Source organism: Sparus aurata, chromosome 2 (genome assembly GCF_900880675.1).
Source record: "Sparus aurata chromosome 2, fSpaAur1.1, whole genome shotgun sequence".
Lineage (NCBI taxonomy): Eukaryota > Metazoa > Chordata > Actinopteri > Spariformes > Sparidae > Sparus > Sparus aurata.
This window is the reverse complement of record NC_044188.1, coordinates 23,155,106-23,731,821: the sequence shown is the minus strand read 5'-3', so window position 1 is coordinate 23,731,821 and position 576,716 is coordinate 23,155,106. Positions and strand designations below refer to the sequence as shown.

The 576,716-nt window shown below is 41.9% G+C and overlaps 28 protein-coding genes and 1 long non-coding RNA gene across 100 annotated transcripts; 20 read left to right on the top strand and 9 right to left on the bottom strand.

Moving 5' to 3' along the window:
- Positions 1–13,736: 13,736 nt before the first annotated feature.
- Positions 13,737–88,823, top strand: clmpb (CXADR like membrane protein b). The gene is made up of 7 exons (XM_030394009.1): positions 13,737–14,603; positions 68,494–68,645; positions 75,093–75,297; positions 78,022–78,189; positions 79,546–79,668; positions 80,169–80,310; positions 83,384–88,823. Exons 1-7 carry the CDS (start codon positions 14,573–14,575, stop codon positions 83,718–83,720), a joined length of 1,158 nt encoding a protein of 385 aa, XP_030249869.1. The 5' UTR covers positions 13,737–14,572; the 3' UTR covers positions 83,721–88,823.
- Positions 88,824–94,106: 5,283 nt separating this feature from the next.
- Positions 94,107–232,381, top strand: gramd1bb (GRAM domain containing 1Bb). Of its 20 annotated transcripts, none has more exons than XM_030438869.1 (25): positions 115,714–116,030; positions 150,992–152,199; positions 160,199–160,288; positions 165,150–165,176; positions 204,322–204,532; positions 208,434–208,454; positions 209,932–209,955; positions 212,183–212,203; positions 212,902–212,925; positions 218,339–218,423; positions 218,976–219,079; positions 219,199–219,294; positions 221,965–222,045; positions 222,332–222,447; positions 223,436–223,592; positions 223,720–223,912; positions 224,024–224,167; positions 224,273–224,391; positions 224,487–224,629; positions 224,827–224,930; positions 225,775–226,075; positions 226,640–226,651; positions 226,797–226,904; positions 227,302–227,422; positions 228,217–232,381. In XM_030438869.1, the coding sequence occupies exons 2-25, from the start codon at positions 151,790–151,792 to the stop codon at positions 228,304–228,306; spliced, it is 2,802 nt and encodes a 933-aa protein (XP_030294729.1). In that variant the 5' UTR covers positions 115,714–116,030; positions 150,992–151,789; the 3' UTR covers positions 228,307–232,381. The 20 variants fall into 20 exon arrangements, with proteins under 20 accessions (XP_030294802.1, XP_030294729.1, XP_030294746.1 ...); XM_030438874.1 differs by lacking the exon at positions 115,714–116,030 and adding an exon at positions 139,723–139,794; XM_030438942.1 differs by lacking the exons at positions 115,714–116,030; positions 150,992–152,199 and adding an exon at positions 94,107–94,330.
- A 2,111-nt stretch (positions 232,382–234,492) lies between these two features.
- Positions 234,493–248,181, top strand: dact3b (dishevelled-binding antagonist of beta-catenin 3b). Its single transcript, XM_030402713.1, has 4 exons — positions 234,493–235,134; positions 242,615–242,747; positions 243,136–243,246; positions 244,800–248,181. The coding sequence occupies exons 1-4, from the start codon at positions 234,904–234,906 to the stop codon at positions 246,308–246,310; spliced, it is 1,986 nt and encodes a 661-aa protein (XP_030258573.1). The 5' UTR covers positions 234,493–234,903; the 3' UTR covers positions 246,311–248,181.
- c5ar1 (complement C5a receptor 1) lies at positions 248,178–251,726 on the bottom strand. Its single transcript, XM_030402724.1, has 2 exons — positions 251,680–251,726; positions 248,178–251,253 (listed from the first exon to the last, which is right to left on the bottom strand). The coding sequence occupies exon 2, from the start codon at positions 251,239–251,241 to the stop codon at positions 250,177–250,179; it is 1,065 nt and encodes a 354-aa protein (XP_030258584.1). The 5' UTR covers positions 251,242–251,253; positions 251,680–251,726; the 3' UTR covers positions 248,178–250,176.
- A 12,297-nt stretch (positions 251,727–264,023) lies between these two features.
- Positions 264,024–266,805, top strand: LOC115597084 (complement C1q tumor necrosis factor-related protein 5-like). Of its 2 annotated transcripts, XM_030442752.1 has the most exons (4): positions 264,024–264,122; positions 264,642–264,715; positions 265,568–265,627; positions 265,725–266,805. In XM_030442752.1, exons 2-4 carry the CDS (start codon positions 264,673–264,675, stop codon positions 266,120–266,122), a joined length of 501 nt encoding a protein of 166 aa, XP_030298612.1. In that variant the 5' UTR covers positions 264,024–264,122; positions 264,642–264,672; the 3' UTR covers positions 266,123–266,805. The 2 variants fall into 2 exon arrangements, with proteins under 2 accessions (XP_030298612.1, XP_030298604.1); XM_030442744.1 differs by lacking the exon at positions 264,024–264,122 and having other exon boundaries at positions 264,605–264,715.
- Positions 266,806–266,856: 51 nt separating this feature from the next.
- Positions 266,857–268,627, top strand: LOC115597082 (complement C1q and tumor necrosis factor-related protein 9-like). 3 transcript variants are annotated; one of them, XM_030442707.1, is made up of 3 exons: positions 266,857–267,428; positions 267,723–267,778; positions 268,049–268,627. In XM_030442707.1, the coding sequence occupies exons 2-3, from the start codon at positions 267,754–267,756 to the stop codon at positions 268,477–268,479; spliced, it is 456 nt and encodes a 151-aa protein (XP_030298567.1). In that variant the 5' UTR covers positions 266,857–267,428; positions 267,723–267,753; the 3' UTR covers positions 268,480–268,627. The 3 variants fall into 3 exon arrangements, with proteins under 3 accessions (XP_030298567.1, XP_030298578.1, XP_030298589.1); XM_030442729.1 differs by having other exon boundaries at positions 266,866–267,428; positions 268,070–268,627; XM_030442718.1 differs by lacking the exon at positions 267,723–267,778 and having other exon boundaries at positions 266,858–267,428; positions 268,070–268,627.
- Positions 268,628–269,597: 970 nt separating this feature from the next.
- On the top strand, positions 269,598–272,031 carry LOC115594448 (complement C1q and tumor necrosis factor-related protein 9-like). The gene is made up of 3 exons (XM_030438545.1): positions 269,598–269,678; positions 269,968–270,043; positions 271,211–272,031. Exons 2-3 carry the CDS (start codon positions 270,001–270,003, stop codon positions 271,603–271,605), a joined length of 438 nt encoding a protein of 145 aa, XP_030294405.1. The 5' UTR covers positions 269,598–269,678; positions 269,968–270,000; the 3' UTR covers positions 271,606–272,031.
- Positions 272,032–272,101: 70 nt separating this feature from the next.
- polr2i (RNA polymerase II subunit I) lies at positions 272,102–274,719 on the top strand. The gene is made up of 6 exons (XM_030438553.1): positions 272,102–272,271; positions 272,447–272,501; positions 272,778–272,851; positions 273,541–273,615; positions 274,208–274,259; positions 274,438–274,719. The coding sequence occupies exons 1-6, from the start codon at positions 272,210–272,212 to the stop codon at positions 274,498–274,500; spliced, it is 381 nt and encodes a 126-aa protein (XP_030294413.1). The 5' UTR covers positions 272,102–272,209; the 3' UTR covers positions 274,501–274,719.
- Positions 274,720–275,061: 342 nt separating this feature from the next.
- Positions 275,062–277,286, top strand: pglyrp5 (peptidoglycan recognition protein 5). Its single transcript, XM_030438544.1, has 4 exons — positions 275,062–275,301; positions 275,413–275,611; positions 275,769–275,887; positions 276,038–277,286. The coding sequence occupies exons 1-4, from the start codon at positions 275,289–275,291 to the stop codon at positions 276,211–276,213; spliced, it is 507 nt and encodes a 168-aa protein (XP_030294404.1). The 5' UTR covers positions 275,062–275,288; the 3' UTR covers positions 276,214–277,286.
- A 1,838-nt stretch (positions 277,287–279,124) lies between these two features.
- Positions 279,125–280,391, top strand: foxg1c (forkhead box G1c). Its single transcript, XM_030438536.1, has one exon. The coding sequence runs from the start codon at positions 279,183–279,185 to the stop codon at positions 280,389–280,391; it is 1,209 nt and encodes a 402-aa protein (XP_030294396.1). The 5' UTR covers positions 279,125–279,182.
- A 4,024-nt stretch (positions 280,392–284,415) lies between these two features.
- snrpd2 (small nuclear ribonucleoprotein D2 polypeptide) lies at positions 284,416–287,576 on the top strand. The gene is made up of 3 exons (XM_030439070.1): positions 284,416–284,552; positions 285,634–285,813; positions 287,147–287,576. Coding segments are annotated over exons 1-3 (357 nt in total). The 5' UTR covers positions 284,416–284,550; the 3' UTR covers positions 287,322–287,576.
- An 8,098-nt stretch (positions 287,577–295,674) lies between these two features.
- On the top strand, positions 295,675–322,677 carry vaspb (vasodilator stimulated phosphoprotein b). 3 transcript variants are annotated; one of them, XM_030404350.1, is made up of 14 exons: positions 295,675–296,169; positions 311,390–311,561; positions 314,334–314,514; positions 315,841–315,907; positions 317,279–317,448; positions 317,838–318,097; positions 318,365–318,504; positions 318,730–318,781; positions 318,962–318,989; positions 319,097–319,136; positions 319,319–319,375; positions 319,991–320,060; positions 320,856–320,913; positions 321,019–322,677. In XM_030404350.1, the coding sequence occupies exons 1-14, from the start codon at positions 296,165–296,167 to the stop codon at positions 321,051–321,053; spliced, it is 1,335 nt and encodes a 444-aa protein (XP_030260210.1). In that variant the 5' UTR covers positions 295,675–296,164; the 3' UTR covers positions 321,054–322,677. The 3 variants fall into 3 exon arrangements, with proteins under 3 accessions (XP_030260210.1, XP_030260224.1, XP_030260216.1); XM_030404356.1 differs by having other exon boundaries at positions 295,677–296,169; positions 317,279–317,394; XM_030404364.1 differs by lacking the exon at positions 319,319–319,375.
- Positions 322,678–322,880: 203 nt separating this feature from the next.
- LOC115573509 (clathrin heavy chain 1) lies at positions 322,881–347,583 on the top strand. 5 transcript variants are annotated; one of them, XM_030404314.1, is made up of 35 exons: positions 322,881–323,430; positions 325,729–325,936; positions 326,373–326,375; positions 329,657–329,925; positions 330,262–330,423; positions 330,529–330,642; positions 331,011–331,184; positions 332,332–332,529; positions 332,923–333,123; positions 333,590–333,742; positions 333,930–334,052; positions 334,366–334,503; positions 334,705–334,869; positions 335,006–335,186; positions 335,288–335,451; positions 335,559–335,684; positions 335,818–335,960; positions 336,100–336,334; positions 336,514–336,636; positions 336,864–337,009; positions 337,165–337,348; positions 337,456–337,648; positions 337,814–337,971; positions 338,098–338,262; positions 338,444–338,551; positions 339,024–339,191; positions 339,302–339,451; positions 339,614–339,745; positions 339,941–340,051; positions 340,251–340,421; positions 340,600–340,821; positions 341,923–341,943; positions 345,612–345,649; positions 345,755–345,830; positions 345,931–346,062. In XM_030404314.1, exons 1-34 carry the CDS (start codon positions 323,389–323,391, stop codon positions 345,783–345,785), a joined length of 4,920 nt encoding a protein of 1,639 aa, XP_030260174.1. In that variant the 5' UTR covers positions 322,881–323,388; the 3' UTR covers positions 345,786–345,830; positions 345,931–346,062. The 5 variants fall into 5 exon arrangements, with proteins under 5 accessions (XP_030260174.1, XP_030260137.1, XP_030260145.1 ...); XM_030404277.1 differs by lacking the exon at positions 345,612–345,649 and having other exon boundaries at positions 345,931–347,583; XM_030404285.1 differs by lacking the exons at positions 326,373–326,375; positions 345,612–345,649 and having other exon boundaries at positions 345,931–347,583.
- A 47-nt stretch (positions 347,584–347,630) lies between these two features.
- cfap45 (cilia and flagella associated protein 45) lies at positions 347,631–352,060 on the bottom strand. 2 transcript variants are annotated; one of them, XM_030404329.1, is made up of 12 exons: positions 351,824–352,060; positions 351,027–351,137; positions 350,697–350,809; positions 350,294–350,432; positions 350,038–350,208; positions 349,744–349,922; positions 349,393–349,522; positions 349,122–349,268; positions 348,900–349,013; positions 348,523–348,716; positions 348,026–348,250; positions 347,631–347,938 (listed from the first exon to the last, which is right to left on the bottom strand). In XM_030404329.1, the coding sequence occupies exons 1-12, from the start codon at positions 351,824–351,826 to the stop codon at positions 347,872–347,874; spliced, it is 1,593 nt and encodes a 530-aa protein (XP_030260189.1). In that variant the 5' UTR covers positions 351,827–352,060; the 3' UTR covers positions 347,631–347,871. The 2 variants fall into 2 exon arrangements, with proteins under 2 accessions (XP_030260189.1, XP_030260197.1); XM_030404337.1 differs by having other exon boundaries at positions 350,697–350,797; positions 351,824–352,051.
- Positions 352,061–353,226: 1,166 nt separating this feature from the next.
- On the top strand, positions 353,227–358,304 carry slc37a4a (solute carrier family 37 member 4a). Its single transcript, XM_030402613.1, has 8 exons — positions 353,227–353,475; positions 353,773–354,005; positions 355,257–355,500; positions 355,859–356,017; positions 356,102–356,187; positions 356,573–356,686; positions 356,799–356,937; positions 357,604–358,304. The coding sequence occupies exons 1-8, from the start codon at positions 353,328–353,330 to the stop codon at positions 357,768–357,770; spliced, it is 1,290 nt and encodes a 429-aa protein (XP_030258473.1). The 5' UTR covers positions 353,227–353,327; the 3' UTR covers positions 357,771–358,304.
- Positions 353,303–356,579, bottom strand: LOC115572503 (uncharacterized). Its single transcript, XR_003982091.1, has 3 exons — positions 356,441–356,579; positions 355,909–356,044; positions 353,303–354,081 (listed from the first exon to the last, which is right to left on the bottom strand). It is a non-coding gene; the product is annotated as an uncharacterized LOC115572503 (long non-coding RNA).
- A 51-nt stretch (positions 358,305–358,355) lies between the features above and the next one.
- Positions 358,356–361,126, bottom strand: trappc4 (trafficking protein particle complex subunit 4). The gene is made up of 5 exons (XM_030402626.1): positions 360,829–361,126; positions 360,352–360,526; positions 359,184–359,287; positions 358,827–358,953; positions 358,356–358,663 (listed from the first exon to the last, which is right to left on the bottom strand). Exons 1-5 carry the CDS (start codon positions 361,037–361,039, stop codon positions 358,585–358,587), a joined length of 696 nt encoding a protein of 231 aa, XP_030258486.1. The 5' UTR covers positions 361,040–361,126; the 3' UTR covers positions 358,356–358,584.
- Positions 361,127–361,225: 99 nt separating this feature from the next.
- Positions 361,226–363,821, top strand: rps25 (ribosomal protein S25). The gene is made up of 5 exons (XM_030402640.1): positions 361,226–361,336; positions 361,947–362,036; positions 362,163–362,346; positions 363,562–363,660; positions 363,752–363,821. The coding sequence occupies exons 1-4, from the start codon at positions 361,334–361,336 to the stop codon at positions 363,654–363,656; spliced, it is 372 nt and encodes a 123-aa protein (XP_030258500.1). The 5' UTR covers positions 361,226–361,333; the 3' UTR covers positions 363,657–363,660; positions 363,752–363,821.
- Positions 363,822–368,931: 5,110 nt separating this feature from the next.
- sgcg (sarcoglycan, gamma) lies at positions 368,932–382,730 on the top strand. Of its 2 annotated transcripts, none has more exons than XM_030443634.1 (8): positions 368,932–369,127; positions 373,282–373,528; positions 374,527–374,631; positions 376,134–376,221; positions 376,974–377,093; positions 379,433–379,505; positions 379,775–379,898; positions 381,214–382,730. In XM_030443634.1, the coding sequence occupies exons 2-8, from the start codon at positions 373,334–373,336 to the stop codon at positions 381,379–381,381; spliced, it is 873 nt and encodes a 290-aa protein (XP_030299494.1). In that variant the 5' UTR covers positions 368,932–369,127; positions 373,282–373,333; the 3' UTR covers positions 381,382–382,730. The 2 variants fall into 2 exon arrangements, with proteins under 2 accessions (XP_030299494.1, XP_030299484.1); XM_030443624.1 differs by having other exon boundaries at positions 368,935–369,127; positions 373,327–373,528.
- Positions 382,731–383,724: 994 nt separating this feature from the next.
- sacs (sacsin molecular chaperone) lies at positions 383,725–409,742 on the bottom strand. Its single transcript, XM_030443611.1, is given in 12 exon segments — positions 383,725–392,519; positions 392,521–396,731; positions 398,674–398,765; positions 399,189–400,674; positions 401,106–401,252; positions 401,536–401,647; positions 402,469–402,554; positions 402,634–402,724; positions 405,424–405,574; positions 406,679–406,787; positions 407,021–407,082; positions 409,562–409,742. Coding segments are annotated over 10 exon segments (13,740 nt in total). The 5' UTR covers positions 406,702–406,787; positions 407,021–407,082; positions 409,562–409,742; the 3' UTR covers positions 383,725–385,178.
- A 3,282-nt stretch (positions 409,743–413,024) lies between these two features.
- On the top strand, positions 413,025–432,502 carry tnfrsf19 (tumor necrosis factor receptor superfamily, member 19). Its single transcript, XM_030405006.1, has 10 exons — positions 413,025–413,447; positions 414,196–414,287; positions 415,093–415,206; positions 420,301–420,479; positions 420,629–420,714; positions 427,145–427,309; positions 429,193–429,321; positions 429,503–429,605; positions 430,785–431,065; positions 431,659–432,502. Exons 2-10 carry the CDS (start codon positions 414,222–414,224, stop codon positions 431,661–431,663), a joined length of 1,128 nt encoding a protein of 375 aa, XP_030260866.1. The 5' UTR covers positions 413,025–413,447; positions 414,196–414,221; the 3' UTR covers positions 431,664–432,502.
- Positions 418,336–420,294, top strand: LOC115573916 (uncharacterized). Its single transcript, XM_030405022.1, has 2 exons — positions 418,336–418,957; positions 419,052–420,294. Exons 1-2 carry the CDS (start codon positions 418,437–418,439, stop codon positions 419,173–419,175), a joined length of 645 nt encoding a protein of 214 aa, XP_030260882.1. The 5' UTR covers positions 418,336–418,436; the 3' UTR covers positions 419,176–420,294.
- Positions 432,503–433,799: 1,297 nt separating the features above from the next.
- Positions 433,800–463,162, bottom strand: LOC115574009 (mitochondrial intermediate peptidase). Its single transcript, XM_030405197.1, has 19 exons — positions 462,713–463,162; positions 462,386–462,559; positions 461,470–461,558; positions 461,226–461,312; positions 461,034–461,097; positions 460,583–460,765; positions 459,491–459,647; positions 459,209–459,257; positions 458,587–458,647; positions 458,381–458,433; positions 456,084–456,237; positions 455,814–455,891; positions 454,666–454,873; positions 453,944–454,053; positions 453,317–453,391; positions 452,760–452,876; positions 447,994–448,115; positions 446,369–446,442; positions 433,800–434,137 (listed from the first exon to the last, which is right to left on the bottom strand). The coding sequence occupies exons 1-19, from the start codon at positions 462,857–462,859 to the stop codon at positions 434,037–434,039; spliced, it is 2,103 nt and encodes a 700-aa protein (XP_030261057.1). The 5' UTR covers positions 462,860–463,162; the 3' UTR covers positions 433,800–434,036.
- Positions 463,163–467,184: 4,022 nt separating this feature from the next.
- brwd1 (bromodomain and WD repeat domain containing 1) lies at positions 467,185–490,649 on the bottom strand. 2 transcript variants are annotated; one of them, XM_030400271.1, is made up of 44 exons: positions 490,348–490,649; positions 490,173–490,231; positions 490,023–490,052; positions 489,747–489,806; positions 488,690–488,840; positions 488,361–488,459; positions 486,918–487,078; positions 486,500–486,721; positions 485,476–485,576; positions 484,577–484,647; positions 484,314–484,414; positions 484,159–484,199; positions 483,947–484,048; positions 482,995–483,148; positions 482,744–482,878; positions 481,708–481,836; positions 481,308–481,456; positions 480,939–481,015; positions 480,463–480,684; positions 480,154–480,337; positions 479,585–479,669; positions 479,231–479,353; positions 479,027–479,097; positions 478,524–478,749; positions 478,320–478,436; positions 478,051–478,158; positions 477,707–477,831; positions 477,249–477,352; positions 476,499–476,610; positions 476,004–476,065; positions 475,728–475,883; positions 475,464–475,584; positions 475,159–475,284; positions 474,949–475,015; positions 474,048–474,098; positions 473,728–473,853; positions 473,455–473,607; positions 473,141–473,301; positions 472,719–472,885; positions 471,512–471,637; positions 471,174–471,356; positions 470,756–471,088; positions 470,388–470,549; positions 467,185–469,809 (listed from the first exon to the last, which is right to left on the bottom strand). In XM_030400271.1, the coding sequence occupies exons 1-44, from the start codon at positions 490,382–490,384 to the stop codon at positions 468,347–468,349; spliced, it is 6,813 nt and encodes a 2,270-aa protein (XP_030256131.1). In that variant the 5' UTR covers positions 490,385–490,649; the 3' UTR covers positions 467,185–468,346. The 2 variants fall into 2 exon arrangements, with proteins under 2 accessions (XP_030256131.1, XP_030256139.1); XM_030400279.1 differs by having other exon boundaries at positions 477,249–477,331; positions 490,348–490,647.
- A 4,031-nt stretch (positions 490,650–494,680) lies between these two features.
- Positions 494,681–498,447, bottom strand: hmgn1a (high mobility group nucleosome binding domain 1a). The gene is made up of 6 exons (XM_030400658.1): positions 498,193–498,447; positions 497,046–497,072; positions 496,123–496,152; positions 495,944–495,985; positions 495,707–495,829; positions 494,681–495,587 (listed from the first exon to the last, which is right to left on the bottom strand). Exons 1-6 carry the CDS (start codon positions 498,205–498,207, stop codon positions 495,519–495,521), a joined length of 306 nt encoding a protein of 101 aa, XP_030256518.1. The 5' UTR covers positions 498,208–498,447; the 3' UTR covers positions 494,681–495,518.
- A 128-nt stretch (positions 498,448–498,575) lies between these two features.
- Positions 498,576–503,229, top strand: get1 (guided entry of tail-anchored proteins factor 1). The gene is made up of 6 exons (XM_030400647.1): positions 498,576–498,619; positions 498,947–499,091; positions 499,600–499,765; positions 500,829–500,896; positions 501,123–501,237; positions 502,876–503,229. Exons 1-6 carry the CDS (start codon positions 498,591–498,593, stop codon positions 502,947–502,949), a joined length of 597 nt encoding a protein of 198 aa, XP_030256507.1. The 5' UTR covers positions 498,576–498,590; the 3' UTR covers positions 502,950–503,229.
- A 120-nt stretch (positions 503,230–503,349) lies between these two features.
- On the bottom strand, positions 503,350–507,711 carry LOC115571164 (lebercilin-like protein). Of its 3 annotated transcripts, none has more exons than XM_030400292.1 (9): positions 507,567–507,711; positions 507,017–507,278; positions 506,661–506,929; positions 506,201–506,443; positions 505,942–506,079; positions 504,696–504,753; positions 504,474–504,598; positions 504,149–504,242; positions 503,350–503,907 (listed from the first exon to the last, which is right to left on the bottom strand). In XM_030400292.1, exons 2-9 carry the CDS (start codon positions 507,249–507,251, stop codon positions 503,570–503,572), a joined length of 1,500 nt encoding a protein of 499 aa, XP_030256152.1. In that variant the 5' UTR covers positions 507,252–507,278; positions 507,567–507,711; the 3' UTR covers positions 503,350–503,569. The 3 variants fall into 3 exon arrangements, with proteins under 3 accessions (XP_030256152.1, XP_030256161.1, XP_030256172.1); XM_030400301.1 differs by having other exon boundaries at positions 507,017–507,274; XM_030400312.1 differs by having other exon boundaries at positions 507,017–507,240; positions 507,567–507,703.
- Positions 507,668–522,631, top strand: sh3bgr (SH3 domain binding glutamate-rich protein). Of its 35 annotated transcripts, none has more exons than XM_030400359.1 (13): positions 507,669–507,816; positions 510,436–510,621; positions 510,796–510,876; positions 511,867–511,956; positions 513,948–514,196; positions 514,769–514,795; positions 514,884–514,904; positions 516,479–516,502; positions 516,906–516,932; positions 518,529–518,555; positions 520,305–520,334; positions 520,914–520,975; positions 521,901–522,631. In XM_030400359.1, exons 1-12 carry the CDS (start codon positions 507,685–507,687, stop codon positions 520,929–520,931), a joined length of 912 nt encoding a protein of 303 aa, XP_030256219.1. In that variant the 5' UTR covers positions 507,669–507,684; the 3' UTR covers positions 520,932–520,975; positions 521,901–522,631. The 35 variants fall into 35 exon arrangements, with proteins under 35 accessions (XP_030256193.1, XP_030256426.1, XP_030256212.1 ...); XM_030400634.1 differs by lacking the exon at positions 507,669–507,816 and adding an exon at positions 508,344–508,557; XM_030400415.1 differs by lacking the exon at positions 516,479–516,502 and having other exon boundaries at positions 513,948–514,181.
- Positions 522,632–524,328: 1,697 nt separating this feature from the next.
- igsf5b (immunoglobulin superfamily, member 5b) lies at positions 524,329–546,131 on the top strand. Of its 5 annotated transcripts, none has more exons than XR_003982344.1 (11): positions 524,329–524,525; positions 526,163–526,258; positions 527,750–528,073; positions 531,549–531,676; positions 533,249–533,414; positions 534,025–534,152; positions 543,402–543,426; positions 544,138–544,226; positions 544,584–544,648; positions 545,272–545,310; positions 545,478–545,574. XR_003982344.1 is itself a non-coding variant. In XM_030404626.1 (11 exons), the coding sequence occupies exons 2-11, from the start codon at positions 526,210–526,212 to the stop codon at positions 545,577–545,579; spliced, it is 1,119 nt and encodes a 372-aa protein (XP_030260486.1). In that variant the 5' UTR covers positions 524,331–524,525; positions 526,163–526,209; the 3' UTR covers positions 545,580–546,131. The 5 variants fall into 5 exon arrangements, 4 of the variants coding, with proteins under 4 accessions (XP_030260486.1, XP_030260502.1, XP_030260497.1 ...); XM_030404626.1 differs by having other exon boundaries at positions 524,331–524,525; positions 534,025–534,156; positions 545,478–546,131; XM_030404642.1 differs by having other exon boundaries at positions 524,332–524,525; positions 527,759–528,073; positions 534,025–534,156; positions 545,478–546,131.
- The last annotated feature ends 30,585 nt before the right edge of the window (positions 546,132–576,716 follow it).

Here is a 576,716-nt window from a genome sequence, read left to right as displayed (position 1 = left end):
GGAAGCTTGTCTTCCAAAAGCATTACCATAACCTAGCGCATCTATCCTCCAGGCATGCTGGCCTGCCTGCCTGCCCGCCTCTCCCCACCCTGTTTGCAGTGGCCCTGAGCTATGTGTGTATATTTGCTATTATTAGGAGGAGAACTGCTGGAAGGTATAGAAAAAATGCCAGGGAGGGCAGCTATTTATAACGGCTGGTGCTTGGCCTTGATCCTTGTTTTCCCTCCCTCTCCTCCTTTCATATCAGAGCGCGCAACGTGTCCCTCTCGCACCGGTGCGAATCGTACCATGTGCTGGCCGGGCATCAGCACGTTGCCCTCCAGTTCAACTCCATGCCTGTCCACCTCTATGCCGACGCGGCGATAAATCACAGGGTGTCATGGTCCAACACCTCCTTTATCTCCCACACGGCAACAGACGAACAGACCACAGAAGAAAGTCGGCGACTGAGAGGAAGCAGGAAAAACACAACAGGGAGACGCGCAGCAAGGGTATCAGAGATTTTTAGAGTCGCTATTTTTAGAAGACTTATGTGACGTCTTTTAATTTGACTCAGCCAGCGGCAAATTAATGAACTGCGTAGCCGGGCTGTTTAATAGTTTCTTTGCCGGAGCTATGCAAAAAAAAATCCATACAGTCGGTGATATACACGAGTCCTCGCTGACATTGCAGTGCTAATGCGGGCAGAGAGGACTCCCTCTCTCAAGCACCACCAGCTGAGAGCAGCTCTCCCCCCCCCCTTCTCCCTTTCTCTCCCACATGTGTGCTCTACTCAAACATTTGTCTTCCCACTTTTTGTTTGACAATCATTTCCTCCTCTCCCTCCTAAAAATACAAAACACTTCTCTCTTTCCATTACGTTTTTTTTTTCTTCTTCTTTTTTTCTCTGACCCATAACTGTTCCTTTCCATCCTGCATAGAGAGAAAGAAAACAGAGTCGCCAGGAAAAAAAGAGACAGGAAGAAATCTCTCCCCTTTCCCCCATTTTCGGCGACTCGTCTCCGAGCGACGTGTTATCAACCACTTAAATCACCAAAAAAATCATCGGATAAGATAATCTCTTGATTGCCTTGATCATAGTGTTTTTCCCGGGCACTTTTTGTAGAGAGACAAAAAGACATGTGAGTGATATGACTCTGTGATTAGACCACCCTAAAAATATCATTTAAGACAAAGAGAGCTGCAGAACAGTGGAGCCGCTCCTCTATTCTACCCATTCATCTGTATAAAGAAAAACAAACAAACCACGATTTAACTGCTCTCTATCCAGAGTTATTTTTGGTTCTGGATGTGACAGGTATAATTATGGCAACCATATGGCGCTTTTCTTATCTGTATTTTGACGGCGGCGCAGAGGTCATTCCACCACCCGCGTCCAACGCTGAAGTCAACAGTGTTGTCAAGGCTACCGCACGCAGGACGTGAGCCCCGCCGCCGAACACATCGCTTTCTCGTTCCATTTTTAAAGCCGTGACCGCAGCCAGTGCTTCATGCATATCCCGATGTATTCCCTATCTTCCCAGTTTTAACTTGTGAACCCTCACATCAGCTTAAAAGAAGCTGCAACGCTTCCTCTCAGTTCCGTGGCGGTCGGAAAAATCACAGTGGATATTCTGTGGCACTAACCGGAGATTTTATTAAGGCTGAAGGCCTGCAGAGTCAACCCCGGCTATTACACTCACCATAGCAGTGAATGTGCTCACCCACCGAGAAAGAGCAGAGAAAGGGAGAATTGGAGTTATGAAAGACTGTGGATGGAAAACGAGAGAGGAGGTGACAGAATGAGAAGACGGAGAGGCTGCACAGCTGGCCTCGGCCCAACAAATTCATTTTGTGGGGCCACAAATCAGTCAGTGTTATGTGAGTCAGAATCCACAACTTGTTTGCCGTGGAACAGCAGCAAGTGCTCGCAGTGTTGGAGCACGATCAAAGTGGATTGCGGTGCAAGTGAACACACCCACTGGAGCGGGCATGGAAATCGCTTCGCTTTTAATTCACTTAAGTTCCGTGTTTAGCTTATTTAATGAACACTTGTGTTAGAAGCATTAAATACAGTCCTGTTATCCACCTACAGCGCAGCTGCTGACCCTACGTGGTGCAGACCAGTTCAGTCATGCATAAATGGCAACTATGCCCCAGGGGCATGTTGTGCACAAAAAATACCTTGTTTAACCTTATCTTGTGAGCCTACATTCAGTTAAACTGACTTTCACGATTTTATGGAAGAGAGCAGCATTAGGCCTGACACCTCCTATACCAGTGTAATATATTACAAGTGAATATGATTAATCTTATATACTGCATAAAACACACTGGCACAGCTATGAAGTCAAAACATACACACCCTGGAATGCATGGTGAATTCGCAGCAGGATTCTGCTATGGTACATCACCCCGTATCCTTAATAGAAACACCTACAGAATGGATTTCTTTTTTAATCAGCAGCAGCCGTAAAGCGCCATACAGTAATGAGCTAGGTGATATTTAGTGGGTGGCCCCTCCTGACTAAAGCAAAGTGACAGCTGCATGCTAGGTTGTAATTTGTTTCTTATAAAGCCCCAGTTCAGTGTCCAAGCTCATTACATGTGAGAATGTGTCAGAGGCTGTATTTCGCTGGTAAGTAAACAGCAGTTTCAAGTGCACAAAACCTCCAATCTCGAGGGGCTGATGCAAGACATAATCATATCTCTGGCTAAGCTGCTCTGTACCCAACTGCAGTTTTGTGCATCTGACACAAGACGAGTGCAATTTTTCAATGCAGTGCCGTGTACTGTGAAAACAAAATGCACTGGATTGCGAGTTGTTTGTTCACAAAGAATTTCAAAGATGCATAAAAAATGATCAGTGCGGATGATGTATACCACTTAGGAATATGCTCTCTGCCACTGGGAAATGTAGAGAGATCAGTCTGTAAACCTGCTCCAGTCTTTTCATGAGGCTTGAAATCAGAGACATGGAAACACTCAAATGTAAAATCTATGTCTGCTCCACAGACACACTCAAATGTACAAGTTATACTGAACATGGCTAATGGGAATAAATACAATTTAAACCTCAGATGGATGAATGGAACAGTCAGAATCCTGCTTATCTCCTAAGAAGCAGTGTCAGATTTGCCATCTTAAACAGTAAAGGGAAGTAATTCAAGAGATACTTTGACTACTTTGGCTAATGTTGATTATGTGTGTAAGGTTTGGAGAGCCTCAACTGAATGTGCAGTATACCGTCAGCCAGAGCCCATGTTTTTGATCAGTTCTCCTTTCTGAATTGAACATTAGCCTTTACCCCTCACCTGCCAATCAGTCAATTATACACAGACAGGTGGCTAATGCTACCTAATTAGCTATTAGAATACATTTCCTCACATTACAAGAACGGAAGGAAGGACGTGTTATCAGGGAAAGATAAGGCACACGTGAAACTTTCAGGATTACCCTACTGAAAAATCTATTAAAGTTTCAAATACCCACCGCCTGAGGACTTGAAAGGTGACTTTGGGAGGGTTTTTTTTTAGCGTGCACTTTCTTGGAGGACGTGAGCTGTGATCGACTTCAATTGTGCAGTGGTTACTTTGGAAACAAAGCTAACAAAGAAAAAGTCATCCAAAGGTATCAAAATGCCCGTTGAAACATCGCAGACCACTCCTACAGCTTAGCACATTGGCATTTGAATATTGCACGTGTCCGGTACGCTCCTTACACACAGCTCGCTGCACAAGATGGCGGAAAACGTTAGCCTGTTTGTCATCATCATCTACACTCTTCAGCTAACAATCGATTTCCCCACCTGTTCCACTGATCTCTCTGTTAGAGGGGAGTGAGACAATTCTTCAGAAAAGCACGTTCATGTGAAATCCGAGCGATTCCGTTCTATTCTCTGTTTTTGTTGCTGTTGCATTTGAATAAATGGAAATAGCATACTATTCTGTACAAAGAGGTTGAAGCAATCTCTATTTAGAGTTCGCTGCGAGGCATCCCAGAGGACTCTGGGACTTGTAGCTGCAGTTGATTGTGTTTCTTGTGTCCGTGTCTCTGGAGCGTTCGCATCAACTCGAGCGTGATAGTTTCCATAGTCCGCGCCTCTTCGCCTGATTCAAACATGATTGACGTATGAGGCAGACCGTACCTCCATTATCATATTCATTACCTGTGTTATTGGAATCCACACATGCAGGGCTGAGCGTTCTACCTCATATGCAGGTAGACCCTTCCCAGGAGACGAAAGGTTACTCGTGCCCCTTTTCTCCTGCTAATGTTAGTCTTGTATGGAAACTACTCTCATCATGACTCGTCCTATCCGAGCTGCGACCGGTCGAGCACATGGCGAGATCCCATCAGGACAAATTAGGAAGACCATGAATAAACTCTTCTGTGAGAAAGGAGGCAGAGAATCGAGATGGACACCTTCGACTGAAGCGATTTGATTCACTCCAAATGATCGGCCTGGATAAAACCCGAATGTTTGGTGCTCACAGTTGTGCTTTCATCACTAAGAAGAAGGGGGAGTGATCTATAGAGATATCTTTTTTTTTTCGAACTTTGCTGATAAATGAAACCTGTACCTAGGCTGAAAGGTGAGGACAGAGATGGAGACTTGTGTTCACAGCCAGAAAGGTGATGAATGGAAACGGTGATAACCAGAAATGAACTTTTTATCCGTACAGAGGCTGCTCCGTTTTTGATAATCTATTGCCGTAACGGCCCATCCATCAGCCAAAACAAATTTGATGTGAGTCGGCAGGCAATGCTAATCATTCAAAGTGTTTACTGACAGTCGCATGAAAATGACGACTGGAGAGGGAAGTCATCCTTTCCATTTCCCATTTACACTTTCTGTCATTTTTCTATTTCCCTCGTGTAGTACCCGACGACAAACAGTCACATTTTTTCTCCATGTGCATGTGTAGTCTTGTGAGAGCTGAAGTCAAGAAATCATGCGGAACCAAACACCGGTTTGGATACCTTATGAATGGACGGATCAATTGATTGATTTGTGTTAGCGTGTAAATCCTGGTTACCTGCAGATGGTCCTGAAATCCCCTCAGCATGATTAGCAGCTTCCCACTGAGAATGCTAAGTAGCCCAAACACCACACACATAACAGAGCTCAGACGGAGGGGGTCGTTCATGTGTGTGTGAGTGTGTGTGTGTGTGTATGTATCGGAGTATGGTTAAAGTTTGCTGGCAGCTTTTGGTATTTCTCTAAGAGCCAGTTCTTTGACTAGTTTGATCGCTGTGCTGAGACGGTGTCACTGCAGAGAGGAGTGTGTTTTAACCTCTGAGGAGGAACGATATGTATGCAGACTCGCTGATATTTCATCAGAGTGACTCAGTGAGTCTTATGATCATCTCTATCAAAAGAAATCCCTGCACAGTTAGACGTGTGTGTGCGCGCGTGTGTGCGCGTGTGTGCGCCTGTGTCATATGGCCCAAGTTGCCCAATAAGGGTATCATTGGTTTGTGCTGAACTTTTCATTTCTTGTCGTTCTTTCTTGGCAGGGCTTGTCAAAGAAATGATCTTGCTTCACTGGTCAGTGAATCAGTCACGCCTCAGCCCATAGTTGCTCTGGAAAATTGCCTTGGCTTTAGAATAGTCCGCAGCTCGGGGCGTGGAATTGTCTGTGACCAATACTGTTTTTCCCTCTACAAAATTACATGGGTGTTTTTTTTTGTTTTTTTTACTTCCGAGTTCTGGGGGTCATTCAGGCACCCTCCGAAGCACACACAACAAAATCCTACATTAGTTTTCATGTCCGAATAAAAATAAATCACACAGCTCGTTTTATCCTTTCGGCTCTGTGCCCTTGTTTGATCTCGTTTCTTCAACATAACATTTATCAGACAAGAGTGCCCTTATCTTTATATTGTGGGAATAATTAGCCGAAAGCACAAAATCACACCCACAGAAAGCTACGATGTTGTTGCTACAGTGCAAAGGCCACTCCTCCTCTGCTGACCACTGTTTGGCTGTCAAATATGAACATGTAAGACTAATGTGAATAAGTCAGTGTCAATAGTGATATCAATGTTTACCACAATTCAAGCCTTACCTTTACTGAACCAGTTCTACTCAATCAGACGATAAGAGAGACATGTTGCAGTGAAAATATTAAAAAATAAATAAATAAATCTTCTCACATGCATACGAATTCCATACATGTTCATTCATTTCATTCCTAATCATAGCTGGGTACATAATGACTTTGCACGTCGTGTTTTTTGGATGTAAAGTTGGGGCTAATACTGCGTGTTTCAAGTTATAGTTACATCACAAATATTTGAGCTTTATTACATATCCACACCTGCAAGAACTGATTGGGCAACCAAGCATTCATTTGGAGTCGTGTCTGCGCCCATTTAACAAATGATAGCTTGTCAGTCGCTCTCCTACTAGCTCTGCTTTTGGTCACCACCAACTAGGGGTGGGCGATACTGCAGATTTTGGTATCGATCCAATACCAAGTAAATACAGGGCCAGTATTGCCGATACCAATACCGATATTGATACTTTTTACTTGAAAATTCCTGATCAATTAATGATTTTGTACTTTATTTAACATATTAAATCTCTAACCTGTAGCCTAAATAGGAATACTAATGTTCCTTCAACAGATACACAAAAGGGTTATTATATTCTTGAGGTAGGTTATATATCTTAATATAAGTATATATTTTTGAGTTACAGTTACAGTGAACCTGAGTGAGCAGAGTGAGAGAGGTGAAGAGGAGCGCTGCGCTCACACAAACTCTGTGAAGAAATACAAGTGATTTGCTGAATTTATAGAAGAGCAACTACAACAAAAATATCGATCTCATCACGCTGGTATCGATCCGACACCAATACTCACCTTGGTATCGATACTATCGATATTTGGATCGATCTGCCCACCCCTACCACCAACTCCCAGGGGAAATATCTGTCTCTTAAGCTGCTTCACTACGCTCACCAGCTAGCTGATAACTATGTCTGTCTGTTGTCGGGTGCTGGACAGACGTTTTCACATGGGAACTGGAATTCTGACATGTAAAAACATGATAATGTCTCATGTGAACTGGACATTTTCAGTTTTCACACGTGCTTTACAATTTTCACATGCGGCAACAAAGCATGGCGCATGAAATCCCACATTAGTATTATGATGAGTGAAAAGTCCTTATAGGGAGGAGGGCAGGGCTGGACAGTTGGGATAAACAAGTGCAATACTTTCGTTTAGGAGGCTGCTGTTCGTGTCCAGTGTGAAACCGGAAGTCAATGGTGAGTTCCTCAAGTCATGTTGGTACGTTTGTAATAAAAGTTACAGATGTTACATAGTGATTCTCTAAAAATTGTCTGAAACCTCAGAGTAGTTTTGGTGCCTAAACATAACCAAGTAGATTTCACACCTGAACCTAACCAAGTAGTTGTAAGGCCAAACCTAACCGAGCATTTTTGTTTCTTGGACCTAATCAATCTGCGACCGTACGATTAAGGTCTAGACCGTACAATTGTGTCGCTGTTATGCTGCAAAAATTGCGTCATTTTGGGAAGCACTCGACCTATTCAGTCAGTCAGTTTTCATTCAAGGTAGGAGGATGTTTTGATGAATTGTGTCATTTGAACCAAAGTTTCATCATGCAAAAAGAAAATAACGACACATGTGTGATGTACAGGTATTGTGTTTTTAACATAATGCATCATAATCTCCACAAGTGGAATCAAGTGGTCAACCGCATAATCTAGCATCTTTAATCATAAAGTATCCTTTTTTATATTTCTACCTTTGATATGATCTGAAGACCTTCACCAGGGCTTAGTTATTCCTGTCTCTGCAATTAGTTTTTTTTTTCAAGAACATTAAGCCTCTATCCATATCAGATCACTTTGCGTCTATGAATTTAAATAAAGTGCTTTTGGCCTTAGCTAAGTGAGGAATCTTTTGGTACAAATAATCCTTTCAAAAATGCAATCACACATTTGACCTTGCAGGCTCCGCTGCTCGAGAGGGCGTAAGGGGATAGAGAAGCAGCCTTTAGTCATTTACCAGACAAATGGAACAGGTTTGCTTCAAAAGCCCCTTGACATCACAAAAGGAGCCTTCACCTTTTAACACGCAGTATCAGTTTGCCTGGTTGCCCTTCACTATCAGAATAAGAAGCAGTGGGGGGATTTCTGTGCAGAATTGTTCTTCAGCTTCAGTCGAGTGCAGATTTACTTCAATAATTAGCTCCCCAGTGGTCTGGATATATGAAGTGAGAATGAGGGTAATTCTTAAAAATGCCCTGTGGTGTTACTCTCAAACTGTTTATCAACAGCCTGGTCATTTCCTCGAGTGATGAATAGAGATGAGTGGAAGACGGATGCCTCTCAGCTACACCCACGCCTGACATACAGTTTGATGCAAAGCGTGCGCTGATTTACACCGCGGCTCTTCGCGACCATATGGCTCACATCACTCATTTCCCCAATGACCAGGACGGAGACCACTTCATCAAGGAGAGGGGCCAGCAGTCGTAATGGCTGTGGTTGAGATCTGGACAGAGTGGGGGCTGGGAGAGGGATGGAGCGATCTCAAAATCAGCCAAATCACACAAACGGCCAGCTCCCCTCCCCCCCACACCTCCAGACCCCCCTCCGCTGATCCCTCAATCAAGCTAGCTGCGTTTGTTTGCTAAACGGGATCGGGCTCGGTGAGCTCTCCGGCCTTGTGTCAATAAACCTGAAGAGGCGAGGCGATCAATGACAAAGAAGGCATTCAATTTACGTTCAAAACCGAGGCTAATCAGCTAATTTGTTTGGTTCAATGTGGTATCCTAAGCTCCCCCACGAAGGCTTCTCAAATGTCCCGGGTTAATGAGCATAAAGATCGTTTTCTCATTTTACATAATAAAGTCAACGGCGGTCGGACAGGATCGAGTGATGCGACGGCCATTGTTTTTCATTCGTAGTCATTCAATTCAATCACCTTATTGAATGGTGAGGCTACAGATGGTGTTGTTGTTGAGCAAAAATTAGATAAAGTTGTAATTTTTACGCTCTGGTTGTATATTTATTTTGAGTATATTGTGGCAATGATTTACGAATAAGTTTACAAGCAGTACTAAAATAAGGTTTGTAATGATTGCTTTTAAAATGATCCACACAGGCTGTAAATGTGACTGATTAGGGTGAAATATTTGTTTTAATGCAGGGTCACAGGTTACATTTTATGACACCTTGATAGTGGTAGTGCGTTGTTCATTCCTGCCCTCACGCTAATGCAAATCCATGTCTAAAATACTCCAAACCACCTCCTTTAATTAAGAATTGATTTGATTCCTCTCGCTGAATGCTGGCGACAGGCAGGAGACAGCGTTTTCCTGTATCTGCTCGGGTGGAAAATGCCACTCTTCGGAGGAAAACAAATTCTAATGCAGCGTGCAATGTGCTGGAAATTATATTCAAAAGTGATTGATCTGTTTATCCCAGGCGGGAGCAGGCAACAATTTAACATTATTACCTTTCCCAAAGGCAGAGTCATGCAATTTAGAATGAGCCACAATCAGTCTTATTTTTTCGCTCGTCCAAATGACACCATCATGCGTGTTTGCTTTATGCAGCCGTTTAATCTTGTTTTGGTTGATGATGAATTCTTGCGTTCGCGTGCTCATTCATTCATTCAATCATCCCCATTCAGCTCATTCATTTACCTATTCACCGCAGACGAACACACGTAAAATTAAACCGGGCATGCTCTCAGGCTCCTGTGTGGAACTCCGTCGTCTGCCTCGCCTTTAATTAGAGCATGATAACATGTTTTTAAACTCTGCCTCGTGTTCCCGGTGAAAGGCTCATGAATAAATAGAGAGGGGGGGAACATCCACTTTTGAACTCACTGGGCTTTACAGTACGAGGAGAAACAGGGGACGACTGGAAGCGGTCTGAAGTGGCCATTTGCTGTTTCTCCTTTATGATTAGAGAGACAAAACCAAGAATGCGGGCGGAAATCAATCTCAACATTGCATGATCACAGGGACGGTACAGCAGCTGTTACGTATATGTAAATACGTCGAATACAATCAAGTGTTTCACGTGGCTGCTGGTCTGCGAGGGGGAATTCATCCTGCAGCTCCATGAGCCGGCGTCTGTGTGAAAGTCACATGCATGATCAAAAGGAAACAGGACATTCACAGCCGTCTCTGTGGTCTCCACACTACACGGCACCGCTGTTTCACACATCTGTGACTGGCTGTCTTCTGTGTGTTTAAACAGAGACTGAACTAATGAACATTGGCCCGCAGTGCATTTATTTTATTGGCTTAAGAAGGGCCTGACAATTTGAATGCTCCTGATGTGGACTGTGCATGGCACAGGAAGGAGAGAGCTCTACCGACCCATAAACAAACATCCCATTTGGATCAATAAGCCGAGTGGGCAATGCTGCCTCGAGATGCCCGCCATAAATCTACGAGGGCCGCCCTCAGCCTCATTAAATTATAAAGGATCTGCGAGCCGTGAAACACTAACAGCGAAGCATCGCGCCGGTTGCTAAAAATAGAGAGGCCCCAAACAAAAGACTTTTTTTCCCCCCCTTCTTCCACATTCATATTGTTACTCAAGAACCCTTTTAACTATCCACTTCCCTCATTCCCCGAGGTCAGTAGAGAGAGGTGGTCAGAGCGGGGCATCCCGGCGTGCTAGCGTGTGTTGGTTGGGTGTCGTCCATGCGTCAACAAACCACGAACACGTCCCAGTGATGTCATGATGAGGGAGATACAGCTGTTCTGGCGGGCAGGAACACTCTCACCGAGGCACTCCGCTCGCTGCCAGGAGTCGCGAGCTGCATCTTGTTGCTCCAATTTAAATTGCAAATCCACTTAAAGTACATAAGTCAAGAGTGCTCCCAGCTAAAATGCAAGCCGTGTTGGGCCTGGAAGATTTTTAAAAAATCATGGACCTTGCACTTAGGGGGATTACATTTTCATGCACTAAAATAGGGGGGAGAGCGAGGCCCGACACGTCATCATGGTCGCCTCCCGAAAGGGGCAGCCCCACACTGCGACTGATACATTTCGTTTCTTAACCAACATCACACAACCCTCCTAATGTCTTCTGGTACATCTCACAACCGCCCGTGTGTTTTCAGCGCATTGAGAAACGGGTGTGTTCTTGGTCTTTCTTGGTGAGACTAATCAGGGAGAAAGAGCAGTTTCCACACTGGTGACTTTTCAAGGCCCAGTGGTATAAATATCAACCATCTGTGAGGCCATCTGCATTGGGGTGCTATATCATGCACCAAGGCCAAGCCACCAAACGCAGACAAGTTGCCTCCTGTGGCACTATCTGCACTGCACGAGAGAAGAGTAAGCTATCGCAGGATCATCGCTATCAACAATGCATCTTATGTGGCGATGCCGCGCGTTCATATATAAGTGAGGTCATCTTTTAGAGGCGCAAACACGATAACCTCAGTGCTGTATAATGCATCGTGCAGCTGTAACGCTTCGGGCCTGCCTCCAGGTCTCATCGTCCAGCGGCAAAGCGACAACTCGGTTGTAATATATGTTGGCTAACAGGTGCGTTTTTCAATCGAGTGTTCATATCTGAACTTAGATTACAGCGGGACCGCGGTGATTGCAGGGGCAAACATGCCTGAAACAACCAGCCATCCGTCATAGTTTGACAGCTGCTATTGCACCAGCTCTGAGTTGTTGTTTTTTTTTTTTTCTTTTTCTTTTTTGCCCTTGCACTTTACCACACTGACTTCTGTGCGCCGCCGTCTGCAGAAATGAGTCGCAATGAGATGCCGTGACCTTTTTATACTCAGTTGGAAATACAAAGACAAACAGAGCAACACAAGCAAAGAGAAAGACGGCGCAGGCGGTGTCATCGCGGACAGAACACCCGGCCACACAAGACCGAAGAAAAACCCCTCCGCCTCGCTCTTGCAACATCTGGAATCACGCTGTGTGTATTTTGTTTGCGACCCCTTGTGCCTCGTCAGCTGTTCTCTGCGAGCATGCGTTTGCGTTGGGCAAGAGGGAAGGAAAAGGGAGTGCGAGCGTGCGCGTCCAGTTGTGCATGTGAGACATTGTTTCAAGCGATCTAGTTATTGGAACGGAAAGGAATGGAGGAGGGCTGGTGGTGAAGAGCAGGCCACTTGAGGGGGGGAAAGAAAAAGAGCGAGAGAGAGAGCAGAGGGGCCACTGGCGAGCAAAAAATCCTTTTGTTACTTGAGACACAGAAGAGGGGGGATTAATTTGTCTCAAGGTCTGAGAGCGGCCATCAGCAGACAGCAGCCCCACCACCCTCCCCTTCTTTTCTGCTGTTTGTTTACCTAACGTAGGCCAATACCTTACGCAGCGCAGGTGATGGGACACATCTCGTGCGGCAGTCGTGAGACGATTGATGGAATAATCCGAACGCTGAGAGGCTGGTGGACGAGTAATAAAAAAAAATTTAAAAAAATGGCAAGGGAAGGAAAATGTGCCTTCTGGTTGCAAACATGCCTTTGATCACACGCACGTGTCATCATAGCCTGGGAAAATATAAATAGCCTGGAAAAATGTATCACACTTTTGAAGTTAAAACATGCACTACTTCTTGTTTCTTGATGTTAAATCGTACCGGGGCCGCCTGACAATCGTAATCCTTTGAAATGAATAACCAACAGTGACTGGAAACGATTAGCAATTACATTAATGATCAGTTAATGGGCTCTTTATTCTGTTGTTTTGTTGTTTTTTACATGTATTTATTTTCTTTTTTAATATTATTATTAGTAAATGTACATATTTGCAGAGCTGATTACTAATTACTTTCTTAAATTCCCCCAAATATTCAGTTTATGATCACATGAGTCCGGGAAAAGATTAGTAAATACCAAGATAATACCAAGATAATACCTAGAGTAGCTACAGAAAACAGCTCAAAATGTCATGTTCTGCTTCTCTTGGTAAACGATACAATTCAATCACTTTTAAAAGGGGACCTTCTTCAAAATTAATTATTCACATAAAGCAGTCCAACCCAGCACAGAACTGGAGGGCATCACTTTGTATTGAAATGTGGTGGGGACATGAGGGCTCGGAGGAGAAAATAAAATAAAATTAAATGAAATGGTCGTAAACATGTGCGATTTTAGGCAATGTAGTGAGGTCAGAGTGAATCATTACAGCGGGTAAAAAAAAAAAGCTTAATGGTGCATCAAAATTCATTTCATCTCATTCGTTAGTTAACTTTTTTTTTTTTTAATTTTGCTGCAAGCTATTTTTGGCACAAATAATGCTTTAAGAAGGTGATGGGGACAAAAACTGCTCATTAAAAAAAGAGGTGATGTCATGTCCCCACCGGTGTAAATGACACCTTATACCATGGGTGTGATCCATTAATGGACTAATCATCTCAGACCTTTAAAAAACATTGAAGAGCTAAACCCAGTGAGATTATCCATATATTAAAGGTGCACCATGTAGTTTTGGGGTGGACAATTAAATCAGAAGAGAAAGATCTTCATTGACCATTTTTTTAATGTTTAAACAAACTGAATAACAAACTATTTGTTTTCGTAAACTGAAAAAAAAAAAGAAAGAAAAGCTGACCTTAAAGGTCAACACAATTTCATACTGTTCTACTGTTGTTTTTATGTGGCGGACCCTGCCACCCTTCTAGCTTCAAACAGTGCTCTGGGGACCTCTGACAACAGCTTGTTTATTCACAGGTGGAAAAAGAATGCATTAATATTATAAATATTAAAATATGGAGTTTGAATTTTTTATCCAATACCACACAGTGCCCCTTTACAGAACTGTCATAATAAAACACCTCTGTACAACAATGTCCATATATTAACATTGTGGTCATATGGAGAGTTAAGTAAACATGACTGACCCTGTGCACACGCAGTCCTGTGATGTAAGACTAATATTTGTTCATGACATATTCACCGGACTCCATTCACACAACAGGACACACACATCCTCCCGGCGAGCCTCTTCAGTGTTTGTTGCAGGATGCCCGGGCTGCGTAAGAGAACTTCAGACTCTAGAGGTCTCCATCCTTCAGCATCCCCTCATCATCCACCTATTCGCCCTCCTCCTCCTCCTCCTCCTCTCTAGCATTTTGTGCAGCGGAGGAGGGAAGGAGGAGAGAGAGAGAAAGAGAGAGAGGGGGGAGAGAGAGAAAGAGAGAGAGAGAGAGAGAGAGAGAGAGAGAGAGACTGCTGAGGTGGAGACAGAGGGGACCCTGAGACAACACGTCCCACGCCAGAGCCAGACAACCAGGGAACTTTGATTTGACGCCAAGTAAAGCCCCATGCGAGCGAGAACGACGATGAAGAGAAGGAGCCACGTTTCTTCCTCTCCTTCCTCCTCCTCCTCCTCCTCCTCCTCCTCTTCTCCTTCTCCTCGGGAGGCTTAGACATGTCGGGCGCGCGTAACATATGATGCCCTTGGACTCATGCGCTCAACGAAGATTTCGTTTCTGTGTGATTTCGCCCCTCGATCCGCTTGATGGTGCCGCGTCGTTGTGCCTGCGCTCTCAGGTCAGCCGAATGAGTCTGAAGGCGGTCTGAGCGCATTGTTTCCAGCCCCGTTGCATGTGGGATTTCCAGCCGCGATGTCTGCAATATTTCGCTCTTTGTTTCTGGGTAAGTCACTTCTCCCATTCCCCCTCCCAAAAAAAAAAAAAGAGCACTCATGAATTTGATAATAAAAGAAGAAGATGATGAAGAAAAATGAAAAAAAAAGGAAAAAGAAAAAGCAGCGGATAAATGCGTGTTCGTGTGATGAATGTCACAGGGCGATGTGGACACTGATGCCTGTCCCTTATTGTATTTACAACGATTTGAACTGTGCACGTTGTCCATTGTTTGACGCGTCCATACACACACATCTGGTCAAATGTTTCAGCCTCGATTTTGGAATGATGTCAGAATATATTTATTTCTTTGATAAATTGTATTCTTTGCACTTGTAAATCGCCCTTTATATTTTGGCAAATCTGAAAAAAAAATAATACTAGCCAACCAGAGGCTGCTCTGTACTTAGGGGAGCTCTCTAAAGGGGGGATTTAAAGGGGATAAAAGTTCACCTGATCCCTCCCTTTAAAGCTGCTATTCAGATCTGTTGACTCTGTGTGTGCATCATCTATTGACACTTCAACAACAGGCAGGCTGCAGATGCACAAAGTGTTTTTTTTACCATTGTTTGACAAAGGGAAAAAAAAAAAATCCCAACAGCAACCGCTAAGGTGGGATGTTTTCCAAAAGCTGTTTTGGCCCCATGTTAAGAGCCTTGGATGTGATTTCAAGAATGCGAAAATGTTGGAATTTTTTTCGCGAGACATCATCTGTTTTTCATTACGTGCAGAACTTGAAAAGGTTAATTAAAAAATGTTTTGTTTCTCCCGTCTACCGACCGTGACAGCCTACTCTGGATCACAGTGTTGTGCTGAGGGGGCCTGCAGCAGATTCCAGGTTCAGAGCTAAATGAGTGATTGTTCAATTCCACTGTGACTTCACTGACTGGAAGTTACTGCGAGGCTGTGTTTAAAAAAAAAAAAAAAGAATTCCAGTAAGAGGTTTCACACTCCCCGCCGCTGTCTCAACACCTGCAGTGGAATTTCCCCAGCTGGCTGTAACTGGGGACAGACCAGCGTTGTCCAACGGGGATTTTTTACAGTCTGAGGTGACTGTGAGTACATGGTATGAAAAAGTTTGGATCCCCAGCGCTAAAGTAAGAATGGTCGAGGGCGGTCATACGATGCACCCGAGAGCTTTGGTGTGAGTCCAGGAGTCGTGCTGTAGTCAACTTGATTGCTCTCTGCTGGTCGTGTTGCAGTCTGGGGAGACTCAAGAAGTCGATCGCTCGTGTTGAATTTTTCATTGCATTAGTTTAGACGTACAGCTGGTGCTGTTTGCGTATGCTCGGTGTGCGCTGTGCATAAGGAGCTTGTTATCTTCAGTTCCCGTTATTGGGTTACGAACATATTGTGGTGACCTCTCGGGAGAGTGTATTCCGGGAAAAGGCTCCGGTCCCTTGTGACCCCTGAATAAGATAAGTACCGTAGAAAACGGAAGGATGGAGGTGTGGTGAGGAGCTGCACACACGCTGACTCGCTGAGGTTGGGTCAGCCGGTGGATCCACACAGTATGAGTCTGATCCTGCGCTTAACATAAAGGAGCTGACTCGGCAGTGGACCGCCGCATACCAGCACATTTTGTGGTTTCAGTCATCAGCCGCGTTGCGTTAGATGAGACTGGAGGTAAACATGTTGATTATCTGAATAGCAGTTCCCTACTGATGATCATGAGGGACGGACTGGCCATCTGGCGAGGTGGGCAAATGCCAAAGGGGCTGCCCGTTCTGTGGGTCACCTCTACAACCAAAAAGATGAACACACGATTGCATGAAAAGCCTTTAATAATTGAATCTGAAACGACTTATCTTGGCGCAGAACACTTTCTATCAGCCACTTGATGTGATTCTTTAGTAAACAGCCTCACATTCCATTCTCCCATGATGCCCTTGATGCTAACATTAGACTGGGAGACAAAAGTTTACCGGCACACAACGTTACTGTCAGGTGTATTATTGTCTCAAGACAATTTGGAGGTTTACAGATAAGTTATCGTAACTCAAGAAGTGATCCTGACGCTACCTTCAGATATGATTGACAGGGTTGCAGGGAAGGAAGGCAATTCCTTTTCATTGTTTGCTAACGAGGCTACATAAAGGGGAGCCTGGCTTATATAGTGTAGCGATAAGCTTGCGGTTGTATTCTAAATATGAAGCTGGGACGGGATGTTAAAATTGCCAAGTAACTAAGAGTGTCTTTCCTTTTCTTGCAGTCTTTCAAGACATGGTTGGACAGTACGAGTTTTTGTTACTGTTGCCCTGCCAGCTTTATGCAAGAAGCTGGTTTCAACAGTTTTTGTGTCAGAACGAATTGTTGGTTGTGCGATTTCACAGGGTTCTCCATAACCACAACATGGGGAAAACAAAAAAATTATACTGTGATTGCTCAGACAGATATTGCGATTGATTCGCACCAATTTGGGATGGTGGGAATGATCACTCTTGCATCACATTTTTAATTTTTTTGCCTGATGAAGCTATAGAAATCGTAATAATGTGACATCTGATGGTGTCTGTACCAACAAACATGTTTTCTCTGTGATGCTGCTCAGTCACACATTTTTGCTTTAATCAGAAAATTGCAGCTTCTCATAATTCGGATACTGCACTTGGCCAAATTGCGATTTTAGTGATATTTCTGATCAACTGTGCAGTATTCCATCTCATTGCTGTGTCGTGTGTTGGCATGGGGGCTACTGTTCGGCTCGGAAATTGCATTTCTTCTTTTTTTTTGGTAATGATGGTGACGATCATGAGGAAGACAATGAAAACGCAACCAATTTTAAGCACACGCCTGCTGTGCCAGCCACGGTGAGGTGAAAACACGCCACATTCATTCATCCAACACTAATATGTTCCCTGATAAAAAAAAATAAATAAATGGTAAGCTTCCCTTAAAATAACCATCAGCCTGTGCCGAGACGTATCAGATGGCTTGTTGTTGCCATGGTGAGGCCTTCTCTCCTTCCCCCTGTCATGTCACAAGATATGACAATGTAAAAGTATTTGTGCAGCTGAAAATGATAACGCTGAGGGTGAACGTCCAGCACCGTCACAGCGTGGGTCATGTGCCTCTCATGCGAGAACAAAATATCTGCCAGTCAGCCAAAAGAGCATTTTTCCCTGACCAGGGGGTTATGTCGTTTTTTTCAGGCTCGGCAGCTCTGTCATGCCACACTGAAGGACATTTTTCCTGAAGTTATAACCTGTATTAATTCAAGATCAACGCCGAGGCCAAGTAAAGAGAGGAAGTGGCTGTTTTATTATAAAAGAATCAATAGTCATTAATAGGGTCTCATTTCCTTTTTATTTGGCTTTGGCCTCGCAAGTCCTGAGACATCCTTAATTTAATATCTGCTGGAGATGTAATATCCACAGTTCACATTACAGATAAGTAGCACAATTAATTGCCACGGAGAGTTCCGTCGCTCCCTTCCGTAACTCGGCTGACACAAAGTGAGAAACAGAACAAGGTCATATAAAGTAGTGCGGCGGCAGCGTGGTAGATCCAGCCAGGTAAAGGAGACTAGAGATGGATTGCCTATCTGTCCTTGTGCCAGGATTAAATGATTCTGAATGAGGGGATTTGAAAATGACTGTCCAAGAAGTAATAACATAGTGTAAGTCACTTGACAGAAATGTAATTGGAAAGAATGAGCAGCTTTTGTAGGCGATCCAAACCTCTGCAGCCTCGCTCGGCGTTGCGTTTGAGCATCAGTCTATAAGGCAGTGCAACGTGAGCGATCGCGGGGATGCAGCGGGGTCGCAACATGCGCTCATGCGTGCGCGTCTACATGCATGCACATGTGCACAACAGTGAGAAGATGGCAGCGCCTGTGCAGGCATGCTAGTGTTAGATGTAGATAAAGAGAGCAGTGGCTCCAAACAGAAATTCTGTCCCCATTCTATATTTAGCATGTCTGCCGGGGTAGGCAGAGGATCTCTGAAATGTGAAGATGACAGGAGCCTCCTGAGCCAGAGGTTATGAAGTGACATCTTGATGTGTTTGTGCCTGAATCACACTCCCACACACACCCAGCCACAGACTTTTGACATTCCTACAAAGCCAGAGACATTTCGATATTTGACGTCTAGTTACCATACATTAAGGCTTCGTCTTGATCTCCCTTTTGACGCACATTTTTCCTCGGCGTTATCATGTTGCATTCCCTGTGTAGGTTGCTGGCTTTGAAAATATTTGCTTTTTGAGAGCATGCGGTGAATGTGGCACATCTGCTTTGCGGGACCCCGAACCTGCTCAGAAATTTCAGGCATTTGACGGTGGAGTGTGGAGCTTTGCACAGCGGGTTAACCTTCATCTCACATTGTGAAAGCGTGAACCTTTAAATGACTTCCAATCTGACTTTAATTGGCCGGTACAGTTAATTTAGTTAGCGGGATAATTCGATGAACGTGATGCAGACGTGTATCAGCCCATTTTCACACAGAGCGAGCAAAGAGACAGTGAGGAGCATCACAACACGCGGGCTTGCCTCTGACTTTAAATGTTAGCAGTTGACTTTAAGTTGACGCGCGTTTATGACATGGTGATGATGATTGGGGGCACGGTTAACGACTACGCTAACGCCAAAGGTGATAACGTTAAAGACTCTGAATGTGTCCGACAGCCGACAAGGAGGCAAGGATTTTGTTGATTATTCAGTTAAAATATTCGTGGCCTCTGCCGGTTTTGAGGTTGTGTTTCGGTTCCGGTCCACCCGTGCTCACTCGAGGCTGCTGAGCTCGGGTCTGTTGATCTGCTTGTCTCTAGTTCCTCACAACCTCCCCCATACTGGCGATCTAAAGCCCCTGTTCTAAACACCGACACTCCCCCTGGTTAGCTGCGTGGCTAACTGCACTAACGAGAAGCTACAGTCAGCGGCAGTTAGCGACATCTGTGTTGCAAGAGAAAAGATCTGCAGTTGTCCTCCGCCCTAATGGCAAAGCACTGCTCATAGGTGGAGTGTGAGAGCATGTCTTTTTCTGTAACGAAGCAACTGATAAAAACTTGGGGGGTGGGGGCACTTCTTATCAACTAGTAGGTGCAGCCCTACACACCACATGTATGCATTCAGAAATCAATCGCACAATATTGCAATGAAGCTGCAAGATGTACAATAAGGTAGAGGCGCGGCCGTTTAGGGGAAAAATAGCAGACATCTAGCTGTGCATCACTCCAGATAGTCGAATGACTTCTCTTCCACCTACAATGTCAGCGATTTGACATGCAGAACAAAGTGTAAACAGATTTCCATCAAGAGAGGATTGTATTACTCAGAGCAAAAACGGCAAATCGGAATTTCTCAGCAAGGGCAGAGCACTCTGGAATACAAAACCTCCACCGAGGGGTGACTCGAGAGGCCTGCAGATGAGTACAGAGGTCCAGCCGTCCTCAAAACAATTGACCCATATCATTAACAAACACTGATTTGCCTTCCAAGCACTTTCCCCCCGATGTGCGCGGCCTTTGAATGACAGCGTGCTTCCCTGAATAACAAGGCGTCCTCTCTCAGCACCTATGGGATCCTTCATGTTTCATTGATTGTGGGGCTTTTAGTCGGAAGGTCTATCTATTCTGTCGCAGCAAGCTGGATGCCATGCCTTGAATGAGAGGGTCTGTAGGTGAAGGTGTACCTGCTTTGTACTGTAAGTGCTTTTATTCCGACTAGTAGAGGGTCGAGGCAGGTTGTATTTTTGTAGCAGCCAAAGATATCCAAGGATGAAAATAAAGGTCACGCCGGCGGAGTGAATGCAGTCCGTGCTGAGCTCGCCTCGCCGCTTCCGCAGTATTTCTCTGGTTGACAGTGTCTTCGTCTCTGTCCATGTGTGTTTCTGACACATGATTACCGCACAAAGCTATCCGGGCATTATTCCGCAATGGGCCTTTTGTCACTTGCATCATGTAAACACATGCCTAGACAGAGCGGGGTTTGTGTAGTGTGTCTGACCCTGTAAACCCTCCCTCTTTTCATTCTTTCACTGGGAAAATTACTGCCAGATTATTTTGGAACGTACGAACAGGAACTGCCTATTTCACTTTACTGCTAATCTTTGACAGATGTTCTGGAGAAGGCTCACATCCACACTAACCGGAGCCACATGCACACCCTACAGATGACATTACACTACGTCAGTGTGCTCGGCGGCCGTGCACAAAGGATCCAATCATACACGTACATATAACAACTACCTGCTGTTTTCTGTTTTATGCAATGGGCGAACCGTGAGATCATTTGATTCATCAGAACTCAAAATGTTATCAGGATTAGATCAGCACGAGGAAAGAAAAATTGAGGCTGTTCGTTTGCTTCTCGCTGAGAGTTAGACGAGAAGATTGATGCCACCTTCATTTTTAAAGCGTGCAAAACATAATTGGAAAAACTGCAGTTTGCCAGTTCGGCTATTTCTTGGCCTGGACGAGTCTCCGATGGTTCTCTGTTAGCTAATCTCAGCCAAGAAACAGCCGAGCACACGGACCTCTACAAACCCACAGATTTTTTTTTTATTTTTACACTTCAGCAAACAAGATGTAACATGTTCATTTGAGCTTTAAAGGTGCTGGTTCCCAGATCTCGTGGCCTGCTAACGCTGCAAGGCTAGCTTCCCCATGTTTCCAGTCTTTATGCTAAGCCAGGCTAACCCGCTGCAAGCTGTCACTTCATGTTAACCGGGCAGACGTGACTTTATTGACCTTTTCATCCGATTCATAGAAAGAATGGGAGTTAGCAAATGTCTCCAAATGTCAAGTCGAGTTTCGCAACACCCGAGACAATAATCGCAATAATAGGAAGTTTTTTCTTAAGACTGGTTACATTTATTTGATGAATTGATTTGTCACTTGGAAGAAAGGCAACAGTTACAATAACGTTCAGTGGTTCCAGTTTCATAAATGTGAGGATATGTTTTCCTCTGCTCAAGCCCGACTGATTGGCACAGCATAGATGGATTGGTATCTGCGATTATGTTGGCCAGTGTTTGGTGGAAAGAAAACCGATTATCAGTTGGATTAAGTTACTTTGGGTTTGACAAAAAAACAGGCTATTCGGAGCTCTTTTTCGATAAAGAGAATAATTGTCATTTGCAGCCCTGCATATTTACAGTATGTCCATTTTGAAAGTGTGGCTTCACAAACAGTTTTGGTGTTTTGTCACCAGAAATGTATATTTTATATGAACACAAATGCCACAGCCTGAAGCCCCGAACAGTTATACATAAATGATTAACGAAGAAACATGCGAAAATGCAGGTGACTTAAGATCAGCTGCTCCAACAATACTGCGCATGGTTTTGTGCAGACATATCATATAAAATAGTAATCGCTGTCTCTGCGGAGACCCTGCTGCCTCCCTGTACTTTCCTATTTCCTTCTTGTTTGGACGGGTTCTGGATGTTTCTGGGCGTCGGCGATTTTGGAGAAAGATAGCTGATTGTTGAGTCATATTCTCACATCATCAAATAGCTGCGTCAATGTTTAACAAACCAGACTCAAGCATCGACTATCTTTCCCCCTCTCTCTGTGGTGTGTTTACAGGCAGCAGCTGACAAATCCTTGCGTAGTGTGCATTCATAACGGTTCCTTCTGACACTAAAATGTTGCAATGGCCCCCAGCTCCCTGTAATCTCTACAGCCATGACCATCTCCTCCAAAGGGAGGATTTTGTGCCTTATTCGCAGGAGTGAATACCCATGAAAGTCAATGGAGCAAGGGCAATTACAGCCTTCTATTTTCTAAGAAAATGCAAAGTGATTTGCTGCCTGTGTGCATTAATATTTTAATCAAGGTCTACGATTGTTTTATGTAAGCAGCGGGCGGATCAAAGAGTGAGCGAAACGCCGAGATAAACGCTGATGCTGTCTGCGAGGTGGAGCATGGAATTGTCTCCCATTGATTCACCTCCGCCAAAGGTCTGTCCTGATGTTAATTCTTTTTTGCAGCTACTGACATAGGATTCCACCCATCACCGAGCGAGTGCTCTTCAGCGGGCGAGAGAAAAAAAGATGATCAAAATTCATACATACATCTTGCGAAAAAAAACACCATTTAAGATGATTTGTTTATCAGCGGCGGGGGGGCTGAGGCGCTATCATCTCTGAGCTCCCCGTCCCGTTGTGGCGCTTTTCAAGTGCTTTCTGCCGTCGTGAAAAACTGGAAGCGCGGAGGCTGGCGTGCTTGTCTTCTCTAAGCAGAACATGCTTTTTGATCTATGTTCTCTGTCTCTGAAAACCAGGTGTATCTCTGTTCCGGGTGCAGCTACGCGATCCAACTGTGCAGGGAAATAAACAGCTCAAAAGACCAAAATCCCCCATTGCCGAGGTGTCTTTCACTTTCAAGCAGCTTAGCACAGTGCTTACATCAGTGACACAAAGGAAGAAAAAGGAAACTATTGATAAAACATTTACACCCAATGAGGCGGCACAGGAGTGACATCGGTTAGCAGCCAGGCCTGTGTGTGTGTATGTGTGTGTGTGTGTGTGTGTGTCACATGGAGGCCTGTGAACATGTCCAGTGGTTGGATCAAGCCCGATCACGCTCGCTGCACATCAAGTCCACATGATACGAAATCATTCTCTCGACCACGGCCGGCAGAAGGGAGGCTCGATTGAAGAGCCTGATGTTTTTGCAGCTGGACTAACGTTTGCTGCGCTGACATTTTCCGTGAGTGACACGGTGTCAAAAAAAAAACGTGTAAACTGTCGGGGCCAATAATTGATCGTTCCTTTACTAGTCGCTTAGCGCTTTAATTGATCATGGGGTGCACCTGTCAGACCCCCTACCTGTGCGGCGCCTCATCTCACACTGTGAATATTGATTATCGTGTCCAAATATCAACTTGGGCGTTCAGACGGCGCCACGCTGCTGAGATGGGAATCAGCGAGAGGCTGCTGCTCACAGCCGGACTGTGCCCGCATGTGTGTCCGCCGCGTGAATCTTAAAAGCAAAAGGATTCTCTCACGCTGACCTGTACATGTATTTCACGTATTCTAGTGTGGCGCCGATACTGAAAACATTGACTTTTTCTTTCACTCCGTATGGCATTCAGCTGTAATCCAATCCCCACAATTGACTGCAGATGAAGAAGGCGACCAAACAATGGCAAGCCGGGCAAGTTTTTTTTTTTTCCCCTTTTTTTTTTTCATCCTCACCGGCTTTTTCCAATTGGGAGCTGACTGAATGAGCGGGAGGAAATGTTCCACGTCGCTCTATTTAGACGCCCGCTGTTCCTTTCAATTTGAAACAGTTTATTAGCCCAGCAAGCAGGACACTCCATTAGGTGTTTTGAACCCGCATGCTCCATTGTCTCACTTCATTTCCTCTTTTGCGTGCCAGTCTTCCCTGAAGCGTTAGTGGCTTTAATCAGCACAGGCCCTTCTGCCCCTTAAACATTTATCTTCAGCCGCTTTTGGTCGTCACCGCGCGGCCTGGAAAGACCCGGAGATGGATGGTGTTTGGAAGGGAGGGAATTCGGTGGCCATTGATTAGAGTGGTGGAAGACAAAGCGGTTACCTGCACAAGACCTGAGCACCATCTGGAGGATCCCCTCCGCTTTTAGTGCATGATAGCTGAAGTCAGGACTCAGCCATCTGTCCGATTTTAGATTTATAGTCTAGTGTGAGGAAAAAAAAAAAGGATTTTTCTTTTGGTTTGGAGACTAAAAGAGTCGATCATGCGGTAACTTTGAATAGCAGGCTTTATTTATTGACCGTAACAAAACTTGAGAACGACCTTTAAAGCTCTACAAGATATGCAATTCTGCTGATTAATTCTTTATAGGGATGAAACCCTTGGTCATCAAATCCTTACCTCATGTAATGGCCGTTCATTAGGAACTGTAAAATGCAAGTACTTGTGTCCAGTCCTGGGTTGCTAGTCCCGCTCTCTTGCAGTGGATGTTGTGTGATGGATGGTTTAATTATCCAACCACAATGCCGGCCCCATTTGGTCTTTCACAGCACAGCAAAAAACAGTGTAAACTGGATATCACTGATCAATGCGAGGTTGTCCACAAATTAAGTACGTAATGGCGGTGATTGCACTACAGCTCTGAACCTCAGTGTTTCATATTAAAGAGCGCGGTGCACTTTATCTGGCCGAAAGGTCGGGGAGTTTGTTTCCACAGGAGATGATGTGGAAGCTCAGGCTGTGGTCAAAGTACAGTTTATATTGCTTGTGCAGAAAAAGCCCCCCCTCCTCTTGTCCTCCCACTTCTTTTCCTCTTTCCCAGCAAAGTGCTTCAGAACAGATGGCACCACCACCTTTGTTTTTTCCGACTCGTTAGACTCGACTTGTTGATGAAATGGAGCCTTTACGCTAAGCCGCCCGTGCAGATGTGTTGGCTGTACATTTTTTAATCGTGGCCTCGGTCTTCAACGGCCCGGCGGCATATTTGCCACCAGGAGGCTCGCGATTTTCATTGAGCCATTGGTCACAATCCTCCCGTATTTCTCCCAATTTCAGAGGTTGGGGTTAGGGTTTTCCCCTTACTCTGGCACTTCACATATGTAGTCTGCTGTCCTATTGCATCTTGCCCTCCTCGGTGATTAGAGATGGACAGAGCAATGGAGAGGAGAGAAAAAAAAAATTCCTGTTTCTTATGGAAAGTTTTAAAGAAAAGGGACATGCATTTCATACAACCTGCTGCGTTTGTTTTTTCTGTCCATCACGGGGGCTGCGCCGATGTCAGTCAGCATGGAGAGGCTGACAAACGTAAGGCGTGCACAGACTCCCTAAGGGCCAGGCGAGGAACGTGAGGAAAGCTGATGACTGTTTATGCCAGAATTTCATGCACGTTCACGCCAGAGGGGCAAATTACTCTGCATTCACTGCTCAGAATTCAAGTTAAAGTAAAAAGCATTTAACATAAAAATATTCCTGCAGTATACCTATTAGGAGGTCTCCACAGCAAAATGTTTTGTGGGAAAGGACCCCCAGACCTTGACTCTGGTTTTGAAATCCTGTCCTTTTTTTTTCTTTAGGTGTCAAGGTTATACAAAGGTCTAATCCAAAGCCTGAACTATCTACAGTATGGATGCTCATTTCTACACGGCTCTATAGTGTGCTCATTTCCTGCATGGAGGACGCCACTAGCTTTGCATGGACACAAAGTGAACGCGGAGCCTGTCGGTGCTTCTAACTGATAAAACGCTCACACAAGTGCTCTCTGCAGCAGCTCCAGGTTATTGGTACTCATGCGGTTGTGCATGCTCACTACAGTAATGGAGTGCACCTCGGAGACCCGGAGCAAATTGATGCCAACAACTTTCCAATCTCGTTCGGGGGGGAAGATATCGGCCTGTTTCCCCCATTTGTTTTTCGTCATCATCTGCATTTTCTGCTCGGCGAAACACTTGTTCAAGCCTGGCCCATCACGCCGTTTGTCAGACCCGACTTATAGACCACCACATATCTGCTAAAGAGACAGACGGAGGCTCAGGAAAGGCATTCAAGATGCCTGTCATGGTTTGGCATTGTTGTCCAAACTGTCAGTGTTCGGGAGTGAAATTGTCACAGCGCGGTTGCTGGCGGATGATGGGGATGCTCTTCAGAGTGTGAACAGTGCAGCCGTGAGTGAAAACCGGGCCGCGCTCTGGGTTTTTATGTCTCTCTCAGAATTATTAAACATGAGGCTTTTTTGGACCTCACACTTGCTCTCGGCTGCAGACGTAACTTTTATTTTGTGCGTCTTTCTTCAAGAGGGAAATCAAGAGTGTTAGCGTTTGGCTTGATTTGCTGTCTGGGGTTCCAGAGACGCTGTGGACGAGGAAATAGCAGAGTTTGCAAATTCGGGCTCTTAAAATAATTAAAGTTGGCGTGATGACTCTGCTTTCTGGACGGGTCCGGGGCTTTAAAAAAACAGACAGCTTTGGGAGTAACCACACAGCAACAGCAGGCTGCGTTGCACTCTGAAATTAGGAATAATGAAGGTTAGAATATGCGCCGTGCAGATGTGTGAAATCAGACGCTTAATTGTGTCACTGTGGTTTGAAATGACGCTTTCGGCCACTGACCCGTCATTCTCGGAAAAACAAACATTTTTTATTTATTTTTTTCCATTTAGGAGGGGGAAATGCTGTTTACTCTATTAACCTTTCCTCTCGGTTGCACTCTTGACATTGAACAATGTGGAAGAGGCCGACTCCTCGCTGGCCCTTTTGCTAATGAGGCAATTAAGTCTATCCTGCCTCGGTTGAGCAAGGGGCAGGGAGAGCAAGGCAAGTCATCTGCTGTCTCAGCAAACACCAAGCATCTTAGCCGCGCCGCAGTCAGAATGCATAACGAGCTCTGCCTTGTTGTAGCGGCCGCCCAGCCGCCATGCTCCTCCCCTGTCAGTGGGACCCTTAGCGCGGCGGGAGATCACAGGCGGAATCAGGGGGCCGTATTTATCCATGTGCACCCATTCGCGGCGAATGGAAATGAAAGAAAAACACCGAAACGAAATGATGTTTGTGCTCCTCTTGTAGGCCATTGTGGGGAGCAACTGTGCGACAAAGCCAGGAGTATTTGCACGTTCTGTTTGGGACGACGCAGCAAAAAAACACAGATCGCTGTTCGGAGATAAACTAGTGAGCCAACGCCTCCCGCGTTGCGCAGCCCATTTCAGAGTAAATACGCCCTGATATTCATTTGTTAATGCCTCAGGACGTCTCAGGAGGGAGGAGCACAGTCATATTTCAACAGTGGACGCCGAAATTTCCAACACAGCCTCCTACCTGTTTCATTTATTAGCCTCTGTGCGCCCTGTTGACTTGAGTATTTACAGAGTTTTGCTGGATGTTGTGAGTTATTCATGCAGCTAAAAGAAGTTTTGCTGGTCGGCAGACTGAGGGGATGCCGGGCAACTGATGGCGAGTGTCAAGAGCGGCGTGCACTGTGGCTGGAGATTTACTGCACAGTACAGTGGAGCGGAGAGAGGATGAAGCTCTGATCCCGCTCCTGCCAGACCCGTGAGAACCATCTGTATACTGATAACTCGAAAAACGAATCCAGTGAAAGATGTGACGACGCACCACGGTGTGCATATACGTGACTGAGTGGCTGTGGATGTGTGTGTTCATGCCTGATTTTGTCATCAGGTTCCCCCTCTGACACACGTCTGAGGGATGCCGTGGATCTTGGCTCTCCCGAAAGAGCTTTCCAAGGTAACGTTCGTCGCTGTAAAATGCGCGGATACTCTGCATCCCTTTAAAATAAACACCCCTGTTGCCAAGCTAAACGAGTCTGACAGCAATTAGTATGTTTCCTCCCTCTTAGCCTAGTGACTGGCTGCTATGAGCAGCCGCTGTGTCCCACAAAAAGGGCCAGCATTAGGGCCTAAGTTAATGTGTTTAAGGGATGCACAATTCTAACGAGAGATAACGGAAGGCTTACGGCTGCTCAGAGGGGATTAGGGGACATAGTTGTCTGTCTTAAAGCTCAGGCTTAACCATCATACTCTCTCTTTTTTTTTTCTTCCCCCGCCTCCATCTCTCCTCCCCGGTAATGAATCGCCAGTGTTTCCTGACACAAGGCATGAATACGAACGTCTCACTCGGTGGGGGGAATGAAGACGGCTGCTCATTAGCTGCGGAAAGGTGTACCGAACCAGAAAGAGGAGATGTCCAGACAGATTTGCCTGAAATCGATGCCTGTCTTCTGAGGCCCCTTCTACAGTATGTGGCTGCCACAACTTATCAGACGGAATTCACGGGAGCTTATGTAAGCAGTTGAAGGTGTGCTTAAGCCAACACAGGCACAAAGCACGCAGCGTTGAAGGCAAAAGAACAAAGGGAGCACCGTCCGCGGCGCCTCCCGGCATCAGATCCCTTGTGCAGGTCTCGCCGTCCACTCGGACAAATTTGCCTTTCGCCCACGTGACCAGATCAATACTGAGAGATTAGCTCTGCTCGGTGCGAGACACGGATACCTCTGAAGCGGCAGCATAGGAGAATGACAGAGCTGACGGTTTTCAGTTACAGGACACTAAAGATGCATAGTGGCAAGGGCGGCAGAAAAAGTGCACAGTTAGCAAAGGGCTGCGCCGGCTACTGACCATGTGTGCTCGCTGCCGGCTGAAATTACTGACACTGGACGGGACAGGTTACATGCCTTTACTGCAGAATACACTGAAAGCAGCATCACGCACTTGCAGTCCTCTTTAATTTATTCTAGACTTAATCCTTGGGCGCTACATGTAAATGACTTTTCATCCCATGGTCAGCTCAGCTCAACGCAAGACAATGGACGATTCCTTCACGCTCCCATTGAATGCAAACGGATGTGTTAGAGTCACGGTTTACTACATTCTGTTGCCACAAGCCCGGGACAGATGATACGATTAACCTTAGGCTCCTTTATTTATACCGATGGTGTCCTCTAGCTTGAGCTAACAGCCCTCTTGTGAAGACAGATAGGCCTGGGCGCAGTTTTTCTGAAGCGCGCGTCAACGGCGGCGTCACCGCGCTGCCCCTGCAAAGTGCATCTGGAGAATTTTTTATCGACGTGCAAGTAAGCGGCGTCTTTTTCTTTTTTTTTTCGTCCGGTAACTACAGTTCAGGGTCTCCGGGGAAATCAGAATGCAGCTTCGACGGCAGGTTTTTTTTTTGATTATTAATGGAAGTTGTTGTATCGAAGCGCTGAGATCTCCTCGTTGACCCAGTTAGACCCAATGCCTACACCGACATCTCCTTCATTTCGCTACTCCATTGTTATCTTATCGGCCGGACCGGATCTGAATATGTAATCACCCTACTGCAATTGATCTCAGGGAAGGGAGAGTGGTGGCTGCAGGAGGGGGTCCGCCGGGTGGACATTTTGATGTATTATTGCACACATTATCGTTAGCACGGCCAGCAGAATATAGGTTTTGAAAGCCCTCGTGCTTTTACATATTGATTTTTGCTCCACTTCAAGTGTAATCCAGCTAGTTGTGTATTTATCACGTCTGTCACATTGTGCAGGATTATATTTGATCTAAGTGTAGAAAAACAAATGTGTTTGTTTTTTGTTTTTTTTACAGGCCCCAAAATGTTCTCTTTATTGCCATTGTTTGCCTACATGACATTGGAACGCCATAGAACTATGAATGATGTGTCACTAGACTTGACGGCACGGCCATTAATCCTAATATTTAGACTGTAGCCTGCCATCCACTCCAGGCCGTGGCTCGACTACAAGTAATCATAGCCATACACCCGTGTGGATTGTGCTGCAGGAAAAACACTACAAGCACCGAAGCTGAGTCCATCAATCTAAGAGGCCCGGCATTTTTTTCCTCCGCCCTCATGTTGGAGGATTTTACATGACCCGCACTTCCCCCCTTTGTCCTGAGGGAATATGTTTATGAGTCCTTTCTCTTACTGTACCGTCTCTTCCCAATCCGCTCCTCCACCCCCCTTTATGAGATGAGGGGCCTGAGCGGACGGAATCGCGTATAGCTTTTTCCGCCGCAGGGTCGTGATGGATGGCCACTCAGCTATACCCGCCGTGCTCACCAGAGGCCGGCCATATTTCTCCCTCACTGGGCCGCGCAGACCTGCATCTGCACGAGGACGGCACGGGATGCTGCTTTTCTGTGAGCTCAGCACGGCCGAGGAGGAGTATTTGATTAGATGTAATGGAATTAGAGTAATCAGATTCCAAAAAGACGACATCTGTAATCTGTTGCAGTTACTGTAAATATGCGGTAATCAGATCACGGATTGCTTACGATGCTTCAGAGTTATTGCATTGCTCGGTGCAACTGTGGCATCTAGATTGTGGAATTTCCCCATGTCTTGCAGAATTGCAGATTAAAAAGAGCCTTATTTAACTGAGTGCTTTTTATGGGAGTGTGACGTAAATCAAGTATTCCAGAAGCAGCAGCAGCAGCACTAGCAGCAGCAACGGTTACAATTTTCTGCAGGTAATCAGGACTTTAAAGTAATTGCCTGTGAGTGTAATCCTCCCTAACCCTCATAGCTGGTGTTGCCGAGAATGGTGGGCTGGTTGGAGTTGGTGGGATATGTTGGGGGATGGATGATATGTAGAGGTGGAGTAGAATGACCCAAGGGCCTTATTGGAGGCTACTGCTCGGTCATAGAAGGAATAAACGCTGCAGGGTGCTCTGCATGGCAGCGCGCTGCTGCTTCTGGGTCAGAGAAATGAGGGGGGAGAGAGCGAGAGGGAGAGAGAGGATCTGTCATTGATCCTGTGGCATTAGCCTGGGCTGCAGTCATAATGAAGCCAGCACTGTGTGCTCAACGTGTGTGTGTGTGTGTGAGTGTGTGTGTGTGTGTGTGTGTGTATAACTGACAACTCCTGTAAATATCTGCATCTGGAGTGTTTATATCCTGGTGATTAATTATAACTCATGTGGACACAAATAAATCACTCATAGCGAGAGTGCACATGCGTGTGTGTGTATCCCCAGATGGCCTTGTGTGAGCATATTTGCAGTGTGTGTGTGTGTGTGTGTGTGTGTGTGTATTTTACTCATGCAGGTGTGTGTGTGTGTGTGTGTGTGTGTGTGTGTGTGTGTGTGTGTGTGTTTGTGTGAGTGCATGCTAGATGTGTATATCCCCAGACACCTTTGTGTGAACATATTGCAGGGTATGCATTGTCATCGTGTGAGTGTAGTGTGTGTATATATTTCCCTGGCTTTCGGTGCATGTTTGCGTTTGTTTCGAGTGTATGTGTGTGTGTGTACACAGTGATGAAGCAGGAGAGGCTGCTTGGCGACTCATCCATCATTTTCCCCCCTGGCCCGCGGTGCCCTCAGCGGAGCGCTGCGCTGTCACGGTGACATTGGGCTCATTTTGGTCTAGAAAAATGGTGCATCCGCCCCCAGCGTCACCACCACCGCCACCGCCCCCCCCCCCTCTCCCTCAAGCAAACCAGCCGGCTTAGACGCCGCAGTAACAATCCCTCTAACAGTCTCAGACTGCTTCCCCCGCCGTCAGCCCTACACGCTGTATCCACGGGGACAGATTGCTAATCAGAGGCAGCGCTCTCTTGAAGGGCCCTCGTTTGTCCACAGTCGTTTTGTGGAGCTGCTTCAGGTGGGTCGTCATGTTCACCGACCCTCCCTCCCCTTAGCCCCGTGCTGGATAACCTTGGAAGGAGTGGGGGAGGGGAGGCAGATGGGGGGGCAGAAGGGGTGGGATGAGACCACTTTATGAGCGTCCCGTGTTCTCTCTGCCCCGTCCTGCGACTCTCCCTCGCTGGTAATGTACAGGGTGAGTCAGCATGAGCAACTGCAGCACAGCGGCCCAGTCAATCTGTTTACGCTCGCTTCTGAAGAGACAATGCCATGCCGCCAAGCCGCTGCTGCTATTTCGTGACTCAATGTGGTCTATCTGTGTGCACATGTCCTCAAAAGTCTCTTCACAGATTGGCCCGTGCAGGACAGCACTAGCACGTATTGGACAAACTTTCAGCTAATGCTGAAAGTGACAGGTGTCTTGATGGAAAAAAGGGACGCTGCCGTGCAATCTAATAAAAGACGAGGGAATGAGAAAGAGGAGGAATCGTGGCAGGAAACTGTATGCTGCTCTCAGTTCCATATCAGTGTGTTCTGCTGCAGTGTAGCAGGACTAAAACAACACACAGTACCATTTGGTCTCCCACCAAGAGTTAGAAAGACAGTGTGTGGGATGAATGCATACACCTGTGTGTGAGTCTGTATCTTATGTGTGGCTGATAGAAGGGGTGCCTGGGGCGCTGAAAAACTTTTACGGCGGACGTTTTACAATGAGAGATGCTCACCATCTGCAGTGACTGTTTTAAGCTACTGCTAATGCAAACTGAACATTTTCTTCTGCTGCAGCTTAACATTAAAATGCGTCTACAAAACAAGACAATGGCCTTGTTCCAGCTGAAATGGTCTGTTGAATAATGATGCAAGGTGCAGCCACCATGAGCGGACACCTCCAACTTCTCAGTGAGGTAATCAACTCCTATTCCCTCATTGATGGTATCAGGTTCCCCATTAGCATTGGGTTTAAAGCAATCCTATGTAGATATTGATCTTTTGTCGATTCGGCGCCCCTTCAGTCTCAGAACCACTGTCGTAAATATACAAATCCAGGTGTCTGTCACAGTATTGTGAGATGTCATGTCAGATGAGCTAACTGGATGAATGTAGCTACACTTAGCAGTATTTAGCATTCACTTTAGCAACAGGTTAAAGCTATCTGTCCATCAGGAAACCCCCGTAACTCAAGAGTTGAGGCAGAGCACCCGGAGGACATCAGGGGGGGAACCCAAAAGACATTTTGCTATAAAATACGATTCAGTGTCATCGACGTATTTTGTGGTACGCGACAATTTGTGGGACTTACAAGTGACACCATTAACTCATGTTTTGGAAGCTGTGATTTCAAGATTAAAAAAAGTTGCATAATGCCGCTTTAAATTCAAAATATTGCCAAACAGGCGCTATTGCTTTTCGCTTCTACAAACAACCCGCCACCATCACCCTGTCAGTCGACTCTCCTTGCTCTCGTGACATGATAAGTTAAATCTAACTCTTGCTGCCCGTTTTCTGTTACTGCTGCTACACATTCAATTTATGATTAAATTGTCCGCCATACAACTAAGTATTGATTTTTGATTTATTTATTTTTTTTATGGGCAGGTAACGCAATCGGTGTATGCCTTTACACCTTGTAACACTCTGGCTGATGCACTTTTTCTGTTGCAGGTAGGCACCTCTCTGGGGACAACTTAAACATGTCTGATACATACAAACATATTAAACCGTCTCATTAGCTCACACTTTGTTGTACACACAGAAAGTGGGTGCGGGGTTTACACACACGGAAAGACACAGGCTGTTAGCGCAGGCACGATAAACACATAAACGCATGAAGACGCAGCTCAATCACCAGCCCCTATTATGTAACTGCAGTCACCACGTTTTTATGTCATTCCTCCCAAAAAAGGCACCTTGTTGTCGGAGGCGGCGGCGGCGGTAGGGGGAGGTGAGAGGGAAACAGGGAAACAGGGAGGAGATAAAAACATGAAGAGAGAGATGCATGAAGGGAGAGAACAGAGACAATAAGAGGAATACAAGGAGGGAAGAAAGAGTTAAGGGATTGCAGCATGTTAACCTCCCCGTTGCCGCTGCCACCGTCATCTCGTGTCTGCAGCTAAAACAGTCGCTAATCAGCTCTGCCACTTTGCGCGCACACCCGGAGAAAAAACCACGCATACATTGCATTTGCACAAATCTCCTGACACATCAGCCGAGGCGCACGCAGACACACAGCTTTCCCTCAATAAGCCTCCTTTCATAGCTAACCTCGCCGGCTGACAATAGCAACAAAAGCATAAATCCTGATCCCGACAACAACAACAGCAGCGATGGACAGCCACGTCCTTCACTGAACCCACGTCAGCACATTCTCCCCTCTCTGTCTCTTCTGAAACATTGTTATTGTTTTGTTTTTTTTATTTCATAAAGGATCGGTTTTCCGGAGCTGCAAGCATCCTGTTAGGACACGCCGGGTTCGGTGGCCGATTGATCAGCCTGTTCTGGCGCTGGAGGTCAATCGCCAAATGTCCTCTCCAATTGGAGATCTCGTTTCTTCCATTTGCCTTTAGCAGCGCGCCTGGCGACCCTATATTCCCACCTGGCCTCACCTTTCCGAGAATTTGGGTCGAAGGTCAACGTCTGTTATTAATTTGTGTGACCTTGTTGACTTTAATGTCCTATTGAGCTGCTTGTGCAGTGGCGCATCTGTATTGTCTTTCATGAAGCCCTGAGAATAACTTCCTTCCTGTGCGGGGGGGATCAATAATGTAGCATGGGCCGTAAGAAATATTACGCCATTTCCCCCTCGCAGTAATGGCAGGAATCGTGGAGAACATATTCGCCAGCTAGCCTGGGATCAATAGCCCTAATGTAAATGTAAACCCATCCCTTCCTGTGATGGCATTGTGGTTTGTTTATGTGCATTTCCATACAGCAAAAGCAGATTTCTGTCGGATAAAGCCTGACTGAAGGCGTTTTACTGCGTAGGGTTGCAAACAACTCACTCAGTCTTTCGTTTTGCGTATCACAGCCGAGCATTATGATGCACTGCTCCGCGGACTCTTATCGCAGCCTCTCGCCACGAAGGAATGGTGAATAGCACATTTCAATCATTCTGTCACGGGAGAACTATAATCTTTTTCTTCTGCGTGGCATATGTCCTTCCACGTCTAACTAATCCTTATTATGCCTCAGAAGCGAAGGTCATTGTCAAAGCCGAGAGGTGATTAAGTTAATCCACTTGTTTTCTGAATCCGATTTACCTCATTCTCCAAACTAGGGGAACAATGTTCCGGCACAAAGACATCAAGATGATAGTGTGGCACGCATTAAGGAGGAGGGTCCCTACACTGGAGAGGCTTCTATTATCTGTCTACATCATCTGCATCCTATTCTGCTTCCCCTGTCCTATCAGAGGATTTCTAATGGCTGCGTTCAAAGCTATCTCTGCCGTATGCGGCGCGAGAGTGAAAGTGAGAGGAGGAAGCACGCGAGTTAAAAAGCGGCACGATCTCTCTTATTCATGAATCGATCCATGTCGCTGCAGCATGAGCCGGTAGCAGAGAAGCGAGCCACAGTGCCCTGGTGAGCAGGAGCCCCATGCTGCGGGGCCAGCCAGCCTCACTGAGTTACGCAGTGCAGTAGCATACAGTTGACTTCATTAGCAGGTCCCTCCCTTGAAGGGGATGGGTTATTTACTACTGCACCGGGCTCGGACAGATGCTGCACAGATATTACGCTATAGAGATTGGTGCAAATGCGAATAGGCGTGTGTGTGTGTGTTTCTTACAAGTCAGCAAATAAGGCTCAACCTGTAATAAATCCTGGGCTGAATACATCTGAATGTAAAGGCATTCCTGTGTTTGTGAAACACAGGACGGCAAAAGTCACGCTAATGCGGCGTGTGTGTTCATCCGTGTGTCATGCAACCCGTGCGTTTATGAATATTTGTTTATAGATTTATCAGGGCGCGTGCCTTTTGAGGACATTAGCGTAACCATTAGCGTCTCCCTGTCCACTCCGATCACTCTCTTATGCCTTGGCATCTCGTTGCATGTGAGCTGATGCAAGTGGGAGGGAGGAATCACTCGCCCCGCTAACGCAGATCCAGTGCCGTGGCGTGATCTGATCAGAAACTCCGAAGTGGACGCAAAAGCTGCTGAGAGAAAATCAGAGGAAAATATTGTTTGTTTTTCCAGCCGTGTGAGAGCTGTGATTTGCGTGAGATCATGGGATGGAGTGTCATTACAGCACACAGTGATTTCAGTCTTTACCTCATCTTTGAATGTGTTCCACTTTGCAATTAGAGATGAGCGGAAACCAGTAAGTGAGGGTTGCTGAGCATGGGATGCTTAACCCTTTCAGACTTTTCGTGCACTGCAATAGGAAACCAAAACCGGGCCTGGTACTAACTCACTGACTCTGCAGTCTCTCTCTGTCTCTTGCTGGCAGCACGCAAATGCTGCTACCCCTAGTCTAGTCTGTCGCTGCAAGTCCACCCCTCCAACTAAACTAGCTAAGACTGCAATTAAAAATCATGTTCATCATCAGAAGTAGATGATTTTACGAAGAGTTTTTTTTTCTTCAAATAATCACTGGCTCTATAAAATGTCAGAAATTGGCCAACGTCTTTAAATTGCGTGTTTTTGTCCAACAAAAACGTCAAAAACCAATGATTATTTCGTTTACTACCATAGGAGAATAAGAACAGCAGCGACGAGAGTGTACATTCCCAACATGTGCATGCTTAACATGCTCGCACAGTATATTGTTGCAGCACTGACAGGGCATATCATTCTCGATTGATTTATTGATTTATTGACTGAAACAGAGCCGGCGAAACTCCTGTTTGTCTTCATATTCATCAAAATCAAAAATTGCGGAAAACAAAATATTGTAATAGTAATAATAGTAATAGTAATAATCATGTTGATGCTAAATGTAAGCAATTGATTTTCATTTGAACAAAAATACTCACCATGACTTCAGCCTATTTTCGGTTTAGCCTATTTCATAATGAAAACTCTCTTGTGTAAATGGTATCCATGTCCATCTATTTTTGTACACGGTGTCAATAAGCCACATGACCTTAATGACCTAAATTAACATTAAGGGAGCTGACAAGAGCTATAGACTCAAATGATAATGTATGACCAACTTTGTTCCGTCAGCTCAGACAGCTGCTCCAAACCCCACTGAAGAGGCGAACGATAGCCGCGGGGCCACGTTTGAGATGAGGCTACTAGGAGTGAGGCGGCTAGTGTCAGTGAAGGAGCCGCCGCCGCCTGTGAGAAAGAGGATGGCCTCGGCGACAGTGAGGGACGTGAGCTCCGACCACTTCTTCGGGCAGGCCCGGCTGCTGTAATTTTGGTATTTGATTGCAACATTTCATTTCCAAATTGCCAAAGCAGAACCTGCAGTGCGCACAGAAAAAAAAACGAGCCAAAAGCCAGCCTGAAAGTGTCAAAGCCTGTTGGGAGAGCGCGCCGGGCTGCAGATTTCATATCATGCGGCGTATCACAAGCATGAGGCAAGAGAGGCGAGAGAAAGACAGAGAACGAAGAGGCAGAGAGAGAGAAAGACAGAAAAAAAGGGAGAGGAATGGCATATGGGGCAGGCAAATAAACAGGCAGCGAGTTTTAAAGGGAAAAATGAGGCAGAAGTGAAAGAGTGAAGATGTTTAAGATGGTTGAACTGATCCTGTTGTGAAGCTCTCAGTCAGTCATAATAAACAGGCCATTAAAAACACCTGGAGCCCTTCCATCACTCACACAGCCAAGCTCATAATCAACGCAAACCTCATAGCTGCGAATGTGTGTGCGTGTGTGTGTGTGTGTGTGTTAGTTACTCGTCTCCTTCCTGTCTGTCACTCCCACAGCTTTGCAAATTAAGGTGTGACCGAGCCAGAATGAGCTCCCTCCACAGCCCGGACAAACACCATAATAGGCATTTCGAACGCAGAACCTATTATTTCTCTGTGACGGCTGCGCTCGCATTTTTTAATACGACGCCGGTGTGTGTTTTTTTTTTTTATCGACTCCGGCTCCTTCGAAAAAAAAAACAACAAAAAAACACCCGCATTTTCTTTTTTCCCCAAAAGATTTGAACATAAAGTCGCCTTCTCCTCACGTCGAAACGCCTCGCGCCCACGCTCAAAGGCGATATACACAGCAGGGAATTTGATCGCATCCCCGGCGATGGAGAAACATAAGTGATGTATTTGTTTAATGGAAAAGGTGGAGCGCACCGCTTGAGAGGAGCCGCGTATTGCGTTTTTGGCGATTTATGAGCCCTTAACTTGAGATGAGAGCGAACATTCAACATCAGATGGAGATTATGTAATCCACCGGCAATATTATTATTCTCTGTCAAAGCCATAAAAGAAATAAAAGGAGGTTTCTTGCGTGTGAGGATGGAGAGCTGGAAAAGTCAGAGTTTGAAAGTAACGCGTGAGCCACTTCTGGGTTGTGATGTTTGTGGAACAACTGGACAGAAGACAGTTGTCCCCATTTATTCAAATCACTGAGGGGGGGTGAAGCACACGTTCCCCCCTCTCGGCTTTGGATTGCGGGGTATTATCCAGCAGGTTACGCAAGGCGTGTTTAACTTTAGATTCCTGCGCATGAAAGCTGCAAAAGCTCCCAAAATAAAAAGTGCTTTTCCTCTCCTCTGTTCTGTTGTTCTCCGGCTCGTGCCCGAGAACCACATTTGTTATCGGCGCGCATTCTCTGGTTGTTTTTGCGTAGCCGGGCCCTCTGGAGGAAAGAGCAAACTGCAATCAGCGCAACTTTGAAGCCTACCACTTTTGTCTTGTTACTGGATTTTTTCGCAGCCCCACCACCCAGGGTGCCTGTGTGTCCGCTTCGCTTGGCGAAGCAAAGTCTGCTAAACAAACCCTTTTGAACTCAAGCTGACTTGGGCTCATTCAGACAAAGAGAGCGGGGGGAATAATCAACCCCTAAGATGTGGGAGTCGGGCTAATCGAAATATTTTATCACGTCTCCAATTTCTGGGGAAAAAAAAAAAAAAAAAAGTCTGCGGCGGGGAAAGCTGAAGAGAGAGTTTCTTGAAAAATCCCCTTGTCTGCGCCCACTATGATTAAGACGGAAATTAATTACTGCAGAGCTTTTCATTAGAGAAAAAAAAAAAAAGAAGTACGTACCAGCGGGCAGCTTAATCGCGGCCCATTTTCCGGCTTGATTGTTTTCTGGTTGACTGTTTGTGATGATGAAGCAGGGCTGATAGTGGCCGGTGTGGGAGCCGATCCTTATCACGCCGGTTCTCGGGGCTTCTGCCAGATGGAGCTCTCGGTGGCAGTTTCGGAGCTGCAGCGCAGTAAAATAGGAACACAGTAATGGTTTAAGGTGTTAAACCTTGTCTCCCCCACACATCCTTATGGGCTATCAGAGTTTATGTTAATCAGCTTGTTTAACAGCCCGGCTGACCTCTTTTGGTCTAATATGTGCTTCCTTGAATGGTGCGGCCGTCAAACCATCGCAGGTGCTTTAATCACAGAGAGCACTCTTGGCTAATATACTAGACCCTGAGGATCCCTCTCCTTTTGGTGGCATTTATTAACCCCTTCCTTTCCTTTTAAGTGCATCTGTGTGGCACCCCGGCTATCCAACTACATCAATGTCTACTTTGAGACTCTCTGCCTGTCCCTACAAATTATCTCTGGCCTCACCCTGGGAGCTGGAGCGAAATGATCCATTCGAGCAAGAGAGACACCTCCCCCATTACTCTCAGATTGAGCTTGGCACCCCTCACACTAGCCACGCCGGTCATAGACGGCGGGGCAGGGCGGAACTCGTTTGCGCGGGAGAAGATGTGTTTAAGCACATTAATCGGCCCTAAATGGATAAATCTGGTGAATTTCGAGGCAGCCGCACCTGCATCCTAATCAGTCGAGACGGCGTCTGACAAAAAGCTCCGCTCACAAAAAGCCGTTGCATCACCGGGCTTGTCTCGGAAAATTAGCGAGGCATACAAATAAACGACGGCAAAGCCTAAGACTCCAGCATGACCGATTATGAGATGATTTAGCGAGTGAATAGCGGTTTTGACTCTCACCGAGAGAGCCATTGAAGACGAGGCTCAGAGGGGAGCTGTTACGCTGTCTCATCCTTGCCTATCTCTGAGGGAGAGGATGGAGGGAGGTGTGGAGTCGGCTCAAGGTGTGTGATGTTACTCATCAGGGCAGGAGAACAGAAAAAAGCGCCAAACAATAAAATACTTATCACGCAAAAAACTCTTCACTCTCACTGTTTGTTTGCTCCCTCTCCGTCTCTGTCGCTGATTCTCTTTAACAAGTGCCAAAAAGGGGAAAAAAAAAAAAACGTAATTCTTTGGTTACGTAAATGAGATTTGAGAAAGAAAAAAAAACAGTAGAGAAGACGCTACATGAGGCCCTGGAGGTGCACCAGATGAAGCTTTGCGTGTTTGACACAGTTTCTGTTAAGTTCTCTGGAAGCTACAGATTCTGACACCTCGGCTCCGCTCCGTCTGCACAGCTGCTAATTTGCCAATCACGCGAAAGCTGCTAATAATCCGGCAAACACAGGAAGAGACGAAAATCTCTTGATGATGGCAAGTGTGAATCCTCTGGCGTGCAATCAACATGTTTTTAATTTAATTCTTCTTTGTTTAGGTTATCTGTTGATTCATGTGCTGAATCTGTAATTCAAAAAAAACACTCCAACTCTAATGCAGCACATCTTTATTTAGCGCAGTATATTAAACTGCCCATCGAACTAATAAAATACACCCTAATCTTCACTCAGTTGATTCGAAAAGTGTCTCATGCTGAATCCATTTTGTTTAGGACGTCACTCAGCTGGTGTGTTAACATGGGGGAAAGAAAGAAGAAGCCTGTGTGTGTGTGTGTGTGTGTGTGTGTGTGTGTGTAACCTCAGAGACGCTTGTGAAAGCCTTGTTGGACTTGCTAAATGAGAGGCCGGGGGACGGGAGGAATCTGGTTTCTTAGTCACCGATGGGCTGGGATGGGTTGGGTGCCAGATGTTTGTGGACATGCAGGGAATATGGCAGGGCCGGCCCTTGCAGCGTGCTGCAAGATGTGAAAAAGCTTGGCACAGTGAAGGGCGGCTCTCTCCTTGGCACGGTGTGCTTGTGTGCAACGTAGTCCTAACTGCAGCCCTCTTTCACCACGGCTTCGGCTTCAATCCCAATCCAAGGCATTAAACATTCCCATGAGGTCATTATATTTAACTGTTTCACTTCTTTCTTTTTTTTTTCTTCTCTTATGACCCCCTTTCTTTTGACTTTTCTCTTAATGAGAATGTCAGAGCATCTTTTTCTCCCTGCATCAACGTATGATGGCTTTTTCGTTACAGGGGTATCATATTGTTCTGATCAGAACGGAGTGGTTGGAAGGAGGGGAGTGACTGTAATCAAAGCAATTAGCAATCACTGTCTTGACTGCAGCTCTTTTTGCTGTATAGGCATCCGGTGTACCTTTGCAATCATCTCAAAAGAGGTTCCTACACAGTCCTGATTGTCTCTTCCGTCTCAAAGTGCACAATCAACTGTGTCACAGGTGATGTGAGGTTTAACCACTAGTGGCTTGACTGCCAGCCATTGATCCAGTGAAGAAGACAGATTGGATGGCCTACGTCCACTGGCCACATTCATCTTGCAAATCTGTCCACGCTCAAGGTTGTTAGATCCTCCTGGCCCTGTGGTTATATCATCCGGGGTTTATGATGCAGCGTTTCGCTAACTTGTCACCATCATGCCAAAGAGGTCAACCAGAGGGCTTGATCACTGACCTTCCAGGTCTATACATCCATGCTTCGACCAGCCCGCCACCCACCGCACCGGTGAAGGATGGCCTGTTAGCATCACAGGGAAGCAGCCATGCGTCCCTGAAACTGATTAGAATGCAGCTTGATGGCCGTTATTTACTGCACGGCGCTTGCGTGCGTGCGTGTCGTGTGTTCTGTTTACGCGTGCACGCGCCTCAAGGACTCAGGTCCCAGCAGGCTCCTGGCCTCGTAACCCCCCTACCCCCACCCCTCTCCATCCACCAGCCGTGCAGTGGATCATGTGAGGGAGTGAGGAGGAGGAAGGAGGGCCAAGATGGCTGTCATTTCTTCCTGCTGGATGTGTCCCCTCTTTAGCCTTGGTGAAGAGCTGGTTGAAGGTTGAAGGCTGCTGACACACGCTCAGAACACGCCAGAATGTGAAGCGTGTTTGCGTGCGCACCGCAAATGATGTCCGGCCGCTCATGATAGCTCCGTGTGGCCCATAAGCACACACTGCATGTGTTTGTGCGTGCATGGGCGTGCGCGTATGTGTGCGCACCTCAGATGGCATTGCAGCTGATGGCTTGTCACTGATAGTGGCCCCACCGCGAAACGAAGGTCACAGCACTCTCTGGGTTTCATCTGGCCCTCTCATAGGAGTACCGCTGTAGCTGTCAGCTAATGAGACAGTGGAAGGGAGCAAGGGAAGCAGAGGAGAGATAAAAGGGCTGAGAGAGAGGAAGAGAGAGGGGGAGATGGGCTGTTAATGAGAGAAAAAAAGGGGGGTTGGTAAAGGAGTACTTCGAGTAAAAGACGGGAAGTCTAAAGGGACGAAAACACGGCGTCAGGAGGTGGACAAAAAGAAAAGTGGGTGAGAAGACGAGAGTGAGCGCTGAAATGGTGGAAAAACAAGAAAGCAAGAAATTAAGTAATACGGCAAAAAAAACAAAAAAGGGGGACGCCAAAGAGAGGCAGATTTTAGCTCGTGGGGGGAAAGGCAGATAACCGGGACAGGGCGGGAGGAGAGGAGTGGGGAGTGGAGAAAAAGGCATGAAGAAAACGAAAAAACAAAACCTCTGCTTCAACTCCCATTTCCAAGCAAGAGGTAAAATGCAGCTCCACGGAGCAGCAGAGGGAGTGGCCTCCTGCAGTCGTGCCATGCACCACACCTTCTCTCTGACAGCATCCTGCCTCATCTCCCCCACATCCCCCCCTCCGTCTCCCTCTCTGCGTAACTCACTGTCTTTCTGTTTTGCTCCCTCTTTGACTCCCTTTTTTCTTTTGACTCCCTCCACCCATTCCTTTGGAGAGAGCGCCGAGACAGCGCCTTGAGGCCACCATACTCAGGAATGATGGATTGGGTCGAGGGTGCATGGACGCGGAGGGGGTTGCGGAGCACTGCAGTGTAGCATGACTGATGGGAACATGCATTATTTTCCTGGAGGGCTCGGGCCAGCGGGAATGTGGTATATCGCCAGTGCGCGCTAAAAGGGCCCGCAGCTCGGAGAGGGGGGGCGCTTTTTTAATGGTCATTCTGTAACCCTGAATCACGACCTGCTATTCCTATCAGTGTGCATTAGCTCATGGCGGGCGACAGAGGAGATTACTGGCAGATGTTCAAGCCGCACTACAACATTTGCTCCTTGATGGTTCGGCGAACAACCCTCGTCCTCCTCCGCAGACTTCAGAGCAGTTAGCGTGTCCGTAAAAAAAAAAAAAAAAGGCTGCTTGGCTGAGACACCACCCTGTGACTCACTGCCACCATGGGGCGTCACCCCACACCCACTCCCCTCGCTGTCGTACATCATACATATGCATCACTTTGGCCTCCACCTACCTCAGGACTCTCCCTGTTTTGTTTTGCCTCCCCCAGGCCGAGCAGATGAGGTGGAGTCATTTGCAAAAATGGCCATAAACATCCACCCAGCTGCGCCTGCGAAGCTTTTAGGTCGAGGTCGTAATGTTTTTAACTTAAAATCAATATTCTCGACTGGGAATTTCCTGCGACTTGGTTAAAAAAATATGTCTGCGAATGCCCCTTCCATTACACTGCGTCTGTCGTGCTGTGCATATGTACTGAAGCCTCGGCCCGACTCATTCATTTATAATGAGTCGGTTATGACTCCCCTGAGTCACGCTGGAGACTGGAGTCTCACTGTTCAGTCAACCAGAACCTCCTGTTGGAACAGGAAGGCAGGGATGTGCCACCGTGCAGCGTTTGGAAACACAAGAGTAGAGAAATGCTGCTTTAATAAGGGGGCTGAAAATTACATTTCTATTTAGCGCACAGCGTTTGGTTGTAATTGTGAATTTATCATCACAGAGCAGAACAAAACTCCAGCTGGGATGTTTTTTCAAGTGTTTATTTGAGCTGAAGCTTACTATGACCCCATTTAAGTGGATTTCACGAAGCTTGAATCTCAAAACCCCCCAAAAAAAAAAAAAAACATACGAAGGCCGCGGCGTTTGCGGGGAACCAGGCTACGAAACTCTGAAGTTGTAGGAGGTGTGGTGACTTGCATATGATTGATTCATATCCAACTAAGAGCTCCTCGCTTCCCATCTGCACGCTGCTGCATAGCTTGCTAGCTTTATGTTGAAGTCATTAATGTATAAATTCATAATGGAGATTAGGTACCAGAGGAAGCTCACCAGCCTCTTGTCCTGCACTTCAATGGGCAATTAGCAGAATTCTTGATAATGCTTGTCTGGAATTTTAAAGTCAAATGTATGCTGCTTGATTCATGTAACATAAATGCAAAGCAGTCAGTTGTAAGTATTTATTGATGACCTCTGAGTTATACTTTCCTCCACGCTTTTAAAATGATCTCCAAGGAGACGGCAGAACCCAAAACCATGGAATCAGATTTCTAAAATCCTTTTATGCCAGCCTTTCCAAAGAGGACTAGACTGAAAGCACATAATTTTGCTTTTGGGATGAGCAAATCTTCATGTGCAGAGTTTAAAGCACACTTCTTAATCATGTCAAGCGGTTTCAAAGCTTAAAGGTCCAGTGTGGAGGATTCAGCGCCATCTAGCGCTGTGGTTGCAGGACGCAACCAACTGAAAACCCCTCGTCTCACCCTCCACTAAGGTGGCTGCTAAAAATGTGATGGTTTGGTTTGTCCGTCCTGGGCTACTGTAGAAACATGGCGCACTCCGTTGAAGGACCTTCTCCCTCTGTAGATATAAAAGGCTGTTTGTAAGACAACAGAAAAAACACACAGATTCTCAGTTTCAGGTGATTATACACCAGTGAATACATACTTATCAAAGCTGTGTTTGATTTCTGCCACTTAATCATACACTCTGGACCTTCAACTCACAGTCGTATTTAAAGAAGAGTTTTCCCAGGGAAAAGAATGAAAACAATCTCCATGCATAAATGAAGGAGATTAGAGTTACAAGATTATCCAACTGCAGTAGGCCAAGCATTAGACCATATTTGGTGGCAATTATTTGAAAGGGAAGCAGTCAAAATAATAGTCATAATGATGGTATTAAGCTGGAAACAATCTGCCTGTGACAAATACACTGATCCTCTGATAAGGGTCTGCGCTCCCGAACCAGTAGTTTCAGACTAAACAGCATGCGAGCGCAGTCACTACGGTGTCTCCAAGGTTTTTTTGTTAAACGTTCATTTGGCCTCCACGTGACACATATGTAAGTAACCCTGTAGGAACATAATTCTTTGCGTAGCAGCCATCAGCAGACAAATCAGGATCAAATATGTTTCATTAAATCCGTTTTTATTTTTGTTGTTGTTGTTTTTGCTTTAGCTGCCTGAAGGAATCACCTGCTATCGAAAGACCTTGAAGTTTATGCTTTAGCTGGTGTTCTTGTAACCGACTCCTCAGAACTTCAGGAATTTCTATTTGCAACTGTTTTTTTTTTGTTTTGTTCATAATCCTTAATTTTGCTTTCTACACATCAGTCCTTTCATTTGATGCTTCCTGTTATTTCCGCCTTTCCAAACCAGTCTTGCCTCCGTCTGCGTTAAAGGTGTCATTACCTCCTGTGAGCCTGAGCTAGGGCATTTGTTTACCTTTCTTTATCCTCCCTCTCAGGAATTCTTTGTCAAGTTCTGTCTCCAGTGTTGTTTGATATAGCTTGGATGCTTTGGGCAAGATGTTTGATGAGGTTCTAAGTGCGGCATTCACTCTAACAGAGTGTCAGAGTGTCACTACTCTTCATCCCTGCGCTGTAACCAATCTCTGTAAAATTCAGTTTTATTTCATCGCATCATCGTGCGCCTTATCCAATTAGCTCTGCGCGAAAAACAAGTGTCAAGCCATTTAATGTTGCATCTCAGTAGACATCTGTGAAAGGATGACTCTGGATTTAAAATGAACGCAGGTCTTACTGTCTTACTGTGCATTAACTTCAGCTGCTGAGCACTGGAAAGCTACACACTGCTGTCACAGTCCAGCCATCTCGACTCAGCTCGGAGTGTCTCAGGTGTTTTGGAGTCTGGGAACAGAGGCTCTGTGAGGGGAAGAGGCTGGTGCCAAACGGCTGAAACCTAAACACTGCGAGAGCACACTTCATCCCCTCCGTCTCCTGCCGTGTGGGCCTCGATTCTTTCATCTCCGTCTCTGCTCCCTCCATCACATTCCTGTCTCTCCCCCCCCCCTTCCCCTTCCTCCATCCTATCCGTTTTCAATCCGGCCCTGCTTTATATCTGAGTCTCTCCATCTTTCTCTCCCTCCATCCCCCTCCTCTCCCGCTGTGAATTAGTTGGGGCTGCGGAGAACGCAGAGCCGGAGGACAGAATGTCAGGAAGTCAGCTCCCATGAAAGGCAATGGGTCGCCGCCATGCCTGTATAAGGCCAGATGACTGGCCGGTGTCGTGTGCGTCGGTGTGTGTGTCTGCATGTTTTTCTTGTTGTGTTTCTCCACAGACGTTTGAGTAAATTTACTCTCACCTCTGTGTGCTTTGACGGCGTGTGTGTGTGTGTGTGTGTGTGTGTGCATGTGCTCTCATTTGAGTCTATGTCATGTCAGCCAGCGTGCACGTGTGTGTGTGTGTCTGTATGCGACTGCAGCCCAGCAGCAGGCTGACGTGTGCCGGGCAGCCACAGGGACCCAACGGGTTCTGCACTCTCTCAGCTAATCCAAACAAAGCTCAGGCTGAGCCAGAATGAGGAATGTCTGCACTGTTGGTCAGAGACACAAAGGGTCAACCAGGATAAGTGCGGAGGAGAGGGGGGTGTTGGTGCGTTTGTTTGTCGGCCTGCGCGTGCACGTGTACAAGAGGCGGCTTTGTGCTGTGCCCTTACATTTCCCTGTATTTATGTGGGAGTGTATGCAGCTCAGTATTCCCGCCGTGTATTGGAGATAACTTGCAGCAGCCTCTCGGTGGGTGAGCTATTCTTATCCCCAGACTTACCTGATTGCCATGTATAGTCACAGAGAGATGATAAATTCACCCTTGCTGGAACATATTCTGTCTGCAGCAGAATCATACGCAAGGGACTTCAAGGAAGAAAAACCCATGTTACACACACACACACACACACACACAGGGCACACACACACACACACACCACTGTGACACTTTTATTTCTCTCAAAATCGATGTGATTTTTCTTCGTGTGTTTATTTGAGTCTAAGTGCTTCCTCTGAGACTCTACGTTCTGTATTAAAAAGAGGGGGAAAAAGAAACGCTATGTTTATTTCCTGAAAGTGGAAACCTCGTACACTTTTTTTTTTCCCCCCCCATTCCAGTGAGATTTGCACAACACATCCCCGTTTGGATTTCGCCTCAGATTCCTGCTGCATTTCAAAACTCTAACCACCGACAGTGGATCCCGCACTTTCCTCGGGGGTGATGGGTGAAATACGGTGGAGGTTTGGAAAAGTTGACTGTTTGCCTGAGCCAGAGGGATCATTAGCTGCTCATCATCGACGGAGCCACCGCACGTCACAGGTTTTCCGGTGAGCTCAGGCGGGCAGGGTGAGCGCGCGTGAGGTTTGCATTCGCGGCAGAAACTGTCACGGCAGGCGTCACCTTTGTCTTGAGCTGGAATCACGTCTACAAAAAGGGGGATTTTAAATAATTATTTGATTATAAAGGCAAACTGCAAAATATCTGTTATTATACCTCGTTCAACCAAACCGCCAGGCACTGCAAATATGCATAAACGCACTTAACCTTTCGGAAGATGACATTTTTATGCCGTGACCGGAGCCATTTTGTTTTCAAATTGGACGAGATCACTGTAGCCTCATGGCGTCCCATTCTCATGAACATCCTATCTCAAGAATGCATCAAGAGAATCCCTTCAAATTTGGTGCACGTCCACGTTGACTCCAGGACCTCACATAAGTCTAGAATTTGTACGGTGAAATTTAAATGAACTGTGACATCATAAACATTCTGCTGAAAATGTTCTGCCTGTTATTCAATGCCAGAGGTGCTCGGGGTCATACAACCCCAACAGAGATACCGTGGGATGGTCATGTCCCTAAAAAAGATTGCATTCCATCTGTCCATTTCGGTTGAGAGCAGATAAATGTCTGTCCTTCACGAGTCTGCTCAGCACTTCCTCCTCCCCCGACCAAAGTTAATATATTCTCTGTTTATTACTACCAAAGCTCCTGGAGCCCAAAAGATGTTATTCGAGACCGCCCTGATTTTTAATGTATCCTCCACCACACAGATTAACAATTAAGTTGAAGGAGTCTGACACATTCCCCAACGAAAACACCATCCAGACCTCTCCCTGCTGGAAACCTCTTGAATGTGGGCACGCTACGCTTGAATCAGGGTGTGTGAACCCTCTCAGAGCCTCTTGCCTCTGAGGAATTGTGATGAATGTGACCAAACAACGGGAACTCACTGAGCTCTCTTTACTGCAGCGAGCCTGAAGCACAGCAGTGGTCAAGAGGCTGTTGTGAGGCCACTGGTCTGGCACAAGTGAAGACACCCATCACACACATTAGTGTCACTGTGGTCAAATGGAAGAAAGAGGCTGGCATGGAGTTTGGCACGTTACGTCCAGAGATGTAATACAGTATGTGCGTGTGCTCATGTGTATCAACATAATAAGGCTTTGAGGCCAAAGGATTGCGAGGAGATATGTCGTGTGCCCCATTTTTGTGATCTCACCAGCGGCCTGAGGGAAATTTCTTCAAATTTGACACAAACGTCCACTTTGACCAAAGAATGAACTGATCAGAATGTGCTGGTAAAAGGTTGTCGTGTTTTTGGAAATAACTCAAGACTTCATATACTAATTATGGCTAAAGTTAGCACAAATGTCTTATAGAATCAAATGATGAACTTGTGACATTTTACATTCAACAGGTCAGAGGTCAGCTTCACTGCGAGATCATGATGTTCAGCAAAACACTTTCCTGGCCATTATTCAGCACCATAACTCAGGAACAGAAGGGGAGATTGTGGCCGTATTTCACATTTGGTCGGGGACTGAATCGGTGACACTTCTCTTGTAACAGTGCTGGCTGTGTAGATCCTCTGCGCTGCAGGGTTCAACATGCGCGTGAAACGTCCACGTTGTACAATTTGTAGCTTCTTAAGTAGCAAACATCCATAATTGACGCATTGTCTATTCTCATGGCTACAACTTTGTGTTCTATCAGAGTCAGCTTTATTGGCAAAGCATGTCAACACACACAAGGAATGTCCGTCAATTTCTGTCAGTTAACTTACACACTAACAGACATGCAGCTGTCGTCCAACTTCTATTGGTTCATTGGTTTCGCTGATATTGACCTTCGGGTTTTTGTCATTGCAGTAGCTATATCAGTCTGCACCTGCCAGAGGCTTATCACGAGGTAGGCTCATAAATGGTGTTATTCCAGTTTCAGGTGGAAAACATATTTGCATATAGTGGAATTGGCATCAGCAAGAATTAGTTGGGAAACACTGGCATATGTGTTACTGTTGACATATCGTATATCGGCCAAAAGTGATGCCGGGGGCTGTAGGGCTCAGAAGATTCTTCTGTAATGTCACTGATGCTCTTTGTTTAGCCATACATGTGTGTTAGAGAGACAGAGATGCAGTGACAGAGTGAATGTGTGTATGTGTGCGTGCAATTAGTCTTCATGTGTCCCCAGAGCCCATCGGCCATGGACTCGAGAGCAGCTGTGACCGGTTTGACCCCTGACCTCTGAATATTTAACTCCCAGGGCGCTGCATTGGCTCCCACAGACCATTTTGTCTAGTTTATTTGACCGCGTTAACAATAAAGTGTACATACATTATGATCTCTTTTATCCTCTTTATGTGGATTGCACCACTGAATCTTTTACGCGACCGTTATTATAAAAGTTTGCGGCGCATCGGTGGCTCTGCAGAAGGCAGATTTTATGTGTGGTGATAATAATGGAAACAACAGTTCTTGGAGCCTAAACTTTTACCTCCTGCGCACTTTCTTTCACACTCCACCGTGTGGAATTCCAGGCAGTAATGAAACAGTGCAGCAGCGGCGCAGTCCATTTATGACGGTCGGGCCGCTCCATTTGCCGTGGCATGCGTTCAAACACTTTTTTCGGGGCAGGCAGGGTCTGGTGCACTTTACCATAGCTGGGTCCCAGAACCAGTTGGAACGCACTGATGTGTATAATATGTGAACCCCCAGCCATCCGTCCATCCATAGCTCCCAGCCACAAGTAACACAGCCATTTCACAAGCAGGCCAATTAAAAGCCAGTGACATTAAGGTGTGGGAGACAGAGTGACATTAAAACTGAATGCCGCTAAAAGACGCAGTGACATTACAGCAACAGTCGGCCAGCTACGGCGCGGGCGTTCGCTGACCGTCTTTAATCTGCCACGTTCTTTACTGAAGAATGCGACACTGTGTAGGGGAATGGCCACTGGGAACTCTGTGGCAATGAGCAGCCCTTCAAATGTCATTAGGCATTTTTCTTTGTGCTTTCAGCAGTTGAGATGATCCCCACACACTGTACAGGGGAGCTGGAGGATTGAAGGGGAGGGACGGGGCCTTCTTCTGGCCGTGATCAGAATCTAAATCACCTTTATTACCGAGGACATTAACATGTTACTTGCACGTGTTTAACACTTTCTGCATGCACGATGTAGGCTTGCTCGTGGTTGTGTTTCTTGGACGCGTATTACTTACTGATATTCATGCTGCGTAGGAGAGAAGGGAATTGCACTTTGTTACTGTAGTGACGAGCAACACATTAGCTATTCAGAAATGGATCAGCTAAGAGAGAAGGGGAGTCCCCCCCGCCCACTCTCCTGTTACGATCCTCGCTCTCGTGCTCATGCAGATGTTATTCCCACCCCTCCTCCCGTTGCATTAGTGTGGGATAGGATCGAGGCTGTAATAAAGGACATCTCAGGGACGAAGGACACTGAGGCTTGAAGGTCGCGCCGCGGAGTCGGTAGCACATTGCTTAGGGCAGCAATACTCCCTCACTCAAGTATGCGCACACGTGTGTGTTTACCAATCTGCTAGGTATGCATTATAAGCAGTGTGTACGCGAGTGCATGCGAGATGTCGGCGTGTGCTCGCACAAGTTAATTAGGTATGGATGCCCTATCTAGTAAGGATATGGGAAAAGAATGAGACATTGTGGCCCTGCACTGGATGTGTGTTTGCTCCCAAAGACCTCGCTCCGGGCTAAACTCCTCTGCTCATTAAACCGTACAGGAGTAGTCTTCTTCACTCAGAGGGCCTTAATCAGCATACGATGCAGCCCTGATCTCACTGCCTGCACACCGAAGGAACATCTGCAATGATGAGTCCAGCAGATCCCACTCTAATGTGCTCATATGCACACATGATTATGCAGACACACACACACACACACATACGCTTCAGTATGATATGAGGCACACACACACAGATGAGCAACAGTGCCAGATGTCAGGTGGAACAAAATCCTCCATCTCCCAGACTGACCTCCTCCTCTATCCCCCCATTAGCCTGGCTTCTCATGCAGAGCCACAAGTGTCACATCACATCATCCGGAGGCTCCACTAATAGAAATATTAATATGGGGAAGAAGAGGGAGAAAAGCTTTTTTTATTTCGCTCCCTTTCTCTCTTTAACACCCCCCCCCCCCAGCAAACAGATTAGCACCTAATCCAGCAGGGATGAGGGGAGATAAATTGTTCCTGATTGGCCACATAGAGATAAATAAACACATGTCTGTCGCAAATGGATCCACACTGCAGAAGGCGAATTATTATCAAGCCATTTCGCCGTGTGCTCAGTCTTAAATCGCACTTTCTTTGAGATAATTGAATTCTGTCAGCGGGATGACTTAGATTTTTTTTTCCAATGCAGTTTCACTTGGCTCTGGACTTTCCTTTAGATGTATTAAGATGGAAATGCAGCAAGGTACATCCAACCCATAAATGGTGGCAATGGATGGTTTCGACAACACAACAGATATGTTCATTCATATAACATAACGTGGTGTGACATGTTGATGAGGGTACGTATGAATTTTGAATGTGGATTGCAGAAATATAATACGCCGACATTACGACGGGCTGAGTAAATCACTCTCAAAGCTTTAAGAAAGCGTTCCTAACACAAATGTATGTGTACAGGAAGCAAATTAAATTAGCTCATCCCAAACAACATTAAATCTCCCTAGCAGATCTGGTTGTTGTTCTTCTTTGATACCTCTCTTGCCATTAGATGCTTTTCTGTTTACCCTGGTATTAACAAGGCTGCGTCGTCGCCTTGATCTCCACTGGAGTGTTATTACTCAAACCCTGATACCTCTTCAGATGGAATTAGCGGTTGGGGATGTACCGGGCCAGCATGTGGCGCATAGGAGCAAAGCTGAGACGTCTGAAGCGTTTCTACTTCAGCACTCAGGGAAGAACATTGTCATCGTCCTGGCACTGGTCCAGCCATGCATGGCACGGGCATTATGTACTCTTGGCTGAGCAGGCGCCATGTAGGGGGGCGAAAAAGTGTGATTTTATTTACGGCAATGACTGCGTGTGAGTTCTCCGTGAAGCCTGACGCGCAGCGAGGCTGAGCGATAAGATAGATGTGAGATAGGTGATGCTGATGATGGGGGATGGGGCGGTGGAGCCGGTGATGGTGGTTACCTCTCCTCTGAGCAGAGACACGGGGGTTGAGACTGGGCTTTGAGTGCAGCGCACAGAAGAGATCAGTCTGAGGGGAGATGTTGTTTGGCCGGTGGCACATTTCGTCTGGAGCATTGGCATCACAGCCAGCGGGGCAAGCTGTCTTTTTTTAACACTCCTCCACAAAGGGTCCCAGGTGAGCCGGCAGGATATTTGCACTTTTCATTTTAATTTAATCATGCGTGAAGGTTCTATGCTAATCTTGGATATTGTCAAGTGAGATTTGATGTCCACACCTGTTTCTTTTAAGAGAAATGTTCCACAGTTTACCTCAGGGACAACTTGAGCCGCCCCACAACAATAGATAAAAGCTAGGTACTTACCTCAACTGGAAGCTTTTGTACAGTATAACCCGTCAGAATCTCCTGGCCTTGCCTGAAGTTAAAACCTGTTACTGCCTTTAAAAAAGTCAGAGTGGTTTGAAAGGCCCATATTGTAGAATGTGTTTTCAATTAGAAAGCACTGGAAATACAGTGGCATTATTAAAATGTGCGATCCACAGACAAAATGCACACATCCCATCAGAGTCTGTGACCTCAAGGACCTCAGGATTTTGTAAGCATGTATTCCCAGCACAGACGCCGGTGGGCAGTGCCTGCTTTGGCCCGTGCCTGCTTGGGCCCGTGGGAGCTGACCAATCAGAGGAGAGGTGCTGTAGCACTGGACACTATGAGAACTATCACGTCTTTTCATGCAAACCTAAAACAGAAGCGTGACCGTGAAAATGTAGGACCTTTAAGGATGTATCAGGGTGTTTGTAAGTCAAATGACGTTTGCCAGGCAAAGCAGACGGGACCTGTAATTTCCACCTGGCCTCCTGAATCACTCCTCAAGATAATAATAGCTGTGCCTGCATACACATGGAAGATTCAGGCTGCTGTTACAGAGAGGACTTCTCCTCACATATATAGACATACATTAACCAGATTGATGTTATTACCGTCAGGATGCTGTGCAACACGCGCACACATAAGCACACCTGGCGAGAAAGAGAAGAAAGATCCATAATAAGGCGCAATATTTGGGCCAGTGGGTTTTATTTTGCTGGCTGAAGTTTGTCAGCACAAGAAAGACAGAGGCAGAAGTGTTTGGAAAAGGATTGTTCTGAGCCCCACTTCTTTATTTATCTGTTGTGTTGGTAAAAATGGTGCAGGATTAAAGAATTGCTTCTCCCGAGCGAGCAGAGCGCTCTCAGCGGCGCGCCGCATAAACCTTTCACTGGTCAGAGGCTGTTTTTAACCTTTTGCGTGGGATCCGAAATGCCAAAGTGCCAAACGTCTTTCATTAATCTCAAGACAAAAGCTCCTTGCATCAGCACAATCTGCAGTGTGCCAGCAAAGTGAGAATCATACCCCAAACTTTTACAGGAAAAAAAAAATGAAACACCACCAGGCAGGGCTGTTCCCACCTCTGTTACTGTGCACTGCCTACACTGCTTCCTTGTTCCTTGTGCACCTTGTTCTTTTTTTAATTAGTAAGGGAAAACTGCCCAAGGGCTGATGCATAAGGGACAAAGCACTTAGCATGTCTGGCCCTAACTACGATTCTACATTCTGGTTCCTAAAATAAATCCATTTATTGCTCCCTCCTGGGTATGCTTTCTCATGCCTAAAAGGAGCACGATGTTGATTATAGCCTTTGCTGCCACACTCTGTAGACTACCCAAGCTTAAGCTGTGTGGCCAAATTTAAATGAAAGGACTGTGGGACATGAATTTGCATAATACACACATGGAGGAAAAAGAGGGAGCTCAAAGGTAGAGCCTGAGATGAAGTGACTTTGACTCCTATGAAGCAAAAATTAAAAAGTTCCCCACACCCACCTTCAACTCGACGACATATCCTCAGATACACCTCATACACATTCATTCTAATGTTTAATTCACTCCAAAGTTGAGCACGGGGCATGTTTTCCTCTCTGCGCGCTCCCTCTTCCTCCATCTCCCCGTGGCGATGTCACAGGGGATTAAGTCACAGAGGCCAAGGGACTTGTTTATGATTCATCTGGAGGGAGGCTGGAGCCGGTAGTGGTACCCACAGGGCAGGCAGCTAGCAGCCATCGTCCCCCAGCTCCCTCGCTTCCCCTTTGTGCCAACAGGACACTGAGCAATGTCTAATGGCCCCTTATAGAGACGGAAGAGAGGGCGAATATTTGCAAAGTCACGTCACACGTCTCAGGATGACGTCAGTCGTCGTGGTGAGTTATGTTAAAATTGCATGAAGAATAGTTACAGAAAGGAGATGGGGCGTATATTCTTAGTTTACAAATAGATCCGCTTGTGCCCCGTGGTTAGCATCAATCATATTAAAATATTTAGCAGTGCATAATGACGGAGGTTGGTTGTTAAAATACGTTACTTTCCAGTCTGTTTCTCCACGAAGGCTTCATAACACACTGTTATTGTTCCAGAGTCCTCCAGCCCGTTGTTGGGCACCTCTCAAACATATTACTTGCACTTCAGAGCTGAAAATGTTTTTGCATTTAGCTGTCAGTTTTTTTTTTATTATTTACTTTTATTTTTCATTTTTGTTTTGAATTATTTAATTGTATTACTTCTTATTAGTCTTAACTCACGAATCCTTTTAATTGGATATTTGGTTTTATTGGACAGTCTTTTATCTGATTATATTCTTAATGTTTAACGGTTTCAATTTACATGTCTTTAATTGGTAAGTTGGTAGTCTTGAAGGATTTTACTCTGCTAATGTCTCCAAACACACACTACCCCCCTCAGTTTTACTTCTGTAGCAGCTCACACTCTGCAGCACATTGTGCTTCCACCCGGAATGAAATGCGCTATATAAAGTTTTGCTTGCTTTGCTTTGCTTGTACACAAACAACTTAATCGTTGCAATAGTTCTAATGCCTCAGAGCAGAGACTTTTGGGACATATGCAGCACAACTGCAATGTGTCACCCCCAGGGATGATGCTTTGTAGCCTGGTCTGCAGGTCTTAACTGTTTTGTTTTTTTAATTACATTTATATTAGTTCTTCTATTAGTTTGAACTCTGATTTTATCTCTACTTTTCAATTGTTTTTCATTTAAATGCCTCAACTCAAACTGGTCCATTTCTGATCTTAAATCATTGTATTGTATTAATGGTCTTAAACACACTACCCACATAGTTTAGTGGCTGCGACTACAAAAGCAGCTCAAGCTCTGCACGGAAAGCGAAGGTTTCATTCCAGGTGGAAGCACAATGTACTAAATTCTTCCAGTTGCTCTTCCTCAGAGTAGAGACTTTTGGAGCATCCCAGGTAGATTCAAACATGCAGCACCACTATAATGTGTTCCTCTCACTGTTGACATTTATGTCTCCTCCGATTCAGTCTCCGAGCTAATTGCACGTCGGATTTTTAACAACCTGTTGGAGTTGATTAACTGCTGTAATAGTGTGCGTGCGTATTGTGGCAAGACTTGCTTTTAATAAGGCGTCTCACAGTAGGTAAACCGCACGCAGTGTTAAAGGTTAGTTTGAAGCACATGTTCAACCACAAAACAAGCTAATCTCGTGCCAGACGTTTTCTTTTGTTCCACTGTTACTAGTCTCCTTTGTTTGTAATGAAAAGTGGTTTGTTATTGGAGACAAACTAGTCTCCGCGCCAGCGTCAGGGGAACTAACATATTACCGCTGTTCAGTGGGACGTACTGTCTTCTTTTAATTGCTCTTTTAATTAACTTGTGTCTAGCCTTCGTCTTGTCATGCCCAAGCATGCCATTTAGCAAAAAGTAATGAGATTAACCTCTCGTTGACCAAGCAAATGCAGATTAAACATTATGGCCAAATGAAATGAGCTGGCCTTTATTTACTCATGTGTACAGGCAGGCGGCAGGCAGGCGAGCCACAACTCTCTCAGTGGTAACATAGCTAAAATGTCAAGGGGATAGAGGGGAGTGTGTTTGGCATCGAGTGGCGAGTGTGGCCGACCAGCTGCACGGGGAGGAGAGCAGCCAGCAGTGCTGGAAAATAGTACGAAGTTCTCCCGCTCTGCCTCACTATCTCAGGAGAGGCGACTGCAGACGGTCGATGAAAACCGGCCGCTAATCAGTCAGTCACACTGACACATGTGTGAGGCAAACACAGACACACACCTACAGCGCCCAGACTCCCCCTCTGCCTCTTTCTGTGGCTGTCTCGCTGTACACGTTTACTGAGAGAGAACACAAATGACAACCTCTCCCTCCGTCTGCCCACACACATGCATACGATGACATGACCTCCAGCGCCCAGACACGCTCGTTGGGCGAGCACACTAAGTGGTCAAGGCAGGAAGAAACAACACGTGGCATGTTTGGCTGTTTTTTTTCTTCTTTCCTCTCAGTCCCAGTGGATTCTTGTCCAAAGTTTGCAGCGTTGCTTAACACTGACTGTAATGTCTGTGGACAGAAACATGAACATTATGCCTCAGAGATCCTGAAAACAGAGTCATATCCTGTAAGTATTCAAGATTTATTCTTGACATTTTCACTGCAACCTACATACTACACACTAAACCCTTTATGGGCTACATTTTACTCTACAGGGCCCCAACGCTCAAGGAGCAATAGTCAGTCATGTATTATTCTAAAAGGCTTCCTGGCACCAAAACTGCAAAACTGCTGTTCAAAATCAAAAAAGGCAAAGTGATGTATCAATAATTCAAACGTGGAATCATGCCTATGAAAACACAATGTCTATATGTCATAGCTCTTTACTTGACTGTGATCCATATCACATTCTATATCTAACGTCTGCATGATGCTAATAATTCTCACTCGACAATTCTTGCAGTTTGTCCTCATTTCCTTTGGCACATCAGTTAACAGTTTCCATACCGATGGCCTACTTTACACCTCCTCGGCTGTAGAAACCCTAGCAAAAGAAAAAACACAATGCAAGATGACAGATTCCCCCTTGTTTTTAGGCAGAACCACTTGAAATTAAATTCACATTTAAATATACCGTGGATTTATTTGATCCGTGGAAAGCTTTTATCGAGGAAGCTCCTTCTGGGGCGGTGTGAGCCAATCGGCGAGATTTTAGTCGTGACCTTCGCCCCGTTTCTTCCTCGCCCAGAGTGTCACTGCGAGCCGGAATAAGCTGCCTTGGCCCAGCTAGTACCGCACCTCATTTTAATCAGGCTTTGGGGAGTGAAATATGGGCCCGGCGAGCTGGCTGTACCCGAGCTCCATTCATCTGGTTTCAATCTTCTCTCCGCCCTCGGATGTGGCCGCGTGGGCATTCCTTTTCTAGACATTGGGGAGGGGGGTCGTGGTAAGAAGTGGTGCTGAGCAGCACAAAAGGGCAGACGTATTTGTTTGGAGGAGCGTGTCTGTGTGGAGACAAGGACTCACTAACTGTGGTCACTTTAACAAAGCTGCAAAGCTCTGATGCTTTTGTACAGTGATGCTCTGCTGACATTGGAGGAACAATGCACTAATAACATCCAGAAACATCTAGTTTCTGTCACTATTGAGTTTGTGGTGATGAAAGTTATTTCCCTTGTATTCAATCTTTATGTTTCCCTCGTCAGGCTTTTTTTTGTTTTATTTAAACTGTGATGTGAATTGAATTTTTTTTTTTTGTAAGGAAGGCATCTCTTAGCAACTACCTTGTGGGAGCTAATCTGGATCCTAATTAAGACATAAAAAAAAATGGTCATTCACACTTTTCATGACTGACCTTTAACAAGTTGATGCGTCTTTCGCTTTATTTGTCAAAGTCAAAATACTTTTAATTAGGTACAGTCTGGGACCGGGCGATATAGCCTGAAAATAATCTTAAAACTCCCCAATCTAAAACACCTATCACAGAATCAACTGTCACAATGTTTTCGACAACACACCTTGATATTGATGTTCATCAGCACCGCTGGGAGGATGAGAAGTAATCACCAGTGATGTGTAGGAGTGTCCCGATTTTGATTTTAAATCGAAAATAGATCGAAACTAGTGTTTGGCTTTGAGAACTGAGTGCCGGCAACACTCCTGATTTCTCTGAGATCCTTTATTAATGTGTTGAGGGTTCACTCATAGAGGAAAAACTGGACTGACCTGATAACGTTGCCAAAGATCCTTCATTTACTTGAGATGATGGTTAAGTTGGCGGATTTGAGACAACGAACTTCTTCCTCTGTTATTGTTGAATCATTGAGGGCTTATTTTTTTTTTCAGTTGAACTCATGAATCTTTATTTTTTGTGAATAACATTTTAACCTGTCTATCCCAAACCCGCAAAAAACACCAGGATGAAGTCAAACTCCTTTTGTTTAATTCCCCCCATCTTTTGAACAAAGAGTAGTATGTAATAACATAAATGACAGTCATCAGGGCAGAAAAGTCTCAGTCCAACAATAGTGTAGCTGTCAGTGCTGAAAATCGAAAATCTAATTGGATCATGGATATTCGAGAATCGGGATGCCCTCAGTGATATGGATGTATTGACTAAGTATGTAAAGGCAAGAATACAAACAGGTAGAGCAACAATGGCATCACTTTTCTGTGATGGTGCCTTTAACAGCAGAAAAGATAGCACTTAATCCACATCAGGATCCAATAATGATATAAGATATATAGTCTCATATCACAGTTCACAATATAATATTGATACTGTACATTGGCCTGGTGGAGCCCAAAGGCAGATAACACATTGTGATTATTTGCTCTCTATGTTTGCGCCACTGTTTGTTTACTGTATGTGTGTGTGTGTGTGTGTGTAGCAGGTGAAAAGGTTAGCGTCCTGCATGAATTGGCTTAAATCATAAGGACAGATGGTAGCTTGCTCCATTAGCTCTCCTAAATGAGCCTAAGTGAGGCCTTTCCTGGAAGCCTCGCAGCCGCTGTTGACCTCCCTGGCCACTGCGCAGCCACCACTCTGCCTCTGTCAGCTGCCCCACCGGTCAACACCTTTCAGTATACAGCTGCCAAAACAGACATGGCATCTGCTCACCTCTGGGGAAATGGCAGCCATCGACGTGTCCTTCCCAGTCACGGGCTCGGATGGATAGGTTACCTCTTTGTCCTTTGGCAGCGGCAGCAGCAGCTACAGCTTGAGCAGCTGTAACAATATCATCCTCTCATTTGTGGATGAGGCGTCCCCCCCCCCCCCTTTGTTATTTTCCGCTTAACCGATCAAGTAAAATGATATGTCCGATGCATACCATAGGACTGGGGACAGCTCTAATATGTCAGTGACGCAGCGCTCCAGTGAGTGCTGGGCGGATGGAGGGAGGGAGTTAGCCTCACGTCTGTTTTCAATTAGCTGATGAAATGTACAACATGGGAGCTGCTCTGTCGTATTCCACTCCGGTCCTCCCGTGGATCCAGCGGAGCAAATTGGCAAATCTTTGCTGCGAGAGGTGAACTTTGACTTCAGACAGTGACAAATAATCGCAGTGACCTAAATAATGGATCCTGAGTGTGCAGAGAAGCGAGGGAGAGGAGGGGTGACGAGGAGTGTCCAGACTAGTGTCCCCCCCCTCCACCCACCACCCCGGCTCTGAGCTCCCAAAATGTAGTGCTTACATATCCAGATTGGGGCTATCTTACAATGCTTCTAAAGCCGAGCTTTAGTGCTGCTCCAAATATAGCACTCGCTCTAGGCTTGTTTTCCTCCCATTCCCCTTGTTCGTCACGTGCAGCTAAACTTAACCATATAGCCCACTGTGGCTTTTATTGTCTTCCCACAAGTTGTTAAATGCTTCTTTGAAACACCACCGGGGTATTGAATTGCATTTAATAAAAGTCAGGGGTGCAGTACTTTATGGTGCATGAGGTAGACAGTATTAGAAGTTTTCATCGGTCTCACACTGTTGTGAAGCATCCATCATCAGGGAGAGCCCGGGCGACTGCGATACATTCCACTTCCTGTGGTCATACACCTAGTCAGCTCTATTTTCAACCTAATGGACATAAAAAATTGCAGATTGCAGCAAAATGGACTTGGCAGCACAAAAGCTTATTAAGTATTGATCCGCTGAGGTCAGTGCCCATGTCCAGCCACTCCAACAATGCGAGAGGAGTTCGTTCACGCGCTTGCCAGCCGCAAATTGAGATTAGACCACATAAATAACTGGGGAAATTGAGGAGCATTTTGTGCGAGAGAGCTGCGCCCACAGTCGCACGATGTGCCAGCAAAAGAGGTAGGAGGAAAGGGGGTTGTTTATACGTGCACCGTGGGCTTTAAGGCTGTTTATATCATAGCACGCCCCATCTGTCCAAACTCCAGCAGTGCTTACTGTAGCTGATATCATATCATAGCATACCAAAGCCCGACAGGAGAGCTTTAAGTTGATCAGCAGCAGGCGAGGCTGTCTTCTACAGTGTTTTAATGAATACGGCTCATCTTGTTTCTCACCGCACCATCTGTCAGGCGTGCAGGGTAGAACAGAGCTCGAACTCAGCGAAGAACAGCCTTCCACTGTGTTGTCTATACTGCGGTGCCTGTACCTTGACTGGAGATCCCTCTGATGAATATTTTCCGCTCTTATTCACAAAGCCCCGCCAACAAAAACACCGTGATGCCACACAGACCGAGAAATAAGCTCAGCCCTGGGACAAAGGCTGAGCGAATAACAGAGGAATGGGGAAAATTTTCTGTGCAGGAGAGGAAGGAAAGTTTTCTTTGTGAGGGGGAAACCAAATTTGATATCTGTCAAAGCAAATATAATATCTCTAACCGGATTTGGAGTTGTTTGCTTTCGATGGGAAGAAAAACAACTCCAAATTGCTGACTTTACCACTTTGAAACTGAGCAATCGTTTTTCTCCTCAGTCCTCAGACACATGTTAGCGAAAAAATGGGCTTCAGCAAAGTGTTTGGTGGCAACGGCATTAAAGGAAGTGTTTCATTTCAAAGCGCGTGTCTCAACATGTCCAAGGATTCACTCTCCCCTGTCCTCCATCTGAACATGTTTTCTCAGCGTGGGGGGGACGGAGGGTTTATTCGAGGCTGCGCTGCACACACGCACTTCACCCACACACAGTAACCTTGCCGATAAGTTCTCCAAAAGGAGTTAACTCGGACATCTCTTTGCCGCATTCTTCTCTGGAGTGTCAGGTTTGGACGCCCCTCGCGCAGAACGATGTGCAGACACATCTCGGCCTTGTTTAGGTTTTCTGCCAGATGTAGGGAGGATCTGAGAGGTCACCCCCCGAGCCCCGTTTCACTGACACGTGTTATCTGGTGCAAAACAGACCATTCGACATTTGGACCTTGTTCAGTCCGAACACATTAAAGGGAGGAGAAATGTCTCGGAATTTGCTTTTTTCGAAGCCGAATGTAACTAAACGGTTTAACACCATACGAGCGTCTGGAGATTATTCTGCTGAAGTCAGGCTGAAGTCTCTAAGATGCATTGCTGTAATTAACATTTTAAATGGGGACCATCCTTTCCAAAATGATGAATTGGTTTTTAATTAAAAAAAAGAAAGAAAGTAAAAAAAAAAAAAAAAAAAAAAAACTTCCAACCAATGACAGTCTGTTTTCTTTGTGTGTGTGAGAAAGAGAGAGAGAGAGAGAGAGAGAGAGAGAGAGAGAGTTTGAAAGTATTCTGCTTGTCACTCTTTCCACTCGGTCACGTGTCTGGCTGTGGGATTTTTTTTTTTACGAAAGGTGGAAAGAATTAAAAGTCAGACTGAACACACTAATGTGTCAGTGTTCTCTTTCACTTTCAATCTGCATATGGTATGCCTTTGTTTTGAAATTTTTTGGAAAGACACCAACCCAAACCCAGCTCAGTGATTTAAGCATTTGTCGTGCGCGATAGTCAAAGTGTTGCATGGGAGTGACAGAATACAGAGCCCTTTTTCTGAGAAGCGCTGTGCTCTCTGGACCGTTTCAGGCTAAATCCGGGAGATTTATGGAGTAGCCGGAGCATCTTGGACAGCTACACCCATGAGTGTAGGTGACGCCACCAGATGCAGCGCTGATAAGATGTGTATAGCACTGTAAGCAGGTTTTACTGACTCTACCTCCCCTGGGGGATGGTGTAATTAGCTTTTTTCTCCATCTCCTCCCTACTTCCTTATTTCGCTGAAGGAAAATGCAGAATGCTTTGGGGGAATTAAAAGTGCTTGTCGCGAAACTAATTTTGGATCTATTTTGGGGATCCGTCAGCGGGATGGCGTCCCTATCGCTCGACGTGACAGCAATGACGAGGCAATGAAAGGGATGCTAATGAAGGCAATAAGAGCGGCATGAGGTGAACATTTACCACGGGGCCCTACATTATTCAGACCTCGGTGGTATTTCATCTTCCGTCTCCCATTCCCATCGGTCCTCCCGCTCTTTTCCCATTTGCCATCCCCCTCCAGGTTCAAGGGATTATTGTGGAAATGATTCCATTCCTTTTTTTTTTTTTTTAGCTTCTCAGGCCTAGAAATCTCTCATCAAAGATGATCATGAACAGGACGGCTCTCTCTTTTGGTGTTTTCATCTCGAGCTCCAGATGACTCACTCCTCCAAAATAGGAAAAAATATATATAAAGTGTTCCACGCTCTGGCTCCATATGCATTTATTTTTTATCAGGGTGACATTTGGTCCCTCAGGCCTCCCAGGCACAGTAGGAAAGAGGCACTAGTATCTTACAGTATATAGGCCACACCTTAGTTCCACACCTGGTGGTAGTAAGATAATCATGTTCCCAAAAAAAAAAAACAATCAAGACAAGAGGAGAAGTCCCTCCCTTTCAGCTGGATCATCAGTTTCGCTCCAAATGTTAAAAATACACTCATCTTAAAAGTATATATAAAGTTAAACATAAACCTTAAATGAACACTGTAAACATGTTTATCTAAATATCCAATGACAAGAGGTACATGACAAACAACACCTCAAAATCATACTCTATATTCAATCCATGTGGGGACAGGGTGGGTGAGGTGGTTCAAGTCGTACGACAGGAATTGTCACAAATATTTGCGCACCGAGGAAGGAATTACCAACAGAACTTCTAGGAGGCTATTGCTAATTATCAGTTAGCTCTTATTTGTTCCCTCCTCATTTCTGGGTAATGACTCTGTGAACCTCATTGTAAAGTGCCGACAAAACCCTGGTGTCAGCAGAAGGGTGCGCCGGTCGCCCGGGTGTGAGGCGAGCAGGATTATGGGACTTTATCCCATCAAAGAGCCAGCCTCCAGTCAGGGGGGGGGGGGGGGGGGAACAGCTCCTTTGATTTTCACAGAAGCAATATATTCATGAGTTGGACCTTGAAACTACAAGGAGACTAGTGTAGTGTGCCATATGCAAAACATGTGCTTTAATAGTGCATGATAACTTGGTACATTTAAAGAGACTTACCCCTAAAGAAGCTGTAATTAAAAAGGGAGCTGTGGCTGTATGAATAAAGGCCTCTCTAGCAGAGCGTCCGTGGGGGTTGTTTTTTTTTCGCAGTTTGCGCTAACACCTGCAGGCGGCCCCCTTGTCTGCGGAGACTTCTGAGGAGTTTTCGGCGTTTCAGGCAAGTCTGCCCTGAAATCCTCATCGGGGAGAGAGGAAAGGGCAGGATGAAACCTCCTATCTGCGGATCTCTGTGCCACATTCGGTGGTATTTATAGTATATGTGTTTGTTGGCATTTCAATAGCCAATTCAGGTCACACAACACTGCTGTACTATTGGCTGGAGCGCGCGCAGCCTTTTAAGCAGCATGCTGAGCTGTGAGTATTAGACTGTTGTCTCATCATCCCTACGCACCTCTCAGCAACTCAGCTAAAAACTATTTATTTGTCAGCAATAAGAATGGGGGAATTGTTTTGATATTTGCCAATGTCAAATTTTCCCAGCAACACGCACGAAGTCCCATATTTTAGAGGAATGGAGGTCGTATCCCAAACATTTCTCCTTCATTTAACCCTGTTCCTTGGTACGGCTGTAAATGATAGAAGATAAACAGTTATTTTACAGACTGGCAGAGTCTGGAGATGATTATTACTTTTGCCTGCTGCAGTGAGGCTGTGCACGATACTCAAATGTGACTCGAGTCTGGGTGCCTGATGACAGATGTATTCCGAATCAAAGGTTTGTGTGCTGAGGCGCTATTTACTGTCAGCGAAAGATAGTCCCTCGCCTCTCCTTCATGCAGACTGGCAGCAGGGGAAGTATCTTTGTGACAGAGCATGTGTTCACATAAAGTATACATCGAGCATACCAGCAGTCACGCATGCACACAAAATGCAGATGTGTTCTATACGTGACGAGCCGTGAGATCTCTTTCTCCTTTTGTGCATCGGCTCACCTGTATCTAAGACCGCCTTTGTGATGGTATAATCCATCCTCCACACCGCCGACTTACAGTAAGGGCTCAAAATAAGGCATTGCACCATCCCTCCGCCCCTCCCTCAGCCCATTTTTCTCTGTCCTTTCACTCCTCTCACCCCTCCCCTCTATCTCTTGCTGTCCCTCTCCCTCCTCAGATCTGCTGCGTTTGAGGACCAGAGGTCATAAGCTTTGGACGTTGCAAAGGCCCCAGCCAGGCCAGCGTGCTGACTGAGGGGATATGGGGCTTGACTTTGGGCAGTGTGAAAGATCCAGGCCTGTCTTGTTTGTCTGTCTGTCCGTCTCACTGGCCACACTATAATAAGATTGCAGGGCTCTGTAAGGCGGATTTACTGGAGCACAACTCCCCCTAGGGCCTTGTCATAGAAATGGGTTCCTCCATATTTCAGCCCAGCCTCTCAGTCCCTCTCTCTCTCTCTCTCTCTCTCTCTCTCTCTCTCTATTCGAGGCGGCTGAAATGTGTCTATCTTTCTCTCTCGCACACTCCCTCCCTCACCCGCTCTAAAACCCCTGGTGTTAGCTCCAACTTTCTTTTGTTAATTATGATACGCTTCTTTCCTTTCTTTTCTGCGGGTAAAAATTGAACCTAGCCTCAAATGGGAGCATGAAGCTGAGCCAGACGGAGCCGAGGAAAGCAGACAAAATGAAAGAGAAAGAGGGATGAGGGATACGGCCTGGGATGTGGCACCAGCTAGCATATTGCGAGCCCTCTCCACATTTATAACCCTGCCTCAAGATGGCAACTTTCACTTTCGCTGGCCTTTATCGCGTGTTCTTATGGAATCTCTTAGAGACACGTGAATGCATGTGCAGCTCCGTGAGCAGGAAGGTTACCGAGGTTTCATCTAATTGAGTTCAGTTTCAGTTCGGTTTTCATTGTTTCTATGTCACCTTGCCTCAGATCGAACGGCAAGGTCACTCGCCCAAATTTAACCGACAAAACAATTTCTCATACCGTTTGCATAGCTGCCGCAGAGATGATTCAGTTGTGTCTCTCAGCCAATGTTGACACAAATGATGGGGTCTTGCGGTCCAACCGTCCCCAGCTGTGCACACTGTGCGGCGAATGAGGCCAATCCAAATGCAAGCGCAAACTCATATCAAGGCGAGCTTATTTTGGGAGCACTGTGTGTCATCCATTCCACGGATACATAAGCTCCTCTGCAAGACCATAAATAAGTGGGTAAAGTGAGGAGCAGCGGTTGTATAGCCAGTCAGTACCCTTTTTGATTCGTCTGCCAAACTTTTTCTGGCAAAAACGGAGACAATTTGGTTCCCATCACAGGCACAGCATATTCTAGTATATTTTACAAAAAAAGTTATGGCAGTTCACTGGCAGTTCAATCCTCATTGTTGGACAATGAAACACATTTTCGACGCCCAGCGATGCTATAGTTAGTTCATTGCTTGAAGGTTCATTTAAAGTCAGCTCGTGGAAAGTCAAGTGTGGAAAAAGCCTGCAATGCCCCAATTTTAGCGGTCACCCTGGCCCTGTCTATCTTCCAGGTGAACTCCCTCATTTACAGAGCCTACAGTTGAAGCGGCGGGCAGTTAAGTAGTAGGTGGGAGGTGAGAAGGGGAGCAGGGAGCTCTTATCAGGCCTGCAACACAGCGCTGGGCTGGGCTGCCGATGACTGTGGGAGCACTGATTACAGAGGCCAGCCTGAGGAGCAGAGGGGAGACGGTGGGCACAGGTCTCCCAGAAGACCCTTATAGCACAACCGATCATTAACTTGCACCATTAGATCCAACCAACTAACTGCACACACACACACACACACACACACACACACAGTCCGACTATTCTCCCTCTTGAATATTCTTCACACTGCAAAGCTGGCTCTCTTTCCTGACTTCCAAGCGATAATCGGCAGGGAGCCCACAAGATGAATGAGCCTGCAAATGCGGCATTAAAAAGTCATAAACGGGGGATACCTTCCGGGTCCAGGGGCCACTCTGTGAGGACGCGTGGCCCTTATTTTTTCTGCTGACTAATGATTTGAAGGGAGCAGGTGGTCCAACAGAGCAGAAGGGCCTCAGCTATTTGTCCTGTCACTCCCGGGCTGCCAAAAACGGACGCACAGTCTCTATGCCAACAGTCAAGTGCTGTCTGTCTCTGCGTCCAACTGGCGAATGCCAATTGGAAACCTTCAGCTTGATTGACAGTGAGAAGCCCCGAGCTCCTCGAGTTTGTAGCGGAAGACTCACAAAGTAGAGACAGACACTTAAACAAAACTTGGAAGAACTGCTGAAGTCCGGCAGATGATGTTATCCATATGGAAGGCGTGGTTTGGTTTGAGGCTTCTCTTCGCCCCTGAGTCCCGCGTCAGCACTGACTCATTGGTTTCACGGCACAGAGCTGACATTTTGATTGGCCCAAAGATCACTTTTGGGGCAGCGTGTTGGCTCCTGGTCGGACCGGGGAGCGAGTGGATGGGCGCCCAGTGAGTGCTGATGCATTCACAGGCCACATTTGGCCGTCTCGTGGAACATCTGACAGCATGTGATTGTGTCTGCTGAGGCACAAAGGCATTCTTTCATTGAACAGCTCTGCCTTGAATAGCTCTACCGCACACATAACACCTGCCATTGAACATAGTCTTTGTTCAAATGTCCCGCACCACCGTGTTTATTTATTCTGCGCAAATAGGAAGGAAATATTGAACCTCCAAGCTATTAAGCAGCACGATAATGAAAAGGAGATCTAACAATATTTACACAACCTACACGTTTCTGCATGATTCCAAATGAGCATCTGCTGGCTGGATAACTTTATTTTAAGCGCTCAGAATCCCTGGGAGCTATTGGCTCGTTCAGCGATTAAATTAAAGGCGGGTAGTTAAGTTAAATGTTGGAGAGCCAAAAATATCTGCCACATTTGAGGGTGTAAGCTTAGTGGTGCTCTGCAGTATTGTACAGCCTTTCTACCAGGTGGAGGGGGTCGGATATCTCGACGGAGCACCACCACCCCTCCCACACACAAACACACACCGACACCATCCACAGCCTGAGCTTCCAGCAAACCCCCGTGACGCCTCTGGCTAATTCCACTCAAGCCCGCCGGGCAGTCCAGCATCCTCCAATAAATTAGCCTTGCTGCTCCCCCGCCGAGACACAGGCCCTGACAGTCTGGCCGGTGCCCAAAGTCACTCACTTGTGCACACACACTCTCCCTGCAACCCAAGCTCTTCTCTGTGACGGTAGACTGTGGATTCTTGGGTATGTGTGTAATTATGATTGCAAGTTACATTCGCAATAGTTGCGGATAGAGTTGAAATCTGTTTTCCATTTTGTCAGGATCATTTGGAAAATGTGGGTAATTCCAGTGACTCCATAGCCGTACTGTATCTCTTCAGTTCTCTCTTCAGCAGATGGGTCCGTGTTCAGACAATATCAAAAGCTGTGTACCTTTCCATCCCAGGCCACAGCTCCCCCGCAGCTGTTTGTGTGAATAAGATTGTGTTTTTGCCCTTGTCAAAAGGGGTTATCGACAAAGATCATCATAATACCTCTCTCTGACCTCTCATGACAAAATCTATTTCCTGAATCAAAAGAAAACCCCATTCCGTCTCTCTGCAGTGTCCGGGTGAGACGTATCTCAGCATCTGTCAGATAGTGATTGGGATTCTGGGTCATATCTCTCGCTGCGTCTTCCCGTCTCAATTTCCTCTATCGGCACGGTTTTGCTTCCTTCCTATCCGCAGCATCTGCCTCTTGTCTCAAGTTTGAATCGAGCCCCTGTCCCCGTCTGACATCTCTCTGCCTCTCTCCTCCCTTTCTTCAGTCCTGTTCAGCCTGCTGACGGCGGGTGCCCAGACGGAGATGAAGAAGGTCGTCGGGGACAATGCCACCTTGCCATGCCACCATCAGTTCCCGTCGTCCGGCTCGCTCGACATCGAGTGGCTACTGCAGAAACCAAACTCGAAACAGAGAGTGGTGAGTTGTGTCACGTTTGTTTTACAGAGTCTCTCGGAAATTGTAAGTTCACTGTATAATGACTGTGATAAAAAAGAAAAGACTTATTGTACTGCAAACTAAAAATGCATATTTAACTGGTCATTACCAACAGTAGCAGCCAGATTTCCATCTTCTTCAGGAGTAAAATAATAATAACCATTAATATGCTAGTGGCACAACATAAGTCCAAGAACAACTTACAAACACAGGTTAAAGGTTTTTTGACCTTTTGCCAGTGAGCTCCTTTTTTTCTTGTCTCTCCCTTTTTAGTTATCTTCCATCTTTACACCATTTAGCCCAAGCCATGCTAGTTGATTTACAGCAGGACTTGTAATAGTTGCACATTAACCCAATGCCCAAACTTACTGTGGCACGTCAAGTTTAGGTGCCTTTTAGTGCCAGCAGACTGTCCCTCAGCTCGTTCTTTAAACCCTTTACTCTAATTTTCTAATTTACATAATTTTCATTTAGTAATTTTTTTTCAAATATCACCTGTAACACAGTGGTAAGGTTTTCTTCCCTTTCCATCTAATTGTCTCATCAGTAGCCTAACTTACATTCACCAGAAGAACAGAAACATTTTAAGCTAGCTAGAAACTGCTATCTTAAGCTAACAGAAGCAGCAGCATTACTGTGCTGTTTCTTCTCAAAACTACTTCAGCAGAGTTTAAGGTTCCCTTGAGATATTTACTGGACACTGCCTGACCAGCACTCTACTGATGTCAGGCGACGCACACATTACTTTAAGCTCCGGGGACGCGCGATGTTTGTGAAGCGTTAGCTTGTGGGACAGAGACAGTCTACGCTGCATATCTGTCACCCTCAAGTGTTCCTGCTTTCTTTGCAAGTTGTGACACTTGTTCTCGCAACGTTTCACTTCAAGAGTGAGTTACAGCCGAGTGTATTGAGCATCTGTTTTGTATTTTCTGCCTCTTCAAATTGTTTACCCGTAAATTAAAGGAAAGAAATGGAAAACAGTTTTATGTTGTGTTATTTTGTACGCAAAATGAGACCTATCCAAATGCATGATTTACGTTGGTACATGTTCTGCTCCACTCTGAACTGATTCAGAAGTGAGAAACTAAGCCAGACACAAACACTGGAGAAAACACATTTAGATATGAAGGTTAACTGCCACCTAAGCTAGCTACTAGCTGGTAGCCATACCCAACGTGACAGATATTTAAGCAGTTTTACCTTTTCCAGCTTGATGTTAGGGTAACATGGAGCTGTATTTGGGTTTTTTTTTTGTTCTGTGACCACCCAATAGCTAGAAACTACACCAAGCATTAAATCCGTTGATGGCAGGTAGCTCTAGACTTTGTGATATCTCCCAGCCTTGAAAAGCAGCACAACTGTTCCGTCCTGAGCAAAGAGTCACTTAAAAAAAAAAAGGCTTTAAAAGGCCTGAACTCGGTTTTGAGTTCTACACCCTCTGAAGACGTTTCGGTATCGTTTCGCTGGTTTTGAACCATCGGCTTTCTTCGCCCAAATTGAACACAGTATCTGATAACAGACAGAGCGTAAAATTTCACCAGCCTTCTGTCGGAAGAAAGAGATTTCCCCCCTCTTTGGAAGCCGTTTGCTCGTTCACTGATGTGTTGGTTAGCACGGGGGAAGCGTCGCACTGATAGAAGAGAAAGGGAGCGTGTGCAGTGGAAACAGAGGGGCCAGGAATGAAAGAAAGGGGGAAAACAAGTGTCTTACGCTTTGATGGTTCGGAGGGGGGCTGCCACATTGCGATGAATATTTAACGGGAAGATAACATTGAAGACGCCATTAATTAAAATCAAACGTCTGAAAATTTGATTAGGAGAGAGACTGCGCCTGTAGCCGAATGAATAAATCATGCTTTTGTTCTGCTGGAAGGCCGTGTTGAGAGGGAAAGAGCATCTTGTCAACATTTAGCCTCTGTTAGCACATGTACAGACTACATGTGTTAAGGACACACGGGGGCCGCCGATGGGGCACGAGAGTTGAACTCTGTGAATCTCGCCAAAGTTTAGATACACTTGAGATGAAAACGTCAAAGCCTGGCCCGTCCTGGTATTCACTGCGCTCACCTGACACTATGAGTTACAGAAAGCCACGTGTGTTACCATAGCGACAGCTGTGGCGCAGACCTGGAAGGGCGTCATTATCCCAAAAAGATGCAAAACAATAAAAATAAGGTGCTTAAAGCCGTAAAATTTCCCAGAAATTATCGTTCTTTATTAGAAAATATACCAGCAGCAGTGTGATAATAGGATGCACTGGATGCTGTTGATTCGCAGTGAAAGAAATGCTAAATTGCGGGCCTCCCAGCGCACAGTTTTGAACTATTTTAGTGGCATTTGTTATCAGGACAATTGTGAGCGACTGAGCTGACTAATGTTCGTTAATAATAGAGTGAGATAGTGGAGAGTGTCTTCACAATGGCAAATATGATGATGTCTGTAATTTTCTCAATTTTATCTTCTTCTGCATGTTACTATTCAGATACGATTCATTAATGGTACATATTATGGAGGACGGTTTGAAAACTAAGCCTGAGGACAGAGGGTGTTGTATGCTGTACAGATCACTAAGCCCCTTGAAGCAAATTTGGTATTCTAGGCAGCATGAATAAAACTTGAACTGCCTCGACATCCAGTAATCCTTAAAAGTACCTTTTTGATCAGAAGATAAGATAATATTTATAATATAATTTATAATTTAATTTTGCTTGTGTCTTATGATATAAGGTTTTAAAAGGAAAATACAAAAAAAAAACAAAAAACTAATATTTCTGTGTTCAGGTGCTGTTAACACTTGATGATAAATGTTTTTTTTGTTTTTTTTACATCTGAAAGTAACCTTGCAAGTCAACAAAACCAAAACAAACATTTTTTACGTAGCAAGAAAAATAATCGGACCGAATGTTTCAACCTGTGACTTTTTTTATTCATACAGCTAGAGAAGGCAGGTACACTCCATATGTGCGTGCAGTATTTAGAGTAAACAAACTGTGAAAACAGCCTCCGGCCATTTTAATAAATTCTTCTTAAATTCCTCACGCTCACCAGTTCAGAGTACAGCCAGACATAACCAGAGGCATGCATACACATGCACACCAAGTGTAGTCTATACTCGTGTATATGTGAGTTATAAATGCCCAGAGTTCACAACAGCAGCAGGAGTGTGTCCGGAGGCAGATGCTTTTAAAAATATGCTCCACTTTGTGTAGGTGCCACGGCCGCGTCACTCTCCGCCCGTAGCAGTGGCACAGTAATGTATGTCTGTTTGCATTCGTAGTGTGTTTTTGAACCTTACATGTTTGCGTGGACACTAGCTTGTGTGTGTAGGTCTGTGCATGTGTGTGCATGTGTAAATGGCCAGTCGTCACCTGTGATCACAGCAGGTGCCCCTGTTTCTTAGGCACTGATGCGCTGTGGCACCGGCATTTAGCAGTCCCCATCTGCGGGCTCTCACTTGCCCTGAGTAATAGGCCACTGTGACAGCTGTGTTTGTTTGTGTTTGTGTATGTGGATGGAGGAAGAGAGAGGAAGAGAGAGGAAGAGAAACAGCCAAAGAGAAACAAGGAGGGGACAGAAATAAGCAAAGACACGAACGGGCAGGGAAGTGAGAATGAAAGCTTTCCGGTGCAGGTTTGCAGACGGTGGATGTCTACAGTGAAAATTCCAAATCACCAGATTCTTACTTTGAAGAACAGTCTTTGCAAACATCAATGAACCGTGTGCTAAATATGAAAAGGAAAAAGAAAAATAGATTGTGTAAGTAGCAAATTGTAACGCAGCTAATTTTATACTTACTTTTGATAAAGATACACTTCACATTTACATTTGTTTTTCTTTCTGGTGCTAGACTTTATATATTATGCGATAAAGGCAAATTCAAAAGTTCTCTGATAAGCAAATTATAAAGAAAAAGATAATATGTAGACAAAAAGGCTTACTGTACCCATACAAATATGTATCTGAATTAAAATATGCGGGCATGTACACCTACATTCTTGCACACATATGTGAACTTTATGCATATTCATGTATACATTAAAACATTATGCATACACGTGCACGTCCTCACTGCAATTAACAGTCCTGCTGTTCTCCCACAGTAACACATCAATTCATAGTGTTAATGAACTTCAGACCACATTTTGTCATTTTAATAATATTACCAGATGTTTTTTTTACTTGTCTAAAAATGACTAATCCCTTGCTACTGACTTAAAAGGTAACTTCACCATCCTTAAACATTAAAATGTGTTCACAGGTAGTAGTCTTCGGTAGTAGTATAAATAAATAATTATCCCCCAGTGATTGCTCTCAGTGACTAATTTGCATTGTGGGTAATGTAGGCAGTTTGAAGAGCATTACACTTATCTTGCATAACACTCCACTGCGGACATTTTTAAAACAAATAATCTAAAGCAATACATTCTTCCTCCTCAAAACCTGGTGCCTACAGTACCCACAATGCAACTTAGCCACTCGGTGACAACGCTTCCATGTGTAAAGTTGGTTATCCTTGACCCAGGCCATGTAATTCACTCTTGTCTATAAACACAATGATTCAGTGCATATGTAAAATGTGAAATGACTAAAATGTATGTATTATTCATTCATTAATCATCATCCATGTGTCACGACGCTATCCAGTTAGCCAAATAACATGCTAATATATACACATGATAATTTTTTGATAGAGCAAGCACTATACGCTGACAGCAGCATAATGCACACAAGAGTTATGGCTGTTTATTCTCAACAGGCCATGCTACAAAAAGTTGGGTAACACACCATGAAACCAAAGAAGAACTTTTGTGGCTTGTGATTGGGTGAAACTAAAGTCGTATACAGGAAGGTTTGCTTAAATGTTCATTGAAATCTGTTAAAGGGTACCTCCACCAATTTTTCACATCAATTTGTGGGAGCACCACTGCATGTCATCTGATAAATATTCTACAGTGATGTCACTCATTGGTTAAAGTTGCATTGTGGGTAATGTAGGCTCATGTTTTAAAAGGGAAAGACAGTGTGGAAAAACAAATTTAAAACAGAATTTATCTGCCTCTTCTGTATTGATTTTGATTTGTTGATTTGTTTTTAAACTGTCCATAATGAGTTGCTTTCAAACCCCGTCGCTTACATTACCCACATGCCACTGAAATCAGTGAGAGTGTCAATTTGAGTAATGTTTTAGATTTTCTGCTAAATAAAAAGGGAGAAAGAAATTGAAAACAGAACACATTTCTTGTTTCACTTAATTTGGACAATGTCAGGTGTAAGACGTTTGTTTAGCTGTCTAGTCTTCGCATCAGTTCCACTGTGGATACTTTAATCTTTTACCTCAACCACAACAATAGATTTTTATTTGGTCAATTTGACGGCTTCTCTTGTAGAAAGAGCAGACGGAGATAACAGCGCCCTCTGATAATCAGCTGAATGAACACTGGTGCAATACTGACATTCCAGCAAATGCATTCATTTGTAAAATATTATTTCCCAAGCGTTAATTAAAAAGCGATTGTTAACAATGTCACCAGCAAGTGCTGGTATTCTGTTTTTCCTCAAGCCTGTGGGCCCAGAGAGGGACTGTGTGGACATGTTTGGGCTTGTACGTTCGCCATCTTAAGAGTTATGTCATTTGAAATGTTAATTGCAGGCTACCAGTGGAATATATCAAGGGTATTACTGCTGGGAAATGGAAATGAAGTTAATCAAATGTGCTGTTGAGTGATATAAAAGCCCTGTATTGGGGATTGGTCCCATTTATTAGATAAATGCCGACATCACCAGCAACTAAAATGTTTGTTTACATTGCCAGGATGAAGGCAAGTTAAGGGAACAGTTCAACCCAAAAATACATATTACTCTTTGTATCTGTAGTGCTTTTTATCCATGTATTTTGTTTTGTCATCAGTTGCAGAATTTGGGCGGTATCGGCCACACGAAGGTCTGCCTTCTCTAGAATACAATCAAACTAGCTGGCAGTGCCCAAAAAAATACATTTGAAAAGCTCAACGGCATTTTCTTTTTCTATAAGTCATGACCAGGTTACTTCAAATAATTAGCAGACCTTGTTGTGAGCACCAGAAACTGTTTCTTTTGTGTTTGAGCTTTCCAAATGCATTTACTTTAGGCCTAGAGCACCACGAGCTGAGTTCCATCTAGTTCCATTAAATTCAAGAGAAGGCAAACTCTCTGTGGCCGATGTCTCCGAAATGCAACAACTCACATGAAAAACAATTTGGATGGCTGAATAGCACTACAGGTAAGAGGTCCCTTAAAAGGGTAGCTGGACAACTGTGATTTCTCTCCCTCTGTGCTATAGAAGGAGGCATCACACAAGAGAGTTTGGTATTTAGGATTTGGTCTCAAAAACACTACAGATGTTACAAATGTTAAGATAAACCTCTGATCTCCTTCTCTTCAATATATCTAGATCATTACCTTCTTTGGGGGCCAGGTGTACACCAATGAGGCGACGGGCAGCGAGGCCAGCCGCCTGTCCTTTGCAGGGGAGTACCTGGGCGGAGACGCCTCCCTGCTGATCAGTGACCTGCTGCTGACCGACTCTGGAGAATACTACTGTAAGGTCAAGACTGGGGGAAAGTACCACTGGAGCCAGGTCAACCTCATTGTGCTGGGTGAGTGTTGTCAGACACATTGCGTTACGCATAAACACACACTCATACACACACACACTGGTTGCATGTCTGCCATCAAGTTATGAAAAGACCCAGACCTATTTGTACATACATACGCGCACAGTCTCTCACACACATAGACCTAATCACTGGATCATTAGCCTGGCACATTTCCTCCGTCATGCTGACTGATCTAATGATTCAATTTGATTCAGACAGTGTGATTTGATTTGGCTCATGCTGTTTGGGTTCGTTCGGATTGGTTTTGTTGATGAGGTGAGACCAGAAACATAGGACTGGGTCTGGAAGAGCATAGAAACTGATTGATTATGTTAGCAACGGAGTTACATGGTCGGCCTTCAAGTTCAATTCTTTATGTTGCGTGTAGCACAGGCTAGTACAGCTGTGTCCTCTGTGAGATCAGCAAGAGAACAGACATTGAGGGACATTCTGTAATGAAATTTAGAAGCTGAAAATGACATTGAAAAAAGGCTGCTGTCATCAATCTAACTCCTGGTAAGCTACTTAGGAAAATTATTTGTGCAAGTCACGTCTTATGTCTTGCAACTATAGAAAAGCCTGTTTTGGCCTCAGAAGCCACAGCAAAGTCGTAATTGGACGTTTTATCCCCTTCGTTTCCTTTTCCTTTTGTTTTTCCTCATTCACCCCAAAATACGGATGGTTATAAATGGCTTAGCAACTAGCTGAGTGGTAATATGTATCTCCGTCTGCATATCTCAAACAGCGAAAAACAACTCTGAAGGACAGACGGCGAAAAGGGGGAGCGGCTGCAACACAAAAGCAAGCCACAAAGTCCGGCGGGAGGAGCGAGATCGTTCTCAATGTCAGAAAAGCAGGCGATTTATTAAAACATCATGGGAGATTAGTTCAACCCGCGGTTATTGGTTTTCTAATGGAACAGTCTGTTAATCCTCTCGCTCTCACTCTCCTCTCTCTTCCATAAAGACATTTCAGTGAGTTAGTGCCTCGATTTTTACAAATTGCCCTCAGCTTTGCGGTGACACTTTCGATTTTGAGGGAGACGAACATTTGCATTTTTTTCTCTCGCTCCCCACGCTAAGATAATAGCTTGGCAGCCGGGCTTGGTAGCTGGCTTGGCATGAGACAGCAGCGTTCGAGTGTATGCGTTTGTGAGCGCGCCAGGGTTTATGCGGTCCTCCAGTGGTTGTGTATGTGTTTATGTGCGAGCTTGCGCGGTAATGCCTGGATGCCCGCACTGTTCTTGTCGCAGAGGATTTGCATGTGCAGATTTCCGACTATGTGTGTTTGGCTGTGCACTTGTTGGGTTTTCTTTTTTTGGTGCGTGCACGTGGGCAAATACAGGTGTGTTTGTGACGCGTGCCAAATGCTCCCGCTGTAGTGAAGGCCTAGCTGACCCTGACAGAGCTGCGAGATGTGCGGACAGACGGAGAAGAGACGAGCTAGACGAACAAAGGGAGAGACACACTTAAGCTCTTCTGCTTTATGTAGCGGCTATCACTTACTCACCACATTTTAGCTCTGCAGAGTTCCTTCCACTGCAACTTTGCTGACAAGCAGCAAAGCCAAATACACAAAAGTGGCTAATATGACAGTGTTAAAAAAGAAAAAAGATACAAAGTAGATGTTTAAATTTAGTTCACCACTGATCTAAAAATATGAGAGGGAGAAAGTGGTGTGCTGTTTTCCCTGCCCGTGTAGCTCTGCAGTGCCTCTCGGCGTGCATCTAAACAGAGCAGCTGTACAGGGCTCAGCAGGCAACTGCTATACTGTACTGTGCCTGCAGCTACTGGACTATGACCAAACCTCTGACCTGTGGAGAACATATTACCACGAGCGATCACAGCCGCCAGCTTTGGGGTCACATTGATCCATTCCCTATGGGACAGTTTGTTTTTTTCTCCCTGTGTGTTTCATCAGCCCTGTGCTACATTCACCTTCTTAAAAAAGATGTAAATGACACCAGCTGTGGATATAGATAGAGAGCCTCAAATATAGTTTATAACGTGTGCCTAACATTTCAACTTTATGCAGCCTAAAAAGCCATTTGCGTTATTATAACCAATTTTTTTACGCCTTTGCTCTCCATTTTATGCAGTGTTGTGTTCTGAGGTTATATGCGTTACTTTTTGGACTGTTCCTGTTTTATGTTATGGCATAACTCATGCTTTAGTGCATTTTCTATTTAAAGAGGAAATCTATTGCAGAATATAATTCAGCTCACTCTCGACACTTCGAGAATAATATCACCACTATCCGATCCATCAACTATGAATGGAAGATGAATTTTATGAACTCATAGAATATTGGTTTGAGCCTTTAAACTTTTATTTTATAATTGCAATAACAGTACAAAATTATTAAATGTGTCTACATTTCATTACACAGGCCACAGTTAGACTACCATATTCATTGTCAATGGAAAAACTACCCAAAAAAAACAAAATGCCATGTAATGTACGATGTTATTTTTGTTTACAATGTACTTGCATCTGTTTTACTTCACACTTAAAACTCAATAGTACACATTTCTGAAACAGACATTAGACCTCTACAATATTTACTGTTCAGCCTGTTTGCTGTTTTATATCATTACAACACAACAGGTAGAAAGCGTTATCTAACTAAAGTATATTTGCACCCTTGTGCTGAAGAACAATGGTTTCCTCGTCTGTCAGTCCTTTCTGTTAATATCTCTCTGATGTCTCCCATGTGCTGCTGCAGTCAAACCCTCCAAGCCCAGGTGCTGGATGGACGGCAAACTCCTGGAGGGCAGCGACGTCAAGCTCAGCTGCAAGTCCAGCGATGGTTCTGAGCCCATCAACTACAAGTGGGAGCGAGTGCTGGACAAAGGCAAGAGCCTGGGCAAACTGCCAAACCTGGCACTGATAGGTAAGGAAGATAATTGGCACTACGCTGACATGCTGACTCATCATTCAAGCCCTCTGCAGAGGAATGCTACGAAGATTCATTTTCATATTAGTGATTTTTATGGGCTGCATTTCTCCGAGGAAGTGCTGAGCACACTGACTCTCCTTCACCTCCTCTCAGCCTCATGCATTCCTACATTTGTCGACAGTGACCACAGCAACGATGCTCTCCAAGTGTCTGATACACCAGATGAATCAACAGTTACAGTGCTTTAGTAAAGGCCACTTAAATAGGCTCAGATTGTCCCAATTAGGCCACTAATTCTGCACGCTTTCTTATCTTCAGACCAGTACCAGTGCTACCATCTACTGCTAAAGACCACATTATGCATGCTACATTTTTTTTTCCCTAGGAAATCAAACAGAACACAGTCCTGTGATTTCTAGTTGTACTCTGTTGGGAGGAGTTATATAAACACAGGGACCCGGGCTGATTTTGTGATCTGACGAAGATGTCTGTGACACTGAAATGTCAGCCTGGCTCAGGTGAATTATACCTGCATGCATGAAGTCGGTGTGAACAGAGTGTTGTCTTGGATTGTGTGTAAAGTGGAGAGAATCAAATGTAATACACAGGACTGGACTGGCAGCTCCCGCTACATTCGGTACCAAATAAAAGATTGGCTTGGTAGTCAGCCCGAGGCGCACTTCATTCACATGGTGTGGATCCTGGCATTCCTCTTGGATCATAACCAGGCGAATCTGCCTCAAAATAACGACAGAGACAGTTTATAGCAGAGAAGCTTATGGTAGGGCAATTCTCCCGACTGTGTATTCTCTAACAAACACCCCCGGGTGCCAACCTCTCTGTCTCAGTTTTCCCTCCAGCGCTCGACTGGCATCCGCGATGACACTTGCGCAGACAAAAACCTTCAAATTAATGACCTCCACCAAACAACACCTGTTCGGTCTAATTAGTTTTCATTGGACGATAACACACAGCGTCAGCAGCCATTATTTATGGGTCTGGTGAAAGGTAATATCACATGGTTGTCATTGGTTGGGATGACTAAATATCCCATGGGGCTGCGGGGCTCCATCGCTCTCTGAGACACGCTCCTGCTACTCTCCCCAAGTCCTCCTCAGTGTGATCTTAAATAAACACTCCATCAATGTCTCGCCCTCCATCCTGTTCCTCCTTCCATCTCTCTGTCTCTCTCTCTCTCTCTCTCTCTCTTTCTCTCTCTCTCCCTCTCTCTCTCCATAATATACATTTCAATTGTGTCTCCTGTCCTGCAGACGTAATTGACTTGAGGACAAAACAATATACAGCGGACACTTGCACACAAATAGCTGACCGCTGTTTTATTTCCCCCAGATCTCAAGAACCCAGAGATCGTGACCCTGAGGAATCTCACCATGGACAGCACAGGGGTCTACAGGTGCACGGCGAGCAATGACGTGGGAGAGGAGAACTGCACCATTGAGGTCACAATGCAGCGTGAGTTTTTGGGTGGCGAGGGAGAGGCGATCTCGCGGCGCTCGCCTCACACCAAACTGCCACTCTGATTGATGGTTATTGTTTCACACTGCAGCTGGAAATACATTTATCCCCCTCCCTGCCTTCCCACTCTCCACCCCCCCTCCGGTGCTAGACACTACAGGGACTGCACTAAACTTAAACTTGGTGGCTACTGGTCGCCACCTCTGCCCCATCCTTTATGTTTCACTGTCAGGCTAATACATTTCCTGAGAGGCCCATAGCAGTAGGGGTCATGTGTGCCAAGAATCACACATATAGCAGCTCAGCAGTTTGGTGTGAAATTGAATTTGAAGCTCCGTGGCACGACTGTAGGTAGACTGCAGAAGTTATGTCCAGTGTGCATGGATCTTAAGTATTAGTGGAATTTGAGATTAAAAAATGAAAACTGTGAATAATACCTGACAGTAAGCGACTCCAGCTCTCATCACTCATTACTCCCATCTTTTTTACTTCCACAGATGTGAGGGATGTAGGTATGGTGGCAGGTGCCGTGGTGGGAATATCCCTGGGTGTCCTCATTGTCATATTAATCATCTGGCTCGTCTTCCGGAAGAAAGAGAAGAAGAAGTACGAGGAGGAGGAGACTCCGAATGAGATCAGGTTTGCTCATCTACTCTTTCTTCTTTTTCTTTTTTTTTTTCACTAAATGCTACAGTTGTGTGGACATGTGGGGTAATGAGGGCAGATAGTCGCGCGTGTTCTTTCTTTTCTGTATCTCCGTGGGGCTGTTGCTTTGTTAGCATAGCTGCACTTTTAATGAGTTCAAATCAGTTGCAAGTCTTGTAGAATACACCTGCCACTACACTTGTTCTGCAGATAAACACGGGCGCAGCTCTAAGTATGAACTTAATGTCTTATTGTATAATTACATGCATCTGAACAATGTGATATCCGCCTTATCATGTTTCTGATTATTTTTGACTCAGAAGGGAAATTTACATAAGCCATGTATTATAATCTGACGCATTAGGCTATCTCACACTAATACATTGTTCTCCGGTAACAGAGGCAGAGGCATGTGGGGTGCAATGCGAAAGGAAAAAGATATCTTACAACAATATAAATATAGGTTGGGCCACCTGGGGCCGTGGGCAGCGCACCTGGAGACGTGGGTGCTGCAGCATGCATACATCCCAGAAGTGTGATCTTCGTAGGAGATGATATACATACATACTTGTATGCAAAGTTGGCAGATGAGTCATAATAAAAGGTTTGGAGGTTCGCGGTGTCTTTACAGTACCCAAGGTTGAATTTGTTGTCCAGATGGGAGATTTACCATCTGTGGGCTAAAAACAAGACATCACAGCGGCACAGATTCAAAGAACACCAAAAGAAAATACATCGCAGCAAGTACCATCACTACATCATAAATAGTCTGAAAGTATAGGAGGTCATAAAAAAGTGCTTCTACACACACACACACTCACTCAAAACCTTAAAGTGTCATGCATAGGTAAAGTCAGTGATGTTATCTAACTAAGTACATTTACTTGGACTGGACTGAAGTTTCAAATTTGAGTATTTACAATTTCTGCTACTTTATACCTCCACTCCACTCCATTTGGGAAAGCACTAAATTGAATTTATACATTTAGTTTATAGTTACTCTGGAGATTTCATGCTGTTTAAATTGTAAAAAAGTTTAAATTTGCTTTTTACTTTACTATCAGATCCGATAATCAGCCGGGCGGGAAATCAGTTGACCCATAGTATATAAGTATATAAATATATTTAAATATATTTATAATTTACTTACTTTTGATAGTTAAGCACATTTATTGCTAATAAATTACTTTTGATAGCTAAATACATTATTTTCCTCAAGTCCTATTTGTATGGGTGACTTTCACTTTCACCAAAGTAATATTTTAACATGATATCTTTACTTTTATGACACTGGGTAAAGTGTATAATCTTATGCTACCCTTGTCTAGTAGCACAGTAGCCGCAGGTACAATAGCATCTCTGTAGGTCCTTTAAGTATTTTATAGCATATGAACCCAGTTTGAAAATTAGACATGAATTTGTAAAAATAGAAAAATTCACATTATTAAATGTGCTATGCCTAACCTTACTGTAACTGTAAACATATACGGTTCAATGCAACAGTGCTTTCTGACTCTGCTTAGCAATTGCTTAACAATACTATATAGCAAATAACAGCTTGATAGATGATAGGTGATGATAGATGATAGATGATAGATAGAATGATGGAAAATAAATAATAGATAAAAACGTTGAAATGAATCACAAGTAAGCTGATTTCATTGTACGCCTGATTTACAGCAGTTGTTGTTCAGCTGAACGTGGGCTGTTTTGGAGCTCCAGCACTGATTTTAACACACGGCGGTGCATTAACCAGCGTGTGTGTGTGTTACAGTAATAAACACCAGTTCAACTGAAACCACTCTAAACCACGGGTACAGCGGTCAAGTCAAATGCTAGGTGACACAGCCAGCAGCCCCCTGTGCGCTTGGATGTGTTTGCTCTCCGCCTCTGAGCCTGCCTATGCCTGTGTGTCTAAAAATAAAAACAACTACAAGGTCAAGTGTTCATCGATTATCTTTTAAGAGCCTCCTTTTTTCACCTCTGTGTGTGTGTGTGTGTGTGTGTCTGCTTGGCATCAGAGCAGAGGGACCACACTGTTTATTCGCTTGGTCTGAAGCCTGCGTGCATCGGAGGACCCCACGGACCGTTAATGACACTTGTAGAGAAGCAACAGCGTTTTTTTGTGACAGACTGGAGTCGGTGTAGGTGCATATCTACCGATGTAAGGATGAATAATGTAGCGTGGTTGAGGGGCAGCTTCAAGTAAATAATGTAGATGCGATGAAGTGTTTTCTGTTTTTATGCCATGTTAAGAGTCTGAGCCACTCCACTAATGTGCTCGAGCAGGCCACGGCAGTTTTAGTGACGCACGTCTCCTGGGAATGGATTTAGAAGCAACATCTCTGCTATTTCAAATTTTCATTTTTCTTCCAAGAATTATAGAAGCTTCTGTGGTGTGTATGAGAAGGCAGCCGGCCATGAGAGGTGTTCTGTTTCTGACTTTCTGCAGAGAATCATCAGCCTGATATCGAGGGGCTGATATTACCTAGTGATTTCACAACCTGCACACCCTGGTGACCTGGTGACCTGGTGACGTGATTTATGATAACTGCAAAGATCCACCGCAATTTCAATACCACCTACAATCACAGCATAAATTGTTTTAGTTTGGGTGAATAATGCTACAGTCAAGTTGTTTTTGCAGTGCAATTTCTTTTCTTTTGGGCTGTTTTCTAATTTTTTTTTTTATTTTCCTTCGGTGCTGAAAGTTTTCATTGTGTTCTCAGCAAAAACTTCTTTTTTTTTCCCTTCAACAATTGTATCTGGGGAACAAGTGATTTCAGCAGATTTCATTATTCCATGCAAATGTGATTCACAAACTCAGGGGCTGGGGGGAATCTTATGAATTACATGAGGTCCCCTCATAACACTACTCCCTTGTGAATAGTGTCTTAGAATAAGTGTGAATATGTGTGTGTGTGTGTGTGTGTGTGTGTGTGCGTGCGTGCGTGTGTGTGTGTGTGTGTGTGTGTGGCGGGGGGGTCCTCTATTTTTAGATATACAGTTTTTATAAAATGAATGGACCTGTCATCATGATTTGCTCTGTGTGTGTTTCTAACCACAGGGAGGATGCGGAGGCTCCCAAGGCCAAGCTGGTGAAGCCCAACTCCCTGTCCTCATCCCGTTCTGGCAGCTCGCGCTCCGGTGCCTCCTCCACTCAGTCCATGGTGCACAACAGCGCCCAGCGTGGTCACCGCCCCCGCCCACCCGCTGTGGCGGCTCTCAAGGAAAACGGACAGCCTCCAGGCTTCCCCCAGTCCCCACCAGCCTACACTACAGTGGTGCCCCCCAAGACCACGGAGCCCCCTATCACTCCCAAATTCAACTCCAGGAACATGTCTGGGCCCACACCCCCGACCCTCATGGTGCCCGCCCAGACCAAGGCCTTTCAGACTGTGTAGGACTGAAAGCCGACCCCTTTCCTGCAGCCATGTGAGACTCCCCTCCCAGCCCCAACCTCCTAGCCCCCTCCCAAAGACTAAGACTCTTCTTCCATAAACAAAGAAATGCAACTAGTTAAAAGGATGTAATTAAAAGAATCAATACTCTAAGTCCAAAAGTACTTTTAATGAATGCATACTTAAAAAGGGAAAATAAGACATGCTTGCCCCCTTCTGAATTACATAAAACAACAAAACAAAAGAAAAAACAAGACCGAGATGCAACATCGTCTGTGTCTCACGGCTGAAGGCAGAACTTATTTTCCGAGTTCCTTCTTTTGGCTTCGGAAGGCACAGGGAAGCACCGCGTGCAGCGAGGTGGAAGGAGCCCCCCTAGTAGAGCTTTTATTTATTTATCAAATCAAACGGTTAGGCATGCAGTGGAGAAAACCAGAGGAGGAAAAAAAAGGGAATGAGCAAAAAGCTGGATAATAAAGAATATCCGAGCCAGGTACCAATGGAGCCGCACTGCTGCTGCTGCTGTGCTTTGGTTGTCGACAAATACAAGATGGATACAAGCCGGGCAGAAACCCGGCGGAAGTAAACGCACGAGTGTCAGACAGCTACGGATTTTTTTTTCATCCAGGAGCAGGAGGCGGACGGGGAAGGTGTTTGTGTGTGGGATGAATCTCTGATTCATGTCACCCAGCACCTCCGATTCACTGCTCCCGGCACCTGCTCTGAAAAACCACAAACCCCTTTGCCTCCCATGGGCCGGCCCGCTTGTGCCCATCCATGTGGACAGGCAGGGTGCGTGGCGTGCGCATCAGCCGCCTCAGTGCACAGCGGTTCCCGAGACTGACTCAGCTGGCTCGCGAACAGCTCATCTGCTTTACCAATCAGCAGGGGAAAACTTCAGGTACGAGGATGTAGCATTGACAGTGGAGTCAAATCAATGGAGTTGTTGCCCTCCCCCCCCCCAGTTCCCTTCCCTCCCACATCCTGTCTCCATCTGTGGACATCCTTTTCTGGTACTGAATATCTTCCCTGAATAATTAAGTAGTGTGTATTAGGCCTATAGCGAGTCGATACTTTAAATATAGGGGATAAGCATCTATTAGACCAGCTGGACTTGTTTTTCTCTTCTTTCGTTTCTGTTCTCTCTGTGTCTCTTCTCTCTGAGCAGGTTGTAAAGGGTGACAGACAGCTATTTGTCCATTCATCCATATTAAGAAGTGCCACCAATCCCTAGGATGGGTTATTATTATTATTATTATTATTATGATTGTAGTTGTTGTTGTTGTTGTTGCTTTTTTTTTTTTACTCTTTTGTTTACCTGCTACATTTCTGAACTGAAACCAAAATCTGTCACCATGAATGTGTGATGTACAAAGACGGTGGATCCCATTAATTTTTCTCAGCTCCCGCCGCCCTGCTGAATCGATATATTCGAGCTAAGGCACAAAGAATCGACGCTGACGTTCAATTTTACAGCTACAATGTCTGAATGAAGGGAGCGGGGAGTTTTGATTCTGTAGACTTCAATTGTATAGGGTGTGTATGGTTTCACTGTCAGTACTCTCCCCGGATCCATGACAATGGAGTGGCACTCGATTGCTGTCTCTGTGAATCACCGGCTCCTGCTTGGTTACTGGTGGAGCTGTGCAAGCCAATCCCCACTTGTCGCATCCAGTGCAGTTTGATTGAAAGTATCTGAACATAAAAAAAAGGGGGCAAGTAGCCTATCTAGTGTGCCTTTGCAATCCCTCTTCCCCCTTGATGGTTTCTTTCTTTGTCCTTATCTTCAGCACACCAGTGGTTAAGTCTCTGTTCACATCCAGCTTCGAGGGTCAACAGTAGCAAATGCTGTGATATACAACTCCACAAACTTGCCCTAGTAATAACAGACGCAGCCTAGGGAGCACCAAGCAGAGTGAATTATCCATGGTGAGAAAGCAATCCCATGCCATGGGACAATGTACTGTACATTCTGTAATCAGTCTTGTTTTATATTGTACATACAGATAGATATACTCACATGATGTCATTTAATTTAATTAATAAGGGTACGTGAGGGGAGACATGCCCTTTACAAAAGAGTCAAGTGCGACCCGGGAGTGAATTAAAACCCTGTGTTTTTTTTGATCACATGTGGAGCAGAGAAGTGAAGCCCACCTTATCTTTGAACTCAGTATTCATGTGAAACCGATATAATTATATGTAACGGAAGGTATCTTCACGTCTACCGGCCAGAGTCTGGCGAGATGTATGGATTTTACTGATCCCCTGAATACAGTTTCTTCCAATTTTAGTGACACAGTGACCTTTCCCTTAAAATTGGACATTGACAGGTCATCTTGGAGAGTAGCTGTCACATTTCCATAAAATATGCTCCGAGTATTCGCAGTCAGCACATAATGAATATTTCAGTGAAAGCTGACCTTTAATCCGGCGCACCATCCAGCCAAAAAAATTCCACTTTTGCACGAGATAGATCAAAATCCAGTGGCAGGTTGCCAGGAAATTTCGTGAGCACGTTCATACTAACAAAGGAAAACAAGCTTGTTTTCGTTTGAATGACTCCAGGGCCTTTACTCTCAGGATATGCTGAACTATTTAAGCGCCCCAAAAAGAGCAAATTATCACTGTGTGGAACAATTTCATATTATAGCTTGTATTAAAGTAGTGCATCTTGTTTCGCTGAAGTAAAAACCTGTCACATTCGGCAACTCAAAAAGTTTGGAAAACCGGCATCCGTCCAAAAATAATAAAAAAGAGCGCACGTGGTTTGACTTCACATGCTCGGGTCTCACATGTGACTCCGCTGTAAGGGAAGATACTAAGAAAAATGCCTTTTATATTCAACTAGAGACGGCAGTTCATATTCGAGCAGGAAAGCTACTGCGTGCGTGCGTGTCTGTGCGTTGCGTGCGTGCATGCGTGCATGTTTGTGAATGTGTGTGCGTGTGTGTGTGTGTGTGTGAGTGTATGTGTGGGTGTGTGCATGTTAATTCAGTATAAGCCCTTGGGCCACACCCACACATTCTCATGTTAGCCATTCAGTGAGCAAGAAGGATCCAGTCAGGCGAAGTAACCTCTATCCAAATTGATATGACTGCAGACTGGCAGTGTTTATTTGAGTTTTTCACTGACTTATATGCCTATTGCACATGGCTCCACAGACAGCAGTCATGTTTTTGCTTGTGGGGGTGGTGTCTCGAGACTAAAGCACGTCCATAATTCATAACTATTGTCAGCTCTGGAGGCCACTTGTACGCTCCCTCCCTGCTCTTGCTGTCTTTTAACATAGAATGCACTTGGCCCTGGGTGTACTGATGGCATCTCAAGGCGCACACACATGCACGGACACACACATGGGACAAAACAGGTGAAATTTGTATATACACACACACACACACACACACACACACACACACGAACAGGTGCACGTGGCACATTCAGGTCCACACGGGAAACACAGGTGTGTGCGTCGTGCACATGCACAGTTGCACGTGCACTCATGCGCATGCAAACACACACAGTTTGCACAAACAAAAAAAAAAGCCAGAACAGCCACCCTTGTTATTTCTGCTCCTTCAGAATCAATTTGATGGATCGAATGTCTGGAGGTATTACGACTGACTGATGGAACCGGGATACTAAATGCAGCACAGAAAGGGACACTCTACACTGCAGCACCCGGGGGACATCTGCACACACACACACTCACACACACACACACACACACACACACACACGGATACACAACAACAGCTACTGTAACAAAACTCACACATGCATGCAGGCAAACACACACATGCACTCAGAAAGACAGACACTGCTATGCATTTTCACAATCCGGATGGCGTATGCTTTGAGACTTTTTGTCATGGGACAATGTGCGTGAGTTGTCCTGGGAATCATGGGAGGCATAACAGGATTGATATTGAGCCAGGGCTGTAGGCTCCTGCCATTGAGATTCCCTCCACCACAGATGAAAGTAGCAGCGGAGGTGGAGGATGGGATGCAAGTCTTCCAGCTGTTAAATTCCTCCAAGCTTTTTGATTTGCTTTCCAGCAACTGCAAGTCTCAGGTGGCAGATTCCCCAGTTTATGAGCCCTCGCGTTGCATCTCTCCGCTCGCGTGTGCAGCTTTGTGGCCTGACAAAACTTGCGCTCTTTCCAACAAATGAATTTTAAGGAGCTTTTGTCAGCTCAGTCGAGGGTGGAGGAGGGAAATCTTAACACACCTCAGAGTGTGAGCAGCACATCCGATACCACTCTTCAAAACAGTATCCATCAGCACTATATATTGTCTTATTATCAACACTCAAAGGTGCAGTAAACATGAAATCATCCACGGTTATCCTGCGTTAAATGATAGGAGTATGAATCTCATGTAGCCACTGTGTTTTATGTTCTAGGAAGCGGTTCTGTTTTCTGATTAAAAGCTGTTGAGCAGGGCAAAGCGATGCTCAGACTTTGGGGTTCGGCCTCGTGCGTCGGTACAGGGGAATGTGATGTATTGTTGCTTTTGATGGAGGAGATGGACGGGGCTGAAGTCGACCTCGACGAGGAAAGCCAGGGCACCTGCATGTCATAGGAGATTGAGCAGATGAACGGGAATGCTTTGCTTTGATGTAACATAACTGTATTCGGCTAAAAACAGAAAAAAAGAAAAAGGAAAAAAAAAAAAGAAGAAAATCTACAATTGTAAATATATTCACAGAAAATTTTATGAAGCTTTATTTTTGTCTTTCTTTATTTTGAACTTATCACCCATGTACTTTGCACTTTTTTGTGTGCTGTGCTCATCACCGGCCTGTACGGGATCTGTGTGGTTGGCTGTTTTCTCTCGACTGCATTGTTTCGACGTCCGGGGGAGACACGCTCGGCGCGGCGTCACTAAAGGGAAATGTAAGACACTTTGGTTTTTCTTTTATTCTCATCTGGTTTTCTGCCGTGGCTTCTCTTTGGTTTTGTAAAACAGTACAGAATTCCTTTTTGTTTGTTCGTTTGATGAAAACAATCCATGTAAATATCACAAGTAAAAAAATGTATATTTTTACGACTTCTGAGTTATTACTCTTTCATTTGCAAATAAAATATTCAATGACAACTTAAATGGTCTTGTGGCATCTTGATTTTCGATTTTTGAAATTGCGAGGCAAGAGTGAAAGCATGGATTTAACGCGACAGAGAGACAGCCGTGTGATGTTCAGCTCAGGTATTTGTAATGATTACTCTGGATAACCTTCCCCTTGCGGTGGGTCTGGGAGCTGATGTTGGCGTAAATGATGTTAGCAGGTAGTGACAGGGTCAAGGCCTCTTTTCATGCTCTTTACTCTGTAAGGTACTGTACATACGTATTATCGCAACAACAAATTCAGTCAACTTGAGCTGGCTGACAGAAGGGAAATTTGACAGCTGCCAAAAAGCAAGACATTGTTAACCTACTTGTCAGAGAAATCCGACCCGGAAGGCAAAAAAAATAAGCAAACATGGGTATTAGCAAAAGTCACAAGCCTAGAGACATCCTTGTGTTTTTGAAGCAAGTCCCGCTTACAACAGTTACATTGAATGACTTTAGGAAATCAGTCTAAAATCATGTGATGTGCTTGTTTAATTGTGCAAGTGGCATGGCTCTAAACGTTAGGGGCAATGCTGGTAGTCGCTCGTACTGTCTGTCACTCTTTGGACCAGACTGAATTGATTCAACCAAGTGTAAAAGCAACAAGACACAAGCAATTTGTTTGTAGACTACCATTTAAGCATTAATAGCTGTCACCATGTGTTCTTGGTTTTTTGGGGTTTTTTTTGCGAAATGACCATATTTCGACAAGATGGTGGAGCAGTGGAGGATATCCTCATCAGATTTGATTGAGAGCCCTTTGTCAGTCACAAGGTGGCCTAATACCGTGCTTTACCATTGTTTTTACCCTAAATTGAATAAAAGAAGGCTTGAAACTAGCGATTGAGATCAAAACCTCATCAGGAACGAGGTAATAAAACAAGCAAATTAGGTGATTTCCTCATAAGCTTATATATAATAAGACTTCTTTTTTTGCAACCAGTGAAGTCACCCCCTGCTGGCCATGAGAAAGAATGCAGGTAAATCCCCCTCAGTCTCTGCGATGCTTTCTGAATAGTGCGGATTGTGCAAAATGTCATTCTAACATGCTAAATTTGTTGGTGAGCATCGTAAACACTTTATCTGCTACACATCAGCATGTCAACACAGTCATGCTAGTGTTTGATTATTCAGCTTGAAGAGTGTAGCCTCAACTCTCAACATTGTTAGAACAGCTAGCAGCGATGAATATTGCCTACTTTATATTTCATGTGTGAATATAGTTTTCTTCATGCCATCCAGGGGCCAAGAAATGCAGATGCCTGAAGAATGTTTTCTGCAGATGCACCTACAGATGCACCATTCAGTACTCCCAATTAATTAGATGCTTAGATAAAGAACAATAGGTATTTCTTTAGAGATATGGCTGTCTGTGCAGCAGTGTGGTCCTTTAGTGGCTGAGGATGCAGCACTTGGGCAGGCTTCTTCCTCCTCGACATTCTCCTGATCTCCAGTCTCGGCACTCTCGTCCGTTGCAACAAGGTCAGCGATATCTATTGACCTGTCAGGCACTTATTGACTGACATTCATCTCTCCCCTCTGAAAAGTTCCTCTCATGTTGACAATCTATTGAACTGCCAAGATCGAGTGTTCGTGTCAACCCTGGTTGGAGAGACCGGGTGTGACTTTATCTCTGCCTCAAGGATGCACACAAAAGGTATGATTTCACCAAAAAAGTGGGTTGAAAAATTGGAAATGACGGCTCTGAGTTAATGCACATGATCCAGCCACGGGGGACGATACAATCACCAGTGTGTTCTCTGACATCTGTTTGTTGGAGGAGTTGGCTTCAGTGCGCTCGCTGAATTTGCATCTTCAAAACACGGCATCCATATTAAGCAAGATCAGATATTCAAGGCCAGATCACATTCCTCCTCTGTCTGCTCCATGCCTCCGCGCCCATTGTTCCACATGATTAGTCATGTGTGATGACACTGTCATAAACTCATCACACTGGCGCTGCCTACTCACACACACACACACACACTCAAACAAACAAACACAAACACACACACTCATTAATGCATCATTCGGTTGTGGCTTTGACGACCTGAAAACAAAAAAAGAAGGTGCTGATTTCCAGCGTTACAGATGATAAGGGTTATTTTCTCTTTAGATATAATTTTGTGCCTATTTAACACACATTACTGGTGTTGCAAATCTTCTAGTAGTGAATTAACACGGACACTCACGCTGTAATTAGCCCAAGCACAAAAGTGATAAAATATGTCGTCTCACAGATAAGGAATATTTTCGCTCTGAGCGAGCTATGTAGCCTAATTAATACCAAATCTTATTTTGCTCTTGGTCTCACTCTGTAATCTACAAAGTAAATACTTGGAGATTGCAACACAAGGCTCTCCATAATTGAAGTCACTTATATAATTGCACCCCCTGGTGTTGATTGGGGATAGCTCTCTTGTTATCAGTGATGCTGATAGGCTCTTAATGAGATGAGAGGAATCATAAGTCACACATCAGACACCGTCAGTCGAGATTAGTTAATCAGGAATCTCGTGTGTAACCTATATAAAGGGGAAAAAATGGGAGCTGCTGCAGAGAAAGTTTGGAACCCGATGATCTAATTTCAGGAGCTGAGCTGTGTTTGTGTCTCTCTCTCTCTTTTTTTTCCAAGTTTGCAAGGCCTGGATAATGTTCTCCTCTTCGCTGGACGTTGAACGTATAACTAATCAGCAGATCTCATTTCCTTGGTCTCCACAGATGACTGTAATCTAATTCAGCCATGGCCACTGTTTAAAGATGGTGAAAGAAATAGAAAAAAGTTATCCGTTTATGCTGCGATGCACCGTTGTCCCATCTGGCTCAGTGGAAGAATATAACAGTAATATTGTTAGTGGGTCTCATTGGGGACAGGTGCTGCACATGAGTGGCTTTGCTTAAAGCTCCCTCTGGTGGAACCTGATGTGTTCCGAGCACAGCACAATATAATGCTGAACAGGGGTGCGGCAGGAGGAGTTTACATGTTGCTGTTTCCGTTTTGATAAAAAAGGAGAGTGCAAGTGTTTCATCCTATCGGTATGAAAGTGCAGTATGTCGGCACACCTCCATTAGAAATAAATTGGCTTTACTGCCATCAGTCTCTTTGATTAACCCTGTGGACTTCTACCAGCGCTTTTGTGTGTCTTTGCACTGATTATTTCTGGGTAATGAACACTGCTCTGTGACCCACATCCAAAGTATGTTTCGCTCTCCGACAACCACACTAATTACGGGGCTGTCATGAATTCAGACGGAGAGGTTAATAGCATGCTATTTCTGACACTCCTTCACCAGGGCTGCAGTTCCACTTGAGAAAAGTTGAGTTGCATACACGGAGAAATGATCCACCGGTGGGGGCCACATTCAGCCTGACACTGTTCTACGTGATGGGGCCCCCCCCGGATTATGATTAATGCGCCTGTGACATCACCTGATAAATGTGTGCATCCATTTACGTTGTGATTCTTCCCGCCTTCATAGCTCGCACCTTGCTAGGTGCTGTGTCGGAACATGCCTGCACACTAGCGTTCACAAGATACACGGCCAACGAGGTATCGTAATATTCAATAATTAAAGTATTTTGTTTTCTCTGTTAGGCAGGGAAAGCAAGATGCATGAATACTAATTGAGTCAACAGGAGTCTTAATTCTGGAAGCCATTAGTCCATCTAATTGAAAAATGTGGCAATTAACGATTCAGTATCTTTTAATGGAGCATGTCGGCTAAATTAGACAAAGGAGATCCATAATTATAAACCCTAAAGAGAGAGCCACTCAGCTGAGGCTTTCACCTTCAGACTCTGCGCTTTAACACGTGTTTTTTTGTTTTTCACTTGCAGGGCGCTCGTCTGAACGTGGCTCCTAATGTGCTCCGCTTTATTACCACCGTTTGCATCATTTCAGAATCCATTTTTAACATCGCAAAATCCACTCTGGATGCAGCAGGCGGCGGCCAAATGTTCACTAGCTCACAAGTCAGAGGGGCTCGCCGTCAACCATCAGTTAAACGGTGCAAACTGCAGGTGTAGGCCAACAGTCAGCTTTACCCTTACTTCATAGATGATTAATCGAACTGTAACAAGCTATGAACTATGTGCAAAAGTTGAGCCTATTGCATCCAACTTGTTCAAAAATCTTACGCACTAAAGTTAAAGAAAACGCGCGAGAAAAAAGACATCCAAGGTGATCTTTTTATTTTTGGGTGGATTTCTGGTGAGGATGTATTTAAAGGCACTCTGTAGGATTCTGTGTTGTGCTGAAAGCTGGTCACTAATCTTAGCGGACCACAAATACAATCTAACCTTAGCTACTGTTGCTTTCTGTTAGCGGAGCGGGGAGAGGCGCCGAGACGAGGCACTCAGCAGTCAACGTCGACGTCAAACAGATCGTCCACAAGCTTTCAGAGGCGTCAGTGAGAGACGGGGAAGGTTTCATCTTTCATGTCATGTTGCGGTCTGCTCACATATGGCCTAGAAAAAGTTATTAATACACGGTCATTACTACAAAGTGTTATATAGAGCCCCTTTAACACACCTGCTATGAGGACTAACCTTTAAAAGATCATTTAAATCATTTAAATGTAAAAAAAAAAAAAAAAAAATCATCTGTGCTTGTGCCGAACACGCTGATTCATAATAATCAGAACCATGACAAGGTCACAAAGTACATTTATTGTCGTTTCAAAGCACAAGGGTTTCAAAAGTCCTTTGTTCTACATCTATTTTATAAAATGGAGCTTTGAGGATGAACCGAGGAGTGTCAAGGCCTGGGGAGCAAAGCTGGATGCTCTGTGGATGGGTGCCGGTGATGCTTCAGGGCCTTCCAGCCCGTGGGCCCTGGCCCCTGGCTCCAGAATTTTTACCATTCCTAAGTTTTTATACTGTGATAACTTTCAGGTAAACATCCATTACCCTGCCAAAAAAGTCTTCATTCATACTTTTCCAGCTTGAGAAGTAACTTGTGTTCAAGTGAAAGTAAAGCTTCCTGTATTCACTTACAGTAAAAGTGGGTTGTGGGTGAATGTAGCCCACTTCTGCATATCCAATCTTGTCCTCTACTCTAGAGACATGCTCGAACTTGTGAAAGACATTTTTTTTTTAATCACAAACATTGTGCTAATGACAGAAGAAGCACAAAGTGAGTTACATAACTTCCTCAATTAGCTGACAACCCCCTGGAGGACACCTGCAGGTCCCCAGACTGTGCCACCACCTCTCCTCGCAGCCTGAGACGCTCCAGCAGCGGGTTAATAATAGTGTAGCCTGCCTTCAGTAGGTCGGATCTCCGCACTTGAACACACAGAACTGCGAGTTGCCTAGTGTGTTAACAGCGCGGAGGCTTCGCTACAGAGGACATGGCCTTCGGGCATCTGATCCCTCAGCTCAGGCTGGAGGAGCCGGCGGAGGACGGGATGTTCAGGGGCATCACCTTCCGCCCCTTCCAGCATGGACAGCACCAGCGCGGGAAGTCAAGCTCTCCCTGCAGCGACAGGAAACGACACAAGTAAGAATTTCTCTTTAAAAAAATAAAAATAAAACAGGTTTGAGGGGTTTTTTAGGCCTGCCGGGGAGGAGAGGAAGTTCTGAATGCACAAGGCGATTATTGTCGGCGATGTTGAACGGATTAAATGTTTGGGGGGGTGTCAGGAAGATACAGTCGCAGCCTCCCCTGCTGTACAACTGTGGTGTAATGAAAAATAAACCATAGTTATCCACTTTAATAGTGCAAAGTCAGCCCCTCGTCCTCGTTCTCTTTGAATGTCAGAGATATAAAAGTCGCACTGTGGAGAGAGGGAGGAGGACACGAAGCCATGCTAACCTGCCCGGCAGCGAACAAGATGGAAGAAGTAAGCTAACTCAGTTAGCTAGCTAAAGTTGATCTACCTGCATTGGTAGAAGTCTTAAATTTGGCAGGTATTTAACGCATTAATCCAGCCTGTCAATGTCTGTTAGCTTGCTAACTTCACGAGACCAATTCAAACTTGCCTTTCTTTTTTCATTTTCTTTTTTTTTTTTACAGTTTACTGTTTCATGCTGTATGTAAGGACAACCTTAAATGAATTATACTGTACAAATAGTCAGTTTGTAGATGATTGTTAACATGAAAAACAGAAAGACTTTGACCAATGTATTGTTAATTCTGCCGAAAACACATTACAGAACCTTCTGAAAACAGCCACCGGTTCCCTGGAGCAAAACATTAGATAAATGTGTTTAAACTCGTGTACACCAGTGCACCTGTGGGGTGTACATTTGCTATTGATTAATGCAGTTCCTGTTAGTGTGGATGAGATGACAGGTCAATCCCAAAGGCGGCCACAGCTTTTCCAGCCCAGCTGTGTCCAGTTGTCCTAATCAGTCACTGATTGTAATGTGGGAATTTAATTTAATGTGGTAGATAGAGCCTTGTGTCTGCAGACAGTGTGGCATGTCTTACTTTGGAAAAGCACGAGTTGGTGTAAATGGTAACATGTAGGCTGACTCACTGTGACACTTGACGGAGCCGAGCCATCCTTCATGAAACTCGTGCTGACTGCTTTTCCTACCATGACAACTCAAAGTCTGCTGTAGAAAAAGATCCGATGACAAAACCTATGTGGTTTTAATTTGAGATTAAAGCCTGCTATACCAGTTCAGCATGAAACATCCATAAGATATCGCTACAGCTACCTGGCTAGGCATAAGGCCACAGAGACATTGGTGCAGACTGTGGATGTCCACCGTCATTTTGAGAGCAGACTTTATTTTCGTGGCGTATACTTAAATGCCCTAATTTTACACTTTAACAGGCCTACCTCTTCTGCGTTCTGACTATGTGAAGTGTTAACACTGGTAAAATGACCCCCCAAAAAATTTTGAAAATATCAGCAGATAAATTATTGTAAAGGTAATTATGTGTTTGGGGTTAACGGACTGCACAGTGTTCAGCACCACAATGTCCAGAAGAAATTAATAAAGTACTTTAAGCTAATGAAAATTAAAACACATTTTAGACGAATAGTGTGTGTCTAATAACCGCCAAAATGATGTGTAGCGTAGATAGATAGATAGATATTACACGGTGTACTTTATATCAACACGTAATCTGAAACTGGAAAAACATATTTTTATCACAAATATGTTTGGAATTCTCTTTGGTGTGATTTTACTTTCTCACGAAACCAGAGCAGACATACCTCACATTTTTTCACTATCATTATTTTGAGATGACAGGTTAATTATTTCATTATCTCAAGATAATGAGGCCAAGGCCAACTTCTCAAGATAACGAGATAATATACCTTGAGAAAACTATTTTTTTTTTGTTTTCCTAAGATCCCAGGATGATTATGGGATAATTATGAAGAAATAACTCCAGTTAACACACCTCGTTTCCTCAAATAATGTAATAATTGCCTTGTATTGTCGAGATAATGGCATCAAAAAATAATTTCAAGCATGGCAGTTCTTGGCTTCTGCATCATTCAGCAAGAGGCTGATAGAAAGTTTCCTGAGCTGTGAGCTTTAGTTAAGGTTTAAGGAACTTGTCTGTTGCATGTTACAACACGACTGTGGTGAGAGATATTGCTGTGAAACTGCAGACATCCCTGCCTGTTGCTATGGGAGCTGTCACCTGGGACGGTTAGGATCTAATTGGGGCTTTGTCTAATATGAAAACTGGCTGTTAGCAGCCACAGTGGCATGATGATTAGGCATCCATCTCCTCCTCTGTTGAACAGTCATCAACTCCTCCAATGTCATGAATCCATCTTGTGATTCTCTGGGTAGAAATGATGCATGCCAACTGTGTCAGAGCCAGATTACACAGCTCAGTGATAGTGTTAGAGCACTAAGGGGCATCTGTCTAATGATGTGTCTTCTAAAAAGACCTTCTGGGCTTGAAAAAGATTTGTTCTGCACAATAATCAGATTAAACCCAAAGTGTGAAATGTGCCAAATTTTTTAAGACGTACCCTTACTCTGGGCTAAAATTCACATGGGTACTTTGAAGCGTAAGGAGCTGCTTCAGTGGTGTTGCTTTAATCACAGAGGAGCCATGTTACGAGGCAACGAAACTGAGTGTTTTAGCGTGTGTGTCTCACTTCGACTCTTGCTGGAAGCAGTACAGCACAGACATTCTGGTAAAAACAATCGTTTATCACCATCCTTAGTGCCCTATTAACTAGGCTTGGTTAATCGGCCCAATTTCCCGATTCGATTCGATTCCGATTATTGAAGTCTCGATTCGATTACAAACGATTATCGATTCGATTTTCAATTATTAACGATTATTAATCTTCCATTTAACATCAGTCAGTTGCTGAATTATTTTACTTATCTTGGGAGTAACACCTCACAGCACCTTCAATATTGTATAGTGTAACTGTAATATCAAAATTATTATTTTTTAATTTAATTGTTTTAAATGTAGTGTTTCACTGTTGACCTCCCCCTTCAGAGGAAGAATGGGTGACATTAAGAACACTGTCAGCTCCACTGAATGGTGCCCAGTTGTCACTTGTCAGGTGCCCAAGCTTGTCTCAGGTGGATGTAATTTGAGGTTATCTGTAATTGTTGTGCCAGCCCCTCTGGCTGTCTCGGTGGCAGTATACACAGTAAAAATGTCAGTGTGGTCCTGACAGTTTTTTGAGCTACACTGCTGCTGTTTCTTGCTGTAGGCTGGTAATAAATCCCCAGAATTATTCATCGCTGAATCATTTTTTGCGAATTGCCTGCAAATACGTTTGCTGTCATCTCCCAAATGGTGATGGGATTCACATGTCAAATGATAATGTGACAACTTAAGCCCATGTAAGTTTTCAGTCAATGCAACTTGTCGCATGGGTGTTATTTTGAAACCTGCAACTTCTGCTCTGCTCTTTTGCTGCATACTGTACAGGTTCCGTCAGCAGGAATTTTACTGCCAGTTGATTAAATTGCTTTTAGGGAGGCACTAATAAAGAATTCATCTTGTCCAGCCAGTAACACTTCTGCTAGGCTGGCGTCACTCCAAATGGATGAGTATGGATGTTTTCTTTGCTTCACCCACTCATTTCCAATCAGTAGAATTAACAGCCGGTTGCTGCCAACCTTGATGTCATACTTTACCTGTTTGGGATACTGAGGACAGGGATGGAAAGAGAGGATTAATTAAAGGTTTTGTACAATATCATACCATATGATAACTTAAGTTTTGCAAAATATCACACCTCTGTGTTTTTTTAAGTGGGGCTGGGACGACGCGTCGACGTAATCGACGACATAAATTCGTCGACATGAATAATGTGCGTCAACGTGTCGTCCCAAACAGGAAGTGGTAGTACCTGCAGAGGCTGAGAATAGCCCCTCTCACACAGAGACGCTGCATTAACGCCGCAGCGGCGGTTCGTCAATTGTCCGCCGTTGGTCATTCACACACAGCGAAGCACCGCTGGAATAAAGACAGAAAGCTGCGCTCCCGCTCCTAAAGAGACATGACGGTACATGTCATGATGATGACGTCGGGGTGTTTCCCAGGTGTCCCCCCGTCAATCTAAACCCGCGGAACGTTTATAATGTGTAGTGATTGAGAACCCAGCCCCCTAAACATCCTGGAAGATCAAAGAGTTAAGTTGTTCGCGCTAAATTACATTATTACATAATCGCCATCAGTAAACAGGTCGCTGCGTGACTCTGTACCTTGCGGGGACGGAGGCTGTTTTCTAGGGGAAAGTTCACTGAAGTCTCGGTTGGGAGGGCTGACCATCGCTGTGATTTCTATCATCACAACCACTTGAGTGAGTTAAAGGTTTTTGCCGGTGACAGACGCTGTTTTTCAGGCAGCAATGTGACGAAGAGTTGGTAGGACAGGCGGGAGGACAGACGCTGCTCCGCCTACAACTGGTATTTTTTTCCTCATATAAGTTACCAACGACAGTTACAGTTAATTACTACGTTACTTTTGTTTGGTCATGTAATGTTAAATTAATCTTTAGATTAGTCGACTAATCAAAAAAATTATCGCTAGATTAATCGTTTGAAGAATAATTGTTTGGGACGGCTCTGCTTTTAAGTCCTTTTTTGCTATTGATTTAAAGGACCAACTGAGCTGTTGCAAATTTAGATTCGAAAATCCTGTCCATGTGTGATTATCTGTAAACAGGTATTGGGAGGCCAAAAAACATAAGTTTTGAACTTTTTTAAATCTCAATAACAATCTTCAAAATCCTGCAATCCTTTGCAATCCTTTTTCTCAATTATGAAATGCCCTGTATATGACAGCCAGACTTAAAATAGCCTATGAATTTCTAAAATGTGCACCATTTAATCACAATATTGCAATAAAAATGAGCACAAGCTCCTCATTCACCAGGCCACTAGCTACACTATATTGCCAAAAGTATTCGCTCACCTGCCCTGAATCGCATATGAACTTAAGTGACATCCCATTCTTAATTCATAGGGTTTAATATGACGTTGGTCCACCCTTTGCAGCTACAACAGCTTCAACTCTTCTGGGAAGGCTTTCCACAAGGTTTAGGAGTGTGTTTATGGAACAGGAAGGGGCCATCCCCAAACTGTTCTCACAAAGTTGGGAGCATGGAATTGTCCAACATCTCTTGGTATGCTGAAGCATTCAGACTTCCTTTCACTGGAACAAATGGGCCAAGCCAGGCTCCTGAAGAACAACCCCACACCATAATCCCCTCTCCACCAAACTTAACACTTGGCACAGTGCAGTCAGACAAGTACCGTTCTCCTGGCAACCGCCAAACCCAGACTAGTCCATCAGATTGCCAGATGGAGAAGCGCGATTCGTCACTCCAGAGAATTTGTCTCCACTTCTCTAGGGTCCAGTGGCGGTGTACTTTACACCACTGCATCCGATGCTTTGCATTGCACTTGCTGATGTATGGCTTGGATGCAGCTGCTCGGCCATGGAAACCCATTCCATGAGGCTCTCTACGCACTGCTCCAGTCTCTCAGATTTGAAGGGTTCCTTCTCGCAACAGCAATTTTGAGATCTTTCCATAGGTGATACAGGATTTAGATCCGGCCTCATTGTTGGCCACTTCGGAATTCTCAATCGCTTTGTTTCCAGGCATTTCTGGGTGCTTTGTGAGGTATGTTTTGGGTCATTGTCCTGCTAGAACACCCATGACCTCTGACACAGACCCAGCTTTCTGACACTAGGCCCTGCATTACGGGCCAAAATGTTTGTCCTTATTCCGTTTTCTTTAAACAGTAGAATGACGTGCTTTGCTAAACAGCTCTACCTTAGTCTCATCTGTCCACAAAACATTCTCCCAGAAGGATTGAGGCGTACTCAGGTATGTTCTTGCAAACTGCAGTCTGGCTTTTTTATGCCTCTGTGTCAGAAGTGGGGTTCTCCTCGGTCTCCTGCCATAGCGCTTCATCTCATTCAGATGACGACGTATGGTTCGAGCTGACACCCTGTGCACCCTGAGTCTGCAGGACAGCCTGAATTTGTGTGGAAATTGACTGAGGTTGTTTATCCACCATTCCAATATCCTGCGTTGCATTCTTTCATCAATTTTTCTCTTCCGTCCACGTCCAGGGAGATTTGCCACAGTTCCATGGGTTGTAAACTTCCTGACTATATTGCGCACAGTTGGCAAAGGAACTTTAAGATCTCTGGAGATTGACTTGTAACCTTGAGATTGTTGATATTTTTCCACAATTTTGCTTCTTAAGTCCTCAGACAATTCTTGGCTCTTCTTTCTCTTCTCAATGCTTGGTGTGGCACACACAGGCACACAACACAAAGGTTGAGTCAACTTTTATACACTCTGGCTGGCAACAGGCTTCAGTTTGGATTTCGATATTGCCAGCACCTGTTACTTCCCACAGATGAATTTAAACGAAGATCACATGCTTGAAATGAAATTATTTATCCACAGTTTTAATAGGGTGTCAATGATTTTGTCCAGTTGATTTTTGGAGTTTTGTGTAAAATTATGTCAAATTTGGCTTTTTTCTTCTGCTTTTTTGTGTTGTTCCAATGCACTTAAAGGAAATAAACACGTAAAACATTTGTAATTTCAACACATTTCTGGGGGAAATGTTACATTTTCTGGAAAAGTTCCAGGGGTGCCAATACTTGACTGTCCATGACTGTAGTACACATCCTGACCTATCAATCCGGCATTGAGGCTATGTAAACTATGTTTCAGTCATCCATTATTCACTGTTATAACCAGCAGTAGCCAGTAAGCTCGTGTCGCCATGTATAGAAATATATCTGTTGTCATAAATGTCAGAACCTCTTAAGTCAAGCCTGCTACATTCAGAGCCCACGGTGCTTTTTATACCAGGAAAGCTCACAGCTAACACATGGCCCATGCTGATGGCAGTGGACCTGGCAGAGGTGACGCACATCCTGCTTTACACAAGGTCAGGGGAGCCCTACACTGTCACGAATTTCCCAGCTCATTTTTTATACTGTATCAAGTATACAGTCTAGTGAGGCAGAAAAAGCTAGTAGAGGGTCTACTGAGACCTGGGCTGTGTTTGAAATGTCTTTATTGCTCAAGAAGGTTTTTTAACGAGTGAAATGGCCTGGAAGTATCCAAGTGGCAGAGGTCATAAGAGCGGGTCAGGCTTGTTCAATACAGGGTACACTGGACCATCCTTCATGAAAGGAATGGAGATAATGCCCTCACACAGTTCCTTGAGGCAGCAGCATTTACAGAGATGGACCAATCATCAACTGTTGCATGTGCTTAATGTAAGGGGACCACTGCTCTCTTTTCCTAAGTCCCTGTAACTTCTCCTTTACATCATGACCTCATGACGTTTTCCATCGAGGTCAGGGAAAAGGCATAGGACTTGATTTTTTTCACTATTCGACTGCAGCAGTGGCCAAGAATTTGAGTTTTTTGAATGAAAGTGTTAGAAAACAAGCTGGCATCATAGTGCAAAAATAGCAGTCACTCTAATTGGGAGAAAACAGAGACAGGCAGCCAGTTGCAGCCATTACATCACCAAAAATACCCCTTGTGGCTTACCTTAGGTTATGCTTTGACCCTTCCTCTGAAATGCAGGCATCTATATAGAAGGTCTTAGAAGGATATGGAAAAATGTACATTTCTAATTGTGTGTGATATGGGGTCTGACTGTTTTTTAAATTATCGAACTGTGTCAGTTTAAGCCCTGCGTCTGATTGCGATTCACTTTCTTCTTTGTCACAGCACCCTATATGGAAGCTGGGACCATGGATCCAGTGTGTGTAGAAGGGTACTAATGAGGACTCAGTCAAAGCCGTGACTGGTAAATGAGGCAGATCCAAGCCTTGGTCGAGGAATTGATCTTTTCTTTTATCCTTGCGAAATCTTATGCAGCAGCTCACTCTGATAATCCACAAACACAGCCGAGATCAAAGCCGTGACTTGGTGCATTTTAAATCCGGGTTTAAAAAAACAGGCTCCACTCCTGGTTACTTTCAGCTAGAAAAACTATTATACGGCTGATTGTTGACAATAGAGAGGGAGACAAAAGCTGTTGGATTGCTCACAATCTCATTAAAATGTTTTACTTGAATGAAAATATGAGGCAATGGAGGTTTTTTCTTTCACAGTACATCTGGGCTAGCATGTCTATAGAAGAGTTCTGTGGTACTTATTTTACTGGGGCTCATTTGCATGCTACAGTGCTGTGTTGGGCCTCCAGTCTTGTTCGACAATGCTCTGTGAAACCTGCTGAGAAGCTTAGGGAAAACGCTTTTTAAAATTCCAAACTCCACTCGCAGTGAGAACATTACATAAAAATGCTTTTTGAAATCCCACAAATATTTCATCATTTAACTGGGGTTACTTTACCTTTGGGTTTTTCCACCTGTAGCTACTACTTAATATTTGACATGGGCGATTTAGTCTCATCACTATGTCTGTCAGGTAGGTCTTTGACACCTTGCGGAGACATTCAATTATTGCTAATAGATACAGAATAAGGTTAATGTTAGAAACATGATATTTGAAACAAATTGGAGCTTTCTTAGTCAATCAACAGAAAAATTATTTAATTTCATCATCAAAAATTTAGAGTGCAGGCAATTCATTTACATTTTTTACATTTAGGGCATTTAGCAGATGCTTTTGTCCAAAGCGACTTACAGTAATTCATTCATAACATTCATACACTTATGGTGGTGGCTGCCACGCAAGGTGCAGACCAGCACATCAGGAGCAGTTTGGAGTTCAGTATCTTGCCCAAGAATACTTAGACATGCAGACCAGGGGAATCAAACTAGCGACCTTCCGATAACAAGACGCTGGCTCGATCCCTGAGCCTTAGCCGCCAATGACAATGAATTCAATGTTATGATCTTGGTCTTTGGGAAACTATGATGGGTATTTTACACTTTTCTCTGATAATTTAAAGGCTCCATTATGTAGGTATGTAGCCAGTGGTTGGCTTGTCTGTTCTGGGATGCTGTAGAAACATGGTGGTGCAACGTGGCAGACTCTGTCAGAGAGGACCCGTTCCCTCTGTAGATATAAAAGGCTCATTCTAAGGTAACGAACACATGATTTTTATTTCAGGTGATTATACACTAATGAAACATAATTATGAATGTTGTATTACTTTTCTGCCAACAGATCCCCCTAAGACCTACACACCTTAAGAGCGATTTTAATGAAAGTAATAGTTGTAGCCCTAAAATAGATGTTACTATGTATAGATCTTGTCTACAAGTAAAAGTTAAAAATCAAAGGCTATATGTAAGTGTTAGTCTTAAATAGATGAACAGTGAACGATAAACAGGATGTGTGTGCACAGCAATTACAGTATGATCACAGAAGAAGTGGCAGCATGACCAATAGAGGGAATGTCTTTTACACATTGGGCCACGTACTGCGACTTATTGGCAACTAGTGTAGTAGGGGAACACTGGATAGGAGGTGGCTGATTAGACTTAGTTGAGAATCTGGAGATTATACAGTGAATTTTCTGCGTTCAAGTCTAGAAGAAACGAAGGTGTGGAATACTTTGTTAAGTAGTTTGATGTGCCACTGATGAACTTTCACCATTTCCTGAAGCTACTTACTTGATATCAGGCAGATTTGACACGGAAGAGCCATTTAATGTTCCTTAGGCAGTTTTATACAGTAGTGAACTTGTCTATGACTTCAACTTTTATTAATTAAAAGTTCGTTTCTGTAAAATAATGAATATTTAGCTGGTTGTTTGGAACATAAATGATAAATTTTCCCGTTATTCAGATACTGAGCAATCAGGCAGATAGGCTGCAGAGTCAGTTAAGCTCCTCTGCAAGGTAATTAGATTCAGATAATCCAAACAACAAAAGCCATAATCCTGCTCAAATTCACTGCATTCTGTTGGTGTTGAACTGGCAGACCTGTTAACAAACTGCAGCCAGAGAGATTATAAAACTGAGCTGTTTATTGGATCATAAGGCACAAGTTTACCCACATTAATGTCATACCGTATGCCATGGTGAGAACTGGATAATGCCTCGCTGTCACATGGATATGTAGATTTGTGTTGTACTGCATATGTGTGTCATTTTTGATACATCTGCTGTTGATTGATGATAAGGGCTGGATAGTTTTTGCAGGTGTGAAAAAGTTCGAGATGAAGCAGAAAACAAATGTGTAATTGTAAATATGAAGAAAGGATGATGACCCCTTTAGCAATTTGTTTTTTCATTTGTGGTACAGTTTTGTTTCATGCCGGCATTGTTCAAGTTGAAATCTGTGCCAGCAAAGCATCATGTTTTTCAGTACTTTGTTTCATTATACCCTGTGTATGCATTTCACAGCCACACTGCAGGTGTTCCTCTCCAAGGGCATCACCACGGAGCCCAGCTCACCCAAAGGCCTCAGCTAATGAGCCAACGCAGGGAAATTGATTTAGTCTCCACCTTCCTATCTCCATCCCATGCAAGCCAAAGATAAAACAGGGTGAGTCCCCGGGGTCATGGCTGAGTAAAGCCCTCCAAAGTCATTTCCTTCCCTCTTACTGAAGAGCCAGATTAATTATAGACCAATAAAAAGTACGATCAGGTCTAATTAGTGAGCATATTGAATAGATGGAATCCTGCACTGTTAGCAGGTACCTTGATGGTTGTAAAGATGCACCTGTGCCCTATTTTTCCTCAGGCTCCTGTAATTTACTTCTCTTGTATGACATTTTAAAGAACATTCAACATGCAAATTCAATATATGTGAGGTGATTTACTGAACGATCTAATGTGCTAATCTTCATTAAAGATTTTCCAGTATAGTCAAGGTTTTATTATCCTGTAAGCGTGTATTTGTGCGTCAATACAATCAGTGTTAAAGATAAAATATTTCAAAGCACAATACTGTAGAGGAATATGAACAGTAAAAGCCCTAAAGATCTTCTCCTCCCACACACAGTGAGGTCACATGTAAAGTGCTACAGGCTCCTTAAAATGCATTTGATTTCCCAAAGCTTCCATTATGATAATTTCCTTGTTTGCTCCTCAAGGTTAGATTATTCGTCTGTCAAGCACACTGGACTTCTCATATTGTGTTTTTGGGTCCTGCCTGTGTAGTAGACTTACAAATACAGTAAATGTAAGAAGGCTAGATAAGTATAATTGAATCAACAGATCAATGGTCAGTCTACCCTGAGAAAAAAAGGGATGGATGTCTGTGGCATAACAATATGCTGCTGACCATCTGAAAGGTGAGTTTTTGCATATGTGGCTTGAAAAAGGTTTTCATTCACATTTAAGTGGGCAAAATCAAAAGAATGTATATTTTAGAAAATCAGGAAGAATTACAATAGTTACTTTTAAAATCTATTTAATATTTTATCTTAAAATAAATAAAATACACAACTTTTCTCAATTCTTGTCTACATCTCATATTCTTAAATTAGTTAGTATTTTGACTGTTCACTGTGAGAGTGTTAGTTTCCATATCACTAGATGTGGTGTAGATTACTGTCCACATGGTGGCACAATAGCATCACTCTTACTAACATACTGGGAAATTATTAATGAACAGAGCATTGAAACTTATGCATTCAGTAAAACGTTTAAGGTTTTTGGTAACATAGAGGCTGTCATCAGGTGAGGTCAGGGTCCAACCAGACAAGTGAAATGATGTTGAAGCTACAGGCTATAGACTAGTGCCAAAATAAATCTCTCACATCTGTGATACTCACACAAACACACACACACACACGCACGCACACACACACACACACACACACACACACACAAACACACACACACACACACACACACACACACACACACACACACACACCACAGGCTGTTTCATAGTCCAGCTCCCAAGGTTAAGTAGAGTGTGGGAAATAAGCATGAAAGTTGCCTTTTAGCAGCATTCACAGGGTCCAGACATGTCAGGGATGATAAGTGGGGAGATGCTCTCTGTCTACTGCTTCGCCGTTCTAGATTATTAATAGAATCAGAGTCAGGATCAGGATCAGAAACACATTTATTGCCAAGAAGGGTTTACACCAACGAGGAATTTGTCTTGGTGAATAAGGTGCATACATTGAGACAATAAACAATAAACAAAAAGTGACTATTATATATACAATATACAATGTAAACAATATAAACAAACAGAGACATAAGTGTGGGATGATTGATAAATAAAGACGGAAAAGCTGTACAGGTATGACAAAAAATAGATGAAAAAAATAAATAAAGGATAGTTAGAAATGATGGAAATTTTACAAATTCTGCATTATTGTAATGCATAGATTCAATAGGTATCAATATCAATCAATAGGGATAATAGGGATCAAGAACAAGTTATGGAAGTTGCCTATTTGAAGGAGGTGAGTCATGTTTGGCTGTCCAAAATTGCATTTGCAAACCTTAGCCTAGTTTTCAGCAGCTATGTGCTGAGCATGCAGGAGAAAACATTGTATCCCATAAGAATGTCACTTCATTGCACTCTGAAGTCATAATCACATTGCATTTCTCTGAATCAATCAAAAATATAATGCACCCTGAAAGCATATTAAATATTGATGAGTGATTTGTCTTGTTCTCCTCACAGCTCTCTCGTTATTAGACCACAAAAGTAAGACTCAAAATACTGCTTCAGCAAGCAGCTAATCTCGCTTGTCGCAATCTTTTTGCATACACACTGCTGGTGAGAATAAAATATACTTCTGGGCATTTGTCACAGTGCAGCTATAATGTAGTAAAGCATTTGTGTCACAGCCAAGTATTTTATTGCTATTTTCATCCCATGTGCGTATTATAGACCTACTACCATAACACTTTAACAAGGCTCATCATGTGAAGACATCCAGCACAAACACCTACAATCACCACAAGAAACATGTACACAAAGGCACAAAAAATGAGTTTATACACTACACTGCCTCAAAAATGATTTTTCCCTTGTTTACCTCCTCCTTTTGATAACAACAAGGCCATCGGTATTCTCTCCCAGGGCTGTAACTTTGAGAAATATGATTGCAGATATTCTATCAGTTAGATAACAACATAGATACCACTCTCATCCATCCTTAGAATATATATTATGACTATCACTAGCAGCCTGTTAGCTTACCTCAACATAATGACCGAAAACAGGGAGTAACAGCAAGTCTGGCTCTGACCAAAGGTAACAAAATCCACCTGTCACTAATTAACAAGTTATGGCTCATAGAGGTGGTCACCTTTCGGACTACTTCCTTGCCAGGAGCAGTTACCCAGTAACTAGTGGAGACTTCAGGGAGTTCTGATCCCAGCTGAGAAGCAGTCTACACCCCTGTAAAATTAGTTTTGGAGGTGCTGCATTTGTCGTCTTTTACGTGCGCCAGGCCAGCAGTTTCCTTTTACTTCCAGTTGTTGTGCTAAGCTAAAATTACTTGCTGCTGGCTGTAGCCCTATATTAAATGAACAGTTATGGTGGTAAAGATATTGAACTTCTAATCTAACCCTCCGCCAGGGAACACATAAGTAAATTTCCCAAAAAGACAAAATATTCGTTTAAGCCTCTGATTCTTTGTCTAATTAAACAGCTGTTTTACTCTTAGAATCCTGCTGCTCCAGTCCATTTATATTATGGATGCTGTTTTGTCGAATGATAGACAATTATCAAATAAAAAAACACAGTGCCACCGAACCATAACAGCCTAACTGTATCATGTACACTAGAAGCCATTATCCGACAGCCGTGATAACATACACAAAGCAATTCCCTTTTCCTGTACATACATCTGCATGCTTAATCACACAGCTGAAATACCAATCAAAATGATTCAACTTCTAATTCACCAGTGGAGCATATAAACACACACATACACACACGTCTTTTCTCTCTCTGAATTTTTCCTCACCCTCGCTTCTCTTACAACGCCCTGGGACTTCTTTCATGTACTTAAGCCTGGTAATGGCTCCACTGCATTCAAACACTGTTCATCAGCCTGTTCTGTCCCTAATCATACCTGTTTCAACACCAAATACCAGTGCCTCCACACAGCTGCCTTATCAGAATCAAGCAAATCATTTTATTCTCGGTGCACATGCAATGTGAAGTAAAACTCATTTTACTAATCCTTCTCAAATGTGTGATGTTGGGGTTTTTCCCTCTAGCTGACAAAGAGAAGAAGAGAGGGTTGGCTGAAGTGTCATTCTATGACAATATCTTCCCCTCTGCCACGACTTTTATCTCCCTCACCTCCCTTTTTTAATTATCTTCTTACATGTGCTTTCCTATTTCATTGCTTTTTGAGCGAGAGGGGTTATGTTGAGCACTATCTGCAGCACTAGAGCCTTTCAATTGTGTTGTTAAAATCATGCTTTTAAAAATGGAGAGGGGGTCACATTCATTTTCAGTTCTGTTAAATCAACGGCTATAAATGGTGGCTAATTTACACAAACTAAAAAAGATGTTTGCATTAGTACTGAGTCGTTTAATGTTAAGCTGCATCCAGAAGCTCATGCAAATTACGACATTCTATTGGGCTTTCCTCCTCCAAAAATGTAAATCACTGTGGGGCAGATCTGTGAAGGGTCTGTGAGCTTCCATGCTTTGGTTTTTAGTTTAGATCTGTTGGTGTAAAAAAAAATGTAAAATGCATGTTTTAGCACAATTATATTCTGAGTTTTACAGCTAAGCCATAGGGAATGTAAAAGTTCATTCACTTGGCCACTTTTAAGTCTTTTGGATCAAACTGTGCCCAATTGTGTCTGTTTTTCCTGCTTTTAATCTAGTTGACTAGCCTGAGTTTAAACTTTCCTCTAACATCAGGGAAATCTCTCATTTGGAACATCCCTGGTCACCACAAACTTTCTCTGTCAGCAGTTTGGTAGTGGGTAAGAAGCATGCAGTCATTTGAGAGAGCGATGCAAGATGTGTGGCTGAAACATTTGTTTAATGTGAAGGCCCATAAAACCAAAACAGCAACTGTAAAAAGGCTTAGAAAAGAAGAGTTGGTTGATAACTCTCTGTATATCTGTTTTTGCTGCCCCTTTTACATTACAGTAGATGTTTTGATTTGATATAATTTTATAGAATATTCATCAGTGAGCTTTTGAATATACAGTCCTCCATCAGAGAAAACCCAGCATCATCACTGCGGACAAATGCACCAATCAGTTGACGGTATGATATCAGTCTATTAATGTGGACCACCAAGTGACAGATGAGATGGCTTCTGATTTGATTGAAAGCGCAATCATGTTGATTGCTCTTCTGTGCACTTTGTTTGCAATTAGAGCCTATTTAAAATGGATTAATTATGTTGTGGACCTACATATACATTTGGATGAATGGGGTTGGTTGTATTGCCAGAAAAGCTTTTACCAGTCAGCAAAAACACAAATGTCATAGTGGCCATCAGATCCCCCAAACTAAACAACAGAAATATTTCTAAGGACCCCCAAAAATGTATTTTCTGATATGACACTCTGCCGTTGTTAAGTGAGCTCAGGTTAAAGCAGTTTTAGGTTCCAAGTATTAAAAAAATCATATAAGGTGCCAAAAAAAGAAACAGTATAAAAATACTGTGACTTTTAATAAAATTGGTTGAAGGACATTTGCATAGTCTTGCCATAAATGTTGGTCCCAAAATAAACCACAAAGTTGAATCAACACTTCTATATATATCGACTAGACAAACAGTGTGCATTAAAAGCTTACCACAGGTAGCATCTGTTGTTGTCTCTCTTGTCGTCTCTCTACCATTGCTTTGGCAGCAGTGCTCTCGAATACACTTTTGAGACACCCACCTGGGTCTAGTGCATGTTTTGACTATTTTTTAATGCATTTTAGCACTTTAGGCATGAGTTGACTCATAGAGCTGGTGTGAACGGAGGTTTTCCTCAAACGCCAGCAATTTGTTATATTCTGCAATGGAAAATATGTATTTTGGTAGGAATACCAAATCTTTTAGGTATGGAAAGGGGATTGGATTGAGATATTACACTTTGTAGGAAAACATATTTATTTTTTCATATTTATTTTTACAATCTCTTCAATATCCTGGATAATTATGGCTATTAGATATTTGGCATCTTATATCAGCTAATTTTTCAAAACCCTGTGTTTATCTTTCAAATTATAACAGCTATGGTATTGTAATTCCACGGGTGCAAAGTAGTTGATCACATTATCCACAGCTGTTATCCATATTACATGACAGATATCCAGGATTGTTTTGGCACATGAGAGTTACTATATATTTAAAGGTAACATGAGGAGCCTCTATGCAATGTAGTTACTGTTGTCAAACTTCGCTTTGACATTGATTTCTCAACACGTTCATTACCGTTTTGAGCATATTAGAAATAATATGCTTTACTGTGGCTCTGATAACTTGCAGTTTTTGGGCTGTCCCTGTACTCATCGAACTACACAAGGTGTTCAAAGTGAATAAAACACCCCAAATTTTCTGTTGTTTGTCTGCAATAACCAACACAAACGACTTTATCTACTCCCGCCAGCAGAGGAAGTGAATACTTAGTAGATTATTATCAAGTGAGACCACAAAAACACTGATTAAGTCACAGTTGTATGGAAGTGTTAGATAGTGATGCTTCTTTTACCTCATAAATCGTTGGCATAGTACAGAGACAGGCTTACAGAGTACCAAACAATTGCCAAGTTTATTTTTGGCCTGTCTCACAGAATTAATGTTAATTAGTGACAGATAATATCACCTGCGACATTTGTTATTATAACGAGTGAAAGTGAAGGTCAGTGCTGACTCAAAATGCGAACCTGAATGTTTTAAGTGTGAATGTCTCTGCCAGCTGGAGGGTGCTACAACAGTAGCAGACTGAAGTGGATAAAACACAGTAGTTTTGATCAGCTTTATTCTGCTTGATAACCATTCTTTAAAGTATGTCCAGATCAGCCCTGATACCCATACACACAAGGGTTCTTTTATTTAAATCTAGCAGATTAGTTGGAGACAATATATATCATGGAGTTTCTGCCATGCACAGGGATTGGGTCAGACTGACACTTGTTTCATGGTCAGGTTGGCATGGCTCTTGTCTTTCCTTGTAAACTCAAATAGAAGCCCAGAAGAAGGCCACTTGGTCATACTTGAAAAGAGAAATGGAGCGGAGAGCAGGCTCATTATTGCAGGTACACAGTGAACCTGCAGATGTTACCCAGCTGACTTGTGATTCTGAGCGGAGCAGAGATTTGCACATACTGTACCCGTCAGTGCGACCTCACAGCCACCTTAGTGTGCCACATTTTTGCATAGAGACTTTTCAAACATTGCAATAAAAATGTAACTTGTTACTATTATTATTATATTATTATAATATGTATTTTTGAAATGTTGATGTATATGTAGAAACAACAAAAAGGTTTCTAATTCTAATTTATTTGTGAGTGGTATCATTCCCTCTTAAACTCCTATTGTAACTATGGACATGCTCGGGAAGAGAAAACAAATCTAAGAATTACTAGCATGATTAGACTTAGTTTACTCAGTTGATCCTGGATTCAACAAAAAGGAGCGCTAACTCTGTTGACTGTGAGTCAAGAGTTAAAGATCAGTGTAAAGTACTCTCAAAATGATATTGATGAAATAAAAGTTGAACAAACCATGTACTATGCTGAGGTAAAGGATCCTGTAAATGTAGTCCTAGTAATGTACTCAAAGCTAGTGGATTGATTCAAATGGCATTTCCAAGAGGTTGGATTATCTGGAGAACTAAACCTGGTGGAGCAATATAGTCACTGAAGGCATCATGCCTGACAAAGCTGATGAGAACTGGGCTGGGACTGGCCACATTGGCTGCTTGTGATGGCGGTGCTGCAAAGCTGCTGCAGCTCACCTCCACATAGGCAGTGTGGCTGCCCTAACCTGTTAACATGGACAGTGAAATGTAAAGTAAAACGATGCACCACGCACATGCACTGCTCGCACAGCCAGTTTGACCAGCCTGTAAAAAGGTCTGAAAGCTATTCATCACAAATCTCAAATTGGATTTGAGCACTTCAGAGTAGAGTGTGCACAAATGCAAAATTCAGTTGTGGTATTGGGAAGCCAAAGCTGGTTGTGGGTAAGCATTTGTATTTTAAAGACAAACAACTTATAATGGCTGAACCAAGAGCTCGCAAGAACAGCAGTGTATATAAATGAAGAAGATCAACTGCACAAGATGAAGAACGAGTTAATTAGGGACATAAATAAGGTAAATGGAAGTGCAATAACTGTGCTAAATAGATAATGCCCCCATTAGGAACTTCATTGTAAGCCATTCATTGTTGGGCAACTATCGTAGTAGAGCTATATAGATAAAATGATAGGAAAAATGGGTAGAGGAATATCTATTATAAGAAAATACTCCTCTTTCCCTCACTATGTACCACTTTGCAGATCATGTAAGCCTTGGTATTGTCACTTCTGCCGCCCAGTAATTTGGTCAAACATAACAAATAAAGAGCTGCACAGAATAAAGCTGCACATTCTGTAAGTATAGACCAGGTGCAAGCTCATCTTGCCTGGCCGAAAGTGGAAGAAGATTAAAATGCCAATCTTGCTCACAATTTTGCTCAGGAATATACTGTATGAGTTTCAAAGCAACCCTGCTGCCTGTACTCAAGCATAACATTTTCTCAGAACATACTGTAGATGACCACGAAAGAAGACAGGTTACAAGGGATCAGTATATAATTCCTCAACCTATCCAGTACAATACAATGAAAAAAACTTAAAGCCATTCCTTTTTCATACTTCACTACTCACACAACAAGCCTGTAATGATTTAAAAAGCAACTAAAGGGGTTACTTTTGGATAGAGGCCTGCAAAATATCTAGTTAGTAACTTCTTCTCTCTTTGGTTTCGGGAAATATATAGTTCAAAGCATTTAGCAAGTGTTGTTATAGATACAACTATTGCTATGTATGCTTGGCCAGTAGCTCCTTCAAACTTTGCTAAATTTTCTTTTTTAATCTGTGAAATTTGCGCTAGAACTTGCATTACTTATTACAGAAATACATTTGTCAGCATTGGAAAAGGCAGCATATTTTTTGGAGCAGTGGATTTAAATACGATCACTGCCCGTGGAACCTTTTCGAGCATCCAAGATGAACAACCGGACAACCTTAGGGGGGTTGAGAGTCGGGATAAGAGCCATGCTAATCCATCTTGGATTTAAGGCTGCTTCTGGCTAATGTTCAGTTGCTGGAAAATTAAATGGATGAAATGAGAAATTGGAAGTTAGAGACTGTTGTGCCCCCATCCTTACAGCGACCTGTCTCCATTAGATGGAGACAACTGAATATAGAAAATACATGACTGTAATATTTCCTTATAAGAATGTTAGACTATTGAGTTCAGAGGGTTTACCTTCCAGTGGTATCATAAACAGTGCAACAGTGTACAGTACGATTGGCTGCAGGCATAAAAGTGAAGCAATACATGATCCACACCTCTACAATAGTTCTGATGTTAAAGGTCACATTATGAATTAAATCCAATCACTTCAATTAATTATAACGACGTCTACAACATATAGGAGCACACAAGACAGCAGCACGTACCGGTGCACATTTTCAGTCAACAGGGGCACATTGTGCTGTGACCTTGTCTCTTATTAGCTGTGTGGGAAAATGCACCCTCTGCTCAATTTGATAACATGAATGTATGTAAAAACAAGACAGAAAGACTCCATAGCAACAAAGTTATTATTGTCCTATATTCCCAGTAGATTTTTCTGCAATGGCTGCACGTGTAATTGCGGGTCTATATACTGTCGGATTTTCTGGCTTAGTCTGAACGCTATCACAAATTCACTTTAATGTTAAATCATTCAATAACTGCAGAAAATATTAGTGAATGCTGTGGCTTTACCAGATAAAAGAGCTTTCAAGAGCATGGAAGTACAATGAATTATTAAGCATTCAGTTTCAACCAGTGAGACATAGATTGAGATTATTTTTTTATTAAAACATAGCTGTTCTGCTTGTTAATCCTGCTTTAGAGTTTCTGTTCAACTACTGCACTGCACTGTTATAACACATACAAACTGCTTTTTAAGAGGACTAGTAAACTGAGGCTTTGTTTCTTGTTGGTCTCTAGCTGCCGGTAGGCAATAAGACTGGAGGCAGGTGACTTCCATCTCTATGTAAACCCCAAGCTAATCTACAGATTAGAGCCGCCATGCTTTACTTTTTAATTACAAAGAATTGTTTGTGCCGTTTGAATTCTTGGAGGAATTTCAAGGGCTCGTTTGATTCCGGCTTCATTAGGCTGGTTTGACACACATTTCAACATTTTTAATTCTTCTTTATTGTTGTTAATTCTCCACCTTTATTGTCAGATTTGATCCAAATGTCCTTTATTGTTTGAATGGTTGACTGGTCTTTGTCTTTCTTTTACTGTGCATTGTGAGATTAACTGGACAAGGCGCAGATATTTGTGTATTTAGTTGTTCTTGCGCGGATGTGGGCACTAATGAAAAATCTTGTCAGGTCTTCGGTCCAGTCTCCAGGCTTACTGTTTTACACTTGACTTGTCTAAATGTTCGCTGCTCGTCCTTTCTCCACCACCTGCTAATGGTTCAAGTCACTCCAGCAGTATTTATATCCTTCAGACAGCTCTTTCCCTTTCTCCCTCCCTCCTGCTGATATGCCCTTAAAGCATAGAGATTTCCAGCATGGAGAGAGAGGAGACTGGGCGGAGGTGGTAGAAAGGGGGGTGTAGTTTTAGGGGAGACTCTCATAACAGCGCCTTGCTGTCCTCTTTCTTCTGTTGTGCGTTACGTCTAAAGGCTCAAAATAGAACAGCTCCAGAGACCGCCCAATCACGCGTATAGCTTTATGCGCACCCGCACACGTAGAATGGAGCCCGTTTTTTTTTTTTCATATGGGGGAAATAGGATTTGAAGTCTTACTGTACAGTGACTCATTCTCGAAGACTTATTTTATTCATTACATCCATTTTTACATCACAGCAGAGGCATCCTCCGTTCGTTCTGAACCTCTCTGCACACACACACACACACCGCTTCTGGTTGAATGTGTGAGTACAATTTTTGTCATCCACAAAGCAGGGGATAAATATAATCCAGTTTAATTACAGCGGAAATAGGAAGCAAACATTTCTATCAGCCAAAAGAGCTTCGACTTTGGGACCCTCATATTGTCATATGTTTGAGAATATGCTATAGTAGGAACACAACACAGAAGCACGTTTCACTTGGTGGCAAGCAAATAGATTCAAGAGAAATACTCCTCATAGACAGCTGACAGGAGTTTGTTGCCCGTGTGTATTATTTGCATATGTTTGTGTGTCTGTGGGTGCTTGAGCCACAGTGGATAAGAATGCATGCCAGAGCGAGTGAGCAGGCGAGCGAGTGTACAAACGGAGCGGGATCAGGAAGGAGAGCGAAATAGAGCAGAGAAGGAGACAGAAGAAACACGGGGAGAGAGAGAGAGAGAGGGAGAGGGGGAGGGAGGGGGGGCTTTGTGCGGTGGCAGAGGAGCAGAAGCAAGTCGCGATTCCCCAGGAAAAGGGAGGTCTGTCCTTCCATCTCCTCATTGGGGATTTAAACTGGCTTCAGTCTGACAGAGGATTCCCCCCTCGCTCATGGAGTGCAGCTCTCTCCTCTAATGTAACGCGGGACTTTGTTGTGGAGGTTGAGAGGCGCACAGGAAGGAGGGAGAGGGACACTTGCTCCTACTTCCTTTGTACCCAACCTGCTTGACAGATGGCTCTGGCAGAATGATCTTTGACTCTCACCCAGCGACCGGACCTCGCTCCACTCACTGAGGTAACGTATGTCAGCTCCTCTCCACAGCTCATAGCAAGTAAAAGAAGCCGCATGCTCATACATTCATTCTGCTGCACTGTTTGTCTTGAGTGCGCTTGGATGAATGGGTAGAATGATTACGGCAGATCAGTGTGCGTGCAAGTGTGCCTGAAATTTTGGTTCAGAGGACAGGAAGTACTGTAGCTCAGTCACCACCTCATCAGCACCTAGTGAGTGGAGTTATTTATCACAGCTCAGTTGGCGGGACTGTCTTATCAACTGTGTTTATCAGTGGCGTTTTCTCCTCTGGCGATAGAGGTGTACTATGTCTGACCTTCATATACTGTATGCCATGGTAACCTGAGGTCAGGAGTGAAGGGTGGTCGTGGCAAGCTGAAGGGCAGCACCCCGCTGCCAGCACTTTTTCTCCTGAGTTGGCACCCACCTGCACTTTCCCTTTACCTGCCACCCTCAGTAATTGAAACCGATGTTGCTTGTATCCGAGCCTCGACTGGCTGTAGCAGAGTTACAGATGATGGTGGCATAAGTTGCAACAGAAGCAGTTGCTGTGTTGTAAATACTAAGCAGCGTCCCTGGAGTGGAGTTGCATGTGATGTGGAGTGTTGCAGGTTAAGCATTTCTCATGTCACGCCCGTAGAGTTTGGGATTTGTGTGGCTCTTGTTCTAGACGAAGGCAAATAGGGCAGCCTGTTACCTGTCAGACTGGAAGTAATTGTTTTGCTATGCACTCTTGCTTTTTCAAGACACAAAGCTATCAAAAAAACAAATTTAGATTGGGGGAAAATTTGAATGTGTATTGTACTAATACAATTAGTAGATAAACATATCTGTTTCAAGAGCAACTGTTGTACATTTGCGAAATAGTTGTATTTTCCATTTTGTTTTACTTTTGCACTCCTTCAAACTCAAGATTAACATCAGATGACTTGTTGGCCATTCGCCAGCCTTTCTTTTAAAACCCATGCTCTCAACACAATGTACTAGCTTCTCTCAAGCAGCAAACACTGTTGGAAATGTATTGTTTAATTTCCTTAGAAAAATAGATGACAGTCTCCGTAATATCTAGTGAAAACCTGAGATTTTTGAATGTAGGGAAGTGAGCATCAGAACACAATAGCTGAGTAACCAAGCTTGTTCTGTGTGTAATTATTCACTCAGCGGCCCTCCCTCACATGCAGTCTATGTCTCTTGTCCTCTAAACTCTGCTCTCAGCGTGAGGTTGATGTTCAGAGGGATCAGAACAGAACATTGATTGAACCTAATAAGTAAAATAACACTACATTGTGATGCTGTAAAATTGATGCCCAGGCTTTTAACGGCACAAATCTACTCCTGAAATTTGGCCACCCACATTGCAGCTTATTCTGTCACCATGCCTTGCTCTGGCTTCACAGTGAATTATTGGATTAATTGAAAAAAATGGCAGAAATCGACTTCACTGTTGTTGCTAACCTTTGTGTGAGTATTTTAGACTACAGATTTTTGTTGTTTAATGCATTGATGTAGTTTGTTATATAGTAGGTTTTCTGAATGCTTGTAAACAGTCTCATGGATTGAGTTTCACTGGTTCAATTGTCATCACAGTAACAGCGTGTCCTGTCATTGTGTCTTTGTGCAGGAAAATGATTCCCCACCTGCACACTCACCACAGTATGTAGACTGTCAACTAAATTCATCAAGTGGAAATCCACATCCAGACTGAGATCTATAAATACAAACTAATTTTTCTCAAAGGATTTTGGGCTTAAGTAATTGATATGACAAATGGCAGCCATACAACAGCCTTAAAGAGTGTTAAAAAAAAAAGGGAAGGCTTTCCATTTGTGCATTTTCTGAAGTACATATGATTTGGAAAAAGCAAAATCAAGGGCAAATCATTTTTGCCCAAACTGCAGGTGGATGCAAGACAAGACAAATCTACATGAAAACTGTATTTAACTACACAGTTACAGTGCTGGGCAAGTAAGCTGAAAACTGTAAAAATAAAATACTTATCACACATGAATCACTGAAAAAAGTAACTACAATACATTACTAATTACTCAAAGGGAAAAGTATGTAATGCAGGCCAGAAATAGAAAATGAGACATTTTGGTTCAACAAGCAGACTGGATGGTCAGATGTACAGTATAAGTTCCATCCTTAGTTGCGCAGTAACACACCCACGAACAACCTTTCACAAAGCAAATGATTCCTGAATGTATCAGTGGCTAATGGTTATAGGCCACCAGAGAACACACAACACTTCTACTGTGGAATTACTGGGGTTGGCATTTCTCCACTTTCACTTCCCGCCACCTCCAGCTCCTCCACCTACATTAACTCCCAGTAAGACAGCTAATGAGTTTGGCCATTAATGTTAATGTAGCTATCACGAATGCGTATTCCCTCACACTACTCATGACTGTCTCGGGTCACTTGTCAACACGCACAGACTGCTTGACCTAAGAAACACGATGGACATAAGTTCAGTTTAACCAACAGGAACCTGATGATCTAACCGTGTATGTACAGTATTATTAACAGCAACAGGCTGTCAATATTGCAACCTACACTGCCCCTATACTTACTATTCTGCAGCAGTTTGCACTATGAGTATTACATAACAATCCTTTCTGTAGTAAGTTCCCCACCAAAAAAACTCTCTTTATTTCATCTATCACTTGTTTGTATTCATTAATCATAGTTCAAATAAGGTTTGATATGAATTTTTCATACGTCTGATTTGAAAGGACTTTATAGAGTACTGTAACTCTGAACGTCTAAGAAAAGCCAAATAGTGAGACACAAATAGTCTGGTTGTTTTTCCAATTCACACCAGATAATAATAGAGCCATGCGAGTCATCCAGTAGTGAGACCCTCACAAAGCATTTGTACCAGAAATACTACACTTTGAGCTTATTAAATATTTAGTAGACATGGTGACATGGACGTTGGACCTTATTCAGTCACAACAGATTAGGACAGCACTCGGCCTTGATATTACAGTTTATATAGAAAGAACAGTTTGATGCAGAAATTTCTAAGAAAACTGGCAAGTATTTAAATATTGTATTATTATTTTTCACATGATTGCTTGAGGGCTGTGGATAATTTACACAGTGGATCAACAAATCTTTAGTTATTCTTATCAAAACATATCGTTCCCTCAGTACAGAGGTGTCTGCAGGTGTACAGTTCTGTGGTATTTCGCAGGTGTCAGTCGGATGTGTTTATTTTTAGCGTTTATTGACCCTGCTCTGAATGAAGATTGATGTTGGATTGCCTCCCTCGATATTTCCAGGGTCACTCCCCTGCTCTCTAGCACCCATACTGATGCTCACACCAATAGCTATAGATTAAGGACACTCTGGTTTCCTGTGTCCTAGACAAAGTGGCGAAGCAGGTGATTTGTAGTCCCTGCAGTGCTTTAGTTGAAATGATTCCAGCCTCATGTAAGAGATCCGTGAGGATATGACTGCGAGATAAATTAATGCACTGTAGGAGGTCAGAGGTAAGCAGAGATCTGAGGCTGTGCTTTGCCGTAGAAGTACGACCTTTTTCCTCAGGATGGAGAGATTATGTTCAGTGTCCAGTAGGTACAGAAGATCAGTTTTGCATTATCTTTTTACAATAGATTTCACTTTCCTATTTGCATTTAATAATACTATTTTTAGATACAATCCACGGAAGATGACAGGTGTTTGCACAGATTTTTTTTTCTTTCCTACTTTATTTTCCGATTTCTTAGCAAAACAATCTTCCATTTGTCCTTTGTAGAAGCAATTATCAGCATTAAATACAAGAAAATAAAACTTATATACAGTATACAAAATACGCTTTGTGTTGAGTTAACCATATCTTCACATGCTTCAAATCATTTTATAAATAACACTGCTCTGTACTGTTTTACGTTACCTCGTGTGTTCAGGTTTTCTTGTCTTCTCTTGTGTTTGAGCTCAGAGAGGTTATGTGATGTTGAACTGCCATCGTCACATATTTATCCTTGCCACCAAATGATGGCTATCTGCTTCAGCCCTCTCTGCTCACCATCTTGCTGTGAGCAGCTGCATTATCATTATCTTGACTCCTAAAGCCATCTGGAGAGCATACATTTTCTCCTCTTGGTGTGACACTCTCTTGAATGAGCGTTTGGAAGCCCAGTGTAACAGCGCTGTTAGTTTAGACTGTGTTGCTACATGCTATAGGTGCTTAACGCTACAGCCTTTTCTCTCGCCTCAAGTGCCATACAGTGAATATAATGAAACCCAACACTCAAATGGCTTGTGTTGAAACTGTGTAATCCCTCTACTAATAAACACCCTTTATTCACATTCCCTGACTGACTAATCACCTGCTCACTCCCTAATAAAAATCAAATGCTTGGAAGGGTTAGCATAGTTGGCATGTTTGACTGGTATTAACAGGTGTTACTTTAAGCCAGATTGACTCTAATAGTGGGAAGACATGCTGAGTTTTATTAAGTCCACAATTTAATTAGCACAATGGATTACAAGTTACTGACTTACTTTAATGCTACTTTTAGATTTTATGACTGTTTTAGGGTTCCTCTGGAATTTAGCATGTTAGCATGTTGCTAGTTTGTTTAATATGGTGAGTGTTAAAATACAAATGAATATTATGATCAACTTCAATGATTGAGTTCTCACAACAAGGGCTTTACTTAACTGTTCTATGAATAAAAGTGGATTATAATATAAAAGTCACTTGATATCAAAGCACAGTAACAGGAACAAAGGCTCATACAATGTTCTCTGTTTTGAAGCATGTGGGCTCTTCTGTGCTTGTATGAGGCAGTAGTTTTTCTTACGGCAGTGCGGAGAAGTTGAATGAGTAGAATGGAGAACAGCCGAGGGGTGTTGCGGTTGTCAGCTAAATCTCCGGAGATAGTGAGAGAAGATAGAAGATTCCACACTAATGAAAGAGAAAATTAAATTTCAGAACAGTTGGGATTAAAGAATTTGTACTCGGTCCATAAATATCTTGCATCGAAAAACAAAACCCTTCATCCTTTATATCAGTAAAAATGAAAAAAAGACAGAAATTCTACTACCGTCGGCCGGTGGATTATCTGTCTTAAACCCTCTTTTTGTTATGTAGAATATTTGGACAGACATCCATTAACGAAGCGAAATGGCAAGGGATGCATACATCTTGAATTACTTAAGAGAGGAATCTTATGTGACCTAGAACAATTTAGAAAATGGCTTATGTCAAAGGTCTATGCCGAGGAAATTGTATTTGCCCTTCCTGCTTACATCTCCCGCTTCCTGCTGATTTTGTGTGGTTAACTGAGTTCCGTATATTATGAAACATTAGTTCAAATTTGCTGCTCTGTACTCTTTTCTCAGCTAGTTGAATAGAAATTATACCATCCAATGATCGTTTAGCTAATGCAGGGAACATGCTTAGTGTACCTCTGGGAAATTAACAAGCGGCTAGCACGTAGAACCAACTTCCTACATGTCACACAATAGAGCGGATGAGACAGAAACAAAAAGCAGAGTGTGGGCATAGGGCTTGCTATAATAAGCAGCTGTCATCATGATGCGCGTATGAGCGGAGAAAGTTTTTGTGATTTTGCTTACTGTAAGCAGCGGTTGTTGACAAGAACTGTCCTGGTGCCCATTTAACGATAGTAACTTGCAAGCATTGTGTATTTTCAGATGCAAATATTGTCATGACTGCCCTTTCTGCCTTGGTTTATTAGTTAAACCTTTTTCCACTTTGTAGATACTGCCAGTGGTCAGCCCACACAAAAGGCCACAGCAGCAATACAGTACAGCCCATGAGAAGCAGATGCTTGGCGTGCTGAAGGCTTCATTCAGATGCCTCAGACAGCTTTGAAAGTTGAATCAACATAATTAATGACAAATGTTAGCATGCTAACATCCTAAACTAAGATGGTGAACATTGGAAATACTTGCTGAGCCTCAACATGTTAGCATTGTTCCTGTAAGCATGTTAACATACTAATGTTAGCATTTAGTTCAAAACACTTCTGTGTAGCCTTGCAAAACTGCTAGCATGGCTGTAGACTGTTAGTTTTGTTCGTTATTTTCCAAATTTTGCAATTGATTTATTTACTCTGGGAGTTCTGTTGATGTAATCCGTTCCACTTATACTATAAAAATAATTACACTAGCATCTACTTACTAACTATTTGCAGGGTTTATCTACTTACGGCTATGCAAGTTTGTTAACTGTTACATGGTGGTGAAACAAAGTAAACCTCTGCTATACCACCAGAGGAGCTTCTTCCCGCAGGATGCGAGACCCCGCAATTCATCCTCAGCACTCCTGTCAGGCCTGGGCTAGAAGGAGGACTTAGATGCAGAGTGGGATCAGATAAACAGGCTTTTATTCTGAAACTCTAAAGCTCTTTGACAGAGTGACAAAAGAACAGGCTGTGAAAAATTACCTATCTAAACTGGATCTGAGCAGACTGACAAAAAATAAAACAAAACCACTCCAAAAGAGGGAAACCAAAACTACAATCTAACTGCACTACAAAATTAGGGTTAGGGTTAGGGTTAGGGTTAACTCCACCATAAACAATTGTTTTAATTTAATGACTTACCTGATCTGGATAAGTCAGAATCTGACTGAGTGACAGACATAGGAGTAACTATAATAACTAACCAGAAACAGCCAATCTTCTTACTGACGGTCTTACTTATGGAATTTATATAGACGCATCAGTATTAAATTGAGACTGTTTCATGACCAGTTAAAAGTTCCTTGCACGTTTAAATAAGCTGCCAACAGGGTTAATTGCCCCAATTTTTTGCTAATCAAACAGTAATTAATCACATAAAAAGTATGACTAATATCCAGTCAATACTTCAAAATATAATAAAATTCTAGAAAAACAGCATCTAGACTTCCAGACATTCTTTCAACAAACACAGCTTTCTCTATTTTTAGCCTTTTGCTCTCTCGAGGGAGTTCCCCCTCCTGTTCTTGTACATTTAGACCGGTTTTCTCAGCATCACAGAGGTCTGTGTCTGACATCCCTTTTTTTGTAGGCAAGCCATACTTGCATTTGTGTGTCACTAAAGTCCCCGTCTCACACAGTAAACTTGGTTTTTCAACACTTGTTTCCAACCATATACCAAGCATCAGATGCACCATCACCACAGAAGACGCAGGTGCCTGGACTGTCTGTGGGCCTCGCTGACTGCAGCGCCCTCCTCCTCAGCACTGACATCAGATCCCTCAGTGATACCACTGACAGCAACCTTTCCTGTTACTACTACTACCATTTTTGAATCTACTACCATTTTTGAATCTTTGTCTTGTTCGACCAGTTTGTCTCCTACTTTCATCCTCTTTCTTACTAATGTTGCTGGAACAAAGTGTTATTTTCGTCTTTGTTATGGCCGATCTTTGATTACCCTCAAAGTTGTTAACTGTATTTGTTTTCTCCTGCTGCTTCTGTAATTTGGATTCTAGTGTTATGGACTGTTACTTTTCATTTAACTAGCTTTACTGTTTCATTGGACTGTGCACACAGGGAAAGTCCTATTGGTCAACACAGGTGTAAATAATTAATTTGCATAGCTCTGTTGTTGCTGTGTTCTAGTTAATCACCCATTCCCTTTCTTCCCAAGGCTTGCATTATTGAATTTGTTAACAATAAACAGTTTTTACCGTACCAGAGATTTCAACTATACCTTAAAATGTTCTAAAGTATGTGACATAAAAAGCGAGAGCTATTGATATTAAGCTGCAAACATCTGCTTTTAGGATATAATGGGAAAGACACAAAATGAAGCAGAACGCCAAAAGTACTGGGGTGTGCTAGACTGTGAAGTGTTATGCAGGTGAGAGGATGTGCGAACACTTTAGTGGTGTGAGTATGGCTGAGAGCAGAGGAGAAACACAGCACACAGACAGTCAGAAGGGACTAACAGGAGCAGAGCTTTGAAGCACATCCATGCCCACCAGTCTACCTGCAAGACAGTCAGGACTACATGTGGGCCTCACATGCTGAGATAGCTGAAGCAGGCCGAAAGCTGTCAAACATATCACACATTTAATGAAACGGGTCCCAGAATGGCATCATTGGCTACAATGACACTGTTCATTAAAATCCTCCAACTTTGGCTACTGAGCAGCCAAGCAAACTGAATTTGTTCCGAGTCTGTTTTTTTAATGAGACCCGGCAGCTCCCTTCAGTCCCTCATGCAGTTTCTGGCTCCTTTATATCTGTTGCATTTCTGACTCTCTTTCTCCATTTTTGTGATATCATTTGAAACAACACAATACATAACACTGTACAGAGTTTAGAATTGTATGATAATTACTTTTTAAAACTTAAATTTCACTCACTATCTTGGTTTGTTAGATACAAGTTAGCTGAAAAGATGGATTTGTGTTCTTAAGGTGAAGCTATGTCAGGTGTCATACACACCCACAGACTTTCTCTCCGGCCTGGACGACCCCCGGGACAGATAATTTTACCTGCTCCCTAAAATACACAAAGACCTGGCTGCTTGGGTAGCCAGGGGGGACTGCGTTACTCTCAGCAAATGTCTTTTACCATTATAGGCTTTTATAGACCCCCGACTGCCAATAACACTTTTAACGAACAACTTACTGGTATCTTGAAAGAATGTAATCACAACAAAGAAATTATTCTCATGGGGGATTTCAATCTAAACGGGGAGGATAAGACTAAGAGGAAAAAGCTTAAAGTCATCAGAGACAAATACCATCTAGAACAGCTGATAAAAGGGCCAACCAGAATCCCCAAAGTACACAACTTGACCTATTTTTCTCCAATAAATGTGAACGGATAACAAAAAGTCACAACCTGATCACCGGTTTGTCCGATCACAATGTAACTCTGGTGGCAAGGAAATTAATCAAAAAAAGATTTCAGAACATTACACTAACACCACGCCACACAAAGGTTTTCTGTATACCTAAAATCAAACACGACGTATTTGACAGTGAGATAAATAATATGGACTGGGGTGTTGTGCTATCCTCTGAAAACCTGGAGCTTAGTTGTCAGTTATTTACATCAAAGATCAATGCTGTCAGAGATAAGTTCACTGTGAAAATCCAGAGAAAAATAGAAACAAAGTCAACCTGCCTTGGTTCATTAAAAACCTATGGCAACTGATGAAAAGTAGAGACGCAGCTTTAAAAAATGCCATTAAGACCAAGAGAGACACAGACACTTTGGCTTACAAAAGTTTAAGGAACAAAGTTGATTAAGGAACTGAGATTAGCAGAGTCACATTTTTATCTTCAATTTATGAACGAGGCTATAGGTAATAGCAAGGAAATTTGAAAACGTATTAACAGAGCTCAACTTCACCCTAGGGACATCCAGCTCACCATTCAGGGCAAGACAATAGATGATAGTGCTATAATTGCCTCTACTTTTAGTTCTTTTTTCATTGAATCTGTTCAGGAGCTAGGAAACAACATCAGATTTATGAAACGGAGCAGCAATTTGAATGTTGTTGGACAGGGCTTCTACCTAGTCACAGTCAGTGAAGAAGAAGTTAAGAAAGTTATTTGCTCCTTAAGGAACTCAAAAAGCAGAGATGCTTTCCATCAGAACACAAAAAAAAAATTCAGCTCATTATTGCTCATTTAGTAAACCTCTCTATTGCACACAGTTCCTTTCCTAACGACTTGAAACATGCAATTGTGACTCCCATCTTCAAATCTGGAGACCACCATGTAGTCAGTAATTATAGATCCATTAGCATACTGCCAGTAGTCTCTTAGGTTGCTACGAAAGTGGTCATAAAACAACAAACCGACCAGAGCTGCATCCCTGGCCTAAATCCTGCCCAGTTTGGTAGATCACATCTTGAAAAAGGTGGAGTTGTTGGAGCTGTATAGACTAGACTTGCATAAAGCCTTCGACTAAGTTAATCACAACGTTCTTATGTCTAAACTCGCCAACTTCAACCTTTCGTTTAATACACTTACTTGGATATCGTCATACCTATCCCACAGAATACAGTGTGTGAAAATCAAAGATGTGTTCTCTAGCTATTTGAAGTTCACAATGGGTGTACCTCAAGGATCTGTGTTAGGCCCACTACTTTTCAGTCTCTACATCAATGACCTTCCACTGTACTGTCATGGAGTAGAGGTACAGCTATACGCTGACGACACTGTTCTATACACACTTGCTAAATCAGCTCAGCTAGCAGTTGAGAAACTAGCCAGTGCTCTTAATGGAGTGGTTGAGTGGCTAGACCAATCCTGTTTTACTTTAAATGTAAGCAAAACAAAAGGCATGTTCTCTTCCAAAACCAAGCTGCACACCCCAGATATAAACATCTGCATTAAGGGTGAACAAATTGAGACTGTCAGTGAATTTAAATATCTTGGTGTTTTATTAGACTCAAATCTTAACTTAAAGAAACACATCAAGAAAAAACTAAAACTATTAAATACAACCTGGCAAATTTTAGACAGATTAGATCATCTCTTTCCACAGAGGGTCCATGTTCCATTTAATCCATGTTCTAACACACCGTGACACCGAGTAGGACCCCCCTCGAGAGATAAAGTTTGCGGGCCGCTAGCTTACGTAGTTTTAGCATCCTCAGAAATTACCGCACAACAACAATACATTGCAGTAAATGGGTCCAAATATAAAACCGCCATCATAAAGCCACAAATAATGCTCAGAACAGCACCAAACTTCAGCAACATTAGAAACAGGGTCCCAGCAGATATTTCGAGGCATCAAACATTTGATATCGTTGCCTTATTTGTCGGAAAAGATAAACAAAACTCACCACCCGAGAAGCCTTCCTTGTTGTGGGGAAGCCCTGTGAGTCGATTACCGAGTGCAGTAGAGTCCCGCAGCTCAATGATGATCATTACTGCGGGACTCCACTGCACTCGGTAATCGACTACACAGGAATATCCCTTTAAGGTATCACCACTGTGGGATACTACACAAACATCTACTCACCTTTTGAAAATGTCAGAGTATTTTCAAATCTGTGTATAGTTTACAAAATTTTAAAAGGCCTGGCTCCCACCTGTTTGCGCAAGTTTGTCTTTTACCATGCCACTGGCTCTATAAGGTCCACAAGAATAGCTTCCATTACATAACTGCACAAGTCACTAAACAGTCCTCGTAACTTTTAGTCTCACTTTTCATTTCCCTACTGGGGCTGACAAGGTGTGTGTGTGTGTGTGTGTGTGTGTGTGTGTGTGTGCGCACATTGTCCCTTAAAAATAAAATTTAAATTTAAATTCTATTCTATTCTATTCATAAATAATATATATATATATATATATATATATATATATATATATATATATATATATATATATATATATAAAATAGATAATATTGTGTTTTTCTATGGTTTTCTCACTGTTGTCCGTGCCTGATCACTGGAAATCTAAAAATTCTGCAGTACTGACAATAATTAAGAACGTTGTTCATTGGGTCTATTGTTTGAGGTGCCATTTTGACAGTTTTTACAGGTTAATGAACATGTATTCGCTGCTGTCCAGACGGCATGGTGTTCTCTACAGTCGCAGTCAATACCTGTTTCTTTGATCTAGCTCAGGGGTTCTCAACCTTTTGCAAGCTGGGCCCCCCCAAAGCTGGTTCATTGCCGTTGGGGCCCCCCCTCCTCCTCTCGCCCCTCCCCAGGGCCGGGAGAGTTATCATACCGTAAAATACCAAATAATAGCCAGGGCGTTTATTTGTTTCAATCACTTAATAGACCAGGCGTTTATTTGGGACAGGCTTTTAATTCCTTCCTCACAAAAATCCGGGATGAAAATGTCACAAACTTCGCCAGCTTGTCGGTGAATGCTCTGGCATCCTTCTGCAAGTGAAGTTGTTGAGACGGAGGAAACGATTCAGCCAACCAGCACTCGCTGCAAACTCCTCATCTCTGCTGTCACTCACGGTGGCGTACATTTGCTTCACCATCGTCCTGATCATTTTGCGGGACACTCTCTCGTGGCGTGTCCGTTTGCTGATAACTCATCCCCGCATGTTTATGTCAAGCTCCTCGCTAGCCATCTTCCTCCCTCCACCAGGCGGCCTGGCCCTGTTGCTGTCCTCCTCGGACAGATGCTGATGCTCAATTTGATTTTCTGGCCAATCTCTCACTCTCTTGGGGTCAACAGAGAAATGTCTAGCAGCTGCTTCTCCCGAGTTTTCCTCTGCATATTTTATGACAGAAAGTTTTAATTTCAAGTCGTACTTTTAATTTTTTTGCTGCACCGGAGCCATGGCGATCATCAGTGTGATATTGACTGACAGAAAGCAGCACAATACGTGAAAAAGGCGAAAAAGAGAAAACGTGCAGTGTCAGTGGTCACGTCTTCTTCCTTGATTTAAATTTTTTTTTATTTATTTATTTATTTGGAACCGACGGTTATTTATCAAAATATACACCTGCACCCGGCGTTTAAAGGGGACCCTGCGGTTAATTGAAACCCGGCTGTCATTTGGTAATATACGGTACATTTACACCCCGCTCTGTACGCCAGGGCGGGAACGGCGGCGGCCATGCACATCCGCGATTCATTTGCAGCCTGGACGCGGAGTGGTGTGTGTCTCCTCTCTGCTCCGACTGCAGGCTGGACTGCTGCGCGAAGCTACTGAGAGACTGACCGCCTGTGAGTGCTTTTGGACGTGGGAGCACCCGCTGCTCGTTGAGCACAGTAACTGCAGAGTGATACGTGCTTTCAAGTCAAAGTCTCCAAACACCACAAAAGTCTCCAATAACACCAGTAAAAGTCGCTAGATTTGTTGGTAGTCGCTTTCCCCCCCCAGGAGAGTGTCTGCGCCCCCCCCAGAGTGTGGGCGGGCCCCACTGGTTGAGAACCACTGATCTAGCTGAATAAAAAGTACAGTAGAGCAAACACTGACACATGATGGCAGAGGCATGTGGACAAAAAACATACTAAATGTTGCTGATGCTAAGTGGAACTGAAAAGTGTCTTTGTCTTGTCTATTAATTTGTCATCTGGACGTTGTACTGACTCCAGCTCTGCTCAATCTGTCAAGCTGTCATTGGTCGTCACAGACTAGAGATTCTGACTCCCCCCACCCCCACCCCACAAGGTGACCGTCACATGTCCTCATCAAAACAATACAGTAACCTGAAATCTGGCCAATTCACAGATCGATGACACAAATCAGAGCAAATCCAGAAATATGGGAGTAAAAAGCATTGCTCCAAATTGTTTAAAGCAAAAAGATATTTCTTGTCCAGTTGACAGCATCTCAAAACTCTCCTCGCTTTGTAAGATCATCACTCTTAAGCTCTCTTTGCATACTCTGCGAAATTGCATCCGCATTCAGACTTGCGGGACTCATTTCCAACATTATAGCAATTATGTATTTAAAAGATTACAGTTTGTCCCAATGGACAGTCAGACGGTAATTGTGACAATTATGAATGAGCTCTGGCTTGTGGATGATTCACCCAAGGCTTTTTGAATAAGATAAGAGGTGAGATCTGCTCAAGTGTTGCTTGAGAGGGAATTACACCATTTCCTTGAGTCTGTTGAGACCTGTTGACTCATACTCACATGTTTTTAATTCTGGATCCTAAGGCACTCCATTAAGTGCTATTACGGATATGTAATGTAAAGTCTGCAAAGTATTGACTTCTTGTGTGTTTTTGTCTGGAAAATCAATATCTCATTGTACCTTATATGTGGTAATTGTAGTCAGAGAGGTTGGTTGTTTAATTGAATATATTAGAGTTGCATTCTACAGCAACAGGACTGCATATTGATTCAGGGAAAACTCAATAGAATTGAAGACATCCATTACTGTCAAAAGTAAAACATTTCTCCATTAGTTTCTAGCGAGCAGTTGATGCTGTGCTCTCCAGAGATGAATTTCTTCGACGTTTTCTTCAGCTACAGCTGGAGAGGTGCCTGTTATTTCAGCACTAATTACCTACTTGTAGCTGTTTCCAGGTGGTTATTCACTCCTGACGGGAGCTGCTTAATGACATGTCACTGCTTTTTTTTTTTTTCACACTGACACATCAAGGTTTCAGGTGGCTCATAAAGAACCTCATGATAAATGTCAAACCCCTGTTTAAAAATAGCAAGTTAACTCTTGCAGTCTTGCGTTTTCCTCAGAAAGCATCGAAAAACATGCAAAAGTAGATGATTCAACTTCCTGAAAGTGATATTGGTAACGTCACACTCATTCAGTTATAGCTACAAAGTTCTCAGCTTCTAACTAAAATGTATTGTGAAGACTTAAAGGGAACAACATGATATATTAGTATTTTATTTGTATCTACTTGGCTTTTGTTATAATTATTACATTCTGTACTAAAGACATGATAACTCATTGACTTCCTTCATCACTGTGCTGTCATATTATATGTTACTGCAGGAGATCTCATTTGAAACAAATAACCATAACATGGTTAACACTGAACCTGACTGTAATAACACTGCACATAATTAGGCAATTTTAAATCTTCTCTGTAGCAATACAGTTAAAGGTCCACACTTGAGGGAGAAGGGTAGGTAAGGATGTAGATCATTTTCTTACTTTAATATTCAAGGCGAGAGCAGTAGTAAGAGATAATATATGTGATTACCCTGCCAGCATTACCCGCCCCTGGTGCTCTAAAGTCCCAGTCCACATTGCTAGCTGCACGGATACCTGCGCCAATTAGTTAGCTAGTTAGCAGCTACAGTTGGCAGCACTTATTGGTTACTCTGGTGATATGCTACCCCCTTTTTGTTTGGGGTATGCATTTGACAGATTGCCAATTCTCATATATTGCACCTTTAAAGATCTGAAAAAAAAGAAAGAAAAAAAAACGTACACATTTACATTCGGTGAAATCTACCCCTCTGAAGGGGTCGATTTAGACATTCAAGTCTCATTATCTTTGCTTAAGCAGCATCCATTGGCACCATAACGTAAAGACACTGACTCAGCCTCTAGTCTTCAACAATAAAAAAAAAAAAAAATCTCTGATAACAGAAATAGCCCAGGTTTCTGTCAGCCAGCTGACTTTAATTACCCAGTGACTCTTTATAGTTCCCAATCTCAGACACTATCGGGTTTACGTTTAGTCAGTGCTCTTTCTCCGATTATTTTCAGTCTATGATAGTAAGGTTGACAGATTCCCGAGAGTGAGAATGTCTAATGATTTAAATCTATGATAGAACTGCTATTGAAGGTGTAGATTATCACTTTACTGTTTCAGCCTGCACCTTTGGCTTTAGAGGTGTTAAAAATAGTGTGAAACGAATACCGAATCAATATCTTCAACACCTCTTCTTGTTTCACTATAATCACGTTAAGCCGGCTGTCTGACCAGCATCCACATGTATGACAACACATCCCTGATACAAGATATGTTTAAGTAACTAAGTAAGTACATCTGCATCAAGTGTAAAATACACACAGGCAGAGCCACAGGGACATACTGAGCAGTTTCACATGTCTCTGGGAGTGTGATTCTCACTCCTGTGACTTCATCACAGCTTGGTAAAAGAATATTTTTCTGCTTGTCGTGGAAACAACAGATTGTGTCTGTCTGCAGACTCAGTTGCACACTGTCATCCTGTTACAAAAAGAATCATTTAACATATTCGATCACTGGAAAGGACTGGAGGATCGTTGCCAAAAGCTTTTCAAAAGAGACAATCCTCAAAAAGTCAACAACTGAGTTTTTGGCTTTCAGCTTCATCCAACAATGTGCAGCTCCCTGAGGTGCTTTGCTCTACTGCTATGACCGGACAAACCAAGATACATACAGCAGATTTAAAGCCCTAAATGCAGTGCTGTGCTGATGTATAATATAAAAGCAACAAACATGGAATAATTCACTTTGTTACACAGGGATTTGCAGCAGGTTCATCTATAACAGTGGCAGGCCATAACGCCCAGACGTCATTTTGCCGTAAACTTGAGGATTTATGATCTGCATTGCACTGTGTTGGGGAATGAAAGTAAGGAGGGAGATGATGATCAGTCTTTCAGGCAATGCCAAGCTTATTTGCAGCTATATTCTCATTGCTTGTGTCACCAGAACAGAGAAATTAGAGTTTGTCCTTGCTTATCCTTGTTTGCGGTTTGGCTTTTGAAATTATTTGCATATGTTTCTTTGTGCATGCTCTCTGTGCATACTCTGTACAATTTGAAATATAAGGTTTTTATATTGAATTGACCACCATCTGCCAGGTGATTCTTGTGTTGATTTAGTAACAACATCTGTATTTTGGTGAAAACAGGCTTTACTTGTTGCATCAATGTAAAAGCAATCAATATCTTAACATTTTTTAATTTGCATTCCTATAAGTTTCTTTATAGCTTTGTCAAAGTGCAAAACACTCTCCCTCACGCTTATCACATTTTCATCGGATTAATCATTTTATTGCCTCCTGCCTCCCCCATGCTGCAGATAAATCCACCTTAATTATGACAAATACAGCGTGACGACAAGTCTTCACATTCACAGTGCTCCTGTGGAACTTTCCGTTTTGCTTGGAGCCACATTAATAATTCATGTCTGGCCCCATTCAGACAAGTGGCTAGGTGACTTCAGATGTTGTTTTGTGAAATGAATCAGTGGCGTTCTTCTGGTACACGTGTTGTCAGAATGATGTCCTACAGTCGGCTGTGGAGTAGCCCAGTAAATTAACTTGTTAAGCAAAAATATATTTTTTATAACGACGTCATTACCTCATACCTTGTTACGTAACACAAACACACACAACACGGCCCGACTGATTTAAACAGTACTGTTTTTATTGAGTGAGGCTAAAATAAACTCTACGTCTTCCTCTCCCTGTTGTATCCGCCGAGATGTCAACATTTATTTTGAGATTTGCAAATTTAGAAGCTGCTGTGAGCGAGTCCTTCAACAGCAAGCCACAGAGCTCCTCATGTGGTCAATTACCATGAAAACCTGAGAGGCCGATGTAGCTGTTATGCATTCTTAACAACCAAATTATTCATCTGCACAGAATTTAAACAACTGGCCAGAAAATCTCTGAATATTTATACTTTATATAAACTTAACTAAATAATTTATTTTCAGGGCCCCTGCAGTCTCTTCTCAGTAGGCATTTCAACACCAGGTTTTAACAGCTCCATGTTTCACTTCTCTCCACTTCCCTGCCCTTACAGCTCATATAAATACTGTCTGTCTTTTAGCTGGCACTCCACAAAAACAAAAACGCATTTCCATGGAATTTTGTAGACGGATGAGGTTATGCCAAATAGAAACGAGTGATGTGACTTTGACTTGTACCAGTAGATGATAAGTATGTAACAGTGTAGTTTTTGGCACTAAGGTCAAGACATACTTACCTACAGTATGGACACAATATTAACACTAACTAACTGCTAAATGTAGCTGCTGTTAGCTCAGTTAGCCATCCAGCGAGTAGTCCTAAGCTGGCTCTGACCAGAATGGGAGCTTGGGGCTAATGCTAATAAGAAGTTGCACCAGAATGGCCACAAGAACTGAAGCTGGACAGGTGGGGCAACAGAACCTGGCTCAGCAGCCTCCCAGAACCCAGTGTCATCTGAGCACTGAGCATCAGTGATGTAAACACATAGTCCACCTCTCCTCATCGTGTGTGTTGCGGTTTGTCAGCTCAGAACACGGTCAGCGTGTCAAGTCCAACAGCTTGACCACTTGCTGAGGTGGAGACAGGTCTCTGTTAATATGTGAGCACCATAATCTCTGATTTCCTGTCGCTTGGCCAGCCAGATATTCATTTTGTCTATTCGATTTTCCTTCGAACAGACATTGGCCAGGAGCAGCCTTAAATCCAAGCTATATTAGCATGGCTCTTATCCCGGCTCTCTTCCTCTCCTCCCTGTGGTGCTTTGGCTGGTCAGGATGGATGGTTGAAAGATGCCTGAAAGATGCTGTCCACTGCCCTAATCCAAAAATGCGCTTCCTTTTTCAATCTGTGTAATACATGATTGTTGATTATTTCAAAACAACATTATTCTTCCACCATGCTGTGATGAAAGTAAAACCAACTAAAACAAGATTAATGTCTCTATTGCAGTTCTATTAATCCAAGCTCCTCTGCGAACAAAGAAGAATCAATAACAATTCATGCAACATACCAGTGAACAACCTTTAATAATGCGAAATAGAAACTGTTAAATATACCGCAGCAGTGAACGACCATCCATCTCGCTATTGTTACTGGGGGAACCAAGGAAAATTATCTCAACCCCACGCCTGCTCTGTATATTTCTTACCTCATATCTTGTACACACACTGTATGTGAAAGAGTCTTTTCATGAATCAGTGCGGGGAGGAGGGGGAGTAGAAAATAACAACCACAGTTTCCTCTCTCTCCATTCTTCTGGAGCAGCCTGATAGGCGGCTGAAGATGAATGTGATGTTGGAGCACACTGCAATTACTTTACCAGGATTGGTGCAAAGCCTGCATTTCCTCCTACATCCGCCTCTGTTTGTCTCCCAGTTTCTCCCTCTGGTTTTTTTTTTCCCATTTTCCTCCTTTTTACTCTTTATCTCCAACACACACAGACTCATAAGAGCATTCAGTCGTACAGTGCAGTGGGGCGTGCAGTATAGCCATGTAGGCAATCCAGTGGCTTGTTTACCTTATTGCTCGCCCTTGTTGCCAGTGCTGTTGTTGCGAGCTTGTGTCTCAAAAGTGCACAGCGTTTCAGGTGATGGGTCAGTAATAGTGTAAAACCTGACAGGAATAGAAACTGAGAAATGTGTGTGGTGAACCTGAGAGCACTTCAGCCTTCAAACTTTTTTTTCAAACAGAAGTGAGCCACAGGTTCAGATGATTGGCCCTTTCTCAAAGGGGCCGAGGTTAAAAATACTTGCTGCGAACCACCTGTATCAAATATGTAGTCTGCAAAGTCTGTTTGATTCATTATAGAGAAAGTGCCAAGCAATTTACTGAAAGTTTGTAGTTGTTTCCAAACTGCCTCCACCTCCAATAGGTTCAACATACTTTACAAATGATGACATCAGCTTAACAATTTGAGTGAAATGTCCATGAATTTCAGGATATCTTAGCATTTTCAATGTCCCCCTTCATGCACTTGAGCTGGCATGGACTCTTTACAAAACCTGATGACTACCAGTATGATCTGACAGAGTCGGACAAAGCTTTTTGTGATCTTCAAGTGTCCCCATAAATCCTCAAAGTATCTGCAGGTTTCAGAAACTTGAAATGCCAACATTTGATTCTGGCGTCTGGGCTTCTTTTCCTTTTCTACAGTATTCTGTCATATTAAAGGGGTACTCAGTAGTTTTGGAGAAGATAATATTCACAGTATTAATGAGGCAATCATGATAAAAGTCAGAACTATTTATTTTTTCCATAACTGAATAAACGAGCTGTTCCTCAGAGGAAAATAAGATCCCAGAACACTGTTTGAAGCTAGGAAGGTGGCAGGGTGATGGGTCATGAAAACCAGAGAGTTTGTTTATTTAGTTGGTTTAGACAAAAGAAAAAGTCAGTCATTTTCTTACTCCAGTATAAGAATAGAGGGCACCATACAGAGGACAGAACTCACTTCCAGATTTCCGGCTCCCAAGAAAATGGAGGAGGGTGAATAAAGTGCACTGTATAGTGAACAGGGAGTGATTTGGGACACATCCATTGTATACCCTAACTGCTCTTATTTTACCCGCCCTATCTATAAACGAAGACGCTGCAGCCGCCCTGTGCATGTGGGCTAATGGATAACTCATATGGGCTTTTATGAGTTCACAAGCTGCCCAGTTTGCAGTAATGTGGCGTCTATGAATGGTGGAGTAGTTGCAGAGTGTGTGCCATGAATTACTCTCAGTGACTGCACATTACAACAACAGCACCTACAGTGATTTCCCATCCCTCCGAGCACTGATTCGCTGAAACAGAAGCCTCTCACATTATAACCAGAGTCTCATCAAACAGTAGCAATGCCTAGCCAACTTAGAAAAACAGTGGGCCTCTGTCACAAGCACACGACTCTGGCACGGAAAAAAGTGTGATTAGCAGAATCCAAATGAAAAAACAAACCATTGTGTCTCTAATAAGGAAAACTGTTTGTTTACTTTAAATTGTTTTAAAGCCGTTATCTCGAGATAACAAAGCTCATTTTCTCAGGAAAACAGGTTAATTTATCTCGGTACCACAAGAAAACGAGCTTTGTTATCTCTAGATAACACAATAATTAACTGTCGATCTCAAGATAACAGTATTAAAAAAATAATTGCATCTGTGGCTGCTCTTGACTTCCATACACCAAAGCTTTGATCACCCTCTCATCAGTCAATACCAGTTCTTCAAAAAATTGGGATCAAATCATCGTCACATTTTGAGCTGTAGTCCATCATAGAGGTGGCTGGCTTCAGGTTAATTATTGTTAATTTATGGATGGACGGTAAAATGTAAAAACAAATCAGTGCAAACTGGTAAATGTAATGTTTCTTTGACCAAACCTTCATGTTATTTTTTGTCAGGAATACTCCAAAGGATAAAAATCACAAAATCTACATTTGCCTTAGATAATTAACCAACTTGATTCCTGTGCTGCGAAGATGAAATGCATCTTAATCTCATCGCCCTCAAGGGTCAGGACCAATAGTTAGATATTCTTCATGCAAGTGTGAACATCCATTAACTGTCCCAGTGGAGCGAAATATATTTAGTATTTGTATGTCTGTGCTTTTTGCTTGTCCATCTCTAAACATAAAATACAGTTAGCTTCATCCGACAGAATGTTGCGTATGTTGTTTTTAAAATGTCCTCTTCTTTATATATGGCTATATAGCAAGTTTTGCCCTTGTGTTTTGGAGTCTGAGGAAACGTGGTTCTTTGATGCATGGGCAGGTCTTTGAAGTTACACAGATAGACAGCGACGTAGAGGAACATAACATGATTCATGCATCAAAAAGAATGCTGTTAACACATTTTGTAGCCCGAGAAGAACAGACTAATGGGAGTCAGTCAGAAGCCATTTTTTTTGATGAGATATGGGAGTTAAAATGATCTAAAGTGGATGGACTGCATAATATATTGAATTAATCTGCATGATAAAATAGAACTGAAATGGAAATCCCAGGCCATTTGTGGTTTGCCTCTGTTCCGCAAAAGCACCTGCGAGATCAAAATGTACCTCAAAAGTGAGCCGACAGATTTGAGCCGCGGACGCTTCAGTCAGCCTTTTTTTCTCTCGTAAGAAGTCTTTTTCTGTGACAGTGAATGATGTTGATTGTAATCAGATAATAACTGCAGATCTGTCTCCGTCTCCTCTGTTGGACTGTCTGCTTCTTTCCACTCTCTCTCTTTTATTTCTGTCACTCTCTCATCAATAGAGACATTGTTCAAGCAGTCCAAGAACTGAGTTGTTTCTGCCAGACAACGGCGTTTTTGCATGCTCTGTGCACAAGGCACCAGAAAAAGTCACACTCTGAGAGGGAGGGTCTGAAATACACAAACACACACAGTTTAATCACACACTGGCAGTCAGACTGACAGCCCACATTGTTTGTCTGTAACCTTTAACCCTTTGTTCTCACAAAGGCGGAAAACTTCAGACTTCATAATCTGTGACATAACAAGTCACTGCAGACTGTAATCTTCACTTTTTGTGCCATCTTTTGTCAGTCGCTGATGAAAGTCGTCTTGATTGTGCTGAAGAAGATTGATTGAATTTTGGACCCATCTATTGTTTTTTTGAAATACTCACCCAGGACCTGAAAGGGACATCTTGGAAATGCACAGTGTGAGAAAACATCCACACAACAGGTCCAAGAAATCCTACGAGACCATCACCATCTCTTGAAGTCCACCTGCATGAGAAGGTGGATTATACTTTACATCACAGTGGCGGCAGAAAAGAAAAGATGAAAGCAGACCTGGTCTATATTTTTTTTAAAAACACAGCGCAGACTGGTGACTTTCAAGTAGAAATCTGAGTGAGTGTGCACCCTGCTGGCGTGTTTCTCTGTCTCTCTCTCTGTAGCTACGACAGTATCACATACTACACTACAAAGCAGACTGTACTACAGTACATGCCACTATACTACTGTTTTGTAAGAGACCATCTTGTGAGGAGATCACACCAGCTGTCTAACCCAGCATGTTCTGACCTATGACTGCTCTGTAGTCAGAACTACATTATTACTTCAATACCCAGTAGTCATGGGCAGCGTCATGTCCATCACCAAACTCACCCTATATTCTAATCTCAGCTACACACCTCTAAAGTCTCTTGTAAAGTTCAATATGTTCTGCTTTACTGTATGAATCTTTTAGTTTGTTTTCCATCCACTGTACTGTAAGGGGAGTGAGGGAGACGGTCCATGTCCATGGGAGGTTATGAATCCCAATTTGCTACCAATAGCTGCTCCATGACAGAACTGCACCCCGACTTTGGAACTCTCTCCGAAACCAGGGCGTGACTCTCCCTCACTTACCACATTTAAATCCCGCCTAAAAACCTACCACTTCTCACAAGCCTACAATCTCCCTTACCCATAACCACCTTCATTCCTGCCCTTTCCCCTGACCCACCCCTCTTCACTCTCCTTCCACTCTCCTCACTCATCAGCCCCCCCACCGCTCTTCAATCCATCCCTGCCACCTCTTGACTACTGTTGTACCTGTTCTGTCCATTTGTCTGTACCAGTGTTATTTACTCCACGCCCCGCCATTGCTTTTGTTCCCTGTCGTGCTTTGTGTTTTGTTATCTTTGTTTGCTATTTGTGTACCTATCTCTGTAAGCGGCTTTGGGTCCTTGAAAAGCGCTATATAAATTAAATGAATTATTATTATTATTATTATCATGACTGTGTGTGTGACTGACTGAGCAGAAATGCTGATGTGCCCTTTGTTCAGGAAACTCCCTGAATCCTGGTGAGCAGATCACACGGCAGCTTCTGCCATCAGTGTACAAACGTGCGCGTGCAGGAATGTGACGAGTGATTTTAAGCACTTTAGGCTTCTTTTCCTATTTTATATTTGTACAACATCACCTTTTGGCAGAGCTGCTTGGAGTGTCTCTTTGTCTTCATTGTGGAGGTTTTGCAACAGTACTGACTCACCAAAGTTGGACCTTCCACATGCAGTATTTATATCATAATCAATTAAAAACCCTTTGACTACCAGCACAAGATGACACCATTTAATTATGACGTCTACCAGTTGGCTGCAACAGTGATGATTAAGACGTGTCCTACTAAAGCTGAGGCAAACATTTTGCATTTTATGTTTGTGATTAATATAGATTACTTTGTTTCGACTGTGAGATTAAACTGTCTTGTTGAATCATTATTGCCATAAAGCCATATTGAATCTTCTGATTCGGCGCTCCAAAAAAAACAGCTGTAGTGACGTTTTCATCCAACCTGACCTGTGTGTTATCTGTGGGCGTGGATGATCACCAGCTCCATGTTTAAACATTTCATGAATGACAATGAGCGTATAATAAGAGACAGCAGGTGTATTTCTCGCAGCAGTCGGGCCACTAAGAGGTTAAAAGGAGGGAGGTCATTCTCGGTGCTCGGTCAGACACTGATAGGTCACCGCTCAGTGGTCTGCTCTCCCCGGCTCTCATCCGTGAAGTAACGGGCTTGACGGTCTCCGCCTCCGGGATGCACTGATTTGAGTCCGCCGAACAGAGCGGCCGACTTCAGCGGACTTACCGAACCTGTCAGCATGGATGAGGACCGACTGTGAGGCTCTGCTCTGGGCTCGGAGCGCCGCGAGTGTAGCGGAGGGGGGAAGAAGTTTGTGGAAGTTGTCGAGGTCGAGTCGAAGGTAAACAACAACTTGTCAGACTTTCAGCTGTTTTTACAGGTTTACTGCTTTGCTGGAACTGATACAAGTCGCTTTGTGTTCACATGCCAATCTGAAATGTGAACTAAAACCCGGAAAGGCGAAACTTTTGGTCGGTAACGAAAGTCATGAGATGGATGGAAACTCTGCGCGACGTGCACGTAGATTCACAGTTTACACGTCGTCATCGATGGATCTCGTAGTTTTAACAGTGTGTCTGCGGGTTAACGGTGAAGACATTATGATAATCCTGAATGTAGGCTTTTTCATTTCCTGCGTCGTGGTGAGAAGAGGCTGTCTCAGTCCAGTTCCTGTGTGAGACAGGTGCCGCTGTGTGCGCATCACCAAACTTTATCCACTCTGGCAACAAAACACATCTTCGTAAAAAACATTAATCTAATAAGAAATCTGCCTGATGTCGTAGTCGCTTATGGAGCAGGGGATACTTTTAACTTGGCCTATGTCAATCAAAGAAGCTGTTGTTGCTTCAGTCGCGGGTTCGATTCCCAGCTCGTCCTGTCTGCATGTCAGTCCATTCACCTGGTGGGACCTTCATGACAAGACCACCTTCTGATAGTTGGCATGTCTCCATCCTGTGTAGCCAGACAGAAGGTGATGGCTTCACCGGGCTGTTGGAAACAGCTATTTTCAGTTTCTTTTTATGTTGTTTTATTATGTTTGCATTGTATTCATTAATTCTTATAAGACAAGTGCACTACATTTAAAACTACAGCTACTTGCAGTGTTGGGGGACTAGCAAGCTTCTTTGTACATGTACTTAAACTCGTACTCAAATTACATGTTGCAGAAGCTTGTTGGTAGTTCAGCTACATTTATATTTGGATATCAATTCAAGTGGAGAAATCACATTTTTGCCATTATTTTATGTGGTTGATGGTGGTGTGGTACTGAAAACTACAAACATTTAAGGGCCGTAAAAAGGAATGGAGTTATTTTGTTTTTGTTTTGTATTTCATCATTGCTTTTCAGAGCTGACATTTCTTACGTATGAGTATTTTATTGTTCTGGTTGATGTGTGACCAGTGAACACGTGGGCACTTTTTTCAGTAAAGTCAATTGAGTGGCATGTTTTGCAGGCATGGGATGTTTTTGTTTTGTATTTGTTTCTTATGTCAATTGGATCCATTTTTAGTTGTCTAGTAGTTTTAAATACTTTTTCATAGCTCTAGTTAACCAAGCCTGACTTCTCCCTCATGCAGCAACGCTGGCGTTCAAACCTCTTCTCTTGCAAAGTAATTAAGTTTGCACGGGTATGCTTTCAAAGCAGCCTCCCCAACAGTGGCTACTCGCTTATCTTGTTTTCTCATATTTCACTTTAGAACTTTCACTTTCAAAAACCACAGTATTGATGATGTTAAAAAGATCAAATCAGCGATGCAAGCTCTCCCCGTGTGGATGTAGGTCATGACTTGATGCATGCAGCCACCAACAGTGATCCTACTCGTTAATGATCACTTGGCTGTACTGTGTTCTTTAGAAAGTTGTCACAAAACATTGTTGGTGTAAGTTCTGTGAGTGCCAATATAAGGCTTTGTGGAAGCCTTCCAGTAAGCATTTGTTTTACAGTTTGTCCTAGACTGTCTCGTTTGTTCCTGACTTTGGCCATATCTCCTGTGTACACCACCACTTTGTTTGCTGTTACCTGTACAGGTGTGCTGGTGTGAATGTTAGGTCAAAGCACACCAGCAGGTTCTAGTTCTTTGAAGGTGATGCAGACCAAAAAGGAGGCAAGTCACCATGTGTGCATCTGTAGCTAAGTAATTAAAAATATAGGCTTGAGGGAAATAACCCCAAATCCACTCTGGTTCCGTAGCTATTGCAACCATTGTGAAATCATATTGATTTCTGAAGTCACAGATGTTTTTAATGAAGACTATGTGGTGAGTGGGTGGTTTTTATAATGTCCTTGCTGTCGTGCTGTTTGAGAAGATGTGTCTATGCTGTTGTACACATGCAGCGCAGCATGTGTGGAGAAAAAACTCGACAGGAGAGCTCAAGCTGAATTTTTAGTTTATCCCCATGTGTCACAGCATGATCTTGTTCAGCGTCTGTGTATGTATGTTTTTGTCCTTGCAGGTGCCTTTTGATTTACTTTGTGAGACACGATAGCCAGAAATCATCATCTTTTCAATTTTGCTGTCATACAGTATGAACATGTGACATTCATTTGATAAAGAGGTTGTGTGCTTTCGTTCGGCTCGTAGCCCGGGGATTTGTTTATCGTAGCTTAGCAAAAAATGGAAACATTTTAACAACTGACCTATTTATAGCACACATAATCCTTTACTCGTAGCACTTGCAGAATATAAACTGTTTAACCATCGTGTTTTGGGAAAGAGATATTTTCTGACCAACGCAGTGGAGCGGCCACCTCATACATCTCTACCATGAAGTAGATCAAAGAACGCATGAATGTTTCTCTGTTGTGGAGATTTGTTCCTGAGGGAAGGCCTGTAGCTGGCTGGCAGGGAGACAACATGCTCCCAGCGAGAGCGGTCAGTACTTTGTTTGTGGCTGTCGCTGTAGCCAGCTCTCTCTCCCTCTGAATAAGACCACTTTGAATGCATCTCACAGTCTCAGTTTCCGACAGCTCCTCTTCTTCTCTCAGCTGTTTGTGGCTGTCAGGCCTGGGAAAATGCCTCTTAACCCCACAGGAAATGACAGTTGGTGAACAGACGGAGCTGTTGCTCGCAGTTGTCTCTACCTCAGTTGTGCTGCAAATAAAGTGCTTTTCTAGGTACGTTCAAGGATGAGATTCTGAGGGTGATCTGGGGTGTTTGTCTTTGGTTTGGTTGTTTTTTTTTCTACAAACATCAAAATCACTTTATTTGCACTTGCTGATGTTTGTATTGATTGTTGTCCTGTCTTTTACTTTGATAACCCTTATTATAAACTTCTCTCAGAGTACATTTAAAACACGATAACTGCAGCTACTTTCATTGTTATTATTTGCATTGTTTCTAATGAAAATGTATTTTACAGTTGACTGTTTATACTATATACAGCCATCAGTTGGAAAACCTGACCATGAGAAGCAGATTCATTAATTCACTTACAAACAAACGGAAAAAATAATGACAAAATTGTGTCAGTGAGCAGTGCACTCCTGGATTGTGTGGTAATTAGTGAGTTCTGTGAAGTTTGAGCTATGAAGACGAGTTGTGGGCATGGACTGGCACAGTTTCACATCCTCAGATGGGAGAAGAATATAATGTCTGCAGGAGCTCCATAAGTGGCACCACCTGCTGATATTTGTGTCATTTTCCGTTCCAGTGACAAGATTGGCTGGCATTTCGCTTTAAATTCAGAAAAGGATGAAAAGATCTAATTAAGAGTATCTTCAAAACCAAAAAGAGGAACCTGCCAGTTATTTTAGATTTGATGTTTTCAGAACCTCCAAACGTCATTACAAGTTTGAAGCCACTCACACGGGATCTGTACAGAGTTGGTGCAGCCAGATGGAGAACGACAACCACATAAACGCATCAATCATACTAGTGGCACCGAATGTAAGAGGCAGCATAGCATGACAGAGCCAAATATAATGACTTGTCACCACTTCATTTCTACCATCACTTAATTGCTCCTAATTACTGTTGTAAAACTGAAACCTAATAGAGCCAATCGGAACTAATTCAGACAAATCTTGCTGTCATGTAGGTTAAAGCGCTGTAGAGAACAGTAAACTGGCTCTGTGTTTGGTGCCTTGCATGCAGAATCCAGCACTTTGAAACTGAAACCTGTTTGATTCCTCTTTATATCAGTGATTAACTTCTTTTTTTTTGTATAACTGCATTTATTATAGCTCTTTTGTGCTGATACTGAGCAGACTCTGCATTTACCTCCTGTTGCCCATGCTATTTCCCTGTTAGTATTTAGGACTAGCCTAAAATATTACAATCCTACTAGGGCTGCACATTATTGTAAAAAACTGACAAAGCAATATTTCGGTTTTCGGGGATTTAAAAGAAAAACAGGGTTTATGAGCAGATAACTTGAATAGCTATTGAATGGCTATTCACATGATGACACAGGAGACTGAATGACAATATAGTCAATATTTACCAAGTGCTGCAATCATACTGCTCAGCATTGATGTGGCGCAAACACAAAAAACACACCTACAATGTTAAAGAGCCGAGTAAATTTGCGATGCACTTCCTGCAATGTTACTGTTGCACACACACACATTAAAGTGTGGCTGCAGAAAATATTTTATTGTATCGCCCAAACTCCCACACCTCTTTAGTTAAGTCCTTTAGTTTAATAATAGCCCATTTTATGGGTCCAGCTAGCTGTCTCTTCGTCATAACTGACAGAGAAAACAACATTTGCTTGACAAATGACTACTATTGTGCTATTTACTATTTTCTTAAATGCATCCTTCCTAATGCAGGCACTAAATTAAAATGTATCAATTGTGGAACCAACCAATAACCAGTCAGCTGATTTGTCTCGTTCCCTTTCATCATAGCTGTGACTCCAGTTGAGTTAATGTGGGTCTCTGCCACAGCCTCGCAAACTGTATGCAATACCACATTCAGTGTTATAAAGAGCTGTGCCTGTTTCCATAGTGTATCAAGGCTATTTTTAGAAGGCAGGGTGTCTAAATAAGAGATGAAAGCTTGGGTTTTTGATCAGTTCAGCAAGTCTCTATGGATGTCGACCAAAGAGAAGGAGGAGGCAGCCCCTTTTCATGCTGAGAACTACACGACATAGGATTGCCCAGCAGCTCTGATTAATGAGGATGCACTTTTGGCATTTCATAATATGTCTTGCTGTTTAAGTAGCTATGTCGTTTTTGTTTGTATATGAAACCAAATGAAAACCCTTTAAGTGTGCCCTGTAGCTTTGTTGTGTTAAAGTTGTTTAAATGTAAGTAGTAAATGACTAATATGACTGTATTTATGCTTGCATTGAAGACATTTCACAGTTAAAGCCTGGTGAAAAGTGCAGCAGCATATTTGGGCTCCATTAAGAAAGAGAGTAGTCTGTTTTGAATGCAGTCATTTGCGGCACAATGTGTTCTTTCACTCTTTACAGCGAGTTGGTGTGCAATCAGATCTCAATGTGACCGGAGCTCCAGTAAGATATACAGTAGATTAGCACAGGAAAGGGAAGAGGTAAGATGGGGTGAAGCCCGTTACGTGAGCAGGGTGTAAAATCTAATCATAGCCTCACGGTGCATGTAATATTCTCCCGTCACCCTACTGGCTCTACACACTGCAACCCCGTTTCGTTGCGTGATGCACTCCTTCATGAATGAGTTATTGCTCAGGGATTAATTTTTTGTTTGGGGAGCACATTGTTTTTGATGGACGACACATTGCGGCACATCAATAGCATCATGCCCGATGAGAGATGCTATTCAGTCAGACGCAGAGTATAAATATTTTACGTGAAAAAACTATTTTAACCTAATTCCTCTCTTCTGTCTTTTGTTCATTCTTTTTTAAAACAGTACAGCTTTTAATAGATGAAGGGGTCTCACATTAAATTTCACTCTTACAGTTCTTTTTTGCATGTGTTGTTTATTTTCTCCAAGTATCATAATCACCATAAAACACATAATAATGTGTAATTGACAGAACTAGTGCAGAGCCCCTTTCAAAACAGGCTGTTCGACAAAGATTAACTGGTAATAGAGGATTTAAAGATCCAGTGTAAAGCCTCTCAAACTGGGGCCGCCTCGATGATATCAAGCGTGTTTGATATTTATGATTTAAAATCTGGATGATTACATCAGAAGTTTCCGAGCTGGACCTCAACAACCAATGAAAGCAGCATCCTTGAGCAGCTGACGGTGCCAGCAATGGTAAACATTGTAGCCCTTAATGCTGAAGTGCTGGGGAAAAAGTACTAAAACAGTAGTTTTTTTTCTTTAACCATCCTCACTATACATGCAAACATCTCTGTTTTAAAAAAGAAGAATTGTAATAAAAATATTTGTGTTTTCTTTTCTTTCACTAGTTTCCAAAACGAATTCAGCACTAGCCAGGTCAAGATCTTTAGACACAGGGTAGTGGTGTCCATACCGCTTTTGTCCACAGGGTCCGCCAGAACTCTGAAAGAATAAAAGTGTCTTGTCGCAGCTTTAATGTGACTGTTAAACACAGATTTAAAAACTGCTAGGGTTGGTTTAAAGAGTTTTACTCTTGAGTGCACAGAGAGGACATACTTCCATACCCCTTGGCACTTCCTGTCTTTTGCTCGGAGTTGCATTGGTCGTAGATGTCCTAACTGCTACAGAGAAACCAACGCTAAGTCTTTGATGCAGCCTTCCAGCAGCTCTCTGTCCATTACCTTCTTCAAATCTCTGCATGTGGTTTCAAAATATTTTTTCTTACCAGGGAGTAGATAGAATATGTTACAACATATGTACTCTAATTGCATCCACTATAACAGCTGTGATCAATCACATTGTAATCATTGCGCTCCAGTTTCATGGAACCCCTATATCGGATACATTTTTACTGCATTCAGACCTTTATTATCTATACAGGTTTCTACAGGATTAGTAAGGATTGTTCCAGCAGCCTGTTCATTGTTCTAGTTCATTTCATACTTTATCCATCATGTCAGATATTTCCCCGTCCTAAGATACTCAATGTCTTGTGTCCCTGTAAAGAATTAATCAGAGCACTTTATGCAGCGTGTATTTTCATGAGTGTTAGTTTAATCAACATTAGCATGCCTATTTAATCTGCCCACGGTCTTTGACATTGTGCTGATAGGGACACAGTGCTAAGAATAGAGAAGCAGGGAACAATAGAGCTGAACTCTGATGGTCAGTAATGACGCGTGAAAGGCAAGCAATCCCATGGTTGTTCTGTGCTGTTTAGCCATCACGGTGATGGAAAACTGTGCTCTCTGTCTCAGCTGTAACAGCAAAGCCTCTCTGTGGTAGGTCCATCTGTTGACTCCACTAACGTATGCATGGCAAAGTGCACGAGGCGCTGAGACACAAGATGGCTAGACCATTAGGGTTCGTCCCGCTGTGCACTTTATTTTTTTATATTTGTGACAGTGTACTCACACTGCACAGGTGTATCAACATGCTCTCCAGCTAGAGAGCAGTGTTTCACAGATTCATGCTGTTTCTATTTTCTAACACTCTTTCTGTAAAAGTATCAACACATGAAATCATGGCATAGCATGGGCATGGGCATGGGCCTTGAAACCACAGTCTTTAACTACCTTCTCATCCATGTCCACTTGCTCAACCATGACATCAGCTGTTCACCTGAGTTGAGCCCAGCGATGCCAGATTACGACCCGAGGCTGCTAGAACGTGTGAAACTGTAACTAGAAATGGTGTCTCGCCATGATTAATGCATGATGTTCCCCCACTTCCACACTCAGCCTCTAGGTCTCTGTCTGTGAGAGTGTGTGTGTGTGTGTGTGTGTGTGTGTGGGCGCATGCATTTGCTGAGATCTACCTTGCACTTGTTTATACAAACATAAACAATGCTGTGATGGAACATGCATAAATGATGTTGATATCTTCAGTAATGCAGTTGAGAACACCTACCATAATAAATATTAAACAATGAGATCATGATTATTCAATAATGCAAGTGGAATAATTAAATAGTTCAATATTATCTAGATGTATCTATTCTAATTGAATCATGTTTAATGCCAAGGACGGAGAAAGAGAAAATAGATTGTTTTGTTAGAAAGTACATGATTTAAATAGAAATGTTGGGGTCTGATAACTCTTTCATTTTGTGTGTGTAGTTAATTGTTGGCTTGTTACAACTCCGTGTCTAATCGTTGTTCAAATCTTTATGAGCCTTCTTTGTTCAGTAACAGAATGCAGTGTACAAAACGTTAGATCATTTAGGTCATGTAATTATTGCGGAATATCAGTCAATGAATAATAAGCAGCTCAGGTCCAACGTCTATTCTCAAAGTTTTATGTTACAAGCTCTCTAATTTCTGTCATCTAAAAACACTAAATGATGTTTTTATCCTGCAATGACATGCAAGGATTTTAAGTAATAGGAAGCATTTCATTCACAGAGAACAGGAATTTGCACACTGATGCACACTTTTAGCAGTGACCTATAAACAATCCAATAACTTTAAGTCAAATATTTGTGAATGAATCCGTGCTGAGAAAATACAAAGGGATTTGACAGGCTAACACTATTACACTGATGGCAACGTTTGAATTTACAGTTTTATCAATAGTAATTGGTGGGAAAAGGATAATCTGCCTTGTATTGCTAGTCTAACTCTATTTCAGAGTATTTCAGCACATGATTTTCACTGTGTCCTGGATAAATATAGGCAAATCTCCAAGTTTCCTGTGGGTTAAAGTTATTAAAAAATATCTGCATGCAAGTTCTAGAAGTAGCCAAGCGGCCTCAGTCATGTGCATAGTGCTCCGTGTCCCTGCTGATATTCTGATGGCTACAGTCAGTGTTCTGTGTTGTGGCTTGTTGACCCCAATGCAGCCTTTGATTCAACTGATCAGGCCACACTGATGAACAGAGGGATACAGTGGGTCAGTGTGGTTTTAACGGTCTTGCTCTTTAAATAGACACCCTCAGTTTTGTTCATTTCAAAACCTTCACTTGCATGACTAAACGCTGGATTATTAATCTTGATCTGCATTAATTTTCCCGCTGAAACGCACAGTATTTGTTAACAATACTGTACATTAAATGTAATTGGTACACTAAGGATAGTTTGAAGGGATAGGCGCATTATCATCCTGGCAGATTATCAGAGGCAGATATTCAGCATTTGGTATTGCTGTTTTTGTGTCCAATGAAATAAACTGAGTAAAGAATGCACTTCTCTGGCCCTGATGTCTCTGCTCATCACTAGATAGTCTCACTCACTGTCCCGCCCACATCGCTATCTGATTGTTAGTTGTATTCCATCAATGGCTCATCTCGACATTGACACTAACAGGATCTGTCTGTTGATGGTTAAATGTTGAATTTTATTTGAGACAAATATGAGTGGCTCAGATGACATTACTTGCTAACAGCCCCCACAGTTGTTTAGCTTTTTTAAGAAATCAATACATAGTTGGACAGTGGACTCGGTGCGGAGAAGTAGAGTCCCAGCACAGTAGCAGGAGTCACATTTAATTTGAAACAGAGTAAGGACAGTTGACTGAGAAGATGGCGGAGGATTTGCTATGAAAGTGAAAGGCAAAAGCGCGTATTTGGCGATATGTTGGATTTAAACCCAATGCAAACAGGAAAACCTGATAACGTTAATGAAGAGTTTGTTACCTCACTGAGAAGTTGTGTGCAGCTTGTTGCCTGCAGCTCTGCATCTTAGATCTCCTTCTTGTACCATTACATCCACAGACCGAATAAAACCACTCCCAGACGTATTTAAAATGAATCCACTGTCAACAAATGCCCGAATTGACCATTATTTTGCTCTGTAGATGCAGCTTTGATGAATAATGATGGCTCTATACTCACAGAACAATGTATTTCCTGTCACTAGCTCACTTCAATAGTAAAATTCAACTCATGTTTCTCCAGTGAGATCCTTTTAATGTGAAGCTGAAGCCGCATGAAATGTTCTTGCCTTTTCTCATATGAAGACTCTGTACCAGTGTTTTCACAAGCTTTTTAATTGGTGGGAAAATGACATCACTGCGGCAAACCCTAGCTCACAATTTATCCCTCCTGAACACAGATAGTGCTGAAAGTTAGCTTGGTCTTATTATATCGCAGCAGTTCTTGAAATCTATTTTTAAAGTCCAAGTTTCAGGATGCGAAGATATGAGTTTTATAATCACTTAAGCTGCTTGGCTGCTCCTTCGTAAAGCCCCCTGTGGAGTGCTTTTTGTCTTGGCCTTACATTTTCTTCCCGGTTGCTGTTGTCAGAGCCGTCTTCTATTAAGTCTCCTTGATGATCCTGGATAAGATCAGGCCTTTTCTCACTTTGTCCCATTTAAGAAAAGGCTTTTCATGCCTTCACTTCCTCCAGGCTAGATTAATGCATGGTGGTGATCCTCTGTGAGTGAGAGCGGCAACAAAGCTTGTATTTACATTAGAGAGCACATTCATTCAGATTTCAAATCCATGACACTACTTTCCCTCTCCACATTTCTGATCTTCTAAATAAATGCCAGCTTCGACAGCAAAGATGTTGCTTCCTCAAGCTCTTTGATCCAGAAACATCCTCTAAACCTTCAGGCCAGAACTCAAACTCCACTATACTTTAGATTAATTCAATTGCGAAATAGATTCACTTATTCTCAGTAGTAGTGAACATTGCACGCTCTCTCTTCCCTCTCAGTCTGCACATAACAGCTCCCCCTGCTTTTTTTTCTTCTCACCTCATAGACGCCCAGCTGAGGAAGCCATATGTGCACAGCAATTATTCTAGTGATGCTAATGTCGCAGGCTGAGAAGAACGCAGATGGTTGTGCTTAGTATTGACTTTTTGTCTGCGTTATTTTTGATCTGGGTTTCCCACAAGGCTCCCACTCAACCCTGACAGCTTGCTTTGTGATGGTTTCTCCTGTACTCCCATCATATTTTTATCTCGCTGCTCTATTTGCTTTGACAGTTGCACCTGCAAAACTGGCAGTGTTGGCCAGCATTCAGCAAAACTCAAGGGTGTATCATTAAACAGGATGTCAGCAAATCGACTCCTAAGTCAAGGTCAGACATCTGGTGAGAGGGTTCTTTGTAAGTCCTACTCACTTCGGTATTAACCCATGAAGCAATTAGCCACCACATTGAATAACTATTGTGTACCGAGGAATGAATAGAGGTTATCTCTGATTTTGCTTGTGGACATTGATAAAACATTTAAGGGTCTGTGATACATTTGATGTAATTTTGAGGAAAGACAGGTTTAAGGGATTGATTAACCTGGGCTGGTGAATGGTGGTGATTAGGCACTGTATGTTTAGTAGATCTGAATTTGATCATGCAAATGTGTTTGTTTGTGCAGCTCTTCAGAGGCTCTGCCTGTTTCCTGCGATTGGTTATCGTGGTATCTGCCTCTGTGTGTGTGTGTGTGTGTGTGTGTGTGTGTGTGTGTGTGTGTCTGTACACGCCTACTCTTCTGATTATCTGCCTTGAGTGGTTGTTTGGCTGCTTTACTTGGTCATCATCACCCTCAGCCTTGCCTGTTCCTTGCAATCCTATCACCTCCCTCTAACCTGTAGGCATTAACTGCATGGAGACAGCGACACCCTGACCAGTGCAAGACGGACTTCGGGGCACAGCGTGGGCCGACAGCATCTTCCTCTGCTGCAGCAACTTCAAAATGGCCGCAAAGTGACGACAAACGACCTCCAAGCCTTTTCACAACATCAGCATCAATATTCAAGGGCTGACAGTTGGTGCCTTCCTCTTTAGCATTAGCAACAGCAGCTAAGGTAACAGCTTTGGCAGCTTAGACAGTAGCATAGCCAATGTGTAAGTGCGGGTGTGTGTAATTTGGCCTGCCTGTCCCTGGGGAGGACCAGCAAAGGAGTTGTGTTACACTCCCCGTCAGGCCTTATACATGTTTCATCTGCTGCTCTCAGAACAGAAGCCCCCTTTGTTATCTAATCCAGCCCTCTCCTTCCCGGCCTGAGAGACTGAGTTTACTGCCACAAGACTGCTCTTCACAGTCTGTCAGCCAGCCACTGAACTGATACATATCAACCAGCAGCTGAGGAGCAGCACAAGGACTTGATCAGCCCCAAGATACCTGCTATCAGGACCTCTGAGCTCGTCTTTCAGTCCATTGGCTGGCACATGGAGACGACTCTTAAGTAAACAAGAAGAACTGAGCGGGCTGTTTAAGGTCCACCAAAGATTGTCAAGAACTCTATATTGTGCCTCATCAGTTTAACACTGAACCTCAACTTTATCTAACAGCTCTTCAAGCTGCAGAACTGGAGAATTGTCAATTCTTGTAACCAAGGATCTCACACTTTAAGGGTGGCATTTTAATTTTAGAAAAGGTTGTCAGGACCATGAGCGACATTCTTAGACCCCCTTCACTCCAGGTAAGCATTCCAACCGATGCCCCAGCGTACTCAGACGGAGGAAGCAACCACGTGTCAGATGGCTCCATGCAATCCAGCTCCTCAACCCCGACGCTCCGACGCAAGCGCTTCAAGATGCGGCGCATGAGGAACGTGCCCAGCGAGAGGGAGATGGAAAAGGGGCGGCTGACTGTGGGCCACCTGACGGCCCGATCACGCTCCAGCTCCAAGGAGTACCTCCAGCTGCCTTCCATTGAGATCACGCCATCCAGCGACGAAGACGCCGCCTCTTCCTGGTCGAGATGCTCCACGCCCAGCGCCTCTCCGCGCCGCAAGCGTTTCCTGTTGAGGAAGTGGCTGAAGGTCAGAGAGAAGAAGGAGCAAGCCAGTGACAGCAGGTTGGTATGGGCCCTCCCGAATCACCTCTCCCCATTCCCCTCTTCTCCCCACATCTTCCCTAATACCTTCATGCTGCTTCAAGGCTCCTGCTACCTGCACTAATGTGTTGTATCACTAACTGAACAAGGGTTAGTAGATAGCTTGATACCTGTTCAACGTTGGCCACTGAGAAGCAAAATGTCTTCCCTTCATATATATGAATGCTTTAATATCTAAGTTCTCTTCAGTCTTACTACTTTGTAAAACTGTTTTTGGTTCCAAGAAATCATTCAACAGTGATCTAATTAGGGGAAGAGTGATTTTGTCTGAGTAATTCATCTAGATGTGATGCATTCCCCTGTATTTTATTCCAGTCTTGTGTTGTAGCATGTGTCAGACTACCAACACTCACTTGAACATAGTCCTGAAAAACAACATCTGTGTTGAAAACTCCAAATGGCACATGGCACTAGTGTTGAGAAAGCTGCACGTTGATCTGAAATGAAAAGACTGTCTAATCAGTTTTTTTAAATAAAAGCTGATCCATCCTGATGCTTTGATTGAACTAGTGGTTTATACAGATCAAAGAAAGCAATATCAGCTCATATAAACATTGTGAAGGTTAGAAGGTAAAACCTAGGTTATGAGAAATGTGTAGTTCATACGCATGAGCTGTAAAAATATTAATTAATGACAAAGATTGTTGAATGGACAGAGCGTAGACCTCTGCCCAAGATTCAACAAAGTGAACTTGTTGCTTCCTCTTGGGTTCATTCATGTGCACTCAATGTTGTGTATAAAACTAATAGCTCAGGAGATACTCTATGGACATTTAAAACTTAAAGGTCAGCCTTCTAGCAGTACTCGGGGAAAGGTTGAGGGGTTTACAAAATCAATACTTTTCATCCTTTTGGATGCATTGTTGTGAGATACACTGGAATCAAAGGGACAGTATGTGTTGTGGCACTATAGGAAAGGTGATAGGGGTCAATACAGTTCAAATCAGCCCCTTTAAAGTATTCTAACAATTTCAGTAATGTGACTTTCCGCAGATTCAAGGTTAATAAAAATGCAGGACAAAAGGTATTTGGAATAGTTATGCAAAATGTTCAGTTGTCAGTCTGAATTAAGGTTAGGTGGAATGTGACAGGGACAAAAGTATTGTAACTGGATGTACTGTACTAAAGATTTCAATGAAGCCCTACAAAGCTGATGAAAATTTACAAAATCTTACAGACTTGAACAACAGCATTTATGGTTCTATGAGTAACTTATGTGGAGGGACCAATGTATTATAAAGATAACTTAATGAGTATGCCAAGTTAATGTTTTATATAGGGGTAAAAAGGATCACAAAACTTAAAATATATGAAATATTCAGCACTCAATTGTTACATTAAAGTGGACAAACGACCCCCACCTCTTGGCAGAAGATGTCATATCCTGACATTACCTTACTGAATATCCAGACTTTTTATTTAGCAATTTTGGCAGTGTGTTCAATGTGACTAAACAAATGATATTGCTTTAATGAAGCAGAGCAGTCGTCTAGATTTTATAAGCTGTTGGTGCTTACACTGCCTTTTACAAGCAGAGAGTTTTTGACATACTTCCTATATGTATTTATGCTGTTTACAAAGTTCATAAGTAGAAGGTAGGTCGGCTCAGTTTATGTGAATTATTAATGCTAAAATACCCTCAATCACTGACTGCATAACCAAACAAAAAAGACAAAAATCAGGAAGTTTTGAAATAAATCCAAGGTTCACATGTGTGTTAAACTATGTGTAGGATCCATACATATCATGGATGAACTACATTCAATTTTACCACTCGTATTAGATGAAGCTTTTCAAAAGGTTTTTATAGTTTACTTTATGAGAATGTGTGTGTCTGTGTTGCAGCACTAAGTGAAGTCTAGATTGTAATTTTACTTGAGAGTCTGGAGCACTCTCTGGTGCCATGCGATAATCTGCTGAGCTTAGAGCCTTCACTGAGTTGCTGTTGTAAAAATATTGAGCCAACTTGAGCAATTTTTTTCCATTTGCAGAATTCATGCAGTGTATCAGTTTCACTTTGATCTTCTGCTTGATTAATTGTATTCTAACTAGTCACGGGAAAATTGGTCTGATGTGCCCCTCTTTAGTCATTTTTAGCCATTTTTGGACGAGTGCAGTTCTAAGAGATGACAAATTGAATATCTGGTAGTTATTTCTCCTCTGTCTTTGCTGCATCCTATGAGTTTTCGCTGATAACAGATGGCTGCCAGGAACAGGTTCATTACACACTCCATCAATGTGTTATCTTTGTCTGAGTGGAAGACACCATCTCTCCAGAGGCACGAGTGCATAACCCCGACAGCATCCCTGAGTGTGAAATACTGTCATTATCCAGCACATCATAAGTAAAGCCCGATTTCCCCTCAGGGCGTAATGTGGACTGTTCTAACAAGGGCTCCTCGGCTTAATACCACACTGTGGCGTTAAGATGACATGGCTCCTCCTCAAGCTGCTGCTTGTAACTAGCTGCGTGTGGTATATGAAACACCTACAGGCTTAAAGCAGCATAAGAGTGACATAAATAATCCAGATCTGTATGTTTATCTTCAGTTAAGTCGTACATGGTGTATAATGTTACATGACAAATTCTGCTTGTTATGCGTCCTTGCACATAGATGTGTTCTGATTAATGTCAGCACTTTTGCTCACATCCGTTTATTATAACTGCCTTGGGTGCCTTTAATTTCTTATTAATTTATGTAGTGTCTCAATAGTGCCATGAATGCACAATGCCTCTGGTCTTATAGCCATATAGAGGAAGGAGCATGGTCATTTGTGAGCATGTAGTACATAAGATTCAGCTCATGTTGCTCTAATATTAGCTACACCTGCAGCAATGCAAGGCAAGGCACATTTATTAATATACAGACTTTCAACAACAATTCAAGGTGCTTGTCACAATAATAAATGCTATAAGAAGCTAAAATGGTATGCAGCAGAACAAACAGGGGTATAAGAATCTTAGTGCAGCTACTGTCTACATCAACACACCCAGTTTAATTTCATAAAGGCTGAATCATCAGAAAACTTTTACTGAACTTAATAGGGTTAGAGACAAGGCTGCTGATTGTCTTACTGGTGCCCAGGACAAGACATTCTCCAAAGATCTGAGGACTTGGATGATGTGTTCCACTTTCTTGGACTCTGGGCCGGGTTTCACTCAGAACTAACTTCTTAACAAACTCAAAGGTATTTATAGCGAGCAAGGTGAAAAGCTAACCGTCATAGGTCATGGGTGGGAAAAAATATCGATTCTTGTAATACAATTATCGATACACTGGCGCCAAATAACTTTTTTTTTTTTTTTTTATCAGAACATGCAGGTGATCTAAAAAGATTCTTCTGACAGCTTGACTTCCCAGACAAGTTATTCCATAGCTCTTTGTGGTGTAAACTTGTGTTAATTTACGCTGATTGAAAAGATTGTAGCGAGCCGTGGTTGTATTCATCCTTTAAACATTGTATCTCCAGGACTGTTCTGCTTTGTGGCAGCTCTGCATTTTGCCAGTTTAAATTATTAGTAGTAGTATTTCACACTGGAATGATAGCACACGTGGGTATGGACAGGTTGCAGTCAGTGTGTGACAAAGAGGCACTAAGCCAAGACTGTGTGCACTTTATATACATTGTTTCGTCATGATTCCTGCACTTTACCTTTTTAAGGGTATTTTGTATTCTTCAGTTAGACAGATATTGTGATATAATGACAGGTGATTGTTTTGCAATGTATTAATCATCACAGAATGTATCCTTATGCTTTTGTTATTGTGGGCAACATGTTGTGAATCATATGATATAGTGAGTTACTCTGTGATTTCCACCCCTAGTCACAGAGAAGGGCGACATGGTGGCAAATGTTTAAAATATTGGAGTAATGGTACACATGGTTGAACAGTTTCTCCTGGAAAGCATTTATAATGTTAGACTTGGTTGACATGTGAGCAGTGATAGAAGTAGCTCTGTAACAAATAAAGTAAGCTGGATAAAGTTCACACTGTGCATACTTTCCCACCTGGTGACCAATCCCAATGAGAAGCGGGTGTGGGTTTCAGATTGTCTGTTTCGCAAAGTTCCCAGAAATTGACGGCTGCAGCCACCCCAACCATTCTGACGTCAAATAAGCGTGGTGTGAGGGGGTTTCATATCCTTTTAGACCAGTCAACAAGTACTGATGAAGCAGACTGGCTCAAGTGAGGACTGAATACACTGCAGCTGTCTGGCTGACTTTTTAGACTTTATAAAGATTACCATTACAATAGGTAAAACGATCTCTAACTCCCTGACTGCACAAAGAGTTCTGGTTTGGTTTGTGAGGTGAGCTATCTTTTAATTTCCCTTCTTTGGCACCAATGACTAATTGCTGAGATATATTGTTTTGTGACTACATGGTTTTGCAAAGGTATGTTCAAATAAAACGTATTTTATTGACCATTACCTGCAGATGTGTTCTTATGTGCACATGTCAAACAGCCGTACAAAGTGGAACAGGCAAAATCAAAGTGACACTGCATCAGTGTTGAACCCACTAGTGTCTCATACAGTATAAATGCCTTGTTCTACAAGACCAAGTTTATTTTAAACTTTAAGGAGAAGAACTTTTAAAAATTTTTTTTCAGATTTTCATTTTATTTTTTATGACTCATGTCATGAATTTTAAATCTGAATAGACAATTGACTCAAGTACTAGTTCTTAAAAGGTTTATTTAGGTTGTTGATTCATGTATGCAGTTTGTTCCACTGCTGTCTGTGGGGATTGTGCCTGGACTATATACCATATATAGTAAACCATTTTATTTGAACTAGAAGCAAGACACACTTATTGAATAGTCCTATGTTTGTGTCAGTTTAAGTCTGACTGAGATATGATAATTGATTATATACAGACAAAAGTAGCAACTGGAAAATGTCAAAAGTTTTGACTGTGTGACTGAATCTTAAACACCAGTGCTGTGTGTCAAGCCAGTGTAATGATTACATTGTTTGTAGCTGAGGCGTTTCTGTCAGCTTCACAGACGCTGGACCTTTACCTCCAGCAAGGATAACGTTCATGGCTGCCCAGCACTTTTACCCTCTGGGTTTTTTTTCTTGAGTATTTTGGTTCAAATTCCTGAAAAATGTTGGTTAAGTACAGCTTGTCATAATATTAATTGTGCATTGTGAGCACTGTTAACTTGGTGTCCTGCTCATGGGGACAGTACGATTACTGTTGGTGTTCAAACACGTTTTATTAAGCTTTAACTGATTTTTTTGATTTTTTTATTCTGCAGTGCATCAGATGATATACAGCAATGATTAAAAGGTGGTCAGAAATTAATTGATGTAAAAGCAGGCTAATTCAGCCGATGGAGATATTATCTGAAATACTATATGGAATTTAGTGACTGGTTTAAGCTTTTCCGATTGGGTATAAAATCATGAGAATATATCCGATTTTTAATTTTATTTTGCTCTGACTGCAACTGGAGCCTGTTCCTCGATGTTGCATTGTTTTATTACGTGTCTCTCACATCCAGTCCACACAACAGATACACACAGGATGTCCGAACTGTCAATGTTTGTATGTAAGATTGGGAACAGTGGAAGCTTGCAGACACAGTGGAATCTGCTGTTCAGCGGGCTGATAAAAGCAGGGCTATTTTGAGGAAGTGGTGCAGTATCTTTCACCAGGCTTCACTGCCTCCACCTCGCCCAAACATTTAAATATTTCAGACACACAAACTCGCACAGTCACCATTTGAACAAATGTTAATAAGCCTGCAAGTTCTTCACATTGTTTAATCACAGAAGCAGTAAGATGATGAAAAGTTGCTTAAATAACTTGTTAGTTGAGAACTTGTTGAGCAATTGAGCAGCTTTCATGGTCTCAAAAAGAATGGAAAAGCATTTTGCAAGTCTAACTGTTTCAACAGAATGGCCTTGGATCAGAAATACCATTGATGACCTTAGAAATGATGATTGCATCACATTTTAGGCATCTCACAATGTCATTGGTTCTGATGTATTTCAAATTACAGTATCAGTTCAAACAATTTTTGATATATAAACATCATTGACAGCCACATATTTAAAGACTGGAAGTCTGTGACTAGAAGATAATGTGATGCTTAAACTTATGCAAATACTGAATGATTTGTGGGGGTTTTACTGGGCACTGTAGATTGTTGTCACAGCAACTCCACATTACAATTGACAGTGTTTTGTTCCGCCTCCTCGCTATCATATTCAGAGGGCATATCAATTGTTTATGAGTCATGAATAATTTGGTGAGGGCACATGTCAACTTTTTGTCCTCTTGATTTCAATCGAAAACACCGCCTAAAGACGGGGACGCAAGTACGAACGCTTATTCGAAAATACACTCGACCAAACACATCTGCTTGTACAGCACACGTGTCTTCCCTCTGAGAGAACAGCTTGCAGACATGCCACACCTGCTGCAGAGGAGACTGGAGCTGTGATATGAGGGATAGCAGTGCAACTGATATTCCACAAAAAGATCTTCCTTTTTTCACCCATGGTGGGCTGTTGTGCGCTGGTGAAAAGTCAGCAGTTTCTAAATGAGTCCCCTGATGATATTCAGTGCAGAGTCTTTTTAAGAACATTAATCATATCTGTGTCCTGAGTCAGCATACATGCACAGTATCATTTTAATATGGATCCATAACAGCTGCCCAAATTTAGGAATGGCACGTACGCTGGACTTCTTAGTTCTTAAGTATTTTTTCATTGTAATATAACATTTTTCAACCTAAATGCAGCTTTATTTCTCTGCACGCCGCTCATTTTCAGTATAAAACTGTTTAAAGCTGACACTTACTCAGAGTTACACCTGAACATTTTTGAAGCATAATACATTTGCCAAGCAGCTGAGATAATTTGCTTTCAGTATTATTTAGTTTAAGTGGGTAAAGATAGGTTGATATTGAGTAGATCGTTTCACCTCTTTTAAGATAAAATAGCATTTCAAGGCTCGACACAAGGTTAAGTGGCTGCATAAAGTGTACTATAGCAACCTATTTCCAGAGAGCATCCTTAGTGTACCAAAATTATCTCAACTCTCAAAATCATCTTTTTTTTCTCACGTTCAAGCGTCCCCTCAAACCTCGAGTAGAGCACTGCTACTGTTGGAATCGGATTAGAGCGCCCTGTGGAGTTAGAGTGGGAATTAATGAAGAAACTTTCCCAATAGACCAGCTTTAATCCGGCAAGTGTTGTTGGAATGACAGGAGAATCGTGGGAAAAAAAGGAAATCATTCGCTGTCATACAATGTAATCTCAATCATGTGTGCATCTTACAGTAACTAGTTAACAATAATCTACTTAACTAACTTAAACTTGAACTAGCATTGTTTTTTTGTATGGTAATTACAGTCAGAGATCTCTTAAACATGCCTTCTTTAGTGATTTAACGACTCATTGACACTCCTGTAACCCTCTTAGGTATTATCAGAAGCCTTATCTCTTGCATAGCCCATGTGATGTAGCCCCCTCTAGTGTTATCACTTGATACTTGCATGTACAGGACAGGACTAATGCCACTGTGCAGACCAACATGCCATATACTGCACATATTGGCAGTTGCCACATAGTTGTGATTGTTGCTGTGTATATTTGATGCAGGATCTTGAATTGTTTGGCCAAGCAACAACACACTTATGACCGACAGACTGTGATTGTCCTGCAGGTCCCTATAAAATGTTGTGTTTGTAAAACTAATTGTTCAGTTTATACAAGGAAGTCTATTTATGCCATGCATGTTTGTCACCCAGTGTTTCTTGCGTGCAGGGGCAAATATTTCATGGCAGTTTACACAGTAACTAATAGATGAGCTAAAATCACTGATTCATGAGATAACTCACATTAACCTTTTCCTTGGATAACACAAGATGAAATGAACATGCACCATCAACCAGCCGTGCCGTAATGATTGACAGCCTCGCATCTCTTTCTCGCCATGCAGCAGTCAGCAGAGCAGTCAGCAGAGCAGCCTGCAGAGCAGCCACGAAGATGACAGCTCTCGCTTCCTGACTCCATTAATCCGAGAGGAGAGGTGAGCGATATGTGTATGTTGTTGTTTGTATGTGTGCATGTGTGTGTTATCTCTGATTGGGCCTCATTCTCAGAAGAGAGATTCAAAGAAGTAATGAAAATGTGACTTGAGACTCAGGCACTGAATGCTGGAGATATCCAGCAAATGTTAAAACTGTTAAATTATTTTTTACAGCTTTGTTACAATGGGTCCAAGGGTAAGTCAGGCCACACACAGGACAGTTTTTGTGTCTGTTCTACCAGGTCACGTTTAGATTCATGCTACTGGCAAGAATAATCAACTCAAAATGTCAATGTATTCCCTGATTTCTGCCCACATCAGTCTGTCTTGCATGCATTCTCCACCAGAGGGCGCTTCCTCTTCATATTAGTGCTCAAAAGCTTTGCTACATAACCTGTCCCTGTGTGTTTGTGGTGGCTTTTAATTGTTTTCCAACAAATTCAAGCCTTCGGCCAGCTAACGCGGCTGTCTTGGAAGAGACTTATTCTGTGCAAATGAAGCAATAACATGACATTAATGAGGACAAAAAAGCATAGAGGGCTTTTGTGTACTTGAAAGGTATATTACAAAAAAAGCTTTTTTGTTAGTATGAACTGTCTGAACTGAACTTTTTAAGGTATCTACCTATGTAATTCTATGTGTAACTACTCCTACAGCCTCTACTTCCCTTCAGTTGAGAGACAGGCAGTATCATTAGCTCTGTATCCCCTTGGAATATGCTGCAGTTGTCACAGGGGCACCAGTGACAGGCTTGGACATCAAATCAGTCATAGAACCTGCTGTGTAGGTGTGTGTAGGTGTTTGTTTTAAGCACAGACGTGTGTGTGTGTGTGTGTGTGTGTGTGTGTGTGTGTGTGTGTGCGTGCGTGTGCGTGTGTGTGTGCGTGTATGTGTGTGTGCCTGGTGTCTTGGGATGTGATATGCGGTTTTATACCTTATACCTGCAGTGAAGTCATGTAGCCAGAAGGAAACTAGGCGAGTGATGTCTTGCCTACCGGGGGATTAGGAGGAGGATGTGTCAGGAAAGTAGAACTATCTGGATTTCAAAACTTTTCATATACATTCATTTTGCCTTGAAATAGTTCTTGTTCACTTTATAAGTGCGCTGATGCAGGGGTCATTATCTTTGCTTGCCCTACAACGTAGATTTTAGGGTCAATTAAGTTTTAAGACAGAATGAAAGATGTCAGTGTCCAGATATTTAACAGCAATATAAAGATACAGTCCTGATTTTGGTCTATGATTTGTTTTGTTTTTGTGTTTTTCAGCAAGATCGTCCTTGATTTAATACCATTTAGCAGCTAAAAGCTTGCAGATTTGAGATTTAACCACCAGCACATAAATGCAGTTATGAAAATGAAGTGAAATTGAGTTATTTTGACTTAATTAAAAGGGTATATAAAATGACTGAAGTATCTGATCTAAATCACTGTAAAACTTTAAACTGATGTTGGACCAAGGACAGCTTTTGCACCAAATCGCAGCCAACTTTAACCCCTTCCAGCTTTTGGCAAAGGTATTGACCTTGAAATGAGTAGTTCTGTCTTCCAAAATATGTCGAAGGAACGTTCGGTTAAAGGTGGAACTGAAACAGAAAATGTGTAGCAATCCTCTTCGTCTAGCCTCGTAATAAGCACCCACTCGGCTGCCTTTGCTCTCATTGCTCTATCTACTGTTCACTACACCTCCACTCGTTCTCTCTGTCCTGCACTCTTCCCCATGTTCCTCTCTCTGGCTCTCCCTCCCGCGCACTCTCCTCGCTCAGTGTCTCCACTTGCTCGAATTAGGAAGCGGTATCTGTCAAACCTATGGGATTTCTCGCTGCTCTTCTCTTTGCTGTGCTGGGGATAGCTAGTGAGGGGCGTCTGCAGCAGCTGCAGGGAGAGCAGCGTTCTGTAGCCGGCTTTAGAGGGCACGGAATGTCATGTCTCCTCTGCAGGTAAAAACAGCTGCATTTCTTGCACCGCTGCCTCTCTACCTGTCTCGCCGCCTCCGTGCGCCAGGCTTGTTTTTTTGCTCTCGCCGCATCTGTCTGTTTGTCTTGTGTGCTGCAGTTTGCTCAGTGTGCTATGTGCAGCTGCGTTTTTTCTGGTGAATTAACAGCAGGCTAATGTGTACCACTAGCTGTGATTTTTGGCTGCCTCTTGCCAGATTTTCTGGGCATCTGCGTTGCTTCAGGGAGGGAAGACGTGAGGGCAAGTTTGCTCATTTGCAGTCATTTATGTGTGTTTGCATCCGAGGCTTCTACTAAGTTCAACTCCTCCACTATAACTGCAGATGGGGTTATGTAATATCACAATGTGACTTTGCTGAGACGGTGTAATATGAGTCATCAGTGAAGATGACGCAGCACATGAATGCGAGTTGTGAATCGGGATCACACATTGTGAGACATGTCCTCAGTGGGTCAATTTATAGTATTGTGTATATGTTTCACCTGAGGTTGTCCATGAAATGCATGCAGGACTCATATTTCCCCATTCAAAGCGAGGCAAGTTTTTCGTGTAGCATCTTTCAAACACACAGTGTTGTTACACAAGGTAATAAAAGAAGATATGATGAAGTGAGATACATAAGTAAAGGGTTTAAACAGTATAAAATGAAATAGAAGTTTATAATGGAATAAGACAGCCATAGTGAAGTGTCAAACAGAAAAGCAAACAAACTGTGAATCTGAGCAGATCTCAAGTTTTCTGTAACTTTGCTGCAGATGTGTGGTGCATGAAATCTGAATGCTGCTTCTCAGTGTTTAGTTTTGACTGACAGTAAGGGAACTCTATCCCAGACTACCTGAGAGGTTCTGGATGGTTCATTACGTAGCAGCAGGTCAGACATGTATATTAACCCCAGACCATTCAGTGCTTTAGAAACCAAGAACAGCATTTGAACATCTATTCTTTGACAAACAGGAAGCCAGTGTCATTACCTGAGAACTGGAGCAGCAGCAGTGTTCTGAATCAGCTGCAGCTGTCTGGTCTGCTTTTTAGAGAGACCTGTAAGGTGTTACACCAGTTGAACCCACAAACGCATTGGACAGGTTTTCTACAGTAAGTCCAGCTGAGACAAAATCATCTTAGTGTCCATATACTTGTAGGGTGACAGTAGGCTGATTTTTTAACTATCCGTATGTTGTTATTAAAGTCTAAGTCTGAGTCCATGGCTACCACAAGATTTCTGGCTTGATTAGTGGTCAGCTGAGCACTGAGATGTAACGGTTCTTCTTTGGCTGATTTACAGTTTTATCGATGTTCAACTGTAGACATTTTTGGCAGATCCAGTCATTGATTCGTTCAATGCACTTACTCAGTGCCTGTATGAGACCATTAGTCACCTGGTGATGTTGTTATATAAATCGGTGTGTCATCTGCATAATTATGGTAGGACAGTTTGTTGTTTTATTTAATCTGAGCTAGTGGCAACATTTAGGTGTTGAACAGAAGAGACCTGAGAATGGAGCGGTATGTTAGTAGGTGTAACAACAATACAGTTCTGTATAAAACTCTACTTCCAATGTATTTGGCAATCATTATAATGGCAGTTTTACTTATACATTGATTATTAATGGTTATTAAAGCTAAATTACTCTATATAACGCTTAAATAATATAATATAATGATATCAAATTACACACCTGAACAATTAATTACAGTTCATATTAAAGAATTTTAGTAATGGTTCTCAGCTTCAATTTGTAGCTGAGAAAAAGCACGGTGAAATGCTGATGAATACATAATAAAAAATGTTTTAATAATGATGATATCTAAAAAAGCAACAAACACACTTAGGCAAGGTTTAACAATGACATTATGAGTAAGACGCTATAATGTTATATAAATACATTTAAGCAGTTGTTTTTTGTATAATTGCATCTAATGTTCATAACACTTAAGCCACTTAATCACTGTAAGTGGTTCATAAATACTGTGTAGTTGATCTTTGAAAATTATTTGGAGGGCCATTATAAAGTTGCAACTGTTTATAAATGTAATAATTGATTTATAAAGTAGTTCATTGTTTGCTCCAGTGAAAAAAACATTAACTAAGGTCTAATTAGCTGTAAATTAAAAAACACATTTAAACATAAGTGTGTTTGTAATGTTATTATAAGGACTTATATGTTATTAACTAAGGCTTATTATAAGGGATTAATAGAAAGGGTTACCATATTATCAAACATTAATTAATTACTTTATAACAGTGGATGCTTCATAGAAGGAGTTTAATCTGTTTACAAAGACAATACAAACAATTCTTGATTTCTTCTAAAATTACTTTAAGGTGCAGTATGTAAGAATATTAGATCAAAACAGTAGCAATGACTAAAATATCATCAGAATAACAAAATCAGTTGTCATAATGTGTCGAAGATGTCCATGTATTGTGTTTCAGACATACATACTGAAGTTATTATGCTAACCAGCTAGCCCTTACCAAAGCTTCTGAAGTAGTGGTGTGAACAAGACCAACACTCCCTCAGCGTCTGGACCACTAGCTGCACAGCTAACTGAGCTAACTAGCTACAGTAACTGCAGCTACAGGTAGTGGGTACTCTGGTGATTAAATGCACCCCCTATTTGTTTGGAGCATGAATTGCCAGATGTCCAGATGTTCTCACATATTGCACCTTTTTAATAGTAGGTTGTAATGTGTTATAAACCATTTGTTAATTGTTCATGCTGCTCAGAAAAGTAAAGAAAGCGCTATCCTGTAAATATTATTGGGATTTTGTAATTGTTTCTATTGTTAGTGGTATATGAAGAAGTAATGCAGTACATAATACGACAGTGAATCTAAGTTGAACTGAACTCGATCGATTCAGCGCCACAGAACTGAATCCTGTCTCCTCTCTACTCCTGTGCAGGTCTGACAGTGCAGCCGACAAAATCAGGTGAGTCTGTTTTCCACTCACTCTTTACCTAGATAGGTGTGACTGTACATACCATGCTTCGGGGCTTGTGGGACCGGCCATGCTGTCACCCCATTTAGCCCGTCCCGCCCGCCCCACATGTGACACAGATTCACGGCTTTGTCCCCCAACCAAGGTGTCTGAATGCGCTTTACATCGGGAGAGGCCAGCAGTGAATACAGTTGCAAGCCATGGAATGCCATTGTTTGCTTTTATTGGACAAACAACATCAGACACAAACAGGGCTTTGTGAGCCGAACACTATTGTCTATTGGGTCTATTGTGGAGTTTTTAGTCTTTTAGTTAGGCAGCCGGTGGCAGGTCAGAACTGTGGACCGACACACACTATGGCCACGGACACTTCTGTCGTCAGGGTGTGAGGGCTTTGTGTCACAAGAGACGCTGTGCCAGTCCTGCAGCAAAGGGGTCCAAGGCACAAGCTGAAAAGGTGAGTGACAGGTGATGATGTTTTTAATCAGTGGTGCAGCACATGATAAATGTTGGGACGGGGATATCATGAATAGTTGGTCCTCCGTGCCTAACATTAGTGGGAAGAGACTTGAATTTTTTCTGATTCATCGCAAAATGAAACAACTTTTACCTGGATTTTCTATTGATTGCCTGTTAATATCTCCATTTATTACATGTGGGTTTGCATGTTTTTCTGTATATGTGCATGAGTGGATGGTAGGATTTTCCCAGTTGATGTCTGTGTCGAAGCCCTTGCCTACGTATTGTGCTTTGTTTAAGAGTAATTATGACAGTGAGAAGGGGTATTATGGGCATGTTACGAGGCCTTAACCATGAAAGTGCTTTTTGGCGGGTGAGTGTGTGATCAGCGATCAGTCAGAAGAAGTGGTGTTTGACTGGTGCATTTTCTGAGCTGAGTGGACACTGTTATTTTTGGTGTATTTGTGTGTGTGCACTCTGGTATGTGTGTGTCTGGTTTGGTATGCTTTGAGTGGTCAGTCATGCGAGTTGGTTGACTAGCAGACTGGTTTTAAACCACCAGGAGTCTCTGTAGTCCAACACACAACCAAGACACGGTTTATTAACACAGTTTGTATTGACTGTGTACACCACTGCCTCATTTGTCCCTTTAGGGCAACGTCATCATAAAGTCTGTTCCTGTTGCCAAATTGCATGAATAGAACACAAACGTCTTCTTCTGTAAATAACTTTCTAACAGCTTTTGTTTCAACTGCTGCTGAGTGACGACACAGAACATATTCACTAAAAGTCTGATCACTTGATATCTGGACTACAGGGTTTAAAAACCACTTTCATATAAGAGTGAACCAGTTTTCTAATGTTGAGTGTGATATGTCAGAGGAAGTCAGGAAGTAGTAGACTGTAAAGTGGTGCTTCTTTTTGTGTTTGAGCGTCAAGTGTGTTGTCATCACTTTATCTCATGCAAAGATGTGTTGGGTTGTTTCAGCTGCATGGCGCAAAATGATGTGTGTATTTGATGTTACATTTCACATTCATCTGCTGAAGGGACAAAGGTCCTATTCCCTTGATCTGAGTTTAAAAACGTTTACCTGCATGATTTGGTGGCATTACATCTACTTTGGAAGCACAGCACATTTTTTAAAAATAGAAATATGTATGTATATTTGTCTTCTGATCAGAAACAATTAATTATGTAAGTATTCTATATCATAAAAGATGTGCTGGATGTGATTTTAAAGATGCTAAATGCAAATATCCAGATTATGCTGTGCATTATGAGCTAATTCTCTACAAACAGAGTTCACACTTGCCAAAGTACCTGAAGAGTGAATGTTGTAATTTTAAAATATTGCTGTAATTTGAAAGTGAAGTGAGAGAAAATCAGGAATAAGTGTTTCAGTATGAAGATGTCCTCAGGGTGGAACAAAAATAAAAGGGTTTGAATGGTTAACTAGTTCAAGCCACCAATGAATTGAAAATGCAAATTAAACTATTGGCAGTTGTTGATATAATGGACACATGATCACACTAACAGAACAAAATTAACTAACTGCTCTGCAGCCTTTCACACAGTGCAAATGTCATTTTCATGCAATACAGTACTCAGAATCCCATATGACATCTGTCTCATTTTATAATAACAAATCAATATGCTGTCCATCCTTGACATACAAGCCACATAATGTAAGAACATCTCTGTCTTGCTTGTCCCCAAGCACATCTTTTGCACAATGTTTTGTTCCTGTGTCCCCTGTAACCCTACTGCAGCTATTTCCTAAGTGCTCATGAGTCACACAAACTTCACAAGATCGATCCTCGGTTTGTTATAAAGCCAACTGTAAATAATGCATGCGCAAAGCCCTCTGGCTGGATTAAGCGAGCAGGATGCAAGTGCTTTTGGAAACTCTGGAGTTTGCATGTTTGGAAGGAGAGTCAGTTGTTGTCAGTTTGTCTACAGGCAGAAAGAAGCTGTGATGTATTCTGTGGCTGATGAAATAAGTGGCTGCTGAGTTGACTAATGTGACAGTAACTGATCTTGTCTTTATGATGGCTATCGTAGGGTTGTGCTGTTGAGATTCTCCTCAACAGTGCTGTATTATACTCTCTGCCTTTTCTGTCTCTGCTCTAATGTCCGCATTGCTCTTCCGCCGTCTCGATTGCTGGATTATTGATCATCATCTGTGGTTTGAGACATGAGCTTCCAGTGAAGGAGGTCAGCATAATCTGATCTCACTCTTTACTTTGTGCAGGAGCCTCAGAAAAGCAAGGCTCCAATATACGGAGTACATGATACCCACAGAATTGACGAGCTCCCAATTTCATGTTCTGGATGACTTTCAGACAAGGAAAGGATGAGTCGAGCATTATCGACCCACGATAGCATATTCTGAAAGACTTGAAATTATTATTAACCAGTCCGGGCTGGATTACTGAAATTTTCCACATATTTGTTGTTACCTACACTCTTGAACTTTTTATTCACACACTTTTTTGAATTTATATTTACACATATTACGCATACTTCTCTTCTAAATGTTTCATATGACAAGGCAACAGTTTCCCTTTATTAGTTTTACACTAGTGCAGTGCCCGTAAGAAAAATGTATTCCTATAGAACAGTGGGAGGTTAAGCAGCTTTTTCATGGATGGCCAAATGAGGCTGTGTTTGAAGGTGGGACTTCAGGGATATTTAGGTTTGTTGTGAAATCCGATATTCCAGGGTATAATTGGCTGTTTTTGACTATTTTTGATTTTGCCATTATATTTCACCTTAAAAATTATTTACTTGGTGTCATTATTTTCAGCACAACCTCACATGTGTGACTGTGCAGTTATTTTTTTTATTTTGACATACTGTATTAACACAATGGACCTAAAATTACACAAAAAAAACATAAAATCCGAGTAGAAAAAGTTAACCACAAATATGTTTAACAAACCATTTTTTATTACTTATAATGCAAATATAAATTGTTGTTTGCTAAAGATGTGCATACATTTTAAAAAATTACAAAGTTATATGTAACTATTTACATTTAAGTGCAGGCAATGCTCATTCAGCAGTCTCCTCATTGCTTTGACTCATTAAACAAAAAACCGACTCCACTACACACTAAATACACTACACCAAACACTACATAAAACACTAACTACACAAGCCAAACACGCTAAATGTCACAAATCTCTCAACTCCCAATATCGCTGTTTCTACACCGACCGTCGTTGCATGTCAATCATCCGCCTACGTCCCTCCCACAACTTCCTGTTCCTCAACAACCAAACTCGCTGCTTGGACACTTTCGTAACAACAGCCCGTTTTTACCGTTTCTTTCTGCACCAGACACAAAGCAAACGTGACGGCAATGTTCGCGAAAAAGCATGGCCGACATTATTTACCCTAAGTCCGGTTTTGGACTTGCCGGTGCGTGTGTGAGCTAGCGGGTAGCAGCTAGCTACACACGAACATCCACAGATTCCGATTCCACTTTGTTGTCCGCGCGTCTCCGGATCTCCTCAGACCCGGACAGACTCGGTCCAGACTCTTTTAGTCTCATTAATACATAACAGTCAGTTTAGATGCACAGAACAGAACGGGACCGAATTGACGGCAAAATCCCGGTCCAGCTTGCGCCGCTGCAGGTATAAATCTGCTTGTTTCTTAAGGTGGGGTGTCGCGGTGGGCTCTGCAGTGATTGGCTCTGATGCGCACGTGACTGTGGTGGCTCTGGTGGACAATGCTCGCGAAATGTAAAGCATTTATGAACTTATTTATTAACGGTATCATTGCAGTCCAAAAAAATGCGACATTGCACACCTTTGAACCACGCAGCAGCCATGTTGAAACTCTGAGGTCAGTCTGATCCTGATCCGCAGAGATATTTGAGGCATACACACACACACACACACACACACACACACACACACAGACAGACAGAGATTCCTTGCTTTTATAGAGAGATGGGTGCATCTACAGCTTTGTTTTCTTTCTAATCTTATTGTATTGTGTTCATTTGGCATCTGACTGCTCTGAGCGGTCTGACCCATGATACATGTAGTTGTACACCAGATTATATCAGCACATCAAAAAAAGGTAGCAGTGATGATGAAATTGATTGAAATAGAACCAAACATACTATCTTTCTTGTTCCCCATGTTCTTCTCCCTTTTTAAAACTTTGAGCATACATTACCCACAATGCAACTTAGTCACTGAGTGACATCACTGGACATTTGTCAGATTACATGCAGCTTCCTCTGGAGCCACAAATGCTTTTGTTCTCCTTTCTTCACATATGCAATAATAATACTCCCTAAGACCTGTAAATACACTTTAATATGGAAAAATGGTGGAGCTACCCTTTAATTATTTTGCTCATTTTTCAAGCAAAAATGTTGGTTAACCATTTGCCGTTTCAGCTTCTTTGATTCAAGGATTTGTAGCTCTTTGTCATTTATGATAGCAAGAGTGGCTTTTTGACATTTTATGGATTAAATGAATCATCGTGAAGATTATCAGCAGATCAATTGGTAATGATAAATAATCATTAGTTGCAGCCCTAGATGTAAGCAAGATTTTTGCTTGAATTAGGTCACTGGCTTTGCCAGGGCAGTTATGTCTGCAAGATGCTGTGAATTCATGACGCAGTTGCTATCCCCTCTGCATATTCATTTGTGTATGTGTGAGCGTGCGGCCGACATATCGCTGGTTTTGCTCCTCGCTCGGATGCCGTGATGCTTTATAGTCGAGGACCGCGGATGCATGCCTGCAGCTTGTAGCGCAGACAAGAAGACGGAGGAGGAGGAGAGACAGAGAAGAGAGCAGGGGCGGGAGGCTGATAAAGCAGGGAGACGAACGAGGAAAGGAGGTAGAGGACCACCCTTATCAAGCATAGCCAAAGGGACCTTCCCCCACACACACACCATGGCCCGCCAGCCAATCAGAGTGCTCGCATCCTTGACCCGTCCTCCCTCGTACAACTGCTCATCCATGGCTCAGCGAAGCAGATGTGAGGTGATGCAGGCAAAGGAGGAGAACACTGGCTTAGAGATATTTCTATCAGGATAGCGGCTTCTACTCAGTCTTGCGGCTCGTGAACAGGCATTTCAGCTGAACAAGTGCCACTTTCAGTCTCAGACAGTATTTTCCTCTGACTGGTTTTGGATGTGCTGTGTAAGAGAGGAGGACAAGGAGGGATTTTATGAGGCTTGGCGATGATGACAAAGCATGCTGGACAAGTGACAACCTGACAACGAGACAGCGGGACAGTGATTGAAGAGAGGCCATGAGAGCCAGGAGAGAGGCCAGGATGGTGTCTGCCTGTTCACCATGCACAAACATAAGGTCAGGTCTGATTTCTCTTACCTTTCTTTTCAGCTGTGCTACTTTCTTATGCTGTGATCTTTAGTGTTATCAAACAGCATGGCACCTGACATGCATAGGGAAAAATGTGCATGAGTCTATGCCTTTAATAACTTTGATAACTCTGATTTGCACAGTTACTGTATAAGAAACCCCACCCTGGATATTTTTCATATGTACTACTACTACAAATACTACTACAATAGGAAAAACTGTAAAGGTAATCCATTACATACTATATAATCTAGAATGCGTCCTCTGGCTGTCTTGATAATCACCCTTTTATCTACTACTCTATTATCTACTGAAGTAAGTGCTAATGTACTTTCCACTGACTAAACCACATAGACGAGATGACCCTGTTATTGTTCTGCAGCTGTACCCTTTTCTGTGTGACCTTTGCCGAGAAAATGCTCCTGCTTCCTTTTTTCTGTGTAAAGCAGACTTTCAAAATGTCAACGACAGTTTTTTGACTCACTTAAGAAATGTAGCTTTAAAAGATTTAAACCTGCATTTTACAACGGGAATAATCAAAAGCCGCATTCTTCCCGGTCCTGTTCATGTAAAATGTGTAACAAGCTATTTTTTTTTTTACATTGAGTACGTCAGGGAGAACTGCCAGTCTGCACAGAACCCTGTGACCGCATTAGCTATTCCATATATTTCAGTCTTGTGGGTGTGGCAGGGCTTTACATTAGTGTATTCAGTGACTACTGGGAAGCTTTTGCTTCATTCTGCATTTCAATCAAATATGAGAAATATGTCTAAATGATTAATATACACATGCCTTTACCTTAACCTGATGAATACAGGGAATGGTGGAATAAATCACCCCATGTCCGTATTTTGCTATATCTCACACACACACACACACACACACACACACACACACACACACACACACACACATACGTTTGAGTCGAGGGGATTTTCCAGCTGGCCTCTGGGCCTCCTAAATCTCTACAGTGATCTCTGCTCCCCTGGTCCATTAAGGGCAATTTGGTTAGATTTACTGTGCCTGTCGATGGGGATACAGGGCAGTCCTAGCACTGCTTCAGGTTACCAGTCCGTGATAAATACTCCTGGCAGGTATTACTGCGTTACCCTCACATAACTATATCTTTAGCCCTTAAATGAATCATGGTGTGAAAAAGAAGTGCTACTAGCTCAAGCACACTTTGATTCATTATTTCTATTATGAGACAATGAAATAATAGCTCACCTCATATGCTTTAATGGAAAAGAAGAGGGTCAGATTTCTTCTATTAAATGGGCCAGCTGCTTCACACCTACATATAGTGTCAAGCTGTCATACAGGGAGACATTTACAATATTTCTTTACAGTTGCAGTACACATTTTACTCAATGACTCAATAATAGGCACATTATATGAATTTATGCAAACTTGACATCAGAGATAAAAATGTAATCAAATATCAGTGTCTTCAAAACGCTAGAACATATTGTGAATATTATTGTTTGTTTGTTTTTTTCATTTTCCCCATCTTTTCTTCAAATTGTTGCTTTTTAGAACAGCTCAAAGTACGTGTTTCTTTTAAAACTCCAGCATCCATCATTGTTAACAGCAGCCCACCACAATGTTTAAGCTAAAAAATGACTCAGATATGTCTTATAAAGAATACTGTGAACAGCAGTGAGGTCAGCCACACAAAAGGCTGAACCAGAGCTGGATCAGGCAATAAACTCCACTCTAGTGCTGTTGGTCAGTGAGATTTGACAGCACTGTCCATTTAACCACCAAGTCTCAGATTCGAACACACACTGGGTCATGCTACTGCCATCAAATTTGGTTTCATGGGCATAAGAGTTCAGGTCAACAGTGTGTATTTAATGTCTCCTTGTTTGACATTTGTGATATCAGTTGAGGTAAATAGTGTGTTAAGGGGATTAAATGTTGTTCAGGAAGGACCAGTCTTGCAGCATCTCTTGCCAGTTGGTACAACACCTACTTTGGGAACAACTGCTATAGATACTGAATTTTAAAAATAAACCTCAGAACAGGACATATGGTTCTTTATCTGCAGACTCTAATTTTGGATGCATTAATTACAGCTATTTGCCTTCTCTAGTCTTAATAACTTCTTCCACAAATAAGATTTTCACCAATCCGAGCCTGAGTCATAATCAAGTCACGGCCTGTATTTTGGGCCAGCTGCTGATGTCCCTCAGTCTAGGTGATTCATTAAGCACTCCTGTCTGTGGAAAATCTGCCTGTCACTGGCACACCCACTTACCACTTTTGTGAACGGTCTTGTTATCATGCTGGGTGGACATCTGCCTCACTGTAGAGTTAAACACGGAGATGTGCCATGCACATATGCCATTTAATCGTATGAGCTAAACTAAATTTAGACCCGTCTTTGTCTTTCAGTGATCATATTTAGAGATGCTTCCTTTTGTTGGAGCTGAAACTGATACCAATCCATTTGTTAGTCGTCCAAAATCCACTTCATGTACCGTCTTATTAAGGGAGTATTAGCGGCAGGAGGGATTTGAGGTCTGCAAGATAAAGAGCCCGGGGTTCATTTAAACCATTGTGCTAACCAAAGTATTAAATTGGGGCACTTATGAGAAAGTATAAGAATATAGGTAGTTTTTCACATCACCTTACAGGCCCTACTGTATATATCTGAGTGGGCCGTGTGTCTGTCTTCAGGCCCTCACTGCTGACTAATCACAGGGCCTCTGGTGACTCACAGTATAATTCACATATGTTCATCAGCAAATCAATCCCGCTGATCACGCTAAATGTGCCCCAGCAGGGCACCATTTAATGCGTTTTTTTCTCTGCAAATAAGCAGTCTTATCCAGATGCATATCCACAGGGATGAAACTCAAATATGTTGTAGGTGGAGATCCATCTGTCGTGTAAAGCATCATAACACGATTGTTCAATGCTGAACACATCAGCTCCATCCAGGGGTTTAGCTCAATAGAGCTGTTGAGGATTAACACTAAACTCCAAAGACCTCCACAGGCCTATTCAATTCTCTGTGCCAGATTGGCTTTCTTAAACATATTTCGTCTTTAATGGAAAGTCTGTTCTTCAAGTTTCATAAATCAAGCTGTGTAATCTGTAATCTGTCTCCTCTGAATTGCCTTCCTCTGTAGCAGCCATGATTGATTTCCCTTCTGGCTGATCCAAAGAGGCCATGGATTATTCTTACATAGGGCTTCCTCTGTTCCTCTGCAGCATAAGTGAACAGAGCACCCACGGTCATTTTAAACATCCACTTTCAAGCTCTCCGTTCTCTGGGGCAAATATTGAAGGATTTCGACAAGGTGCTTTTATAATGCATCAAGCGCTGGATAAAATGTTAATGCGTGTGTGTTTAATCTTTTAACAGAAATGTCCTTAGTTAATCAATTTCTCTCAGTGAGAAAATATTAAACTCGATTAGCTCACTGATAGGCATAACATCTGCAGAAAGGTGTTGCACAGCTGAAAGAAAAATCCAGATAGGCGCTGAGAAGCTCAGTCAGGGGTAAAGGAGTGGGAAGAAATTGCTCTGACTGGAGAGGCAAATGTATTATAAGGTGCCACAGCAAAAAATGAATTGATTGAATAGATGGAGGAGTGGTTGAGGGCCTCTGATCACAGTGATTCATGGTACATGTGGGCGCTCTCTATTGAGTCACTGGCGGCTGCAGCGACCGGAGTGAAAGGACTGCACTCTGTAAACCCAATTACCCATTGCTTCACTTAATACACATACACACACAAACACACGTACTTTTGTGTGAAACGTTAGCCTCAAACAATTTTGTTTGTTTTGAATCACCAGGATTAGAGTAGGACTAATAGCAAATGTCAGAACATATTTACAACCACGTAAAGGCTTTTCATTCGAAGACGAGCGTTCATCATATAACCACTGAGATGACAGAAAGTGTTTTTTTGGCTCGGTTTTCTTGTGAGGGAAAAACTCATCTGAACCAACTACAGAAAACACCAAATAAAAAGTTTTGGTAACACTTTAGATGAGGGTACACGTGCTCACCATTAACATGTTGCTTATTAGCATGGATATAAATAGCAAATTGGCTCCTTTTCAGTCATGATAAAGTACTAATTAATGTTTTATTCTGCATGGTCATATTCAACAACTACTTGGCCAAGACTTATTACTGCACTGTTTTAAAATCTCAGCTGAACAATTAGTGTAGTAGACAGTGTCAACAAGTGGTTGTGATAGATGACTAATGAACTACTCTGTGAAACCCCTCTTGATAGTAAATAATAAAGTAGTACGTATATTATGACCTGATTACATCTGATTTAGCTTTTTTGTCTGGGATGCCATGGACAAGCTGTGTCCTCAGACATGGCTACAGACGTAGGATTGTGGCAGTTCTAAATTATCAGGAAATCTCAATGAGACAGTACATAGGCGAGTTTAACACCTTTTTTAAGTAATTCATGTGAAGATTTTCACAATTATCCTGTTTGATTATTACTCGATAGTGGAAATTCACCACACATAACTTAACCTGAGAGTTTTCATCACAATCCGTGATAATACCTTTTATTGCCCCGTCCCTAACATGGGCCATATAAGATAGTAGTACCACAGAAACCACATTCACCCTAAATTACATTTAACAGATATGGTCCGTTCTCACAACAGCTTCACTAGAACCTCTGTGTAAGGTCTTGTGCAACTATTTTACCAGTACAATATTTAACATATTATGAGGACTTAACATTAAGACCAATATCTTAGCATTTAAAAATGTCCCAACTTTACAGCCATAGCCTTCACTGAGCAAAATGTATCAATGTGGTAATTCATGTCTAACCACTTCCTGGCTTGCTATCTTCAAGCAGTAATTAGGACTTCCGGAGAGTGTCGCAGCTGAGAGGCATCGATACTCATGCATTTCAGTTAGCATCAACCATCATATCATGAAAAAGTAAAGAAGATATTCATCATTCACTCTTCTTTACCTTCACTGATAGGCCAAGCAAAAGAAGTGGAAGAAACTGATATGGAAACCCCAAAGGTAGGATACAACTCAACAAGCAAAAGACACCTCCACACATGAGCAGTGACTTTATGTCACCAAACAAAGATACATAACAGGTTGTGAAATATTGTACCATCCTTCATCCTCTGCATATACTCCCCCCTTTTTTAATAAAAGTATGTATCTTACTCATCATCAGTTGTAAAAAGTAAGAGTGATTCATCACATCTGAGAATGTCATACTCACACGCACCAAAAGAGGGAGCTGTTCCAGTAAAGTGCACTGTGTAGAAATCCCTCAAGTGCATGTAGTTCCTCTCCACTTCTTTTGGTCCTCAGATTTCACAGTGTGTCGGATCCAAGAACAAAACTGCTGTAGCATCATTCACTGAAACACTGTCAGCATTGTCCTCGGCAGGAGCACTGCAGGGTTAGAGGTTGGGACACTGACATTTTGGTCCCGGTATGGCCTGTCCGTGTTCTTACACATGATTTCTCAAAGCCGCTCTGCAAGGACAAGACTGTAGAGAAACTGGTAAAGCTGTTTGCTGTTATCAGTTTAGTACTCAAGATGATTTCTACCCAGTCGGTGAGAACAGCTGTATAATGTCTTCTGTAGCACCTGAGGTGTTTTGTCATGTCTAATGACCTAATGATGTCCTGATGCCCAGAAACTACAAATTCATTAAAGAACGCCTGTGTGTCAGACCAGATTTTTTGAGTTTGAAGGACAACAACGTTCACCAGGCAGGAGTACCCTTTTAAACATTGAATATACATATCCACTTTATTTCTATGCTTTCTCGTTATAAAAACTATTGCTCATTGCTTAAGGATGCACATTCAAAAGCATTTTAATGAAATGCAATTCAATATCAAATGTATAGAACACCCTGATGACACTGTAAATTACAGAGTAGAGATGTAAGCGACTCTCCCATTAACCCTAACCCATTTAATTTACAATAACCCTGCTTTTCTGGACACCTTGTGTTACTTTGTGTCATGTTAATGCTCTAGAGTAGAGAATAATCATCAGCAGCATGTCGGCTGGTCAGTGCAGTGTTATCTCAGCCTGATTTTTGCTGCGATTGAAGGTAACAGTAGAGATGACTCAGGGAAAGTGAATCTAAGGTTCTTATTAAGGTGGGGGCTAAAACATGAAAAGTTTGCAGGAGCGGTATGAAATTAATCCATTTGATGAAGCTACATGCTAAGCACTATCATATACACAAGACTGGACTGGTTGAGTGCAAACTGACATGACTTGTTGGTTTGAGATTGGATAGACGGCATCTCACCCAGAAGGCCACTTGATTCACCAGATCACGCGATTGAAGCTGCAATTAACATTGATTTTCATTATTAATTCATCTGCCGATTATGATTAATTGATTAATATAATGCGCAAAAGCATTTGTATTATTTATGAATATCATAAACTTGAATAGTATCGACTGGCCTACATGTAGAGTCAGGTAAGACAGAGTTGTTACCTGTTGTCACCTGAGGACAGTCGCTCTCTGCAATATTTAACCTTGATGATGTAATCCAAAGTTTCAGGTTTTCATTTACAGCGTAGGCTGGATGAGGAAGAAGCAGTGGGTTTTCATTGTGATTCATGACATTAGCTTTGCAGATTTCATCAGTACAAACTTGAGGCCTTGCCGGGTGCTTTGTCACTGTGAGTGACGTGGGTCATTTGTGAAGCTTGAAATAACTCAAGTGGCGTCCTTGAAGGCTTTGTGGGTGATAATGGCATAGCAACCAGTGGTAAGCAAATGTAAAGTGTGTGTGTGTGTTTCTGTGAGGCTCAGCTTTGTGTTTTCCCTGTTTACATCTGTACGTCTGACTGAAAAGAGCAAGGTCTGCATGTGGCCCTGAAGCAGCAGGCTGGGACGGCTCCCAGCTTCGATAATGACAGGGTCGTCTCTGTGGCAACAGCCCTGACTGACTGCATAGGATTGTCAGGGAGGGGCCAGTCAATATCTCTCCACCCGATCCCTTATCCCATCACCACTCCAGTCCTTTCATATAAAAATAGCTTTCCTCACTCTGACTTCAAGCTGTTTCTTCAGAGCACGTAAGTGTGTGCAAGTTCGTCCCACTTAGAAACCAGAGAAAAAGTTTGACGAAGACGGAATGAACATTGACTTAATTTAGACGGCATCGTCCATGCAGCTGCTGTGTTTTTAATCAGCTTGCCTGCTTGAATGAAGGTTAAACAAAAGTTCCTCCGAGGAAGGAGCATGAGGACACAGATGGGGTTATTCTTTCACCCGAGGAGGTTCGCTCTTGAGCATTAGCAACAGTGAACAACCCCTCAGCAACAGCTCATCTGAACACGTCACACCACAGCATCTTACGCTCATTGATGATGAGGTCATGTGGAGCTATTTCATAATTCAGTGACGACTGAGCTGGCATGGTTTAGTTATGTAATTAGGAACAATGTGGAAAAGGTGTTGATAATACTCAGAGTTAATGGGGTTTGTGCCAGTTTTCTGATTTTTGTCTAAGCTACAATTGGGAAAAGTAACAGGAAATATCAAGTCCATTTTAGAAATTTATATTCCAATGAGTAAGGTCAGAAAGCTTCTCTGCAGTGTCTCTTTGACATTTTTGTCCCTAGACAGCCGAGTCAGCAGTGCAGTGATACAGTAGCGGCTGAACTGTATAGCATACTTTACTGGATGTGGTGAAGATGTGGCAAGATCAGCTGAACCTGATCTCTCTGAGTCGTGGCATCATTTTTCTGAACAGAGTGGCTGTGTATTTGAGGAGCTCAGGGTCATGGATGTGATGAGTCATTGGTGTTCTGCATAATAGCTCCAGCTCCAGTGTAGGCTGGAGATACATGCACACTTCCTGTTCCTCTTTGCAGGTAGCCCATAGAGATACTACGCTGATTATTAGTCTGTTGATACTAATAATCACTTTTGTTGAATATCAGTTACACTCACTTGCAGTGAATGGGCTCTCGTTTATTCAAAATGTATTTATTATATTTATTATCCCTTTTATGTAGACAATACACTCCATACAGATACACTGCCACAGCTGTAATATGTGTAGCTTGGTAGTGATATGGGTCACTGAATTTAATGAATTTCATCTTTATCGGACAACAGTGAGACAAGAATTAGCTAGCTGGTGTGGTATTTCCAAACTGTGAAATGCAGTCAGTTGAAAGTAATGTTAATGTATTGCCATGACAGCAACTGAAGGGATGTAATGGAGACGCCAGTGTTAAGACTTCCGTCTAGTAGCCCAGTTTCATCTAAAAAAGGTTGGAACAATGAAGGAGGCTCTCTGGCTGATTATGATGAATGTTAGCTGACAAGGCTAGTGCCCGATGTGTTCCACTGCTGGTGTTTCAATAAAGCTATCTTATTATATTGTTGTTACTAAAATGAGCTAGTAAAAGATAAGTAGAAGAGTCAAATAAATGTGATTTGATGAATCACTTTTTGTATGTTTTTTTGGCTTCATAATGTTTTTTGTAGAAGTACTTGGTAAACAGCCACTGGTGTTACTTCAAATACATTTTAGTTCACTGCAAGAGATGCACCATTTTTTAAGTGAAACTGCAGGGCTCATTTAGAAAGGCATTGAGCAAAAGGTCTGATGCGATTGAATAAAGGTACAATCATTGACTTGTATTATGACAGTGACTAAGAAGCTGTTCTTACTGTGTATCGGTGATTCGACGAATCAGGCCGACCCAGTTGGCCTAATAGGGTCAGTATTGGTGCACATATCGACATATAAGTACATCCATATAGAAATCTTTGAAAGTATCAGCAAATGTGAAAACAGTGGAGGACAGACAGTGGTTAAATAATCTTTAAGTCTTAAAAAATATTACCAATTACTGGATAATTATATTCAGTGGTGGTCTGTTTTCTCAGGTGCATATAAAAAAATTTGAATATCATGGAAAAGGTATCTGTTGTCTCTCATCTTCCTCTTGACAATACTTCAGAGATCCTCTGTAAGGTCCAGATCAGGCAAGTTGGCTAGCCAGTCAAGCACAGTAATACCATGGTCAGCAAACCAGGTACTTGTAGTTTTAGCACTGTGGGCAGGTGCCAAGTCCTGCTGGAAAAGGAAATCAGCATCTTCATACCGTATAGAGATGAGGATTTCCTTTTCCAGAAGGACTAGTAACTGGTTTGCTGACCATGGTATTACTGTCCGTGATTGGCCAGCCAACTCGCCTGACCTGAACCTCATAGAGAATCTTCAGGGTATTGCCAGGAGGAAGGTGAGAGACACCAGATCCCACAATACAGACGAGCTGAAGGCAGCTATCAAAGCAACCTGGGCTTCCATAACACCTCAGCAGTGCCACAGGCTGATCGCCTCCATGCCACGCTGCATTGATGCAGTTATTCATGCAAAAGGAGCCATGACCAAGTATTGAGTGCATAAATGAACATACTTTTCAGAGGGTCGAAATGTATTTATTATACATCCATTTTTTGACTGGTGATATGTAATATTCTGATATTTTGAGATACTGGATTATTGATTTTCATGTGCTGTAAGTGAAACATTTCACTTTATGTGTAATGAATGTAGAATATATGAAAGGAAAGCAGAAAACATTGAACTTTTCTATGATATTCTAGATTTTTGAGATGCACCTGTAGAATATTTGGGATAATCCCAAGATCCATTTTCCACCAGCTCTCTCCTGTCCTCCCCGTTGCTCCGCTTTGTTAAGTAATTATGAGTGTGTGTGTGTCTGTGTGTCTGTGTGTCTGTGTGTGTGTGTGTTGGACGCTTGTGGAAAAAGAAACCTCGGTCTATTTTCATCCTGCTGGCTGCAGCAGAAACAGGAAATGGAAGGCTTTTTTAAATGAGTGCTTTAATGTCAGCATGCGCGGCACTTTGTTCTTTTATTCATGGCACACGTGACAGCCATGCAGAAGGCCATCTGTATTTATCGCTTTTTTGGGCTGGCCCGATATTGTACATAATGTCTATTCCGCCGCAGTGTTGTCAGTTTTGCTGCTGAACATGTTATGACATTCGTCGTCCCCCTCATTGATGTGTCTTTAGCTCTCCCTCCCTGGGATGCTTTTATGTTTAAGGGCTGTCTGCACAGTGTCTGTTCTGTCCTCTGTGGGATGTCTGCTGCTGGAGTGTTTTCTGCATAATATCAAATATACTCCGGCCTCCTACTGAGCCAGTTTCTGTTGTGCATTGCTGCGCCTTATTTGCACCTGTTAGCCTCATTCTCACTGCTCCTCCTGGCTTATCTGTTGCCTGTGACTCTGTTCAACATCTTTATCTGTTTAAATTCACACCTCCTCGTTCAAAAACATCAATAAACATGTGCACCCTGCAGGCTAATTACAATTCCTACTTCACACAGTGGATTAAATACATGTTAGATAAAAGTCAAATTGGCAAATTGATGGCTACCTCATTTGATTGTACCATATTTCTAATATCAGAATAAATAGGTTGGTTTTTTTGCCCACTATCTATGCCTATCTTTGCAGGCTGTGAATGCATTTCTGCTCTCTGTCTCCCCGCTGTGGCCTTGAGGGCTTGGACTATCCAACATGGTCAATTCAACAATAAATAAACAGCCGTCCAGTCACATGATCGCCCTTTTCCTTCTGTGATTATGTACAGTAGATATCAATCCATCGGGGGTTTATTCACTATGAATAGGAGAGCAGAAAATGCGTAATCCATCCATACTGTGTTAAAGAATGAGGAACACCCACTGAGCAGAATGGGAGAGTCAAACCAGCCATGGCGTCCAATCTCACAAAGCAGTGTAGAGGGATTAATCCAGATTATCTGCCAATGCTATTCTTAGAAATAAATGAAAAATCTCTGGGCCAGATTAGGGTTCATCGCATGCTGTTTTACAAACCGAAGAGACTTCTCTGTCAGGGTGTGAGTTTAACTTTTTATTTGTTTGACCTTTTCTGCAAGCAAACTTTTCAACAAAGCAACCCAGAGAGTATTTATTTTAGAATCCATCCTATAAAGGGCACATTGAACATAGCAAGTATTCACGAAAAAAAATAATAATAATAATTTTACATATGAGGAATTGAATTTCTGTTCTTTGTCTGATGCCATGCTGTGGGAACGCCTTTATTGTCCAAAGATTTTTACTGTAGCAGAAGTCAGCTGTGATTCAGTCAGCAGGGGGCGTCAGTGAGAAGACTCAGTGGATGACTCTTCTCCAGAGGAGCTGTTCATTCAGCACCACCCTGTAGCTGCTTCTCCTCAGCAGGCTGGACAGAGCACCAAAAACAGTCAAACTACAATCACACACAGCGACAAAGATGAAATAAAATCTTTCAAAAAAATAAAGAAGGGTGAGCTGCCAAATCCTCAAAACACTCAAATGTAAACAGTTTCTGTCTTGTTGCATAACATCTCTCAATAATCAGGATGGTATAATTTGCATCATGCTGATCGGATTGGTTTGGCTAACCAAAATACAACAGAGAGCCGCAGCCTTTGTGTTAAAGCTAAGGTAAACACTGTCCAGATTGCACTATTACATAACAACACAAAACAAGTGTACTCTAATCTGATACATCAGTTGTCCAATCTTTATTAATGCCAGTGTTCTGTACCAATATTATTTACCTAAGTGATAAATGTCATAGTGACCCTCTTGGATGCTTTATTTTTGTGTCAAGTGATATTGATATAGAATTATAGTGCATGCTCTTGAATGCATCAGGTATGTAAGTAAAGTAACCCGGGTCAAGATGAACATATCCTAGATTGCAGAGTGATACCCTCAGCTGTCAGTTGTCTGAACTCTGCAGCCTTCCTGGCTGTTCCCAGGAATGATCATGTCTAATATGATTTATACTAACATGATGAGCCAAGGCTTCAGGTATTGTTTTTCCCATGAAATTGTTTGCAACCAGTGATGAGGTGGACACCAGATGGACTCAGTGTGAGATGACTTACTGTCCTCTTGCTTGACTGAAGATCAGGCTACAGCACTCACTGGGAAGGGATTAGAGCGCTCTCATATCTTTGCCTCTTTCCCTCTCTTTTCTCCCCCCACAGTCCCACCACATTCACAGTAGCCCACTGGGCAGAACTCTGCTGGCTAAGAGTGGAGAGCACGTGTCCTTCTGTCTGCTCCTATCTGCCCAACAGCACACTGCCGAATGATCATCTTGACTTCGAGAGGTTTTCATAATAAAAGTAATCACAATATGGTCTGAGGCGCTTTTAAGACTCAGGGGCTGCCAGCTATTGATCGCTAGTTTTATGAAGGCATCTTCAGACAAAGACACACATGTGCAAACACACACAGTACACCTCATATGTAGACATTAGAGTGTATTCTCCGGTTTAAACTTATAATGAGCGAGCCAAACTGGTCAGGCTCTAAAATCAACGTATCTTAGGCAATACAAATGCTGCTATTACCCCTGTTCTCTGACAGAAACCCCACACCCCCTGAAAAAGAACATAACTTGGCATCTAACAAGCCACGGCTCCTTTGCTGCGTTGCTCTAAAAGGAGTTTCTGATTTGTTATGATTTGACAAAAAGACAACTTTTTTAACCGGGGCAGGCGCTACCTTCTCCATCTCTGTTTGAGACCATGTTCAGAAGCCTCTGGAAAGTTGATGTAACACCGATAAAGTCAAAGAGCTTCTCACTGTACACATCGCCAAAGTTAGGTGTCGACTCAGAAGTGTCCACTGATCTTAGTTTGAAAGCACGTCCTGAACCTGGCATGGGGCCGACTTTTATGCGTCCTCCCAGACTGAGCCCGAGTGCGCCTGCATCATGTGCGTGCCATTATCTTTTTTTTTTTTTTTTGGTCGCTTGCCTCTCTATCAGTCAGTCATGCACTCGCTCTGTCCTGGCACCATCTGCATGTGAAAAAAGCCGAGTGAGTGAATGGAGCTCAGTGACTCAGCAGGCTGAGCACCAATAACAATAATAACAGCAAGTTTATATTGTGCTGTAATAGGTGTTTTATTGTCATTACAAAGAAAATCAAATCAAACAACAAAACGGTATCAGTTACAGTAATCAATGGGCCAGGGGTTAAATTGATTAAATCGATCACTTAAATAACATGAAATATTAAAGCTGTAGATCATCAGAGCATGTTTTCAGGCCAACCTGAATCAGCTGTGATGGTGCAGAGTCGTTTGCATTAGCCGTAGCATTAGCCATCCCTAATGAGGTGTAATTTGCAACATGCAGGGCTTAAGAAGATTAAAGAGGAAGAATGTGCTGCACCCTGACCCAGTGCCTGTGCTCAGGTCAGCTATTGTTTTTGATGACAGCGCCTATTGAAGTGAATGGTTGGTTTCTCTCTGACCCCTGTGGCCTGAAGTGGCAAAGGAAGAGATTAAGCAACCAAGATGTCAGTGGACTACTCCAAGTTCAGAGGTTAATCCTTTGCAGATATAGTTTAGATTAGTCTGCATGGTGTTTTATTCAGATTGTTGCTTGTCAATGTGAAAAAGTATTTTTAGCTGGTTTGCTTCGTGAAATCACAGTTTACTGTCAGCAGTAGGACGGGTAGCTGGGCATGCCAACGTTTGTAGCTTACATTAGAAGAAGATAAACACACAGTTGAATCCTTTCCCAACAGCTTTGCTCTTGTGGTTTTGTGTTTTGGAAAGGCTGTACCACACTTATTAGAGACCTGTGCACATCGTTGCTGCATGTGGAGAAACCCACAGTTTGACAGGCCTGTCGTACCTTTCAATTAGACGATTAAGGAATATCGACAGAAGACCCCGGGTAGATTTGAATTTAGGTTATAGCCGTTATAAAACACTCAGTAGCCAACTAAGCAAGCTGAGTCACCATCGTGTCCATCTGATTCATTCTGTATGCAGCACACATACGCAGCACACAGCTATAAACACAGGGAGTACCCCAGCACGCTCAATGCATTAAGAGATTAACAGGGTTAGCTGCTGACACTGATCAGGGCTGGAGTCCAATACAAGAGGAAAGAATTGCAGCAGCGCCCCCACCCCACTTAATACCCTTCTCATTCATAGCATAGAGGGTGGAGGTGGGGGTGGGGGTCACTGCACAGAGGATGTTACGGCCAGAGGCTGCAATCCTGCTCTAGTCTTCCACGCTGGGCCAGCAAGGCTTATCTCGTAGAGAAATAGAGAAAGAGAGCCATCTAGGGAAGAGGACAGAGAGAGCAGGAGCGAGGGAGGGAGGGAGGGGGGGGGAGAGAAGGGGAGAGATCCTGCGCCTGCTCACTGCGAGCACAGCAAGTGCAGCTTTCATCCGCAGCGGAGACTGAGGGAGAGACGGAGAGTTTGAACGAGCATACAGAAGCTTTTAGGGACAGTGTGATAGCTTGACAGAAAAGACAGATTTAAAAAGGAATAAAAACCAGACATGGTGGCATTTATTCGTATTTGCTAGCTCTCCTGCCTCTGCTGCAGATTGCGTGGTGAATATTGCGGTGCAGGTCACCTCCTTCTCTTTTGGGAAAACTGAAGAACCCCAGGGAGGTGTGAATTTCTGGCACAGTTGCTGAGCACTGCGGCACCTCGATACAAGCAGAGGAATGTAGCGAAAGAGGTGGGCAAAGCCGAGGATCGTCCTTCCAGACTTAGGTCCCCAACCAGCCGTCTGTCCATCGTTCCCTGCGAGCATCTCTCCTGCTCTGTGTATGGGAGGTGAGGCTTTGGCAGGTCGTCAGTCAGCATGCGGCGGTGTGAACGGGCAGCCCAGTGCCCACAACACGCTATGGACATCAGACACTCCTCGCTGTACTAATGAAAGGCTTCAAGCTCGCCTGGTAAGGCTGAATAGAGAGCTGTTTCTCATCTGGTTGTGTGAATGCAACTTGTTTGTCTGTGTAGCTTTAAGGCTGTCATGTATGCAAAGCACAACCCAGACGTCTGTGACCATTTTCTGGGATTTTTCTGGCCACGGCTGTGTTCATCATTCCAAGGCTACAAGCTCTCTTTATAAGGCTGGATGGGCTGCCAGATGTATGTCTTTTTTTATTATTATTATTATTATTATTATTATTATTATTATTAGAAAAACAAGTATATTTGCATTTCTATTTGGTTACATAAATCTCCCAGAAATGTATGTGAGAAGGACACCATAAGCTGTGACCAGTGTGTATATCCAGTGCAGCCAGTGTGGGCTAGTGTGTGTATGTTTTGTTTTTTTTTTCTTTTCTGTTTTTTTCACTGTGGCTGTGGCGACCCCGCTCTGCTCCCCTCTGGCGGGCTCAGTGTGAGCGAAGCAGCTGAGGAGCAGCGCTCACGTGGCTGCCTGGAAAAGAGCAGGCACATGCTCCATCCGTCTCTCCCCGGCTTTTCGCCCTCGCTTGTTTTCCCCTGTTCCCCCGCGTTCTGTCTCACACATGGACAAACAGATCCACATCCAGGTGGCCCCGCTCTCACTTCTCTTTTTTAACCTGTGTCGCTACAGCTCATGCTCTCCGTGCACTTTTCCCTCCTTTCTCTCCTCTCCTCCCCTTGTGTTTGTTTATGCTCCTCCTACTCCTCTTGCCTGATATTTTTAGAGACGAATTACAGAGCACTGCAGGAGGAAAAAAAAATGTAGGGGGAGCAGTTTCAGCAACGTGCGTCCCGCTTCTTTCCTTCTCACTTTCACGAGGACCTCTTCTTTTTCCCTACAGGACCTCATCCTTTTCCCTCACGTCTCCGGCTCTCTTTCATTCTCTCTATATTTGTCCGTGTCCTCCTCTCATTTACATCCCTCTCTTCTCTGCTCTCCTCTTCTTTATGTTTTTATGCCCCTCGAATTTATCGCTTAATCCTCCAATCATTTGATTTCTTTAGGCTGTGGATTGTGGCTTTGAAAATTTCCTCTGTGGGTGTCATAGCTTAATCAGACTGAGTGCATGCTGTGTGTGTGTGTGTGTGTGTGTGTGTGTGTGTGTGTGTGTGTGTGTGTGTGTGTGTGTGTGTGTGTGTGTGTGTGTGCGTGTGCGCGTGCATCAGCCAGTGTTGGTCTATACGGGCCTCTTTATCATCCTGCAGCACAGAAACACTATTAAACCTGTCGTCACTTAATCTGTCTGCAGCATCCTGATAGACACAGGTTGCTCCACCACTGTACGGCCATCTGTCCCATAGCTTCCTTCACATGGAGGTTGGTATAGTTTGCCGCCATGCTGCCATGTTATATAACAGAACGTCCCCATGAATGCTTGTGGTTGCTCTCCCAATTGTTTGAGTATGTTTCTACCTTTTAGTCGGTATTATAATCCACCATAAAGCAAAACGAAAATCAATCGAGGACGGAATGATGATGAAAACATATCAGTTCCCTTCATAAATGATAGGATGAAATCTCACTCTTGTTATTGGTCTCTATAAGGGCTGCATTCTGTTTTCTCCAAGGGAGGATCTGCTACGTAGGCAAAGCGGCGTGACCCAGGGGTCATTCCGTAAATCAATATCTCAATCAGCACATTTGTTGTCCTCAGTGTTATAAACCACTCTCTGCCACTAGATATAGCAGCTTAATTATCTACGCTGGATGCAGTGATTTATCATTGTAAACTGGTTTTACTGGTCTCCCAGTGGCTTTTTATTAGTACAAAGATATTTGTTCTTGCCATTTTATTCTCTGCTGACAAACAGGATTAAGCTGATGAACTTCTGATGGTGTTACGTATGCAAAAAGGCTTTGCTCTCATGAGCCTCCAAGATACCGCAAACAGTGTAAAACTGATGGAATGGATAATGTACCTGATCAGATTGTATTTTGAGTTTTAGTTCAGTTTACCTGCAGGTTTGCAAAAAAAAATAAAAAATAAGAATAAACGTTTAACATAGAATAGTTGAGATGATGAGTGTGGTCTGATGGAAGCAACAAAATAAAAACATCTCGTGATGTACTGTGAGTTGATGTCAGGGGAAGCAAGTGTCAGAACCAGGCGGCCCTGTTGGGTGTATGTTTGTCACAGTGCATGCTGTGATTGAGAGCCGGGGCGAGGGGGGTATTTTTGCGTCATTACTCGCCTGTCAGAAGACAAGGAAGAGATAAGAAGAGAGAGTTGGAGGGGGCATGTGTGCGTACAAGCATGAGTGCGAGAGAGGGAGATTGCTCAGGATTTGGCAGTGGCACCAGTGTTGGGGATGTTTGCTCTTGATATGACATTTGGTGTGACTTAAATCTGCACTCAGCCACACACACACACACACACACACTCAGACACAGATGTGCACACACAGCCATCAGCAGCAGCTGTAGCAACAGCGAGGCACTGACAGCAGGCTAGAGCTGGAGCTTACTCTCTGCACGTGGCACCATGGACTGTGGTGTTGCTGCAGGACAGTTGGACAGACTGCGAGTGCAGGCTTGCACACATAAATGCCTGTGTGTCTTTCTGTACCCCTAACTTCTCTGGTCAGTTGCTCAGCTCCGATACCCTATTGGTTGCTGTCAATCAGAGCAGGCGACTGCAGTGTTTAATGTCGCGGTCACAGAGCAACTGAGCGAAGGCTTATTTCGACGATAGAGAAGTCCTCCATCCGCAATTTCTGCTTCCTGTGAGACTGCAGTTTTTACACACACACAGATGTAGTGGTTGCATATACAATGTGCTGTACATGCTGCCATACACACAAACAGAACATCAAAGACACTTGGAAACTCACAGCATCCACTAACATATGCACGGATGCCTCAGATCCTCACATACATACATGCAAACCACGTCCCCGGGCGTGTACTATCCAGTGCCGAGCCACTAATGTCTCCCTGGGCTATTTTAGACTGACTTGAAAATTGTAGCTCCCAGGCGTCTGCACCAAGAAGATTCATTTCATTATGTAAAGTATCGGCGAGGGAGAAGGAAAAGACCCTCTGCATTAATGGTTAAGGTGAACTGCTGGTCGATCAGCTGAAACTCTAGCTCTACCATGGTCGTCAGAAGTGGTTATTTACCGCCTTCCCTCGAGCAAGAGTGGTTCTACTTGCCCTGAAAACAAAGCGATGAGATGTCCACAGCTACGGGTTTGCTAGGGATGGACTAGGAGGCTCGGAACCAGCTGCAGCCTTACAGATAAAGCACTGCACCATCAGACCGGGCCACAGTGGACTTGAGAAAGTTCACAGCAGGAGCTCTGCAGTGGAGAGAAACTGCAGAATTGTTTCCCTCCTGGCCACAGCTTATTAACTCTCTCTCTCTCTCTCCCCCGTCCCCGTCCCCTTTTTTCTTTTTTTTACTCCTGCATCCTTCCCAGAAACCATTTGTCATCACTGATTATGCTCTATATCGTTCCCAGAAACACCGTTCTGCCTTTCCCCCAATGCAACCAGCTTTTTTTTTTTTTTTTTCTAAGCGAATATGATTGATGATGCATTGATGCTGCAATGATTAGATAAGTCACTGAAGAGAACAGATGTTTATTAATGATAAAGAGTGGTGTGTAGCTTGGATGTTTCTAGCTAGCAAGGCTAAAAGACGGATCGCATTAGTACGTGTTTATGAAAAATTTAACTTGGTCCGACAGACAGGCGCGTTTACTTTCAGGTAACTTGTAAAACATCAGTCGTGCCTCGCTGTGGGAGCAAATGTCCCTGTTTGCCTCTGCCTCCATCAGCCTCATTATTAATGGACTGGAAGCTGCGTTCAGGGACAGACGGTCATGTGTACCTTTCCCTGATGGATGTCTGATGAAAAGACATCACATTAGCGTTCCATACACTTGTCTCTCAAATGAAGCCTGTCCAAACAATAAAGCCATACTTCATTAAGCTTTTTAATAGCACAATCAGAACCCGCTCCCCTCCTCCCTGCCTTGAATCCCGAAAAACTAATGTACACCAGGGAAACATTACTTCCTGCTCAGCTTAGCATCGTAAACTTTCATGTGTTACTGTTTACATACAGGCATTGTTTTCATATAATTTATTGGTTATGTATGTATTTGCTCTCTGCTGTGACAGTTCCATACTTAACCTAATCTGCTTTGTCTTGCACCACCTGTAGGCTGAAGCAAACAATCTGTCACTGCGCCCTTTGCTTCATTACACCTGCTAACATTTAGCATAAACAGATGCAGTAAATATTGATATTATAAGAGTGGAGCATTTCCCTTTTTGTGTGTTTTCTTAAGTACAAGTTACATTGAAAAGAACACAATATTTGAACATGTTAATGAAACGGTCCACAAATTTTCAAAAGGGCTGCTGCTAACAATTCCTTATCAACTGATCTGCAGGTAATTTTCTCGATTGCTTGTGTCAGACAACCAACTGTCTAAATCCGGAGATATCGATATATCTGCTATCAAACAGTTTTATCGAATGCGCACCTGGAAGATGGGTGCATAGAAGAATGAAACGATCTAAAAGAAAAGGTTGGATTCCTGCACACTTTCAGCGCTGTGTTTATTAGAGACACAACATTTACATGTAGAAATTGACATTTTTTTTTTATGTTTAAAAGTGAATCTCAGGTTGTATTTTCTCATAGTTACCACAGAGGAGCATAATCACATTATCATTTAAATAAAACCGCTGTTCTTTGTGAGTCAGTTTGTGACACAACTGCTTATTTATTTTAGGTGAAGTGTACAACACCAGTTTGAATTTAGGTATTGAGCAAATATTTTGCTTTGTTGGTAAAGTACTTTGATGAAATTAAATTCACTTTAGAATATAAGACAGAAAAATTAATGCCTTCAGTAGACTCAGTGCTGACATTGTGCAGGAACTTAACCTTTCATGATCATGTATTAGAAGAAAAAGCATCATGTCATTACTTTTGACAACATGGAACCAACTGATGTTTTAAATTTCCTCCTAGGAAGATTGATTGATCTTAAAAATACTTGCAGATTATTTTCAGTTAATTAAATAATTGATGAACTAAATAATAATTTCAGCTCTAACTATGAGGGGTAGAATCAATTGCAGCACACCTAACTCATTCTTGTTCATGCCTCTTGTCAGCTTTCTTCGGTGCGACATGTGTTGGAAAATTTTTAAAAAATGAAATACCCCTCGCGCTGAGATCACAAACGCATCCCTCTCTGTCTCTGCCCCTTGCCCTCTCTCTGCCCACTGCACTTTGTCACCCAGCTTGCTTCCTTCCGGCTGTATATCCCCTGCAGATGGCAGTGGCTCTGTCCAGTCCCAATGGGACAACGTGTCTCACAAGGGACTTAATCTGGTTGCCAGTTTCCTGTCCCCTCCTGCCCCTCTCTGACATCTCCGCCGAGTCCTTGAATCACCTCGCCAGGCCGAGTTGTGCTCTTGAATTTAAATCAATGTGTTTAATTATAGCTGCTTTTAAAACAGGTTCTTGTACCCAGAGGTACAGCAAGTTCAGTAAGAACCCAGAAATTGTCACAGGCCTGCCTTTGTCAGGTTGCCGCGCATTGAGGATAATTAAGCACTTTAATTAAGCCTGGGACTAAATACTGGAGTAATGCTCGTGGGGCCGGATTTAAATAGTCTTAGGAAAGGTATACATTGGTTTCACTCAGTATTTGCTTGTTTTTGTACTTTACTGAGTGTCGTTCCGATCTTTCAAACTATCTTCTTGCTGAGAGTAAAATGGAGACCTCAGCTGTCACTTCCCCACTGATAATAATATCTTCCTTTCACTCCAAACATGTTCACGGCAAAGTAGACTTACACTCCGGGGCTTTGTACATAACTAATTGTGTGTGTTCATGCTTTATGCAGCAGCGTCATCCCCTCACAGACACGCACCCTCCTCCAGCGCTGTCTTTTCTCCCTCTAGTTGGGAACACTTCAAGTGGCGGTGCACATGAACGGCTTGACGGGCTGCCATGGCAACTGCAAGGCCGAGACACAGTCAGGCTGACAGACATTTCCGACCCAGCCAGGCGTCGCCACGTTGATGTTGTCATGGCAACTCGGTAAACAGCACGCCTTTTCCTCAAAAAGATGGAGACGTTTGTTGGATGCTTTATCACTTAAGGTGTGTTCGCTTTTAATCTACACCAGAATTACTGAGGGGAAAAACATGACATTGAAGCTCTTCAAGTCTGTGAAGTGTGTCAGCCGTCATTGACTAAGATGAATGAATCAGCAACCCAGTGGCCATTGCTGCAGATACATACCATATCTGTGAGTGTGTGGTCAATCTGACCATCTGCGTGTCCCCTGGGTGCAACAACAAAGAGAACAGAGGTCCTCTAAGTAGGTCAGTTGTTGGTGTGAGGCTGGGCAGGCTTATCTGGGCACACAGTGGTCCGGCTCAGTGGACCAGCTCCCTTTGTTCCACAGCACGGCTCCGCTCAGCGCTCCCACAGAGGGAGCCAGCATTGCTGCAGCCCTGGGGTCAGGTCTTTCCAGCAGCACAGCTCAGGACTCCATTTGCTTCTTTATAGAGATACAGAGGTGATTACTGACTGTGCTAATCTGTGTGTGTGTGTGTGTGTGTGTGTGTGTGTGTGTGTGTGTGTGTGTGTGTGTGTGTGTGTGTGTGTGTGGGTGCGTGTGTGTGGGTGGGTGTGTGTGTGTGTGCGTGTGCATGCGTGTGTGTGTGAATGGATTACTTTTAAAATGACCTTTCCTGGCATGTTCATGAGAATAATCAGTGCTGGGCTAGGGTTGATTGATTGTCACTCAAAACAGAATGAGCAGTGGAAGTGCTGTACTCTTATTTTTGAAAAAGGCAGGTTGTGTCATAGTTTGATGTTAACAGGTTAACAATTCTACTGCCATTTTTTGATAAGAAATGCGTTTCTTGAACGCACATGGAAACAACAATTAGTTCAGAAACACTACATTAAGTGCTTCATCCACCATAACACTTGTGATCTAGTGTCAGGCACCCCTTGGATGAAGCCTTTCAGGGTACGGGTGACATTTTCTTGCAAGAGCTAAATGACTTGTGTGGATGAAATTAGGCCTCAGTCCACTTCCTTATAGGCTTCAGATTATTAAGTGAACGAAACTGTTGAAATTATTTACATTATCTGACCCCCCCCCCCCCCCCCCACACACACACACACACACACACACACACACACACACACACACACATATACACACAAACACACAAGCATATAGTCACATATGTATAATAACATTATGTATTGTGAGAGATTGTAAGAGGATTAACCAGCACACCTTTGGACCTAATGTGTGATTTAATGTTTAACCAGATGTTTGTTTGTTAGTGTTGTCAGTATTTACATATTAATCTAAATATTAGACCTTTTTTTCACTCGAGACATTTTGCCTTGTTACAGTAGGCAAAGCACAAGTGATGCTATATTCTGACACACATTCAAGCTCATACAGTTGATGCCATGGCATTACATGACAGTGGATGGTACCACACATTCATTTTCATTCATTCAAGCACACATTTAACCTTTACCCTAATTTTCAATGATGTGGAGTACACTTGAACACAATAAACGCACACAAATATAATTAATGAGAAAGCAATCAACTACAGTATACAGTTTGCATTTGCTTTCGCCAATTATCTATTTAAGTTGTATTGTTGTTAATTTGCGCTACAATTGAATGTAAATCTCAGTGGTGTGACAGTGAGTCTACATGAACAACACCAGGACCCTGAAACTGAAGCATTTATAATAATGTTTATAGACATGTCAAAATGTGATCTAACATCTGTTGTTGTCATCAATAAAACTGCTGTTGAATTTAAAAATAGCAGGTTTGGATGATTGACTCAGTTTGAACATTGTCAGGACAAACATAATAATCAGTGTTAAATGTAACATGTCACAAACTTCACAAAAAGTGCCAAAGGGGAAATCAGGTTCATCTGAAGTTGAAATCACCATTTCCATACGTATTGAGGAGCATATGTAGTTCATGTTACAGGTTTTCCTTCAAATAAACAATAGATATGAGTGAAAACAACTGAAGTAAGCACTTCACACTGCAGCAGGAATGACTAATCACATAGTTCTGCTTGACGATGCATTCAAATTCAGTTTGACTGCCTGAGGGTGTGGATGAGACGCAGTTAGAAATCGATGGTAATCATGCACAAGGGATAATATTTCATTATCCGTCATTCATCTTTATATACTAGACCGTGCCACACTGTTGAAAGCACAGAATATATGAATTCATATTGGTTTTGTAATGGGGCATCTACACACTGCAAGTGACTTACAACATTTTAATTTAGAGAACACCCACCTCTTGACACAGTTACCTGCCACATTTATGATATTGTTTGGATCCATGCATGATATATATGTTAAATATGTCATACTTCCTTTTTTTCCATACAAAGATTGTCCTTTTAGTGATTATGGACTGCATGATACTTTCTAATTTTCAATGGAATGGAAGTTGATTTAAGTGGTCGTGAGAGTGTGTCTGAGTGTGAAACCACGAATTGTGTTTACCACAAAGCCCGGTCTAGCTTATTGTGAGATTTAGAGGGAGCTTCGAATGTAAAATGACCTGAATGCCGGTGATGTCAGCCCCTCCATTCATGAAACACATGAATAATTGAGGCGGCAGCAGGCTCAGTGCACCAGCACCAAGTAGAGGTGGAATGCAAAGTGAAAGCCATCTCTTTCCTCATTTGCTCTGTCTCTCACTGGCTCTCTCTCTCTCTCTCTCTAGCCGCTCACACATTCATCCTCAATCTCTTCCCATCTATTGTCAGTCTGCAGCCGTGAAATTCTGTGAACGAGGGGCTGAAATCGCGAGAGAAGAGCCTTGCTTGGATACAAGCGGATGCAGTAATCGGGAAGACGATCCAACGGCTGAGAGAGCTGCGGAAGAAAAAGGGGGAATAGAAGAGTGCAGGTTGCTCAAGAGAACGGGAGCTTATCAGCCTCAATTAGACAAAGGAGGAGAGAGCGAGTGATAGGCAGAGAAAGGCAAAGACAGAGCCTGATCTCCAGCTTCAGCTGTTTCTCTCTGTCTGCCAGGAAAATACATTCTTTTTATCTGCTGCTGCGTCCGCTCCCCCCTCCATCTTCCTGGCATGCTCCAGATCTCGTCCCTCTCTCCTTTTCCCCCTCCTCCTCCTCCTCCTCCTCAGCTCCTCTCCTCCCTCTTATGCCTCATCCCGCTGCGTGAATGAAGCCGTTTGAAAAGGGCTGATCGTGGCGGAGCAGCTCTCTACATGGCTACGACCAGGTTAGTGCTGGGGACAACAGCCTGCCTACCTGCCTGCATTCACATGGAGCCTGCATAATGATTAGCTTCCCTGCTTGGCTAGATCAACATGTACTATTTACAAGGAGCGTCCAAGGGGAGGGCAGCTGCATCTCAGACCACCAATGCCTCTTCTTTGGCAGGTGGTGTTAAGGGCGATGTAAGCTGGTTATTAGGAGATCAGAGCTGGCCGGGGAAGATCAGTGGCCCTAAGCCTGCTGAGGAAAATCTCCCTGCCTGCCTCTTCCATCTTTTCTCTCCCCCTCCATTTATCTGGGCAGCTACCTTTCTCCGTTTTACGCTGCGAGAGAAAGGAAAGAGCAGGGCACAGTCCTGGGGATGATCCGTTGGATGAACAGCTCATTACTGGGGACTGACTACGAGGACATGGTGGTGTTTGAGTGCGTGACGGTGGCCAACGAGGGCTGCCGCTGCCTCGAGGGCTGCTACGGCGAGGTGTTGAGGGACTGTGTCTTTCAGCATGGGTATGGCAGGCTCTATGATGCATGAGAGTAGATGGGTGGAGTAGGATGGGTGTGATTATGTATTATGTAAAGTTCTTGTTGCATTTGTAGTATTTGGTCAGTTAGGTGTGTGACGCTGCACGGTTTATCATCTAAGCAACAACAGAGTAAGCTGTGATGTGTTCCTGCAGTGCGTGGGCGTGTGTGTCCACACGCATGCCGATGTTTATGTCTGCCTCTGTGTACTGTATGCGCCATTCCTGTGCGTGCATGCGCAGTGGACGCTGGTGAGCGTGGTGTTCCTCATGGCCTTTTCAAACCGAGCGGAGCTGAAGGGCTGCTGCCAGATGGGTATTTTCCAGGGTCAGCAAAACTGTGAAAACAAGCAGGGCCTTTAGAAAGGCCCGGAACTCTGTTCTATTGTGAAGCAGAGCGATTGGACAGCTTGAGCCGGTTGGATTTAGAGCTTTAGAGCTTATTTAAAGAAAAGATTGTAACAAAGTGGCACAAGTAGCTTGCTTGTTTCTCTGTATTTTTCTTTTCTTTCACTCCGGTTGTAATAACCTGACCTATTTTCAGTGACTGTGATGTGAAGGGGTCCTGTCTGATCAACACCTTGAAGTCATCAGTTTGTGCAGAGCTCTGTAATGCAGATGAGTTCTGTGTTTGAGCCTCGGGGACCGATCCCTCTCGCACAGTATGCAAATGAACATGCTCTGCTGTGCCAAATATGACATTTAAGTGTTTTATTAATCCAGTAAGATGGTAACAATGCTAGATGCAGTAGGTCTTGATAGAAATAGGCTGCAATTTACTGTTAGTTAAACTATAATGTTACATTTTTCAGAGCTAGGTTATAGCATGGAGTTACAAAAAGCTAAGGTTTAATTTGAAGGTAAAGCCATATCTCACAGGGTATTGCTTGTATTTTCTGACATGCAATATAAGTATCAGGAATGCATGCTTCATTATTTATAAAATAAAAATGATCAAGTAAAATGCAAATCTAAAGAAAACTACAGAAAGAACCATTAAGTACAGATAGGGTTTATAAAATATTAACATCCATATATTTAAATGATGGCTAGTTGTATCAATAAGTTCAGAATCCATCAGTAAACGCGCAAAAACAAAGCTCTGATAGGCCGTGAGGAAACGTCTGTCACTTTGCTCCCTGCTGTATTTCCCGCTCGGACAGCATCTCTAACAGCAGAACTGCTGAAGTATATTTAGTCCCACACGCTGAATATTTAAACCTCTCTCCCTTTCTCTCTCTCTCTCTCTCTCTCTCTCCCTCTCTCTGTTCACTGTTGCTATAGTGATATTCGAAGCGGAGCTTTGTTTGAGCTTTGTAGTTGTGTGGGCGGTGCTCTAAGTGAAATGGCTTTTTAATTGTTAAATTGTTTGTCATCTCTCTCGCTACAGTACATCACTGAAATCCTCGGACCACTTGTCAGTGCCACTCTATAACTCGGCAGATCATGGGAGCGCTGCAGTTCACATTAGTGAAGCGCAGGCTCCCATCACTGTCTCCAGCTCTGCTTTGATAAATTGAAGAGAGAAGTGTATTGTTTTGTCAACCTATGGACATCAGAGCAGGGAATTAGTTACAATACATATAATGTGCGAAAAAGTGCCCCCTCCAATATATTATATTATATTTGTGTCAACAGTGGAAATAAAAATGAATTTCTATCCGTCAGCAGGCAACCAGTGCTACCATCTGACATAATCATAGCAAATAAACTTACCAAGTCTTTACTGTTACCTCTTCTTCTAGTTTACTGTGCAGTTTGTCCAGGTGGTGTTGCCAGCAAAAGCTGTTGCTCACCTGCTGTTTGTCCCACAGTCAGTGTCAAACACTGATGTGACTCTTTATTGCATTGCTTTCAAATAGAAATTCGAAAGCTGGCTAATCTGAACATTACATAGGCTTTGTCACTGTAGATGGTGATAGTTTATGTAATGTTATTGTGTATTAATTTAAAAAAATCATGATTTTGTGTAAGTAAGCAGGAGAAAGAAGGAGAGAATGAAGGACTGAGGAGGAGGAGAGAGGGCTAATAACTCAATACACTATAAGACGTTATTGTATGAAGTGAAACATGAATTAAAAGTCGTCCCCCCCCCCCCGCCATGGTGCCTCCATGACTACGTCTTTCATCAATGATAACTAGTATGCCATGTGTTTGTTGTAATAGAAAGCTATTAGACAGGTAGCAACAGCTGTGTCCATTATTCTCCAGCTGAATAACTCATTGTGCTTCTTCATTTAATTCCCTGAGCATTAAAGTCCAGAGATAAAGCCTCGGCAGGTACTCTTGTTTTATGTAGTACTCTCCTCGTTTTGTCTCATGAAGCCATTACTAACAAAGCAGCTGTGATAGAAGCTTTTGTGTTCTCCTCCGCAGGCTAGCGTCAGCTGCGTGTTCAATCTATCCACACCACCATGCTGGTTCAAAGAGCAAACTGTTGTGTGAATGGCTGGTACCGTGCTTAGTCATCCATCTGCTGATGATGGAGCCGTGTCCCCCCATTGTTTACTGCCATGTATCTGGAAAGGCGAGGTGCTCCGCGAATTCCTCGTCCGCTAAAAACAACAAGTGGGGGCTCCTGAAGCAGATGAGATCCTGTTGCTTTCTGCACGGAGGGTAGCATGAGGGATGAATGTTTTGTTATATGTTGCACAGTTTAGTTTTTCTCTTGTATTTCGGGTTAAACACCCAACCACAGCTCTTAATCATAACACATTTTGCTTTTCAGGCAGTAAGCATTTTACTCACTACAATAGAGCTGTTAGTCTGATCCACCTCTTATTTATGTTCAGTCCCTTGTGAATACATGAATGTCAAAAAGATTTTTAACCTGAACCTGAACTTTAACCCCACCCAGTCTCACACCCATCCATGCTGACCATGTGACAGTGTGAGGAGAGTGTGTGCATTTCTGAGCATATGATGAAAGCTGACTGAGACATTGTTAACCAAGCTAGGATACGACATGGAAAAGAGCAGCGCTGTCACACTGTGTGACAAGACAAAGTAACTTGTCTGTTTATGTTTGGGCGGTGGTGGATGCAGTTTCTTGAGAGATGGGAACACTGTATGTGCACCACAGTATGTCTTAAAATATGCTAATGTTATGTTAATATCTTCAGTGCATTATCATCAGATCACTGTGCTGCCATGTTCGAATGCTCTTGGAGTAGATAGGAGGTTTGCGGAAGACTGTTGAGCATTTTCTTTAAGTTCTAGCTGTCCAAGGTCAAACCTGAAACAAACTGTTACTTTTTGCTAATTAAATCTTTTGCAGCTGATATCCATTCGTTTTTAACAGATATAATAGGGCTGGGCGATATGGCCTCAAATCAATATCACGATATATTGAGCAACTCACCTCGATAACGATAAATGAACGATAAGTAACCCCCCCCCCCCGCACCAAAAAAAAAGGGAAAACAAATCCTGTGTATTTACAGAGATGCCACTTTAAAGGACTGTAAAACTACATTGTAGTTAAGATTTTTATTATTTATTAAGTAGTTAAGAACAATTGATGAGCACACGATTGAACAGCTGAAAAGCACAGATTACTTGAAATGACAACAACTTAACAGGTTTAAAAGTATAAAATATACAGTCCCTTATAAACAAATTCTAAGCCTCTCGCTTCTCACTTTTTTATTTCTTCGAATTAAATCACGTGGTTGTACTGCAGGTGGTGGAAGAGGTTGGATGTAAATAAATAAACATTTTGAGGACTTCAGAATCAGAATCTAAGACATGAGACAAAATAGTAGAGAAGTTGATATTGCTGCTTAATATGTTAACCTCTTGAGCATTAGAGAACATTTTTTTTACCACTATTTTCTTTATCATTATATATTTTTGATAGACACAGAATCTGTTTCAGAAGTCAGAGGGTCACATGACATGGAAGCTATTGAGAAAAAAAAATCAAGATTTCTGCATATTAATATTCATATAAAATAGAGGAAGAACTAAAGTACAATAAACATAGCTGTGTCTCATTCGTCCAGTTTACTAATACAATCTGCTGCTGGAGTCACTGGGCCCCATGACATGGAAGATATTGAAAGAACTGCAATTATTTTGTATTAATATATTTATGCTAAGTAATTCGATGACAGTCCCTAAATCAGTTTCCAGCGATTCAGTGCCATGTTCTGGGAGGTGAGCTAACCGTCCTCCTGCTGCTCACACTGGGTGAACCTCAGTAAAGTCGCGGCTGGACCCGAGTAGAGCTTAGAATCAAGCCCAACCCGAGCCCGTGCACGTTGTGTCCGAGCCCGGCCCGACACATTGAATGTAATTATGAGCCCGAGACCGATTTAAACCCGACAACTGTTTAATACGTGCGGTGTTATAACTGACGTTCTCGACTACAGTTGCAAGTTGTTTGAACTACAGAAATCTTACACAAGTGCGCACTTAATGCACTCGACAAAGCCGACAAATGTTATTATCACGGACCACAACTTGATTAAAATGGGTTCACACCTCCGACTTTCCTCCACACTTGCTCAAAGTTAATTCTACTGTTTTTATTTTTTAATTTACATCGTCATGCTCCATGTTGCAAGCTACACAATCGGTGATGCCGGTAACGCGTTACTAGTTTTGTCATTTTAATAGTAAAAATATATATTTTTGCTTTCTTCTTGCGTCTCGGGGAGTGACGTCACGTACGCGAGAAGTCAGGTTTCTCAGCATGAGGACACTCACGTGTCAGACCACGCAGAGACACAAATGCAAACAACAATGGAGGGAGGAGAGAGTAGCGCGTTTTCTAGCTGGAAATACAGTCATTATTTTGAGTTAATAAAAAACAAAACACAAATGTTTGATCAATGGACCGGCCGGCCGACAGTGGCCTGTTGCAGCCTTTGAACGCAGCATCATTACACAAACTGTCCGCGACTCACAGCGAGAGGGGGTTCACTTGATTACTAACCTGGCACAGCTGGTTTTGCATCAGCGGGCGGAGTTTGCAATCAAATTAATGTAAAATAAGCACATCGGTATACGCTGGGGTAGATTAATCAAGTGGACCTAACATGTCCCCCTGTCCCTAGTGGATGTTATGTCTATGACACCGAATATACCGACATGGCCAAAATGACGTCGGTTATCGTTGTAAATTTCGGTATCGGTAAATTTTCGGTTTATCGCCCAGGCCTAAGATATAATATTGAAAAATCCATTGTACTTGTATAAAGACAACAAACCGATTACCTTGAGAGGCGGCTGGATCTGCAAGGTCTCGCGATTCTTGCCAGCCTTCAACCAATCGCTAGTTTACTGGCAATGGTTGAACAAATCAGTATCCTACATGGAACTGCTTGCAGCAATGGGAGGCGTCAAGTTGTGACGACCAAGGGGATTTGAAAACAACAATGGCAACCCCTCAAGAGGTTATCATTATTGATTCTTATAAAAGAATCTGTTATGTCAGAACTGGAGATTCAAATTCATTGAAATAAGAACAAAGAACAGCGCTGAAGGCTAATCTCAACTAAAAACATGTTTTTGCTCTTCTCTCAACTGATTCAACTGAGTCTGATCTACCAACTGGCTCCGCCGGAAGCACTTTCCTAGTAGATCTGATTGGTTAAAGGTAGCCCCGCAATAGATGGTGATAAACAGATGGCTGGTTCAAACATCCGCCAAGTATTTTTTTAAAGTGCCTGCCGTTTCTTTTGGCACCTTTCCAGATGGTTCTGTGTAACGAACCATGTGACACGTCAGGTTTACGTACCGACACACCTACCTTGATTTGAGACACTCTGTGCTCTGTTCCTTAGAGATGTTGATCCTCTTGCCTTGTTGTACCCTGTCCTGGCAGACAATGACAACTATCATCAACTTAAAGAATGTACTAATGATCAGCTTTAAGCATGATCACCACATCATTGGTTTTTACCTCTCCCAATGAAGGTGCACATGGCACAAGAGCATATGTAGAAGCAGCTTTTTTTAAGTAGTTTTTCACCCCACTTGTGCTGGAAAATGGACTTCTTTACACTGACATTCTTATGACCCCAAGTGACCAAAATGTGGCTTTAAATACAAGCTTTAACAAGTATTAGATCTATCCAATCAGTTATTTCTTCATTTTTTTCTTGTAATTTAGTTCTCCCTGCACTGCAGTCTTTACTGATGTTAACTCTTGTGTCTGTCCAAGAGTAGCAAAGATCAACCAGTAGCAGCAGCGACAAACTCAAAATTCCTCACCTGCTTCTCGCCAGGGATAATGGCCGCAGGTCTCTGCTGTGGTGAACAAATGTTTTTAGGCTGCACCATTTTAAGTGGCTACAGTCTTGGATAACTTTGGATTCCTTGTATTCAGGATATTGAAGAAGCTTTTTTGTACCTCTGCTGAATAAAAAAAAAACACACATCTACAGTTATGATGTTTCATTGAATGCAATGTACACAAAATTACTCAAAATGTCCTCCTGTGGCAAGTTTAAATTATAAAGAACTTTATGATTTATAAAGGATTTTATCATTTTAGATGTAAACTTGATGGCCTTCCACAAGACGTCCAGGATGGCCACAAGCAAATATACACCATGTCCAATAAGAGGGCCATAGCATATGAAGATGAAATTAGCCTGGGAGCAGATAGCCCATTTTATTAATGTGTTGCGCTGACCCGAGGAGCACTGTTTTCAGTGTAAGAAACGGTTCAGTGATATTAGACAAACAGAACCAGAGGGCTTCCACCTGACGTGTAGAGAATACGGACACTGTGCCATCTCTTACATCATATGTTTGATGATGTTATTCATGGCGTTACCTATTAACTTACTTCACAAGACAACATGTTACTGGATCTCTTCTAAACCGTTCCCTTTTTCATTTGTCTGCTCAAAACAAATCATATGAAAAGTGCTCACAGCAACATGTGCAAAAAATGAATAGTGATATTCACAAACCCCATCTACCGTGTCTGTAACCCAGACAGTCTAGTGTCTGAGATTATCATGCATGCTGACTATCAATGTCCTCTGCTGTCCGCCATCATAGTGAGCATTTGTATTCAGACTTCATACCCCGATGGAGGATGTACACCAGGTGAAAAAAAAATGTTGTATTAAGACATCCAGGCGTGGGCCAAAGATAACACCAATACAGGCCAAATGGTAACCTGGTTATTACAATTTAAAACTGCAGCTTTGCTCCAGAGAGTCATCTGGCATTCACCTGCCAATGAGCTGGAAGTGTTTGAAGTTTACTTCAAATAATAAATGTCTAACCAATTACTCCAAATCAGGTCTGCGGGGACTAATCAGTAGTGAGTGCAGAGTACACGATGTGCAGTACAGATGAAATGATCATCCACTGAACAGCAGAGCCCTTCTTAATCATATAAATTGATGTCAGAAGTACAATAATATACCAGATGTGCATTATCCATCCCCATGCATTAAACAGATGTGCAGCTCTGTTGTGTTGTCCTTGCTGCCTTTTAAAATCAACCAGCGACTGGTACAACAGACCCTGGCAATTAGACAGAAGCTGTCAACGCTGTCCTCTATGATTCAGTGCTCTGAGCTGCTCTGAACTCCCCAATGTAACAGTAGATCAGTAATTCATGGCCACTATCAGCAGGCAATGGCTGGCAGTGACGTAATGGCTTGCATAACGCCATGTCAAGTAACCGTGGCTGGCGGGCGCCCTGCCACACAGATCACTTACAGAGCCTTTTGTTAGCTTCTGTCAATGTGAGGAGAAGGCTTCTTGCTGAGCCATTGGTGTGTGTGTGTGTGTGTGTGTGTGTGTGTGTGTGTGTGTGTGTGTGTGTGAGAGAGAGAGAGAGACAGTGTCTAGTGCTGGATCACAGAGGCTACCTGATAGGAACTTTGTGTACGATGGAAGGATAGCGACTACCTGTCTCAAGACAACAGTCGTTCCATTCGGCTGGAGAGCTGTCAGAGGAGGTTTTAAAGCAGATCGGCACGTTAGAGTGTGAGGTAGATGTACCTCAGTTTGAGATATAAGAGTCAGATGTTATGGGCCTACTTTAAAAGCCAAAGTGATGCTTTCCTCCTGGCTTTGTATCTCTGCTCATTTAATCCTTGTTATGTCTTCAGAGCCCAGAGTCGCTTTGCCAAAGCAATTGAAACAGTTTTAATATTGCTGGGAAAAGGGTCCCTAATTATTTTAAGGCCTCATATTTCACACAGCTCGGAGTAAACAGCTCAATAAATGCTAGGGTCCAGAGAATATAAGATAGATGTTTTTCCAGTCTCAGTACATCTCTTAATCAGATTGGCGATGGGCTCAAAAACAAACATATTAATTTCCTTATTGCATTTAAAGTGCGACACTAGTGAGAAAATCCTTAGGTCATGTGTGACATGATGTCTAACTACATTTGTCTTCCTCGCTGCCGCTGATGCTGTTGTTGTTGTTGTTGATTTCCCGTATTAGCTTAGCTGTTATTAGCAGGTTAGCACATGGTGCTTGAAGCCTTAAAGCGTTAAGCCTCAAATGATGTAAGCACAAGGAAACAGTGTATGTGTTGTCCACACTGACCTGTAAACCAATCGCACTGCCTCGCATGGTGTCTACATTCATACGTTTAAGAAGTACCTGATGCAAGACTACATTACACTGTATTTGAACATTTGCTGTGAGAAGAGACAACATCGATATAACTGTGCAGATGATGTTCTCATCCCTTTTTCTCTCTGTTCTCTTTCAGCACTGCCAGTAACTCAAACAAGAGCACACCTGCCTGCTCACCAGTCCTGCGTAAACGCTCGCGCTCTCCCACACCACAGAGCCAGGAGGGCGAGAATATGGTCGAGAAGGGTTCAGACCACTCCTCTGACAAATCCCCCTCCACGCCTGAGCAGGTTGTCCAGAGAACATACTCCCTGCAGTCAGCAAGAAGCGGGGGAAAGAACTCAAAGGTAAGCGACCAGCAGATGCTCCTTTTTTTTTTTTCTCACCTGTTTTGACACATTTACTCCGCACCTGTTTGAAGAGTGGTACACTTTTACTTGAGTTTGAAGCATATTTAGTGTCTAACTCTCGGCACTAAAACTTCTCAGCTCAGACAAGAATACCTTGAAAAGCGCTGGCACTGTGAGGAGAGATTCCTGGTAGAAAGCAATCAGACAAAGCTGTTCTAACATTTTCACAGAATAGCTGTAATAAAAGGCTTCACTGTGGGACACAAGGCACCAATTTCACACACATGGATTAAGATTTGGACAGGTCAGGATGAGGCTTAAAACAGTCTCTGACCCGAAAGCATAAACAGCACGCACGCCGACACGTTGTTATATTCAGTACAGCAATACAGCATGAGCAGGACATGCCCTAAACTCATATCTGTGTTTCTTATAGAGTTAAAGAGCATATCACTTTAATGCTCATGCAGTAATGCATGTGTGTGAGAGTGCATGTGAGATAACAATACAACCTTCATGTTTACATACAGTAAGAATACTGCATGTTAGCCCTGTTTTCGGACAACTGTGAAGCGAGGTCAGCAGCCGAGTGCTTATCTTTGATGTTCCGTAGGGACATCGCACTGACTTTATGAGACCGTAGTCGACAGGATATGTCAACTTGTGCAGCCATTCATAAACTGTGACTGCATAAACACGTCAGAGTCAGCCCAGCTGTATTCCCTTTTCCGAGTATAGTGACGTACCCTTCGATTGGTTATTGACTTGTACATACTGATATGCAACCAGTGAGCTGCAGCTATCACTCTCCCCCCTAAGGAGAGATTGCACCCTCCTCTCCATTCCAGCCTGTCATTTTTACATCCCATACACTCACTAGTCTTTTACTCTGCCTTTCCTTTCCGAAAACTATAATTAAAGGATAGACAAATTAGCCCAAAATGGAAAGTCAGAAGTGGAGACATTCTTTATATATTAATTTACTCACTATTGGGATTTTGTTTTTATGCTCATCAAAAGGCGACACTGGAAATCGAAATCAAAACAAGTGATGTAGTTGAAGATTTCTACAGTGAAACAGGGATGGGGGTATAAAGAGACAAAGTCCCCTTTCGTTGTGCACCATGGGGCCTCATTTCAGAAAAAGTATGTACAGTGGTCAAGAGAGAAATCATTTTTTATCCCATTTAAATTGTACCATTGATTACAACTACGTATGAAGTCTGTCAATTTAAATGATTATTTTGCAAGTCAAGAAAGTCTCAGTTTGTTGTAAAGATAGTTAAATATACGACAACATTCGATTAACTGTGTCATCTTGCACAATATACATCATCACCAACACAGCCGTCACCTCAGCACAAAAAAGGGAGTAAGAAAGGGGAAAATCAGAAGAAGTCTGGTCATATTGACAGCTGCAGTTCTGTCAAAGAGGAGTCAGTCAGTTCTGTCAGCTACTAATATATGAGACCGCCTTTACAAGGGTTCAGTTATGGGCTTTGGTGAGCGCTAAATGAGACAACATGACTGATACGACCATTATGTGTGTAGACTTTATGATTCCGTCTTTTATTAATTGTATGAGAAATTGCAACTTTGATTATCTTTAAATTGACATATGTCATGAATATAATTCATGGATCAATTCAAACAGGATAAAAAAAAAAAATGTCTTCTTCCGTTCACTACCATACATACTTTTTCTGATTAAGGACCGATGGGGGCTGACTGGAAGGGGCGTGACTTTGCCTGTCTGTGCAGTCTGGTGCACACAGTTATAGTCAAAGCTTTTAATAAGATGCAGGAACTAATAAAAAGCATTTCTTCATCAAAGCGCTGTTCTATTAAAGTTACACTGTTGAAGAGATGCTTAGTGTCTGCAGCTTATTAAAAACTGAAAACCATGTGCTCCACACCACATTCTTCCTAAACCAGTGATGTATTTGTGGCATCAGTGAAGGTAGTTTTGTTTTGGATCCTTTCGGTTTGTTTGTATGTATGTATGTTTATGTTAACAATTTACCGTCAGCTTTTCTTCTTCTGATTCTATGATTGTGTTTTGTTATTCAAGGAATCATTTCAGCTGAAAGTTTGATTAACAAGAATGGTGTGTTTGGGTTTAAAGGGTTGGTTCACATTTTTCAAGTCTGTCTTGACACAGTAACCGCGGTGTCGAGTTTACTTGCTATGATTTTTGTCCCTGCTAATACGATCCATCAAAAGAGCACGATATCGCTGTGTTGGTGTTCCTACTAGTGTTGTCAGAAATATAGATTTTATAACACATATCGATTCTGAATACTTGAAACCCTTTCAACACTCATTAACAACAACATCGATACACCAGCTGTGCTCTGTTACATTGTCCTCTCTCGGACAGCGAGCTGACACACACACACACACACATCAGGATTTTCTCCAGTCTTTTAATAGACCAGCGGTCTGTCAGGCCAAAGCATTGCAGATGTTTAAAAGAATCTATTTTATAATATGTAAAGTAAGCAAAATAGTTTAGTGTGGGCTTGACAGTAACATGATAGCTTTGAAAGTGGCAGAGCAGTGTGTGTACAGTTTAGGCAACAACAACTCAAGACCCAACCAGTGTCTCACTTACTGATTAAAGTGAGCGACAACTTCAGCCCAAGAGAAAAAAAGTTAATGTATTTAATGTTTACTGCAATTGAAAATCTTATCACATTGTGATAAGTTTCAAGGTACTGTGACAACACTAGTTCCTACAATAACACGATTAATGATGCTCCAGGACCATCATTCTAACTGGCCAATCGCGATTTTATGATGTAATAGCTTTGCAACTCAGGAGGGGAAGATTGGAAAAATACGAACAGGGGAGAAGTTTTCATTTGTGGTTTACACTGTGAAAGGGTCTATTTCAACCCTATCCATGTTTTCTTACACCTAACAGTGTTAGTGCTGCCTAAACCTTAGCGACGAAGATAATAAGTCAACTTAGTCTTAAAATCAAAAGTCAAAAATGTAACACTAGTTGTAAAAGGATCTCGTGTGCTTGAACCATTCAACTACCACATCTCACTCCCTATGTGGACTCTGCAATGATGGTTCCTTAAGCAACATTAATAATGATGTTGTAGGAACAACTTAGCACTATCAGATAAAAAACACCAAGAGATCCTGTGATGGGGGACAAAAGCGATGAACCTCTTTTCAATGTGCGTATATTCGAAGACAGGCTTGAAAAAAATGTGAACCAATCTTTTAACAGCAATTTTGGGAACTTACTGCCTTTGACAGAGGTTTGCTGTGTTGTGTTTCCTGGGTACTGAATAGCGAGATTAGACGCAGATAATTTATTGCTATTTAGACGCATCTGCAGTGATTGCTGCTTTACAGATAAGAGAAGAGAATAAGAGTAGAGCCCTCATATCTGTCAACACCACAAGCTCTTCATGAAGAAAGCCTAGAAAACCAGAAAAGTTGTCGAGGTGTCGTAACTACTGTCCTCCCCCTCATTTGCATTTTCATCTGAACTGGTGTACGGATTCGTTCAGGTTATTTCACAGAAGGAGCATGTGGCTCTAATGTTTTGCGTGCTCAGCACTCGTTTGAGCTTCCAAAATGTTAGAAAAGAATTGCCATGTCACTCCCGTCCTCATTTCACCCTCTCATTGTGTCCTCATCTGTTTTTTAAATCACCTGTTGTTTTTCGTCATGGTTTTCCGTCTCCACGACACATCGTGCACGCCTTCGCTCTCTGCTGCTGCTGCTACATGCCATATGATAACGTGTGCCATCTTGATAATGACTGTTCAGCTCTTCTGTTTGTACTTTCAGCTGTTTCTTCTTGCAGTTGATTTCCTTTTTATTTTCATTTTTTTCTATCTGATTTTTCTTTGTTCTTCTCCTGATTGCATGCTAGTCTCACAAGCGACTTTCCAAAGTAAGCATTACTCTTTTTTCTGTTCTTCAAATATCTTTGTGCCCACCTCCCCCTCTGCCCCCACCTCTTGTCTTGTGAGCTGCTCTGTGGAAATGTCCAAGCCCCCCCCCCCCCCGTTTGCAATGCTTCACCCTGAACCCAGCTTGTTCCTGAGCACACTGCAACCGTCTGCACCCACGACCATAGCAGATGGACATTTCTTAACGCAGAAAAAACCCCTCATAACTGCCCTCACTTCCTCTCTTCTCCTGTCCTTTCCTTTCCTTTCTTGGTGATATGCAATGTAGCAAATTCCTAATTAAATTTTTTCCAGTAACTGTATTAAGCTTGTTTATAAATATCGGGTTCAGAATATGCTCTTTTTTGTTCTTCAAATGTAGGAAGAAATAAAAGAAAACAAATGAAAAAGCAAACTATCACTCGCATAACGGAGAGAACATTTTCTGATGCAGATCCCTGATCAACAATACTGCAAATAACTGTCTAAATTCCCTTCTCTCCTTCTCTCTCTTTTGGCCCGTGTGTCCCCCTCTTTACAGACGTATCCCATTGTTACATTGCAGTAATGAGAGCTTTATATCTGTCATGCTGTGTCACTGCCTGGCTGCAGAGGGATAAACTCTTAAAAATCCTGCCAGCATCCCGGTCCAGAGCGCCAGGACTACATCATTATTTGAGCAGCCACTCTGTTGCCACATGAAAGGATCCCTCCCCCCAATCCCCACCCTCCCCGTTCCTGTAAATACACTGCAGGCTGGTGTCACGTTTTAGTGCATCGCCCATATTCATCCATCCAATTTTGCACCGTGTCAGGCTTCATCCCACTTTTTTTTTTTCTTTTCTTTCCTTTCGCTCGTTAAAGTTATTGCTGAGTAGCAGTGTATAGGGTATCATTTGTGTCAAGACACAGGCAGAAATGGGACAACAAATGGGAGGATGGTGCTTCATGGTGCTCTATTTGCACAGTCTGTTTCACACACAAACACACACACACACAAACACACATCCCAATTGATTACATCACTTTTCCTTTCTGTGCCATACTCCAAGCGCCAACCGCTCCCCCCACCCCCCAAACCACCCCCCCCCCCCACGTGAGCCTCCGCAGTCAGCAGTGGTCACATGACCCCAGACATGGCGTGAGGTCGTCCCGGCAACGTGAGCTTGATCACCCTAGCCCTAATACAATCCAAATAAAAGAGTGCATTCAGAGAAAGGGCCATATGACGATACCAGTGACGGTTATCCGATCAATCTGGCTTCTCATGTAATATACGAGCTCGGTTCAGAGACGAAATTAGCAACGTTTTGAAACATCAGAGCAGCTAAAACTGTCGCTTTGTAACGCTTTGGAGTTGTGTATGGGCCACGCGCTCATCAGACCTCAGCCTTTTCTCTCTCATTTTCTGTTTCTTTCTGTGTTCATGCTGCTCACTGCTTTGGTTAACGTTTTGTTTTCTCTTTAATTTTCTTCCAGTATGACAGACTAAACCTGATTAAAGTAAGCATTTCTTCTTGTTTTCATTTGACCCACTGACAATCCCCGCTGGCCCCCATTAAATCCCCCTCGGCCCTCCGCTTCCTCTGTAGCTGTGCGGCTGTAGGATCCCCCTTGATAGTGTCAGTCCCTCATGTCCTTTCCCCATGCTATCCATCCCCTTAAATTAATGTGAAAGGACAATCATTTGTGTACTGGTTTCTTTATAATGCTTTTTTATTGAAGATTCTACATTAAAAGAGGCCCTCTAAAATCTGAATCCCCCCCTCAGTGCTTGTTCGCAGGGCAGTCCTATTACTTGCGTACTTTTCAACAGTTCTGCTGAATATGTTGTAATGACAAGACGATGTCCGTATCACACAGTTCAGAACTTTAACTGGCCTGCTTGCCATCATGAAAGCTCTCCACTGATTTCTCCACCAAAAATCACTTTTTATTTAGAGAAAAAAGAACAAAACTCAAAAGATTTCACTCAAAATGTGTTTCTTATTGATGTGTCGCCAGTGAAAAAGTTCACATTTCTGTAATCCACTGCCCCAGTGTGTTGATGTTGAAACAGAATATTATGGTTTAGAGTAAATCACTGAATCACAGGGGCGTCTCTCTCCCTCTTTCTCTCTCATATATTTTTTCATCTGCATTTTTATTGGCACAAAATGTGCATACTAAAGCATCAAAGGATAATGTACAAAAATTATATTATTTTTGTAAACTCATATAAATATGTAATATTATATACATTACTATTCCTACTCTCTGTCCCTGCATACACTCAAAGTAAATATTCTCTCCTATATGAAGTGCTGTCATAACTGTCACAAACTCAGTAGTCACAAAAAGTCAAACACAATGGTGCACACCCACCTTATCCAGACGGGGGCCTCAAAGTAATTCCTTCCTCGTGTCTCTGTCACCTTCAGATCAGATTAGCCCACATTAGCACAGCTATCGTCACAGCCAGGCCTCGGGCCTGCTACTGCAGCTCACTGCCCGCTGACGCCACACACACCAAATAACCAGCGAAGCCTGTCAGACACAGAGAAAACTCAGTCCACCCCAGGCACCAAAGAGAGATTGAACATGTCACAGTTTCAAAGGACAACAAACTCTGCTACATTTAGACACTTTTTAAGGCTATTTGTCTGCCAGGTCAAAATATGACAGGCTAAATGTTTAAAACGCACCCTCTCTCTATTATGTTTAGTTTAGGAAATGTCCGACTGCATCTCATCGTAAAACTGTCTCTAAAATAGAACAAATCTGATTCTGTTGCTAGTGGAATTTGGATGTTTTTTTTTGTTTGTTTTTTTTTTTATATACATTTGGTGCTTTTAATCGTTGTACCACTGGAATCAGACACTGGATATCACTTTCGACCTATCTATCCTCTTCTCCCCCTGAATACCCTCTTCCTTGTTTCACCCTCTGAATGATCACCTGCATGTTTCCCCTCTGGGACTTTTGCTCTTCGACTGTTAGAGCGAAAAAGTGTGTTTGATATGACTGAAAAAATGTTGTAATGTCATGATCTAGTCATGATTAAGATATATCTCTGCTGCCCTCTGCTGTTGCACCACTGCAACAGAACCAATGGGTTTGTTTACATAGAGCACACAAAATCAGACGTGATGAGAAGTCCCAAAACTGCTACGAAGGGGAACTTGTTTTTAACTTTGTCTTTTTGAGTTATAAAATGTTGTACGTTGTTCAAAATTTCTAGAAAATGCTTCAGATCAATCCTACTGCAGGTGTTTGAATAAAAGCTAAAGACAACGAGATATTGTAGTAAGGTAGTTAAATAAAAAAAGAACAGTGTGTATATTTAATGCACTAATGCAGTATATGGCAGGATCGGAGTGAAATTACTTTCAGTTCCACCAAAACAGGAAGCAGATTTTCCTCGGAATCCCTCTATTTTTGAAAGATTTCTACATTCGATGAATCTTTAAATGCTTGAATCAGTGTCATTCTGTAAAGACCAGTATGAACTGAGTGCCGTGATGAGCAAACTGAAAGAGAATTTCACTGTGTTTACTTCAGCACTTCAAGCAATATTGACAGTTTCTGGCTTTTTACACATTGTTGACAACTCCCTGTTGACAAATTCCCAGCAGGGAGGTGTTTGAGGTACAGTATGACCTGGGCGCCACACCCTCTTTCTGTCTGCTACAGTTTGTGCAAGTTATCAAAAGGTTAAACACATCCTCTGTCTCTCTTTCTCTCTCCACAGAAGAGCCAAAGCTGGTACAACGTAAGTCAAACCTTATTCTTTACATTGTAAACACTTGTGATTTTCTAAGTCTTATATGGGTGTGTGTGTCTGTGTCTGTGTGTGTCTGTGTGTGTGTGTGTACTGGTATGAGCGAGTTAATGTGATTAGGGTGACACCTAGAAGTCTTTCAGAGTTGTAATGGTGGCGAGTTGACGCCTTGTCCTTGACCCTGTTTACTGGAGCACCAAATCACCAGTGTGGGTTACTGGTCCTCCAGGCAGGGATTAGCATGGGTTTAAAAGAGCAACAGGTGGACATTCCTGTTGCCGGGAATGAAGGGAATGGAAAGATGACAGTAGGATTTTTTCAACACTAGTTTTGATACTTCATAATTTGTCCAAGGTTTCTTCTTCATGGTTCATACAAAGAGTATTGCAGTTTTTTGATTGTGCCACAAGATGGTGTCATAACACTATTTCTGCCCCCACTATAACTCTTTTTACATGTGTTCAGCCGCTGAACAACCCCTTGATAAATGTTTTGAACACAGAAGAGATGCCTGTTGTGTTAATTAAGCCCGCAGGGTGAGAAAGAATGAGAATGTTGGACTTTACACCTCTCAGTGTGAAACCCTAGTCTCTCCAGAAGTGTCTTTATTGGACTTTTTCCCATTTTATGTTGTTTTATTTCTTTTTTTTTTTATTCCCTGTGTATACACTCTTCCCCTCTCTCCCCAGCATGAAAGACAACACATCCTGAGAGTAAGCATGACTTGTATTCTTGTGCAACCCCAGATATCTTTCTGTCTCTCTCTCGCTCTGTATTTTCTCAGACCGGTGGAATGAAAATATCCCTCCTGCCTGTTTTTCATCCCATTGACTTCAGTCAGTGATGTTACCGCCTAATAGCGAAGCCACACGTTGGAGGAACTCATTACGACATGAAATGAACATTAAAAATATACCTGTTCGTTTAACTAAAGCCCTAAAGTTAAATTATATTGACAGTAGCGAGATCTGGATTTGCCTGTAAACTCATTTAAGTCCCTGACATGTCACCACCCAAACTTCTAATTCTGGCATGCAACAGGTGGTAACAAGCGCGCTGACTTTCTCACTGTACTAAACGAATCAACGAACCATCACGAGGGCCTCTGGACGAGCCTTGAATGCCTTTGAACAACAGGGGAATGGAGCATGGTGCTTTAGGTTGTGGCATGTTTCCCTCAGTCTGAATTTCTATGTCCGTGTTCTGTCAAACATCTGCACTGGGACATTTAGGCTTCAGTGTGACATTCAGAAGAAAGCACGGGGAACCTGGAGAAATGCTGTTGAGTTCAGAAGAGGCTTGGTCCCAAAAGCCCAGGCAGCTTCTTGAATACTTTTCTAACGCACTCAGCTGTAGTAGGCAACTCACATTTCCTCTACTGACCAAGTAACAATGTAGAGTCGAGGTTGCTCTGACACTTTTAATGTCTAACCGATGTAAATGTCATGTTTACAGATGACGAAGAGCTGGCCTTAACAGCACAGTGTGCAAGATACCAGGACCATCATCCAATACACTGCAAAATACTGCTATACTATACTGCCTACTAATTAGTCCCAAAATCATACTTTATCGAAGGATGAAGCTGGTGATATCATTTTTATTTTCAACAAATCCCATGTGAAGATTATTAATGATTTGATCCTACTACCCCAGTTCCAACAAAGTCAGGACACTGTGTAAAACACAAATTAATCAGAATGTACATATGCTCACTTCAAAACAGCACAAAGACAGCATAGTTAATGTTTTACCTCATTAACCTTATTCTGAATTTGATGGCAGCGACACATTTTGAACGCATGGGGACAGGGGCAACAAAAGACTGAGAAAGTTGTGCAGTGGTTCAGAGAACACCTTTACGGAACATTCCGCAGGTGGACTGGATCATCGGTAACAAGAGTTTGTATCGTGATCGAAAGGCTCAGCTGTTCACGAGCAAAGAGGGGCCAAGGTTCTTTGTGAAACACGTGAAGGTATAGAACATATTACTGCACGGGCTCAGGAAACTGTCCGAAACTACAGTGCCTGGCTTCTACAAAAAAATTCTATACCTAAAAATAGAACTATGTATGTGTGGCCTGTTTGTAAAGATTGATGTCTTCAGTACGACCCAAAGGGGTTTGGGGGCTGAGTTACACTGCTTGAGTATGAAAGTCGGAAAAAAGGATCAAGAGAGTTGGTTTTGGCCCGTTCGTGGGATTTGTTGACACTAAGAAAAACACAGAGCAACACCAGTCTCATCCTTTAAAACAAGTGAGTAATTTACCTGCGTCCATTAGAAGTTGCTTTTTAAGAATATTAAAAAAAAAAACACTCCTACCCTGTGTCATCATCAAACCACAATGACGTAGTTTTTAAACCATTACAAGCTGAGTATCGGACCAAATTGCTTGTGTATCTGGATGATTTTTTTGGCGAAGGAAATAAAAGAGTAATTTACCATCAGTGGGTTGGTCTCCATATTGGGGCTGTGTTCCTGACATCTTGTACACTCATCCTTACTCATACGGTAAACACTGCAGCTCAATCAATAAGTCAAATATTACCATTGGTACTGTTACTTAGCTGGCTGTGACTGTATGTACCTGCATGGAGGACTGCGTGTGTGTATGTGTGCACCTCTACATGGCGATGATGACCTCCCATGGCACTGAACCCACAGTGATTATAAAAATAAACCCGTCCTAATGTGAGTTCTGAGCCTGTTAGAGATGCGTACAGTGGCCATCTTTCCTCAGAGCAGCACCCGGTTATTCGCTTTGCATCTGCACAAGTTTGTCGCATTGCTTCTATGGCAACCATACCCTCAGGCTGCGGGGAATTTAAGCAGCAGGAGGGAAAACACCAACAAACAGAGCGTTGATAAGTGAGACTGGAACTGTAGACAGTGAATTTGTTTGGATCGATGCAGCAGAGTGAACGTCAGCTTTCGCTCTGACACGCTCACGCGGCAAAAAACCCCGCCCTGGATTACAGTACCAGTCTCCTTCATCCCTTACTGTTTGTTTAGCCAGTTAATGGTTAACCAGATCTATAAACATGCTGTCCAACCTCATCCCAAGTCTCATACTCTCATCTGAACGCTGGATGTTGCATCAGTTTAACAATGGCCTCTTTCTCTGCTTGATTTATTGGAGGAAATTAATTGAATAAGCGGGAGTGATAAAGGACTACACTCAACCTGGAGGTAGTTTTGAGGAACGGTTTGTTCTATTGGCGATTCTTAGCAGACAAACCACTCATTCCACTGAAATTTCATCCTCATGATGTGAGGGGTGAAGGCCCTTTCAGGGCTGCGTGTGAATGATCTGCACTGTTTTCCAAAGAGGCCCGCTGCTGAAGATAATTTTCCAAGTCTCGTCTATTTTTCCTGCCTCAGATTGCCTCCGCAGCGTCTGCACAAAGTGGGCACTGGGAAATAGCAGCGGAGGAAGTCGTGGCTGGATTCCAGTGTAGAAAAGTGGCCTACACGTTTTGAGTCAATGAAATGCAAGCTGTAGTAACACTGGTGTTTTTGTTTTTTTTTGTCATTGCCGCTGGGACCTCCAACACTATGCTCACCTTCTTGACTTTTGAAATACTTTGGGGTTAAGAATAGTGGGAGGACATGCTTAACATTTTTTGGAGCCAGCTAAAATAGAAGTTGCGAGTTCATGAGTGACCTTAATGCCAAGACGGGGAGAAAGGACGGGGTGCTTTCATACCACCAATACCTTCAAATCATTACTGATTGAAGCTTTTGGTCCCCTTTGGACTCCAGCAGCTTCTCCAGACACATAAGGAACGATCGAATGACACTTGGAATAAATACATATTTACAGTATGTTGGTGCAACCACTTCACTGTGCGATTTAAAGATCTGAACTGCAGACCCAGTTCAGGCCCTGTCAAGATTGATGGTGTTGTTTTGCAGGCGGAGGTAACTGGAGGTTATGCTCACATCTGTTCTCTGTAACTCAATCACTCGGTTGAACAGCAAGAAGGACTCAACACACACTTCCCCGGACTGAAAACATTTCTCGCTTTTATCGAGTCCATCTTCTTACTGTAGCCTCTTTCTTCCCAGTCCTGTCTTTGTTTGCATTAGTTGTCCGCAAAGTAAACTTGCTTCATTCTTTTGCTGGTCGTAAACTGGGTAATTACAAGGCACTCAGACCTGGACAGCACCACACACACACACACACACACACACACACACACACTCGGCGCACACACTTACTAGGAGGAGTAAGCAGGGGGGAAAAAAAGGAAAAAGCTACTGGCATGATAATAAAGGACTTGTTGGCTGGGGGTTACTAGAGGGCAACGGCCGTAACTCCTCTCCCTGTGTGTGAAAGGGAGAGAGAGAGAGAGAGAGAGGGAGAGAGAGAGAGTATGAGAGCCAGAGAACGACAGAGCGAGAAGAGGATCATGTGGCTGGAGTGTGCCGTGTCCACCGCTCAACACCAAACTGGGAGCAGCACCCAAAACAAGGGGGGGGGGCGGATACTGAAGCTTCCAAACCACTGGACTCGCAAGCTCTGTCTGCTCTTGTTTACCAAACCAACTGTGACTGACAAGTCCTCGGACGTCAGGAGAGCCCACTGGGGCCCCTCATTTTGGAAAAATCTGCTTCCGTCCAGGCGCCAGAAAGGATTTCGGCGCAGCGAAATATGGAGCTGCACTACGAAGATTGCACGATGTCGGACTGGGAGGCCGTGCTGGAGCTGGATGAGGCATTGGCAGGGTGGCTTCTGCAGGGTCCAGCTAGAGGGGAGTGGGGCTGGGAGTGGGGCTGGGCTGCCTCGGACCTTCAGGACCCCGAGTGTGACTCTGAGGAGATCCCCGCTGTAAGTTGAAAACTGCAAGGAGAGGAGTGAGCAAAACGATGTGGAGGAGTTTAAAAAATGCTTTCGAAAAACTGATTGCTGAGCAGAGATAAGTCAGGGACAGAGGGGAGAAGGCTTTACTGCACGCTGCTGTAAGCATTCTGCGGTAATTCCCCACTACTAAAGAAAACAACTGGTTTGGGTATGAGTCATAGCTATTTGAAATCTCCCAGAGCTCATAGAGGCCTGTAGTGTGGAGTGTTCATCAGGTTGAGTGCGAGTGACTTGACATACGAGCAGTTTTAGCGCTTGTTGGTGGATCTTGATCATCTCGGTGATGTGCGCAGTAAAATTAGATTCCAGGCGATTTGCAAAAGGCTGTCACAGATTTCACAGAGCCGTTTTTCTCATCACGGCGCCGAGTAGAAGCAGAAACAGATTCTCCCAAGCAGTATTTCAAACGTTTAACAAGGGAAGCACATGCAGCATTTTTTAATGTGAACAAGCTGTTCTTTTCCCACCAGGCCTGATCCAACAGACTATATTTCTCTATTGTCTCAGTATACCTCTTGTTACTGTATTGGCAGCTATTGTTTCCTGAAGCTTTCCTGTTGAAGGAAAGCATCTGGCGCAGACAGTGAGAGCCGTCGCCTTGGCACACATTTTGGAGACTTTCTACGTCTCGGGCTGTCCCGTGTAAATAAAGTCTGCTGACGCCAAGCAAAGCAAAAGTGTGTTGAAGTTGAATACAGCGCTGAGAAGTTTGCTGTGTTTGCTCAGGTTAATCAAACCACTGTGCACAGTTTGGTTTGCATCTCATCAGCTGTCCTACCCCCTTGTCACTAAACAAAAGCCTCATTGTCAGACACATGTTGCTCTGTGATGCAAATCTGAGAATGTGACCCACATTGGAAAAGCTCATAGTCACGGCCGCATGTGTATTGCGCTTATCATTAACGGTGATAAATATTACTCAGGCTAACACTCCTCTGCTTGCGATTCACCACACATCCATTTCCAGCGCCTGTCAAAATCACCCACAGAATGAAATCGACAGTGTGATCAGAGTAAACCAGACATCCCGATCCAACCTGTGGGTGGTTTTAACAAGGTTTTGTGACATGCACATAGAATCAAATAACTCGGGCTGCGTGACGGAGACAAAACCTGTGAGCGAGCGAGTCAGAGAGCATGAAGAGTGCGAGTGCTGGAGATGTATGTGTCTGTGCGTGAGTGTGTGTGTGTGTGTGTGTGTGTGTGTGTGTGTGTGTTTATATGTGTGTGGTGGTATTTCTGACTCTGTTTGTCACTGCAGGTGCTGAGCCCGACATACAAGCAGCGCAATGAGGACTTTAGGAAACTCTTCAAGCAGCTTCCCGACACAGAGAGACTCATTGTGGGTGAGTGGGTGCCGTACACAAACAGAGGCCGTGCAAGGACGGGCGGGGCGCAGCCGAGTTATCACTGATAAGAAAATGATTGATCCTCTCAGGACAAGGAGAGGACTAAAACAAATATTGGACTTTCCAAATGTGGATGATAATGATTGAAATATGTCTACATCAGTAGTGTCCAAATACTCCACTGTTTTTTTTTCCTTCCCAGCAGTTTAAGCCACATACCGCACTCGGCCATGAACACATAGTGTCACAAGTTCAGTTGATTTGTTGTTGCATGTTTTTCCCCAACTCTCAGATGAATGCTGTCTTTGTCTGAAAAACCTTGAAAAATAAAGCTGGAGGGTAAAACTAAGCTCAAGTGTCAAGTGGCTTGGCAATGATGTACACTTAGCAGGAGTACTGTATGGTTATGTGTCTGGATCTTAGCTGGTTCTAATGTCTGATCTAATGATGGACATACTTTTTTTAGGATTTGGATCTCACTGATGCAGATGTCATTTGTGATTTGTTGTATTTTTGTCTCTGACTTTTTTACGGCGTCTTTGTTTCCAGACTACTCGTGTGCTCTTCAGCGGGACATCCTCTTGCAGGGACGACTCTACCTCTCTGAGAACTGGATCTGCTTCTATAGCAACATCTTCCGCTGGGAAACGCTGGTACGCACGCTGACACTCCGCAAATCTGTGCTGTCACGTGTTTTGTTTATATTGGCAGTATTGTGGCATAATTGGAACTATAACGTGTGTGTGATAATTGTGTGTGTGCGTGTGTGTAGCTAACAGTGCGGCTAAAGGACATCTGCTCGATGACGAAAGAGAAGACTGCCCGCCTCATTCCCAATGCCATCCAGGTCTGCACCGACACAGAGAAGGTAAAAGATACAGACTAATGAAAGACAAGCGTTTAAACTGATGTAGGTATATCTGTGAATATGTTTCAAATCTAGTCATTTTGCAGATGATTACGAAGTCCGGCTGGAAGAAAGATTGGTCATTAGATCTTGAGTACCAACAGTGGGGACATGTATGGAAGTTAAATCAAGTCATTAATCAAGAGCATAGATTTTCAGTTTGAGAGCATGATTTCATTCCTTTTCAGTGACACAGCTCCTTCGCGTGCTCAGATTTTTTCTCCTCATGCTCACATTTTGTGCTTGCATTTAAATTTCTTCTGCTTTCTTTCAAAATGTCTGCTTAAAGTAAAAAATCACATGCCTGGGTTCACATTTCTCCTTCTTGCAAACAAAAATGTCGCTCGCATTCAAATGTGCCCTCTGCACGCTCAGATCTAAGTGCACGCGCTCAGAACACACACCTGCTCACAGGTCAAGTTCTGCTCTCGGATCTCTCCTCTGCTCACGGATTTTTCTTGTGTATCAACACTGTCAACCAATAGAAGGCCGGCTACTGTTGACCAATCAGATTACACCCGCTTCTTTGCGGATGCGTTCGCTGTACTTCAAGGAGCGTCGCATACGGACGGGCACTGTCTCTACCGGGTTTATCTACTTCCGTCCTCCAGGCTGTTAAATGTGGTGGTTCCCTTTATTTTATGATGACTTTTGGAATAAAATATCAGTTAATCAATACACGAGCGCCCGTGCTTTTCATTACAATAGCTACATACATCAACATAAAGTAGAACAATAGCCGCTCTACTTTCGCCATATTAGCCAATAGCCAGCTACCCAGGCAGCGGGATATGTTATATAGTATAAATAGTGACAAGTGAGCATGGTTGTGATGACAGTACAGCGGGCCCATGAAGGAAGAAGAAGAAAAAAAGAAGAAAAAAAAAAACAGCTGTCCAGAATTGCCACAGGCCCTGTTTTTGTGAATGAAATATCTGGGGGCGGGTCAGTAAGGTAAGGCTGAGTGGCCTTGATGCCTGTCAGTCATGATGAGTCGCGTCTCGTCACCTCTCTGCTGTGTCTGCAGCTGAGCACTGTGATCCATGTCTCTCTCCCCGGCCGAGCGAGCTATCATACCGTAAAATACCAAATAATAGCCGCGGCATTTATTTGTTTCAATCACTTAACAGACCAGGCGTTTATTTGGGAAAGGCGTTTAATTCCTTCCTCTCAAAATCCGGAATGAAAATGTCACAAACTTCGCCAGCTTCTCGGTGAATTCTCTGGCATCCTTCTGCAAGTTGCGGCGGAGGAAACGATTCATCCAACTAGCACTCGCTGCAAACTCCTCATCTCTGCTGTCTGTCACTGAAGGTTTTCCCGAGTTTTCCTCTGCATATTTTACGACAGAAAGTTTGAATTTCAAGTCATACTTTTTATTTTGTTGCTGCACCGGAGCCATGGCGATCATCAGTGTGATACTGACTGACAGAAAGCAGTACAACGCGTGAAAAAGGTGAAGAAGAAAAACGTGCAGTGTCAGTGGTCACGTCTTCTTCCTTGATTAAAAAAGAATACATGAATTAGACCCAGCATTTATTTGGAACCAGCGGTTATTTATGAAAATATACACCTGCATCGGCGTTTAAAGGGGACCCTGCGGTTAATTGACACGCGGCTATTATTTGGTAATATACGGTACATTTACACCTAACTCTGTACGCCGGGCCGGGATGCGAACGAGCGTCCCATGATGCAAAAAGCATCATAGATTAATGTTCTTAACCGCTGTACTATCGTCTCAAACATACTAACCCTCCAGTATTTATACTATATAACATATCCCGCTGCCTGGGTAACTGGCTATTGGCTAATATGGCGAAAGTAGAGTCGCTATTGTTCTACTTTATGTTGATGTAGCTACTGTAATGAAAAGCACGGGCGCTCGTGTATTGATTAACTGATATTTTATTCCAAAAGTCGTCATAAAATAAAGGGAACCACCACATTTAACAGCCTGGAGGACGGAAGTAGATAAACTCGGTAGAAACAGTGCCCGTCCGTATGCGACGCTCCTTGAAGTACAGCGAACGCATCCGCAAAGAAGCGGGTATAATCTGATTGGTCAACAGTAGACAGCCTTCTATTGGTTGACAGTGTTGATACACAAGAAAAATCCGTGAGCAGAGGAGAGATCCGAGAGCAGAACTTGACCAGTGAGCAGGTGTGTGTTCTGAGTGTGTGCACTTAGATCTGAGCGCGCAGAGGGCACATTTGAATGCGAGCGACATTTTTGTTTGCAAGAGGGAGAAATGTGAACACAGGCATGTGATTTTTTACTTTAAGCAGACATTTTGAAAGAAAGCAGAAGAAATTTAAATGCAAGCACAAAATATGAGCATGAGGAGAAAAAATCTGAGCACGCGAAGGAGCTGTGTCACTGAAAAGGAATGAAATCATGCTCTCAAACTGATGCTCTATGCTCTTGATTAATGACTTGATTTAACTTCCATAGACATGTTCCTGCCCTGAGTTGGGAAACTGGAGAATCGTTGGCACTTGTTAATGCTCAGCGTCGTTGCCAAAATATGTCACTACTAATTAAATCGTGCTTCTCAGAAATGGCCCTTATATTTCCAGTGAGTGTGATTGCATTGCTGGGCTAACCAGACTCAATTATGTTTTTTGCAGCACTTTTTCACCTCATTTGGAGCCAGGGACCGGACTTACATGATGATGTTCAGACTGTGGCAGAACGCTCTGCTGGACAAGGTGAGAAAATCGGATGTAGTTTTTGATTTTGTCCTCCCATTGCATTTACACATTGCTGTGTTACGTAATGCATTATTATAAGTATATCATTGAAATTATTATTATTGTTATTATTGTATTATTTATAATCATATGAGTATAGTATTGTTTATTACAGGTATACTGTTTTATACTATGTTACATTACTTATTTATCCATTGCAACTCCGCTGATACTGACTGACTAGCACTGTCACTGTTGAATTGAATAAGATTTAAATTCTTACTTTGATTGGATGCTCTTGCAGCCCCTGTGCCCCAAAGAACTGTGGCACTTTGTCCACCAGTGCTATGGCAACGAGCTCGGCCTGACCAGTGACGACGAGGACTACGTTCCCCCTGATGACGACTTCAATACCATGGGGTGAGTCTGTTTATGCTGCAGCATCAGTCACTGTGGTTACTCATGTAAACATTTGTCGGCCAGTGAGCTAATTACCCAAATTACAAAATGATTAGAGGTCCAGTGTGAGCAGCAAGAAGCCGTGCACACACTCGCTGACATACAAGCACACACACCCTCTCCAGCTGTCTCAGCTAATCCATTTAGATGCGCAATTACGCACTTAACATCTTTCTCAGCTTTTCTGCCGATTTACACCACTATTTGTTGCCTTTGTTTTAAAGTAGTAATAAGATAGAATATAATTAAATGGTTACCAAGAATAAAATAGGCATGAAGAAAAAAATGTCGTCAGACATAATAAAATTAAATATTTAGAGTATAAGGCTGGGATAAAGTTAAGACTGCTAAGGATGCAACACAGCAAATACTGGATACTGGATATGTTCAAAGGCCTTAAAGATCACTCCCTTCCTCTATTTGCATTTTTCCCCTTAATTTCTGAAGTGGATTTACTAGATGGAATCAATACGGGGTCATAGCCTTCAGGGCACTCCCAGTGTCTGACGTTTTTTTTGTCAGCTCACCTTTGATCAAACGTCGGCTACGTACTCAAACTGACAATCAGAGAGGAAAGATTTACTTCAAAGGCTGAACTGAGGTCAAATGAGACGCTCCATGATGCTCCTGAAGTGATTGTGGCTTTTCTAATGACAGATGATAATCTACATACTTATGAGTAAAGGGAAGGGGAGATAGATTTGTAAATGTTTCCCACACATACAGATAATTGAATAACAAAACAACTTCTTTTTGGGTTTGAGCTTCTTTAATATTCAAATACACTAGGCCGATTTTGCCAAATGTCAAGTACTGCCCACCTGGCACCTAACGAAGCCAAACCCACACCCGCCATAGTCTGAGTGAGACTTGTGAGACGAGAACCTCATTCATGACGTGAGATGATATTAGGAGTAGAAGTGAGTAAAGTTCTCGTTGTTGCCGTCAGGTTCAGTGAAGAGATTCCCAATGAAGAAAACGAGATCAACAATGACAACTTGTCTAAGAGCAGCGCTGAGGCCAAGCCCGAGGGGAGCCCGCCGCTGCTACATAAAAAGGTCGTCCCAAACAGCACCATCCCCAGCCCAGGGGACACACCCATCGCTGTAAGTTACACCTACACCTACACCAACATATCTACGCATATTTATACGTGTGGAATCAAGTGCAACCATGAGACATTTCCTTGACACAAAGAAACATTACTGAAGATGTCGATTTGTCTTTCTACAGTTTGACCTCCCAGCAGAAGACTTCGTAGACTTCCTGCCAGACGGCGAGCTGCTAACCGTTCCACTGTTGGTGGAAGAGAAGAACAACGATACCAGCGGGCCTGGTGGTCCCGTCCCCTCACCCTCTCTGGACTTCAACGACAACGAAGACATCCCCACCGAGCTCAGCGATTCCTCTGAAACGCACGATGAAGGTACAGAATGTCCGTGCGTTTATTGATGTCACCGCTCACAACAGAGTGATGGTAGTAACAAGACGTGTGAAGGCACATCTAATTATATTTGTGTCTTTTTCTGACTTGCAGGTGAAGTACAGGCCTTCCACGAGGATCTGAATGGCAGGCAGCACATCAACGAGGTCTTCAAGTTCAGTGTGGACAAGCTCTACGACATCCTCTTCACAGAGTCACAGTTCATGAGTGACTTCATGGAACAGAGACGAATCTCAGGTCAGTATTTCTGATGCTTCTACAGCTGACCTCTGAGTAAATGTGCTCATCTGCAGGCTTCCTAAATTCATTAATGTTTCCCTCTGTCATCATTTCGCTGTGTAGATGTGGTGTACCATCCGTGGAAGAAGGAGGATGCTGGGGACCAGACCAGAGAGATCATGTACACCATCTCACTATCCAATCCTCTGGCCCCCAAAACGTCCACAGCCAGTGAGACACAGGTAAAGTCAGCTCCAGTTTATCAAGCTTCGACCCCGAGTTTGAAACATCTTTCAAAATAACATGCAATTACACAACACTTTCCTTCTGTTGTCAGACTCTGTATAAAATCAGTCAGGAGAGCGAGTGCTACGTCATCGACGCTGAGGTCATCACACATGACGTGCCCTACCACGATTACTTCTACACTCTCAACCACTACATGCTCACCAGGGTGGCCAAGAACAAGTGTCGGTTACGGTGAGTAAGACGTGGTCAGATACCCACAGCTCACACACGGGCAAATGACCTGTTGTATTGAGTCAAGTGTTACTATTTCTACTATTGTTCAGGCATGTCTGTTTTTATTTAGGATTTCTTGTCTTTGTTTTCAATTTAATATTTTACCATTTTACATTATGCATGAATACATTTCTTTCTGTCTGTCTGTCTGTCAGGGTATCGACAGAGCTGCGCTACAGGAAACAGCCGTGGGGGCTGGTGAAAGGCTTCATAGAGAGAAACTTCTGGAGCGGGATAGAAGATAACTTCCGTCATCTTGGTAAATTTTTGTGTATTTTTTGTGTATTTTTTGCCCCTCGCTCTGCCCAAACCCAGCTACCGGCACAGTTGCAGATAACTATAGAAATACATTCAGGGGTGGCTGTGTCGAATTCTTTACGACTTCTGTGATCCAAACATTCCGAGAGCTTCAAAGTCCAAGACCAAATTAAAAATTGAAAACATCTTATTATCTAACAAAATATTCTGTTTCATTTCATATTTGTTGGCATTAAGCCTTTCAAGAACAACGTTTTCATGTCAGAAAACTGTCCTTTTTCGCTTGCTGGAGGCAGGCAGCTGTATATACAAGGTGGTTCAGCAGACAAACAGCACAATAAATTACATTTATATAACCACCATCAAAGATCACATTATGTATCTGCATCTGCCTCGTGCTTCATCAAGACGTCATCACTTTCATACCAACAACAACTGTAAAAAGATGTGAAAGAAATCACCAGTTTGGTTCAGTTATCTTCATTTAAAAAGTTGATATAATATTTTAGAAAAAGACTCATTCCATTAAATCACTAAATTCAAATTGAGAATTCTGCTGGAGGATTTTTTTTTATATGTTATTAGGATAATGACATTATAAAGTATGACTACAGACATTTCGAGCTTCTGATGTAAAATGAAGATTGGCATTCAGTCCAGGCTTCGTAGTTGTTTTTTTTCTCTTTTGATCATACACACTTATAGAACTGTGTTAAACGGATATGTCTGTGGGGAGAAGCAAACTCTACTGCCTGTAACTGTTCTCAACAAGTCAAGCTTCCCTTAATTGAATCTGGATGACATTAGGAGTGAACATGTGACACCGTTTTCCCCTTCCCTCTCAGAGTTGGCGCTGTCCAAGCTGGAGGAGATTTTTAACGAGTCCCACCAGCTGTCTCCGAAGGCTAAGGTGGTGAAAAACTCCACGGTGAGGCGGAAGAAGAGGCCACTCCCCCACATGCGCAGCCAGCACCTCGATGAGGCCCTCAGCCCCGTTACCACGCCGACAGATGAGGAAGTGATTCAGAGGATCAAACAGGTGGCGGGCTCCACACAGACCAGACACCAGAGTCCAGAACACCATCACCTGCCCGGAGGCCTCGCTTTCTATAGTGTCTCCAAACTGCTGCTCATCATCAGCTTTGTGTACGCAGCTGAACACACACACGCACTCACACAAACACAAGTGCACAATCACTCGTGTAGGGTTGCTCGTATATCTAGCTATGAGGATGCACATATAAATTGGACACATTCTGACATGATACACAGATTAATGCTCATATCACTTAAAACAGATTTTTGTCTGAGTCTCTTGTTTCATGATTTCATCCGTTTTTCCAGTAGAGTTTTTGTCTACAATAAAAAAAGTAAACGCAACGCTTGGTGGTGGTGAAATGATCATTCAGTAAAAGTGGCAACAGCTCTGGTGGACAAACTGGACGCCAATCTGTTTCATTGTTTCTCACTAACAGATTTTGACAAATTTGTGCTCAAAACTTTTGAAAAATAATTCTTAAATGTGCGTAGAAAAAGTCTTAGATCTTTTACTTCAAGTCAGGAAAAGTTGTAGTGGAAAACAGTGTTGTGTTTTTATTTTTTGTTGAGTGTAATTTTGAATAGAAATATTGTTTTGCTTTCCTATAAATATCTCATTGTTGGTGTCTTGTGTGTAATCTCTCTCTCCTCTCCTTTCATTGCCATCCATAGGATCTGTCTAAGGTACATGATCTGATCAGTCAGCATAGCCAGATACAGACAACAAAAAAACAACCCCGGCACAGTGTAAATGCCATGTACAGATCAGGGGAATGATAAATGTCTAAAATGCAAAAGGGAAAGACTTATTTGTTGACTCTCCCTTCAGCCTGGTCCTGCTGGTGTTCCTCAACATGATGCTCTTCTACAAGCTGTGGATGCTGGAGTACTCTGCACAGTCTTTGACAACCTGGCAGGGGTTGCGGCTTCATGAAAGGTACAAACGCCTTTACATTTTTAGCACCGATACATACAAAACTCATTTTTAGTTGAAGAAAATCGACATGGTTGATAGATATTTTGGGTAATTTAGAGTACAAGTTCTGTTGTAGTTATTTGCCTGATGTGACCACACACACAAATATACACACACAGTTACAGACACATGCACACACACACGGTTAAACATACACACTAAACTATATCCATATGACTGAGCTCCTGAAATCCCCCCTGAATGCCTCTGGACTTACTGAAACAATTTACCAAACTGTTTTTTGGCAGTCCCTCAAAATGGAAGTCACGCTTCAGTGGCTTTACCCTGATGTTGCTAATATGTGTGTGTGTGTGTGTGTGTGTGTGTGCGTGCTTGCGTGTGCGTGTGTGGTTCTCAGTAAACTGCCGCAGACGCAGATGGAGTGGGCCCAGCTCCTGGAGGCACAGCAGCGTTACCATGACGCCGAGCTGCAGAAGTGGAGGGAGATTATCAAGTCATCAGTGGTGCTGCTAGACCAGGTACAGCTGCCAGATACTGTGTCTGCCTTTGATTTGCGGATATGGGAAGACACGGCATGTGTAGCTTATAACGTAACTGAGTTCAGTGGGATAGTTCTCCAACCACCCTGACTCGCTGTTATGTAGGGTGGAGGAGAGATGGATGGAAGCTGTACATCTATAATTGGAGCAGAACATATAGAATATACTGTTCTGTCACACAGTTGACTCGCCACTGTCGGCTCAGAACAAGGACAGTATGAAAGTTACGTTCCGCTCCACAGCTGTTTGGCTTGTTTGACAAGTGCACTATTTCATAATGTATGGCCAATTCAGCACGGTAAAAGCTCTACATCCAACTCTACAGAGAGTAAACCTGAACTATTGAATACATATCAGGTGGAGTAACACATGATACAAACCAAAGTCAAACAAAAGAGCCATGGATTGTCTTGTGGCTAAAGGAACCTAATGGACCGCTATATAACAGCTGAAAATATAAGACATTAACTGGGGATGACCTGGTATGGGGGTTATAGGCCATGACCATGTATTTGAAACACTGAAACATGAGAATGGTATGAGTTTGTTGCCACAGCTGAACCAAGTTCTAGGAATCATTCTCAAGACGCTGATCTGACATGTTTACAAAGGTAGCCAATCACATAACCTGTAAATGCATTAACTTCAAAGAAGCTAGGACTAGAACTAGGGAAATTTTATGAAAATATCTCATAGGAGGTGGAGGATTGTTCCATGCATTAATGTAGATCAGTGTCATTTTACTGTTCTCCCCCCTTGTTTCCCTCCTCCAGATGAAAGACTCTTTATTGAACCTCCAGCGGGGCATTGGTTTAAGGGACTACAGCTCTGAGGCTGAAGAGAAGAGAAGTCGCTACCACTGACACACCACCAGAAGGCCATGAGGGCATGCTGTGCAATATAGGACCTGTTTTGTTTGTGAACCAGTATGCAGGCAGCAGCAAGACAGACAGACGGACAGAGAGGACAGAGGGGGAGGCGGGACCAACAGTGAGCTGGTCCAATAGACACAAAGAGGGGAACAGTCGTCTCCAGCACACAGAGGTTAGAACCCCCCCAGGAAGAGGAAATCATGGACAGAAAGTGCCCCGACCGCACAAAGGAACTGAGGTGTCCCGACCATCACTGAGGCATTGTGGGAAGGTGCTAGACTGGCTCCTTCTCTACACATCTGTGGGATAACTGTTTTCTTCTACTCTCTTATTTCCAAGTGCATCCTACTGTAAGCCATGTCGACCAGACAGAGAGAACGGAGGAAAACTACTGCATGCATTTAGACAACCTAGCTCCCCTCAGTCAGTGTTAATGTGGTCCAGTTCCAGTCTATGTGTGTCAAAAAAAAGAAGAACAGAAGACGAGGAGAGATCCAGTCAAAGAATGGGGGGTCCTTTCAAGTCTTTATGGCTTTCTACACTCTCTAGACTGTTCCAAACCTATCGTCCCCGAAAAGGTCCTCGCTGCAGCATCCCTTTCTTGTAGACCTCCGTGTGATCCGAGCACAGTAACGCCACCAAATCAGAGAGGGAGTGTTCAGTGAACAGTCCCTATTGCCTTGTTTGAACCTGGTCCCTGTCGGGGCTGGTTCCCTGTCAGACCGCTGTGTTAAAATATTTATTCAGTAAAAACTTCAAAAACTGATGGGACCTCAGCCAGTACTTTGAACCTTAAACACAATTTACCTCATCAGTTGCCCCTGCCATAGTGTTAGCTACCTTACATCACATTATTCCTGACCCTCCCTGTGAAGCAGAATGTATGAGCCCGGACAAAAAATGGCCAGACTTTGATCACAACTTAATGATCCTTAGACAAAGGGATGCTGCAGCTCGACTAATAGGGAGACCTGTGTTCTTACATGTTTTATTACTAAACTGTGACTATATCTCTTTAAAAATGTTTCAAATTAGAAAGAATTCTATGAATATATTTGAAATATATAAGAATATTTCATTATTTAATATATATATATTTCAAAATATATAAACATTACCTATATTTATTGTTAATTTATGTACATAAAGAAATTATCAGAGCTCTAGACCGGTTAAAGAATTTCTAACAAAAAGTGTTTTCTTCTAAAAAAAAAAAAATGCATGCCAGATATGTCTGTGACATGTCCAGTGTGCAAGTATGATTCCGCATTTGCGCGGTTATGTTCGCGCATGTGTATGTGCGTGCGTGTGTGTGTGTGAAAGAGAGAAAACGTGAGAGTGAATGAGTGTGTGTGTGTGTGTGTGTGTGTGTGTGCGTGTGTGTGTGTGTGTGCGTGTGTGCGTGCTGTAAAGCGTAATGACATTTTTACCATTCCTCACTTGTATGTTTCTTAATTTTTCTTTTCTGACTCGTGCAGCCAGACTGCCTTTTTTAATGCTAATGCATTTGGATGCCGCCTTGCATTGGCCCCACCAGGGTACAGTTTACAAACGAAGAGTTTTGTTCCAAAATGACATATCCAACATTTGAAAACAAAGTTACGCCGACTTTTACAAACTTTGATTGAATGCCTAAACTGTCTATTAATGTCATGTGCTAAGTAGCTTAAATCCAACAATGGTTAACAAAAGGAAGACGACATCCAAATTTTGTGAGACTGAACGATGAACTCGATGATTTTGCGCTTGTACAATGGATATACAACATTTTGGAGATGAACCCTTCATTTCCCCTTTTTGAGCAACTCTTTGTCCACGTCACCACATTAGTGGCTTGACGAGTATTTGTTGAAAAGAGCAGTTTGACATTGTGAGAAATATTCATGTTTTTCCTTCTTCCTGAAAGTAAGATTAGAAGATGGATACCAATCTCATGTGTGAGTTTGATACAAATCGTCTCCTCGAACTCTCAGGAAGAAAGTAAAAAAGCTCATTTCCCAAAGTGTCCAACTAGTCCTTTAAAAACCACGTCGACCCATATTATATTCTACCTTCCCCCGTTTCAAGTGTCTGTCTTGGATGCAATGAAAGCATGAGAATTAACTTTACGCAACTAAAATCGAACCAAAAGAACGAAGTAGAAATTACCTTCACGAATTATCATGTTGTTTTAAATGAAGTATTTATCATGTATGTCATGTATTATATATATAAGTGGATTTGGGGGGCGACAAAGAGCATCTCTTAAGAGTTTGTCAACAGAGACCCCTGACATCTGACAGACTTCAGCGATGAAAGCACTTCCAAAACTAAGAAAAACTTCCTTGTGTTTAAGAAAAAAAAAAAGAGATAGTTACGCACTTTAAGGCCTTTTCAGGGAAAGAATGAAAGAAAGAAATGGCAGCGAGCTGAGGGAATAGTTTCTGTGCTGTATTTTAGTTTATTTGACAATCACGCTGGTGATTTACAACTTCCGAACTCAGTGGAGGTAGCTGGATTTTAATCCTGCTGGTCATTTACAACTCAAACATAACGTTCCCTATGCCTAAATAGAATATCTGATTACATTTGAATCTCTTCCAAAACCCAATCTGACACTGACACGCTCTTAATCTGTTGGAGGGGCAAGGCGAGAATGACGGATTCGTATGAGGGAAAAGGTGTCTTTACTGTGTGCCTGCATGGCGTGTCACTGACTGACTTACTGAAAACAGAGGAAGAAGCTTCAGGATTGGACCCCTGCTGTGTGTGCGTGCGTGCGTGTGTGTGCTTGCGTGTGCGTGTATATTACATTTGAAGAGGGCACTGAGTAATGATAACACAGGGAAACCTTAAAGCCTGAATGTGAGTGGTTGGAAATGTTTTCTGTTTTATAGAAATCACTTTTCACAATCCCGACGACACTGAAAGATTATGGTGAAGTTACGCTTCATGGTACAGAGATGTCATGTGTGTGGAAATGTGATTGAAATGCTTTAAAGAGTTTGTTTTTCGAGGTGTATGATGAAATGGATTTTTTCTTTTTCAGATGCTTGAATTCTATTGTTTTGTTGTTTTTTTTTTTAAATGACTGTTTTGAAGGAGACGTGGTGAACGCTTGATGCTGCCCAACTCTGGTTTTTGGTTCTCGTGATATTTTATTTCACTGTCGAGGCTGAACTGCTGTAAGAACACACACGCTCCGGAGCCCAAAATTAAATATTCACTCCGGCCTCTGAGGAACTGACACAGCTGACCTGAATCTAATACCCTCAATCTCCACAATTAGGAAAATGAGTTGGGTTTTTTTAGGGGTTTTTTTTTACCTTCATCCTTCTTTCTTAACACTCCCATGTTTCTCAATGGTACCAACAAATCTGACTAAAGCGAACCTAAACTACGATCTCTCACAGCTCAACTATTTGTTGTTTCTCTTGCTTTCGTTTCTTTTCTCTTGTGCACTCACACAGTTACACAAATGATTGTATGATTGCTATCGCTGCACAGCTGTGGAACCAAGGTGACCCCGATGAGTTCTGGATGCCACCGTTTTGTCACTGACACCTAATGAATTGTGCGCTTCGTTGACTGTATTAATTGGCATTTGGCCTTGCCGTCGCAGAGCCGGCTAGACACGAGTGCCACCCTTCACGACACAGTACTGACTAACAGCCTTGGTTTAACAGACGGTAGGAATCACACACAACCTCCCGAAAAAAACTACCACTGATCAAACTCATAGCAAATGCTCTTCTCAGAGTGTGTCTTGATGAAATATGTACTGGTGTAGTTCTGTTCAAAAAGAATTCTACTGTATGTTCTTTCTTTTTTTTTTAGAAAAAATGTTTTGATCTCTAGAGAGACTTTTAGTGAAATTTATACATGAGATAAATATACTGTAAGTATATGTTGTGTATATCTGCAGTGTGTGCACACACACACACACACTGACAAAAGAATCCAACCTGCGCTGCGCGTAGGTTCTGACTTGCCGACGACTTTGCCTCATAGACTGAAGATGAAAGTGGCTTTCTGGTTCATGTGAAGTAGAGATTGGAAGTATGAATAAAAAAATATACCATACGCACATAGCGTTGCTTCTTTATTTTGACACATCACACAGATTTACATGACATTTCTGACTGAATCTCATTTAGATATATTTAAAGACTTGAAGCGAAAGCAATGCCTCGAAATTCTCTAACAATACCTGGTTGTTGCAGAAAAAAACATATAAATACCGCATTAAAATGACACCTGCTCCCCCTCATTAAAAGATCCAGAATATATAAATATACAAACACTGCTGGACACAGGATGTCTCCTCCTGATGTCACAAAGCCTACTCGTAGGACCGCCTCTTAAAATCAGATCAGCACAAAGAAAATGTACACTATCAGTAGCAGTAGATGAAAACGTCCTTCAGGTGTCAAACTCTTCTGATGCATCATTCGATATAGTAAAGCTCAGCCGTTCATCTGCAGGAACAGGAACTCAGTTGTGACTGGAGGGGTGCTTTAAGGTTTTAGTTGCTATCCTTAAAGGCCCAGTATGTCTGACCACAGGAGACTTTACGTTGGAGTAGCACAAAGGAAGATTGCGCGAGGCAACAGGATGAAATATTCATCTGTTACTGCACTTGAAAGTAAAAACAAATCAAAAGGCTTTCAAATATTGATGCCACTTATTGAAAGCGCTGTTATTTCGGGAGCTGTAGGTATAGCGCAAGCAGCTGAACCTGCTGTACGTTCAGAGCGGTGTGCTCACAGGATCCGAGTGGCTCCCTGTTGTCTCACTTTAGTTACACCTGCATAAATTAACTCGCACTGTCCTCATGTTAAAGCTACTATGAGGAAATTTCAGGTTGGTTGATTCTGGCGGCCCCCTGTGGACAAAAGATGACAATGTTGAAACAAAGTATAGTTTTAGTGTGACACCAAACTACAGAGCACTCAGCACTCTGGCATTCAAACTAGTTTTATTCTTGGGACTTATCCGACCCAGATGAGTCAGAATCTGACCCCATGACAAGCATTAAAGGTGGAATGTCTAAGAATTTTGGTTGAAAACATTAAAAGATTAATTAAAATATTCAACAGAATGTGAAGAAACCACAGATGGATCTTGTCTATGTATTCTGTTCAAGAGATATCTACTTAAGTTGGCATGCTAACCAGCTAGCCCAGTACTTTCCCAGTACCATTGGCTGACTCTGCCCAGGTTGGGAGCTCTGAGTTTTATATACTTAGCGTGGTAACTTCAGAAGGTATCTCCGCAACACTATATAAAGACGTCTTTCACATAATGTCAAAACTGTTGATAACGTTAGAAATCAAGTTCTTACATGTTGCACCTTTAACATAAAAAACAAGAGACATGAATCTCCAAGCCTTTGCATGGTCCTTTTCAGTCGCAGTCATTGCGCCACAAGAGCATCTCATATAGACAAAAAAACATGGTGAAAACACAATATATGCACACATCCTGCATGTCATTACACTCATCCTACAGCAGAGATGAGCCCAGACCTGCCCTCTGAAACACACGTGTGTGTGTGTGTGTGTGTGTGTGTGTGTGTGTGTGTGTGTGTGTGTGTGTTTTCTTTACAATGTGAGCAGACGACTGGCAGGAGGTTGGCAAATTGGCAACAGCACTCTCCTTCAGCTTTGTTCATTGTTTTGGAGAGAACGCTGACACACAACATGATCTGTGTCGCGCCACTCCGAATTCAGACCAAACTTATTTTGCATGTCTCTAATTTTCCTGTCATCGGCGCGTTGAAGGAATGAAGCAGGGTGACAGCTGAAGATGCAAACTCGATGAAATAAATAATGAAGTGGCAATCAGCAAAAACACAAACAGTGGGCCTGTTTGATGATGACAGAGATCTACAAGATTTTATTCCCCTGCTGTATGCATCCTAACCCACTTATTTCACTGATGTGGCTCCACACTCCCATTGAATCAAGCATTCTGTTTCCTGCTACACTATCTGGGTTGCTGCTCTGATGTGGATGCGTCCTCTATAACTGCATTTTTACAGCTTCTTTTCTTCCACCAGTGTCTTCCTTTATTCTTAAACCCCTCTCTGTTGCTACACGGATGCTTTAAATCGCCCCGGGATGATAAAATCCCAGTGTTTTACTATGCGCCCGGCTATAACGGTCCCTTGAAGTAGTCCATTAGTCCCAGGCCGAGATGTTGTAGAATGGGTGAGGTCGAGGCGTCGCCGCGATGAATCAAGGGGGATGGGACGAGCCCACCAGCCCTCTCGCGTCCAATGACGGCTCGGATGGGATGTGTGGAAGGGGCAGGGTGTCCCTCCCTCTCTCTGGCCGCGGCTGGTCGCAGAGGGCGGGGCTCCGTGTCCGCGTTTGACAGCTGCGAAACAGAAAATGTATAGCGCATAGATGGTCCGGGAAAGCATGCCGCTCCAAGGCAACCCCGCTATCACAAGGAGAGGGATGCAGCATGGCCCTTTATAGCCTGCGAACGCCCTCGTAAATCTGAGGCCAATTAGAGAGATAGAAGGAGGAAAAAAAGAAGGAAAGAAAAAGAAAAGAAAGAAGCGGAATAATTCGTTTTTATTGTGCCGGGGATCGGAGAGGCATGCACCGCGCGTTCTCGTTCCCGGTGACCGTGGAGCGCAGTCGGACCAAGGAGCGCCTGGAGGCGAGCCTGGCCGGGCTGTGCGAGCTGGAGCTCCGCAAGCAGAGGCAGGAGTGCCTGGTGCTGGGGGCCCTGGCCCTGGGGGAGCCCCTGCCCCAGGACAGCTCCAGAGGAGAGCTGGCGTGCTTCAGCAGCTGGGGGCAGGAAAACTTGACACTGAGGCGACAGCTGGTAAGAAGTTTGACTTGTCTTGTGCTGCGTGTTGAGATTCCAGCAGCTCTCGCACCGTTTCACCACACCCTGGACCGAAACCCCCCCCCCCTTTTTTTCCCCCCTTTCTTTCTTTCTTTCTTTCCTTTCTTTCCATCCCAATCCCATACTGCCACATAGTTTTAAATATCTAACAGTCTTCACAGCGTTTCCTCATTGTGATCAAGCTTGACCGTTGGATGGACTCTGCCGCTTTTGTGCGGAGCTGACCTCTATCTGCAAAAAAAGTTACTCAACTTGATTAATGGGCTCTCTGTGAAAAAGGACTTGGTGCGTTTTCTGTGCTCGGGGCTCAGATTTATGCCTGTGGGTAACGAAATCAGGGGGTGGAGCAGCGGCACAGACCGACTATTTAATGGCCCATTGTTCCCTCATCATGGACTTTTGTGGCTTTTTACTACTTAACAAGCTCTTGTTTGTGCTCTCCACACATCATAAAGGGATGAATTATTCCTCCGGCTTGCGCGTTGATGTTTGCAGCCAACGTTTTAATGTCGCGATCGCTTTTCTGTATGATTGATGAGACGGCTTTTTCTTGGGGTTTTTTTTTTCTTTTCTTGCCACAGTGACGCAGTGGTGTCAGGATCACCATGATCATTTATTTTATTAAAAAAAAAAAAAAACTGGGTTAATCCGGACAATCAAAGTTTGCGTGGCAGCGTTACGCAAAGTTTTACGCACCGCTGAGCGCGCTCGTCACTGTAGATGATGCTTTATATGGTCTGTGTTTCTTTCCTTTTTTTCTTTTTCTTTCTTTTTTTCCCCCCCCCTGATGCTGCTCGAGTTCGGATTTCAGTGGCTGGAGAGTTTGCTGTGCGTTTTGGCCGCTGCAAGCAAGCTGTCTCAACATCGCTACAATAGGAAGCCATTATTAAAAGAGGGTGAAAAAGAAATTAAATCAGCCGCCTCCTCTTCACACCTCCTTCCCTCCTCCCTCCTCCCTCCTCCGTCGGGGGGCCTAACAATGGGCGCATATGGAGCAGAATACTAATGATGCCGACCGAGGCCCCACAGAGAGGAGAGGTGGCGTCGGTGTGCTGTGGCATGATGTGGGCACCGGGCTGCGTTGGCCTTAATCAGCTGCTTTGCACACAGCTCAAAATGGGTTATCGGGATGTGGGTTAATGGATATGCTCAGAAAGTCAAATTAAGTGTGTCAATTGTTTCTGAGGGACCAAAAATATATTCACAAAACACTAAATAAAACGTCAGGATAAGCAATCATGTGAAACCCTAAAATATCCCATCCTCTCTAACTCATTTTGAGTGGTGTGATTTTGATAGAGAGCTAAGATTAAGCTTATTACAAAGTTAATTTCAGAGATGGAGCAGAGTTATAGCAGGAGTGCATGACAATGGAGGACTGAGACTGCCAAGATCAAATATATATGCAGAAACAGCTCAATAAATAAACAAGAAATTATGATTTAAAAGGCTTGATTCATTTATAAAATGTGACATGAATTGGTATTTCTGTTTCTAACTTGATTCTGCTTTTATTCACCTCTGTATTAATTAGCATATTTATTTACACTTCTGCCCCATACCGTGCTGTGATTGGCTCTGAATGAAGGCCTCATTTGCAGAATGAATCGTGAATGTATAAAGAAATGTGAAAAGAAAAAACAGAGTTGAATAAGTTTGTGGACATTAACAGAACAGAAAAGTGAATTGATAAGCAAATCAAAACAGAAGCAAACTAAAACACACCATTTAATCAATGCCCATACTCATTTTCACTGAACTGTATGGAACATTAATGTGACTTGTTTGTTTCTTCATTTATTTTGGATCTTGGCGGTTTCAGTCCTCTCCGTACACCAGGGTCAAGCGTTTCTAGCACACACAGACCGGTCTTGTAAATTCAGCTCCCTCGGTGCTGATGAGCTGTCAGCGCCTCTCAGCTTTGGCCCCTCGTCCTCCACACTGACAGGAAACAGCCATTTTCAAAGCCAGTGAGGGAGTGACACGCGTTTCCCCGCAGGCCTCGCATATCTTCCCGTTTTCATTTTCTGCGCCACGCCTCTGTGGATCGATGTTTATTAACTGTTGTGCCCATCCGAGCGTGTGAGTAATTACAAGGGGGGATCCTCCGGGGAATATTTTGGCCCGACAGAACTCTAATTGAAGTCTCAGATTGAGTCTTCATGATATCTGCTCGCCATCTGCGTCCCAGGCCAACATCCCCAATATCGTCTTCATCATGTAGGTTAAGGCGTCACAAAATGTGTGGTTCACGGTGTGACACAGAAACAAGTCACCCATGGGACTGCCGGGGCAGAGCACACGAATGTGGCCCCAGAGCAGACGAGGCTGAGGGGCCTTTTTTTCTCCTGGAGACATACAGTGTGCGCTCTGGAAGGTGTTGACAGCTGTAGGACGCCAGACAGCAGCTGGGAAAGCACCGAGCTCTGACCTCCCTCCCAGCTACCTACTGTGTGTGTTTGGAGAGAGCAGAAGAGAATGTGAGTGTGTGGCATACACACATCCAACTGTGTGACGGAGTGTTTGTCGACCGTAGAAACTCTCGGTGGTCAGAAGTGAAGGGGCGTTTTTTAATCGCAGATGCTCGATTAGGAAGCTTTGCGACATCAATAAGATGGTCGATATTATGCCCGCGTGTTTTTGCAATGATCCCTCAAGTGTGGTTACCAAACATATGTGACAAAGGTATTTAACCGAGGTTCTGATGTCACTGTTTGGAAATAAACATACACCAGTGCACTGAAACAGCAAACTTAAACAGGAATGTAATGATTGTACATTTTCCAGAGCATCACCTTTTTAATGGAAGTCCATTTCTGCAACTCAAAGGAAAAGACAGATGAAAAGGTAGCCTTGATGAAAAGGAAAATCCCCATAGTGAATCATAATTACGTGATAAAAAGCAGAAATTATGAGATAACGTCTTGTATCTAATTTTTTTTTTCATCAAGCTTAGTTTTCATCTCATCTTCTCTAACTGCCGGAAATGGGCTTCCATACTTTCTGCATTATATTGTAAACATACCAGCGTTTCTTTGGCAACATTTACCCCAATACCGATATCTGTGATATGCCAATTTCAGCCGATATATCCATCTGGCTCTTATGTGGGCGTGTTTGTGTTTATAGGCACATGCAAAACGTCTGTGCGTGAGAACAACGGCCACCTTCCTCGTGCAGGATTGTGTGCACGTGTCTGCCGGAGGGGTTTTGCTTTTTTAGTCGTGCCTCTGCTGAACCTCCGGCTTGACATCGATCAGGTGGTGTGTGTCCTTGTGTAAAGGCGGCAGCACATCATTAGTGAGCAGTTAGTCTGCTCAGCAGTGAGCGATCGGTCGAGTGGATCACCGGATGGTTTCCTCTCCGCTTTGTTCTGCCACACAAAGGTAAAAAAGAAAAAAAAAGAAAGAAACGCCTGTGTGTGATTTTATGTGTACAGGAAATCAGGTAATTTAGCTCCTGAATATATACACACATGCATGCAGACAAACCGGATAGGTTGATACGCGTCTGCAGACATTATGTCCACAAATGTCAGTCACATGTCGAGCACAGCCTGGTGCACTTCTCTCAGTAGAGACTCCATTCACAGCCAGCCCACCCTGCTGCCCTGCCTACAGGCCTCTGTGCACGTAGGACAGAGTGAGAGCAGGCTAATGAATGCCATTCACTATGGTTATGTAAACACTGTGTGCATGTGTGTGTGTCTTTGTGTGAGTCTCGTGTGTGTGTGTGTCTGTGTGTCTGTGTGTGTCTGTGTGTCTGTGTGTGTCTGTGTGTCTGTGTGTGTCTCTGTGCAAATTCAACCTCTGTCAAATCAGAATTTCTCATTAAAATTTAATTTACCCCATTAAAAACAGAGCATTTAAAATGTCTGTGTATATTTGGAGAAAGAAGGGATCCGTGGTTTAGTCATGTGTGTGTGCATATGTCTGTGTGGGGGTGTGTGTGTGTGTGTGTGTGTGTGTGTGTGGGTTTCCGGACTCCCACTGCCCTCCCTGTGTGGAGCCAGTCAAAACATCGCCTTAATTATAGAGGGTCCTGCAGTGCGGCTGCATGCCTAGTGTGCCCTGTTCCATAGATTTTCATATCCTGGCGTTATCGTTTCAAAACCCTTCGACCGGTGAGACTTAGCGGTGTGTTCTACACATCAGAATCCGCTTTCTTTTTTAGAAATCCACATCATGCCTCTTTCTTGGACGGCAGTATTGTAATTCCTCTATACCAGCCCTCTCTTGCGCAACCAAAAGCTCATTTGTTCCCCCCGCCTGAATTTCTCTCGTCAGACCGTCTCTGAGGAAGATGTAACGTGTGAATCACCTTTAATCAGTCACAGCGTTGTCCTGCATTCACCTGCTGTTTGGTTTCTTTTATTAAAAGAGCAGGTGATCCCGACGTGCCGTACACCCAGCGTGTAACGGCTTAATGGCTAGGTGAGGCTGGCTGCACCGTGTCCCCATGTCTCCCCCATCCCCCAACCCAGCAGCCCGGGGCAGAGGATGCAGTAAAACAGTAATGATACAGTGTGCAGGGTGTCAGGGAACCAGTGTGAGACCATTAATAATAGAGAGCAATCAAAGACCAGCCAGTGAAATGGTCCCCACTTCACCACCAGCATGCTCCAAAAGCCACACTGCTAAATGTTGCATTGTGTTTGGTTGGTTTGTTCGCCCACAAAGGTTTGTTTGTTTGCTGCCGCGTTATAATTTAACAACCATCACCGTGGCTACCTCGGCGCGTGTCTGTGCGTGTGCATCTGGCAGCGGGCAATCGATAGTGTGAAACCGCATCATTGATTCATTGATTCCCAATAGTGTCCCCTCCTGCCCGATATTTTCTTCAACCCACGCCAGTCGCTTAAAACAAAGCTCTCAACTCTTCGCCTGTGCCACACATATTGATGTAGTGATGCTGGTGCTTTGTTTACACTGAGACAATGAAACCCCTCGTCGAGACAAAAGAGCTGACAGTGTTTGGGGTGAAGAGGTTGTGTGGGATGCATGGGTCAGCTTGGGTCAATTGCTCCTTTGCATGATGGCCGAGTTTAGACTGCTGGACAAAGGGGTCGGGGCTCAAGCACTGATTGGCGGGCTGACCGAAAGACCACTCTAAGCAGTAGTCTAGACCTAGTGCCCTGTTTTCGAGGAATTTTTCTGTTGACACATTACAGCTTGAGCTGTGACGGAAGACTTATGTAGATGTCAATTGGTTCAGGAATGTTTGAAGAGGAAGGAATACATGCTTGCTAACATGCTCACAATGATGAGTGTTCTGTAGAGTACCCAAAAGTCAGACTTGAGTAAAAGTAAAGATATCCTATTAAATTACTTCGTCGGCAAAAGTGAAAGTGATCCATTCTAAAGTGCTTGGGTAAAATTCTCAAGTTATCTGATATTAAACGTAAGCTATACATATACTGACATGTTTTTTTTTTTGATAATGGAATGAATGTAGTGAAATCAAACTACAATATTTGCTTCCAAAATGTAGTGGAGCGAATGTATAGAGTAGCAGGACATGGAAATATGCAAGTGAAGTAAAAGTACCTCAAAATATACAGTGCTTGAGTAAATCTACATAGTTACATTTCATCACTGACAGTGACCGTGGTAAGATGTTCACTGAAGTGATTTAAATTCCTCCTGAGGGGACGACGAATGTCTGAACCAGCTCTCAAGAGAATCCATTGAACAATCAGTCAGGGTCAATAAAGACCAAAAACAGTCAACCTGAAGGTGGCGTTAGAGGTGAAAGTCAGGGGATCAGCAAAGTCGTCTATCCTGCGTTCACCATGAATGTCTGTAAAAACAAAAAATAATGACGATATTGGCAGTCTATCAAACAGTAGATGAGATATTTTAGTCTGGACCAAGATGGTGGACCGACCAACAGACTGACATATCAAAGGGCTTCTCAACAGCAGTTTTGCACGTCTGCACTTCATACAGTGCCTTCCTATAAGCTGTGTTTTATTGGCGCAGACACAGAAATGTTGGTCTGGAGGTGCAGAAGACTATAGCAGCTGTCTGACAGGTGGTCCATCATAGCAGGTTCGTAATGTAAGAAGTGTCACCTTGTGACGAGGACATGCTCAATCTTCTGGTAATGAAGGCTTCTTAATGAGCTTTGGGTGTCAACAGTATCACCCTCCAACAAAATGAAGTGCCTTTGTGTGAGTGTGTGTGTTTGTGTGTGTGCAAATATGTGTGTGTTGTTTGTGTGTGTGTGTGTGTGTGTGTGTGTGTGTGTGTGTGTGTGTGTGTGTGTGTGTGTGTGTGTGTGTATGTGTGTTAACCCATGCGGACAAGCTTGCGTGCAAATGTCTGCAGATGTCAGTACGTGTGTCAGATGATGTCGACATGAGACCATCGCAATTTGACTGGCTGAACAAACATCTCCAAGGGTGTGTGTGTGTGTGTGTGTGTGTGTGTGTGTGTGTGTGTGTGTGTGTGTGTGTGTGTGTGTTTTCCCTGCACCTCTGCCTTTTATGAGAACCAATTCTGAGTATTAGCCCTTCAGAATGAGGTCTTTGTGGTCAGTTCTCCAGACAAGGAGTGGTTCTGTGTGTCAGGAATGTTTATAATCAGCGGAGGGTCCTCATGTTAAAGATAGAAGTACAAGGTTGAGTGTGTGTGTGTGTTTTGTGCTTTAGTCTAGCGAGCACATTTGTATATCTGGATAGCATGTGACTGTGTATGTGCCCCCCCTCCCGCCACCCACATGAAAGAACATCCCCCTACCCTTCACAGGCCTTGAATTATTCATGTTGTGACTGTAGGTTTGCTTACGCAGACGAGCCCAGTTGACAGATATGGATGCACTGCAGTGATGCCGATGGTGACCAGTGATGGCCATGTTTGTGTTTTAGGAACTAGAGAAGGAAAATCACATCATCTGAGTTGTGTCTTTATCAGATTTGACGTTTCATGTTTCATGTTAGCTGAGACAGAGTTTGTTCTTGTGCATACAGCAAAATAAGTACTCAAAATTATTTTTTAATCAGATTGCAATATCCATCTGTGGAAATAAAGTGACTGCTACTCGTACAAACGGTCGTAACTGAGTCATTAGTTTGATTAACTTACAATCGCTGGATTCTGCTCTATTTGAGACATGTTTTATTCAAATACAACCCATCCACCCATTATTTAAAATACATTTGCATCGACATTATCTTAGTTTCTCTCAACAGGTGACTGACAGTAATCTGGGTGCCAAACAAAATGAGAGCCGGCGTGCAGCTGGAGAAACAAGCAGTGAAGCGATCACAGCTGTGCTTCTGTCATTAGCATTTCTGCAGCCCAGTCATTTGGTTACGAGGACTGTTTGAACTCTTTTCTTTGTTGTTGTAATTGCTGATTGTCGCCTCTTACCGTCTACTTAAAAATTACTTCTCAACGGGCCAATCAAATTCAGACACAAAGGAAAACAGTGTGTGTGTGCATTTGTGTTTCAGAGTGCCCTCCAGAGTTCCCCATGGGGCCTGATGCAGGCGCTGGAACAGCAGGTGGGGGAGCTGAGGATGGACGCCGACGACGGCTCCTGTGATGGAGCTCAGGGAGACGCAGGCGACAGTCGGCCCAGCTCTGGTACTTTCACATTTTCAAACCTTTTCCTTCATCTCAGCCCTGAGCGTGCATGTAGTCAAACGTTTTTACTGCACTTTGTAGTTTACTCATTTTAAATAAAGCCAGTAAGCAGATTTTTGCCATAATTTATTCGCTCTCCACGGCCAAACTCGTGTTTTCTCTTTGCATTTTGAAACGTCCCTGTAATGAGTTTGTAATTTATTTCTGCTCTTATTGCTCGTTCATGCTCCAGTTACTTGTGCATTTCTGTTTTGTGGCCTATTTGTGAAATGCGGTGAGACATTGCCTGCATCCAGCTGCACAATTTTTTTGAGAACTGGAATGATCAGTGAGCTATAACAAATGAGATAGTCATCTTCCTCTCTCGCTCTCTAATTTTATCCCCTAGGTTTCTACGAGCCGAGTGAGGGTCAGTCGCCAAAAGGAAGATGTTATTCCACTGAGCCCACAGAGACAGTCTCCCCGTGGACTTACACCAACGACAGGCCAAAGTCTGTGGGTAAGAAATAGTAGAGGTACACTTAGACACACATAGAATCCCTGAAAAAAGAAGCCACACATAAAATATTCTCGTTTTGTGTGGAAGTAAAGCAGAAGAGAGCCAGTGTAGAATGTCAGTATTTCAAGCTGTTTGATCAGCATGAGCAAGAGCATGTATTCAGCGTTTCTGTTCCTTTTTCTGAAAGGAAACAAGATGGCTGATTTGTTATTCTGCTCTGGAATCTGTTTGCTTGCAACACGAAAAACCCCAGATGCAACATCTGACATTACATTTCTTCAAAGGGATTTGTTTTGAAATATGGAGCCCGAAAATCGGGAAACGCAAGCGGAGAACTTGTGGAAAGAACAAGCTGCAGTCACAACAGCTGAGACAGATACAGACAGTGCATACACTCACTGTTTTATAAACTTTTATGTTGCGTCAAATGAAATTGTTTGTTTAAAGCTGGCACCAAGGCATACAGTAGAGGTACAGTTAGGCACAAAGACCCAAAGATCTTGTCAAAAATATAGTTACTTGACATTCTGGAGTGATGTCATGGGTTTATACTACATACATTTATGTTAATATAGTATTCACCGGCAAAACAGTTTAAGTTAGTACTGCATAACAACTAAAATTACCTTTGTAATTATTTAAACATAGCCTCTCTACTTTCCTTTGGTGGGAATTTGTTCATAAATGCCATACAAAACACTTCAAAATGTAGACGGTGTATCAAGACCAAAACTTTGAGAAGTCAAGACCAAGGCAGGTGTGAATCCCACACTGAATGGCACACTGACAAATAAATGTGACGAATATGCACCGTGAGATATTTCATGATAAAATAATCAATGGCAGTGCAGCGATGAATTTTATGTGTAGGAATTTTACTTTGTTCAACGAGCAAACAAATACAAACACTAAGTAGCTGAAGTTAACATTAAAAAAAAATTAATCAACACTCGTTATCTGGATTTTACCATCGACCTAACACAATTCCATTTTTGTGCAGGCATCACGTTTTCTGGGTAACTCTTTCTAACTGACAGGAAGTACATAACGTATTAAACAATTGGTCCACACAGTGATATCCCTGCAGTTATGGTCTTGAAATGAAATCCAAAGTCCTCTTTTTCAGAGACAAAGACAAGACCGTGAAAAACTGCGGTTGAGTCAAGATGAGACTGTCAAAAAATGGACCCCCGAAATCGAGAATTACAGCCGTGTAATTAACAACATTACAAGACTGGTGTAGCAGGAAAAGAGAGGTCTACTTAGGTCACCAGCTCAGTGAAAGATGATAAGAAAAAGGGAAAGTCATACGAGGAGATGGGCATTTTTAATTCAATTCAGCCCAATTTTTATGATTGGGGATCAATTGTGAAACTTACTCCATCCTTCGCAGTAAGTCTCTAATTTCATACGATGAATGAACCGAGACTGGTTGCCATCATTTCCCTTTAAAGTCAAAGAGAGGCAACCCAGATATGTTGTTTTGTTTTTTTTGGTATTAAATTGATGCCCCTGCACCTTGTGCCTACAGCAGTATTGTTTTCTGTTCATAGGTGACCCCCTCATGCTGAATGGAGAACTAGATGTCCCGGTACAACGCACCACCCTACCCCGCTCTTTCTCCGCCCCTTACCCACCTCTGGAGGGCATTGCTGAGGAGGGCACAGCAGTGGACTCCTGGCAGTGGGACCCCAGCGAAGGCAACCAAACCTGGCAGCAGCAACAACCTGTGGAGGATGAGGTCACTGAGGAGGACTACCAGCAGGCTTTGAGGGTAGAGGGTTACATCCTCGGTCTCATCCAGCGTTTCACCCTCGCACCACGGCCGTGTCAGCCTCGCACCACGCTGAGCCCCGACCTCCCGTACTGCAGCGCCTCTGGACAGAGTTCCCTACACAGGACAACTCCTTCTCTGACCACGGAGCAACGCCCCCCTGACCCCCATCTCCAGCTCCATGCTGACCTTTCGGCAAACCCCAAGGGCCAGGGCTGGGGTTGTGACCTGATGGAGGGGGAGGCCTGTGGAGGAGAGGCCCCATCTTTGGAAGAAGACTGTTATCTGGCTCTGCCCTACCCCCAGCCCAGGCCACACTCCCTGGCTGAGAGGCTACCATCACCTCTGCCCTCCCTGGACCCCAACTGTGGTGTTGGGGCTCTTGACCTGTGTTGTGAACCCCCATCCCCCCAGCATTACATACATCCACAACCCCCTATTCATCACAGACATAATTTAGTAAGTGCTCAGTATATCCCTGGACAAGGCTGTCATGCCCCTGTGCGCTCCCCCAGACACTACAACCCAGAGCAGGCTAAGCCCAACCGACCTATCACCTCCCCTGACCACCCAAAGACCAGAACCTCAAAGAAGAACCACAACGAGAGACAGAGAGCCAAGAAATCGAGCAGTAAAACCAGCCGATCTCAGTCTGAAAATAGCCTCCTGGGCCAGCGAGTGCTGCCTGAGCGGAGGTACAGCACCACAGAGAGGCACCAAGGTAGAGGGGAACCTGTTCACAACCAAGGCCAAGTTAGTGGACCCCAGCTGGGCAACAACAGCGCCAATGGGAGCCGGCGTTGGTGCTCCAACCTGGAGCTCAGCCAGGACGAAGGGGAGACCGTAGCAGGGCAGGCACAGAGACGACCACCTCGAAAGACTCGCCATGGTCATCCTTGTCCCCATCCCCAACCCCACAACTACTCCCACCAGCAGCAGCATGCCCAGCGCTGGCACCCAGACTTTCAGGAGAGAGCACCTCTCTGTCGGGGAGAGGAGGGCTATGCCGGCGCCGCCCCCGCAGAGTCTGAGTCCAGCATGAGTGAGGTGTATTCCCCGGCCTCCAGCTCGCTGTCTAGTGACTCCGATGAGAGCGGGGGGCTGGTGTGGCCCCAGCAGCTGCCACCACGCCTCGCCTCTACCTCCTCCTCATCCTCACCTTCACCACAGGCCACTGCCAACGCCCCCACTCAACCAAAAGCCTTTGTCAAGATCAAAGCCTCACACGCCCTCAAAAAGAAGATCCTCAGATTCCGCTCAGGGTCCCTCAAAGTCATGACTACTGTATAAGGAAAAGGTCAAACTCATATCCGTTACTCCTGTGTTGGAAATCTTTCGTCTTTCATTGTGTGCCTGTTTCTTTTGGTCGCAGGTCATATATTAACTCACCAATCCATCTTCATCCTCACCTACCTCTAATTACAGTTTGCTCTTAGTGAGAGACATTTACATTAATGATTCAGATCTGCTACAGATCATCTGTCTGTAGTATCTGCTTGAATTTATCTTGTAGCCGACAACCATCAGACACCAGACTAATGGGCATTATCCTGCATTAATTGTGGATAACTGATGTGATGAAGTCACACTGAGTTGACATGGACCGCTTTGAAGCCAAATGGCTGAATATGTTGCCAGTTTTTTCTGGATGACTGTTGACCTTATAGTTAATTACTCACAGATCTTTTGTTAATTAATCACTGCAGTGTATAGTCGATGTGACCAATAGATAACATCAAAAGCTTCAAGTCTTTCTTAACACCAAAGTGCAATATGTAAAAACTGGGCATGTTGCAAGTACATACTACAAAACAATGGAGGACAGCATATCAGAGTAATGAGCCAAGCAGCTACGGTCTGGACTCGGGGCTCGGAGCAGTGGTGGAGTTTACACTGTGACAGGCCGGGGCTAGCTGGTTAGCAAGCTGTCTTTATTAGATAGCTTCGCATACGAAGTCAATGTCATTACATCAAACCTGTTATTTCTTCATATTCTGCACATAATTTTAGTTTTTTGGAATCTTTTCAACAAAAAATTCACATATAGCACGTTGCTTATAACAAGTTGTGAAATTACTGCACCACAATAAAAAGTCCTGCATTTTAAGCCTTACCTGTGTAAAGGTTTGTAAGCATTGTCAACCAAATGTACCTAAAAATGTGTAAGGAAAAGTACTCACCGTGCAATAAAATCATCCCTATGAGTGTTTTTTTTAATTATTATTATTATAGCTGATGTTTTTGGATGAATATTACTGCTTCGTTAATGTGTATGTTACAGCTGTAGATTTTTAAGTTTAATGTGAACTGTTTTGTATACTGTTGGGTATTTTAATTTACAGAGATACATCATATCCAAAACAAAAATAAGTGTTAGGCGAGATCATAGGTAAAACAGGAAGTCCAGTGAGAGAACAGCTCCATTTAAACACAAGTAAATTGAATATCAAATTAATTATTGTAAAATGTATGCTCAAATTTTCCCAATTTGCACGCTTAGCTGACTAAAAGCCATGCTTAAATGGATGTATTTAACATGAGTGTGCCCATTTCAGAACTTGCATTTCGTCTACAAGAATTTCCCACAAATCACCACTAGATTACACAGTTCATTCCAGGACATATCCTGGAAATTACAGTCCCATCAAATAAAGCATCACTATAACCTTAGTGTAAAGTAAGACTTGAAGCTTTATAGCAAGAAATGATCCTATCTGAAAAAAATGTGGATGAGTGAACAAATGTATAATAATAGAAATCTCTGTTTACATTCTCCCACTGTCTCATAATTCATGCGCTGATCGTGAATCTCTGAGCGGGGACTGTCCTTTATCTCTATCGTTTTGTATACTCACCTCTGCCTCTTTGTAAACTGTGCGTTCACATTGAAGTGAACCACCTGTTACCTCTCTTCTTCTGCCAGCTGCTTTAGGGACCAATGAGCATAAACAGATGTCAGGACTGGGTTCAGTGGAGGCCATAAAGTAAGGGACCAGTGTACATGCATGCATGCACATATAATATGTGTAAGTGCACAGACTCAATGAAACACAGGGACTCAGACTTTGACACTCTTGTAAATATGTATGCTTTGTATATACCATTATGTGGCCTTGTTTGGAATGAATGTAGTTTGTAAATAAAGCCAGTTTTGCTCTTCATTTTGGTAGCTTTTTATTTATTTATTTTTTTTAAAAGGTTGGTAAGACCATATTTACAACATCTCCAAGTTAACACTTCTTACGTAGACTTCTGCCGAGTGGTGACTCTAAGTGCATTTATGTTACAAACATAGTATATAAACAAGTAGCACTAAGGTTGATATTCATTTCTCTTCTGTATTCTTACAGAGGGCCCATCACATTAAAACAGGACTGAGACTAGGAGCTCATCATCTCAAGCACTTCGGCAACTGAGCATTGGAGACCTAGAGTGTAGCTCCCTCATGTGGTTCATGCCTAGTACTGTTACACAACCAACAACAAGTACATTTATAGTGAATTGAACTTTAGCTGATAGTTATTTTGTCATTAATGAACAAGGAAATGCTTAGTATTAGTAGTTATTCATTGTAGGATAGAAACTGACTTTTATAATACTTGTGGTTGTGGTAAAGAAATACTGTGTAGTTCATCTGTAAACATTATCTGGAGGATGATGAACTAAATTTAAAATGACAATTTGTAGTTTTGGAGAAGAAATGTATTTATTATTATTACAATAGTTATTATCATTATTATTATATTGAACATTATCAAACATGTGTATTAAGAGAACTATTTACTATTTGTTATGAAAGCCTGTAAAATACAACAAATAAAATATACAACAAACTTGACTTTCAGCTCACAAAGTTATACAGAGATAAGACCAGCAGGACATTCCTATTAATAGCAGGAACAAAGATCACACAGGAAACAGAAGTGACAAGCATTTTGTTGCAGGAGTCAAGTACGTTGGCAGAAAAAGTCACAGATTGGCTAATAGTTCCTCATTTGTAGTCCTGAGTCAGTTCTAATAACATCTACAAATACAACCCAACTGCTTCAGCAAAAAAAAAATTCATTATTAAGCTCATAAAGACAGCAGAGATGGTGTAATTGCAGTTTAGGTTTCTTTCTGAGTTCGTCTGGCTGCTGTGTGTTTATTCTAAATATTGATTATGGTGAACGTCAGTGGTTACGATGTCCCAGTTCAGTGCAGTAACCAAGCAAAGTTCACACCTAGTGTGGTCAGCACCATCGCCACACTAAATGTTTGGCATTTCACGTTTCCACAAACCATGAATTTGTATGTTATACATATCATATCAACATTTCTACAACATGTACCATGTCACGTTCAGATTATATGTATATGATTCGGATGTGGCATTACAGCTGGACCATTCTGCTGAGCAAGAGATACAACCTAAGACGGTGTTGCAACATTTGCAAGAATGAAACCAATGGATGTCTTTAACCAGCTGTGTTAGTGGCAACAGAATCAGGTCAACCAAAACATGATCGAGCGTCACTACACAGATGTTTACTGTGCCTAAATCTAACTAGACATTTAAGGTGCATTACGTAGGAAGCGCTTAAAACACTCAAAAAATTTAAATTATTCACACCATGCAAAGAAATTATATTAGGTCAAAGACATCTGTGTATTGTGTTGCAGAGATATCTGTTGAAGTTAGCATGCTATCCAGCGAGCCCCCAGCCATTTTGTACCTCAAGAGGTGACAGTTCAATGGCAAATACCACCAGCACCCACCAGGTCCTCCGAGCCCCCAATCGAGTCGGCTAATAGGCATGCTAGCTGCACATCTAGCTGAGTCAACTAACTAATGCAGCTATTGTTAACAGCAATTAGCGGTAACTCTGGTGAAATGCTGCTCCCTGAAAGTTTGGAGTATGAGTTCGACAGTTGGCCATTTTTAACACATTGAATCTTAATGCACCGTGTTGCCACAACATAGAATATAAAATGTACAGTTGAGAAACGTAAAGTTATAGGTCTACAACATGAAGAAACAGGAAGTTTCAACATGACTGTGGTTCACCGAAACGTATTTATTCTAGATTATTAAACTCGCCCAATGTGTGGTAAACATCAGCTTTAAGAAAATTCCAACACTTGTGTTCAGTACATTAGTACAAGTAAACACACCTTCAGATCTTAGTTGTGTCCTTCTCAGTGCTCGTGCTCTTGGTATCGTTATTTGTGATGCTAACTCTGCTCTGAGGATCCTCGCTGATGAAGTGGAGCATATTGCGCAGGGAGCGGTTCATGCTGTCCTTGAAGCCCCGGCCCAGACACACATAGAGCAGTGGGTTGAGGCAGCTGTTGAAGTATGCCAGGCAGAGAGTTAAAACGTGCGCCAGGTACACTTCAGGGTGGTGAGGGGAATTTCGTGGGGTGACCAGTAAGCAGAAGTCCACTATGTGTAGTGGGAGCCAGCAGAGGAAGAAGCTCAGGACCACAGCGATGATGACCCTCAGTGTTCGCTTGGAGCGGGTACGACCACGTGAGAGTCCACTCTCTGCTTTCCTGTACACCACCAAGTGACAGAGCACAATCACCAGGAAAGGGAGGATGAATCCCACCATGAAGCGGAAGATAGTCATGGCCCAGGCACTGTGGTAGGTGTTCACCGTCAGACACTCTCTCTTGTGTTCACCTGCTGAGATTTCCTTGGTGTAGACGAACTGGGGGATGCTGCCTATCAGGGCCAGGCCCCAGACAGCAACACACCCCCAGGCAGCCTGCTTAGGCCGCCTATTGTTCTGACACCAGACGGGCCTGCTGACCAGCATCCAGCGGTCCACACTGATCAAAACCAGCTGCAGAATACTGCAGTACATCACCAGGTAAAACAGGCTTTTGATCGCAGTGCAGGCCACTGGGCCAAAGTGCCAGTGGTCATCATGTGCGAGTGGGACCATGAGCAGAGGGAGGGAGAGGCAGCACAGGAGATCAGCCAGGGCGAGGTTGAGGAACCAGATGGATGTGACAGAGCGGGGCATGCAGAAGCCCGTCACCCACACCACCAGAGCATTTCCAGGCACACCGAGCAGGACCACAAGGCCATAGAAGACCAGAGCCGCTATCTGGATTGGTTGAATCTCAGGGATCAAAAGGTCTGGAAGGTCTGGCAGATCGTATTCATAATCAGTGACGTTACTGTGAGGTATAGCTGTAGCCAAGCTGTAGTCTTTGTCCCTAATGGGATCCATGGTGGTTTAAAGCTGTAGATGGGAAAAAAAGTTGTCAAACGTTTTAACCCTCATTAAGACAAATGTTTCATCTAATATCATGTCAGTGATATTATGACAATATTGTATGGATGACTATTGGTACCTTCACAAAATATTAACACAGTGAGATTTATATAGTTATATATATATATATATATATATATAGATGGTGTGGATATGATGACTAAGTGGGTAAAGACAAGTAGTAGAACAAGCAGAACAGTCTGGAAGGAACTTTACAGCCTTTAAAACCAGCCCTAAACTTTTACAATTCTTTTGCAGAGGTAAGTCCCTGAATTCAGCCAACAAAATCCTAACATTGTTTAACCTGATATGGATGAATTAACTTATAAATATGTTAAATGTAGCAGTCTCGTTTAAAACCTAAAATTAGATTTTGCTGATTTCTCAACTTACCGTGTCAGAGGTTGATGCTGTCCCTTCACTGCTCACAGCAAGTGTTGAAGCTCTTCTGCTTTTAAGTGTGTTATATACCGCCCACCACACTCAAACAATCTTGCACAATAGTTCTAAGGAAATGCAAATAAAGATTTGTGGTCTATGTAAAAAGAGGTTTAATTAAAAGGAATTGAAAAAAAAAAAAGTATTTACCAGACTGACCACATCTAATATGTATGGAAGATGATTTTGGCTGGTGTGAAACATTTATTTAAGTATCAAGGTTTTTTCTCTAAATTCTGAGAAAACAGTCAGAATTCAAATGAATGTTTCACAATGGCCCTAATGACATTTGACATTTAACGGTATGATTTTGTTGTGGACATTTTCCGGCACTGTTCAGCCAACCAAAATTCTTACTGGTTACCAGATAAGCCAGTTTATTTCTGAAAAATATTTGTTTTATTTCTAAGACAGTTTACGGGAGGAGAACACAGTAAATAATTTGTCTCAACAACTTTATGATATAAGCTTCACCTATCAGTAAAAAGGCAGCAATGTAATGCATTATGTCTGCAGCATTACCATCAATACAAGAGACATTTACTTGGTACTGAACCTAGTAAATACCCTGTACCTTTTTTGATAATATCTCATCTTTGACACTATGATCCTGTGCAACATTTTCTCCAAATTGAACATTATCCACCACCCACTTTAATTTCTTCAAGAACAATTTTTGTTTCTTTTTGTTTAATTATTTGACCTTATTTGTCTCCTGACCATATCTGTCACGGTTGCTGGTCTAAATGCACTGTGTAGTCTGTAAAGTTGTACCTTTTGATTAAAGTATTTTCACCCATATGAGCGATATGTAAGTAGTATTTTAGTTAGTTATCCATACAAACCATATATTCTTGTACTTGTGCTGTGACATTTTCCAGATGATCTCCCCCTTATTTCATCCACAGTGTAATATGAACCTGGTCTTGCTTTCACTTTCACATGTGACATCAACACAAACACAGGCCAGTTTTAGTCAGTTTTAACCTTGCGACTTCTGTGAATTCAAATGAGTTACACATGAAGTAAAGAACATGTCACAACTCTTATCACTCATCAGGTGCTTTTTCAGAGACTGAACAGTTTCTGAACGTTTCTACATCCTGTGTGCTGCTCCTGGTGTCTACTCTGACTCAGGTCATTACTGAAAAATGTCTCTATGTCATATTTTGCATAAGATCATTTTGTGCTTTAGTTTCAAGTAACAAGTGTTAATGTAGCATTTGGTAAATCTAAAAAAATAAAGCAATAGAAACCCTCTGCCCCCAAAAATTATCTCCTGTATTAGTGGGACAAAAAAACTTTATTGTCAAATTCATAAATATCATTTTTACAGTAATACAGTAACTTTTCCATATATACATGTTATTCACAAATCAGCCTACGCACAAGATAGAACATTATTTCACAACTACAGTTTCTCAATGGCGCCTACAGCTGTCGTCATGAAAAGCAACTAGAGCTGCCCTCCTGTTTTGTTTTTTGTTTGTTTGTTTGTTTGTTTGTCTGGTTCAACATGCATGACAAACTGAATCTTGTCTAATATCTGTTTAAAGAATTCTGGTTTCAATGCTCACGACATTAGTCACTATTAGTTACTCGCATAACACACAATGAGACATCTGATTTGTGGCATGGTTGTTTCACTGATTTAGATCATATCACATAATCACAGCATGTGGTCGATGACATCGACTTAACCAAGATCATTTCTCTCGATGCTCAACAGATCAAGTCCTCACATTCTACAGCGCTAGGTATAACCAGGGAAATGCCCGCAATAGCACCCAGTGGGGTCAAAGTGATGATCCGTGAGAAACATGTTTGATGAGGTACAGGCTGTTATCTGCATCAGAGACAGAGATGAAGCATAGAAAATGAAGAAAACACAAACGAGAGAAGAATTGTGTTGCCATAGCAAAATGCTCTCTTTTAGCCCCATGACATCACTGAGCCCTTAGAATCAGGAAATAACAAGGGAAATGAAACAGGGAGTGATGGCGTCAGCAAGATTTTCCCTAAAAGTTTAGAAAACAGAAAAGACACAATGTTGCTCAGATCTCGGTCATCAAGGTTTAGGGCATTTAGTTTTGTGTGTCCCTGTTCAGGCTCCCATGAGTGCGGGCGTGTCTGTGTGTGGCTCTTCTCGTACAAATTGATACAAATATGGACGTAATTGTCACAGTTGTCACGGTGACGCTTTTTACCAGCAAATACAAAATATTGTATTGTATAATTATTATCTTCATCAACATTGGCTTCAGTTCACACTTTGCATCGGCTGTTATTGTCAAACTTCGGGATGTTTTGCCACAGTTGCTGTCATGCGCCATGTCAGGATGTTTCCTCTCGGGGGTTACAGAGGTGCACAGTTCTCAGAGGTTAGGTTGGTTGAGGGCCGGAGCGCTGCTCGGTGGGAGCGTGGGGGTGTCGTCTCTAAATGCATCCGACTGAAGGTCTGCAGAAAAAAGAAAAGGGGGGGGGGGAGAGAATATGTTCATCAGACGTTTGGCTGTTCACTTCACACGCCACAAGTCAACACTGGCTCCCACAGATATCCACAGTCACTCCAGGAAATGTGTCCTTGACTTGACTTCACTCTTGTAAATGCAAAGCAAGCCTAATGTTCATGACAACGTCAATTCAATTAAAGAATGAAGCTTCTGGAAGAGTTTAGGAGTTCTGCAAGGTGCAGCATCGGAACATGGCCCTTTATAATTATCTCTTTTTAATTCATTTTCTAGGTGAGTGAATGTTGTTTCTGAATTCAGACTGGGTCTGCGTCATTCTCCTGTTTGGCAATGGCACTTCTAGGCTGTTGCTTGGATTTTGAAAGTGGTAGCTGGAGCATTACATATACCTCTAGCTGCCTTTATGATTTGATCACACTTTATTGTCTGCCTTGTGATGAAGCTGATTTAGGTTGTTGTTAGGGTGAGCCACATGTACATTCATACAGTTTAAAGTGATCTGACATTTCTAAACAATCAGGCGCCATGGAAATGCTGACTCTGTGATAATCACGATCATTTGCTTTGTGGTCGAAATGCAATGGGTTTTTCAGAAGAAATATCTAGGTCATTCACACACACAAACGCACATCTTCCCATCAAAAATTAGAGAAGTAAGGTGGCATTGAAATGCTGACTCTGTAATAATCCACTGTTGCTGAGTTGTTTTTTCCATTGACAATATACCGGATGCAGAAATCCAAAAATAACTACTGGAGCTAAAGTAGCATTTGTAATTGCACCTTTTTCTCTCACTTCTGCCCTTCTGTCAGTTTTTTCTTGGATTTATGATATTCACTAAACTATACCATAAATACACACGTCTGTACTATACTGGAGCCTATATTCTCTAGAGAGTAAGGTGTCACCTTCATGATCAAAGTGACAAGTAGCAACATGTAGTCATGGAGGAGTGAGAGGAGCATAGAGGATCATAGTACTCCTATAATGTTCCTGTGATATGATCGTTCAGGGCCGTTGTGCTGCTGAAAATACACCCACCCTACCAGCCACCTCTGTAAGAATACTTTTAGGGAGACATGATTAAAGTTACAGTTTGCACTGTGGAGGTAGGGGTAGGGTTGGAGTTAAGGCCCTCCCTGTGATAACAATGAGAAAATCATCTTCTGCATAAGAGGAAGTGTAAAGCAGAGCGTATGAAAACATGTCCAGCTCACCAATGAGTGTCAAGCCTGGTTGCTGGTTCAGTATAACTGACGTCTCCTCCTCGTCCTCCTCTTCTCCCCAGTCTGCGATGTTGGCTGGGGGGATGCACTGCTCCAAGAACAGGTCCTCCTCGTCCTCCTCCATTTCCATATTCTCGGGAGGCCAGCGCAGCTCCCCGCTCTCCACCTCGCTCAACTCGGTGGGCTCCACGACGATGGAGGGCAGACGCTCCTTCTCATGGTCGTGGTCCAGGTTGTTCAAGGTGGTCTCTGGGCCCAGGGCGACCTCGTCGGGGACAGGGAAGATCTGGAGGAACAGAGAGTGGAGAGCTGATTGAGAACTGAGCAGAAAAGTAGGTTCACTTCTTGAGAGTTACTAGAATCTGCATATCTGCAATACTTTTGATAGTTGTGAAATCAGGTATATTGGCCAGTTTTGTCCACTCTCATCACAGCTTTCTCTCTCTCACACACACACACACATGTTAACACACACACACCAAAACAACGTCTGGACCATGGATTTTGTGTACTTGTTGTGTCTCCTGTTTTTTAATCATGCTTTTTATTTCATTTTACCGTTTGTGTGAAGAGCCGTGCATCACGAAACTGGCACTTCAATCTGCAACTGTAATAATACCTTGATGTGATAAATTCATTGTGTTTCAACAAGTCTGCATACCTGGAATGACAATCTATGGTCCTTCCTTTGCATGTCTTCACAGTTTGGATCTGGACCACTCATCTCATCCATCTCTCTGCAGCAGAAACACAGTCATGATTAAACCAAACTACTTTTTTTGTTATACTGTGCAAGAGGAAGGTACATAGGGGAAGTTTTGTACAGCTGTAAAAATGATTACATCAGACAAGTAGCCACAAACTGACTTCAAACTGGCTAGCCCTGTCTTAGTTAAAACCTATTTAGATCCCTCCTAGAACCTTCGTGGGTATCACTGTCAACTTTGTGGAGAAAACTCATAAAATCCTATCTGTAATGTCCTTAGAACACCGGTTATTGCAACAGTAGACACTCAAAAGACATTTCTTCAGAATACATTTCAAAAGAAGTAGGTCAGGACAGGGTTAGTCTGCTGAGGAGGGGTCTTTTGTTGATATTTGGTCTTTTCAGATTAAAAAGACTCTGTGGATGAACGATCTCATCCTATTGATTCTGTTGCCTCCCAAAAATAATCTTCTGCACCAAATAGTATTTGTGCATGTGTACGCATTTGGATGTTAGATGAATTACATTGTAACAGAGTGCGACTGCTGGAAAATCAGGAAATTCAGCCCACTAACAGCTTACGTGACCTTGTTACTGTCACTCTGACTCATGTCTGTCTGACTTGTCCACAAGCTTCCCACAGCTCCGACAACTAGCCACAGTTGGGCATTCAGTGGCACTGGACGAAATCACACACTCATCCGGTTTTCTATGAAATCACATCACTGCTCCCCACATGCCAAGACTCTCTGTCCTACATCTGATTTGCCAAAGCTGGTCTTTCTATGTGAATTATGTGACTGTGTGATCCTCCCAACACACACTGAAACATGCTCAGATTAGCGCAGGACCCGAAACAGCGTTTGATACCAACATGGATTATGTCCTCTGGTGCTCCCAATTTTATCGTCTAACAGAAACAAATGTGCTGTTTTGGCTCAAAAGGGCCTGTGAGCATCAGAAGTGGAATGTCAGCCTGTGTGTAGTTTTGCAGCCAGTATCGGCACTATTATGAAAACAGTTTCCCTTTAGCCAAACCCTGATCACTCGCCCTTTATCAGACTGTATGTTGGGTCCACAGTATCCGTAAAGTAGTCACTTGTTTTAGTTACATGCATGAGCCAACGTCAATCTGTTTATGGTCTCCAGAAAAGCCGACGGGGGATTAAGAAGGACTGAGGATCTGTCCGAATCCTCTTTTTATCCCTCTCTCCTTTTTCACTGCATCTCAGTGTCCGGCCTCTCTCCATAAGTACCAATCACGGTTTACTGTCTTCGGGGCGGTCTGGTGTAATGACCAAATCTGTTAAATCTTGCTTACGCTTTAATGAAATTTCTGTTGAAAGACAGATCTAATCTAAAGTCCTTCTGTTTTTAGACTCTTCTGGGTACTTTTCTCTATTTACTATCAGTAGCACTTGTCACATCCTGGGTCAAACGAGGTAAATCTGAAACTGAAAGCGCTTTGACGCTCTTCCTGGAAACGGAGATGTTTTGATAGAGAAGAAGAGGATGCTAACGGGAGGCTTCACTATTCTGCTAATGAAAAAAACTGACTGTTTGGAAAATGTGTTCGGAAATATCTCAACTATGGATTGTGGATTTTAGCTGAAAAATCCTGATTAATTTGTTCTAAGTGCTGTATCGTAGACAGCTGGACGTGTTTCAGTTTCTTGAAGACATTTCACTTCTCATCCAAGAGGCTTCTGCGGTTCTGACTAGCTTACGATACAGCATTTAGAACTGACCTGCGTGACTGAGAACCTTCATCAACATGATTAATTTGTTGACCCCTTAACCTTTTAATCTTCCACCACCATCCACAGTTACAACTAGTTGTAGTGCTCAGTGCTAACTGCCAGATGTAAGTATGCTAACAACAACTTTAACCCTACACTTGCTAAACGTTACTGTGTTAGCATTGTCAGCGTGAGCATATTAGCAATACGGAATAGTCCCATGCATACTTTTTGTTTTTTGCTTTTTTTTCCCTTTTCTTTTTACCCCACTGTGATTTGTTAGATGTGAAAATAATGAAAATATGGACCTTTAAATGTTGTAGCCGCTATATTAAATGTTACCAAAGAAAAGTATTCAGGAAATAAAGTGTCTGACGCTCAAAGTCCCGGACCCACCGCCTGATTTCTGTCCCCCCACCAGAGCGATGTCCCTTATTTTTCCACGCTGAAGATGGCAACCCTAGTTAACATGCTAATGTTAGCACTTACTTCATAGTACCAGTGACCTGAAGTGCAGACTCTTAAACTTGCTAGCTTTTAAGTATATTTTTATATATTTTTATATACTATAAAAGTTTTTTTTTAAATGATATAAAACTCTTACATTGTGGGGCTCAGAGTACTGAGCTTATGTACAGCAGCTGTGTCCTCGCTACAGTAGACCAGGGTTCAAATCTGACCTGTAGTCCATTGTTGTATGTCACCCCGTCTCACTTTCAGTTATAATATCAAATAAGACCATGAAAAGGGCCCGATTAATAATAACTACAAAAGCTTGTATACTCTTTTTTTGTCATATGCTGGTACACACTTGTGTCTGAGTTAACAGAAGCCATCTCCATGCTAATGTATATCTGCTTTGAGATAGCCAATAGGCTTATGTCAGAGAGTGCAGCTAGACGGTCGGCCAAGGTCATGGGTCAGGCCCACACTTAACATGAAGAGTCCAGGTCACCAGCTGAGTGTTTCCTTTGACACAATGAGAATTTCTAGCAATCGAGAGTTTCATCAGCTGCATCGGTGCACTTCTCTCTCTCGCTCCTTTCCTCTCCCCTCATCCTCTTTCTCGCTGTCTCTCTCAGATGGATTGACTCTGAACAGAATTGATCTATATTGATTTTATGCAACTTTTTTTTCTTTTCCAACCCTGCCTCTATGTAAATGATTTCAGCCTCTATCAGCATGCTTAAGATCATTGTGTACTATGACAAATGAAGAAACACTAAGCCAGTTTGCACAGCCGTCAAAACGAGGACACCCTGTTCTCGTCTAAATAGGATCAGCTTTGGGAGGATGCTATCATTTTTGACCCACTTGTGAATGTGCGCAGCGCTACAATTCAATTTCTGATATTATGCTGCAGACAACTGTGTCACGCTAAGCTGTTTGTGTACCACCTGGGATGGAAACTTTCCGCGGCTATTATGATGAAGAAGCTTAACCTCCATGTAATCCCTCTCGTACACACTCCCGAAACACCTGCATGTTTCAGCTCTGTCAACAATCACTCTTTGTTTGTGCCCTGTACTGTATTTTGCATGCCACAGGTTCAAACGTACAGTATAACACTATTCAAGAAGCCCTTTGTAATAAGTAAATAAAATAAGGGCTGATCTAAAAATATTCCAAATCTATAAATGATTGAGGGATACAGAGTTCAATACAATTAGTCAAAAAGTTAATCAAAATAATCCCCAAAGGGGATACAGATCATCTGGCTTATACATGTGTGCCCTCGCCATCTTTCGACAGAAAACAACGTCAGATGATCTGTGATATAGATACCTAAATTAAGATGAGTCACAGGAAACTGGGCTCTCGCGTAAGATTAGCAACATCAGGAAAAAGGAAACCGTGTCAGATCTGAAAGATGTGAACAAACTGACACCATCTCAGGGTCGAGCATTTATTTTCCTGTTTTCATCGCTGACACATGCTGTCTCAATGCAGTAGCGGGTTGCAAACCAGTAAAAAAAAAAAAAAAAAAATCCTTTACTTTAAATGTTCCTTGCAACATGCTGTACTCATGCAATTAATGAAATAGTGCTGAAGAAATAATGTGGTCCCCTGACAGAAGGCCATGAGGGCTTCCTGTTTTCCCTGATCACCTCAGAGCTGGACTGTTTGATTCTTTAAACACGTGTCCAGATTTAAAGAACTCTCGTAGCCAGTAGGCTAAAGGTACCATTTAATGGAGTCCTGAAGTTGATGACTGCTCAAACACTGGGCGGATCCAAATTCTTATATTATATTATATATTATTATTGTTTTTATTATATCTAAATTATCGTTTCCCCCCTCCCTCCCTCTCCCAGAATAATAGCCATCCAATAGTGCCTAACTATATCACTTTAACATAATGTGCTAAAGTTGAATTTCTTTTTGTCTTCTCTTCTGTCTCTCATTTCACACTAACACTGACAGCGAGTGTACATTCATGGTTTCTTATCACTCATTTGCTGCACTAACAGCCAAAACGTTTGTTACTGTTGTGCAAAAGAAAACCTCAAACACAGACACACATGAATTCATTGGAATTAAAAACCCGGGACCATGTATGCCTGTGAGCCTGCAGTGTAAACCTCCTACACCTGTAATTGATCTGTTCTCAAAGGTCTTTGTCCATTCTGTTCCATGTGTGCAGTTCTCCTCACCATGAATTGCTCACATGAGGATTAAACAGTCTAAACCTTTTTGTAGGACATTCCAGTAATCATTCATTATCTTGTTAGTACTATAGATGGCAAACCCTGTGTGAATAAAACATGGTTTGTTCGTTTTCCTTTGTTTGTTTATTGGAGTATAAATAGAGGGATACATATCTGAGTTCATTGAAAAGGTCTAGAACAGATACTGAAAGGAGTTGAGCTGTTTCACACCTCTAACAATCTACATGAGTGTGCACACATGCGTCCCGACACTCTAGTGTGAGTGACACACACCCATGCACACACACGCAAACTTCAGCAGCATCTTACCCCTCACTTGCAGTCAGACAGATGTCCTCTCCATCTTGGCACAGCTCCACGGTGGTGAAGCCCTGCTCCTCCACGGTGTGCACAGGTGACACCAGAGGGGGTGCAGCAGGAGGTGAGCAGCTCCCGCAGCATTCCCCCTCTGCAGAGCCCTCAGCGAGGCTTTTGGCCTCCAGGGCGAAGCCTGGATGGGGGAGAGTCCCAAAACCTTTAGGTGTCCCAGGAGTTAAACCAGAGGATCAAGAGGTGGACGTGCACCTGGTTTTCAGTTAGGAGAGCACCTGTCTCACTAGTCCAGGTCAGTGCCGAGTCTTGTCTGCTAGCCCAAAAGCCTACATGCGCTCCCTCGTCTCCAGCATCCAACTTCCTTCCTCGTGTCTCTCTCAATATCCCTGTCTGTCCCACCCCACCCCACTGTCAGGCTTTGGAGAGGAGTAGGATTAGCGTCTCTTTCGATTACAGAGGCTGGATGGGTGACGTCAGCCAGGCTTGACCGTCCCCTCTGATGAGTTGGCACACTGGGTCGCTGGTGCATCTGCAAAGAAACAAATAAAGGGCACACAGATGGCACATGGCCGCACTGTTGATGGAAGCTAAACTGACTCATGAGGAGCAGAACTTCTCACAAAATGGACAGGGAGAGGTTTTGCACGTTTATAAGATACGAGCCGCTTTCTGTCTTTCCCATCCCGTGTGTTTGTCCACCATGCCTCTGACTGCCCGTTCCCAACTGTGAGTGCCGTTGCTCCATCAGTGGATTTAGATTTGGACGATTCATGGAATTAGCCCAGGGATCAAGGGCTCAGGGTTGGGGAGGGGATAGCTATATATATATAACAGGCTCCAACTATTGCTAAACAGACAGAGCGCTGCTAACAGCAGTGTGTAATCCCCTCTGTAGGCTAAGTCAGTTGGCTATATATGGAACAAGGTAGTGAAGGAGTGCAAGATGAAGGGCATCCTGTTTCAGCAGAGCTCCTGTTACACTGGTTTTACCATACTACTACTACGACTACTATCTGCACTACCTCGATCCCATCATAACTAAGCCTCTCTAATTAAAATTACAACAATGGTATATAGTCTTTGCATGTATGTGTACTAAGTAAGTATAAACATAATTGTATATATTCCTTTAGAAATATGATTTTACTTTTTCGTCATTTAGTTTCACTTATATAATTTTTTTTTATACAACTGTAATATATAGATGTTTATTTTCTATTATAATTAATGTTTCAAATATGTGTTATAACATTTTCTGTGTTACATGGGAGTTGCACTGCATTCTGCATTGTTTGATTCTGTTACATGTCATGACAATTATACTATGAGTGAAAACAGAGCACCTCCCAAATTATGAATATAATTTTGCAGTTCAAAACATCTGCCTGGTCTCCTCGATCTGAACAGTACCTCTCCCTCATAACGCGAGTGTCTATGTGCGTTAGGGTAATATATGGTGGTTGCGTCCACCTAGATGCACACTCAATGTTCAATGCAATCCTCAGCCTATTCAAAGACAGTTAAGTGTGTGTTTTACAAAATATACTGTATACACACATGGTGTATTGTACGAAGTTTTACATTAAAACTGACATGGTACGGAATGATGATGACTAGCTTTTATCCAAATTTTAATGTAGCTGTTAAACCTATAAAAAGATTTGCTGGTGCAGCTGAGTCGAATGCAACTTTCAATGACAACCACATTGTTGTGACAAGACAGTATCCAAGAAAACTATAAAGTCTACAGATACCTTTGGGCCTTAACTGGCCCTAACTTCCTGTGTCCTAAAATAAGGTTATTGCTGCTGTGGAGAGAATGCGAAAGAGGAGAAATCAGTAGTAAGTCTAAGACAGACACTTTTGTTTCACAACAATTAATGGCTAAAATGTGCTGCACTGCATCCTTTCTGTTTTAAATACAAGTCAGTTAAGAGACAACCACCATTAGGCCTACAGGCACTGCATGAAGGAGGAGTGTGTATCCCACTCGTATTCCCGCAGATCTTCTCACTGCCTATGCAGAAAAAGAAGATCAATTGAAATCCAGTTTAGCTTCACAAAAGTTTGAAGGACATTCCTGAATCCAATTTTGGACAGTGTACAGTTTGTAGTCAAAGCAACAATACAAAACTGTGGACGATTCACACAAAATGTATGGTAGTCGCCGACTCAGATTACATTAGGCCCGGCAGTCTGACACTTGGTCCGCAAAAGGACAACACGGTGAGCATGAGGAAATAACCCTCCTGTGTTACCATACCAATTTCAGTTATCTTGCTCAATCTGGGGCCCTGATTAAAAATGACGCTCGGCTGCGTACTGTGGCTCAAGCAGGGGATGAGATAAAACCTGAATTTCCCCGAATATTAGGTGGTTTTATTACCAGTGATAAACCTCAAGTTAAACGAACGAAAACTATTATCTATGGCCTGCCTCTTCAACATGGGGCTACAGAGCATACATTGGTCAGGATCAATCAGGGACACAGCTTCACTACAACTGAATATACAAAGAAACATTGTTAGATTTCTCATCAAATCAAATGACCAGGCAAGGAGACATTAAATGCCCACACCTCTCATTATAAAGGCAGGAAGCTCTCCCTAACCCGGCCAGCAGAGAGCAGTGTTTTAACCCGGGATGTCAGCCCTCACATTATCAACACATTATTTCAGACAACAACCACACCATTTATAATTTTATGAAGTATATTTCTTCATATTTTGTATTTGTTTTCAGCAAAACGATCTACGTAATGTAATAATCCGAGAATTGATTCCAAGAATACATTAACTGGGAGGCTTTTTCTCATTGCTGTGCTGTAGTTGAGCTGCAATCATGTGCAGGAGATGACCTGGAGACTCAGAGGCAGCAGCTGGTGGGCAGGTGAGGGGGAGCAGGTCCTAGAGGACAGGTTAGCGTGCTGGGTGTTACTGCGTCATCCACCAACGTACACATTTTTTACTGTGATCGTCGGTCATGTCTCACAAGAGGGCAGCATTACACCCAGATGTACAACCTCACATGTAGAAAGTCACCAGTTGATCGATTGATTGATTGATTGTTTGATTCACTGATTGACTGATAACTCCAGGTCCATAGATGGTGTGAGATAAATACACAGAATGCATCAGACAGACACAAAAATGCCTCTAAATTCTTCCAAGCTTTATTGAAAAGGCTGCATTTTGCAAACCAGAAAAACCACACGTCTTTGCTTCCATTAGTCTGGCGAGCTGAGCAGCAAACACTCGTTTCCTGGGCAGCAGCAGGTAAGAAGCTCTTCACTATTTCATGCATATTTGTTTTGTCAATATCACTCGACAGCATAAAATGTCTTTACCTCTGACTAATTCAGATAGTGGCAAGGGGGTAAGCAGAAGTAGTTTCTGTGATTGTCAAACTTTTTATTACTGTGTCTTACTCTGTGGGAAATCTCACACATCTGGCAACTGTATGCTGTCATATTACACACCTCGTTTATTCAATAGGGACAGACAAACTGTTGTCCAATGCAAGGTTCAAATTTGCAACACCTGTCTCTTGAGGAACTTTTATGAGAATTTAAAGCAATGACATAAATAGGGAGCAAACTAGACATGAGTACAGTTTTTTATTAATCAGGATTTGGTTGCTCTTTTTCTGTAAATTTCAAGTGATCAGATAACGAGTTCCAGGACTTTTGTCCTTTCACAGTGAGCAAAAGATGTTACAGAATAGACATTGCTCAGTAATATCTGAAAAAAAAGTTAATCTAGAAATTCTATCCAATGTCTGTATCTTTTCCACAGAACTCTGTCAGGTTGTCGTTGGATTCATATCATGAAGTTTATCTGCTGTCCTGGGAACAGCTCTGGTGAAGATGGTAAACACATTTTTATTACTGTATGCAAAGACTCACATTTCAATTTGCGTTTATGAATAAGACAGTGTGTCAGTGTGATGGCAGGTAAATAGTGGTCAAGTAACAATAACATAGTGACATAACCTCTTTTTTTATTGACAATGATCATTCAAACGCTTCAGCAACAAGAGCAATAAAATAATAATAAACATAATAAAACATAATTATTTAGACATTTTAGAAATAACGACACAGCATGCTTTTGGTTTAGCCACGTGTATTTCAACTCCTATTTCATTTACCTCCTATTGAACACAGATCATGTTCACAGTGATGTAATATAAGGCAGCACTGTGAGACTAAGCTTAATACCTTTACAAAACAAATTAGTAAAAGCAACAACAGAACTTTTCACAGAATGAATTGCTTTATTGTAGCTAAATGGGAAAAAAAATATCAAAATCAAATGAAAAAGAAAATAAAATTGAAACTAACTTTATTAATTTTTTAAACGTCAGAAAACTGATTACCTTAGAATTACTGAATAAAGGTTCCTTTATATTTAAGTTATATAAGCTAAAAATACAAAAATATATATTAAATGTTTAATCCTTTTTACTTATCAGTAATTAGGGTTAGGGGAAGATGTTTTGTAATCAAGATTGCTTTGTCAGGTTTTACAGTGTAAAAGAAATAAATGATCAAATTCATAAAACTGATGAAATAAAAATGGCATGAACAATAAAAGAAAGGAAAAAAAGGAAAACCAAGTAAGCCAGTGTGATTATTGTATTAACAGAACTTGTTCGAGATGACCCAACGAAAGTACAGTAAGCAACTAAGTATGTCACCGTTATCTGATCACTCTTTAAGGCGAACCTCTGCCACAAGAACCGAAAAAAGGAAGGACTCTTGTTCCTGATGTCCCACCAAGTAAGCCACTCGTCATCTGAGGAGAATAACTCACATATTACCACACAGACTTAAAATGTATTCTCACAGTTGATCTGCTTTGTCGCCCCCGCTACAGGAAGAGTAGTCGCCTTCACAGCCAAGCTGAACACTGCTCACAGCACCCCCTACCACTCTGGTGTCCTGAAGCTCGTGGATGTGCTGGTCAACGAGGGAGAGGCCTACAGCCCTGACACGGGCATCTTCACCTGCCCGCTGGAGGGGTTCTACCACTTCACCGTGCACATGTCTGTGAACGGGCGGGCTCAGTGCGCCATTTTTAAAAACGGAGAGAGTTTGGCTTCGGTGTACCACACGAGTCTCCCTGATAAATGTAGCCAAGTGGCCAGTGTCAGCAGCACAGTGCAGCTGTCTGAGGGAGACATGGTGTGGGTTAATTTATGGGGTCACGGTCGGCATGAGATCATCGCGACAGACGATAATGATACAGTGTTTGTTGGGTTTTATTTAGGTTAATGGAGTCAGGGTCAAAGGGCCCTACAGCGTCACATGCTAACCACAATGAGTCAAATGGAGGATATGAAATGTGTGTAAATATGTTGAACAGTATTGTGAGATAAATGATCATTTGCTGTGTGGTCATAAAGTGATGGAGTGGACATGTCTTCAACTTTTCAAAACTGAGGTGGAGCCTCCGAATGAATTCACTGCATGAAACTGCACATAAAACCTGAAAGCAACTGTGTACGATTAAAGGGACAGTTCACCCTAAAATCAGTCTCTCTGGCCAATATCTCCCAAACTCTGCAACTCACACCAGAACTATGTACATGGATAAACGATACTCCAAGTTTTTCCCACTTCATACGAATCTCCTTTTCTTAAAAAAAAAATCAAGTTTCATACACAACTGTCAAACATCAACTTTCACTCAGCTTGAGCACTGATCAGCTTTCATTTTAGTAGAATAGATCTATAACAAGAGTTGGTTTGGCTGTTATTCTTACATGTATCTTAAACCACAACACTGCTACCACTGACTGCATTGCTGCAAATTCGTGACCTCACATGACAGAGCCAACCGTACCTGTTTTAAAACACCACCTTGTTTGCCAAGAACATTCCAAAATATCTGTTTTTCTTAAACAGAGCTGAGACATGTCACAGCCAGAGGCAGCGTCATTACGACTGATCGCTAGTTTGGGAAGGCGTGGCTGTTTATTTCTCACTTCCATTCATAATTTCCCTCCATGTTTAGGTTTACTTACTAATCATGTTAAATATAGTTACAGACGAGTTACATCAGTCTGAAGAAACGCGATCGAAATGTGTGATATGTGAGTTTCACCTTTGCAAACAGGCAGTCTGTAATTAGTACAGACAAACAACTCCGTCATTGCTTAACCATTGCTTAAGAAACTCTGCAAATTACTGTCTTTGCCACTATTAATCAGTTTCTGAACTACCTGAAATGCTTATACTGTGCAAAAACAGGATCATTCATCCATATGATCTGTTTCTTCTGTTGTCATTTTCCCTGCTCCGTGTAACTTGCAACATGTCTGTGCTGTCACTCTGTGGTCTGTTCAGTCATGAGACAATCTCTGCACCAGTGCCACTTCCTTCCTTCACCAATGCCAAAATGTGTCAAACACACTACATAACCACTGTGTTGTTGCTCTGTTGTTGGTGTTTAACCTTTTAACATGTTGCGTCAGCAGGTAAAACTCTGCAAACCAGAAAAACAACCTCACATTGTGTCTCTGTGATGTTCAGCTGATGGCAAGAGAAAAAAATCACAACACTCCTCTGCAAGCAACAGGTACGGATCTATTTGGTGCATGTGTAGATTTGAAGTATGTGTGTCAGAATTCTTAAAGAAACCTTAACAAAAGTGTCTGGCAATGTTTTACAGGCTTTGACTTGTGGTACTGCAATGATGTGTTTGGTCACGTTAAAGTCATTTCCTTTAAATGTATAAAAGCTGCATAATCTTAACTCTAAAAACTGTCCAGAAAACTTGCATAAAATCAATACTTAGGTCAAGTACCACAAGTCATACAGGTTTACTTATATTACTGAAAGCTTATTTGCATATTATTTTTTATATCTACAGAAGCACATTAGATCTTCATCAGTCTTCAGTCATGGCATATGACACCTCCTCACGCGGTAAAAGCTTTTAATAATCAACAAACATGTGCATTCATCCGACTGTACAGCAGTCGTGATGTAAAAAATGTCTGCATCCATGTACACATTTTGCTTGGTGTGTATGTACAGTTTCAAGGTTGTCACACAGTGCTTTATTTTGATGATATTTAGAAAGGGAACACAAAAGAGCTTGAATTGCTTGTATGGGTGGGCTGACAGAGAGCCTTTGTAACCTCTGAACCTATGAAACTTGAAACAAATTCACACCGTTTTATGTCTAATCACCAGCACTGGCTTTACCCACTTTAGGCAGACCTGTTGCCTTCACAGCCAAGCTGAAAGTCGACGACAGCCACCCAAAACACTCCGGAGTCCTGAAGTTTGCCAACGTGCTGGTCAACGAGGGAGGAGGCTACAGTCCTGACACAGGCATCTTCTCCTGCCCTGTGGACGGCCTCTATCACCTCATGGTGCACATGACGGTGTACGGATGCGGACAGTGTGCCATATTCAAGAACGGAGAGAAAGTAGTGTCCCTGTATCACAGGAATCTGACGGATAGACTCAGTTATAACAGCAGCCAGGTGGCCAGTGTCGGCAGCGTGGTCAAACTGTCCAAGAAAGACGAGGTCTGGATTAATCTATGGGGGCTGGGTCGACAAGACATCTTTGCAACAGAGGATAATGATACTATCTTCACTGGGTTTCATTTGAGATAAATCTGTCATTATCACATGTTATGATCATCATACAGTATCTTATCAATTGTCCTCATGCATTGTGATCTTCTCATTTTAAATTCCAAGTGCTGCTTGTCTGAAACTAAACAAAATATCATGCATGGATTATTAAACTGCATTGAACTCATCTCTCATCTCTCCTTCAGCACCATGGTGATGTAATCCTCAATAAGAGCAGAAACTTTGTGATAAAATAAACCTATTTTTTTTATGGCTATCAGAACCTGTGATGAGAAACAGGCAACATTCACGAGCTAAATGTACAAAAAAGTACCCTGAAAACTAAAATTGAAATAATAAGATTGGAACGTGCCATTGGCATCACACACAATTACAGACATTAACACTGGACAATGATTAGTGAATTAGAACTACAGTATGTTTTGTATCATAGTCATCTATGAGATATAATTATGATGTTTTTTCATTTTCAAGACAAACTCTCAAAATGTGTACATTATGTGTAAATGCAAGCGATTTATATTGTATTTGTCTCTACTGAGAGACCATAATTTAACACAAGACAAGTTATCAGAGCCTGAAAACACGGATAAGTTGCCACTCAGTGTGCTCGTGATCCATTTTGTCCTCCAGTACAAGCAGCTGTTTGAGAGGAATTTGGAGAATCTGAACCAGTGGCGAGGCTCCTGCTGGTTTAACTGGAGCAGGCAGTTGTGTTTCAAGTCTTGGTTGTAGCTAAAACACCTGACTTTAGTTTAAACTAAACAAATACACTGAGTCTCCAGGTCATTTATTCTTAAATGTAAGGATTTGCACATTTTCCCTCCAGTGTATTGTCCTGAAGTCGTTGGAAGAATTTAGTCAGTATAGTTATTTTTTCGATCTCTCTCTACACAACATATATACTTCTATAGGTGTCCAATAAGGTTACCTGAAACTCCAGTCAGCCTGCTCTCATTTTGTGTTGTTTTGTGTTTTTAATGTCACAATTTAGCCAGGAACAATACTTTCTTTAAAAAAAAAAATGTACCAAGATTTTTTGGGGGTTTTTTTTTGCTTTTTTGGTTCTTCTGTAAAATAAAGTCTCCCCCGTCATTTAAAAGGATTTGAAAAAAACTTGATGGAACAGGTTGCAACTGAAAACCAGATGAGCAACTTCAGCCTGTGTCTCAGCTCTGCTCTCACATATGCAGCATTCTCCCGCAGGACAGCGACAGGTAAGAAGACCTTTGCTCATAAAATATACCAAACTGAAAGGTCTTGCAGATCGATCTTAGTGTTAGCATGCACTTGTTTTGCACTGTTTAGGGAAACACAGTGAAAGACAGCAAAACTGAACTTCCTTAATAGTTCATTGTGGTTTTTTTTGACTACTCAGTCGGTGAGCATATGTCACGTGTCACCGTGCAACTGACAAGTTTCAAAACCTGTGGTTTGCACACAGTTAGATATAGATATTATGTAACCATCCAGAAAATGCACTCATTTAATAACTGTTTTCAACAGACGTGCAGCACCACATCATCAAACCTGTAAGTCATGGCCTATGAACCCAGCCGTGGAGACAACTTTTCCCCATCAGGTAAAAAAAATCAACAGCCTTTCAAACCCCGTTATGTCATTAAGTGTAGCTCATATGTGTTTTTAAGGTTTTTTTGTATATAACTTATTCAGTGCTGCCCATATAACTGAAGACAGTCAAAGAGAATAAAACATGGCATATTAAATACTAATTTGATTGCAGGAATCAAGTCAACTGAGGAAAGTTCCTCTCATTGTTTTGAAGTTGTATCTTCCTCGGACACACCTGTCACACATTTATGTGCCCAGAGATGTTTTGCTAAATTTGAGAGAGAAGAAAACGGCGCCCCAAACAGTCAGTGCCATTTCCTGCCTCGGGCATTTGATGATTATGTTGCATTAATACACAACAGCAACAGGATAAGAGATATTTCAAAGAGTGGCTCCACCAGTGTTACACATTAAAGTGGATTGTGTGTAATATAGGTGCCGGGTTTTTGAAAAGCAGTTCACTGGTCTAGCATTATAATCCTGTAACACTGTTGGACTCATTATCGACAGTTTAAAAACAAGTCGATTGCAGCATAAGCAGAAATATCACCTTTTTTATTTCACACAATCTTCTTTCTTCGATTGCAGCATAAGCAGAAATATCACCTTTTTTATTTCACACAATCTTCTTTCTTCTCAGAACCTGGTGCATACATTACCCACAATGCAACTTAGCCAGTGAATCATATCACCTGTGGCAAGATTGCACATGCAGCAGTACTCCCAAAGAAACACACTTTAAAGTGTAAAACTTGTGGCGTTACCCTTAAAGCACAAGTGTGACGACCTATTCAATGCAAAATTTTATAAGAATGTACTTTTGTAATATAGTATATATTTGTGTATTTGAAGGGACAGTACAACATTTACTGAGGAGGATGAGTGTAATTAAAGTAGGCAGTATATTATGATTTTTAGGATTGGCTGAGGATATTTGAGGGTGTGGCAATTTTTCTCTTAGTCAAGAGCAGAGAAGAAACAAATCATAATGTAATAATAATGATATTATCCATACAGTCCCTATTGTCTAATTGTCCCAACTGGAAACAACATGTCACATCACAAAACACTGATGCATTTCAGTCATGAACTCTTCATTTCTAAATTTGCAGAATAGGTGTTGTTTAACAGCTCTGTAACATCCTTTCTCTAATTATAATGATGTCGCCCATTCCAGGGACTGTTGCTTTCACAGCCAAGCTGAAAGTGGAGGACAGCTACCCCTGTTTCTCTGGAGCCCTGAAGTTTGCCACTGTGCTGGTCAACGAGGGAGGAGGCTACAGTCCTGACACTGGCATCTTCTCCTGCCCCGTGGATGGCTTCTATCACTTCACTGTGCATGTGTCTGTGTATGGGCGAGGGCAGTGCGCTATATTTAAAAATGGAGAGAAAGTAGTGTCACTGTACCACACTACTCTGCCTGATAAATGTAGCCAAGTGGCTAGTACCAGCAGTGTGATCAAACTGTCTAAACAGGATGAAGTCTGGGTGGATGTGTGGGGGCCTGGCAGAAACGATATCTTTGCAACTGATGATAATGACACTGTCTTTAGTGGTGTACGCTTGGGTTGATGGCATTAGTGACAAAATGTCACTCAAGTTCTCAGCTGGGCTTTTCTTTTCCTGCAAAGAGCCAGTACCACTTCAGTGTATTATTATTATTATGATTATTATCATCATCATCATCATCATCATCATCGTTATTATTATTATTATTTTTTATTGTTGTTATTATTATTGTTAGCTGAATTTTGAAACGATAATGTTAAATTGAGCCTTTGCCTCAAGAACTTCAATGTTTTACTTTGTTGTGAACTTTGTTGTGCAAATACATCTGACTAATAATAATGTAACACTGTATGGTTTAAATGTAACATTGTATGGTTTAAATGTAATATTGTGTGGTTTAAATGTAACACTATGGTTTAAATTAACACTGTGTGGTTTAAATGTAACACTGTATGGTTTAAATGCAAATAAAAGAGAAGTATGCCCCGACGTGTACTGTTCCCTCCGGCAGCTAGAGGCGCTGTCTCAGATATCATCACACATCTAACTGCTCGCATGCGCAGATCGTCTGTTTTCAAACAAGCGGAAGCGGTAGCGGCGGTAGAAGAAGTAACAGAGCATCACATTTATTATTTGTCAGGTTTAGCTCCAACGAAGAGTTTTACTGATGGATTTAGAGACCGGAACGTACGAGCCGGGATTTGTCGGGATACGGTTTTGTCAAGAATGGTGAGTTTGTGGCAGAATAGAGGTTAGCAACTAAGACAACTTAGCTTGCTAGCTAGCGTAAAAGTATTAAAGGTAATCATACGCATGTTGACCTAGCTTCTTAATGCATGGATAACGCTAACAGCTAAGTCCTATTTTATAACTCGGGAACTCACCGGCTGACTTTGTTTTCCAGTAACAACATGTTGTATCCCAAAGAAGACAAGGAGAACCGTATCCTGCTTTATGCGGTAAGTTGAGTTTCCAGTGGAAATGTAATTTGCTGTGTTTGATTATTGACTCGAGTTTAGTTTACCTCGAGAGTAAGGTAGAGCAGGATGAGCACTGTGTTTTGAAGGACTGTTTAAATCATAAAGCGACATTCAAATCTCATTAATGTGTAAACAACTGTTTAAAGATAGAGCTATTAAAAGATACAATTCAAAGTTGGTTCATACATCATTTTGAGTCAGTCTTAAATGTCCTTTTTCATACCTGTAGTAATTTTCTGAATGCTCTGTGCACAGTGCAGGAACTGTGACTACCAACAAGAGGCAGACAACAGCTGCATCTATGTCAACAAGATCACCCATGAAGTCGAGTAAGTGAAAGGCATCACAAGGCCCATTAAATGAACAAGATCTTAATTATCTTAAAATTGGCTAATATATCACCCTTGCTGCTTGAAAGAGTAACTTCACACCTCCTGGGCACCTGGTTTCTACCTGACTTCCAGGTCCTCACAGTGCAGTAGTGATGTTCAGGTGTACACAGGACCATGTGACGTCACTGTTTTGTGTGGTTACAGGCGCAAACAAAAGCTCATTTCTATCAGTTTCTGAGAAACAAGCCAAACACCTTTTAGCTTGGTGTTAAGTTCCTCTTTGACTTGCATCCTGCTTGTCTTGCAAACAGCACAGCAGCTTTTAATGGGCACAAATTTGGCCACTGACAAATCAAGTTAAATGCAATATCCAGAGACTTTCAGGTGCACACTGAAATCGCATCAGTAGAGCAGTGTGACATTTAATGGGATCTGCCAAAAGTCAGTAAACAGAATTGCTTGATTTTAATTTGCACCTTCAAACTGGAAAACCGAGTCCTTTTTGCTTTAATCATGGTGTTAACATGTATTGAGTGACTACATGTGCGGCAAAACATGTAATAGGGAACCCTTAATAATGCCCACATTACTGGAAAATTACATCTCACATCTACTTGTATAATGTTGGTTATTAAAGGAGTAATTGTTGGTAAGTAATCAAGCATTTTGCTTTTCTCTTTACCAAGTGAGTTGACACAAATCATCGCTGATGTATCTCAGGATCCCACGCTACCCCGGACAGAGGACCACCCCTGTCCCAAGTAAGTTCAATCATAATACATCAACCACACTCATCCCCTCTGGAGAACCCCAATAAATTTCATTTTTAGGGTTATTATTCCTGTTATTTTTTATATATATAGTGCAACATTTAGTATATCATTTCAGGACATCAAGCACTGAAAAACATCTCTGACCACGAAAAAGCAGAAGTTGACTCCTCAATTCCTTGCTAACGGGAACAAGCCTTTATATACTCAACATATGTTGTGTCTGATGCAAACAAACAGTTGCCTGAAGTTACAGTGAACACAGAAACAGAGTAAACACGAAAACCACTTGGGTTAAAGCTACTGCAGACTTGCTGTCAAAACTAAGTCTGAACAATTTTGTACATTAAACAACAACAAACCCTTCATGTTACGGGGGAGGGATTAAACTCAGAATTATTCAGTCAGTTCTTTGCTACAGCATTTCAATTTGGATAAGAACTATTTATTTATAACTTGTTTTTGTCTGATTGATAGCCATCATCCTTATGGACTTTATCTGGTTGTGAAATTACTGAGACTTTGTGGCGCTGAGCAACTGTGTTTGTAACAGTTTCTGACTTTGTGTAATGTCTCTCCCCAGATGTGGTCACAAGGAGGCAGTGTTCTTCCAGTCTCACAGTATGAAAGCTGAGGTAATGAACTTTATTAATGAAAAACTTTATGCAAGACATGTAATCTTAATATTGTTTGTCTGTGATTAATTTTGCTAGCATTATCTGGTCAGCTAAGCATGACAAGCGAACCATTTTGTAAACAGTTATGAAAACCGGTGTCTGCTATCTTAAGCAAATGTTTTGTTTCTCTTGACAGGACGCTATGAGACTGTATTACGTCTGCACGGCCCCTCACTGTGGACACAGATGGACAGAGTAAAGCTACTGATAATGAAGAGGTCTACAGTATTGCTGTTCACAAGAAAAACATACTCAAGCTCAAACAGCCTCTTTATTTCTTACTGTGCAGCTGTTGGACAGCAGCACTGCTGATGTTTGCAGACCTTAGAATTATCTTTGTATAATGTATTAATAGTTTTTTTAAGAGTTGTCATTTTCAAATGTGTTTTGTTAGATTAAAAGATTTGGATGTTTCAAATGTCTCTGAGTATTTAATTTAATGTAAACATGTATCAAATGTTAGCAGACACCCTGTGCCTTTGATCAGCATAAAAAGTTATTCAGGTTTTTTTTTTTTTAGATATCAGACTACTGATTTTTATCTGTGTGACACCACGTATCGTTTCAATCTATGGTAAAAACATACACCCTACTGTACTTAATATTGCAAAAGCCATAATACTGATTTCCTCCTAAAACTCTCATGAAATCATTTTAAATCGGTCATGCCCGGTCAGTGGGAAGGAAACGGCCACAGTTTGTCTGTCACAGTGGAATATTGCCAGTATCGATTCAGCTTCCTTCTTTTTCATACATGTATATTCCAAAGGACCTGTTGGGTAACTGCAGACATTACTCAGCCAGCATGACTGGTGTGGAAATAACTTATGGGCTCATTCAAACAACATGTATCCACACGGAAGAACAAAAGAACAAGGAAGGTGTACTTCCCAGGGCCACGCCTCCTCATATAAGCTTGTTGATAATGCTGTTGCACAGTCTGCTGCCAGTCAGTCGTCATAACCAGCAGCATCTGTGCACAGAGGTATGGCCCAAAAAGGTATGACAACAAACCGCCGTGAACTACTGAAATTTAAAAAATGTTATATTTTTCATTATGACAAGCTTTAATTCTTAATATGCTCTTGATCGTCTTTCAATTGCTTTTCAGTGACCATTGTTTCGAGGGAGGAGTGGGGAGCGGCTGCCCCTAAACAAAAGGCGAGCCCTTTGAAAGGCCCGGCTCAGAGGGTTTTTATACACCACACTGCCCTCCCGAAGTGCACAGGCCTGAAAGAGTGCAAGGAGCGTCTCGTCAGCATCCAGAGAGGGCATATGACCGATAGATCATTTGATGACATTGGATATAAGTGAGTACCTCTGGTGCCGACTGTGCTCGAACAGGGAGATGTCATTTTTTGAGTGATGTTTAAAAAGCATTGTGTGTTCAGCGTTGACACACTGTTAAAAAAATACTAACTCCGCAGTCCTTCTAATGAGCTTCTGCACACTTTCTGTATGTTTCAGCTTCATCGTTGGAGGAGATGGTACAGTGTTTGAGGGCCGTGGCTGGGGTGTGGTAGGAGCACATACCAAATACAATAATGATGACTCACTAGGGATTGCCTTCATGGGGAATTTCAACAGTAAGTTCACCCCTAAATACTTTTTTGTGTTTTGATAACAATAAGAGTGCGTGATATGTCGAGGGCTTTTCTGTGGACCATCAGCTTTTATGAGTATCAGTTTAGATAACTTTTTGCACGTCATGATAATGCTGCTTCTTTTGATTTCAGATGACACGCCAAGCACAGAGGCACTATCATCAGCCAAACAGCTGCTGCAGGATGGTGTCGCTCAGGGCTTTATAAGCCCAGAGTTCGCCCTGCTTGGACACAGAGATAAGGGGCAGACTGATTGTCCAGGAGCAAAACTCTATGCTGCACTTCCCCAACTGAAGGGCTCCAAATAAAGATCACGGCAGATTAGGACAGGTTTTGTGTGGGAAATTCTTTCCATATCTTAAATCTCTTTATTCTTTTGTTGCTATCTTGGGTATCTTTTTAACTAAGGGGAGGTTTGTGACAGGTCCTGCATGTTTCACAGCCTGTCGGACATTACATTTACAGCAGAGGGAGCCACTGTATTGGATGCATCCAATCAGCATTAGTTGCATAAAATGCTTTTCATTTGATATGCTGTCATTGTTACGGCAGGTAAATCATGCCACTTTTCAGTTAATTAGTGGGTTAGGGTTAGGGTAAGTGCAACATGAATATAAGTAGACAATACATTTTACTTTGTGCATTGCTTTGTGCTTCCCTTGATATCAGTAATGAGCTGTGTTGTGATAAATGTATATATGAAACTTGTTTTAAAGTAATGTTTCAGGTCTTTTGGAAATTCATAAAAAAATGTATCAGCAATATTATGACTCTTTGATGTATTTCTTATGTATGTGTGAAAGTCTATTTGCTGGCCGTCTCCCGCGGATGACTGGGTTTGCCACAGTCCTTCAGACAGAATTCATTCAATTAAAGATGAAATACATGATATTAAAGCCTACAAACTGTTTTTGTCAGGGTGCTGCTGCAACATCACCGTAAACAATACAGTACAAGACATGGAATTAAATATTGAGCACACCAAAAGATCCAAGCGGATTATAAGTGTTGAGACAACAATGCGTGCTTTCTGCAGTGGCTGAAACATTCCCAACAAGTGCTCACTTGTGCAGCGCAGGGATTATCAGGGAGGGCCCCATCAAATTGACTAAGAGACGGTACACTGCAAACAGATTAAATGTGCAGTTCCTGCGTCATGTCTGATGTCTCATATATTAAACTAAAAAGAAAAACTGCCAGTAGAACAGCTGATTTAATTGATAACAATGTTAACAAAAAGTGAGGGCCGTGGTTAAGTAGCCTACAATGGAACTGCAGCCGTTCCTATACCAGATTATACAAAATGTTCACATGTTACTTATTTAATTAACCATTGTCTTAATGAATTAATGGAATTGGGTTTTACCTTGATGGTAGCATGTTCATGTCACTACACCGCAGAGGCCAATGGTTTGCTGTGAAATTTCCAAATAATAAATACATTTTGACAAGTCAAGGTTCATTTCAATTTGAGTTTTATTTTTCTGTAACTTTTATGTTAGAAAATGAAAATGAAGTGAAAGTGTTAAAAAAAAATTCCTATTATAGAAGCCTTTAAGAAATGTGATTTGTCATGCCCCTGAACCCCTGTTCACACTGATTTAAAATGTTCTACAAAGGCTCAAAAACCTTGGAGGCCCCTGCCTGTGTCCCTCAGATAATCATTTAAGGTCAAATAAATATAAAGATGGTTTTGAGCTATTCTTTTGTCAAATTCAGATATCACAGACCTACTGTTGCTCAGGTGAAGTGGTTTATTCACACTCAACTGGACAGACGTCTTTGAAATAGTGCAGCAGGACGCTGAAAATATTATAACCTCTTTAAAAAAAATGGGATTTGCTGACGTTTAAACCAAAGCTGTCACACAAGGAACATAATATGACGTATATCACTTAATGTAACTTCAAGAAGACAGTAAAATATTATAAGGCTTGCTGTCTTAACATGCCTCAGTCACGTGTGACGGGATGAATCACTGTCTACATAAGTGAGAACAATAGTTGCTTCTCTCTCCTTCCTCACACACACACACACACACACACTCACCTTAATTATAAATCCACCTCTCTTACATAAACTTATTTAATAATAGCAGAAACACTGTTGGTTTGTTTGATCGTAGTTTTACAACCTTTGCTGGAGAAGGAAACTGGTTGGCTTTTGTCAGTTTTGATGAAACTTCGTCTAAAATCTTTTTTAGATGTGCAAGACATCAGCACCAGCTGTGCTCAAATGATTACATTTCCTAAAAAAAAAAATTTTGACCAGATTACAGTAAACCAGGCTGACTTAAAGAGAATCTGCAGAGATAGATATGCAGTAACAGCCAAGAGGGGACTTTGGGCCCATGCAGGCCTGTTTGCTGCATTTTCATTTAAAAAACAAAGCTGCCATGAAGTCCATTTCCGCTTTTCTGTCCAAATTTTTTTTAGAATTGTTTGAAATCTTGAAACATGTCAAGAAACAAGCGAGTCACAATTTTGGGCATGCAACATCCATCTTGCTTTGCTGTTTGTTTGGGCCTAGTGGCGACAAGACCATCCAGCCCTGCTTCTGCCTCCCTATTCTGATCGACATTTGGACCAAATTTATGGTGTGAACACAGAGAAGAGAAGGAAAAGAGGACAAAGAAAGGAAGAGAGGAAGACAGAGAGAAAGGAAGAGAGGAAGACAGAGAGAGGGAGACCGAGGCCAGGCCCGAGGGCAAGGCGCGTGTGAGAAGGTTGAGTTTCACGAGTCGCGGAAGTTCAGTGATCAGTCAGACAGACTGACAGCACGCTCATTTTAAACCCGGGTTCAAATGTGTGTTGGCACGGTGTGATTGTGTAGCACGTGTATTTTTTTTTTTTTTTTAGTTATTCCCAAATATTATTATGCTTATTTTAGATCCTTTAAATTATGACCCACACGTGACATTGCCAGTAACGCATTTTAATTGGCACGCTGATCTCTTGTTGAGGCGTCTTGATTGTATCGAGAAGGGTTAATTGGCGATTCTGTTTTATAACATGAGGATCCATTCGTCTCACGCACAATTTACGCCTCCGACTGTTTCACTGTTGTATCCAGTCACAACGCGAAGCACTACTTTCTGTGAGTAACCAGTCCTCGGCTCCTGTGATCATGCGCACTTGCTCTCACGCTGTTTGGCCGGTGCGTCTTTGGCTCCTCTCCACTTTGAATCAGCGCATCTTTGCTCTGCGGGCTCAGTGGCGCGCTCTGCTCCGATCACCGGGCATCTTTGCGGAACTTAGCTGCGACTTTTACCTTTAAGATGGAGGATTTGAAAACTTCGGACCGACTTTTCCACAAGTCCTCATTCAGCATCAGCAGCCTGTTGTGGAGACGAGAGGGAGTGACGGGTGGCCAGGACCAGGAGCCTCCCTCTCCGTCCCAGAAACTGCATCCAGAGAAGTCCGGGGAAGAGGAAAACTTTGACAATGAAAAGAAGAAGTGCGAAAACCCAAAGCAATGCGCTAAAGTAGACACCAAATCTGTGACTGCAAATGGAAATCGAAGGGGGAATAAGGGAGAACCGAAAAAGAGCAGGGGAGCAGAAGAAAGCGTTAAACCCGAGAAACCTCCTTTCAGTTATAACGCGCTCATCATGATGGCCATCCGCCAGAGCCCGGAGCGACGGCTCACACTCAACGGCATCTATGAGTTTATCATGGAAAACTTCCCATACTACCGACAGAACAGACAAGGGTGGCAAAATTCCATCAGGCACAACTTGAGTCTGAACAAGTGTTTCGTTAAAGTGCCGCGCCACTATGACGACCCGGGGAAAGGAAACTACTGGATGCTGGACCCCTGCAGCGAGGACGTCTTCATAGGTGGCACATCAGGAAAGCTCCGGCGCAGGGCCGTAGCTGGCTCCAGGGCCAAGCTGGCTCTGAAGAGAGGAGGAGGTCGTCTGATGTCCTCCAGCACCGCAGCCAGCGTGACCTTGGCCGCAGCGGGACCATTTTACTGGCCGGTGCCGCCGTTCCTGCCTCTCCAAGCACCGGTGCGCACCCACCTCGGCGCAGGGACTTATCTGAGTGCCAACCCTCGGTTCCCCAACCACGCCGCATCGCTTGTTTCCCAGCGGTCCCGGCTGAGTGCAACAAGTGCAGGGGACGCCGACCGCTTCGTGCAGACGCACCAGGAGATGTCTTACATCGGACTCAGTTGCGCGCAATCCCGTCGCCACCAGATCGGCGCCGCCTGCACCGCCTTCTCCACATCCATCCCTGCGTGCACCCTGCCGCTGTCGGATCCGTGCTCTTTTAACATGATCTCCGGACAAACCAGCTACTTTTACTCTCACCAAATACCATGTGGTGCAACGTTTGGTCCGTGCCAAGAGGAGTGCGCCACGGCCAAGACGTCCCCAGGACAATTCTTATCCAAGAGCGGTCACTCAGACCTCGGGGGTTGCTGTGGCGACTTTACAAATTATTGTTCAAGCCCTCCTTCGTCTTGGAATATAGAAAAATAAAGTCACAGTCATGAAGATATAAATGCTGTAGAATTTAGATGAACAAAGCTGGCAAGTAAAAGGCCAGAGCATAAAGAGGTACCTGCACACCGGAATTTTTTGAGCGCGTTAAACAGTTAATGAAGTCCCCGCAATGTTTTCCTAATTTCTTATTGTTACAGTGAATGACATCGAAATTGAAATCCGAATTATTTTGCGCTTGACTGTTCATTTTTTTATTTATTTAATCAGTCCGCGTGGTGTGCAATTGGTGTCAAATTAACAAAAACGGGCTGATGCTTACACAACAAATTTGAGCCAAGGCGTCCTTTCCAAAAGATGCGCAAAAATCCGTTTTGTGTTATTTTTAAAACATCAGAGTAATCAGGGACAGGCTCAAATGATCACTTAAAAAAACCAAGGCCTCTTGGGCTGTATCTGTCGACTGAAACTATCTTCCTGTTGTAGAAACATTTCCTCCACTTTATTCATTATTTTCCGTGTGTGTGTCCGCAGTTAAATAACTGGAGGGATGTTTGCGCGCATGTCACTGTTTTACGCCCTGATGCCATTACCTGAAATTAACCTGCAAAATTCCTGAAAATGGCATTTTAGAAATGAAATACAATTGTGAAAAAGGAAATTAAGCTTTCACTCTGTCTGAAGTTATTCGTTCGGCAGCATGTTGACCAGCATCGTGCTGGGAAGCTGTGGATGATTCGCTCTGATGTGAGCGACAACAAATGTCATGTACTTATTTTGAAATCGTTTTTAAAAATGTACAATAACAATAAACAATGTAAGCAGTTATTCGATTTCTTTATAGATGCAACTCAAAATATCACGTCACCGTTTTAATGAGCCCATATGTAATTAAAGGGTGATAACACATTTTTTTGCATTTCTAATTGTGTTTTTTCTGCACCTCATTAAAACCTGCTGTTGTTCATTGTTCTTATTCTGCTATGTTATTTAAAGTTTCAGTCTAAAGCCCATTACAAGGACTAGGGACTGATTTTGATTATCAGCTGAACTAAAGCATTAAAGTAAAATGTGGAAAAGCACAGTGGAGTTTGATAAACATCCTGTGATCCTCTACTTTTCTTTTCCCGTAAAGATAAACAGTTCAAATCTTAACCTGAAGCTGTCTTGTGGAGACATCATGTTGGAATAGTGTGCTGCAGACTGTGATGTAACTCCAACAAGTAGACATGACATTTCCAGCCTGATCTTATTGATCTGTCTTGTGTTTCACCCTGCACTGACATCACTGCCTGTTAAACTTTCCCTCACCTCTCCCTGAGATATAAATTCATAAAAAAAAAAAAAAAAAAAAAACCAAAACATACATGTAGGAGGATACAGATTAGAGCAGCTTTCTGGACCGATGCCTCCTTCACACAAAAGACTCTTTCTAGCAGGAGACCCCAGCCCGTCACCTCCTACGAGCCAAGTCACATTCACAGTCGCCTGTGGTTAAAGCAGACTGGGCTGGATCAGGTAACCTCACTGTTGGCAAACTCACGGTCTAGATCTAGATACGAAGATAATAATATTTTCATTATTGGCATGAGCAACTGTGGTCGCATTATAGAGAGCAGAAGGGACAGAGTTGTGAAGCAACAGGTTTGTGGTGCCGAGTAGAGTTTGATACCCCGAGGCAGGAGTAAGAAGATACTGTTTTATTGTAATAAATAACCACCCTCTCTGACAGTTCAACTAATAACCACAGAGCTATAAATCAGCCCTATGATAAATTAACATATGGTCTCACTTCGTTTTCAACACAGTTGGACTCGGTTAGTTTTTGGCTGATGAATCATTTAAGGGACAGAAGAAATTATAAGGGAGAGGAAGAGGAGAGGGGGTTGTTTTATTTGTAAAGAAAGATGTAATGTCATTTTTTTTTTAAGAGCAGGGGGGTGTTTTAAAGTTTCATAAGTAAAGATTTAAATTTAGTTTCTTTCCTTTTTAAAAAGAAAAAGAAACACAGGTGGTGGCCTATGAACAGAGCCTGAGTGCTTGCCAAATCCGACCTGTGGCCCTTTGTTGCGTGTCATCCTCCTCTCTCATCCTGTTTTCTGTTTCACTAAAGTGTTGAAAAAGTCCACAAAACAAAGGCCACATACTCCATGAAAAGATGCATTTCTTGCTCGCCATGTGCAGGGGACACTAGTCCCGTCTGTATATTGGGGATCTACTTGCTATTTTTATTTTTAGATTGTAGGACCAATATGTCAGTTTTGCAAATCAGCAAAGACATGGTTGAACGATGCTACCATCACCTCATGACTACAGCTGCTCCAATCTTCACTATTTCATTTTATCATAGACTAAAGAACAGTGCATCTGAAATGTAATAAGTTAAGTAGCGTCCCAGCTGGAAAGGGATTTTTTTTAAATGAAATAAAATATAAGATTCACTTTCTTTCCTTGATCCAATTATTTCAGTACAGTCCCTAAAGAAAACAATGCTCTGTCCATATACATATAAATAGTTGGGATTTAAAATGTGATCTAATGCATTAGTCGACTGCGTCAGAGTAATTCAAGTGCTTCCTTCTTGCCCAACTTGTTTAATGGTTGTAAGTCTATCTCTGCTCTCTTATTTGGACATTTGCAAAAGTGTTTTCCGATCCCTGCTGCCCCATCACATGTACGGCTAATGTCACACTGAGCTCAATTTACAGACCAACGGCTCCACAGTTTAAGATGTGAGGCTTTTGGCAGAGCTAGGTGTGCTTCATAAAGATATATAGTGCAGCTCTGGAAATCAATCCCACACACTCGCCTCTCTTAAGAGTACACAGGCCACCATTATCCACTGCAAGTGGCTTCCACAGGTAGATCTGCCACCCTTTGAAATAAGGTGGGTGGGTTGTACAGCCTTAGGCGTCTGTCTGTCTCTTGCAAGAAAGCCAATCTCTCAGTGTCTCACTTGCTGCTGTGTAGATAATGTAGCCTATCCCCATCTCTCTCTCTCTCTCTCTCTCCCACTCACACACACACACACACACTTTCCTCTCGTTCTTGTTGTGTTAAAGAGCAAAACAAAGACTTATCTGTTTGGGTCTGCGGTATCACTTTGGCTGCTCCCTCTGCCACCTCTTTTCCTGGGACAATTTGTTTCTTTATCAGGAAGGGCCTGTGTAATACCACACACAGCATAAGAATAATTATGATAACAATAATTATAGTTATAACAATAACAATAACGATAATAATAATAGTTAATAATAATGAGGAAATCAACTTCTTCTCTTCCTCTTTGGTCTCTTATCCCAGGCCTGTGGTGGCGGTAGAGGAATTCAGGTCTTTTTAGGTAAAGATAGCAGGACCTGTTAACTATACTAGGCTGTAAAGCCAGTGTACGGCTGAGTACATACTGTGTTATCAGCAAAAATGTAGGTAACTTACAATATAAAGAGAAAAAAGTCGGCTAAACGTTATACTGCAGTAATATTTGGTGATATTAACTGGTATACCTGATAAGTTACATGTTATCAGCCTTTTATGTCGTAGTCATCCAGGGTGGAGCTGGTGTTAAGTATTATACTGTATACTGTAGTATTTTATGTGCCCATACTTTTTTTATCTTGTATCTGCAAATATATTTGTGACTGTAATTGTCAAATAATTGCAGTGAGGTTATAAATATATATATATATATATATATATATATATATATATATATATATATATATATATATATATATATATATATATCTCAAATACTTGCCTTTAAATGTAAAACGATGGTGCATAAAGAAATATATATAGCTCTGAACACTACTTTGGTACATGTATCCTACCTGTCACCACTGCCAGCCTTTAACAACTGCCTTAAAATAAATACAAAATTTTACATCAAATGTACATGTCGACTTTATAATAATAATAATAACAATGATAATGATAATTATTATTAGTAGTAGTAGTATTAGTAGTATTAGTATTATTGTTACAATAATACTAATAATAATAATACATCAAATATAATCAAACTTCATTTTCACAGGACTGCAGTAACCCGGAAGGTATTACAACACTTTCAGGCGCCGATTCCCTGACCCGGAAGTAGCTCGATCCACGCTGGTAGAATCGTTGGACAAACGAAAAGACCCGGTGAAGACGAGCGGGATATACGATCTAAGAAAACTGTTTTTAGAAATCAGAAATCATGTAAGTATCTTTATGACCAATACGTCTTTTTAGAGACGGCCCTTTTCACGGGCTCAGAGCTTGAACGCCGAACCGCAGCAGCCAGTAGCTAGGAATTCGGATGCTAACCTTGTTAGCATTTTAAATGGGCAATGCTAGTGATCGGAGTCGAGGCCGGCGAGCTGGAGTACATTAGTTAGACTTTGTCGCCGCTACATGTATTCAAACACAACCATGTAACTGCTACACTACGCCTGTGATATAAACATAAAAACAGTGTTTCATTCAAAACTGCTATGGTGCGAAATGGAAAAGTTACGGCTCAAGAGTCAAACAGTTGCTCACATAAGCTAACTAGTTAGCCGAGTGCTAACACCAAGCACAACGGTGTTCGAGCATGTGTCTGCTCGCTTGAGATTAGTTACGTTATTACAGCTTTCATGAATTATTCAGATAGGCGAATATAGCCTTTAGTCCTTGTCAGTTGACGAAGTCTATCGTCCTGCTTTTAAAGCGAAACCCATATTAGAAGTAGCTGAAGAAACCACCGTAATTATCTAGTGTATGTTGAGAAATGCATCATCGACGTACTGTTGATTACAGTCAAAACAAACATCACAATAACTTTCTATCGCTGCAAAGTTGTTTCGCTACTTTTAACTGTTAATTTCTCGTCAGAAGTTTGTATGTTGTGATAAAACTATAACTAGGTAACATGGTAACTGTATTAATACATTATTATGTACTACAGGTATAGTGAAGAAATGCACATTTGCCATGTGTACAGTATTGTTTATTTTTAGACTATACATTTCTTAGATAACTATCATCCAGTGTGACACATTCTTTGTTATGTTGACAAAACAATAACTTAATCTTTATTTTGTTCTACAAGTAGTTACAACAAGGCAAAAAAAGAGAGATATGTAATTACTTTCAATAATTTTTTTTTAACTGACTGTGAATGGTAGGCTGGAGCAATTTATGTCTGCCCTTATTACAATATGAAGCCTATACTAACGCCAACATTTCATTCTGATTATGCATATCTTTTAATGTACTGTCCATATTTTAATTGTTTTTGTTTTGTGCCATTTCCCAGGAGTCTGTTAACAAAACCCAAGTCGGAGATGACTCCAGAGGAGCTCCAGAAACGAGAGGAGGAGGAGTTCAACACTGGTCCCCTGTCTGTGCTCACGCAGTCGGTGAAGAACAACACTCAGGTCCTCATTAACTGTCGCAACAACAAGAAACTGCTCGGAAGAGTCAAGGCTTTTGACAGGTACTGAACCCAGTCACTAAGTTATGAAGTATCACCTTTTAGAGTGAAATATGAGATTACTACTTGATGATATCAATCAGTTTGGTTTATTTTACTTTTTTGTTATTGCATTGATTCAGGATGGTATTTTTACATGGAGCAACAAGCAATACATCATGAGAAATGCACATGAATTTAGATCTTAAGTTATCCCGTCCAAATCAGAAAATAAATCATAAGTAAAGGAGAAAATGACCCAATGACATGACAATGATCAACAAAGGAATCATTATACTATTTATAAAGGTGTGGTAATACAGGATAATTTGGATATGGGGCTTAATTACAAATTTCTGTTCAGTTTCTGCACACTGATGTCATGTCTTAATTAAATGTTAATTCTATCCTCTATATATCATATTGCAATAATAATTTCATATTATTATCCTTAACATCTCATATTTCAATTTTTTGCGGGTTTGGTCATAACATCTCTTAACTGGACACATTTGTCATAAATGACTATTGTTTTTTTTATCCTGAAGAATACTACTTTTTCATGAGGTGTGCACGAGTTTTGTTGATTACAATAATCGATGCACTTAAATGTCGCATAAGAATTACTGCTCAGCTCCCTGTGTTTCATTCAGGAAAATGTTGCTGAAAAGTCAAAAGAGAATGTTCACCGTTTCAAGTCCTTATGTCTGAAATCAGCTTCCAAAGAACATGAAAAATGTAGTTGTTAGAGGAAAATGTAGCAGCCAGAGTCACAAGTGCTGTTAGAGGACCTAAAGCAATGGTCTGAATAATGCTTCAGACATTTTTCTAAACGTAAGCTCTCCATGATTGATATGCACAGTGGTCAAAAGGAAGTGAAAGAGATATTTGAGGGGATGATATTAAAGCCTGCGGTAGGTAATGTCACACTGTAATACAGGATGACACTTGATAAAATGCTGTGCAAAATGTGCTAGTAAAAATCACAGCATTTCACAAGTCTCACTAATGATCGGAACAGAATCATGATTTATTTATTTTTAAATTAAGTTTGTCTCAGTTTTATATTTTATCTTAGTTGATATAAATAACAGAATGCTTAATAACTGTTCAAATTCCAAATCCATTTAGACTGAGGTATTATGCTTCTTAGTCATAAATCTAAGTCATAATGTTTTTCACCTGTGGAGAAAGGCAGACTATTACCACTCATTAATTTTCTTCACATCGAAGAGATGTAATTGAGGCATGGAAATTGGTGGATGCCACAAATTATCTTGTACTCATACCTGTCACCTCCGACGAAAATTTTTCAAATGTTTTCATATTTTTGAATGTCGATTTCTATCCATTTCAGACACTGCAACATGGTCTTAGAGAACGTGAAGGAGATGTGGACAGAAGTTCCCAAGAGCGGGAAGGGAAAGAAGAAGTCTAAGCCCGTGAACAAGGACCGCTACATTTCTAAAATGTTCCTGAGGGGCGACTCTGTCATCATCGTGCTGAGGAATCCTCTGATCACAGGAAAATGAACTCTTCTACGTCTTTCTTTTTGTTTGTTTTCTTCTGAATGATTTAAAGGCTGTGGCAGTGGACGACTATTAATGGAGACTTCTTCTGTTTTGTTTTTTGTGTTGTTGTGGGGTCAATGCAGTCACTATCGGCTAAACATGGTGTCAAAATGATGTCTGTATGTTTTTGGAGAGCCATTCAGGCATGAGAACACCTGGTTTTGCATCGTCTTCTGTATTTTTCATTTTAATAATAAAAGTGACGACTAGGTTGAAGTTTTGTGCGTGCATTTTTATTTAAGATACAATGCTTATTATATAATTTACTGATAATTCAAATATATTTGTTTGAATTGATATTATTTTAAATCATTTCTGACCATTTGTAAATTATATTATACCAGTAGTGAGTTTCCATTCTTCTCACCTCACTCATCTTTTACACACTATATCAGAGAAAGCCTCACTGAAAAGTTCTTTTTACTCTGTTTTTTGTCTTTGGCAACCTTTTCCTCCTCCTCTTCCTCCCGCTGTCACCCTTTTCACTCTCCCCTGACAGCAGCTTAGGTGTCGGGCTTGATTTCAGTCAGCAGCGCTCAATATGCGACAAACTGCCGTTTAAAGGCCTGCTGCATTATTGATGAGACCAGATGTGCTGACTGTCACTTCACACCCTCATCTCTCTCCATTTCAGGCTGTTCCCCTCTGCCGCTCAGCCCCTCCTGACCACTTTGTTAATTGTCTTAATAGCTCAACAGCTAGTCTCGCCTTACCTCTCTCAAACAGTTGGCACCTAACCTCTGCTCTTTGCTGCTCTCAAATTTAGTGGTCAAGTGCACCGGTTTTGATTGTGTGCGTAAATAAAAAGCTTGTGTATTTTTTACTGATTTTGGAGAGCTGAATGTTATTGATTTATGTATCAGTGATGAAATCCCCTTTGGTTTATCCTTAGGCCTTTTATATTTAGAAAACAAAAACCTAACCCTAACCCCCCTCCCCCCCCAAAGCATCTTACATTGCCATAAAAACATTATTAATTTATACATCTAACCTTACACAACCCCTTACTGCCCTCAGCATTAACCCTGAGGCCAGCACCTGTGGTTGATCTGTGTGCGGGCAGCGAGGCCTCACTGATTTACAGCTCTCCAGTGAAGCATGCTGGGTCAGCAGAGAAGAATCAGTCTGAGCGGTGGATGTGAAATGCGGTGAACTTTTCTGACTTTCCTGTGACTCATGTAATGATTCCTTTTGCTCTGCCGCTCCAGGCAAATCTTGACATCTATCAAAAGTTTGATGAGATCATGTTGCAGAGGCCGGAAAACATATTTTTGTGCTGCAAGCCCGAGGCATGAGGAAGCACAGCTGCTGCTCAGGGCCCCGTGGCCACCATGAGGCCCTCATGACTCAACTGCTTCATCTTAGAATTTAGATATTGAAGACATTTGATTTGAATGTCAGCCAGGTTCCTAATACCTTTGAATAGCATTCTAACACAGACGTTGAGTCTTTGGATTGGGGACAGTATGTTTCAAACAATAATAGAAACTCAAGCTTTTTGCAGATTTCCATTTCTCATGATCTCAATCAGCAAATGGAGCTGCCTCACGTGGTTTGTCAGCAAACAATGTACTAGATATTTACACAAAAACAGATGAAACTGAAAATAAAAGAGACAACTGTTATGATGAGATAATAGTTTTTTGGAGGGAAAGCGTGTTTTAAAAGAAGATACTGATCTGAGCAAGTCAGAGATTATTTCTCTAGAGGATTTTACTTTTAGTTCCACTAATTACTATTACTACTATTTTTCTGAACATCACATTGCTCATGTACTTCTGTGATGTATTTTTGTGTGTTATGTGTAGGGGGACAGAAGACCTGTATCATCACTGGGACTGCAGCAGCTTCATGCAGTGGCACCAATCTCCACATCACATATATATGTGAGCTTGATCACTCGTTGGACCAAGAGAATTACATTTTTCTCTTCACAGTGTTACAGATGTGTTCCAGCTGTGATGTGAGCGTCTTGTGTTCAGACATGGAAAGAGGAGACAGCAGGGAAAACAGTCCAATTTCTTAGATTTGAAGCATTTATTCAATCTACTTTTCTTATCATGTCTTCATATTTTATGAATGTGATCAACATGCATTCAACACAGTTTGTTCCTGCAGAGTGAATTTTGGTCATTTCTCACATTCTACAAGCCAAGCCAGAGACCAGGGGACGCCCCAGACACCCTTTATATAGGAAAGTTATCTATATGATGGTCACACTGAGGGCTGCAAATGGCTCAGATTTCACGTTTTAAACGGGAAAAGAAGGTTTCAAACCAACAACTCTGAAATCTGTGTGATTGTACACATCAGCAGCGGCCTGGTGAGATGAAATAATCACATTGGTTTTAAAATGCTAACTTTTGTTTGGTATCCGCAAAAAGGAGCGAATCGTGTGGACTTAAACATGTGTGACTGGAAAATCTTAATTAGTGTAACCTTCAGCCCCAAAATTATGCAGAAACTGATATTCAAGCTGGAAAGGGTGAAGAATGTGTGAATGTTAGAACAGAAGAGGTCCACACTGTCCCCAATCCATATAAAGGTATTTGGTCTCATCCATCTGACAATTCCATACCAGCTGAAATCTGTCACTTTATAGGCCACTGTGGTACATTCGGGCTGATTTGTCTGGAATCTGGTGCTAAAAAAAAGTCCAAATATACTGTATATAAAAAATGGATATTGACGCCAAGTCTTGAAACCTTGAGAAATCATTCTCTCTATATGCTGTACATGTGGAGATCTGACTACCCAGTGCTTGAATGGGTCTTTTCAGTTCATACTTGTCTTTCAAGCACATCAAGCCAATACAGCAGCTGCTTCTCAGGCCTTCATGGTGGCCACCACTGGAGACTCTGTGCAGGGCCTCAAAAGACTTGAGCTGCTCCAGGCTATAACATGAGGTGTTAAAGATGACCTGGTCACCAGGAAAAAGTGAAGTTAATCTATGGAGAAACTGTAGGTTATTAGGATTTGATCACGCCCTCGCAGCTGCAGCATCCTGGAACAAAGCCCTGTCAAGTATCTGGAAGGTCTATTTGGAGATGGCTGAGATAAAAACAACTTTGGGGACCTCATTTGTTGGGTATCATCGTGCACCTCTCTCATGTTACTTCACTCATCCCAAAGACACTTCCAGAAGTCCCTTTCCCTCCAGATTTTGGGGGGGAGGAGGGGTGAGCGATCCGTGAGCAGGAAGGCAGATGTTTTATTCAGTAGGTAAGCGATAAGAGGGGGGAAGTGTGATTATGATAGCGATCGGCCATGCATCGATACTCGAGCCTCCGAGCAACGCGACACCGTGCAGCGCATCGATCGGGCCCGGAAACCGGAGCCGCCGCCGCAGTTTGTTTTCAAGCAGAGCCGCGGTGCGGGTGTCAGAGCCTCCGCCAGGCCAGGTGGAGAGAGGAGGAGGAGGAGGAGAGGGTGTCAGCTCCGTGAAAACACACAAACACCGCCTTCACTCATCTCACTTTAAGTGTGAATGACAGTAACTGCAAGGACACAGTCAGTGACAGCCAAAACAAGGATCAGGTGTATCAGCTGCTGCATGTAGACCGGGCCTATTTACAAACAAGCACTGCGGAGGTGGGACAGGAAGCATACATGAAAAATATTGCTCATATAAAACATTTATATGATGCATGATGTATGTATTTTTTAGGCCTGAGTGGGGTCATTCAGTGGTGATGTTTCAGGCTTACAGCAGGGCCGTACACAGGATTTTGGGGTGCCATGAGTGTAAATTTCCCCAGGAACACCCCATCCACTGAAAAGTTTTGACTAGCCTCCAAAATGTTTAGTTTTTTTTTTTTTTTTAGTTTTAGTTTTTTAAACGCAACAGTCAACATGAGAAAATGCTGCGTACAATATTAATATTTCTAAAATACTGATGGAATGGTCGAGGTGTGGTGCCTGGTAGAGAAGGCAGCCAGGTGAGAGACCACAGTTCGAGACCGCTTCACCTGGGACAGTTTCCAACCATGTCTGGTGCAACAAAACCAGATATTTTCAACAAGACGGCGACACAATTTCCAGCCACGCTCGTGGTGACAAAACTGGGAAATCTTTAAAGAGGCATCAAGACAATTTGGAGTGTGCTTGTGGCGACAAACTCCGGATAATGATGATGAGCCATCATGACACTTTCCAGCCGAAAAGGGAGTATTTTTAACAAGACGTTGGGACAATTTGCAACCCAAACCAAATGTTTTTAAACGGACATCTGGTTTCAATTATCCGTGGTTTGCAGAAAAGAAAAATGCCTGACATTCATTCTGGTTATTTGGTTGTAAAAACATCTCTTTTACAATTACAAACAAAATCACTTTTTTCATTTTTTTCAGTTATATTTTCAGTTCGATCATTCTGCATTTTAGGTCAAAATGTTGACCCTAACAGTTCATTCTTGACCTTGATAACAGTGGCTATATGTCAAATCAAGGCTCTCTTGCTCAAAGCTTTCAACTGTATCACATGGTCTTCATCAGTTTGTTTGAATTTCCCATTATAGTCAGCATTAGGACCTTACATCCATGATGGCATTGGTTGGTGGAGGATTTTAAACCCTATAGATTGCATCATGTCATCAGTGTTCTGACCTAAAAAAAGTCAAATTCTCATCAATGCTTGAACAAAGGAAATCAGAGACTGACTTATAAATCCATAAAATATATGAAGGAACTCTGACTTTGATGTCATGTAAACCCCTAAATTCCCAGACACATTTTAGAGGATGTGATTGGTCAACATGCCTAGATTTGATTTTACATACTGTAATGTTTTTTATGTTTATACACGACCAAAACAAATTGATTTTCTGTTTTCTGATCTTTTTGGTGATTACATTGCAACACATATTGGCTGTTGTTGATGCTCAAACAAAAACACAGCTGGTAGAAAATACATTCAACAATTGTAATTGATTTATCTTTGATTCTTAAATGTGCAATATGTAGTTTAGGTATGCATCTTCAATCGATGCCTAAACAAACTCTCTTTGTTTTCATGACTGAATCAACAAACTGACCTTAAAGGACAACACGGTTTCATACTGTTTGTATGTGGCGGACCCTGCCACCTTTCTGGCTTCAAACAGTGTTCTGAGGACATAATTTTTCAATGAGAACAGCTTGTTTATTAAGTTCTGAATTTGAAGTTCTTCTCCAAAACGGCATATTGCCTCTTCAATCCTAATGTAGTTTCACATTTCACAACATGAGAAATTACAGGAACATATTTAGTTTGGGGAACTCTTCCAGCTTTCTGCTGTGTAACATGTTTCTGTAATGAGGCCATGTTGCCATCTAGTGGATTATTTGAGTAATGTACCTGGATCATGCTTTTAGTTAACTGACAAGTCATTTCAATGTAATCACACAGAATGACCTGAAAAGTGAAACTGGATCTTGAAAGCACCCTCCCTTTTCATTTTGACATGTATAACATAGGTAGCACAATGCTTAGCTTTTAAAATCCAATGAGCAGTTTAAGTTCTGAATACAGACAAATGCAGTCCCAATTATCCCTGTGATTAGTCCAGGGCCTACACTTCAGGACATTTGGATTTTACAATCCTTACAATCACAGTGCTGCTCTTTTCTAAGCTGGCCTCCAGCCCAGGCCTTTTGGTGGACAGTTGCCTCCCGCCTCCCCGTTACATATTTTTTCCCTCCTCCAGTCACATTCCTTCCCTGTCAAAAGGAGATGGAGAGAAAATTAAAGTACTTGAGTAACTGTAACATTTATTCTCCTCTGGGTTTCCTACCAAACACTGGCACGTCTGGAAGAGTTTATACTGTTACTGCTAATCCCTGTCTGGCTAAGTGTCTGGACCTCAGGAGCCAGACTGACACTTCAATTGAGGTTCAGTTGTATTCCTTTTTATTCTCTTTATTTGTCTGCTATTAAACCAGCAGTGGAGGCCGAAGCTTTCAGACGCCGCCTCAGGACTGGATGCTTCAACAAGTCCTGGCCTCTCTGATGTAAGATGTGGTAGAAGTGCAGCCTGTTTACATAATAGCCTCTCTCCGGGATAGAGAGATAAAGGTGTAATTCGGTCTGGCTGACCCAGCACATCCACTTTGTCCAAATCGTGATGCTCTGTGTTTCAGTTCCTCCATACCACACACACTGGAGCCACTCTGCTCCAGGTCCCATGGAGGCCTCCTGGGGTCAGGTCTCCTGTCAGACTGCCAGCTGTGGACAGTGTTGACCGACTGACGTCAAGCCGTGGAAATAAAGCTGTGGTAAAGGGGAGGAGCGCGGGAGAAACCTAAAATTACTGCATGACTCTTTCTAATTCTTTACGGGCTACTTTCTGGGAAATGGACCAACTTTTTGAGACTGAGCCAGCACAAATCACACAAACACCCCCGCACATGTTTTGAGCACAAGCTCACACAGGATCTGGTGTTAATATCTATAAAAGTGCACACTCAGCGATGAGGGGAAAAGAAATGGGGTCTACTTGAGTTTGAGCTTCAGTAGTCTGCAGAGTTGACCGGGGACACTTGGCTTAAAAAAAATACCAGACCACCAGTTGCTCTGAGCAGTCAGCTTGTATATCTAAGTGTATGTGTGTGTGGTGAGACAGGCATATTGGCTTTCTGGATGTTTACACATGCCATGAAGACGTAATGCATTCCTTTCTCATCCTCTCTTCCTCTTCTGTCCCCATTAGGAAGGAGTGCTTTTAGTGCTTGCCATATCTCAGTGATGAAAACTGGGCCATGAGAGACGTCTTTTTACCTTCGTTGTTAAGTATTATACTTCAGCATTTGACAGATAATTTATTGAGTTTGTTGACCATGTCCCATTATCTATACTTTGAAGCAAAGCAGTGGTTATTTATTTATTTATCTTTTTATTCCAGAAACATCACTTGTGAAATGCTAAAGAAGATCTACATGGATTAAGCACAAAGCCCCAGCTGCTACTAGAAACCTGAAGTTACCCAGACAGCCAGTAGGGCGAGGTGGAGGGCTTGGCCGGGCCCCCCGGGTTGGATGAGGTGCTGCCTTCAAGTACCATTAGAAATGAAGAAGACCCACCAGGGCTCGAGGGTGCCACTATTTTGTTCGCGCATGCACCCAAAAATCTATCGACTAAACATTTTATTGATCATTGCTGCAGCTGAAATTTAGCAGGATATTTTGTAAACAATTTAGGTTCCGTTATTTTTAAATTTCTCATGGAGCAAGTGGAAAGAATGTGTTAACAATAATTAGGCTACTTCTTGAGTAACAGGGTGATCTTGTCCTGATAATTAGAGTGCTTACTAGATAGATAGAATTACTTTAATGATCCCAGACTGGGAAATTGACTTAAATGTCAGAAAGTTTACTAGGCTGGTGTTTATATATTGTACTTTACAGTAATTCTGAAACTCCTAAACAGTCACATGTTAGGTAAGGTAAGTATGAAACCAATGGTTTAAATAGATGTAGTAGTGTTTAAAAGCCAACATTGGCCTCCAGAATGCAGTGGAGGTAAAGTACACAAACTTTCAAATTGTATTGAAGCACAGTGGGTAAATAACTTAGTTTAGAGCTGGGCATTAAATTGGTATTATATCGCCTCATGATATGTAAATACATATTGGCTTAGATTTTGGATATTGTTATATTGTGATATTTATCTGTGTTTAAAGGCTGCAATACAGTAAAGTCATTTTCTGAACTGTTCTAAATGTTCTAATACTATTCTTTACCCTTTTGATCATTGTATCCATGATTATTTCTCAATAATCTCATCATGATATTATTTTGAGAAAGTATCATGTGTCATCCATACAATATAGTCCCAATAACTATACTGAGGTATTTCATCAAAAATATTGTGATATTTGGTTATGTTGTTGTGATGGAATGTAACTTAGTGCATTTACTCAAGTACTGTACTGGAATCAAATTTTAATGAATTTGTACTTTACTCAAGTATTTACATTTTCTGCTACTTTACACTTATAGTAGTAGTAGGGTAAAATATCTTAATTCAGAATCAGAACTTCTTCATTGATCCCCAAGGGGAAATTGGTTAACTGGATGTATTCTACTGCAAATTGCATAAACAGTTATTCAAAAAGTGAGACAAATGCTAAATATCAAAACTAGTATAACTTACTTTTCACTTGTACGTTACAGGTAATATTTTGAACACACAATCTTAACTAACACTGGCCCAAACATTTAGCCAAATACATCACACAAAGCAAAAGTCAAGAAATCAGCGCTCACATTCACGACTCCTACTATATTTCCTTTTCCGAGGCGCGCTTGAACGCACCACGGGATCGTAGCCTACTTTGAAGCTGGCGGGTTGGGCCACACTCCAATGAACCTACACAGACCGACCGACCGACCGACCGAGGGAGAGGCGAAAAGTCCGGCAAAGACACACGGCTGTAACCTCCTGAAACACAGCCATAAACCACCACAAAGTGTGGACAGAGAAGTTGTGTTCTAGTTGCAGCCCCGCGTCCTCTCGGCTTCACCTCCTCGGCTCGAAGAAAACCAATGTGGGATAGTGATTGGAGTTGACAAGCCCGCTCCTCTACTGTATCTGCCCTGCTCCCTCCTCTCCCGCTCCACACGAACCAGGAAATCGTCGAGGTGTGCTTCTTTATACCGCTGGTGGCTACCCCGTTTGCGGGTGTAGATGCGTGTTTTTTCCGCCGTTTTTCCCTCGGTTTTTTTTAATTTATTTCATTAGTCTGACTTTTTTTTTCCTTAAGCCGGGCTTCAGCTTCTGAAGTCAGCCAAACTTGCCGACGAGGAGAGGACCTCCACTCTGGCCGAACAATGAGGTGGGTAAAGCGGCGTAAATCCCTTCATCTTCATTGTGTTTCCAGGCTACATTTTGTGTTTCGGCCACTAGTTTGACAAAGGGCGACTGTTAAATCCTGACCCTGTAATGTCTCTGTGGAGGCTGCCCGCTCGTTTAATCGCCACAGCAGTTGTTTCCAACACGCTAAATCGCGTTTCTCGCCCAGAAATAAGTCGAGCTGCTGGCTGTTTTTTTTTTTTTTTTTTTTTTTTTTTTGGTGTTGTTTCACCTCACACAGGCACACATGACAGCGTGGAGCAGGGTTTTTATTTTGTGACCTTGGCTGGCGAATAAGTTAATTAAAACCGTGATGATTCATGGAAATTGCTCGTGTCTGCCCAGTCCTACCTGTTAAAGTGTGGCTGCCTCTTTTTTGGTGTTCTTCTTCTGTTTTTTTCTAAAGAAAGTAATCAGAAGTTGTGGGTTGTTGAGCAGCTCGGATGACAGAAACATAGTTGTGTGTCTGTTTCAAACACTTCCATGTTGACTCTTTGTGTTGCTCCTTTGGCTCGCTGCACTTCAGTATTGTGCATGTGCCTAAATGAAACCACCAGTGATCTAAAAACCTTCCAAAGTGCGTTCACAATAAAGGCCAGAGGTCAGGGTAATTCATAGAGCGTGTGAAAAAGAGGTTCAGTGTCTTGCTCAAAGGCACTCGAGCAGGGCAGATTCTCCCTCAGCTGCACAATGACCACTTTGCAACTCTGCATGCATCTGCTGTTTGCATCAAGTCATGCAGTCCCCAGCCACACATCAAAACCATCTTCTGCTGTTTTTCTACCTGTTTTTGAGGGCACAGAGGGTTTTATGCACCGAGGAAGAAATCACTCTGTAGAAAGCTGGTGTGCACAAATTCCACATCCTGTCACAGCCTGTGCAGTTGGCAATTACATGCTTTGAAGCCACAGCTTCTCCGGGCTCGCTCCTTTCTTTCTTCCTCACTCCTTCACATTTAAACAAGAGTAGCACTCCACTCGTGTCGAGGAACAGCTTTTATTTGAAAGCCTAACTCTGAACCAGGAGCTACACCCCGGTGCAGAACCGATAACCTGTGTGACTAGTTCTTTATCTCAAACCGCTCGCGCTGCCCTTTTCTGTAACAATATATCTCAGCTCGGCACATGGGTTGGTCCTGCATTTGTATTTGTTTTTCACATATTTCTGCGCAGTAACTTTGATTACTGCAGGAACAGGAGGCACTTGAGCTTCCTGAAATCCTGCTGCAGTCACATTAACCATGCCCTGCTAATGAGACTATTAGTTAAGATAATGCAATAATCAGTGAAGATTATAGACATGACATACTTTACACAATGCATGGGCAGCATTCTAGCTTGCGAAGCAAAAAGATATGACCTAACTAGTAGAAGAAAAAACATCTATTTACATATTAAAGCACACCTGCAACGTAACAGTTATTGTCAGACCACACGTACACATTGCTATAACAACGCACTGTCCACCCACAATAAAATTAGCACACATCATGCAATAAGATAAGCAAACTGCTTTATTGGCGAATTACTCAGCAACAACCATAAACCACTTTGATGCAGCAACTAGAATACACTAATGACAAACCTTAAATATGAAAGTGTCGAGCATTTCTGTCCATATGCAGGTTTTACCATGTCACTTTAATTTATATAGTCCAGAATCAAAAATCAAAAGGAGATTTACAATCCACACAGCATACGAATCCTCTGTCCTTAGATCCGGATTACATTTGTATGCCAAAAAAACAAAAGATTGTCAAAAAAACCCTTTTAATTGGGGAAAAGGGAAGAAACCTCAGGAATAGTGACAGAAGAGGAATCTCTCTCCCAGAATGGACATGCACAAGATGTGTCATCGTGCCATCCCAAGTGGTGTCGCAGAGCTGTTGATGACTGACGCCTATCTTGATGATTGTAGGACCTAACTCCATCTGGATGCTGTTCCTGCTGGCCCTCCATTGAGGCCAGTTCACGTCACCTTGTATAATAGCTAGAGACTGGAATGCAGCTCCACTGATGTTCATTGTCATTCGTCCCTGTGGTATGTGAATGTTGACACAGAAGTGCAGTCAGTTGGTCAAAAGTTCAGCAGTTTGACCCAGTTGAGAAAGTGGTTCGCCAACCCATCCCAACTTGAAGCAGCGGTCATCAGAAACGACCACCTTCAGCACAGATTTGTTGGTTTGCTCCTAAAAAAAAAAGGACACACTTTTGCTTTTTATGTTTAATTTCTGACGATAATAACTTCCTGTTTTCCTTCCACATTATTACCAAGATGGCTGTGTTTATAGCACATTACTGTATCAGCATTCAGACTATCTTATCCCTTTTGATTAGGTGGTACAGGAAGTGCATCCATCTGCATAATGATTCACTGTTATTGTCAGGGGTGACTCCTGTCTCCCACTATGATTCACTGACTGGATCTCTCTGACTCAAAGACTTGCCCTATCTGTCACCAGCAGTATGGCTGCCTCGGGCTTATGAATTAACACAGGTGACGCGAGCATACAATCAGACAGGTGTAATGCATCAGTATAACACACCATTTGCAATCAAATGAGTACCCTTTGCTCACTTCAGAGACTCTGCATGCCTGGAAGCGATACCAAACTGGGCTTCTCCGCTTTTCTCCTTACGGCCTTGCATGAGGTTATTATTGATCAGCCTTAAAAGCAGGGAAATGGCCTCCCCCTCAGTCTCCTTTGTGTCTCGGCTCCAGTTTTTTTTTTTTCTGCCTTGGCAGTAAATGGAAAGGAATGCGGCTCTAGCAGTGAACTTTGCAGTTTTTCTGTCATGTCTTCCTCCTCTGTCAAAGTGTTCAACTTCTTGACCTCGTGTTCCAACACACCAGTAGCTGTTATTTAAGGCATTTAGCAATATTATTGCAAATGTCCATGTAAGGATAACAAGATGAAACCCATTTGGTGTTGCGATAGCAGCGTGTTCATGCCTTGGTGTTGTGTAATGTTCATTACTGTGAGCTAGGATGCCGATTTTACATGTCTCCACTTGTTCTCTTAATTCCCTTGGACTGCTTTTTTTCTCCTTTTTGAAGTCTGACATCAGTGACACAGTACAAACAGACATTCAGCCTGTATGCAACCAATGTAATTTGCTAGAATCTATTTCGAAATTCAAAATATGAACATAGAAATGTAAAGATTGGTTCAAATGTCACTGTAACATGATAAAGGTTAGAGCAATGTGAAAGTGTATTGTTCTTAGCAGACAGACAAATCCTCTGACTCATGTTCATTTTTGCTTGCTGACTGTACACGAATACATGGGAGACATTCTGTGTACATAGAATTATGGCATTTTTCTGAACATTAGAAGCCCTTTTTAGATTTGTTTTTCAATCGAAGCCCCCAACATCGACACATACCTCAAAAGCAATAACAATTCCATTTAATTGGGTCCTGCTTGTGGGAATCCTGATCTATAATGGATTAAGAATAATGAAACTATTTCACGCATCATAAAAACTTGTTTGTTCATATGCACTTCAAAAGACTCCTCAGTATGTCTCTGTACAGTTGGTGTGACTAAATGATCACAAAGCTTGTATGCTTCAACACTCCATGCTCTCCATTATTGAAATGGTTTGCCTAGTGAGTTTGTCTCCCACAGCACCCCATCACCACAACCCCCTCCCCTGAAACAATTTACCCCTCTTGGTCCTCCCACCCCTCATACTCATAAATAGGCCATTATGCCGGCCTGCCCCTTGGATTAGACGCTTTGCTACAAGAGTTGCTCAGCATACCAAACCTACTATTGTCTACTTGGTGACAAATCCAGTTTCCTCTGCTGTAGCCGATGTTTTCATTCTTTAATTGTGCCTGTAGGCTGTGTTCGCTCTGTATGGTATTGCTTTCATGATCACTTATTTTTAAACCTAACCTTTACCCTAACTAACTTGTTGGTCATGTGTCAGCCATATAAAGTACTTGTTCATGAAGTTGGTGTGAATCCTTTGTCCCAATTTCTGGAGAAAATAGTTTTTTCTATTTTTTGCACTTAGTCTTGTGGATACAGTTTTGTTGTGATGTATGCACTTTTATCAGTATATATTTATGTATATACTGTGATCCTGACTTGACACATAGAAATTACTGTATTTAATCTGCAAGAAATTTAACAAACTATAAATAATTCAAGCCATTTATCAGACAAAATTGATTAAAACATTAGTGGTTCCAGCTTCTCGAATATTTTCGCTCCTTTTCTGTTTTATGCTTGTAGATTGACTTCTCATAGTTGTGGATAATAGGCCTGTCAAAATGACCACTATGGGAAATGTGGATGAACCCTTTTTTACTTTTTGTATATTAAATATTTGTATAACAAAGTAAGTAATGGATTCTTCAACATAAATGATTGATAAATTGTTAAAATATAAAATGGTACTCAGGCTGCACCCCTGTGGTAATACTGTAAACTTTCCAGAAACTGGAATAGGAAAGCATTCATGGATGCAATAACCACATGGTGCTGACGCTGCCCACTGTTAACTCAACTAATGAAATATCTGATAAATAATTGTCCTGGTGTAAATCCAATATGACTATGAAGCGGTCCTAATACAAACAGACAGTTTGTGGTATGGCAAATATCTAGATACTGTCATTTCACCCAGCCCTAAACATGAGTTCAGCTTCTAATGCAATAACTTAGTCAATTATGACTTATTTAATGGCCTTATGGTTTATTTGACTGTCAGGGGCAGTCCTAGAGATTGATGAACCTACTTGTCAGAATACATTGGTCTGACAGAATTGTCATTTCTATTCTCTTTATCGCTTCAGCCTGACATTGGGTTTATTTTTTCGCTCTTCTTGGGTGAGGAGATATTTTGTTTGGTTTTGTTCTTTATCAATCAGGAACAACTGATCTATCTATCCCACCGGAATGTTTTTCTGTCATCATGGAAGCTGTGAGGGGCAGTTGTCTAGGAAATGTGTTGATTTAACAGTTGTATTATCAGTTAAGTGACTTATTATAGGCTGTGCAGTTGCCTTAAGCTTCACCACTTTACTGCCCATTTTTCTGACACTATCTTTCATGGATGTATCAAGGTATGTAGCTAAAAATGAAGAAGGATGGCATCACCATTCTTCATCTGTAAAGCTCTGATTGGTCGATTGGTTCTCCAACCAGTGGAAGGAGCCTCAGTGAGCACGACACCAGACATGTATAAATAGCTGTACAAATGTGAGATGTAGGTGGTGATTCAGAGGTCTGAAACCAGGATAAGAATACATGGGCATTTAGATTTCTATATTTTAGGGTTTTTTTTCTCTCCTGGCAAAGATTTAGCCACCATCAAAATAAGCAGAACAAACTCCTCCACAGTAGTCGAACAAAGGAGAAGACGCATCTACAGACCCTGTGGTCCTTTCCTGCTGTAGCTGAACAGAGTGACATCATCCCAGCTGATGGAGAGCCTGGGCCTAACAGAGTAGTGAAACCAAAGCTTGTTGTGGGCAGAAATGCTGTAATAATATATTGTACGGTCAGCACTACTAATGGGCGCAAAGATACACTGGGTTCATCAGGGGTCCACAGCTTAATGGAACGTAATGGATGCCAGTTAATATAAAAATTGCTGTATGCTGTCAGATGTTGCAAACATTCCTATTTTTCAGACCCTCAGATCTTGAATCACTTATCTTGGATGATGGTGGTTACTGATACACACGGTTGCTGCATTAGATAAAAAGGCACAGGAGGAAGCCAAGAAGGTGATTTGCTGGGCAGCCGTTTCCTTACATTATCATTATGCACCACTTAACCTCTGGTTGGTAAGAGGAGATTACATTGCCCGGGAGAGTTTGACCAGACATGGACTACGAGTTTATAGCTAAACAGAAAATGACAGACTGGAGAGGAGAACCTTTTTATTGGTCTTCAGTTAAAGACTGGAGCATTTTCTGCATGGATGACATTTTTGTGCATGAATAGTGATGCACATAATCTTGTTTGCAAGACTGTTTTTTGCTGTCCTGGATGTTATATGAAGCTCCCAGTCTGTCTCTTTCTGACCATTATGTTTATTTGAATAGTACTCATTTACTGCATTTGAAAATCTCATGTTGGGGTCAATTGACTAGTCAAAAGAGGACTCTCCTTATTTCTGTTGAAATGGTTAATTCCCAATGCTCAGTCATGGGTGAATATTGGCCTGAATGTTAACTTTGCTGTTTTGTTTGGACATAATTTCATTCAGTTGCATAAACATCACTATGTGGGTTGGCAAGTTTAGGTTGTTAAGTTTTTTTTGTTTTTTTTGGAAAGTGCAAAGATTTACTTGAGGCTTGTTCAGTTAGCAATTAACAGGCGTTGTTTGTCGTGGGCAGCAGTGTTTCCACTTAAGATGAAAAATGAAATGTCAAGTACGTTCAGTCTCTTTACTAGAGTTTATTTTCCAAACGTAGTATTCAGCTGATGGCTGGACAGTTGGCTTCATTGATATTGTGCATCATACGGTAGGTAGGTTTTAAATAGTGCCGGGACTGTGGCTGCACAGTATATCATTTCAACATCGATATTGCAAAATATACGTACTCAGTAGTCATGATGCACAATGTCAAACAAAGCATATTAACTCAAACACCTGAGTCACATTTGCACTATTCTTATTTTCCATGACTGATCTTTAAGACAAGTCTATCTGATATTGCATAAATAGTCAGATTTTAGCGATCTTTCATGGGTGTTTGCTGCCTGGATCGACATTCAGGCTCTGCCTGCACAGCAAAAGACACTCATTCTTGATCAGTTTATCAAACAAAGCAGGTCACAGTTTAGTCATAGTAAAATTCATGCTCTTATTAACTAAACCCATTTATTCTTGAGTTAATTATTTCCAAACAGCTATTGCAGTTGTCTTCGTGAAAGCTACTATAGTAGTTGATGATGCATTGCTATGCACTTGATTTGTTAAAGTTTTTCAAAATATTAAAAGTAAGTTAGCAGTATCAGAAATGACTCTGACATGGACTAAAATGCTGGAATATGTATCAGTCAGTACACAAGTCTATGCACCAAAACGATGCAGCTGAATTTATTTAGGCAGAACAGGACCCTGTTACTTCCCAGCATCATACCATACACATTTATGCAACAAAACATATTTTTACTGCACAAATAGGCAATACTTGTCATCAGCCAATACATGAAGTTCACAGCACTTTTTTTATGTGAAGCCTCCTTAACCTACAGCTCGGATACATTGCTTTGGAATACATTTAAATGAAATGCCATTTACTTTAAAAAAATGTCCCCCCTTTTTTAAGACAAAAGTTCCGTGTTGTTTATACAGCCACAAAACACCAACAACAATAATATAATGATATTAGTCATAATAGTTGAGAAAAAACTTCTTGTACAGCACAGAGTACAGAGTGGAAGAGGTGCAAGCCAATCCAGTGTGACTATTATTCAAAAAGCCTCTTTTTGCAAAGTCAAAATCTACACCCATGCATCAATGTCACTGAGTAACAGGAAATGTATTTAGCTGTTGCCGTCTTATATTCTTTGTTAACTTTGGGTTAAGAGATGACTGGAAACATTTCTTCTCTGGTTCAAAGGAAAGAGTGTACAAGTCAGAGCAGCTGAGATTCTTTTCTCTGGATTGTTCTTCATCAGAAAAGCAGGGCCAGCCTCCTCCTTGGCCCGAGCAAAGGAGGATGTGCTCCAACCTGTAAAAGGAATTGAGCTCAGTGAGGAGGACAGAGGTGAGATGGTTCCAAATATGGGCATTAAGTGTGCCAGTCCCCCCACCCCCACCTTCCATTAACACACACTCACCCGCCCTACACTGCCTCCAAAGCAGGAAGGAATTCATCTCCGCTCTTGAAGTGGTCACACAACAAAATAAAGGTTCTCAGCCAAATGTGTATTCAACTTTTCCACAATGCTCGGTGAATGATGTCAGGCAAAGGATGAGTCAGCGGTCCAAGAATGCTGAGGGGTTTTCTTGGTCGAAGAGTTTCAGCTGAACATGTCCGACTTCATTCAGAAAAAGGAATTGAGGAAAAGAAGAAGCCTCAAGAATAGCTGAGATAGCCTGGATGCCTGTTTCTGTATGGCTGACTTGTGGAGGCAGAAAGCAGTAGCCCGCAGCGCGTGTGTGTGTGTGTGTGTGTGTGTGTGTGTGTGTGTGTGTGTGTGTGTGTGTGTGTGTGTGTGTGTGTGTGTGTGTGTGTGTGTAAGTTTTAGCAGCATGCTAGGACCCGTGCAAGAAGAAACAGGCATGAGGAATAGGACAGAGACAGATGGAATAAAATTAGCAGAGGAGACGAGGCAAAGAAGGTCTAGAACAGCCCTAATATTTTACATTTATTTCAGTGGGTTGGGTAATATGGGAAAGGACTTGCTTTCCAAATACAATTTTTCCCCTAAAGAAGTTCTTTAGTTCCCTTTTTTGGGGTAATAATAATATAAGATATACTACAGCAGAACAATTGGCATTATTGTTTAGATTGCTCCGTGCGTGTGTTTGTGTGTCCTCCATCAGCCTCATGTTTGAAGAAAAAAATCAGTATCAGTGGGAAGTTTGTCAGGCTACGTATTAACATTTATAACGGTCTCTCATAGCTCAACAGGAACTGTACTTTGCTGTTTGAAAGCTTATCTTGTGCCTACTTTTACAGCCAGTGTAGTCACTGAATATTGACATGGGAAACAAACAACTTCCCTGAGATGTATGTTGTTCAGTTGGGTCGATTTCAGAGTCACGTGAGTCCAGCTCTGCATCACTGCTGGCAGCGTATACATCATGGCCCGGGGGTGCTTTGAGGACAGTATGCAGTCAGATGACCAGGCCAGCATCAACAGACTATTGTGTGGACTCTCCATGTCCGAGTCAGCATCAGAGGTCAAGTAGTTTACCACCGTCAGGACCTCCGTCAAGTGTGTGTTATGGGGCAGCACAATACTAACAAGCGTCTAATGACAAGGCATTAAGATATTTTGGCCTGAAGTTCAGATGTTTGGAGTCAGAGTCTGTCCATGTTTGGTTTTGTATGGATCACATTAATAATTTACTCTTGTTGGGAAGCTTTTATTGCATTGACATAACAGAATTGGCTGTCATCAACAACATAATACGTTTTCATCGACTCGACTCATTACCTTAACTTCACCTGTCTGTCCTCTGCCCCGTGCCGTGACTGTACAATGAATACAGGGCAAACAAGGCTAACCAGTTGGCTTAACAGGAAGGCATTGTAATTCACACAGGCTAATAAATACACTTAACATCGACTAGAAAGTGCAACATCATTAAAACACAAGAGCAAGTCAAGTTATTGTGCTACATGAACCTTATAGCAGTAACATCTGAATTTACATGGTCAGTTAAGTAGCAGAGAGGATGGACAGATAGAAGGGAGTAGAAACAAGCCCCATGCTGCTGAGAATAAATATCTCCTGAATATAAAGAATTTAGAACAGAACACAACATAATAACACAATATTTTGTTTATGTTGGGAGGGGATGGTATCTGCAGAAGTATGAAAAAATTGCCTAAAACCCTGAAGTTAAAGGACAATCCAGTCTTGCAATGTGGAAATGACTATAAAGAAAATGTTCTGAGGCCACTCTTACACTCAAACCATGCAGCCCAAGTTTCAGAATACTACTTTAAACAAGAATTCACATACTGTGTTTTCCGATGTTACCCTTTTGCAACTCACACTTCCTTTTCTCGACTCAATGTGCACTTTGTCTGTCTGTGTAGAAACATGACTCTCCTACATGTGTCTCAGTTCAACCATGCAGTTTCACTCTTAACTCATGAATGAGTTCTTACTATATAAATGTATCAACCTTAACATATTCCAATTGTATGGGTCCAAATTCAGAGGGGAAAAAAATCAGCCAGTAGGATGGAATCATTTCATACTTTTTTCACCTCCACTAAACATTCAATAAGACAGAAGAACTCTCCTGTACTTTTTTACTGAAACGTAAAAAAAAAAACATTGTTCTTGTAAACATTATATAGAGTCTTTAAATAACCCTCTGTATAATTATATGCGTGACTATCATCTGTGAAGTGTGAAGTGTGGTCTCTATTTATATCAGGCTGTAAAGGAGAAAGGAGGAAGTGGCCTGGCTTCACACGCAGATGTTATTAAGTGACTTATTGTCTTCCCCTGTCTGGTTTTAATGTGACGTTTGGCTGCAAAGAAACAAGCAAATAAGTAATGATTCACTGTTTGTTCATCGAAGGTGCAGCACGACCACATTTAGGTTCACTAATCACAATATGACATCTGTTTTCTCGTCTTATGTCTCATATTTGGCTGTGAGTTGTGTGTTAATCAAGTTTAATTTATTTGTCATTTACAACAATGAGAAATGATCATGGCACCATTCTGTTGATGAGACATAAAGCTGCATGGATAATATTTCGTCAGCAGACAGCTGACGGAGTCAGATGTCGTGCAAGTTTAAGTCTGCTTTCTGTTTACCCTGTAGACAGAGACTTAATTCTGAAGGGTTTCTTAAGCAAATCCTAACATTAAGGAACTACAACCAGCAAATGTTGACATTTTGCGCCTCAGTTGCTCAGTTGGTGGAGCGTGTGTCCTTTGTGCAGATGCTGTGTCCTCGCCACATCGTCCAAAGGCTCGAGTCCAACCTGTGGCTGTTTGCTGCATGTCATCCCTCCCTTCCTTCTCATCCTATTTCCTGTTATCTCTTAAGCTGTTTAAGCTGAATAAAGCCATGAAAATAATAACTTGGATGATTAACCTTTAGATTGACCAATCGACTTAACATTGTAGCTTTAGTTGTGAGGGCAGGAAAAAGCCTTTTTTTTTCTCTCCTGACTGAGAGGAGAAAAGAGCTTGATGAGCTGTCAGAGACATTGACTCAGGAATGGCTGAAGAGACAAATGGTGTTGCTCATAGACTGCCCTGTATAACTTCACTCTTTCTTGTCTCATTTTAGGACCTCATGATACACAGGATGGATGCACTCTGGTCCATTTCACTGTACTTTAGGTCTTCTTATCCCTGTGCCATATACAAATATGTATTATGTAATATCTCTGCCTGAATGCCAACAAAGAGACATCCCCCGACACATCTAGCGCTAAGTCAAGTCATTTGATTCAAAGAGAATGGTGAAGGGACAAGTGGCAAAAGAGCGTTGAGTGAGGGAGGGAAGGTCAGGTAAACAGAGGAGGAGGAGGAAGAGACGGAGCCACTGGGCTTGACTGTACTTGCCAGCACATTTGGGGAAAAGCTCTGAGAGCACAGCCATATACAGACATTTCCAAGAGAGCATGTGCCCCGGCTGCTCAGTGCGGTTTCCTGTTAACCCCTCACTAACCGAGAAACCACAGTGTGATGAGGAACTCACTCTGGCTGTGATAATGAAGTAAAGTCGGACTAGGTTCCAGTTTTTTAGTGTATTTCAAAGTTTACGTACAATTTGCATGTCAACCTGGTAACCATTTCCTCTGCTGTATTTAGCAAGTCCTTTGCTGGAGGTATTTTACAGATTGGTTGGCTCAAATCCTTACCTGGAGCATCAGCCAGTGACCTATTTGTGTTAAAGAGAAAACCCTCTTAAGTCAACCGGTCACTTAGTCAATTTGGCTCCACAGCCAGGGTCAGTGTCCTCAATGGTGGACTGGTGGTCTTCGTACAAGGAAGGACAGGAATAGATTGTTTATGGCTGCGCCTGTCGTGGTTTATTCCAGTGCTAAAACGCATTCAGACCCAGCCATGAGTCTTCTGCAGCCACTTACACCCTGTAGACCTGGGTCAGCGCGTGGACACACGTGTTGGCAGGTTGACAGGTGTGGAGGGTGTGTGCAAGTCCTTGTCTTAATGTGCGTGTGGCAAACACGCTTTTAGAGTCATAGTGTCCGTAGTTGTATCAATAATGCAGCTGCTCACTCTCAGTCGCACTCCTGAGCCCTCACTTTCCCTGACATTAAATATGCATCCATTTCCCAGTCCTATGTCTCTGTCCCCTCCCAGTTCCCATAAGCCCTCTCTGCCCCACAGATAGACAGCATGCTGGCTGCAGACAAGATCAGAGAGCGCTGCAGTATTTATCCCTCCAACCTGAGATGGTTTTAACCTGCTAGAAGTGACCGATGGCCACTGAGTGGACTCAGCGCTGCCTGTGTATTCTCTCCATTGTAAAAATTATTTCTCAGTACACTGTTGCCACTATATTTACGTGACTTGGGATCTTGCATGCATCTTTTGTTTCCTTTTTAATAGAAGTTCAAAAAGGTGGAGTTTATGGGTAGGTATATGCAGTTTATTTAACACACAATAAGGAATTTGCCAAGTATGACTTAAAAATGAAGACACAAATAACTTGAAACTAAACGTTTAACAAATCGTGTTTATTGATAAAATATACAACATTCAGTGCCAGACATCTGCAAAAATCTCTCTGTACAAGTTGCCAGAAAGCATAAAGGAGAAGTGATTATGCAAACTTAGACTGTGGGCACAATTATTATAAAGCCTGTGCCAAACAACACAATCACAGGAAGATGTTTTGAACTTTATACAATACCCTTTTCTATGATTGATAACAAATGCAAAAGCTTAAACACTCCCATATGTTTCACAGGAAGATAACAGGTAATGCTTAGCTGTTTGTATTTGGACAAATCAAACAACGTATCAGTAGATTTGTAGGCCTAAAAATGTTAATAGTCCTGGTTGGTGAAGAGCGAGTATCCCAAATCATTCATCTAATCTTCTCTCTATTCTGTCCTTTTGTTTTATTGCAAATCAAAATTTTATTTCCAGTTTCCAAATTTCAATGTAATCTACTGGAAAAGTGTGTGTGTGTGTTGTGTGTGTGTGTGTGTGTGTGTGTGTGTGTGTGTGTGTGTGTATTGATTGTTCAGGCTGAAGCCGTCCTTATTTGGCAGTGCTGGCAGCAGGAAGTGGGTTGTGGCTTTGGTGCTGTGTCACAGGAAGTAGCAGATTGTATCACGGGCGGGACAGATGGAGTGAGAGGTGGAGGAGATGGATTAGGGGACTATGGGGAGAGCATAGGGGGTAAATAAGGAGTGGAGGGGGAGGGATAGTAAAAAAAATAAATAAATAAATTGGAATTGACAGTCGGCCACCTTTTGTTCCTCTGTGTCTGTACAGTCCTCCACCTCCTTTACGCACTGTTATTTTGCTCCAGTTTGTTTTCTACCTCATGCATGTTTGGGCCATGTTTGTCATGGAATCTATCGTTGTTCTCTTCAATCAACAGTTTGATTGCTTTAGCTCTAATTTTCTAAAATGCAAACATTTAATGCACACACTCTGCAGCCTCTTACACTGCTGCCAAACCTGCATATTCTAAGACAATCCTAAATGTGTTGTAACTCGTGCGTATTCCGCCTGCATGGACCTAAAAATAAATGTTTTGTCACTGTTCTCACAGCACATGTTTTCTTACCAAGTGTGTGGAGGTGGAGGCTAATGCAGAGCAGGTGGAAGATTCCAGAGCCTCGTCTCTTTGGCGGAGCTCGGCACAACTTCCTGTCTTTGTCAGCCTCCATTGTTGTCTCGCCTCCCATCTTGTTTGGCATCAAATTAATCTCTTTTACTCCTCTCAGATCAACACGTTGCTGCTTTCCTCCTCTTAGTCTTTCTCTTCAACATGTTGTTTTGACACATGGTGTACACAAGAGGTGGGAAGTATCCACATCTCTTTGCAGAGATGCTGAACACCTTAATTACCCGACCATGATTGGAGCTGCAATGATTAGTCAATTAATTTATTAACAAAATGCAACTTTTCAATTACAGTCTTTTTCCAGTAAAGATTTGCTTGTAATCATTAGGCATCTTTCTATCAAATTGTGTGCATTTAGAAGTATGCCATTAAAAAGGCTTAGTGGAAATGTGAGATTTTGAAAAAATATCCTCAAGTTCGCAAAATAGTTTGTCTGCTAGCTTGAGATCTTTTTTTTTTTTTTTATGTTTTATCTGACATAGCTAATGTTTAACTCTCACTTTTCCCCCTTCTTTTTGTCTTCCTCCTCCACCTCCTGCTCTTCCACCTTCTTCTACTTCATTTTCTTATTCCACTTTGAGGTGAATTGACAGTTGACAAATTATTATTTTGCAACCTCTGTTCTTATTGCAGCCATTTGCAACATGGCCCATAGCTTCTGATGAAGCTACGTTTTGTAAAGCCTAGTCTATTCACTCCAAACCAGTTGATACAGTGCCTTTTTTGTGTTCTTTTTTGCGAAATTACAAAAGTTACCTTTGAATTTGACAGTTAAATGGAAACACAGCTGTTGGATATCTTTGGGTTTTGGACTGATTTAGATCTCTGATACCTGTGTCCAGGTGGAGCCTATTCTTTGGTCAATCCAGAGTATGTGGTGAAGTTCAGTCCAGAGTGCGCAGTGTAGTAGCCTGACTGACATATGAATTTCAACTCCATCACCGACTGCATTAGTATCATAGCACTTATCAAAAGCACTGTATTGTGACTCTATCTCTTAAAATGGTTTATTTATAGAAGAGACTACTGAGTGTTTTTGGTCTGTTTGTCCATCCGGTGTCTCCAGCTCCTCCTCACCTCCCCTTGTGCTTTCTTCCTCCCTTCCAGCTGCAGTCCACACTACGCACCATAATCTAATAAAAAATAATGACATCAAGATCAAAAAAGATTTTTAAAAAGCAGGTTTTACATTATATTAATTGGTCTGAAATCCAACATGGCATTTGTCATTTGGTAAATTGTGCAGATGTCTGCAAGACAGCTTTGTGTCAGCTATATTTTGTATTGTGTGCAAAAACTGAAGTTCAAGCACATATATTGTCACCACTTGTCAGAAACTTTGTATCTTTTACAGCATGTTTGAGACAAAACCACTAAGGTCTTGTCATCTCCACACATCTTCAGGGCTGTAGACAGAAAGAAAAAACTTGCCAACCACAAAGGTCTTTGATCGTACATTTCTTTGGCTGAGTGTGCATCCTCTTCCACAAACGGTGTTTGTGTGGTTGTATTTTTACATATGACAATGGTCTCATTCTGTTTATATCTTATATGTGAAGTGTGTTTGCTAGTCTTAATTGAAATAAGTACAGATCAAATTAGATTTTTTTTTAACTATCCACTTGTGACCTTTCTCTCAATTGTCTTGATTGTCTTGCTCTCTCTTATCTCTTTGTTTCTATCTCTCCGTCTTCCAGTGAGTCGAGTATTTGCCAGGCTCGGGCCACTGTGATGATCTATGACGATGGCAATAAGAAGTGGTTGCCGGCCGGCGCTGGACCCCAGGCATTCAGCAGAGTCCAGATCTATCACAACCCCACCACCAATGCCTTCAGGATAGTGGGACGCAAGATGCAGACGGATCAGCAGGTACGTCAGCAGCTTTGGCCTCACTTTGTGTCTGTTGAACTTTTTGTGTGTGTGTGGCTTGTTCATCAGTGTCTGTCAAGTAGACCCGTGGGTGTCTGTCTGTAGGTACCTCAGGGTGAATGAGTAAGCAAGTGTGAGACAGACTATCTTTGTATATGCCCATTCATTCATCTGTCTGATACCACACACTGGGGCTGGAAGATTACATAGAGAATATTCCTAGTTACTGAATATACTCTAATCATTTTATTAGTAATGCCTTAGAAAATATTATTTTCAAATTGATTGTCTTTTAAGTGCATTCATTTAGTCAGTAATGTACCTTGATGCACATGCAACAGAAGGGACTGTGTACCAGAAAGACATTTAGTGCAAGCACAGCCAGCTCCGGTATTAAAAAGAAAACTTGTGACCTACTGAGTACAAGAGTACATAATCTTTTACAGTTTTATTTTGTTTTCTGTGATCATAAATCTTAAAGTAAGGAGAGTGTGAATGACTGAGGCATGCTGGATTTAGTGCTGAAAGTTCTCAAAGTGACGAGACTTCTGTTCACTTTATCTTGTCCGTTGCAGTAGTTACTCTGTGTTCTGTGCTTTGGGAGTGAGAGAACATGTAACGAACAATTCTTCAAGTGCTCGAGAGGAAGCTGGAAAACGATACACACCTCACAGATGAGCTTCAAGTTTTGATTAAGTAAAATGGGCTGTGATGATTGAAAGTGGTGGTCATTTATAACTTTGAGTATCTTTGTGGCCATTTAACTGAAACCTGGTTTCATATCGTAATAACTGGAACCATTCTCTTCTGACGTCACGCTCAGGGTGAGAAGCTTGAATGCTGGGATGATATTATGCTGCAGTGCTGCAAGATTGCAGCTCGTATAAACTGAACCCTCCGTATAAATCTGACAACTTTTTATAATTTCATCACTTAATGGTTGAGTAGACACTGAAAAGTTATAGGACATTTAACATCTATAGGGAAGTTGGGCCACGTAAAATGATTCATTTGATAATCTGTTGGCTAGGAAGTGGTGATCTCATCCAGTGTGTTTCACTTCCAAGCTTAGATAAATGTGTCCAAGATATTGGTTTATACTTTTCAGAACAAATTCATGCCTTTCCTATCATAACGTGTAACACTATGAAACAGTAATGCTAGCTAGGAGCTGTTGGAATGCTAACATTAGCTCTTTTCCAAAGCTAATAGGGCATTAAAATGCTGTTTCACCTTGGAAAAATGGCCTGATGGCCCTCTGGATTTTCACAATCCAGTGTCTTCTTTGTTGCTAATCACGCAGTACAGTTGAGCTTTCCTCCCTGAGCGTGATGTCAGAATAAAATGGCTGCTGCGTGAAAATGGTCAATGCCCCCAGCAGGAGCGTAGCCTTAAAGAGATGAGGGTGTTCGGACAGAGGGTGAATAGAAGTGCTGCAGCAGTGATGCAATGAACATTTAAAGCATGGAGACATTTTCTAGTAGACACCAAAAAAAAAGTACCGCGCTGAGTATGAAACCTGAGAAGTTGGATAAAGAGAACAAAGAGGGTTTCCTTGTCGTTATCACCAGATTATGACTAACCAGATAGCACCAGGTAAAGGTGGGCAGACTCCATGTTTAAAAGCGTCGGTAACTCAGTTTGGGTGCGTCTATTCTTGACGTTGTCTCTGCTGTCCCTGCTGCCTCTCTTCGTCTTTAAACATTCAGGAGTCTAAAGTGTTCCCCAGAGACAGGTCTTAAAGTGGCTGATGCTTCCTGTGAGATAGTTAGCCTGTTCAGCCATTTCCTGTGACAATTTAGGGAGAAGCCTGATACCCAGTAAGGACTCTATATTTGTGTCAGATGGAGAAGTGCAACTTGGTTTAGGATGAGAGCCCTGATGAGCTAATGAGAGAGAATACAGGGGGGCTGTATTTTCTCACTTCTCCTGGTCTCTGTATGCAGACAGCAGGAGAGAGACAGAGTAACTTTTTGTTGTTTTCACGCTTGTCATTTCGATTCGTTTTATGGATCCCAGCTGATTGTATGATTTTAAACTGCTTTGAAAACACAAGTGGAGCCATGGTATAAAGGTTTTTCTGCAGACTGTTTGAACACTGTGCTTTCTCTTCCTTTTCATCCTAGCTTTTAATGTGCTCCTGGTCATATCCTTGGTCTGTCCCACCTGCCTTTCTTGCCTTTTGACAGGACTATGGAGAGTTTAGGAATGCCACTGTCTGCAGTGGCAGCTGAACTTGCTACCCTCTTTTCACTGCATGTTGCCCGCTGTGATATTCACCCTGACAGACAGGGTCTCCTCTCCTCCTCTCTCTGCTCTGTGGAATCCAGAGGCTGTTAAACAAATAGCGAAACGCGCGTCAGCACATTCAGGCAGCGCTCAAACCCAGAACATTTTTTTACAGCAAGGCACACAGGCTTCACGCCACCTGCTGGGTGGAATATAAACCAGGATAATCCAACAAAAATAAAGGGGACACCATCATTTTAAGCACAAGCAGGGATGTGGTTTTAAGGGTTTCTTAATAGTTTTTCCAGGCTTCCAGTGAATGATGCAGCTCCCAGAAGTTGCTCCTCTTTTCATTTACCTGTTTTGGGCATTTACTTTAAGATTCTGACTTGCCGGTTGGGATTCCGATTAATATTTTCGAATCAGATTTTAAGAAAGTCACCCTTTTTCTTTCTTTCTTTTTTTTTGATGATAAGCTAAATCATCATCCCTACCGAAAGGATCCTTGTGTGACCTTGATCATCTGTCTTCTTCCTTCCCCAGGTGGTTATAAACTGTCCAATCGTGAGAGGTCTCAAGTATAACCAGGCCACAAATAATTTCCATCAGTGGCGGGACGCCCGACAGGTGTGGGGGCTCAACTTTGGCAGCAAAGAGGATGCTACTCTATTTGCCAACGGCATGTCTCACGCTCTGGAGGTGCTCAACTCTGTAGCAGACGCAGGTAAATTAGTTCTCACTCGATACCTGGTTCCATCGGCTGCATGTGTTTTCCTGTTTACTTACTGCTGATTGTAAATATACAGATTTTAACATAAATGTACAACATACCTGATTATTACCTGATTACTACACATCAGATCTTCATCCTGACCACATGACCATACCCATACTGTGCCGTTATAAGGCTGATGGATGTTTTCTGAATTCAAAACGGTTTGGTTTCTGCAGATACGATTCTCACAAAGGACTAAGGTTTGCTGCCCTTACATATAATTATTTGGACATTTATTTCTGAAAAATTTCCTGTAAAAGTGCATTTGGTTTTAGAGCAAAATTTCACTTGAGATGAACAAAAAATAAAAGAAAAGCATAATGCATTAGCAAGGTCCATCCAGTTAAGTCTGTACAAGGAATGAGCTTTGTTTTGTCTTAAAAGTGCTGTGCTGTCTCTGGGTATGGTTATGCACTGTATGATACCAGATTGGCACCTTTTTATTTTTCCTTTTTTTTAATGCAGTTTTAAGTTAAACTGAATTTGCTCATGTCCCTCTCCACTACTGATGTCTTCTCCTGTTTATTCTAGTCCATAAATCCTGTTGATATTCTGCCACAAGCTATGTTTCAGCTGTTGGAAACATATGCCAGTATCTTCTGATTTCTTTGTTTCTGTTTGTTTACACTGTATTTTTAGATGAAATCACATCTTCTGCATATCTTGTGCCGTTCAACCATGAACACAGAAAAAATACTGGACTGTGAGACCTCTGGTACAGTTCAGCAAACCTAGTGTAATTATAGACCATAAAATGCCTTAAAGGACCAATACTTGATTGGTGTACACCACCCTATTCTTTGACCCCAGCTGATCATAGCTGTCGGACTTTGTACACTCATACTGCATAGAAAAGGTGTGTCAAAGCAAATGAACAGTTCAAATCAAAGAGTGTCAAATAAAGTCATAACATGTTCTAGTGTAGTAAATGCCAGACACAGCAGCAGAAAACATTTCCTTCCTTCTTTCTCTCATACATGAGTCAATTTTGATTATAACATTCCTAGACTATTTGAAAGAAAACATAAAAAATACACGTCAGGGTGTTTATTTTGTTTGGATTTCTGTCTGGGAGCTGTATGCAAGTGCACATCTAAGTAGATAATACAACATTTGCATTTTTATTAATTTAATTTAATGTATGTGAGCAATCAACTGGAGATTTTTTATTAGTTTAAAATGTTCACCGGTATTTTCTTGCCTTAAAACCAATCACAGTAATGTCTCACTATATTTTTAATTTGTATGAATGTTTTCTGTGTTTTGTTCTGTCAGGCTATGCGACCCTCCCCCGCCCAGTGTCAAATGGACCTTCTCCAGAAGAGCTTGAACAACAGCGGAGGTAATTTCAGACTTTCTTTAAGTGTTACACACCTTTATATACACTATCTATTGTGAATTACCTTGGGTGTCCTCTGGGCCTGATTCAGCAAAAAAAAAAATATCAGTGTATTCAGCTGATGACCCTGACAACACTGCTAGGTTTCCTCCTGGTCTGCCGGCTGGATTCATCTGAATTTGTGTAAAAAGCAGATTTTCGTTGGAAGCAAATTGTTTGATCATTAAGATAAAGTTGGCTGTTCTGTGAGGTCCATGTGAAGTTTCAGCTTCTAACCAAAGCAAACTATCCACTGGGTTTAGTTGCATAACAATCAAGTCAAGCTGTCTTGGCTTTGTGGTAGCCATGTTGGCACGGGATTGCACACACGCATATGTAGAGGATTTGATGGCATTAGCCTGACGGTGCTAAACCCTCCGTCAGCCCCTGAAGGTTAAAGGTTAAAAAGACACCTCTCCCATCAATCCAGACTCCCCTCAATCTAACTGTTTCAACAGCAAGACCATTGTGATGACACCATGCAGAGCTGCATAGACTGGGCATTAACCTTTTGATCTCATTTCGACTAAAAGGTAATATGTCGCACAGTCGGGGAGGCTTTGTGATTGGCCAGAGACACTACCGGTCCCAGTGGCTGCTGACATACTGTGGTTTAGAGAGCCTTTTAAACCTTGAAAAAACAATCCAGCATAGATGCAGGTGTTGCTAGATAATATTTGCAATGATGCTTTTAGGTCTAAAGATAGATTGACAGTATTCACCGGTATGAACTTTTTTTAAGGAAAATATATGGCCGTCATCTCTCCTCCTCCTTTCCTGGAAAGTCTGCCTAAGTCCATCAGCTGTGCTCAAATCACGGCCAACTCACTTTGTGTGCATGGATCACGCATTTTTGAGTTGGTGCATGTGTACGTTGTATGTGTGGTGTTTGGTATACAGCTGTTGTGAGGGGCAGATGTGTTGGGGGAGAGGGGAGGGTGCAGTGGTGATCTGAGGCAGCTCGAATTAGGCCACCGTGTCCAGCTGTGGACTTTTCAGTGGCAGGCTAATCAGAAGCTATGAAATCCACCTCTCATCTTTTTACCAAAGTTGCTATATTGGATACAAATCCTGATTATAGCTCTGCACACCACTGCCAAATAGTATAATTAGAGTTGCTCGAAACAATGGATGTTGCATAAGTAATCTAACTGGGGACGGCTGAGATACAAATCATGCCCCTTTACTGTGTTACTCCCTGCTGTATCTCACAGTTAACAGCAGATGAAATATAATAACTTTCAGCTTCATTTGTCTGACCCTGTTCATTCACTGATTTATTATGAGAGTGTTTACACGTATTTTTTGCTGACAGATGTGTTTGTTTGGACACAGGTTGGAGCAGCAGAGGTTGGAACAGCAGGAACGGGAGCGACAAGAGAGAGAAAGACAGGAGCGGGAGAGGCAGGAAAGAGAGAGACTGGAGAGAGAAAGACAAACTGCTTCTGCAGGTCAGGAAACACCTGTACTGGTCAACACAACTGCTACAACACAGTCCAGTCTTAGTAGGTCCTTATATGTATGTAACTGAATGGCTTTTCTTTGTTTTTTGTTTTTAGAAGCCATGACACGCTGCAGTAACCGTAATCTTGAGGCAAATATAAATGTAGAAAAATGATATTATGTTATCAAACACAACAGTCAAAACAGCTTTGATAGATAATAATTTAGCATTGTGTTGCAATGGAATGTAGCATCAGTGTATTCTGTGTTATTTCCTGACATTGGTGAATTGACATTGTAGGACTATTGAGTCTTGATTAGTTTGGATCAACAGAGTTTTGGCTTCCAGCCCCTGACAACTGTCATTTACATTTTAAAATTCTTCTGTAAAAAGATGAGCTACTTATATCACAGTTTGGAAATTGTAACTGATGGTCCCTCTGTTTTTTAGTCCCTATTCCTCCAGCCCCACCTTTGGTCCTTGGAGGCAGCGCTCCTCCACCACCAGCTCCTCCTCCACCCCCTGGCCCTCCTCCTGCTTCTGGTATTCCTCCCCCTCCAGGACCACCTCCCTCAGGACCTCCGCCGGCCCCACCCCTACCCACTGCAGGTGGAGGTGGAGGTGGAGGTGGAGGTGATGGACCTGGTGGTTTAAGTGGAGGTGGTCTTGCGGCCGCCCTTGCAGGAGCTAAACTCCGCAAAGTGTCAAAGGTGAGTAGATAACAAAACAAAAATTTAGATAATAGATAACAAAAATTTTGACAGTCCTGTTACTTTCTAGCTGCTTTTGAATATACATTTGGCGAGAGTTGAAACCTTTTGTGTGCTTGGTAAGTTATGCAAATGAAAACGAACAATGCAGTCTTGTTCCTGCTTGCATTGCGATGATACCTGCATCCATCAGTGTTTATTGAGTCATCATGCCTGCACCACGTCTGCTGAACTCTTCCATGTCTTTTTGCTATTTGCTGCCCTCAGCAGGAGGACGGAGCCCCTGCAGCTCCAATAAGCAGAGCTGACTCAAGCCGCAACAGCAACTCGTCTATTGGAGGAGGAGGAGGAGGAGGAGGAGGGGGAGGAGGTCTGATGGGTGAAATGAGTGCCATCTTGGCACGAAGGTGGGTGACAGCACAGGTTTCATGTCACACAATGGCCACACTCAATTTAACAATTAGGCTAGCTCTGTTTGTAGTTTTATATAAATCAGTTTCGATATCCATGTATGTCATTCTCCTCTGATTTATGATCATATTTAGAATACAGTATATGTTGTTTAACTGTCTTGTAAAGTTCAGTCTATTCAACTGTAACTGCTATAACTGGAGGTGATTTCTCTTCATCAGGAGAAAGGCTGCAGACACTGGAGAGAAGCCACCTGTGAAGCCACAAGATAATGTAAGTCTTTTTTATTCACATAATTTGAAAATGCTGCATAGAATACAACACTCAGGAATTCTCAAATGTTTTTTTTATATGTGGCATGACACTGTAGGTTATGGATAGTTATATTTTAAAATGAAATAGAAATGTGTTGAGGATGACTCACTTGTAACTGTCTTGGGTTTTTCTCTCCAGGATGATTCAGAGCCTCAAGGTCAAAGCGGTGAGAACTGAATATTTTTATCCGTAGCATGCCACCTACATTCATTCTGGTATTTATTTTATGTAACACACAAAGTGAATGTGTTTTTTATACATTTCCCTTCTCAGACACCATTAGAAGACCTTGGGAGAAATCTACTATGACCAGGTAATCCAGGATCTAGATAGTTCCACTTAGTCCTCTGCCCAGGTTTTTGTGGTGTCATGTCTGAACTCACCCTGAGAGTAGTCCTCCATCTGTGTGAATGTGGTCATGTGAAAATGGTGCTTTTGTGTGTGAATGTCTTCCATGTCCATTCTAAGAGGAGGGTGTGTGTGTCTCACTAACAGGAATAACTCCATCGCCAAGAGCATGGACTCCACTTCCACATTGTCCCATGGTTCCAGGTATACATGCTGTCTCGTCCACTCATGACCTTTAGTCCCCCTGCTTTTCTTTTCTCTTCAGGTTAGCGCAGCATCACTGCAACCTTCTCACTGGGGTAGCATTTTTTACAGTTGATAGCACCATCTAATGGATCAGAGAATGGCATGCACCCCAGGGACTTGTAGGTGTACCAGCTGAGTATGTTACCTCTGAGAACTGTATGATACGACAGAAGCCTGATGGTGTGATTATTGCTTATATCTACATGTCACTTCTAAGTGCTGGGGGTCGATGCTGTCCTCTTGTGGTGAACTTAATCACATTCTGATACTCTTCTCATTTACAGCTGTCTGTGATGGCGTAGCTTGTCTGTATTCTGTAGCTTGAGCATTTGTGTGCAACTGTGTAGTAGTTAAAAGGTGGATAATTTCCAACTGTATGTACTGTATACCTCATTGCATCTGTGGGTGGGTGGGTGTACAGTTCTGCAACTTTCTATCCACTGTTCCTTCATTCCTCTGGTGCTTTGGTGATGTGCTCAGTTGACAGATGGCCTGCAGGGCCATGGACCATATTTGCTTTTTGTGAAACACAAGTATAACCTGTTTGTACTTCTGTTTCTTGTGTTCTTACAGGGCCAAGCCTGCTGGTAACAGTAACGATGCAGGTGGAATGGATGACACAGATTTAGAGAAAATGAAACAGGTGAATGTCTTTTCAGCGCAGGAACATAAATTCTTGACCAAAAGTGCTGAACCCAAACTGTGATAGTGACAGGGTTTTTTTTTTAGTCACCTTTGTCCAGTAAAACTGATTTTAACATCATGTACACAAGTGCCCATGTAATTTGCCTGACAGTTTGATTTATTAGAAGGGTTAAATAGTAACAGATTAAGTGTATTCAGGTAATTTTTTTTCAAAGTTACTATAATCTGACAAGATAACATTAGAAAAAAAATTGTAATTAGATTAGTTACATAGTCAGCAATAACCTGAGCGGGCAGCTGTGCCTCATGTGGTGTAGCAGTCGTCCCCTAATGGGTTGGTCAGTGGTTTGATCCCAGGCCCCTGCGGCCTACATACTGAACCTGGTGGCTCTTCCATCGGTCTGTAAGCATGCGTGTCACCTTCCATGGTAACCTCTGTGTGAATGTGAGATAGCTGACTTGTGTTGTAAAACACTTTGAGCGGTCAGTAACACAAGAAAAGCGCTAAATAAATGCAATCCATTTACTTTTGATTTATTCTTTAGAAAATGGCAATTTTTATTTGTAATTTGATTTGACAAATGTTGAATGCCGAACATGAAAAATTGATTATATTCAGATTGAAAATGTTTGAGATGTTTTAAAGGCTAAAAGAATATTTGTGGAACTCTGTGGTTTCTGTAATTCAATGGATTACATTACTAATTACAAACAGGCACCATTTAATTTTGTATTCAGTGGCCGACTACATTTAAAAGTAATTTGACCCAACTCTGTCATCACTATTTTGCAGGAGATCCTGGAGGAGGTGCGGAAAGAACTGCAAAAAGTCAAGGAGGAAATTATTGGAGGTGAGATTACCCTGTACTCTCTAAGAAATATCTTAAATAATATTTTGCCTCAATATACATTTTTTGCAGTACTTAATTTTTACTTTCTCCTCTCCCCTTTCACAGCCTTTATTCAGGAGCTGCAAAAGAGAAACACATAGTTCTGCTGAGTGTCAGGTGTAACGGAGGAATGTGATAGATGGAGGTGGTTGAGGCCCCATTGGGACTTCTCCTCCACTCCGCCCTCCTATGTAGCCCAGGGATTTCTTCTTTTTTTTTTTTTTTTTTTCTCCTATACATTTTCTCTTTCTCTCTTACACACACACACACATGTGAGCATACTTGCTTATGTGTTCATCATGCATATTCACTTCATGTTAATGGTAACCCAGGGAACATCCTCACGTCGCCACCCGGCACTTTTGACGATCACTCACAAAAATTGCGGCCGTGATCCCATCTATTCCATCTCCCCCCTGTTCACTCATCCCGTCCCCTTATGTCCTCCATGTGTTCTGTTTATCTGAACCAATTCAGAGCACATAGCTTACAGCCACAGTTGCTCTTCCAGTCCGTCATCATGTACACTCATCATAACCCTCTTTTCTGCAGAAATCCCACTACTTGTGTCTTCTCCCTTCTGCTATCAGACGCACCATTTACTGACAGAGCAGTCTTCAGTATTCAGGGACAACGTATTAGTCACATTTTTACTGTAATAGCAAGATGCTGGCATGCTGGGATCCTTCTTTCTCAGTCGGCAAACAATTGTTCAACCTCAAGCACTGCTACAGATATTTCAGTTCAGACATCTGCTACTAGGTTATTGTCTCTGACGGTAGTCGAAGGTGGAAAAACAACAATAATCGAGGATGAAATGGCGACTCCAACCTCCGTCTACTGCGGTGTTCTCTCCTTCGGGTGGACTTTCGGCTCCAAGCAATGGCTAAGAACTAAAACAGCACAACACAAGCCTTCACTGCTGCCAGATAGAGAAGTTGGAGGAAGAGGAGACAAGCAAAGGGAATCTGATGGACAACCTGAGTGCTGTGAAAGGGGAGTGTGTTGTAGTTTTATGATGTGTGAGAAATTGATTCTCTTTGCATTGCACTTGTTCCAGAGGAAGTGTGTCTGTGTGCCACACTGCCTTGACAGACTATTCCCTCTCACTCAAAATGAGATATTTGTTGGCCAGTGCAGTGGTCCTACACTGTGCTTCCGCTAGTTATTTTCTTCCATTCTAGTTATGTTTTCTAACTTTGAAACATGAAAAATGGCCATGATGAGGTCAATTAATTTGGCCATGACCAACTGCCTTGAGAATAAATATATAAATATATATATATAAAGGAAAATATATATTTGTTTTGAGGGAAAATGTTAGCAAAAATGAAATGGTGTTTCTATTTTAATTGAAATGACTGGTGAATGGGGATTTTGTTTTCCTTTTTTTTCAATGATTGTTTTCTTATGAAATGTTATTTTGGGTTTACTGTTTCTTTTTTCTAATAGAGTCTAGGCTTTTTACACTGAAATATTAAGAAAACAGCTTAGAGACACTGGATTAGAAAATGCCTTTATAGTCAAATACAGCTGCTTCTTGAAACGCATTACTTTGTCTTGAGTCATCTTTTGCATGCCTTTGCAAGATTGCTTTGAATCCAGACTTGTGACATCTGATGAACTATGGGGCTGTGTTGCACAAACTTTCTAATGCTGAAATCCAAACTCATCTGTACAGTAGAACAACAGTAATAGAATAAAATAAAATAAATTGAAAACAAACATTTTTTTACTTTATTGATTTGCCCCCTTTTAGGTGAAATTTATGTGGTTCATGACTGAATTCTTGTTTCAATAAAGATGTGCTGACTAATTTTTTTAACCTTATTTTCTGTGATTGGTAAAAAATTGGACTGAAGCTTTACTTCTTGTAGACCTGCTGTCATTGGTATACAACGTGTAGTTCACTGATTTTATACGGAACTGACGTACGCGGGCGAATAATGAGATGCTACTTATAGAAAATGGACTACAAACTGAAATGACTAAGAGCAGAAATTGAAACGACTTGTAATATTTCGCTTAAAATTGAAACAAATAAAAATAAAGTTGCTTACACCCATCCTGAGCACAGGGTCGGAGCAAGTGTCCTTCCAGAGCTCCCTAGATGCTTCCGGATTGGGAAGGCTCTGAGCCGTTTCCGCCGCCATTGCGGATTTTGGACAGAAGATCAGCCGTAGCCACTGCTATCCATCGATGCAGTGCAGAAAGCACTCACAGAAGGGGGACATATTCAACACTTCTACTGATACCAGATTTGGGAAACACGATTAGCAACACCGCATATCACCTTTTATCGTGTTTTTCGCTTTCACTGACTGGCTCCGACCTACACATAGAGTGAGGAGGTCGTAGCTAGCGCGGTGCTACTGCCTAGCTAGCTAGCTGAACGGCTAGAATTTCAGGACTCCGGAGAAGCTCAAGGAAACCACCATGGCTCAAATCCTACCTATCCGCTTCCAGGAGCACCTGCAGGTATGTGAGAAAACCTAACAGCTCTGTAAACACCTACATTCCCGTTATGTGTTATTTCCCGGCATAACAGTCGTCTGACAGCTTGCTAGCTGAGCTAACGGCGAACGTCAATACCCGCAGCAAATGAATGACCTCCCCTCCCCCGTTTAGCCAGCAGCTAATAACTAGCTTTTCGGGCTAGCATCGCTCATTCATTGCACTGATGCTGTTGCCTAGTCGACTCAATGTTAGCCGACGTTAGCTGTCATTGACGAACACGGGGAGTCATACTGGTTTATTTTTAACACTTCTGCTGACAACTTCTTGCGTTATCGACACACGCATGGCCTCGTTTAGATTAGTTGATATCTATTACATTAGCTAGCTAACCGTTACAGCTAGTGTCGTGAGGGATGTGGGAATCACGTCATCTTAATCGTAGCTTCGTAAGACATTCATTCGTATACCTGGCTGACATCACAGTTTGTCGCTAGGATGGCTGTTTTGATTCAGCCGTAATATTATTTTTACACGGATCTCCCTGGTAGTGATGTGTCAGTGATGTATTAAGGCTAGCTAGGAGCTGTGAAGCCGTGGTCAGCTGCAGTCTAGTAGATCCTGAGCCATCTCGCGTCACAGAACAAGGTTATGTCACGACAGGGCATTTTTACAACAGCAGGGAGACTCTTGACGTTATTCTGCAGGGGTTCATATCTGTGAATGTCACCTCCTTATCCAGCTGCCCGAGGTGAATCAGCTGGTCCACCCATACTGTCAAATATGACGACATTTTTTCCCCTCGTACACATACTGTCATCATCATTTTCTAGAACACCTGGAGACGGATTAGAGACGGTTCAGTCAAATTCAAGCTCCACCAGCACATCTCCCATCACTGTGGGATTATTAGATGTGCTCAGTTTTCACACGAAAACCTTACATTTAACATTTAACGCCGCTAGAGGCAGTTATCTCAACACAACCATGCACCTTGGATGACCTTTTGTGAAAGGTTTTAACTCCAACAGCCTAATTCAACAATCATGCAATAAATCCCGCCTTTTATTTCATAATAATAATACGATATCATAATGAATTTAGTCTCTGTTGAAAGTGTTTCAGAGAGATATTGACTTGTGCTTTTTTGATCATTTTGGAGGCTGGAGCTACAGAAACAGGTGTTTTCTGTTATTTAACCTACCCTTATTTATTTATATTGGTGGACAAAATAATAGAAACACCGGCCACATAATGCAACGCTGTTATTAGTTGGGCTGAAAATGCTGGAGTCCATGTTACAAAGTCCATAACAAGGATGGGAACCCTTGAAGGAAGGTGCTGTACTACAACTCAAGGCAGTATAATCGTCTTGAAACAACAGAGTCTCCATGTATCTCAAGGCCAATGTTGGAGTTTTGGGACAATGTAAGCTCAACAGATAATATTTAATGTAATAATGATCATAAATTCTAATTCAAGCTCCTACCAAAATAGAAATGTGTTCCTTTAGGTTCTGTTGTACCAGGAATTTGAAGTTTGCATTTTACATTATAACGTGCTTATTTGTGTGACATTTGTAAAATGAATTCAACGTTTGGCTGAGGTGATGTTATGGATGGTAAACAAGAGCGATAATTACTTGTTTTATTGTTAAGATACTGGGCACTTGAACTTCTGCATGTCAGCTATCTTTACATAAAGGACCACAATGGAAAGATGTAGGGATGAACAATATCTATGTCGCTCTGATACGTTATCTGTCGGATCATGGAAAATGTATTTTATCTGCTGAAATTTCACTAAGCCAATACAAGTTCAACATTTAGGCAATCTGATTGAGCAGATGTTGGTATGCACCTTTTATTTTGGCCTTCCATCAGTAAACATATAGACAAGAAGATGATGCGCAACACTGACGCGGTCACGACGTCAAACTGCTGCACTAGTCTAGAGCCATGCAGACCAGAGAGCCAAATATGTCATCGCCGTTGTGGACTTCAGAAAGAAAACACGATTGCAATGCATGTTTTACAATGGTCTCAACAAAGAGGGAAAATATTTGACGTTTTTTTACACCTCTAATTTTATTAGAGCTGTGTAGTATTAAATCATCAATTTTTGCTCACTGCATCTTATTTTATTGTAATTTAGTATTTGCATTGAGAAGAAGGTCATTTTCAGTGACGGCTGAAAAGAATCCATATCGTGCATCCATGAAAAGAAATCTTGTACTTTACTGTATCATCCTTGACACCTAAGTAGTAAACGGTGTAGGCCATGGGCTGCTCTACTAAAACATGTCATGTGTTCATATCTCAGCTCCAGAACCTGGGCATCAACCCAGCCAACATTGGATTCAGCACCCTAACCATGGAGTCAGACAAGTTCATCTGTATAAGGGAGAAAGTGGGTGAGCAGGCCCAGGTTGTCATCATTGATATGGCAGACCCCAACAATCCCATCCGCAGGCCAATCTCTGCAGACAGCGCCATCATGAACCCTGCCAGCAAAGTTATTGCCCTCAAAGGTAAGCTCTAGTTAAAATGCATCTCTAGTGCTTTTAGCACATAACTTTATGTGCCAGCTAGAGAGGAGAGCTCTAGCTTTCTGAAAGCACATAGACTAAAAAGTAAACAATTAAATTTTGGCCGGTCACACACCATGCTATTGTTCTTTTCTAAAACATTGGGTCATTTGTGTAAATTTCGTTTGTGTTGTCAGTTACATAGCTGTCACAGTCTGCTTTTCATTTTGATGTTCATATGTAGACCACCCCATTTCTGTTTGTCAAAAAAGGTTGAGTAATTGAAGTGTAGTGTGACAAGTTTAAATGTAAAAGACATTGATATTGTAGGAAAAGCAGCTGTAGTATCAGTGGTAAAATGTCATGCTGTCATGAATGCTTTGTCTATTTTGCTTGTTTTTGCTCTTTTTCATTTCCTACTGCTTTCTTATGTTTGCAGACGGTGAGTTGAATTTTACATATCATGAGTTGTCAAAGTGTAATCCTGTATGCACTGTCTTGAAATGTTTGCACAGTACTGATAGTAATTTTAATGAATGCTTGAATTTATAATGATAACACGAGCAGGGCATAGCAAAATTAAGAGGGTATCTTAAAGGACTGTATCGTTTTTTTTCTTTGTTTTTGTGTGTGCGTGTTTGTCCCATTTGCTACACTGTACATATATCTTATATTACAGCTGACCATTTTCTGAAACGTACTGTCCTTGAGAATTTTAAATGCATTTATGCTTTCAATTAACTTCGGTACAGTATGAAAATTGGCATATTAAAGCTTGAAAATAGCTACAGAAAGGTAATTAATTACGATAAACATCCTGCCCACATGTGTTTTTGTCTCACGTTTTTGTTGTGTAGTAAGTGTGCAGTAGAGTGTTTGTCTATGGTGGGAATTTAGTTGAATGAATACATTCACTTGGTGGTGACCCCCCAAAGTTGTCTCACAAACACAGGCAGTGTGAAAAGGAGTTATAGACACAAGTGTCTTCATTTAAGAAAAAAAATCCTGTCAGTCACAACCTGAAGGCATCCATATAACATAATACAGTCTCCACGTCTACGCTATAAAATTGTCTTTTAGGAGAAATTGTGGTATGAATTAGATTTTAAAATCAATGACAAACCCTGGCATTAACTTAAAAATCATGACAATATTGAATACAGAAATGTTGCAAAGTATTCTGCATCTTGGAAAATGGTTGGTAGTAATGTATAGTACATATGTATGTTGTAAAAGGGCTAAAACATGCGGGAAAAAACCATATGGTCGTTTAAAGAAAGGCAAATCATGCAGGCGGTGACATTAAGGCTATCAGACACTGGCGGTTTGTTGACAGATTGTATGAAGAAATCCTTATTCTCTCAAGAATTGGGTGCCGCTGGCCTGTAATGTAAAAATCATTTATTCTTAATATTTATGTACTGTATAATGTCAGCCAACAGAGGCCACTACATTCATGCTTAAATGTAGATGACTATTGTTTCTCTGTTTTGTTCAAGTGTATACTAGTCTCACTTTGGGCTGGAAGTTGAGAGTGCAACAGTTGTGATGTAGTTTAGGTTATATGTGCGCCACAAAGTAATTATGTAGAAATATGTATAATTAGAATATTTCTAATACCTCTCATGGTACTATTAAAGAAGACACTGTGGCATGTACAGTAGCAGAGCACAGACAAATTAAAGTAGTTATGGGGTAAATAAACAAAAATCATACATAATGTATGAATCAAAGAAAAGGCGGAGATGCTTATCTTTATAGTGTATTCCACTTTCTACTTGAACAAGGAGAGTGAGCGGGTGAACAAAAGAGTGAAACTGAGCTGAAACTTTGTTTTCCATTTTCTGCAATATAATTCTCTAGTTTAGTACTGTCATGTATACAACTAGAGTAGACGTGTTTCTGAGAAAGATGATGATCATGGATTAATTGGTGACGACAGTCCCATAGATGAAATGAATGTGCCACTGAACGCACAGGGATGGTCTTGATTGGCTGGGCCCAGGACATTGAAGAGGTCAAATCCTAATGTGGTGCCTCCACTATGTCTGTGCTTGAACTATACTCTCAGTTTTATTCTTAAAAACTAACATTGCTAAGGAAGCTGACTAAAGAAAAAACTCTGCATTGTTGCAGGAGTTTGTTCATACCAATTGCCGTTGTTGTTCTCTAGACTATATACACAATTTCACTTTACTTCCTCTCACTTTACTTTATTTAAGCAGTGTATTTTTTAATTGTACTATACACACAAAGCTACTCAACCACTTGTTTGGAAATTTCACTTTACCTCTCAATATTGATTGTGAAGCATTATCATCACTCCATTTGCAGGTAATTGTAGGGTTTAGAGTAGTTAATGGTTTCTCTGGATTGAATCTAAATAAATGTCCTTGGTCCAAAGAATTGTAGTGTCTCTCCTCCACTGAGACTGAACTGGAGAAAAAAAAACAGAATCGGTGTGAGTGCCTCCGTCCAGCATCTTTCCCATCATCACATCTGTTTGTGTGCTTTGTGGTCTTCTTTTGCTAATCTGCATTCAGACCCAACCCAAATTCCCACAGCCCTCATTTTAGGATTAAATTTCAATGTGAATCCCTTAAGAGCTCTAGCAACATGCCTGGAGTTTCATTTCTCTAGTAGGTGGTGGGGGTGGAGGGCTGGACACAGGCCATCAAAGCCTCATTTTGACTACACAGGGCAGCATGTTATTCTGCAGATATTGGTTCCTAATTGATTTGATTAAGGGTTCAAAAGATCAGTAGGGAATTGAACCATTTTACCAAAACAATGTGAAAAGTCATTGTTGATCCTGTTAAGAATGTGAATGTAGTTGTAGTAGTAGTAGTAGTAGTAGTAGTCTCTGATCGAGTGTCCACAGCTAAAATAGCACTGTGTCAAAAACACATCGAGCTTCATTGATGCGGGTGTCTCTTTACATTTGCATTCAAGATGATGAAACTGGATCCAGGAAGTGTAGTTTGAGTAATAGATATACAAGATTAAAGGCTAATCAGCCACACTGCACAGTGACAATCATTTTGATAGCAATTACAATGATCCCAAAGTCAAAAGTACTGGCACCCTTTTCAAATTGCAAATAAATCCACCAGGAATCTGCATCTCCGTATATTTATCCAGCACAGTGCCTCTCATTATGTTGTAAAAAAGTTAATCCATGATTAACTTTTTTGTCACCCTACCTCACTGTGTCAACGCAGTGGCCTCATTGAACTGAATGAGGGGGATGCATTTTATGATGCAGTGCTATGTCAGTCTAAACAGTTTTTCAATTTTAAAACCTGTTCTAAAAATGGCTTGAATTGTTCAGTTCACATAATCACAAGAGGTTTGCCTATTCAGCCTCAACTGAATGGGTTTCTCAATAACAGTAAATGGCATCAGACCTAACTGAATGCAGATCCACCACCTAAGTGGTTGCCCTTTTGTTGTTCTTGCCTCTTGTTTTGACACTGGCACTGGCTTTTTGTATGGTCCTTTGGTGTTACTCAAACCGAACCCCTGACTCCTAATGTTTCTCCAGTGGTTGAAGTTTGGTATGCCCAAATCGTATGTTTAATCCCAAAGTCTGCTGTGGGTTGTGTGTGGTAGTTTTAGTCACTAGACTGATATTTTTTTACTGGAATAATTAAACTGTCTTGGGAGGGGTCACAACATTTACCGGTTACACTGTATGTTAAGCTTTGTTCTTAATGTTTTCAGCTGCAAAGACCCTGCAGATCTTCAACATTGAGATGAAGAGCAAGATGAAGGCTCACACGATGACGGATGACGTGACCTTTTGGAAGTGGATCTCCCTCAACACTGTTGCCCTGGTCACAGACAACGCGGTCTACCATTGGAGCATGGAGGGTGACTCTCAGCCAATCAAAGTGTTCGACCGTCATTCCAGCCTGGCAGGCTGCCAGATCATCAACTACCGCACTGATGCTAAACAGAAATGGTTACTGCTAATTGGCATTTCAGCACAGGTAAATACACTGTGTGGCTCTGAACCATTGCTTCAGCCTGACTAAACCTGATCCTTCTGAGGATGATATTGTAAACACATTTATTAAAAAAATTTGTTTCATAATCTGTAATATAAAAATGCTTCAGTGGCTGGGATATGAACATATATTTGCATTAGGTATTGCAGATTACGTTTGTGTAATGGAACAGCAGGTTCAGTGCTCTCGGTGGTACTGAAAACAGAGGTGTTAAATAATTAATAAATCTTAACTAATCTTAACTATAAATCTTATTGATTTATCTTAACTATAAATCGCCTAACTCGACCTAACTCATGGACTTTTTCTCTTTTTCAGCAAAACCGCGTCGTTGGAGCCATGCAGCTGTACTCAGTGGACAGGAAGGTGTCGCAGCCCATCGAGGGGCACGCCGCTGGCTTTGCACAGTTCAAGATGGAGGGCAATACTGAAGAGTCAACTCTGTTCTGCTTTGCTGTGCGAGGACAGGCTGGAGGAAAAGTAAGATTTACTAGCACTGCAAAGTCTCAGTCTGAATCCAATTTAATCGCATTCAAAATACTTGCCAGAGATCCTTGTAATCCGACTTTGTCTTTTTGTTTCTAGCTGCATATCATTGAAGTGGGGACTCCACCGACTGGGAACCAGCCTTTTCCAAAGAAAGCTGTGGACGTTTTCTTTCCTCCAGAAGCCCAGAATGACTTCCCTGTGGCCATGCAGGTAAAAAACTACTCAAAAGGAGGCATGTGGGGCCCTTTTTGTTCAGTAAAAATTGTTTCCTCCTGCACTGATCGGAAACTACACTCTCCACTGTTTATATGTCATCACTGCCTTTAAGATTTTTAAAGGAGTATTAATGAAAACAAGCCATGCCTAGACTTAGGGTGGCTGTAATATGAAGCTAATATAATATGTTTATATGTAGAAATTGCAGCAAGTCATTCTGTACTCTTCTTCAGCATATGACATCTCACTAAGTTCTGGAATATATTTAATACTCACTTAATTACCTTTGACTTCAGTGTTTTGTATGTGTATGTATTCATTGTTTACATTCTTTAACAATATATCTCTTTCTGTACATACAGATCAGTTCCAAGCAAGATGTTGTCTTTCTCATCACCAAATATGGCTATATCCACCTGTATGACCTGGAGACTGGAACTTGTATCTACATGAACAGGATCAGCGGGGAGACCATTTTTGTTACAGCACCCCATGAACCTACTGCTGGCATCATTGGTGTCAACAGGAAAGGACAGGTACTCTAATGCACACTCTGGCCCCACATCTATCTGATGAAGTGTAATTTGTGTTTAGATTAATGTAATGTATTTTCCTTCTAATGATAGGATGATCCTCTAAAGCACATTCTTACAGGTGCAACAGCACAGGTTTTGTGCTGTTGTATGGATCTTACACCACCTTTGCCTGCATGTTAATTGGCATAAACATTGAATGATTGGCTACAACACTGAATCAGACGCGCATTAATTTTCTGTGCAACAGCCAGGCTCACTGTACATTTTTCCTCTTGGGTTTTATTCAAGTTGACAGCCAAAACTGCATTGTTAATTATCTGTCATGTTTGATTTGTGATGTTGGTGGTTGCTGGAGGTTTGAAATGGGGGATAGATCTCACCAATGTTGACCTTTATCCACTTCTTGAAATAAAAACAGTACATACATTTGTAAAATTAGTTAAAAAAAAAGCTTTGAATAAAGAGTATCTTCAAAAACATGAAGCCAGGTGTACACACGCATGTACTGTAAAGCTATAGTGATTATTCCTAAATCTGTGCCAGTTGGAGACCTGGTGTGTGTCTTCACACTAGACTCTTGTTGATGACACTGGTTGGTGATTCACTTTCCCTGTGGTATGTTAGCCCTTCTGTATATCAGCATGGGTCCTTGGGTGTCGTGGTATGACCTTGACAAAAGAAATCTCTGAAAATAACAGCCTGTAACAGCATCTTTAGTGTCAGGCAGCATGTGACAGTCACAGCAGGCAGGCTAATCTTGGCCAGGCAGGGTACACAATCTAATCCTGTTATTGCTCTTGGCCCGTACCTGCAGGTGTACCATAGACGGCTCAGTGTGTTGCACACACTCACATGCACTAAATGTAACACTACACGCGACAATGGTCTGTGTTCTCATGAAGCAGCATATGTGGTGCTCAAACCAGGATGAATTACTTAAGGTCCTCAAAATTGAGAATGACTCCTTTTGGGCATTCATATCACTTAATATGTTAATTTGTGGTAGTGGTTGTTTTGTTTTTCTTTATTGTTGAAGATATTAAAAAATACATAAAATGTGCGATTGTTTTAACCTCAGGAATAAGCCTCGTCTTGAGGTATCTTCTGTTGTGTGCAGATAATGAAGCATGCAAATGTGTTTTTCCAGGTTTTATCAGTATGCGTGGAGGAGGAAAACATTATTCCCTACATCACCAATGTGCTCCAGAACCCAGACCTGGCTCTCCGCATGGCTGTCCGCAACAACCTAGCTGGTGCAGAGGAGCTGTTTGCTCGCAAGTTCAACACACTATTTGCAGCAGGGAATTACTCAGAAGCTGCCAAGGTGGCGGCCAACGCACCCAAGGTACTGCCAGGGTGGCCACCGTGCACTCAGAGCGGGGTCAAACAACATGACATTACTCACAGTTCTAATTGATAAGAGCTCAGACTCCTAAGACTAATCAGATTTCTGTAGCTTAGGGTGACACTTAACACCCAGAGGTGTTGTAAATGTAAAACAGATTTGGATTTGCATACCAAAATAGTTTAGAAGCAATTAAGCACATGGACCTTTCTGTGTCTCTGATGGTCTGAGAATTTTTCTAAAAGAGAGACATACATCTAAATAAACTTTATACATTAATGTTCACCTAATGTTTACCACCTGTGCATTTGATTATCAGAGGTGATTTTCCTTAACCAGTTTCTTCCCACTGTTACTTAATTATTGTGTCTATCATCCATCTTTCTTCTCCAGGGTATCCTGCGGACCCCAGACACCATCCGTCGATTCCAGAGTGTGCCAGCCCAACCAGGCCAGACGTCTCCCTTGCTCCAATACTTTGGCATCTTGCTGGACCAAGGCCAACTTAACAAGTTTGAGTCTCTGGAGTTGTGCAGGCCTGTCCTCCAGCAGGGTCGCAAGCAGCTGCTAGAAAAATGGTTGAAAGAGGACAAGGTGTGTTTCCAGCAGTTTATTTCATAGTGGACAATCTTTATCTCATCTTTACAGGAACTATTCTCGCCAATCATCATGTTATAGAAAAAAAAACAAAAAACCTCTTAAGTGTGAAAAGTAGTCAGCATAGTCAGTTCCTCCACTATACTTGTTTTAATGATGTGTTTTTGAACATCATATGTATTTGTGGAAAAACACATTTTAGGCAAGAGCATTTTTGTACAGCAGTGGGATTGAAATTTATTTGATAGCCAGTTTAGTGCTTTCATTCAATGTGAATCATTTGACATTAAGTTCTCAACATCAGTGCTGAGGCTTAAAAGAAGTTTAAGTGTAGCCATGTAGTTTCTCTGATTAACTTTTTCCTTGGACTTTTATTTCTTTGTTCTGGACGTGTCTCTTTTAAACCCTAGATTGGTTTTCCATGTCAGTGTCAATGAACTTCTGCACATGTGTGTGTTTGCAGCTGGAGTGCTCTGAGGAGCTTGGAGACTTGGTGAAGTCTGTAGACCCTACTCTTGCCCTCAGTGTCTACCTCAGAGCCAACGTCCCCAATAAGGTTATTCAGTGCTTTGCAGAGACCGGACAGTTCCAGAAGATTGTCCTCTATGCCAAGAAGGTTTGTGGCAGTACCTGACTATTACTCCAAGATTATCTTATATCATATACGATTATTGAGTGAAAGACTATCAGCATATTTTAGAATGTTTTGATCTTTGTATTTATGTATTTTATATGGCTCCATCGTAGCTGTGGCACAGCTCAGATGCAGAGATATTATGCTTAAACATATGTTGTCCCTGTAGGTGGGCTACACTCCAGACTGGATCTTCTTGCTTAGGAACGTGATGCGGATCAGTCCAGAGCAGGGCCTTCAGTTCTCCCAGATGCTGGTTCAGGATGAAGAGCCACTTGCTGACATTACACAGGTAAAAAAAAACATCTTTGCCATGTATTAATACCATTAAAGATTCAGATGTCAGATTGGCCAAAAAAATCACCCAAGTATTATCATTGTGTAGGGTGGTTTCTGTCAGGAGGTTTATCAGGTTACCTTAAGTTAAAATTGTGACCTTGTGACTGGAATATTGCTGATTCAGAAGCAGAATTATTAATTGGCTTCACCTTATACCCAAGCAGTAAGTTCCCGAAGCTGTCAGTTAATGAAAAAGATAACCAAACATGCTGTTTTTTTAGGAGAAGTATAACATCTGTGATCATTTCTTTCTTTTCTGTCTCTAGATTGTCGATGTGTTCATGGAGTACAACCTCATCCAGCAGTGCACGTCCTTCCTACTAGATGCCCTGAAGAACAACAGACCCATGGAAGGACCACTGCAGACACGCCTGCTAGAAATGAATTTGGTCCACGCTCCGCAGGTACATCAGTGACTTGATCTGGAAATTGAATGTCTTAGTTTATTTAACAGTTACTGGGTCTTCTTGTCCACTTACAAATCACTTCAGTATGTTTCCTCTCACCACTTTTTCTTATTTCCAGTTGCTCCTGTTGCAAGATTTCCTGTTAACAAAGCTTCAAACAATGTTGAAATGTCTTTGTTCCTATGTCATGTCTTGTAGGTTGCAGATGCCATTCTGGGCAACCAGATGTTCACCCACTATGATCGTGCCCATGTGGCACAGCTGTGTGAGAAGGCTGGTCTCCTGCAGAGGGCGCTGGAACATTATACTGACCTGTATGACATAAAGCGCGCTGTGGTGCATACTCACCTTCTCAACCCAGAGGTATGAACAAAAAAATATAAAAAATGTGACTGTTATCCTTTTTTCTACACATTTTTTCATTGTCAAAAAATAAATAGATTTTAATTTATCAGTTTGTGATTTGCTATATGTGTCTTATTTTTGTTTGTCTCTGCAGTGGTTGGTGAATTTCTTCGGCTCCTTGTCAGTGGAGGACTCCCTGGAGTGTCTGAGAGCCATGCTGTCTGCAAACATCCGTCAGAACCTGCAGATCTGCGTCCAGGTCGCCTCCAAGTACCACGAGCAGCTCAGTACTCAGTCTCTCACTGAACTTTTTGAGTCGTTCAAGAGCTTTGAGGGTAAGCTGGGAATATGCTGAATGCCAAGCAATCTCTCTTGTCCTGTTTACTTTTAGAGAGCAGTTAGTTCTCCTGTTGATTTTGACATTTTCGTCTTTCAGGTTTGTTCTACTTCTTGGGATCCATTGTGAACTTTAGCCAGGATCCAGAGGTCCACTTTAAATATATCCAGGCTGCATGCAAGACAGGCCAGATCAAAGAGGTTGAGAGAATCTGCCGTGAGAGTAACTGCTATGACCCCGAACGTGTTAAGAACTTCCTTAAGGTCAGAAACCTGGAGCAGTTCAGAATGAACTTTTCTTTATGAAATAATCTAACCTATTTGCCTCCAATTTGTCTATCTTGCAAACATTTTTATATATTTCTCTACAGGAAGCCAAGCTGACTGACCAGCTGCCTTTGATCATTGTGTGTGACCGCTTCGATTTTGTCCACGATCTGGTTCTGTACCTGTACCGCAACAGCCTGCAGAAATACATTGAGATCTATGTGCAGAAGGTGCATCACTACATTCTTACTGATGGAAAGATTTAAGCTTGTAAACTCTGGACTGCTTCACCCCACTTCCACTAAAACTATTACTGTGATAATTTCTTTGTGTACGTTGTAACCTTATCATCATATATTCCAGGTGAACCCAAGCCGTCTGCCAGTAGTCATTGGAGGGTTGCTGGATGTGGACTGTGCGGAGGATGTGATTAAGAATCTGATCATGGTGGTCAGAGGGCAGTTCTCCACAGACGAACTGGTGGCTGAAGTGGAGAAAAGAAACCGGTAAGAGAGAGATTAAATAAACTGCAAATGGCATTGCAATAGTGGAATCAACCATATGCAGCCAAGTTTTTGAGAGTCAGCAGTTGTTTTTCTCTCTAAATCTTGTGCTGTGTAATCCATACCATTTGTCTATCCGCAGATTGAAGCTGCTGCTGCCTTGGCTGGAGGCTCGTATTCATGAAGGTTGTGAGGAACCTGCTACCCACAATGCCCTGGCCAAGATCTACATCGACAGCAACAACAACCCCGAGCGCTTCTTGAGGGAGAACCCCTACTACGACAGTCGTGTCGTGGGCAAATACTGTGAGAAAAGAGACCCCCACCTGGCCTGTGTGGCCTATGAAAGAGGACAGTGTGACCAGGAACTGATTCATGTGCGTTAATACTGAAGTCATACTTTCATTAAAGGCAAAAGCATTGACATATACGTTATGTAGCTCTTTTTGTTTATTGATGTTTCCTGTTTCAGTTGTTCTGATGTGCACATATTATTTTCATGACATGAGACCTCTGTTGTTGACTCTCATGTGCACTGTTTGTTTTTACTGCTTAGGTTTGCAATGAGAACTCATTGTTCAAGAGTCTGTCCCGCTACCTTGTGCGGCGCAAGAACCCCGAGCTGTGGGCAAGCGTGCTGCTGGAGACCAACAATTACAGAAGACCACTTATCGACCAGGTTTGAGCTATTAGCTTCTCTGAAACCAAATTGTGCATCATTAACTCCTTTATTTAGAACATTGATGAAAAATCACCTGCAGTACAAACTTGTTCTGTAACACAAAGTTAGTGTTCCTATTGGATACAATATCCAATTAAATTATATATTTAATCATTTGAATCTTTTAGTTTTTACTCAAAACAACAGCTGTAGTGCATCAAGTCTGTTGTCCCTCTCTGCTGCAGGTTGTCCAGACAGCCTTGTCTGAGACTCAGGATCCTGAGGAGGTGTCTGTCACAGTCAAGGCCTTCATGACGGCCGACCTTCCCAATGAGCTCATCGAGCTTCTGGAGAAGATTGTCCTGGATAACTCTGTCTTTAGTGAACACAGGTGAGAGACTTGATGTTACCTGTACATGTCCTATGTGCATTTGAATTCTCCACAACATATAAGACATTTGTAAGGAATAGTTGTATTCTGCCTTTTTTATAGCAATGTAGAAATTAAGACACTCCCTGAGACAGTCCATTGTTGTGTTTTCTCAGAAACCTCCAGAATCTGCTCATCCTGACAGCCATTAAAGCTGATCGAACACGTGTTATGGAATACATCAACCGTCTGGACAACTACGATGCCCCAGACATTGCAAACATCGCTATCAGCAATGAGCTGTTTGAGGAGGCCTTTGCTATTTTTAGGAAATTTGATGTCAACACCTCTGCTGTGCAGGTCAGTGTATTTTTCATCGACTAAAGAATCAGAGTTTATGATGGCCACTAGACTCGCATTATTGATTTTGATGCAATGTGATTTGAATGTTGTCTCATTTTGTCCAGGTTCTGATTGAGCACATCGGTAACCTGGACAGAGCTTATGAGTTTGCTGAGCGTTGCAATGAGCCACCAGTGTGGAGTCAGCTGGCAAAGGCCCAGCTCCAGAAGGGCCTGGTCAAAGAAGCCATTGACTCTTACATCAAGGCGGATGACCCCTCTGCCTACATGGAGGTGGGACAAGCTGCAGCCCAAAGCGGTAAGATTCATTTTATTCCCTATTTTTAGCCTAATTGGAGCTTAGATCTGAAGAATTTTGGGTAAATTCTGATTGTAATTTATCATTTCTATCAATAGCATTTTGCTAAATATACAGTAGAGTAACGAGTTTAAGAAAGTGATCAGAGTTGATTGTCGTGCTCAGGAAACTGGGAGGACCTGGTGAAGTTTCTGCAGATGGCCCGTAAGAAGGCCCGTGAGTCTTATGTTGAAACAGAGTTGATCTTTGCCCTGGCCAAGACCAATCGCCTGGCTGAGCTGGAAGAGTTCATCAACGGACCCAATAATGCTCACATTCAGCAAGTAGGTCTTTGGAAGCATGGAGACATCCAGTGCACACTCACATACACAGTTGTTACCAGTTAATTCTCGTTCACCTGTTGCTATTTTGCTAAACCTGCTTTCCTTTTGTGTCTATTTTTCCTTCAGGTAGGTGACCGTTGCTATGACGACAAGATGTACGAGGCAGCCAAACTGCTTTACAACAACGTTTCCAACTTTGGCCGCCTGGCCTCCACTCTGGTGCACCTTGGGGAGTACCAGGCAGCTGTGGATGGAGCTCGCAAGGCCAACAGCACCCGCACCTGGAAGGAGGTGAGGATGATAAATCAGCTTCATTTTGTGCTCTGTATAGGGAAAAGAGTGAAGTCAGATGGAGAACTTTATCTCTGTCTACCACTTCTTTACAAGCTTCTCCTCAGGATCGCTGTTGAAAGTTTACCATCCACTCGCCTATATTAAACACACCATTTGACTTGATTCTCCTCTGTTCCAGGTGTGTTTTGCATGTGTAGATGGGAAAGAGTTCCGCCTCGCCCAGATGTGCGGCCTGCATATTGTCGTCCACGCCGATGAACTGGAGGAACTCATCAACTACTACCAGGTAACAGAGGGGCAAACCGGGCTAGTGTAAATGTCACCAGTTAGACTTACTGTGAATGCTGAGTAACTACTGACAGGGTTCATACAAAGTCTTTGAAAATACATAATTTTAACAGTTATGCTTTCAAGGTTGGAAATGTACTTTAATTTGATCCAGTGTATTATCACACAATGAGTCATGTATTTTTTTTTATTTTTTTATTTACCATGAAAAGATCCTGTCTGCATATTTGTTTGTCTTCTCTTGTCTTCAAATAAGAAAGGATTAAACTCATGATCAGAACATACAATGAAAGTTAGTAACATAAACAAAGTGACAAAATACATGGATTGTTGTCAATGTAAAGGAATTCTGTGAACATGATTTTTTTTTGCAATTGCATTTTCTAGCAACAAATTAGGTTTACTTGATAGATTAAAGTACTTTGGAGGTGCTTGAAAATTCTTAAATTGTGCTCATCCATATCTTCCAGGACCGTGGTTACTTTGAGGAGCTGATCACCATGCTGGAGGCTGCTCTGGGGCTGGAGCGTGCCCACATGGGCATGTTCACTGAGTTGGCCATCCTCTACTCCAAATTCAAACCCCAGAAGATGAGGGAGCACCTGGAGCTCTTCTGGTCCCGTGTCAACATTCCAAAGGTGGGCAAGGCGAAACACAGGAATGTTTCCAAACGAAGCACTCAGCTTTATAGATTTATTTATTTTTTTCTCCATATGGATTCATGAGCTATGTGTGTGTGTTTTCTCAGGTTCTCAGGGCAGCAGAGCAGGCTCACCTGTGGGCGGAGCTAGTGTTCCTCTATGACAAGTACGAGGAGTATGACAACGCCATCATCACCATGATGAATCACCCAGCTGATGCCTGGAAGGAGGGCCAATTCAAAGACATTGTCACGAAGGTGAAAAGAAACAACAAACAAACAAAACCTTACTTTATTATTGATGCTAGATTTAATTCTGGTAACAAATTCTACTGTAATAGGCCAAAGCAAAACATTGATTAATTATAATGAAGATAAAATACATTTTTCCATTGGCTAAATGTGTGTTTTTCATCCTAGGTGGCCAACGTGGAGCTGTATTACAAGGCCGTCCACTTTTATCTTGAGTTCAAACCATTGTTACTGAATGACCTGCTCATCGTCCTCTCTCCAAGACTGGACCACACACGTGCTGTCAACTTCTTCAGCAAGGTCCTACTATTGACTTTTATGTACAATTCTAAGGGTGTTAGGTGGTATTTAATTAGAAAATATCTCGAAAATAAATGCTCACATGTTTGAATGTTGTCCCATGTAGTAGTCCGTAGGTGACAGAGCATGATGTGTAATGGTGACCTACCCAAACAATGCAGTTGAATAAGAGATAGAGTGTTTGTTCTTGTTTAGGTGAAACAGCTGCCTCTGGTTAAACCTTACTTAAGGTCTGTCCAGAATCACAACAATAAGTCAGTAAATGAGGCACTCAACAACCTCTTCATCATTGAGGAAGACTATGCGGTAAGATTTTAATATCATCCATTGTATGTCCTTACAGATAATGTGATTCTGATGACTATGTGTTGTTTGACGGAGAAACATTGTTGATTTGTTACCAGTACACTGCATTAATATTTTGCAGTTCAGTAAAGCAGGATAAACATTTTCACAGAGTTGCATTTTCAGTTGTATCTCATAATCCCCTCTGTCTCTTATTTAGGCACTGCGCACTTCCATCGATGCCTATGACAACTTTGACAACATCTCACTGGCCCAGGGTCTGGAGAAACACGAGTTGATTGAGTTTAGGAGGATCGCAGCCTACCTTTTCAAGGGCAACAACCGCTGGAAACAGAGTGTTGAGCTCTGTAAGAAGGACAAACTCTACAAGGTGCATTTCACTAAAACAAATAATAACTCTCAGTATTCTGAATCAACATTTCAATACTGTGCAGCTTCTGTTTTTTATGTCCGTTCAGCTTTTCTGAAGAACAATCGATGATTGTTTAATCTCATGTCCAAGTTGTAGATGGCAGATCTAACCCGTAATTGCCCTTCCCTCTCTGCAGGATGCCATGCAGTACGCGTCCGAGTCCAAAGACATTGAGCTGGCGGAGGAGCTCCTGGCTTGGTTCCTGAAGGAAGACAAGAAGGAGTGTTTTGCAGCCTGCCTATTCACCTGCTACGACCTGCTGCGGCCCGACGTGGTGCTGGAGACAGCCTGGCGACACAACATCATGGACTTCTCCATGCCATACTTCATCCAGGTCATGAGGGAGTACCTCTCTAAGGTGGGTTGGCCAGAGGTAACCTGTAATGTATCAGGATATGGAAGATATCATGTAGATATCTTTTCCAAATTTAGAGTGCTAAAAGGTTATTAGAAGCCAAATGGGCAATATTACCTATATATTTACCTTGCTTGTTTTCTGATGCTGTTGGTATTAGTATTTAAAAACCTGCACCTACCTGTGGAGACCAACATGACCTGATGAGATTGGTGTACCACAGAAAGAAACTAAATATTAAATTAAATCAAAATTTTCCCCCCTGATATCTATCGCTAAAAACAGCAAATGGCAAACTGTGTTTGTAATTATTATTTGGCTCTAGGCAGTGTCCCCCCAGTATCAAATACAACGCACCACAATACTGCCTTTCCTCCATTCATGCTCATCTTCCTGTGCTTCTGTCAGTCATGTGTCGTCACCGGTGTTTTCTTTTTCGTTTGGCTTTCCATCCACTTGAGCTACTTTTCCATACAAATGTGTTCCAGAGGAGATTCATAACTGCTGTGTCGCTCGTCATGCCGTTTATCTCTGTTACATGGCAAAGAAAAAAAGAACAGGCCCACCTGTTGCTTTCATAAGACAGCAGACCTGAGTGAAGCATTTGTTAAAATGTGTTGCTTTGTTTGCCAAACTTGAAATGCCAAGTTGGTGGATTTTACTACATCCAAATAATCCAGTCTGTCATATAAGCTGTTAGCTGACTACTTCTTGGTGCTTGTTGTGTCAAACCGCACCAGATGTTTTCTTGAAACATTTGAATCAAGGAATAATTTTTAAGTCTTAGCATTCCACATTACACACAGGACATTGTATAGTTGACCTTGTTGTGTAAGTTTGAAAACTTACGTTAGGCCTTATTCGTCAACATCTGTGTTTTATATTTTACCCTGTCGTAAGCAACAAAGGTAAAATTCACAGTTCCAGAATAATCTCAAGTCTGCATTTGTATCAAAAGTGGCGTTATTACCCGCATCTCTCTCAGGATTTTTGTGTTTGTGAAAAGTCGTCTGTTTGTTCTTCTCTCTGTCAGTTTCTACTGTGGGAGACTTCCATTTGGTTTTTTTTTCCTCCTTAAGTTGCCTCTCTGAATTTCCTTTCCAGGTTGATGCGATAAAGGAAAAGGTGAAAGTCGAATCCATTTTCTAATCATTCTTTTTGACCCCTGTCCCCTGTCCTGTAGCCTGTAGTTTGGAGGAGTAAATTTAGCAGAAACTGCATGAACCCTCTCCCCCCATGTCACTTTGCTGCTTCTGATTGTAAACTCCACATCTCCTCTAGACCACCTACAAACCCACGAGATTCCAGAGCGGGACTCTTCACTCGCAACCCTCAGAGCTCGGTTGCTAGGTTTGCTGGTGTCAGTGATGGCTCTGGATCAAAACAGTGACTAAAGAACTCTTCTGAATTAGATGGGCACAAAACTTAATGCAAGTGGAGACATAGAAATGTCTTTTTCCAATGTGTTTCAAATTCTATTCCTCCTTGGCATTACGTCTGATTCAACATTAATAATTACTGATAAGATTCACCTAATGAAAATGTCAAATGTGATCACTGTAAGATTTGTTTTTGTTTAAGTGGAAGCATTTTGCTGACAGGGGCCCAGATTTTCTAGGGCATGTAAATTTAGTAAGCATTAGCTGTGATCCTAACTAAAGCTCGCCATCGATGGCTCAGGACTGATAATGTATGACTTTTTTAAATAGACTTTCATAATTATTTTCTGTATAATCTTTCATTTTGTGAACAGCAGTTAAACTGTGTGACAGCCTCACTTAAATCTGCAAGAACAGGAAACAAACTGTGAACACAACCCTGACATGTTATCACCTTTTAAGGTTTGCTATATGGGGTTTTACAAAAAAAAAAAAAAATGAACAATGACCGATTACAAGTGTGTCGCAATGTATGTATTTGCAGACTCCTCCCTCTGCCTGTATTTTCTTATCCTGCTGTGGTCGGGACTGTATTGTTTCCGTACTTGGGAGAAGATAGTTGATTGTTGAGTTTCATTTCAGGTCATAAAGCTCTGACACTTTGGGTTGGTGGTTCGCCATCATACGAGTTTGGGATTCATATGGTCGATTTTTATTTGACAACCTGGTAATGAGAGTCAACGCTCAACTATCTTTCTCCGGACCACTTCAGTTGGTCATTTTACAAACAGCAACTGTCAGGTCCTGCATACTATGCTTTTAAGTTGATATGGCTAACTAGGGCTTTTTTCACTGAAAGGACACTATGAGAGCAGAGTGGACCAAGCACGTAGTTGAAAGATGCTATAAAGCTCCACAGAGCTGACGGGAACTGCAGTGTCCAGTGATAAATCTTTGTGGGTCAATCAACAAGAGCCTCCCCCTTCTCTATCAAATGTGCCCCCATCACAGCCCATCTCAGAGCCATCCACTTCAACCAGCATGCCTATCAGCTCTCCCCAGGTGCAGTGAAGAGCACCCCTCTGGATAACTACCTCACCTGCTGTGGTCAGGTGCTTTTCTCTCAGACTTGTAGATCAATTCTAATGTTAAACTGTCTTTAACACCACTCAGCTGCAGTCTGCTGCAAGACGACATCCTACCTGAATGATTATTGATAATATCTTTATGTTGAGGGTCGAGGGCTTGTTTACTGTCTGTATTTGAACAGCGGTGCACCAGCAAAGACTGCAGCTCAGTGTAAGACCTAATTCCATTAATAGAAAAGCCGGTGAGGCATCATTTTAATGAAGTGACCATTCTTTCAGAGACCTTGATATTATTTCTCTCCATGTCTGTCTGTACTACTGAATTTATCTCAACGCTATAGAAGAACACAGGTGTTAAAAAACTCATGAACAATAAGTCCATGCCTTTCAAGAGGGGGGTATTTTTCTGAAGTATATGTCTCTGAGTATTCTCTGCTACTGTTAAGTGTGGTCTCTTCAAACAACAAACAACTTGAGTTCACAAGAGATGATCTGTAGTTCCGCTGTGCTCTCTGGGGAAAGAACTACATGTAGAGCGACAAGCATGCATTCCCCCCTCCCTCTGTAGCAGCATCAGCAGCACTCAGGCCAGGCTAGGAGACATCGTTGTTGGCTGTGCCTGCTTCTGGAAACCTTGAACTGGCTGTACAAAACCATCCCCTCCACCTTCTTTCACACTCCCTCCACTATGCTCTCTGCTGCTCTGTCTTTCTTTCTCATGCACTCTTCAAAACGAAAATGACTAAACTGCCGCTTCAGCATGTCTCTCAACCCCTCTCTTCTGAAACAAAACAAAAGCCTGTCTTTTCTTGAAACAGCCTGCTTAACCAGACTGACCGACTGTAGTGTTCAACCAGGCAGTATGTAGAGAACTGAACCCAAAATCACCGTAAGAGGCCCTTAACTGATTTTTATCAGTATTTTTAAAAATGTACACTGTCCGAGCTGAAGGTAATATCAGAAGCTTTGTTGCTGGCTGCTTAATTCTTTGAATTATTAGCTCACTCTTTTGTCCTTTCCTCATCATTTTCTGCCTCTGAGCTGCTTAGCAAACGCTGAAGGACAAACAAAAACTACCAGGCATTGTAGCAAGTTGATTCACAAGGCTGCTACTGTCCGCAAACAGGCAATGACTTAATTGGGGCGTGTGGAAAAGCCAGTGTCTCTGCCAGTGTCTCTCAAAATATTCTGAATTGCAAACACACTGACGTAACACTTTATGATAATTTTGACTACAGGTGAAACAAACAAAAATCAATTCATTGAAAAGTCATAGATGATTAACAGAAAAAATAAAATGGCTGACTACTTTAAATTAATATCTTTAGGCATGGATCGCCTTGTGGCTGAAAACTGTTGGGCAATTTTCGTTATTTTCGGAAAATGTCCAATGCTTATCGACCATATCATGACTCCATAAAAAGGGTTGATAATGAACATCATTTTTAGATGCAGCCTTATATTCAAAAAGCATCATTACTACACTTGAAAAGTGTTTTTGCTAAATGTGTTTTTCCCAGTAAACACACTCAGCTATCAGTTCGCAGTTCTTCCTGTAACCACAACATCAACTACAAGAAGCTATAGAGGATCTTGATAAATTTCTACACCTCTATCTTGAATATCCAAGACGAGAGCGACGTAAGGGTGTTTGTGGATGTTGCACACAAGTCTACAGACGAAAGGCTGCGCACACACAATCTCATGAAGCATAATTTAGCCTCACATTTCCCTCAGTAACTGTATTGTGTTACTTTGTTGTGTTAGGACCAAGGTATCTGTACAGCTCAGTTTTTCAGAATCAAGTCTACACCTCTGTTTGGTTGATGGTTGCACCTTCAAAAAATGTATTTGGATTGTTACTTACTTACTCTGAAGGCTATTTAAGCTTTGTCTTGTCCCGCTTCTCTGTCCACCAACATGTGAAGAAAGTATTGATATTCTGCTAAGAAATGGACAAACTAATGGGAGAAAATACTGTAAATCTGTTGATACTGGTGAGGGGTTGGTTCTCTACATACCCAACTTTTCCAACACGTTAAAGTAGATTATTTGGGTGGCTGGATGGTGGGACCATTATTGCCCAGTAGCCGTTTGTCTTTGTGTCCCCTCCTAATCCCAATACTTTTCCACGAAGAAGTGGACGTCTATCTAATAGGCTGCCGTAGCTGAGCTCCATAGAGTAGCCAGTAGCTCTCTAGATGCAGTTACTCCCTTTGCCTTCTAGAGGGCCTCCAACACATTAGCAAGGCCTGCCTCCTGCAGCCTGTTTTTTTTTATTATTTTTTTTATTTAAATCTGGACTGTATGCATCTTCGCCTGTCAGGAATGGTCCCATCCGTCAGCCAGTGAAATAACCCAGAGGTCAGTTTTTACAAACCCGGCGTCTCAGCCCCTTGCTCTTCAAGAGCCCCATCGGCCGCAGCTTGACTGAAGGCTGACACGTTGCTGCTGTTGTGTTTTCCACAGGTGGACAAACTCGAAGCCTCTGAGTCTCTGAGGAAACAGGAGGAGCAGGCTACTGAGTCTCAACCCATTGTTTATGGTAAAATGACCACACACAGATGATAATTGTGTTACCATAATTTCAGGCAACATTTTAACTCCGACCCTTCTAACCACTTATCCTGATGGTTGTGTTACAGGCACACCCCAGCTTATGCTCACAGCAGGGCCCAACGTGGCCGTGCCTCCTCAGCAGCCCTACGGCTACGGCTACACAGCAGCACCAGGCTACGTCCAGCCGCCACAGCCCAGCTTCGGTTACGGCATGTGAACACCCAACAACCCCCGACCCCACCTCGACTTGACCCGACACCTTCCTTCCATCTGTCCTTCTCTCTTTGTGTTCCTCACCAGCTTCCCATGGTCTTCTACTCACAACAGGGGCCACAAGCAAGCATCAGCCCACTCCAGTTTTGAGTACTATTTTTTTATTATGTTGTCGTGTTCCAGGAGAAAACATTCAACCACATTGAAGGACTTTTATTTGTATTGTTTGAAAAGAAATTGGACCACATGTTTGTTTGTTTTTCACATTCCATATTTATGACTACTTATTTAGAATTTCTTTTTGTGTTTGTTAATGTCATGTTTTTTTTATTGGTTTATGGTTTGCGCAGAAGTGGACTTGCTTAAAGCTCAGCAAAGAACCTTTGAAGTAGGTGGAGGAGCATTGGATTTTGCACTCGTGAAGAAATTAATGTAGAGAAGCTCTTACTTTTGATGTACTGAACATGTGAACAGCTTACATTGTCTCGTTTGTCTGTATAATGCATTTCATCATTGTATATTCTGAGGAAAAAAGGTTACATATAATATTTGAACATATATTGCCATTTCAATGGCTATAGCTAGCAACACTAAGTGATGATAGTATATTCTGCACAGGCGTGTAGCTTTATGGAGTTTTAAATGCATACAGACGTATGTCACTGTATGAATGAGGGTGTGTTTGTGTGTGTGTGTGTGTGTATGTGTGTATGTATGTATGTATGTATGCAAGTGTGACCTGATTGGTCTAAATAAGAATTTTAACCCCCCCTCTCAGCCTGTACCGGGCTCTCCAATCCACCCTCCTAGATGTTAGCTCTCCCTCATTGGCTCCATGTATTTAGGTGACCTCTTGTGCCGTGTACAGTGCTTGTGTGAGACTGTATCTGTGTATGTGCAAGGACGGGACCACGGCTACCAGACCCCAGGGCCCTCAACCCCTTAACCGTACCGTGTGTGTGTGTATTACTCTGAACCCTCCTCGTGCTGAGGTCCGTGTATGCCAGGTCTTGTGGTGTTTCCCCTCGGTCACCATTACCTTTTTTTTTTTTTTTTTCTTGCGTGTACAGATGTGAACATGACAAAATGAAAACTTTTAGATGGAGACCCCACCCATCTTTCCTCCACCCCACTCATCAAGTCCTGTTTCCTCCTTTGTTAATGCTTAGCAGCAAGAACAGGAAGAAGACAGGCTGGTGGAACCTTTGGTGTCCTCATGACAGCTCCATTAGATCCATAAACACTCCTGTAGGTCGTGTGTTTAGATGGTTATGATGAAGAAATTAGGTCTCAGTACATCCAGTTCTTTGTCAAGAATGGTCTGAAATCAGAGCCTGTATTTACCTTGATGTACTTAACTTCCTTACATGCTTTAAGCTGTGTGTGTAAAGTGTCACCCTAACATAAGTTAAATTCCTTTCTGTTGTCATGCATATTAGTAATAAAGGGGATCTGTCATTGATAAGTGGAAGAATATGACTCAACTGAAAGGGAAATACTAGCCTAAATAAAACCTAAAAATTGGACCCAGTCTCCTGTCACGTCAGTGTGTCTGCGAGGAAGTAGTCATGTCTCAAAAAGTCACTTTATTTTGTTGTTTTGTGTTTGCAACATGCTTTCACTCAAAGGGCCATTCTGAAATACCATAAGCTACCAAAACACGTACATACGAGTAATCAAAAGCTCATAAAACAACTGAGTGTGCTGTAGAATCATATAATATTACATAATACTTGAAATGTGTTTCTCCTCGTTAGAGTAGGTTCTGTAAAATGGGGTGGCTTCACACCATTTTGGATCCAGTTGTGTGTGAATCAGAGTACGTAGGCCCGGGCCTTCTTTTCCACTTCACTGCAGTATTTTTCAGAGAGCCCTGTAGCCCTGCACATTTTACAAACACACGTCAGTCACACTCACAAAAGAGCTTGTGCGAAAAATGAATCATGTCATGAACCCGGCTGTACTTACTTGAGCTCTCTCAGCTTCTTCTCTTTGATCTCATTGAGGCGCGCACGTCTCTGCTGGGCTTCCTCAATCAGCCGATCAGCCTCCTGGAAGATCTGTCTGCGCTTTGCTATGGCCGAGAGCTCACGTTCCTTCACCTGCTGTCGGATGGCCTCTGCGCGACGTCTAGCTTTCTGACGCTGCTTCTCCTCCTCCTCCTTCTGCTTGATGATCGCCTCCTGTTGCACCCTGAGTGAAGGAAAGTAGGTGGGGGAGGGAAAACCAATATTAATAAAAATGGTAACAAATGAATGCTAGGTCTATTTTCTACTCAACTGATTGAATCATCCCGCTGTAGGCTTTTAAAGGACAGGTTCACCCAAAACAAATCCTGAGCTACTTCTGTTGTTTTGGAAAATGGTACCTTTTAGTGGTATTCCACTTTTACTGTAACCCTTAGGGAAATGGGATTTGACGATGTAAGAATCGGTTAAGAAAAAGTGTTTTATCAAATTTCTTACTTCAGCACCCTCTCAAACTCCGCCTTCTCCCGGCCAGCCTCGATCGACAGGAAGTGCTCTTTGCAGTGAACCTGCTCCAAGCGAGCCTCCCGCAGCATTGCTTCCTCCTGTGCTTTCTTTTCAGCCAACTCTTTCTCTTTTCTCCTCCATTCTCTGTGCAGTCTATCCTGGTCCCTTCTAGCACGGAGCTCATCCTTTCAAATGCACATACACACAAACACAACATTGGGACACACTGAATGCTTCAGTCCCCAAGACTCTGTGTGGAAGGTGAGTGCCTTTAGGAATGTGATTAGAGTATTTTAATCTTTAACGAGACTAATATTCAGCATGTGCCACCTAGGTGGTGGTGGTCACCCGGTGGTTTTATTCCTGACCTGCTCTGCTTCGTAGTCTTTTGCTTTTTCCTGCCGAGCCCTTAGCCTTGCAATCTCAAGCTCCTTCTCCTTCTTGATTCGTCTCTGCTCTGCTTCATACTCTGCTTCCCTCTCCTGCAGAGGTCAGGAAACACTGAATGTTATTTAACTGAACTGTATGGGAGTGTGGGTTAGTGATTGTCCGAGGACTTGCGTCGATTATTTGCTTGTTTATTAACTGACCAGTTTGTTTTTGATGTATTCCATATCTCTCATGTCAGCCAGCTTCTCCTCCTCCTTCCTCTGCTCCTTGGCCCGCATGGTCTCAGCATTTATACGCATGACCTCCTCCTGCAGTTGCTGCTGCTCCTCCCTCTTCTTCTCCAGGGCCTGGTAGACGACAACCAGTCAGAGGGGAAACAAACACCTGTGTGTGTGTTGCACGTCACCCTAAGCATGTATGCGACTCTGTCAATGCTGTTGTTTTTCGTGCTTGTGCATGTTGTCTCTGCACCTTGAGGTCCTCCAGGTTCATTTTCTCCTGATTCTCTCGTATCTGCTTCCTCTCGCACTCCTTTAGTTCATCGTCCAATATTTTTGCTTCCAGTCTATTCTGGATCTGGTCGTAAATTTGCTGCTTTCCTCTGTGATATAACACAGGCACAACACACAATGACTGTTAAACTGGAAGCATGGGATCTTATCAGAAGGATGCAGGTGGTTAAAAGCAAGCGACCCCCCCCCCCCCCCCCCCGCCCCGCCCCGCCCCACACAAAGATGCCAGCAGGTTCGCACAGTGTGACAATATTCATCTGATCAAATCAATCCATAAAAGATATTGTGTGTATTGTAGAGCTCTCTTCACCGGATCATCTGGTTTTTGCGCAGCTCGTCAATCTCCTCCTCAGTCTCCAAGGCCTTGCGCCGTTCCACCTCCATCATGACATCCAGACGCTTCTCCTCCTCTAACAACTCCGCCTGGATCTGTCTCTTCTCCTGAATCTGAACATCACGTGTGGCTTGACACTGAGCACCCATAATCATCTGTGGAGAGCACACACACACACATACAGTAGTACTGATATATTAATGACATCCATTAAAAGAAAGTAGCCAATGATTGACAGGTTCACTGTAATTTTCCGCTGCTGTTTCCTACACTGTTGAGCAGTTTGACCTCCTCTTCCTGCTCCATCCGTAACGCGTTGGCCTGCTCCAGCAAGCGCTGCTCACTGTCCCGGGCCTCTATCTCCAGCTGAGTTAGAACCTTGTTCTCCTTACGCAACAAGTCCGCATTAAAGATTCGACGCTTCGCTTCCTCTACAGCTTCCTGGATGAGGTGTATATTGAAAAAAAAAAAGGTGAAAGGTTTGTTGTTGTTGACAATTTTGATCAGAGTTTTTCATGTTTCCTACCATTTCCTCCTCTTTCTTCCTCTGATGAGCCCTGGCCTCCTTCTCCTCCTTGGTAAGAACTCTGGATAGAGCGGTGATCCGCTCAAACTCAGCTGGAGGTAGAATGAGGGACTCTTTTGAGGGATCCTTGCATGGGATCCTGGCGTAATAACATGTCATTTGTTATGGGTTTCAGTACTGCACTAAGAATCCGAATTATAAGCACATTAATGTTTTATTTTTATGATATACTATAGGTATGGATTATACGGGTTAAAGTTTGTACATTAGCATAGCACCCGTTTCTCTTAACATCAGTTTGAAATTTAATTTACAATTTTAAAATGACCATTTATTAAAATGTGCAATACCCTTTTCAGACACACAGACTATCTTTATGGTTTATCAGTGAGTGCTAGCCTACCTGAGATTGCGAATGAGGTCCTTTGTAATAATTTGAATAGTGTCTTGTTTCTTCTGGGACTCATTCTTGGCTTTGGAAGCTGAGTTTCCACGTTTATCCAACTGTGTTGACACCTGGACAGAGTCGGTTAGCAATACAAACCCACCCGCAACTTGTGATCTCAGTTGCAGTACATTACGCTCTGTGACAGGTGTTTAAAACTAGATACACTTTAGTACTATCATGCCATCGATGTGATGCTGTAAACTAATGGATATTAATGACACCTTACAAATTTTAAAACACTCCTGGTAGCAGTTGTACTATAATATATGTACCACATTTACTTACTGATTTTGGGCTCCCAAACAGGCTTTCGTCCACCTCAGAGATGGGGGCCCGTTTGCGGTACCGGTGGGTATGAGAGCGGCTTCTTGAAGTCCTGGAGCTGGATCCACTACTCTATTAGCAGGGCCAGAATTAGACGAGGCAGACCATAATTTTCATCCATTATGTCTTAACTGCCACATGATTAATACTATGCTCATTCATTTAGTTAGGTACTTTTATTTAGTAGTTTATTTATTGACAGATATTTCAGTATTCAAAGAAATAGGTTTGACAGCTATTTATAGGAAGAGTTCAGTTAATTGATATACATTTTACATTTCCTTTTCACACGTGTCTTTACTTATTCAGATTTAGATACACGACTTGAAAACGTACATTTACAGATGCTTTCTCCTGACTCTAGTTGAGATGAGACTACTGAAATACTCTTACCCACACACTGGCACAAACATTGAGTATGTTTTAAACATACACATGAATGGAAAAGTAAAGTAAATACATTGACATTGAAATAAAGTTTTGAATTGGAGATTATTATTATTATAATTATTTATTTTTTTTATGTTTAAAAAAGATGCCTAACAGTATTTCATGGGAGCAGCTGATGATCTCTTCCCTTCTGCCTGGGCCCCTTTGGAGTTTTACATTACCTCCCTGTGCGTGTGTGTGAATAAATAATCACTCTCTCCTAAAGACAACGATCTGGTGAGGCTAAATTGAAATGCCTTTGTCAACTATGAATTAGGAGGCATTATTATGAAACGTGGCAATGCTTCTTATATTGACGTTAAACTTACCATGGTCTTTGGTTAGCGGTGTCCACAGCGACGAAGAAGTAATTAACGCAGCGTTAGCTAGTCTACGTTCGTTCTCGGCTCCTGCTTGTTTGCAATCAGTTTCCTTGACTGATAATACGAGCTAGAGTTAAATGTTTAGTTATAAGTGTAGTTAGCGACTCATAAAATTGACAGCTGCGCATTTATCTGTTGAGCATTTGGAAATATATGTTGTCGGTTGCCATGGGGACGCACACGCGAGCTAAATGGAGGCGGGGCTCGTTGACGTAACGTCCTGTTCTGGCTCTTGTGGAAATGTTGTCGTCACCTAGCAAGTAATGACAACGTCGAAGTGTTGGAGACAGACATGTAGCATTATAGGTTTGGGTGGGGTTTTATGTGAAAAACAACAACAACAAATAAATGGGATAGCGATAGAATCCCTCATTGTGTGATGTAATGTAAAAGAAAAATGCTTTATTAGCTTCGTGTAGCTATTCAGTGCATCAAGCAAAACTCATTTGTTTTACAACACTGAATTTCAAGAACTGCTTTGCTTCTTTACTACGGCCTGTCACAATGATGTGTAATAAGTCGCTAAAGCACGGCGTTGTGTTCACTTCCTGGTTGGGCTGCGCCCGGAAATGAATCCACGTGATCTACATAAGCTTCACATATCCCTCCTCTTCTCTGCTTCCTTGACATGAGTCGCTCAACAATGAAAACATTATTTTTCGTAAAAACAGCTGTGAGGTGGACACATACAAGAAGAGTTGGACATACAGAGGTATCAGAGTGGTTTGCTTCTACTAAACTTACTGAAGCTTAATTTGACCTAACTTCTGTTTCAGCCTCACTTGTATTAACTGAGATAAATGACTTTCATGCTTAGAATTATTTTTCATGCATTATTCAGATCTTGGTCACAACCCACAATGACTGTGTAATCTATCTTCTGCAACTCGGTACACATTCTGTACCTGTCTGCTAGATGTGTTGCTGTTCACTACAGTTCACACACACCCACTCGAAGAGGAGCCTCCCCCTGCTCTGCGGTGACTATTGGACTTTGCAGTAAACCATTAACCACATCAATCTGCGGACACCTCCAATAACATTCTCAGTTGGACAAACAGCAACAGATGAAAAGAACAGCCAAGGTCATCATCGCTCAAGTAGGAGCCTTTTTTTATATATATATAAATAGGTGCCTAAAGAAGACAACATCATGGACAGCTTTGATGTCACAAACTGGTTGATGAAATCCCTTTCCCAGCCCTGCAGCAAGTGGTAACACCACAGATTAAATCAGCTTCGGGGTAGAGAAGTTGACCATTAACCTTCTCTAGTGACTGCAAACACCTACTCCACGTGTAAGCAGCTGCTTGTGTACAGTGGATCCTGAAGCAAAGTTCACTGTCACAGGCAACAGAAGTCCATCAAGCAGCAGGAGCTTGCTCCCTCCTCTGGATTTCTCCTCTGTTTTTTAAGTTTTTGGCATTTTTATAGGACTACATCTGCAGCCATGGCTACAGCAGGTTATGGATACTACAGAAGCACTATTTTTCTGGCCATGTTTGTCGGCTACACACTGTACTACTTTAACAGAAAGACTTTCTCCTTTGTGATGCCCTCTCTAATGGAAGAAATCAAGCTGGATAAGGATGACCTGGGTATGAGACACTGACCTGATGCTTGATTGTCATGTTGTGCAAGTTCTACATTATGACGACATGTAAATCACAGTTAATGCTGTTACAGCACATTGGTTATACTTTTGATCAAAGTTTATGTAATTTTCCAAAGGTCATAACTTTTACTTTTTTTTCAACTTCTTCATAAACACAACTGACAAAGTTCTATACATGCTGTTACATTGATTTATACTATATTTAACAGTTTCTTCATGGACTGTAGATTACAGGCAGATATCTATCATGATGTATTAGATTTGCCCTGCTTTTGTTCAGGCATGATCACCAGCAGTCAGTCTTTGGCCTACGCTATCAGTAAGTTCATCAGTGGCGTGCTGTCGGACCAGATCAGCGCCCGCTGGCTCTTCTCCATTGGCCTGTGCACGGTAGGAGCCATCAACGTGGTCTTCTCCTGGTCCTCCACTGTGGCTGTCTTCTCTGCCCTCTGGTTCATCAACGGTCTTGGCCAGGGCCTCGGCTGGCCTCCCTGCGGCAGGGTGCTGCGCAAGGTATCCGAGCCACAAGCCAGTACAGACAATTCTGCCATATGATGATATCTGAGATGTTTATGCCTCTCTTTCTCTCCTGTGTTATAAGGACAAAACAGGCAGTATAATATGATTAACTGGAATAATATAACAAAAAATAAGGAGTTAAAATATAAACCTGTCAATGAGCGCAAATAAAATTGTTCTAAATACTTCACATAGCTCTGTCACAAGTGCTCACATTTCCTAGGATTCAAAGAAAGATTTCATTTTTTTGTTTTGTTTTGTTAACTTTCAGAGGTTTAGATCAAACAGAAAACGTGCAAATGCAAACTATTGAAACCTATCTACTAAATTATAAAACTAGTATGGCACTCTACATCTCTGCTAAGGCCCAACATTCCCCCTTTGTATCCACTCAGAGATACCAGCCAACACATTATTTTCTCATCAAGACCCATGCATTAAGAAATTAACAAAAATGTAAAAGAAAATTACAAACCAACCAAAGGACTGAACGGCAACACTGCAGAAAGATTAAATGTTCAGATGTTGACAAAATGAGCCATCATCAGAGCTTAGATTTTTTTAATATTAGATGTCCTTGCTCCTTTATTACCTCAGCTAAGGACATTGTGTTTTCCCCTGTGTCCATTATTTGGTTGGTTGGGTTGTCAGCAGGATTACACAAAAACTACCAAACAGATTTTCACGAAACTTGGATGGAGGATGGGTGTCGGCCCAGAATAGACCCCCTTAATGGTTTATTGGTAAAATGGAGAGTGACACAGGGCTATCAACTTTGATACTGGATTAGGCTTGATTGAATTCAAGGCAACTGTGTGTGGTTTGATCAGTTTAGCATAAGAAAACAATTCAAAAAGTGTGTCAACTCAGTTTAATTTAAATGTTGCTTAATCCTGATTGGATTTGGCGGAAAAAATGGGTGTTCATGTTGGGCCTGGCTGCTCAAAGCAAGACGCCGACGTAGACAATGATATCTTTACCATTTGTTTGCTCGCAAAGTGTGAAAGCCTAAGAGATGAAACCAGTGTTGCAACGTACGGACAGTATGAGCGTTTGATTTGCTCATGATCGTGCAGTACAGCGACTGTCGAAGGGCTGTCACTCACTTATTACCTGCTGTCAGTTCAGACCACTGCACTGGTTCAATGATTTCATGCCTCCTGTATATATCAGAGACAAGATAACGACCGTTCCTGTCAGCTCTGTCGTGATTTCTTGTCATTATTTCTGTTTCTCTGCTGTCAGTGGTTCGAGCCCTCCCAGTTCGGGACGTGGTGGGCGATTCTCTCCTGCAGCATGAATCTGGCTGGCAGCTCGGGCCCCATTATTGCCACGGTGCTGGCCCAGACTTACAGTTGGAGGACGATACTGTCAGTATCAGGAGTGAGCTGCGTGGCGTTCTCCGCTGTCTGTCTGCTGCTCATCAAGAATGAGCCGAAGGACGTGGGATTGCCCAATATAGAGGCAGCAGCCAAGAAGAGCAAAGGAGGTGAGACTTTTAGAGCAATTCTTCAGTTTGATTAAAAGGCTTTCTGTCCATCACTTTACGCAGGCGAAACACGGTTATGTGCATTATCCAGATGTGTACTGTATTGTGTGTGTTTTCATAGTGTGTGCCAGTGGGTTACGACTAAAGGTCAGTGGACTCTGTACCCAGTGTGCCCCTCACATGCCTGTGCGTGAGCCATGTCTAGCTCACACACAGGCAAAGAAAGAAAGTTGTATGTACATGAGTGAGATGGTGTATGCAGTCATCTGATTAGAAGCGACCTGGGCCATGTCTTTGCGTGATGTTTGAAATGCACACAAAAACACATGATTGGCAATTTATGCTATTTCCTGTTCAGGATCCTCCAGCGATGAGAGCACCCTGTCCGAGTTCCTGCTGTCACCCTACCTGTGGCTGCTGTCGGGGTCCTACATGGTGGTGTTCGGTGTGAAGACGGTCTGCACCGACTGGGGCCAGCTGTTCCTCATTCAGGACAAGGGCCAGTCTACTCTTGTTGGTATGGAAGAAAAGATGCCTCCACTTTCTGTTGAGAAACATTTTTTTTGTTATTCCTGGTGAGTCAATATATTCTCCTTCATAGGTAGCTCATACATGAGTGCCCTGGAAGTTGGAGGCTTGTTGGGTAGTCTCGCAGCAGGTTTCCTCTCTGACAGAGCTGTGGCCAAAGTGAGTGTGCACAAAGCATTTATCTCTATGACTTAAAATACTTTGGATACATACAGTATGATATGATCACCTTGCATGAGCATACATCTGTTTATTTTTGACAATCAGTTGCTCTTTTTTTTTGCAGTTTAAAGACTGGTGCACATATCCAGGTGTATTCTTTCGGCAAATTTGCACAAAGCTGAATGTGGAGTTTAGGCACTGAATAAACTAGGTTGGCATCAGGAAAAGATCATGATTTTGTTTACAGTACCTGGTTTTGTTGACATGTAGACAAGAAAATGTCCCATGTAGCGATGTGAGCGTGAAGTGGCATGCATTGAATGACTGTCAGTGGTATTGTGGAAAACCAGCTTCTCTTTAAACATATTCTTAATCTGTACAGCAAGGCATGAGAGTCTATGGCAATCCTCGCCATTTCTGCGCGATCTGCATGATGGCCGGAATGTATGCGTCCATGTGGCTGTTCAGAGTCACTGTCACTGCCGACAGCTCGCAGGTATCTGCTCCGACACCGGCGTCCCAGCGCACAAAAATAAATGATGATTCTTTAATGCAGCGCACCAGGTGTCAGCACTCCTCATGTATGTTTGTCTCGTTTGTACATTCAGGTGTGGATACTCAGCCTGGGTGCTGCTTTTGGCTTCTCCTCTTACGGACCAATAGCGCTGTTCGGAGTTATAGCCAATGAGAGCGCCCCATCCAACTACTGCGGGACATCACATGCCATTGCTGCCCTGATGGCCAATGGTGAGTTGATCGGTTTTCATTTCAGAGACACCACATTGTGCATTAACTACATCCAAAGAAATGTTTAAAGTTAAGTCACTGTGTAAATAAAAACAGAATACAGCTGATAAACTTTGTTTTTGTAAATATACACTGGTGAACTTGATGCCTGCAACACACAGAGCGTAACTAATGATTTTTGTATACATATGTATACATTCAAACTGATTCTAGCTAGTGAATGTCTTTATACTAATTAAAGAATACCATTTCATATCAGTAGTTTCTTAATGATACTTAACTTGGTTTAGAGTCTAAACTGTAAGATTCTGTAGTTCTTTATCAGAAGAGAGAGATCTTCATGGACTGTTTTTTTGGGGTTTTTTTTTTGGCTAAACAGACTAAACAAACTAATTCATGGACAACACAACTTCATACTGTTCTACTTTAGAATTACTATTTTAGACCCTGCCACCTTTCTAGCTTCTGGGAACCTCAATTTCCTCTGACAACAGCTTGTTTGTTCAGTTATGGAAAGCATTTAAAATCCCTTTGTATTGTTACCTCATTAATATTGTAGGTATTAAACATTTGAGTTTGAATCTCTTCTCCAGAACTGTACAGTGCCCCTTTAACTACTTTTCATATTCCCTCGCCTTGAATTTAATCTATTTACATTCTCCTCAGTTGGTGGCTTCCTGTCTGGACTACCCTTCAGCACCATTGCCAAGCACTACGGCTGGGAGATGGCCTTCTGGGTAGCAGAGGTCACCTGTGGCGTGACCACTATTGTGTTCATCCTGCTGCGCAACATCCGAACAAAGATGGGTCACGTGTCCAAGAAGGCAGACTAAAACATTACAGCTCATCAAAGCAAGATACTTTGAGCCATCATTGTGTTTTCATATTTTTCATACTTGATTATCTTTTTTTTTTTTTTTGTACTACAGTTTTTTTCTCCATGGGTCTTATAGGACATACAAATAAATGGAAGCTCTGAAGAGTGCAGTACTCACTCTTCAATAACCAGTTTGAAAAGGTTCAAGGTGCTTTTTTACAAACATTACTTACAGTCTGTAAACATTACATCTATAACTCAATAAGGGAATGTGAATGGCTGCATTTTGTGAGTTATACAAAGAAATGTGTCAAAAACAGAACGGGAGGGAGGTTTTCTCTTTAAAAGCCGCTGAAATATTTCAATGAGAAGAGAAAACTCAAACCTGTCTGGAAGATTGATATATTGAACAATATGTGCTTAAACAAAACAACTTTGTAATATTTAATTAATGGAATTACAACAGTGACAGGATGCTTTTTTGTAGAAAGTGTGTGGTTTCCATTATGAGAACTATCAAAGACTTCAATAAACGATACTTTGTTGTTAATGTTTTTCACTTTCATAGTTTATGTTCAGCACCCAGTGGACTACTGTTAGGTCCCTCATTTATTCAATAGAAATGCAGCCAAAAACCAACATGAAACGTTTACATACCGTATGTCATTTAATCTTCAAGTATTTACAAAACATGACGTATTTACAATGTGTTAACTGCCGGTTTGATACCAACTGGGCAAAAGAAACCAACTGAAGTTGAACCACAGTCATATAAAGTCAGTGAACCTGTTGTGAAAGATATTATAGTATGTTTCATCTCGTCCTCTGGCTCAAGAGCCAGCTCCAAAGTTTCCAGCTTTCTCTGCGATCTCCAGAGCACCTTTCAGATTCTGATCAAAGAGTTCACACCTGAAAATCAGAAGAATCAGGACACAAGCGATTAGATGTGTGTTTGTTAGACATTAGAAATGTTATACATAGTAGAAAATGTAACACGTGCCAAATACTAATTTTATGACACATAAAAACAGAAGACAGTGGAAGGCAACATCATCCTGATTCTCTCTATTACCTGATTGGCATTTCCAGAGAATAGAACGGGTTCTTGAGGGCAAAATCTGAATAGATCTCATAAATCTTCCTTAGTAGAGCATCGATACCAGATTGACGAGGGTCCGCCAGTACGATGAACTTAATTCCTGAAAGAACAGAGATGGAACAACAACTGAGAAAGGCGTCAGTTTAAAATTGCTATTGTCAAAACTACAAAAAGTAAATGATGCATGCATAGGGGGCATTTAATAAGGATGTTTCTGAATGGAAATGAATATTATAATCTGCGTTTTTCTGACAATGATTTATGATTGACAACAAAATTATTGCTTCTGTCTTCATTTCATCTACAGAAGCACTCACTCATACCACTGACCTGTCAGAGTCTGGAAGCAGTGGAGCTTGAAGACGTCCGTTTCTAGCATCTCAATCCCTGAACTGCCAACTTCAGGGGACAGCTGTGAACCTATAGCAAACAATCTGGGGGAAAAACACAAAGACAGGAAGTTCAAAGCTTGAGATAGGGATCCACTGATACTGCCAGGTGGTTTTAAATATTGCAAGTCTGATACATATTGGAAGTAGGGTTGTTCTGATATCGATACCAGTATAGATAATATACCTGTACTGGATCAGCTTATCAGCTGTTACACAAAGTTGAGGTATCAGAATCAGTGTCAGGAAGGAAAAAAATTGTATCAGGATGCCTCTTACGGCAAGCACAGGTGAAGTTGTTTTGTGAAAAGATGCAGAGGCATTTAACAAAACGAGTGAGGACTTTTTCTTTTACATCTACCACACGGACACACAGAGGACGGTGAAAATAACATCGACTCTGATTACCCATCGCTGATGCAATTTCATAAATCTCCAAGAACATTATGATTCACACCTGCACAAGCCTAAAAAGGGATGTTGGTGTATGAACGTCTCCACTTACAGATATGAACTGCGGTAGACTATGGTATGAAAATTGACTGCTGTCATACCGTGTACATTTTCTTATCTGTGGTAATGAATTCTACCATATTAACAACATTAAGAAAGAAATAATTCAAATTTATATCAAGTTTCACATCTGTCAGGAAGGAACACTTTGTGAAATCATAGTAAACTTCTTTTTTCACTGAAAAACTTTTAGTTTTAATTCAGGTTACAGCTATTGTAACTGGTAATAATAATACCTGAGTAATACGATAAAATGATATATTCTCAGATGGTTTTATAACCATGAAGATCTCATATACATTCCTACCAGGTGAAGGTATTATCTCAATCGGTTCCAAATTGTGTTTCAGAATTGGTATCAGTAGAAGATAATGGATCGATGTGTCCTTCACTCTCAATCAGAATATTACTATTAACAGCCAGAAATAAGGATGTAAAAGGGGATTCTCCTTTTTTTTTTTGCTCACCTCCACTGCAAGTTAAAGTTATCCCCGATGCTGTATTTACTAAATACTGAATACCTGCCCAAACTGTGTGTTGTGATTGCTCCACTAGCCCAAACTCAGAGCCCGGCTGTGACGCATGATGCGACTTACGAGTGAAACATGGATGCCAGCATCAGCTTCTCATTGGAGCTCAGACGAGCCCTTCCAAAGCGAATCGACACTGGATAATTTGCAGGATCCTTTAAGTATTCAAGGATGTCCTTTCCTTCTGCTGTGCTCTTGCCCATCACATCAACTCCATTGATGGACAGCACTGCATGGCCCACTAGAGAATGACAACAAGTGGAAAACCCAGTTCAAAGTTACAATTTGGGAGATCATGCATTCCCACACTGGTGCATTTAGGCTACTTTAAATGCAAAATTGTCATGTACACAGAAAGAGAGAGTGCAGATCATGGAACCTGTGAGACTATTCAATGAAGTGAAATCGAATTAAGCACTTTCCACATATCATAGGTCAACTTATTAGCCCATTTACTTCCACTCGTATGTTTAGCTAGGTCTTGATATTCCCAGCTAGCCAGGTTAGCTCAAAGTAAGCTAACAATATGCTGTTAGACGTTACCTCTGATTCCGTCCCGCTGTCCAAACGACACGATGACCTTTTCGTCGTGATGCTTCAGCACTAAATCTAAAGGATAGCTAAATGTTTTCTCGGCCTCCGCCCTCGGGACATAGTTGTCATATTGGTAAATTAAACCTCCAGCCTTGTTCACCACATACACACTGAAGATCACCATCTTTGCGACGTCCTGCCCAGCTGACAAAAGTGTCATGTGACCTGACCGCGTCAAGCGACAGGAAAAGTCGAAATAATCTAATGATTTGCTAGTTTTTGTTTTTTGTATTACTTATATCTTCGTATTGATCTCAAAGCTACCGATGGCACGGCTGTACCGCAATGTGATGTTGTGTTGAGCCAACAGTTATTTAAAAAATCGATGAAAGCTATAAATACGGAAAAAACTCAGTTTCCCATAAACCCCTCTTCCATTTCCGCATATACAGGTTGTCTAAGGGGCTCTAGCACGGGTGGACTTCCTTTCGCTCCGACATCTTGACGAGGAAACATGGTGAGGACAGTTATAACGCGTTTTGTCGAAACAAACTGAAAATGCACCGTGTTTGTGTAATTAATCTCGAGCTCTAATTACTCGGATTATTTTGCGACAAAGATGTGCTTTCATACGCCGTGATAAGAGCGCGTGAATGAAGCAAACTGTATAAGATTTTACTCATTTAGCAGCTGGCTAGTTAGCTAGCCACTTGCTAATTCCACCATGCTTTCATGCTACACTGAGGTTACAGGAAAGCAGCCGAACACAGTTGTCACAAATAAGTTTACATAAATGATTTCCTCATCTATAATTGTACACTTTATGCTAACTTTGGAATCTCTGTCTAAATATCCCCTTATTGTAACAATGAGAATAACCCGCAATGCAAAATGTGGGGCGAGAAAAGCTCTCCAGCGACACAGACAAGGCCAGTCCATGCCGGTCAACCGAGTTAACCTCAGTGTACCATCTATCGCCGGCTGTTTAACTATTATTGACTTCAATGCAGATTAAAGCATTAGTAATCTTGAATGTACCGACAATACAGCATGTTTTAGGTCCCACATGTAACCACAGTGATTGGAGATGGGGTGACCGCTTATAACCTGCTCTTCTATGTTGTCAGCCTCCCAAGCAAGACAAGAAGAAGGACACTGGGAAGTCCAAAAAGGACAAGGACCCAGTCAACAAATCTGGAGGCAAAGCCAAGAAGAAGGTACGCAGTGCCACATAGACACCCAGATTTGTCCCTTCACATGTCACGGTCGTCACTGAGTAGGTTCTGACGAGGTCCAGTGTTGAGTTTTCCTAATCACAAACATATCTCTTTAAATCTGAGCAGAAGTGGTCCAAGGGAAAAGTGAGGGATAAGCTCAACAACCTGGTGCTCTTCGACAAGGCTACCTACGACAAGCTGTACAAAGAAGTTCCCAACTACAAGCTCATCACACCCGCTGTTGTGTCAGAGAGGCTGAAGATCCGTGGCTCTCTGGCCAGGAACGCCCTCCAGGAGCTGCTCGCCAAAGGTGAATTTTTCTGTCCACAAGTACCAAAATGGTGCACACCGGCTCAGATGAAAAACCTGCATCTAAATGAAAAATTGATTCAACATGTATGAAGATGCTCTAGATTAATGAATATTAACGCAGAGCAGTTTGCACTCTTCTACCCAGTTTCTGGTTATCGAAACGGTTTGAGGTAGAAATTGGATGCCAGTTGAATTGTTACAGCTTCTGTATACTATTTTTAATTAGATGAAATAACTTTAAGCACTTTTTTTTTTTAAGATAGTATACACTGGTTACACTCAAGGTTGTGTCATGGGATCCATGAGGATTTGCTTGATTGTTGGCCCAGCAAATGTTGTTATAGTGCAATTATAGCCAAAGGAGATGAATTGTTCTCATCTGCCAGAATACATGTCTTTGCATGAGGGGCATATGTGGAAATTTCTCATTCTGCCTTCACATAACTGCCACAGTACTGTGTTTTGATATCTTTATTTTGAAGCAACAATAATCCCAACCCCCACATTCATCAGCACTGCTTGTCGACCTTTCTAAATGATTAGTCTTTATTGATGCCAAAGTGTTTTTGTACCAACTCCATTGGTTGTTTCAAAATGACTGTGCTTTGCATGGTTGATGTTTAGTGTGAGGACATCACTAAACATGGCTGCAACATTGTCACTGTCGTTTCTTTATAATAAGACTCGTCTTTGAAATATTCAAAAAGTATTTCATATTCATAAAGTACTTATTACTTGACGACTGCAAGTGGGACAACAGTCAACGCTAGTGTTTTGCAGTTGTCGCATACAGTTAAAGATCCTAAAAAGGAACCTGTTTCAGTGTTTATATGAAACCTGCCACTTGTCCTAAAAACAAAAAGGGCAGTTGTGATTTATTTGTAATTACTGTTGCCAAAATGTGTGGTTTTAGCTTCTGGATTGTTTTTATTTTTTTATGCTGTTTAGGTCAAATTAAGCGATGAGATGCAATGATGCCTACATTAACTGTAGAGCTGAAACATACAACCATAAATGTTTATCTTGTCTTAAAAGTAACCAAACAGCACAGAGGAATCTTCTGTTTCAGTAACAAACAAAAAGACTCATGACAGTTGGAATGCTCTGTGTACACATCTAGTGTAGTGAACTGCAGCACAGGCTAACACAAGTGAGCCTATTGCATGTAAAAGTGTGATTGAAAATGTGAACATGGTCCTGTTTTCTCTTTCAGGCATGATCAAACTCGTGTCCAAACACAGAGCACAGCTCATCTACACACGTAACACCAAGGGTGGAGACGAGGAGGCAGCTGCAGAGAAGGCATAATCAGGTACAGCAAAACTACTATTTATCCTGTTTTTGTCCTAAATTGTTCTTTGTTTAGCTGCATCCACTGACCTGCTGCCTTTTCTGTCTTGCAGGTTCTCCTGTTTGTTTCCTTTTTGATGAGCTGTTTGTAATGAAAGGTGAATAAAAACTGAAAAGACAAAATCTCTGCTGTGTATTTACTGGACAATTAAGTTGGGCTTTTATTGGCATGTATGGAGTTTATTTCCTCGTCAGTTTATTTGTATTGACATCAACATGACTCTGGACCCTAAACTGTAAAAATAAGACAACAGGCCTAAGGGTAAGGGCCTGTCAGATGTATTGTGTCAGCAGCATCTGTGTTCTGAAAACCGTGATTCTAGTGGCTAGTGCTGCACTAGACCAGCTTCTCACTGTGTTGAGCAAAGAGGTGTGAATCGGCCAGCACACAGCTACGACTGCACTGTACCTGAGGGCGAGTGCAGCGCAAAGACATTTGCTGTGTCTCAATTCGGGGGCTGCATTTGAAGGCCAATTATGTCACAATGCTGTGTGAAGGCTGTCCCAATTCGAAAGGCTCCTCCAAATGCAACACTCTTTGGAGGATGCACTGCTACTATCTTTTGTGGCCTCACATATCCCAAGATTCTTTGCGCACCTGAAAAAGAAAGAAAATGGCAATATCGCGTGGCCTAGATCGTCACTTTCGCGGGCCTGGGAGGCAGAAATCGTGATGCAAGGGTAAAACATCTGGTGATACAACCAGGAAATGCTCCAATGGCTAGACCGTCTCATTTAGCAACTGTTAACAAGGTCTCTCCGAAGGACTCGCCATCAAAGGCCGGATCCTTTGAAGCATGCAGACCCTGAATTGAGACACAGCAATTGTCTGAGTAATATAAAAAAAAATAGGGAAGGCAGTAATAAAGCATGAAGCACAATATTTTGTTCAGTTGTCTTCTGAGTCAGTCTTTCTGGGCACAGTTATGCTCATACTGCCCAGAATCAATTTCTTGGGGTTACCCTTTGTTTTTTTTTTCTCCCACCTGAAAATCTATGTTCTATATAAGTGGACGAAATCTATATTTTCTGTCTTTTGAAGTGGTGTAGCTGGTCCCCCATCTGGTGATGCATTGTCTGCCTAATGTTCCTTAAAGTTGGGGTGTGTTAACAGCAGGGAAATGCACGTCCCAATAGGCAAGCTTTCATCTCTGTACAAAAATGTTCGAGACATTCTCATACTGAAAATGAAGCTGCAAAACATGCCATAAAACCAGGGGAAGAGGTGCTAACACAAAGCAGGTGCTCCAGATGTGAGTGGAAGAAAACACTGTCCAAAAGAAAAGAAATGCATTCTTTTAAAAATAAAGGCACATTGCTTAAAAGGCTTCATTGTTGTGGCTAAATGATGTGCATTTGACTTGTTTTTAATGACATTGCCACGATATAGTAGCTTTTGTATTTCAAAGCAGTGTGCCTTGACTTTTATTTTTTATTATTTTTGGGAGAACCCATGCCCTTTCTCATGGACACTGAAAACTAACTGCACTAGTAGGATTTGAGATTTGATGGGCTTAATCTACTGTTGTGTGGGCTCCAACATAAAGGAGACAAATGGAAAGCATCCCAGGCATTATTCATTTGAAAACAACATTTTGGATGAGTGTTGCACCGACATGATGCCTGTACTGGAGGATGATTTCACACCTCATTTAGTCCGTACACTTGTCAATTATCAGCATCCTTGGGGATGAAAGTCGTACCTAGTGATGTTATCCAGTATATTCAAAGGGACATCCTGACTCAACCAATCTTGTTTTCAGTCTAAGATGGATCATTTGTAACATGGTGCAAGAGAGTAATCATTCATGTCTTCCATTTGTCTGTCAGGAGCTGCAGGCAGTGAAAGGTTATGAGATATTGATAAGAAATAGCATGAAATGAAGCCGTCTCCGCTGTCAGATGTTTGCTCAGGGCATGACGGAGGCAGGAGTCTTGTGATGAATGCTGTCAGATGTCCCTTTGTCACTGCACAGTGCTACCTCGAGCAGCAACACCAAAAACAAACTGCAGGATGCCCGCTGCTGACAGATGCACCACCCGACAGCTCCTCCAGCATCTGCCTGTGAGAGCACAAAGACATTTAGTGCCTGTTTTTCAATGGAGGTGACTTCTCACTGATATAACTCAGAGGTGACTTAAACTCGCACATTGAAATATCTGTTGCTGTTTTTCCATCAGGCAAAAAAAAAAATTAGAAAATGACAATCACTTGGATTTGTTGCTTCTGTGCTGACGTGTTTGACAAGAATGAACCCGTTGGTAGTGTTTGATTTATTGGACTCAAGCATCTGTTTCTTCATTTTATAAGCCATAAATGAAATGTGTATGTATTACCTGTAGTGTGCTGGTTACTTGCAGATACACGTGCAGTGTAGTCGCACGTCATGTCAAATTAGCATTAAGATTTCTTCAAAAATGTGATGGAACAGACAGAAAATAGTGCTGTCTTTATCTCTTCAACCCACTTCAACGTGGGAATCACTCTCCTATAAATTGGGTTTGTGCAATTCGTGTTTGTAATGATGTTAAACATTTCTAAACATAATGAAATAATCAGTCATTTTCCTGCTGCGTAAATGAAAATTATTTGTGATACATTTATTTGTTTATAAACGCCTCACATTATTAAAGACGCTGCACAGCACACTGGTGTTCGTAGTTCTCATGACAGTTTAGTCCTCTGCACAGGTTGAAGGTGTGTGAACCTGTCTTGGGAGTTTGGTGAGGTCACCAGACACTATGTTAAAGGTGCAACATGTAGGAAATGACAACTTGTTGAATCCATACTCCCTCTCTACAAACAGGGGGCAACGCATCACAGGCTTACTGTAGCTGGTGTTAGCTCAGTTAGCCGTGCAGAAGGCAGTCCGCACCAGGAGTTCAAAGAACCTGGGGACCGTTGATGTTTACACCGCTAGCACAGGAGCTTTAGAGCGAGTGGGTCGGGGGCTAGCAGATAAGCGTGCTAACCTTGGTATATATATATATCTTTGCAACACAATACATAGAGGACGCAACATCAGAGCTGTTGTTTGTGTTGGTTAATTTTTCTATGTATTCCACTAAAATTCATACGTAATGCACCTTTAAGGCACAGCTACTTGAACGGAATTGTCCTTTTCTCAAAAAAAGGAGCAATTTCACGATAACATAGAGGGTAATAAATAAATATGAACACTGATCACAAGCTGTAAATGATGAATGAAAACAACGCTGCAGTATATTCATAGAGTAGGTCAGAAGTGTGATGTGATTGTACCTTTAGTGTGTAATATGTTACAGTCAGGAAGATGTTAATCCAACAAAACACTCACACAAAGAAGGGGAGGTGGTTCAAAGACAGGGGAAGATTAATGTTGGCTGAATTCCATTTAGCTGTATCGGTGTGAAGCTCCAGGTGTTGAGCATGCTGGCCCACCGTCACACTGCTATGACGTACTGGCACACTTGAATAGAACAGCCATCGTTATTGTTATTGGTAACAACTGTGCTTTTTTTTTTCATGCTTCATCGAAAATAGACCTTTTTCTCAGCGGGCATTTTGGGATATCATAGCAGTAAAAAGCACACGTGTAACTGTTCCATTTAGGTAAGCTGGTTTCGGGGTCGTGTAATCGTGCGTGCCCGGCTCACTGTCATGGATTATTGTGACACCTACAGGAACTGAGCCATCCTTGACAAAATGTGTTTCACCTGTGCAGTTCCTGCTGTGACAAATCAACATTTCAGCTGTAACAGGGCAGTCATGTGGTCTCAGTGTAATTGGAAAAATTAGTTCATGTCAGCGCCCCGTCAAGACAAAAAACTTGAAAAGTCGACAGAAAATGTTCTTATGCGACTTTCCTCATTAAGCAGAAACAAGGTGGACAAACGTAGATGTTTGGTTGATGGTAACATGGTTTTGATTACATGCCCGACAAGGGTGTAGATAGTGTCTTTTCAAATCAACACAGGATCTTGTCTGAAGACTTGGATTACACCAGACCAGCTGTTTGGAGACATTTTATGTTTCATTTGATCTGTTTTCAACACTTCTGAGTTAGCTATTCATCGGTCAATGGTCTCAGCCCGCGATAACCGTACCCGCAGGCATTATGTTTTGCGGGTTGTCCTTCCATCTGTCTGTCCTTTTGTTGTGAACACTGTGTCGCAAGTATGCCTCGAGGGACTTTCTTTAAATTCTGGACAAATGTGTCAAGGATGAACTGATTAGATTTGAGTGGTCAAAAGTCAAAGGTCACTGTGACCACACAAAACACATTTTTGACCGCAACTCATTTGATAATTACAACAACATTTTACACAAATTACATAAAAGTATAAAGTGATGAGGTGATGACATTTCATATGCAAGGTTGCAGTTCAACTTCACTGTGACGTTATGATTGTTCTGGCCATTATTCAGCACCATGGCTCAGAAAGTCTCCGTCTACTTCAGTTGCTTAGGAGAATGCTGCCTCGCTGCTTTGCTGTCAAGCTCCAGAAATGTGCTGTGGACTATGAAAAGTCACCTGACTTTCTATTGCCATGAGGGTGATAATGACAGGATTTGTGTTTCTGGGTGAACTAATCCTGTAACTATCCTGTTAAGATCATGTAAAAACACAATAAGTGATTTCTGCCGGCAGCGAGTCGCTCAATCAAAACAACAGAGTAGACACTGACTTCATTTTTGGGTGAATTTTTCCTTTAAATACCAGCATGAATCATTCATGTTTTTTGGGATGACCTTGACGCGCCTTGATATTTGTTTACCTAAAGTATAATGTTCTGCAGAAATAATGCAAAGCCATGACTCAGACACATTTCCATTTCAACAATCACACAGTGTGTCTGCTGCCTGCTGGACTGACTAACTGCCCTCCTCGAGGTCCGCCCCGGCCTGCTGACTGTCACCCGGCGCGGCCATCTGAAAGACCGGCTTAACTTTTATGTTGAGAGCCATGACTGAAGTCTCAAATTAGACTGGACTGCATCGGCGCCTTGGGCTGGGCAGTGAAAGTGACTCACTGGCATGCATGACAAAAACTGCCTCTGGTCATATGGATGGTTTCTGTGTGTGTGTGTGTGTGTGTGTGTGTGTGTGAGAGAGAGAGAGATTGAACCTCTTCACTGATGGTTAATTCTCCTCCTCCTCCTCCTCCTCCTCCTCCTCTCTCTGTTTCTGTCTCTCTCTCTCTCTCTCTCAGATACACACTGGTGATATTCAGATCTCTGCAGGAAGGGAGAAAGCGGCAGAGGGAGTGTGAGCGCCGTCTCGTGGTGATTAGTCAGGGCTGGATTTATGGCACGCAGCTGTTGAGTGGCTGACAGACGTGTGAGGAGCTCAGGCGCTGCTGCTTCTCAAGCTGCTCGTACCAGCTCGAGCTCTGCTTTACTCTGTCGTAGGAAGGAGGACGGTGTCTGCTGTGCCTCGACACACAACGGTGAGTGCTCTGCCTCTTCTCTCCACAAACACTCTTGTGTCTTGTTGTTGTTTTTTTTCTCAGAACTTCCCCTCAAGATTAATGTTGAGGCGTTTTATAATAGTAACCTCTGACCTACTGTACACTTTCCTCACTTTTTCCTCTTGTGCCGGTGACTCGTGTTGTGCTGCGATCCCTTTTGTAGTCGTCACAGAAGTAGTTTGGGATTTGGAGGAAAGTGTCTTCTGGCTGCCAGCTGTCAGCAGTTTTACCATACATGGCCGGCAATATTGGCATACAAAAATAACTTTGTGAAAGAGCACCTCACGATGTTTTCATGTGTGTGATGTGAGCACTGATCCAGTTTCTCATTGTTTCTCATTAGTTAAACCTGCCTAGTGTGTGTGCATATGTGTCTTTGTATGTGTGTGTGTGTGTGTGTGTGTGTGTGTCCTGTGCTGCTTTACTTAAATTTAGTTCACAATGCCGTGTCCTATTTTTAGAAGTTAAGGCATCACAGCAGACCGGAGCCACTCACTACGCAGACAGACACAAACTACAGCCCCGTGCTCTGCTTTTCGATCGCTCCTCGCTCCGCACGCCGAGCTCCTCTGAGTCTTCCCCTCTCCAGTCAAACAATCTGAGCTTTCCTAACTCGCTGAAACTTTTGGCACTGGGTCAGGTCGAGCCCCCGCTCACAGGGAAGCCTGGACTCTCAATTACAGCCGGACCCTGTGGATTTTTAGGCGCGCCTGTCCGCCCTGGCCCCCGCTCATCTCATCCAGAGGTCGGACACAGAGGAGACAGAGCCAGGCAGGGAGCATCACTTGTCTGAGGTTAATTGAGAGGGTGCCCTTGGATGAATAGCCCTTCTAGCTCTGCTGAAGCAAATGCTCTTCATCTGTGGGAGCAGGGGGACCGTGAGGTCTACAGCGCTGTCTCTCCTGTGGAATGGGATCTATATTTGTCAAGATTTAAAGTTTTAGAGTCTCAAGGCAATCAGTTTTCTGTGACAAGGAAGCTTAAAGCTGCCTTCTCTCTGTGAGTCTGCAAGTTCAGACTCTAAGTCCCATAAAGTGAGCATTCCCGGCACTTGAGCGGCGAGACTGTTCAGGGAGTGTTTATTTGGGTTGCTATGGAAGGATCAGTCTGTGGCTGAGGGGCTGGTGGTAACACTGAAACTGGAGCTGGAAGACGCCTTTAAACATCCAGCCTCAGAGCGGCTTCCTACTCCAGTACGGAGGCTTCCTAATGCCCTCATTTAACCAAATTAGACTGGGTAAGATCAAATTCATTTGCATGATAATGAACAAATCCAGAGCTCCTTCATCCTCACCGCTCATTTGCCCCGAGTGCAGAGTGGGCTGATCAACATGGTAACACGCAAATGATCTGTGGCTGTTAATAGGTATAGTGTGGGGATGTTGGAATAGCTCAATTTAGCCGACGCTGATTAATCTGAGTTCCTTTCCTTGAGCCTCAGTGGAGAACTCCCCTGAAAAAAAAAATGAATAAATAAAACTCAGAGGAATCCATGATGACATGTTATGGTGCACAGCTTCACTTGAAGTCGCTCTGCATTGCTGATATTCAATTTATCATTATGACTCACAAGTAAGATTAATAAATAGAAACGAGGCAAGATACGGCCAAAAAAAAAAAAAAAAAGAGCATTTCACATAAGTTCCTCCTTATCAACCTTCGCTCTCCTCTCCCCTTAGAAAAAAAAGCACCAAGTCATTTTTTCCTCCTCTTCCAGGCAGCATTCATTTGTTTGGTTGTGAAATAAGGGCTATTCATCACAGCTGGGCTCGCGGGCCATGTGACAGGTCCTGGGGAGAGGCAGATTTGGTCATAGAAATACTCTCAGCCTTTTATGCCAAACGTCTCCTCCCTGTGTTTACTACAAACAGCAAGAGACCAGCCATGGAGACTATAGGCCTTTATTATCGGCTCTCTGAAGCGTCTCCTCCTGGACCTCAGAGAGCAGAGGCAGCGAGCGCGCGTGCTTTTTTTCATTGGCCCTCGCTGTGAGGGCAGAATGATATTTACTCCATTATTTACAGAAACGTATTTGAGTTCAGACATATAGTTTGTCACCGCGTGCTGGGTCCGTCGGCCATTTTCTGCTCTGCATCATCACATGAGCGTCACACGGCCGAACATCTGTTAATTGAAGAAGAGTTGTTTTTTAGTACTGAAAAGCAGGTCATCGAGCATGATGGACAACGCCTTTACTGTGGCAGTAACACTCAACATCTGTTCCTGTATGTAAATCAGCTCGGCTACTGGAGTCTGAACCTGTCAGCTCCAGAAAAAGACAACCCAGATACGTCTTTGTTGGGATAACTTTTTTCCCCATAAAGTTGAGAAGTAGCCGTTCTCAACTATTGATGAAGATGTGGAGCTGGCAGGTTCTGCAGTCCAGCATTTGGAGCTCCGTCTGCCCTCATGTGAACTGAATACAGAAAATGAGTGTGCTTTGAAATATGCTGACATTCATCTCCTCGGATGCTCATTGATAGCCTGCTGCTGTGTGCGCTGAAGGGCCGCCCCTGCTCTGCAATAAGTAGCATTTTCCTTTGGCTTTTTGAGAAACTGCTGGAAACTCGCTCAAGTTTTCCGTTGGCACAATGAGCCAGATATCCACTGGGTCTGTGCATGAGCTCTGGGCTCATGAATGATATACTGTGCGCTGTGTGAGCAAGGCATTGTGAAGAGGTACAATTAGGCAGTGTGTATGTATGCAACGCTGTGACCTGAACAAAGTGAATTCAGATTCTACAGCATGTGTGAAAGACGATGGAAATGAACATTGTGACATAATTCAAAGAGGAAAGATCCAGCTTAGAGCAAACCCATGTTGAAGAGCTGCTGCGCAGCTTCACAGTGTTGTATCGATTCAAGGCGTTGACATCTCACTGATGTCTGGATTTTTGCACACAGCCGTTTTCAGAAGCTGTACCCTCACATGAGCTAGCGGGACTTCTGTAGGGTTCTGGTGTCACAACTATACAGTTACCTTAAAGAGACAGTGGCTAAAAAAGGAGCAATCAGACAGAGGGTGAACAGAGGTGCTGCAGCAATGGACTGTATTAGAAAAAAATGTTTGAACTATAAAGCATTTAAACGTTTTCTTGTAGACATGGAAAACTAAAGTATTACCCTGAAAATGAGTTTGATGTAGGATCTTAAAGTAAACGAGGTTGCTTGTAGTGACATGCAGAAGATGATTGCAGCTCCCCTCAGCTCCAGGCAGATTTAAAGCAACTTTCAACTCTTATTTGGGTTTCCTGGCCGTCAGGGTTACTGTTTTGTTACATTTTCGCTGCTCTTGGATTTTATTTTCATGTAAAGCAGACAGCTGTGTTCAGCCAAAAAATCTCTAAAAATTAACTTTAGATAAACTGCCATACAGGACCAAACAGCAGACAGACACATTGCCCTTTTCCACCAAAATGGAAATGGCTCCGTTCCAGTTTTCACACTGAAGTTTGAACAGCTCAGAGCGTGTCGACCAGAAATAGACTTGTTTCGGAACCCAAAAAGTAGATTCCCATCTGGAACCACGAAATAGCAGGTTTTCCTTGACCTGAAGCATGAACCGATGTGGGCATGTCATACTAATCAGGTCATTGTGCATGGTGCTGCGCTGTCTGTTGATAATGCATCCTCCGTGACAGTGGATCTATTCAAAAGTGGTGGAAATGTTTGGCTGGTTTGCTCGATAGCAACAAGCCTGCAAGACTCTTAAACAGAAGTGTTTCAGGAATCAGACGCAATTCACTGGAAAGGGGTGATAATTTAGCAACTAGCTGGTGAACAAAGTGGAGCACTCAGCAGCGCAAGAGCCATTTATTTCCCTGAGCAGTTGGTGGAGACCAAAAACGGAGCTAAAAGAGAGTACATTTTGGACTTAATGTTCAACACTTGACTACAAATACATTCTGCGGTTGCTCCATACCTGCTGGATGTTTGACTAGGCAACTTAAAGATGATAATATCTCAGTATTGCATTTACAGCTTGTGTCCAAGTGACCCAAAATGAATAAATAAATGTAAAAGAAATTAGGCCAGTGTGTAGCCAGTTGACTAATATCCCTGACAAACCACTACTGACTGACATGCCATGCCAGACTCATTTCTGTATATGTTGTTTTTTCCCTTTGTAACAGCTGTTTCTGTTGCCCGTGTGCCTGTCCTCATGTGTTTGTGACCAGCCAGCAGATGGTGCGGGAGCAGTACGTCACCACCACCCAGGGCAGCAGCTCGCCCAGGCCCGTGCCCGACCATGTCTACAAGATCGGCATCTATGGCTGGAGGAAACGCTGCCTCTACCTGTTCGTGCTGCTGCTCATTGTCATCCTGGTGGTCAACTTTGCCCTCACCATCTGGATCCTCAGGGTGATGTGGTTCAACACGGTACGCATGACTCACCGTGGCAGTTTGTATTTCCAGCTGGGAGGGTTTCCACTCCTTCCTTTCCAGCTGTCCTTCCCAACATGCTTTTCTTTATATGTTATTGATGCCACTTCCAAATACTCTACATCATCATCACATTACCTCAGTGACCCTGCTTATTGTTGTTAGTGCTGTACAAGCAGTCATATGATCTGTCATAGAATATATAATATTTGCAAGTACGATAACAACTGCCATGAACCCACCCTACCTCACAGTAGTTTTACTACATACGTTTTTACATGATCTTAACAGGATTGTTAAAGGAAAATTTCACCTAAAAACAAAAATCCTGTCATTATCAGCCTCCCCCTCAGGACAATTGAAAGTCAAATAAAGTTTCGTAGTCCATAGAACATCGACACAATCAATTGAAAAAAGTGCAATCAAAGATAGGGTATTTAAAACATCTTTTAAAATCCATTTTGGATCTCGGGGCTTCTGGTGACTTCTTAAAAAAAACAGTTGTTTAGGAGAACGCTGTTTTGCTGTGAAGCTACAGAAATGTTTTGTGAACTACGAAACTTCACCGGATTTTCCGTCGTCGTGAGGGTGAGTAGGTAATGGATTTTCTATATGGGTGAACTTGTCCTTTAATGTCATTACTTCTTGTTAGCTTTGTTAGCTGCTGGTCATAAATCCAGATGGCAGCAATGGATTTATACAGGAGCAAAACAAGACACACAGGATATACTACATACACACTCTGTTGTGAAGTGCTGCAGGGAACGTTGCTGTGTGTTTTTCATGCTTGGAAACCTGTGAAGTTGTTGGATGATAAAAATGCAGATTCCTCACCTGCCAACCTGCCATATTTTGAATTCCTGCCATCTTAAAATAAAGCCGTCCAGTTGATTGATGAGTTAGTTTCTCAGCTTTGCGTGCAGATCATTTCTTTGTTAAACCTGCCTGGCTGTGTTTTTAATCAGAGCACGTGTGTGTCTTCATTTGGTTTGTAGGAAGGGATGGGACACCTACAAGTGCACCCCGATGGGGTCAAACTGGAGGAGGGCGAGTCAGAGTTTCTTCACCCCATCTACGCTCAGCAGGTCCACTCCAGAGAAGTAAGATCATCAGGAATCACACACCTTTTCTTGCTCCTCTTCGCACATTCTCTTTCATTCTGCTAACCGTCGTTCCTTTCTGCCCACCCCCCGTTCTGTCTTCGTCCAAACTCCCGTTTGCTCTATCAAGGGGCCATTATCTCATCTCATTTTTTTTTGCTAAACTTGATTGTGACTTGGAACCGAGCAGCCTACACGTGCTGTTATCATCTAAATCTAATTCCTTGCGGACACACTGGCAGTTTGTATTGAGCTGTAGTGAGCAAGCTGCATATTTCTGACTCCGTTTTTTTTGATGGGGGAGATGTGTCGGAGCAAACTGGATTTGGCAGTCCCTCACAGTGCACGTGGTGGTGCAGTGAGTTCCCCATTAACCTCAGGGATATTTGTGGTGGAAAGTAGTTTATGGCCCGCCTGCTAGCAGCAGATGGGAACACTTTTCTGCAGTTGTTTACGTGTTATGGCTTTTCTTGCTCATAGCAGCGATTTTGAAGCATTCTTTCGTCTTTATGGGCCTCATTAAAAAGGCGATGTATTGTTCATTTATGGACAGACACTTGCTCCAATCACTTCTATGGATTTCTAATGAGATTCAGGATGCACTGAGCCACCGCCTTGCCTTCGACAGTAAGGTTGGTTTCTTGGATCATTTATATGAACAGGGCTTCCTTACAGCTGCAGGGGAACGGTGGTGATATATCACTGAGGCCGCCTCATTTACATTTTATTAAAGCTTACTTTTTTCAGAGTGTTTCAATAATGTCTCACTCAGTCAGCTGGTGTCAAATCATCTGCTAATATTTGAGTAAAGCATCTGTACCTCTGTCTCTTAAGGCACCATGTGTACAGAGTGTTAAAGCTGTGACTACAGGTGTTATTACTGCTTAATAAATTGTGTCCTAATACTCCGTAGGTCAAGCATTAATATGAACAACCCTCAGGTCTAATGTGATTTTTCTCAACCTGGCATCCCAAACGTTTTTTCTTATAACCCAGTTAATCTGACTGTGTAAATGTTTTATAAAGGATTACTATCAGAATGTGGTTTAAGATGATCTTAAGAGTCTACAAATGCGAACATGCTGACAAAGACGATTCTCACATGCAGATGTTCAGCAATTATAATGTTTGCTGTCTTAGTTAAGATTGATTCAAATGAATAATGAACTTCAACTGGCGGTAGACAGCGAATGATTAAGAAGTACATGTCCATTGCACAATATAATGGCTCTAGAATAATGACACTATCGGCATTTAGATTGGTCACCTTTAAACTTTGCTTCCACTATGCAATCCATCGAGTAGCTGTTGAGATTATTTCAGTCTGGAACAAAGTCGAGGACCAACATGGCGATCCCCACTGCTAGCCCAACTCAAAACCTCATCGTTCATGTTTGTTCAAATCTTTTACATACTAAAGCTGATTTTTAAAATTGTTTTATATTGCAAATGTTTATTAGCTGGATGTACTCAGCATGGTAAAATTACATTTTGTTTTTCAGGACTCTTCACTTCTAGCGCACTCCTCCGAAAATGTCTCCCTTAACGCCCGTAATGAAAACGGTGATGTCACGGGGAGGTTATCTGTGGGTAAGAGACATGTGCACGCAGAGAGACACACATATAACACTCAGGCATAACAAAGTATCTCACTGATGCATGAGGGCAATAGTAAAGTCATTCATGCACTTGTCCTGCAGCAATTTCTCATCCAACATTAACAGTGACAAGAAGCCATCTTTCCATTTAGAATCTCTTGGATTTCCATTTAAAATCCATTAAATGCAACATTCCTCTCTCCCCCATTGCCACTGGATTGCTCTGCATTACACAGAGGGCCCGGGGCCTGCGGAGGATCATATTTGTGCTTCTTTTATGGCTCACCAGTGGCTGCGTTGGGGTGTTTTGTCATAATTAAAAGGCCAACAAATGACCCGACTAATTGCCATGTTCCACAGTGTCGTTATGTGTCCTTGATCATTAAGCCATAAAAAGCGTAGTCTGCATCCTCTCGGCCCTCAGTGAGTAAGAGTCAAACGCTTGTTAGAGGGGATTACATGCCGACCCACAGCTGTAGGTGCTGAGCTGGGTTAAATATCACACTGGCTCGTCTACCTGCGTTAGATCTGCTCCTCGCAGGTTCCGGAAAACTGTGAGGAGGTTGACATTTTTTTTTAACACATCAAAGCACGAATGTGTCTCTTCACATTCTCTGCACGCTGCAGGTTTGAAAAGTATAACAGGGAGAGAAGAGATTTGATTTTGACGAATGTAATACTCCAGTGTAATATTTGCCAAATCGCCTGAGGTATTGTTGCCGTTGTTGTGTTTCATCACTGCAGGTCCAAAGGAGGCTCAGGGACACGCTCGAAATCTCCTCATTAACTCCTTCAATGACAACATGCTGTTCGCTGCAGATGGCGAGCAGGCTGTGATTGGACCAGACAAACTACGCGTCACAGGTATACACCATAGTCCGCCCCCTGCCGTTTCCTTGGAAATATTGCACACCTCTTGGCAAAAATGTTTTAGTTTTTTTTTTTTCACATTTGGAGAAAGATAATATTGACAGCAGATCTGAGCTCAACAGGGGAAATTCGCTTTAGTGGCAGATATCAGCAGCCGAGGACAAAGACGCATGCGGCCGTTTCTGTAATCATTCATGTTGAGTTAGTTGATATCTCTAAAGCACAACTGCTTATGAATGAGACGTCAGGAGCTGTTATCTTAACCTGAGCATGTAGGTGAGATCCATCGCAATGAGTAGCACTTTTGCCCAGCAGAGAGGGAATATTACACCTCAGTGCCACTCAAAGTGTCACAGAGCGTTGAATATCCGCCTGAACCATCCCCCCCATTACATCTTCTCTGTCTCTCAGTGTCCAGAGTGTGTATTGATGGCGGCGTGGGTCACCGACCACACACTGTGGCGGCTGATTAATGTTGAACAGAGTGTCAGCTGATAGCTTCATTATGCCCAGGGTCGTTTGGATCCACAGCGAGCAGCACGCAGCAGCAGAGGAGCTGTTTAGTAAAATCCTTGAAACAAACCTTCTGTCCCTCCACCACAGCTGGGTCCACACTCTCTACAGTGTGTTGGACTTTTTGTCTTGTGTCTCCCCTAATCTGCCCCCCCACCCCCCGTTTCACAGAATTACCCTATTTACAGAAGTCAACGTGAACTGAAAGCCCAAGCCTCGGAAAAAGATTTAAACAAGACACAGTTTGGCAGCTCTGCTTTGACCTAAATGGTCACGTCAGAATGCTAATGTCTACAACAACCATGTTATAAAACCAAGCATGTTTCGTATCTTGTTTTAACATTTTAGCACTCTAATATTTTCTAATTTGCACAGAGCACTAAGTTTATTGTCCAGAAGTTATTTAGCTATTTCACAAAAAGCTAAACATGTCGACCTGCTGTTGGCACTTGAAGCAAGTAAGTCTCTCTGATTGGATATTGTTTAAGCCAATCAATGCACAAGAAGAGACACGGACAAAGAAAGTGAAAGAGCCATGTCCAGGGTTCGGAGGGTAACTCTAAAAATGTATTTCGATACAGTTACTAATCACTTGGTCAAAAATGTAGTCAGTAATGTTATCACAATATGAAAGTAACGTAACTTGATTACTTTTGGAATACCTCATTACCTCAAACATATGCAAGAAAAGGCAAAATAATATAAATATTGATAAGATGACTTTTATTTTTTCTTAATGACTGACTGTCTTCTGTAAGAATAGTACATTGAATATTTTTGTTTAGAAATAAAGTTAAGTTGTGTTATTATGCTGTTTTAACTGCAACATTCACATGTGTAAAGAAATAACCTAATTATTTTATAGGACATTTGTCATTGAAGAATAATAATAATAATTTGTCAATAGAATATTGATAGACTGGCACGTCATTATTTTTTTCAAAAGCACAACCATGTTAGTAATCCTCTTCTTTACTAAATGTATCTGTAATCTAATTACATCTTTTTTTCTGTAACGTTACCAGAATGCAGTTACGTTCACCTTTCACCCTTTTGTTGTGATTTCTCCTTGTTTTCACCTTTCATCAGTGCCACTTTCAACTTTCTATCAGACACGTTATTCAATTAGAAGTGGCTGTATTAGGCGTTTACTCTCAAGCAGTTGCAGAACGTACGAGCTAGTTGGCCATCCGCTGTGGTCTTTGTGGTGTGTTCAGGTGCAGCTGTTTGCCCCAGGCACAAGCGACGTAAGGCCACGTAACTGTCAGCTTTGGTCGGCTCTGGTTGTCTTGCTGTTGGTTTGGTGTGTCTGGGCCCTAAAGTTCAGGCTGATACTTCAGTCCGGACCAGAGTGGTGAAAGTAGCTACCATAGCTAAAATAATATGTTTTGCTCAAATGTTACAGACTATAATAGCTTATTAGATGCCTTTTTGAGGAGTTACAAAAAACGTTTAGCCCTTATTTCAGTCTTTTCCTAATGATCCCCTCCACATGTGTATCAAAGCATACATAAAAAATCTCAAATGTGTGTCTGACATGGGTTCTGCAGAGAAATACCATATAATTACCTTGTTAAAATACTTAAAATAGCTCTTACTTCTCCCTCATTAAGATTCCAGAATAAATGACTCATCATACATCACTCTGCACAGTGAAGCTCTGTAGGAACAAGAAGAAATATACATTTGGGGTATCTGACAGCTCTTAGGAGTGTTTACATGCCAGTGCATCCGGCCCTCAGACTGCAGTCGACCGTGTAACACGCCTTCACTCAGCCTCAGTTGAAATGCCTGAATGTGTGCGTCTCCTTCTCCATCAGGTCCTGAAGGAGCGATCTTCCAGCATTCAGTGGAGGTGCCCCTGCTGAGATCTGAACTTTTCAAGGATCTGAGGTGAGCAGCTCAGCCAGCTCTTGTCAGCTGTTGTCATGTTGGTTGGGCCAAGTCCTCGCAGTGACAGATGTGCATGTCATCCACTGAAAAGAAATACCAGATCTGAAGGTTTTGCGACGGTTTTAAGCGCGTTATTTCATTTCATGTTATTACTATTGTGCATGCAACGTAAAACGGCACTGAGGAGGATATTGTTTTAAATCATTTTTAAAAGAATTAGAATGTGGATGGGAGCTGTATCGAAATAAAGCTGAGCTGTTCTGCATCAGGTTGGAGTCTCCTACTCGCTCGCTCAGTATGGACGCACCGAAAGGAGTTCATTTGAAAGCGCTGGCTGGAAACATCGAGGCTGCTTCCAACATGGATGTTATTCTGCAGTCGACTATAGGACTGGTAAGGAAAAAACACTGTTCACTTCCTGCCGCTTTCTACACACCAACTTCTGCTCTGGTTTTTCTTTTGATCACCAGGGGAATAAATATACAGTGTGCTTTTTCCGCAACACGCTGCTTCACACTTACATGCACACTGCTATAGTCTCTCAAAGTCACACCTGGAAGCTTTTCATCCACAAGAGGCTCACTCAGGTGCAGTTTGACAGCAGCACTGGACACTTTTTGTCCAAAATACAGCTCATTAGGCCAAATTTACTTCTACATCCATCTTAACTTTGTTTCAAAAAGTGACATGTATCTATTGATTTGGGTTGTAAAGGGAAGAAACTGAAAGGGAGAACTGACATAGTATTACACTGTAACATATCTTTAGACTTCCAGCAGAGTTCTTCTGTAGTTGTAGAGAGAAACAGCACAGAACAGAGCAGCTATAAGCTCTGAGTTTATCGCCTTTACAACTTCTAAAACATTTGTTTGGGCTGTTGTGGTGTGGTGTTGTGGTCGGCAGTTTCCATGTCGATGTTTGGAGTTTCGGTGGCTGATTCTGGCTGAATCAGGCCGGGGTAATTGCTTTGGTGCAGCTAACTTGCTGTACTTCACAAAGCGTTTGTGTGTCAGGCACTTATTTGACCTGTTTTGTATTAATTCTCGGTGCATTTATGAGACAGCGTGGATCCAGGCTATATCCCACCATCAGCTCTCTTTTCTTGCTATGGGGCAGAAAACTGCGTGATAATCATCACATTCTGCCACATGAGTCTGGACTTTGTATCACAATCTATATATTATATGTTATGTTCTTATGGCCATGGGCTCTGGTTTAAGACTTATACTTAACAATTTTTTCCATTGTCGATCAATCTGTCCATTTTTTTCTCATTAATTGATCGGTTATTCCATAAAAAATTTGGAAAAATGTCAAAGGTGACATATTTAAATGTCTTGTTTTTCCCTTACCCAAATAAACTCAGTTTACTCTCAAAGATCTGTAAAGAAAATGAGAAAATGTTCACCTTTAAAAAACTGGAATCAGAGAATTTTGATGTTTTTTTTCTTAAAACTCAATTCAAAATGATTATTCTATTATGAAGAAAGTTGTTGATAAATTAAATAGTTGGCTAATCAGCAGCTCTACACTGCTCGGGCACTCATTGGACATCCCTATTTCTCCCGGCACTCTATGTGCCAAAATGTGTGTATTCCCTTATCTTAAGTGAACAAATTGAAGCGGAGTGATATTTCCTTGTTGATTCAACACACTTCTGTCGTTTCTCCTTGTGTTGTCCTTGCTCTCCACGCTGTCTCCTGTGCAGCTGGTGCTGGATGCTGAGACGGTGCGCATGCCGAGCCTGCCCCTGGGCGAAGGGGGGGATTCTGGAAATGCTCAGGGCCTCTTCGAGGTGTGCGTCTGTCCCAGCGGCAAGCTCTTCCTGTCCAAGGCCGGGGTCACCTCCACTTGCAGTGAGAATCAGGAGTGCTAGAAAGACTCTGACAAGCTAATCGATTTTCCATCTCTCGGTAGATGCATTTTCTGGGAGGCAACAAGCACAACTGTTTATATCTGAGGGTTGTTTTTTTTCTGATCTTTATAACACAGTGGATCTGTCTGTGATGATCTCAGTGCTGAGATCCCACTTGCACATCGAGGCCTGTAAAAATACGAATGCCTTCAGGGCGAACATGTTGGAGATGTCATGAAATGCATCATTTTAGTTGCATTTATGACCTTCTAACTATTCAGCTGAAACAAATTGGCTCTCAGTTCCAAATGTATCTGCATCAGAGCTTTGTGGAGAGCTTTTTCCACACACACAGTATCATGGCTGGGCAATGAGGAGCTGGTAACAGCTTACATCCTATGCAATATTATCTTGTGGTGCAATAAAATGAAAGTGACACATATCAAGGGCTTGGAATAATCAAAAAGTAAACCTCTCAAATGCAGACGGAATATTATTGAAGAACTTATTTTGCCCATCTGGCTCCAAGCCCTTGATATGTTGTGTTTTTGACTTGGTGTTTAGCATGTTATTATTTAATTGAAGGAAAAATTATAAAGAGATGCTGGTATGTTTTTTTTTTTTTTTGTCATTGTCATAATCACTTCAGAGATTGACAGAGAGTTACAATAGGCAGCAGACTGGTTTACATGGTTGAAATTAAAATACCGTGTCCTGACGGTACCATTAAGTGTTACGTGTGTGGTACGACGTGTGTAATTCTTCAGAGTTGTTTTCCCAGTTTATAAGAATATGTATGTTTGGCCTGTGTTATTTTTAAGCCCTGGATACGCATGTAATTATGCATTAGCTACAAGACAGACCGTTTTTCCTGTTAGTAAGCTGGTTTGTGTTTGTTCAGTAACCTCGTTTACAGCCAGGGTCTATGACTGATGAGAAATAATCTTCCACCACAGAAGCAGGCAAACAAAAACAAAACATGTCTAAATAAGGTACTGCAGTTGTGGGGAGTCTCATGACTCTGATTGGAAAAAATAACAGGATTATTTTGCCTTTTGTGCCACATATGCCTTTTATTTTTACACAGTATGCATGACAGGTAATTAACAACCTTGGCCTCTGTTGTGATATGAAGGTTTTCAGTTCACTACGTCAAAAAAGTCAACATCCTGTAATGATAATCACTTACAGTTTAGCATCCGTTTGACTGTTTTTAGCACAATTAACATCCCATGGTGTTGTGTTATCACTATCAGTGTTGATAAGTAGATGATTTGCAGTTCTCACGTATGCTCTGACATATTTTGATAAAGTGTGTAATGTGTATTTATTAATTTTGTATGTTGAATAAACTTTGTGCTATTCTTCTATGATGAGTCTGTCAGACTGATCTCATGTTTTCTAGTCAAACCTTAAGAACAAAATGAATTCCTCTCAAATGTATAACATGGGGTATTTTAAGCTCCACTGTTTCTTGTGTCCTCTACATCTGGGACATGGAGTCAGTTTCGATCATTTCCCAACCATGCTCGCTGGCTCTATCATGCACTCTAGTGGATAAATTGTACATTACAACCAGGATCCACAAACTAAAGGACATACAATGTGTATTTGTTGACAGCTCAGATTTGTGGCCTTTGTGCACACCCCCACCAGATGATGCCAATGCCAGTATCACCTCGCCTGCTACATGAAATCAGCCATACACTTTTGCATAATTTGTGACATTATCAGATCTGGCTCAGGATTCAAAATTTCAGACTTAAGTGACAAATGTCATATAAGATTAGGTTTTATCTTTAAATGTGTGAATGTTGCTATTAAAACAACACTTTCTTAACTAAAACATTCAACTTATTGCTGTCAGTTGTAATCCCATATCAATTTCAATAAAACAACAGAGATAATATTAATATAACATTAATACTTAGTAAATAAGTGGGTTGTTTTGCTTGGAAACTGTAAAAGTTTGCATAAAAATGTAAAAGTGACCTATTCAACTGGTGGCCCGTGGACAAATCTGATCAGCCCATTCATTAGTATAGTTAGTATATTGTATATATAAGTTAACTTATTTCATTAAAACATTTCAACCAAGGCTGGTTAAGCAGAGGGGCTTAGAAACCAAAAAATAATTCCAACAACCAACTTTAAGATTAAAAAGCTTCATTTTTTTCCCCCTGCACTAACGTGATGAGCCTTTTCAATTGCAAAAATTAATAATGAAGCAGAGAAAAAAATCTGGCCCGGCTGAAACAGTAGTTGAATAGGCCTGGTTTCAATCAAAGACAGAATAGTAACATTATTATTATCATTATTTAATCTGCTTTCTTTTATGAACGTAGAAACAAAAATGTACACAGCATATTTCAGGGGAATTTATTAGGCCTTCATATGGCACAGTGTACATCAACATGTATGATACACAAGGTTGTCCACGGTTTATTCGTGGAGACATCCGCGGTTGAGTCACCTCAAGCTTGAGGTGTAATAAAACAACACATACCAAGAAGCACATATTAAATTATGTTTTAAAATGACATTTACAACATATGGTCAGTGTGTGTGTATGTGTGTGTGTGTGTGTGTGTGTAGTCCTTCACATCAACAGTAAAATAAAATCAATAGTACAGTAAAAACACAAGCACCATAGTCTGGTGCTGTTCTCTGTTCCTGTAACCAGAAAAATTTAAATTACCAGAAATGTATGAACATGGTTTGATGCTGGCAAAGGTTAAAATGTTAAGGGTTGTGCCCAACTTCAAGCATCTATATATATATATGGCTCTTTATTTTATCACTCTTTCCTACTTATTTCCCAAACAGGCCCTCACTGTAAAAAGAAACACATTTTAGATGACCTGTTTAAGCAAAAGCTGACCTACAGTCGTCACTGCCCTCTCAAAATCGTTAGTTGTCCAAGTAGACTTGCTTTCTGTAGCGCCCAAGTACCCATGTTTTACATGAACAGGTAATGATGCAAAACAGTCACCAAATGTTACAAAATTTAACATAGCTTTAACAAAACATATGCCCAATGAAAAAGGAAATCTTTAAAAGTAACAGGGTTTTTCATTCACAGTTGGATTCTCCCAAGTTGCTGGGGCGACACAAGCTCTCTACAAGTGCAAGTCTATGAGGAAGAGTTTCAAAAAGTGCTTTTTCCATAAACAAGTGACTGGCTATGTTACAGAAAATTTACAACTTTTACAGAAATGATATGAAAACAACCATAAAAATTCAGAAAACAAAATGTACAAACATGATTGTAATTTTCTTGACTTGCTGAGACGCTGCAAATTGGACACCTTGCATGACAGTAATTGAAGTATTATACATTTAGAATTGATCCATTTCTTCACCGAAGCGCATCCTTTCAGTACACTCAACAAGTTTTCTGTAGCAAGAAAATATATGTATTTATATATTTTTTTTTATAAAAGATAAAGTAAAAAAGCAGCATATTTTTAAATCTAACTCAGAGCAAATATACTCAATGTGGGGACTTTGGTAAACAAAACGTATTGCTTAGGCAATTTATGTACAGCGAATGCAGAATTTTCTTTTCACATGTTACAGCAAATCTATATTGAGGCAGCCTAATAGGTTATGGGAGCCATACATTTATTTACTGTGCATGGGCCACAGCACCACCATCACAGGTAGAAACTGCATAATGTACCATAAGCTGCCAGCTGGATACTTCAGTTCTGTTCCAAGTGATATACATGATCTGTATTGCACACAGCCATGGATGTCCTCTATTCCGCGGAGGATCTATGCATACTGAAGTTTCATTGTCATCTTGAACAACAGAATTATATTTTTTGCTGCACAAAGGTTTCAAGCTTTATGATAATCCGTGCGGTACATTCCATCACTCTCATCGCCACCTCAGATGTGTATCTGTCATTGGGAATCTGTGGAAATGGCAGGAGGTCAGGATAGCGAGTTCTCAGGCTATCCACACCATATCCTTCCAGGATCTGAACATCATTAGCAAGACCGGTTAGCTGGGAGTTGTACTCCTCAACCTTTTGAGCGAGGGCAGTTGGTTTCACATCTTTATCTGACTTTCCTCTGACTGCATAGTCGGCAGCTATCAGTGCCAGTTTTGTGGCCAGGTAGCATTTGAAGCAAACCCACTCATTGGCATTTTTATGAAGATCATTCCGAGCAGCAGAGTAGTTAGCTCTTGCTTGTCTCAGCCACCTTCGAGCTTCCACAGGGTTTCCAACTGTCTTAAAGGTAGGGGGCACAAAGAAACGGTGAGAGTGTGACGAGCCTGCATAGCTTGTATGATGTTCCCTGAACTGTTGCCTTTCTGACTTGTGATTTGTCGCTTCTTGATTCCACGATGAATAAAACCTCTGAAATGAAAACTTCTCTGACTGGAACCGGGATGATGATGTGGAGTAGGATCTCCTTGAAGCTCTGTCGTTAGTTTGCTGATCAGCCAGAGTTTGTTTCTCCATCCTGTTGATCTCATTCTGTAAATGTTTAAAGACTTCTGTAGCAATGTCCAGATTCTCTGCATTTTTATCTGGATGCCACTTCAGATACAATCGGCGGATTATCTTCTTTCTCTCTGCCTCAGAAAGCTTCCAAGCTTGTTCAACTACTAAGGTCACTTCTTTCAGAATCTCAGGCAATGCATTAAGCTTGATCTTTTTTGGAGACTGTTTTTGAGGAGGGGGTCTGAGGTTTTCCTTACCAGCAAAAAGAGGAGGGGCCATCCTAAGACCTGAGGAATGACTGATTGGGCTCGTAGGAGTTGATGGAGCACTGGTGTCTCGAATGTTGGTACTTTCATCTTGTCTTGAGAACTTGTACAAGTCAAGGGAACTGACTATTTTGTACTCACTGTAACCTATGTCAATCTGGAAGCATTTTCCGAGGAAACTTGTGTTTTCCTCCTCTTCCCTTTCTACTTCTTGAACAATGATGGCATATGTATAGGTAGGCTGGTAAGACCCATACATGTCTCCACCTTCAGAGTCTACAAGGTAACCAACATACTCTCCTGGATAAAATACATTCATGGGATCCATCAGAAGTGTGTGATGTATCTCAGCTGGTATGGGAGTGCCAGGGAGGGGTAGCTCAAGTTTTGAGGGCTCTGTTGAGTCATACTTAACCCCGAGGTTGTCCAGCTTCTCTGTGATTCTGTAGATGTCATTACAGCCCAGCATGGCAATCAGGTAGGATGTGTCAGAAATCAGATTGTCTGTAGCCGACTTAAGCGTCATTGCCAGCGCTAGAAGAAAATTAATGTCTTTGCTGTCTGAATGCTGAATGTAGAGGTGGATCACAGCTGTCCCGTACCTCTTGAGGAAGGCTAGTGTTTCACTGCGGCTGTGTGGGATGGGACTACATCCTTTCACTCTTAATGTTGTCTGGAGTTTCTCAAAACAAGAAACTTTCAGTCCTTCACAAAGTGCCTTGCAGAGACGTATGGCTTTTTCCTCATTCACCATGTATGCATTGTCATTCTCATGCTTCATTATTCTGATCAGTCCTGTGATGAATTGCTCTGATGACAGCAACAGCTGAAGGCGGCCCTGAAGTGAGCAAAGAGCTCCAAACTGGCACATTTTTGGAGAATCCTCGTCAAGTTGCTCTTCAAGAATACTACTCAACAGTCTAGGCCTAAGTTTTTGTGGAAGTAGCATTATCAACTTTGTGTGGAAGGCGTGATCTCTGCCCAAGTAGCACTGGCTCATGTCCACAAGCATCTGGACTCCAACGTTACCCTGAATTCTGCTCTTGTAGTGTGGGGCATCATCAAACACCAAGCTACTGGATTTTGCTAATCTGCCATCATGACTTGGCAGATAAAATGTCAAATCTCTGAGACTCTCCAGATCTTTTCGAATTTCCACTGGATCGTTATGCAGAGACTTGAACAATCCTGAAACGACCCTTTTCACAGTTCTCATTTCATTCGGGTCAAGCTGCTTGCCTTCTGAACTTCTGTAAATTCGCCACAGCACCTCAACATACTGTTTGGTTGACACAACGTCCTCTGTGCCAAGAAGTTTGAACAGCTGATGAAAGGTACCGAGTTCTAGAGGTAACTTGTACAAGTAGGGTTTAAAGTCAGATTCATTGTCCAAATTGATGACGACCTCTTCAGGTTTCAGCAATTTCCAGCCATCTTCAACCATGACAAAAGCCACCCCACGGAGCTGGTAACGGAAATCTCTTTTATCTGCATTCAGGAACTCATAGGTGGACCTTAAAACTTTGTTTCTGGTTTTCACCATTTCATCGTCTGGATTGGATATGTTGCAGATGTTCTTGCAGTTGCTAATGACTTTCTCCAGCAGTGGGTCCAAGTTGACGCCTAACATGTCAAGCACTTGGTCAAGCTGTTCCTGTCCAGTGAGAGTGATTCCCTCTTGGTCCTGTATGCTTGATGGTGTAGCTTTCTCAGGCAGAATTGGACAAGATGTCCAAAGCAAGTGAATAACATCAGTTTGCTTGAATTTTGGATTTACCTGAGATCCACTAAAACGAATCAGAGGAATTGTGCCACTCATCTCTTGGTACTGTGAATGGAGTTTGATGAGCTCTTTGGGGGCTCTCTCAGGACACAGGAATGGTATCATCGAAAGCTCTTTAAGAAAAGTACCTTGGAACAGGTCTGTCCTCTCTGTGAAAATGTGGTTCAAGAGAATATCGACAATGGTTTGCACTTTTTCTTTGGTCCAGTTCTCTGTTTGGGATTTGATGCTGACCTCTTTTGCAAACTGCAGAAGTTGCTGCTGGGAAATTTCATGCTTCAGACCAATATTTCTCAGAAAGGTAATCCATGAGGTGAGCAACAACGACCCATTCTTCGGTTTTGACACTTGCTCCACTTTCTTAAAAAAGTCACTTGGTATGAATGACTTTGCAGGTAGCATAACTTCAAACACCTTCACAGTCTCGTCATAGAAAAACTTAGTTGGCCTAAGTCTGTTTGAGTAGTCATAAATGAACAGCAATCCCTCCAATTTCTCATAGAGCTGATCCTTAATCCCGCATGATTCCTCCATTGACAAAAGTCTCTCCTTCAAGTAGACTATGTGTTCAACTTTGGCGTCATAGGTAAAACTCTCAAACTTCGGCAGGAGATGCTGAAGGTAGATTTCCAAGTCATCAATTGGCATGCAACCAAGGAAGGTGTACAGTTCTTTCAGCTGTGGACAGTCAGCCAGGAAGGCAAAGGAGGCTGTGTGAGCCCATTTGTCGATGTCTGCGGCAGGAATGCTTTTTGCAAGGACGTAGTTTGCCCCATAGTTTGCAATGCTGATGTACCTCCCACTTACTGATTTAAAGCATGGGAGGAGTTTTAGGCTCTGTTCATCCTGTTGTGTTAAGTTTGCTAGGTTGCAGTTGAAATACAACAGAAGAGCCTCAAAGTCCTTGTCAGTCAGGTTTGCTGCTTTGAATGCAGATGTCTGAATCATGTACTCCACAGCTTTCAGAATGCTTGATGGATTTTCAATGTTTGCTGTGTGTTGTGCCAGAAAAGGCATGATGGGATTCTCCTTGACACAGATTTTGTTCACTGCAAGCTGAATGCATCCTGCTTTCATCAGGGTGTGAAAGACTTTGTCATTTTGGCCTTGTGGGAAGATGGCTATGTTCATCAAACTCAGAGGTAAAAGCACATCATGCTCAGGTACAACTATCTTTTCTCTTGCCATGAATTTGATTCCAGGTAGCAAAGCCCAGTCTTTCAGAATGTCAAGCACTGTGTCAAAACTGGGTTTGATGTCCACTTGATCCTCCTTAACAGCGATGTTCTCACTGATGAAGTTCCACACATTCTTCAGCCAAGATTCGCTTGCAAAGGTGTCTCTCCACTTTACGGGTATCCGTGTTCGATACTCTCTTGGAAGAACAGACCCCAGTAGGTCACCAAAGCAGCTGATGTCAAAGATCTTTGCAGTTCCTTCCTTCAAAAGGATGTTGCTGTACCTCATGTACAATGTATTCATGAACATTTCTTTCCTTGATGAGATTAGCTCATGGTGCGGTGTCAGGAACTTTGGTCTCTTGGAATCGAACACCTGCAGCATATTGTCCATGGTTATCAACAGAGGCAAACCCTCAATTTTGACGTCATTCACTTCTACATCTTTGAAGCAGTAGTCAACTAGAAGCTTCAAGTTATGAATTAGCTTGTAGTTTGACTGTTGGAGTCGGCAAGGGAGTTTTCCAACATGGCAAGATGTGTCTGGTGATGAGAAAGTGTGAATAAAGTTACGGACATCCTCTGGTGTCACATAACTGACTGGTATCCCGGCATCTTCCAAACAGAAGTAGAGATTTGCTGTCTCATCGCAGCTGTGAACCAGGTTGAAACCAATATCCAGAAGTAAAGTTTTCAGCCTGTAGACGTTTTCAGCCACAGACTTCCTTGAGGTGATGTTGTACTCTGTGTTTTTCAAGTGCTGAAGCTCATCTTGTAGGAGGTTATCAAAAAAGGCTTTGCCTTTGTTTGCAGTGGATGTATTCACCCAGGAAATGTAAATGACAGAGTGAACGTCAGAGTTTTCTATGTGCACTGCTCTGACTACAGGAAGCAGGCGTTTCAGGTCAGCATGGATTGAGTTGTACACTGCTTTAACCAAGCAATACCAATCTGGCTGTATATCAAGTCTGTTGACTGGAAAGAAGAACAGATATTTCCGCAGTGTATCTTTAACAACATGAAGCGGTGTTCCTTGTAGGACTGTCATGGTTGGATCAGGACCTGGGAAGTATCTACGCTTAAGCTGAATCAGCAGTTCCACACAGGCAGGGGCTATCAGTGATGTCATCAAATTGTTATTCCAGTCACTTCTTACACCCACACCATTGTCATCTCTCCATAGGTTCCTTCTAGCAGAGTCTAGGGCAAAGTGCCCATTGACATGAAAAGGCAAGCCAGTCTCCAGTGAAAGGGGCAAAAAGCAGAAGGCTCTGTGGGGCTTTTTGTAGTTGTGGCTTACGCATGCAGCTACCCCTCCTCGTGGAAACAGAGTTATGTCTTCATTTTTGTGAGCTGAGACCACACCTTTTGAGACATTTTCAATGTTAGGGAATCCAGATCGGTTGCAGATCATCCATGTGGTTAAATTTCCATCAGTGTCCTCTATGTCCATTGTGTAGGTTATCTGTTGGACTGGGATAGCAGCAAGCTGCTTCTTTTTGGTCACACTATCAATTACTGAGGCATGGAACTGTTTGCGTTTGAGCCGATCACCATCTGTTATTTTTGCTTTTACAGAATAAAGCACTTTCAGGTCTCCAGATGCCTGATTGATTTCACAGATTGATATTTTCTCCATGTGGTTGAGGAACATCAGAAGCTCTGCACCGTCAGTCTTTAGCTTATCCAGAAGATTTTGCACCATTCTGTCTGAGGCTGGGACAGAACTGATCTCTGATGTTTTTGCCATTGTTGTAGAGCGGATAGGGAATCTGAACATTGTGCTGCGTTCTAGCTTAAAATGAGCTCCCAGGTACAGATTTAGAACATCTGAAAACTGAGACCTGAAGTCAGAGTCCAAGTCTCTGAACATTCTTCCAGGACTCACAGATGTAGCCCCAGGTGCATACTGTGCATGTGGATCAAATATGCAAAGAATGTCATTGTTTGAGATGAAGGATGGGCAGTCAGTGATGTGATAGACAGAGTTGAATCCTATGCCATACTGACCAGTCTTGCCTGGATTGGCCTCTTTCGTTCCTCTCCCGAGGTTCTGTATACCTCTGACATCATCCTCTGTGAAAGGCTGGTTGTTATATACGCAAAGGGCAGGGCCTTGCATTGGGATCCATTTATCATCAAATATTCTGTCTGTGGGGTGTGTCCTTGCATCAAAAACAAAGTAAATTTCAGTGGCTTTGGCATCATCTGCATTTTGAAGCAGCTCTTTAAGCATTTCTTTTTCTGATGGATAAGCATTGAGAATGCTTTTAATTCTGCTTGTGAGTTTTTCTTTCTGTCCAAACTCACTCCCAAGTGGAGAGAAGCACACATTAGAGGCATACCTCTCCAAGGCTTTGTGGCGTTTTGGGACTGCTCCTAATTTCACAGCAACCTCTCTTGGAATATCCCCGTGACAGTATTTCACAGAAGAATCTCTGACTTTTATCCAAGGGCAGTCATTGTAGCACAGTGATTTTGATTGCTGCAATGACAGATTGGAGTCAGGTAAAAGAATCCCACCATAATTTGCTTGGCAGTATTCTTGGTTCTTGTCGCGTATCAAGCTCCATATTCCTTCACTAATGATTCTGCGACACAGCTGAAAGTTCTCCTCGGTGAGTGTCCTTCGCCCACATTCTTGCTTCACAGTTTCAAGAACTGCTGAGAAATCATCTACTGTGAAGCTGGGCTGTACACCAACATTTTCAAAGAGCTCCCGGCAGCTGTTCCTGTATTTGTTCGGTAGCTGATAAAGATGTGGAGCTGCATCAAAATTCAGGTGGAATGCAACTTTGGAGGGATTGACATACGTATTTTCCACCAGCATGGAATTGAATGCTTTCAGTTCTTCTGTTATTTCCTCTTTTGCATTCTCATCCTGGAGCATTTCTTCATGAAGAAACTTGTAACAGGCATTTGTTATGTTTTCCTGATACAGTGTGACGCCATCAAATGACTGAGACAGTTTCTTGAGTTGACTGATGACCAGTCCGACTGAAGGCTTCCTTATTAGACCAAGACAGTCTTTCACAGCCAATGACATTGCACCACAACCTTTGAAGGATGGAGAATTCTCATTCAGGATTGGCTTCATAAGACACACTGTGTCCTGATGTTCAGTTGTGAAGAGTTCTCTAGCAGAGAACATTGTTGTTGGGGTAAAGTTGTTCCCCTGCCATGGCAATGAGAAGCCAGCAGGTCTTGTCAGGAATGGAAGGAACTTGATGTCCTTTAGCTTTTCTAAGAGCTCAGCTGTTCCTGGATCTCTCATCTTCAGTTTCTCATCGATGAGACTGAGTAGAATACTGCTACGAAAGCATGCAGCTGTGTGGTCATTTTCATTAAGAGCAATAACAGACTCTGCACGTTCAATCAGGTCTTCCCACGACAAATCATCTTTGACCATGCCTAGCTGCACCAGCTTCACTAAACACACAGGGTTTAGGTAGTCTTTAGAAGTCCCTTCAGGGAAATCTTCCATCATCAGTGTTGTAGAGTTTAGCAACTCTTCCCTCTGGGTGAATGAGTCTGGAAGGTAAAACCAATTCCTTATTCGGGCCAGAGCAAGGGATACAAGGTGTAACCCTCAGGATTGATGCAAAATCTTCGAGTTTCTCATTCAAGACAAAATGCATCAGAGGATCTCGAAGCTCTTTGTCGATTTCCTGGATGTGAGGGAAAAAGACATCTGAAAAGAACTGCTTCTCTGTTAGGGTGTTTTCCATCAACTTCCCTTTACATCCAGCATCATCAAATCCCTCCTTCACCCAGTCAGGAAGCTCAACAGCACAAAGGTTTTGTGAGCCACTCTTCTTGAGGTATTTCAAGAAAATCTGGAAAGCAGCAGGACCAATGTCTGGCCTGCAGAGTAAGGCGTCATCAAGGAATCTGACATACTTGATTGAAACCCAGGTTTTGCCATCTGAGAAAACCTTTGCTTGGTCACTGTCACCTCCTTTGGCTATTTCTTGGTAGACACCCTGGCTGACCAGTGTGAAGTCATCATGCACCTGACTTGGATCAGGCCATGCAGCGTAATAGCTGTAGTCAAGCAGCTCTCCACTTTCAGCCATTGAACGTAGCATTGTTAGAGCAGCTAAATAGGCCTGGACAATGACATGTCTCATGAAAACAGAATTCCACTGTCCTTTGGTGTCAGTCTTCCAGATCTCTTTGCGGTTGGATGTCACAGCAAAGCACCCATTAATATGGACTGGGAGACCTGTCTTGATTCTGAGAGGTAAGTAGCAAAACACCTCTCCGATTGGTGTGGCATTTGTCTTCACTGTCCATTTGCGATTCTCTTCCTCTGAGAGTAAAACAGCCACTCCTCCACAAGGCACTAGTCCAAGCCTTTTTCCGCTGTCACTGAGGGAAAACTTGAGTGCCTCAGTTACATCCATGCATGAGCAAATGAGCCAGTTGGTGACCTCGACCGCCTTTGAGGGCATTTCATCTGTCATTCTCCTCGCCTGAACACCTTTAGCAGCCATTTCAAAGTACTGGTTAGGATCTTCCTCCGAACCTCTGAACAGTGGCGAGTGGAGATCGACAATGCGTTTGAACACGTTATGAAACTCCTCCACCATAACACGAATGATGCAGCCAGACTTGGGGACATCGGCAGGTACCCTGTTGGTGCTTGCTACTTTCTTCATAACCTTTGCTGCAGATTTTAAGATACTCAGAGGGCCATATGAGGCTTTGGACGACCACACGCTTTTGTTGATGCTGACAACATCTTGTGCTCCAGCTGGATTTGGTTCCTCATATTTCAGGTATTTTAAGACCATACTTCCAACATGCTGAGTGAACAAAATGAACCGGTGGCCACATATGCTGAACTCATCAACCAGGGAATAGATGTCTGTGGTATTGTAGTACAGACTACTGATTTCACTTACTGAGGCTTCCTGCTCTGTTCTGAATGGGAGTCTGAACAGCGTGCCGTTGTATTTGTATGGGGAGTCTTGAGCCAGAGGAAGCTGGCAGTTGAAGACATTAATGAAAGGTTTGAACTGGTTGGGGAATTTTCTCAGCCTTTTCTGTTGTTTACTCCAGTTGATTTTGATCCCTGGATTGGAGCTGTCTCTGATGTGCTTGCTGATGTGATTAATGTTTGGATCAAACATGATCATAAACTCTCTGCTCATTATGATGGGGATATCAGTAATGTGATAAACTGAGTTGAAGCCCAAGCCAAATTTTCCAACTTTGTCTGCTTCACATCTCTTTACTGATCCACCCAACCTTGTGATGTTCAGAAAGTCTGTGTCTGAGAATACAGAGTTGTTGAAAGACCACAAGGAGGGCCCGTGACAAACAATCATGCCAGGGTCAAGGAGATTCTCTCGAATGTCCGTGTTTTTCCTCATGTCAATGAGGAAACTGCACTCTGTTGCACTTGCATCATCTGCATTCTGGAGGAGCTCTTTAAAAATGTCGGCTACTGATGGATATTCCTCCAAGATGTTCTTTATTCTCACTGTTAGAGGTTCTCGTTGGCCTGACTGTTCAAAGCCAAGGTTCTCTGGGTTTATCAGCCTTGTACTCAAACAAGGCACCTTCAGCCACTCAGCCGTTTTCATGGGGATGTCATCATGGACTAATATAATGGGCTCTGATGCGTCTTCGAGCAAGTCATTCAAATCGTCGACCTTGATGTCACAGTAGGTGCATTCATGAATGGGCTTCATCGCTAGTTTGCTGGGATCCTTGTAACAAAGTATTGGCACATGCATGTTAGTTTCTACAGGTATCTGACTGTTGTACAGCCATCTGAGGATGTTGATCAAAAGTAAGACGTCATGTTTGCTTTTCTCCTTGGTAATCTCTCCTTCACATCTTTGTTGGATGGTGCTGATGACTTCAAACACATGGCTTGGGAGAACCTCTTCAACTGAACCACAAAACTTAAAAAGTTTGTGAAACTTTCTAATTGTCTTTGGGAGGGAGTAGAGGTAAGGCTGCAAGTCGAGATCAGGGAGGGGCTTTAGGACTGTATGGCCAGGTGATGAGAATGTCTTCCCTGTCCACACCCAATCAAATGGCAGCGATTTCATTGCTTCTCTAGCATCCTCAAGATGAGCCTGCATGAAACCGTAAATCTCAAACAAGATCTGCTGGAACTGATACCAATCCTCTGTTGTGAATGCTTGAGATTTGTGCCAGTCGTTCACTGCTTTCAGGTGCTGTAACACTTGATCCACCTGTGGCTCTACGGTTAGTTTCAGTGCCTTCTTCATGCCTGCAGACGTGTGTTCAACTAGTGCAACTGCAGATCCCACAAGCACTGCATGGGATATGTCACACATTTCAGACAAAGAGAAGATGTTAAGTGTATCTCCAACCCATGCAAGGGATTTGGGGTAAGTGAGAGGTCTTTCTTTGCAGACAGGAACCCATTTCAGTTTTAGCAATGATGTCTGAGCATCAGTTGATTTTACCAGCTTGGTTTGTTTGTTAAGTATTTGCAGTAATGTTTTCGCCTTTTTGATTATGAATTCCCACTCAGGTTCCTTGCTGCCTTGCAACTCCTCTATCTTCTTTGCCACTTTGAGTGCATCTTTTTCACTGAGCTGTACTTCATTTCTTAGTCCCAGTTGTCTGAGTGAATGAAGAATATCAGGGGAAGATGTGAATGTACTTGTTGGAAACCTGGTTTTCTCCTCCATGTAGAAGAGATTCTGTAGAATCTCCAGCTCGGGATCAAAAAGTTCAGAGGCTTTGACTGATTTTCCAGAGGGCATCTGAATGAATTTAAGAGCAGAAAGCCATCCAATCACTGATGAGTTTTCATTTTTTAGAAATGCCAGATGTTTGAGTGCCCAAAGCATGATTTGAGTTATCTCATCTGTTGAGTAGAATCCCTTCTCAATGTCCTGAATAATCATCTTCAAACATTCTGTTGTTTTCACTTGTTCTACATTCAGCATCTTGATGAGGCGGATTGATTCCTCGTCAGAGCAGCCCACAAGATTAACGGATAATTTCACATCTGGTGGATACTTGGCTCTATGATGTAAAGCTCTAGCTCCTCTCAGTGATGTAAATGCTGAGGTACCTTCAGAGCACGCCCCCACTCTCTCAAAGATAGAAAGCTCAAGCAGGGTATGCTTTTCTCTCTCTGTAATGTCGGACAGTCCTGCAAGAAAGTTTCTGAGCGCAATCTTCTCTTTGACTGAGAAAGAAGAGACTTGGGTGGACAGTCTTTGTGTTGACAATCTATCCATAATTTGCAGAAGCATTCCAGGAGAGGAAGGGTGAATGTGATTCTTAAGCAGAGGATGCTGCAAACATGAATCCATCTTTTTCATCACAACTCCTCCAAGCTTTTCCATGATGTCAAGAAGATTTTCAGAAAGCGGTGCCTCTTCCTCATCCACAAGAATAATGGGAGACGGAGTTTTGAGACGTAGAAGCTTAACTACATCCATGCTTTCCTCAAGTGGCACAAGTGGGATCAAAGGCATATCTTCAAAGGTACTTAGGTCATCAGCAAATTTTATGTAGAGATGCTTCCAAATCATCTTCAGCCAGGAAACTGAAGGATGCTTCAACTCTCTGTTTCCAGGTTCCCATCGGACAGTGAAGTCTCTAGTTGGCCAGGCTGTTGATAGGATGTCCTTGATAAGTCGAGCAGACCGTTCAGGGTTCAGTACTTGTAGTTGGGTGCAGGCTCTTCCTGTTCAAACAACAAGGAGAAATTTAATTAGTCTCAGTAATTATGATAGAAGTTGCAAAATGTTAACTGTCAAAACTGAAAAAAGCTTGCGTTGTTGTTTTTTTATTAGTGTTATTGCTGTTTTACAATGCAGCAGTCTGAAGGTAAAACTTTTTTTCCTACACTACGACACAATTTTGCTCCACTCAGTGACGAATGATAAGACTCTCAGGTCAAATGTCATGTAAATTCAGGGGCAAAGCAGATGATTTAGAGTTCTCTTTTTTAGTAATCAATATCAAATCTTCTTTCAAATGAAAGACTCTTTTTCCTTCAAATTGCCACCATGGAAAAACATTGCAGTTGTTTCGATAATAACTGTCAAAATTGTCTAAAAACAATCCAACAGAATCAGTTTCTAAATAAATTGCACTCCACAAACAGATACACTTTAAAATTAATACTGTTAAAAAAACAACAAAATATGGATAATTAGTATGCATACTCATCATTTCAGACTTACAGAATTATTGCAGCACATGCACAAATCATGTTCTGCACACAAAAGCACAGAGTTTGTCAGTCTTCAACCCTTATAATAATTTTGTCATTATCATTCAGTGTAAGGAAAAAACTTCTGAAAAAGACTGGTAGCTACAAAAATGTTGCAAGTTATAAAGTACACCATGAAACACTGCAGCAAATGTGTATAAAATAAGTTATAATGATTAAAAGATGAACGTGTTTCACTTATAGGACAGAAACTAAATATTTCTGTGAAAGTTTTCTGACTGCAGTTATCATGGTGCTCATACACAGGTACAGCCATGCCTTAGTTTAGGTTAATAGTAAAAAGTCCCAATACTTTAAGGTCCAGTGTGTAGGATTTAGGGACAGAAAAGGAACATAGAGATGGGGTTGTTCAGTTGGTTGCGATGTACAACCACACTGCTAGATGTCACTTAATCATACATAATGGACCTATAACACACTCAGAGATACCTACCTGAGCAGCCCCAAAGATATTGTTGAACTGTAAGTCAAGCGACATTTTTAGAGTGAATTTTACTCTTTAGTTTTAAAACATCTAAAACATAACCTTTTGAGATCTCTGCACATTCTGAAAGTTTGACTCCACTGACTCAAAACACAGGTGCAACCATGATGGCTTCTTTCCACTCAAGTTGCAGTTTCAGCATCAACATATAATGAGGAATTGTTTCAGCCTATCTCAACCTAATGCACTGTTTGGAAAAATAACTGTTGCTGAGAGTGAATAACAGAGTGAACGGGGGTGGAGAGGGGGAGGTCAGGTGATGTCACAGGTTCTGAGTAACTCCTAAGCGGTACTCGAAGGTCATCCACGGGGATGAAGTATGGCTGGGCAGCAGAGTGAAGATTTCTAACACATCCACATTGTTGGCCTTTCGTTAAATTTCAATATGTTCTGTGTATTTGATTTTGGGTATCGAGGACAAATCTGTTACTCAGCCTATTTCTTCTGCCTGGCTCACTGCCTTCTTATCATAATCATGGTTGAGTATGGCAGTGAGTGCACTCAGGATCTGATCTCCTGGATCGAGCGGAATGTGTGGCACAAAAACAACTCTTCCATGAATCAGCATGCTCACTCTCACTTTCCCCTCTGTCCTCCTAAATTATCTATCAGCAGCAGCAGCACCAGATTTAATGCTCTGCTGGCACCACAGGAGGGTAAGGTGACCCAGCATTACTACAACATGGCTGAACTCAGATAACCCACATAGTCATCACAGGGACAGTGAGGATTTTTCCATTCCAGTTTGAGATCGTACAGCTTAACTGTCAGATATTATATAAAATATGTTCTAGTATAGAAGTCTCTGTGTGACTGTGATCATTGATTTTCATTGTGACTGTGACCACTGCACACACTAATCTATGTGTGAGGAGGAGATTACTTATATTATATATGCTACATCACCTCTGCTTTTGGCTGCTTTCTTCAAACTGTCCATTACTGAAGGTTTAATGCTCTCCAATATGAAGCGACCCTCAAGTCCTGGATACAAAGACCTTAGAACAAAGCAAGAAGAAAAGAATGGTGAGAAAGTTTTACAAATTCAATTCCGCATTTTTCAATGTGGAATGATTCATGTATGCAAAAGCTTGCTGCTGCCAGTAAACAGTGCAACATTACACAATTTTCTTCAGTGGACAAAACACATTCTTCTAAATAATGAAACGACACACTGAAGGCCAAATTTATATGCCAGCTAAATTAGCGCAATGCCTGTCGCTCAGTTTGTGTTAATCATTTGCATGTAATTATTCCCTAATTTTCTAAGCAAAAGCAAAGCCAGACATTAATCCCACAATCAGTAACAACTGATCCTCCACCTGTTTAAATGGTCCAAAAATACCAAAAATATTTTTGTAAAGAACTGCTCTACCACTCAGTGTATTGGAAACATACTGCTTCACTTCATCTCGCTCTACCTGGGGTATTCCTCAGATGGAATGTAAATAGCATCCTTTTCAGTGACAGAAGACGAAAATGTTGTAAATGTCTCATCTTGCAGTGGCAGGATCTCCAGTCCAATCAGGTCGCTGTAATTGGTGTCACTGAGTACAAACTCCAGCAGCAGCAGCTTCTCTTCTGAGGGACCTTTGTGTTTGTACTTCCTGATCACCTGCCGCAACAAAGATGGGGTCACCTTCTTCACTTCAGTGGACTCAGTCGGGTAGGCAGCCAAGACAAAGTCCACGGCAACAGGCACCTTTGCCACCTGCATTCCTGAGCTTTGGAGGTAGTTAATTACGGTCTCTGAAATGACATCTTCTGTGTCCAACTCTGAGAACACGGCCTCGTCCACCTGGATCCAGCTCTCACTGAGGGAATAGATTACTTGCTGTTGCAGCAAGTCACAAAACAGCGGCTGGAGGATGGGTTTCCAGCGGGACTTGACCTGCTTAGGGTCTGGCCAGGCCACATAGGTCCCGGAAGGGGACATTGGAAAGTCTTGGTCCTTTTTTGTCTGTACCCTTTTGATAGCGTCAGTGATGAGTGTGAAGTAAGCCCTTGGGATGACAGTAATTATAAGCAGCTCATTCCACAAGGCAGCTGGATCTCTCCACTGGTCCACTTCGCGCCACTTGATACTCCTGCGATTGTCTGTGAGGCCAAAGAAACCACTAACATGAACTGGAAGCCCTGTCTCACTCTCCTCCCCAGGGGGAAGGGGAAGGAAGCAAAAGGCTCGCCCTGAGAAACCAGATGTCGCACCTTTGTCTTCTTTGTTAATCAGAGTAAGAGGAAGAGCAATGCCAATGTTAGGCATGAACTTCAAATCATCTGCCAGAGAGTCCAACTCAGGACACATTCCTCTTCCCCCGACTCCATTACAAACCAGCCACGTCATCCTCTGAGTCTCTTTAGCTGTTTCATCCTGAGTCTCTATGTTGACCTGGTAAGTGACGCATGTGATGGTGGAGCTGGGAACACCGTTGCTGTAGCTGTCAATAGCCTGACCCAGCGTCTTCAGTGCATTTGGTCTTTCTGACTTATCATCAGTATTCTCTGTTGCTGTCACCTGAAACAACATGCGTTCTGTACCATCAGACTCACGCACATGCAAGGAGATCTTATGAACACTCTTTAGGAAGAGGAGCACTGTGTCTGCGTCAGCTTTGAAAGACTCAAAGAGCTCCAAGACCTTTTCTTTGTTGTAGATGTTGCCACTGAGCTGGGAGGGCTTCAGCCGGAGCGGGAAACGGAACAATGTACCAGGAAAGCTTCCATCCTTGATGGTTTTCTCCGAGCTCCCAAACATCCCGATATAGGGAGCAAACTGGTCAGCCAATTCTGTGATCTCCTTAATGTCTGTCTTCAAGTTCCAACACTGTCCCGACTCATTCACTCCAAACAGGGTCTGATGAGGGTCCAGCATCGCAATCTGGTCTCCACTGAATATACTGGGAACATCTAAACATTGAGGAAAAGAACACAAAAAACATAATTTAGGGTAGCATTATAGTAGTATTGAAAAAACACATTTCAGCAGACATTGGTTGCATGCCATTACTTATTGGCTACTGTCTGATGATGACTTAGGTTTATATTGGCTTTCTTATTATCTATCTGCATTCAAATGTAGTTTAAAAAACATGAAATAATCCAGTCCTAAAAGTCATAATCCAGTCCTAAAAGTCATCTCTTGACTCCAACTTCATTCTTGCGTCTTAAGTTGCTAATTGGACCCCTGCATGGAAGAGGATGGCTGCCTGGAAACTTTTGCAATGCCTGCAGAAGAATTTCTGAGCTTAATTTTCAGATTCGTTTCGGACGTATACCTCTAATTAACATTCTGGCAGGAAAATACAGAGAATATTTGTAGTTTTGAAGACAGTCCTCACCTGTAACATGGTATACAGAATTGAAGCCAATCCCAAATCGTCCAACTTTCAGAGGGTCCTCTCTCTTCCTGCTCCTCGCAATTTCCTGAATCCCATTCCAGTCTTCCACAGTGAACACAGCATCATTGTAGACATACAGTGCTGTACCTGCAATACAGAAATTTAAAACAAGTTCAGCATAACAAGTTCAGGCAATCTTAAAATACAAACACGGTAAAGGTACAGTAAAATAATATATCATTCACAAACGTATATGTGTTTTTCCTGTTCACAGAGAGTTCAGAGCAGAGGATCAGCTACTTAACAACACCTAATCAGGCGAGATTCTTGCCAATACAAGCACTTGAACTTATGCCCTCCTATTAAAAAAAGAGTATCACTGATAACTGGGCTCTCCTGGGGTGCTTAGTTGTTTACTGTAACCAGTCACCTTGATGCTGAGCCATGTCAGGTGACCACAGTGACTCCACTCCATACTCTGTTTCATCGTACATAAACTTGACTTCTGTGGCTCCCGCATCCTCTGCATTTTGAATCAACTCCTGCAAAATAAAGCACAACAAATCATGTTTTAAGAAAAGTAATGTGCACAATGACATGAGCTTATTCAGCAGAGGCTTTTATCCAAAAAAGAATCAGCATGTTATCAGAGTGGATGGCCCCACTGGGACTTCACCACTTCACTCTGGCAATGTTGCTACCATGTATGGTAATAAAACTGATGCCAGCAAGTAATGCCAGAATAAAACTATGCCCTTTGTTTTTTTGCAAGCATGACATATCTTCTCACTCCAAATCCCATGACATCCTGATCACTGGTTGAAGCCTTTGCCTGGGAGAAATCTCGACAATACCAACCTGTTACCACAACAACTAAAATTGAGGTGATTGTATTAAAAAAAAAACTTTTACAATTTGTTCCTGCTTGAGGGAATTTTGTCAGTCCAACATCCACAAAACAATGCTAAATCCATTAAGTGTCTGTGAAAAATGTGAAATAATAACATTGCCTGTCATGATCACTTAGTTTGTTGGACTACATATTTTCCGAGAAATAATTGTGATAAGCAAGATCACTTTCATTTTTGACCACTTTATCATAATACTGGAGCATAATAATGCATGTACTCCCTTTTTACAGAACAATTAACTTTCAAATGTAAAGTTATCAGACATAAAGTTGTTTTTTCTTAATATCCTGAAAAAATAAAACATAAAAAAATCACACAAAACCACCTAAAAAAATTGCATAAAAGACAACAGGCAATATTGAGGTACGCAGAAATGATCGAGGACATGTACCTGTAACTATAAGTCTAATGAGTATTATAATAATTATTACAACAGGCCCACTGAGACTTACTTTCAGGATCTGTCCACCTTCAGGGTACCTCCTCAGAATGTCTTTCAGAAATTCAACCAGCGGTGGTGTAGTCTGTCCAAATCTCCCTGTAAGAGCCAAGCTGAGTTAGCCTCATTGTTGTAAGACTTGGCTATTTTTGCAGAGATGTGGAGGTTTGAATCCTACCTCCCCCTTTAAGGCCGCGCCCCTCCAGTGTGACAGATACCTCTGGGCATCCGGCAGGCACCAAGGTCCGGATGTGCACACTGTCATCCAGCTGGGAGGGGTTGATATGGAGACAAAGCATAAATTAACAACAATCAACTGTGTTTAATTGTGGAAATCAAATCATTTTGAATGATCTGGTTTGTTTTCTGGAGAAGATGTCTTGTGGAAAAGTGTATGTTATCTAACAATCAAGGTAGTGACTCAACAAAAGTAGAATACAATACGTAGTTCTTCTGCTAATCAAAGTAATTTCTTTAGTGTTAATAGTCTGCTGTATCTAACAACCCTTTAGTGAGTGTCAGAAAAGTGTTAGTGTGAAAGATAAGGTGAATGATGAAAAAATTACTTGTGCCATAAACTCTATCTCATTACTCCATTTGCTCATAAAACAGTTGAAAGCCAGCTACAACTGACTATTCATCCTGAGTCTCTACATCTACTATTCACAGATGTACAGTTCCTCACATCAAGGTTAATGTATCATCGGTTTCTCGCTCCAGCAACAGTGACATCTTTTGGGCTGTATTATTGCAGCCATTAGTGTAACAGACAGTCTTTTCCCAGTGCATCTTACAGAATCGATGCAGCAGGGAGCTAGAGTTGGTACCAGGTCTGAGACTGCAGCCGTTCCTGCTGTTTGAGGGCTTTCAAGGTGACACTGTGACCCACTGCACACAGCAGTCTTTGCACATCGACATGCTGCCTGGCAAACTGAGCTCTGCACAAGCAAAACCCTCAGTCATCATCATCCTCATCATGGTCACTGCACCGTTCAATAATCATTTGTACAGTTCAGGATGAAGGATTTGAAGTCTTGAATGTCATATCAGTATTTCATATGGGGCATACAAAGAGCTGACAGGCTATAGCAGTCACACTTTCTTTGTATTGTAGACTCGTAATTCTGTAATTGTGTCTCAATGTATCAAAGATGTGTGAGACAGACATTAATATTGGTGGAGGTGCACCCACACAGGACATACTCAGACTTAGAAAAAGCAACATAATTAAACATCTAATATATGTCTTCTATCTTGTGCACTTAACATTCAGCTAGAGAACAGAGAGGTTGGGTTGTATGTTTCCTCTCCTAGCAAGGATGTATCAGTATAATAGTTTAAACTCTTTTCCTATTCAATTAGAGAGCACCCACAGACAGGCATTTACAATAAAGAATGCTTTTGAAACTCACAGAGAAAGAGCTAAACTTGCCTTTCACTTTCTCTAAAAGTGCATACTACTCTTATGCTAAGTACAGTGTCTGGCACAGAACCCCCTCCATGCTGCACTGCTGCACATTTTTAATTCAATCACGCAGAGAAGGAACACAACTTGAAATCGAGCTGTACATCTGGAGCGCAATGGAAACCTTTTGTTTTCTTTCTGGGAAGCAGCTGACATTATAAAAGAACAGAGTTCAAGACTTAAACATTGCTTTTGTTTGCAAGTCTTGTCTGAATGGTGGAACTTGACCTTGTGTGTCTATGCAGTATTAGCTTGTAGGTGTGGCTTGCAGCTAATTTCTGCGTATGAGATCAGGGGGGGTTTGCCAAGCACTGGCCACCACCTGGTGCTTTCCATCAGCTGAGCCCCAAGACAGGGGATCCACTCCAGTCATGTCAGGCCATACACTGACACAACCACGGCAAACGACCACACAAGAGACATACAATACATCTATCGGCAAAAAAGTCATTCACTGATGAAATTAACACCAGTATCACATCCGTTTGACACAAAATAAGACTTAATAAAACTTAAATAAGATGATGAGAATTCCCTAAGAGTTTAATTCATAGAAGTCTATAGTAACTACTGCATTTTATTCAATACACTGTGGCAATGAGTTGCCCCGTCATGATGCCCTCAGTATGAGTCATTTAACTGCAGTCATCTGAGCTGATAATGAGTTCAGGGGTGCTGCATTACTCTGTAGGTTTCCGACACAAGCCTGCAGTAGAGATAAAGTAAGCTAGCATAAGCTAGATAGTTAGATAGCCAGCTAAATAGTTAGCTAGCTAGCTAACTAACTAGTTAGATAGCAAATCAATCACACCATCAATAACAGACTCACAGCTACAACAGATGAAACCTCTTAGGGAAACTTGGCTCACAACAATAAGGGCACTGTAAACAGTTTGTATCAGTATCTCATCCTGCAGCTTTTGCACGAGATCGTAAAAATAATCTGTTTTCTGCTGCTGGCAATTATCTGCCATCTTAGACATCTATTCACTTATTCCTTTTTGAGTTTCTGTGCTGTAATTGGTCAAATGTGGCAAAACCACAAAGTAGCAAGCTGATAACTGAACAAAGTTCTCTGATATTTAATAAGCCATGAAGAATACAAATAATGTGACTTTTACAACACACAAACTGAACAAGGGCAAAATAGTAACCTTTTTTCATGAGTGCTTCTCTGATCAACAACATACTCCGTTTCAAAACCTAGATTTCTGTGTTTTTTCTCTGGTTTGGGTTAGGGTTAGGGTTAAACAATGAGCAATGAACAAGCAACCCAAAAATGAGCGACATAAAATACACACAGTGTACAAACACAATTATGTGAAGTCTTTCCTACATACATTTCCTACATCTAATAACCAACTCGCCAGATCATTTGGAAGTGTTTCATTGTGTCACAGTGGCTACGCTAATATAACCTGGAAAAGATACAAACTGCATATTCCAGTATGTGTTAGTCATACATATTTACTCTGTTGTTATAAGAAAAAAAGAATAACATACCACTTTCCCATTGTGGGTCAGCCGTTGCTCCTCAACGGGCAGGTTTGTCTCCTCGTAGAGCAGCTGTTTGACATCTTGTACAGATGTGAAGGGAGAGACCTGGTAGGACTTCGGGCCAATGTACTCATGACGAACTGTCACCCATGGCAACCTAAAAAATACAGGCACAAATTTTGTTTTGAGTTTGAATGAAATCTTTGTCTGGGTAGAGCATGTGAAAGAAGAACAGAATCATTCTCATTATAAGCAGGCTGAGGATGATTTGAAAAGCTTCTTCTCTGTGCCTTTATTTGATGGTGACAGTAGAGACAGGAAACTAGGGACGCAGCACAACAGCCATAACTGAACATGGAATATTGCAGTTATATGGTGTGACAAGAAATTGAGAGACATTGTTGTAGAACTAAACCCTTTATTTTTCATCATTTGAAGCTCTCCAATAGTAACTGTAGAGAAAAGGAGGTGTCAAATGTTATCTCTGCTCAAGAGGACATGAAAGTCTTGCTAACAGTCATTATTGATTAAAGTTTAGCTTAGAGAGAAACATGAGAATGGACACCTCAGCAGGTCCATCTGTTAATGATCCATTAGTGTCTTTTAGACGTCTGTAGATTTTGATTTTTGGATCAGTGTTCCTTCACATACAGCCTGCAGCCTTACTGCACTGAACTGCTGCAGGGCGTCGTATGCTATCCTTAAAAAGCAAAAAATCGTTACCCCTTAAAAATATTGATTGAGCCCATCCTCGAGAGAGCTGTAGTGTTCCTACCTCTGTCGTTTTGCAGATGGTCAACTCTGCATCCGTGGCCATTACACTGGCTGCCACCCACTGTAGAATTAACTGTGCTGCTATTTAAGGGAGCAACATGGCTGTTTTACTTATGTAAGGCAAACATGTACAGTAAGTTAACCTGTCAACAGGTTAAGAGCAATAAAACAAAATATTGTTGCTTATTCAGCAGCGGGACACTGGACCCCTGCAGCCAGGTCCAGTCTGGTGCATTCACTGGAGCTGGAGTGGGTGTGGCAGCCAGCACAGGATTTCTGAAAAGCTCCTCGGCCCATACTAAACAATATTAACCGTACCAGTAGTTACAGCTTGAAGATACACACAGACTAAGAAATTGCAGTAGTGAGGCTGGAAAGTGTTGTTTTCCTGATATCTATTTGTTATGACCAAATTATTATCAATTTCCTAACCAACAATAAGCTCGTTATGTTTCCAGGCATAATTCACATGAAGCATTGAGCTTACCACGGGTCTGGACAGTTGGCCATCGTGTTGTCGCTGTGTGTCCCAGCACATACACATTCATTGGACTATCTTCTGCACCGAGCGCAGGGATACTCCACCCGGAAAACGGCTGCAGCAAAACAAGAGCACCGTTATTTTCCTCAAAACACCTGCATGTTCCCCATAACTGTGTGATAAACATCCACTAAAACCTCGTTTGGTGACACATACGATACAGGAAAACACATAAAATCTATTTGTTGCTGTGAGTGAGGCTAAGAGGCTTTCTTTAGACCGTATATAGCCGGTGCCGGCAGATTTGTTTAGCCTCTTTAGGATCGTTATCCCGCAAACACCACTCACTTGAATCTGTCCAGTGCGCGCCGCCAAAGGTCGTGTGACACATTTCACCTCGGGTTGTCTTCCTGGAAAGAATAACAACAACAATAGCAAGTGACATAGTTGTTTCCCTCCATCTACACACTGACTCCTTCAAAGGCGATGTTCTAATAATAATGAATTACACCGCGCGAGCGCGCGTGAGAGCACAAACTCTGGAGCCGAAGCGAGATGCTTCCCTCCCGCTCACTTCCGTGTCGTCTTAAACCTCCGTCGGACTCAACTGTCCCAACTACCTCTTGCCTTTTGTCTGGGACTCATCGAATGTGTTTCAGCAAAACCAATTTAGTATACATTTTCCCTGAGAGGCTCATTTCATATTTCATGAGCTTCTGCTCCTCTATAAAACAAACAAATGAGATGAAACATTTCCCTTTGCGCATGCGTAGTAGCATAGCATCGCTCTTAGTCCATATTCTTAATCGTCTCCTGCAAGTGACACTATTGCATACTTTAGCGAGCTGGCCTGCTAGCTATATTTTAATGCAGTTAATTTGTATGCTTGTGTACAAGTGGTGTGACTTTATCTGTAGTGCAGTAAAAGTCACGTGGCCTGCAGAGACGAGAAATCAAAGAGCGTCATTCTGTGCTATTCTACTAGCCCAGTGTTCCGGAAGTAAAACTATTGATAATACATCGCACTGGCAATGATCAGTGAGCGACCAGCAGTTGGAGTTCTTCCAAGGCTTGGGTGGGCTTGAAACCATCCGCTCACACAATGAGCATCTGTGCTGCACAGGGCAGGTGGAATTCAAAGCTGCATAAATTGATTTGCCCCAAACATAAAAATACTCTCAAATATACAGTAAATTTCAGAAATTACACCTACTAACAAGAGTTGATATAGCTAACATGTTAGCAAATAGTTGCCTCTTTATACATCCAGCAGTAAAGCAGCTTTAGCATTCCTGTTTCTAGCTCCTTAATCCATGTTCAGTTTCGTTTCCAATCTATTCTCCACCAACTCTTGAGGGCAATCTGAAGCTTGAATTGGTTTAGATTGTACTGGTATGCCTCCTGTTATAGAAAGCTCAGTTGTACACATTTTAAATCAAAGCAATTACAAAAATGGAAATTTATCACATATTGATGGAGTTTGATAAGTAAAATAGGGCGCTATGTTGTTTTGGAGATAAATTCAAATAGATTTTTTAATAATATCATTTTAATGAAGTAACAAACTCAGAATTATTTATCTTTTCCGTAACTGAATAAACAAGCTGTTCTCATAGGAAAACAAGGTCCCCAGAACACTGCTCAACACCTAGACAGGTGGCAGGGTCCACTACATATAAACAAAGTAAAATAGGATGAAATGGTGTTGCCCTTTAAGGTCAGTTTATTCAGTTTGTTTAAGCATAAGAAATCAGTCAGTGACAAAAATTTCTCTTCTGATTAACATTTCCTCCCCAAAATTACAGCATGCACCGCACAGCATTGAATTCAACTTTGAATAAATCAGTAAGTGATCCTAATTAAATAATAATTCCCACTGATTCCTTGATAAAATTAGGCTGTTGACAAAACTAACATTATTTTATACTTTGAATTGTTAATGATAATTTCATTCATCAGTTGATCTGACTACACGTCTTACTTAGGTCTGACTTTGATTATTAAAACTAGACCTATTGGCACACTGCACACTCACTCTTTACCTCATACTAGTCAGGTGCACAGTTGGTGAGCTGAAAAGTAGGCTATCAGCTTGCAAAATACAGCAATTAGCAGTCCTGGCACACTACAAAGGCCTATATGCTGTTGATCTAACATTACAGGTTGAATGACACCGGGTAAATACATGTGCTCTCTGGCTAGGAGGCACTGCATGTTATGACTGTGAAAGTAGTGAAATAAAGCCCTAAAATATTCTTTCCGTCTGCTTACAGCTGCAGTCATTTGATTATCCTGAGTGGCTTGTGCCACTGAATTCTGGGAGTTGTAGTCAGGACCAACCAAGGGGCTCAAACGCCAGCACACTGCAGCTGATGATGCGCACATATCAACTTTGTCAGATGAGAATCAGTGGCTGTGGTTCGGGCCTATTCCCATTAAACTAATCAGAGACGTTCTTTAAAGCCCTGGGTCTGAAAACAGTCTACACTGCAGTAAACAACAGCCCATATAAGAAATTCCACAATCTATTTCCATTTGTCTTGGTTCGGATGCTGCCTGACAAGAGGCTCTTCTGTCATGGATATCCAGATGCACAGATCATGCAAACCCCCTCTAATGTTTATGAAAACATCTCTCCATGCGGTGCAGTGCTTTAAGACAAAACCAGCAGGATTAGCCTACGTAGAAAAGTGACATCATCACCTCAAAGTCAAGGACTCCCAGCACCTTAAAATAAAATCTGCTCTCAATGGCACCATGTTGGGTTTCCCGAAAACACGCAATCAATCGTCCATTGCGAAAAAAATAAATAAACCTCATATGCACTTTACTAATGAGAACACAGAACAATCCGACTCTGCTAGTATATAACAAATACATAAAACTTACCGGAGACAACGATTTTAGCCACCCAAGGCTATTTTAGAGACTTTCCCTTCAAACTCCTTCAGTAAAGAATCGATACACAGATAAATGCACTGTTTTGTAATCTTAGAATATCCTAGTATAGCTGAAGTAGATCCCCCAGTGCCCTACCGCCCCGGTAGCCTACATCTTAATGCCGCATTGAAGAGAGAGAGGCAGAGAGAGGAGGGGGGGGGGGGGGGGGGGAATACTCACATTAGGAGAGCAGCATGCTGGCAGCAGCATCAGTGCAGCATCTCTGTCCTGTCCTCTGCGCCACAGCTGAAGGCTCAACTTCCTTTAAACATACAGTGGTACCCGACGTGGATCCCTTAATGGATGGTGGTTTGAACGCCTCAAGTTGAAACGTGTGACAGTCGGGAACACCTCTGGACAGTTCACATACTGCAGGTTTTTAACGCACAGGTCTCTTAAAGTGACAGCTGCTGTGTAGAGCTCCGGTGGGACAACACGCACCACAGCTGTGGGGTGGATGGGCGTGTAGAGCTGCACAGGGTAGAACTGACCTGTATACGAGTCTTATATCTGCGAAGTATGCAAAAATATGCTACATATTTAATAGATCATTATATATTAAAATAGCGTAGTGATGGAATGTAACTAAGTATTTTTACAAAATTACTGTACTCACAGTAAGTGCATTTTTGAGGTACTTGTACTTGACTTGAGTATTTCCTGTTTCTGCTACTGTATACTTCCACTCCACTACATTTTGGAGGCAAATGTTTTACTATTTTTTTTACTCCAAACTAAATGTATATGAATACATTAATCATTACTTGCTTTGCAGATTGCATGCTGCATCAGAGCCGGATCAGTGCATCAATTCTATTAAAAGATACATTGATAATCAGAAACATGCTGAATATGGGATCTGATAATTGCATCCAGATGAACAGTATATGTTAATAACTGTATAATGTATTTTTGAGATTTAGGTACATTTAATATCAGATACTTTTAGCACAATATCTTTACCTTTTTTAAAAAAAAAAAAAAATTTATACCTCAGTTATGACTTTGGGGTACTGTTTACAACACTGAGTATGATTTTATTCCACTCCATAGAATAGAATAGAATAGAATAGAATAGAATTAACCATCTTGCTATGTAACATATTTGTTTTTCATTGCTATTATTATTAGGAGTTTGTTCTTTTGTTTCACTGGCATTTTATTTTTAATCAATATTGCTATTTACAATATTTAGTATGTTAATTTCCTTCTTTGTTTGTAAGAAAGCCAAATGCCAAATGAAAAAAAGTCAAATGATTTGAATTGAACAGGACGGAACAGAGCAGTATATAAACAGAGCAGAGTCGAGTGTATTCAGAATTCATTCCACAATAGAAGAGGAATCTATTTGCCTCAGAACAGGTGTGAAATATATTAAATATGATACTTTTTGAATATACTACAATAGAACTGAATAGAATCATAGACTGTACATGAATAGAATAGAATTCAGACATATAAAATCTGTGCAGTGTATCGATAGAATAGAAATGTAGAGTGTAGGAGTGTGTATAAAATATTATATAACATGATAGAATACAATAGAAAAGGGATGTAGCAAACATGTCAATACAGTGTTTATGACAAAACTGCTCAATAGACACTTCATAGCAGACTACAGTCAACACAAAGAACACCAAACCCCGAGCAGCAGCAGAGATCAGTCAATAGATGGTGACACCAGTCTGACAGTAGATGGAGACAACAGCAAAGCTTGAATCTGCTGCTGTGTGAGGGAGAAGCTTTGACTGTGAATCCAGCACTCTCACAGCTAGATGACTCATCTGCAGGTCACTAGTTTAAAGATTTCACCTCAGAACAATAGAAATGAATAAAACACATTAATAGGAAAAATGTAATATTCTTATTGTCATTTCTACACTGTGAAAATATTGTTCTCAGTTCATAAACTCATAAAGTTAATAATGGTGTTATGACACAGGCTTTTAGGTTTAAGTAATAATAATAACAAGTCGTATCAGACACATAAAACATTTTGAATATCAATATTCCAAATTAGGCAGGTAAGTAACAGCTAATTATGTCTGTAAAGTAGGCACTGATTTCCTGGGACAGATACACAACATGTCTGGACATGTACAGTAATTGGCCACTTTTACTGCACAGCTGAACTTTTGTCCTCTGTGTCTTTGCTATGGTTCATACACACACACACACAGCACCAATTTCTGCCAGAGGTGGATATGATAATGTACATCTTGAGGTGGGAAGGCCAACATGTGAAATGATTATTGAAACTCTTGTTGTCACAGTCTTCACAAACTGTTATATCCAGAATACTTTTCAATTGTTGGAAAATGAATGCTTAGAAGGAAGAATTTTTAAGGCTTATTTCAACCCAAGTCCATTAACAATATAATACCTGTGGCATTTCCTTATACATGTATACATAAAGGAGATGGGTTACATCAAGTTCATCTTGGCATCCTAACCGTCAACACCTCATTTCAAAGTGGGATCTAATTAGTTTCTAATGTTTTGTGTTTGAGGGACATACACATTTTTCTTCAAAAGACGAGAAATATATGAAGTCCCAGTTTACACACTGAATCATTTGTATCAATAAATTAAGTATTTTCCAGCATACACCTGTCATTGCAGAACAAAGTCACTTGACACTGAATCCTATAATTAACCTATGAGTTTGATGCTCGAGTACATTTAATATCAGATACCTTAAAAACTTTTACTCGAGAACTATTTGTACCGGCGTGTTTAATTTTTACCGAAGTAACATTTTAACATGATACATTCACTTTTACTTAAGCATGACTTTTGGATACTTTTCTACAGCACTGATTCTTAATCTGAATCTACACCGAAACTGTAATTATAAAATGTGATGTCACTCAGTTGCACTGTGGGAGCTGCAGGCTCCAGGTGTTGAAATGGAAAAGGTGATATCTCTGCTTCTGCTGTGTTCATTTTGATAATGTGTTTGTAAACTGTACAGAATGAGTCTAACAGTGAGCGCAATAAAGACCAATGGACTGTGTTTAAAGACATGACGCCTACATTACCCACAATGCACCTGAACCAATGAGTGAGACAACACTGAAGGGAATTTATCAGATGACCTCCAGCCACAAAATGCTTCAAAATACTTTTTAGTAGCACTTAAGATGGTGGAGCTACCCTTTAAGCAGTGTACAAATGTAATGTAGTTAGTTACTTTTCACCTCTGTATTACACGGCTTAAGGAGTGGCGTTTAGAAACACCGTGCTCCATAACTCTTTGGTCTGTATTCGTTGTACATGGGGACCGCAGGGACACTCTGAAGGACCATAGAGGGCCACAGGCACAGATTGGCGCTCAAACTTCAGAACACAGACTCCCATCAAACAGCAAATCCATCAGCTAACACACACACACACACACACACACACACACAGGGAGTGACTCCGGTCTTCCTCGTCTGTTTCGACATTTTTCGACCCACTGCATTGTTTCCACATCGACTCTCCGAACAAACCCAACTGTAATCACCGTGTTTGGTTATCGATCAGCCTGATCGCGCTTGGCTCGGCGGGCGCCGCGCGTGATTGGCTCTCCGCGGGAGTCTCTTTGAAGTCGAAGATCAGATACACGCGCCTCAGATCCATGAAGCCCCCCCCACCTCGCTCCCTCCCTCCGCCTTTGATGTGGGCGCTCAGTTTGTCCTCGATGTGCCGCCGCCGCTCTGTGCGGAGCAGAGAGGCAGCAGCGCTGACATGGTGAGCAGACCGGTGCTGGAAACACACCGCTACACCTCTCACCGGTCTGCTGTCGACTTTTAACAACCAACACATTGACCAACAGGCTCCTCTTTAGCAGGTAAGACGAGCTGTTGTTGTTTTGTTTTTTGTAGCTTTTCAGACATTTACTGTTAGTGCACTGACGATATCGAGCAAACCTTTGCTTAAACTCAGAGCACAGGGCATTAAAACAAAACTCCAGCACGCAAATATATATTTTAATGGATGATAGTATTATTATTTAAACGGCTTTATACAGCAAACCGACGATAATTTCACTTCACGGTTGTTGACTCTCCGTCTCTTTTCACGTCCTGCTCGGATATTTTGTGATTTTCAGTCAGAGGATGTTGGTTATATGAAGACAACACTGATGGTTTTTGAGACATTTTAAATGTTTTAATAGTCCTGCGAGAGCTTTAAAGCCTTCCCCATGTGAAGCTATGGAGGCTGTCTGACTGTCGCAGCTGCTGATGGGACTTTAATCACACAGCATCAGTCAACTTATTTCAAAAGTGTGTCCTGCTTCATTACAGATTATATGAACATTATCAGTCACCACTTTTTATGAATCATTAACTATTGTAGCTCTAAGGTTGAAAATCCCACCTTGTGCCACACTGTATGTATTGTATATAACTAACTAGTGTGCTTGTTATGATTTATAATTTGAGCTGTTTTTCTAATTACAATGGATCTGCTGATGTGTTGGTGGTAAAAAAAAAAAATCTGAATCAATTTATTTTTACTTTGCCCCAGAGGATTTGGCCCAACTGAAATATGTCTTCTCTATAATCAGTTTTTCTGTTGTTTGTGTCCTTTTCTAGGTTCAGGTAACAATCGGCTCATCAAAATGGTCTGGATGCTTCAACACATGGTCTCTCTTCTACTCGCCGTGCACGTTATATATTCAACTCTGGTAAGCTTTTCATCAAATATTTCATTTTTGAGTGCAACCAAGGGAGATATTGTAGTGTTTCTTATTAGTTACACAATTTTCCATCAACTCCAAATCTATCATCGTTATTCTGTGTATAGCTTGTCTGTTACAAGAATAGATAGAAGATACACTATGTGAATGAGTATATTATCTGCTCCATTTATTTTAATTTTACCCCATTTTTATTTGAGTGTCAAAGTTCATGATTGACCAAGGAAATCGTAGTTCAACAAAAAATCTTAACTAGCTCTTTACTGAAACTTTCAAACCACATTTCACACCGTCTTCGGGGGGGGGGGGGGGGGATTTCTGCAAATGTGAACTGCAGAGAATACAGACTCTTTGTTTGTACAAACTTGAAGTGCAGATCATGACAGTGTTAAACAGGCAACAGCTCAGACAATGGGATCTGTAAAACACTTACTGGCAACACTGACAATGCAGAGTATCATTTTACCTTTCTACACCGCGCTGTCCTGATTGTATTTGCTATCTTCGCTCTAGTCTAGGTTTTGGCGAGCCCTGTATTGTTGCTTTTGACTTAAATTCTGCTGCTGCAGCTATGCGTTTCTCCCTCAGGGCTCATTAAAGTTCCATCTTATCTCATCCCAACAGTATCAGACTTGTTTTCAAGAAAGAATCCAAGGCGGGGGTTGATCCCATCAAACTATTATAAGAGATTATGATGCATAGCTCTGGATTCATTCTACTTTCTCTGTTATGGATGAAAGTGGTGTTGAAATGCAGGAATCTCTGACTTTCACCAAATCACTGTCCCTCTCAGATTCCTGCAAGTGCCGAGGAGGAGACCAGAGAATGCAGGGAACAGGAGTACAAGGACCGGTTTGGGAACTGTAAACCGTGCAAGCAGTGTGATGCAGGACAAGAGCTGTCAAAGGTTGGAGCACAGTTGTTTTGGATTTCTTCAGTTTTTTTTAATCACCCAACCCAAATATGTTTTTGTTTTGATTGAGGAGATTTGTCTGAAGTTCTGTGTTCACTCAGAAACATTTTCCACAGAGGAAAAAGTATTGTCACTTGTTTATTCAGGAAAAGGAAGGTGTAATAACACAAGGGATCCATAGCAGGCCAGTTGAATAAACTTGCTTAAAAATGTTGGATGGGATTATTCCTGTGGTGAAAAATAAATCTGCACAAAAAAAATGGGTTGGCACCATGAAAAGAATGGACATCACTGTGCATCTTATCCAGGGAAACCAACATTATTTATTACTTCCTCTCTTTCATGCAGAGAACAGCCAAGCCGCTATTAGCTTTTGTACAACACCGACCCTTCTTTAATCAGTCACACCCATACTTTTGACCTTCTGCAGCTGAATGGCTTCCATTGTTTTTCCACATTGCACCCTGTCCAACTTATTGTCTTCAGTGTTTGAAGCAAGCCATGCCTAAGCTTGCTGCTCTCTCGACTGGGAGTAAAGTTTTTTCCACCACCATAGCCACAGGTTTTTTGTGTGCTTTGTACAAACAGGCCTCTTTAGTGTCAGCGGAGGCTTTTCCTCTCTGGCAGCAGCTATGCACCTACCTTTGCAAGTGCAGGCAGTGATGTTGAGGTGACATATTAAACATCAAACATATTTAGAAAGGCTTTCAGCATTTTGATTCGTTTGAAAACGTATACACCTAAAAAAAAGCCTCTATCGTTTCATATGCAAATATTATCACATAAATTAATAAGTTAATTCTACCTGTGAAGTTTTCTTTTTTGATATTTAAAAGTGTTAAAATGAGACAGTAAATGCTGCAGACAGATATCTGGCTTTATAGAATTCTAAACATAACGTCAATTATATTGAAGTTTAAGATATACGTCCACAACATCTTTAATCCATGTACTTTGCATTTAAATGTAACACTATCAACAGATTTCTTGTTTTTATTTTAAGCTTAAAGGCACAGTCTGTAAAAAAAACAAAAAAAGGAGCTTTCACAAACCATCACTAAAATTTAAAGCCAATACTTCCAATACTTAATCTGCAGTATAGAGACTAACAAACATTATATCACTCCATTTGTATTGACGATGGTTGACGAAATATTAGACACACCTCTTTGTATAATGCAGTACAGTTCAAGAGGCATCAGAATGACCATGAAGTTGAATGAAACAGTTTAAACATGAGCTGAATTATAACCTTCATGAATGTGGAGTCTATTGCAGGACAGTTGTAGTAGACTAGCTGGATGTTCCTAATAAACTGGCATCTGAATAATGTTATTTATGTCGTCAAAAGAAAACAAGATATGACGCTAAGCTAAGGAGATTTTTGCCTTTTATAACTTACTTAACTCACAGCCTAAAGTAATCAATAGTCTGCAATAAAAAGGCTGGTAAACTGAGTTTAGGTGGGTTTACACTCCACTACATCTTTGAGTGCTGGTGAAAAAAACTCAGCATCACCCTTGACATCTGTTGCACACATGCATTTAAGCCCAGTTGCCTTTAATCTCAGTGCACACAGACATGCACTCTGTGGTTGGTTATACGCTTCAGTAGTCCTCGTGTTCCTCTGCCAGCTCAACAGGCATGAATGCTGCTAGCCACCCTGGGGTCCTGGTTAATAATTGGCTGCCTCATTCTTTCTCTGAAGGTAGCGGGATGTCGGCTCACAGAGGAGACCTAGGCCTGCACTCAGAGAAAGTTTCCCAGACCCACAACTTCTGATCTGAGCTCAGCGTAGCCAAGACAATCTGTGCATACTCTGAAAGGCAGGACTGACTATCGGGAGGGAAGCAGACTTTTGGAGTCACTCTGTGCAGCTGCCATAGAGATCCCAGAGGAATGTGCCCCAGTTTGCTCTGGAAGTTTGCCTCTGGAAGCCACTCTTAGGCGGGCTGACAAACATCAATTAGCCCCTTCACACTAACTGTAGCTAAAAGAACCACCCACACAGAGGGAACATCCATTAAAACCACTTATTCTTTTTCAGACATATATCATTCTAGGTTTCATTCATAGGAAGTTGCTTAGTCTCTGGTGTTGTGTCAAGCTTGAAGGGGAAGGGGTGAATTGCTTTCCAGTGCATGCTGGAAAACTGCCAGTGGCAAAAAAATAGCAGGAACACAGCTTTGATGTGTCAACATCTTGTAGTATGTAGCAAGAGTGTAACATTTCCTTCAGCCACACTCCCAGGGCAAAGGACTTTTAGATGGTACTGGCTAAAGAGAGAGGCAGAGGTGAAAGTAAGTGCAGACAGACGTTAGCTGCATTTTCTCTTAAGAAGCAGTTAGAAAGCTTCAAAAAGAGTAATTTAGAAAGGAAAACAAAGTTCTGCCCCAGAGAGCCCACTGATTTAATTAACATACATTGTTTTCAGCATTGTTTCATTCCCAGATCATCTGACTGGCTGCCCCCCGTGTGATTCCCTCCTAATCTCAGAAATATCTCTGCGTCTGAACATGCTTCAGGTCCCAGCCAGCTCTCCCCTCCACGCTGCTGTTATGCTTGGCAGTCTCACCAAAACTAGATCAGGAGATAGGACAGGGAAATGGGATGTTAAGCATCTCCTTATTTTTGGACTGCTTTGATGTGAAGTCACCTTAAAGTACAATGTGGAAATAGAGAGAGAGACAGAGCTTGTTGCTCAAATGCTTCATCTTATCTGATGTATTTGAATAGTACACACATAATCTTAGTTGTAAAGGCAGAGCAGCATAAAAATATAGTCCCCTTAACTGCTGGCAGATGTTTTATGAAAAAGGGTTAATTCACCTTCTTTTGTTTGTGTGTGTTTTATGTTGTTTTTGCCATTTTTGCCACACCCTGAAAATGTGTTCTTTTTAGGGAGGTTTAACGGACTGAAGAGGCCTTCTTTTGTTAATATTGGTGGCTGTTTTATACATTGTGTATTCAGTTTTTCATTAGATAATAACTTTAACATCGCAGATTACCAGGGAGTGTAGTCTTTCTTTCAACTGCTAAATTAGTTTCAGTGAGTGCCGGGTGTCAGCTCTGTTGAGCTTTGTTAGCAGGGATAAAAGAAGAAAGAGATCACTCTTTGATGTTCTGCGCCGCCTGGATCAGAGGGCCAGAAGTTGGCTGCATTCTCCTTTTGTTTCAGTGCTCTGACCTGCTCTTGTCTACATGGCATCAGCCCCCATCTTGCCATGTGGTGCCCCACAGGCAGAGCCTTTGCCAGTGCTGGGCTAAGCAGGGGCGACTCATCCCTTGGCCCCTTCCCTCATGTGGAAGTGGGTCACAGAACCTCCGTGAGGTGCCCTCCAGTGCCTGAGCCCACAGTACTTTCTTCAGGACCAGTTTTAGCATTCAGTGCGGTGGTAGTTTTCCAGGCTCCTTTAGCCTCGTCCAAGCTTCATTTCCCTCAGATAGGCAGGATCATGGCTCGCAACAGTGGGCGGCAGAGTCTTCTTGATTCTGCCTTTCCCCTCTTTATCACTCATCAGCCACCCCCTCTCTGGTTCTCACTCTTTCTCTCTCTGTCTCTTCCCTTCCCTCCCTCTACCCCTCTACCCCCCCCCACCTCCACTGTTCCCTGCCCTGTCCTGCTGAAGAGCAAGGCCTTATATGGAGAGTTCATAACAACAGCTGCAATAGTCCAGCCCTCACTGGTCCACCTCAGGCCAGGCCTGGCCCAAGGGTTCAATGTCAGACTCACATGTGTTTGCCTGTAAGGTCTGAAATCCTCATCCTCCAGCGCGACTCTGCGGTGCCATCACACGATCACATCCTTGTCCCTAACCCCCTGTTTTATTTCTCGCCAGCCTGCTACCACCAAACCCAACCCCCATATCATACCCTTGTGCCCACATTCCAGCAGGACTGCATGCCCGGGCAGTGAAATGGGACACGGGCGAGGAGAGAAGAGAAGAGAGGAGCCCTGTTTGAAGCTGGCCTTCACTTTAATGATATATGAGCACCCCCACACCCTTCCTGTCTATCCTCCTGACTTTGGATAGCGGCGTGGCAACACTGGACAACAGGAGGGCAGCTGCTATGGAGCTGATAATGAATGATCAATGTATGATGTCATCGCTGCAGCGTCTTCTCACTCAGTGTGGTGTACTGTAATATCAGCTGTCATGTAAATGTCAGTTTGTCATTGAGGTCACCAGTCTTTCAACATAATTTTTAGGGATGTGACAGAGACAAAACACGTCTGCCAACATTGGCAGATAGAAATGAACAACTACAGTAATCATTTGAATTAATACATTTGTGGTTAATTCAGTAGTTGAGCTTCCTTTAACCAGAAATGTTGGATTTGGTTTCTAAACTATGCCAGACTTATGCATTTCTACACTGCCAGTTGCTGTATTGAATAGGCAAATACTGTTAAATATGATACGAGTTAGAGTTACGTCTTCAGTCGATATTTTTAGTTTAAAAAACTGTGTAAAGGTGTGTTAAATTTCATGTTCGTCGTTGAAATATCTTACATATTTCAGATTTAGCTTGATTCAGGTGGACAAATCCTCAAACTGTGGCTCAGCATTAGATCAGTCGCACAGAAGTAGGAAGCTGTGCTTTTTAGGTGCACTCTCAATTGTTGAACACAAAAAGAGTATTCATCTTATTTTCTCCATATACCTCTCCGTAATCCTTGCCCCCTTCCTGAAGAGTTTCCTTTGCTTGCTGGCCTCTCAATCAACGGGACACTTACTTGCGTCTGCTTGGAGAGGGAGTCACACAAAAAACGCAGCAATAAACTTGCAATAATACAACAGTGGGTGTCCCCCAGGGCCTTTATTATTCAAATGCCTGGCCTTTCTGGGTCTTGCAGCGGAAGGCCACTCATTCATACTGAGAGAGTCAGGGAGATTATTGCCAGTGTAAGATGGACTCTCAAAAGAGGCTGGCCATTGTTCTCCTCTGATCCCGCGAGCCAAGATCATTCTTTAATTCTAGACCCCCGGTAGTCCACATTCAAGCCCTCTTTTCGCCAGCTGCACATCTCCCCAAACCACCGACCCCATCTTTTACCCGGTGTATTTCTCCCGTTAATCCCCCCAGGAATGTGGCTTTGGTTATGGAGAGGATGCCCGGTGCGTGCCCTGCCGGAGCAGTCGCTTCAAAGAGGACCGGAGCCTGCAGAAGTGCAAGCCCTGTCTGGACTGTGGACTCATCAACCGCTTCCAGAAGGGCAACTGTTCGACCACAAGCAACGCAGTGTGTGGTGACTGTCTGCCGGGGTGAGAGGACAGAAACATCTCCACCAGAAAATGTTTTATTTTTCCCAATATTAGTCTGACAAAGACAAGAAACATGTGACATTATGACCTGAGTATGTGCATGCTTGTGTTCAAGAACATTATAACATGTCATTTTGTGTCTTCAATAGATTTTACAGGAAGACCAAATTAAGTGGTTTCCAGGACATGGAGTGTATACCCTGTGGGGACCCTCCACCTCCTTATGAGCCTCACTGTAAGCACCTTTTCCTTTCTTTCACCTCTTCTAACAGTTGGCCTCACATCAGGGGCACATTTTGTTAACTGTTCCCATGAATACAGTCTATTCATCCCAGCCCACAATAGGTGATGTTTTAAGATGAAACAACAGGGATACAATAGTCTAAAAGCAAACACCACCAGCTCCAGCACACTATTGAACTCCTAGCCAAACTCTCCTAGAACCAAAACTGGTGCTGCAGTGCCACAACAAAGCCTGCACACACACAACATGCCAGCACAAGGTCCTTGGAGTAACCAGAACCACAGCCTTTAAAGGGTGGAGCGAGCCACAGTTCATTCACTAAGTCTCACTGAGCCAGGCAGCTATGCTATATGTGCAAGTAAATGCTTGGATTTACAAGCTGAGCAGTTGGAAAGCTGAAATGGATACAGCTAACATAATGCTGGATTTGCCAACACTGGATTATATTAGCTCAGAACATGTCACTCATTTTCAGCAGTCAGTTTGGATTAAATGAGCAGACTTCCTTGAACAAAACCTCCATTGATATTTCTAGATTAAACGTGTCTCCATAAAAAAAGTGCTGCTCTCCATGGTTTTGTTTCAGCAGTTTGCTGGTTCCAGCAGCACAATTTATTACCTTTTGTACAGATCTATTAGGCAAAAAGGAGAGAGGAGGTGTGTTACATTCTATTTGCAAAGTAGAGCTCACATTCCAGTAGGCCGCAGATCCAATTAACTTCTGCCTTCCGGCCATTATAAGTAGTTAAGTACAACCTTATGATTTCACGTATTCCTCATAAAACCAACAGGCAAGTGAACTTATACCTTTGGTAATTGAGTGTGACTTCCTAATGGCAGAAGAGGCTGCAGCTGTTTCAGAGGAGGCTTTTGGCAGCAGGAGTATCAGAGCAGCCCCAGCCAGGTTTAGCACCCCTGTGCTAAATAAATGGAGACAGCTCTGGGATAACGGACAACTAAAAAACAACATGTTTGCTCTTTGCTTGCAAGCCCTAAATGTGAAGAATCATGATTTCATCAGACTATCCTCTCTTTGTTTTTGTTTTAATTTAGTATCTTTTTTAGCCCAGATTTTTTTGTTGCAAGCTGTTTGTGTAATGATCGCTGGCCTTGGGACAACTGGCCTCCCTCTGTCTGCTCATTTGTCCATCTACACGGCTTCCCGTTTTGATACTGGAGGAGGCCTGCTAAACAAAATGGCCATTGTGTCTGAGAACATAGCTGGTAGTTTGCTTCCACAGGGACTCTCAGCGGAGCATTTCCAAATGTTTGAAAGTCTTGCTCCCTCCCACCAGTGTTATCTTGAGGAGGGTGGTGAAAACTTAAAGGGCAGATCATTCTAATAGGCCATACTGGCCCCGGGGCGACGGTGCAGCTGTGCAGGAGAGGCAAGTCGCCGTCTGGGGGGGACTGTAAATCTTAAACCACCCCTCCTTTTTTCTCCTCCCTTTCCCCCGGTGGCTCTTTGGGGCCGAGTAAAAACGAGATTGTGTTTTATGGATTCCTTCAGCCTCTTTAATGTGTTTCATCTGCTGGACTTTTTCACTGTCACGGTAGATCTCAGAGAGCTGAGTGGACCCGGTTCACACACACAGGCATTCAGACTAACACACACACACGCCTGCCCTTTTCGCTTAGCCCTGTATTGCCATTTTTACTATTTCCAAACAGATTTACCAAAAGTCTGATGGGAATTTTCTGTCTTTGTTCGGAGTAAAGAGAAATGAGAGTGTGGCTTTTAAATGCTGTCATAAAACTAGTCTTTGATATTTTAGGCAGGATATCCTTCTACTGTGTCAAATGAAACATTTTCAAGGAATGGGGCAAATAGTCGACATGTTGGAAACATGATCCAACAAATCTCTATCCTTCCTAATAACCTCAACGCTCTTTCTTGTACCATGAAGAAAACATCTTCTGGATTCACACACAGCTCGCTGACTTCAAAGGTTACTTGCATTCAGGCAAGGTACAGGAAACATTACTGACTAGAGTTCCTGACAGCAGTTCAAACGAAAGCCTTTCAATAATCAAAACCCACTCAGACGTCATAAGCTGGAATTTTCAGTTTATCCTTACTGCTGTTTTAATCAAGTTATCATGCAATTATCATACCACAACCTCAAAGTATAATGATGTTTGGTACTGCCACATTACAAGAAGTGATGACTATAAAGAGTTTTACAACAAACACAACACCCGTTATAAACCCAACGTTATAAATCATTCCAGCAGACATATCCAATTTCCCTTTAAAAAATGTAAAATGGTGACAACATGGTTGTCTGTTGTTACTAATTATACGACTTGAGATATAGGTTACAGGCACAAAGAGTTCAAAAAGAGTTCATGTAAAGGAAATTCTGTGTTGTAATATACTGACACTTTTCTCGAGCAGACACTCTCGAGTTAGTGGAAGGGAGGGAATTAAAGATAAGATGCACAGCCTCTTAAAAGAGTTTGTGCAGACAAAAGTCAAAGATCCTTCAGAGGTGTAAAGAAGTGCTTCTTTTATTTGAAGCATGTGGCTTTCCATAGAGTCAACAGGCGGGGAGTCTATGAAAGGCTGCGGTTTATTGGTCTGGTTTGTGTGGAGATAATATCAGCAGGTGAGGTCTCTTCAATGGACCAGTGTTTATCTGTGTTTGCTGCAGCTGCTGGGCCTCCGATAACAAGCTGCCTTTGTGTTGAGGGGCAGATGATGCTCACCTTGGATCAGTTGAATTTGACCTTGACAATGAAGACTAAGCGTAAACACAACGGTTAGACATTACATCTATGGATTACCAGTATAATACACAACAGTTTCTCTGTGTATTAGATAATCATGGTGATCCTTTAAATGTTTTATATTAAAATGTAAAACATGATGGTATGCCTTTCTGAGGAACAATATGCCATTTATAGTAATACATATATATTTAAATATACAGTTAATTGTCATTTTTAATTGTGAATGAATGCCTCTGTCTCTCTACTGTGATTTAATGTTAATTTAATTAAAAACGTACTATATTACTTATTTTTGTCGTGTTGCTGGCAGCAACAGTTTTTAGGATGTGGCACAGGAATGTGGCAATATATTTTAATAACAAGTAATATGTGTTTGGCATTGTGCACGTATCAGTGCTTGTGTCAGAACGCTCCCTTATTGTGCCCTCTGGGTCAAACAAAGTTTTGAAGCGCTGCTTTGAGATAGTTTTTTTCTTTTTTTTCCTTTCCCTTAGAAGGAATGTTAAAATACCCTTATCCCCTATCAGACTGAATAAAAAAACTGCCCAAAGCTAAAGTAATGTTTACATTGCATAACAAAGAGCTCTTGGACGTGAAAAGGTTGAGACCAGCTCCCTTTATGATTAATGTACTGAAAAGCAAACAGCAGGGCTAACTGAAAAAGATTTTCTCAAACAAAAAAGTCATTCATTATATTTACCATATTCATCAACAATCTCTCACAATTTATTTTCTTCCCACTTGCTGATAACTGCTCTATGTTTCACAGTGTCATAGCAGCATACCCTCACTGTTTGCTGTGCAATAACCCACGCCCTCTCTATCACACATACACTGGTCAGGAAAATTATATTTGATTACTGATAATGATCGGAGACAATTATAGTAAGCTACATGTATCTAGCCTCAGAGATAAACGTCAGTCAATTTGAGAATTCAGGCGCTCTTCTGTTTGTTCTCCGGCTCCCTGTTAAAGCTGCAAACCTCTGAGCTGAGGTTGTGTCGATGGGGGTCATGCAGATCACCCTGGTCTTCACTTATCACACAGGATGTCTGGAAAGTTTCTCTGTATACAAATGCTGTGTGATGAACAGCTGCAGACGATCAGCAATGTGCTGTTGCAGACACTCGTGGTTTAAGATGTTCATAACCCAAAAACTCAGAGTAAACTCAGAGAGCCAAAAGATTTGTTGATATTATGGTTCTGTGTCAACTCTGTAGTCAGAAAGTAGACTTGCAGCTTATCTGTACCATGTCAGAGGAGTGTAACTGTTTTCATTTGAAATACAAGTCACATATCAAAGACAGGTAATTAGACACACCAGTGATTTCTCTTGAACACTGAGTGCTGTCTCCTCCACTGGAATGTGAGTGGTATTTTCCCCCTCAGAGTGTTTCACTGGGTTATTGTGATCTTATTACTATTGTGCAAGGGTGCAGATCTCATTACAACTCATGGAAAACATGAAGTTTTCTCAAGAGTATTTTCTCGGGGGAACAGCAAAAATATCACTAGTGTATATCAAGTTATCTGCTGTCGTAGACATGGCCACTAATAGTAGCTTTATCAACAGTTTGTGGCCAGTTGCGCTATACTGTTCAAATAAACACACGCCCAGGCTATTGGTTTATCAATTTGATATTAGCTAGCTAACAAGCAAGCTTGTTTAACTCGTAAAACTTCCAATAATAGCCTGGGTTACCTCTAAAAATGGATCCGACTGGGGTTAAGTTACTTCAGTTGAGGAGATAACACAGTCTGGTTACTCTTTTAAAGCCTGTTTGTCTGTTTCTTACTGTTTTTCTATGTATTGTACGGTGTTCCTCGAGTGCCCAGAGAGGCGCCTTTAAATAAAATGCATTATTATTAAAGCGAGAGTGAGTGTACAGTCCGTGTGATGATGTACTGAGTGATGAAATATATCCATTTTGAGTTTGCCACCTCTACTGTGTTTACAGATATTAACAATGAGACAAACCCCTAAGCTAATCAACACTTTTACATGAACAATACATCAAATGCCTTTCTGTAATGTAAAAGTAAACAGAAACGTATGTTTCCCAGTCAACATAGAAGAGAGTTAAGAAGCAGAGTCAGATATTTCCCTCAGGAGTTGGTTGAGCCCCAAACCAGAGCTAAAAGAGGGTAGCCTTTTGCTATGTAGTGCTATTTGCATTGGGTCAGGGTTATCTGTGGCATCTACCACTTTTAAAACACAGAGACGGGATGACAAAAGTGATCTAAGAGAGCAAAAGGAAGCTTCCACCCATCCCAGACTGGTGAGGAAGCCCATGTAATATCATCACTACTTGCTTGGATGTGTTTGGGTGTGCTTTTACTTGACCCAAGAAATGGCCCATCTAGCTCAGTTGTGACTCGGCATTAAAGTGGCAAAACTAATTCCAGTGCGTCCAAGAGCCCAAAAAAACGCAGTATCAGAAAACATCAATCACTGATAGTTGTTTGGTCATAAAAAACACTTGGAGAGTGACTGAAAGATCCACTTGTTTTTTGTTACTCTTTCATTTACATTTGGATCCTGTATTGAGCCTTTATCCCTGATGTGTGATTGAAGGGATAATTACATGTAGCTGAAGCCAGTTTTTTCGTGCCAGTAGATCTGTCTGACGTTGTGATATCTCGGGTTAAGCCCTATTAAGCCCCGATGTTCTGTATTTGTGGGAACTTGTATAATGAGCGGCATTCTTCATGCTAAAAGTGTTTATATGAGAGTTGTTGAAGGGTCCTGCAGGCGGGGCAAACAGTGACATCACACTCCCTCTTGTGCTGGAGTGGAACTGTTCAAAAGCAGCTTGATCATGAAGTCAGTGCATGTGCCCGCAACTCAGCACCATAAACACGGTGTGACACACAGAAGTTTAAAACACTCACTATGTCTGTCCAATCTGTTTTTCTTTTGTCTCTGTGTCACCTACACACTCATATATGACCTGTTTCAAAGTCTGTCCAGCATGTCTGCCTCTTGATTTCAGGACTGTGTGACTCGCATGTGAGGGAGCCTGGGGGCAGGGGGTGGGCGGTGAGGGGTGTGTGTGTTTGTGTGAAATGTCTGTAAATCATCGTCTGTGGGGAACGAGACAGAGGCAGTAAAGAGAGAATCCACCACAGGCGTTTTCTCTTTGAACTCCTCTTCTTATTTCATTAGACTTTAGCGAAGAGATGACCAGCTTGAGGGGAAAAGGGATAATTTGTATCAAGTTACCCGATTCTGATTTGCTGATGAGTGTTGGATATTATGAAGTACACGCACCTCATCATGTGTTACCCCCGTCTTTTTCAGAACTGCTTTTCACAAGAGATAAGTTGTAGAGCTGTAGCAATTATTCGATTGTCAACTATTAAATTAATCTATTAATCTATTTTGATTGCAGATTAATCATTTTAAGCAATTTTCTAAGAAGAATAAAAGTCTAAACTCAACTCATTCTAGCTTCTTAAATGTGCCTTTTTTCTGGTTTCTTTACTCCTCTATGACGGTAAACTGAATATCATTGGGTTGTGAACAAAACAAGACATTTGAGGACGTCATCTTGGGCTTTGGGTCACATTGCCTATCATTTTCCACCATTTTATGACATTTTAAAGACCAAACAACTAATCAATGGAATTCAACCTGTCGTTCAGCTGTACTTCACGTTCATCTCCTTACCTCTGCCATCTTCACAGGCAGCGGGCGTGTCAACCTGGTGCCTCTGCCCGTGGTGGTGACCAGTCCGCGGGACATGGCCCTGGCCGCAGTCATCTGTAGCGCTCTGGCCACCGTGCTCCTGGCCCTGTTGGTCCTGTGCGTCATCTACTGCAAGAGACAGCTGCTTGAGAAGAAGCCCAGCGGTGAGTCACAACATCTGCACGCGCTTGTTCACATACATGTCGAGAAAGGGGAGCAAGGGCTGGAGCTTCAGAGCCGTCTTTAAAACACTCAACTAATGAGTGGCGCGTTAGTGCGATCACTGTAGGGGCCTTGAGTTAGGTATACATTTTAATAATGGAAAAACTTTTCAGTAGAGCCTGACCAATGCATCGGTGGACAAATTGCATCAGCTAATATTGGCTGGTCACAGATATATTAGTATCAGTGTATATAATGTCCCATATGCGGCAATATTAAAACATTTTTATTTTAGAGATTATAATGCAGAAATAGATGTTTGAGAAGTTTACTGTTCCAGTGCACTGTTGTTATTGTAGACAATTAAGTCTATTTATAAAACTCTAAAATAACCTGCCTCATACATATCTTTGTTCCAAGTGTTACCATATTTGAGGGATTATTGCAAAAAATGTGCGTACATCGACCAATATATATCAGTTTAGAGTCTTTTACTTCTGAATTTGCATCGGCGCCAAAAGTCAAGCGTTAGTCGGCCTCTCCTTTAATGCACCACTGCAACTGCTATCTATGGAGGCAGTGTCTGTTGCACAGATGGGGAGTTACTTGTGGTCCTATGAAACAAGCATTGAACTTTGAAGCCCCGCTCCCCAGGTCCTGCTATTTCAATGCACAGCCAATCAGTCTCCGGTACAATTTGTTCTCGTGTCAAGATTTCCAAAATGGAGGGAAAAGCCCATATTTTACCATGTTTTCCAAAACATATTCATTCATCATAAACACCAAACAGAGTTTCAAATGGTGGTTGTTCAAAATGTGGTAACTCACTTGTTTGCAATCAACGATAATTGTTTTTTAGTTTCCTACTGCACAGCAGAGGCTACAATACTGCGTTTATACATCAATGTTTTGCAAGAGTTCAATATACATATGTTAAAATATGAGTGGCACTTGCAGAGCCCTTAATAATGCCCTAAAGAAGGACTATATCCTTTGGGATGAGCATTATTTCATCACTCTTTTGTTAGCTGCACAAACTGAGTGCCAGTTCGTCTGTCAGTTGTGATCTCCAGTGTAAAGCCTTATTAAACCCTGATGTTGCATATTTGTGGGAACTTGTATAATGAGCAGCATTCCTGAGGGCCAAAAGTGTTTGAGTCTGTGAAACGTCCCGAGGCAAAGAACTAATGACATCACGTTTCCCTGGTAAGCTGAAACAAAGAGTGTGTAGTGGAAGTTACCAAGGCGTTACCAGTTGTGTGTTTTTCTCACTGTAACAGTGTCAAGTGAATGCTCAAGTTGATAAATATTTTGTCAGTAGTTTCACTCGGCACAAACATGAACCCCACCCTTTACCCAAGCTGCTACAAAACGCGAACACAGTTGCTTTTTTAAATTATACAAAGGAATTTTAATCGGCCTCATGGACCCGAGGGTTGAAAGACGTTTCCAAACACATAAGAGAGCTTGTAAGTTCAGTCAGATAGACACCACGACCAGACCGACAGACTGGTTTCTGTTACGATTGTTGATAGGAAATAAGAATTTTTCTATAAAAGTTAAAGAGTACCAACTTCTAATAAAGTACTCTTTTGTAAAGCGCTTCATAGATGGTTCATGAGTCTTAAATAATGCTTATTAAATCAGTTATAAGCAATTAATCAAACACAATCTTCTGGTTGCCATGATGTGAAAAACATTTTGGCAGTTTTTTATCCTTTGTGTGGTCATAATGAAATCCACCCAGTGATAATAAAGTGATAGTAATCAATTTATTACCATTTAAGACTTCTTAAAGGCGACCTTATTAAAGTGGTACCAGTAGAAGATCTCTGGGTTGTTGTGTGCGTATCAGTGGTTGACCATCTCCAATCTGTTTCCTCAGCGGCCTCTCTGAGGTCCCAGGACTGTCCCTACAGTGGAGCAGAGCTGTCCTGCCTGGACCCACGCTGGCTCCATGACTTTCCCCAGAGACCCTGCTGCCAGTGTCATCTGGGTCCTGGACACACCTGTGGTAGGTTCAGATTCAAGAGGTTCTATACTACAGCTGTCATTTGCCATCAAACCACTGATGACTGTAAGGAAAATGTTGTGTTTTAACTCCAGTAGTATACTGTGCGTTCAGAGTAGGGGCGATGGCAGACGGTTGACATTCCATTTGTGTAAAGTTGTATATGTGTACGTCTGATGTTCAGGTCCGGTCCACCTGATCCCGTCTCTGTGCTGTGATGAGAGCTGCAGTCTGGGCCGCAGCCAGGACGACAGTCCCTTCCAGTCTCAGATGAGCCTCAGTGACGGGTGAGGCACAGAAATGTGACTGAAATTTTAAAGCTGCAATCATGATTTTCATACCTTTCTAAAGAATAGTGGTTAGAGGGATATGACAAAGAACATAACAGCTAACTGCTGCTGGACAGCTGCAGTTGATAAACTCCATATTGCATGTGCATGTTACATTATCATCCCCTTCTGGTATCTGCGTTTTAAAGTTTTCAAAATCCCTGTTGCTAAAGGAAACAACAACAACCACAGAGCTAGCAACACACAAGCAGAAAAGTCACCATAACCGTAACCTGGTCGCTATTGTTACGAGTATAAACAAACTAGCAGCTGTTACCTTTTCTTTGCAGATATTTAGCAATTTTAATGCCAGCACTCGCATCCCCACAGGCAAAAAATTCCCCCGTACACTATTTTGCAGGGGCACCATCATTGCATTCTGGGCTTTTTTGCGCCTCCCATGATGATTGCGATTAGTTTAAAGAAATACAAACCAGCAAGAGTGAGTTTTTTCTCTTCTAGCAGAATGATAATAGGTGCAGCCAGACCTTTCACCAGCCCTGAGACAGTGCTGTTAGATTGTTGTGGCATAGCCAAACCAGGTGTTTGGTGAACTCAACTGTCTAGCAACACCATGACTGCAAACATTTTTTCAGCCCGGAGGGGAAGTGACTATAAAACCCTGCAATGTTTGCATCACACTCTGCTGACTGCACTGAACCTTAACAGCTGGTTAATAGCTGAAATCAACATCAATCACTCAACAAACACAATAAAATGACATCCATGGACACTAGTACATCCCGCTGCATTGTAAATACGTAACACCATACAATGGCTCAATAGACAGAGGATGATTACTGCTGCTCATCCTGTCCAGCTGCATAGAATATACTGTGTACAATATAACACATAAAGTAAGGAACATATTTGTGTTCATAATTGTGAACTTCACATAATGTTGCTCCCATCAGGTAGTGTTTGGTACACCCGCAATAAACCAGGGAACAGCTGGCAGCTAAACCCTTAACAGTTGTGCTGCTAATCAAAGTGCTGCAGACATAATTTACTGTGATTAATTAACTCATTTGAAGCGCTGAGAACAAACAGAGGCACATCACATAAAAGTGAAGTGCCAAAGGGTGTGGCTGTGAACACATTCATGGTGATAATAGCTGTCTTTATTCTGCTCCTCAGAAATGCAAACCAGGATGAGGAAGGCACCCTGACGCAGTCGGGAGGACGTTTGGAGTCTGTCTGCAGAGAGGCTGCTGGGATAAGCTCAGAGCCTGCAGAGTGTCTGGATCTTCTGCAGTGCGACGCTGAGCCTGCTGGGAGACTGGAGGTGGAGGAAGAAGAGCAGAGAGATGAGGAAGGGTGCAGATCAAGGGAGAGTTCACCTGAGAGGAGCAGGCAGACGTCCAGTGACGCAGTGACAGACGCACTTCTTCCCAAACAGCACTCATCAAGTCAAGAAGGTGAGGTGCCACATAAAACACCAGAACGGGCTCAGTTATTTTGCTGCCCCCATTCCCAATTTCCATTTCCAATCACATCCCTGGATATGAAGCAGTTTAAATGAATGCTTTAATAGGTGTGTTAAGACACTCCCTTGGCATTAAAAGTTTGCCTCAGTTGGAAAGGAAACTGCCTCAAAGGAAACTGCTTAACGATTCCCAGGTTATTTAGTGTGTTATGCAAATAGGGGAGAATGTCAAAACAAAAAAGAAAAAAAACATGGTCGGTCCCACTCCAGAAAACACAAATGAAATAATTATATAAACTTTCTGAGAGTTTTTCTCTGTGTTTTACCAACAGATTAAATTAGAGCACATTCAAACTGCTGCATGTCATTTTCCTGCAGCCACTGTGCACAACTCTTGTGCTCCTCTTGGGACTTTGCTGTGCGTGTGTGTGTCCACGAAGAGCAGCTGGTAAAAGAAACAAGAGATACTGAGAGCTCTTTGATGTAGACAAGACTATCCTGTTTTAAGTCGGCCCCTGGCTGGCTCTGGGTAGATACGTTACTAATCACTGCGTGTCTGTGTTCCTCTTCCTGCTCTCTTTCCAGGATGACATGGATTTCTTTGGCTCGTGTTCCAACCTTGAACCAACCCGAACTCAACAACAGCCACGGCCAGATCCCCTATCAGATTACTCACTAGTTCCCCCCCCCCTTCCAACACACACACGCACACACACACACACACACGCACACACACACACACACAGATGAGCAGCAGCCACTCTTAAGCATGCTCGCACCGCCTCTTTGAAATGCCTGCCGCTGACCTCAGAGCCCCTCGTCAAAGGGTCCAAACAGAATATGTACAAACATGCAAAGAAAAGCACTGCTGAGGAAAAGCAAAGCACGAGGGCAATGGCATACACACACACAGACACACAGACACACACACACAGACAGACACACAGACACACACACAATGTGAACTCGCTGGCCCAGAAGGTGAAATCGAATGAAGTTCAAACATCGAGGAATATTGACTTGATACGGCGGAGCAAAGTGAATCAAAGCGCTCTGCCTGGAGAATGTCTTGCATCTTGTTGCATGTAGGAGAACATTAACCGAACCACTCATCTAGCAGCTGGTGTTATGAAGCTTTTGTGTGTAAAAGGTTTGCAGTTGTAAAAAAAAATTTGAGGTGTGAAGAAAAGTGTCAAAAGTGATTGAGTTGCACATTGAAGACAATCTTGATAATATGGAACAAGTTAAGACGAGGAATGTTTAAAGCGATAAATGTGTTTGTAGATACTGTAAAATATGAAATAGGTCAATATTTTTGTAACATAGACATGACTGATGTTTGCTTTTCTTCTCCCAGTTATAGTGTTGATGGTTGTGAATGGTCACCTCCACATATTGTTTTTGTAAATAAACCACTTGACCAAGTTTACATGCTGACTGACATAAGTATCTATTAGATCAAGTGATTCATGGATGTGTTTCCATGGAGATGTGGAGACTTTTGAGACAGAATAACCCAATTGACCAAATCGATTATTCTTAAAACATCTTAAAAGAATGATCGATAATAATAATCAACAGCAGCCCGACAACTCAACAGTTGTCTATTTTGATTAAATTCTAAAACAATAGAAACACCTGTCAGTGTGTACTGTATATGTTCTTTCCCAGGCTCCAGTAGTGCTCCTCGTGACAAGTCAACGTATTTTAATGCAAGAATACTTAAATCTTAATTAACTGTTATCTTAATTCAACTGAAGTGCAGCCAGCGGTCTCCTCTGATGTAATTCCCCTCCGGCTCAACTGGACAAAGATCACAGAAGGGAAAGAAACATCTGGAATGACAAAATCACAACTTCATATCCTGATGATCCGTCGGGCTGCTGTGTTTTAGCCTCTGTGTGGTTCTGAGCCACCCAGCTCGATCTATTTCTCTCTGATGGCGTGTTCACACCTTCAGTAACTGTGCGAAGCTGCTCCTCGACCGCCTGCCTCGGGTCTCATATCTGAGCGAGGCAAGCAAGGACAGTGTTACAGGGAGCAGCTGCTCACATCTGTTCGCTCTGGAGCGTCTGTGTAAAATTTGAAAAACTCCTTTAGAAGCCAAACTACAAGAGGCTCCGCTTTAATTTCATGTTTGACCAGCTTTATATGTACTGAATTTGTATTTTCATACAACAACTAACGCGTTCCGGACCACAACGCTCCAATTTCTAAAATTTCTGAAAATGCTATTAGACAAAGCAGTGAATTTCCCTCTCTGTACCCAACACTCCACCTCCTCCTCCTTCTCCCCCCTCAAAGCTCCTGACAGACAAAACAGATGGAGCGGTATTAATTTAAAGCCTAAACAATGACCACATGACAGGAAGAGCAGATTAAGTAGTCTTCCTCACGCTGATTTGATCAGGAAAAAACAAAGTTCTGCCCGTAGCCGAGCTGAAAACGGAGACCCAACGGTGGGAATACAAGCTGTGGGATTAATTCATGAAAATAAAGGCAAATTAAGTGATTAAAAACTGCAAAAATATTTACTGGGTGAAATTCAAAGGGATATGTTGCATTACATCATAGATTCTTCTGTTAATTATGACAAAGATCAATGCTGAGAAAAAGGTGAAAAAACTTCTGTACAAACTAAAAAGTGTTTTTATGATGTTAAACAAACAGTACGTGTGAGTTACTGTGGAACCTGTTGAAATAGCATGAATGGTGAACACAAGAGCTTTCATGGTTTGGTAGCAAGTCTTTAATTAACATATTACCTGACAATATAGTTAGAATACGTCAAATAAGTCAATGTGACTTTAAGAGAGACCTGCAACGTATAAAATGTTCATATACAGGCAGAGTAAAGACGCCCTACTGCCATGTCCCACTCCTCTTGGCCATCAGTGCATCGTCAGTGCTCTCTTTGCCTTCTAAAGGTTTGAGTCCGTTTCCATGGCGCCACGAGGCACCTTTCAGCTTTCAGAGTCCATGATGAAGGTCTCAAAGTTCGGGTTGAGCTCCGACACCAGCGCGTCAACGAACTCCTCGATGGTGGGCTGCCTCTGCAGCATCCCTGTCACACAAACACACAGAGCAGCAGGTTTAAGGGTGTGTGTCCAATGCACATCTGGAGAAGGCTCCGGCAGTGAGGGGAACTGGGATGAACTGGTTTTCTGTTTTCCATCACTTTGTGTCAACTCACTGACCCGAGTAGTGCAGCTCTATTTGGAACGCCTGAGCTGAAGTCAGTGCAGTAACAGAGAGCTCTGAGGTACATTTTAAGAAACCCTTTGAGGTAAATGTAACTCAGATTAAGCTGAAACCTAATTAAGTTCATTAATAAAAGGCTGCTGCGGCTCTAATACCCGTTCCTCTGCAATGTCATCGTCACTACACTTCTGTATTCTAAAAAGGTGCAACATTAAACTTTTATCAATTCAAGTATCAATTTTGTTTTTATAGTCCTGTATTCTTGAACTGTGGCACTTTCAGATCAACAATGTGCTCTTTTTGTTCTCACCCCGTCATAAATCTTAACACAAACCTGTTTTTAAATAAAAATGTAAACATATAGCTTTATCTTAAACAGTATCTTAAACATCTTAAACACATGTGAATGCTCACAAACTGCTTGTCCTTGTATCAATAGCTGTGTCTCTGTTTAAAGGCCACAAGAAGTAACATAGTACACCTTTAAAGTGAAAGTTTAAGGACCACAAAACTTGCAGAACATTTTGTCTTGATGACCTGCACCCTCGCAAAGTCTCTCTGTTCTGAAGCTAGGTCTAAACAGGCACAGACACTCCGAGAAATGAGCCCTGTGGATACACTTAACAGGCCTCAGATCCAACAGACTGCAGGTAGTAAAAGACAGCAATGAAGTTCTCAACATCTTCTACTGCTGCCTTTAACAAAGGGTGCACTGTACATTTTATAGTGCTTTACAGGGGTGATACAGAGCTCACACTCGCTCTCGTTACACCGGACTGTGACCAGTGCCGTAGAGCAAATATGACTGTGCAACCGGCGAGCGAGTCCTGGGAATGTCTGTCTGTGTTTTGAGAGCCTGTCTGCCAGCTCATGCGTGGAGGACTCCCGTGCTCGCTTTACAATTCAGCTGCACGCCCGCTTTGAAGTCAGTTCATTTCCCCTTGTGTAGCTGCCAATGTAAATAGGCGCTCTCCCACCTCCCCCTCTTTCCTGAATGGGTCACCTCCAACGCACACACACACACTCACAAACACATGCATGTCTGCACAGGCACGCATGAATGGAGGCGCAAAGAGTTTCACACAGCGATCCTGAACGCATGGACACACAGCAAGATATGGACAGTCAAACACACACACACACACACATACATGCACACACAGGGAAGTCTATGTTGCTGCCATCCTGAAACTGGCCCAGCAGGTAGACATCGAGCGCTGGTTTGGCCTGGCCTGCAGTGAATCGCCTTGCATGAGAGCAGTGAAGGGATTATCATCTCCTCTTACCCAGCGGTCGCACCCTGCCCCTCGGCTACAAGATGATACCGACATACAGGGGGTCTCCGACGCACCACGACCGCAAGGCCCCTGGATCCCCAGGAACAGGGGAACCCACATGAAAGCAATGATTTCCAACCATAAATGATACACCTAATTAAAGAGCTGAAGGATGTAGCTGCTGTTACTACCGTTTGACGCTTATGGCGGTTGATGGCCGCTTCAAAGTGGAGACCAAAATGCTCAGAAAGCATTAATAGAGAGGATACTGAGGCCAGCTTATCAAGTTGCACTTAAATCCATCTTCAGGGAGCTGGCCTCGTAAGAGCTGTAATAGAAAAGTGCCTAAGTATTGAAATCTGAGTTTCATTCCAGGATAACGTCACAGTGTGAGGTGAAAGAGGTCATGTTCAACTCAATATACCTGCCCATGACCTGTCAGTCCGTTCATTTTTTCTTCATTCACAGCCATGTAAAACATTTTTATAACTGAATTGTATTAACTAGAGTGCGACAGGGATGAGGTGACATTACGTCCCACATGGCCCCACGGGTACCCTTCAAGTCATGATTTAATGTTATTTAGCCAGCTTGTTCTCATCCGTGAGCGGTAATTAGGGGTTTCATCCGCAACATGAAATGATAAAACCAAAACAACTAGATGAAAGACGCTAAAGGTCTACAAAGAGCTGAGGAGAACTGCTGAGTCAGATTATAATTCTCTGAGGGTTCTTCATTATGACTGATTGAGTCACTTGACAGTTAGCTAGCATAAATATATTTGTCGCCACAGCTTTAATCTGAAAAAAATCAAATAAAAGGCTTCATGAGCAGAACTCTTGCTCAGGAATGATAAACGTATGATCAGTCATGATCATGCAAAGGGGAGCGTCAAGACTCGAAGGGTCGTCACCTCCACAGTCAGTACACCAGTGCAAGAAACAAGCGTGCAGGTACACACATGTTCTGACACATTGTTTACTTGGTTTCTTGTTACATTGTGTGGGCAGACAGAGCTGTGGGCTCAGCTACCAGTCTGAAGTCTCCACACGCTGTCTGCAGCGTCACCAGCACTTTCTCTAATAGATGTAATTTCCTGAATGTGTATCCACAGGGGGATCTGATGTCTGCAGGCTCGCCTGCTGCAGGTTAGTGTGTTAAACGAGCAAAGTTAACATGACTAGAGTGATGAGCGAGGCAGAGAGAGGAGGGAGAGGAGGAGGAGGAGGGGATAGAAAGACCGAGATGGAGGTAGAAAGGAAGGTGTGATCATGAAAGGAGTTCGTCAGGCAAACAATGGCACCCTCACCGGCTTCTCATCACCAACAGCTCGGGGTGTCAGCACCTGGGTCTCACACGGAGACCCACAGTAGATGAAGTGAGGTGCAACAATGAGCGGTGAGGAGTGAGTTTTTTCTCAACCCACATCCCTGAGAGAGTTCGAGAAGAATGCACAGATAACCTCAAAGTCATAACAAGACTGTGGAGGAGTATCTGATCTGAGGAGCTTCTTTTATAGGTGCACACAAGGAGGCGGAGCCCAGTCAGACAAAAAAGAAATTATATATATGTTCAGTTTAGAGGTTACTTCTTCCACCCGGACACAATGGAGGTGAATGGAACTTTATTGGTGGAGCTCACGACCTTGAAAAATGACATCTTATTATTCAACAGCAATGTGTTTCTCCCCACACGCTGACCTCAGTGACCCGCTCTGGTGAAAAGTAGTTCCGGACACTTTACAATAACAGCACCTCGGCAGCACAGGTCCTGTACGAGTCTCTCTGCATGCTCGACGGCATTACAGCGGGCAGAGGTATATACACTGACTTCTGGCAACATGCCGAGGAAAACCAGAGCCAAATTAAACATAGGCTGTGCTTTGTGTCCATTGTCAGGAAAGCCTTAAGACAGAGGCTTTGCCATGTGAGTCATCTCGGATTTAAGAGTTTCCATTTCCATTCATAATGGCACTGACACAGCCATTGAGAAACAAGGCTTCTACCTATTACAGTCATCTCAGGGCCCGGAGTGTGAGCCAACACGGCCAACAGAGTTTGGACAAAACAGCAGGTGTTAAAAGACACATAATGGACAAAGTATTTTAAAATAACAGATGATCTTTCGTAACGACGAACCGCTGATTAAGAATGCAACTTTTAAGCCAAATCCTGCTTTGCAGTTGCACACAATCTGACCACTGAACAGCCTCACTGGGGCTATTGGCAGCCGAGGACCTTTGCTCAAGGGTACTTCAAGAGTACTTGTTGGAGAAGGAAAGTACTCTACTCATTCTCTGTTCCTGCCTAGTTTTTCCAAGCTGGTGTGGGAAAGTTCAAATCACAGACCCTCTTCTTTAGCTCAGCTTCCACTTCTACTCTGGAACTGTTACTTTCATCAATACAGATCATAGCAATTCTGGCAATTTTGAAATGGAAACTCATTTTATATAAACAGTGGTCTATGAATAGGTCTAAACCTGCATTCTTTCTCATGTCCAGCAGGGGGGGGACTCCACTGGTTTCAAAAAGAAGTCTAATTGTATGTAAGTTTATGAGAAAATGACCCTACTTCTCACTTGATTTCTTACTTCAGTAAACAGTTTCCTGTTGAATTTCTGGTCTCAATCACTAGTCTGCGTCTTCTGCCAGACAGCACGATGTTCATTTTGTAAATCATGTTCCCCGTTCCAGAAAGATGATGAATCAGGGTATTTTTAAGGGTGTGTCTACTTTGTAACTGACAAGTTGCTTTCACTAAATCCTCGTAAACATTACAATCTGTTGTGTCCACCCTATGATCCTTAAGGTAAGCTGCAACTTTACATCTAAAAATATTTTTTACATTAACATCACAACATTTTTCTCCAACTACAAAAAAAAAATCTTTCAAGTAAACAGAGCTGTGTCTTTCACAGGAGAACATACACAGCCTCCACAGAATCATTTATTTAGTTAAAGGGTGGTGGGCGATGGGTATCAGTCGAATAAAGACCTACGTGGCCGGCTAACAGCTCTGAGCCTTGCTAATGACAGCTCTTGGGACAAGAATTCAGTAGAAATGTTTCAAAATTGCTGCCCAGCCTGCAGCTAAAGTACTTCTGGCAGAGTTTATCAAACATCCGAGTAACTGCCTAGAAAGAGCTTTTCTGTCACAGATAAAGAAATGAAGAACAGACTGTCTGATGGCCGACATTCTTCTAGGAACAGTTAAATAAAAGAGTACTCCCGTGATTTGGTTCATTAGTCAAATTAAGTCGACCACTGGATTAGTAGTTTTTCTTCAAAAACCAATACATGACGTGTGTCCCTGAGAATAAGCAGAGCAAGCACTTAAATATGTACCTGTATTCTGCTGGTGGAGCACTAATCAGCATCACTGGAAAGTGTCTTTTTGCTGAAACGGGTCCTTTTATAAGAGCCATTAATCCCAGTCTCATGGGCTTGGCTGCGTTCTGTTCCTTCATGATTTAATTGGTTGCTTTTATAGGCCAATTACGCCCACATGCAACTCGGAGGGAGCAGCCGAACACATTTGTACATTTAAAATAAGAACAAACTGCAGCAAGCGGTAACCTGAGCCGCGACCTCTTTGCCTCTGTAGCCTCATATTCCCAGTGTGTGTATGAAACAACATTCATACACATGTGTCAGAGTTTACGATTGCACATTTCTGGCTTCTTCAGAAGCCGTTCAGCTGCTGCTCATAACCATTCGAAACATGTCAAGGTGTGAAAAGCTGTTACCTCTGTCGAACCTGGAGGCAAACCTTCGGCTCGCTGCCTCTGCAATTACACCTTTGAAGTTCAGGAAGCTTTTTCTACAAACAGCACTTAAGACGGGCCCAGAAAGCAAGCAAGACAAGGGTGATGACAAACACTACACTGGGAGGCTCTTAGTTGAGTAAGTTCCTTCACAAAAGAACAAAAGAAGAAGAAAAACGTGCTGTGTTGTTGAGGATAAACTCTACAAAACTCAGTATAATAACTTCTTATTGTCAGAAAATGCCCCCACCATCTAAACACGCATACAATTTAATCTGCATTGAAACAGAAGTGAGGAACTTTTGTCTCCCCTTTTTAGTCTCCTCCTCCAGTGTTATATGCTCCGGTATACTGTGAAACAAAGAGAGATCTACTGGGCGGTGAAAGGTTTAACCAGCTTTGTGTGGACTCACTTCACAATAGCAACAGGTGTTAGTGTAAAAGTCCCAGACTGCAGGTCTATAATGCAGAAATCGGTTTTATGCAACTTGCGAGATTCCAAAACGTAAATACTGCACACTGCAACTGGTTGTATGACATTAATGGACCCCAGTGGATGAATCCTATTGACTAGTCTATGAGCAGTGTGTGATGTCATTTCTGTCGCGGTGACTCTCTAAAAACAGTGAAAACAAAACAAGTAGGCTGATTGTGCTGTGAAGTAGTGTGGGATCATGGGAGTTTGTTGTCTTTTTTGTTAAACAAAGACCAAAATTGCCAGTGAAAATCTATCTGATGTGAGTCATCAGATATTGATGAAATGTTGACAGATAAAGGAATTGTTTTCAAGTTTTATGTGTGTTATGTTTTGTCTTGTTTGCTGACTTCCTTCCTCACTCTCTGATGTTTAATCGGACGTTTCCCTTTTAAATTACAGCAACAGGCAACTAAATGAAAAGCATGTTAACCCTGACTTTATTTTCTCTGGGTTTGAACACTGTTGGAAATGTTTGGGCTAATGTAAGTACAACAAAACAAAATATAGAACAACAGTGTTATCCTTTTTGGACATTTTAATGGAAAAATGTTCCATATCATAACTTTAACGTCAATATTTTGATAACCAAAGAATATGTCTAATACTTTGGTTCATGACTAAATACCTACAAAGCCAACCTTACCATTAGCCTTAGTTCAACTTTGTGTTTGGTGCTAATTAGCAAATTCTAGCATGCTAATCAGATAAACTAACTAAATATGGCAAACATCAGTCGCTAAACATCAGCATGCTAGCATTGTAGGTGTGAGCATGTTAGCAAGACAATGTTAGCATTTATCTCAAAGGTGCCGAATATGGAACTGTACAGAACAGGCTCACAGAGGAGCTAGCTTGCCTGTAGACTCAAAGTGTTGTTGATACATATTCTTGTAATTACTCAGGACATTTGTCAGACACAGAGATACACCTAAGATTATAAGCATTTCTCAAAGTGTCACATTTATTTAAACTCATCTATTTGTTTGGATTTCCCTCAAACAAAAGCTAAAACAACTGCCTTCTGCCAGTGCGTCTCCAGCGATGGTAAGTATTTCTTCAAATGTTTCAGGACTTTTATTACCTTGTCTTCACGGCCCTGTGGTCATCGAAAGACAAACTGCTCTCCGTAAATCAAAGCAAAGACACTTCCCTCTCTACCTGCGCTGTGTGGAGCACTAGGAAGATAGTTTTCTTCACAAATCATGTCTGATTCTAACTAAGGGCTGTAAATTATGGATTTTGCAGCTTTACATCTCATCTGTGAACTTCAATCCAAACGTCTCCTCCTGTTCAGACAGAACTATACATCACGGTCACAAAGGTGCTGTGGGACTGTACAGACCACCGTGCTCTCGGGGTTTATTATGGACTATGTGAGCAGTCATAAGAACTATTCAGGCTGCCTCCGGACAAAGAACTAACAGGGTCCTGGGACTCAGCTACCGGGCCCAAGTAGATCCATTTTCTGTGCTCGGCCGTCGGGGCTATGGGAACAGTCTGGGCCATGAAAGCCCTCTCTGTGGCAGGAGCCGAGGTTCAGTTCAGTCAGTCGATCACCTTTCACTGCCTCTTTCCCTTTCTACTCTCACTTTTTCTCTGACTGCCTCGTTCAGTGCTGGTGCTGCTGCCCTGGATTTAATGCCTGGGTTTACATTTCAACACCGTCTTTTCCTGGGAAACATCCAGTAGCGGGCAGGGAGCCACGCAGATAAAGACTGGCCTCTGATTAGCCTTGCTGGGCCTGCTCCGGTTGCCGGCATGCCCTTGTGCCCCCTCTACCACCTCGCCAAAGGGGACAGCAGGGAAATGTTACACACCTTCATTTACAAGGGTCTTTGTTTGAAAGGATTATGTGTAATGGGTTGGATCTGGATTCTGTGTCCTTCCTCCAGTCTTCTGGTCTCTTCTGGCATAAATACTGCTATAGACATAAAAGGGCCCTTCTTATTCGCTTCAAAATCCTTTTCCATTCCCCCAATAGGAATTCAAGATGGTTGCTGTGAACCTCCCAACCCCAAAGCGAATAGTGGTGAAAAGTTAAATATTTTAGCACATGCAGTGATGTAGTTTTATAACTCTTACTGAGGCTTTCATGATACGAAGATAAATTACAAGGACATTTGTAGCCATCAAAATGGCGAGGTGGGTGGATGAGTCTCTTTTCAAAATGTGAGTATGTTTTACGTTAGTTTCTCCAGACGTGGAATAAATTTTATTATCATAAGAGAAACAAACGAAACAGGTTTAAGATGACTATCACAACTGCATCTAAGGGTTTTACGGTAGACTGCCCAGGATGTATCTGCATTTTTTGCTCTAAAATTATATTGTTTTGGCCAAGTTGTATTCCCAAAGCAGACGTTTTTACAGCCTTGAGGCTTGAACAATGACTTATGGCTGGGAAAGACAGCCAGAAGGATCAATATGACCCTGATAACTATCCTGCACACAGGGCCTTGGCCTATAATTAGAGTAGCATTCACTTCAAAGGGAGCCATAAAAGCAAATGCTGTCAGTTCAACAACAGTTAATTGGTCAGTAGATTTAATAACAAGGATCTGATCTGTTGGTTGCTGTAATTTCAGAGGCTGGGCGCAACCCCGGTCGGAGCTGTCAGAAGGACAATCCGATGCAGGAGGGAGGAGGTGACCCTGAGGGAGGGATTTACAGTACACTCCCAAGTGTCACCTGATACTACTGCTCCCTCTCCCTGTCTCCCTCCTCTCACCCTCTCTGCTGTTGTCCTGTCCAGACATGCCACAGTGACTACTCCACGAGGAGAAAAGGAAGTGATGGGAGGATGAAAAGAAGAGGGCAACAAGAGGAAGGAGTTTTTTTATGTAGCCTGTAAAGCCTAAATAAAGATAAACTACAGCCTCTGTTTATATGGCACAACCTGATTGACTGCAGTTTGATGGTTAAAACTAAGAGCAGGGTTCGTACACATTTTTCAAGGTCAAATTCAAGCACTTTTCAAGCACTTTTAAGGGTCATTTACAAAATTTTCCAGCACCTTATCGCTGGGGTAAAATACACATCTACAGGAATATATATACTCATGATTATTTATTTTCACTTTTTATCACAATTATGTACATTGTATTATGCTGTAAACTTCTAAAATGATGTTTCATAATAGCAAAAACTTCAGAAATTAAAGGAGAACACAAAGTTTATCCAAAAAAACTGAAGCCACTTGGCGTTCTTTAGGTACATTTGCAGCGAGACAAAGAGAGACCTGAGATCACCCTGTAATTTTCTTTTTTGACATAAACTTTTATAAGCTGTTTGCTTATTCATCAAAGTTTATTAATATTGAACGTGTCATCAGTCCAAATTGCATCAAATTCACCTTGTCCTCAGCCATCCTTCTCTATTGCTACCAGGCTGCATGTGTGATGATAAACACAAACACTGATTTTATTTCTGCTTGTAATAAGCAAACTATCCAGTCTGATCCCAATGTTGCCAAGACACAGAGTTATAATGTCAAGCACTTTCAAGCACTTAAACTAAAATCCAAGCACTTTTCAGACCTTGAAAACACAACATTGAAATTCAAGCACTTTCAAGGATTTCAAGCACCCGTACGAACCCTGTAAGAGAAACACCGAAAAACAGAGTCCACAGCCATGTACGCAGCACCTGTGTGGGTTTATGATAGTACAGTGGTGCTTTGAGCAAAATCCTAAAATCAGCATGTTAACCTACTCACCATGACAATGCTAACAGGCTGATGTTAAGCTGGTATACTGTTTGCCATGATCACCATCTCAGTTAAGTGAGTTAGCATGCTAACCTGTGCCGTTTAGCACTAGCACTTTAGCACACAAGGTGCAGCTGAGGCTGAATGTCAGTTTTTTTTGCAGGCATCTAGTCCAGGGGTTACACCTTCTATCAACCTGATAGGAAGCAATTCCAATCAATAGAATCTGTGCTTTTTTTTCAGTTTTTTGTCAAATTGCCAATAAAATAAATTACAGTGACAATGCTAGTTTGGCCCCGTCTCTGCCTCTACTCTGTGGTCTAATTCAACATTGCGCACACAACAATCTGATTGGTTACACATCACAAATAATACTATCAACACTTAGTAATCTGAATCTGCAAAGTAAAGAGTAACTAGAGTAATCAAATAAATGTAGTGGAGTTAAAAATAATATTTGCCTCGAACATGTTGGACTTGAGTATAGTACTTGAGTAAATTATTCTTAATTACTTTCCTTCACTGGATATTTATTCTGATAGTAGCAAAATTTATATCAATCACAAATCTTGGTTATCAGTCTCTTAGGTTACTAGTAGTCTGTATTGAATCGTCCTGAGGAAAACATGTTGGTTGACCGTTAATCTAGTCATAAACCAAACAACTGGAAGAAGAGATATTTTGACCTGATGGTGCTGCTAAATGAAAAGTCAAAGGATCACCAAAGTTATCATGGACATGAATGAAAATTCAGGGCAATCATCTAAATCTGTAGGATTCATCCTCTGAGGACTGTGAATGTTAAAATCTTATCTTAATCGACTCAACTGTTGAGATCAATGGAACTACGTTAGCATCTCTAAAGCAATGCCAGTGGCATGACTAATAATACGTAGCAGATCTGAGGTGGTTGATGGCACAGTGAGTTTTAAGCCCTGCAGAGTCAGCAGACTTAGGGCTCAAACCTATAATCATCCATGTCTGTCTTTTCTGCCTTCTGCATTTCATCTGTGCTATAAAAAAAAAACAAAAAAAAAAAACAAAACAGCATAATGTCATTTAGTAAAGCAGATCATATTACTGGCTTCAAAAAAGGGTTGGACTGGCATGAATAGTGTACGGCTTCCAGAGGGAGCTGACTCGACAATTTCTACTGCAGTAGCCTACCGCAGAAGGACTGGTGCGTCTCTGGGTTCACAAAGCTCTTGTAAACAAAGATAAGAACGGAGGAAGGTGTGTTAAACTGGTATTGTGGGAGCAGAAGCACTGAGCGGGCCAAACCACAACAGCAGCTGTGAATGCCTGAAAAACTAAACCTGACTAATGGACTCACAGCTGTTTCTGTCTGATGACAAACCTGCAAGTTAGTGTTACATTTCCAGGAAATGAGTTGATACACTACAAGACTTACACTGAAGTCAAATGATTGTAATAAACATCAAGAGACTTTTCAGTCCTACTCAATACTGTAGATAGAAGTTGCTCCAAATTATTGCTTTTGATCGATGAATCTTCCTTAAGATTATCAACCCAACAATAATGTATCTTATTTTCTGGTTTCACTAATGGAAAATCCCATCAGTCTCTTAGGCCAATGTTTATTTACATCCTATGGTCACTAATTTTAATCTTTTTTGACATACTTCGAATGGAAATATCAATAAGCAGAGTGGGAGGGGGTGAATCATGTAAGATAAGGTAAACTGTCCAAGATAACTTTAAAACTACAAGGAACTAATAATGGCTGTTAGCTAGATAGCTAGTAAGTTGAGTGTAGACATGTAATATTTTTATATCCTATTCAGTGAATCTAAGATTTATTTTGACTCTAGAGGTGTTTGTGGGAAGACAAATTAAGACTGTTGTGGGGGGTTCTGTTTTGTCTAAGTCGAGCTTCAATAAAGTGTGTTTTACGATGAGGCAAATAAGCTCTTCTTAGTGTTGCATGGTAAAAATTTGAAACCTGCACACATCTGCCAGCTGAAACTACGGGATGCTGTATATCAGACCAGGTTTCTTGAGTACTGTAGTGGTATTACGAGACAGGAAGAGCCAGGGTTAGCTGGTTTGCATGCTATGTTTGAAGTTTCCACATCCTGTTAATAATGTTAGTCCATTTTTTAATGTTTTAAACATCTGTAGTTTATAGTGTGACATAAAATACTGTGTGATAATGTTAAATATTCTCCCATTTGTGGTTATGTTACTTTCTAGTTCATCACTACGCAAAAGCGGAAACTGGGTTCAGCATCTTAGTCTACTCCTAATATACAACGTTTTCTGTTTTAAATGTACTGGTTTCATTATTTATTTATCAATTATAGAATTTATTATTTATTCTTCCTCTGTAATCTTCTAGATACTTTTATCAATTCAACAAAGGCTGACTGATTAAAAGTCACATAAATTATCAAACTTCTTACGTGTGGACATTTTTTCCACCAACGCAAGCACGAGACAGAAAAACAAATTCAAAAGCAGTTCACCCTCCAGGCTGTCCAGCGTGTTAAAACAAATTCAGCAACATTACGTTACAGTAATTACACAACTACTTTAACTGACGCTGATACTGGAAACTAACGGACTGACACTTTAATTCTTGAACTGAAGAGAGATGAGCTCTGGTGAATCCTAAAGCTGTTAAACTCTGTTACAAAACAACCAAATCTGCCGAGAGCAGTGTCCTGTATGTGTAGACAACTGCTGCCTGAAGGCTGTGGGGTCAAAATGTCATAAACAGTGAAGGAGGTCCTGAGGCTTTAAAGCGTCAAACAGTTTGAAGATGAACTGGTGATAATCTAAAGGGCTTCACTGACTTTGTTCTAGTAAATCTGATTCTTTCAGCATGTCCGCAGTACATGGTAAGTTACCTTCCACCATCAGCATGGGTTCCTTGGCTCCTCCGTGGGCCAGCATCTCCCGACGGTAACGCTCTCCCATATCCCTGACAAAGAGAAAGACAAACAAAGGAGAGAGACAGAGATAAGGTTACAGACACCTGTATTCTCCCCTGTCAGCTCCTCATACCCTGTCAACCCCTCCACTGCTCCTGCTGCCACTCGGAGCCAAGGGCCAAGTCTCGAAAGATGCCTGTTCACAACAGACAGGTGACAGGAAACAGAGATCTGACAACTGTGGAACTAAAACAATCTCAGAAGAGAGGCAACACATGAAGACAGTGAGACAGTAAAGATAAAGAACAGGGAAGCCTGCAGGGTGCAACTAGATGGAGATATGGTAGAGGCTTCGTTTTACAAAACAAAGCCTTAGTGCTTTGTCCAGGGGCAAACACTTGTGATAAGGGGGAGTCTGGTAATGTGGATGCTGGTGGGTGTCTGTGAGTCACAGCAGACACCTGCCAACTCGGCGTGAGTTTCACATTAATGTCATGTTCAATGTCAGGCGGCAGTAGACTTAAACAGTATCCAGGGCAGGCAGCCTGTCAGGAGCCATCTGTGTCAGTGCTCTAAATGTAAAACAGGTTTATGTCGAAAAATAATTTCACCATGAGCACAAAGGATGCAAGGGACTAGAAAGAGATTCAGGACAGGGGTTAATCAAAACATACCTCATACCTCTGTGGAAGCTACAGTTCAGGAGCTGAGTGACCCACATGCTTGAAGTTACAGATTAAGTTCCTCACTTGCATTATGTAGTAAAAAATAACCAGAATCCTTTTTTGGAGGATATTTCTGTCTTTACTTTGACATGGACCTGTCTAACCTCACTGGTCCAGTACCACTGAGCGTCACTCCACATTAAGATGCATTTATTAGCGGTGGAGGGCGCTCACATTAAAGTGGGGGATATTGTGAAAAAGTTTAACTTGCATTTCTTCACCATAAGCAGGAAATGGCTTTCCAATATAACCATCAGTTGTTGCTCAGTTGTTGCATTATGCGTTTCCCCCTCAAAGTATTAAGTATTCCCAAAATGCAAATGGGCTGTATACAGAAGCCTCTGTTATTCTCTGTACTGGATTACTTTATATAAAAATGGAAACAAAGTGAAAAAGGTTTGAATACTTGACAAAACAGCAACATGGAACTTAAATTGATCCGCCATCTTCTTCAACACCTGTTCTTCCAAAGTGGTGTACTTGAGTTTGGGGATGTCAGTACCAATGCAGAAACACTGTGGAAAACCTTTTCAAAGTAAAGATATTTAAAAAGAGACCTCTGTGAAAGTGATTATTCAAAAAGGTGTGACATTTCCTTTTAGTTTGGCACTGAGCATTTCAATAAAAAAATTCTCTATGCCATCGTTTAGCTAAGAGAAGAAGGATCAATTTAATGGATTTCATAGAGGGGAGAAATTAGGTTAACTCAACCAAAATCACATATCATGAGGTTCAACATCAGTCCATAACTAAATGCTTCAAGTTGTTCTTATGTAGAGTGGTTGAGGGTATTCCCCTTTTCATTTAATAGAAGTCACATTTCTGCATCACTCAATTTGGTTCTGTTTTTACCGAATCTATAACTCTGAGTTTCACCTGTTAAGAGGATCCTGAGCGAAGCACTGTCTCCACACCATGGAGGCCACGGCTCGGGACATGAGGTAGGAGTAGTATTTCGCCCCATAGCCAATCAGGTGGCTGAATCTCAGCTGCCATGCCTGTAGAGGAAATTTAAAAAATGGGAGTCAGAACTTTATCATCTTCAACTGAGTGAGAAGATGGCGCAGCCTTAAAAAAAAAAAAATCTAGCCATCAACACGCTCTTCTTCACCAGACTGGATGTGGAAGAACAAACAGAAAAGTTAGAAGAATTGCTATTTCTACATTTCTATACTTATTATTTTTGACAAGATTTAAAATGGTATAAGATTGTCAGGAACAGTTTGAGGTGGGGGAGCAGTGTAGCAGAGGGCGAACACAAATGATTCTGCTCATGAAACCTGTTGAGAGGAGCTGTTCTGTGCTCGCAGCTCAATGTGAGGTTACAACTTAAAACATCTGACTACAATGAAAGTGAAAAAGCCTTATATTTGTTCGAGTCACCGTTCCAACAGTTTTAGTTTAAAAACATTTAAGCTGCTTCTATTGTCTTCATTGCTGTCACAATATTAGTGGAAAATCACCTTCCTCCAACAAACCTCAATAAGAAAACATTAAATCACAAACTGCCAGCTCCTCCATTAAAGGACGAAACATGGAAATTCCTAAATGGTAGAAAGCCCCCTGCTCCTCTCCTCTGTTCTCCATGCAGTTGCCTGAGGCGGCCCCTCTCCATATCTATAAAGACGAGCTCTTTTATGATCTCTGCAAACGGGGACTCTGGGGGAATTCAGCTGGCAAACACTCAAACATTCAGCCATTTAGAAAAGAAAGCAGCTGCTGTAGTTAACTAAACCATAACAGACTGCAGACGCCTCCCTCCACCTCCACATAAAAAGTGTAATAACTGTAAACTTCAACTGCAAGTAAAATAATTGTCTGAATCACAGGAAGTAGGGAACTTATGGACTGTGTTTGTACACAGATGACCTCAGAGCTCTGGTACAGATGCCAGAAAAAATCCCTGCAGGTTTTATTGTCCTTGGTGATTAAAGATACTCAAATCTCTGCAGCCCAAAACCAAACCCTTTAATGACGAGAAGAATAATTCAGACAGTTTATAATTCTGTATTTACACTGAGATTTTGGCCACTTGGTGGCAGCGAAAACAAATTTATGCACGGTATCATCACCTTATAAAGCCGTTTTGCTTAACTTGTTCGCAAACAGCTGCTTATGAAGTTGACATGAAATAAGAAATAAAATCAGCATTTATTTTGGGTCTTGTTTGTGGCCATCTGACAACTATTCACTCTGTGTTTATATTATATATACAGTATAACCTTTACTTAATCTCATGAGGCAAATATCGGTCTCTTTAATCTCTCCATGCTTTGTTGTGTTCACCAGCTAGTTACTAGCTTTGCTGCTTAGTCTGATGTTTTTTAGTATAAAGTCTTTTTTTTTTTAGCTTTTTAATAAAAATGCTGCTGCTGGCAACACTTGATGCAATCAATACAAACAAAACAGAACAGTTGACCGAAAAGACGAGTGAAACAGCCGAGTTGAGTGACAATTCTCTGTAAGTTGGTCACTTTGCACACAATCATGCGATTGTTTTTTTAATATAAAAATATTGAATATAGCGACTTTATCATGGTAAATTTTATTGAGATCTCATTTTAAACACTCTTTAAAATATAAAACATTAAAAAATAGAATATAAATACACTACATTTTTTGCTGTGCATAATAGTGATCTAGTACATTCAAATACTGCAACAATTTTGGTGCAGTTATAAACATATTAAAAAATATATTGCATTGTGTTTATTATCTATTTTCTTATTTTAAGATCACAAGTTCTTCGAGTATTCTGCTGTTTTGTTTTGTTTTTGACCTATTATTTGGCTTTAAATGTTTGTTTACTAGAGGTTTGATTACTGAGAGTGTTTTTGTTCCTCTGAGTTTTTATATTTGCACTGATCAGGAGAAGTTTTCTTTTTGATTTCTTTCTATTCTAAATCATATCCCTTATCTTGCATCTACATCTTATCATAATAACATACTGAGGTCAGATGTAGAAGGTAAAGCAAGGAGTTCAAAATAAAAAAATTAAATATCTCATACACTTTCATGACAAATATCTTCAGAGTTATATTACTGCGTGACAAAGTGTCATAAACAGCTGTCCAAAACAGCTGTTTGAGAGCTTAAAATGGGGGCTGCTCATCCTCAGCGTTATGGGAGAGAGCTCTGTGGTCTTATGTGGTCCAGCTGATCCAACAGCGTTAAAAACGCTTAAGCTCCAAAGTGTCGACTTGATGAAACTCTTCTGGGCTGCAGTGACTCTAATAAGAGTAAATAGCACTCTTGAGAGGAGTTCTGGCTCAGAAACTTACGGGCAAGCTGAAGTTGACATAGTTTGCTTTGTCAGCTGAACGCAGCGGTGATTCGGTGCCTCGGGTCATGTTGGTGAGAAGCCTGTTCTAGCTGTTTGGAGTTAATTTATATTCATATGAATTAGAGGAGAAAAACACACCGACAAATGATTTTTCTGATGTATAAAAACAAGATTAATTAATAGATTGAAAAAAAAAAAAAAACAGCACAGTCTATGTTTGCAGAGACTGAGAATCTTGCATTAGGAAATAAGAGAGATTCAGACTAGTAAAACAAGCTACATGAGATAGAGAGAAGCCACATAACACTCTTTCACAATAAAACTCCATGAGTATCGAGTAATTTTCCACTAAATTATTGACTTTTCTTGGTTTCTTGGCCTTCAGTTTTCCAGCTGGCTAAAATAAATGATGCAAAAACAACTGAATGAAGAATTATTTCCTAATATTCAGTGTTTTCAGTTACTCTGCCGTAGCAAGTCAGATCTCAAGTATTTTGATGTAAAAACCAGCCTTTCCCCTAATTTTAAAAATATAAACGTTTTTCAGAGCCTACTTACTTCTAGACTAAACCAACTTATTTCAAGATTTCAGATTTCTTGTCAAGTTAAAATCATCTTCCTGTATGGACGGATAATTCCATGCACATTACATAATTTCTCTAGAAATCAGTGCTTAAGCGTTTATTTCATTTTTAGCTTTCCTTTTTTGCAGTGAGGCTGTTTTGTGCTTTTGCGGTTCTTTAGTTCAGAATTCAAACCTGTGGGAAAACAAGCCTTTTATTTGATTCTGTTTGCTGTCTGAGTCTTTGACCAGATGCTTTAAAGCACTCGTCACAACATGTCACAAAAATGATTTTCAGACTTCCAAGCTCCTCTTTGTCTCCAGCTCCGCTTCTTCACATCAAATCATTAATGTAGACTTTTTTGAGCGAGTGCAAGTGGACGACACGTCAGAGAGATATCCCTTTGATCCTTACATACAAAGGAGACAAAGTCAGCGCAGGCTTTTTACTCTCTTCCTCTTGTGAGATAAAAGAACTTTTCTTTTGTTCTTGCTAAACCCAACTTGTGGCTTTTTGTTTGTGGTGCTAAGGTGCAACTTTTACAGGAGAATGTGGATTATATGTGCTTGAGAGGGCATTAAAAACACAGCTCAGTAAAAAGAAAAAAAAAAGGGCAAGAAGTTGGCCTCAAACATTCAGGCCAAGAATCGCAGATTAAAGAAATGTCAACACGGCGAGGAGAGCGTCTTGCTTTCTGCCATTTATTTCCAAATATTATCTTCAGCTCAAGGGTGAGCATGTGGTCCGTGTTACTCACAGCTGATCCTCTCTCTCAGCGCTCAGTGGGAAATGATAGCCCTGCTCTATAAACTATACACATGTCAGTATCACCCTAATGTTTATAATCTGCGGCTCTCCGTAACCTATTAGCCACTCAAACGTTCACTTTACTGTGGAAACTTTTCCCGAGCCATGTTTCCATGAGGACGGGTGAAGACTGGAGAGGGTGAATTAAAAAAAGAAAACAAGTTTAAGTCTGTCATTGAAGGATCTAAACAAATCTGTTTTCACTTGCTCTGATGATCCAATTCAAGAAACTTAAGCGCCGCAATCATCCTCAGAGTTCAAATGAGGAAAACGATCCCGCTGCGGTGAGCTGTGTGCATGGAGGTGAAAGTGTCTGTTAGAGCTCTCAGTGTGGTTTGTAACATTGAAGGGGAATGACGGCGACAGTGGCAAACTATATAACATAAACCACAACCTCTGGAGAGGGATCTATGAAGCCAGGCAGAGGAGTGGGAGGACTAGAAGTGAGAAGAAACGCTGGCTGGGACACTGACGTTTTGGGGGAATATACAGCAGTTCTGTAATCTGTATTCCTGATGGCTCCACACATAATTACAACCCAGAGTAAATGCTCTATGAAGGCCATTCCTGGCTAAATGATGTGTTTTTGATTCCCCTTCTCCACCCTGGCTTCATCCCCCTCGCCCACAGCTGCAAAAGTGGGGGAAACAGGGAGCTTTTTTTCACGGAGCACCAGGAGGAAGAGTTTCAAATATTTCCCCCAGGGAGAGCTCATTCAAAGTATACCTCTGCTTTGTTATTTTAGCAGGGCTTCAAAAAAGGCTTTAATCCCTTAAACGCTGCTGTGCCTGGGTAAAAGATATAAAACCAGAGAGAAACAGGAGAAAGGAGAGAAAGAGAAAGTGGAAAGAGAGTAGAGAGCTAAAGGGGAAGAGGAGAGTCATGCACAGAACTTTCCCCAAATCGTCATCAACTTCAGAGACTGCAATCGGGGCTCAGAGTCTAAAAGTAAAATAGGTCAAAGCCAGCGTGACGGTCGGGGGATGTACCGTATTGGTCGTGTAAGGCAAGCCGTAGAATTTCTGCTGCATCTCCTTCAGGATGTCTGTGGTAGAGCGGTCCTGAGGTTGACTGTGGTAAATCTGATCCAAGACGGCGTAGAAAATCTGCCCAGGAAAAATACAATTAAAAACACATTTGCTCCTGAGTCAGTCCTGCCAATACAAATTTAAATGAAAACTATATTTCCATTTTTACCATCATTAGCAAATTTCAATGTCAGATTGGACTTTTCAAGATGTTAATAATGGGTACGTCTACGGTTTCCTTTTTCGTTTTAGGGCTGTGTAATACTTAACAAACAAAAAAATTTAAAACTCTTAAAAAGCAAAACCAACAGTTTTTCACAAGGAAGATATGGTTTAATTATTTAACCTACAATACCTGACAAAGTATAATGAATGCTTTGTCAAAACAAGAAGCTTGTGTCATTATCTTAACCACCAGATGCTGATCAATATTAACATTTCCAAACCCTTTATCTTCGAAGAATTTTAACATACTTTAATATAATTGTGAATGATGTGCATGAGGTTGATCATTGTACCTGTAGCTGGGTGTCTGCAGCTCCACACACCTTCTTTGACTCACAAAGACGAGCCACCATACTCTCAGGCAGAGGCTGAGTAGACAATGACACACACAGAGTGAATTGAGAAGGTTTACATGAGAACAGCTGATGTGACAAAATCTTAAAAAGGCCCAACGTGTAGGAATTAGTGGGGTCTAACAATGAGGCTGCAGACTGCAACTGATGGAACATGTCTCTCTCTGCCCTACGGGTACTGCAAAACATGTGAAAAGCATTAAAGGCGCTCTCTAAAGCCAGTGTTTAGTTTGTCCATTCTGGGCTACTGTAGAAACATGGCAGTGCAACATGTCATGGATGGAGGACTGCTCCCTCTGCAGATAAAAAAGGCTCTATTTAAGGTAACAAAAACACAACAGTTCTTAGTTTCTGGTAATATACACCAATAAAAACCTAATTATGAACGTTATATTCCATCTCTGCAAATACATCTCTATAAATCCTAAACATTGGACCTTGGACCATTACAGATAAAAATGAAAAATGAAGGCATTCATATTACTAAAAGTATCTCCCCACAAACACCAAGTAATGTTTTTTAGTGCAAAGTCTTCATTTTACTTTTATTCTGAGGGATGTGCGTACCTGTCCAGTTTCATAATGACGTGCAAACTGGCTGATGACTCTGTAGTCAGTGGCAAAGTACTCCATGAGGATGGAGGGGACTTCAGCAAAGTCAGTTGCACACCTGGTTCCTACAGAAGAGATTTCACAGCTTAGATATCAGGAAAAAATGTAAACTAGTCTGACTAGAATCTTTCATTGACCTGGCAGACAACTCTAATGAGCTCTTTTTTTTTTTTTTTAAGGCAGCAAGTACTATACGTCACTTTGACAGTCAGTCCTCATTTGTTTAAATGTAATATCAAATACAACATATGAAAATGCAGCGTCAAGTTACTCGTAATGTAACTGTGGTGAGCTTTAGCACGTCTAAACAGGTGTAAACACGGCATCCACTACAAGAACCGCCTCAAGTTGAGTTAATGGATACTGTCATTAGAGTAAAATAAATACTTTGGGGATCTTGAATTACTACAGAAGAAATCCATCAACTTTATCTCAAAACTGAAATGGTATCAAATGACAGCCTTGGTAGCAAAGGATAATCTGAAGTGGTCCTCAGGGCTGACAATCAGATTTACCCTTTATTTTCAATTCACCACACTGTAACAGAGAACCTACAGCTCCGTATCAAACTACATAATTCTAGCTTGTGGCATTTGGGAACTGCAGAGTCTTTATTTTAATATACAGAGCACACCATATGTGAGGACTGCAATTATATTTTTTTATTTTTATCTTACCCGTCACATGCTGGTAACGCGTGCGTCCCAGCATGGAGTGCATGGCGTGTCCCATCTCATGGAAGAGGTTCTCCATCATGCCCGGAGTGAGCAGGGTGGGGGCGCTCTTAGTGGGGTGGGGGAGACTCAGCATCAGCACCACCACTGGAAGCTGGTACTGACCCGTTTCCTGGCACCAGCGTCCGCCACGGATGGTGAAGTGACAGTCCTAGGAGGAGGAGGAGTTGATAAATAATGGAAATGCAAGTGTTATAAACTGAGTGTTAAGACTATAAAACTCTTTCATTTTTTATTAAAATGAATGATGGTTATTGTATTTGAAAAACACAATACTGTGTTATTAGAATTAACAATAGAGCATTTTTAAATTTAAATTTCAAATCTTGCTACCCTTCTTCCTATAGCTGAGGAGGGAGGACCACATGTCTGTGTGGCAGCCATAATTGTAGTTTGCTCGCCTAGACCAAATCTGCTAGATACACCATTCCCCAACACTGAATTGGAATTGTTTGTTGGTAAATCAGCCTCAAATGACTCAACCACAGGTAAAGTTTTGGCAGGTTTTGTTGTTGTTGCACAATTACCATGACAGTTATAAAATAAGTACAAAGTTTTCCATTCTTTTTACACTGCAAGTTTTCTGGTAAACAAACAAGTTAACATTCAGCATAATTCACTAAAACTTGCTGTGTGTATCTTTGAGGACTTGAAAACATTTGAAAATGTTTTCAAATTGTTGATTGTTTGCATCTATGTTTTTTGCTTGCAAAGAGTCCTTCTTCTTCGTTGCCTTTTTTAGTCCACTGCTACATTTCTTGGCATGTTACTGGCACCAACGGTTGTTCGGCTTGAAGCCGAGGCCATTAATTTCTTTTGGGATAGCGTATCCTTTTGTACATGCAAAATAAAAAAACAATCTCTGGTTAAAGTATTTTAGATTTTTGACTTGTCTAAATAACTTTTTATTCTTTTATGTCAATAATACATTTTTGATCCGAAAATTGAATCGAAAATCAAAGAATTGAGAATTTAAAAAAAGACAATCACCAAATCAAGGTAATCGTACAATATGTAAAGTCCTATGTTCAATGAAGAAACAAACATGAACCTGTAAAGAAAACTATGTAGATGAGATCGTGATTGCACACCTGATGAGGTTTATCTGGCCGGACGAAAAAGTCACAGTAGATATATCCCAATAATCCCTCTGTCTCGTGTACCACAGCCTGGGAACACACACACAGACATAAACACACATTAAAACACACATACAGTATTCAAAAACTATTTGGTTTAAAATACAACCAACAGCATATATCAAATGCTAATACATACTGTATCATAAAGTGGCCTTGACATCTCATGGGCACAAAGATCCAAGACAGTCCTAGACATTATGCACCATTACAGAGAATTACCAGTTTGCGGACATCCTCGCTCCAGACCTCTCCAGCGCTGGGCGGTTCGGACATGAGGGACACACCGTACAGCTCCGAGAAGAGGTTGTTCAGACCCTCCATGCAGGCACCCAGAGACAAATATGGACTGTACAGACTGGGCTCTATGTTGTACCTGCCATGAGTAAAACACAAACCACAGAAAGGAATAAAGGAGGCAGCCATTTCTGTAATGGTAATTTTCAGGTAATGAAGGATGTGCCTTTCTTTCCCCTGATAAAATTAGTTTTAAAGGCTTATAGTGGACTGTGGAGTGTATCACACATACTGCACACACATTTCATTTTGAGGCATGACAATGTGGACCCTATTTAAAGTGAGCACAGTATTGCTGCCAGTGTTGTTATGCAGGCTACTGAGTGGTCTGGCTAAACACTCTCTGACTCTTATCAACTGGTAGGAGGCAGCCATAAGATTGACACAGCTCAGAGTGACAGGAGGGTGGTCCCGTTCTGGGCCCACCCATGCACCAAATGGATCCATTCATGCTGCTATAAGGCACTCAAGATAAAGAGCACCAAACCAAACCGCTTGTTTAGCTTGAACACCACATCTAGTGTATTATCAGTGATGAATAACAGACTGCTGCTGAGCACTGCGCTGTTTACCACACACACACACACACACACACAAACACACACACACTCTCTCTCTCTCTCACACACACACAAACACACAGCACCCCATTGCTACACACTTTGAACACTTTCTAGTTCAAACAGTTACTGATGGAGAAGCAGAGATAAAGAGAAAATGATTGAGTGAGTGATTGAGAGAAAAAGCATGACATAGCAACTGGTGTGTTTGTCAGAGAGATTAACAGCTTTGGGGTTTATGCGTGTGTGTGTGTGTGTGTGCGCGCGCGCACGCACGCACACGCGCGCATGTGTGTAGTAGAAAACAGAAGCAGTTCAGAGGAAACCGCTTTTCAATGCAATCAGACTGCATCTTCAATTTCTTTTAGGATTGCCTGCCAACTAGCAGAGCCCAAAACCACTAACAGGAGAAGAGGATACATTTGTGGTGGCATGAGAGAGAGGAAGACAAGCTAACAGATCCACTCCTCCTCAGAAGCTCTGGGAAAAGTCACTAACACATGGTAATGCACACACACACACTATTTGGTGGTTGATAAATCTGAAGGACACATGAGGGATCTATAATGTCTGCGATAAAGATTTGCTTGTAACTATGGAACATTTGGCCCGTCATGTTATTAGTCTCTGGTGAGTGCTTGGAAGGAAAAGTACAGTTCATTAAGAACAGATATTTGTATAAAGCTGGAGACTCTCAATGGGACTTATAACAGCTAAACTTAGACTATGGCAGCTTCAATTTTGCAGATGGAGTGGCTGAAGGAACAAAATGATCACTGTTTAGATGAGTTTCAGTAACGTGGCGGTCCGGTGGCCTCACGATTGAGGCACAGAACATGAATTGCGGCCAGGTTTGAGTTAAGCTGGGGACCTATGTTGCATGTTGTCCCCCATCTCTCATCCTTCATTTCATTTAACCAGTCAACTGGATCTGCAGCTTACAAATTTGTATTGAATAATCTTTCATTTCATTTTTTTATGAATCATTAGGTCAGAAAAGTGTGTATCCTTCACAATTTCCCAGGTGTCTTCAAGTCATGTATTTAATGCAAGTACATTTCTTTAAAGAAATCAACATGCTATTCTAATTAACAAATTACCATTACTGGAACTACTACATTGAACAAGATCCCTCCAATATGAGAGAAAAGAGAGAAGACCTATTAATCACAGTGATTTGATGTAAGAATACCATCACAACTACACAACTCATCGCAACCAGTGAAATAGATAAGAAAAACATGTAGTCCTTTATGTCTGGTGAAATCTCACCAGAATAAAATAGATTTATGTCAAACATTTGGAGGAACTGCAAAAATGCACTGGAACTCTCTGTGAAGGCTGTATGATGTTGTGTTGGCCTTAAAACACACTGGGATTTAGCCGTAAACAAAAAATGCTACCGTTATAAACAACTGACGTGCTGAAGCAGGCGAGGCCGATCATACCAGATCTTATTGTCCTGATTTAGAAACACTTAGACAACTCCCATGCTTCTCCGTTAACACCTTTTGTACCATCTGACACCTGAGGACCAACTACACCTTGGTGGAATATGGCATTACAAACATCTAAAACCGCCACAAAGATACTGATCAAAATGGCTTCATCAAATAACAGCTGAAAAAAAAAAACATGTTTCATAAGATAAAAACTACTCACCTTTCAGCACGAAGGACGCCACTGAGGAACGGATGATCCCACGGCATGAGCTCCTGTCGAATCACACCGGGAAGATTTTATTTACACGTGAAATCAACTTAATTACAAGAAGAAATTAATAAAACTGATAATATACTGATTCAGGGAAGTTACGGTCGAGGAAAATTTCCTCTCATGTAAAAAATAAATAAATATATAACACTCACAGAATTACGAGGGTTGAGCTTTTTCTTCATATTTCTCATCATCTTAAAGTCTTTGTCCGTTCTGTGAGAAAACATACAAACATGTTATGAACTTACTGACTCGAGGCACTCATTCCAGTCTTCACCCACCTATCTCCAGTCGGGGTCAAAGTGGGGAACAAAGCCTATCCCGGCATGCATTTGCCTGAAAGCAGGGAAACACCCTGGACAGGCTGCCAGGCTAACAGCCTGCACTCATACCTGGGTGTGTTTTAGAGGCTCTGGTCCACCTGACTTGCATATTTTTGGACTGTTTGAGTGATCCCGAGCACACAGATAACATTTGCATGAAAACAGGAAGAAGATGCAAAGAACGCAAAAATCCTGTGGCCTTCTGAGTGTGAATCAACAGTGGGAAGCATGAAAAGATTCATTAAAATCGACCTGTAAGAGTGAATAAATCTGTGGGTCACTCATTTCAGGAAAAATGGGCATCATGGCACTATAAAAAGGGAAGTACTGAGTTGGTCTTTAATGACACAGAAGTCTTTAAAATCAGGTCGTGATTGCAAAACAGAATAATGCAGTCGTACATTTTTTTTTTTTTACATTTATGGTGAAAACACTTAGGAGCAGACTTTACCTGTCTGCCAGCTTGTCTGTTAACAACTGAAGGAAACTCATCACCGTCTCTGCAAAGGTAATAAAAGACAAATTGCAGCATGTAAAACTATCTGAAACTAGTTGCCAAAGGCAGAGAAACAGCAGCTTAGAAAAATAATTTTTGTAGCTCATATTAAACCAGTAAAATGATGATCATTTGGTCATTGTGAAGCACATACTGAAATTTTTCATCAAGCAACCATTCAAATACAGCACTGATTAATGATAGCCACGTTGATACTGAAGCTAGAGACATATTAACCTGGTGTTTTGGCCATCGTTCCCTTTAGAGCTCTGTGCCCGTACGACTCGTAGCCCACCAGCTTGGCCAGTTTGTATCTACACTTCAGGAGCTCCTCCAGACACTCCATCAGATCTGCATTTGGGTAGAGGTAAATCCTGTAGGCAATCTCTCGCACCTTCAAGTGGAAGGGAGGACAGATACATGACATTTAAAAAGCAGCATATCAACAAAGGTGCAGAACAAAAAATCACCTCACAGTGGAAGATGTTTGGATGATCAGATATAGACGATTGTTTCTGAATTTACTCTTACTTACACAAAACGTTTGTTGTGTTTTGTACGGCTGCAACTAATGTTTATGTTCATTTGCCAATTCTCTGCCAATTATTTTGCGATTAACAGTCTGACTGTTTAGAAATGCTCATCATTTTCCTAGAGCTCAAAGTGACGTCTTCAAATTGCTTCTATTCGTTCAATCAACATTCAAAAAACCCAACGACTCTTCATTTTACTGTCATAAATGACACATTTTAATAAGCTAGAATCAGCAATGTTTGAAATTATTGCTTGAAAAATGAAATGAAATAATAAATCAATCATCAAAAAGGTTGCCAATTAATATTTTTTCAATCAATCAATTGACTAATCACTGCAACTCTAATGTTTTAATATACTGATGTTATATTCAATGTTATATTTGACTGCACACTGACTTTATCAATTGCTGTAGCATATTGTTCTTTACTTTAATTGTGACAGAATGCTAATAATCACATTGGCATTACCATCCTAACATCAAGGGTACAAATCTGTTAAAATAAATAAACCCTGTTATTATAACTGCATAACATATATTTGGACTGTTGTTCGAGCTACTAGCACTGCTTACTGTTCATAAAATGCACACAGGAGGCTGGAGATAATATTTCATCAATGACAATGCTCTTAAATACAATTTATTCGCGTTTTGAAAAAGGATTTGTTTACTAATCAGGACAGAATAAGCTACTGTCGTTTTCAGCCTGCTCTTACATCAGCCATGGGATCTGTTACATGTGCAACGGCGCCACCTGCTGAGCAAAAAGGAGAAATGTTCCAGTTACGACATACCAAGTCATCCGGCGAATCTGCATGTAATCCCCCAACCTGGATGAAGCTTCCTTCACTTGCAAACTGCAGGTGTAAATGCTCAGGAATCACCGACCGCGCAATTCTGTTGGGCATGTGAGAACCGGCCAGGAACTCGTTGTTTAGATCCAACAGCTTTACGTGAAGAGCCACTGCCTCTTTCCTCTGCAGGGAAAATGGCAACAAGTTCAGTAAATATGTCACCGTATAGTAGAAACATAGGTTAAAATGTGTTGTCTTTATGTATCATTGATAAGTGATAACTTGTCTGTTCAGATTCATATCATTGGTCAGAATGCAAAAACTGTACTTACTGTACTTAGTACAAGCATTCTTATCCTTTTTTATAAAAAGAATTCAGGTGGCATTTTTCTGTGATATTGTAAATTGTATTGAGTGTACATGTATTGATCACACATCATGACCATCTCACCAGTTTGTCATCCAGATGAATGCCACTGATTTCAAAGTCGAACAAGAACAACTCTGCCACTCGTCTGAAAAGGCAGAATTACACTGATAAATCATCATCATTACTTATCATCAAGAAAGAGATAAAAACAAATAAGTATATCCACAACTTTCTCATCACCTTCCATAGAGTAATTTACGACAGTATAATTACCTCGTATCGGGGTCCAGCTGAGCCACAATCTCCGGGTTATCCAGCAGTTTTTTTAGGCTTTGGCACAACTCAACGTTAGTGTTCAGCCTGAAACAAACAACCCAGAAACCTGAACATCTGTCAAGCGCTACTCAAGATCTGTCTCAACCGAAGCATGTAGTAATATGTCTTTTAATGACCAGTTTTAAGTGGTATAATGCAACAACATGTTTGTTTGTAGGGATCAATCTATATTTCCTCTTACTTCTCCACAACTGTGCCAATCTCTATGCAGGTCCTCTCTGCAGCCTCACGGAACTCTTGATCTGGATGTGCTACTTTAACAAAGTCTGCCTGTTGTAGAAATAAAAACGACACTTTACTTACAACTCTACAGATAACATAAGGAGCACACAATGCAAAATACATGAGTCGGAGGAGGCAGCACAGGTTCACAAAACAATGGTTGTTAAATGCTACGGTTAGGAATGCACAAAAACTGTAATAAAAATGTAATGTGTTGTCAGAGGAATCCAGTCACGCTCACAGCCCATTTGATAATATTTTTCGGCCAATGCATGTGCCGACCTTGTCTGAACTACATTGAAAACAGACTAAATTTCAGAGGGCATCTTTGTGTTGTCATGTCAGTGTGTTACGTCACCACGATCATTGTGAGGGTTGTTAGAGGAACCAGGAAAATTGCTGGTAATAAACAAAAATCATTACATTATCCTCTTCCCTCCTAGACTTACGTAATGTCATTGCTATAGAACAACTCTGGTAAACAAGAAGACTTAAAAAAGGATCCTCTGTATGAAGTGTAATCAATATAATGGAAAAACAACATTAAAATAGTTCCATGTCTGTAGATTTCATACATTTTTGCACATGTATGACTTTTGATTTTTGTTTGGTACGTTGTCTCCTGATGACAACAAATGCGGTAAACAATACAAAGACAATAAAGCTCTGCTGTGTTCTATTATTTTATCTTTAGTGAATTCCACTCTAACACTGGTACACAGCTTTTACCACAAGACTGGTGCTTGGTAACTACTGCTGCATAAAACCTTGTTAAATATTACACAGTAGCTCAGTGTGTGTCGTATCCATAAAATGATGACACTTTGGCTAGTTAAACTGCAACATTTTGGCACGCGTATAGGTGCTCAACTCACCAGATCAGCTACTTTACACAAACCATCTGAGAGCTGGTCAAAAGACTCGACTGTCTCAACCCCTGGAGGACAAGAACAGGCCTTCTCCAGCAGACGCTCTGTGTTCCTGAGAGCTGCCTTGGTGGCTACCTGGAAGCCTGCAGGACTGTTCAGCTCTGGCACTCCAAACAAACCCTGTAACCAGAGGTCACATACAGACTGGGAATGTCATAACATGTTTACCACGAACTGGTGCAATTGTTGTTTACACTGATTCAATAAGGCTGTATGCATGCAGGGATGCAGCAGTGTTATTACTTAAGAGACACACTAAAAATAGGTACGAACCCCGTTTTTATCCAATAGGTTCAGCCTCCTGTGAGTTTTGGTGTTGAAGGCTGCTCCAACAGGAGACCATGTTGTGACACTTCTCCGAACATGCGTCCATAAGTGTCTGTGCTTCACCAAGTAAAACAACCTTTTAAACGAAGACATGTTGTGCTAAATCTGCCCTATGTCCTGTTGGTGTCTACCGAAGCTTGTAGTGTTGACAGTGGTAGACAGAGGACATGCTAAACATTAGCTTCGTTGTAAGACTGTTAGAACTGAAATATAATTAACTAACGTAAATAATATTAATATATCATAACGCTTCCTCTTCAGGGATAGTAACGGTCACAGAAACGGCTAACCGTTTTTGTCATGTGAGAGGCAGCGTACCTGTCAATCCAACAGACTCCGCTGCTCACATGTTAGCTCGCTGGTTAGATCTTTAAGCCAAGCTAAGTGAATGTAGCTGCTGGTATTTTCGCGAAAAAATAAGAACACATATATTGAAGAAGTGATTTTCATAGCAAACAAAAGGTTGCATCACCTTGCATATAGAAGTCGGGACAGTGTTGAATGTTCCACACGTTGTGATAAAACAATACTTAAAAACTGTACAAATCCGATATGTCGAAAGTGCGAGGAGCTACGTAAAACCATGACGTGATGTCGTCATACAGACGCGACGGTAAATATATTTTTTAAAAGCTAGTTTATCAAAAGCTGTGAGTAATATGGGTTCAGCTGAAGCAGAAAAACGATGAATTAACAATAAATTGACAATAAATTATCTAGTTTTTGCCAACCAAACTATTTTCCTCTACACATAGCCCATTACTCATTTTGTTTGCACTAACTGAACAATTTTTGATACACATATTTATTATTTATTAACAACAATACACTGCCACACTGTTTACAATTACACTATTTATTTAGTACAATATTATATATGAATGAGACTAAACATTTAGCTTCTGCTGTGTAGCACCAGGTGTTTTCATGTCTTTAAAATCTGATATTTGAGGTAGTTTGTGGTGTCATGTCATGTACTTTTTCTTTCATTAATCGCAATGTAATAACATAAAACGTAAAGGTAACTGAACATATGATCTTTCTCCTCAGATGACTTGACTTAATTTCACAACTCAAGCCCTTTGAGAAAAATAAGAAAAGGTTCACCTGCATCAACTCCAAGGAGAAGAATATCTCAGTTTTGTGCTTTGAGGGTTCTATGTGTATATTTTCTGTCAAAGTAAATAGTACACAAGAAGCACTTAGTAACTATGTTTAGAAGGTTATTTAGATCTTTTCCTACACACACACACACACACACACACACACACACACACACACACAGAGTGAGTGTACACTCCTATTTTACATGCACACATGCCTGTCTTGTTTCAGTTTGTTCTGTTGTGATTCGTAGCAGTACCTGCCTTCATGATTACCATGTCTGTAATTACAAGAAACTCAGTTAAACACACAATCATGTGAACTTCAGGGCCACTCTTCGGATGGCCTTATCAACTGTGGATGAAATAAAGCTGTGGCTGAAATCTCACAAAGTCGCCTGGATGGTGGACTGAACAATTTCTGGAAAGGGCTGGAAAGTTATTTTCAAGCTGAGACGCTTAGTAAGACGCACGAACATCTTACAATCCTATAGATCAATCCTATCAGATGATGTTGTAGTATTTTTTTTTTTTAAATAAATTTGGGTTAGAGCCCATAGGCCTCCTCCTTTAACCAAAACTCAGAATATGGGGCACATTTCATTCATCAATATCGAAGTCCTTCCTTCAATAGAAACTCCCCTGCCAAGATGACTGTAACACCAGTATGCACTTGCTATGACAGGCAGAGTCAGAAAGTAAAATCTTTGATGTACCCCAGCTTATACACTGTTTTCCTGTCTTACACGGTAAAGAACTTAAAGGCATGTGTGTCTAAAATGTCTCCTCAGAAGCACGGACCCTCACGTGCATAACTTTCCCACAACCACATCTTTGTGGCTGGTGCACTGAGGCACTGCAATGTGGGAGCCGAGACAAAAAGGAAGCAGACCAAGATTTGTGAAGTAGGACAGTCCTCAAGTTCAGACTCAGATGTGCTCGAACGTGATTTTCAGTTCGAAGATGAGGATGGTTGTGTGTTCAACATAGCAGACACTGCACTCGGTCGTACTTCCGAGTGCAGCAAAAGGTAAAAATGTTTAAAAGTGTTCATTAGATGCATGACAAACAATAGATTATGCTCTCTTATAGAAATATACGTATTTTTTGCCAATTGTTGCCATTCCTGAACCAAGAATATCCACATGTGCTCCAATTGCTTTTGTGTCATACTGTGTGGAACGAGCAAAGAATGCAATGTTTCATACCTGTGCTTCATGCCTCCTTTTTTAGAACCTTTAAAAAAAATTATACATTTCATTCTTAAAGGTTATGCTCTGAAGTTTGGATCCCTATCTAGTTTAAGTTAGCTATGAAGAGGCGTCGGTACAAGCTACGGCAGTGTATTAATGACACAACAGTGAGGAGGGTGTAACGACGATTAATTAAATAACCATATTTTTTAGAATATAATATTGGTTTCCAGTTTGTGCAGCGGTTATAGGAATGGGTGGTTTCATCAACAGGATCAGACGCTGTTGCAGAACTGGGAATTGCCTATAACACCTGGCACATTGAAGTGGTGATAGAGGCTGCAGAATCTCAACAAGAATCTAATCATTCAAAACATTCTTTCAGGCAATGACAGCAGAACTACTCTGCTCTTCAAAAATTCTGGATCTTTTTTGTGATCAAGCCATTAGGGTTGATTAAACCACACTGGGTGTTTTTTTCCATTACGACATCGAGCTGCTGTAGCAGGATTTGCTGAGATGTGCCAAGAGCTGACAGCCATGGTCAGCAGTGACCCGTCTTTCACAACCCCAGCGAAGGCTGCCATGAAGGACTTAAAAAAAACCAAAGACAATCCGTCCAAGATCATTGTAGCTCTCTATATCTCTGGCTACCACACAGACAAAGACTTAGCATTTGTTAGATCAAGAGCCATCCATAGGGCTGTCAGGCATGCAGACCCTGTAGTTAGTGCACATCCAAAAGCAATGGAGAGACGAGGAGTATGACTCCCCAAGGCCACGACAAGACCTTACCATGTCCACACCCAATCATCCAAGAGGGTCCCCACAACAGCTCCCCGTTATGTAGCATTTTTCTACCAGAATTTAGTCCTCCGCATCCTAAATATTTAGGAGTGGTGGGCACCCATGGTGTCTGTGGAAGAGAGGCTTTATTCATTCAGTTTCCTCATTCCAGCTAAAAGCAGGTCACTGACGTGTTGAGCCAACCGAGAAATGCTATAATATGTGGTTTGCTTGCACCTTGAATTTATGGGTGAACTGTTGTGAAAATGTGCTCTGAAAATTAAATTCATATAGAAATTCTGTTCAACATCTGTTTTTGAATTTATTATGCAAGTTATTTTCATGTTTTGTTAAAAGATTCTAGCTATATGCAGTAGTAAGCTGTTCATGTTGTTTTTGCGTTATTGCACCATACTCATTACAATAATAACTTTTGTTATAATTATATACTAGAGCGTGTTTTTTTGTTTTTTTTTTGTGGCATAGACACCTTTATTAGCAGTAGACAGAGAGGAAACATGGGAGAGAGAGGGGGAGGTGACATGCAGCAAAGGACCTCCGGCCAGAATCGAACCGGGGTCGGCTGCGTTTTATGGTATGCGCTCTAACCACTCGACCACCCGCGCGCCCTAGAGCGTGTTTTAATGTGAAAAGTCTCGTAAAAAACTTGATCATTTGTTTTGACAAAATGTTTCATGTTATTACATGGTAACTTATGCTATTAAACATTCAATGTAATATTTGAAAATGTCTTTTTACAATGAAATGTTTATATAAAAACTGTCACATTAGGAAAAAATGTTACATTCAACTTTTATGCTATGATTTCGTACTATTTTACGTTATAGTATGAGACTGAGTACAAGTCTCATTATATGAGACATAATAAATCGTTTTGTTGTCCAGATATGCCTGGAAAAATTTAACTTGGCCATGAAAAACACTAGATAGAGTACCAAAACTGCATGCAACATAATGGCCTCTATATTTAATTTTGACATTTAAGACAGTCTCGGTGGAGTCTAAACACAGACTTGGTGTTGTAAATAGAATTATTTTTATCATTCAAGGACGTAATTGGAACTACACCGACTCCCTGTAACAATCTGTCCTAATTTTGCTAGACAAAACCGGGGACTAATGAGTGAGAACTATATACCTTGTGCAGTCCAGTTATTCGAATTGCATTTAGTCCTCGCTGCTCAGTTTTTGTGGACAACACGTGAAGAGTAATGCTTGCAGGCGATAACCACTGCAACGTTAAATGATTCCTGACAGAATTATTAACAGGTGGACCACCTTCATGATGTCAATGAATCGGAAGTGAAATACAGAATACACCTTGAAATGATGTCTTTATTAATAGGAGGAATAACTCATTCATTGCACTCCACAACCACATTGCGTTAATAGTTTTCCTGTGAAATCTGTTATTAAAGGTGTAGTACGAAAAACATTAAGCAAAATGTCATAAAGCGACTGTATTTAGAAACCTCCCCATAAACAAAACTAAACCATGTGACTGGCAAAATGTTTTAAGTCAACTCTGAAAAAGAATTTAATACTGAAAGTAGATAACACAGGACAAAACGTCTTCCCAATATGAGAAATCACAGTATTTTGCAATAAGTACTTTTGGTTACTCGTACTCGGCAAAAAGGTACCAATTTGTGACATATGGCAAGACAATGCAGTTTAATGTAAAAAAAAAAAAAAAAAAAAGAAAAAAGAAAAGAATGAAAAATAAAAAAAAGCTCAAATTTAAATAAACGCTTTGCTACCGACTGATCGCCAAACCTTTCCCACATTCTCAATCACATATTTACATCTATTCACTAGAATACAACACAAACCTAAATTTTAGAAAATGAAATGGTATGGGGAAAATTATTCATATTCGTCCATTTGGCTCATATTAACTCAATACAGTCAAGCATTAAGTGTGTGGATTTACAAAGGAGTGCTGTAGTCAAAAGTCTGAACATGGATTTTTGTTTTGTCCCAGTCAGTGTGCTTGGACATCTGCCGACCTGGAATTGTTTCTTGTCCTTGCCTTAGCTCAAAAAACAACTGCATGTCTGAGACTACAGTAAACTTAGTTGACCCCTGAGTTTCTAATGCAAAACTAGTGTATGAAATACCTCATTACAGTGTATCTTAGTGCAAGCCAGCAATATGCTTGATTAAACAGAGGTATATTAGATAGCACCCAAGCTGACAAGATTCCCCAGAATGGTTACTCTGCTGGCCGAATCACAACAAGCAGTATGGGAGGTGGTGTTTTGCTCTGCATCCTTGTGAAAACCAGCGGATCAAAATGCTTGAATTTGTATTACATCTATAAACATGTTTTTCATAGAAAATATAAATATCCCTGAATGAAACAGATTCACAGCATTTTCTCTCGAGGACTCCAGTGCTACTACCATAACGTGGCCATCAAGTGTCTTTAAGGTCTCCAGTTTACTCTCCGTCTGTAGTTCCAGCAGCTATGTCCTTTATTCGCTGTCGTGATAGATGACCGTACGTTTCCCCCGGTTCCGAGTGTTCACGCGCGACTTTCGCTGCGGTTTGCCGTACGTCTCGTCGCTGTCCTCCTCCTCTGAGGCAGACCGTCTGCGGCGCTGCCTGAGCTGGCGGCCGGCAGTTCTTTCACCGATCGCAGACCGTCTGTGACTTCTCCTCTTTGGACTGCTGTGGGACCCTGAGCTGGCCAACGAGTTTTCGGATGCTGAAGACGACTGCTCGCGCTCAGAGTAAGAACTGTGATTGCTGCTGCTGTAGCTTTCCTTCCGTTTGTGTTTTGGCCTCCTTGCGTTCTTCTTCGTCGCACTCCTGGAACGACCAGTATCTTCCTCCTCTTCCTCCTCGCTGGAATCGGATTGGGAAGAGTTGTCTTCCTCGTTGCTGTTACCATCCGCTTGTTTGGATTCCATTTTGGGACGCTTTGAAGAGCCTGATGGGCTTTTCTTATTGTTCTTGGACACTGGCTCCTTCTCTCCACCCTCCTCCGCATCATCAGAGTCTGAGGTGTAAATACGTTTTCTCTTGGAAGACAGCTGATTCCTGGCTTCATTTGGAGAGGTTCTCTTAGACTCTCTCTTATTATTCCTGTCTTCCCTCGACGCTGTGGCTGTTCTGTTACCATTTCTCTGTTTACCCTGGCTTGCAGAGGCAGAGTCTTCCTCAGAGTTGTCACTGATGTATTTCTTTTTTGGTAGCGCTCTGAGGTTCAGGCGTCTATTTGACGCGTTGTCTGAATTATCTGTCTCTTCATCTGACGAGCCAGTGGAGCGTTTCCTCCTTGATTTTCTCTTGGGTTTGTATTCCTGCTCAGAACTCTCTGAAGCCGAGGTGCCATCAAGAGGCCGCTTAGATTTACTCTTGTTTCTCGTTGGCCTCTTAGACTTAGACTCCGCCTCAAATTCCTCACTGGAGTGATTGCTTTCTACATCGCGTTCTTCATCTTTTTTCAGTTTTTTCTTGCGTGGGCTGGATCTCTTTGGAGAATCACTGAGTTCCTCGGATTCTGCACCATCCAGTTTATTAGTTGAGGCAGATTTTTGTTTGTCTTGGCTTTTTGACGATGACACTTTGCTCTTTTTCTTAGAGTCCTTGTGGATGGCTTCTTCCACATTTCTTCCGTTTTGGTGTGGGTGTTTCTGAGACCTGTGGTCTTTGTCCTCTTCATCTGAGCTTACAGGAGGTTTGTGTCGTGTGGTCCTGCGTTCAGTGTCCTCTACCTCCTCCTCTTCCTCCTCACTTGTGATCCTCTTTTTCCTGGCTGAAGTGGTTGGCGTGCTTCTGGAGGGTTTCTTAGACACAACCTCCTGTTCCTCCTCCTCCTCCTCGTCCTCCTCTTCTGCCTCTCCAGAACTCTCCTCTGCAGCTTCCTCTTCCTCAGAGTTGCTGTCGGACTTCTGATGTTTTGCGCTGTGTCCGTTCACACGGGACAAAGTATCTGCAGGAGAAAGGAGGAAAAAGAAATCCAAGTGATGAGAGCAGGATCCAAGGATCCAACACAGCATATTTTGAGACACAGATCAAGGTTAATTGCTGTTCTATAATGAGAACTAGTCCGCTTTACAGAAGCTTGCAGGCAATAACTTAACACATGTCCCTAAAACTTTTAGTCTCTTAAAATTTTATATTTTTATATATATATATATATATATATATATATATATATATATATATATATATATATATATATATATATATATATATATATATATATATATATATATATATATATATATATATATATATATATATATATATATATATATATATATACACACACACACACACATTCAAGCACTTTCAAGGACTCCTGATTTATGACAACATTTCATGACAAAATGTCACATTTGCATTTAAAAAGCTATGAAAAGCGAATGTTTGACATTTTAACAAGAAAAATTACAAATCATTAATTGATTATTAAAATAGTTGGCCATTTTCTTTCGATCCACTAATTGATTGACTGACTAATCAGTGCAACTCCATCTAAAAGTGACTGATGAGGACATTTCTCACCATTTCCCTTTGTCTTAGCAGCTTGTCTTTTTGTCCTCTGTTTGTTGGACTTTGTGTCTCCATTCTGACGATTCTGAGTGGAGGATGAAGCGTCACTGTTGTTGCCCTCCTCCTCCTCCTCCTCTTCTGATTCCCCACCTGATTCCTTTGCTCTCCGGGAAGCTAAAAACACAAACAAGGGCAGCATTGAGCAAATAATCTATCTGATAAGCTCCAAGCTAAAACACAGAAATGCAAGATTTGCACTGTATTAGAATGAAGTCAAAGCACAGTTACAAGATCTGACATCGGTGTATCTGTGTGTTTTCGGTCTCTCTAAAATTTAGGATTGTATGACAAAAAGGATTAATAAAAGCATTGTTGCCCACCCCGTGTTGAAGGCTCTTCATCAGAATCTGAGCTGCTCTGAATCACTGCAGTGCGTTTGCTGGCCCGGATCGGGTGGCGGAGGCGGCTGCTGCTCCTTGTTGGCCTTTCCTCCTCTTCCTCCTCCACCTCATAGTCTTCATCTGAAGCTTCAAGGAGTTTCATCTTATTCACAGCCGCCCTCGCTGTCTTTCTCTTGAGCGACCTGCGCACTGTTATTTCCTCTTCCTCTTCCCTGTCAGAGCCCTCGGTTGTGGCTCCGTCAGAGTCGTGGTGGTGACGTCTCTCCCTGCGAGACGACCTGCTGCCGTGACCATTCACCTCTGGTCTGTCTTCTGGAAAAAAAAAAGAAAAAAAAGGATGATTAACATGTTGTCTGGTGGATTTTTTGAAAATCCCTGGGCTTGTCAGTGGCGTTACCTGTGCGCTTCCTGTCTGCACCAGTGCTGTTTCTGGTCAGCCGCGTGCTCCTGTTGTTTTTACTCCTGCTTGGGTAGCGACGACCTGAGGAATGGGAGGACATCTCTCCATCCTCTCGATCTTCTCCTTCACTCTCCGATTCCTCCTCTTCTTCATCCTCTTCCTCACTATCGCTCTCTGCAACTGGCAACAATAACATATCTGACGTTATGGGTTTTGTTTTTTAAAATTACACAGCTTAAGGACTTCAAACTTCAATGACTTTTTCTGATTACAAGGCCGACTTTAATGAGGTGTGATATTTAAAAACTGGGTATTTACCAGGAAATACTCCTCACCTTTTTTCCTCTGCTTGGCATGTTTGCTTCTTGTAACTCTTGCTTTCTGTCTGAGTTGATGGTGCCTTGATGAACCTGGGCGTTTCTCCTCCTCTGACTCGCTCAGCTCACTCTCACTCTCCGACTCTGAAATAAGAGATATTCACATTACATATTATTCATTTGGCAGATATTGGCAAGTGCAGTCAAACCTGAAAAGGAGCCAGAGCTTGATGACATCAAGAGCTGGAAATGCAACCCCCTCCTATATAAACAGCTAAAAATGTGTTAGAGAACGCCACAGTTGTCTTTTCTTAAGAGGCAAGATGGAAGCTAGCAAGGGGCTGTTGAGGTGCAGTCTGAATAGGTGTTAAAGCTTGTGGCCAAAAATGTCCACTACTGTGGGGAGAGAGAGAATTTGGCAAGATTGACATTTTGATCAATACAGTGACATTACAGGCTCTATTTCCATCATTACAAGTAGTGTAAGTCAAATCTAAGACTGTGTTGGCAGTAATTGCAGACTTTACAAGTTACTAAACTTCTTACTAAACAATACCCGTCTAGGTTAATTTAATTAAACATGTTTTGAAAAGTAAAGCTTCACTTATACAACTTCACATCTTAGTTATGATTTTCAATAGGACTGCTGGTAGCAAAGTCTTCTACTGTCAAAGAAGCAACTCAAGCCATGTTTCCACAAATAGTACACAGAAGTCCAAGGACATTTTTCAAGGAACTTAAAGGTTCCAGCAGGCCATTGTATGTCTAAACACCTATGAAAATTAGGCAAACTGATCATGTTATGCTTAAAAAACATCAGCTGTTTTTACACAATATACAACAATGGACAATGGACAAGGACTAGACTTCACTGTCGGACCATCTGTTGTATGCTTTCTTCTATAATGCCATGTTCATGTACCAAAGCACAATAAATAAAAACAAAAACTGGTCCATTTATGCAGATTGTAAACAAATGGTGGCTGAAATAAATATAGAGTGCAGGACCAATCAGAAATGTTTAGCGCTTCAAGAACACCCCCAAGTTCCTTTACATTTGGATGGTACCATTCCCCAAGCAGGGACTTTTTGGGAGGCAAGATACTGTGCCCAAAACACAATTTGGACCCTGGTCTAAATTACCCTGGGGACGCGATGAGTTAATCAAAAGGTTTCTAGTTCCTGTGGTGGAAACAGAGCTTACGAGGCAAAATGTGTTTTGTACCTGGAGTTGATGAAGCAGCTTTGGAGTCGTCCTCTGAGGAGCTGTGACCTGAGCTGCTTCTTCGACTCCTCCTGGCTCTCTCAGGAACAGACACTTTGGCTGAGGTAGATTTGGTCACTGACGTCGACTCCACTTTTTCCTGAGTTTTTACAGCAGCTCTCTTTTGACTTGAGAAAAGAAGAATTTCATCAGACATTAACATGGACAGGTTATGTCAAATGTGCCCTCAATATCCCCAAATGACCTGCTCTGACTGCTTGAACCAATGAAATCAGGTTATTGTTTAGCACTTGCACCAAGAAAGTATTGTTTGTAAGAGTATTTTAAGCGTGAATGTATGAATCTATGATTCATCAAAGCACAAAACTTGTTCTTCCTGTTCTCAAGCAGACAACATGACAAAACACATAACTCAAACAAACCTTGATGAGGCGGAGGGTTGATCCTGCTGCTGCATTTTTTTGCGGAACCTTTGACTGCGGCGGAGCCTGTCACTGCTCTTCACAGCAGTTTTGTATTCTGATGCGATTGTTCTGATTTGCTCCTCGAAGAAGGCTGAGAGCCGCAACGTCATACTGTAAATCTAGAATGGGACAGAAAATAATAGTCAGAAGAACTCAAACAAAAACTCAAAATATACTTATATGACTTAATAAATCAATAGAATATCTAAACCCAAAGCAGATTTTATTAGATGATCTCCACCCGCAACATTTAGCATCCTAAATTACCCTACCTTGGAGCGTTTATTGGGTGTGTAGGCTTTAGCGTTGGCAAATATTAGCCTGGTGTCTTTGCACAGCTCTATGGGGTTTTCATAGCCATCATTCCCAAGCTTCCTTCTCACAGAGCCAAAGTCCATTGGTGTATCAATGATGTCATGGTAGTCCTGGGAACGAACACACGCGCACGCGACAAAATTTAGACACGATCTTTACCCAAAACACTGATACACACGAGTAAAGTATAACTTGTTAACAGCATGCTGTGGTATACTGTTTTGACTTACTGGATAGTTCTGAGGATCCACAGGCTGTCTGAAAGGTTCTGAGTCCTCACACTCAAATATGTAGTTGATAAGAGTCTTGCATTGTTCCTTCCAGGCGTCCCTGTCTGGCAGCACCTCTACAGAGCGCTGCAAATATCGTAGAGATCATCATGACGAGAGCTGCTATTAAATCATTGATCTGCTAACCAATTCTCATCCATCATGCACCAGATTTACAGTACTGATGAACCTTACACACGATTAAAACCGCAAAACATCTGGTAAATCTTTATTTGGATTATTTATAAACTGTATGTGAACAAGTCCTTGTATCTTTTTACCTGACGCAGTCTGTGTCCAGACGATGTTCCTGGTGCTTCGGTATCTTCCTCCTGAAGAAAGAAATCAAGTTTAGATTACCTACGTCTATTGCTGTACCAAAGTTAATTTTATTAACCTTCAAAGCTTCTCTTAAGGTTTTCGAATGAAGCTCATGAAATCCTCAAACTTAATAGTGTTCGAGTCGGAATAGATTTTCGTTATTGCAGTTATAGAAATAAATTTGTAGTGCTGTTAGATTGGTGCTATACTGTCCTGTTAACACAGCTGCTGCCTCCCTTCATGTGTGGAAAGTAGGAGAACAGTTTTTTGACTGTAGTGAAAATGTTTATGGAAGGTTAAATGCCAACAAATAGGATTTGAAGTAGAACATTTATTTTAATTAAAAGATCTTGTTAATTTTGGAAAAGATTACATCCATCTTCTTGTAATACATTTTCATTTTTGGCCTGTACAATTCTCTGAAGTTATTCGAAATGTTCTGATCGCACAAGTCAGAAACAATCCTACGCAGCCACCTCTGAATCGATTTCTACAAACAGTGATATTAGTGTAGCCTGATCTTGACCTGCAAATGTGCAGAAATATCAAGGTTAAACAGAATTAATAGACTGCTGTGCAACATTCAGACTATTTAGTATTTGAATGTCAACATTCAAACATTAATAAAGCTTTAAAATGGTACGGCCCTACATAAATGTAATCATAAATGACAACAGTGAAGGTGCCTGCAACCAGTAACGGAAAACAACCTTCCTATGACGTGTTCCTTGACATAGTCTCTTCTTTTTATCATCAATTGCACTCTATTATTTGCATGCATTTGCTGCTCAAACTAAGGTGTAGCAATTTGACAGCAGGACATGATAAATCAAACAAATATAGTAAATCAGCCAGACTTACCTCATCATCATCATCCATTTCTTCAACAGCATTGTAAATCTCCATAATATCTGTGCAAGCCGGATTACTGGGAAAGTAGGAAAAGGTGTCAATTTCGCGTGCAAGACAATTTATCTGTATAATACTGTGCCTGTAATTATCATGCGATCTAGCAATGGGTTTAATTTTGGGAAGCATGCTTGTCAGGACAAACAAATGAATGAAACGTACTTGACAAATTTCTGGAGGACATTTGTGATGATTTTTGCAGAGTGGGCAATCTTGCTCCTTGGCTCATTGAAAGTGCGGGCGTTATGTGCAATATACCTGACATCCCATATTAATGCTGAGAGGCGCCTGCGGATCACCAGAGGTGGGTTAATACACACAAACTGTACAAAACGTCAGATATTTGTTTGTCAGCAGCTGAAGACATTTCAAGGACAGAACTGGGTCAACAGTCAGGAGTGCAAATACTTCATGCTTTGACCTGCTTGCATTATCAGGTGGAAGGAGGAAAGTCTAACAGGACTGACCTGTAGAACCTGTTCATGAGTCGCAGTCTGATGGTGCCCAGGTCAGTGGGATAGGCGATCACAGTGCAGTAGGAGGGATACTGGACTAAGTCCACAGGACCAGAGAAGGGAGCTGTAATCTCTGTAGCAGAAACACAGGGGGAGGTGGGTTAGTATGACTGGGAATAGTTAAAGGAACCTACAGATGTGAGCGAATTATGAAGAGGGAGTGTGTGAGTACGAGCAAACAATAGAGAGTTAGAGAATGTCAATTTCTCTACACACCGACTGTGATGAGCTGGTCGATGCCAACAATGATGCGTTCACATTCCTCGTCCCTGCTCCTCTCCCCCCACTCCCCCTGCAGAGGCTTGTACATCAGCTCGCTCATCTCATCTGCCGTCACAGGGATACCACCCCCTTCTGTCTCTGGCTGCTCGGCTGCACAGCAAAGACAAACTTGTTAAATATGTATTAAAACCCTCTTTTGCCAATAGATTCTGAGAACTGTGTCAATGTGTGGATGTAACAGCAATAAGATAAGTAAAAAGTCTTCATTACCGTTATCTGGAATAGGCTCCACGTCCCAAGGACTCAGTTTCTCCGTTTCCCCATTGTCCCATCTGGTGATAGAAAGCATAAAAAAAAGTCAGCTATTAAACTTGTGTCAGTTAAACCTGTTTAACAAATCAAACATGTGACACTGTCATGCCTCTTAATAACCACCAGGGGTCAGACAGTAGGATATACTGTAGCCTATTTTAAGTACACCTCAATAAATTGAAGAATAAAGACTGAACATCAAACGTCAACCACAGTTTTGGGAAAGAAAGTGTTAACGTGGGCTTGTATTCACCCTTTGCTTTGAGAGGCGGATACCCCTACAGTGTCTGTCATAAATTTCACTTTACTTACTCACTCAAAGCAATGTGTCAAATATTGACGGTGGGACAATCCATATTTCCAAGGAACTAGCCAATATTTGACATTGGTCCTGACGCCACAATCACAGTATCTCCTGCCAACCCTTTCATGACAACATGTGATGTTTCCAACCTGACTTTGAAGCACTGGAAGAGACTGTCAGCGTACTCCGGCTGGTAGGGCTCCTGGCAGACGATGGTCCCAAACCACCAAGCATCGTCTATCACTGAGCGGAATCTGTCATCTGCACAGGAGGTGATGATCAATTTAGGAGAAGGATATAAAATCAACAGTATCTGTTTTTTGTAAGAGGCTGCACTGATGAATGGTTTGAAAGAGGATGGGTGTGAGCAACAATTAGAATCGGGTCTACTGCCAAGTAGGTTTCACATGTAAGAAATTTGCCTTAGGATTTTTGTGCATGACAAAAGACATAGTAAGAGAAACGAAAAAGCAAGTACTGCAAAAGCCAGGAATATAAATCTTCATATTTAACCCGCTATAGCCTCACTTAGATCAAAATCCCCTTTTCGAAGAGTGTCCAGGCAATGAGGGGGCTCATGTATACAATTTAATTTACAGTTAAATTCAATTTAAAAAAAAAAGGAAATATCACAAATACTTAAAATACTTCCATTTTTAAAATTAGAGCTGTGCAGTTTGTGTAGGAATGCACAAAATACTGACCGACAAGTGTGCAAACAAAACTTCTTTAATTGGTGCCTCGACAGAGTGATACAAAAAGGAAATCCTCACAGTGAAAAAGAGTAATTATTGGTTTGTCTGAAGTGTTGACAAAATGACAAATGTGTTCTGTGTAGATTTAGATTTTCAAATGATGAAAACAACAAAAATAATATCTAACAAGGTGCACAGACTCACTTGGTTGCCAGTTTCTTCGAAGAGCCTCATCGTAACTTTGCCTCAGAATGAGGAAATCAATCACATCTGGCATGTCATGATACCTGTTCAAGAAATCAGCGTAGCTTTAATGAGGGAGAACAATAAACACAGAGTTGTCGATGAATACATATAATTAAAAAAAAAAAACACAGCAAGACCAGCATTTCTGCCAGCATGGCAAAGCCACAAACATAGTCATCTTCTAAAGTCTAATGATGGACCTTGTTGACGGCAACCCAAAAATCAAATGTAGGCATTATGCCTATATTATACAGCTACATACCACCATCATAATCATTATGTTCATACACTGCATGTACTGTGCATTCAGCCAAAATAAGACTCTTTCATGTTGGGTTGCTTAAGGAAGTGAGAAATGCACCAATATCGAGTGTGTTTCTCAATAGAGGGCAAGTGAAGGAAGCAGAGCTGCTTACTTGACAGAAAACGACTTGTCTGTGATTTTGCCAGTGCCGTTGTCGATGAGAGTCAGCTTCAGACAGCAGAGTGTTGGAGGGCAGACTTCATACTTGATCCCAGTGATCTTCACAAATTCTTGGTCCTAGAAAATACACATTTCATTTTGATTAACACATTTGAAAACATTTACAATAAAATATGTTTTCAGTTTAGATTTTTGCCTACATATAAATGACCCCCCAAAAAAAACATTCTACCTATATTCAACATCAAAAAGTCTGAGAATTTTATAGATTATATTCCACTTCTTTGAAATTGTGTTATCTGTCATCTTTTATCTTTTTATTTGTCCTAGTCTTACCCGTAGTTGCATTTTCTTCCAGGGCTGTTTTTCTAAGTTGATGGGGTACAGATCACCCCGGCTCACGGCCTCAACGTACGCCTCGTGTCCCTGTCGAAAGTAGATCACCTGACAGACAGAAGAGTCAAAGAAGAGTCAAGGAAGAACTGAGTGGCATTAAGAGCATATTTTCCTACTAAAAAGTTAAATACAAAAATCTTTAAAACAAGCTGAAAACATGTTTTCTAATGGCTATGTAAAGTATGTCTCCTAAAGTCTAATGCACATACCTCATCGCCCATTTGAGGAACAAAGGGAGACTTCCTGGGAATGACATCAGTAATCCATGGTGAGGGTCTGAACTCGTTGGAGACTTCTCTGTTGATGGATGGTCTGGCCTTTGGACGCTGATTGCAAAGGTAAATCAAGTAAATGTTAACCGGTTTTAAGATATTTCTAAAATAAACAGTATGTACTATATTTGCAAAACGCACTCTGGGTGACTTGTTCTTTGCCTTCTTGGCCTTCTCTTTGCTTTTCTTGGCCGGCTTTTCCTCCTCGTCACTCTGCTGCTTTTCCTCCTCGTCCTCGTTCTCTTCATCGTCGTCTTCAGAGCTGCTGAGTCTGCGCTGCACTCGTTTGCGTGATGACAAGGGGGTGGAGGGCTGCAGGTTGATGCCAGCGTCTGCCGTCCAGTCTGAGTACTCGCTGGATGTGTGACTGTCCAATCAAAACCAGTTATGACTTTAAGTTTCATATGTGCAAACAGGCAACACAAAAGTTAATCAAATAACTTGTTTTAACCTGCTTGGGGTACCAGATGTGTGGGGGATTGCCACCTAAGACAACAAAAAGTTTGAACATCAAAGTCAATATTTCTTTCTATATCATAACACTGGTGATTTGGGAAAACCCTTTTATCTGGTACTCAAAACAAGTTCAAACAAATTTGAGGACTGACTCCTCAGTAGTTTGTGATAATTATAAAACTTTATACCTCGAGCTGTCACTATTCCACTCTTCCTCATCATTGGACGAATCCAGTTCACTGCCGTCCAATTCATTGTCCTGAACAAATTAAAAACCACAGGACCGTACTTAAAATTTCCCCCCCAAAAATCACATACGTAAATAAATAATAAAAACTACAGGTGCTTGTAAATGTGACATCACAGTCACAGCAAAGTCGAGATTGTGATACCTCAGTGTGTCCATCTGAGCTTGCAGTCTCCTCTCCCTCTTCACATGACAAGTCCATGAATTCCAGCCCTTCGCTGTGACCGTGTGCTCGCTTCGCAGTGGGAGTTTCATCATCTGAATCATCCTGATGGGACAGATGGAACTGACTCAACACAGGCGCAAAGATTTGTACAGAAATTGTGGATAAAACAAGAGAAAAAAAGGGGAAAAAAATAATAGCAGAAAAATGCTGATAATTATTTAAATGTAAAAAAAACAAAAACACAAGGGAAAACACATTCCTAAATGATTAAATCGTTTCATCCAAATTGCAAACAGAACAGTTCCTACACAGGTGAAAGTAAAATAAACCTACTCGGTTGTAGATAATGCGTCTCTTCTTTGCATTGTACAACGCCATCTCCTCGTCTCCTTTGGCTGTTCGAATGTTCTCCTGGTCCCTGAAAACAAATTTGCATAATGTCTAAGTCTAAAAAGGAACAGTAAGACACACCTGAGCCATAAGGACCTGTTACTTTTCTGTTAATGTCAATGAATACATTTTCAATGCCTAAGATCTAAAGATACTGTACAAGTAAACTACTGATACTGGACCTTTATTCTGTTGTTATTATAAATATAACCAGGTCAAAATTAATATTCAGTTTCCTTTCGATGTGTCAAATGTATTTGTTCACGAAACAAATGCTTCTAAAAACAATCTGGTGACTTTCTTGACTGAGTTTCAACAATGAACTAAAGCACTCAAACGGTACCTTTTTAAACATGTGTATTTTGATGTGAATAAAAAAAAAACTTTCAGTTGGGTATGATCTGATGTAAAATGGGACTGGGATTAAGATCCATTTCAATCTAGGTCTTATTAAACTATTACATTATTTAAATAATCAGTTGTGCTATGTGTAAACGGTGTCAGGTCTCTACCTGTAGGTGCTGGTTGCCAGTTCAGGCACCACCACCCTGCGTCTCCAGGCCTGCAGGTCTCTCTCAGTAGCCATCTGGCTGCGAGGTGCATTCTGATGCATCTGCCGGACGCCCTCCACTTGTCCGCTGCGGCGCAGACCCACATTAGGGGGCGACTGCACGTCTGCTCGATCATTTACAGACACTGATAATGAGGGTAAGAGAATAATATTACCGTTTAATACAGCAAATCACACAGCCGGCATCCAACAGCTCAATGAGGCAATATATCAGCTAAAGCAATCCAATACACTGGTGGTGTATTGATACCTCTGCGGGGTGTGCTTGGTGCAGGTGCCAAGGCTGGGCCCTGTGCCTCAGCTGGTGCTACCCCAGCTCCAGGCCTTGCCTCGGCCCCAGCCTGGCTCTGCCGGGCCTGCTGCTCCTGGAGATTTCTGATTGCCTCATCCAGGAGGCTGCTGCGTCTGATTGTGACCTCCTCGTGCTCTGCAGTCTGTTGGCTGATCACCTGCTCCACCACCTCGCCATCACCTGAAAATGTCATCAAACGGGGAGAACAAGAGCGTCAGTGGAGCTTGTCCAACTCTTACAGTTGGCTAGTTAGAAAATGATCAAGCTCATCATTGTAGCAGGGAAGATAAGGTTCAGATGTTCCTAAATTAAGTTGGCTGTTAAAGCAGAGAAACTGAATAAATGAGTCATGTATTAAATAAAACATTCTGCTCTCTAGCAAAAGGCTGATTATGGTCAAATGAAGGCCTGCGTCTGGTGGGTTGTATTCTTACTGGTGGCTACGTAGCCCAGCTGTGGAACCAGGTGTTCAGCAGCAATGTTCTCCCGACCAGGGACAAGACGCTGGTACCTGAAAATCAAGTGAAAAATTTTTAACCAAGATATTTCAAATGAAACACAGCAGACTGTAATTAGCTTTAAGTCAAACCAACACTAACCTCGCATTGAATCATACACATAAAAATTTTATTTAAAACAGGGACAAAATGACAATATGAAAGTAACTGCACCACTCTACCTGGTATTGCTAGTGGCCTAGGGCATTGAGAACTTGCATGGACTAATGATTCAAACATTTGACCCCTAAGTTAATGATTCAAAACTGTACTGCTGCTCTATAACAGAGAGAAGGTCGTGTCTACCTTGGTGGATGGGGGTTTCCATCCACGTCCACCAAGAAGGGCGGGGGCATGAGATGGGGCGCCTGCTGCGTCTGTTCGTCCAGCACAAAGCCATTGGTGTCTCGGATCAGTGGTCGGTAGTCTGTGTGAAAGAACACCTGGTCTGGAAGCTGTGTGGAGACCAGGAGGAAGATAAAAAAATGGTGTCACCCTGCTGCTTTTGTTGCATTCATGTTACGCGGGATTATTCAGACACACACTTATTTTTGGATGCATACCATACCATACTTTGAAAGTGTCAGACTTTAATGGCTATAATATAACAGCCAGTCTGTAAACTTGAATGGCTTTACTGTGATTTTCAAATCAGCAACAATGATGAATTGTTTGTGAAAACACTTGTATGTGCTTCTATCCTTGCCTTCTCATACGGCTTCGAACTGCCGAAGCCAAAGATGAGCAGATGGCCGTGAGAGTCTGTGCAGGCAAAACGTTGGCCATCCGGGGTGAATTTGCAGTCGAAAACGGCTCCATGACCCTGGCCCTCAATCTGGATGAGAAACACAAAATAACCACATGTACAGAAACATGTTAGGACACAAACACAAGTTTTCAACAATATTTCAATACTTGTTCTCAATGTGTATCCTTGTAGGCTTTTTGCCAATTCCCTACAAGACTTCAAAGTGGTACCAACTTTGGTAGAGCACAAGGATTTCTTACATGCTATCCTATTACACTCATTTACAGCTCTACCTTTTGTGCAAGGAGAACAATTACTACAGTTATTAGGCAGTCACACTTGTCAAACCACAAAAAAAATAAATGAGAGAATCAAAAAAATTCCTATAAAATGTTAAAGAGAAATGAGAGACAGCTCCAGGATGAACTACAATACCACCTTGCAGGTATATACCTCTGCACACCAGTTAAGTTTCAGTTCACACCTATGTCCGTCTGGACATACAACATAGCCTATGTAGTGACGACTTTGGCGGACTCTAATAAGTGTTTTTCTTGACGAAGACATCACGATATTGACCTGTATGATCCCAGTGAATAGTTTCCAGTGAAAAAAATAATGCTGTTGTCACTCAGAGACTATTTTTACAGAGAAGTACAGAGGACTGATAGTGAGCTTTGTACAACTGTGCAACGACAATAGCCTGAAGCTCGATGCTTGTGATGGACCACTGCTGTACGTCTATTAAAGTTCATTGAGACAAACAAAAAACAAAGCTGATTCTAATAGAACACGAAGAAGCTATATATTCTAAAACATGGACATGTTCAACTGTAAGATATTTGTGTTAAATGTTGTCATAGTTAATGTACGAAAATCTCCTCTGAAAATCTCCTCCTCCTTCTTTGTCATGTGTATCATGGAGGGTCTCTAAATAGAGTATGGTTTGTTCATCATGGAAGTACCATGTTCTGATTTTGAAGTGTCAGTGTACCATGTTAAAGTAGTGCTGTGTGTTTGTCCCTCGCTGCAGGTCCCAAATGAAGACGTTCCCATCGTGGCCGGCAGACAGGATGATGCGGGGGTCAAAGGGGTGCGGCTCCAGGACAAACACCTCGGCCTCATGGCCCTGAAAGCAATGTTCAGATTAGTTTATTAGTCAGTTGTGGAGGTTAAATGAGGTGGTTGTGATATCAACTACGCTCTATGTTTTACCAAAAGGAACAAAGAATGGTGCACAATTACTTTGAGGATATGTAGCAGCTGTCCTGTGTAGGAGTTCCACACTTTGAGGAGATGGTTGTTAACAGCCGTGATGACTGTATTATCATGACGATCCCACGCTACCATGGTGACTTTGGGTTTGAAGTAGCTTTCCTCTTCAGTCATTGTTTCAGCACTGACACGGGAAAAACTCAAATTAGAAAAATGCATGAACTTCACATGACCAGCTGCAACACTCAAAACATGCTGTCTAAGAGTGATACAGTTGATTCATTACTCAACACAAATGACAATAACTAGTTCTTTTTCCCTTTGTCTCCTGTTGCAATATGACTATTCCTACCTGTTTTACTGCCACAGCATTGTTCTTTTTCACTTTTACTTCGCTGACGAAGATCAACATGCTTGTAGTTTCACTTATGCTTAACTCAAGAAATGCTGATAATTCTCCACATAATCGAAATCTCTAATACTGACCAAACTTGGTGCATATAGTGCGATCTGTGACTTCTTCAGCAATATAAACGAAAAAGAACACCTATGTGATGCCAACTTGGCACACAGGACCGAACATGTGAAACGGTCCACATCTCGTCAAAAAAACCCAACATGAAGCCAAGCTAGCTCATTCTAACAGTTTCTTTTACTAGGTCACAGCCCTCTCACCTGCTTGTGAAGCAGCCGTTACGATTTAAACAATCTGAACAAATAAAACATGCGGGGAAATGGATCGCTCAGCTGGCATACAGGTACATGCTCTGACAGCTCTTTCATGCGGCCTAGAGACCAAATGATTGCGCTAATTTAGTGAATCTCCCAGTTGTTCTTTTTTTTTAAACCACCAATGGGAATGTCATTCTCTCACATCCTGTTGCTCATACGGTTCACATCCTTGTCTTTGTATTTCTTCCTGAGAAAGACTACATTTGTTGTCACATTCACACTGGTGGACCAACAACAAAGCGTTCCTTACCCTGGAAGAGTGGCAGACATGTTGAGCAAGATGCACCTCCACTGCTGTCGCTGATGGAGCTTCCAGATCCGCGCTGTCCCATCTCGACTTCCACTCACAAACCTGAGACAACAACAAACACATTACACCTTCACTGTACGCACTGTTGTATACAATTCAATGTAACTATTGTGAGAAATCGATGGTGAGCAAGTACAAAGATTTTACTTTACCTTTCACCTGAGTGGCAAAACTGAATGCTGTCAACTTTGTCCTGGAAGGAGAGCAGCAACATGGAGAATAATCAAATCGACAATCCAAGTTCAATATGTTCTCTGTCAAGGAACATGCTTCACAAAAAAGTTTGGCTTTTGATTGGAGCTCTCACCGTGTGCTCATGAAGCTCTGATACTTTCTCTGGACTCCCGCTTCCCACGAAATATATTCTGATGACATCATCTGTACTTCCTGTTGCCAGGAACATCCCCCCTGAAAAAAAGAAGACATTAAAAGTGTTTTAACACAAAATTCAGAAGACAATTTATACATCTGTATTAATAAGACACCACTCAAAACACATTTAGTAGTATGTGTACAGGTTATGTACATGTAGTAATTTTACATATCAGTCTATTTAAAATCGTATATTACCTGGGCTGAATGACGAGCACACAGTCTGAACTCCTGGCCTCGGGCGCTCTATGAATTTGTGTGGCCGATCACTTTAAGGACAGTAGAGAAAATGTTACATAATAATATAATTCACTAGATTTTACCAACAAGCTAGAAGTACATATCAAATCCTGCAATTTTGGGTGGGTGTTCTTAAACAGATTTAAAGATTGGCCTTGACCATTTGCTGACATCATTGAAAAACTTCTACAGGCTACATTTTTATGTCAAAACTCATTTGCTGCACATGGCAGCCTGTCAATGAAAGTTTCAGAGATTCCAACTTCATGATGACAGGAGTGATTAGAGTCAGGTCAGATGTTGAGTTAACATTCCTTTTTCAGATAAGGCTCACCTACATACCTTGAGAAAATGGAAATTGAATGCCGATTTTGATCAAGTCTGTCTTCATATCGTACAGATACTTTAACTTGGTTGCTTGAAATACAACTATATGCTTGCAAGTTCAGATATCACAGTAAGGCAGACTCTAAATGCAGCTTTATTAAGGAGCCGTATTACCAAAACAGTAGCAGGTATTGGAGCAGAAAAACAAAACAGTCCACCCTGTTCAGTTTGTCTTCCATCGTTTGCTTAAGGCCTGTAGCTGATTTCCATAAGAAGAGTTGCCATTCCCACCTGTCATTTACATAACAGCCTACAGTTTAGCATGTTAACTGTTTGTCAAAGCCCTGTCTCTTCAACTGACACTCAAACAAGTAAAACTATGTTATGCTCAAATATCAGCTGTTTACATTTGTAGATTTCTGGCCACATAACACACTCAACCTTGTATTTATTTGACCATACTGTTTTAAGAGCACTGCAAGTGAATATTTATGAATTGTCACCATTTCAAAACATGTGTAAATGGTCACCTAAAGTTGATGTTGTTGACGTCCCACTGCCAGAAGCAGACGGTAGCATCAGTTCCAGTGGACAGCATGTAACGTTTGGAGCCCTTGGCAAACGGTGAGAACTGAAAACACATGATGTTCACAGATCAAGTACCTGAATTACTCCTCCTTAATATTAATAAAAACAAGAAATGCATTCGATATGGGGGGTTAAGTACTGACACAATCCCCCTTTGCTGCCCTCACAAATAGTCAACGGACAAAAAAATCTATTTTCTTGAGTAGACTAAATGTCTGATTCAAGTGATGTCATGACATCAGCAATGACTGACTTGTGTAACACTGGAGCAGATGAGTTTTCTCAGTCTTCAGACCACTTGTCCTACTGAAATGGAAGGCAAACAACAGAGTACGGACAGCCATGGTAACCAAGAGGATGCTGCCATCCATGCAGCATCATGTGCATACTGCAATAACTGCTTTTATACTTAGCAGAGGCAAGTTGTCATAGTGATAAAGGGAAGATGCAATGAGGGCTGATGGAAACAGATTCTTTGGATAGAACAAACCTTTGCCAGAGCTCCAAACACCTCTTCTTTTTGTTTCATTTCAGGCAGTGTCAGTATGGAATAAACATGTACTGCCAGCCAAGGTTTTAAAGCCTCTGCTCCATTAATAACAGTACAATACAGTATATAAAATTAATCCAGAATAAGTAATGCCACCATATGTGAAAAGCAGAAAGAGATGCACAACGTACCAGAGTCACACATGTAAATTATGTTATCTTTTGATAAGCTTTAAAAAGAGTTGGACTGCAGACTTTCACAAAAACAATACTTGTAAGACCTACATTCTAACAATACTTTAACAATATGGAGGTGGATAACAATAAAGTACTCTCACAATGGAATAAAGAGAACTGCATGGCTGGAAACACTCACATCTGGTTCAAATAATGCCAAAATACTTTTGTTTAGAAAATAGAAACCTGCTTCATTTCATTTTTTAAGACAATAGAATACAAAGTCAGAGATCCCTTTACCTGTAGGGAGGTAATGGATCCACTGTGCCCCTGCAGCACAGCCACAGGGGCACAGGTACGAAGGCACCACACGCGGATGGTCTTGTCACAGCTTCCCGCAGCAATTAACGTGTTCTCGTAATTCACTGCCAAGTCTGTGATCTCTGCAGAGTGTCCTCGCAGCGTCGAATGAAGCCTTCCATCAAACGAAGACCAAATCTTCACCAAACAGTCATCTGAGCCCTGAGAAAAGAAAAATTAAGTATGTAGAGTCACAGTCAGGTGAGTGTCAACTTCGTAAGTGTTCTATATTTAAAATTCTCTATGTTCCCGCTGCGTTAATCAGTGTTATAAAGGCAAATGCAGAATTAAAACACTGTGATCATAGCACATAAAATAAGTAGGATTTCTTTTGGTAGTGGGACAAGTTCCATCTTACTGTGAAGATCCTGAGACCGGTGCGATCAAATGCGATACAGTACACTGCAGACAGATGCCCCAGGATCCGCCTATGCAGCCGCATGCGCTCATAGTTGCTGACAGGATTGATGGAGCTGAAGCGTTGTGCTCCCGTCAGCTCTCTCCCTCGAAGGACCTTCACTGTTGATGATAAGATGCCAATCATCAGAATGTAGGGGGGTAACCCAAAAAAAGTGGGCATAACATTTATTTACTCCAATATTGGCACGAGTGGTGGGACATTATCATCACAGGATGGATGTATATATATCAAAATACAAAAGGTTTTTTTTCAAGCCAAGCATGCAAGTCTTCCAATAAACCTTGTGCATCTTGACACAGCAGCAAATAAAGTCAGTTTCTAGCTCAGCTTGTCCGTCTCAACATGATTTATCTCTTGTTGTTTATAGACATCATGTCACATAAATTTAACAGCATGAAACACAAATGCCATCCTCAATTCAAAAGTGATCTGTAAATAATAACAATATCACTGCCGCTCTGAAGTCTGAAGCATCTGGTTTGTATCTGTTGCTATGGGAAACGACAAAATATCAGAGAAACAAGAACACCATCCATAAGGTTTTTATCTGCTTTGAGTTCTTAGTTTTAGTTTCAAGCATTTAATGAGGCCTATTTGTAGTGCATATCTTCTACAAAAGGTGGCCTTCAAAACCTCAATAGCATTTCTTTAAATCAACACAAAAATAAATCCAAGAGGCCTGAATGTGTGTTATTTACCCTGAGGTAGGACAAGTTTTTAAATAGAAAACATTGTTGAAAGCAGGCAGAACAAGAATGCTGCAGTGCACAGCAGATACATGCCTGTACAGCAGGGGCTAACAGGGATCCTCAAAAATCCTTAACAATCTGGTGCACAAAGTATTGAAAAATACAATAATTTGTGAAAAGCTTCAGATGAAATAATGAGATGCGATAAGTACAATTATCATGCTAATAACAACTAACACTGCAGTGTAACAGACTGCATCCACGCAGCCAATCTGGCTCAGTCGTGGCAGCGCACCAAATCGATATTTGACAACAACAGTCGGACAAAAGAGGAATACACAGTGAAGTAGAATATATATATATATATATATATATATATATATATATATATATATATATATATATATATATATATATATATATATATATATATATATATATATATATATATATATCAGTCCTTTAAAATTAAACGAGGATTTTACTTTTCTGTTTTCATTTTAACCAATCATTCCAATACATGTACGCACACACATTACATGCATGGTATGCATGGAGAGGCATTTGAAAAACCTTCAGAGCAATACCATGTACAGGTACCAATAATGGGCACATCAATTTGTCCATTTCACATTCTTTTTTTTTTTTTTAAAACACATAACAGAGGGATATTGAGTGAGGCCAGACCTACCTAAGGGTAGAGGTTTCTTGCAGTTTGAAGGCCTCTCTGGTGGTCTGCCCCGGTGAAGGGCTGCATATGATGAAGATTGAAACCGCACGTTGTCGCAGTCTGAAAAGCAAAACAAAAAGTTCACCGAATGATTGAGCTCTGTGTGGGAAAAGGATAGCATGAGCTCTGGTGAAGGCGTAAACCAAGAAACACTCCAAAGCTTTATATTATGCAGGACTCAATATTTCTCAGTGTGAGCAGCCTGTGTAACATCCAAAACAATGTACAGAGGAAAAAAACTGCCATTTCTGCCTCCAGACATACTCTGAGACACCTTAAAGATTATGTACCTTTTGCGGTCCTAAGCATTGACTGCTTTCCAGAACCAAGGAGAGAGTGTACCCCTGGGACACATGATGGCACCTCTTTGTCAAGAATTGGTCCAATCTGCCTACATATCCGTAGCAAATGGTCTGGTGCAATATGTCTGTTGGCTGCGACCTGTCAGGGCAAACAAAGCCTGAGTGGTGACATGGCAATGAATACAGATCACTGCTGAAACAAAGGCTAGGATCAACAACAGCTCTGGTAAGTGATTATGCGACTAAAATGCCAAACAAACATCTTAAATTTACAGATTTGAGGCTTTTCTGTTTTACATCATGGTATTAGGCCGATGGTCAAACAAGATGAGGAATATGAAGATGTTACCTGGAGATATGATTATGATATTTCGCTATTATCTAATATTTTTTATGGACTAAACAATGAATCATGATTATCAACAGATGATGAAATAATGACATCAGTCTTTAGCTGCCATTGTACAGATTATATGTATAACATACAGCATAAATTGCGGAATTTTACACATCATCCAATACATTTAAAATACTTTTTTCAAGGGGCTGCAGCCTGCCGAAACACTTTGGTGGAAATGTCTGACAGGCTAGTTGCTGCTTTCATGTGCTTCTCAACTCCTAGTCCAAGAGGCGTGGCTTCTTATGCAAAACTTTTCATTTTATGGACCAATCACAGCTCAGGTCACATGCAAAATAACGCAGAGACAGCGTCTCTCGGCCTCTGATTGGCTAGTGGAGCCGTCTCGACGTAGCAAGAAGCCGAACATCCCACCCTATCTGCAGTACAACAGTCGGTGCTAAATAATATTAAACCAAATCCAAATCGCATTTTCTGAGCGACCATACCTCGATTAACTTTGAAAATTAAAGTCAGAAGGACCGACTTGTGACCTTGTCAATCCTCCCAACTCAACAGAACCCAACAGCAGTCCCGCAGGAAAAAGAACAAAGACCGTAAACAAGAACGGAGCATGGACTCACAGTCCCCCTGTCACAAGACAATAACAAGCGCCGACAATGAACTTAACAGATATTTAAATCTCACCACATCTTCATATGTCCTCGGGTGCTCGTTCCCCAGCCAGTCCAATCTCCCGGGTAAGAGCTGTCGGAGACAGAGTTTGGTAAAGCGGAGTCACCACGGCGGAAAACAGCAGGCACACATTAAGCTAGTAAAAAACACCGGGTGATGTCAAACGAGTGAGACGTACAGAGGTATTAAAAGTCGACTGAGTGAGACAAGTTTTATCCCCAGACTCAGTCAACACCGACGGATAGCAGCTAGCAGTTAACAAGCAGCAGAGGCAGCGGGGATACACACCTGATATTCCTCTAGTTCACTCGCCAGGACCTGCAGTGGATTAAAAGAGGCGATTCGTTATCAGATGGCCACTATTAACTCTATTATCAACTAGCTAGTCAACTATTTTGAAATACAACACAGTGTGCCAGTCAAGGCACGCCAGCTCACCTCAGCCGCTCTCCGACATGGACCCGTTGTTAGAAAACGAGATATCAAGTAATAGAGCTCTGAAATTGAACAGTGAGGACATTAACCGTGAGAAAAAGCAGTTGGGGATTACCAATTAGCATGAGCGATATCGTTGGAAATTAAGCTATCAATTGGGTTTACTTCTGCAGCTTACCCGACTCAAGGAGCGAAATGTTCCGATTTTTGGCCATTGAATCGGCCGTGATTTGGAGAGGTGAAACAAATTTCAAGCTAACTTTATGACTACAGAGAATAGGATATATTTATTTAATTTCGGTAACACAGCTCTGACCCCCTCCACGGTTGCTCCCGCTTTCTATTCAGCCTGTTTGCAGTCGCCATTGGAAGGATGAGGCCTCAGCGATACGACTTACTTCCGCCACAGCGGAGTAACACAGGAAAAAGGGGGTGGGGAGGAGCACTTTCAACAAAAGACAAAAGTGAACGTTAGCATGTCGGATAGCAACATTTACATAATTTGTGTGTATCGCCAGGCATCCATACGATTCTAAGCTTACGTTTAAAAGATAAATACATGAGTAAATATATTATTTTATAAATACGCTGATCGCGGTAATCACACGGCCGCCCCCCTTTTACTGACCAAGGTCGTGAGTTCTGTACATGACGTCATAAAGTAATGGTTGCCAATTTGTTTTACCAATTTCTTGATTGACTTATTATTACTTTGTCAATTTGTATAGAAACAAAACAGTCTCCTTGTGAGGATAATGTACAATAATATCGTGTGTATACATATATATGTATATATACATACACACATATACATATGTAATATTGGTATACATATACATTAGTGTATATAAATATATTTGTGTATATGTATACATATACACACATATGTATACATATAAATGTATACATATACTTATATGTGTATATATGTATACATATACTAGGTCACTTAATGCTACGTAAAAAAAATAAAAATAAAACTATTTCATATGGTGGAGTACAGAGGATGCTGCTGGTGTTACAGCAGCGGATACTACTGTATCTTTTGCCAGATGGCAGCTGTGAGTTCTGTACATGAAATCATAAACTAATTGTTGCCAATTTGTTTGACCTATTTCTTTATTGATGAATTTACTTTGTCAATATTTTATTTAAAAAAAAAAGGTCTCCTAGTTTTAATAATATAGTTAATAATAATAATATTAATAATAGTAGTTTTATAGAATAATAATGTTGGGTGTTAATGTGTGTGTGTGTGTGTGTGCATATATATATATGTGTGTGTGTGTGTGTGTGTGAATTCATTGTGTACATGAATATTTAAAATGTATGCTATATATTGTCTGATTATCTCATGCTATGTTCAGACTATATATGAATAAAATTGTAGATTTTATTAGACCTATATTTTATCTTGATACACATATTTGGTTTCTTATAAAGGTTAAAAAGGTTAAGGTTAATTTATTAGTCATTTTTACAACACCAGGGTTTAGAACGAAAAGAGAACTTAAGTCCCTTTATGCTACATAAGAAAAAGGGGAAAAAGAAGTTATATGGTGGAGTGCAGAGGATGCCACTCCTTAGTCTGGTGTTACGGCAGCAGATTCTATCGTAACTTTTGCCAGATGGCAGTTGTGTCTGAGGTGGTTGTTGTCTTTTAGTATCCTTTGGGCTCTGTACAGACATATCACTTTACCAGTGCCCCTGATGCTCTGTAGCTGGGTACCAATGATGTTCTGAGTGGTTTTAATCATCCCCTGTAGAGCCTTACTGTCCTGCACGAATCATGCCAGTTTGTTATGTCTCCAATCAGGATGCTTTCTACTGCTCAGCAGGAAAAGTGACCAGAATTGGGCTCCGGAATTTAACATTCTGAAGTTTCCATGAGAACTAGAGTACCTTATCAGTGCTTATTGGATATCCTGTAGGTCAGTATTTCTAGTAGGCTCTGGGGGGCTCCAGAGGTAATTTATTTTTACTAAAAGTTTATCCTTTAGTAAACCAAGGACAGAATGTATGACTCTTTTGGTCATAGGTTTGATGATAAAACATCTATAAGCAAATATCTAATCAAATAGGAGTGCGTCGTCAAATTTGTATCAGTTAAGGGGACCTTGACATATAATTCTTTCAGAACCAGTTCTAATTGTTGGAAAAGTTATTCACAAAACTGCCATGGATTAAAATGTATGTCTTTCCTTAAAGGGGCTGTATGTAACAATTAGTAGAAATTTACATGAATTCATTTCATATTTCTGGGCCTTATGTGAGGGGATTGCAACGTGACGTGATACCTTCCCAGTCTCTCTCGGTTGCCTATATGAGCCTGTGGGCAATTTGCTGAAGCCGTTTAAGGCTGTTGGACAGGTGAAGAACTGTGGTTGGATTTTCAGTGATAGTCCAAAGGATGTGACTTTATGCATGTTCTCAAGGGCTCCGTCTCAGTGCCTCTCTCTGCTCCACTATACAGAGAGCAGCAGCGTGAAGTAGAACTATTGTAGTCTAAATATATTAACTTAAGATAGCTCACGTGAAGTTTGAACAATTAAAAGGAAAAGTTCTCATTGAAAATATATCATTATGTTTTTATTGCTATACATAGATTTGTTACACATAATACAATTCATGTGAAGTAGTTGAGTAAATAATATGATATTCCCTAGTGGAGTAGGATTACTGAGAAGCATAGAATTGAAATACTCATGTCAAGTACAAGTGTGTCCAAATTGTCATTCCATTCCATTCCATACTGCCAAGTTGGGAGGTCCACCAGGCAAAGTGGACAACCACCCAAAAGCCTTAAGGTGTGTCAATGGCTTTTTTTCCTAACTGGATTACCTGCACAATTGTTGGGGAATTTGCACTGCTTTGGCACAATATCATCTGGTTCCTGCAATGTAATGCAATCTTGTGGCCCAGTTTCAAAATCTGGTTTGCATTATCATTTTGGTTTATACTGCGCTCACTTGGTTCTATCTCCTAAATACACTTGCGCTTCATTAAATTACCACAAACTGAAAATTAGGGCCAGGTATAATTTCAGTATGAGCAGGCCTACTTATTCCTGGGTTTCTTTGTAAAATACAATCAAACTACCATTATAATGTTTTGGGTTCACTATATTTGATAGAAACTCAGGCAACAGAACATTTTTGCCTGTTCTTTCTCACTGGTTCATATTGCCAAAGATACATTTGCAGAGCAACATGATGATTAAGGCAATACACTAGAATGGCACTCAGTAGACTGCATACCTCTGCCTAGGCCCACCAGGCCCTTTCTGTAGGCACTCATACACACCAGCAACCTAAATACGCTCGATTCTTCAAGATCCTGAAAGATAACGGGGTTCTATTCTGAGCTGAGACCCATCATCCATCCAAGTTTTGTCGTTTTTCTGTGGTTTTGTGTAATCCTGCTAACAAACCCCAAAAAATGAACGGACACAGGTGAAACATAACAAAAGAAAAAAACTTTCACACAAAATTATCTACAGTCTACAGTTCATGGCAGCAGCTTAGGTCCACACCTGTAGTGAGAGGTCACAAGGTTGGAAACCACTTAGGATGTTGTTATAGCCAATAATACTAGTGAGATTAGTGTGTAATGTTGCATCAATAGAAACTGATATAATATTCAAAAGAGATTGTATTTTCTTCTCGATCCACATTTAACCTGGTACCAAGTGGGCAAAGCAGACAAATGTCCCAAGGCACCCAGTGACCTAAAGCTTCACTGTCTGCCAATGATTTAATAATTATGTATATCTTTGGTTTAATGGGAAGATGCTAAGTAGAAGTAGTCAACTGACGTAACAGTTTGAGGGTGGTTCATAATTTGGGAAGATATAATGCCTATATGATGAATATCCCTAAACAATTATTTCTTTAAATGCATTTAATGAAATTAGCAAACAAAAACTGGGAATAGATAATATGCCAGCATAGGATTACTTATACTGTGCATTATGCAGAGTGGAAGGTCAATCAGGACACAGCAGCTCATTTTTGTATTGGGCCTCGAGCACATTTATCCAGCTGTTACTGATACTGTGCAAGATTTTATGTGACATGTAACATCTCCCCCTCCTGAGAATGATGCTTACAATTTCAAACTAGGGTTTTAAAACTGTATTTTGTGTGTTGCTGGTAGAACTACATGACAATTAGCATCTCAAAACTTATTATGGACATAAAGCCCTTTTGTACAAGTTTACCTGCCATCATTTTGAAATTATGCTTAAAAAAAATAAACTTAATTGACAAGCAAAACTATATATCAACAAACCTTCATCTACTTGGACATTTGACAAATCACATCTTCTGTCAACATCCCCAAGATGTATTCTTTGCATCAATCAACCTAATATGCAACGTTTGCCCCTACTGTTTAAAAGTCACATTTATAAACAGATAAATTAACAGCTCTCACTCAAATGGTTAAAAAGGCATCTGACTCAAGAGCATCTGAAATGAGGAAAGGCAACGTAATTGATGACAATTGAACCCTTAAGAGAAATTCCCACTTTTATTGGCATTTTATACCATTCGTAACAAAGAAAACATTTTTCTTTTCCTTTTTGTTTTTTTTTTAAAAAAAAGGAAACTGTACATTGGTAGATAAACCCCATAATCACAATGAATATCCACAATTTTGTGGCAAATTCATTTTGTTGACTGAGGTTAAAATAGCATGACAAGTATGATTAACTCGGTAATGCATTTTCGTTCACAGCTGAATATATGGATCAATTTAACCATCCTTTAACATACCATCAATGACTGCATAAAAAAGAAAAAAAAAAAAAAGAAAAAAAAAAAAAGTCAACCCAACCAATTCCAGTACTTAAAATGAACGTTACGAACAAGATTTATTTAGCACAGAGCACAACTCTCAAACTTCCAATCATCCTATTCCCTATCAAACACACAGTATTACGATGTATTAAATTCCAAAACAGTACAGGTTACAAATAACCTCAAGACGTCTCGGGAATGTCTTGGTAAACTCTCCCGGAGCTGAACATCAAATTCCTGATATAGGCATGACTGCATGTCATGCAGAAAACTACAATCTAAAAAAAAAAGAAAAAAAGAAAAAAAAAGCAAAAATAAGAAGCCAGAAAGACAGAAAAAACAAGTACAATGGAAAAAAAAAACCCAATGAAACTTTCCCTTCACAGAAGCCATGAAAAATGGAATTTGTAGTATTTTTAAAATGCATTTCTGCAATCATGTCCCTAAAAACATTGCTGTCTTATGAAAATAGTAGATAAAAAATAATCTCTGCATTGTACAAGAAAAGAGGTACATGGAGCGTTGGCATGTGAGTTTCAGGGTGTCAAAACTACTCTGCTTCTTTTTCCTCCTCTTCAGCGTCGCCTTCCTTTTCCTCTGCCTCATCTGCTGCTGCCGGCTGCAGGCGGGAGAAAGCATAATTTTACATCTTGGTTCTCCTTGAACATTACTTCAGTACAAAACGACAAACAGACTATTTCACGTGGCAGGAGTAATGAAGAGGCAACATTTTAATACCTCCTCTTCAGCTTTTCCGTTCTCTGCAGGAGCCTCTTCTTTTTCTGCCTCAGGCTCTTCTTTCTTCTCCTCTGGCTTGGCCTTGGCTACCTCTTTTTGCTTTTTGGCTTTGGCAGGTGCTGCCTATCGTGTCAAAACACAAGCAGCGTTGAATATTTCATCAGAAACATGCAAGAGAGGGTATTACATAGCACTTTAAATGGATAGTCTTGTGCACTGTAAGACTTGTCGTTTTACCTTTTTCTTTTCTGGCTGTGGTTTTGGCTCCACATCTTTTTGCTACAGAAAAACAAAAACAACCAAAAGCAATTACAAATATGTGCCAGAGCATGTCATCAAAATATGCATGGTGTAAAAGTAGAATATGCATATTTAAATTTTTTTTTTTTTAAAGTCATTGTCTTTGCAGGACTTACCGATGACAACCTTTGAGACTTTCTCTGTGGCTGTAGAAGAACATATGAGATATTAGTTCAGCCATTTGAAAGTACTCATAAACATAATGAAAAATATGTCGCCCAACAGAAGACACAAGTTATCCTCGAACCAACACGTCTTAGATGAACGTCTGGTTGTTTTGTCATGTACAAGTATGTCAGAATAAGCTAGTATGGAATAATATAATGCAACTCACCAGTTTAAAAGCTAAACAAATCCTCCACATGCATCAACTTTTGAAACCTAAATTACAGCCAGACTTCTGTCTAAACTGCGTCTCCTAATGTTGACAATTTAAATACATTAAACTCGTAAATTATTCACGAATTAAAATCTTTGACAGAATTAATCTTGGCACATTGTGATGTTTGCTTTCTACCTAAACAGAGGATGAAACTAATCCCTACGCAAGTCACTCAATAGGGAACTCTGTCTGGAGATGTGTCTTTACTTTAATGTTCCGTTTGGGGCAGGGGTGAAACATTACAAGTATGGTGTTTATGCAATTGAATCAACATAAATGTGTTCTTGTGATAATGTCTAAGCCACATATGGAGGAAGTGCTTGTTTGAATCAAGGCATCTGGCAATTTGGATTGCATATTTAGCAGCGCCCCCTATAGGCGGTGCAGCTCCTCATGCCACATTATAAACTGACCACAGTGGGAGTCATTATTTGAAAATTAAAAACAAATTGATTTACACTATTGAGCTTACAAAGTCTGTTTTCACCTGTAGGATTAAAGTCGACTGCACTAAACTTTTTATAAATGCCACCCTGATTCAACCAAGTCCTTCTCTTTTGTCCAGACTGAAAGTAGAACAAAATGTTCATTTGGGTCTAAGCAGTGGTGTCGGGGTCCATATGGGCCAGTGTGGGGCTCGAAAGCTTGAATACCAACCTCTGCACTCGCCTCACCACCAGCAGACTGTAAGAGACAGGGAGAGGGAAAACAAATTAATAAAGCAGGAGGAATAACAACCATTCATGAGTGAGCTGAAGTGGGTGTGTAGCGCAAAGGGGGGATGGGCACCTCTCCCTCCTCTAAGTCACAAAGAAATTATGCAACCTTACAGTGGGGAGGGAACGCCGACGATTTCTAAATTGTCTTCATGGGAAGAAAAAAAAAAAAAGGTTCACAGAGTTCTTGTTTATTCCCGCCAAGCCAAGTAGTGCGTTACTTCGTGCCACAGAAATGTTTAAGTAAGCATGGTGGCGACTTAAAGAAGAGGGAAGTGTCGCCCCACCTCCTCACGCGCTCCCGTGCAAAAGCAAAAGCAAATCTTTGCTTTAAGCTCCAAACGAGTTATTCAATAAAACAACTTCCCCAATGTGGTAATAAACGAGGTGTGCTTGCACGACCAGATGTGTCGCTGTCTTTTCGATGTTTTTTTTTCCCCCTTTTTCTTCCAGCTGCCATGACGCTTGCCTGAAGAAAAGGCTGCACACCTCAAGCCAAGCTTTAAAGTGCGCACAGGCACAGAGGTCAAAATCTCAACGGTGTCGGGCTGCAAAAAACGCACAAAACAACTCCACGTATCCCAAATGCAAAGTCGCCCGATGAGCTCGAAAAATACATGAGTCGATTTAATCGGCGAGGGAATTTCCTCGAAATGGCAACCTGCTCTTCGACGGTGGTTACACCTCTTTGTTTGATCCGGGCGCACAGAGAAGACTAATTATCGTTAAACCACGGCCAGGTGGACATTTTGAGCGAGCGAGCCGCCGATTAGTCGTATTAAAACGAAGCCGTGCAAATCGCCGAAGTTGTTCGGTGAAAACGCACGGTGCTCTGTCCTAAGTAAAAAGGCGCCACTTCCCTGTATCAACAGGGTGGACACGACAGACCTGAGCACAGTAAAGGTGGACCTCATGCATGCATGCGCATGGACACACTGTGGCGAGCGCTTCTAACGCTACAATACAGCTCGTGCAGTGTGAAATCATACATTGTTATCGACAAAGAAATACACTTCATGCATTTTTAACTCGTTAATAAATAAGCCGTATGTATCACATTCCGCATATATGTACACATTTCAACTTACTTTCTTCCTTCCCATTGTTGTTTAGGTTGTGCGACAGAGGTAAGAAACGAAAAAAGGAACAATACGGCCTTTTACAGTTCAGCAAACTAATAGTGAGTCAGACCTACACCTCAGCCTACACCTCCAGAACAGTCTGTAACTTAACATACACGTCCGACCATTACTAGAACTAGCTCGAACCGGATTGGATCCCCTTCTTGGTATATTTTATCCCTTATCCTACCAACCCACCAGAAGGACGTATCCCCCGCCCCTTGCTTCCAGTGATTGGCTTTAACGTGGAGGCAACACATTTTTGAACCATAACATCTTACCTGTGTGGGCAGGACCGTGTGCCAATCAGTCCACCCCAGCCAACTCTCACTTTCTAATCACGGGCTGTTCCCAGGATAGGGAAAATGCATGGCAACCATGTAAATGTTATGAGGTATTAAATAAGAATGTACGTGATAACACGCGATAATATGATGGAAGAAGGTCTTGTCTCCAAATGTCGCATTTTCCAGGCTGTGTGATGTGTTTGTCTTTGTTGTTGTTAAAGCGCCCCTGCATGCAGACACTGAAGGCTTACAAAGTAACAATTAAATTATTGATACACCACACAAGCAACAAATCTAAGATTGCTACATTCTATCTTGTGACACGTTGGGCTCAATGTGTGAACTGGGGTTGCGTTTTTTAAATAAAATAAGTAGCTTTTCTCCGCCTGTAGCCATCACCAGCAAAAACATGACTGGCCTATTTGTTGTGTAAGTGCGCTGCTGTGTCGACCAGCGGCTCCACAGCTGCAACAAGGAGGAGGAACAAACATGGCGGCCGGCTATGCGTGGTTCCTTGTGCTGGGCTCGGTTTTTCTGTGCAATCTCATGAAAACACTCCTGCCGAGCATATCCTCGTTCGTAAGTAGCGGTTATTGCTCCAATGTACTGTGTGTTTTTCCCTTCAAGGTGCGTGTTGCCACTATTTATCGTGAGTGTTAGTGCAGTTCTTGTTGCACAGAGCATCGTTGATTAGCTTAGCTCACTGCGAGTTAAAGCTAATGGATGATGCTACATGGATAGCTCGCTAGCTTGAAACAACTGTTCAGCTGCAGTCAGAGGGTGGGGTTTTCCCGAAAACCCGGTATGGGTACACACACACACACACGGGGGGGAAACATTTTAGTGCTGCACCATTGCTCAAGAAGCCGACTATAACATTAATAATGTGTCTGTTTACAATTTAGCGTTAATGCTAAAGATAGCCCACCAAAATGTTAATCTGTATCCTGAAACTGTGCAAAAGATTATATCTGTGGTTGATATCCTCTTCTGTTGTCTGGGAACCGTGTGATTGAGCCTCTGCCTCCATAAACAGCACCTACCTATCGCTTCATAATTAAACTCTTATAATTTCCCTTATTTTAAGCTCACAAAGATGGTGCAGAAGGATGCTGAGCAAGAGAGTGAGATGAGGGCCGAAGTCCAGGAGATGAAGAAGGAGCAGTCTTCCATCAGCATGATGGATGAGTTTGCCAGATATGCCAGATTGGAGCGCAAAATCAACAAAATGACTGACAAGCTGAAAACACATGGTGAGAGACAGAAGTAGTTATTGTGAGCGACGGGTGACAGGAGCCCCAAAATGAAGTCCAGTACCATAACAACAGACTAGGAAGCTTCTATTATGCTGAATTCATAACATCAGGGCCATCTAGCGACCATGTCCCCCAAATTATGACCTCTAAATCTTTTTATCAATATTGACACTTGCCAAAAATGCACGTAAGCTTCAGAAAGGTAGCCTTTCCTGTAGGGCTGTTCTTTTTATTTGCGTTACTGCTATGTAGTCCACCCTCTGTTGGTCCACAGTTTCCTCTCTGTCACTTTAAACGTTAAAGGCACATATTGTACCTTCCACACCTGTGCATGCCTACTACAGCAGATTCACACACTGAAACCACCAACCACAGGAAGTGGCAGGAGGTTTTGTATAACACACTTACTGAGTGTACAGTGGGAACAGCTGCTGCCTGTTGCTGTCCTTCACCGTCAGCTTCAGGACTATCGCATGCACAGAAAGGAAGTCGAAGTAAACAGAATTAAGGTTTCATGAACATGCACGGCAGAGCAAATGCTGTTTCAGATACTGTGATCATCTATTCTTTCTCTGATTGACAGTGTGAATCTCCCATTACCAAGCTAAACAGCCCATGTCGTACTCCATATGACTTCAACAAGTGACAACCAATCATTTTTCTCTTAGATTTATTACACTTACGATGATAGTCTCTACCACTGTGTTCATTAAGAGGAACTCTTCATTGTGTTCATTAAGAGGAACTCTTCACTGAAAAAAATAAATAAATAAATATATATATATATATATATATATATATATATCTCTTACAAAGAACACACTGTTGTGATACATGCCATGTTACCCGGTGGCTGGTTAAAACCCAGTAATTGACAATATACAAGAATAGATGTTTGCTTCCTGCTTTTTTAGCAATTCAAATAAAGAAGACTAAATTACTTGCTATTTAATGTGATTATCAAATTCTAAGTCACTGGGATATTATTAAAGAGGGCAACATCACCACAAGAAAACAGTGTATTGAGTCTCAAACCTGTTTGTTTTCTTCACTTTTGCAGTGAAATCAAGAACAGCACAACAAGCCAAAATGAAATGGGTTGTGAACATTGTCTTCTATATACTGCAGGTCAGTGGAAATGTTATGTTAAAGTACAAATGCATTCAGTAACTATGAGACCAACACAGAACTACAGCCGTACTTAAAATGTATCTACAAACCATCTATTTGATCCAAAACTTACAGTTAATGCTATTCAAGCACTTTACCGTGACACTTGTATGCATAATGAAAAGCCAATTAAATACCCATTGTGTGTTATATATCAACAAAATCTAATTCTTTTATCTGTCAGGCTGCTGTGATGATCTCCTTGATATGGAAGTATTACTCTGATCCAGTGACGGTGGTCCCCAATAAATGGATCGCCCCTGTGGAGCGCCTTGTGGCCTTCCCTACAGGAGTGGCAGGTAATCAATGTGTTCTTTATGTGTGACAGAATATATTTCACAAAAAATGTATCCAGAACAACTCCTCTATAAAATTATAATGCATATTGGTTATTATTATATTGATATTTATTGTAATACAACATAAATTGGGTCCACATTAATCATAAAACCCTTTCTCATTGAATGTTTTTTCACGACTATTTACATTGTAGATTCTCACTGAAGGCATCAAAACTATTGATGAACACATGGAATTATGTAGTAAACAAAAAAGTGTGAAATGACTCTAAATATGTTTCATATTTTAGATTCTTCAAAGTAGCCAACCTTTGCTTTGTTGACAGCGCTGCGAACCCTTGGCCTTCTCTCAATGAACTTCATGAATAGTAGTCACCTGAAATAGTTTTCACTTCACAGATGTGCCTTGTCAGGGTTCATTTGTGGAATTTCTTGCCTTCTTAATGGGGTTGGGACCATCAGTTGTGTTGTGCAGAAGTCAGGTTGGTATACAGCTGACAGCCCTATTTGACAACTGTTAGAATTCATATTATGGTAAGAACCACTCAGCTACGTAAAGAGAAATGACAGTCCATCATTACTTTAATGAAGGTCAGTCAGTCAAACTTTGAATGTGTCCCCAAGTACAGTCGCAAAAACCATCAAGCGCTATGACAAAACTGGCCCACATGAGGACCACCCCAGGAAAGGAAGACCAAGAGTAACTTCTGCAGCTGAGAATAAGTTCATCTGAGTCACCAGCCTCAGAAATCACAAGTTAACAGCACCTCAGATTAGAGCCCAGATGAATGCCACACAGAGTTCTAGTAGCAGACACATCTCTACATCAACAGTTCAGAGGAGAATGCATGAATCAGGCCTTTATGGTCAAATAGCTGTTGATAAAAACACTACTAAGGAAAAGCAACAAGCAGAAGAGATTTGTTTGGGCCAAGAAACACAAGGAATGGACATTAGACCAGTGGAAATCTGTTCTTTGGTCTGATGAGACCAAGTTTGAGATCTTTGGTTCCACCTGCCGTGTCTTTGTGTGACGCAGAAAAGATGAACGGATGGTCTCTACATGCATGGTTCCCACCGTGAAGCATGGAGGAGGGGGTGTGTTGGTGTGGGGCTGCTTTGTTGGTGAAACTGTTGGGGATTTATTTTAAAATTGAAGGCACACTGAACCAGCATGGCTACCACAGTATCCTGCAGCAGCATGCCATGCCATCCGGTTTGCAGAGTGAAGGCAAAAGGGCCAACAAGTGCTCAGCATCTCTGGGAACTTCTTCAAAACTGTTGGAAAACCATTTCAGGTGACAACCTCATGAAGCTCATCGAGAGAATGCCAAGAGTGTGCAAAGCAGTAATCAAAGCAAAGGGTGGTTATTTTGAAGAATCTAAAATATAAAACATGTTTTGAGTTATTTCCGGTTTTTTGTTTACTACATAATTCCATATGTGTTCATTCATAGTTTTGATGCCTTCAGTGAGAATCTACAATGTAAATAGTCATGAAAATAAAGAAAAACCATTAAATGAGACGGTGTGTCCAGACTTTTGACTGGTAGTGTAGTATGTACAGATTACAGTATGTCGCACATTGCCTCTCTTAAAATGTATCTGTTCACTGACAGAGCTGCTCTTTCCTTTCAGGTGGAGTGGGAATCACGTGCTGGTTGGTGGTTTGCAACAAAGTCGTTACACTGGGTCTTCATGCCGTCAATTAGAGTTTCCAACCGAGTTAAACTCATTGTTGTTCTAGCGTATTGTTCAACAGTTTGTTTATCGAAGCCACAGCTGCTTCAGGTCAGCATGTAAAAATGCAGAGCATTTTGGTGTTGGCAGTTTTATGTTGCAACATAATATTTTGGTGAAGTGGAATTTTTTTATTTTTGTTAATTCTATGTTGATTGTTAAGATGTTATGACTGTTTATTATTTCAAAGCATCATGATGTGGGAATGATGAATTGCCTTTTTAAGAAAAGATAATAAAAGGAAAGCTTTTATTTCTTGTCACGTTACTGAATTGGGAAGTCACTACCAAAAACAAATTAGGTATTTTCCTTGAAAAGTGAAATTTTACTAGACTAAAACAAAGTAAATAGATCACAATGGACTCTGTGCACTCTTGGTTTATAAAGATCATTTATTTATAGAAACACCTTAGTAACAGGACGGTCGAAAACCCCTCATTCATTTTTCGCCGAGTAAGGCAGCTGTCCAGTCACCACATCAGTGACTTTACCTGAATTAAAGGACTAGTCAGCTGTCTGCTCCTTCTGCCTTTAATCCCACGGAGCGCTGCCTTCTCCATCTCTCCTGGATGTCCAAGCTGGAAGATGAAGTTCATGACTCCCACTGCTGATAGTCGCCACCCTCGTCAGGCTTGGTGCTTTCACAGGGATTAAAGTCCACACAGCTGTTGGCAGGTCTTCCATTGTGCAGGTTCTCAATGGTTTGATTGAAAGTGTAATTGCGTCTGATTCTGGGGAGCCTGTATCCTTGTCTCTTAGGTTCAGTTGCATTCAGAGACTTTTTGGAAATGTAGGGCATCTCGCTTTTCTCTGTTTCCTGCTCTTTCTCCAACTCCTGTGGGACCTCTGGTGCCTCCTCTTCCTTAGCGCAGTCTTCCTCAGTTTGATATTTTAGACTTTCTTCTGAACAGCTGCTCTGCCCACTGGTGTCTGAAAACAAATGTTTTGCACTTGTTTTGAAAAATACTGAAGGATCTGAGCAAAATACAGGATTAGCCCCATTACAACCCCTTCATTCTCTTCAAGTTTGATCTTTATATTTTTGGTGTTTGTATGTCCTGGAATTCATTCTACTACCCGTATTTTTTCTACCAACAACTTTGTGCACCTACATTGTCAGTAGTATTAGTTTGTTATTGTACTGCATATGTGACTTTAATTGAGTGCCCACCTGCACATCTCTCAGTGTCATCTTGGTGATTAGTCAAAGCTTCTGTTTCTGGAGTTTCTGGGTCCGAATACTCCTTCACTGGAAAGTAAAAACTCTGACAGGATACACAGTCTTTTTTAGTATGAAAGCAAATAAAACATTTGGGGATAATAAAACAAAATCAGAGGTGACAAAAAATATAGCTCTGACAAGTCTGCAGAGGTAGGAAATAATTTCTGATGTCCTATTGCTCCTACTAACAATGTTAATCAACATTTACATTGAGTCAAAAGGGCATCTAAAAACCCTGTAAATATACTACACAATATCTGAATCATACACCCACCTCCACTGAGCTCTCTTGCTCCTCCAGCCTTTCTTGACTCTCGGTGTTTGCCAACCGAAAAAGTCTTGCAGGCTCGGTGGGGGGAAGGATAAATCCATCTGTTTGAACCAGCTTGCTTTCTACGCCTGCAAACCATAGAAGAGTGTCAAGACAAAAGCCACAGAGTGACAACAAATTAGACACAGCCAGAATGAGTTACAGTGGCTTGTTCTGTTTGAATACCTTTTTTGGCAAACCTGAGGGAGTAAATATTGTGCGTTTCAATTTCTTTCTTCTTCTCCTGTGTAGGGGAAACAAAAGATCTGCTGTATACATTGACAACAGATATTTCTCTCACATGAGTAAATAGTGAAATACAGGACAGTTAGCAATATCATTTAAAATGTAAGATATATTTCTTTAAAGATATTTGCTTACATAGCACTTTAATTTCTAACTTAGTTTCCTCAGTGTCATTGGTGACCAACCAACAGGAAGTACACCATCAGACACGAGCAGTATCAGCGGTTCACTAATGGGCAACCATCCGAGGAAAATATTGATCCAGACATCTTAACCAAATTCTCCTACAAATTGCGTAATCTGAATACGATTGGGAAATGCATAACATCATTATTACTGAATCCAAAACCCAGCGGAGCTACTCGTAGATTAGGGAAATATAATGTGAAAGATAATTCTGTCATTGTTGTAGACAGACACATGCACAACAAACAAGACTGTGCCTGTGGCTCCTCAAAAAAGTCTTACATTGGATTTTGTGAGGTCTAGTCACCACAAACATTTTATCTCCTTTCATTCATCCATTTGATTCCTTTTCATTTCTTTTCATGTCAAAATGCGTTCAGCTGGCCTGCAAAAACATTTCTGATGGTACAAATCTTTAAAGGTGCAATAAATAAGAATGTTAGTTTAAAGCATTCATAAATTAACTAAAACCATCAACAGAATGTTAAGAAACAGTGCTGGCATCAAGTCATTGTGTACTGTTCTGTAGGGATATCTACTGAAGTTAGCATGCTAACTGGCTAACCCCGGGTCTGAAAACCTCTTTCCTCCAGCGGTCAGAAGGTCCTGTGTCAGCAGTGTAAACACCAACTCTCCGACTTGCTGCACGGCTAAATAAGCTAACAGCAGCTAGAGTAATAAACAGAATACAGTTAGCATACGTTTACTTATCTGTTGATGCGCTGACCCTATATGTTTAGAGTATGACTTCTTACATACTGCACCTTTAAACCTACCACTGAATCTTAGACCTGTCTTTTTACATTATACGTAGCAAAATGTAGATTAAAGTCTTTCCACTAACCATATTCCCACATAACACATACTGTATCTGCTCATCTTTAGACTTACCCAGAATGCTAGAATAAGAATAAGATGATTTGTCCAAATATTATTCTGACATTTGGATAAGAATTCACTTGAAAATATCTTACAAGCATTTAAGCTCTTTGTAACTTACCTCAACCTCCCCATTTAGCTGATATACTTTCCCTTTTAGAAAGAAGGACAGCTTTCTTGCCTCGGTTGTCTTTCTATGTTCAGTCACTAGTTGGCGATTGAATGAGGCTTGGCACAACTCAAGATTCCTCTCCAAGTCCTAAAATATAGAAATAAAATTGTGTTTGTGTTTGTATTGGTATGGGGATGGTGTGACACTGGATTCCGTTACGCATATCTAACTCTAAACAGTATCAGCCACCAGCCTCCTCCAGGCCTACCACTATCCTCTTGTCCTTCTCCTCCAACTCTGCATTGGCCTCGTTCAGCCTGAGGGTGAGTTCCTCCCTCTCCAGCAGCCTGTGGTCCTGGCTGAGCAGCTGGAGGTGCTTGAGACTGGCTTTTGTGCTAAGCAACGTGCTTTCCGTGGTTTGGAGCTGCCTAGCCAGATTGTCACGGCAGGAACGGGTGTCACGGAGCAAAGCCTGCAGAACTCGGGCCTCATTGTAGTGCCTGGTGAAGATCTGGGCACAGGGGTAGGGAAATTAAACAGACATTAAATGGAGAAACATCTGGGAAGAAGTGAAAAGAAATCAGATTGTCTGCCTAGAATGAAGAGCCGAGGACAAGGTTTCGAAAAGTAAATAATAAATAGCAGTAGATGTAAGGAAGGTTACCTACTGATTGAAGTCTGAGCAGTGAGCACAAGAGACACCAAAGGGGCAAAACCCACCAACCAACCTGAGAGACGCTGTCTTCTGAGTTTTGGAAGTACTGCAGTGCCACCGTGTGGCGATGCTGGAGCCTCCTCAGCAGCTTGTTCTCAGTGCTGGCCTCGTTCAGCCGATGCTGCAGGTCACAAACCTGGCTCTCATGCTCCCTGATACAGTGCATGTAGGCAGACTGAACTCTTGGCCTCGAAGCCTGCAGGGGCTTGATCGGTGGCAACTTCGGGACCTGGAAACTGGCAGTGTTTGTCTTCTGCCTGTGTGGCTCTTGAGCCCGTTTACCTGAGGAAGAATTACCTCCAATATGTTTACATATGAACACACAGTAAGTGCTACTACACAGTTATGACATCATGTTGGGTAAAACACCTTTTTGTCTCAGCTTTGGTTGCCTTGACAAGTCTGATGAGTAGGCCTCTGGACTCTTGTCTATAAGCGAGTCAGCTTGGTCCTCAGAGTCAGACGAGCGGCGTGAACTATTGGAGCCACGGTGCAAAGTGAAGGGAGAGGACCACCTGGAGGTGTCAGTGCTGCGGCCCACAGCATCACCGTCAGCCTCCCTCTGGTGAGCCGCCTGCATCAGTCTCCGCTGCCTGTCACACATCACACTTTTTTGAAAGTCTCTTCCTGTCTGACAAAAGAAGAGCAGTTTGAAGAAAAGATGGTAAAAATGATTTAGGAGAAACAACTTCACTTGTTTTTTTCTGAGATAAATAAAATGCTCAGGAGGTGTTTTGTTCAAAAGGGCCCCAGTTTAGAGTTTGATCACTGAAACATTTTCCTTTTGGTCCCTGCAATCTTTGACTGAGTTGAACAACATCAAATTACCTCCACCATTACCTCAAAGATGATCATATACGTTTTTTTTTTTTTAAACAGTTTTCATTCTTACAGCCTGAATAATCCAGGAGCACCATACCTTCTCTTCTCCTTTTGAGGGGAGCTGTCTTTCCTCTCCTGTCTCACACTTTTGACGGTATAGGTTGTAAATATTGAGCAATTGACGCTAGATCACGTTTCACTTACTGTGAGTTGTTATGGAAAGATGCGTTTACGGTTGTCAAGGTAACCCACGAAAGAACTGGTTACTAAGGGTTCAGAGTAAAACGGGAAACCTGGGCTTTATTAGACCTGTCTTCAAAAAGAAAAACATCTTAATGATATCCACTGTAAGTATGATTATTATTACTGTATTTTTAGTGTCCATTTTGTATTTTGATTTACAGCGTAGGCTGTGTCGGTAGCTACAAATCAAAAATGTAACCGAATTAAACATGATCAAATTAAAAATAAAATAAGTAATAAGTAGTCTCCGAGTGAGTCGGAAGTGCATTGTTGGCTCGTGTGCTCTCTTCACAGGGACTAGGCTACTTAGAGGGAAAGTGGGCCAGTTTCCCATGTTGTGGGGGGGAACCCTGTTCAAGGACCCCAAACAGGCCCGTGGTCCCCGCTTTTGGAAACTAAAGCCGTACAGCCTACAGTGCTGGTCAGTGCTATTTCTGTCCATATATGCACTCGGCAGGGTGCTGGAGACTAACTTCACTGTCCCCTGCGCCGACGGGCAGCTGAAAGTGCCAATCAGCCCGTGCCGCGCTGCGCCCCTAGGGGCCAACCCGCCAATCCTGCGCTAATGGAGGCCGCGGACAGAAATAGCCTCAGCAGTGTGTGTGTGTGTGTGTGTGTGTGTGTGTGTGTGTTTGTGTGTGTGTGTGTGTGTGTGTGTTTGTGTGTGTGGGTGTGTGTGTGTGTGTGTGTGTGATCTCAGTGCTATGTCTCCGTCCTCGGTGCGCTCTAATAATAGAGGAGGCTGCCTGCTCCTTTAAGAGCCCACTTGTTGAATACTCCACAAAATATATTGTAACAAAATGGTTATCAAAGTATTTCTCGCCACCTCATCGGGATCCACTGCGGTAAGCATCCAGTCCGTTCGGCGGCTGGTTTCTCATTAGAATGAACTTTTTGCTGTTTGTGCTCCTTAAAAACCGAGCGGGACTCTGTCTCACGCTCTCCACAGCGCTAACCTCGTAATTAATGTCACCCGCCTTTCAGTTTTGTGTGCCTAAAGTCTGTGGATGTGCTTGTGACTTGATTCATGCGTAGATTTAATCTTAAACTGTGCTTCAGGACTGTTTAATCAGCCCACCTCGCAAGTCGATGTGATTCACATGCAGAGCTTTCTAGAACAGAGGCTCTCAAAGCTTTTCATAGTCACAGAGCTCGATATAAAGACGCCTTTAGACCACACAGCCGGTGTTGGGACAGACTTTTCAGTCTTTTTCGATCTATTTGAGATCAGATAGGATATATCTAGAAGTGTCTGTGCACTTGATAACCAGTGCGGCAGGGAGGGGGTGGATTCATCCTCCTGATCTACTTTTGGCAAAGCCACATAAGCAGTTTGAACTAGTCCATGGGGTGGCATGGTGGCCAAGTTGGTCAGCAGTGTTGTCTCAGTGCATAAAGACCTGACCTGACGGGACTTGTATGCATGTTTGCTTTTCCAAAGTTGGTCGGTCTTCAGATCAGCGCATCCTGGGATTGGTGCAAGGTCCTCAATCTGTTTTTAGAAATGAGTGATCTACTAACAATCTTACAACATCCTGATTCCATCACTGTTTAAACACAAAGCGTTGCTTTTCTCCTTTGTTTTGGGGGTGTTTGTATAATGGCTGAAATTAAAAGTTACATGAATAGTCGATTAACCTGATGATTTGTGTTGTCAATTAATAGATAAACTATAAGTTGTCAAAAATTGTGAAAAACAGACAATCTCAGTTTCCAAGAGCCCAAAATAACATCTTCATATTACATTTTCTGTCCAACTAAAAGTTCAAAACACAAAGATATCTAATCTGCTATGATTTGACACAGAGAAAAGCTGCATTTCGACACATTTGAGAAGCTCAAACAAACAAATGTTTGACATTCTTGCTTGAAATAACTTCAGCATCTAATCGCTTACCAAAATAACTGGCAATTAAAAGTTTGAACCATAGTTTATGAGGGTGTCACCTTGTGTTGAAAAGTGGAGGGGACATGAGGACATTTTTTAAATGGTCTTCAACATATTGGAGGCAATATAATAAGGGGAGAAGATAATTACGCAAGGGAAAAGCTGCATAATGGCGCATTAGTTTTTTTTGTTACGTTTGTTAGTTGACATTTGGGCACATTTTTAAACTTAAAGAGGCACTTTGTAGTTTTAGAGAAGAAATTCAAACTCAGATTTTTAATATTAACGAGGTCATAACACAAACTTGGAAATATTCATTTTTTTCCATAACTGAATAAACACGATGTTCTCAGAGGAAAATAAGTTTCCCAGAACAGAAGCTAGAAAAGGTGGCAGGGTCCGCCACATATAAACAAAGTAAAACGGGATTCTATTGTGTTGTCCCTTAAGGTCAGTTTGTTTATTCAGCTTATTCAGTCATGGAATTAAAAATTAAAAGTTTGTTTATCAAGTTTGTTTAGGCATAGAAAGTCACTGAAGATATATGTTCTCTGATCAAAATGTCTTCCTCAAAACTACATAGTGCACCTTTAAGCTTCTTACAAGTGATGGGGACAAATAAGGTCATTTTAAAAGTGGTGTAAATGACACCTGTGATACTTAATATGTTTATTTGCTAGGACAGGGCACCAGCAGGGAGCGTCATGTACCACATTTGAAATTTAAACTGCGCACGCGTATTTTCTTTACTTTGAAGTTATATGACTTTGAATGTACACCCGTCTCCCCCTGTCCTGCGCAATCTGTTGAATGTATTCATTTTTCTGCCTCCCAGATCAAGAAGAAGCAGCAAGATGTGGTCGGTTTCTTGGAGGCTCTCAAGGTGGACTACACTCCACTGGACATCGCCTGCAACGAGGAGAACCGCATGTGGATGAGGCAGAACGTCCCCAGTGAGAAGAAGCCCACCAACGGCATCCCCCTCCCCCCTCAGATCTTCAACGAAGAAAGCTACTGTGGGGTAAGAACTCGGAAAATACTGTCCAAAGGCAAAGACTTGTTATTCAGAAGAACTTCTACAATATAATACACAATATTTACTTTCACTCACTGTACGACAATGTAAAGACCCACCCTACTGAGTGTGTATGATAAGATGTAATGAATCGTTCAAGGATGTTTCCTTCCTATGCAGGACTATGACACGTTCTTCGATGCCAAGGAGGACAACTTGGTGTATACCTTCCTAGGGCTGCCCCCTCCTCCTGGGTCAAAGGTTAGAGCTGTTTTCTGTTTTCTGCTGTGGACAAACAAAACTAAATAATGTCATTTATTTCACCCGCATACCAGGCTGCATATCTGCTGTATTGGGACAGCATCATCAGTGTTGCTTGTTCAACCAAAGGGCTAATATGTTGTCTTTCAGGATATTTAGGATTTCTGTTTAATGTTAATATTTTGTGCCTTTACAATTCATTGTTAGCTTAAGATGTTGTCAGATAAGATATTGTTTAGTTTTTAATTTCTAGAACAAAACAACTGATTCGACACCCACCTGTCTTAGACATAATGGCAATAATCTCGGCAGAATCATGACAGCTGTGCAATCAACATAATTTATTGTATCAAGTAATCATCAGGGTATGAAATGACTTTAATACCCTGCACATGGATTGAAATGAACACCTGCATAAACCTCTATATATGATGACTTTTGTATTACTGTGTCATGCACACAGCCCACATGGGCTTACAAGACGGCAAAGCTAATTTAAACCAGATCCAGAATGCTGCATGAGCATTTTCCAGCATTGCGGGTCCAAAATACCAGAGGCATACCAGATTTCATGACTTATTTATGTTGTCAGACCTTAATGCCTACAACAAAATTCACATATAACTGAGAAGGCATATGTGACTGTAATCTACAAGAGAAATTACACTAAAGATCGTCATCTTGCCCTCTCTCCACACTTATTAGACAAAGTTAGACTCTTTAAAATACAGAAGAAAAAGGGACTCCACCTCCAAGTCAACCTGGCTGCTGAAGCAAATTCTAGACACGTCTACAGACTTAAATGGCTTAAAATTCTACGAGATATGTTGAAATGAACAGAATTGACTTTTATTTTGTGAAAACCATTCCGATTTGCAGTTGTAACTTCAAAATGTAGAGGTCATATTGGCTGCTGCTCCTAACGGTTAATTTCAAGCCTTGATTGTGGTTGTCACACTCGTGTTAAACCTGATCATTTCATTGAAACAGGAAGCAGAACAGACCGACAAGGAGCACATTGTGGAGAATGGGACCCATGCTGCGGAAACTAATGAGGATGGGAACCTTGATGACTCAATAGTAATGCCGTCGTTGCTTTCATTTCCCCCGTCATGCTTTATTTCCTTTCATTGTGTCTCACCTTTTCATTTCCATCCAGTGCAACTGAACAGCTTCCCCACTGTCCTCACCTGTCCACCTGATCGACCTCCTAATCTTATACCTTTTGCTCCGTTCCAGTCCTGACATCGACTAATCTTTTTGTGTTTTGCATGAATGAGACATTTAACACAATATACTGAGTTGTCATTGTACCACTGTGACATTGCATCGCTGTGTTCAGACTGCCGCACCGTTGCGAGGCATCATGTTTCGACAGTCCTTTCTATAATTAGTACTTTATATAGTAGAGTGTGTTTGGTTTGCGATATCAAATGTAGTGTGTTGTTCCCTTATTATGGTTTTGTTCAATGCATACTAATGTGTCTTTTGTTTCCAGTGACTTTCTAACAGTTTTCCTCCCCAAACAAAATCCCAGCTGGTCCTTAGTTGCAAAAGCAAACATCATTTCTGCATTCAGCCATCTTTAAAATGGAATGATAGTATATATTTGAAACCTCAGAAAACACTACTCATGAGGAATATTTTACTCCTCATATGCTTTACTCATTGCACAGATACTGACTTAGCTAAAGAGTATTAAAGAACTAATTTTATTTCCTACTGTGAAGTGTAAAGTAGCTGAAGAAGACTTAATGGATTTCAATGTTTTTTTTTTTTTGCAAGACGTTAGCTAACGCACCGCTGCTTAGCTGAGCCTGTCTTGTTATCCCTCAGGGTATAAAACAGTGCTCCGAGGACAAAAATGCAAACTGAGTTAATTTTCGCTTCATTTTGTTTCCAGCAGGAGTTCAGTCGTCCCTGCGTTTGTCCTGTTCATTTTATAATACTTTTAATACATACTGTACATTTGACTAGACTAATTACAGGAATAGTTGTTTTTTCACATTTTGGTAAATATGCTTATTTGCTGTCTGGCAGCAAGTTAGATGAAAAAAAAAATCTGCATCACTCTCGAGCCTGTGTGCTAAATGTGAAGCTACAGCCATTAGCTAAAAAGCTTAGCGCAAAGACTGGAAACATGTAGAAAAAGCTAGTCTGTATCTTTGCAAAAGTAACACAATCTGCCTGCCGGATCCTCAAAAGCTCTCTGCTTAACATGTTATATCTCATCTGTTATAAAAATGATAAATGGTTATTCCTACAATCCAGTTATTGCATGGATTAAAACAAGCACAATATAAGTCCATGGTATCGGTTGGCGGTCTGGAAAGGAATCTGAGGCAGTCTGATGATGATGAAAATATGTTACTGAATCGTGGATAAACCAACGTGTTTCCACTCAGAACAGCTGTCATCAGGACGCGTAAAGCAATAAAGGCGTGCTCTGACGAGGTTCTGTTATATTACTATACTATATATTACTCTATTACTGGTTCTGACCAGGTGCCTAACTCGCCAAATTTAAGACGTGATGTTTTAATTTTGATTTATAGGTTCTGCTGGGTGAATATAGCTAGTAGGATTGAGCCGGACTCTCTGTTTCCCTCTGGTTGCAGTCTTCATGCTAAGCTAAATCAGGCTAATTGGCTGCTGGCTGTAGTTTCATATTTAGCCTACACATGTGAGTCTAGAATTGATCCTCTCATCTGAATCTCAACAAGACAGCTATTATGTGTGTTTGCTGAGGTGATAAATGATTCCTGTAGGCCTGTGACACCTGTGACAAAAAGCCGTCGTCATGTCTTGATGCATCATTCCAAACTTCATTTTTATCCAAAGACCTGACCCTCCAGTCTCAGCCTTTTTAACCACTACTACCTCTTCTCTCCTCCACTCTGCTCCCAGGATTGACTAACACCTACCTTCTAAATTTTTCATCCTCTCCAACTGATGAGCTGACTGTTTGAAGCCATGCCTGAATTCCATTAATATTCAAATGAGGTTTTCTTTCTTATCACATCTTTTGTTTTCCTTGACCCCCCGGTTGTTGCTTTCACTTCACATATAAGGATGTTCCAGTGGAGGAGCGCAACGGGCATGCACATGAAGAGGAGGAGGAGGAGGAGGAGCAGGCAGCTGGTGAGGAGGAGGAAGGTGAGGGTGGTGAAGAGGAGGAGTTGGAGGAGGTAGCGGAGGGAGAGGCGGCAGATGATGAAGCCACGGAAGGAGAAACAGCAGGAGACGAGGCCCCCGCCGAGGATGATGGGGAGGAGGAGGAGGAGGCGGTGGAAGAAACCGACGAGGTCACAGAAGACACAGTAATTGCCACTTAACTCGACTCCCTCGTCTCCCTGTAGTTTCACCTCTCCCTCCATCCCCTTGAATGTTTTGAATTGAATGTTCTTTTCCTCCATCTTCCCGTCATTCCTGGAATGCTCTGTTTTTCCTCCCCTCAGCGTCTCCACTTTCCCTTTTAATGTTGTCCTTTCCTTCCACAATAAGGGTTTGCCCCCTTTTCAAGTTCCTGTCGTCCTCGTGCTGCATCTCCTCGTCGAGTCCCTCTCAGTTTCATATTAACCACAAATGTGTTCCTGTTCACTGTTCCTGTTCAGCACTATCGGTGTCTTCACTGTTGTTTTTCTGCAACTTGTATGGGGTTTTGTGTGCTGTTGTTTTTATTTACCCCTATCTTTGTATTTTCCTGACGACTTGTCTTGATCTACCTTGCGTTCCCATTGCATATCCATTCACTATTAACTGTCCTTTTCGAGGTGTGTCAGTACGGTCCCACTTTTTTTCCCAGTCCGATGAGCCTGATCTGTGGATGATGCTGTGTTTCAGTGTGAATATTTACTACGTGTCTCTAATACTGTCATATCTGCTTTTTTAGGAGGGCCGTGCAATGGAGGAAGAGCAGGTACGTTTATGAACACACTGAACAAGAGTCAACATTTAAAGGGCCTGCGTGTTTCACTGATTTCTCTCTCTTTTTTTTTTTTAAACAGGAAGAAGCCGATGAGGACAGGGTAAGAAGAGACACACTGGCTATTGTTGACGCTGAATCTGAAGGGTGTGATTAATAAAAGCAAACCGCAGCAACAGCAGCAGTTAACACAAGCTGTGCGTTGTACCACCTTTTTACTAGTAGTTAGACAAGCCTGCACTCCAGAGACATGATACTTGTTTCTTTTTTATTAACTGCAGCTAATTTAAGATGCAGTATAAATTGTTTATCATGGAATGCATGTGAAGTGGATGTCCATGAACACTTTCCTTCCCTGTCAGTCATTTCTGTTTTAGAATCTGACCAGTCTTCTACCGAGCCCAGCTACGTCTGCTTGGCAGTGATCGGTCTGAAATAATAACTACTAATATGAGCTCAAATTTAAGTGTTTCTATTAACTGTCACATTAATTCATGGTTTGTTGTATTTACAATAATGTTAACACATGATCTTCCCAAGGTGCTGTTACTGTTGTGCTTCAAAAATGATGTATTTTTTAATTGTTTTTGTCTGTCTTTAAATAAGAAACAAGAGGTTTTGCATCCCTTTTAAAATGATCAGTATTATTTCAAGTATGACTTATTTTAGCAAACATGTATGCATGCATTGTCTTTGTTTTGTCAATATCTATGTAACATTTGTTAGAATATATAATCTGCTTTCCCTACTAGCCTAATGTAATGAGCCAGCCACAGTAGATTCAATACGAAAAGCCTCTAATGTCCAGTATGTTAGACAGCAGGTGATCAGTCAGGTACAACCCCACTATGACTGTAGCTATATTTATATATATATATATATATATATATATATATATATATATATATATATATATATATATATATATTCCAATAGTAATCTCTGTTATAGTGTGTTTGGTCAGTAACCCATGCCTCTCCTCACCCTGCTAATGCAGTGAAAAATATAATACATTTTCTGGTAACCCTGCCCACTTCATCCAATCAGGACTCCATAGAGGCGGTCCTGTCAGCTCCTGAACACACAGAGAGCAGAATCCTCCTGTTGGCTTCTAAGTTAGCTAAAATAATACGTAACAGCAGCAGATTAAAAAAATTCAAAATTCACAAAAATCTTCAACAGTGAAGAAATAACAGTTATGATGTCATGTCAAAGACTTCTGTTTATAGAGTTGCAAGGATCTTCCATTCAGCTTCTGTTTGTGGTGGAAATATGTCTCGTGACCATTAAACAAGCCTCAGCCACTGAGAAAAAATATGTAATCAAAGACATTTTTGCCAAGGACTGCTAATTGAACTTAACAGTTCCCTACTATGCATCATATAGGATCATGTGTCATTAGAATTGTGACATTTTACTTTTAACAAAGAGTTTGCCATACAGCAGTTTTAATCCAGATAGGTCACACAGTAATTGACATGTTACACAAAGAAGCTGAATAGCTGCGTTTAGTAATATGCCTTCAGTTTTCTGTTCCTGACTCAGTTACACTTAGATTTCAGAGGTCCTGCTGCTGGCGCTCACACCCGTCTAGTTCCTCATGCACGCACCGAATGCCGTATGTTTGACCCGTTCTTTGCCCTTCTTTTTGTCCATCTCTTGGTTTGCTCCCTCTAGGAGGAAGAGGATTTGCAGTCAGAGGTAACTGTGCGTCGGTGATTGTCTCTTTCTGCGGTTCCTCCGTATAGTCATCAGCAGTGTGGGTTTGGCGGTGCAGAGATGAGGGAAGGCTGCTCTGGTTGGGGGTGGGGATGGGGTCTGCTGTTCCCTCCCATCTGTGTATTCAGTGTGCTCACCTCACCTTTTCTCTCCCTCTCCATGCGCTCCCTCATCATCACTCTACTCCATTTGTCTTGTTTTTTCCTCTGTGTCTGCTAACATGCTGTTCCTCATTTCTTCCCAGTTCTGTAGCTGCCTCCTGACAACCTTCAACTATCCCCGTAGTTTCCATTTTCAATGAGAAGTCTTTTTCTATAGCGCATGCCTGTGGTGCTCTTTTGCTCCCCACACAGCCTGCTGACCTGCTATCTGTTATTCCCTCTAGGAGGAAGAAGAGCTACGACAGCTTGAGGTAGATCCATGTGATATGTTTTTGATTTTCCTGCTTTTACCCTTCTTCAGTTTTGCGTTTTTTTTTTCCCCCCCCCAGATATCTCTCTCAGTCATTTTCTTGCTACCTTCACCACCTCCTGGTGTATCACGCAGTCCTTTACTTTTCTTTTTGACTTTTTCCAGCCAAGGTTATTCCGTGTTTTTTGTTTGTTTGCCATACTGTTAGCTTGAAGGAACCAGTCATATTGCTGAATGAGAAGCATGTAGTCTCTGTAGACAGAGTTAAGAGACAAGTTTAAAGACAACATTGCTGGATATTAAAAAAAGAGGCTTTGCTTGTCTCCATCCACTCACATATGCAGTGATGATTAAAGTAGTCTGGTGTGCGTCATAAGGATATTCCGAATAGACGGGCTGTTTTTAGAGGAATCATTTTACTTATCTAAGTCACATTAATTTGATACCGCACTCCATTTATTTTCACATAAGTGGCAAGAAAGTAAAACATATATATAAATAATGATATGATATAATAAGTGTGAATTTGTGCCAATATTTGGACAATAGCCAAAAATAGTAATATTAGCAATACGCAGCATTTAACAGTGGAATGTAAATGACAAGAAATACAGCATATCTCCATTAAAGTGTCCAAATGTATGTGTGTAAGTTTGTGTAGCTTGTGTGTGCAATGAATTTACAATAATATCTCAAAGGTTTACCCTCCACTGCATCCCTGTTTGCTTTACAAACAGGCACAAACACACACACACACAAGTTGTAATGTCCACATGACCCACTAACTTTTACAGTTTCACTTTGATTTACTCACTAAAATCTCTCGACACAGCATCCTCACGCTCTCCAGCTGTCACAATCCAAATGGGGGAACACTGATTTTCTTACTCTGGGCTTTGACTGTCAGGGAACATACCTGAAGACCCCAGACGTTATTGTGCCACAATTCTGCAGTTGCTCACACACAGATTGTCACACTGCACATTATCGATATGATCAATTCAGTGACTTTTGACACAGCATCGCTCAAGTCGGGGTTAACTTCCTATACAGAGTCCACACTTAACCAGACCTCCAATCAGGCCGGCTTTAAAATGAAAACACTGTGAAGCCTAAAGTTAGTTGGAGTAAAACAACCCTGCTCTAAGTGCTGTGTGAAAAGCGCTCTACTTCTCCGAGACATTCCAGCCTCTGCCTGATATTCTATCCTGTATCTGTTGCTGCTTTGCTTTGCTTCGCCTACCTTCCTCTCTACCTTCCCATCTTTTTTTGTCGTTGTCCCACCTCTGTTGCAGGAGCAGGACGAACACGGCAGCGAGGTAGCTTCTGTGGTCTGTGGTGCCTTGTGCTTTTCAGGCTTAATAGACTGTAGAGGTTTTCTCTGTCCTTTCCTCTTTCCTCTCTCTCTGTGTGCTGCATGGACTTCTTTTCAATAGAGATGCCCGACGGTGTGCAGCATGAAAACAATGCGACAGTATTTTACTTAAACCTCAGGTGGATTTAGTTTGGTAACGAAAATGTGATTCTGCATCAGGCAATGTGTATATTTTTTTCTGACATTCACATACTTAACACGACATGGTTTCATCTTCCATAGGAAGAAGAAGAGGCTGAAGTTCAAGAGGTATATTTGGATTGTAGCTCTCCGTCCATGTTGTGCATGGTGTGAGTCATGTTGGGACTTTTATGCATGATCTGACTGCATACAAGTGAAGAAAGACTTTACGCACAGGTTGATGCTAACGTTTCTATTGTGGTTCCCAGTTGGCAGTTGTGTGCGTTGCACAATGTGGGGATGTGACTGTGCTCTGATTTTTACTGATGAGCATCACTAAAAAGACGGCACCACGTGATATTTCAGTGTTGCATAAACAATATTCATTCAGGCATTTTCTCTGAGTCTGCCAGGTCATTCTGACCTTTCTGTTTTGATGCCTTCAGAGCAGGTGGAAAGTTTGGATGTGTTCTTTGACTCTGCCTGTGTGCACATGAACGTAACTTGGGCGTGTTTTCATTTTGGTGATGTTATTGCACGGAGAGGGGACACTCTGACTTGACACGGGGACATGTCTTTGTCGTTCTCTTTTTTTAAAAGAAGTCATGGCTTTTGTTTGTTTTTTACCAAGAGTGCTCTGAAGGAAAGAGGATGTGACAAGTTCCAGAGAAGATAGATGAGATGGATCACGTCTTGATATTTTGCAACACTACATGAAAAAAAACACATCGAAAATAGATGCGTCACATCAGATTTGTATGGAGAACTGAAACAGCCTAAATAAAAAATAAGTATGTGAATAAATACATAAATGAATATGCCATGAAATGGAATAAAATTAGATTTAAAAAAGTGTAGGCATTAATTTATTTAGAAAATTGTGGTCATTTATCTTTGTATTAAATCACCTATTTATTTACTTCCCCATTTAAGTTAACATTAGATTTAATAATTGTATTTATTTCTGTATTTTTTCTGTATTATTACCCCTTTACATTGCCCTAGTACTTTGCTCTCCTCTTTCTATCTTTCTTTCTTTCTGGAGGAATGAAATTAAAAGGGAAAGTAAATTAATAAGGTAATTGATAGAAAGATAAATACATACAGAAGCAAACTGAAATAACAAAAGCCTTATTCATTTTAAATATTAGCTCAGTATGACGTGTGACCTTTACTTTATTATTGTTTTAATTAATTTTTTTTACATCACATGGATGTCGGCAGAGGTCTCGTCAGTTGTATGTAGTTCATGTTTTTGCATTTAAAAGCCAATTCATACCGTTCAATAACATTTTGTTGATATTTTGTTTTTGCTGCATTTCATGGCATATTACTACATGTATGTAATAAGTTATTTATTCCTCACTGTGACTGTGTCCGTCCTCCAGAGGTTTGTGTGATAGTGTTTGTTGCTCACTATCTTAAGTTGTATGACAGGGTGGAATTGAGTGATTGTGGCATCTAATTATAGATAACGATGTAAACTCCCTTTGTCCCTCGGTGAGTGTGTTGTTTACTCCAAGAGGGCAGTCATTAAACTGTCCTCAGCCACTGCAGCTTGAGCGATTACACCCGAACAGAACACATCTTGTACGGTGCACCGTCTTAAGCACCGCTCTTGTCTCGTTTAGGTCGTCTCAGGATACACAGAAATCTTTAGGCCATTAGTTTCCTCAGTTGCTCTCATCCCTGCCACCACTGCAACCACCCGCACGTCTCTCGGGTTTCTTCTTCTCCTCCATTTTTATCCCGCCCTCACTGCAACCACTAACATGTGAAGTCCTCTCACCTCCCTGCCACATGGACCACGACCTCACACAACCCCCTTCTCTCTCTCTGTCTCTCTCTCTCTCTTTCTTTTTTTTAAATGCGTCAAAGGAAGAGGAGGAGGACGTGGAAGAAACACAGGTAGTATTACCGCCAAGAGTGACATCCATTTGGTCTCGTCCGACCCGCTGCCTGTGTTTGACGTGCCTGCAGAAAATGTTGTCGTACACTCTTTTTAACAAGATGGACACGCCATAAGATCATCATGATAATTCAGAGCTTGTGATCACTGATTGTATTGGAGTGAGGAGGCTCGGTGGAGAGCAAGTAAGAGATAACTGTTTTTTGAAAAGAGAGGAAAGCTCTCTTTTTCTTTTCTTTTTTTCTAACGCCATCTGTCAGGGGGATCATCGTTGCTTTTATTTACGCAACAAACTAAGCAGATCCAAACTGTAATCTTTTTTTCCTAAATACACTCAGCTTTAAGCTCCCCCGCCCAATGGGATCTGACCCGAGTCGCTGACATGAACAGCATATACTGCACCCGGTTTCACTGAATCTCTCTACGAAACAATGACATTTCAAAGACGATATTATCACTAACAGTTCTACAGAAACACACAGATTTGAATACATTGTAGAGGACTTTCTACCTCTGTCAACTCTTAATTGTTTTAATGTGAGTACTTGTTGTTAAGACGTGATTATTTCTTCCAACAGGAGGAAGAGGCGGAGTAGTTAAAGCCAGGCGACGTCAGCGATGTTGACTTACTGATATCCAGGTAAAACTTGTCTCCACCGCTTCTTTTACTGCTTTTGTCCTACCACTGGAGGGCAGCAACACATTAAGCGAATTGGTAACACATGCTACCGCAACATGAACAGGTCCCATCGGTGCTGCTTTTATGTTTGGCTTTTATGTAACTGGATTAAAAAAAAAGAAAAACCCTGTATAAAGAGCAGAGTTTTACTACTGTGTCTCACTTAGACCCTGCTATCAAATCAAAAGGATAATAACACGATAACTCAACCTCTCTCAGTCAACACTGCACCTGTGGAGCAGCATTATGGTGGCCACCGCAATGTAATGTTCTTGCTGTTACATATGAGAGTTATGGGTGTTTGTATGGAGTTTAGTTTTTTTATTTATATGCACTGTAAAGGTGTTCAGCCAGAGGAAAACAAAATAATGCGGCAGCCTGTTTACAAGGGGCTGCCACTGCTGTCTCCATCTGCAAACAGCTTCAGTGAGCACACACACTGCCTGGGGATCATCTGGAGCCATAACAAAAACATCCCACAATTTCCCTTTTTTTCTGCCCCTCCAAGGCTGTGGCAGTGACGATGATGGCAATGATGATAAGGATAATCCTAATCTTCAAAGCTTTTAGCCCTCCTCTGCACGTCGGGCGTCTGTATGTTATGACCCGGTGCACGCAGAGCCACAGAGCAGAGCAGGCTCTTGGAAGGAATGGCGGCGCTCGTCTCCCTCCTCTCTGAGCTGTCTCCGAACCCCTGCGAGCCCCTGTCACGCCTTGTTAGAGGAAGCTGCTAAGTGAGCTTCAGATGTGCCTCCGGAGGAGCGGGCACACTGGGTGGCACAGGCGTAGCGGTGGTGGTGGCAGCCTCAGCCACCACAGACGACTGGAGAATGTGTGGCCTCATTTTTTTCCATCTTTCTTTTCATCTGCTTGCATTGTGTTTCAGCCTGAAGGAGCCTCCTGTTCTGTCCCTTCCTGACCCCTGACGCTTGACCCCCTCAGCCACGTCAGACAGCCCCTTCCCAAGGCCGCACTGGATCCCACTGGAAACTGTCCCTCATGTGCTCGAAGGCACCCTCTGAACTGAAAAGACCCCCTCCCACCCCATCCCCTTCCCTTTTGACTGCAATGTTGACTTAATTTTTATATTTTGCTAGTAGAGACATACTGTACTGAAAATGCGCAGAGTAGCCCAGTGGTGTCAGTTTGTTTTTAATGAGTAGCTTTTGTAAAATGCAAAACAGTTATTTTGTTAAACTCAGACTTATTTCTCATGTTTTTGCTCCTAGAGATTCTCGTTTCCTAACACAAAGAGGCAGTGACCTTTTCAGAAAAATATTACCTTGGCATACCTTCGCTTGTGGCCTCACATCCAAAGGTTCATAACTCACGCTTTAGTGAGTGTTCTGTCCTTTTATCGCAGTAAGTCTCACCAATGTTGTGCCTCGATGACTCTTTCTATTCTGTCAACTGAATGTACAAATGCAACCTAAGACTTCTAACAGCCACGCGAGGGAGAAAATACGCACACACTGCAAACGAACTCCGCCGCCACTACAACTACTCCTGCCGATACTGCTGTCTAATCAATGCACTTTGTTGAATGAAGAGTGAAACATGTGACTAAGACTTGGATGCAATGGAAAATGCAATAAAGTAGACTGGTAAAACAACAAACCCTTCTATTTTGCTTTATTTGTAACTCTTTTGTTGCCATATTTATAGATCAATGCACCATTGTGCAGTCTGGGCAAACAGGAAAATAAAGCACAAAGCAGCGTCCCAGGAGATCCTGGTGAGAGGCAGAGGGGGACATACACTATAATCATTAGACACGGCATTTACTGTAAGTACTTTTCAGAGCCATGTAACTGTTGTGAACATGCCAAATATATAATAAGCTGTCATGTACACAGGACCTACTCCTGGTTAAATTTGAGAGTCAAGTCACTGAGCAAAGAGTGAAAAATATGACATGCAGCATACTGGCCTCCACAAAATCCATGATCCTCCCTCCCAAGGTGAAAAAACACATTATTCAGCCAAACATTCTTCAAACAATAGGAGGAGTCTGCAGCTCTGTAAATACTGTTGTTAGGCTGTACTTAGCAGACTTTTCCTGAACTAGACTAAGTTGAAATCATTAGTTACTTTGCCGATTACAGGCTGCATCCGGCAATCGGATAAAAAAGGGGATGAAGATGATTCTGGTAATAAAAAAAAAAAATGTGAATATTGGATCTTGTAATTGGCGAGGCTGGTAATTGATTGACCTGTAATATACACTGTATACTACATATATGTAAATATGTATACTTGTATTTTTGATACTATAACGAAGTACCATAACAAAGACAATTACAGGACAAGTACAGATATTTTTACTTTTACTCAAGTAGGACACTGCTGATTAGAATCTACCAAAAACCCAAAAGTACCATAATAAACATTACATTACATGATTAAAATAATGAATAAATATAAGCCACAAAAACATTTCCATGGGCATGCTATGAGCACCACAAGCCAAGTATCATGTACATGTACTCTGTAAATTTAGAGGGCTGATGTCATTACTGCAGGAAGTTGGTTATTTTCCAAAGGAGCATACAAGAAGGTTTTGACCTGGTGATGCAGGGCTCTCACACCTTCTTAAACATCAAATTCAAGGACTTTATAAAGACTTTCCAGGTCTGATTCCATCAAATTTAAGGACTGAATGAGTTGAATGCGTGAACAGTTTTGCTGCCAAAAATGTAAAGCCGCTGCTTTTCCCCCTCAAATTCAAAATCTTTTAAGGATTTCAAGTACCAGCGGGGAAACCTGTGATGGCGCTACACAAAAACTCAGTAGATCAGGTAGCACAATTCATTCCATCGGCTAGAATTGAATGATAATCCGTAGTTGCAGTGACATTTCATTAAAACTGCAAATGTCAACCTCATGCAGGCACAAGAGGGAAAAAGTCAGGGGACCACCGAAGTCACAGAAATAAATTGTTGCGGAAGCATGATGTTTCCGTACCAGACTTCACGAGAAGCCAATAATGTCAAATGCCATGTTGGTGTTGCAGGCAGGGGCATTTATCCTCTGGGGAACTTGAACGTGTGCATTTTTATGACTAACCATCAAAAAGTTGTGGAGATATGTCAGTCTGAATCAAAGTGGGACCAAACGACGGACACGCCGGGCATGGCTAACAATATCAAAGCATGTCATCCCTCTGCCGTACATCATACTGTACGTCTGCCCTGTTTTTCATACAGATACATCACAAGTGTGTCCAAATCCATTCATCTGAAGAGGGCGGAGGTCTTCTTGTAAGGCCCTTGGGAACTGGGGCATCACAAGGGGTCATTGTTTGCGGTCTGAGTCACTCTGTATATTTACATCTGTGTGCAGCACGGGGCAAAGTTCCCACTGAGTTTGGTAATATTTAACGGGACAGTTTTGGGTGACACGGCTGAGCACCAAGTATGAAGAAGAAGCAGTATCGTTGACATGACTCCCCCTGTGTTTGCGTGTGTGTTGGTGATCACTAGCTGCTGATCCACAGAGACAACGGACCGAGGTGAGTCAGACGAACAATGTTACAGAATTTATGTTTCTTATTGTTTACTTAGTTTGGACTTCATCTGCTCAGGAGATGCTGCACTCAGCTGCGTGTGAAAGGAATAGTGGAGAGACAGGTGCTGCACTGCAGGTCAGACCACTTATGCACAAGATCTCAGTGATTATGCTGGGAAACTGTGTCTCTTATCACACGAGCACCTGGATTAAATTAAACGGAAACTGTTGTAATTTAACCGAAATACAATCAGTGGTAAAATGATCCTAGAGTTTCTTTCATGGAGGCAACAGGTGAGCATGCAAACATTTATTCAAGATCTATCACATTTACTGTAACCTGCTTCGTCTCCACAGGTTGGTTAGACTTTATTGCATTATTGCTTTCATTTCATTGTCGGTAAATCCTGAGTTTAACATTGCGTAGAAATGCTTTGAGTGCACAATATTGATTCAGACCAGAATTGATAAAATAATAATTCATTTCACTCTTACAAAATTAGCTTTATTGACTGTTGTTTCTTTTCCTTTGGAAAAAATTTTACCAGCAGCTGGTTGTGTTATCAGGTAAACTTTAAAGACTAGATTACAAGGGGAAGGTCCTGTTGTCTTTCATACAAGATGTAGGAAATTATTACATGAGACAACAACCATGCCAGTATCTCTGTGAAACTGACATAATGTTAACTTCAGCATGTTAGCAGTGTTAGGGAAGCTACTTTGAAAGCATACCAATTACTTCATACTGAAAGAAGTTGTACATTAATAATACAATAAAATAATATAGAAAGATGAACATGCAAGAATTTTTTTTTGTAGTTTCAATAGTTAAAATGGTAACTATGTGAATCACTATGTACTATAACTACTTTAACTACCTCCAAGAAGCTACTGCAAAATGTAGTGAAACCACAAGTTTATTTATGTGCAGCTCACTACTCACACATACGTCACGTTAGCATGCTAACATTTGCTAAATGGCACGTCACTGGTTTTGCAGGTATTTTGTGAGCCAAAGTATTTTGATGATTTCACATTTTTGACCTGGAGACGGGTTTAAAGGGATAGTTCGGGTCATTTTATGTGGGGTTGTGTGAGGCACTTAGTAGTCAGTGTGTTACCTGCAGTAGATGGCTGTCAGCTCTCCCCCTGTGTGGAGATGAAGCGAGTAGTGCTGGCAGGAAGCAGAGCATTGTACTGCTGTAAACCCAACCAGTCCCATGAAGTGTACACTATGCTTTGAACATTTTTGGTGCTTTACATACGTTTTCATATGTACAGGCGCAGCTGTCTGTGTGTGTGTGTGTGTGTGTGTGTGGCCTAATACGGTGTGCGGCAGGTACAGCGGCCGGCAATACACTCACCTCATACAACCTCAGCTCACCTTAAATTTAAAGAGGCTGGAAGTCTATACGTAGTGTCACAGAAATTCACCCTATTTGCCCATATCTTTAATCACATATCTGCTGGTGGCACTTGAGGAGAAGTCAGGGTCTTTCCTCAGTTATTAGCATTCATACTGTGTGCCTCGTGGATACGTTATATGCTTTTTTTTTATGTCACTCCATCCTGTAGTTGTTAAGATATTTCAGTTTAGACTGTGGTCGACCAACAGACCAACATCAATTCTTTTTGTTTCAGGTGCATTCAGAGTTAAACAATGGATTGACTGGACTGACTGACCAAACATGGACATCTTTTCTCTGTTAGTGTTCCTGCTGTCGTGCATGATTCAAGGTGAGAGCTCGGCTCAAAGCAAACAGCAGCCTGTTTGATTGGAGATGTGTCACAGAGCCCGGTAATGTGCTGGTATTAACGGCCACATCCAATGCCGCCGTGTGCTTAATAGCGGCACCCTTCAGATTAAACCCCGCAGACAACCTAATTAGAGGCCCTAATGATCTATCTGCACTTTATAATTAATTTCCTTCAAAATGGCTGCCTATCTAGTTAACAGTAAGCTGTAGCCAGTGGTCAGGGGACTTCAGAGTCACTGGATCATGGTCCCAGTAGATGCACGCACAAATTATGCTCATTAGCCTGCCATTCTGTGATTGCAATGAAAAGAAATAGCTGTATAGGCTGGCCTAGATATTACTCAGACCCAATTTCCTCAACGGATGCATAATTTATGACTCCTCATGCTGGCTGTAGATGGTAACGCAGTTAGCTCCCCACAAACAAGTTATCCATCACCGTGAGTACTGTGGTGTAAACCTGTTATTTCATTTTTCACGGTTCGCCATTAATATTAATTCCTTTTCTCGTTCATTTGTCAGCGGTAGAGGGCCACAAAGATACGCTGGAATTAGAGTAAGGACATGTGCAGTGATGTGCCTCAGTGTGTGTGTGTGTGATGTTTATAGAGTAACTGTAGAATAGGCCCCAACAGTTGGAGCACCGGAGCTTATGAATGTTTCCTCACAGTGTCTGGTCTTCTATTTTAGGCCTCATGTAATCCTCGTAGCTTTATCAAATTCTGCAGGTTACCGTTCAATGTTTACCCTGCAGAATGATGCTGTGGCCCTTTGCTGACAGCTACGGATTAATTTACAGTCTAGTTATTCTGTCGGTAGTTCTTCCCTAAATCCTATTTGCCCTCATCCATGCACCCAGCCAAATCACCATCTCCATCTGGACAGCCACACCAAGAAACCGATTTGGAGAGTTGTTGCTGTCACTCTCTTTCTTTGTCTCTTTATCCCTCTAAGGCTTCTTTCTTTCTTTCTCTCTCGTACTCATTCTCTCCACGTCTTGAATGTTCTGCAAAATTTGTTTTAAAGTGACACACTGAACCCTCTGTCATGGCCCCCTGTGGCCCCCCTGAATTAGATAACTAGAGGGAACTTTCTGATAAAGTCAATAGTGGAATTGTGCATATTGTAATATTCTTGGTATTATAAGGTGTTAAAGGAATAGTTTGTAATTTTTTGAGAAAATACAGACTATACGCTGGTTGTTTGTCAACAGGAAGATAAGAAATAGTCCAGCACATAACCCAAAAACCAAATCTGGATTTAGAGTTGAAAGTAGATGTTGTATGGATTAAACAAATGAGATATAATGAGTTGCTTAGTGATCTTGGGAAGTGCGGTAGAGGAAGTAGAGGTAGGCAGATTATGTTACCTTTGGACAAAATCAGGCTAGCTGTTTCCCTGTTTCCAGTAATGTGCCGCTGGCTCCATAGCCATAAGTTTTCTGTGTTTCTGTGTTTTCCGTCTCTTTTGGGAATTTTAGAAGTTGGAGCTGAGATGAAGCTGTCACCTGAAGAACTAACCGTCCTGCGAGGTGAAGAGGCCCAGTTCACCTGCAGCACCTCCAACATCCAGTGGGCCGTTATGACGTGGCAGCTGAACCAAATACCGGTCCTCACCATCCACAACGACACTGGTGTCCTGCCTGTTGCCAACCCTGATGTGTCTGCTAAGGAAAGCCCTGACTCACCGGGAGACTGGGTGTTCAGCCTGAAAAACACAGAGAGGCAAAACCAGGGAGAAGTGACCTGTAACCTCCAGGATATTGATAGGAGAACAGCAAGCCTGTCTGTACAAGGTCTGGATGTTGAAATGTAACAGTATGTTCCTGTGTGAGAGACTCAGAGGAGCTACTATGTGCATGTGTGTTACCTTGAACATTGTGGCAGGAAGGCAGCAAGGAACTGTTTATTTCTGCTGCAGAGAATTTCAAAGGCTTTTTGTGTAGCCAGCTCCTCTCAGGGATACTCGTTTTCTTGCAAGCAAGAGTCTGCGCGCGCACACACACACACTCACACACACACACACACACACACACAGATACACGCACAAAACAGCAAAGGAAACCAAGCAGATGGCAAGCCTCAATTGCAATGACTGCAGTGTGAGAGAGTGCAGAAACACACTGAATTTAACCTTGGCGAGGCAAAAAGCATTGGTAAAAGAGAGGTAATTGAAAGGACTAAACAAAAGTTGTGTGGCTGCTTTCGTTCTGCCCACCCACACACTGCTTAGTCTGCTCACACAAAAAATCAAAGAGTCAGATGCAAAAAACGGAGCTTTGTGGCCCAGCATTCAAGGTGCCTGTCCTAATTAAGTGCCTTTGTTTTAATGTTTTTAAAGTTACCAACGTTTTTTAGAGTCCCCTCTGCCGGCGCCTGAGTGATCAATCGGGGTGTATATCATGGGAGGGAAATCATCTGGGACTGTGTGGAGGAGCAGAGTTGCCCAGGCATGTTTGATGGTCTCTGTGACATTGTTGATGACAGTGCGGGTGGTGGTCGGGGATAGGAATTGATTGGCCCTCAGATATAAATACCAGCTGGAAGGCGCTGGACTCCACGCCAGTCAGACCAGGCAGCAGAGCAGAGCAGATTTACAGCCAATCTCCTCTCGTCTCCTCATCCACTGTATATTTTGTATGCCGATGCTGTGCGAGGAGCGGGCGGCACATTTAGGATACTTAAGAGACAAGATTTGATAAGAATCAGTAGTCCGCTGCAGTTTTGATGGTGTTATTATCTCACGCTGGAGAGCACTGCAGCGTCAACCATCATAAAAATGCCATTATTTTATTCTGGCGACTGGGCTTTTCATCCGGTCACGTTGCGACTGTTGTTGCTATTCTGAACGTTAAAAGCTCCAGAAACACTTGTGGTGTAGAGGAACTTTATCATTAGACTGACACATGTCACTCGTGGCCTTCATCAGGGTCATGAAACAAATTCCAAACAACATCTAAATAAGGTAGGATGAACATGAAAAAACAATCATATACATTCACACACGGCGGGGTTGTTATTGTTCATGTGGTTTCAGGAGGTCAAACACACACACACATCACACTGATGGAGCTGCTGACAGAGCGCAGATAGATAGCTCTGTCCTGCTTTCTAAATCACATGCTTTTAATTTTTACGACACATTTTGCACTGCAGACTAGGATGAAGATGAAAGCACAGTATTATGACGAAGGAGTGTGTCTCACTTGCATGCACTCTGCATGTGACAGTATGTACATTGTAGGGACGGCTGTAGGACGCACTAAAATTAAAAAGGACAAGTACGCGCAATTTCACACAAATTAGGGAATGTTTTAAATGCCCGATAAGAAATTATTAGAGGTAAAAAAAATTCTTATGCAGTCTTTCTGTCTTTGTGCTGAAGCGAGGGTTATGTGAGTCTTTTGGGGGAGTGGGGGATGGAAAGGAGGGACTACAATACCAGCACTACAATTTTTTTTATACGGCCTCTTACTTGATGAAAAACACCGTAAATGAGCATAATAATAACTGACACGTTTGTGCTCCCATGGAACCAGCGTGCTTCAGACCTGTGCTTCTATTGACCTTATCACTCAGCTTATTTGCATCTACAGTCTCAACAAACTGAACTGAGAGCTCAGCTAAAAAAAAAAAAAAAAAAAACAGCGTGGAAACATCCCCTCTGCAAAAAAGCGAGAGGAAACAAAACCAATGACCCGTCGCCTCCAATATATTATGGAGAAGAACCTCCATAGCTGCCAGTACCACAAATCCCCACTGACATATGCAGCCATTAACAGTAGTGTATGGTGAATCAGGCCCTCCGGTCTCGATGCAGAGGATCACTATGGCCTGACACAGCCTTTGAATTAATTGTGCATGCTGGCACGCCCCGTTAACAGTCAGCAACTCTGCCTGTGATTTGTGTACTGCAGCTCCAAATATACTGTTGGAATGGGGCCACAAATCTGCAGAGCGCTGCTTGACTCTGTACGCTATCATCCACACTCCCTGCTTTAATTGTCCAATATGAAGATGATGTAAACATGAGCAAACACTCCCGCTGCTTGCATTCGCGGCTCCCTCTCGTCCTCACTCGCACACAAATGCAGCGTGGCCGCACGAACCTCGAGCAAATCAATATGGCTGCATGCGTCAGAGAGTTCGAGCAGGATCTGCAGTGGAGGCCGGAGCTGCAGAGGAGAATGAAAATGCATGCGATGCTTGGCCTATAGATGCATAGGGCCCGTCTCGCTGGAATAAATTCACACCCACACATACAGTGCATGTGTTATATACCGTCCGTGTAACTCCAATCTTGCACACAGTCACGTACAAGTCTTTAAACGCTGCCCTCATAGCAATTTCCCCTCCGAGGAACCCTGCTGAAAAATCTCTCGAATTAGAGTTGAACTGAGGACTCCCCGCCTCACACGACCTGACACAGCAGCCCAAAGTCTTCAGAGTTTCCCTACAGTGATTAACAAACCTTATGAAACCTTATTTCAGGGATCACTTAGACTGGAGCGTTGGGCCGGAGTGCTGATGTCGCCCCTTTCTCCGGTCAGATGTATCAATCAGCCGTGATCGCCCAGAGCCCCTCATCAGTCAGTGCGAATGAGGCTTCTGGTTCCTCGCCAACCTTTATTCATTTATGGTGCTGAGACTCTTTCAAAAAGCAGCTGGAGTCAGTTGTCGGAACAGGTCGCTTTTAAAATGGGATGGTACGATGCTTATGACACCGAATCAGGCATCAGATAAAAGCCCTCGGAGGAAAGGGACAGCCAGTAATGCACACAAAACATCTGAGGATTTGAACCTAAATCAACACAGACATGTCATTCGTTTAGACAAAGCACGGGAGCTTCTGTAATTATCTTTCTGTCTATAGCAATTGTGGGTTGCATCCACCGACTTTCATTCTGTCAGACAATAGACTTCACATATGAGATACTGTATCTCCCCGGGCCTTAAGTGGCTTATTTGGCTGGCAGGGAAGGAGATGAAGGGGAAAAGAGGAGAAGCGTTCGTCAGGCAATTGAGACTTTGAGACACGCGATCAATCACCCGGGACGAATGGAATCCATCTTTTGTAAGTGATGCTCGTCGTTGGGCATGCAACTACATGAATTTTAAAGGGGACTGTTGATGAAATTCATCGATTCCTGGCCGTGTTTTTCGGTATTCATAAACCTATGCACGCTCATGCATGCACCCAATTATGCAGAAGTTTATATACATGCGTAAAGAGACATAAATAACATTAAAATTACTTTCCTATGATTGCAGAGAAGGGCAACGTTAAAGTCTTTTGGGACAACAAGCTGGTTTTGAAGGGGCAGCCGGCCCTGTTTGAATGCCAGGCAGCAGGATGGTACCCTGAGCCCAGTTTGCAGTGGCAAGTGGATGACAAACTGGTAAGAACACACATCCTTTATATTTATATTAAAAAGTTTCATTTTTTAGAGCTTCACAAAGCTTTTTATTTTTTTAATCAGAAAGCACTCATCAAGCTCATGACTTGCTTACTATTACCTATGTATCAGTAAAGTACAAAGCACTCAGGTGGATTTGGATAATAGGATTACAAGAAGCACAAAGGGCAAATTTTGTACAGTCTTGGGGCAACTAGTCGCTAGCTCGTTGGTAGAGCAGAAGTTCCATGTACAGAGGCCCTGGGTCGGAGTCTGACCTGCGGCCCTTTGCTGCATCCATAAAAGGCGTAAAAAAAAGATACTTAAAAAATAAATGTACAGACCCTTGCAAAAACAGTACAGACTCCAATATTGTGCCTGTGCAGAGCCAGAAACATACATGCAGGTTTCAGACTTTCAGTTTTAGGGAAGGGGCCCTTAAGACTTCACAAGACCCTTTAGGATAATGACAAGAGAAGTTGATTTGATGAACTGTGAGTGAAGTCAAGACCTAACAATAGTTCATCCTGCTCCAGGCCTTTTGCGACCAGTTTCGAGAAGACAGAGCCTCACTTTCTATGTGCAGAGGGTTGGAACAAGTATATTTGTTTGGTGCTACGTAAGTGCTATTACAACATAATTGCCAAAAAAAGTGTGGCAAACCACAGATATGTTGCAAGTTAACATTTCTTTAAGTTCATTAGTATTTTGTGAAGATGCTGTACTGCTTACGAATGTTGAAATGCTTCTTGAACAGCGCTCTCTGGCTTGGCAGACTTCTCGCCTAGCTGCAGCACAGCCACCATCTCCTTTTCCTCTCAAATTGAAAGTCAGCTTATGTACATGTAAACCAAACGGGGTGTGACAATTATTGTAGAAATATTTGTATGATAGATATGAAACATACACATTGACATTGGCATTTTGCGCGATTTGGCGCCTCCTACAGTTTCTGAGTGCAACACCACTGTTGTAAATAGAAATCCCAGCTATGGGATGAAGGTGGTAGCTACCAACAAAACTCATCATCATAATAATAACTTTAGTTTGTCCATGGTTTGGAGAAATGTACAATGCGAACATTTTATTCAGACATCTGGGCTGGTTATTGAACACTGATGTGATCTACAGCTACTACCGCCAAATGTCTGCAGTCACATCAAAACCAATAAACTGCAGTAAAAGGTGCAGCCACTCCAATCTGCTGCTGAAGGGAGCAATACGAAGAGTGACCGCATCTACAGATCTGTCTTCTCAAAAAGCTCAGCGTCCTAACATGCTTACTGTAGAGGTGACACAAATCTGGCAGAGATGGGACGGAAATGCTTCACGGGACAGTTTAAAAACAAACAGGATCACGGAGACACCGCACAAAGAAAAATGAGTTTTCACTTTTGTTTTTGGGTCAGCTGTGCCTTTAAATACAGCTCTGTTTTGAGTATTTACAGAGAAACCTCAGCAGAAATCCCATCGTGGGACATCATGAACACCCCAATTAGTAAGCAAAATATAAAAAATACTAATTCTCTCTCTCTCTCTCTCTGTCTCTCTCTTTCTCTGGGGATTGGCGCGGAGGTGAGCCAGGGTGAATACAACATCAGCAGTGAAGAGTCAGGGAAAGGCCTCTTCACTGTGACCAGCTTCCACAGCGTAACGGCAGCAAAGAGCTCTCGTGTGGTTTGTCTGGCCTCCGTGTCTGCCCTCACCACACCACTGAACAGCAGCGTCCGTCTGATAGTCGGTGAGAGAACACAGCCGGTACATTAAACAACACATGCAACACAAATGCACAGAGAGAGAGAGAGCCCTCTGCTTTAATCCTCTATTTTCTCTGTCCTACTTTACATCTCTGTCGCTACATTTCTGCGTGTTGCACTTTTTTTTCCTTTTTTTTCTTTTTTAGAAATCTGTCTCTCTCTGTGTGTTTCATTCTCGTTTTTCCACTTTTTCTGTCCGTTCTCTTTTGGGAAGCCTGTGAATCATCACTGAGCATTATTACTGAGCAGGAGAGGAAGGAGCTGCCAGATCAACGCTGCATGAGTTTGCATCACAGCCGCTAAAGTAGAGCTGAGGTTGCAAACCTCTCTTAAGGCCCATAGCTTCAGAATACAAATACCGCTCTGTTATCATCTCTGCAATGTTCCATTTGTAGTTGTAACATTTTCTTGAAATCCACTCAGAGCCGCATCCCTCAGCAAACACCCTCGTGCCAGCCGCTTCAAATTTAAACAGGAAATTAAACACGGCTTTCGTTACACTCTGTCTGCAAATCTGTAATTGAATTGCAAAGTAACAACACTGCTTCAGCGGTTTTTTTCACCAAAAACACTAATGTGACCTTCTCTTCTCAGTTGCAGAGGTGGTGCAGGATGGAGATGACTGCACAGTCCTGCTGGCTGTAACTGCCCTCCTCGCTGCTCTTTTGCTGCTCCTCCTGCTCTGCGTCGCCGCCGTCCTCTGCTACAGACAAAAACGACAAGCAAGTAGGCACTTTTCTCTTACTTAAATTGCTCCAGGTGAAAACACCCTGTCACCTCCTCCCCCCTACGCCTCTCCGGTACAGAAAGTGTGATTAAAGTATAATGAAGAAGATGGGCGGTTACATGCTGTGACTTGGCGCTGCCCCAGGCCGGCCTTCACCAAGGGCACGTAATATTTTTTCTGACAAAGGCGGAACATTAGTTGTCAGCAGAAAACGTTTCTTCTCAGGAAACGGCGGCAGCACAAAGGTTAGGGAGGTGTGTGCGTGTGACTGCGGGGTTGGAGGTTTAAACAACAGAACAACTGGGAGAATTCGAGCAGGAGGGAGACGCGACTATTAATCCTCACCCTTAACAACTACTGCAGAGGGGCCCTCGAGCAAGACATTTCACCAGTTAAATACTGTGAATGTGTGAAGACACCTTCTGTCCCTGCAATGAGAGTAACTTTATTCAGTAGTTTTTAACGCCAACTTAAATTAAGTTACGTGATTCTTCCCTGCGACAGCATTCTTATCTGTCCTGTGCCTGTCTTTGACAAAATGAATTTACTTTTTATGTTTTGATTTCGTAGCTGCACCTCCTGTCTTTTCATTCAGAATACAATTGGTTGTTTGTCTATGTAGATGAATCTTTTTGAATGCAGACAATGAAATCGCTTAATTTCAAATGTTGGATTGGGGGGTTCTGTGTCCACCCGTGACCAAAGATTCAACATTTACACCCACATCATGCTGATTTGGTGTGTTGTGCGGATGTGTGTGTATCTATTTTCAGTCTCCACATGACTATTTCTGTCACTTAATGATCAACTGAAGGCAACATTATGAATGTTTTATGGAGGGACAATCCAAATGTGCACTGTTATCTGTTGTGTATGACGACCTGCACCGCCTGTCAGTGTGACCATTTGGAAAAAACTATCAACACTTTCGATGTACGGTGCGGTCGGACAACACGCTGTTTGAGCCAGTTCTGTTCAAGCATATCTTGACCCTTGATAAAAGTGAAAGTGCTAACAAATCACCATCTACCCGCAGCTTATAGCTCCCCTGCTGGGGCTCAGCCTGTCAGCTCTGCTATCAAAAAACCCCCCAAAACACTCTGACGTTAAAAAGGGGATGATAAATGTGATTTCATTTGGGACTGTAATATAACTTCAACACAGTAAAATTTTTACTGAGGTCGTCTCATCCATCACTCAGTGCAATGCTGTTAGTGTTTCCTGACATTTATGGAGCCATTCACAGTGGACAGTAAGTTAATGAAGAACCGAACCATAATGCGTCCTCATTTGATCACTTTGTTTTGTAATTTCTATTATTTGCTTCTTGTTAAAATCATCAAGTTTGAACTTTGTGCTGTCGTACCTTCCAGTGATGTCCTCTCTTAAATACAAGCCCAGTAACAGTAAATCCACTTTAATTCGACTGGTGGTCTTCCCATTACTGGTAGATGTGATTTAACAAAAGGTGTTAGAGGGTGTTGCAGGAAAATCGATTTAAAAAATTGCCAATTATAGTGAGTCTCCCTTGGATAAATAAAGCAATCATTTCCTGGTCCTGGGTTTATATCTAAACCCTGTCAGTAGCAGTGGGCAGGTCTGATAAAGGCCACTGAGATGTGCAGATGAGTTGACAGTTGTTCCTTGGTAACGTGGCGACCTTGGACAGGGTATCAACCTGTTTGCGAAAAGGATTACAGCTGTTGATACACTGACAGAAATTGCACCTTGGGGAAAATGAGACCCTGACTCATACCTGATTCCTGCCAGATGAGTCAGTATGTGCGACTGAACATACCACCCTGTAACAGAGTGTCAAATTAAGCATCTGCACACAGTTTACCCCTGTAGATTCAAAGGAACAGGTCCACATTTTGGGAAACACAATTATTACCTGTTTTGTGGCTAACTGAGCTAATAAGCTAACACAAGCTAACAACAGGCAAATATAGCTATAACGAGTAGAGTGAGCTCCAGTTTGCAGTTACATCTCAAAGTGAAACTCTCGCCAAAATGCAACTTAGGCTTTTTCTGTGATTGTATATAAGTCAAGCTCATTTTCAATGGAGTGCAGGGGCACTTTTACGATAGCATCAAAATCAAAATCGCTATTTTTTAAAACACTAAGAAGAAAATAGAAGAAAATAGCGATTTTGATGCTAGCGTAAAAGTGCCCCTTGCACTGAGAAAATGAGCTTGACCCGAAAATGAAAATACGGTAAATCTTAAAAGTGCCTCCTTCGTCGTAATTATGCTTTTACAAGAAGGTTTGACTCATATACAATCACAGAAAAAGCCTAAGTTGCATTATGGCGAGAGTTTTACTTTAAACATTGGACCTTTAAGAGAGGCATGTTGTTTTTTTTTTTTTGTTTTTTTTTCCACAATATGTTTATTGTCATTTTTCTTAGAACAACCCAACAATAAACATAACAATAATATTTGACAATGCAATTTAAATTAGGACTACACATACTCACATTCCCCAGACACACACATTCTCGCACACCTGCACACCCTCATCTCCTTGCACCTATCTAAAGTAAAATAAAAATAAAATAAAATAAATATTTTCCATCCTCATTTACGATTTTCTTTCAAGTTGGGCCCCCCCTTCCATCTTTAATTATATTCATATATGGTTCCCAAAGCTTAGCAAAGTCTTTCCGTTTGCCCTTAGCAATGTAAGTTAGTCTTTCCAGACCAACACAGTGCGATAGTTCCTTTATCCACATCCGTAGTGATGGTGCTTCCATGCTCTTCCAACACAGTGAGATTGCCCTCCTGGCCTGGAGAAGTCCAAAGTCCAATAGTTTGGTCTGTTTCAAGGTCTGTTTAAAGTTCTTCGGATATATTCCAAGCAAACAGAGCCCGGCATTTAAAGGGACTCTGGTGTTAAACAAGTCTGACAAACATTTTAAAACATCCTTCCAAAAATCCTGGATCTTCACACATTCCCATTGACAATGAAATAGAGTCCCTTTCTCAGTCAAGCATTTAGAACACACATCAGGGATATTAGCAGACATATGATGAAGCCTGACAGGGGTTATATACATCCTCATAAGCCACTTATATTGGAGTAATTTAAACCTTGTATTAATTGTCTGTGTTTGTGCTCTTAAACAAGCATTGTTCCATTCCGTCTCATCAATATCCTCCTTAATATCCAGCTTCCAAGCATTTAGTTTATCGCGTGCTGATTCAGGGCTATTTGCAACTAATATGTTGTAATATCTAGATACATGTCCTTTCCTTCCTAAATTTACAAGTGTAACTTCCTCAAGTTTTGATAAAGGTGGTATACACATTATTTGTTCAGATTTTTTAGACATATAACTTTTTAACTGCAAATATTTGAAGAAGTGTTTTTTTGGAATTTGATATCTCAAACACAGCTGATCAAAGGAAAGCAAAACTCCATCCTTGTAAAGATCCATCATTTTCTGAATGCCTTTGACATTCCATAACCTAAATCCTCCATCTTTCTTGCCGGGTGTGAACTGTGCATTACCCCAAATAGGCGTGAATTGAGACAGTGCTGGCATGTCACCCACATGCTTATGTGCAGCATGCCATATTGAAATTGTATTTTTGAGAAACGGATTTTTTGTGTGCTTTTTTAATGTTTTTATGTCAGAGGAATATATATACAACTTTAATGGTAGATCCGGAACGGACTCCTGTTCAATGTTTACCCAGGCTGGGGGCGCCGCTGTACAAAAATAGCACGATGCTGCCGTCAGTTGGGAAGCCATATAGTACCATCTAAGATTTGGAAGTTGAAGCCCCCCTCTTTCATAAGGCAAATATAGTAGATTAAGGCGGAGTCTAGCTTTTCTATTATTCCAAATAAATTGACCAAGTAGTTTATTAAGCTTATCATAGAACTTGTTTGACAATGGCAATGGAAGTGTTTGAAAATAGTATAAAAATTTAGGTAAAACTGACATTTTTATAAGATTTATTCGACCCATCATGGAGATAGGCAAATTAGACCATCGATTCAGTAATTCAGTTACATCATCCACCAGAGGGTCATAGTTTATTGAGATTATTTCACTGAGTTCAGGAGTAATTTTAACACCCAAGTACCTGAAACCTTCAGTCGTTGTCATAAATGGGGTATCTATTATGGGACTATGTCTTTCTTCCTTATTGAGAAACATTAACACTGATTTAGAATTATTAATTTTATATCCGGATATCCCTCCAAAAGTTTCAATTAATCTCATTAGACTAGGAATACTATTTTTTAAATTTGTCAGGAAAAATATGATATCATCCGCATATAAAGAGATGCGATGATCCACCTTCCCAATTGTTATACCTGATAAACTCTTATGGACTCTTACAGCCATAGCTAGGGGTTCAATTGCTAATGTGAATAATAGTGGAGATAATGGACAACCCTGGCGAGTGGATCTCTGTAGACTAAAGGGTTTGGAGATGGTATTATTGGTTAAAATCTCAACGGTTGGATTTGTATCTAGCAGTTGGAGCCATTTTAGAAACGTTTTCCCTAACCCAAATCTTGGAAGTACTTCAAAGAGGTAGCCCCATTCTATCCTATCAAATGCCTGGCTTGCATCGACCGACAGCAGTGCTGTGTCCTTTGCGTCATATTTCTCATATAGTATATTTAGGACTCTTCTTATATTATGGTAACCTTGTCTATTTTGTATGAAACCTTGTTGATCATCAATGATCAGCTGAGCGAGGTATTTGTCTAATCTTCTAGAGAGCGTTTTGCAAAGAATTTTTATGTCACATCCCATTAAACTAATTGGCCTGTAAGACGAGCATTCGGTTGGGGGCTTATTTGGTTTTAATATTAGGGTTATTATAGCTAACCTTAAAGAATCTGGGAGTATTCCTTTCATAAACGACTCTTCATACATGTCCAGAAGCGGCCTTAATAGCTGTCTTTTAAATGTTTTGTAAAACTCGATTGGTAACCCATCTGGTCCGGGTGCTTTACTGCTACTGATATCTCCTATAGCTTCATCAAGTTCTTTTGTTGTTAATGGACCATCTAGTGTTATTTTCTCGTCCTCTGATATAGTCGGAAATTGCAACTGGTCAAGAAATGTCTTCTGAGCTTCTCTATTTTCTGTACATTCTGATTTGTATAACAATTTATAAAAATTTCTAAAAGTGTTATTTATCTCTACGGGGTCCATAATTAAGTTGCCAGAGTTTGATTTTATACTATTTATAGTTCTTTCAGCTTGTATTTTCTTTACCCTCCATGCCAATAATTTACCTGCCTTTTCCCCTTGGTCGTAGTATGTTTGTTTAATCCACATTAGGCTTTCAGCAACTTTATCAGTCGTTAACTTATCATAACTAGCTCTCATAACAGATATATTATGTAATTTTACAGGGTCATTATCATTATAAAATTCAGTTTCAGCTTTTTTTATTTGGTTTTCTAGTGAATGTAACTCTTGGTTATAGCGCTTGGTCTTAGATCTCTTGTAGCTGATCATTTCTCCTCTGATGTAGGCCTTAAATGCTTCCCACCTAATGCTGGCCGTAGTTTCATTTGTATTTGTTTCAAAATATTTATCAATGCAACTTTCCACAAATTTAACGAAGGATGGGTCCTGGAGCAGATAAACCTGTAGCCTCCATCTTGAGCAGCGCTCAAACTTACCTAAATTAATCTCCATAGACACTGATGCGTGATCGCTAATTACTATACTATTGTACCAGCTATTCTTGACATTGGACATCAATTCCCTAGAGATTAGGAAGTAATCAATACGCGAGTGGGTTTTATATGAGCTTGAATAGCAGGAATATTCCCTCTTATTTAGGTTCTGTGATCTCCAAATTTCAACTAATCTTAAATCCTCCATATAGTTAATTAGTGTTTTCCTAGTTTGCGCATGTGTCATATCAATTTGTGTGGATCTATCTAACACTGGGTCAAGGACACAATTGAAATCTCCCCCAAAAATATAAAGTCCCTCCAAGGCAGACACAGTAAGAAACAGCTTTTCAAAAAATGATGGGTTGTCTTCGTTAGGGCCGTATACATTTATAAGATTTATTTTTTGTGACACAATATTACCTTGAACTATAATGTACCTTCCATATGGATCTTGGGTAGTGTTTATGATTTGAAATGGAATTGATTTGTGTATAAGAATGACTACACCTCTTGCATAAGTACTGTGGGAAGCCTGAAATACCTGACCTGGCCATCTTTTACTCAATGAGTGTATGTCTGAAGTAATCATGTGGGTCTCTTGTAGAAAGACTATCTTTGAGTTGAGATTTTTTATCCTGTTTAGTACTTGTTTCAGTTTGGCCAATTGTCTCATTCCCCTTACATTCCAGCTTGTAATTTGAATGTCTAAAATATTCTTCTGTTTTGACTTATCCATAAAATGCTATCTCAGTCAAATATACATTTTAGAAACTGTAGAAACAAATAAATAGAAGTGGTGCAAGTACAACCTCTCCCTTCCACACATATCCATCCCCCCCCCCCCCCACACACACAGACAAATCCCTACAAATACAACTTCAACATTTCGAACAGTCCCACCCTCGAACCTAGCATTTCTACTGCTGAAATGCATTCCCTCCCTTTTAGTTCGGAAAATTGAGGAACGTTGATCCACAGTATTTGGGGAGCAACTGGTCAACGTGACCAGGACCTTTAACAAAACAATCAATGCCATCTACCACGCACTTCGCATTGCAATATATGTATGTACATCCCTTTCAGAGTATAAAACTGTACAATTCGGCCATATTAAAATAATATCCTCACGTTTATAATATATAATCATCAGTTGCAAGATATATAAATAAAATCTACCCAATCCTAATAGATTTGGCGCCGAAGAAACACTGGCCTACATTATTACGTAATAATGCAAGCATAAAAATGAAGTAAAATAAATAAAAATAATAATAAAAAGAATAATAATAATAAAAAAAAACATATATCCATGACTTGACTCACAGCGACAAAATCTTACTTCAGCATAGCTGGACCTCTACAGCTGTTGCCCATTGCTAATCAGCTGTTTCTTCTGTTCAAGTTCAGTTCACTGTGGTGGTTTGGCTGTGGGATACTTTTGTAGAACTTTTCAGTTTCCTGTGGCGTTGAGAAAAGATGCATCTTGCCGTTGTACAGCACTCGGAGTTTGCAGGGGTTATGCTGAAATCCCCGGAAGGCGTTAATATCAACAAACAGTTTCGTTATCGGGTTGAACCCCCGTCGGATCCGCACTGTTTCTGCAGAGAGATCCTGCACGAACGTTATCTTTACCCCATCGTATGTGATGTCTCGCTTCCTTGATTCGCGGTAAACAAACTCCTTCTCCTGAAACTTCAAGAAACGGATGAGGATGGCTCTGTTCTGGTTGGGCTTCCCCGACGCTAGCGTGCGGTGAACTCGCTCCAGTGTGAATGATCTGTCAGGGTCCGTCCCCAGCCATTGTGTCAACTTGTCATTAATGAAGTCCAGGAGTGTCTGATGACCCTCGGCCCCTTCTCGTATACCGAACAGACGTAAATTCTTCCTCCTGCCACGGTTCTCTAAATCGTCTGTCTTGGCCTCAAGATAGGCGATTCGCTTAGTGGCTAACTCAAGTGCCGTTTCAGTTTTTTCAAGTGCATTTTCTGCATCATATATGCGGCGTTCAGCTTCTTCGATGTGTGTTGCATTAGAGGAAACATCTCGCTTTACCTCAGACACACTGCACTCCAACACCGCCATTGAGTTTGCCATGCCAGTCAAACGGGTGTCGATATTGTCCAACTTTGTTCCGATGTCTGCCCGGAGCGACTGCAGCTCCCTCAACACTTCAGCTATATTAGCCATGCTAACGTTAGCTTCCAGGTCGCTCGGTGGGCTTGGCGGAGTTGCTTTGCCAGTTGCCGTACTAGTCTTGCGTGCTCGGGTAAAAATGTCGCACTGTTTGGCTGCAGTTGATTTGGACATATCAGCGCCGAGTTTTTTAGCGAAAATGATGGCCAGTAATTTAAGGGATTTTAGGGAAATGGTGCGTGGTTGCAGGGAGCTTCCTCACTATGCTGCCATCTTGGTCTCGTCACGTGCTTCCTCTTTTTTGTTTTTTTTAAATGAAGGTGACTAAGGTCATACCAACTTGCCTGGCTCAGGAAATTCTACATTGATAAGGGTTTGAAACCACCACACAGTGAGATAGTTATACTGCAATTCATTCAGAGCTTCTACCCCGACTCAGAGTATCTGTGATGTGGCTGCAATACTTGTCACCTCTCCAAACAGAGAGGTCATTACCGCGGCAAGTCGAAGGCGTACAGTGGTGCGACGGAGTAAAAAAGACAGTCTGGCCAGGAACGAGGGATGTTGCTGAGATGTTTCTGGAGAGTCATCTCCGAGAGGGGACTGTTGTTTTATAGCACAAGGAGGCGGAGGAGGCCTGTTTGTGTGCGATAACAAAAAGTAGCCCTGAGTCACACATTTAGAAGTCAGTCTAATCCCTGTGACTGATTCTGGACCATTGCAAATCACGGAGATACTTTGGAGCTGAGGGATTATCATAAAGCAGGTGTGACCTTTCTCCTCCGGCAGCTGATTCTGTACCTGAAACGTCTGATACCTTGCTCCATTGTCCTTGCTCCGGTCTTACGCCTCTAACGTAACATCCCTGTGCACGTTAAATTGACTTCATGAGGATGTTTCACAGGCTGTGGCATGCCTCCAAGTCACTAAGCTCTGCTCTGAGTAATCCACCTCAATGGGGAGTAATATATGCTTTGTAATTATTGGGGGGAAAAAAATAAAGTGATCCAATATTGTCACCCTCAAAGACTTTGGCCGGCATGACAGCGGGGATTTAAAATATAATGACAAAGGCAATTTCTCTCCCTGTAAAAAGGAACAGTTTATATCTCTCCTGAGGCAAGCGCCATCTGCACCATTGTTATATTGTTGTGTTTTTTCGCCGTGGCCAGGAGGACCTTTGGCAAAGACAAACCATGAAGCCGTGTTGCAAAACTCATTAACACTCAGCTCCGGCTTTCAGCGTTGAATTGCAAACTGACTGCAGGCCATGATATTAGTGCAGTCCCCAAAACCAATAAACAGCGGGACATTTAAAGCTTTCATGGTGCTGTTGATGCAGCGAGCGAGCACGTTGGTCAATGCCGTGAGTATAATAAAGTTAGCGGCTGATAGCTCATAATAGTTCTGTAAACTTAATGCCTCCTTTTTTGTTTGTTTTTTACCTTTCAGAATCGAGCCCACAGGAGGCAATATGGTAAGATTTAAGAGCTCCTTTTTCTGGACTCTCTTTGCTTTATGAGGCTATTTTTAAACAATGAAAAAAAACTCTGCATTTTCTTCCCTTTTTAAAATAACAAACACAAGATCGGCTGTGGGGCGAAAGTAGCTGCAACAAATCTGTGAAAGAAGCAGAGACGCACAGTCCTGGCTGCACCGAGCTCCGTTTTTACTTTACATAAGCTGATGTGAAGACTCAGCACCAATCTCGGTTAATACATACAACCAATGAATGGGCTTTTATTGTTCCTCATTATAAGAGAAAATTGAAGACATGAATTTGAAATTACATGCATTAAATAGTCATTCCATTTTGTAACAACTTAATTAAGATTCAAATTGTGGTTAGCTCATTTAAGAAGCAGAAACATGACGTTATATATTTGTCAGCATTTTCCGTGCAGCTGAAACACGTTTTACAGCTTTTCCATTGAGTACATTGAGGAGGTGGGAGTTGAGCACTTCGGTTGGGTCTAATAAAATGCGGTGAAAAATGATGATGATGTTCATTTTTTATCTGTCAAAGCAGTTTACGATAAAAACAATGGAGAGGCACCCTGATTTACTGCAGCTTTGTGCAAAAAGAAAATTGTCTGTGCACAACAGCGTAGCCTCTGACAAAGTGGCTCTGCCGTATCTCAGCTAAAGGTTATCTTTTTCATTGGACCGTCCGCTTGGGCATTTGCAGGTTCAGCCAATCAGGGAGCGGGGGAGGCTCGGTTGCTGAGGCGACAGGGGGGCAGTTCAACCCAGGATACACTAGTGAGGGCCCAACAGGTGAGAGACTTACATGTAGTTCACCTAGATAGTTGTTAACTTCTAAACTACTGGAGAACTGTTTCACTGCTATGACACCATTTACAATATAAAATTTGTGGCAACAGATACATTTTTCAGTTAAATCTGACAAACGGCATTTAACTATTCTATTGACTGGAGGGGTAAATCAGCTTATAAAAACTCATAACACTAAATGTCCACTGTTAACATAATTATTTTTTCATTTATAAATCTCTGAAAATCGCTAAACCTGCTACTCATCTGAGCTCTGCTTCATGTCATGAGTTGGCTGTAGCCGGTCGGAGAGGGGCTGCGAGGTTGGATCAGGCTAAAATGCTGTTTTTCACCCTACAGATGCAGTTTACAATGAGCTATTCATAGAAGCTGGTCGCAGGATGGACTTTGCCACCTTTACCAAGGTAAGTGAGAGAGAGAGAGAGACAGATCAATTGGAGCTGAATAAATCAGCCATTCATTGTGTAGTTGGAGCTTCAGCCACCTCCTCCCATGTTGATGAGGAAGGATGGCTGTTGCACCTCTGCTGGCCTCCCATCAGGCCAGCTTGATGTCAGACAGCTCAGCACGTCCATTACAGCATATATAGATAGCATGAACGTTGAGTACCATCCTTTTCGGTCATATTGGTTGTGATTCCACAAACTGTCTTCAGCAGTTGTTGTTCGCTCACAGAACACTGCCAATTGTCTCCATTATCATCATCATCATCATTACTGGAGTGTATCTTGTTACACAAATTGAGAAGAATATTGTCATTGTCCTGACATGATCCCAGCCTGTCAATGTCGACGAGGTAATTGTACCTCAGGGGAGTTTCCCAGCCTGGCCTGTAATTGACTAATTGATTGTTATATTGATTCTGGATAACACACTGTATCGATCTCTCGTGTAATATCCTGGTGTCTGATAATGAATACACTCTTCTGAACCAGTTCTTGCAGCCTCTTTTCAGAATTACGTCTGATTGGGAGCTGCTGTGACTTGACATGCTATGAGTTTGATAACAGGATTACTTTATCTGCAGGTAATGAACGGGGAGGACGGTCACTTTGAGGCTTTTAAGGTAATAGTTGAATCCCTCTTGTCCTCAAAAATGTCCGTGTACACTGGAGATGTTGTTTCCAGGAAAGCTTTCGGGACAAGAATCTGTGTGTAGCCTTTTTGTTGTGATTGTTGTCCGTCTACAGATCTGTAGTGTCACTAAAATCTTAATGTGGTGGTGTGCCCCAGGTCCCTGACGTTGTGTCCTCCAGCAGCTGGTCTGAGAGCCAAACCCAGGCGTCTCTATCAGAGGAAAGCTCCAACAATGTCAGGAGGATCACCACAGTTTGAATATGTTTATTACGATGTTATTTTATGTGACAAAAAGGATGTTATTGGTTTACTATTACATTACAGGTGGGCCAATCACCAGCAGTTACGTGGTATAATGTTTCACATTTTTGTATCTAGAAGCTAATGTTGTTTAATTAATCTAAAAGATAATATCATACCTTTTATCTTTAAATTTAATGCATCCTTAAAATTGGTCAACTTTTCTGTTTGCTTTTAAATTTTCAATAGAATTTCAGGAGAATTATCACCATTTTTTTGTACAACATGTTAATGTCATACACGACTGTACCTTAGAGTATTAACAGGGGGATCACTCACCACTGTTTTGTTGTATGATGTTTCACATTTTTGTAAAGCTGCAAGCTAATGCTTTGTGATCTTGAACTCAATTTGTGCAGCACAATTATTCTGAAAAATGTTGTGATAGCTTTAACATTAGCATTTAATGTATCCATGAAATATGTCAACTGTCTTAATTCTTTTATCACGACACAGATTGTTTTTTTTAGTTTTTTTTTTATAAAATGATTTTCAATAGATGCTCCCTCATATGCTTGACTTATCATGAAACTGGTTGAACAGGCCACAGTATTATAGTCCAACATGGCATATAGCTCATGTTATAGCATACTGTAGGGGTGGGATGATACGTTTTTATCAATATCAATGCCATTGTCGATTCTGCCTATCAATCCAATTCCTTATCAATTCTCATATCGATTCCTGAGCAGTTAATTGAGTGGCAAAAAAGGAGTTCTACACAGTCTTTTGCACCAAAAGCAACCATTTTATTTTTCCCCAAAATTATGTCTGCACAAGACTGTGAACATGAACATATTCAACTCAAACATACTGAACAACACCTTGACAAGATATAGTGTAGAAAGAAAATATAGTTTAAATAAATTAGTTAGACTGCCTGCGTATGAGTGCTAACATAGCACTCGTACGCAGGCGGTCGAACACGTGACATTCTTGGTACTTGCTGGGTAGACAAATGTTTTAGCATGTTGCTGGTATTTGCACCCTTACATGATATTACAGCATTGCACTGATTACACACGGCCCAATTCTCATCTTGTTTGGTAAAATGCAGCCAGGCTTTAGATCGCTTCCTCCTCTCCATGGTGCTGCCTCGCAGTTGAAGGTCTGAGTTGTATACTGTCATATGCGCACTTATGAAAAATTCCATGTTATCACAACTTGGCTTATTTTTGCAGCTTTAGCTCCATGCCATTGGTTGGGATAAATGAACACATTAACCTGCTAAGTTTATTGTTGACGCCTGTGATTGCAGCAAGATCAATAGTTTGTCAGATGGGCTGTCAGACAATAAGACAAGTTGCATACAAGCCAGCAGATGATCCAAACCACTTAAAACTAAATTGCACCCAATATGGTTGTGGATTTTCAGGATAACTGTGCGAACACAATGAGGTGCCAGAGTTGGTCAGAGCTGAACCAGGAAGATGGTCTGGAAACTGTGGGTCATGTTAACAACTGACAGGTTGGATCATTTTAATGTTTGACATGGTTTTTTCTTCAAAATAAGTTTAAAATTGGATTTAATTCAAAACCTGAACGATCGTCTGTGCGCGTGTTCCTTGCCCCATCAGAATCCTTTACAGAGACATCATGTTCTCAGGTGTCAGCAATTAACTTGATGAACTGAATGTTTTAATTACACATCCAAGTTGTTGTACTAAACCAACAGGATCTTTTTATGAATTATTTAGAAAGTGTGCCAGCTGTTAGCTGGTTTAACCCTCTGGTTATTGACTACACTCTTGGCTCGTCTTGCCAATAATCACCTGGTGATTATTGGCAAGTTTTATCACTTTTTTTCTGACAACTCGAACATGATTTTTCCTGTTACCTGGAGCTGTACTGTCTTCCCACAGTCCCTTGCAGACCTGAACTGAAAAAAAATCATCATTACCTGATCCAAAAAAATAGATTTTCCTCCAACAACACATCATTATACAGGACAACACGGCTACATTGCCGACCCAAGGTAGCCTTTTCACATCATGTAGGACTAACTCTGTTTTCAGGGAAGCCATGATCCATTAAATGCCTCATTTTTTATTTCATATGTAGACGTGTCTCAAACTCAATTAGTTTCCCAGTCATGGAAAGGAAATGGTTTTAAAGTATAGTTTCAGTGGTGGAGGCCGGAGTGTAAATTAACACGATGTGACTGGTGCTTCGATGAGAGCGATGTGATGGTGAGGCTCTCTGCAGTAATGCACGGAATAACCGATTTATCTCCGCCTGAAGTGGGTGACATAACATTTGCATTTTATAACAGTAAAGTGTGGAGGGGAGCAGAGTGGTGGAGATGGAGGTATATGAATCCTCCAGACACTCCATGGTTTCACCAGCACTGCTGTTATGAAAGGAGTTGGTGTGCTTTTAAAAGATGACATGCCTAGTGCTGGTATCTGGGAAAAAAAATGTCAAAACCCTCTCCTAAGTTCTTCTCGCATACCCATGCATTATTTCTTTAGCATTCCAGAAAACATTTTAAGTGAATGTGAATGAAATAATTTGGTCATTATTATTTTTTGATAAACAGTTTCTCTTGTAAAATCTGTGCCAATGAAGAAACAGTCTTTTTCTGGGCGCTGCTGTGGCTCTATTAGTGTTTATTGCATCATCTGTTACCCCCCCCAACTGAATAGGCCTTGAAAGAAACGGTACAGCCTGCAATCGGCAGCTAGTGTTTTGGTGAATGGGAAACAACTTTTTCATTTCACTGAAGGCTGATGCACATTCTCATCCAAGCTTTTAGCCTTAGATTTGATTTATCTCTGCTGGCGACCTTGATTAGCTGAATATGACTCAGAGCCCATAAAATCTAAATTTCTGTAAATGCTACGGAAAACAAATGCAGCCATTTGCACTGGACTCAGTTGTGAGGTTGTGTATCTTCATGTAATAAAGAATCAAGCGCAGCAGAGAGATTGTTTTTAACCCTTCTTAACAGGGTGGTCAGGCATAAGTATATATCCAGGTTGAGGCACAATCCCCCCTTTCTGGAAAAAAAAAAATATATGTCCCCACCAATAAAGTAGGTACTTCAAGCAAAGGATATGTCAGATATTTCTTTACTTGTTCCAATAAACACACCCGTGGTCCTCATGTTCACTGAATTGAATTAAAGGTAACTCTTTATGCTAGCTAGCAGCTACGGTTCGCAGCTCTTGGAATTTGAGTCGATGAAAGAAGCTGGAAATTGTCAGGCCTGGACTAAAAGGAGGACTCAGATGCAGGGCAGAATCAAAATTCAACAGGCTTTTATTCTGAAACTTCAGGCAACAAGACAGAGTGATAACCGAATAGGCTATATAACCTGAACCTGACTATGCCTACAAGAAAAAGGAGAAAACAAAACCACACCAACGGTGTGAACTCAATGAGAACTGGAGGAAAACAAAACTAAATCTGACTAATCTTAATCTAATAAAGTACAACAGAAAACACTCACGAGGAGGAAAACACGGCTATAAAAAACTGAATAAGCTACAATACAAGAGAAATCAAAATCGCTCCAAAAGGGAGGAAAGCAAAAGGCTGAACTGAAAACTGTGAGCTGAGCCACACTATCAAAAAGGTTACAAAAAAAAAAATCACTCTTGAGGCACAAAAAAAATGACAAACAAAAACCAATGAATTTCAAAATTATACAAGACAAGGCTGTGATACTTAGCAAGACGAGACTCTGACGAAGGGCTTAGGTGAACGACAGACGAAACACTTGGGCACAGGACAAGGGGAGACGCGGACTTAAATACACAGAAGGGTAATGGGGAACAGGTGGAAATAATCAGGGATCAGGGGACGTCAGACTGGAGACACATGAGGAAGGGCAAGTGACCTGAAACGAGAGGAGAGTCAGAATTTCAAAATAAAACAGGAAGTACAGGAGACAAAAACACCCAAGACAAGACAAACCTCACCGCTGTGTGACAGAAATGGGTGACTGTTCCTGAGGGAACTGCTCTTGAGAAAATGTCATGTGGCTGTTCCCTGAAAGCTGATAATAGATTTGTCACAGTTCGTTAAATAATGAGGACCCAAATCCAAATGCAGGCAAACAGGCCGGCAGGTCGAGACAACAAAACGCAAGCTTAAATGAAGTCCAAACTATGGAAAGGCAGGCGACAGAAAGTCTAAGAGAAAACAAAACTTCAAAGAGAAACAGAAAAAAAAATGACGTACAACCCAGAAAACCACCGGGAACAAATCAAGAACATAGGGGACAGGCACAGGAGCAAAGGAGACGTGTGGACAAATACAGGATGACAACAGGACTGACACAAGGACGGAACAGATGAACCAACAAAGAGAAAGAGAGCAGCACAGGCTTAAATACAAACCAAACTAACGAGGGGTTGAGGCGCAGTTGGAGAGACACTGGGAACAGGGCGGTGCTGATGAGGCTGATGACAGGTGTGGAGGGAATCAGGCTGGGGAGGAACACAGGAACACAGGAGGGAAACAGACCACTGGGAAAACAATAAGACACTAGAGGATATAAATACTAAATTAAACAGGAAATGATTAACCAATAACCAAAATCATGTCAAGATTTTCGCCCCTGGGGTCAGGATCAGCCAGGATAGAGATCTGGTTGGTGGACAAGGAACTGGAGGAGCACACAAACATTGTTATTATTTTGTGTGTTATGTCTTTTTTCATTCACCAGGAGGTTAGCAGGAATCCTCCTATGGGAACCATGAGTGTCTGTGCACAGCTTATGGCAATTTATCCAATGGAGTCCAATAGAGATACTTATGGACCAAAGTGTTGGAGTGAGGTGAATGATGCCATGTAACTTCACTGCAAATGAGGCAGCCCAGTCGCCAGAATATATAAAAAATATGTTCTGTTTAACATTTGTAAGTCTAAAACCACTGGATATTCTAAATGAGATGTCGGGATATTTCACAAAGATCTTTGTGTTATCAAAACCATTTATTCTAGAGATAGGGTTGAATGAGGATGAAACATGTTGCGCAAAACAACACTTTTGTATCCCACAAACCTCCACAGTGGTGCCACTGTTCACAGGGATTTAACACTGAATACTTACCATACCGCCCTTCAAATGTGAAGCTCTGTTTTCTTCTGACACTGTGTTGGAGGCATTTCTATTTCGGCGTTCCGGCAATTTCAGACAGAGACAAAGAGAGGACAACTAGATTGAACTAGAGACTGAATAAAAGACATATACAATATATGCAAATTGTTGACATTTCACAGAAATCTCCCCTTGAATTGTCAACGAAGTGGTGACAGCATGCATGCTTGCATTATTGAAAATAGCATGCTGACACAGTTTGCTGCTATTCTCTCTCACCAGATGGCTGACACAGATCTTCACTTTGGAAATCACATCTCGCCAGTGAATGTGAGGAAAGTGTTTGTCCTCTCTCTCCCTCCCGCTATGCTTTCGTCGTCGCCGCCTTCTGTTTTCTCGCAACGAATGCCTGGCATTGAAGCGGCAGGCTATTAAATAAATTAGGTTTCCTCCAGTGGGCCTGACAAAGACATGGGCAAAATGAGAGGCCTATTACATGACCTGCTTTAGTGTTTTGTTTTCCAGCTTAACCTTACCCTTCCCTGGGGCTTACTTAGGGCGCTCGATGGGTGTCAGTTACGCTCCACAAAATGGTCGGCTCATATCGTTTGGAGGCATCTAAAGCTCAGAGAGCTAGCGGTGTCTGCCTTTCCAACAGTGAGGCCGTAACAAGGTCCCTTACTTTCAGCCTTCATAACTGTAGACGCCCTCTGGAGTCCCTGTCACTCAACTCTGCCCCTCCTGTCCGTCACGAGCTGATCTCCTCCTCGCGTCATCGCGTGACACTACAGTTACACCGCACATGCTCAGTCTCCGGTGCGACTCGTTCTCCCAGACTCTTGCGTCAACGCGCAAACGGCTTCAGTCTGCAAGGGACCTGCTGTCAGTACAGCAGGTATCTCCTTCCTCCCTGCATGCATCACAGAAAATTACCAAATGGAACGCGACCGTCAGGGACAACGTCAGAAGAGCCCGCTGCCAGGGTGCAGCTCCCCAGCTACCTCAACAGTTTTCTACTGGCAATTAGCAAGAAGCCACCGCACTATTTTTTTGTTGTATGGATAAATAAATGGAAACTTTGGCTAATGGCTCTCTAGAGTGCAGCATGATCTCTCTAGTGGCTTGTTATATTCTGCTTTCCACTTCCTGTTCGTCAGGGTCCATTAGCGGTCCATACAGAGAACTGCAGTAGGAAGAGAAGATGCTGAACAGAGCAAGGACATCAAAACCACACATTCACAAATATCTTAGAACCAGAGTGGCACGGACTCCTCTGTCTGTTTTAGCATTAGTTGAGGAATTTCGAAGCATTATTGCCAACAAAAGCTGTGAAAAGACCAAAACCAACACTGTTTCTCCATCTCTATATGTTTTCCTACCTTGTCTCTTGCTGACGTGCTATTCGGTCCTCCTGTGAATATTTACAGCAGCAGGGCGGTGTATGAGCACAACATTTAAAAGTAAGATACCAACCTCGTGTTCATAATAATGAAGAAACATGTCACTCAGGACTACAATGTGGTTAACTATTGTGTTTTCACTTGTTTTTGGACAAAAATTGTGGTCTATGGCAGCCTGGCATCACCAGACCATCACTAGACCAGAGAGAGGTTCCAGTCAGTCTGGAACATGGAAAGTCCTTATTTATGTGACTGGATAGACCCACAACCACTCAGGGCAATGAAACGTATGACTAACACTGAGCTAGCTAACGTGACAACAGAACACGCTCAGCTCAATGTACGGATGTAGGCATGTTAGTTCCCAATTAAGTCGTAGTTCACTACTAACGTTAACAAAAGATCATCATGAGTTGCGGCCTGCTGCTTTGTCTGTTTTAGGGTTGATATAATGTCCTTGTTTCAGTGCTGCATCTAGTAGCAAGCCAGATTCCATCCAGACAGGAAAGTGCAAGGAAGCATTATAAAGGATCGAACTGCTTTCTCTGCTCTTTGCGTTGGTTGGGCATGACTATGAGTCCATAGCTGAAGTTAATGGGGCTGTATTATGTGGAGCTCTGATCGTGTCTGAGTTTTTTTTTTGTTTTTGTTTTTTTGCGGTTGGTTTGTATAACAAACATCCCACGGCAGTGCTCATATAGCAAATCGTGAGCTGTTGTATCCACGGTAAACACACCGACCTCTTCAGTGGTCACGTTCCTCCCACCAGCCTGCTGCTGTTCCTTTTTGGGGTCTCTCCTCCTGGTCTTCGCTGCCAGAGTCTCTCTGGTCTTGGGTAAGCGGATTTGCTGAAACCAAATAATGTTAGTGCTGGTTAAGAGTGTTATCTAATCCTCAATAGTGCATCAAACTGCAGGAGGAAGTCTCATAAGTAAACAACTTTTTTGTTAGTTTGACTGATTTTCATAGTTCAGCCACAGTAGAAATGTACAACCTTGTGATCTTATATACTCTGTGACACCATAGCTTTATTCAGCACCTCTGAACATTTCCAAATAGACAGATGTTTAGATACAATATACAAAAAAACTCTACAATTCTATATTCAATAAAATGCTTAGGTAGTTATGAAATAAGATCAAAATAAAATACTGAGGTAAATAAAATAAAATGCTGAGGTATCGAGAAGTAAAGGTAAGTGGAACACAAGGTGTGAGAGGATAAGGTGCAGTTTTATTTGCAGTAATAATAATCTAAAGCACAAAAATGATTTGTTTGTTTTGGAGTGAGCGTTATAGAGTCTGATGGCACCAGGTAAAAACAATTTCCTGCGCTGTTCCTTTAGGCAGCGGGGTTGCATAAGTCTGTTGCTGAAGCTGCTCTTAAGCTTGTCAAGAGTTTTGTGGAGGAGGTGAGAGGCATTGTCCATTGTCATGTTTTCATAGGACCGATGGCGCTGTGACTGCAGTAGAAAGCTCACATTTTTCCAAGCTGTGTGTTTGTGGAAGGGCAGCTCGCCCTGCAGACATCTAGCCTTTCCTGATTCAGCAACTTGTTTGCTTGCTTCTTGTCCTGAATTTGTTCCCAAACAGTTTTTGGTGGACTGCAGAGGTGAAATTAGTGAAATGTACTCACTTCTTGCCAGTGGCGGTTCTAGACCAGTTTTAATAGGGGGCCAGGTCGGGGCCGACTTATTTGTTAGGGGGCACATACAACCCGGGAAAAAAAGATAAATCCCTCATTCAGACAAAACAATGTTTACAATTTCATCAATTTTGATTGGGTAGTAAACTGCAGAGACACCTTATTTCTGCCTTTCCCTTCAAAACAAAATCATTGCAAGAAATCTGTCATTGTATTATTGATGCAGACTCCCTGCCCTAGAACCGCCCCTGCTTCTTGCCCTCTTCATTCAAAGAAACTCTACTACACATTCTCTTCATTGGCTTACAGAATGTCATCTCTGTCTGTATATGAAAGTCCATGTATGTAACCTGTTCCATATTAGATAAATGGTTGTGATTGGCTCATTACAAACCAGGATGGAGGGGAAAAAGAAATGGAGGCCAGACACATCTGCCAGAGCATATAAAACATGAGCGCACAGATGTGTGTGCTTCCCAGGTGAGTTGTATGGCCCAGAGACAGACAACACTTGTCAGAAGAATCCATTTGTTTTTGGTTTTCGGTCTTTTCATGGGATTTGTTAACAATTAAAAAAAACCATATAATCTCTAGACTCTTTTAATAAGTTGCATGACATGGCTGACTTTGCTAGTTCATAGATTGAGTCTCCTCACCTCAAGAGGACTAGTGCTAGAGTCATCTCACAATCATCTCTTATCATTGACATTTGGTTACTCGAGGTCACAAGGACGCTGCTGTTCCTCGTCCAACACGAATATGAGAATGGCACATGAATCCTAACTTCACCATCAGCTTTCTAAACATGTACCCGAGCACAACAGACACATAAAAGTGCCGCTGCTTCAGGATGCCATCGCGTTGATTGACTTGAATTAAATTGGCCCTCTTGGCGCTGGTCAGGGCAAATTAAGTGGTTCATGTGTTTGTTTTGGCTCTCGAGGGCCAGCACTGGTGGAGCACCACTGATGAATAACTTAGCACGTCCTCTCACTAATGAAAGCTAATGCTTTCAAGAGCATCGTGGCACGGGGCTCCTATTAAATTAAAGGCCTTCAAAAGTAACTCTGTGCCACTGTATTATGTGTCAAGGGCCATTACCCGCAATTGAAGCTAAAATCCTTGACACGACCTTGTTAGCATAGGGTGCTCTTTATCAGCTGTTTAATGCAACTCAGCAAGTGATTTCACAGGCTAATTACCACAGCGCACAGCTAAGAGCTTTTCAGTGGTCAGTGTTTAAAAGAGAGGAAAATGGATTATAGTAGAGTTACTTGTTTTGTGTGCAGGGTCCCTGTGGCTGGTTAACAGGCCTTGGTGGGCAGTGCAGCAGGTGTCAGCGGTGGTCACTGAGCAGAGCATTTCCTCTGCCTCAGAGGTATTTCCAGTCCCATCCAGTCCCTCTACCTCAACTCAGATAGTGTGAGTCACTGTGTTATGTCAGATCTCATTCAGTCTTATGTAATTACCACAAAAAATCTTGTGCTTCTGTTATCTGGTTGAGATTCAATAGAATGCCATATCCTCTGTTCTGTCTGGTCCTTTGTGGGATGAAATAATGCTTATTTTACAAAATGCTGGTATGACACCTTTATATTAGATTATTCTGAATCTAGAAACTGAGTCACAAAAAGATTATCCAACTTTGTGTCTACTAATAGACAAAAATAGGATTCTTTTTTAATTCATTGGCTCACTCGAACACCACAGATGGCTACTGAGCTAAGAAAAAGTATTTTTTATTAAAGCCCAAAAATGAAACTTCAGTCCTAATCTGCTCACCCACATGCATTGCAGCATGCTCTTGAATAACTACTTCAGGTGCTTAGGAGAATGCTGCAACACTGTTTTGCTGTGAAGCTCCAGAAATGTTTTGCGGACTTTAAAACTTCACCCAACTTTCTATCAGACGAAAATGATTAGATAATGACTAGTTTTTCAGTTTTTGGCTGATCCTTCAAAAAGTTCTAAACCTGATACAATAATACATTTACACAATTATTTGTGCAATAATGAATAAAATAAACTAATAATTGGCGATGAAGTGTGACCATGTTCTCCTAAAATGTTTTCAAAGTGTCTTGAATTTAAAAAGCTCGGTCTTGACTCAACTTTTAGGTGGTGCATGTTTTTATTAAAATGTAAAACCACTTGCAGACCATCCTCCCACAAGAGGGAAAAACAAAAAAGATGCTGTTGCTGGTCACTGCGCTACGTCTCTAAGTCCCCTTTGTTGTTTTATTACATAATTTACCCAGTCAGACGGCTTCACAGCTTTAGCAGAATTTTGTACCACCAACAGGATTTACTGACTCTGATGGTGATTGTCACCATTATGAAAATGTTTTCCTTCAGATATTGTTCCTGTAAATTATAAAATGAAAGCCGTGAGACCTGCCGTGACCTATTGCTAACTGGCATGATTTGTAAACAAGTCTGTTATTTGCTATTTCATTAAGGCTTTGGCTACATACAACAGTTAAGGAGAAGCTGTGTTCAAATGGTCATCCATTTTTTAAAGGTTTGTTTGTAGTCATTTGTTACCTTGGTTAAGTCGATTGCTCTAGTAACAGTTAGCCTATCTCTAAGTATTGTTGCGACAGGAATGGACAGTTGAATATACCTTGTGTGCTGATGTAGGTAAATAATTATGATTCTATTCATTTTTGCCCTGTTTTTACACTCTTCTGAAGGTGAGCTGACACCGGTCCTGATTAAGCCCTACTGGATGCAAAGTCTTCGAGTGTCTCCTAAAGGTACTGCGATTGCTAAAACTCTGTGCAAACTCCTTTGGCCTTTCTTTTTTCCATGTGTCCTGACCTGCCCATCTGTCACGGCTGGGCTCAGGTGGCAACGATGCTGGCAGTAAGGGGGTAGCAGTTCAGCACGTCAGCGCTTCTGCGGACCACATCCCCTGATAGTGCTGTCCTTATAAATGATACCCAGCTGTCATTGAATGGGCACCCAAAAAGACTTACGTGCCAACTCTCTCGCGGTGGAAAGCACTTCTCGTAAAATGCAGGACTGACTCGTTGCTCAATCTGACAACCTGTGCAGTCGCCGGCTGAAGCAATTCCCACAGAAACACAGGGGCCTGTTCTTCTGCGCCACGCACCGGGCATCCCTGCTACAATCAGCTGACTTGTGCACTAAAGCTAAACTGAAGTAGTAGTGGTGGACAGGCACTTGTGCAAATAAACAAGAAAATTAGAATGCAATCTCTTGTGATAGACTCTACCTGAAACTTTCCTGTTTAATAACACTGTGTCACAGAGGTGTTGACTGAACTCTATGGTCCTTGTTTAGGCTTTAGTTTGCTGCAGTCTTGTATTGGATCTATGTAAATGAGGTGGAAGCTTCAATAATACCTTCGATTAAAACACCACCACAGGAAAGGAACTGACTCAACCTACGGGAGAACTTAGGTGAAAGTAGCACTTTTCGGAGAAGATAACAGACAGAAATAAATTTTCGATGTAATCAACAATTTACCAGTGCTTTATCATTAGCAGGTGCTACTTTGTACCAATGTGAAATGATTTCAGTATAATTTCATCTTGTAAGGATGGTGCACATTGCTACTTTACATCGGTCAGGATGAGAGTGACACAGCAGAATAAACTTAAATCATTTCTATTATTCTCGTTTTTATTGAAAATGTCTGACTATGTTCATGTCGATATGTAATTGCAAACATATTATTTTGTAATAAAGACAATTACATTTTCATTTTCACTTTTCAATTTTATCAAACAGTGAACAGTATAACTTTTTCATTCTAACATTATAGGATTGTTAAAATAATACATTTTATTTCCCGATAGCTGACATAAATTCTCTTTTTATTCGCTGTGTTACTTTCATACCAGTTCTCCCCTCCAACTAAAGCAATATTCTCAACAATAACATTTGAAACTTAGAGTCATTTTGTGTTACTGTGTGTTGCCCTTGCCTGTAACACACCTCCGAGCAAGTTGCCTTAAATTGATCAGCTTCTTGAATATTTAAAGTTTTTCCAAAGGGGCCTCAGATACATCTTCCCTCTTGTATCAAGACATCCAACATGACTTTCTCACTACTTTTGTTTCATCTTTATGTTAAAGGTAGTTTCGATCATCTGCTGGCATCTTTGGGAGCGTGGTGGGGGAGATGAAGGGTGTTTTACTGCTCTTTTAGACAGAATTCACCTCAGGCTCAGGGATGAAAGCCGCCCACACCTCATCTGCCTTACATCTCGAAATAGTAGAGGGAGACAAATCAATGGCATCTTTTACACTAACAGGAAGTAAAAGCAGGTTTTTCCTGCCATGGAGGGAACATGATGATGGATGTAACTTATCAGTGACATGGAAAAACAGATGCACAAATGGACAGGTTTCAGTGCTGACAGTAATGATTTAGCACCTTGTAAGATTGCGTGTATGATGAGTGGCCAGCCCAGTCGCCAGGATAGGATGTTAACGTTTCTGCAAACCACAGATACGTCCATGGTTGACATTTGTAGCCGAAATGGCGTATCATGTTCTATGTTTATTAGCTGGTGAACTGGGAGGTGGAAGGGACGCTGGTGGACTTATTACAAGCCAACAAAGCTGGCAAACGGACAACCGCAGTTTGAGTCACACCAGTACACAGGTGGACTCAGGAGGGTTGATTGTCCCCCTGGTGCTCCATGTCCACAAAAATGTCATGAAAAGCCCCCTCTTGGATGCCCCTGTTGTAGATAAAACAAGATAAAGTGCCCTCTAAGGTGTCCTTCCAGTGGAATAAAAACGTTGCCCTTTCTTCACTATGAATATATATCACAACTTGCTGTGCAATGGTGCCCCCACGCATACATGTGGTTCACCTAATTTTTTTCCGACTCTGCCCCTCAAACATCCTGAATCTGCCATGGCATGAGTGAATATTTATGGGGATTATGTGGATATTTCGATATTTATTTTTCTTGCAAAAAATGGAGACTCTGGGATATTTCCAGCCCTTTATGTGGCGTCAAAAGTGGGTTTTTTATCTTAAGACCCATGGGTATTTCTGATGTTTCTCTGGTAACCAAAACAGACTATTTTTCACAGGATGTCTGACCATCTGCATCCCTGATTGTAGTGACCAAAAAAAGGTATTTTCAAGCCAAGCCATGATGTTTTCCAAACCCTAACCAGGTGGTTATTATGCCTGAACCTAAGCAGAGCATAAGCAAGGGACAAGAGAGAAAAAATTCAACCTAAACAAACATACAATTTCAACATAAAGAAACATCTAGTTTCAATTTATCTGTGGTTTAGAAACTTACTTATCTAACATTTATTCTGGTGATTGGATTGGTATGGCAAACAGGTTCAAGGGTCAATTTGTGTTTCTATGCCTGACATGGAGGAATAAATGTTTGTCCGAAAACAGCCAGATTTGGGCTCCACTTCATCCCTGTGTAACTTCCTGGAAGTGTTGTTGCATGGTTGGCTCCTGAATTGCTGTGTCAGGTTAAAACGTGCAAGTGGAGAATGTAGTTGGTGTTGTAAGAGGCTTTCAGTTCATCACAACATGCTAGTGCAGCTTAGTCCACTGCTGCATTTTTTATCAAATGCCACAGCTGTCATTTTGGATGATCCCCTTATACACCCTCTGCTTGGACACCACACCCTCAAATGTAATGTTTCCACAACTCACACATAAGTTTAAACTTTTACAAAACATCCACAGACTTAGAGAGCAGCAGTGCCTGCAGTGTTTAGCATGGGGGCCTGTATTTCCGAGGACTGAAACCTACTGTAAGCCGTAAAACTGGAGATAACATTCAAGACATGTCAGCCACATAATCTGAAAAGCAATTGAACAGAATTTCATTACATGTGTTAATAATTTCATCAATTTTATTCTCATCTCTGGCCTTTTCTTATTACATCTATTGTTTTAATGCCAAAGATGTGAATAAAACACTTTTGGATCCCCAAATGCTGTTATTGAGATGAAAGAGACACCCCACCGCTCCCAATCTCTCAATTAATGTGCTTTTCTTTTTTTCTCTTGAATGATCAAATCAAATCCTGCACCATGTCCCCTGGGCTATTAGGAGGCAATTGAGCAGCTCCTTCTATTTAACTGAAACACACCAATCAATGGCAGCAACATGACAAATGTATTCACTGCATAACTGATGGCAGTTTGGAATATTGCAGTGGCAGCCTTTATTTGTTTAAGCTAATTATTCACTCTAACAGCCCTCGACACACGGCTTGCACTTGTCAGGCAGACTTGAATCTGAAAAACATTTGCTTGAGGGCAAGCTCTATATATTTTACATTAATAAACTCTTCTCATTGGATATTGTGTTTTAGGGTTTTGCACTGAAACAAAAAATGGCAAATCCAATCTCATAGGGTGATAGGCAGGCAAGTTTAAACATCAGTTTTATTAAATAGGTCCTATCATTACACAGCGACTGGTTCAAACATTTTACATTTTAAAAGGATAAACTTTGGATCCGGTGAGTTCATGTAAGAGAGATAATAATGGGCTTTGACAGTGACTTCACGTCCTGATCCACAGCATTGTGAATGGTGATTGGTGTGGTAGAGGGAGGGAGCTTAGACGTTCACTAAAAGACGATTTCTGAGACTCATCCTATGTACTGTATACACTTGTGTATGGTATTTATTCAAGATTACCCTAAACATCCCCATAATGTAATGTAATGGAAAAAGGTACTGCATATATGTTCACTACTTTCTGCCAACACCCCTACAGTGCAATGTATCACATTGTGTCGATAAAAATAACAATCATGCAAATCTGACAGTAACAGAATGACAATAACATGTAAATGCCTGACAATCCCTGTGAAGCTATGATCAGTTAAAGAGTTGCCACAGAAGACACAAACAAATTGACTCAAACATTTGGCATTATCCACGGAGAAATAGGAAATTGAGCTTACTAAAGTGTAGGGACAAGCATTGACTGTATAGGGAGTAATATCTGTTAGAATGTGGAGTGATGTGATTGGGTGAAAGGGTCAAAGTAGAAATAGATGTGCGGGAGCTGGGGTGAGGTGGTGATGAAAGAGAGTGAGTGAATGGGGAAAAGCAAACACACATACACGCACGCATGCACGCACACACACACACACACACACACACACACACACACACACACACACACACAGGGAATGATGAATCTATGTAAGACAATGTGTAGCACCTAGGCGAGTGGTTCTCACTTCATCATTGACCTCAGTTATTAATACATTCAGTTAGCCTGCCATTAGTCCGCAGCATAATGTGAGATCTTTGGATCATACTCCACTGAGTCATCCAACCTGCAGCGAAATCGGACGCCTCAACACATATCTCGTGATAGAACTGGATGAAAAAGTGAACTATTACACTCCCGACCTCAGCAGTGGGGAGTTCAATTGTAAACTCTTAAAAACTTATACATTCTTGGCATTTTAATTCCGACACCTAAAACAAACGAACAGAGTGTGGGAGACTTAACTGTAAACTGATATTGAGAACCTCTTCTCTTTGACATATTTGTACTTCTATTTTTTATGTCCTGAAATATATTCCCTCTGTTTTATACAAGCCTATCTAGACAGGAACCCTCATTAATGCCACAGAGGCAGTCATGTTAATGTGGATCCCTTTGCACTAATTGCACACAGCCGCAGAAGAAACCATTAAAATCCTTGTTGTTTATTTGGTCTTAATCTCCATTTAACTAAACCATTTTTCACATGTTGGTTTATTTTCTTTGTGAGTGTCGAAGCGTCTCCTCATATTCTTGCACCCCAAACGGATCTCTCTCCACCCAACTCTGTCTTCTTCTTCTCTCCTCGAGGGCAGTTGGGTGAATGAGGAATGATTAATAGGTTTCCAAGCTAATGGCTATTGATAGGCTATCAGTAATGTACCCTCGTGCACTGCCAGAGCCTTTTGTACTCCTGTTCAGGAGGCTTCGTTCAGCAATTTCATGTCTCATAAAGTAGAGCTTGAAGTCATCTTCAGAACCAGTTTCCAATAATGTCATCAGGAAGTTGGAGGAAACCAAGGTCTTCTGGCTGTGAAGTAATTAAGCACTGACTCATCATGGCCGCTCTGTCGGTTGCTGCTGACTTGACTGGTTCTTTCTTTCAGGACTGAAATGCATCGTTATTGAGTCAATGGGAGGAGATTCTTCAGCTTCTCTCTCTTTTTCAAGCCGAAGACAGTGTGAAACGACGTGACTGCACACCCTCTGCAGAGTGGACCTTGTTGTGTACGCTCCTAAACATCTTGATTTTGAGCCCTTTCTGTTGAGGAAATGAAAGTCAACAGAGAAACAGCCGTTTCCTAAGAAACACAGAATCATCAGTCTGACTGTGTCTGTCTTCGCAGGCAGCGTGAAAGCTGCATCAAACCAAACAGAGTGCTTGTTTACCTCGAAATGAAACCCTCTGATGTGTCACTGTACTCTATGATTTTACCTGACAGTTTTACACTCACACTCACAGCTTGGAGTTTTTCTTCTGTATCTCTTCCCGTACATAAAAACTGCCTTCTCTGGACTCTGGTTGTGCTGTTTTGGTTTTACACCGTGCTTTTGTGTGCAGCATCATGAGGCAATAAAAACACTTAAGCATAATGGAACAGCTGCTTTTAACAGCTCCATAAATGTGGTCCCCTCCCTTGTAATGTAAAAGGCGCTTAAACGTTCCTGGCATAAAAGTGCTCCGCAAATAATTTTGTCACATTTGCCTTCTGCAGTCAGCATTCTGGTCAAAATGGATGGAATAATAGTCGGCATTTATAAACAACACATGTTTACAAAGGCCTTGCAGAGCCACTCAGACGTGTTAGTATGGATCCCACCTGAGGTCTCATGGGACCCGCCCTACTCTGCCTCTGATTGGTTGGCTTCATTGGTTGCATTCTCTATGCTTTACTCGAACTTTTAACTCACACAGTAGACCTGATAATGTCTGTTTACCGTGATTTATATGATGTAGTTTTGCGTGTAAATACACTGACCTCTTTGGTCTCTCTCCCAGTTTTCTGCTGCCTCTGTTGGGGTCACTCATCCTCCGGATACACTTTTCACTGTCGGAGTGTCTCTGGGCTGATTATTGAGTCTGATATTCAGCATTTTTCACAATTCTGGTTTTAAAATCCCATTGGTATTACATTAAGTTCAGCTGAAAAGTGCTTTACCTTGGCTTGGATGCAGTATGCAATAAGCAAAGTGACAAAAATTCACTTGTAAAAGTACAATATTTTCCTATGAAGTGGATTGGAAGTATAAAGTCGTATAAAATTGAAATAGTGAAGTGAAGTACTTCAAAATTGTACTGAAGAACATGTAAATGTACACAGTTACATTCCATCTCTGGCTACAGGAGGTTAGCCTAGTTAGCACAAGGACTAGAAATATGGTGAAATAGTTAACTTGGCTCTCTCCAACATCTCCTGACTGTAGCTTTATAAATTTGACACACTAGTATGACTGTTAATGACATTCTTATATAACCTTTGCCAAGAAAGTGATTAGAAGTATTTTCCAAAATTGCCTTAAAAGTTTTGCATGTTTTAAGCTTCAGTGCTTTCTTTATTTCATTTTTATATTTCTTTTATAAGAGAGTCACTCTTCATCTCCAGACTCTCTTGTATAGTTGCAGACATACAAGGCTCCCCATAGCCTCGCATCGACTTTGCGATCAAATGACAATACAGTTATCCTTAATTTGTTATTGATATACATGATGAGAAGGATTGGTTTAAGATGGATTCAATTACTATCAACGTGCTTCTCCCTGATATGAATAAACAGCAGTAAAGCCGATATTCCCAGACGAATCCATCCGTGTGCATGTGCTGACAGTGCACACTGGTTTGGCTCCGCTCCACTTGCAATACAGTTGGTATTGATCAGCAGCACAGAAAAGGCGAGACAAATTGAATCCAGACCTCACCAGTAGGCAAAGAGCCTTAAATTCACTCTCAGGACATCAAGTCGGTGGGTTCCAGTTCATTCATCGCAGTCTCTCTGTCAGACAGACATTCAACTGGCGTCTGACATGTGGAAAGCCTATCATCACTTTCCTTTGACTGGCAACATCGCTAGTAATTAGGCACTAATAACTGCACTGTGCTGAGACATGAAATGAACTGTCTGTGCTCTGCTGGAGATCCCCACTGGGTATGACAGCTGGAGAGCCACACAGTCGGGGAAATGCAAGTGTGGAGGGTGAGGAGTGTGTGTGTGTGTGTGTGTGTGTGTGTGTATGTGTGCGTGCGTGCGCGCAGATTTGTGAAATAGTGAGCTTGCAAGCATGTGCACACATACTATTTGTGCATGCCTAAGTGTTGCTTTTTCATGTTGACATGGCTTCAGCTGAGTATCCACATCACAGGTTCATATATGAATAGACTTCCATATTCAGGAATGCTTCAACCTTTTGAGAAAAACACTGCTTCTTTATTAGCAATGTGGATGGACAATTGCTCCACTGTCACATTTTAACAGTAAGTATGAAGCTTACACCAGGAGAAGGTTAGCCTGAAGCTCACTGATTGACAGGTTTTATCTTTTTTGCTTAATTTGCAAACCAGTCCCGGTGTAAACCAGTCCCAATGTAACAAATTGTTTGAGGACAACCATTTTAAAACCTCAGGTTTGGCATTATCTTGATTTGTTTGAGACAGAAATACCATATATGGATGATAAGAGAATATCCTGATTGGATCTAACTGAGAACCCAGTGACACGCCATCGTAATGACCTGTCAATTCCGGGGCAACCACGCCTGAAAGTGTATCCTGCTTTATCATTAACTTACTGTAAACTGCACCACAATTTACAAATATGCATCATGCTGTATTGAGGAAGACTTGACTTGCAATTGAGATCATAAACTCATTGGGAATTTGTTTACCGAGGTAATAAATCAAGTGGGAAGTAGGGTCGTTTCCTCATAAGCTTATTTACAATCAGACTTTCTTTTTGAAACCAGAAGATCTGCCCCAGCTGAAAATGAAATAGAATGCCTGCTAGCTGAGGGGTTATTATTTGAAGAAACTTCCTGAAGTATTGGCTGGTTGTCTGGCATCCGCACAGTGAAGTCAAGATGCTAGGACGTTGTCAGAGATGAGAAACAGCATCTCTGTAAAACCAAAACTTGTCATCTTTGCACTTTGGTTTTTGTTTTGATTGAACAAAAAAACACATGGTGTTGCCTTTGGACAGAGCCAGGCTAGCTGTTTCCCCCATTTTCAGTCTTTATGCTAATCTAAGCTAATCGTATTTACTATAGTGTCAAGAAATGGGTATCGATCTTTTCATTTAACTCTCGGCAAGAAAGCGATTATGCATCAAATAATGGTCAACAATAACTCAATATTCAGTCTTTCTTTCTTATTTTCTTAAAGACCTTCTTCCACTACTGATCTAGTGTAACCATGGATGTATTCTCTTCTCACAGACACACAGTCCGCCTCTCATTAGCTCTACACTACTTTGTCTTTAGTGAGCTGTGTGCTAATAGAAGCGGATTGGCTTTGTGGCTGTCAGTGCCCGGCCGCTAGCACTTATTATTAAAATGGCTCAGCACAGTCTGATGAGTAGGAGTGTTTCACCATGAAGGGACACGGCCACAGCAGATGTCGCTTCGCCCAGGGGAGCATCACGGGGAGGGACAGTGACGAGGCGTTCAGCAGCATTCGGGAGCCCCGCAGAGGAGGGGATTATAGTAAAAGGGCATAAAGAGGAGGAGAAAAGAAGAGTGTGGAAGGAGGCTGAGAGACAATAGCAGTGGATCATAAGGAGAGTATTCCGGGCAGGCAGAGCTGTCAGGTTCCCCCCCGTGTGAGATTTCATTATGCACCTGTCTCTGGGCTCTCCAGTGGTGGCCGTGCTCACAGGATTAGATTAAATTGCCAACATAGTCATAAAAACAGGGAGAAAGTCCCTGGGCTCTGTTGTGTTTGTTTAGAGAGTGTGAGGGGGTGCATCCATACAAACACAAATCAGTAAGAGTTGGCCACATATTACAGCTGCAGTTTGTAATAAAGCTTAAATGCACAGTGGAAGGAGTAACGGCGGAAGCGCAAACGGTTCCCTCAGTTTCGAGCTAATTTATCATAAAAAAAAACATTTCATCAGCCTGCGCCACAAAATCAGACATACAGCAGTATCTCCAACCTGCAATTACTGTAAAACAGTGCAGATTCTCCCAAATGAAATACATTTGTTGAGCATGGAGAAGCAATGTTTGACAAGCTCCTTAACTATAGCAAAGATATAGTAAGGAAATCTGCCTCGACTTCACCGTATATTAAATATAAGGGTGTTAGTTACGAGCCTTATAAATCAGTCTGTGCTATTTCAGCAGAAGCAGCACAATTTTAACATCGCATTGCACTCACACACCCCGGCATTCCTGACCAGAATTACAAGAGAGCTGCACTTGGAATGGGCTGTATTGTTGTTGTACTTTAATCAAACGTGCCGAGACAAGAGATGTAGTGCCGAGCGACTCAGTGGCTCGAGGCTCACAAACAGAGCAGCCCGATACAAGAGGAATGAGGCTGCCTCTCTACCTTCTAGCTTTGTACTGAGACTTGGCCCGTGGCCCGCAGACAAGCTAACAGACTGAAAGTTAGGACGGATTAGACTCCTGTCTTATCTGTCCAGTCCAAAATACGCCAGTTCTAATATCCAGTGCTGATGGGATAGTGTATGTGCAGGTGACACACGGTACATACAAAATGAGGAATAACAAAATATTTATATTAAAATGACAAAGTCTATGGAACAGAACCTTGAAATGTGATCGGACTCTCTTCAAACGACTGTTTGTGACATGTATGACCTTTGGAGAGTATCAGCAACAGCTGCACCAAACCGTTTTTGTGCCAGAACTTCATTGGGATGTAGTTGACGTTGTGAAATGCTTGCAGTTTTGTCATGTTTAGCTAGGTTCATGAAGAAACCATAGTTTTTGTTAAGATAAGTATGTTAATTATGTCATTTAAGTTACATATGTAGCAAATTTATTGCATTGCAAGTTACGCTATAAACAAGATGTAAGTGAAGGGGAATTCCTATATTTTTTAAATTCACATATTTTGGTGTAGAAATGATTCATACAACCAACGGTTTGGAATCGATCCAGTGGACAACCTCAGCTGGTGGTGACACGGCTGAAATAGCTACAACATAATCCTTTGGGGCAAATCTGATTGTGAAAATTACGTCCACTAGACTGTCAAAACCCCAATTTATAATGTAATGCTGCTGTGTTCCAGGTTGCAATTCATATAAAAGTAGTGGGTCTGACAAATTGTTCATTTGTTCAATCATTTTACAGCTTCCTGATTGATCAGCGCCTGACAATCTGATGGATAGTGTAAATCTGAAAGCACATTCAGCCATATTTGAAAGTAAAGCATATTTTATTCCCCAAAACTAACTTTAGCATTTCCTAGCTAACATTACTGTTTGATTACATTCAGTATGATTCACCTACAGGTTTAGACTAATGTCTTGAAGATGTATGTTGATATTTCTCAATTTTTTACACCTTTTCTAATAATTTTGTGTAACACTGTCAAACAGGAACGTTAGCTGGCATGTGTTTGAATGCTAACGTTATCAAACCTGTTTTAAGTGTACTCAGGATTAGGTAATTAACACACTTGGGAATGGTCAGGGAAAGACTGTGGTTAAAGTTTATCTAAATTCCAACACAAACTGCAGACTACACTGACCCACCAGCTCGATCTCCACACCTTTACTATCGGCCTTGCTTACTATAGGACACACTACCTGCGGCATTGGCACTCACATTGGCACTGCGCACCAATGTAGAGGCATAATTCCTCGGATACTCGTCTGTTGACCAGTCTGAGCTGCAGGAGAAGCAGCCTCAGACACCCACCATCACTGCTGCTCTTTGCCTTCCAACAGAGAGAGCTCCACAAGTTCTTGCTCTTGTGAAGAGAGGCAGGATGTATTTTTATATTTTACTTTCAAATGCTTGTCCTGAAGCAGTTTGAAGTTGTTTTCTGAGTCCAAAGAAGCATTATTCCAACGCAAAAATGATCAGCTGAGGCAGCGGACCAGACGCCGAATGCTCTGAATGATTTGTAGTGTGATCTCTCATCTCGCGTTTTCATCTTCCTCATCATCTCCAGTTTGCTGTTCTCCAAATGCACCTCTCTCTCGCTTTGAATCACTCTTCTTACTTAGTTTGACCAAGATCAGTGCATGCACCTTTCCCAGTTTTCATAACCTGGCTTTTCTCGTTCTCATATTCACTTTCATCTGCCCCATGGTTTGTATAATCGATGGCTCAGTACCTTCTTATTTCCAGCTGTTCTAGTCCTTCACTTCTTTTCACTCTTTCTCAAAGGCACCTTTGATCCTCTCACTCTTCTTCTCCCGGGCAGCCCTGATCCAGTTGTTCTCCTTCTGAGCGCAGAGACTTTCCTGGAGGGCGGCTGGTTTCCTTTCCCCCTCTTTTTCATCTTATTTTTTACATCTCACTGCATTCTTGACAGTTATATGTTCCTTTTTTTTGCTTTCATCCTTCGTAATGATTTTGGAAATTGGCAATTTCTCCAAAAGAAAAAAATTTACATAAGGAGTTGAGAGTCTGTCTGTAATAAACGTATTTTGCAGATTTATTCATTTGATCTATTTATTATTGCTGCACAAATTAAACTCTTGTTAAAGGCTGAAACATTACCTCATCCTCTCAAGATTAGATCAGGCGGATTCCAATCTTTACTGCAACATTTGCAATACTGGAAAAAGAGGATGTGTTGTCCAGCTTAAATGAACTGACTGAGTGCATATAAAAGCTAATGGAGAGGGATACTGTTTATCGTTGCCAGTCAAATCCAACCGTATCATCTGTGTGTAATTGAAAGCCATGGGCATGTTCTTCTTCATGGTGCTGGTGATGCATATCTAGGGTCAGGTTAACTGCAGGCAGCAGTTTGCAATCGGGGCTCAGCTTCCTCCTGTGGAGTCTGAAATAACATAATGATGAAGATTAATCACTTCCCTGTGCAGATAAAAATCACACTGTATAGCACACTGCACGTGAACACATAGTGCTATAAACTGCTACAGGGTGAATGTGTGTGTGTGTGTGAGTGTGTGTGTGTGTGTGTGTGTGTGTGTGTGTGTGCATGGACCCATTTGTGCTGTGTGCTTGGCCATGCTTCATATATCTGGTGATGTCCCCTGCAGTACACAGTGACTGTGAATTATACTTTACACTCAGCGCTTGTTGTTCCGACCGTGTGTACTGTGAAGCTCCGTAAGCTGTCACTGAGTCTGGGCCAGTGTCACCAAGACAAATCTGTGTTCGCCTATTGTGCTTAGTGATTCAAGGGAGGTCGAATCCTGCAGCATGTGAGTAATACAAGTTCTGAAACTTTTCCAGTAGCTATTTAAAAAAGGGAAAGAAAAGTGGACTAATCTTATCGAAATGTAAACTCATAGGTTCTTCTCAAAGAGGCAGTGCTGTTTTCAAAACCAGAACTCTTACCCACAGTGCATTGTTATCAGCGCTGGAACTTAAAATAATTTTTTTTTAAATAATTTTGATGGTAGAGTGTCTTGTTATAGAGTGAATGGTGTTTCTGTCACTTGTTTCTGCACTATATAACTACAGTGAGAGGGTAGGATCACAACATTTCATACATGTTTATTTCAACATACAAGCTTTCAACACATGACATTGATATAAAGTACTGAGTTTTGTTTGCAGTTAGCACCTACGTTATGTCTGACAAATTGGTACAGACCTGGGATTTGTATTCAAATCGGTCAGCTGGGGCTCAGGGGTAGAGCCAGCATCTTGTTATGAGAAGGTCGCTGGTTCGATTCCCCTGGTCTGCATGTCGAAGTGTCCATGGGGAAGATACTGAACTCCAAACTGCTCCTGATGTGCTGGTCAGCACTTTGCATGGCAGCCTCCGCCATCAGTGTATGAATGTATGTGTGAATTACTGTAAGTCGCTTTGGACAAAAGCGTCTGATAAAGGCCCTAAATGTAAATGTATTCTCGACAGTGGTGTTGCACTCAGAAACTGTGAGGGCGCCAAAATGTACATTTCTACATAACTGAAGAACTGAAGACGCCTCTTGGATGAGAGGTGAAACGTCTCCAAGAAACTGAAACAAGTCCAGTTTCCGAAGACGTGGCACCCACGTAACATTGCAAGTACAAATTTGAAAAATGTAATATACACTTTAAAACAGCATTAATTTGAATGAGTAACAGTTCATGTTCTTAACTCAGCATTCACATGTAGTTTACTTTATTTGTCTTTGCTTTAGAATCACAGATGACATAATTGACTGCTCTCTCGCTCTCTCGCTTGATAGTAAGAGTAATAGTGCACGAATCAAAAATCTTCAGGTCTCAGCATTCGTGAGCTTGCTTTATACCAAGTGTCATCAGTATGTTTGAGATGGGGCTACATGAATGACAGTTTTTTGCACTTTGGAGTTTTAGTTTTTAAAGCATGACGATGATTTGCTACTTTTGAATGCACTACTTTCTGATGTGACCTTGATGAAATCAGAGAATTTTCTGTGATGAACAAGCGTGTGGTCATCATTGAAAGTGTTCAGACAAAATATATTCTCTACAGATATAAGCTGCCCAGATAGCAAAAGACATTAATTCAATGTTGGATTTTGGTCTATTGGTTATTTCTGGTTGAGGTTGAAAAATCTGTATTGATTCAATGTTTAATTACAGTTACCATTTCAATGTTTGAAAAGCTGTTGTTGAATCAGTGTAGTATAGATGATGATTTTTCAATGCTGAAATGCACTACAATGAATCGAAATTGTTTCAATAGCCCCATTCACACTGGCTTTTGGGTGTGGCTTTAGTACGCCAATTCCCCGCCTCCGAGGCAGCGAGGGGTGAAATTTTGCACCGGCCCTGATCTGTTTCTGGAGGTACCATCAGGAGACATTGGCAGTGACATTAGCAGGAAAAGAGATGAACCTACAAAGAGTGAGGGAACTACACTAACGAGGGGCTGAGGTGCAGGTGGAGAGACACTGGGAACAGAGCAGTGGTAACAAGGCTGATGTGAAACAGGTGTGGGGGGAATCAGGCTGGGGAGGAGCACAGTAACACAGGAGGGAAACAGAACACTGGGAGAAAGTGTCAGCGAGACACATGAGGATATTACTACAAACCATGACAACCTGTCTATGGCACTCAACCCCCTGACCACTGAAGATGTGAACTTTTAAAAACAAATCACTGATATATACTTTTTAATTTTGTTAAACTGCTAAAAAATGCACATTAGATGGAGACTATATCCAGCTGCAGATATATACAGACTTCATGCTGTAGGGAGCAGCGGGACAGTGTATACATGTGTGATTGACTCAAAATAAACAACATTATCCATGTTCATAGTAATGAAAGTATATATTTCCAAGTGCAGTTTGTTTTTCTTTTTACAACAATAGAGCTCTTTGGCACAGATCAATTAGCTATAACAGGCTTTGTCGGCACAAACAGTACTTGACAGTAGAAGCTTTCATTGTTTGTTCTTGTCCTGCCATGGGATTTGTCGATTATAAGAAAAAATATAGAATAAAGCCAGCTCTAATATTAAGATTGCATTTCTGTAGACTTGATCTTGTAATGAGAAAGTCATCACTAAGGATGCTGCACAAAAAGGATGGAAAAAACAGCAAAATGTCAAGCAGCAGAAGTTGGCAAATAAAAAGTTTCTATAAAATTACAGTAAAATACTAAACGTATGTCAACAATGTTCATTTAAAACAACGTACACAGAATAATGCCAGTATAAGCCAGGTTATTCTGCACAGACATTTTACAAACACTGCATTAGCATTAACATTTGCATTTGGGAACATAAACATGAATCTACTCAGCACATTGCATGATGGGAAAAGTGGGCAGTCTGAAGTGAGTCTTTCCACTGATAATTGTGTTTTTAGTGATAGCTACTACATTAACACACAATATTGTTAGAAAATTGTACAGTAATATTTTAAAACACTTGATTCTTACGATTCCTTGTAATTTAAGGATACAGACTTTGACTGTACTTCCGTACCGTACCGTAGATATTATTAAAGAAGTTTTCTTTATTTTACAGGTTTATTCTCTTGTTACGAAAATGACAGAACACTCTGTAATCATCTAAGACCAAAATTAAAATATGTACAGTCTGAGCAGTGTGTATCAAATGTGTTTACTACTTCAGGATAAATGAATAGTCAAATATTGTATGTCAAACACTGTTTTATGCGCTAAAATGATATATTTTACATTTTCAAACAATAGCTTGTACACTTGTGTTCATGAAGAAGTGATATGTATTTGTGTAGTTCTGGAAATGTTGAATGCAGGCTGAGTTGGCTCTGTGAAGGTGTTTATTTATATCTACATCGCCCCGCAGCAAGAAGGGCACCCAGGTCACTCTCTTTGTTTCTGTGCATCAACCTGCTGTGCTGAGGTGGGCTTCCTCAGACGGGGAGAGATGAAAGGAAAAAACGTCTCTGGTCGAAAAGCTTTCTGTGTCTCCTTTAATAAAGATGAGATTGATTCTGCATGTGTGTGTGTGTGTGTGTGTGTGTGAGAGGCGCTTTATGGAGGAGACACGGCAGAGTAACATCGCTGAACACACATCAGGTTCGTTAACTTTCATGTTTTTTGCTGTCAGATAACTCACAAGTAATGATAAGTAAAATATCTTCTAGCAGTTCAGATGTTATCTATCACTGCTGGGACCCTTTTTCAGTCAGAACAGATGAGATTGATTCTAGTATAATCTCAATGTCCAACAGCACCACTTCTGTACTGTTTAGTAGTATATTATTTTGAAGTTTGTGTCCCCTCTGAAAATGAGGTGCTACCTATATTAACATTTATTTCAAAGAATAAATAGAAATAACAAAAGGAGGCATTTCAGCTGCAGGCAATGTTGTGTGCAAAAGAGCGGAAGCAATATCAGACAATATTACATCACATAATGATATTTGCCTGGCAAACTTTAGACTGGAATTTTAAATGACAGACGGCGTCGGCATGCCGTGTGTATTTTGGGCTTCCAAACAAAAACAGCAGAATGATTTTAATCTCGGAGAACTCTCTGCAAACGTCTACAAAAGGCCTAGTTAACATACATTTACATATGTGTGTACATCAAATCATCAACACCTCCACATACACACACAGCGCAGAGTATGAACGGGATAAAAAATAGACTGTGTGCAACTCTGTGAGGGAGGAGCATCCGCAGCACAACAACAAAGCAGATAGGTGTCACCTCAGAATAATTCATGAGTCAAAATCCTGATGGGAACAGAACAGAACAACATCGGCAGCTCACACAGCGGATGTGGTAGACTTAAGAGACTCAACAGAAGGTTCAAAGGAAAAGTGACGTACGTGATGCAATCAATCACCATATTAACAGCTTCACCTTACAGTCACTATATATTTATTAAGCATACAGTTTGGTTGAAACCAGAACTTAGCGATATGGCCTCAAGATAATATGGCCATATTTGAAGGCTTTAAAGGGATATTCCGGTGTAAGTTTAATCCATGGTCTAACACACCGTGAAACTGTGTTAGACTCCCTCTCGAGAGATACAGTTTGCAGACCACTAGCTAACGTAGTTTTAGCATCCTCAGAAACGACCGCACAACAACATTACATTGCAGTAAATGGGTCCAAATACAAAACCGCCATCAAAAAGCCACAAATAATGCTCAGAACAGCACCAAACTTCAGCAACATTAGAAACAGGAATAGATAAACAAATCTCACCACCCGAGAAGCCTTCCTTGTTGTGGGGAAGCCCTGTAAGTCGATTACCGAGTACAGTAGAGTCCCGCAGTAATGATCATCATTGAGCTGTGGGACTCTACTGCACTCGGTAATCAACTCGCAGGGCTTCCCCACAACAAGGAAGTCTCCTCGGGTGGTGAGTTTTGTTTCTTTTTTCCGACAAATACGGCAACTATATCAAATGTTTGATGCCTCGAAATATGTGCTGGAACCCTATTTCTAATGTTGCTGAAGTTTGGTGCTGTTCTGGGCATTATTTGTAAGTGATGTATGTCCTGTGCTTGCTCATCCCAACCGTCCACCCCTTTATACTACTGCACTTCACTTCCTCCTTTAATGCAGTAATAATTACTACGGCCACTAGTGACCGCCACTTTACAAATAACAATATGGATCGTAGTAAGCTGCTTTCACAGACGACCTATAGTCATTGAGGAGGGGCTGATGATATTGTATAGATGACTAATGGCACGTTCACAAAATATTAAGTTAATGAGATTTTTGATGAATAATCAGTACTGACTGAGTGGGTAAAGACGTAAAATTTGAAAAGTATTGGAAGGAAACAGTCTGTTAAGTTCAGAAAATTACATAATGTCACTGTAATACAGCCTTTAAAAGCTGCAAAAGACTAAAGTTATGATGTATCATGTTATAATGATGTTTAAAATCTAAGATGATACCTGTATATAACCCAGCCCTGGTTGTAACTTTAGAGGAACATGATACAGTCCGCACTGTGCTTAGACTGTGAAAGCACTTAGTATAGAGAGGTTTTGCATTATATTAGGTTATCATATTAATTGCTTGGGGTGAAGTGAGGGCACTTGTACAACAAAAGGATAGAAAATTAAGAATTTTGTGCTGAAGTGTCCTTCAACACAACCCTGAACCGCCACCACCTCCCGTGTTCTGTTGTTGAACTTTGACCTCTGTTTACTGTGGGGACATTCGAACAGAATTAACATTTCGCTTTGGGGATAAGTGCAATGTCACATACAGATGAAGTGGGCTCTAAAGGAAACATCCACTGAATCTTAGCCCAACAGCAACAGTTATATTTTATGAGCATTAACCACTATAGAAACAGCGGTGCAACAATCCACTGGGCATTGTGTGCTATACAGCCCTCACATGAGGGACGGCAGAGTCGTGGTTGTTAAGCCTCGATCCAGAGCCCTGCTGGTTTACATCTCACTCAACAAATCAGAGACAGTTTTTGAGTCAGACAGCTATTTTAATCAGGTGGTTACCAGGTAGGATAGAAAACTGCACACACACACATACACACTCACACAGACACCAGCCCAGTCGGCAGAATACAGCTTTTGCATTGTGTGATTCTGCAAACGACGGACATGTTAAATGTTAACATTTCATATGTAAGATATAAACATTTAAGCAATATGTATCTTACTAGGTTCGAATTACATCCATGTGAGTGTATTACCAGGAGGAGGAAAGATGGTGGTGCGATGAGACAGCAGACGAGCGAGAGACTGCTGTTAGAGGCCACTTCAGCTGACAATGCTGGATATTTTTAACTTGATGTCAGGACGTTTTTCCAGCTGTGTTTGGTAATAAAACCGTCTATTTTAAGCCAAAACGTGATCATTTCTCCCAGTGCCTAAACCTATTCACAGCATAAGCACATTGTTAACAACAGTAAAGTGAAAACTGAAATATCCATTACCAGCACACACACACACACACGCACACACACACACACACACACACACACACACACACACACACACACACACACACACACAGTGCCAATGTACAATACATTTCACTTTATGCCCCCCCCCTCTCCATTGTACACGATAGGAAGTCCTTTGTTCTTCTGACTTAAACATCATGTCTTGCCTTCAGGTGATGCTCAGCGTCTCCTGTGGGACTACCAGCTGTCTCCCAAAATACCCATCTGAAGTCTCTCTGCCACTCGCTGCCTGATCGTAAATGTTTCACTGCTGCCTGCCCTGTGGACAAGCAGCAGTTGTGTTCTTTCCCTTTTCGACCGATCATTTGCCTTTTAAAGGCTGCTGTTTAACATTTGTCTATGTTTACATTGACTTTTCCCCAGAAGGACTTGGAGCTAAACGTTAATGAAGAATGACTCCTAAAGATGGACTCATTGCACCTGATTAGTTCTCTCGGCCAGTGCACCTGTTTCACAACGATACTGATCCACTGAAGAAGTTTCTTAATTCATAGCTGTCCATATGTCGGAACACTTGGAGCTATGCCTCTGTAAAGCTAAACATCCTTACACTCAAATATGTTCAAGTGTCATGGAAACAGCCACCAGAATGACCCACCCACTTTTTTGCATGTTCACTTATGTGGAGCCAGGAGATGCATGTTCCAGCCTGCTGAGTTGCCTGTTGTGGATACATTTTTTCTCTATAACTGAAACAAAATCAGCTAAATGTCTATGTCTCTGATAGATATAGATATATGTTTCTATTTTTGAACTAATTCAGGCATTTCCCTTTTGTGTAGTGAAATCAAACAGTAATGTTAGCTACGAAGTGGTTGTAGCTAACTTTAATTGATGTCTAACAGAAGATACTGGGTCATTAATGTTGTTTTGTCTTGAAAATGGGCTGAAAGTCCCTCCAGATTTTCACTTTCTGTCGTCTTTTTAGTCGCTGATCAACCAGGGTGCAGTGAAATTATAACAATTTGTCAGATTCTTGTGTCTTGCAATGTAGAAGACAGCAGCACAACATTTGAGCTTCCAACCCTGAGCGTCTGAGAAAATGGCCGCTGTGTGAACTTGGTCAGTCATTAATGTTACTGGGCACACCTGTGCTCTTCCTGCTTCCACTGTCTAGTAAGTTTGCTGTGAAAAGACTATATTGAGCTACTGAAAACATCTCCTCACGTGAGATCTGACCAGCAACCGGGCTCTGACAGCATCAGGCCAGCTATGACTACACTGCAGGCCTCACAGATTGTGCTGTGTCCTGCTAACTTCATAATCTTCAACAAAAACCTCAGTGCCATCTGCTGTACTCGGCCAAACAAAACATCTTTCTTCCCCTCCAACTATCTGAAGGAGGAATTTGACGACTCTTTTTGCAGAACGAAGACCGCAGAGCCCTTTTCAGTTCAGATCTGCTCTGCATTGTCAGTCGCCCAGAGAGACACA

Coding starts and splice junctions, on each gene's coding strand:
- clmpb (XM_030394009.1), top strand. CDS start 14,573: ATGTCTGCAATATTTCGCTCTTTGTTTCTGG. Junction 68,646..75,092: donor CAAACTCGAAACAGAGAGTG/GTGAGTTGTGTC, acceptor CAATATATCTAG/ATCATTACCTTCTTTGGGGG. Junction 79,669..80,168: donor CATTGAGGTCACAATGCAGC/GTGAGTTTTTGG, acceptor TTACTTCCACAG/ATGTGAGGGATGTAGGTATG.
- gramd1bb (XM_030438869.1), top strand. CDS start 151,790: ATGAGCGACATTCTTAGACCCCCTTCACTCCAGGTAAGCATTCCAACC. Junction 223,593..223,719: donor CAGGGGACACACCCATCGCT/GTAAGTTACACC, acceptor GTCTTTCTACAG/TTTGACCTCCCAGCAGAAGA. Junction 224,168..224,272: donor GGAACAGAGACGAATCTCAG/GTCAGTATTTCT, acceptor TTCGCTGTGTAG/ATGTGGTGTACCATCCGTGG.
- dact3b (XM_030402713.1), top strand. CDS start 234,904: ATGCACCGCGCGTTCTCGTTCCCGGTGACCGTGGAGCGCAGTCGGACC. Junction 235,135..242,614: donor TGACACTGAGGCGACAGCTG/GTAAGAAGTTTG, acceptor TTTGTGTTTCAG/AGTGCCCTCCAGAGTTCCCC. Junction 242,748..243,135: donor CGACAGTCGGCCCAGCTCTG/GTACTTTCACAT, acceptor TTTATCCCCTAG/GTTTCTACGAGCCGAGTGAG.
- c5ar1 (XM_030402724.1), bottom strand. CDS start 251,241: ATGGATCCCATTAGGGACAAAGACTACAGCTTGGCTACAGCTATACCT.
- LOC115597084 (XM_030442752.1), top strand. CDS start 264,673: ATGAAGTTTATCTGCTGTCCTGGGAACAGCTCTGGTGAAGATG. Junction 264,716..265,567: donor GAACAGCTCTGGTGAAGATG/GTAAACACATTT, acceptor TCACTCTTTAAG/GCGAACCTCTGCCACAAGAA. Junction 265,628..265,724: donor TGTTCCTGATGTCCCACCAA/GTAAGCCACTCG, acceptor CCCCCGCTACAG/GAAGAGTAGTCGCCTTCACA.
- LOC115597082 (XM_030442707.1), top strand. CDS start 267,754: ATGGCATATGACACCTCCTCACGCG. Junction 267,779..268,048: donor ATATGACACCTCCTCACGCG/GTAAAAGCTTTT, acceptor TCTAATCACCAG/CACTGGCTTTACCCACTTTA.
- LOC115594448 (XM_030438545.1), top strand. CDS start 270,001: ATGGCCTATGAACCCAGCCGTGGAGACAACTTTTCCCCATCAG. Junction 270,044..271,210: donor AGACAACTTTTCCCCATCAG/GTAAAAAAAATC, acceptor CGCCCATTCCAG/GGACTGTTGCTTTCACAGCC.
- polr2i (XM_030438553.1), top strand. CDS start 272,210: ATGGATTTAGAGACCGGAACGTACGAGCCGGGATTTGTCGGGATACGG. Junction 272,852..273,540: donor AAGATCACCCATGAAGTCGA/GTAAGTGAAAGG, acceptor CTCTTTACCAAG/TGAGTTGACACAAATCATCG. Junction 273,616..274,207: donor GAGGACCACCCCTGTCCCAA/GTAAGTTCAATC, acceptor GTCTCTCCCCAG/ATGTGGTCACAAGGAGGCAG.
- pglyrp5 (XM_030438544.1), top strand. Junction 275,612..275,768: donor TTTGATGACATTGGATATAA/GTGAGTACCTCT, acceptor TGTATGTTTCAG/CTTCATCGTTGGAGGAGATG. Junction 275,888..276,037: donor CTTCATGGGGAATTTCAACA/GTAAGTTCACCC, acceptor TTTTGATTTCAG/ATGACACGCCAAGCACAGAG.
- foxg1c (XM_030438536.1), top strand. CDS start 279,183: ATGGAGGATTTGAAAACTTCGGACCGACTTTTCCACAAGTCCTCATTC.
- snrpd2 (XM_030439070.1), top strand. Junction 285,814..287,146: donor AGAGTCAAGGCTTTTGACAG/GTACTGAACCCA, acceptor TATCCATTTCAG/ACACTGCAACATGGTCTTAG.
- vaspb (XM_030404350.1), top strand. Junction 311,562..314,333: donor AGATGCAGACGGATCAGCAG/GTACGTCAGCAG, acceptor TTCCTTCCCCAG/GTGGTTATAAACTGTCCAAT. Junction 318,505..318,729: donor AGTGCCATCTTGGCACGAAG/GTGGGTGACAGC, acceptor TCTCTTCATCAG/GAGAAAGGCTGCAGACACTG.
- LOC115573509 (XM_030404277.1), top strand. CDS start 323,389: ATGGCTCAAATCCTACCTATCCGCTTCCAGGAGCACCTGCAG. Junction 336,335..336,513: donor GTGACCAGGAACTGATTCAT/GTGCGTTAATAC, acceptor TTTACTGCTTAG/GTTTGCAATGAGAACTCATT. Junction 339,452..339,613: donor TCAAAGACATTGTCACGAAG/GTGAAAAGAAAC, acceptor TTTTCATCCTAG/GTGGCCAACGTGGAGCTGTA.
- cfap45 (XM_030404329.1), bottom strand. Junction 349,014..349,121: donor AATACATCAAAAACAAACTG/GTCAGTTAATAA, acceptor TGACCTCTGCAG/GAGAGGGAAGCAGAGTATGA. Junction 347,939..348,025: donor AAGAAGCTGAGAGAGCTCAA/GTAAGTACAGCC, acceptor TAAAATGTGCAG/GGCTACAGGGCTCTCTGAAA.
- slc37a4a (XM_030402613.1), top strand. CDS start 353,328: ATGGCTACAGCAGGTTATGGATACTACAGAAGCACTATTTTTCTGGCC. Junction 356,018..356,101: donor GGGCCAGTCTACTCTTGTTG/GTATGGAAGAAA, acceptor TCTCCTTCATAG/GTAGCTCATACATGAGTGCC. Junction 356,687..356,798: donor TCACTGCCGACAGCTCGCAG/GTATCTGCTCCG, acceptor TTGTACATTCAG/GTGTGGATACTCAGCCTGGG.
- trappc4 (XM_030402626.1), bottom strand. CDS start 361,039: ATGACACTTTTGTCAGCTGGGCAGGACGTCGCAAAGATGGTGATCTTC. Junction 360,527..360,828: donor ACAGCGGGACGGAATCAGAG/GTAACGTCTAAC, acceptor GTCATTCTCTAG/TGGGCCATGCAGTGCTGTCC. Junction 358,954..359,183: donor CTGCTTCCAGACTCTGACAG/GTCAGTGGTATG, acceptor CTGTTCTTTCAG/GAATTAAGTTCATCGTACTG.
- rps25 (XM_030402640.1), top strand. Junction 362,037..362,162: donor GAGGCAAAGCCAAGAAGAAG/GTACGCAGTGCC, acceptor AAATCTGAGCAG/AAGTGGTCCAAGGGAAAAGT. Junction 362,347..363,561: donor CCAGGAGCTGCTCGCCAAAG/GTGAATTTTTCT, acceptor TTTCTCTTTCAG/GCATGATCAAACTCGTGTCC.
- sgcg (XM_030443634.1), top strand. CDS start 373,334: ATGGTGCGGGAGCAGTACGTCACCACCACCCAGGGCAGCAGCTCGCCC. Junction 377,094..379,432: donor AGACAAACTACGCGTCACAG/GTATACACCATA, acceptor CTTCTCCATCAG/GTCCTGAAGGAGCGATCTTC. Junction 379,506..379,774: donor GAACTTTTCAAGGATCTGAG/GTGAGCAGCTCA, acceptor GTTCTGCATCAG/GTTGGAGTCTCCTACTCGCT.
- tnfrsf19 (XM_030405006.1), top strand. CDS start 414,222: ATGGTCTGGATGCTTCAACACATGGTCTCTCTTCTACTCGCCGTGCAC. Junction 414,288..415,092: donor ACGTTATATATTCAACTCTG/GTAAGCTTTTCA, acceptor TGTCCCTCTCAG/ATTCCTGCAAGTGCCGAGGA. Junction 429,322..429,502: donor GGGTCCTGGACACACCTGTG/GTAGGTTCAGAT, acceptor TCTGATGTTCAG/GTCCGGTCCACCTGATCCCG.
- LOC115573916 (XM_030405022.1), top strand. CDS start 418,437: ATGTGGTGCCCCACAGGCAGAGCCTTTGCCAGTGCTGGGCTAAGCAGG. Junction 418,958..419,051: donor AGACTCACATGTGTTTGCCT/GTAAGGTCTGAA, acceptor ATTTCTCGCCAG/CCTGCTACCACCAAACCCAA.
- LOC115574009 (XM_030405197.1), bottom strand. CDS start 462,859: ATGTCTTCGTTTAAAAGGTTGTTTTACTTGGTGAAGCACAGACACTTA. Junction 462,560..462,712: donor ACCTATTGGATAAAAACGGG/GTTCGTACCTAT, acceptor CTCTGGTTACAG/GGTTTGTTTGGAGTGCCAGA. Junction 461,098..461,225: donor CAGCTGGACCCCGATACGAG/GTAATTATACTG, acceptor CTGCCTTTTCAG/ACGAGTGGCAGAGTTGTTCT.
- brwd1 (XM_030400271.1), bottom strand. CDS start 490,384: ATGGCCAAAAATCGGAACATTTCGCTCCTTGAGTCGG. Junction 481,457..481,707: donor GTTCGAAGCCGTATGAGAAG/GCAAGGATAGAA, acceptor GTCTCCACACAG/CTTCCAGACCAGGTGTTCTT. Junction 473,608..473,727: donor TGGATCCTCAGAACTATCCA/GTAAGTCAAAAC, acceptor GTTCGTTCCCAG/GACTACCATGACATCATTGA.
- hmgn1a (XM_030400658.1), bottom strand. Junction 496,153..497,045: donor GTGGTGAGGCGAGTGCAGAG/GTTGGTATTCAA, acceptor GTTCTTCTACAG/CCACAGAGAAAGTCTCAAAG. Junction 495,830..495,943: donor CACAGCCAGAAAAGAAAAAG/GTAAAACGACAA, acceptor TTGACACGATAG/GCAGCACCTGCCAAAGCCAA.
- get1 (XM_030400647.1), top strand. CDS start 498,591: ATGCATGGCAACCATGTAAATGTTATGAG. Junction 498,620..498,946: donor AACCATGTAAATGTTATGAG/GTATTAAATAAG, acceptor TTGTTGTGTAAG/TGCGCTGCTGTGTCGACCAG. Junction 500,897..501,122: donor TTGTCTTCTATATACTGCAG/GTCAGTGGAAAT, acceptor TTTATCTGTCAG/GCTGCTGTGATGATCTCCTT.
- LOC115571164 (XM_030400292.1), bottom strand. CDS start 507,251: ATGTGTGACAGGCAGCGGAGACTGATGCAGGCGGCTCACCAGAGGGAG. Junction 506,080..506,200: donor AGAAGGACAAGAGGATAGTG/GTAGGCCTGGAG, acceptor TCTATATTTTAG/GACTTGGAGAGGAATCTTGA. Junction 504,243..504,473: donor AGCAAGAGAGCTCAGTGGAG/GTGGGTGTATGA, acceptor GTATCCTGTCAG/AGTTTTTACTTTCCAGTGAA.
- sh3bgr (XM_030400326.1), top strand. CDS start 507,685: ATGGAAAGATGCGTTTACGGTTGTCAAGGTAACCCACGAAAGAACTGG. Junction 514,197..514,768: donor ACGAGGTCACAGAAGACACA/GTAATTGCCACT, acceptor CTGCTTTTTTAG/GAGGGCCGTGCAATGGAGGA. Junction 514,796..514,883: donor GTGCAATGGAGGAAGAGCAG/GTACGTTTATGA, acceptor TTTTTTAAACAG/GAAGAAGCCGATGAGGACAG.
- igsf5b (XM_030404626.1), top strand. CDS start 526,210: ATGGACATCTTTTCTCTGTTAGTGTTCCTGCTGTCGTGCATGATTCAA. Junction 534,157..543,401: donor CAGACAAAAACGACAAGCAA/GTAGGCACTTTT, acceptor TTTACCTTTCAG/AATCGAGCCCACAGGAGGCA. Junction 545,311..545,477: donor GTCACTTTGAGGCTTTTAAG/GTAATAGTTGAA, acceptor GGTGTGCCCCAG/GTCCCTGACGTTGTGTCCTC.